We start from the raw sequence: 576,716 nt of genomic DNA, 5'->3' as shown, positions 1-576,716 counted from the left end.
AGCAGACACTCATTTATACACCCACTCTTCAAATAACTTACTCTCACGTAGAATCATTTATATACTCCCACACTCACATATACGGTCTTAAAACATATGTACTTACTCACACATATACCACTAAGACATTCATTCACTCACCAACACACCCATACACACTCTAACTCACCCATACAGCCCTTCCCAGATGCACTTTTTAATCCATACAACCAGTGAATCACCCACTCAGGTATCTATGCACAAAGTCACATCCCCCCACCCACCCATACAGACACTGACACCCATACAGATACTCAGACAACAAATCAATAACCCATATAGACACTCATGTAGCTACTCACCAACCCATGCAGCCGCTTATACAGCAACTGAGACACTAATACAGACTTTCACATAGTTTAGTCACTAACCCATACATTCAGTAACACATGTTCAATCACTCACTTATACAGTCAGTCACACACCTACTAAATAATCCATTCAGGCACTTGTAAATCCACTCTTTCTTCAATACACCTTGGCATAGATATAAATTAAAAATATTTAAACTTTACAGAAACAGACATTCACTGGATGATGTCATCAGTGATGTCATCAGTGATGTCACTGACCATGTCATGAGTGATGTAATATGTGACTAGTGCATTGCGGGCGCGCAAGTTAACTAACTATAACGGGCGAATTTCTCTGGTTTTATATGAGTCAAATGTCCAACTAAATATAAAGCCCCTGAAAACCTATGTTTTTTTCAGTGAATTTCTAAGGTTTTTTAAATGCTAATTCCTAACTATAACGTCTGTAAAACCTATGTTTTTTCAGTGAATCTATATATATATATACATATATATATACATATATATATATATATATAGATAGAGATAGATATATATCTATATCTATCTATATAAATAGATATATAATACCTGCTGGCGGTCGCCAGTAGGTAGCTATAGTTAGAATTTATTTTCCATAGATAAAGCGTTTTTTGATTTGTCAATATCTTTGGCGCCATTTGACGAATGTTTGCGAAATTTTCAAAACTAATGGGGCACTCCAGTCAGCTCCTGACTTGAAAGTTTTGGGGTGATTTGTCAAGTGGGGGCCGAGAAAAAAGGGGGGTCAAAAAGCACATTTTCTCCATGTTATTTTCCATAGGAATTTTGAAACAGGCTACAGCCCAAACTGCTGAAAGGAATGACACCGACTTTGGCAAAAAGGTAGGTCTTGGTCTAAAAAGCGACCTTTTTTTAAAATGGTGAAAATTTCTGAGAAATTAAAAAATGAAAAATATCGATATCTGAGCACCGAGGAGGAATTGCGACTCCTCCAGAGCAAGAGCTTCAGTTTGATTGGCTGCCAACACTCCAAACCAGGAAGTTTTGGCAGCCATCTTGTGACTCAGTAACCCAGTCACAAGAAAACAGAAAAAAAAGATGAATAACAGGGGGCAGGGTAGAAACACCCTGACCCCTAGGCCTGGTCAGGGGGTCCTAAAAAGACCCGCAGGCCCAAAAAAAGCATTTTTTTTCAAAAACGTCCGATGTCGCACTGGGTGCGCGAATCCGGATGAGAACATTTTAAAAAATGAATTGCGGGCTTCCGTGCTTCGTTTTTTATAAGCCCCCGGGTGGGCCAAGTCCCGGGACCAAGGCTTACTGAATTTGTGGGGGCCCCCGCAGCACCGGGGACCACCACCTCCACAGGGCATTTATAATTATAAGGAGGGGGCCTCGCTGCCCCCCCAAGCCCCAGGGACCGCCATTTCCCTGGGGCATTTGTAAATATAAGGAGGGAGGCCTCACTGGCCCCCCAAGCCCTGGGGACCGCCACCCCCCAGGCCGGCTCCTGCAATATTCCAGGGTGACCACCACCGGAACATTGCTGTTTGCTATGAAAGGGCGGGAGCACGGTTCCCGTCCTGTCATAGCAAACACTGCTTTGGGTTGTGGAAGCGAGAGCAGTAAACTTGCTCTCGCTTCCAAAAACCAAAGCAGGATTGCTTTTGCATAAGGGGAGCAGCATGTCAGCAGATACCCTTGTGCAACAGCAATGCCAGCTCCCGCAGGAGGCGGGGAGCCTGCGGGACCGTGGGGGCATTGGGGCTCCCCCCACGGTCCCCAATGGAGAGGCCAGACCCCAGGGAATGGGGTCCCTGGGGCCAGAAGTGGCCAGGGAGGGGGGCCACGTGGCCCCCCTCCCCTTTGATTATAAGAATTTTTTTAAAAGAAAAGGTCAGCCCCGGGGGCCATAATTGGCCTGAGGAGGGGGGCCACGCAACCCCTGTTCTTTTTATACAGCACATAAAATGGTGGCAGGCCCCGGGGGATGGGGTCCCCTGGGTGCATACGAAATAATTAAAGGAGATCGTTTTTTTTGTTTTGAGTTTGGAGTCGCGACACCAGCGCGGCTCTCAGGGCAGCCCCCTGTGTAATTGCGATGGAGTCGTGAATTGACCTTAAATAAATAGTATATAATGTTGAAGGTAGTGTTTTATTTGTGAAGATGTTTTAAAAAGGTACTGTGATTGAAGTTAATGACAAGATTGCAATTGATAGAGTTGTTAAAAATATATAAAATTAAAAAATAATAGTTACAGTTTAAAAGTGTGTTGTGTTGTAGTGCATTGAGTTTGTGCTTTTGTTTTGTGAATTTGTGGTTGGTGCGCGAATCCAAAACACATTAAAAAAAAATTGTATGTGTAAAAATAAAATATAATCAGTATTAATTTGTAAGGTGGCTCTAAAAAGAGCCCTTGTTTTCATTGTGACTTTGTTGTAGCTACATGTAAATGCTGATGCAGAGCTTTAGGTTGTTGAGAAAGACTCTGTTTCTCTGGTCTGTGAAGTGTACTCCCTCAGTCCTGTAGATGCCATCCATATCAAAACGTAGATTGTTGTTATATATGGAGCCCATCCTATGGTCTCTTAGGTAAGCAGAAACAGCTTTATCGACATTTTTTCTAGCTTTCTCAATCTGTGGACAGAATTGATTTGACCACTTCCATTTCTGTCTTTGGAGTATACAAGGACAGTTTGAGGTAGAAGCAACATCAATTGTGCAAAGGTGTCCTTCATTAGCATTTCCAGACCTACTCCAGTCAATGTGCCTAGGACATTGCCACCAAAGTGCACAATCATGAGGTCAGGGGGTTGGAGATGCAAAGAGGTTTTAACCCAAGGCATCAATTGATGCCACTTTAATCCTCACTGTGCAATCCATTTAATGTCCACATTTTGCAAAACTGGGTCTTTGTCAATACCTCTGCGTTCAGCAAACCTTTTGCACCAGAAAACATAGCTGTGTCCAACATTTAGCATCTTGAAGGGATGTCTGGGAGTAATGAAAAGATGTCTGTAGCTGAGGTAGTCAGCTGGTAGAATGAGAGGTATGTAAAATGGTGGACAAGATGCTGGTTTTTTTTTAAAAGAAGGGAATTGATTGGCTGTTTAAGAACATTGTACATTCAAAAATAAGGTGCATTTTACTTTCTTTAAAAAAGCATGTTTCTAATTGGTTGGTGAAAAATGTTTGAAAGGTACAGTAGAAAGGATAAGGTCATATTTTGGAAAGTCAACCACACCTGCTGTTTGCATTTGCAACATTGTGTGGTGAACTTGAAAATATGGTGAATTTGTGATCCTGTCATTTAAGTTGAATGTTCCATGAACTGTTACAATGGAAACTGGCATTAGGCAGAATGGGGGAAGGGTTGAAACTTAACCTTGGATTTAAAATGTGAAACTGTAATTTCTATATAAGTGATATGTTATTAAAGTGACATTTTTCAAATCAGCAATATGTTTAAAAGTGGTGTGTTCTTAAAAAATAGTGGTATTTTTATTTGTAATATATTTTTGAACTTCCGTATGGATTTGCGGCTCCCTCGCGTCGGTGCACGGTGGATTCGTGACTCCCAAAAATTCCATAATCAGTTTGGGCACTTTTAGAAGTCAGTTGGGAAGAGTTAATATGTCTAACCAATAGAAATGTGTTTTATAATTTGAAATAATGTAGGAAGGTATGTGATTTGTTACTTACATGTATTTGTGTGGAGAAAAAGAGGGAAACTTTGCCTTTACTGGTTTTGCCTTGCTGAGAGCAGTGCATTATATTTATTGTGTGGAAAAGAAAATTCTTTAAGAATTTGTGATATTTTAAGTTAAACAAATCTATTTGGAAGATGAGTTATAGATTTATGAGTTTTAGTTTTAAACTTTTGAAATGACAAAAACTGTGTTGTTTGAAATATAATATTAAATGTAGAGATGTGTATTGTAGTTTGTTTTATTGTCCTTAAATGTTGTTTAAAAAAGATTCTGTACAGTAATATGTGTATTTTGGAAGATGGATTAGTGATTATGTTAGTTTGTTTTCGTGTCTGAATACGCATATTTGTAGTATACCGTATTATTTTAGTTATTGGTTTAAATTTAAAGGTGGAGTCTGTCATGTTTTAAGGTGTGCATGAACTTCTTTTTCTAGTATGTTTCTACTTGTGTATGTATTTTTATATGTTTTATTCATTTTAAGGTGCATGATGTATATGAAAGAGCTGTTGTTGCTTTTCATGTGGTAGGTTCAAGAGTGTGAGCACTAGTACAATGGTGAACATGCAGCAGAAAAGTGTGGTTTCAATGATGCTCTATAGTCTGTAGAAAGGTACAGTTGAATGATGCCACATAATTTTAGATAGAATGGTGAAGATGCAGCACAAAAGTGCGGTTTGAAAGATGCTCATATGAGGTGTTGTTAATTAGGCTTCTTTTCTCTAGTCTGTAGAAAGGTACAGTTGAATGATGCCGCATAATTTTAGATAGAATGGTGAAGATGCAGCACAAAAGTGCGGTTTGAAAAACGCTCAAATAAGGTGTTGTGAATCAGATTTCTTTTTTCTAGTCTGTAGAAAGGTATGGTTGAATGATGCCGCATAATTTTAAAAAGAAAGCTGAAGATGCAGCAAAAAAGTGCGATTTGAAAGATGCTCATATGAGGTGTTGTTAATTAGGCTTCTTTTTTCTAGTTTCTAGACAGGTATAGTTTAATGATGCCGCATAATTTTAGATAGAATGGTGAAGATGCAGCACAAAAGTGTGGTTTCAATGATGCTCACATAAGGTGTTGTTAATTAATCTTCTTTTTTCTAGTCAGTAGAAAGCTATAGTTGAATGATGCCGCATAATTTTAGATAAAATGGTGAAGATGCAGCACAAAAGTCTGCTTTGAAAGATGCTAAAATAAGGTGTTATTAATAAGGCTTTCTTTTTTCTAGTCTGTACAAAGGTATAGTTGAATTAATTTTAGATAAAAAGGTGAAGATTCAGCACAAAAATGTAGTTTGAAAGATGCTCATGTAATGTGCTGTTAATTAGGATTCTGTTTTCTAGTCTCTAGAAAGGTACTTTTACAGTTTTTAATTTACTCAGGCTCAACATCAGTACTCCTGCAATTACTCAAGAAGTACCCATGCACTGATAAAATCACCCAGTCACTTGGTTTGTAGTCATGTAAATCCCCAGACATTATGCCACATTATGCCGGCAGTCATACAATCGTCGAGGTATTACCCATGTACTTCTTTAACCCCCTTGTACTCTTTCAATCACATACACACTTTTCTTGTAATTATGTAATCATTCAGCCATTACTCAAGTACTTTTAAAATCACGCACTCACTATTTTTGCACTCCTGTAATCAGTCAGGCAGTATCTTAGTAGTTCAGTAATCACCAGGGCGGTACTTATAAAATCACCCACTCACTTGCTATGTACTTTAGTAATCCCGCAGATATTACCCTTGCATGCAGGAATCACATATGGTCTAGTTTTGTACTATCCATTCAGTCATGTGATCATGCAGGCTGTACCTAAATAGGGGTGGGCGGAATTTGCGTAGTCGCGTTACGCAAAGCTCCACGAAACGGTAAAAAATCTCTGCGAACACACTGAAATTCAGCGAACACGCAGAATTGCTTGTTCGCGATGCTTTTTTCCTGTTCGCGATCGCTGTTTGCATGCTCGGGGGGAAATATCTCATGAACACGCATGTTGAGAATGCGAAGAAGCAAAAAATTCCGTGAAGCTGCGGAACGCAGAATTTTGGGCAATTCCGTGTTCTCTGCGGAACGCAAAATTACCCAAATTCCGCAAATTCCAAGAGAGGAACGGAATTTACAGCCCAGGCCTAGTACCTATGCAGTCGTATATTTGTTTTAGATATTATGATGATTTGAAAACTTAGAGATATATGTATGCGTGCTTTTAAAAATATGGGGAGAATCATTGAGGAGCACTCGTGAATGTAGTCAGAGGTATGAGAAGGGACACTGGAATTCTGCAACTGTTTGACTGTACTGACTTTTGCACAAATATAAACTATCTGCATTAGCCACATAATTCATCATCTGCATTCTAATCTGCACATTTGAACAAAAAAAGCCTTGTTTGTAGCTCAAACGTTTCAAACGTTAAAACTGCAGTGACAAGTCTTACAGTGTGGTGGAAGGCTCTTTGCAAACCTAGAATGGTCACCTGTAAGTTATTGCTAAATGTGGGTGTTAAATTGGCACTAATGGTGTGCAAGCCATTTGTGCTTTCTTGTGCGCCTCTGTTGCCTCTTTCTGTGTTTCTGTTGCTTCTTTGTGTACATTTGTTTCTTTTTCTGCACTTCTCTTGTCTCATTCTGCAAATCTCTGGTACTTTCTGCACCCCACTTACCTGTTTCTGTACCTCTATTGCCTCTTTCTGTATGTCTTTTGTCTCCTTCTCCACTTCACTTAAGTCTTTCTGTAACTCTCTATCCCTCTTGCTGCACCTCTCTTACGTATTTATGCAGCTCAGTTGCTTCTTTCTGCACCCATTTTTCCTGTTTCTGTATCCCTGTTCCCTTTTTGTGGAACTGCATCCTTTGTGCCTCTTTCACTATCTCTGTTGCTTCTTTCTGCAGTTCTGTTTATCCTTCTGCACCTCTCTTACCCTTTTCTGCACTCCTTTTGCCTCTTTTTCCACCTCTGTTTGTTCTTTCTGCACCTCTTTTGCTTGATTGAGCACTTCAGTTGCCTTTGTCTGTACCCCTTTTGCATCTTTGTGCACCTATGTTCGTTCTTTCTGTACTGCTCTGTCTTCTTCCTGCTCCTCAATTCCAAATATATGCATCTCTCTTCCCTTTTTTTGCATCCCTCTTCTCTCTTTCTGCACCTCTTTTGCCTCACTCTGCCCACCTGTTCCCTTTGTCCGTACCTCTTTTGCCTGTTTCTGCAACTCTCTTGCCTCTCTCTGCAGTTCTCTTGCCTCCTTCTCCACCTCATTTGGCTGTTTTTGCACCTCTGTTGGTTCTTTTGCACTGCTCCGCTTCTTTCTGCACCTCTCTTACAAATTACTGCCTCTTTATACACCCCTTTTACCTGTTTATTTACCTGTCTTCCCTGTTCCTGCACCTCTATTGCCTGTAATAGTGTGCTGCTTTATATTTGGCTAGGCCCAACTCGCATGCTATGTACTCCCGTAATCTACCACATACTACCCCTGTAGTCATGCAATCACCCACGCACTAGTTATGTAGTATCCCTGGAGTCATTTAATTATGCAGTCTGTATCTATACACTCATGTTTCTTGCTTCTTTTTGCACCCCTGTGGTCTCTTTTTGTACTTGTCTTCCTTCTTTCATCTTCTATTGCAATTACCCAGTGAATGCCTTTGCACGCATTGAATCACCCAAGCACTACCCATAGAATGATGCAATTACTGAAACAGATATTTTAGATATTATGATGATTTGAAAACATAGAGATATGTATGTGTGGTTGTAACAATATGGAGAGGCTTATAGTTGAGTCCAAATCTCATACACTTATAAAAACACCCAAGTAGTCCCCATGCAGTCTTACAATGATGCAGGCACTAGATATGTAGTGCTGGAATAATTCAGATATTAGTGCTGCATTTCTTCTTTGGGTTTCTGCACCCCACTTCACTTATTTTGCAGCTCAGGTGTAATGGTTACCATATTCCGAAAACCATATATGCATTTGTTTACGAAGAATAAACTACTGCCGTTTTTGGAATACCCGTGACTCTGAGTGTGCTTTTGACGTGCAATATTGGATTTATAAGAATATGCCGGTTTTCTGGTTTACCGGCATCGTGCACCAACTGACAACGGGCTCGGTTTCCAAATAACCCGTTTGGAGGAAAGAAATATGCATTTGTTTGTAGCTTTTAAATAGACGGTGTTTATTTAGTAATAGATAAGAATATTTGTATATAATTCTTTTAATATTATTAAATTATTTTTAAAATTCATTTTTTTCCAGATATACTGCATTATCAATAAGAAAAATTCACCATGACAAAAAAAGCGCAAAAAAAAGAACAAAAAAAACAGTACTATTTAAAGAAGAAACAAAAGCAGGAATTAGATGAACTACAACATGTGGCAAAAAAGAAAAAGTCTTGTGGTAAGAGAACAAAAGAATTAATTAAAAGACTTGTAAGGACTGTAAAGGATTTTGAAAATGCTGAAAATAGAAAGAATACTTGTAGAAATAGGAAGAATGAAATGAAAAAGGACAAATTAATGGGAATTCAGGAAATGAGGAAAAACAATATATGTTGAAAGGATGAAACAATATCACAATATTCGAAAACGTATGTATAAAAGTAGAGTAGTACAAAATGTATTGAAAGATTGCAAGAAATGTAAAAAAAATCTGCATTTTACAAAAAGAAACAAGAGATTGAAAGTAAAGTTGAAAAGGCTTTTGAATTGAAAAGAAGATTGTTTATATTAGTTCTGAAAAGAAAGCGAACATTGGATAACCCAATGCATTCTATGAAGGACAAAAGGAAAAAATTAATTAACAGAACTAGCTTTTGTAAAAACAATTGAGTGAATGGAAGCACAGTTCTAGTGCAGAACCTTTTTTTAATGAAGAGAGCTATTTTCAAAACAATACATTAGTTCACGCAGTTGATACCAGTGGTCGTGCTTATGAAGTTAAGAATGGTTGTGCAATTGAAAAAAAAAAGATGGTTCATAGAAATGTGGAAGAAGTGATAGCTGAAGAAACTTCTTGCTGTCTCATCTTCCTTGAACTGTACACAAGCTCCAGTGTATACGTGGGATTGTAGTAGTATTTGTAGTGTAGGACAGGAGTCTATTGATATTTTACGAAATTTCTTATGGGTGTATACTAAAAAAAGTATTAAACAAAAGATTAAGATCTTGCAAGGACTAGATCTGTGTAAAGTGAGAAAAAATACTGGCTTGCAAGGTCATTTGTTGGCTTGTCTCGCTAGAAAAGTGTGTCAAAGTGTTTTTCATCATTTGAGAATGTTAGCAGTACATCACTCTGCAATGCTGAAGTTAGTAAGAAGATTGTACTACGTAAAAGGTCCTGCATTATTTTTAAGTGAAAATAAACACTGCTCTTTTGCATGGGTCAGTATTGGATGTAAAAATGTTTGTGATGATATATAGTTTTGTTTCTTTCGTATTGAAGAAGAGTGTGGAGAAAGTGAGAGTTTGATAAGTGTAGGTGTTGAAGAGGAGGTGGAAGATAGTACTACTGAGAAGTTTGAAGAAGAAATTACAATGTTTAAGGTAATTTGTTATGAAAAACCAAACTATGTTTGTATTTGTTGTACACGTACTCACAATAGAAAACAAACTAGGAATGTTGATCTGTATTTAAAAAGTGAAAAGGAAAACAATGATAAGTGGGAGGAGTTTGGTGCTTCTTTGTTGATGGAAGGTCTTTTTGAGTTGGGTAGTGATCAACGTATTTGTATATATTGCTACAGCAAATTAGAAGAGAACAAAATGCCAACTAGAGCTGTACATAATAACCTAGAGTTGGTAGCTATTCCTCCAGAACACGTAGTATGAGTCCATTCTGATTCAATCTGTGCATCCATTTCAGGCTATTGTTCGTATGGAGCCTAAAACAGGTAAGCTGCCGCCATCAGATTTACAAAGAGGATTAAAAGGAAGAGTTGTGTATTTACCTTTAGATTTAAAGAAAAATATTGAAACTATTGGTGTAGAGAGAGAGAGGAAACTGAACCTGTAGTTATTCTAGTTAATGGTGTTCCAACAAAGAGTCAGAAAATATGGCAAGAGTTAGTAGATGTCACCAAAGTGCAAAAGGCTACGTTATATCTCATAGAAAACAATCTTTATTATAAAAATGTATACCTAGAAGAACAAGAAATATCGGGGCGTGGCTTGGCGCGCGACTAAGATGGTCGCAGCCCTGTAGAGCTCCGTCTTGTTGGTGCCCTTATCCTGGGGATTCTCCTGCAGGGGGCCCCTCCTGGGTGCTGTGGGCTGCGGCGGGGGCGGCTCATTCACCCCCCGACACTTCGGCGTGGCGGTCGGCACGCGTGGGCATTGTGCGGACAGCTGGGGACGCCTGCGAGCTACGGCCGGCAGTTGAGGAGTGAGGCTGGAGCTCGGCGCCCGGCAGTGTGCCCGACTGGACACCGCGGCTTGGCGAGGGACCTCTGGGCCGCGACAGTTACGGCGCCGGAGATCGGGACCCTGAGGTAGTGCTGCGGATCCGCAGGGGTGCCAGTGCGGTGCACGCGCAGTGATGAGCGGGCATTGAGGAGCCACACGGAGCGAAAGGTGTCCAGCGCCGACGGTGTAGACGGCGGGCAGCCCTGGGTGGAGGACGATCTGGCCAGCCACGGAGGGAGCGGGGTACGCCTGACACCCCAGCGGGAACCATCCTGTGGTCCGGAGCCCACCGAAGCGTGATCGCCATGCTGTGGAGGGGGAGGTGCTCCCCGATGCGACACCCGGCTGCCTGCCCTGCGGAGACGGAGGCGGACACGGGAGGCGGCCCTGACTCGGCAGTGCTTGCGCCCCTGAACTCTCGGCCCCTGTGGAGGACTATTGTGAAGGTAACGGGAAGGCCGGGGCGTGAGACGCCGCCCGGGGCCCGCAGATAGCGGTTCTTCCACTGCTGCCCACGCTACGTGTCCTGGGGGTGCGACACTTCACGCAGGGTCATTGCTGGGGGCTGACTGGCGGTGCCCAGGCGCTCGACTACCGGACCCCTGGAAGTGGAGGCCCACACGTGAGAGTCTACGTGGGAGTGTAGCGAGTGGATTCAAGGTGCTGCCCCCCTGGGGGGGTCGGGGCCTGTGCTGCTCCATTGTTGGTCGCCTGGTGGCACGAGTCGGATTGGGACATTCCCCCCCCCCATTCTCTTGTTGGGGCTGTGGACTCGCGTTGAGCCAGTAGCGACGGCGCCGCTGAGGAGGGAAGGCCGGCTTGGGCAGGGCTGGACTTGTTCGCTGGTCGCGCGGACTGCGGGCGGATGCCCACTGCGCAGCAATTAGTCATGGGTCGCTGCACAATGCCCAGAGGGATGGCCAGCCGCCGGCAGACGGCCCAGGCCGGGTCACGGCGTCTGGGGACCCTGGCCCGACTCCACAAACTGAGCTACTGGCAGCTAAGCTGGATTCTGTGCTGGCCGCAATGGAGCGGATCGGATCCTCGCTCGAGCAAACAAGATCTTCCTTGGAGGCCCGCATTGATAAGGTCACGGTTGACTTCACGTTGCTCCACGCGGATCATCGCAAACTGGCGGACAAGGTGACGCTGCAGGGGCAGGCTCTACAAGACGTGCGGCCGGTCATGGCCACCCACACGGCCGCCCTCCAGGACCTAATTGACCGCGTCCATGCCTTGGAGGATCGCGTGGACGATGCCGAAGGACGTTCACGGCGCAGCAATGTGCGCGTGGTGGGCCTGCCGGAGGGGGAGGAGGGGCGGCAGCCGGAGCACTACGTGGAGGAATGGCTGCGCGGCCTGATCGGCCCCGAGAAGCTCTCGCCGCATTTTGTAGTGGAGCGGGCCCACAGGGTTCCAACACAGAGGCCCAGCCCCGGGTCTCGACCCGACCCTTCCTGTTTAAGCTCCTTAACTACCGGGACAGAGATGTGGTGCTCCGGGAGACCCGGCGGATTGGTAACATCGCCGTTGGCAGTGGACAGGTACAATTCTTACCGGACTATACCGCCCTGGTGCAGAAGCGCCGCAGTAACTATCTGGCGGTCAAGCGTCGCCTGCGTGAGCTGGAGATATCATATGCCCTTCTGTTTCCTTCCCGTCTGCGGGTGGTCACCGCCGACGGCACCCGCTTCTTCGATACACCATCTGAGGTCTGGGACTGGTTGGAGGACACTGGGCGCAGTGATGGCCGGCGGCCGCAGGACATGGAAGCGGCTCCGCGGCGCAACAGGAGGTCTCGGCAACGCAGGGGGAGAGGACACCGGCGAGAGGAGGGACAGAGCCTGGGAGTGGCCCCCAGCCCGGAGAGGAGCAGAATGGAACGGTGGGAGGCGCTGGAGGCGGTGGCCACTCTCGGGTCCCCGGACAGCAGGAGTGGGGAAGCTGCCCGGGAGCAGGGTGGACTGGTGGCCAGCGGCTCCTCTTCCCCGTCCACTGTAATATCGGATGACCAGCTGCTGCCACTGGTCACCCCACAGACATCGGACCACGTAATGTAGGGCCTGAGTGGTGTGGAGGTTGGGGTCATCGCCAAGGGTACTCCCCAGAGATGGGCCCTGACTCTTGCGGGCTGACGCCGCTTGGCCCGGGCCTGTGGGGTGGATGGAGTGGTGGGAGGTGGACAGGGGGGGGCCTGTTGTCGGATTTCTGGGGGGGTTGGCGGGGAGGATGGGATGAGGAAGAGGCGGCCGGGCTCGTGTTTCTCTGTAGTGGGGTGCGCGCCTGTGGTGCTAGACGTTCACGACCGCGGGATCATGTTGTGGGGGCCGCGCACTCCTCAGGCTCACACTGCGCCCTGGGCATGGGAGTCCCTTGCACCGCATATACACAGGCACCTTTACAGGGGAACACACACACGCAGCGACCACCACTCACCCGCCCCATTAGCCACAATTAGGCTCAGTTCAATATTGTGAGCGTTGCCTCATGGTTTGGACGAACACCCGTAGAGGGGTTTGCCCTGATGGTTACTTTGGCCTGTTTGGTCTGGTTTTGTGTTTGATTGTACGTTTATACGATGTTGTTCTGATGGGTTATCAATGCAGCTCCCTACATAGTCTAGACTTCGGATCTACACATGGCTGTTACCAATGTAGTCACATGGAATGTCCGGGGTATGCACACGCCGGCACGCAGGTACTCGGTCTATGCATACATGCAACGACACGCAGTGGCCATAGCTCTCCTGCAGGAAACGCACATGACGCCGAGGGAACTGGACAGGCTGCGCATGCGCTGGAGGGGGCAGGTGTATGGCACTACATGCTCGGCGCACGCTAGAGGCACGCTGATATGGGTGAGGGCGGGTACCCCATTTGTTTGCTTGGAGATGTTGGTGGACCCAGAGGGGAGGTATACCCTGGTGCACGGGAAGATTGATGGGCAACAGGTACTGCTGGGGTCCCTTTATGCGCCAAATGTAGAACAGTCCTCCTATCTGGCCGGTCTGTCGCCGGTACTGGCGCCATACGCTGGCCTTCCCTGGCTCTTGGGAGGAGATTTTAATTCCGTCCTAGATGTGCACTTAGACCGGTCCTTCCCACCCCTGTGGAGCACTCAGGTGGGGTCGAACGCTAGGGCCCTGGCCGCCCGGTTATCGCAGTGGACCCTGATTGACCTGTGGCGGAGCATCCACCCCGGCGACCACGTCTACTCATTCTATTCAGCGGTTCACGGCCTCTATGTTCGGTTGGACAGGGTGGTGGGTACCCATTCAGTGCTTCCGTGGGTGGTTCGGGCGGAATATATGGGCCGGACGCACTCGGACCACAATCCCCTCATCCTGAGACTTCGGTGGCGACCGGATAGACCTCCGGTTCCGACCTGGCGCCTTCAGACGGTGGCCTTGGAGGACTCGGAGTTTCGTGCCTCCCTGGGTACAGCGATTGAACAATACTTTGATCTTAATAAGGGCACCACGGATAGTGAGTTGTTGGAATGGGACGCCCATAAGGTGTATATTAGGGGGCACTGCTTGGGTGCGACATGGAATATTCGTAGGCAGTTGGCGCGAACTCTTGCTGACCTGGAATCCCGCCTCCTCGCGTGTGAATTACTTGGGGAGGGTGGCGGTGCAGACTCAAGTGGCCTATTGGAGCTCAGGGCACGCCATGCCGAACTTCTAGACCGACTACGCTGCCTTAATTATGCGGCTCACTCGGCTAGGGTGCACACTACGTCGGATAGGGCCGGGTGGCTCCTGGCCTGGCTGATTAGGCAGGAGACCGCTCGAGCCCCAATAGGCGCCATTGCTGGTCCTGATGGTACGCTTGTCCACACCCAATGGGAAATTCACCAAGCATTCACGGCGTACTATACCTCTCTGTACCGGTCAACTGGAAGGAGAAGAGAGTGTGACTTGGATGAATTTTTGGGCAATGTAGTACTACCCGTGGTGCCGGGGAGCATCATGAGTTCCTGGAGGGCCCCCCCACAGTGGAGGAGATAGGGGATGCTGTCTCCTCGCTGGCGACGGGGAGGGCGCCGGGGCCGGATGGGCTCCCGGCAGAATACTATAAGTCCTACCGAGAGTCACTGATACCAAAACTCCACAGCCTCTACTTAACAGCTCTGGAGAAAGGCACGCTACCGGAGTCGATGAAGGAGGCCTATCTGATTTCCCTACTTAAGCCGGGTCGCGATGCCACCCAGCTGGGGTCTTACTGCCCGCTCGCCCTGCTCAATACAGACTATAAAATCCTGGCGAAGATACTGGCGGAGAGGTTGGCACCGGTGGTGCCTGCGCTGGTACACAGTGATCAAAACGGCTTCGTGCCTAAGCGCAGCACCTCTCTCAATTTGCGGCGGTTCTTTCGAGTCATGGCGGAGAGCACCCGCCTCTGGCCCCGGGCAGGCTGTCTGATTTTAGACCTGGAGAAAGCCTTTGATAGCCTGGAATGGGGGTACCTGGTGACTACACTGTCGCGATTCGGGCTGGGGCTCGGCTTTCTCCAGCTGGCGGCTCTTCTGTATAAGGGCCCGACGGTGAGAGTGCGTACTGGCCCGTATGTTTCGGAACCCATTAAGGTCGGACGCGGCACCAGGCAAGGCTGCCCGTTGTCACCCCTCCTGTTTGCGCTCGCAATGGAGCCGTTGGCGGCGACGCTTCGTAGAGACTTGGCAGATGGCATTCCGCTGGGAGATGCGGTACACCAGGTATCCCTTTATGCGGATGACCTTCTAGTATTTGTTAGAGATGTGTCTTCTATCCCTGCGGGGTTGGAGCGTGTCTTGTCTACTTTTGAACAGCTCTCGGGACTCCGGGTGAATGCGGACAAATCCTGCCTCTATGCATTCAGAGACGACACTCAGGATCCCGCTTACCAGCTTGGTGGGGTACGAGTGCAGTGGCAACGGGACACCTTTCGTTACTTGGGAGTCCAGATCTATCGCCGGCCAGAGGACCTGGTGGAGGGCAACCTGGGACGAGCCGTGACGGCGCTTCGGACTCAGATGGCGTTCTGGAGTACGCTTGCCCTGTCTGTCACTGGCCGAATAGCGCTAGTCAAGATGGTAGTGCTGCCTCGGTTGCTGTACTACTTTGCCAATCTACCGTTGTACTTACCGGTGTCTTTCTTCACAGGCCACATGCGCTCCCTCCGGGATTTTGTATGGGGAGCAGCACGCCACAGGGTTGCGCTGCCCAAACTATGCCTTCCCGTTGGCCAGGGCGGGCTCGCAATGCCCTGTCTTGAACGCTACTATTTAGCGGCGCAGTTGCAATGGGTGGCCCGGTGGCTGGCGGACAGGTGTCGGGAGGATACTGCAACGGCGGAGGGTCCTCCGATGGCAGTGGCGGAACTTCTGCGGATCTTTCACCCGACGACAGGTGTTTCACGACCAGCACCGGTGCTGTGAGCGGTGGCGTGCAAATGCTACCGTAGAAGCCTCCGGCTCACCAGTGCCAGGATCCCTTATGCCCCAGCTATGCCCCTGGAGGGTTCCCCTTGTGGCCGGGACACACTTGGGGCCGCGGAACTGAGGGACTGGCATGCGGTGGATATCCACACTTTAGAGGATCTCTACCGTGAGGGAGAACTGTTGCCATTCGCGACCCTTGCGGAGGAGACGGGGCTGGCGCAGGGCCAGTTCCTCCGCCATCGGGCCCTGGTGGAGACGCTCACGGGGCACTGGGGAGACTTACGGGAGGAGCCGGAACAACACTTGGTGCTGCAATATCTCCACGTCTTGGGCCGAGGGGGGCACCTGATCAAGTGGTTTGCCGCGGCCTTACGCACGCATGCCGTGCCAAGCCTGGGGGCACTACGCGAGAAATGGGAGGGAGACCGTGCCCGCCCCATGGTGGACAAAGAATGCGAAAAGGTGTTACAAGGGCCGAGGAGGGTACCTAGAAATATGAGATTCTGCCAAATACAGTTCTTCGTCTTGCATAGGGCCTACCTAACGCCTGCTGCCATTAATAGATATTTCCACCGTGTGGATGCCAGCTGTCCCCGTTGTGCGGAGGTTGATGCTGATCTGCTTCACATGCTGTGGGGCTGCCCGGAACTGAGCACATACTGGCAGGCGATACACGGGATGCTCCGCAGGTGTACGGGACGGGAGATCCCCCCTGAGTGGCCTACTTACCTGTTGCACCTCTTTCATAGGTCGCCCCCGGTCAAGGTAGCATCTCGTTTTATAGATCTGGGGATCATAGTGGCAAAGCGACTCATCACTAAACGTTGGAAGGCAGACGCTGCACCACACGTGCGGGCGTGGCGCGGCTCTTTTCTAGTCTGGGCCAAGGTGGAGGAGGTGGCACTTCGGAGGGAGGAAACACTGGGCCTCCGGATGACACCGATCGCATCCCAATGGGGAGAGATGATGCAGGTCCTGCTACAGTCTGATGGGTTGACTCTGGCTGGGGACGAGGGCGAGCTGAAGGAACCGCGTTAGCTGCAGGGAGGTAGTCCGATCTGGCGGGGTGCCGCAGCGCTGGGGTCGGTTTGCTTGGATTCTGGCGTCCCTGCATGCCGCAGCCCGGATGATAGTGCACATGACATTCCTGGAGGTGGGGGCCGGGGGAGGGACTCGACGGGAGGGGGGTTTGAGGGGGAAGGACGCCTAGAATTAAAACAGGAGAGCTGCTGTTGGATGTTGTTTTCGTTGTTATGTGGCAGGAAGGACAGTTCCCCAGTTGCAGTATGGAAGCACAGAGATGTTTGATTATCGATCAGGGGGTACACTGGGCAGCATACGTCTTTGGCGAACGAGACTGCGACTTGCTACTTTCAGCTAGCGCAGAGACTGCAACATCACGCGTGATGATAGTTATCCTTACAGACTCACGGGTTACAACTTTAGTCAATACTGAACGCCCCTCAACTGGTGTAAAGTGTTATGATTATATGTGATATGCTCTGAGACCTTACTGTGCATTAGTTGTAATTATGCTCTCAGCCATTCTGAACTGCATTGTATGATTTTTGCTGCAAAACTTAAAACTTAATAAACAGATTTCTAAATAAAAAATAGAAGAACAAGAAATATCTTTAGGAGATGATACAGAAATTTCAACTGGCCAAATCGAAAAAGTGGACAAGTCCAGGAGTGAAGAAATTTACGAACATTACAGTATACATCCTCTACATTCAAAAGAAGTTATTGGAAACACTATTGAATTATTCCAAATGAAGAAAGCAAAAGGAACGCCAATGAGTGTTTGGGAAAGAAGTTTAGAAGCCCCTTGTTTTCCACAGCTCTTCTCCACTGGAATAGGTGGAGGATATGATGAACGACCCTTGCCGATTTCAGCTTCAGAATATCGTACAACAAGATTGTACTCAGAAGATCCAAGATTACGACAAGGTATTCCATAAATATTTCATCTTCTGTTTGAAAGTGACTTGTCTGGGCTTTCATATGCAGTGAACCACATATTAAAAACAGGAGTTCATCTTACACTTGTTTCTGCAAAGGAATTCATGGACAAAGTACAAGAAAGAGACGATCATTTAGAATCTCAGTTGATTAATTTGATGGCGTGTCAACATGGTACTAATGAGTATTGGTATCATCGTCATGGAGAACTTAAATGTATGTTAAGGAACTTAGGAACCCCTTACATGATTTGTTATACAAAGCCGTGCTGAATATGCATGGGACAATTTACTTGAATTTCTACGAGAAGCAAATTCAAATATTAAACCATTGAATTCAAGACAGCTGGAGAATTGTGTTCTTTGGATCCTGTAAATGTGTGCAGATATTTTAATCATAGGTTTCAAGCTATGATGTCTTTTATCTGCAATAAAAATAACCCAACTCTTGGAGAAGTTATTGATTTCTTTTGGAGAAAGGAGTACCAAGCCAGAGGTGCTCCACATAGACATATGCTATTGTGGATCAAGGATGCACCCACATTTGGAACTGATTCTGATGAGGCTGTTTTATCTGTCATTGAAGACTATGTTACATGTGGTATTCCAAAATCAGGAGAACAAAATACCTTAAGACAACAAGTTTTACGGTTTCAAACTCATCAATATGGAAAATATTGTCGACGGAAATACAAGTCAAAGAAAAAATGTTATACAAAATGCCGTTTTGGATTTCCACGTCCAGTAATTTCCAAAGGAAGAGTCAACAGTTTCATGTCCGCAGTGAGGCATACTATCACTCGAAAATCACCAAAGAATACTTACAATATAAAAAAGAACAGAAGAATCAAAGTATATTAACGATTACAATCCAGTAATTGTGATGATGTAGAATGCAAATATGGATATCCAGTATGTTGCAGATAATTCAATTGCTGTTGCTTGCTATGTGACCTCATATATAACAAAATCTGAAAAGACAGAGTTGAAAGAAATGTGGGAAGAAATTTCACAAGAGAAGACTTTTAACAACATATTGACCAGCTTTAATTTGAAGATGATTTCCCATCAAGAGACTGGATCCTACGAATGTTCGAATCGGTTGACATCTGCAAGTTTATATTCAAAGTCAAGAGGAATCATTTGGGTAAGCCTAGGTCTTGCTGCAACACAAAATCGAAGATTGAAATCTGTACAAGAAATTGAATACTTAGCATTAAATGAACCGGAAAGTACAGATATTGTTAAAACGAACATGTTGGATACGTACTATCCTCAAAGAAGTCCACATCTGGAAAACATATGTCTGTATGAAGTACTGCAATATTACAGCTTTAAGAGAAATGTTACAGAAAATATAAATGAAGAAAAATATGCAGCAATTGGATGTGATGGATGTTTGGTAAAACATACCAAAGGAAATCTTATTAATCACAGGAAACTCAGTTGTGATACTGCAGATACAAGGGAATTTTTCCATTTAGCACTTTTGCAACTCTTCAAGTCTTGGCGGACTGAAATGAAATTACTTGGAGATTTTGAGTGCTATGAAGATTATTTTAATGCATGTAAAGATAGCATTGAATGCACAAATTTTCCAAATTATCTACAAATGTTGAATGAAGAGATTGAACAAGAAAATACAATTTCAGCCGAAATTGCTAGAAACAGGACTCAAGATAGTCAAACTTCTGCTCCACTGAGTCAAGATCCACTAGGAGAACCAATTCTTGAAAATGAAGCAGCAATAGCTATGAGTGAAGTAGAAACGACAATGCAACAAGCACAACAGGATATTATGGAGTTGGGAAACTTGGAGGAACAATTAATATTGAACAGAAAGAAATATATCAGCAAGTTACAGAACAGATACAGCATGGTTTTCTTCATGAAAACAAAGGATGCAACTGCACATCATTTAAACCGATTCGAATGAATATCAGTGGTCAAGCTGGTACAGGAAAACATTTCTTAATTAAAGTTTTCACCAGTTATCCACAGAAAAAAACTGAATCACATTTATCTTGTGTTGTAACCACTCCAACTAGGTTAGCAGAACAAACATTAAAGGGATTACATTACATCGCTTACTGATGCTACCAGTTGAACATGAAAACAAGTTGGAATATCACAAGCTCTCTGGGGAAGCTTGGTATGAAGTTTCAAGAGTACTAAAGAAAATGAAGCTTCTAATCATTGATGAGGTGAGCATGGTCTCAAATGTAATGCTTGCCTTTGTACATTTAAGAATGCAGCAGATTTTAAAAAACGATTATAATGTTTGCTTTGGAGGAAAACATGTAATTGTATTCGGCGACCTACTGCAACTTACTACTGTAAAAGGGCAACCAGTTTTTAAAACACTTCTGCATGAAGACAATTAGAAATCTTTGGGAAGTACTGGAAATTTCAACATTTGGTCTTGTTTTGAATATAAAGAGATTATTAAGAATATGCAACAAGCAAGAGATGAACATTATGGAAGCATTCTTCAAGATATAAGAATTGGTGTTATGACAAAACATGGTAAAGAAGCTTTGCAAAGTCTGCTACTTACAAACTTGTTTCCAAATGAAAATGTTGGTCCGGAAATAATGTACAAAGAAATTGGAGCAATTAAACCTATAATTTGCCTAATGCCAACACTGCAAGAGTGTTCTACATTCAATCAAGAACTTTTGAAGCTGGAAAAACAACAAATAATGAAAATGAAAGCCATTGATAAAATAGAACATAAAGGAATTACTATTATTTTATCTGAAAAATTAAAATCAAAATTGGATTCTTTGGAAAAGTCTATATCTAAGACTGCTGGTTTAGAAAAGAATATATATGTTTGCAAAAACTGTCGGGTAATTTTACGTCGTAATTTGGATGTAGAAAAAGGTTTAGTGAATGGAGCAATGGGAAAAGTTGTTGATTTTGTTAATTATCCAAACAGAGATGGAATTGAATTCTTGATGATTAAATTTGATCAGATTGAAGAGGTAAAACAGATTGGACTTTGTGCTGTTTGTTTTTTGCTTGTTAAAGACGGGTATGTTTGTAGAAAACAGTTTTCTCTTTCTTTAGCATATGCGGTGACCATTCATAAATCTCAAGGTTTAAGTATAGACAGTGCTTTATTAAACATTGGAAGTACAGTGTTTGAAGAGGGTATGGCACATGTTGCATTGTCTCGAGTAAGAACATTATCTGGATTGTATTTGAGTGATTTTGATGACAAAAAGGTTAGTGCAGATGGAAATTGTGTAAGAGAGTATAATTGGTTAAGAAGACTCTATGCTCCTAACTTAGGTGAATATCCCGTATATGAAAAGCATGTAGTATGTCCAAAATGAACATATGAGAAACACTCTAGTGAGGTTGCATAGAAGAAAAAAATTCAAGAGAATGTTCAGGGTGCAAAGAAAATGAAAATGGACACTGTTGATGATACTGTAGGATACCAGTTAGAAAATAGTTCAGGTATCAACTGCTTTGCTAATGTAATTGTGAGCGTCGTGTTTTTTCTAGAAAATCTTCAACATCAAATTATGGAGAATCGAGAAAAAAGATTTAGTTCTTTGTTGCATAATATTTTTGAAAAATTGACAACTGATAAAACTAAAATCCAAACTGCTTCTGGCATTCGGAGTCTTTTGGACATATGTTCTGGTTCTTCACAATTTACACTTAATGTACAACAAGATGCTCAAGAACTTCTTATGTTTATGCTCGCAGTATTGCAAAGTGAAGGAATACAAATTGAAAATCTGTTTGGACTACGTTACAGATTGGAACATAAATGTGAAGACTGTTTATTTTCTTATACCACTGAAATAGACACTAAACGATTCATATATTTGACAATACCAGATTGCAAAACAGTGTGATAACCACCGCAATTGTAGCGTAAGGCAACTTTCAATATCACAGCCCATCACGGGAAAATAACCCCGTGTCAACGTGGAATTCACAACAAGGTGGTAGCATGCGATAGACACCAGATAACGCATCAAATGTCAGCGTCAAAATCAACGCCATGCCGCAAAAATGCAAAACGCGAAAATTCATGCGATGAGGCTACTCGCGGTACAAAAAGTAGCAAAAAACAGCCATAGGCCTGCAAATCCCACGCGTCTTGCGGGCAAAAGCACCATAAAAACCACAGAAACAACACATCAGAAACGAGCCTAAGCGTGGAGCAACATGGATGCACCCTGACCCAGCGCAGAGGACTACGCAAACCCCATAAACCCCACAGACCACCAGCAAGGAACAACGGGCTCGGGGAAGGCCAAGGAGAAAAGGGAGAGGAAGACGGGGTGCAGACCGCAGGAAAACAAAACCAGCGTCACAGAGGTGATAGAACACTACCAGCAACTGACCCACAAGCAGACTACCGTGAATGCAGCCGGAGCTTTGAGGAGGCCAACAGAGGAGGCCATGAGGCGCCGGCAGGACGTGACAACCTAAACCTAGTACAAACCCACTGCCAACAGGAAGGCAGCAATGGCAACAGGAGGTGGCAGTCCAGCGCCACAGGAGGAGCTGGAGGAAACCCAGGCCACAGTCATCAGTTTGGAGACGGTGCAAGGAGTAGGGAGTATGGGCACAGCTCGAGAGGACCTGACAACATCAACAGGGAAAGTAACGGACAGTGACTGGGTGGACAGGGGCAGATGGGCACAATGACACACATGCACAACAAGGCGTAGCACACTGCACACCCACAATTACCCGGGATCATGTCCCACATCCCCTTGGCACACTGCAGCACACACACATAGCAAGAACAGCACACCCACATCGACGACAACATGGTACAATGCGCATAGCCGACACTGCAGAACAGAGGACACAACTGGCTCTGCACAGGCACAGAAACATGCCTACCACATCTGACAGAGCAGGAAACTGTGAAATGGAAATGTATGCGTACGACCTCACATCCGTCATGTAGTCCAAATCTACACTGTCCCGCAAAAGAATCCAGCACCTCACAAACAGTCACAATGTACATTGCCAAACAGTCTGCATGTAAACCACAATAATGCACCAACATACACATCAACACAATGTCAACATGCATCTCCCCTTCACATTGCAGAGGGGCACACAGCTCCTCCAGCAGAGCACAGAAGACAACACATCTGTGATGCTGGAGAGGACCACCACAACGTCGACACCGATGCCCAACAACAGCCCATTGATATCCCATGCAAACCACCACCAGGACCAGGGCAGACAAGCTACTCAGATGATAACACAGCCCCTGCAACAGACCACAAAGCACACGCAAGCACAGCTGGCACACAACACTTCACCCACCCACACATGGCACCCCAATGCCATGTGTCATCAAGCCAAAAGGAGGTGGCCCAACAGGTGGGGGTGGGTGCCGAACCCATGGAAGGTGAGCTAGAACACATACGTTGGTGTCTATCGCCCTCAGGGACCACCCACACCTCACAAAGGAGACCCACACTGCCATAGAGACACATGCAGATGCACATTCACAGTACAGAACCACGCCCAGGGGCATGCAAATAGCAGTCACACACCCACGTTGGTGTGGCGTACGATGGCCCTGGCCACTCCCCTTATGCATGGAGTGGGTGACAACAAAGGTACATGTCCAAGCTCCAACCCACTGCCTGTGGTGACATGTCTGCATCCGATGTACACAGCACACTGTAATGTCCTAGGGCCCAGGGCAGTCATGCATACAACAAGACCACAGGGACACACGTAGATATCATGCGGAACTGGCTACGGGCACGTGCGCCCGGCCCCTTTATTGGCAGGGCCACATGTACAGTGACACCTATGCTGGATGTGTGTGGGGTGAGTGTAAGCCAGTCCGCATGGAATGCTTGGTGCTGGCAACAACTTGAACATTGGACATCAGTGCAACGGAAACAGAAAACACATGCATAACAGAGTCAACTGCACAGCAACATGGAGGCAACCGGAGTAAGGACAGAGGTCATCCAATATTCAGTCAGGAGGTTCGGTGAGTTGCAGTGCACCGAGGTAGGGGCACTAGAGATGAGCACGCTCATGTGAAGGAATTGCTAGGATTGTGTCCCTTCGGGTTAGTCCTGATGCAGATGCGGTAGGGTGTGTCACACTTGCATCAACTTCCTGCGCAGGACCACAGACACATGACGTTGATGACCCCAAGACCACCGTCACAGAGGTCATCCAATATATCAGAAGAAGGGGTCCCAGACCTGAGCAGCACAGAGTTAGTGGCCCCTGATGCACTGCGGCCGACACAGACACCCTGCCACGGGACAGTGATTTGCAGTACACTGAGGTAGGTCCACTCGCAGTGGGCGGGTCCTCATCAATGTCCAAGGTGAATGTGGCATAGGCTTGCGGGGGACAGAGGAAGGTGTCCTTCAGGGCATGATGCGGAAGGTCTGATGTCATCAGGCATCAGCAAATGGAGAAGGAGAAAGCGCCAGCCTTGTTTTTACCACCAATTAGATATCAGCTACATGAGGATGAAAACAGCCCCTAGTCCATAGATTTAGACGTCACCAATGTACGACCAGAGAGTGTCCATGAATGTCGGGTAACAGACTTAGTGGCACAGGTGCTGAGCGGGGATGCAGTCTGCGATGATGCCGGTACACTGACAAGAACTCCACCATTGCCAAATCAAGACTGTGACCTATTGGACCGCAGTGTAGGCCAGAGGCAGCGGTCAGCAGTGGCCCACAGCCACGTGTCGTTAGCTGGCGAGGCACAGAGTTAGTGACACCAGGGCAGTTGTCGGGAGTGTTCAATCACCTCCGTAACAATGATTCAGTTCCCTCCGGACTGCACGCGTCATCCTCTTACGCCTCTCTATGCGTGCGTTAACATGTATTCTGCCTTTTGAATAACCGATGTTCAGTTCCATATCTGTGACCCACTCATGTGCAGCGTAAGCCGAGGGCAGTAGACACGTGTGGTTGTGATGCCATGCACAGACTTGTTGGCACCACATCGAAGGGGGGTATAGTGACTTGTCCTATGCCTTAAATGGTGTTCACTGCCATAGTGTAATCAAGACTCAGTTACAAATGTGTGACCTACCTGACCGTGGTGTAGGCCTGAGGCAGCAGTAAGCATGGCCCCTCAATGAGTGTCGCCTGCATAGGTTTGATGGCCCCACCGGCCTGCGTAGTTCAGGTTCAGTGGCACCACGTGTTCGCACACCTCTGTGTATGTGACCCGAGTTTCGTCCGGACTGAGCCGCATCTTCCTCTTACTCCTCTCCGTGCGACCACTGGTGGGGACTCTGCCAATCGTGATTTGCACCCAGGTGCTGGATGTGTGACGTACTGGTCCACAGGGTAGTCCTGGTCCCTCATCCACGTATCGCCGGCTGGTGTTGAACAGGGTTAGTGGCACCACATGTTGCCGGCTGGCGTTGAACATGGTTATTGGCACCACGTGTCGCCGGCTGGCATTGAACAGGGTTAGTGGCACCACGTGTCACCGGATGGCATTGAACAGGGTTAGTGGCACCACGTGTCGCAAGAAGCCCATATGGAACTATGCCTCAATGATCGGGTGGGACCTGGTGCTGTTGCCGTTGGCCCGGATTTGGGGTCACTGCCATTCATGACTCAGGACACAGTTTCACATGTGAGACCTACTGAGCCGAAGAGTAGGCCTGAGGCGGCAGTAGAGTATGTCAACGAAAAAGGACTAAAGCGAGCCCGTGTGGTGGAGGCCGTGATGGTCTGAGGAGGCTGCCAAGGTTGCGGTACTCAGGACTGGGGCTTGCGCCGGAACGTGGTGGGCCCTTCTTGACACACGCCGGTGTCGGCAGCTGATAAGTGAGGCCTGGCTGCGCAGGGGCTGGCCTGATGGGTTTGTGGTCCAGTGTGCTGCAGTCCGGCAGGTGCACAGCGTCGCAGGCAACTCCGCTCAAGAGGACGGCGTCGGCCTCGTGCCGTGCTGAGCGGCACCACCCTGGCATAGACATTGGGCTTTGAGGAAGAGGACCACGCCCAGGGCTATGTGCTTCTTATTCACACCCCTACGCTGGCATGGCGTACGCTGGGCCATCCCACTCCGGTCATGCTTGGGGTGGCGTAACAGGCAAGATTTCTGCAAGGTCCCCCACTGGCTGTGGTGACATGGTTGCGTCCACTGTCCACTACACTCCATACACCAGAGGTGTACGTCACCATGGATATGGGTATGTGCTGCATACTGCGGTGTGTCCAGCAGATCTCCGCCACGATTGGCATTGTGTACTTTCCCAATCATGGTACTACTGCATCCTTCACACATACCTGTTTGCCACCTCTCCCCACATTCGGCTGTTGTGTGGCTGTGCATTTGAAGGCGACCTTGTTGGAGGTTCCACAGTGTTCTGTTGTTGCCTACCCATTGGGGTGGGGCATGTGCTTTCTGTTGCGGTGATTGTGTGCTGTATCACAAGGGGGCACAGGTAGGACATGTGTGCTGTGGGTTGCCCCCAACACGTGCGTGCATCCTGCTATGGCGTATGGTCCTTCCTTGGTCTCCAGCGTGACCTGCGCATTGTGTTGGACGTATGGGGACTGAGGTACCAGGGTGATGGTGATGTCCAGGACAGGTATGAGGGACTTGGATGTGGCTGGCTGTGAGACTCCTCCGAATCTGGTGGGTGTTGGTTGGGGGGTGCCAGGGGCCAACAGGTGCAGCCAAGCCAACAGCTTGGTGTGGGGTGGGATGTTGGTTGTCCGCTGTGTTGGTGCCGTAGGCCTGTTAGGCGATGATGGTCGGGATGTGTGGGATGGTTGTCCCTTTCAGCCTGTGGTGGACTTTCACATTGTCATAGGTTGGGTCTGTGCAGCTGGTACGCTTCCTGGGGATCCACTGTCTTTGTCTGCGCTGCATCTGTGGTGGTAGGGGTGTGGGTTGTGGTCCTGGAGTGGTGTCGATGGGTGTTGTGGCCCTCTTGGGTGTCCGGGCCGCATGATGGGTGGCTCCATGGCATCTGTTGCCCTTCCGATGTGGCCCTGGGCTGTGCTCCCGTTTGTGGTGCAGGCTGCCGTCCGACTTTACACCAGGTCAGAGCAGCCGCAGATTTCCTGGTGCTAACGCGCCTTATCGCCTGTTTTGTGTTTTTATCGCAGATCTGGCTGATCGTTGAGAATGTTGAGGTGTGATGCGGCTTTTGGCACGGAAATGCCCACTCTGCATCTCATTAGCAATTGTTGCGCGGGTTGTCTGTGGCCATGTTTTTTGCGGCTGCTATCGTGGATTTACTGGTGCTGTGGGCTGTTAGCACCAGCTTCTGACTGGAGAGGTAAATTTATCACGACTTTGGCTGCGATAAAGGGCCGTTAATTCAGCGATAGCTCCTTGTGAATATGCCCCAGTGTCTTTTAACAAATTAGTAAAATCAGCTAATCAAAATATGGAATGTACTCACTGCAAATCAGAAATGTTGCCAACATTATTTATCGAAAGATTTGGACTATATGTCATTTTAATGCTACAATGTTGTAGAGCAGATGGAACATAATTGAAAACCAAACAAAAAAATGTTGTGGCAAGTCAAGTGTCAATTTCAGGAAAAACTTTTAAAGCAGTGGCTATTATTTTCCATGATGGACCTAGTACAACATCTGGACACTATACTGTGTATTTAAGATGCAATAAAGGATGGACTTATTGTAATGACGTCCATTTAAAATTCAAATGTCGGTTGCCTTATGAATTACCAAATTCATATCTAATATTTTTGATGCTAAAGTTCTAAAAACATAATTCCGCCTATTGGGAAGATGTCAACACGAAATAATGAGTTGATTTTGGATATTTTCAATGCTTGCCTGTGCGAATTAGCCTCCCACGATAGTATTTTAGCGTCTTTAATTGAAATATCTGACGAGATCAGGAAATTATTATCTGCCCAACAACGTAACACAGCTAAAGATTCGGGCTGGTTTAATACAAGGTGTACACAAGCGTATTCTAATTTGAAGCTTGAGTTACATAGGCAACCCAGAATCCTGAACAATGTCAGGTTGGCGAGACTGGAGTACAGGCAGGCTATTAAAGAAAGAAAAAGTGGCATGAGAGATGAAGCTAGGGAATCCCTTCACTCAGCAGCACAATTGAAAGATAGTGCCACATTCTGGAGAGCAGTGAAGGCCCCGTTTTTAACTCCTGGAGACTGTCCCTCGATAGAAATTGCTATCCCAGAAGAGGCTTGGATCAACCATTTTTCAAAGGTATACAATGGCCTAGGTAACCCTACCTTGTTAGTCAGCGATAGAGTAGTGAGAAATCATGAAAAGGTAGATTTGAAGTTCACTTTAGAGGAAGTGAACAGAGCCCTTGCACTAAGCCAGGTTGGTAAGGCCCCCAGTCCAGACGGTGTCCCAGTGGACTTGTTTAAGTCTAATATCACCCTCTGGGGGCTGATCATACCCCAGGTTATTAATGGCTTGTTGCCAAACCCGAATACCTACAACCCGGATGGAGTCAATTATCATCCCAATTTTCAGAAAAGGGGACAGCCAAGACCCCGGTTGCTACAGACCAATTTCGCTACTTGATTCTATGGTAAAAGTGGCCAGGCGTGTGATCTTGGAGCATCTGCAAGACTGGGCAGAAGATACTCAGGTCTTATCTGACCTGCAGTATGGTTCCGTAAGGGGCTGGGTACAACGGAGCAATGTTTAAACTTGGCCATTCTAGTAGGGAAATATACAAGGGCGAAAAAGGGTAGATTGTTCCTGATTTTCATGGACCTCACCGCGGCTTTTGGTTCCGTTAGGCACGATAGATTATGGGAGGTCCTCAAGGCTTTGAGGGTTGACACTCATATTATTGTTTTTCTTAGGTGCCTTTATAGTGGCTCATCAGCCAGTGTGCGTTTTTGTTTAGGTGGGGAGTGCACAGCTGCATATCCCATTAGGCGGGGACAGACACGGCTGTGTGCTGGCCCTCTTTCTTTTTAACCTTTATATTAATGAATTGGGTGAAGTATTACTTAGAAGTGGACAAGATTTTCCTCAAGTTGGTGGCCGATCCATACCTGCTCTCCTCTATGCGGATGATGCAGTTTTAATGGCACAAACGCAAATTGGCCCCCAAAGGGTCCTTGACAGTTTTTATGTCTTCATGAAGGACCTTGGCCTTAGTAGCAACATATCAAAGACTTTTGTACTGGGATGTGGCCAAGGGAGTCAGAGGTCAAAACAAAAGGTATATTTGTGGATGGTCAGAAGCTAGCCTTGACAAAGAGCTTCCATTCCTTGGCATATTATTTAACCACAACGGTTCATGGGCCCAAACAATATCCACTAAAAAACTGGTGTTCATTCGGTCATCCACTGCCCTTGCAACTTTCTCAAAGAAATTAGGCAGGAAACCCCCAGGGGAGCTCCTACAAATGTTTAAAGCCAAGTGCATTACTTCTGCATTGTACAGATCTGGGGTGTTGGGTTTTGTCTAAGCCTGGGCAAAGCACTACGCTACGCTCGCGTAGTTTGCGAAGTTCGCGCTACTTCGCACTACGCGAATTGCACGTAGCACAGTGCGAACACGCGTAGCGTAGTGTTGCGTAGTGCTGCGGTCATTTTTTGCTTGCTCACGGTCCTTAACGTCAAGTTGGCGACCTCGAGCAAGCAAAATGACATCCCGGCGAGACTTTTTCCTTGTTCGGGATCAGCAACATCAAGTTGGCGATCACGAGCATGGAAAATAAACCTCCCGGCGAGATTCCCAACGCGAGGAGGTCAGGTTTCTCATTGCGAGTGGTCGCGTATGCTCACGACCGCTCGCGATGAGAAACTACCAGTTCGCGTTGAGAAAGCTGCCGCCCGAGTAAAAATCTACTCGAGCAGCAGAAAACTACAGCTCGCACTGTGCAAGATGCCATTTTCAATGATTGCACAGTGCCGGTTGCTTGTCCGCACTGTGCAATCATTGAAAACGACATCTGGCACAGTGCGAACAAGGTACTACGCAGTTCGCGAAGTGCTACGCGTAGCTCGCGTAGTGCGAAGTGCACTTTGCGTAGCTTCGCGAAGTGCTACTTCGCAAACTACGCCCAGGGTTAGTTTTGTCAACACTCTTTCGCTGCAACTTGTTGAAAACTCCTTTTTAAGGTATATTTTAAGGTATATTTTATCTGTTCCACCTAGCACATCTTCCTATGTTTTTCATGAGGAGTTGGGTCTCCCTTTTATCTCTGATCTCATTAAAATAGAACCGATACTATTGTGGCATAGTATCTGGTCAAAGGAGCAGACCCAGCTAAACAGGGAGATTTTGCAGGATAGGCATAAATTGGATGGGGCTTTAAAGATTCCTTGGGTTAGGTTTGTTTGTGATTTTATGAATGATTTAGGTCATTTAGAATATTTCACCAACCCAAGATCCATGACGGCGATTTCTAGAAAGGTCCTAAGAAAGGAGGGTCTGCGGTTGCTGGACACATTAAGATCGTCAGGGGAACTTTTAAAACCCAGTGTTAATCAGCACAAGCTAATATCAACTACCTTAGGAATGGGGCCATATTTGACATTTGTACCTGGCATTTTTGATGGATTGTTATTGACCAGGCTTAGGCTTAATACTGTTCATAGACTTGTGACCTTTCCTAAAATGAATGACTGGTCTCGATTGCTGCAATTGTGTACGTGTGACAATCATTCTGCCCAATCCACTATTCATTTAGTCTTTTTCTGTAAATTTTATTCAGAGCTAAGGAAAGTGTGGTTAATTCCCCTTTTAAAATCTCAAGGGTTGAGGCAATGTCGCCCAGCACTAATCAAACTTCAGTTCCTGGAGAATGAACACATAGCATGGAGGCTAGCTATGTTTTGAAGAGAGTACTCCACCTAAGAAAACGTTTTATTACTGATGAACTTTAACTGTATGGGAACCCCCCCCTTCTTCTTAGATGGTTTTAAGGTCTCACCTACGCAGCGCGCATGCGCTGCCTAGGAAAGAAACCTTTAGCCATTGATTCCCTTTTTGAGGCAAAAACGTGCACGCGTTGCATTGCTTTGAATGGCAATGCGTGCACGTTCGGCGATTTCCTTGCGGGAGCGAGCGGCGCCATCTGGTAGCAATTATCACGCTCACTCCCGCAAGGGAAACACTGCTTGCTTTCGGCCCCCACTTCCCCCACCCCCTACTTGCACGAGGCGCACATGCTTGTTTTTCATTGCCCTCTGCTCGTGCATCAGCACAGCGCCTGCTTCACAGACACTGCGCAATGTTTTGGACGGCATTTATTGCATTTATATTTTACCAGTCTTATCTTTCCCTTCCATCTCTGCCTCATTATGTTTTCGCCTTTCCCCCTCCCTCCTCGAGTTAGGAACCCCCCACCCTCCTAACACAAATGCAGCTGTAGGTTTCTCAGTATACGGCGGAGAGCCGCCTCCGAGACCTCACACTGCGAACCCCCCCCACCAGCACCCACCCGTTGCCTGCCTCCGTTTACTTGGGACGGTGGAGACATGTGCAGGTCCGTTAACTCTTTCCTGTGCGAACCCCCCCACCAGCACCCACCCGTTGCCTGCCTCTGTTTACTTGGGACGGTGGAGGCATGTGCAGGTCCGCTAACTCTTTCCCCCTCTGCCGATACTTTCGACAGTGTGCAGTTACATGCGGCATGCTTCCGCTTTAAATTTGCCCTGAACCTAGTTGCTGTCTTGCTGCTGTTTCCGGACCCCTGAACTTTCGATAGACTCGGCGGTAAGTCTGCTGCAATTTAGTTTCACTTTTGGAGAGGAGGTAGGTCTGTGCTTTCGAAGTCGGCATAGGAACGAATCTTTCTGAGTGTCTCGATTTACATTTTCACTGAGATTTTCATTGCCGAAATAACGGTGAAGATTGTAGGAGAGTAGGATCTGTTTCACATGGGCACCCCCACTTTTTGCTGGTGGTTCACTGTTTTTCGACATTAGTCTGACTGTGGCCCTGCTAATCAGGACCCCAGCCTACCTGCTTCCTCTCTAAAAAGGTTTCCATGTACATTAGGTACATATCTAATTGGATTCTGGAGTGCCTTATAAGCCCCTAGTATATGGTATATTATGTACCTAGGGCATAGGTACCTCAGAGGCCTACCAGGAGCTGATGCATGTATTATGCCACCCCTGGGAAGCACTCCAAAATGGCACCACAGGTCTGCTACTGCAGCATGGGTAAGGGTCTGCTTGCACCCCTTACTGTGGTATAGGCTACCTATATCACTATAATTGCACACACATATAAAACCTATAAGTCACTCCTATGGCAGGCCTTGACAATCCTGAAGGCATTGTGCTTGGTTTTTATGTGAGAGGGTGACCCTGCATGAGCAGAGCCCCTCTGCAGCGTTCGGAGTACCTCCTCTGATGCTGTTTGTGGTGCAGTCTGACCATATACTCTTAAGTGCATTATAACCTCACGGTAAATGCTAACTTTGGGATGTCTGCACGGAAACATGTCGTGTTTGGTGTCAAACGCTTTGGAATACTACCCCCCGCCAGTTCTGGCGGTGGAGGTAGCATTCCACCCTTCTAGAGGGAGAGACATGTTCACACTGGTCTAACCCGATAGGACTTTCTAGAGCCCTGCTCTGGCGCGAAACTGGACACCCCTCTTTCCAAACCCTCCCATAGGTGGGTCCCTAGAGTATGGCTAACCCCCAAACTTAGTATAAGTATTGAAACCCAGTCCTTGCTACTTTAGATTACCCTGGAAGAAACTCTGCAACATATATCCTGGACCTTCGACTTTCTATTTCGACTAGAAGATGGAAGAAATCTCCCTTGGGGTCAAGGAGTGACTCCCCTGCTTGGCAGGCACCAAAGAAGCAACTGTCCGGTCTGCAATCCCGAAGCTCCCGTTGGACGCCGAAGTCTCTGCATCACCAGAGGTGGATTTCCTGACTTCCCAGAGGCTACCCTGAGTCTATAGCAAAGCTCAGGCCCATGGCTATCGTGGGTGACGAGGAACCGTGACCCCTGAGCACTGCGTACTATTGCTGGTACATCAACTTCCTGTTTATCCTTGAAGTTCTGCTTTGGGCTCCGAGTAGCCCCAGCCTTGAGCACAGACTGCACCGAAGATCTCTGGCCTCCACTCCACAAGTGACCCGTGGGCCGGGTTCCAGTGCGACCTCTTGAGGCTCCTTTGCGATCGCTAGCCCGTTGGCTAGTGGGTTCCCATGAAGGCAACTCCTCTTCTGCTTGGGCTTTCCTGGTTGCTCCAGACGTGCCCCGACTTACCCTTGCTGGGTGAGTCTCTCAGACCCTGCTGGTCTGCACCGACGTCCTTCTTCTCTTTCCGCGAGACTTGCCGTTGCCAAGATTTGTTGGGTCCATTCTGGTTGCCGACACCGCAGCACTCGACAGACTTCGTGGGACAGCTCGAATCTGGCTCATGGACTTCGTTGATGCCTCCTGGACCTCGTGGCTGAAGAGTCAAGACACCCGTCAACTCACCTGAAGCACCCGACATCTGTGGACATTGGTCCATCCTGCCCTCGGTCACTGGCAAGTGACCCAGACTCTGTCCCCTCTGCTTTCATGTTCCTTCCATCCTAGATCCAGGCTTGGATCGCTCCGGACACTTCTCCTCTTCACGGCAGCAGCACTTCTTCGCCAGCTTCCATTGAAATCGCCGACGCGACCCGACACCAAAAGACACCTATGCACCTGGCTTCCCTGAGTGAGGTAACACGAATACGCCGGTGCTCCCGTGGGTGCTAGCCTTAGAACTGCTCAAGTGTAAAAGGGATTGGTCCTGACTCGATTCTAAGTGTCCCTAATCTTTAAATTTGTGTTTACACACTGCACACGGCCCCGTGGGTCCTCTGTGTCACTACCTCGGGTGGTTCCTTGGGGTCCCAGTGATTCTACAGGCTCTAGGCCTTGTGTCTAGTTCAGTCGTGGTTCTTACACCACTTTTTTGGTATATGGTTTTGTACGCCCCTAGGACCCAAACGTGTATTTGTGCTATTACTGTTGATAACTAACTTGTAAATTAAGTACTTCGAACTCCAGTCTCATAAAGAGACTAGAGGGATGTGTTTTATCTTAAATACATATATTTTAAATATATACCTGGTGGGGTTGTCCTTTCATTTGATCATTCAAGAGATTATAGACTGGTAAAACAAGCTTCTTTACATTCCTTCAAGACTTAGCCTGAAGGCTGCTCTCCATAGCTACCACTAGGATAGCTTTCAATAAAGATTGTCTTTAACCAATTCACCATAAGGGGTTGTTTGGACTGATACAAGGTGCCCACTAGAACTAGTGGACAGCATATATCAGCCCAACTTCCCACAAAGATGATTTCTTCTCATTTATTATGAAATCCAAAATTCTGTATTTGTTACATCCTTGCTTTGTCTCTCCAGACCGCCCTTCGCATGTTTACTCCGTGCATCTGGTGCTGTTTTCAGGGCCACACACGCATAGCATTATAAATATTTACTAAGGAAGGCCTCATTAATTGGATGGCTGGAATGGGTGAAAATACATTGAGCAGCAGCAGTGCCACGCACTCAAACTTTCATGGCACTTTCCATATTTGTCGCTGAGCACTTAACATTTCTGGCTATTTTTTAGTTGTAACATCTTCCACGGCCTTCCTAAAATCTTCTTGGTGTCATTTTCAAGTTAGAGTGACAGCCATGGGTACAGAACAGTTGCAGATAAAGCGCACTATTTTACCTCTAAGTACCAGCAGTTTAAAAAATAAAACTAAATCAGTGTGTGACCTTGTAATCTCAACAGTGTTATGAATCCTTAGAGTCACGCTTTCAATTGTAAAGATTAGCCCTGGTTTTGCACGTTTCACAGAAACATGCACCCACAGACCTGAAGTCTCTTCAGTGAAACTAGACCCTGGATGTGCAGATTTCACAGTGACATTTATGCACAATACCTCATTTTCTTTTACAGTTGCATGTATCCACAAACTTGCATTTTCTATGTTAAATGTCAGAGCTGGGTGTGCAGGTTCCACAGTGACATGTATGCACAAACCATCATTTTCTGTGTTGAATGTCAAAGCTAAATGTGTAGGTTCCATGGTGATATGTATCCACAGGTCTGTATTTTCTTCTATACAGGTTGCCCCTGACCTTTACCTCCCTATCATAACATTTATTTTTAGACCACTATTTTATATAATGGAGGTATTGCCATTGCCATATCTACTGTGACATGTATCTTTAGACGTGCATTTTCTGTAGAGATCTTTATTCTCAAAATGTAGTCTCAGTTGCAGGGGTGTTCAACGTTGGCCACCAGGGTCAAATCCATGGCATATTTTCAGAATATCCACTTAAAATAAATTGCATAAAATGTGTTAAATATAAAAATCAGACACTCCTGGACCTAGGTTGGACACTAATGGTCCACCATAACATGGATCCATAGACCTACATTTTCTACATTGGAAGTTATGAATAGTCCTGTAGTTCCTACATTGGCATGTGCCAATAGACAAGCATTTGCCAATAATGTAATCTCTGCTGACTCACAGGCTCGCTTTTTCCTCGGTGGGGGGAAGCACTGACCCTACAGTCTTTTCAGATACATAGCTCAGTAAACCTGACTTTTCTAAAGTGGGTGGTAGCCCTGCCCTTTAAGTTATTGCATTGATAGTGATCTAAAGCCAGTAAATGGTATAGTAGTTCTTAGTAATTGTCATGAAGTCTGTACCCGACCTGAAGTTTCCTAAGTGAAGGTTAGCCCTGATCTTCCAGTCTTATGGATGGGTTTCTTCATTTTCCTCGGTGGAGGTCTGCCACGGCCTGCAGTCTCTACAGTGCCATGTTTCTATGGACCTGCATGTTCTATAGTGGAGGTTATCCTTTATCTTGCTGTCTCTACGTTAATGGGTTTCTACAGACCTGCATTTTTACAGTGGGTGTTACCCCATATTGTACAGTTATCTGCAGTATGGGTTTCTTCAGATATGCATTTTCCACAGTGGAGGTTAGCGATGGCATAAACAGAATGAAGACTTACTATTTGGGCAGTTTGACAGTGATATCTGCATTACCACTGCCCTTTTCAGTGGCTATCTGAACAACAAATAGATATCTGGTTAATCTTCAGGACTGCGGTTGACTTAACTATAGATAACTTCAACAAGCAATGTACTGTACCTCAAATAAGGCAGTAATGTGAATATTATTTAGTAGCTTAATTCATATTCTGTTAGTCCTCTTTTTATTTTCATTAAGATCCTCTGCCTACTCATACCCCAGATACAGCAGTTACATAGGTGTAATGCGCATGCATGATCTTTCCGCACCAAATTTGCCCTTTCTAGCGTTCGGTGTAGCTCGGGGCTTGCCTACATTGAACAGAATATGTTAGTCCTGCCTTTTAACAAAATTAAAACAAGAATAGGAACAATTATTGGATAGAAAACGAATTACTCTTTTTTCACATTGTCTGTAGTAATTGAATAGCTTTTCCGTCACTAGCAGCACAGCAGCCAGGATAACATGGTGCATGGTTAAACACTTATAAGGTCTAGACCTATTGGTTATGCCAATGCTTGTTTATTATAGTAACGTATTTTTATTTTAAATTTTAAAATTGTTTTTGTTTTCTGTTTTTAATTTATGTAATTTATTGTAAAACTGGTCTATTTTATGTGCTTTTATGATTGTTAAAAAACAGTCGAATAAAGCTTTACTTGACTTGACTATTTTCAGTGCAAATGAATTCGGTAACATCATTCGGCCTACTGGGAAAATGTCAATATGAATTAAGAAGTTTATTTTGGATATTTTCAATGCAAATTAATACAGAACTATCATTCGGCCTATTGGTAAGATGTCAACATGAATTAATGAGTTTATATTGGATATTTGCAATGCAAACAGTTTTGGAAACATCATTTGGCCTATTGAGTAGATGTGAGTAATTAGTGTTTTATTTATTTACGTTTCGGTTCATTGATATTGCATTTGGAAAATTGTGATAGAAAGTATATAGAACCAAACACGAAGCTAGCGGTGGCCCTCTAGAACAGCACCGGTCTTGAAAATTACCCCATATCAGTTATGGTGATATAATGAAATCACCGCAAGTGTGCAAATTTGGTTGACACCCGCCAGCACAATGTCGTTCCAAAAAAACTGGAAAATACATGTACAAACACCAACACCAAATGCACCACTTAAACACTGTAAATTGAATCATATACCAATTCTTGAGTAGTTTGTGTCTTTTACAAAAGATCCACTTTTATTTTGCAACAATTTATACACTTAAAAAGTCAAAGTTTTCACAGAACAGCCGGAACAGCCGACGCGTTTCGTCCATCAAAGGACTTCTTCAGGGCAGTAACAGATATATACAAAGACGTGTTGAAAACTTTGTTTAAACTAACAGAAAACACATAAGTTGACATTACAAACCTTGTTTACAGATAACATCTAAGTGTTACCAGGCACATATAATACTATTATCTTAAAAAGACTACTTTAGTCCTCACAAAACAAACATGACATACTAAGAATGAACCATTACATGGAAAATTTCATAAGTTTACAAAATACAACAACAATTTATATTAAAGAAAAATGCATAAAATCAGTATACATATAATTATCTGCGTAAAGTATGTGATCAAGAGACATTTTTGAGAGCACTTCTCCTACAATGTCTCAACCCTAATGTGGTAAAAATATCAGCCAATATAAAAGAGGAGATGACCAATGGGAAGGGCATGAAAGAAAAGAAAAAATAACAACAGTAAGCATGAGAACAGTAAAAAGAATGAAAAGAAAAAGAGAGAAAAAAATAAAAAGGAAAAAAGAAGAATATTGAGAGTTGTGGAGAGGTCACGCAGGAGAAAACAGCCAAATGTTGATATATCCAAATGCTAGACAAGTATGACGAAAATATATAAAATCCATACACACCGAGATAAATAAAAGGGTGTGACGAAAAAGGTGTTTCAATCGTTAGATCTTGATCAAATGTTTGTATCACTGTTGCCGATATCCCCGGTGATGAGTTATAACGTCATGAATCTAAGGAGACAAGTACAATGTATGTACGACCATAGTTAGATAAGATGCCCGATGGAGACATGTATAAGCAAAATATGGTCATGTAACCCAGGCAAATAATACTTACTTCATATCTAAGAAATCAAAAACATGGTGAGAAATCCAGAAAATCTATGGAAAAGCACATATCCAAATTTGGACCAGCAAATGATGGTCGATCAAATTCAAGTAACATCCAATCAGTAAGGCTTATGTAGACAAAGGAAGATACCTACAACGAGAGATAGGAAAAATGTATAAAACCTAACGTGACCATGAAGACAAAGAAATAATAATGAACAATGAAAAAAATCCTATCAATTGGAAAGTATACATATGCTCTGAGCAATGGGAGGGAGAGAGGAAGAGGTAGCAGAACGATAAAAGGACATTCCTAATGCTGAAACCGCCAACTATATACAATCCATAGGATATTGAATGCAACAAGTAGCGGTCCCAGTATAGCGGCCGCCATCTTGGAATGGTAAACTATACTTGTGTTAGTATATCTAAGATCAAAAAGACCTATTGTTAAGCTACATCTCACGCCTTATCTCGTGGATATATAAACAAAAACGATGGAGGCACAAGCGGGAAGGGCCTGCACACACCACCCACACGCTCATACGTCCCTTCATACCGTTTAACTAACGCGTTTTCACCGGCTAGGGTTACGTCAAACGCCATGACATAGTAAAGATTAAAAAGACGTTCTATGCCTATGTCTATCCAAATACACAACTAGGTTCGTGTATCCATTCGAAAAAACGTCTACTCAACTATGGCTGGTAAGCCATCAGCCGGACGTTACTATTAATGAAATAATCAAAAAGTAAGTCCTAAGCCATCATGTGATTGAGTAATTCTTGAATAAAGAGAGTATCTACTGAGAAATCGAACGCTCACCAGAATCCGTATCTTAAGAGGCGGGTCCAGCCTCCACCCAACCAGTCAAGTGGCCGTTAGCTCTCCAATGGGGGGGGTTCCATATATATAGGCCGTGTAATTGGGCAACATTGAACGCACCTGGTTAATCTAAATTACCACTCAAAGGTTGCCGGGCGACGAAGATAACAGAGAAGCCACCAATGTCATGGGCGCCATCTTGGAGATAACGGGACATAATGAAAGGGGATCTGTATACTCCGCAAATGTATAAAAATATTCTAACAACACAGATACATACTCAACCGGGAAGATTCTTATTGTAAAACACAAGTCAAGCATAGCGAACGTCCCCCCAGTGTATTAGCTAGACAACTGAAGGAAGTCTCTGTTAAGACAAACAACGACGCGCGGAATTATAGACAATATTAGCTCAACAGTAAAGTCCATGGATGTAAACTTGTGGGGGGAGATTAGAATGAGAAAGAGAAATAAGTAATCTCTCGTGTTATACTTTCCATAATCGGAAAGGTCTGTCGACCCAACTACAAAAATCCCCAAATTTGTGACGCCATCTTGGAATGGTCAGTGGGTCCCTTTAGATTATTAAATAATTAAATAGCCCGTGTTGAAACGTCCCTCCTTGTCCCCTCGATATGGCCATGTCCAAAATGGAACAAATCATATCCCCTAATACGAGAGGCAGAGGTGCATCCACGAAATTGCCGAGAAAAAACGTGACGACAAGTGTATAATAATGCGAGATGCTTGCTAACAAGAATATGTATACAACGGAGGGGTCAAAGAAACAATAAACCACGTGACCCATCCCCGCGTATCTAATAAAATAAGGTCAGCATAGGAGAAGTTAGAAAATTGATATCTCTTCAGATCCACCCAAGACGATAAGAAAAACACCTCATGTGTTAAGAGGGGGGTTCATAAAAATGCTGAGTTAAATACGTCATAATCAATGTATGGCGAAATGAGTTGCCTGGTAACAAAACATATCTGTTGTGTGCATCGGAGGGGTCTAAATCAGATTAATCAGAGTGACCCATCCCCGTGTGAGCGATGCAGCAAAGAAAGAGAACCCTCACAAGAGGAAAGGTGAAAAGGGTTCTTGTAGGGACAGATGATAAAGCGTCAAAAAAGGTTGTAGAAGGGGTTGTATTAAAGGACGAAAGAAACCATGTAGGGGTAAAATGATAAGCGCCAAATAGGCGTGCAGATAAATATCAGGTTGCCAAAAATTGCATGGGGGTTCGATAGTAATATCGATAGAAACAGGGAATATGACATGTAGATGGAGGTGCTCTTTGATAATATAGAAACATTCCAAACCAACACACCAACCCACTGCAACAGATAGTTCAGAAATATCATTCTTACATAAACTCCAAAGGGGAGGTGTACCCAGACTACTGATGACCAAATATGTACTCCTAAATCCTTTTGTGATATTCGGGTGGAGGTGTCTCCAGAATGAACAGAAAAGGTTTGAGGGCATTCAGAGAAAATAGTGCATCTCTGATTCGCTATTATGGCCCATTTCGACACATCGGAGTTTACAGATCCAGCCAGCCTCATTTCTTCTCAGGGCAAGTTCCCTGTTTCCTCCTCGAGGTGATACTGGTATGTGGTCTATGCCAAAGAACCATAGTTCTCCGGACTTGTGTTGTTTTTCTTGGAAATGTGCTGTAAGGGGGTATTTGGAGTCACCGTTGTTTATTGCCCTTTGGTGTTCCTGGATTCGAATCCTAAGTTCCCTTTTAGTGCTGCCCACATATATTATGTTGCAAGGGCACCCTAAAATGTATGTGACAAACGTGGTTCTACACGTTATGATGTGTCTGATCTCATATGTCTTTTCACTGTTGAATTGGAACGTACGCATTCTGTTTTTTCCAATTTTACAGACACAGCATTTGGTACAAGTGTAGAAACCCCCTTGGCCCTCTCTCATCCAGTTAGAGTTGTTTGGCGGTCTGATCAGGCTCGGGCAAAGCATATTTCTCAAACTATGACCACGTCTGTAGGTGATTTTGGGGTTTCGTGTGATCGAGTCCCTGAGGCCTGGAACATCCTCCAGGAGTCTCCAGTGTTTACGGAGGATATTATAAACCCTGCTGCTGTCTCTGTTATACCCCATTACTAGGGCCACGGGTAAGTGTTCCCCCCTCTTTTTGCGTGGAGTTCTTTCCTCTAGTGTGCTTTCACGGTTGATGTTCAGTGCCCTCCTCTCTGTTTTGTCAGTCTCTATACCTGTATAAAGAAGGAATTTGGTGTTAGGGCATTGGAGTTCCTCTTGGGTCAACGAACGGCTGACCACCTGGCCCACAATGACATGCTCATGGAGATGACAGACATAATTCTGTCAAAAAACTTTTTTCTCCATGACAACAGATGGTATCAACAGATACAGGGTACGGCCATGGGGTCCAGGTTTGCGCCCGCTTATGCCGGCCTCTTCATGGGCTGGTATGAGCGGGTGCATGCCTGGGGTAGACATTCAACCAAATGGACCGAGCATGTTTTGTTCTGGGGCAGGTACATCGACGATGTCATCATCATTTGGAATGGACCTGTCCCAGACCTTTTGGATTATTACACCTACCTTAATGATAACCCGTATAATGTGAGGTTCACTTTGAACTGGAACAAGGAGAGAATAGATTTTTTGGACATCAAATTCTTTGTGCAGAATAATGTGATCCACAGTACAGTCCACCGAAAAAACACCGCCTGTAATAGTGTTTTACACTATAAAAGCGCCCACCCCCGACGAGTGGTAAACAACATTCCTTTCGGGGAGATGGTAAGAATGAGAAGGATCTGTAGCACCCAAGACTCATTCATTCACCACATCTCAGAAACTAAGGAAAGATTCCTTGCTAGGGGTTATCCAGTGACCCTCATGAACAAAACAGAGAGGAGGGCACTGAACATCAACCGTGAAAGCACACTAGAGGAAAGAACTCCACGCAAAAAGAGGGGGGAACACTTACCCGTGGCCCTAGTAACGGGGTATAACAGAGACAGCAGCAGGGTTTATAATATCCTCCGTAAACACTGGAGACTCCTGGAGGATTTTCCAGGCCTCAGGGACTCAATCACACGAAACCCCAAAATCACCTACAGACGTGGTCGTAGTTTGAGAAATATGCTTTGCCCGAGCCTGATCAGACCGCCAAACAACTCTAACTGGATGAGAGAGGGCCAAGGGGGTTTCTACACTTGTACCAAATGCTGTGTCTGTAAAATTGGAAAAAACAGAATGCGTACGTTCCAATTCAACAGTGAAAAGACATATGAGATCAGACACATCATAACGTGTAGAACCACGTTTGTCACATACATTTTAGGGTGCCCGTGCAACATAATATATGTGGGCAGCACTAAAAGGGAACTTAGGATTCGAATCCAGGAACACCAAAGGGCAATAAACAACGGTGACTCCAAATACCCCCTTACAGCACATTTCCAAGAAAAACAACACAAGTCCGGAGAACTATGGTTCTTTGGCATAGACCACATACCAGTATCACCTCGAGGAGGAAACAGGGAACTTGCCCTGAGAAGAAATGAGGCTGGCTGGATCTGTAAACTCCGATGTGTCGAAATGGGCCATAATAGCGAATCAGAGATGCACTATTTTCTCTGAATGCCCTCAAACCTTTTCTGTTCATTCTGGAGACACCTCCACCCGAATATCACAAAAGGATTTAGGAGTACATATTTGGTCATCAGTAGTCTGGGTACACCTCCCCTTTGGAGTTTATGTAAGAATGATATTTCTGAACTATCTGTTGCAGTGGGTTGGTGTGTTGGTTTGGAATGTTTCTATATTATCAAAGAGCACCTCCATCTACATGTCATATTCCCTGTTTCTATCGATATTACTATCGAACCCCCATGCAATTTTTGGCAACCTGATATTTATCTGCACGCCTATTTGGCGCTTATCATTTTACCCCTACATGGTTTCTTTCGTCCTTTAATACAACCCCTTCTACAACCTTTTTTGACGCTTTATCATCTGTCCCTACAAGAACCCTTTTCACCTTTCCTCTTGTGAGGGTTCTCTTTCTTTGCTGCATCGCTCACACGGGGATGGGTCACTCTGATTAATCTGATTTAGACCCCTCCGATGCACACAACAGATATGTTTTGTTACCAGGCAACTCATTTCGCCATACATTGATTATGACGTATTTAACTCAGCATTTTTATGAACCCCCCTCTTAACACATGAGGTGTTTTTCTTATCGTCTTGGGTGGATCTGAAGAGATATCAATTTTCTAACTTCTCCTATGCTGACCTTATTTTATTAGATACGCGGGGATGGGTCACGTGGTTTATTGTTTCTTTGACCCCTCCGTTGTATACATATTCTTGTTAGCAAGCATCTCGCATTATTATACACTTGTCGTCACGTTTTTTCTCGGCAATTTCGTGGATGCACCTCTGCCTCTCGTATTAGGGGATATGATTTGTTCCATTTTGGACATGGCCATATCGAGGGGACAAGGAGGGACGTTTCAACACGGGCTATTTAATTATTTAATAATCTAAAGGGACCCACTGACCATTCCAAGATGGCGTCACAAATTTGGGGATTTTTGTAGTTGGGTCGACAGACCTTTCCGATTATGGAAAGTATAACACGAGAGATTACTTATTTCTCTTTCTCATTCTAATCTCCCCCCACAAGTTTACATCCATGGACTTTACTGTTGAGCTAATATTGTCTATAATTCCGCGCGTCGTTGTTTGTCTTAACAGAGACTTCCTTCAGTTGTCTAGCTAATACACTGGGGGGACGTTCGCTATGCTTGACTTGTGTTTTACAATAAGAATCTTCCCGGTTGAGTATGTATCTGTGTTGTTAGAATATTTTTATACATTTGCGGAGGATACAGATCCCCTTTCATTATGTCCCGTTATCTCCAAGATGGCGCCCATGACATTGGTGGCTTCTCTGTTATCTTCGTCGCCCGGCAACCTTTGAGTGGTAATTTAGATTAACCAGGTGCGTTCAATGTTGCCCAATTACACGGCCTATATATATGGAACCCCCCCATTGGAGAGCTAACGGCCACTTGACTGGTTGGGTGGAGGCTGGACCCGCCTCTTAAGATACGGATTCTGGTGAGCGTTCGATTTCTCAGTAGATACTCTCTTTATTCAAGAATTACTCAATCACATGATGGCTTAGGACTTACTTTTTGATTATTTCATTAATAGTAACGTCCGGCTGATGGCTTACCAGCCATAGTTGAGTAGACGTTTTTTCGAATGGATACACGAACCTAGTTGTGTATTTGGATAGACATAGGCATAGAACGTCTTTTTAATCTTTACTATGTCATGGCGTTTGACGTAACCCTAGCCGGTGAAAACGCGTTAGTTAAACGGTATGAAGGGACGTATGAGCATGTGGGTGGTGTGTGCAGGCCCTTCCCGCTTGTGCCTCCATCGTTTTTGTTTATATATCCACGAGATAAGGCGTGAGATGTAGCTTAAGAATAGGTCTTTTTGATCTTAGATATACTAACACAAGTATCGTTTACCATTCCAAGATGGCGGCCGCTATACTGGGACCGCTACTTGTTGCATTCAATATCCTATGGATTGTATATAGTTGGCGGTTTCAGCATTAGGAATGTCCTTTTATCGTTCTGCTACCTCTTCCTCTCTCCCTCCCATTGCTCAGAGCATATGTATACTTTCCAATTGATAGGATTTTTTTCATTGTTCATTATTATTTCTTTGTCTTCATGGTCACGTTAGGTTTTATACATTTTTCCTATCTCTCGTTGTAGGTATCTTCCTTTGTCTACATAAGCCTTACTGATTGGATGTTACTTGAATTTGATCGACCATCATTTGCTGGTCCAAATTTGGATATGTGCTTTTCCATAGATTTTCTGGATTTCTCACCATGTTTTTGATTTCTTAGATATGAAGTAAGTATTATTTGCCTGGGTTACATGACCATATTTTGCTTATACATGTCTCCATCGGGCATCTTATCTAACTATGGTCGTACATACATTGTACTTGTCTCCTTAGATTCATGACGTTATAACTCATCACCGGGGATATCGGCAACAGTGATACAAACATTTGATCAAGATCTAACGATTGAAACACCTTTTTCGTCACACCCTTTTATTTATCTCGGTGTGTATGGATTTTATATATTTTCGTCATACTTGTCTAGCATTTGGATATATCAACATTTGGCTGTTTTCTCCTGCGTGACCTCTCCACAACTCTCAATATTCTTCTTTTTTCCTTTTTATTTTTTTCTCTCTTTTTCTTTTCATTCTTTTTACTGTTCTCATACTTACTGTTGTTATTTTTTCTTTTCTTTCATGCCCTTCCCATTGGTCATCTCCTCTTTTGTATTGGCTGATATTTTTACCACATTAGGGTTGAGACATTGTAGGAGAAGTGCTCTCAAAAATGTCTCTTGATCACATACTTTACGCAGATAATTATATGTATACTGATTTTATGCATTTTTCTTTAATATAAATTGTTGTTGTATTTTGTAAACTTATGAAATTTTCCATGTAATGGTTCATTCTTAGTATGTCATGTTTGTTTTGTGAGGACTAAAGTAGTCTTTTTAAGATAATAGTATTATATGTGCCTGGTAACACTTAGATGTTATCTGTAAACAAGGTTTGTAATGTCAACTTATGTGTTTTCTGTTAGTTTAAACAAAGTTTTCAACACGTCTTTGTATATATCTGTTACAGCCCTGAAGAAGTCCTTTGATGGACGAAACGCGTCGGCTGTTCCGGCTGTTCTGTGAAAACTTTGACTTTTTAAGTATATAAATTGTTGCAAAATAAAAGTGGATCTTTTGTAAAAGACACAAACTACTCAAGAATTGGTATATGATTCAATTTACAGTGTTTAAGTGGTGCATTTGGTGTTGGTGTTTGTACTTGTGATAGAAAGTAGTTCATATATTTAATGTTTGTATTATATGCAATGAAAATGAGAGTGTTTATTCTTAAAAATGTAATGAGATAGTTGAAATTGTTGTAAATATTTTGAACATAGATTTGTTTTTTTTTTACAATCTTATTGATTGTATTTTTTTGCCCGGTGTTTCATGATGATCAACATTGAAATCACTGTGTATGGTGAAATTAAATAGAATCTGAAAACAGCAAAAAATAAAACCTGAATATGTAATGTAATTCTAAGATTATGTTGTATTCTTAATGTATAATATTATTTGCAACAATAGTATTTTTTCTTGTCTTCTACAGAAAATAAAAGTAAAGATGGAAATATTTTTTATTTAATTTACACTGAAGCAATCATAAAAATAGTTTCAATGACTTTGATATCTACTTCAATACAGAAGGTAAGATGAAATAATGTAATACACATGAATTAATGTTTACAGTCACTTTTATTGCAGTTATTCATTTTTTCAAACTCAATCATCTCACTCCTCAAATCACCTTAGCAGCACTCCTGCACTCCATCAAGTACTGAAGCATAACCTATGTACTTAGAAAATCACCCAGGCATTACTAATCCACACCTTTAATTAGTCTGGTAGTACCCATCCACTTCTGCAATCATCCAGACATTGGTTCTACAGTCTTCCAATCATTCAAAAATTAGCTATACATTTCTTGAATCATCAAAACATTACTCTTGCACTGATGGAATCATCCAAGCAGTAACCATGCACTCATGCAATCACCCAAGCATTACACATACAGTTACAAAATCATTGAAACAATACATATTTGCTTACCAAATCACCCAAGCACTACAAATGCATTTCTGGAATAACCTAGGCACTACTCATCCACTCATGCAATAACACTGACAGTATATATACAGTGCTTGAATCACCCATGCACTACCTATGCATTCTTGTAATCACCCAGGCACTACTCATGCACTCTTTCAATCACTCAGCCCCTACTCATCCACTCATGGAATAACCCAGGTACTACCCATGCACTGTTTCAATCACCCATACACCACCTGTGCACTTCTCTAATCACCCAGACACTACTTATTTACTCCTTCAATTACCCAGCCAAAAGTCATGCACTTTTCCAATCGCCCAGGAACTACACATCCGCTCATGCAATCACCCAGGCATTACCCATACACTCATGCAATCACCCAGGCACTACCCATGCACTGTTCCAAACACCCAAGGACTACCCACGTACTCATACAGTCACCCATGCAGTACCCATGCAATCCTCCAATCACCCAGTTAGTACCCAAGCACTCATGCAATCACTCTGCCACTATCCAAGCACTTATAAAATCACCCAGGCATTACCCATGCACTCCTCCAATCACTCAGGTGCTATTCATCCACTCATGCAATAGGCCAGGCACTACCCATGCACTGCTCTAATCACCCAACCAGTACCTGTGTACTTCTCTAATCATCCAGACATTACTTATTCAGTCCTTCAATTACCCAGCCAGTAGCCATGCACTCCTGCAATCAGACACGCACTTTGCATGCACTCATGCAATGACCCAGGCATTACCCATACACTCATGTAAGCACCTACGTACTACTGATGCACTCATGCAATCACACAGGCACTACCCATGCACTGTTTCAATCACTCAAGAACTACCCATGTACTCATGCAATCACCCAGGCATTACCTATGGACTCATGCAATCACCCATGCACTACCCATGCACTCATGCAATCACTCCACCACTAACCAAGCACTTATAAAGTCATCCAGGCACTACCCATGTGCTCATGAAATCACTGAAGCACCGCCCATGTACTCTTTCAATCACTTACAAAATCATCCAAACAATACCTATCCACTAACAAAATCAACCAAGCACTACTGATGCACTTCTGCAATCATTCAGGCAGTACTCATCCAGTCATGGATTAACCCACATACTGCCCATGCAGTCCTATAATCACCTAGACACTACTCATTCACTCCTTTGATTACTCAGGCAATACCCATGCACTCCAACAATCACCCAGTTACTACTCCAACACTTATAAAAACAGCATACACTATATTTACACCCCTCCAAACACTCAGGCAGTACCCATGACCTTTTGCAATCACCAAGACACTAACCATGAATTCATGCAATTACCCAGCCATTAGCCATGCACTCCTCCAATCATCCAGTCATTACCTATGTACTTATAAAATCACCACACACTATCCTTGCTCTCCTCCAATCACCCAGGCACTACCCATGCACTTATGCAATCATCCAGGTTTTACCTGTAAACTCATGCAATCACCCAGGCATTACCCTTGCACTTACAAAATCATCCAGGCACTACCCATGCACTCGAGGTGCTTGGACCACAAACCTGGTCACCTTGCTGCAAAAGTTCTTGCGCAAGACGATGTAGCTCGCAGCCAGATGACTAGGGTGGATTGTTTACAGATGTTTCATCATGCTGCAAGAGCTGCACAAATATTTGTACTCACTTCCATGTGACAGCACCCTCGGGCACAGTGTGCAGCACACTTTTCTTGCGTTCACTTTCTTTTTCCCTTCTGGTATTGTGAAGAACGACCACACAATAGACTCTTTTCTTTTCTTGACTAATTCCTCCAAATCTTCCTCATCAGATGGTAAATTCACTTGAGGAATTGAAGAAGCCATTTTGTAAGATGTTAAAAAAACCACCAAATAATCCACCAAACAGCTAATAAAACACAGCAGGTATATCTCCTGTGGTGGTGTTGAAGGAATGAAAAGAATGGGTGGGGTCCTTCAAGTGCTAGAATCAAAACCTTGTAGACAATGAAATGCTTTCTTTTGAAGTCACATGGGAGTCTCGCACCAGGCGCGCAACCTGAGCATACCCGACTCGACTTCCAGAAAATATATTTAAAAATAATATAACTTTATTGCAATTACAAATAAATGATTTTTATAATTAGTTTAGATAATCTCTTGCTTTAATATACATATTAAAGTTATATACATATACTTTTAAAACATAAACATTTTACGGGAGTCGCACAACCGGCGCGACCCCATACATATATGACGTTAAGCGGGGCCGAAAACTGCGCACCCATCGCATACCAAACGCGACCCAAAGCGACTTCCGGAAAATATATTTAACAATAATATACCTTTATTGCAATTACACATATATGATTTTTCTAATTAGTTTAGATAATCTCTTGCTTTAATATACATATTAAAGTTATATACATATACTTTTAAAACATAAAAAGAAATACGTATGTGACGTTTCGTGGGGCCAGGCACCGCGCACCCGTCGCATACCAAACACTCATCCTACACGACTTTACCAATATGGCGGCTTGAATCCGCACACCCACCGAGATAGGTACACAATCGGAATGCGAATCCACTTTTGTACAACAAAAAAAATGTATATTTATATTTTAGAAAAGAGAAAACATTCCATTATTTTAATAACAAATAAGAACATAAGAAAAATATATTTTCGATATTAGTTAACAAATATCACTTAAAAAAGCTTTGAAATTCACTGAACGAACCATAGGTTTCAGGGACGTTACAGTTAGAAATTAGAATTTAAAAAACCTTTGAAATTCACTGAAAAAACCACAGGTTTCAGGACATTATAGTTAGAACTTAGCATTTAAAAAACCTTTGAAATTCACTGAAAAAACCATAGGTTCCAGGGACGTTATAGTTAGAAATTAGCATTTAAAAAACCTTTGAAATTCACTGAAAAAAACCACAGGTTTCAGGGACATTATAGTTAGTTGGACATTTCACTCATACAAAACCAGAGAAAGTCTGCCGTTATAGTTAGTTGACTAACTATAACTCGCGCCCCCGCAATGCACTGTTGAGGACGTCACATATTACATCACGCATGACATGGCCAGTGACATCAATGATGACATCTCAAATGACATCACTAATGACATCATCTAGTGATTGTGAGTGTTTTCTAAAATCTGTTAAACATATTTAGTAAGATACTACAAATGTTAAGTTAGTTGAAGTGCATGACCAAGCATCATCGCCAGTTGTGACCTGGAGTAGCTGCCACAAGTGCATATGCATGTGCAAGAGGGGGCCTGCATGCACAGTCATAGTAACAATATGTAGAAATACAAAATGAGTAATATTTCACATGAGTTTTTGCTGTCCTCCTCTTCCCAGGGTAAGTGACATTTTACAGGTTCTGGCATGAAGGAAGAAGTCCCAATTTGTGTGGGCACTCTAGAAGTCTCTGGTGGTGTCAACCTCGATGGGCATTGAAGCCAGATCTAGAGTTTGACAGATGATACTCTGTCAGGATGGTGGTGGACAGTATGTCAATCATCGTGATAGACTATCGTCCGCCAACTTTAGAGATCGCCGATGGCCCAGTGGTTAACTCTAAGCCTTGACAGGAACTTCCATCATGGCGGTTCCTGTCAAGGTACAAGACGTTTGCTGGGCAGCAACCATCAGTTTGGACAGTCCTCCAGCAACCTTTAACAAGTTTTTGTTTTTCAAAACAAACTTTCAAAGTTGGTCTTTGCTATTGAAAAACAAAAATGAATGACTCTCACACCCAGGAAGCTTTTTCCCCTGGGTGTGTGGTCATTAATTATTTTTTTCTGTCCCTTACTGCCAGATTTCCCCTGGCAATGAGACATAGAAAAAAAGGACATCACACCATCCACCCAAGTTAGGGTGGGTGGTGTAATGCCCTTGCTTCAATGGCCTCTACTCCATTGGGCAGCCGTAGGTAGCTTTCCGTTGACTAAGCTGTTAACAGAAAGCAGGCTGTCCTCCTGAACCTAAATAGGGTGGGTGCACCGTTATTTTGGCAGACAGGTTGCTCGGTCGCAATTCCAATGGAGTACACTGTTTGACAATCTAGCAATCACCCCTGATGTCTAGTGACAGATGCTTTTAGGTTCCTCAAGCTCTCCTGCTATCACGGGGACTTGCTGATGCTACACCTATAGACCAATGCACCATCCTGGTAGTAAAATGCTAGCAGTTTATGAACTCACTCACTTTCTATGCTGCAATATCCACTTTTATCAGCCATGTGCTCATGTAAGTCAAAATACAACACCAAAATAAATAGCGAAACTATCACTAACTGCTTACCTCTGTTGAGTGTTAAAGTTAAAATGCCAGTGAGGATCACGTACTAAAAATAAACAGTACACATAGTACTGGGAATGGATGCAAGAGTGAAAAGAAACAATTGCTTTACTTGAGCGTAATAAGAACTTTGCAGTGCGGAGCCAAGTAAACAAACAAAACAAGAGCCACAGGAGACCAACAGCGAAGCTGCCGAGAAACAGAAAGTGAAGAGGAAAAATGCAGCCACTGAGGAGGACTTCCAACAATTCTAAGCTAAGGCTCCGGATCACATGAAGTGAGCTTTGGAAGTGCGATTTTAAAGCACAGTCTCTAACGTGGCCTTAGTGTAATTACTATTATGTAAAGATAAATCTGCAGTAGAGTAATTTTTAGCTTCTTTTGCATTTGCGTTTGTTTTACATCAGAAAAGGGATGAGTTGCTTTGCACAGGAGAATTAGAAGCATTAGTTAACGTCCATAAAGAAATCTACATAACACAGGAGTTCACGAATAGCAGACCACAACAAGAGAAAGATGTAGGACAGAAAACCGACAGTAACACGACAATAAATAAAAACAATTAAATATAATCAATTATAACATTATCATTTTGATTCATAAATATACTACTGCCTTGATGGTATTACGAAGATGATCAATCACAGTCAAGAGTAGGAACCACTGTCCTGAAACTTTATCCTCAAGATACTTTTTAGGTTTTTTCCAAACAGTAGAAGCAAGCTATCCAAACTGATGTCAAACAACAGCCACATCCAAAACAAATAGCTTGTATAGTAATAACTTTTCACAATCACAAAGTCAAGGTTCATCTGAGCCAATACGGTTGCTCCATAAAGTGTATAAGTGGAAAGCAATCAGAACAGGTTGTAAAATTTGATAACTTATCAAGAAATGAAAAAGAGCACTGCAACAGAATACAACACTGAACAAAAAGACACAGCACAATAACATAATGACCCCACAACAAATCAAACCAAAAAAACTGAATAATAAAACAAAATATACTGCAATTACAGCACAACACACAGCCTAATTCTCAAAACACAGCAAACAAAACACACCAAAACAAACAGAACAATACAACACAATAAAACAACCTAGCACAACACAAAAACAAAACAATTATAACACAGGTGTGTTGTATTTTGTTTTTACCTTCATTGTTTGTGCTATTTTACATTGTGTTTTTATTTTATTGTTCTATAGTTAACTTTATTTTATTTTGTCAAGTCTTCTTTTCTCACTTTGCACTCATGTTTTATATTATTTTTGATCATGGGCGCTATTCTAAAAAAATTAGGATTATGTTATTGCAAAGCAACATACTTTCTTTCTTATGTGAAATTTCTGAAATGATGATTTAACACATAATCATGCAGTACACCCAAAACTACCACTCTCAAATCCGCCCCACTCAATTCAATCCACACCAGACCAATCCAATCCAACCCACTCTAATCCAAATCACTCTCCCCAATCCAAACACCAGCACCCACTCTAGTCTGCCCCACTCCAATCCAAAACAATCTGTCCCAATCCAATCCAAAACAATCTGCTCAACTCCAAAACAATCTTCCCCACTCCAATCCATCCCACACCAATCCCAAACAATCTACCCTATTCCAATCTGCCCCACTCCAATCCAAAACAATGTGCCCCACTCCAATCCAAAATAATGTGTCCCACTTCCATCCAAACAATCTGCCCCACGTCAGTCCAAACAATCTGCCCCACTCCAATCCCAAAAATCTGCTCCACTTCAATCCAAACAATCTGACCCACTTCAATCCAAACAATCATCCCCTCTCCAATCCAAAACAATCTGCCCTACTTCAATCCAAACAATCTGCCCTTCTTCAGTCCAAACAATTTGCCCCACTCCAATCCAAAACAATCTGCCCCACTACAATCCAAACAATTTGCCCCACTCCAATCCAAAACAATCTGCCCAGTCCAATCCACCCACACCAATCCAAAACAATCTGCCTACTCCAATCTTCCCCACTCCAGTCTGCTCCACTCCAATTCAAAACAGACAGCACCACTTTAATCCATCCAACTCAAATATAAAACAATTTTCACACTACAGTCCGCCCACTCTGATCTGCCCTACTATAATTTGCCCCACTCCAATCTAACTCACCCCAATCCACCTACTCCATCCCAATTCACCACACTCCAATCCACCACCATCCCCACACTCCAATTCAATCCACCACCATCCCCACACTCCAATTCAATCCACCCCACACCAATCCAATCCACCCCAATCCAGCCTAATCCAATCTACCCCAATCCAATCCACCTCATTCCCATCCAATCCACCCCACTCCAATCCAGTCCACTCCAATCCAAAACAATCTGCCCATCTCCAATCCATCCCACTCCAACCTTCCCCAATCCAGTCGAAAACAATTTACCCTACTTCAATCTGCCACACTCCAATCTAAAACCATCTGCACCACTCCAATCTGCCCCAATCCTAAACAGATTACCGCACCTGTCTGCCCCACTCCAATCCAAAACAATCTGCCCCACTCCAGTCCAAAACAATCTGCCCCACTCCAATCTGCCTCACTCCAATCTAAAACAATCTACCCCACTCCAATCCAGTCCACTCCAATCCACTCCAATCCAAAACAATCTGCCCCACTCCAATCCATCCCACTCCAACCTTCCCCAATCCAGTCGAAAACAATTTACCCTACATCAATCTGCCCCACTCCAATCTAAAGACATCTGCACCACTCCAATCCAAAACAATCTGCCCCACTCCAATCTGCCTCACTCCAATCCAAAACAATCTGCCCCACTCCAGTCCAAAACAATCTGCCCCACTCCAATCTGCCTCACTCCAATCTAAAACAATCTGCCCCACTCCAATTCAAACAATCTGCCCCACTCAATCCAAAATACTCTGCCCCACTTCAAACCAAGACAATCTGTCCTACTTCAATCAAAAGCAATCTGACCCACTCAAATCCAAAACAATTTGCCCCACTCTTATCTGCCTTACTCCAGGCTACCCCACTCCAGTCTGCCCCACTCCAATCCAAGAGAGACAGCCCCACTCTTATCCACCCCACTCCAATCTGTCCCACTCCAGACCCCTCCACTCCAACGCCCCCCACCCCAATCCAATCAAATCCACCTCACCCAATTCACCCACACTCCAATGTACCACAATCCAGTCCACCCCACATCAATCCAATCCAGCCCAATAGAATCTACCCAACTCCAATCCAATCCACCTCATCCCAATCCAGCCAACCCAAATCTAATCTAGTCCACTCTAATCCAAAACAATCTGCCCCACTCCTATGTGACCCACACCAATGTGCCCCACTCCAATCCAAAACAATCTGCTCACTCCAATCCAAAACAATCTGCACCACTCCAACCTGCCCCACTCCAATTCAGCAGAATCTGCCCCACTCCAATCCAAAACAATCAGCCCCACTCCAATCCAAAACGCTCTGTCCCACTCTAATCTGCCGCACTACAATCCAAAGCAATCTGCACCACTCCAATCTGCACCCACTCCAATCCAAAACAATCAGCCCCACTCCAATCCAAAACGCTCTGTCCCACTCTAATCTGCCGCACTACAATCCAAAGCAATCTGCACCACTCCAATCTGCACCCACACCAATCCAAAACAATCCACTCCTCTCCAATTCAAAACAATCTGCCCCACTCCAATCCAAAACAATCCACTCCTCTCCAATCCAAAACAGTCTGCCCCACTCCAATACAAAACAATCTGCCTCACTCCAATCAGCCCACTCCAATGTGCCCTACTCCAATCCAAAACAATCTACCCCACTCCAAATTCAAAACATTCAACCCCACTCCAATCCAACCACTATACCCTAATCCAATCCACCCCGCTCCAATCCAATCCATCCCACCCAAATCCAATTTACCCCACTCCAATCTAATCCACCCCACTCCAATCCACCCCACCCCAATTCAATGCACCTCAATCCAATCCACCCCAATCTGTTCATCCCGCCCAATCCAATCCACCTCAATTCAATCCACCCCTCTGTAATCCAATCTAATCCACTCCAATCCACCCCATTCCAATCCAGTCCACCCACTTCAATCCACCCCACTCCACTTAATCCAACCCACTCCATCCCAATCCACCCCAATCTACTCCAGTCCAGTCCACCCCACTACCTCAATCCACTCTACCCTATTCCACCACACTACACTCCATTCTGCACCACTCTACGGTAGTGCACTCTGACGCTGCACTCTACGACACTCTCTGCCACTGAACCAGTGAACTCTTCTCCCCTCTACTCAACTCTATGACACTCTACTCCCCCTACTCCGCTCTACTCCAACAAATACAGTGTACCTGACTCTACTTCCCCCACTTCACTGTAGGACACTCCTGCCACTAACTTGTAGCCACACTGGATAGCAGCCACACTGGCATACAACATAGCAAAAACACATTGCCAAAGCCAATAGCTTTTGTATAGGCAAGACCTATTGGCTTTGCCAGTGCTTGTTATAGTTGCTTCTATATCGTGCCTTTTTGTCCTAGTCTGAGGAAAGCTTGCACTGCATCTGCCAATGTTTCTATGTTTGAAGAAAACTTGCAAAAGTACTTTTGTGTTTTACCTCTACTGCTTGTGTGAGCGAAGCTTCTAGTCCTGCTGCCTAAGGTATACCTCTTCTCTGTGTGATGAAATTTCACCTTCTAGCCTGTGTTCTATCTGCTTTGTGTTGCCAAGAAGCCTGCAATGCTGCTATCTGTGCAGTACAATTACTGCATATGAGTTAAGTTTAAAATGCTGTTGCTTCTGTCCCCTGCACCCTATGAGAGAAACCTTATTTGTTGCTTCTTTTACATTCTGTTGCAAATATTTAAGTGATTTCTTTGCCCCCACACCATTGAGTTGTACATTCAACCACAGTGTCATAAGTAATCTGAGTGAGAAATATAAACTCAACCACAGTGTCATAAGTAATCTGGGTGAGAAACTGACTTGACTGGGCTGAAGGACCACAGTGATGGACTGCAGAGAACAAGTTGCGAGAGAAGAACAAACAGAATGCTGTCAAGGAAGAGGCAGGACAACAGGCAAAGATGGGAGGAAATAAATGAAAGTGGGAGAGGAAAGGAAAATGAAGTGACCCCTTGATTCGATAGACCTTTACAACTACCACACTATTTCTCTCCTTCCCATTTCAAAATAAGCTTTAGATTGGGCATCTTGGTCTCAAATCAGTATCGCATAGCACAGCATGGCCTCCCCCAGCATGTATATGCAGACTTTCTTCCACACTATAGAATGGGACTGATAGTGCTGTTGAATCTGGGTAACCTGAGAGGAGAGGTGTATGCTGGCTGTCAGTGTCCACATTCTTTTAGATCTGGTGGCATCATTCACAATTAACATCTGTCATAATGGATTTTACAGAGGTGGGTATTCAAGGCAGTCTAAACCAACATTGCTAAGATAGGTCCTTGAATACCTACCCATGATTCAATTTAACAAAATCTCAGCAGCCTTGGTTTCTCAGTTTTGCGTGCTGTAAGAACTTGGAGTATTGGTTGAGAGAGTGAAAACCCACCTCAAATAATATTCACAAGCCTTATCAGCATAAACCACTAGAGTCACTAAATAACCCTATGCTTAACTCTCTGGTAGCTTGCCACACAACATTTATGCAGTACTCAAACAGTAATAAAGTGAAAACACAACAAAACAAAATTCCCAAGCCAATTTAGGAAAATGTAGTACAATTTAATAAACAAGACTATACCAAAGCGATAAAAATCCAATACGTAGAACCGGAGATACGAATAAGCGTCAATCGTGGGCATCTGATCGTGTTAGACCAGTTCAAAATCAAAAGTTAATGACGACCGTGATGGAGCGTGGGTCGGATGCAGGGACTAGGTTCCTGCCAGTGGAAGGTTTACCTTCTGACTTAGAAAGTTTTATGGCGAAAATGTGGTCCCTGAAGAGTCATCGGCAGGGCATGCTGGATCTGAAATGCTGTTTGATGATGGTTGGTTGCTTATGAGCGGAATCACGGTGCGTTTGTCGACGAAGGCAGGAAAGCGAGTGGGCGAAGTTTGAAGTCCATGCCTCGGAAGGCCACAAGGTTGATCGGATGCTGTTTGGCATGGATCCTGGTGTAGCCCTCTACGTTCAGACTTAGAAACGTTTCTAGAAGTCATATCTCCTTCACTTGGGCAAACAAGAAAGTCGAGACTGACAGAAGGGGGTTGGGAGCACACTGCCTCACATCCCAGCACGACTGGCGAATTGACATCAATGACAGAGCTCTGGGGGCGATCCCGGTCTGTCAGTCCTCCAGGCAGAAAGCTGCCAGAAAGTTTCTGAGTCCCACTTCTTGCAGTTTAGGGACAGGAGGAGTAGACTTTAACACCAGCCAAGGGTCTGTGCATAATTAAATGTATTTACTATTGCCTGGTCACCATTTGTGACTGCCTTGCACCTGAAAATGAAGCCATTTACCTATGCATGACTACCAGTCTGGCTTCAGATCATGCTGTAGCTTTGAGACTACTACCTTACACGTCGTAAACAATGCCCTCCTAATCCCAGATGAAGTTACCACTGCCTCCTGATATTTCTGGACCTCTCAGCTTCCTTCACCACACCAATGATACACAGTTTTACTTGAAAGTCTCCTCCACTTCTAACATCCAGTGCCTCAAACACTGCCTGCATATCATGCAAACCTGGATGCCCAGTACCTTGCAGAAGCTCAACCCAACCAAGATAGAATTTCTGTTGTTTGAAAAAGCACCCAAAAGCAGTGTGCAATTTAAAATCTTGCATAGTGTACATTTCCCTTACAAATACTTGGGAAAGAATATACGTATAGTGCACACCTTTAATGTTTCATCATAGCTGAGGGCCATGCCCCCCTAAAGATATCATTCTGGCTGCGGGCCTGCGGAAAGCTCCTGATTGTGTCCAGAGGGGGCCCCTCCACGTTCCTTGCAGGGGGGCCCCCTCAAGTTTCATTACGCCACTGGTTGAAATGATGGGTTTCCTTGATCTGCAAGATTAGGGAGTTCAAAAATCTGACTGCAAAATAAGAATAGACATTACCCCTTGTTTTGAAAGCTTAGTTTTATAAACTACAACCATGGGGAGTTGAAAGTTCTAATGCTGAATACATTTCTTCCTAACATAAACTGGACGTGACGTACAGGCAGTTGCAACCTGGCTGATATGAGAGGCAAAAAGCAGATTCTTAGCTGAAGTGACAGGTGTAAAGTAGGCCTGGGCTAAAATTCCGTTCCACTCGCGGAAATTGCGATAATTTGACATTTTCGCGTTCCGCGGAGAGCGCGAAAATGTCAAAATTTCCGCAATCCGCATTTTACCAGAATTTTTTTTCTTGCTCGCGCTGTAAAAAAAACATTCTTGCGTGCGCGCGATCGCCTTACCTGAATCCCTGCGTTCGCCGACAAGTTTTCCTGATTCAGTCACGTTCTCCACGAGATGCTGGATTGTTAGTAGCCATTTGCGCTGTCTCGCAACAGTTCGCGCCTGCATTAACGTCATTTGTCACGCGATCACGTCATTTCTCGAGATCATGCACCGCAAGAGTATGAGATAATTGAGATCTCGCGTCCGTGAACAACCGCATGGATAAGTTGGCAATCCACGATCACGCAGAAAATACCGCGAACGGGCGGGAAAAAAACTTCCGCGTCTTCGCGATATTTCCACGTGTTTGCGGAGATTTTTAACATTTTTGCGATAGTTTGCGAAAGTGAATTTTGCAAATTCCGCCCACCCCTAGTGTAAAGGGTGCTCCGAGCATAAAAGGATTACGAGATAACTTTCTTCAGCATCAAACAGAACATACTGAGACATTCTTCTTGGAAACTGACATTTCCGTTCCAGTCTTCAATGCAATATTACACAGGGAGGTGAACGCAGGGTGTGTAATTACACCGCTCCTGTTGAGGAACTGGTCACAGTGAAAGAAGCTCAAAACACCCTCTTGAAAGGACCAGTGGCCAATGCAATTAGTAAACTGTAAACCAATGAAATGTGTAGATCAAAGACCAGCTCGAAGAATGGTTTTTTTTACAGTTAATATGGATGTGGATAGTGAAGGGGACGTGGCTGTGAATGGTGACGTGGCTGTAGTTGGTGACGTGGTGTGGATGGTGACGTGATTGTGGATGCTGACGTGGCTGTGGACGGTGACATGGCTGTGGATGGTGACGTGGTTTTAATTGGTGACATGGCTGTGGATGGTGCCGCGTGCCATGATTTGATTGGTGACACAGCTGTGATGGTGCTGTGGTTTAGATTGGTGCAAAGACAACAGTTGATGGACAGAATGCAGAACAATGTCATACATTCACCCCAGTACAGAGATCTGGGCTTAAATCCATTGTTTTTTGCTCCCCATGCTATTCCAGTTTGAACCCAGCCATATGCAAATCAGTCTTGACCCTGTGCCTCATGGGAACAGTGTAGCCCGAACTGCCAAGCCAGGTCCTCCCTGGACTGGAATCAAGCATCCTAGGACTGGTTTCGGGGTTTCACCCCTCTTCAGCCAGGATAGCTTGATTCCAGTGGCATGGAGAGCACGGGACTCACATCTGAGCATACCCGTCCCACTCGGGGTGACAAATGCAAAAACAACAGTTGATGGACAGAATGCAGAACAATGTCATACATTCACCCCAGTACAGAGATCTGGGCCTAAATCCATAGTTTTTTTGCTCACCATGCCATTCCTGTTTGAACCCAGCCATATGCAAATCAGTCTTGACCCTGTGCCTCATGGGAACAGTCCAGCCCGAACTGCCAAGCCAGGTCCTCCCTGGACTTGAAACAAGCATCGTAGGACCGGTTTTGAGGTTTCACCCCTCTTCAGCCAGGATAGCTTGATTCCAGTGGCATTGAGAGCACGGGACTCACGTCTGAGCATACCCATCCCACTCGGGGTGACAAATGCAAAAACAACAGTTGATGGACAGAATGCAGAACAATGTCATACATTCACCCCAGTACAGAGATCTGGGCCTAAATCTATTGTTTTTTTGCTCACCATGCCATTCCAGTTTGAACCCAGCTATATGCAAATCAGTCTTGACCCTGTGCCTCATGGGAACAGTCCAGCCCGAAGTTGGGGGTGAGTGTTTGATTTGCTCAAACGCTCCATCCATTATCCCCTTTGGTATCACTTTGGTCGCCCTAAGTTGGCAGGGTATGCCCTGATGTGGGTCCCTTGCTCACTTTGCCACTGGATTCAAGATAGCCTGGCTGATGAGGGTTATGAACCCGAAACCGGACCCAGGATGCTTGTTTCTGGTCCAGGGAAGACATGGCTTGGCAGTTCGGGTTGGACTGTTCCCATGAGGCACAGGGTCAGACTGATTTGCATATGGTGATGTCTGAACTGGGGTGGTGGAGTGAGCTAAAGAATTATGATGGATTAAACCCAGATCAGTTGACTGGGGATGAGTGTTTGATTTGCTCAAGCGCTCTGTCCATCATTCCCTTTGGTGTCGCTTTGTTCGCCCTAAGTTGGCAGGGTATGCCCAGACGTGGGTCCCTTGCTCACTTTGCCAGTGGATTCAAGATAGCCTGGTTGATGAGGGTTATGAACCTGAAACCGGTCCCAGGATGCTTGTTTCTGGTCAAGGGAAGACATGGCTTGGCAGTTCGGGCTGGACTGTTCCCATGAGGCACAGGGTCAGACTGATTTGCATATGGCCATGTCTGAACTAGGGTTGTGGAGTGAGCTAAAGAATTATGATGGATTAAACCCAGATCAGTTGACTGGGGGTGAGTGTTTGATTTGCTCAAGCGCACCGTCCATCATTCCCTTTGGTGTCGCTTTGTTCACCCTAAGTTGGCAGGGTATGCCCAGACGTGGGTCCCTTGCTCACTTTGCCACTGGATTCAAGATAGCCTGGCTGATGCGGGTTATGAACCTGAAACCAGTCCCAGGATGCTTGTTTCTGGTCCAGGGAAGACATGGCTTGGCAGTTCGGGCTGGACTGTTCCCATAAGGCACAGGGTCAGACTGATTTGCATATGGCCATGTCTGAACTAGGATGGTGGAGTGAGCTAAAGAATTATGATGGATTAAACTCAGATCAGTTGAATTGGGGGTGAGTGTTTGATTTGCTCAAGCGCTCCGTCCATCATTCCCTTTGGTATCGCATGGTTTTGATTGTTGACACGGCTGTGGATGGTGCCGTGGTTTTGATTGGTGGTACGGCTGTGGATGGTGACGTGGTTTTGATTGGTGACACGGCTGTGGATGGTGGATGGTGGATGGTGCCGTGGTTTTGATTGGTGACATGGCTGTGGATGGTGACGTGGCTGTGGATAGTGCAGTGGTTTTGATTGGTGACACGGCTGCGGATGGTGCCATGGTTTTGATTGGTGACACGGCTGTGATGGTGCCATGGTTTTGATTGGTGACACGGCTGTGGATGGTGACATGGTTTTGATTGGTGACACGGCTGTGGATGGTGACGTGGTTTTGATTGGTGACATGGCTGTGGATGGTGCCGTGGTTTTGATTGGTGACATGGCTGTGGATGGTGACATGGCTGTGGATAGGTCAGTGGTTTTGATTGGTGACATGGCTGTGGATGATGACATGGCTGTGGATAGTGCAGTGGGTTTGATTGGTGACATGGCTTTGGATGGTGACGTGGTTGTGGATTGTGACATGGCTGTGGATGGTGCCGTGGTTTTGATTGGTGACGTGGCTGTGAATGGTGACGTAGCTGATGACATGGCTGTGGATATTGCCGTAGTTTTGATTGGTGACATGGCTTTGGATGGTGACGTGGTTGTGGATGGTAACTTGGTTGTGGATTGTGACGTGGCTGTGAATGGTGAGGTGGCTGTGGTTAGTGACGTGGTGTGGATGGTGACATGGTTGTGGATAGTGACGTGGATGTGATTCTGGATGGCCACGTGGTTGTGGATGGTGACGTTGTTGTGGATGGTGACATTGCTGTGGATGGTGCCGTGGTTTTGATTGGTGACGTGGCCCTGAATGGTGACATGGTTGTGGTTGGTGACATGGTGTGGATGGTGACGTGGGTGTGGATAGGGACATGATTGTGATTGTGGATGGTGATGTGGTTGTGGATGCTGATGTGCCTGTGGATGGAGACATGGCTGTGGATATTGCCGTTGTTTTGATTGGTGACATGGCTGTGGATGGTGACGTGGTTTGGTTCTGGTCATAAATGGTGATGTGGTTGTAGATGTGTACAACTAGATGTGGGGGTGGTGATGTGGCCTGGACAAGGATGTAGATGTCGATGGTGAGGTAGTTGAAGATATGTAAGGAGGTAAGATGGATGTAACCTGGACAGGGGTGTGGATGGTGATTTGGTATAAATTGTGCTGTGTATGCAGATGTGATTGAGGGTGGTGATGTGGTTGTGGATGCAATGTTGAGGTGGATGTGTTGCACCATCCATCTGATGTAAAAATGAGCAAGGAGGTGCACTGTTGACAGCTCAATCTAAAGTTACGTGCAGACTGGAGCCTGCTCCCAAAATCCATTTAAAAAGCTTTGAGTGATCAGTACAGCAAGTGCTTAATTTGTGCCAGTGGCTGCCGATATTTGCATCCTCACTTATTTTTGCGGACCAGGACTTCCTTTTTAACATCAGAAATTAACAAGAGAAACAGAGAAAAAAGAAGGAAAGCAGTTTGTATTGTTCTCTCCCTCGTGGGTTGTATGAATAAGGCATGAAAGGTTCAACCACGCTTGCCTCTACGACGCACCCCAAACCCCGAATACAACTTAACCATTCATTCCCTTACCACGTATGCCTTTCTGATGCAATTTTGAGGTAAAGGCATGAATGGCAAGGGTGTATGCGCTGCTAAATTCGCCACTACTCCAATCCGCCCTACCACACCCGAAGCCCTAAATTACAAACCACTTCCATCCTCCCGCCATAACCCCTAAATTACAAACTCCCTACCTGTCCCCCGCCTTAGACCCTAAATTACAAACCCCCTAACTGCCTCCCCACAAGCCCTAAATGACAAATCCCCTACCAGCCCCCTGCACTGAGCTCTAAAAATGCCCCAATCATTAATTACTCCCCCAAACCCAGCCCTTAAATCTACCCCAACCCCATCCTCCTGCCCTGACCCGTAAAAACTTGCCCCTTCCTTAAAAATATCCTGACCCTCTCCCTGAGCACCTAAAAACTTGCCCCCGACCCCCAGACGGGGCCCCAGCCCCACTTACCTGTACGTGTACACTTCCCGTTCCAGCGCTCCTGTTCCTGTTTCCAGCCCCCACCCATCAAACACACTAGAGCGCATTTGCCTTAATTACGCATGTGCGTGGTTTAGGCAAATGCTTTGTTCAGGCAAGCGTGGCTACGCTTGCATGGTTCCGGAATGCGAGGCTCTGGCAGCGCAGTTCTGGATGTTTCCCTCCTTCATGTGCAGCTTTTGCCCTCCTCTCCCCAACCCGGATTTATTTGTACTGTTCCCCCACCCACTTCCTGTTACTTACTCCTCCCACTGCTCTGTTGCCCTACCACCAGTGTTCCCTGAAAGCTGCGTGCGCGCGCGCCCACCTCTGTGCCGCCAAGCGCGCAGTGTCCAGTGTGAAGCGCGCACATCCTGAGTGAGCATTCGCACCTCACGCTTTTAAATCGCGAGCGGCGCGGAAAACGGTAATTTGCTGATTGCGGGAAGCCTATGCCCGCAGGGGCTCCTGCACTTGCCACATTTCTTTATTAATGGAGCGCTGCTGAGGGCTCTTTGTGGGCCTTTGTGAAAATATTTGTTAATTGCAACACCATCATGCGCTGCAATTAACAAATATTTTCACAATGGCCCTCAATCAGCCCCCAGCCGCGCATCTATTAAGAGAAGAAATGCAACAAGTTCAAAAGCACGACGTGTGCTTTACACGTCGTGCTTTTGGACTTGATGCATGTCTTGTCCACGACTGCGGGCTGATTGTAGGCCATTGTGAAGGTCTCTTGCTTCCTGTCCAGGCGAGACAAGGAAGGTGTCCGCTTCTGCACTGACGCTGGCAGCTGCAACACCTCTTTCTTACTCTTATTCCCTCTGTCTGTCTATCTCCTCCTCACTTACCGAAAACCGTGACTCAAGAAATGGTTCTCACCCTCTTTCTTCCTGTCGTTCATTTGTTCCCCTGTGAAATGGATGCAAAAAAGAAAACCACTTTTGCTGGCAATGCCGTTTTGACATTTTTCTATTCCAAAGTGCAGCCTCGGAAATAAAAAGTTAAAAATATGAAAAATCAATAACTAAACAAAGCAAGACAGAGTGTTCTTAAAGTGGCCAGATCGGTTTTATTCAAACCCCAAAAACATTAGCGTCACTTTACTGAGTTTGCCAGTCAAGTGCAGTTTTCCCACGGTGGGTAAGTGCGCCAAACCTGGAGGTACTGCAATACCTGGTTGATGGGTGGATTGGAAAACAAAATGTGTACGGCGGCTTTGTGTTCATGAATGTGGTCTTTTTAAACCATACTGCTTACGTTTTGTGACCATATAAGCAGTGGACATTGAAATGGGTCCTTTCTGGGCCCTGTAGTTTTCAGGCAGAAGCACTCACTGATTTCTGAATAAGTTCACCATGTTGTTCCTGCTTACATTTCGCATGCTTTATTTAATCTTTCATTCCCTATGAGTGTTTGCTTTTTCCAGGATGTTGTTACTTTTTCCTTTAGGGAGTATATTGCTCTTGCATAGTGCGTAATTTGAATTGAGTCGCATCCAGTTGTTTATAGCAGGTCAAATTGGATTATAGTTGAAGGCAATGTGAATTTCTCTCAGTGGGGCGGTATGGTGTTCAAAGAGGGAGCGGATGTAGTACTGGAGGCAGAGCTGCCACATTTAGAACTGGGGAACCAGGTTCAGCCTTCATGAGCAGGGAGCACATTTCCATGCTAGACCTTAGAAGGCCCTGCAAATCCGGAAAAGCCCTGGTGTCTTAACACCAGCAGGTGGAGCCTAGCAGTGGCAAGTGTGGGTTCACCTTGAAGGTTTACCCACCACAATCCATACTGAAGTTCACCTCCAGTCTTGCAGGCAGGCCTACGAAGTAGCGGACTCTAGAGCAACAGTGACTCTGTCACTGAGGTCACAGGATCCCCGGGGAAGAGCTGGCTCTAGGGCAGTGTGACAGGTGTGACCGCAACGGGTGCTGACTTTGAGTGGGGGCGTTGTATATTGTGGTTTTAAAAGCACTTGCTGCCTCCTTCCTGGCCTACAGCAATTTTCGGCAATAATAAAAATGTCATGATAACTCCGGTGAATAAAAGTCTTCCTAGAGCGAGTTCGGAGTTTTGTCTAGTGGAAGTTTTGACTCATGGAAAGATAGCGCAGAGGTTTTTTAATTTTTTTTAAATTAATTTATTTCAATTTCAGATTCAAAAAGAACACATACAGATGGTTATGCTGTAGCAATTGATGACACATTAACAGTTCGTACACTCGGGGTGGCAGGAGATATCGACAATGAATTAGATGACAATCGTAGACACACAAACACTTGATAGTAATCAATCAGGTATACAATGTGGCAGTGGAGGATTACAGTACATTTATGACATGAGCAATCAGACATCAGTGACAGTCAAAAGGTATGCAGTTAGCGGGCCCCAAATATCACGAGGTTTGGAAGTGCTAGGCAATTCCTCAGCATAGATAGCGCAGAGGGTTAATGTGCCTGCTGCTAAGAACATGTACCATGCCCATCACAAAGTGCACATATTGTAAATAGGTCAGTGGGTTACTGCTTTTGTCAGTAAGATTCTTTTGCAACTTGAAGTTTATAAGTTAAAATCCTAACAAAGAACAGTGAGCTATTAACTTCATCTTAGAGCTGTATACAGACTGCAAGGTATAAACTAGAGCTTTATGTTTTTTTTCCCTAAGCCTTTGATTATCCTAATGTTGCAAAAAGTCTTCATTTGGATAGAAATCAATAATGATTATTAAAGTAACCCCCAATCATGGTATTAAGTTTTAAATTCTGAGTATGTGTTTCTCCGGATCAATCACTATTAAACTATACTGCCTACTAATATGGTTGTCATGTGACTCCTACACCTTGTAGTCCTCTGTCTTATGTAACATTTCCCACACAGTGATTTACACACGTAAAATTGATTGTCTCTGTGTATATTGCTGACGACAGAAAATCCATGGCTCGGAAACAAATGGCTTGTGCCTCCACTTTTAAGCATATTTGGGACATTCTATGATTAGAAACATATCCCACTTTGTGAATTTATTTTAATGTCAATAACTCATATTAATCGTTAAATAATCATGTGTATCCATTGGTTGAAATACATAGCATAATAAGCTGTAACTGGTCAGTGAAATGCCAAGCAAATACTAAAGATTGGGATGTTTTGCAATCCTGGCCATACCTCTAACTCTGCCCCCTGATCCAATCATCAGGTTATTCCCGCCTTCTGATTCTCCGCCCACAGTTCCCCTACTTTTTTTTCCCCACTTCGACCACTGATCTGGATGCAATGACAGAAGAAGCAAAATATCAGTCGGGTGGCACACTATTCTAAGCACAGATTTTTCGCTTAATCGCTTTTAAGCCATTCCCTTAATTGCATCGGTCACGCCCCTTTGATAAACCCCCCTAGTTTTTTCATTCAACTTAAAGCCTGGGTCTACACGCGCGGTCGGGTTCTTGGCGCACATAGCCTTGGCTGCAGCGCACAGAGACCTTACTCTGCCGCACATAGAGAAAACATTGCCTGCCACCCCATGTGGAACTTTTCTTTTTTTTTAAAGAACAGGCCAGCTAATTACTGCAGGCCAATGACACTTGCAAAAGGCGCCTTGGGGGTAATCAAATCTAATTTTTTTTGTTTGCCAATCCAACTTAAATCGTTAAATTAAAAAAAAAAATTTGCAAGCTCCATTTCATAGCCGCGCGAAGGTGCAGTGACACATGTATGCTTTTGTAAGATGATGCATGTGCGCGACATCATGTCTTCTTTTAATTCTTTTGGCCAATGCTGCACAGCATTGACAAACAGCGCTGATGAAGTCAATAGGTTCAAAACGCCAGACCGATTGGCCATGAAAATGGTTGTTTATAACTCTATGTTTATTGGAACAACCTTGGAGAATGTTGTTAAAAGTGCTGAATTTCGGGGGCGTGGCTTGGATAGCCAACATGGCGGACGCGGCTTAAGCGAGCTCCGCGCGTCCACGCCATAATCCGACTTAAATCCATCTTAAATCATGTTCGGATCAGTGAAGACCTGCCTGGTCACAATCCTCGTGCCTGGTGACCGTCTCCCTCCCGCTGCCGCAACTCCATCGTGGCTGCCGTGAGGAAGAGGAGACTTCATCTCCCAGCATCCCCAGCCGCGGAAGAGGAAGCCGCCCCCTGTACTCTTGCGCCTGGAGGCGCTATAAACTGCACCTGGGCCTCTGGCTGAGCGGGCGTCCTAAACACTCTTCGTGCGTTCAAAGCTGTAATCCTACCTGCCTGCCCTCAGGAGCCAAAGGAGACCGGGCCGGGCCGGGCTCACCCCCTTGACTTTCTCATTCTGCTCGTTCGGACATACGATTATGTGAGCTGGCATTTACTTTCGTTTATTGTCCCCTTTGCTTTTATTTGTTTGCATGTACCTCCCCTAGCGAGCTATTGTACTTAATCTTGTTTAGCTCAACCTAAAAGTCAAAACACAGCGGTATTATTCTACTCATGGCTGGAGTCACTAAGAAGGGGACCCTAGATAGTTACCTAATTAGGGTCAACCCGGGAATAGATAAGGACGTCACCCTTGCTGAATTAAGGGCAAAGCGTCGTAGCTCTATTGAGCGTATCAAAAAGACGCCATTCTGTGCGGTTACTTCGCATTTAGTCACTTCCCCATCTGAGAGTTGCTACTCTCACAATGATTATTTAGTTAACTCTAGTAATGATGATTTCCCAATTCCATCACGAAATTAAACTTTTTTATCAGAGTCAACCGATGTCCAGCCCACTACTGTTTCACCTCTGCTCCCCGACTCAGTTCCCGAGCCAGTGCTCCTAATTGAGTCATCACCCCAGGCTGTTGGGCTCTCACCTCAAAAGGATAAATCATCTGGGTACCCAAATTGCTAGGTCCTCCACCTAGTAAAAGGAGAAAGAGAGGCAGTGTGTCGCTAAGGAGCAAGAAAAAAATAAGCCACCACACTGACTCGGTTCCAACTGCCAAGGGCAGTGTAACCTGTTCTGACAAAACATCTCTCCCAGTTACTTCCGTCCCTTGCTTTGCAAATGATATATCTATTGCGGAGGTTTTGGATAATGCAGAACAGCTATTTAGATCACTTATTTTACCTATTGTTGAGAGGCTAAAAACAATAGACAAAAGACTGGATATTATTTAACTGTCAATAGGTAATAACAGGGAACTAATTAAGAATTTCTCAAAGCCAGCGTTGGGGTCCCCTACTATTATAGCACCTGTTGTACCATCCCCTATTGCATCATCTTTAAAGCTTATCCCTCAAAACCAGACAAGTGTCAATAATTTAAACAATAAATGCACAGGAAGAACTGTTTCTCCTAAACCACCGCAACATTTTATTTTAAATAAAGACAGAGAGTCTCTGAGGGAAGATGACATAGTTCAAAAAGGTCCAACACGTGACAAAATAGGTAGAATTCCATCTCCCATTGTAAAGAAATGCAAGGGTCCGCAAATAGAATTGCCACCAGAAGCAGTCCCACTTGTTGTTGTCCTCGCGGGCGTCCCAATATTGAAGGAGGGGACATCTGAAGGCCACTCGCAGCTAAAAAACAAAGTCATACACAGGCTTGGTCAGAATCGCCCTCTTCCTTTGTATATAAATGGTGAAATTCTACTAGGCCTGGGCGGTGAATTCCGTTCCGCTCGCGGAATTTGCGGAATTTACGTAATTTCGCGTTCCGCGGAGAACGCGAAATTGCTCAAAAGTCTGCTTTACGCGATTCCGCGAAATTTTTTGCTTGTTCGCGTTCTCAAAATGCGTGTTCGCGAGATATTTCTCCCCGAGCACGCAAACAGCGATTGTGAACAGGAAAAAAGCATCGCGAACAAGCAATTCCGCGTGTTCGCGGAATTTCTGCGTGTTCGGGGAGATTTTTTACCGTTTCGCGGAGATTTGCGTAACGCAATTACGCAAATTCCGCCCACCCCTAAATTCTACATGTACGGCGCCTTTCTTGGCTGGGAAATACTCCTAAGAATATAAACGGGGACATTGTAATAATCAACTTCAGAGATCCCAGATCCGTCAGCCACATTCTCAACTGGTATTCGAATAATGTGAGGTCTCTTATTTCTACCTGGGAACTGACTTATTTTTACCCAAGATCTCAATCAGTCTCTACTGCTAATCCAGGGGTTTTATTTTGCAATCAGCCCAATCTTGGTATTTCCCTTGGTAACCGTTATGAGGCCCTAGCAAATCTTGAAGATGTGGATTGACACAAACATCCCAAGGGTTTAATATTAGACATCCCAGAGCCATCTTCTGATTTGCCTTTCCCTCCCAACGAGCCAAGTAATTTACCATCAGATGCAAGTGTTGGTATCTGTATTAATCCTCTTATCTCCCCTGATTGCCCGCCATTAATTAATCTTCCGGACGACACCTGGGGTAATTCAGGGAAGATACTTTCGTGGAACATTGCAGGGTTGCTCTCTAAATTGGTAGCCGACGATTGGCTCTGTTTTATCAATGACTTTGATCTATGTATATTTCAAGAGACCTGGTTATGTGAACCATCCTTTGCTCAGGGATACTTGAATTTCTCTGTGCCTGCACTAAAAGGCCAAAAGGGGAGACCTATGGGTGGACTAACTATTTGGGTCCGACAGAGTTTAAAACTAGTTGTCAAAGTCATTGACACCAGCCATAGAGATATCCAAATAATTAGATTGAACCTAGACAAATTGGGAATGCTTGATATTTACAATGTTTATGCTAGGAGTAGCAGGGGTGGGAGATCCGAGGTTCTAGCGGCCTTGGGCTGTCTCCTTGACATCCATTCTTTAAACAATAATATAGTCATTGCGGGTGATTTAAATAGAACATTTGAACCCCTAGTCATTGAAGATGACTTTTTTGGTGACGCAGAAGACCGGCAATGGGGAGTTCCTAAGTTGGAGCTCAAATCGGTTTTGCGCTGGACCGATGATGTGATCAGTTTAAACGCCCTTTGTTATGAAAAGGGCCTAAGAGCTCTAAATGGGAGGACTCGAAGTGACAAAAATGGGACCAGTACTTTTGATAACGGGCGACATAGAAGTAGAATCGACTACGTTATATGTAGCCTTAAACTGTGGCGGTGGATCTGCGACATGAAGGTTGTTTGGAGGAGTGAGAGTGACCACAACCCCCTGTGCGTAATCCATAAATGGTGGTCTTCTTCCAACTTGACCATAGGCCCTACTGAGCTTGCCCCCCCTCTGATTGTGCCTACTAATGATATGCGCAGATTAAGGTGGGCAAATGTTGCGTCCAACCAACTGGCCATTACTAATATTAGCGACGAAGTAGATAAAGCAATATTAGCTATTGAGCACATAAATTCATCTAATTCCGGGTTGGGCAGAGTGGTTGACATTCACGATTCCCTTTTCTGTGCAATCAAAAATCACTTCCTCAAACCCGTGAAAAACAAAGGAATCAGAGCTCCAAAGCCCGCAAAGTGGTACAACGACCAATGTAGAAAGCGCCTGGGGTGGGCCCCCGGACCCAACGGATTCCCCATAGAATTCCTGCACATGCACACGCTGGGCCCACACCTGCTAGCGGCAATACAGGATGCCCAAGAACAGCATATACTACCCCGGGAGTGGCACCACATGGAGATTGTTTTAGTTCTCAAACCGGGTCGCCCTCTGGAAAAGCCCTCTTCATACCGCCCTATTTCCCTCATTAACTTCGAACCAAAAACTCCTGGGGATGGTCCCGGAGGATCGCCTGCGGACCTGTGTGATGGACTTAATCCACCCAGATCAATCTGGCTCTGTGCCATTCCGAGCCACACGTCACAACATCTGCAGGGTGCATAATGCGATGGCATTAGCCCCTGAACTAGGATGCCCGGTGACTTTACTATTGGCCAACATAGACAAAGCATTTGACTCTCTTAGCTGGGTCTATCTTTTCCAAATACTCGAAGCGGTTAATTTAGGCCCTCGGTTTATAACATATGACCGTTTGCTGCATACTGATTTGACAACCTCAGTCCGTATATCAGGTCATCACTCAAACCCCTTCCCTATATGCAGGGGTATGAGGCAAGGGTGCCCCCTGTCTCCGCTATTATTTGCTTTGGCTGTGGAGCCCCTGGCTGCGTGGGTTCGGAGTGACCCGGTGTTCAACAGATTTGAGTGGTCTCATGCGAGATCAGATCGCGTCAAGCTTTATGCGGATGACGTCCTCTTCTTTTTAACAGACCCGTGGTTCTCAGGCCCACGTCTCTTACAAATACTTAGAGTGTTCGGGAAACTTCAGGCCTTCACACTAACCCTGCTAAATCCGTGCTTTTTCCAGTATGTGGCAATCAGGGGCAGGCCACCTGGGCGACGCAGCTATCACACGCGACTGGGACTGGGAGTTTTAACTATTTAGGCATCATTGTGTCACCCTGTCCCAAAATTTCCTGGGCACATAATATTAACCCGCTACTTACCAGTCTAAACAACGAAACTCAATTTGGTCCTCCCTCCCATTATCGTTATACGGGCGGTCCACCATCTTTAAGATGGTGTCTCTGCCAAGAATTCTCTACCGATTACAAAACTTCCCTTACAACATACCAAGGTCCTGGTTTGCGCAAGTCAATGCCATACATAATAAATTCCTACGGAACAGGGGGCAATTCGGGTGGCACTACATACATTCTCACAATCCACGTATTGTGGGGGAATCGCAGCAGCGGACGTTTATGAATACTATGTTGCATCTCTCCTGCTAAACATAAATGAATGGTGGTAAAACTCCCCAACCGACCCTGCTTTTGCGCTAGAGCATCTGGCAATGGAGGGGGCTCCCCTTCTTCAGTTCCTATATAGCTCTATCTCAATGTACTACCCCCGCGAATAGAACTGTGATCCAGCTCTGGTGGTACATGGTGAGGCAAATAGGGTGGCGCGGGACCTTGACTCAGACAACCCCTCTGTGGCAAGGCACATACTTACACCCCGTGACGGCCTTGCGGGAATTCGTCAATGGGACTTAAGGGAATATCTACGTTGGGAAATGTGATGCAGGGCACTATATTGAAATCCTTTCAACAGCTGCAGGAGGAATTTCACTTCCACAAGACATGATTCTATCAATATCTTCAGCTACATCATGCACTAGGCCCTCAGATTTGTGCTCTAGAAACCCTACCGGGATTCCACCCACTTGAGGGCCGCCTACTGATGGGAGACCTAGGGCTCCATAAAATCAGGCAAATATATCAAACACTGACGACACATACACGAACAACACTTGATAAAACTGGGAGAGCATGGCAAGACGATATCCCTGATTTGACAGATGATGACTGGAAAGACGCCATAGCCAGCCCTCTGGGTGCTGAGGTGTCTACACGCTACCGTCTCATTCAATTCAAATATATACACCGAGCTTATTACACCTGATCCCAACTTTGGAAAATGGGGGTAATTCAGGCCCCTACCTGTTTGAGATGTGAGAGGGAAGAGGGTGCGTTTTTACACACGGTCTGGAGCTGTTCTGCGTTGCAGCTGTTCTGGAGGAGGGTGGCTTCTTGCCTTAGTGACATACTTTCATGGGAGCTCCTGCTGGATCCGAGACTTTTCCTTTTACACAGTACTGACGAGATAGGGGGTAACAAATATAAACAACATCTACTCTTTTTGGCTCTTACCATTGCCAATCATGACATAGCCCAGCTGTGGAAGGGGGTCTCCCCTCCGACTATGGGTAAATGGAAGGCCGAAATAGACAGGTGTATGGGTGCAGAGATTGCGGTGTTTCTGGCCTGTGGATGCCCCCAGAAACATAGAAATATGTGGACCCGTTGGGCGACATATCGAGGGATAGATCTTCCCCCTCCAATCTTTAGATCCCTGATAGAACTTACCATTCATCCCAATGTTTATTAAACGTTTCATTCCACGTCATGCGACTGTCTACCTTTGCACATATGTAACTTTTACGTAATCACTGGGATTTAAGATTGTCTGCACCGTGTTTATATTGTTCGACCTGCAGTTCCTGCAGGAGTTACAATTTTTAAATACCATGGTACTCCTGACACATTTTGTTTCTTACAGGTACCTGTAGGGCTATGGCCCATATTGCATCAGGAAAACCAAATAAAATTTGTTATTAAAAAAAAGTGCTGAATTTCCCAACATGCCTAGTCCTTACGAGTCTTTTCCGCAGTGAAGTACTTTTGGGTAAAAAAGCACTTAAAGAGGCTGGGGCACGTTCTGGTACTGCAACACTATTTCTGATTCCCACCATTTTGCATTGTGAATCCACCATGTTCCAGCCTCTTAATCTGCACCTTGTTTCCAGAGAGGACCTCTTTCCTCGTGCTGTGGTTGCTGAGTTGACTACACAAGACCACGTATGATCACAAGTGGCTGCCCTTGGACTTTAATTCACAAACTTTGAGACACATTATTTGGTAGGGACAGTAAAGTGGACATGCCTGCTGGCAGCTCTGAAAGAATCAGCACCAGCTGGTAGAAGGGCTATGGGTACCTCGTTTACCCTGTTGCGGGGATTCTGCTCACGCACAGAACTATGCACAGGAAACCAGGACCTCAGGGAATTGTGGTGTACCAAAAAACTTACCTCAGTACCCAGAACCCCTATCCGACTAGCATCAGTGTCTCATTTGTTCTCCGTATCATCTCGAAGCTACCAATGATTAGACAACCCAGAACAAGAAACTTAGAGTACTCTCTGGAATGGTGGGAATCAGAAACACCTTTTCGTTACTATTCTCATATCAGTCCACATCAAGAGTAATCAGAGACACGGAAAAGTTTAAAATGTTTATTTTTAACTACGTGCTCTAAGGTGCAGTACTTTGGCTAACATAAGCAGACAAATGATTAGAAATAAAACCATCGGCATTGTTACAATTCCATAGAAAATGAAGGGAGAAATCATATTAAAAATGATAGTGGAAAACAGGTCCTATAATACCTTGTGAACCACCCTCCCTTGGCTAGTAAACTAGTTTTATAAACTAATAGAAGGTCTCTAGGTTTGAATGGGGAACCCCATACCTCAAAGATCATGTTAGGTGAATCACATCACAGGTTCAGCTCTTCTCTCTGTGTCTGGAAAGGTTTTCTCCAAGTGCCTGAATCATGCATGCAAATGCAATATTAAAGGTACCGAGTTTCAGATATTTGCAGCTGTGTGCTTGTTGTGTCTAGAGCGTGGGCCGATCAACCTGAATTCAACAGCATACATTGTTATTTTACCTTGACGGCTTCTGCACACAGTGTTCAAACTAAGGTCGTGGGGCACATCTAGGGATGTGAACAACAGACCATTCTCATGTGAAGAATAAGCAAGCAAGTAGTTCTACTCGCAATAACAGCTACCTGTAGTGTTGTGTGTAAAAGCAGCAAAGTGGCAAGATGGTGTTTAACTTCTAAAGCGCTTATGCTAACAGAGCAATGTGTGCACATAAAACCCTGTCTCCACTACACCCTCCCTTGATCGGACCACGAACAGAATAGGGAAGCACTATAGGAACGCAGAGTTCAAGTTTGAGTGAGACAGAAACAAGTCCATATATTGGCAATCCATATAATTGGTAGTGAAAGTTCGAAAAATTTGTTGGGAAGAATAGTAGAAAATTAAAACATCTCTCAGGGGCAGTATGCAGCCCATTGTGGAGTAAAAAATGAAAAATTAAAAAATCTAGATTAGGACGTGCGGAAGATGGACAACTGCCAATTTAAACCATCAACGTGTGGGCACAATACTTTGCAACTGCCTCCAAGAGGAAGTCATTGTAATGTTCAGTAAATGAGTCAGCCATCCAGTCAAGTAAAGTAAATGAACATACATGTTCTTCGACAACCGGAGCCTCTAGCACCATCAGAGGACAACTTGCGTGTTCTTCAAGATAACTTCACGTCAGGAAGTCATGGGCTGCAGCATATATACGAGTCTTTTCCACAGTGAAGTACTTTTGGGTAAAAAAGCACTTAAAGAGGCTGGGGCACGTTCTGGTACAGCAACACTATTTCTGATTCCCACCATTTTGCATTGTAAATCCACCATGTTCCAGCCTCTTAATCTGCACCTTGTTTCCAGAGAGGACCTCTTTCCTCGTGCTGTGGTTGCTGAGTTGACTACACAAGACCACGTATGATCACAAGTGGCTGCCCTTGGACTTTAATTCACAAACTTTGAGACACATTATTTGGTAGGGACAGTAAAGTGAACATGCCTGCTGGCAGCTCTGAAAGAATCAGCACCAGCTGGTAGAAGGGCTATGGGTACCTCGTTTACCCTGTTGCGGGGATTCTGCTCATGCACAGAACTATGCACAGGAAACCAGGACCTCAGTGAATTGTGGTGTACCAAAAAACTTACCTCAGTACCCAGAACCCCTATCCGACTAGCATCAGTGTCTCATTTGTTCTCCGTATCATCTCGAAGCTACCAATGATTAAAGAACCCAGAACAAGAAACTTAGAGTACTCTCTGGAATGGTGGGAATCAGAAACACCTTTTCGTTACTATTCTCATATCAGTCCACATCAAGAGTAATCAGAGACACGGAAAAGTTTAAAATGTTTATTTTTAACTACGTGCTCTAAGGTGCAGTACTTTGGCTAACAGAAGCAGACAAATGATTAGAAATAAAAACCATCAGCATTGTTACAATTCCATAGAAAATGAAGGGAGAAATCATATTAAAAATGATAGTGGAAAACAGGTCCTATAATACCTTGTGAACCACCCTCCCTTGGCTAGTAAACTAGTTTTATAAACTAATAGAAGGTCTCTAGGTTTGAATGGGGAACCCCATACCTCAAAGATCATGTTAGGTGAATCACATCACAGGTTCAGCTCTTCTCTCTGTGTCTGGAAAGGTTTTCTCCAAGTGCCTGAATCATGCATGCAAATGCAATATTAAAGGTACCGAGTTTCAGATATTTGCAGCTGGGTGCTTGTTGTGTCTAGAGCGTGGGCCGATCAACCTGAATTCAACAGCATACATTGTTATTTTACCTTGACGGCTTCTGCACACAGTGTTCAGACTAAGGTCGTGGGGCACATCTAGGGATGTGAACAACAGACCATTCTCATGTGAAGAATAAGCAAGCAAGTAGTTCTACTCGCAATAACAGCTACCTGTAGTGTTGTGTGTAAAAGCAGCAAAGTGGCAAGATGGCGTTTAACTTCTAAAGCGCTTATGCTAACAGAGCAATGTGTGCACATAAAACCCTGTCTCCACTACACCCTCCCTTGATCGGACCACGAACAGAATAGGGAAGCAATGTAGGAACGCAGAGTTCAAGTTTGAGTGAGACAGAAACAAGTCCATATATTGGCAATCCATATAATTGGTAGTGAAAGTTCGAAAAATTTGTTGGGAAGAATAGTAGAAAATTAAAACATCTCTCAGGGGCAGTATGCAGCCCATTGTGGAGTAAAAAACGAAAAATTAAAAAATCTAGATTAGGACGTGCGGAAGATGGACAACTGCCAATTTAAACCATCAACGTGTAGGCACAATACTTTGCAACTGCCTCCAAGAGGAAGTCATTGTAATGTTCAGTAAATGAGTCAGCCATCCAGTCAAGTAAAGTAAATGAACATACATGTTCTTCGACAACCGGAGCCTCTAGCACCATCAGAGGACAACTTGCGTGTTCTTCAAGATAACTTCACGTCAGGAAGTCATGGGCTGCAGCATATATATCCCAAGTCCCTAGGATTCCGTGCGCCGCTCCGCAGGCCATAATCCAGATACCAGAACAGTCCAACTCATGAGCCACTAAGGGACTCATTAATCGATCATAATCTGGGGCAGGAGACGCCGTGTTCGACAGGCACAAATCCAGAGCCCATTCGAATGGACAATCGAGGCAATGAAAACAGGTTGCACGAAAGTAAAATATGAGAACCGGAAGGACAATCCATATGCTATGCTCAAAGTGGCCAGTGGTAGTGTTCCATAGTATTCAAGCATCCGGTTAAGCAGTTGAAGCAGCTGGGGCCGGCTGTCGTGTGGCAAAGATCTTGCAGCCATTGCGGAGCAAACAAATTAACAGCAGCACACCAGCAGTCAAGGCGAGAATTAATGGAAGCCCGCCAAAGACGCTGGAAAAAATAGAATGAAAAAATGCCAATATCACACCAAATATTGTTTGGAACGAGGTCACAAGGCCAGAGCCCACAACTTTGAAAAAATGCACCAAGCCAGTTGTTGACGAGGCATTGAATATAGTGTGAATCAGAGCACCAAAATAAAGTGGGAGATCAGTATTTAAAAGCGCATGCACCTCGGTGCGGGTGTTTGCTACGTGAAGGACAAATGTTTCACGGGAGGAAGTCAAGGAGACTTCAGTTTGAGACAATAGAGCCCTTATTCTGCTCATCTTGTTGAACTCTGCTTTCAAGGTTGGTATGGAAGGCCAGATGGATATATCCAGTCTCCCATGCGGGGGGTGGGGGGGAAGGACATTCTTACAACAGACTACTCGTTGTGAGACAGTTACAATGTACGGAATCCCTACAAGCATCCCGCAGCATGCCTCATTATTTAAAAGCAAATAACTACCGTTTGCTAATAACGTGAAAGTGGGTGTGTTTGCTGGCACAGGATTTCCCTTCAAAATGCAAGCTAAATTCCGGGCGTGAACGTTGCATGCACCATGCAATTGGATGTTCCTACAGACTACTGAGTGATCAGGTGTGGAAGTGCATTCCTCTCCTTTTAAATAAACTTCTTTACCCTCTCTCAGGCACCTGTATGTAAATGGGAGTGACCAAACTTCATGCAGGAAAGCGGTATCCAATGGTTCGTATCTGCCTAAGGCATAGTGCTTCATACATGAACTGAACTTAAACAATGGAAATGGTAGAGTGATTAATCAATGGATAAGCCACTCAGCTGAGTTCGATTCGGCCACAGAGAATGGTAAAGGTTCCAACTATGTCGCAACTTTCATGGACATGAACTGTTGTTTATCAGTCAGATTAAACAGCAGAAATAAGGATGATGTGTTCATGTTGTCCTAGGGAACTTTCCCAGCCTTCAATGTTTGTAAAGTCCATGCAAACTGCATTATAGAACGCAATTGATTTTGACCATGGTATAAAACAGACAAATCATCCTGTACAATATCCACAACAGATGAAACAATATTATCTAATGTGCAAATTCTGGAAGAAAGGGTGTTAATGCTATTATCAATGACTGCAAGCACTTTTTGCAAATTTGCTTGATCAATAGCTCTTAATCTAGAAGCAGCTTCAATTTGAGATAATTTCCAAACTTCGTTGTAAACAGCATGCACCAATCTTTTGGTTCTGCCTCCCACAGGGCCCTTAACAAAATCATTCAATTCTACTTTGTCATTTAATTTGGACAAATGAAGTTTAACAGATGCCAAGGTGGAGTGTTGCAGCCAGTTTTGACATAATTTACCTACGGAATAGGTAGCAATCGAATGGGAAGATTCAAATCGGGGATCCACCCTAACCTGTGTATAACCGGGGAGAAGACCCAGAAAACGATGTTGACAGGAATCTGACCTTTTCTGCCATAATAACCATCCTTGAGGATCCAGGGTAGAAACATTGAAGGATGTATTCGTAAGGAATGACTGCAATTCATCTAGATCTGTGTGATTATCCCATGTTGGATAAGCACCCAGATCAGGAATAGAAGGGGAATTCATCTTTTTAGAAGTAGCCAATCCAAAACAGGTGGTCTGAAAAATAATAGAATTCAAAAAACAATGGTTGGTTAGGTATAAGGCATGCACGATGCAGTGCTTCTGTGCCTTGGACCTGCCATGCTTTAGAACCCCAAACAGATTTAAGATCAATGGTATCTTTCCACAGCTCATAGCCCCCACAGCCAATTCATCCATAAAGGACTTTGAATACAGTAATTTAGTGTGGGTCAGTCTAACTTTGGAAGCTGATTCAGCAGCCTTTTTTAAATAAAAGGCTTCAGGCTTAGATACACTGAAATAAGAAAAATATGTACATTTTTTCACTAGAGTTTTGGAGCTGCCTTCAACCGGTGCTGGACAATGTTCCCATTGCGTATAATTAACGACATTTCTAAATGTATTCGCTTTATGTAGGAAATGATTGCCATAGTGTTGGTAACAAAAATATTCTCCATAATTTGCTGTGTCTAAATACAAATCTTCAGTATCAAAAGCAGCATAATATTTCAAATAAAAAAAAAGAGCCTCGACGGCTTGGACATCCCAATCATCTGAGTGTATGTTTTGTTTCACAACATCCCCCATAGAAACACGAAGTACATTGGGACATTAATCACCTCTGTGGGACCATGAATTTGAAATTTTACAGCATCCCATACAATACCATCTAACACAGGTCAGGCAGTAATATTAACAAAAGTCTGGTCTCTCTTCATGATGTGTGATGAGGAGTGGGGTGCCAAAGTTCCATCAATTAATCTATTTGCAGATCTTTCGGTTAGATAGTGTCCATTTACCAGACGCAAAAATACAACCATAAATCCAATCGACATAAACAAAAAAATAGATATGAGCCCCAGCCAAATGTAAGTCCAAGGGGGAATAAAAAAATGTCTTTCAAACCAAACAGCAAAAATAGAAATTTTCGATGGGGCATTCGAAGTTATAGAGTTAGTGTCAAATGAAAAACCTGACTGGTCAACTGAACTTGATTGTAGACCAGGCAACGACACATCTGTGGGATAAGTATACTCAGTATCTTCAACTGGACCACCAGCCGGTGGAAGCAATAAAGGATTAGTAACTGTATGCATCTCAATGTCAACGTCAGGCATGTTGGTATTTGCCGGAGCCAAAACAGAATTTCTCAGCATTGCTGGATAAGAGACTGCTGGAGTCATACTAAGAAGAATCGGCCACTCATTGTAGTTTGACATAGTCAATGGAGATGTACCTGTTATCCTTGCGACCAGGAAGTAGAGGTAAAATGACTGTTCTTGTACCCTGCACGCCAAGCCCTGGAACCGGTGCACGATAAGAGGGGCCGAACTCCTTCTTGTTCTCCACCTTCTCATGGACCAGGTCACCAACTCGAGGTAGCTAGCCAACTACCGGAATCTGAAGTGCAGCATCAGTTGTGGAGGGCAAGTTTTCCTTTGCAAAACTGTCTCGGGTCTCTTGTAGATTCTGTAATACAGCAGAATGATCATCTAGGTCAAAGGGTGCGGCTGACGCCGCCATGTCTAGACCATCAAGGTCTGGGACAAACATCTTTATGCCAAAGAGCATTTCGTATGGGGTCTGCCCACCCAGAGACCTTCTAGGGAGACTATTAAGTGCACGTTGAACGCTATACAAATGGGTAAACCAGTTCCTGCCAGTACCTAAAACCCTAGCTGTCAGGGTTCATTCGCTCCACAACACTATTGCCGTCAGGCCGGTATGGAGACGAAAATTTGACTTGGACCCCCAAAGATCTCATGGCATCCATGTACGCCTTAGAGGCGAACGCTGGACCCTGGTCAGAATGGAGGGTACCACATGCAAAAATTCCCACAAAGACACGCAAATCCCTGATGACAGTTCGAGCATCAGCACTCCGTTTGGCCATACCCACAGAAAACGTGTGCACGAATCCACTGCAACTAAGATGTACTTATACGCAGTATCAGAGGAGAAAGGACCACAGTGATCTAAATAAACACACCCAAGTGGTTTATTAGATATGAACAACTGTGTTTGAGGTGGACGTGCAGCAGTCGAAGGTTTAATCTGCTGGCAAATGTCACAATTAAGGACATATGCACGAGTCTGTTTATACAATCCGCGCCACCAGTAACGTTGTTGTAAGATAGTAACAGTTGCTGAAACGCCGGCATGCGCAGAAGCCATACCTTCGTGAGCTGCTGTTATCAAGGAATCGATCTGTCACCAACGTCGTTAATTCTCACATAGGGATCTTTATCAGGACTTAAATGATAAGAGTATTTAGAAGGGAAACCACAAAGGTAGTTATCACCCTTCTCTGTTGCAGCAATTGCTGCCAAGATATCATCATCAATCTTACTTTTGGATCTTGTAACTGCTGCTACTAGATATGTTGCCACTGCTGTTTTCGCTGCTTCGTCAGCTAAACTGTTGCCAACAGCGTGTACCCCGACACGCTGGTGACCAAGAGTGTGAATTACATTCATGAGCAGCAGACGTTGTTTAAGTTCTGCGACTCAAACCCAAAGCATTTTATGTTTGATTGTGCTACCTTTGGAATCACGATATTCATTTTGAGACCAAAAGAATAAATTGTCGTTGTAAGACCAGTCACTCGAGGATCAGCAAACTCCAGTGCAAGCACCAGAGCACGAAGCTGTGCCAACTAGGTGATACAATCACCCAATGTCTGCGTGTGCACGACATCAGACTTGAATTGACCATTTACGAAAGTACCAGCCATTATTGCGCAGGCCGCTGAATAAGCATGCTTAGATCTCGTCGCGGGTTGCGCCGAACCGTCAGTGTAAATGATAAAATGGTAATCCTCAAGCGGGCGCAAGGACAGAGGAGCTGTATGAACAAATTCATACTGTAAATACTCCTGAGTCTGCAATGAGGCATCAAAGATGAAAGTGACATCCGGAGATGTCAAAGAAGTGGCCCATTGTATCCAACGCAGATGCAAAGCTTTAGAATTTGGTACACTGGCTTTTGTCACTGCCTCTAGGGCAAGATACTGTGTGACAACCAACGTGCGTTTCGCTTGCGACAGCTCTCTCTCTCTTTCAGAATCGCCATCTGCACTGCAGTCAAAACGTTTTCGACAGTGGAAAAGCGCATTTCAGCCGAAGTGTACAGGTGTGACTTGTAAGCAATAGGGACAGTGTCTCCCTCATTGAACATTAAGTACGTGAAACCCACTGCGCCAGGCACAATTCTTATTACCAGGTTTGTGTGATTATCACACGTCAGTAAGTATTTAGAAGCAAGAAGATCAGCCTGCAAAGATTGCAGGATAACTGAATGTTCTGCCAGCCAGCTCGATTTGGAAAAAGTAGGTTGTACCAAGGCATATAGCGGCTTGATATGCTGGGCATAATCGGGAATGTAAGTACGCCCGAAATTCAAAAACCCCAGCAATGATTGTAGTTTTTTCAGTGTTGGTGGAGCACGCAAGCATGCGCATTTCTCCAGGTAGTGAGGCACTAAACCTCGACCTTCGTTGTTGAGTTCATATCCCAAAAACAACACTGTAAACTCTGCAATGTGTGATTTTGCAAAGTTAAATTTGTAACCGAAGTCCGCAAACATGACAATCATGCGGTCAACGTGACACAGATGCGGCCATAATTCGTTGTCTGTGAGATAGATATCGTCAACATACGAGTACGCATCAGGGTCAATGCTCTCCAACAGAGAGACTACACGAGCAGCAAAGACCCCATGGCTAATCTTTTAAACTGTTTTTGTTTGCCACCTGAAGTAAAGGCTGTCCATTGACTGCCAGTAGAGGACAGGTTATGGCTATAAAAGCCATTGGAGATGTCAAGTGTGGTTTTAAACCTTTTTCTCATGAAACTATCAACCAGGGCAGAACTGTGGGTATTTTGTACCGCGCAGGTTCGACAATGAGACTTCAAATGTCGATAATCCAAAACTAGGCAGTACGACCCATCAGGTTTGGTTACAGTGAAAAGAGGATTATTCATGGGTGACACACATGTTTCAATTACACCTTGATATTCCAATTGATCAAGGATTTCTGCGACGTGAGATCTAGCTTCGCGGCGCATTGGGATATTGGGGTTGTGGCTGTGGCATAGACCGTAACGGAATCTCATGGCTTGGTGATAATTTATCCCCCCAACCTGAGTACAGTACAACGCCGGAGCAAGCACCTGTGCCCACTCTTCTGCAAAGTTGTGAGCTTGCTCCTTCGGCACAGTGTGCGCGAAAGATGGGAGGATTAACTCCTCCCCTCTAGGAGCGGCCAAAACTAAAGGTGGAGGCCAGTCCGCCTCTGCTAGCAAAATGTCATATGTAGAGGTCAGGTTTTCCCCAAAAATTCTTTTTTGGTACGTTGTATGTCACCTTCAATTAAAAGGACTATGTCATATAGTCTGTCAGGGGGAGCCACTCTAGTGTCAGAAGTTTCTACAGTAATAAATGTGTCAGTTGCTGTTCCCTTCAGATATGGACACAGAGCTTGCCGCACTATTGAAACCTCTGCTGCGCTGTCTAGCAGCGTTAGTGCCCATGTCAGGTTCCGAAGCTGTGTTCTCACTATCTGTGGCATACCTCGCTGTTAGTGCAGCAACGTTCTTTTTCTGAAACGGGGGTCATTGACATGCAAACTCTTCCTGCTTGCCTTTACCATCAGCCGGAAAGGGCCGCTCACGTCCTTATGGGGCACCCGACCTTTGCCACGTTCTCCTCCACCGGACTGTGAGGCCGATGTTTCCTGTGAAGAACGAGAAGAACGTTGTTCAGGAACTTGAAATCTATCAGGAGACCTAATTCTAGTGCGATCGCGCAATTCATAAGTGCGTTCAGTAGTCATTTGTACCGGTGACACGGGGCGAGACCCCTGTTTCTGTTGCTGCTTCCCCTGTTTCTTAGTTTTCCAATTTTGTTTAGGAAAAGCTGGACGGTCGTCTTTAGTAGACTTAACCGTCTGAGTTTGCGGTTGCGCTATTGTTTTAGCAAAAGGCTTAACCCCCAACCTATTGCGGCCAATGGTCTTATAAGCCTCAGCAATAATTCTTGGTAACTGCAGGGGTTTATCGACGTCGGCAACGAGGCGCAGCTCATTCAACACTTGAAAGTTAACTGCATCTCCCTTAACGTTAGAAAGGATGAGATCAACAACAACGTCGAACATGCCGACAAGCCTCATTCCCAGTTCGACCGCCGCCTCCGGACTGTGCTCATCCTGAACACGCTTGATCACGGAGGGCAGTACAGTCATAGACAGTGTGCCAAAGAACTTCGAGTAGACTGCTGCAAACATTTTACCCCAGTTCTCACAATCAGTTACCTCTGGGACCATGTCTTTCTGCAAACTAATGGTAAGAATCCTGTATTTTTCAACAGGAGTAGAATTTGGAATTACCGCTTTCAGCTGGTCAAATTTCTCAGCAAGCCAATAAGGCATATCGTCCTTATTCTGGGGGCACTTGCCCATCACCGAATTAACCATGATGGGACTAATAGTAATCCCGGCCGGGCCACCTGGATGCGTCGCAACCCCAGGTGCCCCCACCTGGACATTGCGAGAGACGTATTACACTAAAGCCCTATGCACCGCAATCAAGGCGGTGTGGAGTTGACGTAAGTCATCCAGCGGGGCTAGCAAATATCGTGGCTGTGGTGTGAACCCGGCCAAGACTGGCCAAGTGGCCCCTGAAATAGACAAGGGACCTAACCAAACTGGTGTAACGTTGTGGGGGAGGGCTCCATTGAACCAAATACGATGCTGCCAAGCAGAAATAGGAATCTCTTGCGTCCTATATGGCGTGTAATTAGCTGGAACAGCCATAGGATAGTATGCTTGAAACGTCTTATCATCCACATTAACCTCCGGAAAACTAACCCAAGAGTAAAACAGCTCATAGGGGAACGATGCATCGGCACTCACTACAAAGATAATAGACATTCCATCATCTGTTACCCCGAACTGCGTCAAATGACACCGGAGAGGTGCGCGACTATGCGCTGCAATAGCGACTTCAGCCATAAGGACGCAGAGAAGAAAAAACAATCTATATTAACCCGTAGCACAAAAAGGGTAGTAATTGAAAAAGAAAACCTTTTTAATTGTCAAGCTTGAATGAACCTATAAATCAACTATATAGGTAGGTATAAACCGTCATTCCCGTCAACTGGAAACAAGAGTGAGGGCGTTGCGGACAAATATAAGCACTACTAAGGCATCTCAATCATAAGACCAAAACATTAGGTGCACCATGTTGTGGGGATTCTGCTCATGCACAGAACTATGCACAGGAAACCAGGACCTCAGTGAATTGTGGTATACCAAAAAACTTACCTCAGTACCCAGAACCCCTATCCGACTAGCATCAGTGTCTCATTCGTTCTCCGTATCATCTCGAAACTACCAATGATTAGACAACCCAGAACAAGCGACTTAGAGTACTCTCAGGAATGGTGGGAATCTGAAACACCTTTTCGTTATTATTCTCATATCAGTCCACAACAAGAGTAATCAGAGACACGGAAAAGTTTAAAATGTTTATTTTTAACTACGTGCTCTAAGGTGCAGTACTTTGGCTAACACAAGCAGACAAATGATTAGAAATAAAACCATCAGCATTGTTACAATTCCATAGAAAATGAAGGGAGAAATCATATTAAAAATGATAGTGGAAAACAGGTCCTGTAATACCTTGTGAGCCACCCTCCCTTGGCTAGTAAACTAGTTTTATAAACTAATAGAAGGTCTCTAGGTTTGAATGGCGAACCCCATACCTCAAAGATCAGCTTAGGTGAATCACATCACAGATTCAGCTCTGCTCTCTGTGTCTGGAAAGGTTTTCTCCAAGTGCCTGAATCATGCATGCAAATGCAATATTAAAGGCACCCGAGTTTCAGATTTTTGCAGCTGTGTGCTTGTTGTATCTAGAGCATGGGCCGATCAACCTGAATTCAACAGCACACATTGTTATTTGACCTTGACGGCTTCTGCACACAGTGTTCAGACTAAGGTCGCTGGGCAAGTCTAGGGATGTGAACAACAGACCATTCTCATGTGAAGAAAAAGCAAGCAAGTAGTTCTACTCGCAATAACAGCTACCTGTAGTGTTGTGTGTAAAAGCAGCAAAGTGGCAAGATGGCGTTTAACTTCTAAAGCGCTTATGCTAACAGAGCAATGTGTGCACATAAAACCCTGTTTCCACTACAACCCCTGTTATTGATATCCCCTGGATATTGTTCGTACACTTGTGACACACAAGCAATTTGTAATGTTTTGTCTTTGCACATTACAGGAAGATCTCATCACTGTGGAGGATGGCTTTGCTGCTAGTGTTACAGGTCCAAAGGGGGCTTCCATCCAGTTGTATTATATCCCATCAGGTGCTGTGTGTTGGAAAGCTGGCAGTGAGAAAGGTACATCAATAGAGGGTCCTGGAGAAGAAAAGACTGCAAGAAGGGAAACTAGTGTGTAGAGATGGGAGGAACAATGTGGGGAGAAAAATGGAAGAGAAAGGGAGAGTTAGAAAGGAGAAGACACAGGAAGAAAGAGAAGATATGGGGAGAAAAAGGGAATACAAAGTTTGGTGTCAGGAGAGAGATGGGGAGAGGAGTATATGGGTACAAGAAAGAAATGAAATGTGGGAAGCAGAGGTGAAGAGTTGTAGGGAGAGGAGAAGAAGAGACTAAACAAGGGTGGGTAGGGGAGAAAGATTTGGAGAGGTTGGTAGGTTTAAAGAGGAGGGACCCTACAGAGCTCTATTGTGTCACACTTATTTTTAACATCTGCATATTATCCAGGGCAAAGTTATTAAAACACGTTGGCGCACAAGCCTATATCTAGGCTTTGGACATTCAACGGATGTTCGGAATGTAAAATTTACATCAAATCTTGGCGCTCTTGCCTTCTAACAATCAGATGGTGGGTGGCGAGAACTTTCTGAAGGAAACTCAGGGCAAAACAGAGCTGCTAACCACGAAAAACTATTTTACCAACTGATCTTCCGATATCTGGCCATAAATTATGGGATGATGTAGGAGGCTGGCTTGGTATATGGTGCCCAAGTGTAGCACCCTGCACCAATCCAGACAACCCATATTGTGTTTTTAGTGGTTTAGACAACCTTAGAAAGCTCTTAAGTGGTAGCTGTGGAGAGCAGCATTCAGGCTTAGTCTAGGAGAAGTGTAAAGCAGCTTGTTCCATTAGTATCTAATATTATAGTGCAGATTAAGTGCAAAAGAACCACACAGTGTAGTTATCAAAATAGTTATTTATTATAGACACTAACTAATCCAATGCACTATCTCCTACCCGGAGATATAATAACAATACACACAATACTTTGATAATATGACAAGTAAATAGCACGAAAATACAGTGGGCTCCAGGAGGAGACCAAATCATATACAAAAATCGTGGAATGCGATAAATGACCCAGACCGGGAGTGGACCCAGAAGACTTAGAAGTGCTGTGGAACCAAGGAACCACCCGAGATAAGGGCCCAGGAACCCCACGAAGGCCGTGTGTTAAGTGGATACACGACCGCGTGCTCAAGATAAGTCAATGATGAAGTCGCAGTCCAACTCTTAGGAAATAGGACCCTTCCAAGAGGACTTGGAAGACACCGAATGGAGGACTTCAAGCAATATGCTGCTGGAGAAGAAGCTGGAAGAGTCCGGTGGGATCTAAACCTGGATTCCAGAAGAATAGAACCTGCAAGCAGAGGGGACAGAGTCTAGGCAACTCAGGAGTGACCAGGGGGCACAAGAGTCGTGTGCCCACCAATGTCGGATGTTGCTGGGGAGTTGCCGATGTCTTAGTTTCTGCAGCTAAGTGGACCAGGTGCCTCTGTGGACGACCAGGAACGGTGTATGAGCTGTTCCACATTGGATGTCACTATCCAGGGGGTCGGTGCCCGGCGGGAGGAGCACCCATTGGCCTTGCTAATGGCAACATTTGGAAGAAGACCAAAAGGAATGGTGTTGGGACCAGCAAGGTCCAAGAGACTCACCATGTTCACATAAGTAAAGGTAGGCCCCGAGCAAACAGGGGAGCCTACTGCGATCAAAGAAGACCCTCGACTCAGCCTTAGCAACAGCCAGCCAACGCGATGCACAGAGACTCAGTTCAAGCGTGCTGACGAGGGATCCTGGCCTCAGAATTGTTCTGAAGACAGTGCAGGCCTAGAGGAAGTTGTAGGACTGTCACCTGTGTTACTTACCCGGTTGGAGACCAGGATCAGCAATCGGTCAGCTGTGTTGCGGTGCCTGCGGATACAGGGGAGTGACTCCTTCACTCCAAGGGAGATTCCTTCGGATGCCTTTGGATGTCCACAAGACCTGGAAGGGACCTTAATGGAGCACAGCCACTGACGATGCAGCGGGCTTGCAGAACAAAGAGATCCAGAGCAGACGGAGTCGTCACCGGTTGTAGTCTCAGTTCCAGAGGCAAAGTCCGATGCATTCAGTCTGACGCGGTCTGGACGACTTGGTCAGGATGCTCAGATGGTTGAAGAGGACACAGTGTTTGATCTGAATCGAATCCCCCAAGGAATCTAGAGACCCACCCTCGGGTAAGCCCTTAAGTACCCTATGTAAAGGGTTGGGATGAATCATGGGTCCCTGACAGAGGAGGGGCTGGACAGTGGGGAGGATACTCCCATGTCCTTTGTCCAGTTTCATACCAGAGCGGGAGCCAGCGGCTCCCCGAACTGGTTTGAGCTGGATTATGCAAGGAGAGCACCAAATGTGCCCCTCAAGCAGTCTGAGTGGCACTGGCAAGTGCCCCCACCCTATCCCAATACACTGAACCCTGTTTGGGAGGTGGTCACACCCCCTGTATACACAAAGATATCCCCCAGTTAATTTAAGGCCTAAGAGGAGGGGGAAAAAGTGTAAGTACAATTAGAACAATCTCTTATCTGGCCTATCTCATTTCAAAAGTAATTACTCAAAAAGCACATGAGTTTAAAACATTCAAAAAATATATATAAAAATACAAATGTTTTTGATAAATAAAAATAACCAGAATGAAAGCAATTTTCTGTGCGTAGACTTTGTCCTATTAAGTCGTTTCTGTGCTGAGATTCTGTTTCATGGGTAAATGTCTTTTTTGAGTAATTACCACTTTTGAAATTAGATAGGCCAGATAAGAGTTTGTTCTAATTAGTCACACACCCCTGTGACAGGATGCCTATTGTTCTGCCTTCCCCTGCTCGAGTTTGGCTCTGCAGCCGGAGTGCAGAATCGTGTTTCAGGTCGGTAGCAGCCCTAGCTTGCTGTCCGGTTCTGGAAGACTGGTACCAGGAGCACTGAGGGCCTCCCGAAGGAGCTTTAGAGTGCATGGAATCATATCCCCACACTGTTAACAGTGTGGTGGTATGATTCCAACATGTTTGATACCAAACATGACAGGTTTTGTTACAGCCAGTTTAGAGATGGTTATCGCGTAATGACGCATGGCCCCTCTATCGTAATGGCTGGTTCACTGGCAAAGCAGGAGAATGGACTCCAACGGTTTCAGGGGTGTCCCGCTCATGTCGGTGCACCCTCACACTTAGAACCAAGCACCCTGCCTTTAGGACTGAAAGGCCTACTAGAGGGGTGACTTAAAGGTTTTAAGTGCAGTGAGGTTAGATATAAGCAGACATTTCTTTCGTGAGAGGTGCAAGCACCAACTCACACAGGCTGCAATCAGAACAACTGATAGATTCAAAGGTGATGGCGATATTCATAATGGGCTAACCAGAGGAGAGCCAAGTGGAAAAAGGGGGGACATAATTTGACTTGGGGTGCACAGAAACATCAGCTGGGGACAAAGTTCAACACGGGTGCACACTCAACATCGGATGGAAGAGAATTCAGCTGTGGGAGACCCTGACATTCATCAGGAAAACAATCCATGCCAAATGTCCTAGACATCTAGGAGAAGAGTTTCATCCCCAGTAACACGGGACATGCAATGGAAGTAATTTGTAAACCAAGTGAGCCTGGAATCTAGTGAGAGAGACCTCTATTTATTTATTTATTTTGGGAGTTTTATATCGCATGAACGTGATCCGAACAGGGTATCAGAGCACTGTACAGAAAGGAAGAAGGTTATACATAAAGGGAGAAATGCAAGAATGTACAAAAGGCAGATAAGTTGTAACATAACAGGGAGAAATGCAATAATGAATATGCAAGCAGCAAAACATATAAAATATAACAATTAGCAGACATAGTCATGCTCCGGATGTGCCCCCGAAAAGTAGTCAAGCTGAGTGGATACAGGACTACTCTTGAAGGAATCAATTCATCAGATGCATTTTTACTTCATTTTTAAAGGAGAAAGTTGAGGGGTTAGATCTAATTGCAGGAGGCAGTGTGTTCCAAATTCTTTGGGATTGACCAGAGAAGGAACAGTTGTAAGTTTTATTTTTGTTGAACTTCTGTGGTTTCAGCAGTTAGGAGTTGCCACTACTTAAGGAACTGGAACCAAAAGACATTTCTGGTTTATTAACCAGGTAGGTCGAAATGTTATGGTGCAGGGCCTTGTGAGTTATGCAGGCTATCTTTAGCTGGTTTTGTGCTTTAAGCAGGAGCCAATTTAGATGTTTTATTACTCCAGTGATGTGGTTGAATCTTCTGGATCCCTTGATGAGGCTGGCAGCAGAGTTCAGTATGGCACTTAGCAGAGCTAACCTTGCTTTAGGTAAACCTGCAACTGAAGCACTCCCCTAGGCAAGTTGGGGAATGACTAGGGATTGGCAGTTTCGGCCATCACGGATCAGGGGTGGGAGTGGTGGTGGGGGTAACAAAAGAAAAATAAACGTACCTTATCGCCACGTCTCTCCTCCTTCTCGCCTCCGTGTCAGTACAGAACAGGAAGCACCCAGGTTCCTTTAAGCCAATCACAATGCTGCAATGCAGTGGTTCAGCACTCAGAGGGGGACAGAAAGCCTGCGCATGTTCTCTACCCAGGCTGTAATGCAGCCTGGGTGGAGGAGCATGCAAAGTGCGCATTACTGTTTTGCCAGCCTAAGACAGGCGGCCAAACAATCATGAGTACTTACAGAGTGCCCACCACTCATCCCCCTGCTCTGTGAGCAGAGCAGCCACGCTTCACAAAGTTGCCGCAGCACAAAAAAATAGAATGATAATAACATTGAGTTATTATCTTTTCCCCCCTTTATTTACTCTGCTGTAAAGCAGTGGGGCGATGCTCCCCCACCTTAGCAGAGGAGCTTCCACTGGGGATTGGACAGCTAAGTGAAGGTCCTCTGGAAGCAAAAAGGGGTTGAGTTTCCTTAGTGTCTTCAGATGGTAGTTGGCTCCCCTGGTGGTTGCACTGATATAATCTTGCATATTCAAGTATTTGTCCAGCGTTATACCCAAAGATCTAGTAGAGTAGGTTTCATGAACAAGTTAAATAAAGTGTGTGAGAGTGTAGATCCATGAGGTACTCCAATCAAGACCGGAAGATCAGAAAGGGTTTGCTTGACTTTAACTCTTTGTGTTCTGTTGTGTAGGCACGAGGCAACCCATTTTAAAACGGGACCAGATAGCCCCATCCTATGCTCCCGAAGGCCAATCAAACTGTCATGCTTGACCGTATCGAAGGCAGAGAGGAGATCCAGAAGTATAAGCAGACACAATTTGTTCTGATCATTCAATCTTAGGGCGTCATCTACAATGTGTGCAAGAGTTGTTTCATTGCTGCGTCCCATTCTGAATGCAGATTGGCAGTGGTCAAGGAGATTATACTGCTCTACGTGGTTGTAGAGTTGCAGGGGCACACATTGCACCAGTAGTTTTGCTAGGCTAGAGTTGGGATGTCCATGATTGGACTGAAATTGTTGAGGTCTGATGGGTCCACCTTAGTTTTTTTTAGGATAGGGGTAATTTGACCTGTCTTTCAGCAGTCAGGGATCATGCCATGAGAGAGAGATGGATTGACAATCTTAGACTGGAGTGGGAGTATGAAAGATCTGAGCTCTTTGATGAGCTTAGCAGGCAGAGGATCATTGAAATGGGTGGAGGGTTTTATTGAGATTAATGTTTGTAGTATCTTGGATTCATCTGGAAGTTTGAAGGCATTCCAAGTAGCATTATTTTTTATAAACTGAACAGTAATAGGGAGTCTCATCTGGTGCTGCACTGGGAGCAAGCTGGGCTGGATCTGGCTAAGCAGATGCTGTGAGGCAAGTCGCAATTCAGAATCAATCTTATCAGTCTTTTCAGTGAAATGGGTGGAGAATTTGTCTCAGCAGGGTAATGGTTCATTGACTCCTGGGAGGTGGTTCAGTTTGTCAATTGTTTGACGATTTCAAATCGTTGTTTGGGTCTGTTTTTAGTATTTTCAAATTCTGTCCTAAAGTATTCTGCTTTTGATTTTCGGATGAGTTTGTTGTAGTCGACCTCAAGAGCATGAGGAGTGCTAAGGAGAGAGAGATTATCCATGATCTCCTGGCAAGCACTAAGGTGTGCCTTTCTTCATAAGGTTACCATTGAACCAGTGTTTGGAGTGTCTACTGGGTATTCTTTTTAGCTGCTTCAGAACAATAATGCTTGCTTCAGAGAAAGAATGTCCAACATGGATTGGATGGAATGATCCATAAGTTCATTCACATTTGTCATGCTTGTGGTAGGAGGTAGGATGCTTTGCTAATAGAAGTTAAATCGGTTAAGTTAAGATTTCTCAAGTCTCTGGAACATTGTCTGGGTTTAATGGGTTGGCCCTGTCTAATCAGTACCTTTTCTAAGATGAGGAAGGAGATTAGGTATTTATCTGACCAGTCACAGGGGGATATGGATTCCAATTGTGTGGCATTATCCTTGGCTATGATTAGATTAAGGGTAGAACCTCTATTATGTGTTGGGCCTCTACACACGTGGATGAGCTTGCGGTCAGAAAGGAAGGTCTTGAAGGTGTTCAGTATGGGGTCATTTGAGATGTTCCAGTGTATATTGAAATCTCCAAGGAAGCTCTGGTTGGTGTGGTGGTCTGTGTTAGAGGCAACGGTCTCCATTATTTGTTCGATGAAAGATGAGTTGTTACCCGGAGGTGGTAAATCGTATGTAGTTTGCACACAATTTTGTCATTGCTCCATATTTCGATATCTAGGTAATAACACAAGGTCTAAGAAGTAGGTTGTGCATATTTCAAAGTGAGAATGGAGCGGTAGATGCATGCTATGCAGTCCCCAACTCTTCCAGATCTATCCAATCTGATGATGTTATAGTTGGGGGAGCTAGAATGTCTAAAGTAGGTGAGGGGCTTTCATTGAGCCACATTTCGGTTAAGATTAGGAGGTCAAGATCAAGTGCAAGTATGAGATAAATTATGTGCTCTGCGTGTCTTACCGCTGACCTGCAGTTAAGAAGCATAGACCGGATATGTGATTTGGTTACTAGTGTCTCTTGCTGTGATATGGCGACATGCAAAAGATTGTGCTTGTTTTAGATTCTGTGGTTGAAACTGGGTTCTCTGAGCGGGTTGGAGAGAATAGTTTGGATAGTGAATGGCGAGGGTGACGAGTCCATCTGTGTAGTTGTATAGGATAAGACAATGGATTGAATGTAGGTCTCAGATAAATAGTCTGTAACCCTCTGGGGTCTGGAATAGGGATTGGGATGAGGTCTAGATCTCCAATGTGGGATAGGTGAAATCTTAGTGATCGCTGGCCCATGCCAGGGATAATATGGACTTCTCCCTCTGAGTGGGTCATAGTTTTTTGTGTGAGGGGTTCCATTAGTTCTTGGTGTCAGGTTGAGAAACCAAAGCTTCTCAAACTTCGAGGTGATGTGTAAAACGTTCTGGAGATCAGCTTTGACTAGCTGAAGGTATTGCTTTAGATCGGTGAGTTTGTCCTCAAGGGATGGTGGGTCACCAGTACAGATAGGCGTGTAATTTGGTCTAGGGAGGGGAGACATGTGTAGTCCCTACGGTTTGGGGGGAGTGGTCAGCGTACAGGAAGGGTTGTAGGAGGAGATGGAGGCCGTAGGGTGACTAGGGGATGAGGGCTAGCAGAAGGAGAACTAGAGGGGGTAACCTGGTCGAGGGGTAGGAGGAGATCTCCTTGGACTTCCAGGCCTCATGTTGTCGGGGTGGCATTGCAAGCAGGCTAGGGGTTGAAATGGTTGAGTGTGTAATCCATTGGTTAGCAGAAAGGGTAGAAGAGGGGGAGCTCTTGATCGACAAAGGGTGATTAGTGTCCATAAAAGTATCTGGGTTAGGGCTATTGACAGTTTTCAGACAGCGTGCATTACACCCCATCCCATAAAGAGCTATGGGAAAGATCAAGTCAGTTGAGGGAATTATGGAGGAAGGGCAAGAGTCATAGCTAAGAGTGGGTGATCTGGTGCCAGAATTATCTCAAAGTGGCATTAGTGACAGTGTAAGGCTGGTAGAATGCTCTGGCATAATGCAGTGGGGGAGTCAGTTTCACTATAAATACGCCTGGTACAGGGCACACAAACTGAACCCCAGGATGGGACACATTTGCCAAAAAACGTTTTCACCTAAAGGTGCAAGTTGCGTCTGATATCTAGGAGAGCCTCTCGGTCCCTGTAGGAAGCTAGCTCTTTATGTGATATATCAATAAGTTGACATACTGTGTAAAGAGTCAGGGGTTCCCTTATGAGCGGACAGGGGCTTGCTATGTAATCCCAAAGTGCTCTAATAGGGGGTAGTGTGGTCATGCAACCTTCCGCTTAACACAGATGAGTGCAAGACAATTGCAAATACCAACAATGATTAATAAATGACAACACGATTCAAGAAGGAGACCCACACCAGTTTATAAAAATGGCAAGTATTTTTATATATGTTTAGGCATCAGACAAAAATTGTTCAGGTAAGTACCTTTATAAATATAATTCTTCTCAGTTCAAAAAGTGGACACAGTACAATTTTTGAGCTCTGCAATATCATCCTATGGAAGGAAGAACAAGCTCTGCAAACAAGTACAGTACATCTACTTGCAGGACCAATCTCCAGGAGTTAAGGTGAGTAGAGGGCAAGGTCCAAAGTAGCACCAACAGTACACCACCAGTGGGACGAGGGCGGCCGGGTGCAGGCTGCAAATCAGTGTCAGAAACCCAATAGGTTTCAATGGGTATCATTCTCTATAAAAAGAGGCTGCAAGTTCTGACTAGGAAGCCAGTTGGGTTGAACCAACCGAGGGGTTCAAGCCTTGCGATGTTCGGGATGTATGGACACCTGGGGTCCTCTTCTACATGGCCCGGGAGTGACGGATGCAAAGGTGTTTTTAGGCGTTGGGTTTCTCTTACCAGGAGCAGTTGCGATTGAGGGGATTGCATGCAGAGGCAGCAGGCGAAGTTGAGTAATCCACGAGGGGTGAGACCATGATGGACTCAAGCCCTGTGGGGCTGAGGAAACTTGTTGGCACTGGTGGCCCACTCCAAGTGGGGCCATAGGCGATTGGGGCAGTGGTGGCTTCGGATGTCAGGTCTTGGCGGATCAGGAGTCTTCTTTTTTGGGGGATCCTGCAGGATGAAGGGAACAGTTCATCTGTTCTTCAGGAGGCCTTGGTCATTCTTGAAGGCACGCACTACTCCCAGGTTTTGGAGGCACACAGCTGTAAGACGAGTCATCTTTGGCGCAGGTTCGACAAAGAACGGCAGACAGGACAGTAGGGCTGGGGCCAATTCAGGTGCTCTCTTCAGTCTTCTGCTTTTGCAGCTCTTTGTGTCCTTCTTCTTTATAGGTCGTCAGGATCTGCTTCTCTGGTGCCAGGTACTCCTCTAAATACTGAATTTAGGGGTGTCAGGGGAGTGTAGGGTAGTAGCCAATGGGCTACTGACCCATGGGGTCACTATTCCCCCTATATGTCCACTTCCTGTCCCAGAATTCCTAATTATGCCACCACAAAGCTGGCTACTTCTGAAAAATTGTACAATTATACAACTGAGCCCTGCCCTATCTGGCACTTGCTTGCCTTGATAGTGAGGCCTGCACTTCCTTCTCAGAGCCTCAAGAACCTTGCCAAAGTGGATCAGGTGATCCTGTGAAGTGGACATAAAGACAGCAATATTGTCAAGATAAGCTGCACTAAAGGATTTCTACTTAGCAAGGACTTTATTCACTAACCTTTGGAAGGTGGCAGGGGCATTCTTTAATCCAAAAGGCATAAGAGTAAACTGATAATGCCCATTTGGGGTCAAGAATGTGGATGTCCCTTTTGCTCCATGAGTCAGACCTATCTGCCAGTACCCTGATGTCAGATCAAAAGTGTTGGGATATTTGGCTGCCCCTAACCTGTCAATCAGTTCATCAAGTGGCGTGCATCAGTCTTGGCTACAGCATTGTGACACCACAAGGAATTGAGTGTGCCTTAGTCTTGGTTACAGCATTGGTGACAGCACAACAATACAAAACAAAAACAGAATTATACAATAAAAACATATTGCAATTACATCACAAAAAATACAACCTAATTCTCAGAACACAGCAAACAAAAACATACTGCTACAAGGGAACAGAAAAATACAACACGATAAAAACCTTAGCACTTTGCAAAAGCAAAACACATTTACTAAAGAGTTGTGTCGTGTTTTGTTTTTACCTTTATAGTGTTGTGCTATATTACATTGTGTGTTATTCTGTTGCTGTGATGCGTTGTATTGGTGTTGTCTGCTTGTGATTTTGTGCCGATGTCATTAAGAATGCTTTTGTGCTTTTGTTGTGGTGCTATTATGTTTTGTTGTTGTAACTTAGCTGAATTACATCAGCTTGAACATTAACACAATTTCTTATCACACAATACCACCGCCAGAAGGCCACTTTTACAATGCAGTGATAAATTCTGCAAAAACATACCTTCTTTGTCCACTGAAGACGTGTAAAAGCACTGACCACAAAAATGCTTGTGATGTGGTCCAGGACATCCATGATGAAGGGGAAAGTCCAACAATGGAAGCCTTACAAGATTTGCCCCCCTGCGTTCTTAGCTCCCTGAGGAAAGGCAAAGCTGGTGGTTTAGGTGCTAACACTAGCAGCACAGCTTATGTTACCTATGTCTTTCTGCCTGGAAGTCTTTACACGGTTTCCAGATTTAGCTTTGCTTTGCCAGTGCTCCGTCTCTCCTCTCTCCACAATATACTCCCATATGCTCCAGATCCCTGCCTAGACATGCGCCAACTTTCAATTGTCATTAGCAAAAATATCTTTGGGGCAGATTTACAAGCCTCGAGCCACTTTTGCGCCACTTTTCCCATGTCAAAAGTGACGCAAAAGTGGCGCAAGGGGCTTGTAAATCTGCCCCTTTGAATGTAGAACCGTGCCGTGCGCATGTTTGATGGACATGGTGTATACTGTGGGGCAGATTTACAAGCCCCTTGCGCCTGTTTTACGCCACCGTTGCGTCACTTTTGTGACGCAGTGGCGGCTCAAAACCAGCGCCATGCTGCGGGGTATTTACAACGTCACGCATCTGGGAGATGCGTCACGTTGTAAAGCCCTGCGCCAGAAGCAGGCGTTCCTGTGCAGGGGGGGCGTTCCGTTGCAGGAACGCCTCCTAAAAGTGGCTGAGTGAAATCTACAAGATTTCACTCAGTCACTTTTGAGCCCATGCTGCGTCAAAACCCTGCGCCTGCTTGAAGCAGGCGTAAGGATTGACGCAGAATTGTGCAGATAGGGCACCACAGAGCCTCGCTGGAGCTGCGTCGCGCTTGCGACACAACTCCAGCAATGCGCTGCATTTACGGCAAAGATGCGTCACGCATCTGTCCTTTTTTGCCCCATGGTGCGCCGCATGGTAAATGCAGCGCATCCATGGTGGCGGAGCCGTGACGTACAATAACTGGCGCATCCCTGCTGATATGCAGGGATGCGTCAGTTATTGTAAATCTCCCCCTGTGTATATAAAATAATATATCTTGGTTTTCTATTTCCTGTGAAGAATAGTGCCCTTGCAGAAAAATCAATCCAAGGTTTCCAACACAGTGGCTGCTTGGAGGTCACATCAGAGAACCTTTCCACAGGCGCAAAACAAATATCAAGGCAAATCCATGTGAACTATTGTAGGTACCTGTGTTCTGCACAATGGATTGAATGTTATTTCAATGTGGGAAATGCATGGGCCAAACCTCACCTCCCCCTGTTTGACCGATTTTATTATAGAAATCTGGAATATCGGCTAGACTCCACAGCACCTTTGTGTCACACTCGGGCTCGTGACAAGCTGACGTGAGTGGTTCTGACCTCCAGACTTTCCTCATCCTGCAGCGAGCCATGCAAGAATACACGCTGGCCTACAGTAGGCCTGAGGAAAGGGGGATGGGACAAGAGAGAAAGATAACAGACACCGGATAGCTTCACTCTGCCTGTTAGTACAGCTGGGCTTAATCTGCACCGCAGATGCAAAGATATCTGACAAAACTCGCGCTCTGTAGCTGGTTGAACCAGTGTGACTTCAAAGAACGTCAGTGGTTCGTAAATAAAATCTGTGATCCAAATGATTCTCACTAAAAAAATGAATTACCTTACTACCATACATGATTCAAAATAAATGTATAAAAAAGGTTAGAGTGCATAATGCTTCCAAGGGTGACTTCAGTAATAGTGTCTGATAGCAAAGTTACATCAGTGACTTCAAGTATAGTCCAGAATACTTTCTGTATCCAATAGGAAATTATGCTCCATGACCCCAAGATGGCTGCCACCATTACACGTCTTGTGAGAGTCCCGTGGCACTCTGGGACATGAACTTTATCTTGACTCCACTTAAGTGTGTTGTGTAGTGCTGGTGTGACAGACACACTCTGTGGACATGGCTGACCTCCTTTGCTACCAAAGATTCAAATACCTCATACATTGGAAGGAGTACATCCCAACTCCTGTGTTGTGTACACAGGTGAGTGCATTATGACAATTAGGCCTAATTACTTTGTGAACGCCTGGCAGTATACTCGAGAGCCCCACTCTGAAACAGAGTATTGCAATTGTACCAAGCTGTATTAAATTACTGCCAGTGAAGACGAATTAAACAACAACATTAGGAATATTTCATGGGATAAGAGTACCCAGGAGTCTAGTTTGATAAAAGTTTGATTACTTTATTAGGGAATTAAGTTTAAAAAGAATTGTCAATGTCTAAAGCTTACATTCAGAGGGTGGGAGTTGAGTGGTCTACTCACAGTATGCGGCAGTGCACTGACATGTTGTGAACAGTATGACAGACCTCCAAGATTTGAAAATATGAATGTCAAGGAAAGAGAGGATGTCATGTCCCAATACAACAACTCCTGCACTGCTGTAAGCTCTCACTGGCCATTTCTGTTTGTGCTACTAATTCCCAGGTAGTCCTGCACGGTCATGCATGCAGAGGAGGAGTCATTACCAAATAGCTCTACAGAATGGGAAGCTGACCAGCACGCTGGGCATGGTAACAGAGCTCTTCCCTGGTGCGCAGAGTCCTAGTGAGCGCCCAGGGCCGGACTGGCCGTAGCGGGCACCAGGCGTTTCCCCGGTGAGCCACCAGGGTGGGGGCCGGTTTTGGGCCCCTGGCGGCCGTTTTTGTTAAAAGGGGCCCACAATATCAGCCCCCGGTAACAAAATCGTCCGGAACCGGCCCTTGCAAACATCTCCGCCGCACCCCTAAGCCCCCCAGGGGGGCGCGGCCGAGCTGTTTGCCAGGGCCGGATTCGGTTCCCAGTCCCGCCCTGTGAGCGACCACAGTCCAGGATGAATACCACAGAGCAGATCCTGGACAAAAAGAGGGGACCAAAGCACAGAGCAGTCTTGCAGCGCAACAAAGATAGAACCCCAAACCATGCGTATTGTACTTGCAGGGGTTGGCTAATAATTGCATACGGTTTATTTACAGCGTGCCTTCACAAACTGATATGTGCATACTCTTTGGATGCTGGTGAAGTAACAATAAGTAAATATACATCTAGGACTTCAGTGCCGAATGTGTGTAAGTTCATGATGATTGTTTGTGAGCAAAATGACTTAACATCATCAGTGCACGGGAAAACAGTGGACTATCCACAGACAACGATTCCAGGGAGTTGCAAGACCAGGCTCTTCAATTATAATCCCCAAGATCAAGAAGAACTTTGTAAGGCTTATTTCACAATAAAAGGGTTTTTCTAAAAAATGTGCTAGAGCTGGAAGTAGAGTTAGAGGTAGGTCAACAAGTTGACACCAGATGAAGGCATAGGGGTACTGAAATGTGAGCATTCATCCTCATAGAGCAGGTCCTATGCCCAGCTCTCCCCGTGCAGTTGCATCGCTCTAGCTCCTGTCTTTCCCTTGCTTCTACCCTGTTTTCTGAGTGCTTTCTCCTCACTTTTCCCAAATTTTTCACTGCTTTCTCCTTCCTTTACCAGGTTTTCGAGGTTCTTTCTCCTTGCTTTTACCTCATTTTTCACTGCTTTCTCCTGTTTTCGGAATGCTTTCTCCTTGCTTTTCCCTCATTTTTCACTGCTTTCTCCTTCCTTTTCCCCATCTTTTGAGTGCTTTCTCCATGCTTTTCCCTCGTTCTCATTGCCTCCTTGCTTTTTCCCCTGTTTTTTAGTGCCTTCTCCTTGCTCTTCCCTATTTTCTCCTTGCTTTTTCCCCAGCTTTTGAGTGCCACCTCTCTGCTTTCTACACATTTTCATTGCTATCTCCGTGTTTTACCCTCATTGCGGCTCCCACCTGCTACTTGTATTCCCACCTCCTGCTTAGCCCCACCCACTGCCTCCCAGCACCCCTTCCTCCTCCCAGAACCTACTTAATGGAGTCAGCAGTGCAACCCCATTGAGCAGGTCCAGGGTCCACCTCTCCCTGTGCTGCTGCATCCCTCTTGCATCTGTATTCCCCTTTCTTCTTCCCCATTTTCTGAGTGCTTTCTCCTTGCTTTTCCCTCCTTTTTCACTGCTATCTCCTTCTTTTACCGTTTTCGGAGTGCTTCCTCCTTGCTTTTACCTCATTTTCACTGTTTTCTTCTTCCTTTTCCATAATTTTTCACTGCTTTCTCCTTCCTTTTCCCCGTTTTGTGAGTGCCTTCTCCTAGCATTTCCCTCATTTTTCACTGCTTTCTCCTTCCTTTTCCCCATTTTGAGAGTGCTTTCTCCTTGCTTTTCCCTCATTTTTCACTGTTTTCTCCTTCCTTTTCCCTGTTTTCTGAGTGCTTTCTCCTTGCTTTTCCCTTATTTTTCACAGTTTTCTCCTTGCTTTTTCCTCAGTTTTAAAGCGCCTTTTCCTTGCTTTCACCACATTTTTTTTACTGCTTTGTCCTTGTTTGTCTCTCAGTGCCACTCCCATCTGCCGCCCGTCCCCCCCCCCCTCCAGCCTAGCTCCCCCAGTGCCTCCCAGTGCCCCTCCTTACTCCTAGGACCTACTTAAAGGAGGCTGCAGTGAGACCCTATGGAGCAGGTCCCAGGCCCAGCTCTCCCATGCTGCTGCATTGCCCTTTCTCCGGTCTTCCCCTTGCTTGCCCCCCAGTTTTTGAGTGCCTTCTCCCTGCTCTCGCTACAATTTCATCGCTTTCTCCTTGTTTATCCCTCATTGCCGCTCCCGCCTGCTGCCCGTTTTCCCGCCTCCTGCCTAGCTCTGCCCACTGCCTCCCTTTGTCCCTCCCTACTCCCAGGACCTTCTTAATGGAGGCAGCAGTGAGACCCCTTTGAGCAGGTCCCAGGCCCAGCTCTCCCGTGCTGCTGCATTGCCCTTTCTCCGGTCTTCCCCTTGCTTGCCCCCCAGTTTTTGAGTGCCTTCTCCCTGCTCTCCCCACAATTTCATCGCTTTCTCCTTGTTTATCCCTCATTGCCGCTCCCGCCTGCTGCCCGTTTTCCCGCTTCCTGCCTAGCTTTGCTCACTGCCTCCCTTTGTCCCTCCCTACTCCCAGGACCTACTTAATGGAGGCTGCAGTGAGCAAGTCCCAGGCCCACCTCTCCTGTGCTGCTGCATCGCTCTTGCTCATGTCTTACCCTTGCTTCTTCCCTGTTTTCTGAGTGCTTTCTTCTTGGTTTTCCCTCATTTTTCACTGCTGCGTTCTTCCTTTCCCCCCGTCTTTTGAGTGCTTTCTCCTTCTTTTTCCCTCATTTTTCCCTGCTTTCTCCTTCGCTTTTCCCCGTTTTTTGAGTGCCTTCTCCTTGCGTTCCCTACGTTTTCACTGATTGAACAGTCACCATGAAGCTGTTAGCAACTCCAGCGCCTTGAGACCCTTAAGGGTGGTTTGCTGCGCTTTATAAATCATTGATTGATAGAAAAGGAAGCGTAATGAGAAGACAAGTCTCTCTATTTTTACAGTAGTGACGTAGGGGAAATGAATTTGACATTGCATTGACCTAGACGTTGCGTTGGCCTAGAGTAGACACCCACTTTTAAAGTGGTTAAAAAAAATAGTCAGAAAATGTTTACCCATGACTTATTACACTACCGCCATTAACGATGCCCATTTATATATTCGATAGAGGTCACAAGCAGGGCCTGGATGTCTGATAAATTTGTGCAGAGAAACCTCTCAACACTGGAAATGTGTGACTGTTGATGAAGTGTGCGGTGACAAGTTGTGCTCTGACTGACAGAGCAACTTGGCTCGTGCCACTAACACAAGCCTCTCGTTCTTGTGCCTTCTACAACAGGAAGCAACCGGCTAGCAGCTTGTGCTATTTACGTAATCTCAGTAATGCAATAAGATTGTCTGCATATTATTGAGGATTTACTATTGCACTTGAGCAGTGAGAATAATGATGCTTGCCTCTGTCCACACATGAGCTACAAACGTGGTGTGCACAGCAAAAACAGATGGTGCATGGAGTGACTTTATCACCAGAATTATTTCTATGAGGCAGTATAGTTGCACATACATTGGAAGGTGCCAATAATTCTAAATGCACTAAATGCAGAACGTGCATCTGGGGTGATTGCTAATCAATGGAGTTGCATCACTAATACCTAGCTGAAAATTGCACCCCCGTATGACATTCTCCTATTCTGCAAACCCTGGCCCGAGTCCAAAAGAGGACATCCTTTTCTTAACGGAGACCTGCCTTAACATCTACTCGGCCTCAGATATGACCATGGCCATTGTGGTAGGCTAATCGGTCCCTCACTCTGATCGTGCCACCAGAGTGGGCTGTGGGAATGCCATCATATGTCATTCTAATGTCGTAGACCTTATTGAGGGACAGCCTTTTCGCTCCAGATATCATCTCATCTCTCTCCCTGGAGCCCTAATTGTCCACCCGCCCAGAGCTTCTGCCTCTGCCCTGGGTGCTCTTATGACTGTACTTACCCCATTCTATCTACAATATTCGAACTTTGTGGTCCTTGGAGACTTTACTGTCCACATGGATGGCCCTAACTGCAGCTCAGCAGGGCAATTCAGAGAGGCAATGTATGACCTCAACCTTTCTCAACTGGTAATGGGTGCCACTCATAGTGGTGGACATGCCCTCGACCTGACATCCTCTAACTACCCTTCCCTTACGGTTGGCTCCCCCTATCAACGAGTCTGGACAGATCACTTTCCAGTGCCCTTCCACATATCTCTTCCTTTACCCAATCAGGTTCCATCAAATCCAAGACACCTCCAGACCCTGGCGGAGTATCCTTGAGTCCAGCCTCTCACTGGTGTCTTCCCAAATGTAAGTAATTACCTCAGAATGAATAGAGGATGCAATCAATTCCTTCAACTAATCCCTAGCACAAGGCGTTCACACACTGCCGCCTCCAAAATCTTTCCAGTATGCGGACCACACCCTCCGCTTCCTGGTTCACACCTGGTCTTCAGGAAGAAAAACTCAAAGGCGAACAAATGGAAGGGAAGTGGTGCAGGAACTATGACATTGAGGACAAGTGGGCTTACAGCACTGCCCTCAAACAGTTCCGGAGAAATATCAAGAAGGCAAAAATTGTTTTCTATTCCTCGCAAATTGTAGCCGCCGACAAAATCCCCAGAACGTTTTTCAAATTCGTTAAAGGGTTTTGTAGCCAGAGGCCTGCAAACAAAGTATGCCTGCATCCCAGCCTCCAGCAGAGGACCTTTCCCTCTTCTTCCTCACAAAAGTGGAAAAAATCTATTCTAAGTTTAGCAAGCGGTCTGACCGGCACACCCAGAGTTAACCTCCCCTCCCCCCTCCAGGATAATTCGATCCAATCTCACTGGCTGACTCAGAACAAATAATTAATCAAATAAAATCTGGCCCCCCCTTTATAGTCGCCAAAGCGACCCCAGTTATTAATCCACAAAGCAAAACCCTTTTTAACTTGTCCTTAGATTGTGGTGAGCTGCCTCCTAGCTGGAAAAATGCACTTGTGATTCCTCTGTTAAACAAGCATTGGCATAGCCAATAGGTCTCGCTTTTGGGACCTTATAAGTATTTAGTTATGCAGCACAATATCCTTGGTTCAACAACATCAACTGTTGCATGGCTAAACACTTATAAGGTACAAGGTTTAGCCATGCAACAGCTGATGTTGTTGCACGAAGGATATTGTGCTGCAAAACTAAATACTTATAAGGTCACAAAAGCGAGACCTATTGGCTATGCCAATGCTTGTTGAATACAGCCGTTGAAATAAACTTTTCGGTAACTTGACATTATTTTTTTTTTAAAGTCCTGATAATGAATGACAAACTGAGATTAGAGGTCAAACCATTTTAACTCTTGCTAATTTATACTTCGAGTATGACTATAGAGATAGTAGTCCTCTAAAAGTGAGCTATTTTGTGTTCTGCTGTATAATTTGATTAATATAATATTATTTAATATCAGTGTAGCTTTGGACTCTATATCCTAAACATAGCATCATTTGCTGGTATTCTGCAATATAAAATGTCTTGATAGGCTTGAATCAATTTCTGAATGTTTTTGATTATTTGCTTTAAGGGTGAATGCCAGTGTGAAATTAAGGACCTCTTTAAATGAGGTTAACTTAAACATGGGCGAGATACTTGTCCGAGAGACTAGACTCAAAACTATTTAGCAGCCCACATCGGACCGATGTCATTGGTTAATTATAAGTTACAGAAGGGCTTTAAGTGGTATGTAAAAACTGGGGGTCTCTCGGGCGTGGCTGATGAATTTAAGGGCATGGCTTAAAAACACCTAACCTAAATGTCTGTGCTCAGCATAGTGTGCTGCCCCTCTGGTATTTTGCTGATTCTGTCATTGCATCCATATATAGAATACAACAAGTAACATAACACCATCAACAAGCCAGGACTGTTGGCTTTGTCAACGGTTGTTAGTTGCATAAGATAAATAAGCAACAACTATGACTTCGTTCGTTGTATATAATATTGAAAAATGTTTCAGTGCTGAAATGATGAGACTGTGAAAGAACTGTAACGAGGCTGGTACAGTAGACATGTCCATAACGTTACCCCAGAAAGGCAAGCGTTCCGGACTAGCCGATCGGTCTGCACATTAGCACACTGCTTGTAGAGTAGTCCTTTACTGACCGTGATCACTCCATTTCAGCCCAGATTAAGTGTTTACCCCCAGACTGCTGTCTTCAATGACCTTTCAAGGACACGAGATGGGCAATCCAAGGGCGGACTATTGAAAAGGTTAGCGGCACGTGCAAATCTGTAATTGACAGATCTTGCGGCTCGCGGAGAGATTAGCGGCAGAAACAACCTTAAGAGCCACATTATTGTGGAGAGAGGAAAGGGGGGCAAACAGGAGCAGGGAGAGAAGCAGACTGCATACGGTAGCGCTTGTCCCCGAAGTGGCTTAGGGGGTGCTAACCGGAGCTCGAGTGCCTCTCTCGCCCCCACGCACAAGCACAAGCCCTCATTGGTATGCAACATTTATCACCTGCTATAAGCAGCTTCCGAGTACACATCAGCACCGGAAGATCCTGTATACTAATGCTGCACGCACAATAGGCGGGCTGAGAGCACACTGTTTGTGTATGCAAGTGTGTGCGCACGCACGCGCTTAATGAGCATGACGAGGAAAGCCATATGGCACCTCTGCTCGTAAGCTCGCGCCCGCGCACATGCACGCAAGCTGAAGGCCAGCTTGGTAGTATTTTTTGAGCCGTCACTAAAAGTCTCGCCAGACCAGTGCATGCGCTGGGTCAGGCGAGACCTAAAAAAGCACATGCCAACCCTTGCACCGTGAGTAATTACAGGCCCATCCCTCTCCTTCCACACCTTGGCAAGATGTCCCTGCTGATCCATCAGATCACCAGATTTGTGGAACAGAATGAGATTCTACATCCTACCCCCGTTGGGCTTCTGCGCTGGGTTCAGCACAGAACTAACCCTTCTTGGAGTCACTGAATATATCGGAGGCAACTTCGTCGTAGGGCAGAAGGCGGAGGTCACCCTATTAGATCACTCCTTTGCCTTCGACACAGTGTTGCACAAGATCCTGTTACAAAGCAGGCGGGTGTCATGGGCCGCACTCTGATTTGGCTCTACTCCTATCGAGCTGATAGACAACAAGCGGTCTTCCTCTCCCCCTTTACCTTCCTGTCTAGGGCCATAGGTTGTGGTGTTCTCAAGGGATTGTCACTAAGCCCAACTATTTTTAACATCTATCTGGCTCCTTTAGCTTTAGTTGCACAAAGTTGGGGCATGAACATCATCTCTTACCCAGATGGCACTCACTAATGTTCTCCTTCCATCAGCTCAATTATACTGTAATTGGAGACTTACAGGGCTCTCTCGTATATTGCTCAATGGATTCACAACAGCTGCTTAAGACTCAGACAAAACTGACATTTTGATGCTTGGCCCATCCTCCCCACTTGACGCTCTCTGACCTTCTGACTTAGGACCTGCTCCCTTTCCCTCCACAGCTTTCAGGAATCTGGGGGTCATGATGAACATTGATTTTTCCTTCAAACCCAAGGTCAGGACCACTGCAGCTACCTGCTTTGGTCTGTTAAAACGCTTGAGTATGCTTTTAAAATATCTGGCCCTTTACACACAAGAGGATTGTACATGCACTAATCACCTCCAGGTTGGATTATGCCAACGTACTCTCTCTAGGGGCCCCCCAGAATCTGCTCTCTTGACTACAACGTGATCAAAATGCCACAGCCAGGCTCATACTGAATATCCCTAAGCGCCAGTCCATCAGACTAGGGCTCTTAGAATTACTCTGGCTACCGATCAATTCTAGGATTAAATTGAAGGCACTTTTCATCACTCACAGAGCCCTCCAGCAGAAGGGTCCTAGCTACATCCAAGATAAGCTTAAACACTACTCTCCCGTTAGGGAACTTTGCTCTTCCAATCACAACCTTTTGTGCATCCCCAGATTTTAAAAAAGTCAGATCTGGAGGCAGGTCTTTCCCCGTTCTGCCTCACGGTCTCTGGAACTCTCTCCCACCCCCCTTCATACCGTATCTAGCGACAGCCTGTTCAAGGCACAGTTAAAACCAGTGCTGTTTGTTGAGCTGCGATCTTTAGTCCTGACATACGCGAGAGCCAGGATGCTTCTTCTGAAGCAGCAGTTGTGCTCTACAAATATTTCTCCATTCATTCATGTCAAACGAGTATCTGAAATGGAAAGCTATGGAAATAGAATTCCTAATAATTTTACCTAAGAATTTGAGGCTCTCGGGTCAAGAGTGGATGGAATCCTTCCCTCTCTTTACCTCCAAATCGGTTCTTGCAGGGGAGCGCAAAATGGCTGGACTACATCCTCAACAGCCATCTCAAGCTCCAGAGTCTAATTTGGGCTGTGGCTAAGAGTGTCGCCTCAATCTTAGACCACCCTGCGGCATCAGGACATTCAATCCAGTCCAGGATAAAGTCGGTAGTCAAAGCACTGGTCCTCTCCAGATTAGACCATGGGGATGCACTCCTCGCATGGAACGCAAAAATGCACCTCAAAGGAGTACTGCACTCTTTGTTATAGGCCACGAGAAATGTGACCACAACACTCCTGTCCTGCTAACTTTGTTATGGCTCCCCCCGGAAGCAAGAGCTCAAGTCCAGGTGGCCTGCATCACCCACAAGCCCTCCACTGCTCCTCATCCGCCTACCAATAAACTGATCATCTCTGGCACCCATGGGCAATCCAGCCATGCAGAATCATTTCTCCTGGAAACTCCACATTCAAGAACCTTCCATGAAACTGACCTTCTCGAGAAGTGCTGCAAGGACAGGTCACTCTCTTCCTCCAGCTCTTTGCACGACCCCCATCTCACCATAGAACTAAAAATCCTCCCCTTGCAAAGACGCCTTGACCAACTCCTTGATTACCTCTTTAGCTGTTCAGTGTCTCGCTTAGTTATCCAGACTGTTTTTTTCTGGTAGTTACTATGTATTGTTTCTTGTTTATTCACATTATCCACACGATTATCATTCTCAGGTGACTGGTAAAGCGCTCTAATGTCCTCGGGCCAAGTTTTGCACTGTATAAAACCACGCAAGTACGTACCAAGGGGCATATCAGCAACAACCGGCGATAATTATCGCTCAGCGCTCCTAGCATGAGGATAATTATCGCCGGGTAACCTGGATTTTTATCGCTGAGATAGCGTGCTATTAGCAACGCTTATCTCCTCAGTGATAAAAATCCTCACGCTAACTGCCTTACGTGAGATTATCGCTGGAAACCCAGCGATAATCTCACGTAGTGTGGTGTTAGCCTGCTGATAGGGACTCACAAACTTAGCCATGATATCGACCTTCCATAGGATATCATGGCTAAGTCAGTCCTGAGAGACCCACCAGAGATGCCGCGTCCTGCGATTCTGCAACTGGCACCACTTGAGCCGTGATCTGGACGGTTTCCTTGATAAATACGCGGGATATCCTGGTATCGACGCACCACTGATGGTCTTAATCTTTCTCTACCTGAACTACCTTCCCCGCTTTATGGACCAGCCTTGCATGAAAGGCAAATTGTTTATAATTCCAAGACAAACATGATTTATATATTTGTCCTGAAGATGATGCCATTTATTTTGTTTTTCGGCATCGAAACGTCGTCAACACAATAGGATCATATGTACTGAATATGCTTGCGAATGCTATGTACAATGGTCACTCAAATTATAATCAAGTCTGTTCACTGATTATAAGTATACTGACCGATTTGCTCGCTGTTGCCTATATTTGTTGTTTTGTCTTGTTCACTGTAGGCCACGGGCTGTGCCCCCTTGACATTACTTTCTGATTTTGTGCATCGCCAAATAAATTCCTGTCCGGCTGGACAAAGGACATAAATACTATTTAGTTTGTGTCTATCCTTATCTTAATCCCCCAACTACTAGGGTCCACTGTTTTTTGTAATAAGTCAGTCCTGAAGCAGGCGTAAGGAAAGTAGCGATAACAGGGGTTATCGCTACTTTTCCTGACGCTATGCTTCATAGTGTGGGGCTTGATAATAGGAGAAATGTCGCTTAGCGACATTTCTCCTGTCATGTCAGGAACGCCCACTTTGCATCTCATTAGAGATGCAAAGCTGGGCATTAGGAATCCCGACGCTAAAGCAAGGTTTCACGCGTTAGCGTTGCCTTGCTAATTAGGCAATAAAATTATTGCCGCTTTTCGGCCGAAAACGGCCACAAAAGCGGCGATAATTTTTTATCGCCAGCTTGTAAATATGCCCCCAAGTGCACACCTCAACCAATGCACAGCGACTATGTGGAATGCTTGGAAGTTTAATGAAGTTGCATCACTGGTATCTACATCATGAATGAAAACTAACACACACACTTACTTTAGTGATACACACATAAATGAAGGTTTTAGAGAGTTATTTGCAAATGTACAATGTACAAAGTGCAGCCCATTAAAAGAAGCACACATACAATACAATCTCAAATCTTCAGTATTTAAAAACACACAGCGGGGGGGGGTGTAGTCACCTTACATCAGGCGCAGAACAGCCGCAATGACCTCCCTGAGTGCCGTAGTGTTTGCGCCCGTATCAAACTACTTCTCGGAGTTTCTGTTGACGACCCCTCCATAAGCTGTCATCATTCTTCTGCGCCCCAGGCAGATGCCGAGGATGGCTCTTCCCAAATATTCTAGAAATTAGTTTGAGGTCTCCTCGAGAAGCAGTTTGTTCTTTCGCTTCTTTTCATTGTGAATGCTGTTCTAGTTCTTACTCAGAGCTGAATCTCTACTGATCACCACATTAGCTGCGTCCGGCATAGAGGGAAGGCACAAAGTCTATGCAAAGAGTGCTCACCAAGTGCCCTCGTAACTGGTGATGCCAGTGGGTTTCTGCCATTGCTCCCATCCCCACAAAGTACATTGTCTTCAACAATTATCAGATCAGGTGTTTTGCCACTCACGGCAGTTTTACACCACCACCTACAAGTAACAACCCAAAAGTAGCAGATACAATGCGGGGCAAAAAACGACAATTAGTGGGTGTGGGCTTGTGTAGGCGACTCAGAGCTGCCATCCGGCTTTTCAAAAAAGGGTTCCCCAGTGGCAGCCGCCTCAAACAAACAGCAGTGAGGAGGGTAGAGAGACCATGGGAGGGCCGCGGGGGGAGGGCGAGTGGGTGGGCGGGTGGGGGGTTAGTTATAATATATATGTATGTATGTATGTATGTATACAGTATTTCTTTAGCATGAACCTAGCCAAAAGGCTGCAGAGTGATGGAATTGGTCAAAAGTAAGATTAACATTTTTGTCTTTTTTTAAACTTTATTTTCATTTTATTAACCATACAATTGGCAGTCAAAGAATTCTCTATTATATCATGCAAATATAGAAAATACACTGGTACGGTCAGCATTACGTATTCCAATGTTACATGGTAACAAGAATAAGGTCCCACCCTCCCGGGGGTTCCGTGTGGCATCCCTGGCCCCCAGTCAAGACAGTACCATGTACAATCATTTGGAAATACTAGCTTGTATCTCCCAATGCCGTGATGTTCAACCTCACCAATATCGGGCGTGAATCTTGGTCAGTTGTCTCCCTATAGGCGGGGGTTAGGAGCTTATCCGTCAGAGCATCCAACGTGTTTATCACATCTTCAAGTTTGTCGTCTTTTCTGCTCAAGCATATATGTAGCTTCTCGGCTGGAGTCCACTCAGCCACATCTTTGTGCCAAAGCGCTGTTGTTGTAGCGCGCTGAGACAACCATGTGATAGCAACTCTACGGAGAGCCAGTACCATTGCCAACTGACCAAATTTGTAAGTTGTCTTCCGGCCCCGTTGGCATCTAAATAGTCCTAACAGGCAGCATTGAGGAGTCAGTTCAATGCGTAGCCGCGTGGCATGCACCAATTCTTCGACTATAAGCCGCCAGAAGGAGTCTATTGCATCACATCACCATGCCAGATGCAGGGAATCCGCCCCTCTAGTTTCACAGCATGGACATGTATCGGGGGGGACTGGTCCATTCTATGAAGGTATATGGGGGTCAAATATGTTGTTTGCAGGAAGTTACGGTGTATCAGTCGATAGCGGGCGTTACTGGAGACTGTATGAGTGAGTTTGCATGCTTTCACCCAATCTGCATCCTTGATTGGGGTGCAAACATCTAGATTCCAGACCATTAGGTTTTGATAAGGAGCATCTAATGTGTCTGAACGCATTGCCCTGTAAAGATGTAAGATTAATTCGCTGCTCGTGCCACACGTGAGGGGGATCTCGAGAGTGTGAGTAGATGGCAGAGCTGCTGGATAGCATGGCCAGGTGTGCTTGGGCATTTCTGCCAAACCCATGTGTTGTAGAAATTGTCCCTGGCCCAGACCAAACTCATCTCGGGTGGTCTCAAAAGAAGATGAAATATTCATCTGTGTATTGCTCTTCCCATTGTTCGCAAACCCCCTCCTTCCAGGCTTGGAAGGACATATTAAGTGCCATCTGTCTGTTTGGCTTGAGAATCCAGATTGGGAGCACCCTATGGAATGGGGCACGACGAGAACAGACACCATGAACCGCTGCCATCTCCCGGCTGTCTGTCTTACAAAGCGTGGAGTGTCCCTTGGTGTGCCCTTCCCCTCCATTAAAAACCGGGAAGAGATGTCCTGCGTCCACCCTACCCTTCAGTAGCTGTGTTTCCTAGCTAAGGTCTGTGTTGAACCATCGAGATGAGTGTTGCAGCTGAGCAGCATAATAACAGAGGTCCAGACCCGAGACCCCCAACCCTTCCGATGCATAGGGCCTGGTCAGCGTGGCCAATGCCACTCTACTGTACCCACCAGCCCGCAAGAGTGATGTAAGGAGTGAATTTAGTTGGCGAAACATTGATGTCGGGATGGGGCACAGGATATTTTGCAGTGTGTACAGACATCTTGGCAGGAGTACCATCTTGGAGATGGCCAGCCTGCCCATCAAGGGCAAGGGTACTGTATTCCAGAAAGCTATAGATTTCTTAAGAGAGTCCAAGACTCTGCCCATATTAAGTCAGAATTGTTATGCCCGATCATGAGCTATCTGTATTCCCAGGTACCTAAACGACACCAGTTCCCAACATAGACCCGGGGGTGGGAAACAGCCGGCCTGGTTGCCAATCAGAGAGGTAGGCAGGCAGGAATATAAGCAATTTTGATTGATTAATTTGGAGATCCGATATGTTGCACAAGACCTCCAGGAGACGCAAGAACTTAGGCATTGCTGTACTGGGCTACGAGATATAGAATAGCGTGTTGTCTGCATACAAAGATATGACATGATGGACATTGCCTAGATGTATGCTATATGGCTGCAAGGGCTATCTGGCCTTGATGGCTAACGGTTCAATCGCCAGGGCAAACAGGAGTGGGGACAGCAGGCAACCTTTTCTGGTGCCATGGCCCAATGTCTAGGCCACCGAGCGGACCTGACCCACACAGACCCTTGCACTGGGATCCGAGTAAAGCAGCTAGATCCATTCCCAGTTTTGTGGGCCAAAATCAATTACTCTGATAGCTTCCAATAGGTATCCCCAATCGACTGTGTCGAACGCTTTCGCTAGGTCAATAGAGTCCAGGGCCATCTCAACACCTCGACCCTGGGTTTCGTGTAGTACATGTGTGAGTCTTCTAAGATTCATGCCTGTGTGTCTGCCTGGAATGAAGCCGTATAGATCCCCCTGGACCAGGGTCGACGTGTGAGGGGCTACTCCATTTGCCAACAATTAACATAATGTTTTTACATCTGAATTGATTATTTTGATTGGCCGATATGCAGCTGGGCTTGACTCATCTCCTCTTGGTTATAGGAGCATACATATCTCCCCCTCCCGCAGAGTTGGTAGGAGAAGCCCAGCATCTCTTGCTTCAAGATAGACTTCAAGCAAGCGTTGAGTCATCTCCACCCAGCAGGCCTGTAGAATTTGTCTGAAAACCCTCGTTCCCTCCCCTCTCCCACGGGCCCTTGAATGAGGGAGCATGCCCAATGCCGCTCTGAGTTCTTTGAGATCCAGGGGAGCTTCCTGCTCCTCTTTGGCCTCATAAGATAACTGCGGGAAAGTGAGACTCTTCAGAAATGGGATATAACCGGCCGGGGTAATGGTAGGATCTGCCGTATACACTTCCTGTATGTGGGACCTGAATGCTTCCATTATGTCCTGCCTTGTAGCCACTGATCTGCTCTCCAAGGCGAGTAAACGTGTTATTGTTGGGGGGGACTGCTCACTGCACAGTATCCATGCCAAGAGATGGACCGTTTTGTCTCCTTTCCTGTGTTGTCGCTGCTTGTACTGTTTTAGAGTGTATCTGTCGAGATAGACCCAGAGATCCTCTATGAGCCTACGTACTTCCTGTTCCGCTATCCGTATGTCCGGGTATGTCAAGTCCCCAGATTGTACTGTGGCTAACCATGGGAAGAGGAATTGGCCTAACGGCTAGGGCGGTAGACCTCGAATCTGGGGACCTGGGTTTGAGTCTCAGCAATTACGCTGAACATCCTGTGATTCTGGGCAAATCACTTAATCTCCCCGTGCCTAACAAAAATGAATGTGTCCTCATGTAATGCAACTGGTGCTATGCAAAGCGCTCTGATACCTAGTTCAGGTCAAGTTCGCGCTATATAAAACTCTGCTAAATAAAAAATAAAAAAACATATTTCCTCACTATGTAGGTCTAGTTGTTGTTGGAGGCATACGCCACATGGTATTCCTATACAGGTCCCTCTCAGTACTGTTTTAGGGCCTCCGATTCAGTAGCCCTACACGTTGTGAAGCCCCAGTTTATAGCCAAATACAAAGGCATGGCCTGGATTAACGTCCCGTCCTACTGGATCAGTTAATACCTCAGCCGACATTCTCCAATGTCTGCACCCCTGCCGCTGATTGCCCCTGCATAATTTCCAGTGTTCCATAGCTGGAGCATAGTATTCTATCTAGCCTACTAAAGGTGTTATGTGTCGTGGAGTGGCATGTGTACACTCTCCGTGTTGGGTCTCTCTGTCGCCATATGTCTGTAAGTACCAGGTTATGCATAACGTCCTGTAGTGTGGCTATCATAAGCGGCTTGGTGTCTGCTCTGGGGGTGACCTGTCTATGTCGCCGTCTAGTACACAATTGAAGTCGATAGCATAGGAGTTTCCGTCTCCTGCATCACCAAGTCCTGCATAATCTGAAAGAATGTCGGGTCATCAGTGTTAGGGGCATAGGTGTTAAGGAGTGTGATCACTCTACCATCAATGGAGCCCTGCAAAAGTACGTATCACCCACCTACCTCTGCTTTCGAATATGTCAGTGAAAACGGGACGCCACGTGCCACCGATATCAGTCTTACCCGTGCATAAGTGGAATATGTGGAATGTTATATTTGGCCTCGCCATTTCTTTGCCATCCGCGACGCATTTGCATCATTGAGGTGTGTTTCCTGTAAGAGTGCTATACTTCTTTCAAATAGCTTTATTTCGATATCCAAAATCTTAAAAGCATTTCCATCATTACATCCATCAGTTCTTAAAACAATTGAGAAACAGAAAAATGTAAAGCACCAGTTTAAAAATATAAAATTCATCCAACATTAGGCTCATCAAATACACAATGGTTTCTAATCTAAAATCGATATTTACAGAATTCATTAGTTGCCCTTCTAATCGTAAAAACCCTTTCCACCTTTGTTACGAAGTGTCTCTCGAGAGTAAAGTGACTGTGCAATATATCACGAATAGTACATAGCACAAAGGATAGAGACATAGTTTGTTAAAAGTCTTTGCTCAAGTATTTAAACCTTACAATCCAAGCGCGACCAAGGTATTTGGCTACTCCGCAGGCAAAAAGGGTCCGCGGGTCGGCCTTTAAGATACGTAGAGCAGTACGATAGTGTGTTCAACTCTCTACAGATAGGTTTCAACCATTTCGCCCTTGGACTTTTGTAGGCGGAGCAAGCAAACATAAAATGGGCTATGCTCTCTGTCGGTGCTTTGCAACAGGGACACCCTGGGGGCGTCTGGAATGGGGTGCTCCATTTCGCTGTTGGCTCTCTGACCGGCAGAGAACCGACCCTAAACTGAATGTAAAGCGCCCTGTCGCGTGGTATTTTTATAAAATCAAGATATGGTTCTAAAAACATGCAATTCTTGTAAAAATAAAATTCTTCTGTCATCCTGCCGATTCTTGGGTTATTATTTTCTTGAGCTTCAACCAAGGCCCAGTAACGTTTTTTAAGATCAACCTTGCTAGGGGCGGTTTGCGTGTCCCATTCCTCCTTAAAGCCTAGGGCAACAAGAGATTTTTTAAGATTAGCCAGCCAGCTGATTCTCTTATTGACATCTAATGCCATGATTTCTGCAAGGGCGGCTGTATAGTTGACCAATTCGGGGGTCCGACATAAGCGGGCCCAGAATAACAAAGGTCGTAGTCTCGCTAGGTCTTTAAAAGAGTGCCTACCTAAATCTTTTAACTAAATCCAAATGGTCGCACACTGCTGACCTACCTGCGTGTTACCCCAAAGAACTGTGGTCCCTGAGTCAGCGTCGGCGGATACACCTATGCTCGTGTTGTGAGTGCAAGTGTGAATAGCGTTAGCCATCCCTGGACATGTGTTTCGAGGTTGTTGCCTCTCGTCGGCAGGGAGTAGGAAAGAGTGCAGGGTTACTGTGTAGGCTGCTAAAATCATTATCAGGTATGTACCACTCGTAGCAACGCAGGTGCGTAACCTGAGCCCGTCGACTCCCCGGCTCAAAGAGCCACTAAATAACTAAATCCAAATGGTCGCACACTGCTGACCTACCTGCGTGTTACCCCAAAGAACTGTGGTCCCTGAGTCAGCGTCGGCGGATACACCTATGCTCGTGTTGTGAGTGCAAGTGTGAATAGCGTTAGCCATCCCTGGACATGTGTTTCGAGGTTGTTGCCTCTCGTCGGCAGGGAGAAGGAAAGAGTGCAGGGTTACTGTGTAGGCTGCTAAAATCATTATCAGGTATGTACCACTCGTAGCAACGCAGGTGCGTAACCTGAGCCCGTCGACTCCCCGGCTCAAAGAGCCACTAAATAACTAAATCCAAATGGTCGCACACTGCTGACCTACCTGCGTGTTACCCCAAAGAACTGTGGTCCCTGAGTCAGCGTCGGCGGATACACCTATGCTCGTGTTGTGAGTGCAAGTGTGAATAGCGTTAGCCATCCCTGGACATGTGTTTCGAGGTTGTTGCCTCTCGTCGGCAGGGAGTAGGAAAGAGTGCAGGGTTACTGTGTAGGCTGCTAAAATCATTATCAGGTATGTACCACTCGTAGCAACGCAGGTGCGTAACCTGAGCCCGTCGACTCCCCGGCTCAAAGAGCCACTAAATAACTAAATCCAAATGGTCGCACACTGCTGACCTACCTGCGTGTTACCCCAAAGAACTGTGGTCCCTGAGTCAGCGTCGGTGGATACACCTATGCTCGTGTTGTGAGTGCAAGTGTGAATAGCGTTAGCCATCCCTGGACATGTGTTTCGAGGTTGTTGCCTCTCGTCGGCAGGGAGTAGGAAAGAGTGCAGGGTTACTGTGTAGGCTGCTAAAATCATTATCAGGTATGTACCACTCGTAGCAACGCAGGTGCGTAACCTGAGCCCGTCGACTCCCCGGCTCAAAGAGCCACTAAATAACTAAATCCAAATGGTCGCACACTGCTGACCTACCTGCGTGTTACCCCAAAGAACTGTGGTCCCTGAGTCAGCGTCGGCGGATACACCTATGCTCGTGTTGTGAGTGCAAGTGTGAATAGCGTTAGCCATCCCTGGACATGTGTTTCGAGGTTGTTGCCTCTCGTCGGCAGGGAGTAGGAAAGAGTGCAGGGTTACTGTGTAGGCTGCTAAAATCATTATCAGGTATGTACCACTCGTAGCAACGCAGGTGCGTAACCTGAGCCCGTCGACTCCCCGGCTCAAAGAGCCACTAAATAACTAAATCCAAATGGTCGCACACTGCTGACCTACCTGCGTGTTACCCCAAAGAACTGTGGTCCCTGAGTCAGCGTCGGCGGATACACCTATGCTCGTGTTGTGAGTGCAAGTGTGAATAGCGTTAGCCATCCCTGGACATGTGTTTCGAGGTTGTTGCCTCTCGTCGGCAGGGAGTAGGAAAGAGTGCAGGGTTACTGTGTAGGCTGCTAAAATCATTATCAGGTATGTACCACTCGTAGCAACGCAGGTGCGTAACCTGAGCCCGTCGACTCCCCGGCTCAAAGAGCCACTAAATAACTAAATCCAAATGGTCGCACACTGCTGACCTACCTGCGTGTTACCCCAAAGAACTGTGGTCCCTGAGTCAGCGTCGGCGGATACACCTATGCTCGTGTTGTGAGTGCAAGTGTGAATAGCGTTAGCCATCCCTGGACATGTGTTTCGAGGTTGTTGCCTCTCGTCGGCAGGGAGTAGGAAAGAGTGCAGGGTTACTGTGTAGGCTTCTAAAATCATTATCAGGTATGTACCACTCGTAGCAACGCAGGTGCGTAACCTGAGCCCGTCGACTCCCCGGCTCAAAGAGCCACTAAATAACTAAATCCAAATGGTCGCACACTGCTGACTTACCTGCGTGTTACCCCAAAGAACTGTGGTCCCTGAGTCAGCGTCGGCGGATACACCTATGCTCGTGTTGTGAGTGCAAGTGTGAATAGCGTTAGCCATCCCTGGACATGTGTTTCGAGGTTGTTGCCTCTCGTCGGCAGGGAGTAGGAAAGAGTGCAGGGTTACTGTGTAGGCTGCTAAAATCATTATCAGGTATGTACCACTCGTAGCAACGCAGGTGCGTAACCTGAGCCCATCGACTCCCCGGCTCAAAGAGCCACTAAATAACTAAATCCAAATGGTCGCACACTGCTGACCTACCTGCGTGTTACCCCAAAGAACTGTGGTCCCTGAGTCAGCGTCGGCAGATACACCTATGCTCGTGTTGTGAGTGCAAGTGTGAATAGCGTTAGCCATCCCTGGACATGTGTTTCGAGGTTGTTGCCTCTCGTCGGCAGGGAGTAGGAAAGAGTGCAGGGTTACTGTGTAGGCTGCTAAAATCATTATCAGGTATGTACCACTCGTAGCAACGCAGGTGCGTAACCTGAGCCCGTCGACTCCCCGGCTCAAAGAGCCACTAAATAACTAAATCCAAATGGTCGCACACTGCTGACCTACCTGCGTGTTACCCCAAAGAACTGTGGTCCCTGAGTCAGCGTCGGCGGATACACCTATGCTCGTGTTGTGAGTGCAAGTGTGAATAGCGTTAGCCATCCCTGGACATGTGTTTCGAGGTTGTTGCCTCTCGTCGGCAGGGAGTAGGAAAGAGTGCAGGGTTACTGTGTAGGCTGCTAAAATCATTATCAGGTATGTACCACTCGTAGCAACGCAGGTGCGTAACCTGAGCCCGTCGACTCCCCGGCTCAAAGAGCCACTAAATAACTAAATCCAAATGGTCGCACACTGCTGACCTACCTGCGTGTTACCCCAAAGAACTGTGGTCCCTGAGTCAGCGTCGGCGGATACACCTATGCTCGTGTTGTGAGTGCAAGTGTGAATAGCGTTAGCCATCCCTGGACATGTGTTTCGAGGTTGTTGCCTCTCGTCGGCAGGGAGTAGGAAAGAGTGCAGGGTTACTGTGTAGGCTGCTAAAATCATTATCAGGTATGTACCACTCGTAGCAACGCAGGTGCGTAACCTGAGCCCGTCGACTCCCCGGCTCAAAGAGCCACTAAATAACTAAATCCAAATGGTCGCACACTGCTGACCTACCTGCGTGTTACCCCAAAGAACTGTGGTCCCTGAGTCAGCGTCGGCGGATACACCTATGCTCGTGTTGTGAGTGCAAGTGTGAATAGCGTTAGCCATCCCTGGACATGTGTTTCGAGGTTGTTGCCTCTCGTCGGCAGGGAGTAGGAAAGAGTGCAGGGTTACTGTGTAGGCTGCTAAAATCATTATCAGGTATGTACCACTCGTAGCAACGCAGGTGCGTAACCTGAGCCCGTCGACTCCCCGGCTCAAAGAGCCACTAAATAACTAAATCCAAATGGTCGCACACTGCTGACCTACCTGCGTGTTACCCCAAAGAACTGTGGTCCCTGAGTCAGCGTCGGCGGATACACCTATGCTCGTGTTGTGAGTGCAAGTGTGAATAGCGTTAGCCATCCCTGGACATGTGTTTCGAGGTTGTTGCCTCTCGTCGGCAGGGAGTAGGAAAGAGTGCAGGGTTACTGTGTAGGCTGCTAAAATCATTATCAGGTATGTACCACTCGTAGCAACGTAGGTGCGTAACCTGAGCCCGTAGACTCCCCGGCTCAAAGAGCCACTAAATAACTAAATCCAAATGGTCGCACACTGCTGACCTACCTGCGTGTTACCCCAAAGAACTGTGGTCCCTGAGTCAGCGTCGGCAGATACACCTATGCTCGTGTTGTGAGTGCAAGTGTGAATAGCGTTAGCCATCCCTGGACATGTGTTTCGAGGTTGTTGCCTCTCGTCGGCAGGGAGTAGGAAAGAGTGCAGGGTTACTGTGTAGGCTGCTAAAATCATTATCAGGTATGTACCACTCGTAGCAACGCAGGTGCGTAACCTGAGCCCGTCGACTCCCCGGCTCAAAGAGCCACTAAATAACTAAATCCAAATGGTCGCACACTGCTGACCTACCTGCGTGTTACCCCAAAGAACTGTGGTCCCTGAGTCAGCGTCGGCGGATACACCTATGCTCGTGTTGTGAGTGCAAGTGTGAATAGCGTTAGCCATCCCTGGACATGTGTTTCGAGGTTGTTGCCTCTCGTCGGCAGGGAGTAGGAAAGAGTGCAGGGTTACTGTGTAGGCTGCTAAAATCATTATCAGGTATGTACCACTCGTAGCAACGCAGGTGCGTAACCTGAGCCCGTCGACTCCCCGGCTCAAAGAGCCACTAAATAACTAAATCCAAATGGTCGCACACTGCTGACCTACCTGCGTGTTACCCCAAAGAACTGTGGTCCCTGAGTCAGCGTCGGCGGATACACCTATGCTCGTGTTGTGAGTGCAAGTGTGAATAGCGTTAGCCATCCCTGGACATGTGTTTCGAGGTTGTTGCCTCTCGTCGGCAGGGAGTAGGAAAGAGTGCAGGGTTACTGTGTAGGCTGCTAAAATCATTATCAGGTATGTACCACTCGTAGCAACGCAGGTGCGTAACCTGAGCCCGTCGACTCCCCGGCTCAAAGAGCCACTAAATAACTAAATCCAAATGGTCGCACACTGCTTTCATTGGGGGAACACTCCTGGTAGGTGTAGCAGTGTGCGACCAATCTGGTTTAACTTTATATTCAGGCTCCCTTGAGCCGGTGGAGTCGACGGACTCATGGTTACGCACCTGCGCGCTACGAGAGGTACTAGACCTGATAACGATTTTAGCAGCTTACACAGCAACCCCACACATTTTCCTACTCCCTGCTGACGAGAGGCAACTACCTCGAAACACGTGTCCAGGGATGGCACACGCCACGCATACTTGCATTCACACTCGAGCATAGGTGTATCCGCCGACGCTGACCGTCAGGGACCATTTTCATTGGGGGAACACTCCTGGTAGGTGTAGCAGTGTGCGACCAATCTGGTTTAACTTTATATTCAGGCTCCCTTGAGCCGGTGGAGTCGACGGACTCATGGTTACGCACCTGCGCGCTACGAGAGGTACTAGACCTGATAACGATTTTAGCAGCTTACACAGCAACCCCACACATTTTCCTACTCCCTGCTGACGAGAGGCAACTACCTCGAAACACGTGTCCAGGGATGGCACACGCCACGCATACTTGCATTCACACTCGAGCATAGGTGTATCCGCCGACGCTGACCTTCAGGGACCATTTTCATTGGGGGAACACTCCTGGTAGGTGTAGCAGTGTGCGACCAATCTGGTTTAACTTTATATTCAGGCTCCCTTGAGCCGGTGGAGTCGACGGACTCATGGTTACGCACCTGCGCGCTACGAGAGGTACTAGACCTGATAACGATTTTAGCAGCTTACACAGCAACCCCACACATTTTCCTACTCCCTGCTGACGAGAGGCAACTACCTCGAAACACGTGTCCAGGGATGGCACACGCCACGCATACTTGCATTCACACTCGAGCATAGGTGTATCCGTCAACGCTGACCTTCAGGGACCATTTTCATTGGGGGAACACTCCTGGTAGGTGTAGCAGTGTGCGACCAATCTGGTTTAACTTTATATTCAGGCTCCCTTGAGCCGGTGGAGTCGACGGACTCATGGTTACGCACCTGCGCGCTACGAGAGGTACTAGACCTGATAACGATTTTAGCAGCTTACACAGCAACCCCACACATTTTCCTACTCCCTGCTGACGAGAGGCAACTACCTCGAAACACGTGTCCAGGGATGGCACACGCCACGCATACTTGCATTCACACTCGAGCATAGGTGTATCCGCCGACGCTGACCTTCAGGGACCATTTTCATTGGGGGAACACTCCTGGTAGGTGTAGCAGTGTGCGACCAATCTGGTTTATCTTTATATTCAGGCTCCCTTGAGCCGGTGGAGTCGACGGACTCATGGTTACGCACCTGCGCGCTACGAGAGGTACTAGACCTGATAACGATTTTAGCAGCTTACACAGCAACCCCACACATTTTCCTACTCCCTGCTGACGAGAGGCAACTACCTCGAAACACGTGTCCAGGGATGGCACACGCCACGCATACTTGCATTCACACTCGAGCATAGGTGTATCCGCCGACGCTGACCTTCAGGGACCATTTTCATTGGGGGAACACTCCTGGTAGGTGTAGCAGTGTGCGACCAATCTGGTTTAACTTTATATTCAGGCTCCCTTGAGCCGGTGGAGTCGACGGACTCATGGTTACGCACCTGCGCGCTACGAGAGGTACTAGACCTGATAACGATTTTAGCAGCTTACACAGCAACCCCACACATTTTCCTACTCCCTGCTGACGAGAGGCAACTACCTCGAAACACGTGTCCAGGGATGGCACACGCCACGCATACTTGCATTCACACTCGAGCATAGGTGTATCCGCCGACGCTGACCTTCAGGGACCATTTTCATTGGGGGAACACTCCTGGTAGGTGTAGCAGTGTGCGACCAATCTGGTTTAACTTTATATTCAGGCTCCCTTGAGCCGGTGGAGTCGACGGACTCATGGTTACGCACCTGCGCGCTACGAGAGGTACTAGACCTGATAACGATTTTAGCAGCTTACACAGCAACCCCACACATTTTCCTACTCCCTGCTGACGAGAGGCAACTACCTCGAAACACGTGTCCAGGGATGGCACACGCCACGCATACTTGCATTCACACTCGAGCATAGGTGTATCCACCGACGCTGACCTTCAGGGACCATTTTCATTGGGGGAACACTCCTGGTAGGTGTAGCAGTGTGCGACCAATCTGGTTTAACTTTATATTCAGGCTCCCTTGAGCCGGTGGAGTCGACGGACTCATGGTTACGCACCTGCGCGCTACGAGAGGTACTAGACCTGATAACGATTTTAGCAGCTTACACAGCAACCCCACACATTTTCCTACTCCCTGCTGACGAGAGGCAACTACCTCGAAACACGTGTCCAGGGATGGCACACGCCACGCATACTTGCATTCACACTCGAGCATAGGTGTATCCGCCGACGCTGACCTTCAGGGACCATTTTCATTGGGGGAACACTCCTGGTAGGTGTAGCAGTGTGCGACCAATCTGGTTTAACTTTATATTCAGGCTCCCTTGAGCCGGTGGAGTCGACGGACTCATGGTTACGCACCTGCGCGCTACGAGAGGTACTAGACCTGATAACGATTTTAGCAGCTTACACAGCAACCCCACACATTTTCCTACTCCCTGCTGACGAGAGGCAACTACCTCGAAACACGTGTCCAGGGATGGCACACGCCACGCATACTTGCATTCACACTCGAGCATAGGTGTATCCGCCAACGCTGACCTTCAGGGACCATTTTCATTGGGGGAACACTCCTGGTAGGTGTAGCAGTGTGCGACCAATCTGGTTTAACTTTATATTCAGGCTCCCTTGAGCCGGTGGAGTCGACGGACTCATGGTTACGCACCTGCGCGCTACGAGAGGTACTAGACCTGATAACGATTTTAGCAGCTTACACAGCAACCCCACACATTTTCCTACTCCCTGCTGACGAGAGGCAACTACTTCGAAACACGTGTCCAGGGATGGCACACGCCACGCATACTTGCATTCACACTCGAGCATAGGTGTATCCGCCGACGCTGACCTTCAGGGACCATTTTCATTGGGGGAACACTCCTGGTAGGTGTAGCAGTGTGCGACCAATCTGGTTTAACTTTATATTCAGGCTCCCTTGAGCCGGTGGAGTCGACGGACTCATGGTTACGCACCTGCGCGCTACGAGAGGTACTAGACCTGATAACGATTTTAGCAGCTTACACAGCAACCCCACACATTTTCCTACTCCCTGCTGACGAGAGGCAACTACCTCGAAACACGTGTCCAGGGATGGCACACGCCACGCATACTTGCATTCACACTCGAGCATAGGTGTATCCGCCGACGCTGACCTTCAGGGACCATTTTTATTGGGGGAACACTCCTGGTAGGTGTAGCAGTGTGCGACCAATCTGGTTTAACCTAAATCTTTTAACAGCGGTTTTAGTGGCGTGCTTCTGGGTACCATCACTAGTTCTCTTAGGAACTTATGCTCGGACTTGCAGATGCTCTCAGTGTTTTCAAACCCCCACAATTCTGCTCCATAAAGGGCAGAGCTGACCGCTTTGGCTGCATAAATTATCAGAGCAGGGGCCACAGGTCTGCTCAGCGATGAGCGATGTTTTTTACTTAATGTGCCTGTGACACGCTTATGATTTAGAAGCATCTTATCAATGTGGTGCCTCCATCGCATTTTGTCGTCTAATCTTATTCCCAAGTAGTCAAACATTGGGACTTTTTCCAAGGGTGTTCCTTCTAGGGTAAAATTATTTCTAAAAGGTTTGTAGGGATTGAACGCCATAAGCTTGGTTTTAGTGGTATTTATGATCAAGCCCCTGGATTCGCAAAAGGTGTAAAATCTATCTAAGAGTTTTTGAAGCACTGCTGGTGTTTTAGAAATAAGCAGAGTGTCGTCTGCGAAAAGTAAAGTGGGGACCCGATCTCCCGCCAAAGCTGGTGCATCAAATGGAAGCTCCTGCAAGTACCTGACAACTTCGTTCATGTATAGGGAGAATAATGTGGGAGCCAGGACGGAGCCCTGGCGAACTCCTCTATTTACCATAATCCTATTAGTTTTTTGCCCCTGGGACCCCATCTGACTTGGGCGTAATTATCTTCATGTAAGCGGATCAAAATGTTCAATAGTAATGAAGGCATCCCCATATCTTCCAGCAGGTGCCAAATCCGGCCGCGGGGAACTAGGTCAAAGGCAGTCTTTAGATCGATGAATGCCAAATTAAGGCTGCCCTTGCCAATCAAAACTACCTCCCAGTATATTAGGAGCAATCTAAAAGCTTGGTCCACCGTCCCTGTACATGCCCTGAATCCAGCTTGGTATTGCGAGAGTATATTTTTTTCCTCAATCCATTGCTGGATTCGCTGTAATAAGACCCTGCCAACTACTTTTGGTATAACATCTATCAAGCTGATAGGACGATAGTTGGCGGGGTTGTCCCTTGCGCCTTTTTAAAAAATTGGTACCACCTCTGCCCCTTTCCACAAGTCTGGTACTGGGCTCCCTCTGGCAATTGAATTAATTAGAAGCATAATGTAGTTAGCCCAGTTACGAGAATCGGCAAGGAGAAGATCTCCTGGGAGGCCATCAGGTCCTGGGGCTTTAGATGGAACTATTTTCTTTATGGCCTTCTCAACTTCTTCTATTGTGAAAGGGTCAGCAGAGTTTGGGATATGATAGAAGTTAATTTGCTTGCATGTCCCTCCACTCCCGGTAGTATCTGGTTCAGAGTAGAGGCTCTCAAAATGGTTGAACCAATCCTCGCCTGTAATATGATTGGGGATCGTGTTGGGGTCCTCATTGCCCACCCATCTGGCCTTCTTCCAAAAAAGCTTGGTATCTCTGGCTGGACTTGCATCTTTTAAGTCTTGCCAGTAAGGCTCGTCCCAATCTAACTTAGCTTGATGGATTGCGGCTTTGTAGGCCTTTCTGGAGTCTCTGATTAATAGGCAATTTTTGCTTTTAATTGCCGTGATCAGGTCGTTTTTTTCTTCCTGCAATCCCCGTTGTACCAAGTGTGGCATTTTTTGGTTCTTCTAGTTACCTTACTTTGGCTATCTGCTATAAAGAAGGCTCCTATCTGAGCTGTCATATCGTTATACAGAGCCGGTATTTTCATTAGACCCCCCCAATTCCTCACTGACCTCAGATAGTAGGCGAGTATTTTCGCTTAAGACTTGGCTTATGCCTACAATCAATGAGTCTTGGGCAAGAACTTTGGACCATTTGAGAGTCCTTCTTGAGTTAGAGGGCACTAGGTCTTTTGTAATGATTAGGGGATCCAAAGGTTGGTTATTAGAAGGGAGGGGGACCCAAGGATTCATTATGATCATACTCAGTGTGTTGTGATCGCTGTCAGTGGAAGGGATCACTTCCATATCCAATACCAATTTCCATAGCCTCATATCTAGTAAGATATAGTCAATTCGCGAGGGGCTATCAATTCTATTAAATGTATTTGCTCCAGTGGCATCAGAGGGGGTTCTTCCATTCGCAGCTCTTATGCCAAATTCCAGTGTTAGAGCATTGATTTGGATTGCAAGTTGGGAACATTTTTTAATTGGGGGTAGGTTCAATAATGGAACTCCCCACTTGGTATCCACTTCGTCTGGCCCCAACGAATCCTCTGAGTCTAATGGCTCAAAGGTGCAATTAAGGTCACCTGCAATCATAATACGTGAATTTGGTGCGCAATTAGATAACTCCTGTTCTAGGAAGGATACTGTGTTTGACAATTTGTCCCCCGGTGTGACTCTTATATATACATTAAACAGCTCCACAGTTATATCACATCTATGGCCCTTGACCCTGAGTCGTATAATATCCAAATTGTCGCAGTAGTGTTCAATGAATTGACAGCCCATATCTATCTTACCCCACACAATGAGGCCTCCGGAGGGCCTCCCCCTCCCTGTGGAAACGGCAGGTTTAAAAAAACAGGCATAGCCAGGTTTGTGCAGTGGAGTTAAACTCCATGTTTCTTGGAACATACAGATATGATGTTCCTCGATCAAGTCGTTCCAGTCAGGTAAGAGTGTTTTCTTATAAAGACCTGCAATGTTCCAAGAGAGTATCTTAAGCTGTGAAAATTGAATTTTATTACAAGGGAGGTTTTGGCGTTTCAAGTGGGGTAAGATCGATGGCTGGTCGGGAATATTATTAGGTGTAACCACCCCCTGGGGACCTGGGCCATTAGACAGATTGTTGTTATTGTAGGAAGATAAAGTATGAGGGGTTTTGGCATCATCAGGAGTGGTGTTCAATTTAGTGTTACCAAAGGAATTTAAAATGTTGGGGGGTACGATGTACTGAGGCCCCTTGATGGGCAGGGCAGACTGCCCTAGTCAGTCCACGGCCTCAAGTGGAGAACTGCTAGGGATAGATGGCAACTGCACACTGTCGTAAGCCCTGGCCATAGCAGTTGTGGGAAAACGCTTGATCTGTATAGAGGAAAAGTCAGAGGAACAGGTTCTATACTCCAATGCCAGGAGATTTTCTGCTAAGTCAGGGTTGGACAGAGTAAGCTCGATACAGTCCCAAAGTTGGCTAAAGAACGTACATCTCCTTGCTCTGGCTATGTCTTCCCTGATCAGTGAGCGACAACCCCTGACATGTCGCAGCCAATGGATGGATTTATTTATTAGGGATTCAGTGTTCTCAAACTTTGTGCCTATTTTGGGAACATTAACCATATAGATTGTCTGGGCCTGGTGAGTGGAGCGAGGGGGTTCTGCGTTTGTTCGAAGGGATGAGTAGCCGCCTGGAGGAGAGGTAGGTAAGACATTAGTTGATCTTCTATGATTTGCTACTACTTGAGAGTAGGAGCACTTTTGTGAGATGTTAATGGGAGTTTGTTCAGGGAAGCCTAAGGGCGGCATAGACAGGGCCTTGTTAAAGCGCTGTGAAAGGAGAGCGGGAGCTTGTGGCACAGCACTATCTAGGCAATTTCCTAGCGGTGTTGTGCAAGATAAGTTGTGAGGTGGGCAGATGGTAGGTGTGTGCAAAGCACTATTAGTAACTAGGAGTTTGATGGTATTCACCAGCTCCTCAATTGTTGATTTCAAGGACCCAACCTCCTCCCTGAGTAGTTTAACCATATTAGAGAGGGACTGTGAAGATAGAGAGTCTATGTTATTTGGTTCAATTTGGCTCTTCTTCAAAGTGACAATAGGATATATAACTTGAACATCGTCAGGGTGATCGGACACTCCTGCTAGGGCTGCAAAGCGATTTGTACAGGTAATTGAGGGGGCTGTATCAGGCACTATATCCTGGGCAGGAGTGACAGACAGTTGAAGTGGGGAATCAGGCATGTAAGAGACTGGCTCTGGTTGAATTGACTCTTTACAAACAGCAGTTCCCTTGCGTTGCAAATTCTGAAACATTGATGGTACGACAGTAGGATGTGGGAGTGGCATGACTGAGGGGGGTGTCAAGTTGGCGTGAGTGCTATACTAATCTTGTGCATTTTGATATACAAACGCACCCTGTATTGCTTCCTGTACGAGCCCAGACCCTTTATGCTCCAGGTCAGGAACCTTCAGGCATTCTCCATTGAACTTGAAATGTTGTTTTGTCATTTCCCTCCACCACATGTAGCTCAGTATGTTTCCTGACTGCCTTCGAGCAAAAACTTGCAACTAAACAACCTGAACAACTGCAATAAACAATCCCCCTGGGACGGCGACTACCAAACAAACTACTGACTTCCGGCCCAGCCTCCTGTAGCAGCTCTGCCCTGTTTAACCTTCACCATTAGGTATCAAGAATGCTGCGACAGTCTCGCTAAGTGAATATATTAACTCTTAGAGCCGCACCCCCTGCAGTACTCAGTCCAAGTAGGAGGGCATACCCCCATTACCGAGTCCTCTCTGTGCCTGCACAGCCCCAAACCGCACCCAGAAGCAAGATTAAAGTTGACGTGGAATAGGAGAGGAAGCTGAGTTGTGAATGGTTAATGCATTGTGATGTAGTGTTCTTTAAAGAGTTGAGTCTTTAACTCTTTCTTAAATTAGAGCAGCAGTGGGGCAGTCCTGGTGGATACAGGGATGTTGTTCCAGATCCTGGGTGCATAGATGAAAAGAGCCTGTTGTGTTGTATTTTTATTTTTTATACTTCTTAGTCTGCAGTCTGATGGTGTCTGGACTGCGGATGTGCAGAGAAGCACTGGAGATGGTGAGCTTGCCTGCAAGATTTGCGGGGGTTTCAGTTGTAATGGCTTTATAAATGATGTTACTGGTTTTGGAGATGTTGCTGGCTGGCAAGGGGGCGCAATGGAGTTCCATCAGGGTAGGGGTGATGGAATCGTATTTCTTCAGACCCTGATTGAGATGTGCTCCAGTATGTAGGATGCCTCTAAGGGGTGCCAGTGTGGAATCTGGGAGGCCATGAAGTTGAGCATTACCACCATCCTGATGAAAGAGTACAAGGGCTTGAACAGCAGTTCTGAAGTCACTTTCTGGAATAACTGGTTCCACTTTCTTGAGAAGAGAAAGCTGGTACTAGGCCATCTTTCTTTTCTGGTAATGGCTTTCTTGAGGAAGAGGTTAGTTCCCAGGGTGGAGATCTGGCATTCGGTGAGAGTTGAGGATAAAAGCCATCAAGGTTCAGGTCATGGAACCAGGTTTGTGCTGCATCTTATTGGTTCTTTGTTAAAAATGTTTTTTCTGGCTGGATAGGGTATGCACCCAAGCCAGGCAGAATCCACCACTCCAACTTTGGACTTTGAGGCTTTTGCAAACTGCCTTCAGTTCCTTCACAGTGTAGGTTTCCAGCCTATCCTCCTCAAAAAACAATTCTAGGAATGTAACTTCTAATGCTTTTGACTGAGACATGATGCAGTTGGAAGTTCAAGTTCAAAACAGGTAAAGACACATATAGACCAAAAAGGAAAAACCCAGTATGTGGTATGTAGTGGTCTGCAATATGGTAGTAGTGTACACCAATCACTGTAGGTCAAGTGCAAACGCAAGCCCTATCCTCACAGCTGACAACCAATGTTAGAAATTGGTTTTATGGCTGGCTAGGGTATGCATATAAACCAGGCATAATCCACCACTCTAGTCAAGATAAGGGGATTACACATCTAAATAACGCCTGCTCACCCCCTTGGTGGCTGGTCAGGAGCAGTCAGGCTTATCTCATAGGCAGTTGGTAAAGCATTTGCACATAACCAACAGTAATACAGTTAAAACACTATAAAAGGACACCACACCAGTTTTACAAAAACATCCAATATTTATCTGTGTAAAACAAGACCAAAATGTTAAAAATACAACATACAGTGATCAAAATGCAAAGTAAGCCAAATTAGACTTTAAAAACAGTTCCTTGAAGCCAATAGCTCCATCCGGGGCTATCATAGCGGAGTGTACACCCAAATCCAAAATTTCTGGCCGACCATGGCGCTGCGGGCCAGCTGCGGTATCAGAAGATCCTCAAAACAGTACCTTTGTATTTTGGATGACCGTGGTGGTGCAGGACGGCCGTGGTGGGGGTTGAGGCTGTCGTGTGAAGCGGAGTAGTTTGGCATGCTGTGATCTCTGGTTGCGGTTCAGGCATCAGCTCAGTGGCGGTCATCGAGCGGCTTCAGTGAGACTAGGGCTGTGGTGCGCAGTGGGGCAGTGCTTGTCGTAGTGCTGAGAGGTCGCGGTGCAAACCACGGCACCAGTTGAGGAACTAGAGTCGTTGGGGCTGACATTGGTGGGCCAAGTCTGCGGTGTGGGACAGGGTGGAGCATCGTGTAACTTACGAGCGATGCCCCCAAACTGCGATGTAGGCAGTGGCAGCGATGTCAGCTTACAGCAGCAGCATTGGTGAGACCAGAGCAGCGGAGTGAAGCGAGGCGGTGCAGAGTGCGGTGCCACAGGTCACGGTGCCAGCGGAGGCTTGGTGGCGGCAGCGGACGTTGCCGTCGGTGAGACCAGAGTTGTGGTGTGAAGTGGTGGTCTCGGTGACGGCGTTGGACTGCGGTTTTCCTCTGTGGCCACTGAAACACACAGTCTACGAGGCGGTACCCATAAGATATTGAAGTCTTTGATTTCCCTGAGAATTCCAACAGAAGGCAAGCTCTACATCAAGCCCTGGGAGATACGTTGGCTGCAGAAAAAATAGTCAAGTCCTTTCCCTGCCCAAGACAAAAGCAGTGGCTGCCGGTCAACCCAACAAAGCAACACCTGCAAAGGGGCAATAATCCTCTTGACAGCTCTTCCATCTCTTCTTCCTGGCAGGTTCCTTAGTCCAGCAGTAATCTAAAGTTCTGGGGTCAGGACCCCAATATTTATACCACATTTTCTTTTGAAGTTGATACAAAGTTTCTCTTAAACACATAAACCAGTTAAGCCTGGCTCAGGCCTGGTTACCCGTAGGAGGTGGAGACAGCTTTGTGAGAGGCAGCCAGAGTCCATTCAGGTGCAAGCAACAACTCCTACCACTACTCCACTACTCTAAATGCAACTTAGTCTATTCAGCCTAGCTATGAGTTACCCAGGAAAGGCAGGGCACTCCGCAAACCCCCTCCCTTGTGTCTGTCTAGTGTGAATGCACATGCCCTGCTCCTGTCACTCTAAACCCAGACAGGGAATACACAAAAGGCAGAGGCACACAGGATGGTTAAGTAAGAAAATGTCCACTTTCTAAAAGTAGTTCAAAACAGCTGGCATGCACTCAATTTAACTACTAATCAAAGATAACCTGGTTATATACTCTGTATGCTGACTTGGTGTGCAATGCCTGTGGTGGTTCCACCCTGCCACCGATTCACGAAATGAAGTGTAGACTAGAGCAATATGTTCTAGACAGGACATGCACTACCACTAATACTCATAAAAGAGTGTACTCCTAGGTTACAAAAATTGACTGTAAGTACTCAATGAAGAACATTTAGAATCCAATATTCACCATATATTTACAATTTTTTGCAATTTTTTCAAACAATACAAGTGTTTTGACAAAAAAACAAATTCAATATTCGTCTTGTTGATGTGTTTCCTTTTTGATGACACATCTCATGAAAATCCAAAGTAAAGATCCAAAATTCAAAGATGAATACAAGCAGTCCATAAAATGGGTAATTGCTGTATGACGAGCTTTAAATGCTATTCCCAATGCATTTTGGGTGAATACATCACCCTTCTTCATGGGATATCTGGAAACAAAATGGATCTCGTTTGTTGCATTGTAATATAATCTCCATTTTACAGTGAATCAAGTAAAGGATAAAGTTGAGATTAAAAACCAGATGAAATGATAGCTCTTTAAGTCCAGGGGGGTGATAAGTGCTTTAGAATGCAACTGCTGTATGAGGTCAGATGGTGAATTAAACATGGATTGTTGTGCAGAAGAACAATCCACATTTAATTCACCATCTGACCTCATACAGTACTGTAAAATAGAGATTATATTACAATGCAACAAACGAGAGCAAAAGCTTGCGAACTAATGAATCATTAGTATTCCTTCCAGCAGACAAAGGGGGTGCCTTAGTTGTAATGGCTTTGAGATTTTATGAAACAAAAGTGAACGAGATGTTGTCAGATGAATCCACTTATTTGGTACTCAACCAAGATCCCACTACAGAATTTCAAATCATCCTCATAGACATACTCACTCACGCCAAAGACATGGGATGGATCAATTCTAAAACAATGGATTTTTTGTATATGAAGATTCCACGCAGACCATTCATATACATGTTACCGAAAATTCACAATCCTCCATGTCGACCCATTGTCTCAGGGTGCAACTCCATACATGAACCATTCGGTCAATACTTAGATAAATTCTTGCAACCTTTTGTGCAAGCAGGAGCCTCTTATGTACAAGACACGACCCACTTTTTTAAATTATTAGACAATCTGATTTTACCTCCTGATGAAGATATATGGCTAACCACAGTGGACGTGGTATCTTTATACACCTCGATTCCCCATGCTGAAGGCATCGAAGCCATTGAATGGGCCCTGCTTCAGCAGGACGACATTCCAGCCACTAAAGTTTTTCTCCTTGAATTGCTTCAATTTTGCCTTTTCAACAGTTACTTTAAGTGGAAAGACAGATACTTTCTCCAAACAAATGGTACATCAATGGGTTTTGCGGGGGCTCCCAGCTACGCCAATGTCTTCATGATGAAGTTCGAACAAGAAAACATTCTCAATGACACCTCTTGGACCAACCATCTCATTATATACCGCAGGTATATTGATGATATTTTCATCATGTGGCGCGGTGACAGAAAATCCCTTGAGGATATGCTCATTTCCCTCAACGAACACAACCCCAGGATTCAGTTCACATTCACTCTAAATAACCAGTCCATTGCATATCTGGACGTAAATATTGAAGTGAAAACCAATAAGATTGTCACCAAGGTCTTTAAAAGATCCACTGACCGAAACAACACTTTGCTATATAACAGTTTTAATCCAGGGCCTCTCAAAAGACACCTTCATTTTTCACAGTTCTCAAGAATTAAGCACATCACCTCAGATTCCACTCAACTGCAAACAACTGTAGAATAATACAAACAACAGTTTTTGTCACGAGGATACCCGAGGGAAATCCTAGAAGAATCAATAGCTAGATTAGACACGGTTCCTAGAGCTTCACTACTTGAGAAGAAACGGAAAACCCCACAGACAAGAGAAGTTTTCGTGTCCATGTTCTCGACCCTCTCACCTGCTATTAAAAAAATCATTCTCAACAGATGGGATCTGTTACAAACTGAACCCGATTTCGGTAACCTTTTCAAAGATTCACCTATCTTTGCTTACAAACGATCCCGCAATCTTAAGGAACTACTTAAGAAACGCGAGACTCAAGATTCCCAGCCACATAAGGGTATGACTAAATGCTACAATTATTCACACTGCAATAATGTTATTTGCAGTACTTCTCTAGCTCATCCTCGGTCTGGCAAACAGATAAAACTACACTTCACAGCCAATTGCAATACGCAAAATGTTATTTACATCATATGATGCCCATGTGGCCTGTATTATGTCGGGAAGACCGAATGGTCTTTGCGTATTCGAATCACTGAACATAAAAGTAGGATTCGAACTAAAACATTGAGTTCCCCTATTGCAAGCCATTAGAATGAAGCTCATCATACCATAGCACAATTAAGATTCAGCATCATAGCAGTTGTACAGATATACAACGACAGAGACATGGCTAGATACATCACTCAGCGGGAAACATTTTGGATCAGGCACTTGGATACGATGAGCCCCAAGGGATTAAATGATAAAATTGAGTTATCTTGTTTCTTATAGTACCTGCTCAGACAAATAATGCATTGCATTTTATATTCAGCCAGAGGGTATAGTCAGGTTGGTAACTTGGGGGTTGACTATGTAATTTTAATCACATTTTCATTTGAGTTTAGCTTCTTCTATTCACTTCTGTTTCACTTATTTCATTGCATTATCATTATCCTAAAATGTATTTAGTCGACATCTGTATAATCTATCATTTATAGCTGCTAATAATTTGGAGATGTTGGTTTACAGTATGCCTAATCTATTACAGTATGTTATTTCTTTGAATCTGTATTTGCACGCAATGAAGTCAGCTAACAATTGTTCAGCTAGGCACTCACAGCACCGGGACCACATCGGACTGAGTAGTGTATATCTTTTTTTGATGTGCAATCTGTAGCATGCAAGTAATCGAGTCATGTAAGCACAACAGTTATACTTTTCTTGTTCTTAGAAATCATGTTGCAGGAAGGTAATACAAGACATCTCGCAGTAATAATGGAGTAGTTCTAAATACACATCCTTATTTTTTATTTCAGTTTTGTTCCGTTATTACTTTCTGTTGGTTTCCGTTTTCTTTTCTTTACTAACTATATTAACAGCACAAGCAATTTCTACCTCTTACTCAGGTACGAATATTAGGACACACTATAGTTTAGCCATGGCCGCCACTTTCTCCACTTACAGCAGCTCGTAGTCCTTTCATTATGTTCATGAAAATGTCATAGCACGCACACGTAATGATGGGCCGTACTGAATTTCAAACGGCGTTTCCGCACAGGCGCGATCTTCACTCATCACTCGGATCACCATCTAGAGCCAACATCTTACGTCTCCAGTAAGTTTTATACTGACAATTTTTATTTTTTATTTTTTTTTATTTTTAATACACTTACGATATCCACACAAGCAGAGTAGATTTACAGTGCACGTTCTTGGGTTCCTCAGGTTCCGCACTTCTCCCAACGGAGGTGACGATCACGCATGTAGAGGTGTCGCGATTTGCACCGCACACATCAAGGGCGCTGCGCGCTACACGCGCTACTCCCACGGTACCTCGTTCCCACATGGCCAGGGCGCTGCGAGATACACTCGCCATTACCCAGGTACCTTTTCAGTTCAGCGCGCTGCAAGGAAGGTCGGGCATGTGAAGGGACTACAACTCCCAGCATGCCGGAGAAAGGCGACCCGGAAGTGGTCCCCGGCAGTTCCGCCGACAACACGATAAAGTCCTCCCCTTGGCAAAGGAGCGGGGCTTGACAATCTGGATATCAGCTCATTTGCGGATCGCGGATGGTATTCCCCGCGGGATACCTATCGTCCCGGAAACCTTTGTTACGGACATTCCAGAAGCGCTACAGCACGGAGGCGGAATTATCGACTCGGCTGCCTACTCGTTCCAGAAGCGAGTCGTCAGTTACACCGCCACTCTACGATTCTCCAGTGATCCCCGGAAGCGTGAGTAGTCTCTCCCGGTGATTCGGAACTTCACGTTTGCACCCTCAGACCTTCTTCGTCTTCTTGCGCATAGACTAGTACTTTTGCTCAAGCTCTACTCCGAGTGCCAGAGACTCTCTTCTACGCTCTTGCACGACTCCCAGCTCCCTCATCCTGCCTTCCTGTTACAGAGCCAACGCCCAGACCATGTTCCAACCTCAAGGTGAAGAACAGGGTGTCTGAACACGGAGCCAAATTCACAGGTCCCATTAATGAACCCCAGTACCACGCCTGCTGCTCCACTCTCTCTTGTAAGTATCAGGGGTGGCAGAGTGGGGGCTGTAACCTGGAGAACCTGGGGTGCGTAGAGGGTGGGAGGTACTTACTCTCTGTTTCTTCTGTTTCTTATGCAGTTTACCCTGAGAGTGCGCCTTGGCCATAACCCTGATTCCTACCAGTGCAGGACCAGAGACACACCACAGCAGAGCAGCGTTTTCTTATTTTGTCCACTTCCCTTTTCCCCGGGAGGCTTTCTCAAGCAGTAGGGTTCCCATTCCTCTGCAAGAGTCAGCGTCTCAGGGTCGAGGGGGGATCAGCTACGCTCCATCGCTCCTGACGGCTTCTTTCCGAGGTTAGTGACACTTCCTTGGTCATAGTCACTAACATCTTTGACAGATTGTCAAGCCCACGGAATCAGCTGGCCTGAGCGATGAACACCGCAGTGGTCCTGTCCACACTGTTGGAGAGCCTCAATGCGCTCCAGCAGGAAGTGCAGACCTCACGTAGAGAAACCCAAGAGCTCAGGAACGAAATGGGGACCTTACGTAGGGAAGTGGCTGGACTCTCAAGAACTAGCACCCCAGCGACTACTGTGAGAAGCCCCTATATTAAAGACTGGACATTACTACCTCCCGTTACATCCCTAGGCGAAGGGCCCAAGGGACCCGGTATCTTTTCAACCCCAGCAACCCCTTCGCCCGCCGCGGGGCTTATCCCTACGGTCCATGTCATACAGAACCATGGCATTCCGCTAGCCGGCCCAGAACGGTTCTATGGGGATCCGAAAAAATTTGAGACCTTCCTACATCAATGCCGACTCCATTTTCTTTGTAAACCAGCAGTGTTCCAGGAGGAGGCTTCCAAGACTTCTTTTATGATATCCTACATGGGAGGCAACGCCTCTAACTGGACCATCCCCTTAATGGAGAGGAACGATCCAGTACTTCACAATTTCCAGGACTTTTGTGGGGAATTGCGAAAACTGTTTGACAGAAAGACCCACATGCTTTCCCTAGATCGGGAACTGATGACACTAAGGCAGGGGTCACAGGACCTCCTTACCTACATAACCACCTTCAATCGACTCCTCGTGGAAACCACCTGGCCTCAAGAAAAACGTACCTCATTGTTCTACCAAGGTCTTCGGGGGGAATTGAAGGACGTTCTGTCTCAGGTCGTTCAGCTGCCGCAAACTTGCGAAGAACTTATTGAACTAACCGTACAACTAGATCATCGGTTGCAAGAAAGAAAAGGGGATAAGAGCAGAAGCGAACCTCGTCTACTTTTGCCTCGTCCAAGACCGTCTGTGGACGACCGCTCCAAGGGAATAGACGGAACAGAACCGATGCAGATTGGAGGGCTCAGAGGCCCTCTTACAGCAGAGGAAAGAGAAAAACGAAGGCAACAAAAACTATGCTTGTACTGCGGAAAAGGGGGACATTTCATACGGGAATGCCGAGCCAGAACTAAAGGCCTAGAGAGGGGAGCCAGTCCTAAGATCCAAGCAGTCACTCAACAGGAAGCGGAAAACTGCTAAACCCAAGTCAGGACGGGATCTCCGTCTTGGGTTCTGAAACACTCACGGTCCCTTTTGTTTTGGCAAACACTATTCAACCCTCTGTGGCCCACCTGAACGTTGAAGTCACAATTTGGATAACCTCAGACTCTCCCATCCGAGTGCCTGCTCTGCTAGATTCAGGAGCCACCGGTAACTTCATCGATCAACGCTACGCCAGGAACATAGGTGTTCCCTGTGTCCAGAAGACCACCCCTACCCTGGTAAGGGCTGTAGATGGGAAGGCACTGACTTCAGGACCTGTGCGATACCAAACAAGTCCCCTGGTTATGAAAATCACTGAAGAACATCACGAGACGATCGTTTTTGATCTCATCGACGCCCCTCATTTTCGCCTGATTCTGGGTATGCCCTGGCTTACATTGCATGATCCTGAGATAAGATGGGCGCTCCGTACTATATCTTTGTCTTCCGAGTTCTGCCGACACCATTGCACTAAGCAATCAATACTCCAGGAACCAGCCATTCATACTCAAGCCGCCTTCCTCGCGTCTGGAACGGAAGCCATCGGCCTGTGTTGTTCTACCCAGCTGCCGGAAAAATACCTGTCCTTTTTACCGGTCTTCGATAAGAACAAAGCGACTCAACTTCCACCACACCGGCCCTATGATTGCCGTATCGATTTAATACCTGGTGCTGATATACCTTGTAGTCGGGTGTACGCCCTTACAGAACCCGAAAATCAGTACCTTAAGAAATACTTGGACGACAACCTAGAGTCTGGCTTCATCCGTCATTCATCATCTCCCGCTTCGTCCCCTCTCTTTTTTATCACCAAGAAGGATTGTGACGAATTGAGGACGTGTATAGATTACAGAGCCCTCAACAAGATCACCATTAAAAACAGATATCCGCTACCCTTGATTCCGGTATTATTAGATCAAGTGAAAGGGGCTCAAGTCTACACAAAACTGGACCTCCGAGGGGCATATCACTTGGTACGTGTTCGAACCGGAGATGAATGGAAGACCGCTTTTCGAACAAAGTACGGACTCTTTGAGTACCAAGTAATGCCCTTCGGATTGTGTAATGCCCCAGCGGCGTTTCAGTTTTTCATGGACGAGGTGTTGCGTGGATTATTGGATTCCATCTGCATCGTCTACATCGACGATATCCTCATTTATTCCGCAAACCTCATTGATCATATCACCCATGTCAGAACAGTCTTGGAACGCTTGCAAACACATTCTCTCTACGCTAAACTAGAGAAATGCATTTTTCACGCACAGGAAATTGCCTTCTTAGGTTATGTAATCAATGCACAAGGCTTCCAAATGGATACAGAAAAGGTCTCAGCTATAACGCACTGGAAAGCACCGTTCAACGTGAAAGCCATACAGAGCTTCCTTGGCTTCGCCAACTATTATCGGCGCTTCATCAAAGATTTTTCCAAGATCATCCATCCCATAACCCGTCTCCTCCGAAAGAACGTCCCCGTCTTGTGGAACGACGAGGCGAACCAGGCATTTGAGGAACTAAAGCATCAATTCACCCATGCCCCCATCTTGCGTCACCCAGATTCTCGCTTGCCCTTCATCCTTGAAACGGATGCTTCACAACATGCCTTGGGAGGGGTGTTGTCTCAACGACATCCGACCACCGGACAAATCCACCCAGTTGCTTTCTATTCAAAAAAACTCACCCCCAGTGAGGTGAATTATTCCATCGCGGACAAAGAACTGTTAGCGATAAAAAGGGCCTGCGAAGAATGGAGGCATTACCTCATGGGAGCTCACCATACGGTTGAGATCTTTACAGATCACAGAAACCTGCTATTCCTTAAAACCGCCAAGGCACTAACACCACGACAACTTCGATGGTCTCTTTTCTTTTCAGATTATGACTTCATCATTAAATATAAGCCTGGTCTCCAGAATGGGAAAGCAGACGCCCTATCAAGAAAAGACGACACAGCAGAGTCACTGACAGACGAAATGACGGAAGTTCCATCCATCTTACCCAGCAGTGCCTTTGCTGAAGATACCATAGCGATGGTGATATCACCTACCTTTCTCGCAGACATGAAAACAGCCATGACCCACCTAGACATCCAACAGTGGTTAGACGAAGACCCAGAAAATCGCCTTACCAATAACAATTTAGCGTATCATCACCATACATTGTATGTTCCATTGGATACTCTCCAAAGACAAGTATTGGCTTGGGCCCACGATTCTATCCTCGGAGGACATCTTGGGGAGCATAAGACCATCGCAGCCATAGAAAGAGCCTTCTGGTGGCCCACACTGCGTAAAGACACTCGAGATTACCTACGGACTTGTGCGGTGTGTGCACAAAGCAAGGCAAGCCATTCAAAGCCCATAGGACTCTTAAGGCCCATTCCTATTCCTCCACTCCCCTGGCATACAGTCTCCATGGACTTTATAGTGGAAATGCCCCCCTGCGAGGGATACACCACAATTCTCGTGATCATAGATCATCTAACAAAGATGGGCCACTTTGTACCATTGAAAAAACTTCCCACGTCCTCTGAGCTAGCGGTCACGTTCCTACAACACGTGGTGCGCGTCCATGGCATCCCCAGAATCCTCATCACAGACCGTGGTACGCAGTTCACCTCTCGGTTCTGTACAGCTCTTTGCTCTGCCATGAAAATAGACGCCCGACTCTCTACCAGCTACCACCCTCAATCAGACGGCAAGACGGAACGTTTAAATCAATCCTTGGAGCAATATCTGCGTTGCTTCACACTGCAAAACTCCTCTGATTGGTATCCATTGCTGTGGGCAGCAGAATTTGCGTACAACAATGCAGAACACTCTACTTTAGGATGTTCCCCCTTCTTCTGTCTTTTGGGGTTTCATCCGAATATGCTTCCCTTCGAATGGCCAATAACTTCCAAACATCCCACGATTCAAGAACATCATGCCCATCTTAGGAACGTGTTAAAAGAAGCCAAGACACAGCTGCTGAAAGCCCAAAATACCCACAAACGCTTCGTAGACAAGAAAAGAACTCCAGAACCTGCCTATCAAATAGGGGACTGGGTGTGGCTCGCCACAAAAAACCTACAGATGAAAGGAGGGGGTAAACTTTCGCCCAAATACATAGGACCCTACAAGGTGGAGAAAATCATTAACCCTGTTGCCCTAAAACTTTCTCTGCCTCAATCGTGGCACATACATCCAGTATTCCATGTATCCCTGTTAAAGAATTGTCCTGATTCCATGAGACTTCCCCCCAGGCCAGCCCCTATTGTAATAGAGGGACAGGAAGAGTACGTTGTCAGAGAAATACTAGACTCCTGGTTAGTCAGAGGGCGAGTGCAGTACCTGATAGATTGGGAGGGATATGGAGTTGAAGACCGTACATGGGAACCTGCAGGGAATCTCCATTGCCCTCTTCTGGTAGCGCAATTCCATGAGCAGAACCCCGGAAAGCCAGGTCAACCGCCGGGACGGCAGTCCTTGCGAGGGGGTTCTGTCGCGATTTGCACCGCACACATCAAGGGCGCTGCGCGCTACACGCGCTACTCCCACGGTACCTCGTTCCCACATGGCCAGGGCGCTGCGAGATACACTCGCCATTACCCAGGTACCTTTTCAGTTCAGCGCGCTGCAAGGAAGGTCGGGCATGTGAAGGGACTACAACTCCCAGCATGCCGGAGAAAGGCGACCCGGAAGTGGTCCCCGGCAGTTCCGCCGACAACACGATAAAGTCCTCCCCTTGGCAAAGGAGCGGGGCTTGACAATCTGGATATCAGCTCATTTGCGGATCGCGGATGGTATTCCCCGCGGGATACCTATCGTCCCGGAAACCTTTGTTACGGACATTCCAGAAGCGCTACAGCACGGAGGCGGAATTATCGACTCGGCTGCCTACTCGTTCCAGAAGCGAGTCGTCAGTTACACCGCCACTCTACGATTCTCCAGTGATCCCCGGAAGCGTGAGTAGTCTCTCCCGGTGATTCGGAACTTCACGTTTGCACCCTCAGACCTTCTTCGTCTTCTTGCGCATAGACTAGTACTTTTGCTCAAGCTCTACTCCGAGTGCCAGAGACTCTCTTCTACGCTCTTGCACGACTCCCAGCTCCCTCATCCTGCCTTCCTGTTACAGAGCCAACGCCCAGACCATGTTCCAACCTCAAGGTGAAGAACAGGGTGTCTGAACACGGAGCCAAATTCACAGGTCCCATTAATGAACCCCAGTACCACGCCTGCTGCTCCACTCTCTCTTGTAAGTATCAGGGGTGGCAGAGTGGGGGCTGTAACCTGGAGAACCTGGGGTGCGTAGAGGGTGGGAGGTACTTACTCTCTGTTTCTTCTGTTTCTTATGCAGTTTACCCTGAGAGAGCGCCTTGGCCATAACCCTGATTCCTACCAGTGCAGGACCAGAGACACACCACAGCAGAGCAGCGTTTTCTTATTTTGTCCACTTCCCTTTTCCCCGGGAGGCTTTCTCAAGCAGTAGGGTTCCCATTCCTCTGCAAGAGTCAGCGTCTCAGGGTCGAGGGGGGATCAGCTACGCTCCATCGCTCCTGACGGCTTCTTTCCGAGGTTAGTGACACTTCCTTGGTCATAGTCACTAACATCTTTGACAAGAGGAGGCAACAGTTCAACGTATCTACATCTGTATATCTTACCTAAGTAAGCCATTGCCGGTAACACTTCTCGTGCAAGGCACTATCAAGCAAGTTGAACACCGCAGGCGCTAAAACATCTGGTGAGTTGGTTTCTCTTTTTGGCACAGCGTTTTTACTCATGGACCTCTGAGGTCAGCTTTAGTTGATTCGTTTCCATATACATTCTATGACATTCACTTTTTAGGTTCTCTAGACCCGCTGAGACAAACACACAACCGAGTCTGGAATCAATCGCAGTATGATGATTTTTGGTTAAGGTAGAGTAGGCTTTCATTTCACATCCAGTATGCACGATGTCAGTTTCATTTTTCACACGCGGTGATTTGGGTTTTTGAGTCTCCCCCCAGGTCTTTCATTGTCTTTTTCTCTCTCACATCCTTTCTTCTGCACAACAATCCAGGTTTAATTCACCATCTGACCTCATACAGCAGTTGCATTCTACAGCACTTATAACCCCCTGGACTTAAAGGCCTATCATTTCATCTGGTTTTTAATCTCAACTTTATCCTTAACTTGATTCACTGTAAAATGGAGATTATATTACAATGCAACAAACGAGATCCATTTTGTTTGCAGATATCCCCTGAAGAAGGGTGATGTATTCACCCGAAATGCATTGGGAATAACATTTAAGGCTCGTCATACAGCAATTACCCATTTTATGGACTGCTTGTAATCATCTTTGAATTTTGGATCTTTACTTTGGATTTTCAAGAGATGTGTCATCAAAAAGGAAACACATCAACAAGACGAATATTGAATTTGTTTTTTTGTCAAAACACTTGTATTGTTTGAAAAAATTGCAAAAAATTGTAAATACATGGTGAATATTGGATTCTACATGTTCTTCATTGAGTACTTACAGTCAATTTTTGTAACCTAGGAGTACACTCTTTTATGAGTATTAGTGGTAGTGCATGTCCTGTCTACAACATATTGCTCTAGTCTACACTTCACTTTCTAAAAGTGGCATTTTCAAACACATAATATAAAGATCATCTTTACTAAAAGACGTATCTTTAAATTCTGAGTTCAGGAAGCCTAAACTCAATTTCTCCATCTTGTCACAATGGAAAGTTATGCTTGTAAGATGTTACAGAGCAACTCCCATGTTAGCCTGTAGGACAGATAGCCTTGCATTAGTGAAAAACGAAATGCACACTATTTAACTTTCAGGACATGTAATAAACACCTGTACATTTCTTACCTTTCCTACACACAGCACCCTGCCCACAGGGGTACCTTGGGCCTACCTTAAGGGTGTCTTATATGTGAGAAAAGGGACGACCAAGGTGGGTGCACTTCCAGTTCGACATGGCAGTAAAAACTGCATGCAGACACTGCAGTAGCAGGTCTGAGAATCCTTTGAAAGGCTACTTGTGTGGGTGGCATAATCAGTGCTGAAGGCCGACTAGCAGTATTTGATTTACAGGCCATGGGCACATACAGTGCACAGTACTTGGGACTTTGAAGTAAATCAAATAAGTCAATCATGGAAACCCAATCATAACACAATTTACTTGAAGAGCATACGCACTTTAGCACTGAATAGCAGTGGAAAAGTGCCCAGAGTCCAAAACCAACAAAAACAAGGTCAAAAATCGGAGGCCAAAAAGCAAAAAGTCAGGGGGTAAACCTGATGAAAAAGCCAAGTCTAACATTGTTCATGGCAAATAATAGAAATTCTGTCTTGCTTCGATGGGCTTTATGTAGGCGCTGGACATCCTGGTCTACATGATGTACAACAGTCTTTGAGGTATTAGATTTATGAAGCCAATGAGATTTTCAAGTAGAGTTGTGTAAGTTGGGCATATAAGTGAATCTTGATTCTGTTATGTATGAGTAGAGCACCAACAGGCTCCATGTAAACATTGAAGATGACAGGAGACAGTATGGAACCCTGGGGGACTGCACATGTGAGATATATCTTTTGTGACCTGGAGGTGTCCATTTGAACAAACTGGTGTTGGTTGGAAAGGCAGTATGATATGTTATGTTATGTTATTGATACTTTTAAAGCGCGACAAATACCCGGAGGTGTCCTGGCGCTGTCTAAAAATCCTGAAGGTCAAGCCTGTGAGTTACGAGCGGCAAATGAAAGGAGGTTAATCGTACAGAAAAAGCCAGGTCTTAAGTTTCTTTCTAAAGGACAGCAGATCCGGCACGGTTCTAAGATATAGTGGTAGAGCATTCCAGGTCTTAACGGCTCCGTGAACAAAACTTCTACCTCCCTATCGGGCCTTCCTGATACGAGGGACTTGCGCCTGTTTTGTGCTTCTACCCGGAGCATACCATTGTATACGCTGCTTTAAAAATTCTGGGCCAAGTCCGTGCAAGGCCTTACAAGCCATGGACAGCGCCTTAAAGCGTATACGGCTTTTTATGGCGAGCCAATGTAGAGTTCTTCTTTCCAAAGCAACTGAGGAGAATCTGGAAGAGCCTGTGAGTAAACGGACTGCCGCATTTTGCAAGATCTGTAATCTGTTCAGTATGCTTTGCTGCGCATTCAGATACAGCCCGTTACAGTAATCCAGTTTCGTTGTTACTAGGGCCCTTACCACCGTATGTCTACTATCTTGAGGGAGCAAAGGTAGCACTTTTCTCATCATTCTGATGGTATACCAGGTTTTAGATGTTAATACTTTTATTTGTTGCTCCATGGTGAGTTTATCATCCAGTATCATGCCGAGGTTTTTCACCTTTCTGACTGGAATAGGGAGGGTGCCCATGGAGTTGGGCCAACGGGCAAGGGTCCAGAATTTGGAGGAATTACCGAACAGAATGACCTCCGTTTTGTCCGAGTTTAACTTCAGACAATTTTCGGACATCCAGCTGCTCACGGCCACCATGCACTCCTGCAGCCGCAATTCCACATCCACCTCCCCCCCTGGTGTCAGTGGTACAACAATTTGCGTATCATCTGCGTAGGAGGTGATACTGAACCCATAGGACCCTATGACGGGTGCCAGTGCGCTAATGTAAATATTAAAAAGGGTAGGGCTGAGTGAGGACCCCTGAGGGACCCCACAAGGAGTTGAAAAAGGTTTCGAGTGAAAGTCCCCCAGGGTCACCACTTGTTTTCTATCGGCTAGAAAGGATTTGATAAGGTCCTCTGCTTTACCATCAATCCCACACGTTTTTAAACGATTCAGGAGTATTGAGTGGTGGACCGTATCAAAGGCCGCAGACAAATCCAGCAATATCAGGGTTGCCTTGCCACCCTGATCCACTGCTTCCCTAATCTCTTCTGTAGCTTTAATTAGGGCGCATTCTGTGCTGTGACCTGGCCTGAAACCATATTGAGTGGGATCAAGTACTTGGGAGTCTTCCAGGAAGAGACTAAGTTGTCTGTTCATGAACTTTTCAAGAAGTTTAGCTGGAAGCGGAAGTCTGGCTATTGGGCGAAAACTGTTGGGGTCATTAATCGGGAGATGAGGTTTTTTTTAGTAATGGAAGAATAGATGCTAATTTCCATTGACTGGGAAAAAACCCCGTTTCAAACATCAGATTAAATAGACTGGAAAGCTGGTCAGGAATCGGTCCAGCGGCTAGTTTGGCCATCTTGATGGGGCAAGGGTCGAAAGGTGATCCCGAATTAGCTTCCATCAAAATCTTTTGCATGTCCAAGGAGGACACTGGCCAAAATTTGACCAAGGTCGGATAGGAGGCATGATTTAGCCTCGAGCCCTCCCAGCTAGTGTCTGGGCTACTGATACTCCTCTTGTTAAAGACGGCAAAAATAGTCTCCACCTTAGATGAAAAAAATTCAGCCAAATCATCGCACAGCTGTTGGCTGGATTGAACTGGACATGGCTTAGGTGCTACCAGCTTGGCCACTGTCTTAAATAACTCCTTGACTGAGTTACTAGAGTCCGAAATCTGAGATGCGAAGTATGATTGTTTGGCCATAAAAATGACTTGTTTATATGTCTGGAGGCTGACTTTGTAAGCTTTTCTGTCGGATTCATTATAATTACTCCTCCATCTACGTTCTTGCTGCTTACAAATAAGCTTTTGGGATCTAATCTCCTGAGAGTACCAGGGAGCAGAAGGAAGTGCTCTCTTAGGCCGCAAAATTTTTGTGGGGGCTACGGTGTCGCAAGCTTGCTGCAACCAACTTGTATAGTTTTGACATGCTATATCCACATCTCCTGGCATTCCGACAGCAGAGGAAGACAACAGTTTGATCAGGGAGTCTCCCTCCACCTTGTTCCACGCTCTTGTTCTTATCCTGTCTTTATATCCTGTGGTTGTCTTGCCAGGGTTGTTTATTAGAATTTCAAATTGGACAGCGGAATGATCTGACCAAGCCAGGGGAAAAAGGTTCTTAAAGTGTATATTACATTGGTTGGAAAAGATCCCATCCAAAGTGTGTCCTCCCCTGTGCGTAGGGCCCACTACCCGCTGCCTAAGATCTAACGACAGCATCAGTTCCTCCAAGGCCCTGGTGTCAGCATCCTCCGTGCGTTCCAAGTGAAAATTAAAATCACCTAAAACCATAAATGCATCCGAAAGTAGCCCCTCTTCCAGTAGCGTACCCACAGACGCCAGGAAAGCATTTCTAGTTCCAGGAGGCCTGTAAACTAAGCAACCCTTAAAGGATTGATGATGCGTTAGCATCAGATTGAAAAATAGGGCTTCACAGGTATCCATAGGAATAGGTTGAAAGGATGCCTTAATAGAGTGATGATAAATCACCGCCAGGCCCCCGCCTTTCCTTAGTGGCCTATCCTGTGTATAACAGAGAAAGTCCGGAGGGGTAGCTATCACAATATCTGGCCCCGCGGCCGGATCAGTCCAGGTTTCCGTGACAAAAGCTACCTTAGCCTCAAGTTCTTCCATGAGTCTAGCGCACTCGAGGCTGTGTTTGACTAAGGATCTTGCGTTTAACAAGATGCAAATTAGTGAGAGATCCTTCTTGGTTTCTACCCTTCCTCCCCTCTCTCCCTTAGTAGCAATGGGAAGATTTAAAATCCTTGGGATACTGGACAGACATCCAGGGCAGTAGTCCGGGGCGGTAAATGGCAATGCCTTCGGTAGAAGGCAGATACAGTTGGAGGAGCACCTCTCTTTCCTAAGCCTCAGCAAAGTAGAGGAATCATAACTTAGTGCCGGTCTGGTGGCTGGGTCAAAACTGGCAGGGTCCCTGGCGCTGGGCGCTGGTCTGGCGCGGACGGGCTTGCCTTAGGCGCGCCCGCTGCGCGCGCCAGCTCGTGCCTAAGTACGCTGTCAGGGACGCTAGACCACTGACCTGCGTACTTCTGTAATGGGGGCCCCACTTCCTGCTCAGCCTTTGTCCCCCGTGCCCCCGAATGCACAGTAAGGTAAAGAAAGTCCTCTCTTGCTAAAACAGTTTAAAATACATGCCCCGTTAAAAACAATAGCAGCAATAACCTAACGTTTAAAACCGTTTAAAAACTGTGCAAAAGCGCTGAATCAATCCACTCGCGATTCACTCACTCGTCTCCCGGCTCACGCCTCAGGAGATCTAGGTGCTGCGCGCTCGCGCCGGCTCATGCCTAAGTACGCTGTCAGGGACGCTAGACCGCTGACCTGCGTACTTCTGTAATGGCGGCCCCTCTTCCTGCTCAGAATTCGTCCCCCGTGCCCCCCGAATCCACAGTAAGGTAAAGAAAGTCCTCTCTTGCTAAAACAGTTTAAAATACATGCCCCGTTAAAAACAATAGCAGCAATAACCTAACGTTTAAAACCGTTTAAAAACTGTGCAAAAGCGCTGAATCAATCCACTCTCGATTCACTCACTCGTCTCCCGGCTCACGCCTCAGGAGATCTAGGTGCTGCGCGCTCACGCCGGCTCGTGCCTAAGTACGCTGTCAGGGACGCTAGACCGCTGACCTGCGTACTTCTGTAATGGCGGCCCCTCTTCCTGCTCAGAATTCGCCCCCCGTGCCCCCCGAATCCACAGTAAGGTAAAGAAAGTCCTCTCTTGCTAAAACAGTTTAAAATACATGCCCCGTTAAAAACAATAGCAGCAATAACTTAACGTTTAAAAGCGTTTAAAAACTGTGCAAAAGCGCTGAATCAATCCACTCGCGATTCACTCACTCGTCTCCCGGCTCACGCCTCAGGAGATCTAGGTGCTGCGCGCTCGTACCTAAGTACGCTGTCAGGGACGCTAGACCGCTGACTTGCGTACTTCTGTAATGGCGGCCCCTCTTACTGCTCAGCCTTCGTCCCCCATGCCCCCGAATCCACAGTAAGGTAAAGAAAGTCCTCTCTTGCTAAAACAGTTTAAAATACATGCCCTGTTAAAAACAATAGCAGCAATAACCGAACGTTTAAAAGCGTTTAAAAACTGTGCAAAAGCGCTGAATCAATCCACTCGCGATTCACTCACTCATCTCCCGGCTCACGCCTCAGGAGATCTAGTAGAACCAGTGAAGGATATTTCCAGTAAATCCTATTTGGGACTATAAGGTGCGTATGAGGGCGGGATTGTCGACTGTGTCAAAGGCAGCTGAGAGGTCCAGAAATATCAGGAGGCAGAAGTCATCTTCATCTGTGATCAAGAGGGCATCGTCTACGATACGTAAGATGGCACTTTCCGTGCTGCAGTGCGATCTGAAGCCAGACTGGTAACCGTAAAGGAGATAATCAGCATTATTGTGATCTTGGAGTTGAACATAGACTGCGGTTTCAATGATCTTACTGATGAATGGTAGGTGAGTGATGGGTAGATATTTGGCAAGGTCATCAGAGTAGGGTCCTTTTGGAGTGGGAGGATCTGGCTAGTATTGAGAGCATCTGGGAAGATACCTTGATTGAGGGAAGCGTTGACAATGGTAAGAAGGGGTAAGAAAGCATCTCCAGAGAGAACTTTGATGAAGGGGTAAAGTCTCAGAGACAAGCAGATAATGACAAGGGCTGCACCTTTCTGCATATAACCATTTTTTATTTTATTTCTGTATAGCACAAAATTGGGTTTACATGAACACACGATGATATTACTCATTTTTTAGACACAGGGAAATTAAGTAATTTGCCCAGAATCACAGGATGTTGAGTGGAGGAAGTGACTCGAACCTGCGTCCCAAATTCCAAGGTGCACAGCTCTGGCCATTAGGCCACATCTCCTCCCTCACCCCTAGAGAGTCCAGTAGTAAAATCACAAATATGAACCTCAGCATAGGATTTAAGACCAGTTCATGCTGAGAATGAGTTGGCCCACCAGAGAAGGGAGTGGACCTGTGTGCTGCCAGTAGAATTACAATTCATCACATTTTGAGCTCATCTTCCCATCTCTCTTTGGATTGTCAGATGTCATTACCAAGGTGAGTGCGAGAGAGAAACATGGAAAAGGAGGAAAGAGCCTCAATGTAGAGACATATTGAAATGCTTGACCAAGGTTGAAGTTAATTGAACACAAACAGGGAGACACAAACATCAAAAGAGACCTAGTAAGTTGATGTTTAAGTGACCCTGACCTTCTTCCCCCAGATAGCACAAATTTGCGGTATACTGTTGTTTCATTTCTAGAACAAAGAGAGAGGGAGTAGAGACAGGATGCTTGGCACAACTGAAACATAAATGGAAACAGTGTGCCAAATGTATCTTTTTTTTTCAACTAATCCATAAAAAAACAATTTCAGATGAAATTCACCCCACCTACCTGGTATTCTGGTAAGAATTTAGTAACACAAGTCTGAAATTCGCACCAAGTTCTGTTGAGTGACATTGTCTCTGGGGTGTGTATGTCAATCACCATTGAAGCATGGTGCACCACAGGTAGGGTTGTAACGCAGGCCCCTGCGGCTCAGAGGGGTCTCGCAAACCTTCGGGGGTACTCCACTCAGCCTAAGACCAATGAACAAATGTGAGATAATAATCCACATTTGTAAAGCGTGAACAATCACCCGTAAGGGTCTCTAGGCGCTGGGGGCCGTCCGGAAGATTAAGCAAGCTATTGCCTATAGTCACATGGTGCTGGGCTAATCTGCCACCGGCGCCGGGGATCGAATCGTATCCCCAGATTCCAGAGTCAGTCGCTCTAGCCACGACGCCACACCTCTTCCTAGGGGAGGCTCAGGTCCCCTTTTCAAATTCTGATAGGGGAGCCACATTATTTTGGGTTAAGTCACTGACCTCAGGATGATGGTTTACCTACTCCTGTCCTACACATGCGGTGGGAGCACCGACCTTCCCTGTCCTATACATGCAGCGGGGACACCGACCTTCCCTGTCCTATACATGTGGTGGAGACACCGACCTTCCCTGTCCTATACATGCGGCGGGAACACCGACCTTCCCTGTCCTATACATGCGGCGAGGACACCGACCTTCCCTGTACTATACATGTGGTGGGGACACAGACCTTCCCTGTCCTATACATGTGGTGGGGACACCGACCTTCCCTGTCCTATACATGTGGTGGGGACACCGACCTTCCGGGTCCTACACAAGCGGCCGGGACACCGACCTTCCCTGTCCTATACATGTGGTGGGGACACCGACCTTCCGGGTCCTACACAAGCGGCCGGGACACCGACCGTCCCTGTCCTATACATGCGGCGGGAACACCGACCTTCCCTGCCCTACACATGTGGTGGGGACACTGACCTTCCCTGTCCTATACATGTGGCCGGGACACCGGCCTTCCCTGTCCTATACATGCGGCGGGGACACTTACCTTCCCTGTCCTATACATGCGGCGGGGACACCGACCTTCCCTGTCCTATACATGTGGTGGGGACACCGACCTTCTGGGACCTACACATGCGGCAGGGACACCGACCTTCCCTGTCCTACACATGTGGTGGGGACACCGGTCTTCCCTGTCCTATACATGCGGTGGGGACACCGGCCTTCCCTGTCCTATACATGCGACGGGGGCACCGACCTTCCCTGTCCTACACATGCGGCAGGGACACCGACCTTCCCTGTCCTATCCATGCAGCAGGGACACCGACCTTCCTTGTCCTATACATGCGGCGGGGACACCGACCTTCCCTGTCCTATACATGTGGTGGGGACACCGACCTTCCCTGTCCTATCCATGCAGCAGGGACACCGGCCTTCAGGTCTCATCCTTCTGGTCGAGGGTTCTGTTGTGAGCACTCAGAGGGTCTTCTGAAAGCTTCACAGGAGTTTTCTAGGAGCTTCCTGTCCGTCTCCAGAGTTTTCTGTGAAGGCCTGTTGGGTGATATGTTTAGATCCAGGTGTGAGTCTGTAGGGAGTTATCTCCAAGGCGGTTGCAGGGTTTGGTGGACTCTTTTGAGGCACACCAGAGACTCGATTGGAGGTCCAGCGGGTTTTACTATGAGAAACTTGTGAGGGTGTAGGCGGGCTAGAGTAGAATCTGTAGCAACATAGACATCAATTCACCAACATGCCAGTGGTAGCAGAAATGACATGATTCACGTCATGACCTCGAATAATAATATCCCAGGGTTTCATTTTTATTTTCAAATATACCTAGTTTTTAGGTATTGCTTGGCTATCGCGTAAGCGATCGCACAGCGAGACTCTAGTAAGGAGCTCCCAAAAGTGCTCCGAAAAGCGGATTGCATGGCGAGCACGCGCACAATCACGTGCATCGTGCCGCCATGCAATCCGTTTGGCATCCTACTTCAAAGGGTCCGCTCACCCGCCTGGAATGCGCTCCCCCGCCCCCGCCAAGCGCGCGCGCCACGCTCCGCCGGGCTTGTCTTGTTCGTCTTTTTAAACATTCACGTTATCATGTGCTTACAAAAGCCTGCATGTTCGAGATGTACGTCTTTAACATTATTTAATGCCAACAGAGCGCGGTCTTTTTACATTTTTGTTTGTTTTTAGGTTGCCATGAGCACATAACTGCGCTGCCCGCTAAGCTTTATATTAATAGCAGCGCACATACTTTTTGTAGTACAAGTTAGTACTTTGCTTTGTTTACTTTGCTATTATTCCAGCGGACATAATACAACTGAGCACACTGTCTGATGTCTGATGCCTGATGCTTGCGGATGTCTGATGCCTGATGCTTGTGGATGTCTTATGCCTGATGTCTGATGCTTGTGGATGTCTGATGCCTGATGTCTGATGCTTGATGCTTGTGGATGTGTGATGCCTGATTTCTGATGGTCGATGTTTGATGTCTGATGCCTGATGCTTGTGGATGTGTGTTGCCTGATGTCTGATGCATGATGTCTGATGCTTGTGGATGTGTGATGCCTGATGTCTGATGGTCGATGTTTGATGTCTGATGCCTGATGCTTGTGGATGTGTGATGCCTGATGTGTGATGCCTGATGTCTTATGCCTGATGTCTGATACCTGATGTCTGATTCCTGATGTCTGATGCTTGTGGATGTCTGATGCCTGATGTCTGATGTCTGATGCTTGATGCTTGTGGATGTGTGATGCCTGATGTCTGATGCATGATGTCTGATGCTTGTGGATGTCTGATGCTTGTTTACTAAAGCCGGTTATTATACCAGATGATTGACAGTGCTTTAACTATGAAAAACGATTCTATACCACTACATAACATGAGAAATTCAGTACTAAATCTCAAATTGGCGTGTGAGGCGAATGAATAAATCCATGTCTCCCTCTCATATGGAACATGAGCATAACACATATAGGTAGATTCACATGAGGGGAAATATTTGAAGACATTCTTTAATGTAGGAGTTTCTATAGGCAGCACTTCCTGAGATGGAGGCGTCACATTTAGTCGAAGTGAGAGCAGGTTGTGGTGTGTAGCGGAGCCGACAGTGCATCGGTGTAGAATGGGTGGCATGCCACATTAGGGCCTGTGGGGAGGTGCAGGCCTGCTGGCGGTATAGTCACGGATATGTTGTGGGTCCCGTCTGGAGCATCATGAGAGTCTCTTGTGAACAATGCGAGGGTATAACATGTTGTGAAGCATATGTGAGTTTATTGGCAATCCCAGGAGGGTCTGTTGTGAAGTGTGTTAGGGCCTCTTTTAGATCACTTGACAAGTGTCCACACATCTTTAGGGTGCGCAGTAGAGTTCTGCTGCCTGCTGTGTGAGCTGTGACCAGCGAGGGGGCATGTGGCTCTAAAGGGAAGAAGTCAAAAGGGCTCTACCTTAAGTCCGGTTGGGTAGTATAAAAAACAGACGTGGCAACTAAGGTACAGACAACACCAACACTCTGGCCCCGGTGCCACTCTACTTGCTGCACCGACAGCTCGCCCCTGTGTGTGTGGGGGGGGGGGGGGAGTCTGGAGTGAGCTATGGGCGCTGGGAGAACGTAGCAGTTTTAATCCGTAGCAAACTTTCCACATCTTGCATCGCTCAGGGTATTTTTGCACAGAATTCCAGGGCAGGACGAGCCGGGAACGCATAGACTACAAAAACACGAGCTTCCCATCCAGGCCTCAACTCTCTGGGCCTTGGCGTCCCGAGGCGGAGGGTGTCACCGGAGCCTGGCCGGTCTCCCCCCATTGTCCTCGGGCGGGCACCGCCACTAAGGGCCCTAAACTTTGATGGTGGTCGGAGGGGAGCGCTCTCTCTCCCTCCTCACCACCCCTGCCACGCCCTCCGGCCTGCCCTCCCCACCCTCCCCCTCCTCCATGGACTATATCCAGCAGTGGGACTGATTACGCACAGCACAGCTGCCTGCAAGAGAGAGATAGAGCGGGAGAGAGCGGCAGATAAAGTGTGAAGTAAACACAGTCTGTTTAAATAGCCAGGCTCTCCGAGGCGCCGGGAAGCACCGGTGCCAGCAGCCCGCAGCAGCTCCCAGCACCCCCGGGCCACGCAGGCAGCGCACCCTCGGCTCCCGGGCACCGCGGTGGGACCTTGGCAGAGGGGGACATTGCACAGTGGGGTAAGACGGGCGCTTTGTGCACTTTCTGGGCTGTGGGACGGGGCCAGAGGCAGGCGCTGGAAACCGTTATGTCTGCGCAGGCAGCGGTGGGAAGCGCTGACCTTCTCGTCAAGTGATGGGGGCGGCTGTCGCCGCACAGCTGGAGGGAGGGGGCGGTGCCGATAACTTAGTGGGTCAACTTTGTGCGTGCAGAGATGCGTGTCAAACTCACGGGGTCACATCATCCGGTTCTGCGTTAAATATGTCATGCTAACCAGAAGTTTTCTACTAGAACCGAGCAGGCGTATATACATGTTGCTGTTCTCATTACAAGTGCAAGAACTAGAATTAAAAGGACAAAACGGGACAGTACCACGAGCCACTCACAGCGAACACGGGGAAAATTGGTAACTGTGCTAGAAATACTTTTATGTAGCGCCGGGCCTCACAACTGTTAGTAAGCGCTATACGAAAACCAATGTGATGTGTACTCGAGAATGAGAAAACAAGTCACATAAGTAAAAAAGTTACAGGCCCGCCCAGTGGATGGTGGTGGGTGGCAGTGGGGCGCAGTGGCTTGTGTTTACATTTGTATCGTAATTGTATATAGCGCGTACTGCCCCTGACTAGGCGTCGAAGCGGTTTTCGGCGAGTAGCACGCTACTCCGGGACCCAAAAAGGATTAGCAGTCGATTTGTATTAGTTATCCCTCCAAACTTTAAGTATATTTAGCAATCGAGCCCAGTGTGAAGCATAGCTCCTCACGAACACCAGAACACTTAATTAGATTTTTAGCCATTATGCATTCCAGTGTTTAAACATTGCCCACCCAGTATCAAAGGAACAGAAAGGTGCACGCTAATAACACAGGAGCGAATGAACGATTCGAACAAAGTCAAGCTCGGCAGTTTAAACGCACAGCATGCGTGCAGTCTTTTAAGGCACAGCTACCGCTTCTTGCCAGGGAGAGGCCAGTTTCAAGCAGGGGTTGGTGGCTGAAAACAAGAAGTCTTCCGCCTGTGGAGCCCTACCCGCGTACCCCCAGCAGGCGGTACCTCGGAGTGTGTGACGCTGTATCATGCCACACAACTCTCACTTTCACCCGGATTATCAAGCCCTCAGTGTTTTATAATTTCCTATAATTCGCACACATTTTCTGTGCCAGTGCGCGCCTTGCTTAGCGTCTGCTGCTCTCGAGTACTCTGAAACCGTGTGGTCGGTACTTGCGAGCATTTGGTATAAAGGGGGTTACGTGGCTTTTCCTCTCAAGTATCTACCGTCCGCAGTGGAAAGGAATGTCAAACTACACGCATGCGCATTACTCCTAACAATGGCATTATTTTCATGCAACTGCCAAACTCGCACATAACGTCGCAACCTTCGTGTATTTGTAGTAAATTGTGTGGAGTTTGCTAGTAAAAAAAACTGTATCCACTTCGCACACCTGACAGGGTATGGCTTGCCCCTGCCCTGGCAAACAGGGCTGACAGACTTATTTCTCTTCTCTTCCCTTTCCTATCCTTAATCTTTTCACAAGACCCAAACCATTTGTTCCCAGAAATTATTTACTTCTTATTAAACAGAAAGTCCCTGCCTAGACCTTCTTCTCTCCCTCACAGGCATTTTCCATGTAAAAGACTCCAACAGCAGCGGTTTTTCGGTTGTATAATTTTGCATAATTTAAAACAATTTTGGAATCTTATGTTGGGAAGCATGATATATTTTGTATGGAGAAATGCACATTTACATATGTTTTTTAATAACTAAGTTAACTAAAAAAATAAATAGAGCGGCGCCTGTACTAGTGTAGGGGTGTGCCCATTCCTCACCATGACAACTAGTCACTGGGGCCAGCTAGGGCCTTAAAGGGAGGATGTTGCCATCCTGAGGAACCCACCTTAGCTGGCCAACTGCCAACAGGAAGGGGGTCCCACCAGGGAGGAGTTCTGCAAGCGCGAATAGAGTGTCCCACTCTTGAGGGGCTGCAGCGGCAGGCAGAGGCCCAGGCAGCTGGCGAAACGGTGATCACTTGATCTACTGGGAGAATGGACTTAAGGTTAGCGAGCCTAAGGTTCCTGAGCCTGGTGCAACCCGTGTGTTGGTGGTCCCCCAGTGCTATAGGGCTTCCTACTGGAGCAGGCTCACAATGTTCCCATGACAGGTTATCTAGGGCAGGACAAGACATTTGATAGGCTTGCCACCCACTTTAGTGGCCCCAGATAAGGTGGGCCTCAGCCCCTTTGAGCTTTTGTATGGGCACCTGGTGTCAGTACCTCTCAGTCTGGTAAAGGAGGTGTAGGAGCAAACTCCCAGGAAGCCCCCCCCATAATGTGGTCAGCTACATTCTGGCGATCTGTACCCAGATGAAGTGCTTCCGGAAGCAAGCTAAGACAAATCGAAAAGCCAGCCAGGAGGTCATGAAACAGTGGTATCAGCAGAAGGCTACTCTGGTCGAGTTTCAGCCTGGCAAAAAGTGTAGGTGATGGAGCCTGTGGAGCCCGTGCCCTGCAAGACCGCTGGTCGGGGTCCTGTGAGGTGAAAAAGCGCAAGAGTGAGATCACCTACCTGGAGGTCCTCAAAAAATCCAGGAACCCTTTAAAGGTTTGGCACGTCGGCTGCCTTAAACCCCACTTCAAGAGGTTTGAGGTAACCATGTTCCTGATCATGGGTGATATAGTGGAGGAGGAAAGTGAACCTTTCCTCAACCTCCTTTCCTCCAAGGACCAGGCTGGGTCAGTGGAGGGTGTCAGCCTCTCCCCTACACTGACCTTACGGCAACAGAGAGACTGCTGCCAGTTGTTGGGGCAGTTTGCCTTTATTCTCCCTTACCCCATGACTCACTTCATAGTGTACCCATGATATTGACAGTGGGGGCAGCACACCTATGAAAAGTAAAATATACAGGTTGTCTGATAAGTTGAGATCCAGCATCAAGGAGGAGGTATCCAAGATGCTGGAGTTAGGGGTTATTGAGTCCTCAAACAATCCTTTGTCTAGCCCAGTGGTGTTGATCTGAAAGGCTGCCCCTCCATGTGCCTTCCATGAACTCCGGTTCTGCGTGGACTACCGGGGGCTCAATGCAGTCATACCCAGAGCTGATAAGATCATAGAGTGGCTAAGAGATGCCAAGTTCCTCAGTATGTTTGACTTAAGATTCGGGTACAGGCAAAATGCCTTGACCAAGGGGTGCATTTTCTATCCCAGAAGGACACTGCAAGTTCTGGGTAATGCCCTTAAGGTTAAAGAACGCCTCTGCCACTTTCCAGAGGTTTATCAACCAGGTTCTGGCTGTATTGGAGAATGTTGTAATGGCTTGACATGTATTACATTCCAACTCGTGCTGTGTGTTCTAGGTCTCCATGGTACATTCTCAGCTGAGACAGTTGGAGACTGGGGAACCGAGAAGCTGGCAGTGTTTGTTGGTGGTGCGACTAAATGGCATTACACTCTTTCAAACTGTTTAAACTCTTTCAAACTGTCCCAGTGTATGTCATTTTAGCACTGGTGATGAGTAAGGCTTGTGGGGGACAAGCGCTCACCACCAACTCCCCTGTGAACCCACGGATTTCGGCTGAATTTCTACTTCAAAACGTTTTTGCAGCAATCTAGGATAATCTAGGTCTATTCAACGGATCTACTGGACGCCCTGCTGACATTCTATGCTCCGGTTGGATGGCAGTCTAAATTGTTAAATGTTTACCTTGTTGTGATCTCAGGGTGCTGCTAACGGCTCTCTTGTTGCTCGCGCTTGCACTCGCACAGCCGTTAGTGCCTGCTCTCGCGCTTTGGACTCACGCGCGACATCAAGCATCATCACGCTGTGCGCGCTGTATCATGTACGCCGCCATCTTTGTTTCCTTCACGTCGGGTTTCCATGGTAACAGCCGCATACAAAAAGAAGCAAAAGCTCAGTTTTTCACCGCGTTTTCACACAATTAGATTTAATGGATTTTCCTTTAACTTTTGGAAACAACATTAACAATTAAATAATTGCAAGTATTTATTTGTTCAACTTCCAAGTATTTTATTTTGTTTAAATAGCTGTTTTATTCTGCCAACATGTCTGCAACCTCTATGAGTCAACCCCCAGCATTCGTTTGTGAGAAAGGTGAACCTTTACTTCCATGCAAAACATGGAAGAAGTTATTTGATTCCTACCTAGTGGCAATAGGTGGTGAACAATTCTCTGCACATAGAAGACAAGTCATATTACTTCACAATTTGGGACTTGAAGGCCACAGTTTCTATGAGAGCATTGATGAAGTACCTATTGGTGAGGGAGATGGTGAACCTGGAGATGTCTTTGAAATGTTAATAAAAATGCTAGAAGCTTACTTTGGCCCACAAATTAATGTTGTGCTTGAACGTCACAAGTTTTTTATGAGAGTCCAAGAACCTAACAAAAAGGTTGGGAATTATATTGCTTCTTTGAAAACACTTGCCTGTACTTGTGAGTTTGATGCCTTGACAGACTCCTTAATACGTGACCAGTTGGTCAGATGAACCAACAGCTCCAGAGTACAGGAGAAGCTTCTATCAAGAAATCTCACACAAAGAAGCCATTGCCATTGTGAAGGGTGTAGAGAACACTTCTGGTTGGGTCAAAGAAATGAAGACACATAAACCTGTAACTGAGAATGTTCCCACACCTAGTAGCATTCACGAAGTGATGCATAAAGAAGTCCTGCAAGACTCTCTTGACAATGTCTATAAAGTGGTCCAAACTCCAAGGGCAAAGGTTTCTAATGAGTCATCTAAAGTCAAATGTTATCATTGTGGGAGTCTCAACCATACTTCCAATAACCCAAATTGTTATGCTAAAAACTCCACTTGTCACAAGTGTGGGATTGAGGGTCACTACGCCAGGGTTTGTAGATCTGGTTGGAAGGTGCGCACTCTGGAGAATGTGGAAACCATAAAGGACAACCCAAGAACGGTGATGTTGAATGTGAGAAGTGATGGTGTGGTGGATGCTGACTCCATTAGTATGCCTGAGTGTGAAACTGAGATTGGTGGTAAGTTGATGGTTGTGTTAGCGGATTCAGGTTCTCCCATCACAATGGTAGGCAATGAGTTGTAGAACAAGACATTTCCTGACATCCAACTTCTCTCTCTTGATATTAAACCAGCAAGTTATGGGGGAGCACATACTGATGTTATTGGTTATACTGTTATGAGGATACATTTTAAGGGCAGGGATACAATTGGTAAAATTTATGTAGCAAAGCGAGGAGACAATCTCTTGGGTTGGAGGCATCAAAGAGATTTGCATATAATACTCAATCCAAATGCACGTAATGCCTCTGACCAGGTCATGCTAGTAGATATAGCTCTAATAAATTCTTTGATGAATTTCCTCAAGTGTTTTGTGACAAACTTGGATTGTTGAAAGACTTTGAGCACCAAATTGTTCTTAAAAAGAATGCAGAGCCATGTGTGCATAAAGTGAAAAAGGTTCCCAATATGATGTCGGGGTCCCTGAAAGTTGAGCTTGATAGGCTGGTGGCTCTGAATGTCATTGAGGAGATTGAGTCCTCGGAAATGGTTAGCCTCGGTGGTTTTGGCCACTAAGAATGGTGGGAAAAATATCAGGATGTGTGTGGACTTAAGAAGTCTGAACAAGTGGATATGGGTGGATCGTCAGCCTATTTCTAACACTGCTGAATCTATTACTATGATGAGTTGGGCAAAAGTTATTAGCATGTTGGATTTGTCCTCAGCATTTCACCAAGTACCCCTCCACCAAGGTTCCAAACATTTGACATCCTTTGTGATGCCGCTTGGTGCTTTTCGTTTTGTCGGGATGTGTTTGGGTTAGCCTCGGCAGCTGCTTGTTTCTAGCGTATCATGAAGATGGTTCTTGGTTATATGTCTAACATCTTGCTCTTTCAAGATGACATCTTGATTTATGGTAAGGATTAACCCCTTCAGTGCCCATGACGAGCTGGACTCGTCATGGGCCGCGGTGGCGCTGTGCCCATGACGAGTCCAGCTCGTCATAGACCCCGCCCGCTAATGCAACGGCCGGCACTGGGCGGGGAAAGGGGCGGGCACTGAAGGGGTTAAGGGTGGGCGGAATTTGCAAAAGTGCCTTTCGCAAAATATCGCGAAACGGCAAAAAATCTCCGCGATCACGCGAATTTTCGCGTGATCGCGGAGATTATGTGCTGATTAATGCATTACTGAATTTGATTTCAACTTGGGCACCTGCTTTATTTATATCTGTAAGACTTACAGATATAAATAAAGCAGGTGCCAGAGTTGAAGGTCAAATACTATAAGTGCTTCCTGTTGGGGTTTAATGTTTGTGACAGGAGCATCGTGCCAGAATGAATCCCGCCCTGCATATTTATTCAAGAAGATGCCACTGTTTTGTGCAATATCTCTACTCAACTGTAAGGGTGGGCGACAATTTCCGTTCCCTCACGAATCGCGGAAGATTCGACATTATTGCGTTCCGCGCGGAAAAGGGGAAATGTTTGAATTTTCGCAATTTCCGCCAGCGGAACGGAAATTGTCGCCCACCCTTAGTAAGGATGACACAGAACATGATAATCTCAAGAGATTGTCTAATTATATGGGAGGCCACCGACCTGACAGATTTAGAGCAACAATGGGTGGCACTGGGTTATTTACTGGGGAGGCGAGCTATCGCAATGCACTGGGGATCCATCACACGGCCACTAACGGTGGGGTGGGTGGCGGAAATGGATCGTTGCATGATTGCAGAAAAAGAGGTCAACAAACAGCGGGGCTGCCCTAAAAAGTGGGACAGGAAATCGGGTGGGTGGAACACTTACAGAGGGGAAATCTGTACCTCTCCATCAGAGGATATGGCGATGAGGAACAATCGAAACAGGGATCTGCCAAATCTTTAACTGTTTGTCATTTATGAATATTGATCAGCACCTGTGGGGAGATCTAAGACTTCCTGGCTGAATATATGGTAATGAGAGGACATTGTGATAGTAGAACCTCCAAATTTTCAGATAATTGCAAATTATATATAATGTGGTGCTACGGTATACGTCAATCGTACTTGAATGTGATATTGTACTGATGACTCTGTGCTTTATTTCTAATAAAAAATTATAATAAAAAAAAAGAGATTGTCTGACAGGAGAATTACTGTCAACAAATTGAAATGTAAAATTGGTGTATCAGCTGTCACTTATCTGGGACATGTCATCTCTGGAGAGGGAATTCAACCGAAACTGGAGTTAGCTAAGAGCATTGTCAAAGCTCCTGCTCCCACTGACAAAGAGCCAGTAAGGGTATTTCTTGGGTTTGCTGAGTTTTATTAAAAGTTTATCAAGGGCTTTGCAACTGTTGTTGAACCCATTAGGGTTCAACTGAAGAAAGGTACCCAGTTTTCTTGGACGGATGATTGCAATGCAGTTTTCATTTCTATTAAGCACGCTTTTGGAGAGATGCCCACCCTCGGTCATTTTGATGCAAAAAAGACAACTATCCTCACCACTGATGCCAGTCTTTGTGGACTTGGAGCAGTTCTTACGCAGTTGGATGATGGTGGTGAGAAAGTTGCTGTATTTGTGTCAAGGGCGCTGAAGAAAGCAGAGCAACAATATTCTTATATTGCAAGGGAGGCACTTGCCATTACCTGGGCAATTAGTAATTTCAAGTTCTAACTGTAGGGAATACCTTTTGTGGTAAGGTCTGACCATCATCCCTTGGTGCAGCGTTGAAATGAAGGCTTTAAAGAATTCAATTTTCAAGTGCAATTTCTTCCTGGTCTTGTGAATAAGGCTGTGGACTGTTTATCCAGGTTGCCAATTGATGGCTGCTGTGAGTTTTGTGATGTTGAACTTATGGGAGTTTGTTGTGTCAAAGAACCTGCCATCACAGAGGATGAATGGGTGGAAGCTGAGTCTCAAGATGTGTTACTACCAGTTGTTTCTGACTTTGTAGTCAAGGGCTGGCCTTTGTGTAAAATATTGACTCTAATCTGTTGCCCTTCTGGTCTGTCAGGGATGAACTCACTTTGCTTCATAATGAATTGATGCGGGGTGAAAGGGTTTACCTCCCTGTAATTTGAGGCCCAAACTTGCAAATCTTGCTCTCGAGGGACACTTGGGCAGAAGCCTTACTAAGTCTCGGCTCCGTGAGAGGTATTGGTGGGTTGGGATGGACCGCCAGGTGGAAGAGGTGGCCAAAGAGTGTTATCAATGTGCTACGAATTATGTCTCGTGTCACCAGCTCTGCTCCCATGTCCCCAGTGGAGGTTCCGCATGAGCCTTGGACCAAATTGGGTTTTAAATCTTATGGGCCCATTTGAGTTGTTGGGGCCTCGTCAAGTTGGGTTTCCACTAGGTGTGTGAGTACTGTCAGTACTAAGGTGGTTTTGGATTTCCTCAAAGATGAGTTTGCGAGTGAAGGTATACCAACATTCCTGGTTGCTGACAATGGAGTGCAATTCACTTCTCAAGAGATGCAAGACTTTTTGAGAGATGTTGGCATAATCCATCAGAGAACAGCCCTTAATGCGCCGCAGGAAAATGGTCTTGTGGAGCGTATGAATAGGGTGGTTAAAGCGTGTGTTCCAAGAGTGCTTTAAGCAAGAGTTTCTCTTAAGCAAGTTTTGAGGGACATCTGGTGGGCACATCGTACCACACTAAACTGTGTTATGCAGAGTTCTCCATTTCAACTGTTATGGGGTAGGTTAGCACTGTCTAAGCTGAATCCTGGATGGCTGCCCTTGAAAGAGGGTTTCTCTTTGGGTAAGGAAGAGGTTAATGCCAGGATTAAATCTTATCAAAGGAGATATAAGGAAAGGTACGCTTCCATGAGATCAGTGAAGGAAAGGTCATGGTGTGTTGGTGAGTGGGTGCTTATAAAGAAACCCAGGTGGCAAAAGAAGCGTGTTACTGAGTTTATGGACCCCTTTTTTATAACTTCCGTTAAGAGGAATGCAGTGACGGTGCACAATGGTGGCATATGGAGCATGTCTCAACTCGTAAAGTTCAAGGGTGATAAATTGTTACACCCTTCATGTTCTGGTGCGGGATTGCCTGGATCCAACTTATCAAAAGAGAATTCCTCTTCTGTTTTCCAGGCGAGGGTTGTTTCTTCCAGGTTTCGCCATCCGCCAGGACATTTAAAGGATTATGAAGTGTATTGATGTTATGATGTTTTGCTTCTCTCTGCAATTATCTCCTGTGTTTTTCTCGTGTACTTTTGTTTTCATTTTCTCACTTGTCTTTCTTCTTGTTATCTTTCTTATTTACTCTTTCTTTTCATGTTCATTTCCTTCTCCAAGCTTTTGTATTTTTGGTAAGGGGTGTGTGTTGTAATGGCTTGACATATATTACATTCAAACCCGTGCTGTGTGTTCTAGGTCTCCATGGTAATGTCTCTGCTGAGACAGTTGGAGACTGGGGGACCGAAGAGCTGGCAGTGTTTGTTGGTGGTGCGACTAAATGGCATTAACCTCTTTCAAACTGTTCCAGAGTATGTCATTTTAACAGAGAACTTCAGTGCCGCCTATCTAGACAACAATGCGGTCTTCAGTTCCAGCTGGGAGGACCATTTATGCCACCTCAGGACTTGCTTCAGGCTCTGCAGAGGACAAGCCTGACTATTAAAGCCAGAAAGTGCCAGAAAGGGCAGGGTTCAGTTGTCTACGTGAGACATCAAGTGGAAGGAGGCAAGGTGCAGTCCCTCTGGGCCAAGATTGAGACCATTCTGGCTTGGGAGACCCCTAGACCCAGACCGAGGTGAGTGCCTTCTTAGGCCCCACTGGCTACTACAGGAGATCTGTCAAGTGATATGGCAAGGCACCCTTGACAGAAGGGACTTCCAAGAAGCAGCCCAGACAGGTGATCTGGACAGAAGAGTGCCAGAATGCTTTGTACACCCTGAAGGAGGCCATGTGCACAGCACCTGTGATCAAGGCTCCTTACTTCTCCAAGGAGTTCATTTTACAGACATACGCCTCAGAGCATGTCATATGGGCGGTGATCTCATAGCTAAATGAAGAGGGCCTGGATCAACCTGTTACCCTCATCAGTTGGAGGTTACTTCCCGGGAACAGAGGTGGAGTGTAATAGAGAGGGAAGCTTTTGCCGTGGCCTTGGCATTGAAGAAGCTGAGACCATACCTGTTTGGTGCTTACTTCCAAGTTCAGACAGACCACAGGCCCCTGAGATGATGAATGCAGATGAGGGGTGAGAATCCCAAATTGTTGAGGGTGTCCATCTCCCTACAGTGAATAGACTTTACTGTGGAACACTTTCCTGGAACAGATCACACCAATGATGATGGTCTCTCCAGGATTTTCCACCTTTGTGAAGATAACTCCCAAGGGGTTGGGTAGTTCTCCCCACGTTCAGCTGGGGGCCATGTCTTAGACCTGGCATCCATGGAGTGGATTCCCTCTAACCCTTTGCCCTCAGACCTCCAGCTTTTGCTAACTTCATTTTTGCTGACCATAGGACTCTGCACACTTTACCATGGCTAACCAGAATAAAGTGCTTATGCCCTCCCCTTAAAACATGTTAAATTGGCTTATGCCCAATGGGCATATTTAATTTACTTGTAAGTCCCTAGCAAGGTGGCACTACCTGTGCAGAGGGCCTGTAAATTAATAGCTACAAGTGGACCTGCAGCACTGATTGTGCCACCCATTTAAGTAGCACTTTAAACATGTATCAGGCCTGCCATTGCAGCCTCTGTGTTTTAAACTGTCATTTTGATCTGGCAAAGTAAATGTTTAAACAGACCTAAACCTTCCTTTTCAATACATATATGTCACACCTAGGGTAGGCCCTGCACAGCACACAGGGCAGGGTTGCAATATATTTAAAAGAAGGACATGTACTTTTAAGTTTTACATTTCCTGGTAGTGAAAAACTCTTAAATTAGTTTTTCACTACTGGAAGGCCTACCTTTCCCATAGGAGAATATTGGAGTTACCTTGTTATATTTAATAAGTGATAACTTTCAATTAAGAGCAGGTAGGAAAGTTGAGTTCGGTCTCTAAAGAATTGTACTGTAAGACCCATCTTAATAGTAAAGCTGACTTTTAAATCACAATTCTGAAAATGCCACTTTTAGAGCGTTGGCATTTTCTTGTCCTAACCATTGGGTCCTGTATCCTGGGTCACATGACTAGGTGTCGCTGGCCTTTGTGTATTACTCCCAAACAGTGAGAGAAAGGGGTAATATGTTTTGGCAGGATAGTCCATCTCTGACTTAATAGAGGGGCGGAAACTGTCAATTACCACGCTTGCACATCACAAAGGCTCTGCTTCAGCACACTCACAAAGCGTTTCACACTAGTCTTGTGCCACCAGAAAAGCTGGGGACAGGAAAGCGAGGCAGGAAATACCAAATACCTCTCTAGGGATGGAAACCTCTCAAAACTTCACCTACTTCAAAGCTGGCACCAAGGAAAATTAGCGGACTCTCAGACCCAAGTCTTCAGTACACCTCTAGACCTGTGGAAGACTCAGAAGGTCTATTGTGTTGCTCTGCGTCAAGAAGGACTGCTACTTGGCTTCCCTGCTATTCTGCTGCCCCGTTGCATGAGTGAGCAGGACTGGACCTGCATCTTGAACCCAGGACCACCATAGTGACTCCACGGGCTAGTTGTCTGGCCTCACGATCAGAGCCTCACGGACAGAAAAGGCTCCAACCACCTTGAACCCATAACCAGGAGTCTGTCTGATGTGAGTCTTGTCCCCCAAGTGGTGCCACCTAGACGTAGACCATTGGAAGTGGGCCTGAAGGTGCTCTGCCAGCCTAGCTGTGGTCCAAGCATAACTGACGCATCATGACACATCATCTCGGAGCCTCGCATCGCAACAGCTACTGTGCGATGCATCCCCGATACAGGACTTCGCAGCTTCTTGGGACTGCCTCTGTGAGAACGCATCCTTGATGAAGGACCTTGCATTGCAGCCCAGCGGCTCCTTGGAAATACCGCTGTACTACATATCCTCAATGCTGGACCTTGCATCACAGCCCCGAATCACCACTGCGCGACGCATCCTCGCCACAGGATCTCGCAGGGCTTTGCAATTAGTATTTAAGGTACTTTGTTCAGCGGGCCTAACTTAGTCCCTGTATTTGGCTTGCAGCCTAAAATTGTGACTTTGTCCTGGTCCAGGGGACCCAATAACCACAGTTGGCACATTTAAGCACTATTTCTGTCAAAATGTTTAAAATTGCATATCGCCAGTCCTACTGACTGGAGTTTTTTGTCTGGTGTCAGTATTTTATAAAATGTTACTCTATTTTTCTAATTTGGTGTGGGGTTTTTCTTGTATTGTGTTTTCCCTTTATTTCTGTTTGTGTGCTGCATAAATACTTTACACATTGCCTCTAAGTTAAGCCTGGCTGCTTTTGAACCAAGCTACCGTAGGGTTAAGCACAGATTAATTTTGGGTTTGCTTGTGTTTCACCCAGACAAGAATTGTGGTTACTGCTTGAGTAGGGTTTCACCCCCTTAACCAATATCCCCATATCTTACACCACTCTCTCACCCTCTTTGATTTCTATTGTTTTCTATTTTTTTAGTGAATGTTGTTCTGTGCAAAAACATGTGCGATATACATTGATGCTGAGTTGCTTCCAATCCAGTGCTCTCTACGCTCCCCTTTCCATGGCTGTTTTTTTTAATTATGACTCTTTTTTTATTTCTTTGACGTCCTTGCGGTTGTCCATTGCTACCGACCTCCTCGCTTTTTATCTTCTGCTTGCAGCACCATGTTAACCCCACTCTGTCTCCCCACTATACGTTGAAAAAATATATTTGCTGAACACTACTACCAGGTTGCTCGATTTCCTGTAATGTGATTGAACGCGCATAATGTTTTGTATTGTTCTGTGATGGCCTCTCCACCATCTTGGATTGGTAAATAATAAATGAACTAAAATATGGCTGCTGTGTATTCATGTGCTCACACAGCAGTCATACATTCTGTAGTCATTGAAACACAGTTGACATGCATTTACATACATAAGCTGTGTCAATCCTTGAATGCTTTTTCTTTCTATTTGAGAAAAAACATTTCAAAATGGCCACCATGCTCACATGCAGGCACAGCAAATATGTAAAATATATATATATATATATATTGGCAAAGCGGATAGGTTTCACAGGAGAGGAATATTGTCTGTGACAATGCAGGTTGACTAAGCAGCGGTCTCCTCTCTTATCTGCCCTCGCATGGTCTTACTCTTAGCTCTACTGTGCATGAAACCTTCAGGTGTTTGCTGCTGTCTCGAAATACCCCATGCATGCATACGTTCACCGGTTGGCTAGGACTCCCTGTTCTGGAATAATATGCTCGTATAAGACTGGTGCTCACAAGGATAACACCAGACAGGAAAGTTGTCTCTCAGTCTGAAGAAACCTGACCAGTCTTACATACCCATGTGGCTTGCAGCATGCTATGCACAAAGTGTTCTCGCCCAGGAGTCCAGGGTACCTGTGAACCTTGACCACCCCCAACATTCCAACCAAGGATGTCAGAATCAAAGAACCCTGAATGTGATCTAAAAATGTATTTATTGATTTATTTAGTAGTTTCATATAGCGCCAGGTCACTGACTGGTATTCAAGCGCTTTAGTAGAACAATAGCCTGAGTACAGCAAACATTTCTTTGAACAGCTAGGGGTCTTCGGGAGGACAGGGGGAGAAAAGTGGAAGGGAACACTACAGGGATGGAACAATGGAGAAAGACAGTATCTTCGCAAGTAAAACATAACGATTCTTGCATCAATTAATGAGTTCTGCAATAGGGTGATTGCAGCCACAGCCCGTGCAGGTAAGAGTGGTGGGGCCGGGTTGGGGGGGGGGGGGGAGAATTTCAACAGACGATGATGAGCGAAAATTCATTATTTATTTGATTTTCCCTCCTGGTCATCTGTTGAATCCCCCCCCCCCCACAACCTGGCCCCACCACCCAGCCGCTCTTACCCACATGGGCCACTCCTGGGCGATTGGCCTGAGCAACATCTACGATAACCCTCACTCAGGGCTTACGGCCTGAGGGTCCATGGTCTCTGAAGTAGGTTCTGAAGAGGTAAGTGTTGAGACCTTTTCTGTAGGAGAGGATGGTACGCTCTAATCTCATGTGCATAGGTAAAGAGCTCCAAGTGCATAGAGGCGAAGCTGCAAAGGATTGTTTCAGGGATAGAAAGGGTCTGTCTTTTGGTGTTTCCAGGTAAAGAAAGCTTTCGCTTCTGGATTATCCACCCCCTGAGAAGAGAAGCAAATCCGCTAGGTAGGCGAGTTTGTGTTGATGAAGTGATGAAGTGCTGTTAATATGATGCAACGTGTTTTAAACTTTATCCTGGCCTTAGGATTTCTTAGGATTGGGGAGATGTAAATGTATAGGTATTTATATTGCGCCGATCACCACTACAGGTATCTCAGCGCTGTACTCATACCTCTGAAGGAACCCTTCCTGGCTTTCCTGTCCACTCCTGGGCACCCCCATGGTGAGACCAGGTATCCCAGCACTGTTGGGGCCGTTGTGGAGATTAAGCAAGCTATTGCCCAGAGTTGCAGTGTGGGACCCATGATTAGAATAGGCACTGAGGCGAGAATATCCAGTCCGCGGAATTTATAGCCCGAGACCCTGCCGCGACGAGAATCGAACCCTGGTCCCAGACCAGTGCTCTGCATCAAGGTCTGCCACTCTAACCATTGAGCCACACTTCTCCACGAGATGTGGTCATATCTCTTTTTTCTCCTTTATGAGTCGAGCTGTGGCATGTAAATTGGCTTTTAGAGGGGATAGAATGACCACTGGAAGACCAGCCAGGATTCCGTTATCTTAGTCGATCAAAGCATGCACTTCAGTTATCAATTGGTTATTAGACAGTAGGCCTTTTTTAGGTCGAAGCCTAACAGCACAGATGTCTCATTCGCCTAAGGCATCTTGAGGACATTCCGGAAACTTCTGTGAGAGTGCATTCCTCCCACTGCTTTATTTATTTTAGGCTGTCCAGCTTGAGTTTATCCCTCTCGTGGAGCAAACCCTATTTACTGTATTCTTCCACCAAGTGCTCCCTTTCTGTAAACATGCCTTTAAATCTTGTTCTTATCTTGTCATATTTGCTGTGCAATCAAAGATGGAGGTCAAATGTCCGGCTGTCTCCTCTCAGAGAGCTTGGTGTTTACTTTTCATTCTCTGACTGAGAGCATTTATGTGACAATCTTGCTGTGAAATAAAGGCTTTTTTTCTAGCACACAACATTTAAATGTCTGTAAATGAACTGTGCAGATATTTCACAATATATCAGAATTTGGACAGCACAAATGAAGGAATTTTTTTAAAATTCTGAAGGGTGCTGGAAACAAATATTTTAATACAATCAAAACAAATCAATACACAGGTAATGACATTTGCACACATTATCGTTTATGCGCTGTGTACTTTAAAACTGTATGTCTGTGCACATGTAATGGGCATTTCAATTGAAAATATGTTGTCTGTAATGACAGTGTGCTACCACACCAGGCATACTCCACTTTACGCCACTCCACTCCATCCTGCAACACTCCACTCTTCGACATCCCACTCTATGCCTCACCTCTCTGCATCACTGCACTCTACTCTGCACAAGTCCACGCTACTCCACTCCTTTTACCTCACTTCCCATCTATGCCTCTCTACTCTACTGTGCACCACTCTACTTTATACCAATGCACTGCCACTCCACTCTACACCACTGTCCTCTACGCAACTCTACTCTATGTCACTCTACTCTATGCCACTCTTCTTTACAACACTGCACTCTACGCCACTGCATTCTGCACCAATGCACTGTACTCTATACACTCTATGTGGCGTCCCGCAGATGCCGTACTCCTTAAGTTCAACCTTGCCTCCTTTGATGGCAAATCTCTGAGACTTCTTGGATCCACACTGTGGAACACGCTTCCTCAATCTATCAGAGATGAAGAAAATCCTCTCAATTTTAGGAAACTGATAAAAAACATTTTTTTAAAATTCAGTTTTGCTACAGCCTCTCCTTTTAAGCAGAGGTTCGGTGCAAGAGGCTTTCTTTTGGATGTGTATTTAGCGCTCAATGAATAGCTTAATGGATTAATAAGTCAAGTGGGTTTGAAGGGCGGCCCCTTTGAAATTCATCACCTTTTTTGGATGATGTGGTAGGTTTTCAGGGTAGATGATCCCACTAAAGTCCATTGGAGGCATTTCTATTATTTGGAGAGTGAAGTTGACTCCACAGACGGTAAAACTCTCCAAATTTGGATAGTTTCAGAGGTACCATGATTCCACCTTGATCCCACAGAAAATAATTGACCAAAATGCTTGAGATACCTTGAAATACGATAAGGGATGTTAAGCTGTTGAAATCAGAAGGATAATTTTGTGTCCATTACTCAGCCCCTCACAGCCTCCTATCTGTGGGAGAGGAAGGACAATGAGTGTAAACCTTAGAAAATAAACATAATGTTTATTTTCTGTTAATATTGAACCATTCATTGTTTCAGAGACCAGAGGTACCAAGGGCAGGCTCAGGTGGGCCAAAGGGCAAGCCAGGGGTAGCATGTTACCCTTGGCAACCAGTAACTGACATCAGTGCCTGCTCCCCCATCACACTTTGGCTTTTTGTATTGTGCGCTCTGCAACCCTCACACTATGAAGGTCTAAAAATTTGAACTATTTTGTATAAAATAAAGATATTAAGGAGACTAATGAGGTGTTTGGGAGAGGGGGAGGTGTAATGTGTGTGTGTGTGTGTGTGTGTGTGTCAGGAAAAGTCAGAAGTTGTTCTATCCCCTATGGTGTACACTGAAAGCCATGGAAACTGGAGGGATAGGGTAATTTGTTCTTTCACAACCTAGTGGTGCCTCACTGCTGATAACCCAACGCTCGTGCCAATGAGGCTGGTGTTTCCAAAATATTTATATGTGTGTGTGTGTGTGTGTGGTCTCCCATGCTCCTGCAACCTTCTTCAGTGCCATCTCCTTCATATATTCTACTTGCCAGTGCAGGAGGGTACAAAGTAAACGGAAGATCAGGCAGTTGGGTGCCACAATTAACAATCTGCACAGTTGATTGTTTTGTACAGCTCTAATTCCATCAACAAGTCTCCCGGACCCCTCAAGACTCTGTGCTTCAGATGCTCCTGTTACAATCAACATGTTACACGTGTTTTTGTGAAACTCTCTTACGTTCCTTGGAGCTAGGCCCACACTTTCCAAGATATCTTAAAATAAATGAATAAACTGACCCATCGTAAGTGCTTCTGATGACGTAGCTCTCAATAATGGATCCTTTCATCCATCCAAGTGATCTCACCCTCATATCCTGTGGGTATAGACAGTTACATCCTAGGATGAACCAGCATCAAAACAGTTATTTTTCACCCACATTCCTTTCCAGGCTCTTGCCAGCCAGGGCCCTTTCTGAAAGTGACGTATCCAGACCATGAAGCATTCTGAGCTTCAGCTTTGCCCATTATAACAAGCATTGAAAATGCACTAGGTCTCGCCTTTTATTAGGTGAAAGCCATTTGCTTTGCTATACAATACCTTTAGCAAAGCAAACGGCTTTAACTTAATCAAAGGCGAGACCTATTGCATTTTCAATGCTTGTTTTTAATTGGCGGCAGTGTGACATACGGGGTCTTTGTGTGCATAGGTTGGTGCGCCAGGCGTGGCAGCATGCAGTGTCATGGCTATGAGGCACAGATGTGGCTAAATGGCTAGAGAAGCTAGCTTTGAAGCTGGGGAACCAGGTTCGAATCTGGCGGGTGGCTTAAACATCCTGTGATTCTGGGCAAATCACTTAATCTCCCTGTGCCTAAAAATGAATGTGTCTGTCTGTAATGCAATTGTTGCTTATGTAAAGCACTCTTAAACCTTCTGGTAGAGATCACGCTGAATAAAACTGCACAAAAACAAGGCTGCACGGGGATACCACAGACAGAAACGGGCATCCCAGGTATGACCAAAAGACCCGTGTCAGCACCCCAGATGTTGCTGCATCATGATCGGTTCCATGAAACACAGATGTGGCAGTACATGGATATTGACTGACCCTAGACATACATCTGTGAGCTACTGGTAAATCTCCCAATTACCTGTAAGTAGCTCCCCTGTGGGCAGCCCAGTGAACTAAATTAGAAGCTTGTGCTTATTTGAACAAAATGTGGATACCAAATTTAAAAAGAAATTAAACTTAGTGTCTTTTCAGAATTCATAAGCTGATGTTTGGAGAAAAACTGTTGAATTCCCGAAACATATTTAAATCTGACATTTGAGTGATAAAAATCAAACCCTGTTGGGGAGACTATTACTAATGCTCTTCATCTCGGTGCCACGGCATTGCAGCGATGGCTTTTATGTGTTGCCCCTGCAGCGGCATTCCACACTGACAAAGCATATTTTACATTACTGCAGGCAGTCCTGCCTGAAACACGGAGGTGATCACAGCTAGTAATCTCACATATGGTGGGCACTGATGCAATCTCGTCTTATGTGGTTACTAATACATCTCTATTAGTGGCCTAGGAAAATTGTCACAGAAAAGGTTGGAGACCCCTGACCTAGATATTGCAGCCGGTGGCTCTGTGCCTGCATCCCAGAAACATCCAGATGGCCGCCTGTGAATATGGTGGACAACCAAGGTGTACTGGCAAAAGGCTGTGCCTACACATTAGATATTTGTGCACCTTGTTCAGTCCCTTCTCCTCAAATATGGTTTCCGTGGGTCCTTTCTCTGGACACCGTATATGCATGCGGTGTTCTGTCCTTCCACCTACCTATGGTAGCTACCACTCTGCCCCAGGTGGCTAAACAGAGCTTTGCCCAGCAGCCCAGGTATGAGTCCTCGGACACCTTGTCTACACATGATATACATCTGTGCATAGATCCATCACTGCCCCTCGGACATGGCTGCATAATGCTGCCTTTCTGCACTGATATGGCCATGCCTCAGGTCTGGCTTTATAGGCTTGGCCTCTGCACCCCCTGTATGGCTGTGTCGATACCACAGAGATGCCCACATAAGTATTGCTGTTAATGAGCACTTAAGCACCGGGCTTTCCCTGCACCCTAGATGTGGGCCACCAGAGCACGTCTGCTTGGTTGAGCAGAGAGAGGGCATCCTACACATGAGTGTAAACTGCTGTGTAACAGCACTCCAGAAATATTTGCACCATGATCTGCCCTGGTATGCCAGATATGGCTGTGCAAGCCTCTACCTATACACCTACTATGACACCACATAGGGCAGTGATACTCAAAGTGCAGCCCTCCTGACCTTTACATACGCCCGACGTTCAACAGTGGCACTGGGCTGCTGTTTACTCGACTCAGCCGCAACATTAACAAAAATGCTAAATGGTAAGGATTTATTTTATGGTTAATTGAAGTCAAAGAAAGGTATTAGCTAGGGTGTCCTGCACCACTAAACTTTAGAAACACCTTTAGTTTTCAAAGACGTCTTCAAGCAAAAGTGTTAAAGGATGATAAAGTACTTTCAAAATTCACAAAGTGTTCTTTGTTAACATGCAGAACCGTTTCACCTTAGTACATCAGATTATATCAATGCGTTAAGAAGTATTTTTTTTAAAGTGATCATTGTCAACCATGAATTTAGAAACATTCATTGCCCTCCCCACCAATGCCAATAGTGCATTAAGAAGCAAGTCAGTTGCTACTTTAACTCTTTGGGTCGCCTGGGTTTCTATTATACATGAACATTATAGTTTATTAAATCAAACAGAAGGTTTTGTAACACATCCTGAAGTCATGTTTGTGTTAATGAAAAAAAGGAGGTAAAATAAAAAATAAACAATTGCCTAGGATCACACATTTTGGTTAAGTGAAGCAGATGTGATTAATCATAAGCGTTTAGTTTAACATTGTGCAATTCAGACTGTAGATGTATATTCTTCACTTCCTCTGCACCCACCATGCCACAATTACGACTCTTGTCCCCACTCCTGACCACCACCCTACTGGCATCAACGTGGCCCTAGGTCACATCTCGGACCAAACATTGTGACCCCAGGGTAAATACTTGTGAGTACCCATGACACAGGGCTTTCTCCTTAATCACAAACATGGGAGCCTCAGGTCAGGCCCCTGCATCATAGATACAACTGCACGTGTGTCCCCGAACCACAGTGGCGACAGCACTCCCCACAGCATGTCATGGATGCAACATATGGCCGATCTGCGCCCCGGAAATTGCCCCACAAATGTTCTGGCATTGATAGGTGGGATCAGTGACTGTGGTGGTGGCAGTGAGTTGTGTGACAGGAGCGAGTAGAGAGTAGGTGATCTGCGATGCTGAAAAGCAGACATGCCAATAGACCCGATCCAGGCGGGAGACTCCCGCTTTTTTAAGCAAAAAACTTATTCTAGCTGTCTCCGGCCTGAAATGGCTTATATTGTTTTAAGATTATTGTATACACTTGTTTTAATAGAATTTGAAAGAGGTCCTTATGGTCGTATCTTGACCGAAAGAAAAGCACATTGATTGATTAACTTCTGCTTCAGTAGAAGTAAGTGGGGAAAATACACCCCCCCCCCATTTTTTGTTAAATCTTAAAACAGTTGGCATGTATGTGCAAGCAAGAGTTATGTATATCAGTGAGTGAAGACCGATCAGTGAGTGGGGTAGGGTGCAGTGAGGAGTGACTCATGCAAACAGCAAAGACCCCCAATATAATACAAATCTTCACTGTCCTGGTAAAGGCCAATAAGCAATTAACTGCGCCAAGATCCCTGTAATGGATACAGATGTCACCAAGGTTTCTTCAAAAGGCTAACAGTGCGGGGGCGGGTGGGTTGTTGACTACATTATGTGATTTAGGTGATGAGCCGTCTCTGTCTCAGCCTCCCTGAAGACCTGCTTTTAAAGTTGGGGTTTCTCTATTGAGGTGCACAGGCCCAAAGATAAGATCTGCCAGAGGCGGGAGGCCGGGTGCAGCGCGCGGGCTGAGGAGGGAAGGCACGGAGGCAGGAAAAGTGCTGGTCAGAGAGGGAAGTGAAAAGGGCGGGGGAGCGGGCAGAAAACGAAGCGCGGAGAAAAGAGAGTAGCAGTAAAACATGCAAAGGAAATAATAGATGAAAGAGGAAAAATAAAATGATAAGATAAGATAGAAAAAGGTGTAGAGAAGATGAACAGTGTAAATCCCAAAGAGAGAAGAAGGTGACAGAGAACAGGCGAAATAAACACGATAAAAGGAGAGATGCGGCAGAAGGCAAATGGAGAGGGCATGAATGAAAGAACCAGAGAGAACAGACATACACAGTGATAACGAATGAATACAAGTTTACTAATCATGGTACAGTTAATTAAAACCTTACATGATTAAAGTAATATATATCAAATCAAAGAAATGGATAAAAGCAGAAATTATATGATAAAAGCAAAAGTAAATTGGGATAAAGAAGACAAGGGAAGGTATAACAAGCCCGCGAGTGGTGCGCGCGCGACAAGCCCGTCCCGCGTCCCCCAGATGGGCCGTCCTACAAGTGGACAAGGCAGTAACCGAGAAGCCCGCTTTCCAATCACGTGCAGGCGTTTAACATAAACGATGACGCGTGCCAATGGAAAGAGGGGCGGGTCTTCAAGTATACTTCTGGAATCGTATCGATTCCAAAAGGCCCTCGCAATGGCGAGGGCAGCGCATGCGCGCTGCTAACGCCAGGCGAGACCTAAAAACAGAGACTATGAAATTTCCTGTCCTGCAGACCCGACTGTGTTCAGATGGCTGATGACTGCCATTGGGGTGCTAGAATATGGTCCCAATCCCCCCGCCAGAAGCGACCCTAAATTTGACCAAAATCCAATTCAGTGTCAATGCTCGAAATCGAGGCACAATAAATGAGTAAAAATTAGCTTTGGAGCTAAACTCCGTTTTCAGTGAGATGATTGTTCCCTTGCTTCTGCTGACCAGAATAAGTGACAGGTGTAGCCCTGTGAGATTGTGCTACCATATTTGACTTTGATTCAGCTTTTATTCGAAAATAATGCCTGCATATTTATTTTATTTATGAATAACCCCACTTAACGAAGAAGTACTCACTCCCACTCTTGAGCGTATCAGACCACACCAGTGTTGAAATCCCCCAGTGCAGAGCCCGATTACTTACAAAACCGAAGACCAGTTTTCAAACTACTCTTTCTTGAGAACAATTCATTCAACTCCGCAGAGCAGTGATCTAGTAAACATGTACTAATCTAGTTTCTGCCCTAAAGGCAACACCCAGAGAGCCACTCTAAATGACACCCCATGCCTGCAAAATGGTAGAGATGCATGCTGACCGGTACTTCTGGATATATCGGCAGGATTCAACACCATTGAGGAAGGTACACCACTGGAACCACAAAGAACAAGCATTTGCATTGCAATAGGTCTCGCTTTTGTGAGCTATTGGTGCTGTAAATGACAACGTATTTTAGTTATGTTTTTGGTTTCTAAGCATTTTACCCTGCTGTTCCGTAACATGATGGGCTGGCAAGGCCAGAAAGAAACAATGCACTTTGTGCTTGTAGTTTTAGTAAAAGAACTCCAGTGACAGAAAAACAAGCCGAACGGCTGTCTAGATTATTAAAATGCTGTGTTGCAGCATTCGCATGTGTTTCTGAAGTTAATCTTATCATGCATGTTATAACATGACAAATAGTTAAAAATAAAAAGCAAACAAAATGTCCGAGTGATATTCTGATTAAAATTAGCAAATAACGTGCCTGATTCGGCCTGGAACGCACTGATTCCTGTATGTTAGTCCGTATCCCAGCTGCAAAACTCAGGATGGCATGAGTAGGGGAAGAAATACCGCATGGTAATAGCGCACTGAAGAGAAGATTTACCATTTTTTCACGTAGCGCAGTGCAGCAGCTAGAAATTACCTAAAATAAACCTCATCCCTATTGAGTGACGACATTTGGACATACATATGATGGACTAAACCGGTGTATTATTTATAACAAATGGACACGAGATGTAGTCCTACCTAGCAGCTGTGAATCAGGGAGCCCCTCTCCTGCCTTACTTCTGATAATGAAAGTAATACTACGCTGTCAACTAAGGCACCCCCTGCTTGAAACAAGCATTGGCAATGTGCTGCACTTACAAATCCATGCAACTCACTCTGAATTCACAAGAGCACTCGTCTCACCCAGCATTTATACAAAGTGTTTGCTCTGCAGTCACCCAGGCACACCACTCACCCTGCACTGACAGACCTCTTATGCCGCACTCCTACATCTCTCACCCACCACAGGAATTTTATACAGCATCCTATGCAATCACCCTGTCTTCACCCACCTGGACACTCACCCTGCACTAATATTCCTAACCCTGCACGACAGAGACCGCTCACCCTGAACTCAGACACTGCTCACAGACTTTTCTCCCAGCACTGACATGCCTAACACCCAGCACAATTAATCTTTAGCCCTGAACTCATAGTCCACAATACACTTCTCACTCTGAACTCACACACCATTCATGCTGACAGTTTACCTTGCTGGCAGACGTCTTTCTATTGTGCACACGTCTCTCACCAGCATGCACACCTCTCACACTGCGTACTCAGCACTCAACCTGCACACACAAACTCACCTTGCACTCCTAGACTAGTCACACATCACTCTACTGCATAGACAACCACTTACTTTACACACAGACTGCTAATCATACACCTAAATTCAGCTTATCCTACACACACAGCTTAGCTTGTACAATCTTACACCACTAACTCTACATACACAGCTCACCCCGCTTACTCATCCACCACAAACCCTGGTAAACAAATCTCGTTACCCAAGAGGAAGAACTTATAGTTACCCCTCAGCCCCTGCTCTACGGCCTGTCCACGCCCCCTCTGCAACACCACCATGCTACTAAGCCGTGAGGGAACTGCAGTGCTGCGGGTTGCTGCCTTACTTCTTGGGGATGCTTGCGAGTATTCTTGGATATGGAAGGGATTGTTTATGGAGTTCAAATTTTTCACTGTCTCCAGCGTGAGGGCAGGCGACTATTGGAACCAACTCTCCCACAGGAACTGTGGCACACGTTCTGTTTGGGGTGTGCAGTGCGGGTTCCACGCCGCACTGATGGCCCATGGGGTCAAGGAACTGACTGCTGAACTCGAGTCGGAGCAGCCACTTGTCCCCCACAAGGATGCCAACAGGCTGAAGAAATTGCCCCGGCAGGTCCCCGACTCACTGCAAAAAACACCGACGCTGCCTGCAGGCACAGAGTGTGACGCACCACGAGAGCAGCGTGCCCCAGCGGAAGAACCATTTAAAATCCCCCCAGGAAGCCCGAGATCACCATGCTGCCCAGGAAACACCGGTATACTGATGGGAGAGGGGGGACCGGGACGCGGTCCACCCACAGTGGCGACGTGGAAGGCACCCCCACGCCAAGGGAGACCTAAAAAGGTGAGCATGTCAGCGGATGAAGCTGTGATTGACAGGCACCTAATCTACACAACAATGTTTTTGTTAGCTCTTTCCGAAGTACACAAGCAGGACACGGATAGCTAATACAGGGAGGTGCTTCATGTTACTTTGCTACAAAATACTTAACATGTGAAGAAGTAAGGGCACCAAAGAAGAAAGCAAGGGCGGTTTTTAACAATTCCTAATTGTGACACATAGGAAACCATTATGGCTGCCATCAGTACTGAAATGAACTTACAGAGTGAATAAAAGAGCGGAGCCCGCGCACATCTGCTGTCCCTTGTGCTAACGCTGCCAGTCGTGTGCGTGCACATGTCCTTTCCCCCTTCGCCCACCAAACCGACAACAATAGGTCTCGCCAAGGCGTGCAGCGCATGCACTGCATCGCTAGGCGAGACCTAAAAACTGGGGAAAAATAGCACAGCCTTAAAATGTTTAAATCGGTGATCACTTCTAGATCTCAATTTGCGAAGGTGCAGAACCACCTACCTCACATGTGCTTGAGGTTCGATCCTTTCCCTCCTTCTTTTCATGTACTTGCATGTAGCCCCATGGTCCGATGCTACATGTGTAAGGGATAGGAATACACCGATAAACCAATGCTACTCATGTGCATGATGATCTATTATTATATGTCAGCCATGGAAAACCTAAAAATGTTTATGGAACATTTCTTGACCTAAATAAACACTTTTCCCCCTTAAACGTACCTTTAGTAAAACGTAATTTCTCCTTCGCTCGTTCGTTCACTACCCCCCTCCCGGACAAGACTGGTTCTAAGGGACCTGAGCCTTACCCCAGCCTTGGCCCCTTCAGAAAAACCTCTGGGATTCACCACATAGCCTTGTCAGCACATATCTCTATACACTGGCTAAATCTGCTCAAATTCGGCTCATTCATCCAAGGAAACCTTTTCCGTTCATCCACCTAAAGATTTCAGAACCCCTGATCAGGTAATGTTCCTCTCACACTTAGACTAGTGATTTACTCGCTGGTCTGTCAAGATGGTCTAGTTCCACTGAGAACAACACAGCCACCTCGCTTTTTGGAGCAGCAAAGACGTTCGACCCTGTCACTCCCATCTTGAGAGACCTCCATTCTCATCCTCAGGAGGCCAGAATCTTTTCCCTGATGGCATGCTCAAACTACACAGCTCTTTAGGCCAATCGTCAATGTAAATGATAAACTGTTGCTTATAGAAGGAGAAAACACATCAGAAATACATCTCCTAAAAGAAAGAAAAACAAAAGAAAACTCAGAGTCAAGTCAACTCCTGTTTGGCCCCTGGAGTTTGGAACAGTACCGCAAGCCCCCACCCGCAAAGATCTCAGATCAAATGACTCCCTACTTCAGAAGAATCTTCAAGACTCTCTGTTCCAAAACCCATCTAGAAGACACTAATGATTATATGTGCTCTCTCATCACCATGCTCTCTCAACACTATGTTTTCTATTTCTTTCATCACTACTCCACTTACAACTGCTTACTACCCTGCAATGGGGTAGTGACGTTGCCAGCTTATTACATTGATTTCTTGTTGAATGTAAAGCCCTCAGTTGCACATATTGTTATTTAAATATAGTTAATAGGAAAACCAATAAGTATGGAAGAAGCAAAGGCAATGAGGTCCCAAGGAATAAGGCCTAGTACTGCTGGGATCTTTCCCCAAATTATATTCAGTTGATGCAGCGATGAGGTGTTCTAGGTGGGCGACCTTATGTATCTCCCTGGCTGATAAGGGGTAAATAATTTGGAGAGATACTCAGGAGATTTTATTGTATCTATGAAGTCTGACCACATCACCCCCATTTTGTGAGACGTTGATTGAAACAAACAAATAAAACGATCCTTTGATTGGCAGATGCCAGTGCAGTGCTATTACTGCTGCCAGTATGCGAGCCATTCTTTTGAAGCAGAGATTGAGTTTAGCTGCAAGTTTGGGGTTTTGTAAAGTTTAAAACCTTTTGTTGGGAAACCTTCCATACTAGCCATCGCAGAGCGCAATCTGTGAACGGACCCAAGCAAGCACAGGAGCAGTGCGGCGATGAGTAGGGAGCATCCTACACATGTGATGGAGTAGAAAGAATACACACTTAGTGCACTGCTTGTGTGATGAAGGATAGCTCAGCACTGAAAAGGACTGCAAGGTTTCTGGCAGAGCAAGCTGAGCATGACTGAGCATTCCAGAAAGCGGACTATTCATCAGGGCCTCCAGATGAACAAGCATTGGCAAAGCCAATAGGACTCCCCATGCAGCACAGCTGCTGTGCAGCATGGCTAAAACAAATTTTAACAAGCATTTGCAATGCAATAGGTCTCGCATTTATGCAAGTTTAAGCTATTGGCATTGTAAATGACAATGCGTTTTATTTATGTTTCAAAAACCAAAACATAAATAAAAGGCATTGTCATTTACAATGCCAATAGCTCAAACTAATGTAAATGCGAGACCTGTTGCATTGCAAATGCTTGTTTACTCCTGGCAATTCTGCCTGATGTGCTGAGGGGGACCAGCTGACAATCTAGCATGAGATGGCCACTAATGTAATCTTGTCTGGTGGGTCACTTTTACAACACTAACAATATCAGCAGCTCGGGATGATTTTCATTTAAGATAAGTAGCTCTTATTACAGAGAATGTTGGAGACCCCTGTATTTAGGTGTAAGGTGACGAATAAGGTTCTAGCTTCAGTTTGCTTTTTTGCGTTATACCCCAAAAAACTCGAAAATGGCATCTCGCAGTTCTCTCAAATGAAAGTGCTCAGTACCACATGACTTTATTTTTGACAAGTTTGCTAGCTCTGAAGTAAGTGAGGCACTGCACAGCGCTGTGTAAAGCACCCAACTAGTTTTAATTAAAATAAATACATATCATATTCAATTATAATTAAAGGATAAATATGTTATCGTTTTAAGTAACACATATGCAACCACCTCAGGACTCAGCTATTTGAAATGTATTCTAAGTTGTGGAAAGTAGCAATGTTGTCTCGGGGCATACTTGTGAAGAGAGATGATGACATATTCAGGAATGCAAGAGGCTGGGTGAGATTCCAGTGTAAGGGCAAGTGGTTTGCCCTGGATTATAAAAATAGGCAGACACCCGAAAATGTTTCTTTTCCACTGGAGGATGGAGATTTAACTGTCTCTTTGTTGCTGCCAAGACTCTGCATGTGCCGTCCTGTTTCAAATTTTAAGGGGTGCATTTGGCGCTGCCTGCAAGCAGCCATGACCACATCCCGTTTTGGACTCAGCACGTTTCTGCTGAATTAAGAAGGCCATATTGAGACGTAGATCCTGACAACATGCGAATCTCTTTATGACTTCAGGAATTAGAATATTTGTTTCCCAGAGATCATGTGCGTAATTAGATGGAGAGTTTGAAAATGCTTTTGGGAATGTTGAGAAGAGGACGTGGCTCTTTGCCACCGGAAGATATTCCTGTAAATTATCAACAGCCAGGGAAAAGATGTCGGCAACTGTGGAAACAAGCATCGCGGCACCAACGCTTTACTTTTAACCCCTTCAGCGCTCATGACGGAGCCACTCCGTCATGAGCCACGGGTGCCGTGTGCTCATGACGGAGTGGTTCCGTCATGCTGCGGCCTTTGGCCGCCGCTCCTCCCACGCTGCGCTGATTCCCCGCCTGTGCGGGCGATTAGCGCAGTGGGTGGAGTCATGACGGAACCACTCCGTCATGAGCACAGCTCAACCGTGGCTCATGACGGAGTGGCTCCGTCATGAGCACAGCGCCACCGCGCTGCCCCCAAACCCCCCCCAGCGCTGCGGCGGAATTCCCGCCGCAGCGAAGGGGTTAATGTTAAAAGTAAAGCGCGGGTGCCGCGATTATACCAAAAGTAAAAAATAGATGTTTTTTTCTATTTCTTTACTTTTGGTATAATCGCGGCACCCGCGCTTTACTTATTATATTAAAAGTAAAGCACGGGTGCCGCGATTATACCAAAATTAAAGAAATAGAAAAAAAAATCTATTTCTTTACTTTTGGTATAATCGCGGCACCCGCGCTTTACTTTTAATGTTAAAAGTAAAGCGCGGGTGCCGCGCTTATAGCAAAAGTAAAGAAATAGATGTTTTTTTCTATTTCTTTACTTTTGGTATAATCGCGGCACCCGCGCTTTACTAATAACATCAAAAGTAAAGCACGGGTGCCACGATTATACCAAAAGTAAATAAAACAAGCGGCACTGAAAGCGATCGCGTCGTGATCACTAGTGTCAACAACTAGTGGTACGCGCGCACCACAGAGGAGTGGGGGTGAGGGAGCGCGGCAGCGACAGCAAGGCGAACGCGCGCTGCTGCGTTTGCTAGCCACTGTCGGGAATGGGCGCAGCAAAGGCGGGACATGTACCCGCCTTTGCCCAATTGCGTGCCTTTTTTTGGTAAAAAAAGCACGCAAAAGCCAATGCCTAACGGCGAAAGCTGATCACACGCACAAGCGTGTGGTCAGCTTTCAAAACCCTATACAAAAGGGCTCTCGCTACGCGAGCAGTGCCGTGCACTGAAACGCAGGCACGAGCCCAAAAAAGCGCTATGGCAAGGCCTGAGTGAACAATTATTTTCTTTAAATGCATTGACGCTGCTCATGTAATAGTGCTTTCCTTTTTAGGTCTCGCCTAGCGATGCAGTGCATGGGCCGCTTGCCTTGGCCAGATCTATTGTCGCCGTTTTTTTGGCGGAAGGGGGACAGGAGATGTCCACGTGTGGACAGCAGATGTGCACGCGTACGGCTTGCAGTTGCAGCGTTACCCTCTTGCTCTCTCCCTCCCTGTCTCCATCAGGATGTGCACATGTGGACAGCAGATGTGCACGCGTAGGGCTTGTTACTACCGGGTCTGACACCAGAAAGGACCCGCCCCACATACCCGAACTCATGCTTCAGGCTTCAGCTACTGGCCACCCACTCGAGCAGTGGAAGGAGCTAAGACCTCGGCGCTGCCCGGGGTGTCACTTGGCGACCTCTCTCGGCAGGTAATCTCCTCGGGCAGCCTCTCTCCACAGGTGAGAGGCAATCTGTATGCTGACAGCGGTCACAGCTGCAAAGATCGCGCGCAGAAATCCAGGGAGATCAGACTGCGCGCGCGTGGTCACGAGACGCCAGCGGCCATGCATAGAGCCGGGGAGGTTGTCAACACAACATGCAGTAGTAGAGTCCGGGTGGCTCATAAACCACGGGTTGCGCTAGAGAAACGGCTGCGTAGTGAAGCTGTGCTTACTTTACGTATGTGACAGAGCTACTTACCAGCACTTATCCCATTCAACAGGGCTCTGAGACCATTTTTCCTGCCAGGGCTGAGCTCTTAGACACGCATACAGACGAGGCTGGATAGACAACACCATTTACTATATGCATACTCTGTAAATAATCCGCATCGCTTGTTCCGTGCACGTGAAGCCGCCGTCTAACGAGAGGCAGGGTGTGCAGCCGCTAAATGCTGTGCCGGGTGAGTCAGTCTCTTGCGCACATTTCGAGTCAACACAGCAATGTACAAGCTGCGAGCGCGGCTATCACGTACATCAAACTCCACACACTGGTGGCAACAAGCATTTGCAATGTAATAGGTCTCGCATTTACGTGAATTTGAGCTATTCGCATTGTAAATTACAATGTCTTTTATTTATGCTTTGGTTTTTAAAACAAATATAAGGCATTGTTATTTGCAATGCTAGTAGCTTAAACTCTCGCAAATGTGAGACCTTATTGCATTGCAAATGCTTGTTCTTATTTTTAGCAGAGTGCTTCCTGAGGCCTCACAGAGGGAGAGAGGGTGGGTAAGAAGCACATGGGTGGTAGGGAGGACAGGTGAAACGGGGCAGGAGGTTTGGGGTGGTGGCTGAGCACACGGACAGTAGAAAGCAGGCAGGAGGGGTTGGAGGCAAGCAGATGGACAGGCAGGGTAGGTAGGAGGGCCTTAGTGCAACCACATGGTCAACAGAGGGTCAACAGGAGGGGCTTGGGGCAATTACATAGACAATGGAAGGTCAGTAGGAGGTGCTGGAGCAACCATAAGGACAGCGGAGAGCTGGTGGGAGGGGCTGGGGTTCACCACATGAAAACCAGGGAGGCGTGGGGCAACTACGTGGACAGCAGAAGGTTGGTAGGAGGGTTAGGGGCAAAGATACAGACAATGGGGTGAGGCAACCACATGACCAGAGGGGTGGCAAGAGAGGCAGAGGGCAACCACATGGACAATGGAAGATCAGTAGGATGGCTGGAACAACCACACATACAGTGGAGGGTCGGTGGGAGGGGCTGGGGGCAACGACACAGACAACGGGGTGGGGGGCAAACCACATGGACAACAGAGGGTGGGTGGAGGGGCTGGGGTAAAGCCAACAGAAAGCGTAGGGTGGTTAGAACGGGCTAGGAGAATGCACATGGACGATGGTGGCAGTCGGGAGGGGCAGGGGCAAGCACCCGGGCAAGGAAGGGTGGTTGGGACGAGATAAGGACAAGCAGACAGACATGGAGGGTCAGCGGGAGGGGCTGGGGAAAGCAAATAGATAACGTGGGGTCGACTGGAGGGGCTCAGGGTAAGCATACAGTCTACAGAAGGTGGTGGGGAGGGGCTGGTAGCTAGCAGACGATTAACTGAGGGTGGTTGTGTGGGGCTGGAGTCAAGCACACAGACAGCGGAGGGTGGACAGGAGGGTCTGAGGGCGAGCACATGGACAACGGAGACTGGATGGGATGGGCTGGGGCAAGCACACTGACAATGGAGGGTTGGGTGAGGGTTTGGGGCAAACATACAATGGATGGCACTAGGAAAGGAATACCGAGGGGGGGGGTGTACATGAGGGAGATATCAGAAAAACTATCACACTCTCACAGAGCTTTTAAATAAAAAGAAAAATGTAGCACCTGGAAAATCGAGCAGTTGAAGGACACACGTAATGCAGCCAAGCTCCAGGGGAGGGACAAACAATGAAGAGGAAGGAAGCCTATGGAAGCTGACTTAGAAGAGGCAACCAAATGAGAAAACTGAACATGAGAGTGTAATGAGCAGACCTGGGATATGGTTAACTTCTCCTAAAAAAGAGGAGGAAGTCAAGAAGTCTGATCTGAGGCAGGGATGACACAACACACAGTGATACAGAGAATTTTGCTAGACAAAAGGCTGGGACATTGAGTGGGTACCAAAGATTCCAGCATGACACATGGTGAGGTTAGGAGGAGTTAAGAGGCAAAATGTAAATTATGATAGGGGAAAGACCTAAACAAGCCATCTGTAGCAGTGACAGGACACATGAAATAAGAATTTGGTGTCAAAGGAAAAGAAGGTCAAAAGGGAAAACGTGGGAGATCAAAATCCAAAGACAATAAGGACACAAGGGATTGATAGACTGGGATAGGAAACACCAGGGACTGAGCATTTTTTTACAGAAAGCACAGACTTGAAGCAGGTAGAAGTGTGTCCAATACAGAGACACAAACCGAGGCAGGCAGGAATGTGAAGAGGTGGCTACCAAGGGTGAAACATGCATTGGCAAAGCCCGGAAGCCTCACCTTTAGAAGAAAAGTGTTGACCTAATGGTTTTACCAATGCTTGTTTGTAGTGACACTCCTTAAGCCAAAATTTCCAGTAGCATGCCATGATGCGCATGCAGAAGCCATCTTGCAATAGAAAACATTCAAAGATTGCCACTGGCTATCTTGGAACCGTACCCAATCCAAGACTGCCTCCCTGTGCGCAGATGCTGGTGTCCATTTCGACTATTTTAACTTTACAATTTTCACATGGCCTAACATTGGATTAAAAATAAAAAAATTAAGTCTGCAGGGCCCTGTAAAAATAAAGCCAGTGGCCTTTTAGGACTCTGCCACTGCCTGACCTTCAAGAAAATGTAAAAAAATAACATGCAGCAGAAAGTAGCACATATGGCTCTAGGTGGTGGTGGGAGGGGGGGCTTGAAGCGAATAGAAAGAAATACAAATAGAGAGGACAGGGACGGAGGCCCTTCCGGTAAAGTGTGTTCACATATGTGTAACGCCATTGGATACCACAACTCATTGACAATCAAGTCGTACACTACCTAAAGCAAGCCAATGGCTGAAAGGTTCTTTGGAAAAGCCCCTTCATGTATTTATATACATATGTATGTGTATACATGTGTATGTTGTGTGATAACATACCCAGTGCTTTAAATGAAAAATTAGAAGTGCCGGTACTCACTAACTAGACTGGTGGGCAGTTAGGGGCGTGTCTGAGGGCGTGGCTGTGAGCCAGGAATTTAACAATAGCCACGTAAGTAAGTTTTATTGCAAATGTTCTGATTGTCATGTAAGGCTCTTAAATGCCCATGGGCCAAATTTGCACAATAACAAACTACCTCCTTCCATAGGAGACATGGCAAGCATCAGCTTCTATGTCATAGGTGCAGGGCCTAATTTATGGCAGTTTGATATTGCGCAAATTTGAGTTTTGCATTTAAGCACTTTACATGACAATCCTAACATTTGCATTAAAGCTTACTTTTTTTTAAGCAACACCGGTTAAGGAAGTTGTCCAGAATCACAGGATGATGAGCCGACGTCGGGATTCGAACCTGGTTCTCCAGGTCCACTGTCGGCAGCTCTGACCACATCCTCATTCTCATTGTGATGCCAATTAGAACCTAACACTGCAGGAGCAACCCAGCGCAGGAATACACTGGTTGTTGCCTGCCAGAGCGGCACATAAACACGCTCCATTAGAAAGGGTCATTTTTAGTAGTTTTGGCATTGCATGTACCCGTACTTCAGGACATGAGCCCTGCTGCTTCTGGGATTACGGGTACCCTCCTTGCCCAAAAATAATTTCCGGTACTCAGGGTGAGAAAACTGAGAAGTGCCAGTACTCAGTATCGGTGAGTACTCGCTCATTTAACCCCTTCGCCGCGGCAGGAATTCCGCCGCGGCGCTGGGGGGGGTTTGGGGGCAGTTGCGGGTCCGCTGTGCTCGTGACGGAACCACTCCGTCACGAGTCACGGTTGAGCTGTGCTCATGACGGAGTGGTTCCGTCACGTCTCCGCCCACTGCGCTAATCGCCCGCACAGGCGGGGAATTAGCGCCGCGTGGGTGGATCGGCCGCCAACGCCCGCAGCATGACGGAACCACTCCGTCATGAGCACAGCGCAACCGTGGCTCATGACGGAGTGGTTCCGTCATGAGCGGGGAAGGGGTTAAAGCACTGCCCTTACCAGACATCAAAAGCTGTTTGTAGGCGAGACCTAAAGACAGAGAAGAAATGAAGTGTTAGAAGAGGAAACAAAGATTCCACTTCGTGGAGATCACAAAACTGCTTGACTCCCTTGTCCTAGCATCCATGGATTTATGGTATTGGGAGTTCATGGATTTTTGTTTACATTCTAATTTATAAGATGCAAGGGTGGCTTAGTGAGACATAATATGGAGTTAGCACACAGTATTTGGGTACCAGTTTGCCTTGAAAAACTGTCACCTGCCTTTGCAATATATGCCAGGGTTTGTTGTGAAATGTTCCCAAAGAGGCAGAGCCGGACTTGTCATCCTCCCACTCTGGCAAGCTCCCGGGGGGCTGCAGGCTAGGGGGATGCTTTCAGAGCTGGAAGGCTGCCATAACCTAAGCATGAAAGCCCCAGTGGTCCAGTCCTTGGCATGGCCTCCTGCAGTGGGGGCTGCTCTGAACATCGTTGCCAGGGTTGATTTCAGTGCTTAATTTGAGACGGTGATTTCCGCTGCTCGGCACCGGCACTCACTTGTCAACACCAGCGATTGGGACAGTCTGCCACATGGTGGCGCTGTCTGGCTAATTTAGAGATGAGCATGGCAACAGTTAGTAATTTATGCAATATACATTAAAAATGACTATTACCTGCCGCCCAAGCCATTCTTATAGCTTGAAATAATCCGAATTGACACTCTTGTAGGAATGCAATGGTTAGTAGCTGTGCTGTTACTAACATTGGCAGCGTGGCAGGGGCAATGTGTGGTGCAAGCTGCAGTGGTCTCCTGACGAGGGTCCTGGCACTTAATTTTTTTTTACAAATTAAGCACTGGTTGATTTTGCTTTCCAAACCAGTCCTGCAGAAATTAGTGTAGCATTATTTAAGTAGATAGGAGAGAGCAGACAAACCCAAATTCCATTTGGTGGGATGATAGATTCCGGTGTGTCGAGGAGTTCAGATCTTGCCACAGGGGAGGTGATGGGGCTATCACGGTGGGTGGGTGGACAGTGACCCGTGGCTGCTTTGGGCAGCACTAACCACAGAGATAGCAGCTCAACAGATGTGCAGTGGTTTACCAGTGACACAGAAACGCTTTCTCTGCCGCTCCTCTGATAGGTGAGGCGTCCTGGGCTGCCACTAAAGGTTTATGTGACAGAACTCCACACCATGTTGTTGAACGCTCGAGGTTAAAGAGCAGACATACCCCAATGGATGTAGAATGGACCAGGCAGCGCTTTATGGGTAGGGATGAGGGGTAAGGGAATGTGCATTATCCGGTTAGGGTAAGCAGGATAAAGGCATGGCTGACCGATGACTTCTATGGACAGTGTAGAAGGCATGGAGATGGGTTTATACTTCGGGGTTGTAGCTTGCCATGGACCTGTGTGTCGATATCAGCATTATCACCCAGGCACCATGTGAATTCGAGCTAGGTAAGGAACCCAGAACATTCAAATAATACTACGAAGAGTTGGGAGGTGCCAGAAAACTTACTATTATAGAATAGGACTTGGAGACACCTATCATAGGAGAATAAACCATGGGTTACTGCAAACAGTGACAGTATGTATGGATGCATATTTACAGTAGAGAAAATAAAGTTGATTTCTTGACACATTCTGTATAGTATAATCAAGCGCCATTGGCTCGGTTTCCTTGAATCTGATTTTACAATGTCCATCAGTTTTCCAGCTTTCCTCTAGTTCACGACTCCCTCAACCAATTGGTTTTCTGTGATGTATATATATGTTTTGTGTAACCGTCTAAAGGGAAAGCATTTTCGTTTTAGCAAAGGTCTAAAAGGGGTGCAGAGCTGTAATGCGCTGTAAGGGGCATATTTACAACAAGGCGATAAAAAATTATCGCCGCTTTAGCGGCCGTTTTCGGCCGAAAAGCTGCGATAATTTTATCGCTATATTAGCAAGGCCACGCTAACGCGTGAAACCTTGCTTTAGCGTGGGTATGTCTAACGCCCAGCTTTGCATCTCTAATGAGATGCAAAGTGGGCGTTCCTGACCTGGCATGATAGGAGAAATGTCGCTAAGCGACATTTCTCCTATCATCAAGCCCCACGCTACGAAGCATAGCGTCAGGAAAAGTAGCGAAAACACCTGTTATCGCTACTTTCCTAACACCTGCTTCAGGACTGACTTAGCCATGATATCCTATGGAAGGTGGATGACATGGCTAAGTTTGTGAGTCCCTATCAACTAGCTAACGTGAGATTATCGCTGGGTTTCCAACGATAATCTCATGTTAGCCAGTTAGCGCTAGGATTTTTATCACTGATGCGATAAGCGTTGCTAATAGCACGCTATCTCAGCGATAAAAATCAGCGCTAGCCGGCGATAATTATCCGAGCGCTAAGTGCGCTCAGCGATAATTATCGCCGGTTGTTGTTGATATGCCCCTTAGATTGTCACGGGGTTTCTGTTTTTGGTTATATCGGGTTACAATCGTGTATCATAAATAGTTATTTCATCCCCATCTTTAAAGCACATTTAGGACAGGGAGACTTAAGTTCTAGAGGAATGTTGTTTTACATTTCAGCGGCCGTCCAATCGAAGGACAGGTGCTTTTTGATATTTTCTTTTTTTATTGATTTCTGAACTTCGCCATTCTTTGTTTCTTGAGTTTCTGTACACAGTGGCTGGAGCTGAGCCCCGCCATCACTGGCATGCACTGCGTAGGTTTGGTTAGTCCATTACGAGGCTTTCCGGTGCAACACTTAAATCTATGTGCCACATGTATGTGGAGAATTGTAGGAAAAGGAACAAAGAGGGGAGTAGAGAGGTACCACTCAGCGAGTGGTGGAGGTGGATACTTCCTCCCAGTCAAGCGTACATAAACATAGGGATCCACGCACGGGTATAGTATGTCAGGAACCTCCCGTTTACACAATATGTATCCCACAGTCGTGGAGAATACACATCAGTAGTTTAAATACCCCTCACACACCAAAAGGGCTTCATCATAGGGGTCTTCCCGCCCCTCTACGGGACGGGGCGTGCTACGACCTACGTTTGCGTGGGAACACTGTTATTACTGAGACGGCTATGTGTGATGCAAGGGTGTGAGAGGAAGGGTCAGGAGTGGATGGAAAAGTGAATTCAAAAATACCTGGCTCTCTGGTCTAAGGAAAATGTATTCTGCCGTTTGAGCTGGTATTAATAAAAGGTGGGGGGGAGGAGGGTGTATGCCTCAATGAGCTATGCCTCCTAGTGGTGTCGACATGTTTCGAAGCTTCCCCATGCTTCTTCGTCAGGACCTTAAGGATCCCTTCCTAAAACTCACAGTGATGTGTAAAAAAGAAGAATAGTGAATGAATTAATGAAAAAAGGAAGTAAATAACCTCAACACAGTAGTAATGCCTCAATAGGTCTTACATAATCCTATTGACTTGCTGTAAAGAGATAAAATAACCTCATGAGCTCATGGACCGAGTGGTGGAAGTGCCACAATAGGCTACGACTACATGGAACAATGTCCTGCCAAATGAACCACCCCGGTCGGTCCATGAGCTCATGAGGTTATTTTATCTCTTTACAGCAAGTCAATAGGATTATGTAAGACCTATTGAGGCATTACTACTGTGTTGAGGTTATTTACTTCCTTTTTTCATTAATTCATTCACTATTCTTCTTTTTTACACATCACTGTGAGTTTTAGGAAGGGATCCTTAAGGTCCTGACGAAGAAGCATGGGGAAGCTTCGAAACATGTCGACGCCACTAGGAGGCATAGCTCATTGAGGCATACACCCTCCTCCCCCCCACCTTTTATTAATACCAGATCAAACGGCAGAATAAATTTTCCTTAGACCAGAGAGCCAGGTATTTTTTAATTCACTTTTCCATCCACTCCTGACCCTTCCTCTCACACCCTTGCATCACACATAGCCGTCTCAGTAATAACAGTGCTCCCACGCAAACATATGTCGTAGCACGCCCCGTCCCGTAGAGGGGCGGGAAGACCCCTATGATGAAGCAAGACACCAAGGGCCCTTTTTGTGTGTGAGGGGTATTTAAACTACTGATGTGTATTCTCCACGACTGTGGGATACATATTGTGTAAACGGGAGGTTCCTGACATACTATACCCGTGTGTGGAGAATTGTAGACTGGAACATACACATTTGCTTCTGTACATTACCCTGTGACTTAGGCCACAGCAATATTATGGCTCAGTCACTTTGTACATTCCGTCACTCCCAGCTATGTCCATCACCTCCCCCCCCCCCCCCCGCCCCTCCCCCCGCTATCTCCTCCCCTCCCTCCCCCCGCTCCCCCAAAAGGCACTACGCCTCTCGCTGTGGATGGTGGGCACCATTAACACCCCTAAGGTCTGCTGGCATCGAGGAGCTATAGCGTAGAAGTATAAGCATGTGCCCTATAAGGAAGGAAGTGCGACCGCTAGCAGTAGTGGGGGAGGGGGAGGGGCAAGGGGGGTGCCGGGACACTGATGAGTGGCTTCTGCTCTCAAACACCCCTCCCTTCCTCTGGTCACTTTTAGGAATGCCCGTGATGAAGAGAAGCTCCACTTCTATTTCGTTAAGGAAGAAATGTGTGCACTGAACACAGTCCTGGAGGGGAGACGTCCGATGCTGTGATGTGCAGGAATGCCCCCTGTTCACTTCTGCTACTCGCTCAGGGGCTGGAAGCAGAGACTCTGGTTCCGACCGCGTCCAGACAGGAATGCGCCATTTATTCAAAACTGGAGGGTCCACCCAGGAGCCGACCCCCGAGGCAAAGGAGAAAGGGCCAGATGCACTCAACTGTGTTGAGGCAGCAAACCCTGCGATTCAGAGTTATCAGCTGCAAAAGAGTGTTTGCCCCAGTACCAGGCCCGTTTTAGGAGGTGGTAAAGTTTTACTGAGACCTAAAATAGGCCGAATGTTTGGGCCTCCCTTCCAAATTGTAATGCGGTACCAGATGTATCAGTGACTTGTGACCAGAATTCCGCTTACTGGTGGCTGCCACGAGGGACTAACTGACAGGCTTGGGACCACACTGCGACCTGGAATGCCTCCTGGGACTGAAGCGCTCTTGATCAACACAGACAGACACACGGACTGTAGACACAGTGCACGGCACGTGGAAAGGGGATGCTGTCCTTCGTGAAAGAGGGCTATTTCCACCATTCGACTGAATGCTGCTCATGGCGACTGAGTCATCAGACCCTGGACCGCTCCCGTGGAGGCTTGTAGTGACCCCATATCACTAACAGTGGTCTGTATGGGGTTTAAGATAATTACATACATCGTGACCGTCATCAAAGGCCTCCTGGTAATGCACGTATACACATATATATATATGGAGAATATTCCCCCTTCCATGTTCATGGGTAAATGTTCACTGGTCCTCACCTATGACCTATAAGCTCCTCTTAAAACGTGTTATACAATATAAATCTTACCTTCCCAATTTTTAATTCTTTCCTTCTTTTGCTTTCTTTTTCTCTTCCTGTCCTCACTGTCCTTGACTTCTTCCTCCAGTAATTGTTTTTTATATATGCATGAGGTGGCCTGTGTTGCTACAAACGAGTACACGCAACTATGAAGAGGTAGCTGGGTTGGCATGCAATCTATTAAATGTCATATTGTGTTAAAGTGTACTGGAGCGATACATTATGATATACAAATTGTTACAAAGTTTTTTAAAAAGCTTCTGCGTTTACTGATGTATGGCTGTTGAGTAAAATAAATAATTAAAACAAACAAAGCTCTCTACATTAGTACGGGCATAATCCAAAAACATGTAACCGTCGCCAGCTGTGCTTTTCTAACAAGGGAGATTTTGAGATTTTCTTCACCAATTACTGCCGCACGTACCCTTTGTGCAGCACAGCTTTTGTTTTATATATAAAGAGTGAATAATACAAAGAATTTTTTTATATACAATACAGCATTCAAATGTATTTTATTTAGTGTTCTTGTGCGGCCCGAAATTGAAAAGTTGTTTCAAAGTCGTCAAGCGTAAGAAGGTCTTTAGTCTTTAGGGAGAGTGATGAGGGGAAAGGAGGGAGGATGAGTCTTTAGGGAGAGTGATGAGGGGAAAGGAGGGATAATGAGTCTTTAGGGAGAGTGATGAGGGGAAAGGAGGGAGGATGAGTCTTTAGGGAGAGTAATGAGGGAAAGGAGGGAGTATGAGTCTTTAGGGAGAGTGATGAGGTGAGGGGAAAGGAGGGAGGATGAGTCTTTAGGGAGAGTGATGAGGGAAAAGGAGGGAGGATGAGTCTTTAGGGAGAGTGATGAGGGAAAAGGAGGGAGGATGAGTCTTTAGGGAGAGTGATGAGGTGAAAAGAGGGAGGATGAGTCTTTAGAGAGAGTGATGAGGGAAAAGGAGGGAGGATGAGTCTTTAGGGAGAGTGATGTGGGGAAAGGAGGGAGGGTGAGTCTTTAGGGAGAGTGATGAGGAGAAAGGAGGGAGGGTGAGTCTTTAGGGAGAGTGATGAGGGGAAAGGAGGGATAATGAGTCTTTAGGGAGAGTGATGAGGGGAAAGGAGGGATGATGAGTCTTTAGGGAGAGTGATGAGGGGAAAGGAGGGAGGATGAGTCTTTAGGGAGAGTAATGAGGGGAAAGGAAGGAGGGTGAGTCTTTAAGGAGAGTGATGAGGGGAAAGGAGGGAGAATGAGTCTTTAGGGGGAGTGATGAGGGGAAAGGAGGGAGAGTGAGTCTTTAGGGGGAGTGATGAGGGGAAAGGAGGGAGGATGAGTCTTTAGGGGGAGTGATGAGGGGAAAGGAGGGATGATGAGTCTTTAGGGAGAGTGATGAGGGGAAAGGAGGGAGGATGAGTCTTTAGGGAGAGTGATGAGGGGAAAGGAGGGATGATGAGTCTTTAGGGAGAGTGATGAGGGTAAAGGAGGGAGGATGAGTCTTTAGGGAGAGTGATGAGGGGAAAGGAAGGAGGGTGAGTCTTTAAGGAGAGTGATGAGGGGAAAGGAGGGAGAATGAGTCTTTAGGGGGAGTGATGAGGGGAAAGGAGGGAGAGTGAGTCTTTAGGGGGAGTGATGAGGGGAAAGGAGGGAGGATGAGTCTTTAGGGGGAGTGATCTGATTGGAACACATATGCTATAGGAGAGGCGGAAGTCTACAGGTGTGTACATTACACCCTCCCAGTCCCGCCGTACATAGTGAGTACTGTGTGGGAATCATCTTGGGGAGTCTAAACAGCACTGAACATTTCTACCCCGGAGTAGACATGGAGCAGACCAACCCAAGCCTGGTCAGAGACAAGCTAAGAAGCAATTAATGAAGCTCTGGAGCCAAGTTCAGTGTTTTACTGCAGGAAGATGAATCCCCTGTGACCAGTGGGGGACAGCAAAGTGCACTGGAGTTCAGCTTTTCCCTCAAGGCCCTCATCACAGTAGAACCCCAAGAGGTGTTGGCCTAACGGCTAGGGCGCTCGACCTCGGACCTGGGGGACTGGGTTTGAGTCTCGGTAATGACGCTGAACATCCTGTGATTCTGGGCAAATCACTTAATCTCTCCGTGTCTAACAAAGAATGAATGTGTGTCCTCATGTAAGGTAACTGGTGCTATGTAAAGCGCTCTGATACCTGATTGGATTTGGGTCAAGTTCGCGCTATATAAAACTCTGCCAAAAAAAAAAAGATAAAAAATGAAGTAACTGTGAAAACATGTTTGCATTTTCTTTTTGGATGGTTTACTTTGTTTTCAAATATGGCTAAATATCAAAAGACTGTCCTACCACTGGACCCTGCAGCACATTCCGAAGCACACCAGGTCACACTCTCAACAGGGGTCATTTATTTTGGACGCTGTCCAAAGGTCCGCTGTGCCTCTACAGTTGCTGGACCAGTTGATTGTTGGTTGAAATCAAAAATTAATTGACTTTAAAAATCATAAAGTTTCTTTAGGCACATATCTAAATGATTGGAGTGCAAAACATTTTCAATTCATCTAACACAGCTCACACATTTAACAACAATATTCATTCATCGGGTATAGAAGAGCTTGGAGTCGTACACTGCATTAGATTTAGTCCACACTATTGTCAAATACCTTTAAGAAATAACAACAGCAGAGGGTCTGAAAAACAAACCTACGTGGTCTGATTTCTTCGGAAAAAGAAATATGTCTGAATACATTCAAGACTCATTGAGAGGTTGTGAATATTTCAGCCACATTCCTGTCCTGATCTGGCCTTCTGATGACAAGCATATATTTAAGAGCACATGAAAGAGACCGATCCAAATGTGCACAGCATCTGGATCTAAAATGTTAGAATGCAGATAAAAAACGCACAAGGTAGCTTAAAAGTGGCCCATGAACCACATGATTAGTATAGAACCCTCTTGATCTGCTTCCTGGTGGTAAATTAAAAACAACAGGAAAGAAGAATGAAGTGCCTACTGTGGAGAGAGTGTGGCCGGATGTCCCAAATAGTTACAATTCCACAAAATTAGAAGAGGGTGAATCGACATCACAAGGAAATGAGAGCCTGCAAAAGCGCGCTCATAGTTGTACACAGAACCACCAGGCTAAAGCTGGTGATCAGCAAATAACCTATGAAAAGGACTCCCTGTATTGTAGGACATCACATCACACGAAGAAGACCATCTCTGTGGGGAGCAGCTGTAGGAGCCCATTGTCTACTTTTGTCTGTTATTAGGGAACCAGATGGCTTGAAGCTGACAACCACTGGCAGGCTCATCCATAGCAGAACAGGACATAGCTATGGGTAGACACCTCTTAAGCTGTGCTCTTAAAAGCAATTGCTGATCACCTAGAGGCAACTATAGTTACAAGTCTGGGTTCTAGAAAAGGTCATGGTCATTATACTTGAGCTTATATAAGAATTATTATTGTATGCTGAGTTCCAAGACTCTCCTATGGTAAGTGTCTTTATACCAGGACAACTGGTTCAGAACTTCATACTATCAGGTTTACCTTGAAAAAGTCAAAATCATCCTTAAGGCATTTAGCCTTATTTTTCACAGCCATGAATCTGTTTGTATTCGTAATGATAAACTCGAATTCCAGATGCACTCACTCTGCTTTTTTCGTCCTTACCTGTCAGTAAACTAGGTACAAGTGAGCTGGCTATTAGTGACAACTGTTCGTTACAGTGCTAAAAAGTGATAACACCAAGTTTGTCTGTACATGAAAACATTATTTATTTCTCAACCAGACAGTAGTTAGTCTAACCTGTCTTCTGTCGCAAAGCTAAACTCCTTTAAGGATAACCTTTCTCTGAACTAAAGGCATTGCATAGTTAATAAAACACAGAAGCCTGTACCTCTTCTTCCTTCTTCTCTAACACTTATTCTAATCCCTCTTCTAACAACATTTTCATGGGGTCTGTATTTTAGGCTGTGATCAATGGAGTTGCCACCTAATTTCATGAAAACCCACATTGCCTTCACCCGAAACGGACTAACATTCTTTGGTGAATAGCGCTGCTTTCCAAGACCGGAGATTGTGGTATCTGCTTGTTGCCAGTCAGTCTTTAGACCCTCTTCAGGGATGATATAGCACAGGGATGATATAGCACTAAGAAACATTTTTGAAGACCTCCTCACCTCCCTTGACAAGGACCATCCGTTAGCATTGATCCTCCTCAACCCCTCTGCAGCCCATGATATGGCAGACCATAGATGCAGTTGTAATAGCTGTAAAAATGATGGTGGTTAACAAAACCCCCGCACTTTGCCCACTCCCCAATTTCCCAACATTGTATTCCTTATCATAAATAAGCCAACGTACACTTTTTGTCTTGTGGTGGTCATTTTTTGGCCGCAGTTTTATTAGGAATACACGTATATATCTTGCATGCCTTTGCGTATCATGCCATAAATCATTATGGGTGAACTGTCATATCTGCGTCATGCCTTATTTGCATCACATCACACACTGCATTTGCATAAAAACATATGTACATTATCCAATAACAGGTCAGCTTGACAGTTCATTTGCATAGGTTATTTGCAGCTTGCATTGTCTCTTGGCCTCCAAGGGGTCATTGCTTTGTTTGGTTGGGGTTTCTTTCTCTTTGTGCAGGGGGTTGTAGCTTTTGTCCCGGAGTTAGGCCACAATTCGCTACCCTGTCCGACTCTTGTTGTGCCCTGCCATCCGCCGGGGGCTGGGCAGTGAGCGCCGTCTTCGTTTGCTACCCCCTTGTGGTAGGCCAACTCACACAGCCGTAACGCATCCCAAGGTGAGTGGTCCTTTTTCGGCACACCGCCCTCCGGTGTGCCTCTGTACCAACCATTATCCCCTTAGTTTCTCACCACGCCACCAGGGAGGCTAACGTCTTCCTGCGGCTCCCCCCACTTCCTTCCATCCTAGGGGTATTTCATCTACAACCTGCCAAAGACATTGCGCCCCACAGGTTGTTCCAAAAGATTCCCATGCCCTCCTCGAACAGGTGCACCCCATCCTTTGCATAGAACTCGGGGCGACCCGTGTGGATGAGCCCGTGCCTAACTGTTTCAAAGCCGTTGGTTCTGCAAAACTTGCTGACAGTGAGGTTCAGCTTTTTCCGGAATTTCTCAACCGCCTTCTGCAAATGAGCCCCACGCCACTCACTTCTGCTGATCACCTCTGACCAGATGATGGCGGTGCACCCAAAAACCTTGCCTGCCTCCGATATGTCTCTCTATATATCCTGCAGAAGATCTCTCCTCCCTCGCCTGGCCAAATCGTTCCATCCCAGATGCACGATTAGAATATCCGGGTGCCATGCCACCTCTGCCTGTAGTTTTGCGAGGGTTGCCGGCAGCTGCGCCCATTTCATTCCAGGCTGGCCAAACCACCGTATGCAGGTGTCCACTGGTCATCCCTCCTGCTTGTGCCCCTTCTGCCGCCACCAGGCTTGCATCTGCATTATGAACGAGTGGTCCACCACCCACACCAAGCGTGGTCTCCGTCCTGCTGGAGTAAGGATAACATGTCACAATGCTGCTTTGTCGAAAAACTTTTGCAGCCCCCCTCCCTTCCCGGCAGGTTCTGTGGTTTACACTAGCTGGGGCTTTACGTAGGTCCGGTAAGCCCGTGACCGCCATCTACCCACAGCCTGTATTCCGGCCTCGGTCTTCCCATGCTGTGCGGCCGTTGTGGCGGCCCCGATCCTGAATGAATGGGACCTGAAACCTGACGGTGGCAGCCCTGCTTTACTGAGGGAGGGGCGCATGATTGCGGTGAACTGGAATCTGCTATGGTATGAGCCGTCTCTGTGCTTGAACAGGGGCCCCTCCCCGGTTGGTTTCAATGACATGAAGGCGAGCAGGCAGCACACAGCGCAGCTGTTCTGGTCTACAATGCACCGCAGCCTCACTACCACCCCTCTGCCGGTCTGATCTGTCTTAGAGCGTCTCAGTAGGATCTCCAGCCCCCCTGTTTTTGGTGTGATGTTGCCTGCCTGTAGGCAGCGTGTTGCTAGACCTGCGCTTGACGGTGCCACCAACTCGCTAATGCGGAAAGCCCAGAAGAAGGCGGTGGAGAATGCTGCCCTAAACAGGAGGTGCTCAAAGTTATCCTTCGTGATGCTCTGTAGTGCTCCCAACAATGCACCCAGCTTACTGTAGTCTATTGGGCGCCTGCTGTCCTTCCTTGTGCCTTCTGCGCGCTTGCACCCTTTCATTGCTGTCTTGCTGTAGTGTGTGGCCACGGGGTCCGTCCCGGTCTCTAGCTTGGCATAGTATGCCACGGCGGCCAGGTGTGTTTGTGTCCATGACCTGGATTTCTGGGAATTAAATGCCCAGTGTATGAATTGTTCTGCTGCTCTGTGTGTGGCCCCCATATCGCCCAGAGACTGTATGTCCTCAAACCGCATTACCGTGCCGATTTATGTCTTGTATCTTCTAGCAGCTTCCAGGGACAGGGCTTGGCTGACCAGCTCAGTCAAATCTACCCCGCCAGGTCCCTCAGCTGGCCCGGGAAAGGGGTAATTTCCTGCTCTGCGCAGGGCGCCAACTCCCTGAACTTCTCCATCTATGCCCTGGAGAGGGCGTCTGCCACCTCGTTGTCCACCCCTGGTACGTGGCTTGCTCTTAGGTCTATGTTGCCTTCCAGCTGCAAGGTAACCAATCTGCGCATTAATCGTAGTGTGTCAGGGCACCTGGCTGTTCCCTTGTTAATCGCCTGTACTACCCCTTTGTTATCGGACCATAATGTCAGCTTGATGTTCCGTAGTTGCTGTTTCCAGACCGTGAGTGAGACTATGATGGGAAACAGCTCCAAGAAGGTGATGTTGCCTGTTATGCCTGCCTTGTGCCAGCTGTCTGGCCACTGCCCTGCACACCATTTTTTGCCCAGTATAGCCCCGAAACCCGTGCTTTCAGACACGTCTGTGTAGAGCGCGATCTGTTTACTAGTCACCCAGCCTTCCCTCCATATCAGTATGCCATTGAAATCTAACAGGAATGTATCCCACACCCTTAGATCTTTCTTGACTTCCGCCCGAGCCTAACATGGTGGTGCTTATGGGTGAGCCCACTTGTCACTTGGGTCAAATGTCTGGCAAATGCCCTGCCAGCTGGTATTACCCTGGCAGCAAAGTCAAGCTTGCCTATGAGTCTCTGGAGGTCCCTCAGCGTAGCCTTCTCGCGCCCGCAGAGGCTCCTAATTTCCTCCCTGAAATCCTCCACTTTTCCTGGTGGGAGCCTGGACGTCTTGGTGACCGAGTCTAGCTCTATTCCCAGGAATGCGATTTTTGTCGCCGGGCCCACGGTCTTTACCGCTGAAAGGGAGATCCCTACCATCCTTGTCAGATCTACAAAGGCCCCCAGGGTGTCCCCACACACTATTGATGCTGCAGGACCTGTGAAAAGGAAATCGTCTAAATAGTGGAGCTTCCCACCCGGGGGGTACCTGATGTGGAGCGCCCATTCGACAAAGGTGCTCAATAGCTCGAAATAGGCACACGATAACGAGCACCCCATAGGCATTGCCTTGTTGAAATAGTGGTCACCCTCCCATTGGAAGCCTAACAGGTGAAAGCTCGAGGGATGAACCGGCAATATGCGAATGGCAGACTCAATGTCTGCCTTTGCCATGAGGGCTCCCCGCCCGTTGCCCTAACTAGGTCGATGGCATCGCCTATCGTTGCGTAATTTACCGAGCATACCTCTGCGTTGATCCCATCGTTTACCGAAGTACCGTCTGGGAATGACAGGTGGTGGATTAGTCGGTATTGACCTTGCTCTTTCTTGGGGACTACCCCTAGTGGCGAGATCACCAGAGCCTTGCTCATTTGCACAGGGAGGGTGCCCTCTATTCTACCCAAAGCCCTCTCCTTCTCTATCTTTGCTGACACTACCCCTGGGTGCTGCATTGACGATTTTAAGTTTTTGGTGCTGCCTGGCGGGAGGGGGCCTGTGAACGGGATGGGGAAACCTTCTTCAGAACCTTGAACTAGAGTCTGACTTGTTGTGGTAACTGTTGGCTAGCTTGCGCAACAGGTGTGTGTTGATGGGGGACCGCGCTAGCCGGTAACTCTGGAAACCTGTTGTCTTCCCCACGCAACCCGGGCCCGATTCACAGAACTAACTTAAGACAAAATCCTAAACTTACTACCATTTTTGTATTCACAGAAGGAACTTACTCATTTTGGTATTCACAGAAGACACTTACTCTCTTCGGTATTCACAGAAGTTAGGAGTCCTACCTTTAGGACTCCTAAATGCGTTCTGTGAATACCGAAAGTCTTAAAATTAGGATTTTTCGCAGTTTAGGAGTCCTAAAGTTAGGACTCCTAACTTTACTACTACTAAACTGAGAAAAATCCTAATTGTAAGGCTTTCGGTATTCACAGAAGATATTTAGGAGTCCTAAAGTTAGGAGTCCTAACTTTACTACTACTAAATTGAGAAAAATCCTAATTTTAAGACTGTCGGTATTCACAGAAGGCATTTAGGAGTCCTAAAGTTAGGAGTCCCAACTATACTACTACTAAACTGAGAAAAATCCTAATTTTAAGGCTTTCTGTATTCACAGAAGGCATTTAGGAGTCCTAAAGTTAGGACTCCTAACTTCTGTGAATACCGAAATGAGTAAGTGCCTTCTGTGAATACCAAAATGAGTAAGTGCCTTCTGTGAATACCAAAATGGTAGTAAGTTTAGGATTTTGTCTTAAGTTAGTTCTGTGAATCGGGCCCCCCGTGTCTGCCTCTATGCTTTTTTGTATTCTCTTTCTTGTCCCCTTTTTGGTCCTTTCTACGTTTGCACCCCGCTGCCGGGTGACCCCCCGCAAGAGGAGCAGGTATGCTGGAATTTGCAGGACGCCCAGTAGGTACATTAGTTTGTTTGGAATATCCAGCAGATTTCCAGTGACCCGTTGGTGTGGGGGGGCCTTCCATGAGCCGAACTGTTTGGGTTTTTGAAAAGGCCTCCCCCATCCCTTGTGAAAGGACCCCCGAAAGGACTGCTCGTTTCTCCCCGCCCATGACTTGGCCTCTCTACCCACCATCATTTTGTGAATGAAACCTGAGACATCTTCCTCGTTCCACTCCATTTCCGGGTGTATTTGCATTTTTAGCCTGAACCCTTTATTATATTCCAACCAAGCCTCACCTGAGAATTGTCTCTGCGCATTATGTATAGTGGCCTCATAAAGCCATAGGTCAGCTGCACTGCGCGGGAATTTCTCCACTATTACGCATGCCAATATCCGAAAAGCGTCTAGCCAGTTGTCAAAATTCCTCTCCTTACGCTCTTTCCTCCTTCCCCTTGTCTCCTCATCCTTCTTATCACAGGTGGTCAAGTCAAGCCCCTCTAACTGTATCTCCAGTAGGGAAAATATATCGATGAATTCCTTCCTCTAAATTCTATCCTTGACCGCCAGTTGTATGAGGCTGGCTAGCCCTGTGGCCCTAGTGGTTAGTGAAGCTGGGCCGGGTGAGGGCCGTGTGTATAATTCGGGTGCCGTTGTTGTGTTGGGAGGGATGGTTGCTGGGGTCGTGCTCCCCCATGCCACTGTGGGTGATCCTATCTCACGCCTAACCCCCGTCGGGACCTGTTCCCCCAAGCGTCGGGGGCGCGCCTGGCCTGGGTCTATCAGGTGCCAAGGTAACCCTGAAGTCTCCTCCTCCGCTTGGTCTCCCCCTCCATATTCCCTGTGCGCTTACCTGTCTCCCCTCTGTTTGTAATCATGCTGACCCTGCTTGTCTGTCTAAACCTTGCAACAACAGCGGCGCCATCACTTTGAGGCATTCTTGGACAATTGCATTGATATGCTCACCGCTTGCTGCTGGGTCCGTGGTCCCCCTGTCTGGTCCCGCCGCCGCCATGCTGGCTACAGGTGGCTGGGCCTTCTTCTGAGGAGTCTTCCTAGGAGCCGCTGCATCTGCAAGCTTGGCTGGCGCCTTCCTCTGTCTTTTGGCCGCCGGTGTGTTGAAGACTGCTGCTGCTGGTGGCTTGGCCAGCCCCGGCGTCCTCCAGCATGTGGGGTCACAGCCAGTCACTCCCGTGGACTTCTGAAGCTGCCCGAATCCTCTGCAGCAGGTCGTTCAGATCCTCCTACTGTCTTTTGCTCCCCTTCTTTGTCATCCCTTGCGTTGGCCCGGTGGCTTGCAGGTGCTGGTACCGCCCAAGGGGCCCAAGGCGGGGTGCTGCCGCCGTGCTATGCACCAACAAACTCTTCTGTGCCCCTTTTATTTGGCTGATGGTGTTGCCAGGCTAAGGACCGGGTACGTTCTGTTGAGGCCACATGTTTTTTTGTTTTTTTTGTCCTGTCGGAGTGCAGACGCCAAAAAATGCACCAACGTTATCAACAAGGGGTGGGGGCCAAGGCTTGCGAACAAGGAAGGATGCCCCTTTCGCCTGTGTGTCTTCTCGTGGCCGGCTTTGTTTTTTGGAACGAGGCCCCTTTAAATGTTGTCAAGCCCGCCTACGCTGGCGCGGGCGTGTCACACCAGTTGCCGCCTGGAGTCCACGCCAGCCGCTTCCCCTTCATGCCTGAGGGACCCGCACCACTCTCTTCCTGCTCAGATGCGGTCCTGAGCTGTGCCGCTACCACAGGTGAGGAGCCTCGTGGGGGAAGAAACTACTGCGATAGGTGAGACGTGGGGACTTACTTCTGCTGGCTCACACCGCCCCGGGTCTTTTGGTCCCCCACTGGTCGCTAGTCGATGAAGGCGCTCAACAAGCAAACGGGGGCACCGCTCCCGCTTAAATTTCATAGAGCTTTCCCGTTTCAGGGCGTATGGCCGCAGGCCGTCTCCTGAGGCTGGGAAAGATTTTCCCAGCTGGTCGTTCTCGTCGGAGGCTGTGCCCGCTGACCTCACGCCCACTCCCCAGCGCCACCGCTCACTCGGGGGGAGTAGTGTGAATACCTGTTCAGCCTGAGCGTAGCTCCGGTTGCTTCAGACCAATGACTCCGCTTTTTCCTCGGATTCCGGGTTCTACGGGCGGTGATCCCCCCGCTGTGGAAACTGGACGCTTCCCTCGCTGTCTTGGAGATGGCGGGGGCTAGAGGAGCCCTTGCTGCTGATGTCCCGATTCCTCCAGGCAGTGCACCAGGACTTCTCCTCCTCTCGACGCGGCACGGCACTGTTCCTTTCTCCGCACGATCTTCCACAGGTCACGAAAAAAAAATTCTCGCCGCTGCTGCTCCCCCAGCTCTGACAGATAGGAGCCTACTTGGGGGAGCAGCGCTTATATCGCCCCCCCCCCAGCGCTTTCCCGCCTCGTACCCAGCCTCACCCTATTGGGGGGTGTGGATGGCGCTCGGGCTCCCATTGGCCGGGGGGGCGGTGCCTATGTGGCGGTCGCCACGGATACGGAATGCAGGAGTTTTCCCGCTCAGGGGGCCTGGCTAGGCTCCGTGAACCGGTTTTGTCCGGGGGCTCTGCAGTCCTCGAGGCCCCCTTTGGGGGCGGCCTCTGCACGTCCCACCTTGAGTGGATCCAGTCCTTTCTGACAGTGGTGTCAGTTCACCAAAAGTTGGCATAACTTTTCAGGTGTTGTCATATAACTGTAAGACTAATGGCATCATGCAAAGACAATTTGTAAGGCAACACCATTTTGGAAGATAACCCTTCCCTTGGAAGGCGCAACCTTTCCTTGTAGAACACTTGGTGAATTTTAGAGCATATGAGGGTACTTTGGTGACATATACCACCTCAAACTTTTATGCTCAGCGCTAGGAACGTGTAAAACATTAGTGCTCTTTACATGTGTGCTGAAGTACTATCCATTTAAGAACTGGCTTCTTTTACAAAATATATATATGTTCGAATGATCTAAACGACCCTCTTTTTAGCTGAAGCTGGAACAGTGTGTGGCAATGCAGCCGAAGCAATTTAATGATGCAAACAATGCGTGTTGCACAGAGATCAAACGTTCTCAGGATTTTCCTAAAAAACAGAAATCGGATTAGTAGAATGCCTGGCACCAAGAACTCAGTCAGTGTGCCAACTGGAATAATAAAACCAATTGTACTGCAACCACCCACACCCATTGAGCAACGCATGAGTGAGATGTGTGTCAGGTCATGAGCAATCCCGTGAGACACTAAGGGGATAGTTAGTGCATGCCTAAACTCTCTTTCATTAAAGAATTACACACTGAAGAACACGAATGATACATTTTAAAGATGTATTTTCAAATCAAAATCCTAGTCTAGTGCACACAATATGAACCGCAACCACAAAAGACAAAGGGCCACATGCATCAACCAGAAAACTGGTCGCAAACAGGCAGATTAGCAGAATCTGCCCCTTTGCGACCGCTTTTTTTGCATTTGGGATGCATCATCCCAAATGCAAAAATTGCAATTTAAGGAATCTTTAAATAGCGATTCCTTAAATTGCGATAGCATTTAAGGAATCCCAAACTGAGATTCCTTAAATGCAATGCATTAAAGTTAAAAAATCAGCGATTTCGCTAATAGGGGGAGCAAATTATCATGAAGTTGAACTTCATGGTAATTTGCAAAAACTTTGAAAAATGCACTAAAGTGCATTTTTCAAAGTTCCATTTTACACAGACACGTGACCTTGGGGCATGTGTGTGTGCAAGATGTACTCATATGCAGATTTCAGGGGTGCAACAGGGTGACCTTTTGACACCCTGGCACCCTCGAAATTGCATGAGCAATTTGCGATTCTCTAATTGAGAATCGCAAATTGAGAAAGTCTTCCCATTCATTCCTATGGGCCTCTAGGCCCATAGGAATAAATGGGGAGGTATTCCTTATTTGCGACTCGCAATTTGCGAGTAGCAATTAAGGAATGTTTAGAAATCGCTATTTTGTAAGCGATTTCTACATGCATAGCCTTTTGCTATTCCTTATTAGCGAATCCTTAATTTTCGCTATTAAGGAATAGCAAATGGCATTGTTGATGCATGTGCCAGAAAATGGCTACAGCAATGTTTACTAAAACATGAGTAAAAGGAACCCTTCCAACATGACTACGCTTATCTAATCCTAGCACAGCTGAAAATAAAACCTATTTCTAGTTTCAGAGATGGCGCACACCTGCTTATGTTCAATGGAACAGCAATTCTCGTCTCGCGAGACCAGCTGCACTGACAAATCAGAGAGTAAAGGCTGAGTGCCTCCTGTCTCGGTACCAGAGATCTGATTCAGAACAGCCTGTTCATGTGTTGGCTGCCATGAAGATTCCCCTCTACCCTTCACTCTCTGTTCCCGTTTTTTTAACCTCATTGCATTGTTGTTAAAATCTCTTCGCATGAGCAGCAATTATTAGAAAGTGACCTGACGCCCTTGTATTTATTTTCATTTTGTGAGACTGCTCTCTCCAATAACAACAATAAATGCAACACATAGTTGTGAACCCTCCAGAAACTCTTAGAAATCCATAACAAACTAATGCAAAATAAAGCAGTCAGTATTTAGATTAAATACTGTGAATATATTCACATAAGCAAAACATAACATTATAAACTAAATGTGCGTCATGTTGATCACTCGTATGCACTTTTGATTTATTGACTGGCACATATATCTCAAGCAGGGGAATACCCAGAATAGAAAAGTCATAATATACATAACATCCTGGTATTCACTGGCATTCACTTTTAGAAAATCATTCTGCACACGGCGTCTGTTTTTATTAAAAACGCTGTTTTTTACTATATTTAACTTCGGCAGTGCTCCGCTCTGATTGGCCAGTTTCAGCCAATCCGGGAAAAGCCTGGGAGGAGCCAGTTGGGCACCTCAGTTACTTCATGCAGAAGGCGCGCTAAAGGCAAGCCCATCTGTGCCTGTCCGTGCCTGGATGTCGCCAGGAGCCAGGCACTCTGCCCAGTCACCACCCCATAGGCTGGTCTACACGAGCAAGACCCTGCTTGCCCTTCACCATAGCGTCCGTCCTGTGGGAGTCATAGCTGGCTCCCCACTGCTCGTCTTTCGCAGTGTAATCTGTGCAACTTCAAGGACAGTCCTTGCTCTCGCTCCTCCCCCTACACAAAAGTATACAAAATCTACAGCTAAGCTGACGGTCCTTGGTTAAGCATCAAGCTGAGGTGTCCGACCTGTTATCGGAACAGTCACCAGACATTTTATTCCTTATGGAGACCTGGCTCTCTCAAGACTCCGTTGCTATTCTGGTCCTGGCCTTGCCCGCTGGCTACGCCATGAATGCCTCAAATAGAGCAGGGGGGAGATGTGGGGGTATTGCTATGTTATATATAGCTACCTATGCTTGCAGTCTTGCTTGCTTGACGGACAATTTCACCGTCTCCGGGTTGCTTATCTATCGTCCTCCCGGCCCGTCTAAAACCTTTCGGAGAAGCTTTAGCTAATGCTGTCACCACACTGGCACTTAAAACAGCCAAGTTCGATATCTCAGGTGACCTGAATCTGCAACTGGAGTCACAAGGTGACCCTGATTTATACAATTTTTTAGGAGATTTGGCAGCTTGTCAACTGTTGCAACAGGTCCCAGGACCCATGCACCTGGCTTGCCATCTCCTCGACCCCGTTTTTTCTAACATCCCGTCCCTAGAGGTTCAGGCCCCCATGACCTGGACTGATCATTCCCTCATTTCTTTTTTCATACATTCAGCCGACTCTAAATCACAATCTCAATGCAACCCTTTGAATAAATGTCCTTGGCATAAATTGGATCCCTCTACCTTCCAAGTGGCTATAAGTGCCCAGAGACCGGAACTGCCTAACAACATAGAGGCAGCTAATAATACCTTTCAAGGGTGGGTTACTCAAGCATTAGATAAGTGTATTCCGGCCAAATTGACTTACCCAAAATAAAATGGTTCAATGAATCTCTAATATTGGAGAAGAAGAAGTGCAAGGTTCTAGAGCGAGTCTGGAGGTGGTCCTACGATCCCGCAGCCAAATCTCAAAAACGAATTTGATCAAGACCTACCATAAATTGGTCCGGAAGGTTAGGGCAGCTTACTATGCCAATAACATTTACTCAAGTAGCAACCCTTCTAAAATGATTTTCTCTCTACTAAAAGACATGGCGAAATCCCCTCCCGCCAGATAGAATTATATCTTCCAACTTTCAGTGTGAAGTACTGGCCAAACACTTCATCAGCAAGGTCGAGCGTATCTATGGCAGTTTCTCCCATGAGAGCACTGACCCTGAGCCCCCAAGGGTTCCTCCCTCTGGCTCTGTCATCCTTCCTGTCCTTCTCCACCGATATCCTCAAAGCCTTTTTCTCTAAGGTCAGGTCAGGATTTCTGGACGTTCCCCTCAGAATTAACATCTTCATAAAGTTTCAACACTTGCTCTTACCCGAGTGCTTTGAACTGACTAATCTATCTCTATCCTCAGCGTCCATCCCAGAATCTTGGAAACATGCCAAAGTTATTCCTCTGTTGAAAAAAACCTACTTTGGAGGCTATAATGCCTGAAAACTTTTGCCCTGTTTATCTGCTTTGCTTCTTAGCTAAAATAACAGGGTTGCACGTTAACAACATTCTAACTCAGTATTTGGAACTCAGTTCGATACTGACCCCTCTCAAAATGGTTTCAGGTCAGAGCACAGCACATCATCTGCTTTGCTTGCAGTCACAGAGTAGTTGTGTGCCCCGCTGGAGGGCAGAACCATGGCTCTGATTCTACTCGAACTCGAGTGCAGCCTTTGACACAGTCTCCCACCAGATCTTGCTGCACTGGTTGCGGGAGATCAGCATCAATAGGATAGCCCTCTCCTGGCTTGCGTCTTTCCTGACCAATAGGACCTTCCAAGTAAATTCCCACCCCTTTCTGTTCCCATACTCACCCTTTAAGCTGTGGCTTCCCCCAGGGTTCGGCACTCAGTCCTACCTTGTTTAATGTCTACACTCGGCCTTTGGTTTTGGTATGCTGATGACACGCAGTTGTTGCTCTCCTTTTCTAATGATCCTAGTCAGGACGTCGTGAAATTTCAGGAGGACCTGACTGCCATTTCTGATTGGATTTGGGCCAACTGTCTTCAACTGAACTCCACTTAATCAGAAATCTGCCTTCTAGGGAGAAACTCCCACCGTTGGGGCAGCCATTGGTGGCCCCCCGAGCTTGTCTCGCCCCCTTTGCCTAAACCTGCTGTCAAGAACCTGGGCGTCTGAGTGGATAGCACCCTCTCCTTTGACGCCCATGCCAAATCAGTAGCAGGCACCTGCTTCGCACTGTTACGAGGCCTGAAGCCCATTCTAGGACTGTTTGCTTCTCACACCCGTCAGATGATCATCCAATCCACTGTCTTGGCTAGGCTGGCCTACTGCAAAGCGCTGCTCCTTGGTTCTAATAAGACAGTGATGAAAAGGCTCCAGCGCGCCCAGAATGCCGCAGCCCGCACCCTCTTTGCGCTTCTCAAGCGCTACCCTGTCTCTGGCCTCCTCCGCTGACTACACTGGTTGCCAATAGAGCAAAGAATCCACTTCAAAGCTCTCTACATCACCCACAAGATTCTTTTGGGCTTCTGCCTTGCGCTTCTGAGCAATCTGGACCTCCCTTATGCACCTGCCCATGCCTTGCACTTGGCGAACCTCCATCAGGCCCGCGTGCCCCGGGTATGCAGAGCCAGAGCCGGAGGGCGATCATTCCAGGTGATCACGCTTGCCCTCTGTAACTCCCTGCCTCTCTCCACCTGTAGCATTTCCAACCACTGGGCTTTTAGAAGGGGTGTGAAGACCTGGCTATTCTCTGATAATTAGTTGCATCTGCTTACCTCTTCCACCGTGCTGCTTTTTGGCGCTGGGTCGTCCCATTGCTGGGACAGCCATGCGCTCCATAAATATTTTAACATAACATCCCAGGAATAAGAAGAAAGATAAACATGATGAATATATTTGTAAATTGATGTACAGCTATATGCTTAAATATTAAGCAAGCTAGGTTATTATATTCATTTTCTAATTAATGCCGCCGGGTACAAAATTATATATTGGAAAAAACTAAAAGGTCCCTTTAACTGTTCCTTAGTGGACTTTTTCTTCCTGTAATTTCATAAGAAGAAGAAATGTTACTTCCACATTGTGATGCAATTTTGTCACTGTCGCTTTCTCCCAGATGCAGGGGTCGACATGGATCTACCAAGAAATGTGGATTTTAAACTAGCAGATGGCAAGAATTTCTTTGATTATAATACAAGGGCTGTAACAGCTTGCAGAACAGCATCAGTTGAGTTTGACAGCATCGGTCAGGTTGTTGACATTGAAGACAGGGTGCACACATATTGGATTGCCGCATCATAGGAATCCAATTATAAAGACAATGTCTGTGGCGTGACTCATGCCAGAGCAGGTGTTGCTGGTTCATCATACAATCCATATTTCAAGATTGACAGGTTCATGTCAGTGCAGTATGACTGGTGCAATTTTATTGGTTGAGTCACTTCTCGTTGGTGAATGGTACTATCAGTGGTAATTCCAATGGAATATCCAGGCAAATTCTTTCAAAACAGTTCATGCCCCAAAATGAAGGTCTCACTCAGGGTGCTTGGAACTTGTTGAATGATACAGTCCAATTTGTTCTTATTACATTCAATAATTCACCCTCGAAGTAAAATGTCATATTTTCTTGCCACTGCTGTTCACTAGGATAGATATCAGTTATGCCTCTTGTATTTGGTAAGTGGAAAATGGTGTACAATAGGTCAGCAAAGAAGGTTGGAAACTGCATCTGCAGGAGTCTTTCAATTTCAGATGCAGTACGTGCTGTTTGCAACATTTTTGTCACTGAGGGTAAAGACATCTCTTTCTGTATTAATTTTGTAACAAGCTTATTTAGCCTATCAAAGCGCATATTTATCATGTCCATGTGTGGCCATAGAACACTTTCAAGCATTTCTTTGGAGGAGGATACAATGTAATACCACAGCCTTTGACAGTTTTTTTAACAGTTAACAAAAAGGTGAACCTGGGAATCATCCCACAAGAGCTTTCATTTGTTCTTATTATTAAGAATTAATTTCTAAGTAGAATGTGTCAAAAAGGACTTAATGGAACAGGTGCAGCCAACAATTTGCAGGTGGAACCTGGCATCAATGGGCTACAAACACCTTGCAGAGTGATGGAATAACAGAGGAGTGTCCTAGATGATTGGTGGGTGCAGATGTGCTTATGAACGCCACCGTGCCTTTTGTCTGACAATGGAATTCAAACAGGAATTTCCGTTCATAATAAAGGAAGGCATTGTGTACTTTTCATACCAAACTAATGACGTATGTTTTTGACACTCATAAAAATGGAAAAGAGTGCTAGGCAAGGATAGTGCTTCTTTTAAAATGATATGTGCATCTTCTGTTATAGAGAATGAGATGCTCTGTATTTCCTCAATGTTTAAAAGAGTATATGGTGCTTTATTTTAGCCATTGTTCTCTGGGTTGAGGTCATTGGTAAAGTTAAAACACGTCACTTTTTTATTCATATACTTCAGGATACTTTACTAGCTTTTAAAATGTATAATGACCAACTGGATTGTATTATATCAAGTGATCAGCAACTTCAGAAAAAAACCTGTTCATGCACACATCAGTATTGACTGGCTTTAGGGAAATTCTATCTGAATCAAATACAGTAAGATTATAAATACCATTTAATCATAGTATTTATCTCAGAATCACTAATGTTTACTTTTCTTGGCCAACCTCAGAATTGTGTCAAAATAACTTTTGCAGTGGGTGGCATTTTTAAAATTATAGTGGACTCCAAACCCAAGCATGTTTTCTGCTGAATTGTCTTGTTCAAAAATAATTTTTCTCTGGGTATTAAGTAAGCCCTAAATAAAGCTTCTATAACTTTAATATGCCAAAAACATGGTACTGCAGATACCAATTTCATTTCTATTTCCTTCCAATATTCATAGCCTTGAACATTGAGTGTTTCAATAAAGTGTGTAAAGTATATAAACCTGTGATTGGTAATCATATTTTTCTGAAGTCTTTCTGTTTTTTTTTTTTAAATAATAAAAAGCAGATGGATCTAACCTTTTGTTACTTTTAAAATAAGGGATTCGTTTTGTGGGTACTGTTTCCGGGCAGAGCCCCACAATGTTCCCACTGTGTACAAAAATATATATATATATCCACATAAATATATATCTAAAGACTACTGTTCATATGAAAGTAATGATGTCCATAACTATGAAGACAAACAGTTACTCTTGATTTTAATGATTTAAATAAGGATTTTCATTGTCTTGAGTTGCATATGAAGACAGATCACACATAAGCTGTTTAACAGCATTTATGTCCTATGAATTTGCAAAGGAGTCAGGAATTATAGCATCGTCTATGGAGACTTTTGAAACATATGGAATTTGAATCATTTGGACTGGACCCATAACCTGACAAAGAACCTTTACCCAAACAACACCATCCAGCACAGAAACCACAGTGTTACTCACAGCATGATAATCCCGATGTGCTCGTGAGAAGAAGAAAGCGAATGCAATTCTTGTACCACAGAAAGCAACACTATCTTATCAGCAATATAGTTCCGAAGCACTAGAAGCTAAATCCCAGTCAGCATTATAATCCACAATAAAGAAAAGAAGACTCAACTGGCAATCAGATATATGCCCATGGTAGAAGACAGTATCTGTCGCGAAACCAACAGAAAATAAGAAGCCATCTGTAGGGTTGATTAACTGGAGGAAGGGTAACTATTTCCTTTCTTTCAAAATCTGTATCAGACTCATTCTCATACAGTAAACCTTCTTGTTATGGAATTATTTCCCATGATGTAGGCTCTGTTGGCGGTTCACAGTAAACCACAACACTACTGTCAACAGCTGAGATTATTGAAATCACAGCATCAGATTAATTCATGGAAACTGGTACTTAATGTAAAGCTGCAGACACAGCAGGTCTGCATAGTCTCCTGTATGGAACGTAGGACTTCTCGGCTGTACTCTTCTTGGCATGGCTCTCGCAGAGTAGGGACCTTGCTGTCAGGGAGGTCTACTGATCAGAATCAGACACCTTATTGTTTTTTCTTTGAGGCAGGCAATGGTGTCATGTTTACTGTAAGTGTGTCTTGTGTCCCAAGAACTGGAAAAAATGGTCTGCAGGCTGGCCCGAAGACTTGTCAGGGTTCTTTTCTTGTACTGTCTCTCCCAGTTTGAGGAACCATCCGTCAGGAGCTTTAGGTATCTCATCTTCACCAGTATCAGTTACAATGTTTTGTGTTAGATAGTGTAGTTCTAGTTTCTAGAACGTTCTGTAATAGATTCAAGCGGAGCACACAATAAGTGTTTTGGAATATGGCACCTTTCCAGTGACATCACATTTACACATACATTGATACTCCAAAGAGCATCTTGTATTGGGTAGGGCCATCTAATACTCCTCTAGGCAGACTATTTAATGCTTCGTGAACCTCATACAGATTATGTAGCCAGTTTAATAATCCTGTTTCCAATACAACAGCAGTCAAGGCTTGTATAGTGTACCATTGGCACATTCTACTATTCCGTTACTTTGTGATAGTATGCATTGTGATGCACTGCAATTGGTATATTTGGGATCTGGAAGTGGGCAGCAGGACTGATTAAAACCAAACAAAACCTTACCACATGATCTAAACATCTCCCTCCTGGTGGAGAAGTGAATTATTCATGGACCACTCTATGAAGTGCCTCGTTACTTGGATGAATCCTGCACAGTCAGTATTATCTACGTGGAAATAATGCAAATATATCAGTGGTAGTCCCATCGCAGACATAGCATCCATGAACATGTTAGTAATGAACACAGGACCATTGTCTGAATGAAAGCTATGAACTGGTCCCATTGCTGTTAGGCACTGCGAGTCCTTTATTACCACGTGAGCAGTGGCAGTCTTTTGTGGCCAATCCCAAAGGAATCTCACGTTAACAGCAACCAATATCTATTTATGTTAGTTGACACTCAGTATTGGCCAGATATAATAAAGTAAGATTCTCCCATATGGTTTGTCACAAATAGAAAGGGGAGTCTGCACTGGTGTTGCACAATAGAGTGTTTTATCACTTGACAAATAGTACATTGCTTTGGTAAAAATGACCACCAGTGTCATTGCTGCTGCCCGGATACAATTGCGCTGATACCTGCATGTCCAAATTCTCTCAGGGGATGTCCTGATTAAATCTAACCTAGCCTGTTTTTTAAAATATGTCTATCTACAATTTCAAGAGTGAAAACCATGGGAATATTATCTTCAGTATCGATTTAGGGGTATTTGCGAGGAAAGCCTAATGGGGCTTTTCTACTTTCCACATTGCTTGTATTGCAAACACAATGTCTACCTGAATCTTGGTTTGAGATCGGGGTACACTAGCTATCTTAAACGTTTGTACTACTGTTTTTACAACCAAATGTGCTGCGCAGTTCCCTTCAGTCTGACGTCCTTTGTTTGTATGGGCATGGTGTGCTGTACATAGACCAAAGGAAGCCTATCTTGTAAGACAGACACCTTTACCTAGAATTGCTCACTCTTTATTGACTTCCTTTTTGAATTTCTGAATCTGTTAAACCACCAATATGGTAAATCTACATGATATCCTTGGACACAGTATGATGAACCCAACACAGTAACTGTAGAAACTGGCAGATCAGACTTCTGTAGGGTAAGTAGCAGGGTATGACTTTCTATGAGTTGTGAAGTGGAATCACCTAATACTTTAGTGAGTGAGTGAGTGAGTGAGTGAGTGAGTGAGTGAGTGAGTGAGTGAGTGTGGTGTGTGTGTGTGTGTGTGTGTCTTGTACCAACTGAAAGCTCTGCAGAGCTGTCCTTGAGGAACACACTCTTATACACATGTGTGGGTAAAACATTTGGAGTTTGTTATGTGTTTTGTTAGTATTGCTAAAATTCTTGCATGCGTAGGGTCATATTAACATGTTACTTCAGTAGCATTTAAAGAGCAGACCCACTGCACCCAGCGCAGGTGTAGAGCCAGAGCATTAGGAATGTTTGCTTTTGTGGCTGCTTCTTGTATAGGTTTGGGAGAGACTATCAAAAATCAGTTTCCACAGCGCCAAAAGCTGTTTGCACTTCAGTGAGAATTTTCTCTGTGGGAGTGAAGCATTCTTCAGCAGAGGAGAAGCGATGGGATCTGTACCCTATATAAGTTATCTGTCCCTCCTTGTAAACTACATATGTAGCCTGAGGTACTAGTGATGACTCTAATAACTAAGTTTCTTTTATTATTTTGATTCTGCAAATATTTAGTCTCAAACATGTGTGCTTGTAGTCTACGTAAGATAGCTATGTGTTTTCGTCCAATATTTTAAAGAAAGGATGTTATTAATGGGTATAGCCCAATTCACAGAACAGGGAGGATGGAAGATTGGATGGTCAGTTAGGAATCTGCGGTTAGATAAAGTCCCTACCAGAAAGAGCGATCTTCTGATAGAGACTTCTAAACGCAAACTCTTCACCTTTTGAATAGATACCACAGCAATACCTATTAGTTGGTCAGTCTGTAAATTGACTGAAGCCAAAAGGTCCTGTAAGACTGAGCGGGTGAAATGCCCTTCTCAGTGAACCTGGCTGCCCAGACAATAGTGCTAAAACATCCTCATAGAATTTCTGTGCATAACCTTGTCTGTATCCTGCCACACATCAGTATTTGGTGCTCCCCCCAGCTTCAGGAACACAGACACACCGCTTGCATCGTCCAGTGCCTGGGAAAGTTGTATCTCAGCCTCCATCTTGTGCCATCTCAAAACAGGGGAAATCCGGAATGGATCCTACTGGTCCCAGCAACCACACTTTCACCACAACGTGGAGCCTTACTGCCATCCATACCATGACCACTCGCACTTTATAGGCACATGGGATGTCTGTGCATGGATCTGGGTGTCACATCCAAGTGGAACAAAGGTCTGTGCAGTAACATGAATCCAGAAAAATCTGTGTTCTGCCTCTACCGCTTTATGTCAACAGCCCAGTGCATGAACAATAGTTTGATGCCGACAAAGAAAGTATGTTTCGTGTGCCTCTCCAGGTCGCGGAACAGGTTCTGGACGTTAGAGTCATCATGGACAGGCCACGCACATGCTAGTAGTATGTCAGCTGGACCAACAGAATAATCAGGATAATAGCTTTACATGCAGCTAGGGCACTCAGGGCAGGGGAGACACCCTTTACCATGAAGCGACCTTCCCATCCCAGCAAGCACGTTAGAAAGGTGCTATCGGCTCTACAGGAGCATAGTTTCTGATAAAACTAAAAATGTCATAACTAATGTCATAATAGGACCAGGTCTTCATTACAGCAAGATTTAGGACTGACAAGGGTTTGGAGGCCCTTCCAGAAAACTATAGCACCTTCTACTATAAAGTAAATATGAAAAGAACTGATATCAAATTAAGAGATGTTTGAGCAGTGACTCACAGTCGTCCTGTTTTTTTGTCTCTTGCTTTGATGAATTAATCCCTCCCTTGCGATCTGATTTCGCCAGGCCAGCTGTGTGGTGGATGGCTTGAGTCAACTGAAGAGGATGTGGCAGGGGTGGAACGGGCTTTTAAGGGGGGGGGCATTAATTCAAGGGTGGGACTAGGAGGCACAGCAGCTTCTCATATTGTAATTGAAGCGAGAGACAGACTTGGAGCAATGCAATTGTTGGTATGAAAATGAAGGATAACTTACTTTGTTGTCCATTACAGCTGAAGTTTTCTTGACTATGGAGTTTCAGGAATTCAAAGGGCACTTTCATTTAAATGTCAAGAGTTTGCACAAAGTTACTACGATGTACGAAATTCCATTTGTTCAGTAGTAACTAGTTTATTGTAAAATGTGCCCCCAAAATGCAAATGTCTACTTGATTTCTCCTCTCTTTTGTAGCAGCGCCCCTCGCACATCTTCACCACACAAAGATCACACCAGCAGCAGCTCATCTCCCAGAAGCTCCTTTGCTGTGCATCTATTCACAAGCATCCCTCCTCGGTGCCACACAGGAGATGAGCACGGCTCGCCCTTTAGGCACAGCTGCCTTGAAAACATAGAGAAAGCGGCGCCCTCCTAACAGGAAGTTATGTGTTTGATGTTGAGCACATCCGTGTCATTCCACAGCTGGCAAAGCTGTACTAAAGCCCCTCCTTTCAATCATTGATTTTATGCTCTTGACACAGGCTCTTTCCGCACCTACAGTTGCAGCTTCACATTTATTTACACAGTACCTTAGTTTGTTCCTCAAATCAGTAAAAACACTTTTCTTTTTCCTACCCAGGCTTCATTATTAGGTCTCGCCTGACCCGGCGCATGTGCTGGTCTGCCAAGACTTATTGAGAGGGCTCCAAAAAGTGCTACCAGGCCAGCCTAGAGCTACAGTGCATGTGCACGGGCGCGCGCGCCGTGCTTGGCCGCGATTACTTTCACTTTCGCGGCCGCTTTGATGTTTGATCGCGATCAGTTTCGCGGCCGCACGGCCGCTTGGCATAGCCAATAGGTCTCGCTTTTGGGACCTTATAAGTATTTAGTTATGCAACTGTTGCCAATGCTTGTTTTTTAAATATAGCTGGGTGACAGTGAATTACCAGGATGTTATTTACCGAGGGGCCCTGAGTAATGTCAAATAGACAAGGAGAGCAAAGCTCGAGTCATCGATAATGTCACATAAAACTCAGATATGAAAAACATCTCAATAATTCCCTTTTTTATCTATCTTTAATTTATGCTATGAATGGCCCCCAAATCATCGGCCCCTGCTTTCAACCAGGGCCGTACTGGTCGCAGCTGGCATCAGGTGTTTTCCTGGTGTGCCGGAAGGGTGGGGGCCAGTATTCGAGCTCTGGGGGGCGGTTTTGTTACTGGGGGGCGGTTTTGCAGCAGTGCAGCAATATCGACCCCCTGCAAAAAAAGTGGCCTGTGGCAGCAGTGCTTCTCACTACCTGCAAACACTCCCCGCCCTGCGTTGAAGTGTTATGCAGTGGCAAATAAGTAATGGGGGAGCCATCCGTAACATAGCCTCCCCTCCCTGTCTTAAATGTTAAAAAATATATATGGCCTACTGCTACCTAAATGTTAAGAAATATATATGGCCTCCTGCTACCCGCTCCAGCCACTCTCTCTGCCTCACCTTCTTTCTCCACCAGAAGCTGTGCTCCCTGCTTTTTAGTGCTGCTCTGACAGGCTCTCAGAGAGCCCAGCCAGAGCAACCTGCAATGGTCTCAAACATATTCATTCTCTGGAGCAGTGGTTCTTAAACTTTTGATTTATGTGGACCACTCTTTATCATTGCTGGAACCTGGGGACCCCCAACAAACCATTATTGGAATCCAGGGACTCCCACTGAGGCATTACTGAAAGCAGGGGACCCTGGCTTAAGCATTTTCAATGATTTGAACCGCAAAACAAAATGGTTTTTTTATTTACAAACAAATATAAAATAAATAAAAGTGTTAGCTATAATGGAAAGGTTGGAGCCTTCCTAAATTTCATTTAGGCCACTCGTCGTTCATACTAGAGTGTGATTGATGCATTTGCACTGCTCCCACAAATCAATCTGGGGATACTAAATTAATCTTTAGCCTCCATTTTCAAATTATTTCACATTTCCAGAAAGTTTTTCAATTTTACATTTTAATTCTTTATGTATATCCACTTTATGAATCTGTTAATATTGTTTCATTTTCTGAGCGGTCACGGACCCCCTGATAAGACTTTGCGGACCCCCGGAGGTCCCTGAACCACAGATTAAGAACCACTGCTCTAGAGGCAGCCTGTCTTCTGTTGCAGACTCTGGTGGGACCCTGATATTTCCAACTTTTTCTTTATACGTATTTTACTCTATCAGTGTCTACACACGGTGTCCATTAAATCTCTTCTCAAAAGAGGCGTTGACTCTCAACTCATGTAGGTAGTGTATCTGTTAATCCAGGTTACGGCTTCAGAGATAGATAAATGATGCCCCACCAGGAGCAAGGCTTCTTAGTGCTCAGCATCCTCACCAGAATGCCAGCCCATCCTCCACAGACTCTGAATGACATATTCCATGTTCCAGTCTTACCACACCCTGTATTCCACATGATATCACTCAGGCACGCCAAGCAATGACTAATAATACTGGGAGCGAGGATATTACATGGATGTAGTTCCTTTTACTTTTTGAGTGCAATTGATCTTTCTGGATCTGACAACTAAACCTATGTTGCCCTCCAAGTGTAAGCCTATCCTCAAGGACCTCGTTACCCTTGAAAAGTCAAATTTAAAAAAGTAATCCCTTAGTAATTCAATCAGCTCCCAGTAGTACCACAGGAAGCAGGCAGTGCATAGTGCAAGAATTACTTAGTTCATTTGAGAACTGGCCTGACACAGCCCATGCATAATTCAGTTTCCAATGGACAAATATGGACAGATTGTTTTTTTTTTAACAAATCTTTTTATTGAGTATAAAACGTATTAAGTATACAGTACAGCGATCATAGAAAATGGATGATAAGGGCATCATAACATACAGTTTCTGTTACTCAAACAGTTGGTACATTAGCCTACGCATCTAACCGCACTCATGTGAAAGCACTTGCTCCACCGGGCGTCAAAATATGGACAGATTTAAGCTCTCTTTGGTTTTAAAGAGTGATGGAACAGGATGCTCTCTTTCCAGGCTTGGTGAATTAGTGAGTTAATTTCACCTTCTGGACTAGAGAGGGCTCCAACTAAAACATCAAATTGATCCAGTTGACAATTTACCTTTCTTCTCAGGTAAATGGATATCAGCCAGGAGATGTGTGAGAGGACCAGGCCCGGCCTTTCCCCACCTTGCGAGAAGAATGTAAATGGACCTACTGTCTGCCTTGGTAAATCCAGGCTTTTAGGCTCCCGTCCGTGTTCTTCCCTGTATACGGTGCTACCAAAAATTGTTGGAACACCTTTGTATGGATTGAACGGAGTGTGGGATGGTATGTATTGGTGGAGAATGCAGATTCTCAAAGCTTTAGTCACCAGAGAATCGTGATTCAAAGACAAGGAGGCTAGCATAGCATTCACTTTCATTCCCCACTTCCAAACAGCAAACACTTCAAAGTTAAATAGAAAGAAAATTGCATAACTCATAACGAATTTCAGAATATTCTGTCCCTAAAACGCCACAACATTCTATCTTATCCCTCTTTTAGCGCTGCTCTCCGTTTGTCCTACTTGCAACTGTTTTCGGGATATCCATTGCTAATCCTTAATTATCTGTAAAAAAAATAACCAGTTAAAAATCTCCGTCAAAATTTCTTTTCACTTGAAATATACAATTTACATTTAAAAACAAATTTCATTGACCTTTGTTCCACCAACCTCAATCTGATTTGTTCTATACTCAGTATTCCTAAATTGACATACTCCCTTCCCTTCAATTTTCACTCTACATGACTGGGAAGGGTGAGAGGGATAATGCTAGCCTCCTTGTCTTTAATAAAATCGCAATTCTCTGGTCACTAAAGCTTTGAAAATCAGCATTTTATGGCAAAACAGTAGGCTAGCATTTTGCATGCTCTAAGCTTTTAAAAGCGAGAGTTGAAACATGCTCAAACAGGTTTAAAATAAGTTGAAAAATGCTCAACAGGATTAAAATAAAATTTCCCAAAAACTCCAGCATTTGACCAATCCGCTGCCTTTATCACCTCTTCCAACCTGGCTCCTGCTGAATGAACTCTTGAAGACATATCTCCTCTTACAGAATAATATTTAAATCTGTCTATGTTGACACCAGGCTCCTTCATCACCTCTTTTACTCATTTAGTGATAGTAGCTACTGTAACAGACTCAGGGCCAGAAGTACGACCATTTTTTGTGGTTGCAAATGGGTTTTAGGCTCGTTTGCGACTACAGAAGACGAGTGGCCCATGTACCAACCCTATTTTGCAAGTCGCTAATCAATAAGCAAATGGCAAAAAAAGGTTAGCGACTCGCTATTAGGAAGGGGCGTTCAAATGGCATCCCTTCCTAATAGCGACTCCAAAAGCTATGTTTGAATGTTTTGCAACCGCAATTGCGGTTGCAAAACACTCGCAGTTTACCACCCTTCCAAGAAGGGTGGTAAAGCCCTCGCAAACAGGAAGGGGTCCCTTGGGCCCCCTTCCTCTTTGGGAATGCATGCGCAAATATATTTAAGGGCAGGCAATGGTCCCAGGGACCACTGCTTTAAGGAAAACGGGCTGCATTAAAAAAAAACTGCTTTATTTAAAAGCAGTCCCAGACATGGAGTTCTGATGACCCCAGCAGGCCACCATCCCTGTGGGTGCTAGCCATTCCGAATGGGGTCGCAAATTGCAAAAGCCTCATTAATATTCATGAGGCATGAAATTTGGACCCCAATTGCAGACAATGTCTGAGACACTGTTGTACATGGCATTTTGCGTCTCGCAAATTGCGATTCGCAAAATGCTATGGTTGTACATTTGTACATTTGGCCCTTATATGGCTTCACATATAAAATCAACCACTGATTCACACCATCACACAATCTTTCAGACATTCCATTGCACAAAACTTAGGGTACTCCTCAAATCATAGGTAAAGAATGTATTTTGACATCATCTTTGTTATCCAAAATTCCAAAAATACTCCATCTAGTTGGTAAAATCTAACTGAAATATCAAAAGCATGAACATCAGGAACCCGTCTAAATGAGACCAGACAAAATAAAGTCACTCATTTCCATGTCTGTTCTCTTAAGTTCAAATGCCTATTTATTGACCAAGATTCAAAAACTTTTAATACCAAAATGACATCCCAAACACTTTCATAACCTGACCTAGGAGGGCTGTTCAGATGAATAGTCTGCAAATCAAAAGGCTTATCCCAACTGATACACCATTTATAAAAGAATGACCTGCTGTTATTGTCTACCTGTAACAATTTACAGTCCTATATGAAAAACCTTTCGTAAATTAATCTGCCAAAATAATTACCTCATCGGCTTCCACGGGTTCCAAATCCCTCTCCAAGCACCACGTACCCAGACATCCAAGCTCTTTTATATCTTTTCCTAGTTCCTGGCACCCATGACTCAAGTTCTGAAGGTTCTTCTCAAAGTCCTCCAAATCTTTCCAATCTCCTGATATTCTCCAACATATATGGTTGACCACACCCGGCTTTGCCAAAGGATGCTCCTCTCCTCCTTCACCGTGCAATATTTCCTTGCAAGATGGAATTAAACAAGGTGCTTCCACTGTAAATTCCATCACTGTTAGGAACCAAATCTGAGTCACCCAAAAAGATGTTACTAAAACTGTCTGACACTTCTGCTTTCTCATCTGAACCAGAACTATCTGAATCATTGCAAAGGGTGGAAAAGCATACCCTCCCAGATCTAACCAACTCTGGTTAAATGCACCCATCGCCATTGCTCCCAGATCTGGTTGCCAACCGAACTGCCTCTCCTTTTGGAAGGTCAAACAGGACACAAACAAATCCAATTCTATTGGTCCCAGACAACCCTCTAGTTTCTGGAATAAAGCCTCTCTCAACTTCCAGTCGCTGCAGTCTCTCAAATTCTGAGAATTCCAATCCGCTGCCAAATTCTCCTTCCCAGGAAAATCCTGAGCTTTCACTTAAATCTTGTCTTCCTAACAAAATTTCCAAAACTCTATTGCGAGTTTTGACAGTTTCTTTGACTTGCTGCCTCCCAGGGTGTTTATAATTATCACAGCTGTAACATAGTCCATTTTCAATAACACTGAACCTCCCTATAAGTGATTCCTCATGCTGAGAAGAGCAAATAAGTCTGTAGACATCTCTAAAGAATTTATATGCTCCCCCCTCTCCTGATTCCATCTCCCTCCAGTTTCTAGGCCCGTGCACATTGCCCCCCCCCCCATCTAAAAACTGCTTGGATTTGAGTCCACTACAAAATCTGGTATCATTCCAAAAATTGCTCGACCATGCCAAGCATCCAAATTCTCTAACGACCATCCCAATTCTAATATCGCTTCCTCCGTCAACTCTATTATGTCTCAATACTATAAACCCTTTGCTAAACCAACTGTTTTCAAGCACTGCATAGCTCTGTAATGCAATGTACCAGCAAAGACTTCTGGTATCGATGATGACAGAACATCAATTACACAAGCTAGTTCTCTCAAAGTTCTCTTTTTCTTTCCCTACAAATGACAAACCTCTTTCTTTATCATCTTTATTTTTTTCCCGGGTCAGTGAAGTTGTATATTTTCCGTATCAATAATGAAGCCTAAAAACTGCATCCTTTGTGATAGCTGAATAACTGATTTTTCCTGATTGATAATAAAACCCAACCTCTCTAACAAATGCTCACTATAGTCAGATATGTTCTCAAAATCTCCACTTCCTGGTTCATTATAAGAATGTAATCTAAATGCACAATCATTCTCACACCGTGTTCCCATAGATAACCTATTACTGGTTTTAAGTCTTTCATGAAGCACCATGGTGCTGATGAAAGTCCGAAGGAAAGACACCGGAACTGACACTGGAACTGATAAACTGACCTTCCCCTTGAATCGAAGAAACAACTGACTTTCCTTATTTATTGGAATTACAAAATAGGCATCCTTTAGATCCAACTTCACCATCCAATCCCTTTCCTGCAAAATGTCTCTTAACATATGAACACCCTCCTTTCTGAAGTGTCTGTAGAGTACAAATCAAATCAATTGCCTTAGATTTATCACTGGCATCCAACCTTTGCCTTTCTTCTCTACTAGAAACAATGTTCTTACAAATCTTCTTGCCTTTTCTGGAGCTCTTACAATTGCCTCTTTTTCCAACATTAATATGATTTCTTGTGTCACTATCCCCTTTTGATCATGTCTGCATACAAACTCCTTGATTCCTTTTCCTGAAATGGCTCTTCCCTGAACTCTATGACATAGCCTTCTATAGTTGCAATTACCCAAAGGTTGTGAGTTTTCACTTTCCATTCTTCTGCGAAAAGTCTCAGCCTGTCACCCACCTTTCCCTGGGTAAAACCAGTATAAATCCTCATACTCACTTTGGGTAGCTGCAGACTGCTGATCTCTTCCTCTTGAGGCCCTTCCTCTTCTATCTCTACCTCTTTGAGGATAAAAGCCTCATCCTGCTTTATATCCATTATATGCTATTCTTCCCTGATTATATTGGACTCTTGCTGTTCTTTGGCCGAAGGTTTGCCCTCTCCTTCCAGCCCTGCTATAGAAATTGTTTCTGCTAAACACCTTTCTCACAGAGGCTTGAGCTTTATCTAAAGCTGTGGGAGTTCAAGCATACTCCCCAAGCGATTTGACAATCCCACCTCCAAATAAAAGGCCTTTTACCTCCTCCAAAGACACTTTACTTGCCATATCGCCCAATTTTGGGTTTACTTTCAACAAAATTGCATTCCTATTTTTCAAAATCAAGCTGGCATTTTCAATTCCAAGAAAGCTAATAGCCGTCTGACTCCAACCTCGTAGAAGTTCTATATTTACTTTGTTCCATTAATATAGACTTCTTCAAAAAAGTCAAAAATCCTTGCCAAAGGACCCAACACATCAAATAGCATATCCAAACTCTTTCTGGGGTCTCTTCCCAATTTAAAGAAATAAGTTATTACATCTGGGTTCAAATTTGGAATCATCATTTCTTTCTCACCCACAACTGGATTTGAGCATTCAGCTTTCATTACATTCTGCACTTCCTTCTCTAACAGTTTCTTAATCCGCTGTTTAATGTAATCCACCATATGTCTCAATGGCCACCAATCCGAGCTTCTCATATGTCTAACTTCTTTTGGGTCAAATAAACTTTAACCTAATGGATCTCTTATTGACCTATCTGCAACCTCCTTGACCTCTTCTATCTCACCAAACTAATTTCCTGAATAATTAGCCATTTCTAAATCAAAAATGTATTTATCCTGATATATCTGTATTGGTACATTCAAACACCTCATCACCTGCAGGGTTAACCCACCTTTTTGACATGCCGCTATGGACACCTTTTCTCTGCAAGTCACTTGTGACACCATTTCCAGAAACCTCAGAATTTTTCTCCACTGAAATATCTTCAGTCTTTTTAAGGGTTCTAAATACATCCAAAAATATATGTAATTGGGTCCTTATTTAAACTCTTAAATAGTTTTCTCACCAAATTCCACTTTTCTAATTTGGATTTTTAGACGGTGCTGAAATCACCAATTCCTAGCCAATGGGCTTTCACCCCTTAACTGCCATTTTGTTTGACCTTAAAGTGCACCGCAGCGCATTCTTTTACCTTAATCCATGATCCTTCCCTGTAAGTCTCTTCACCGTTTAAGAATAGTGGCCGATTTCCTTTAAAAGCACATTCTTATGCAGTGCATGCTCTTTTAAAAAAAATGGACGTTCGCAAGCTGCATCTCTTGAATTCTGTTTTATCCGGGGTGCGTGCCAGTTTCAAATATGGCCGCCCCCGTTGTTATTTTGTTGGGCGTTCTTGCTAATTCTCCTCAAGCATGCCCGGAAATGCACTTATCGCGCATTTCAAAGCCATGACAGGGGCTCACATTCAAACGCTGCAGGACCAGCATGAGCCACGCTCTTCCTATGCTGAGTTTTAACTGAACTGAAATTTACAAGTTGGCAAATCTATCTTTCACACATCTCTAATTTATTTAATTTTTTTAACAGATTCTTTATCCATTTTATCAAGTTTTTTCTAAACCTTCCTTAGAAACATGAATCTATTTACCTATTTTTAAAATATTTACCAAACGAAGCAACACACACGTCAAATCAAACACACTCTCCTTAAACACTCCATTAATTGGATTTATACCAAGAATTCTTAAATATAAAATCCAACATAAATACATAAATATGATAACGAAAAGTAGTATACTTATCTGCTCAGAAGAAGCAAAAATAGAAGAGGGAAAAGATAGAATGTTGTGGGGTTTTATAGACAGAATGTTGTGACGTTCATTATGAGTTATGCGATGTTCTTTTTATGGAACTTTGAAGCGTTGGCTGCCTGGAAGTGGTGAATAAAAGTCGATGCATATTGCCAGGCTCCTGTCGTGCCTAAAATAATGTGAGAGTATGAAATATGTTTTTCAAGTCGAATGTTCCCTGCAAACGACTCTAGAAAACCTCCCTTGCAAAAAAGCACTCTCAAACAGCAGGATAGTATCTAGCTCAGAACTGGATTAGGGGTGCCTACCATTGGTATGTTAGTTTAACCAGTTAGAATTACTACTCAACCCATTGGACACTTGGATAAGCCTGGAAAGGCAACAAGAACGTGAGACCTTTGTGCCTGCGGATGTATGACGTTACAACGCATACTTTTACAACGCATGCACTTACAACGCAATTTTTACAACGCAACATCCACTACAACGCATTCCATTACATCGCATGACACTACAACGCATTTTTAAAAACTACCTTTGCAACGCATACCATTACAACGCATAATGTTAAATTGCATTTAAGGTAAGTATAGGATAGTATAGGGGTAAAAATTACTATTCTTACTCCAGGGGGTGCAACAGTAGGGTAAGTGTTGAATAGTATAGGGGTAAAAATTACTATTCTAACTCCAGGGGGTGCACCAGTAGGGTAAGTGTTGGATAGTATAGGGGTAAAAATTACTATTCTAACTCCAGGGGGTGCAACAGTAGGGTAAGTGTTGGATAGTATAGGGGTAAAAATTACTATTCTAACTCCAGGGGGTGCAACAGTAGGGTAAGTGTTGGATAGTATAGGGGTAACAATTACTATTCTAACTCCAGGGGGTGCAACAGTAGGGTAAGTGTTGGATATTATAGGGGTAAAAATTACTATTCTAACTCCAGGGGGTGCAACAGTAGGGTAAGTGTTGGATAGTATAGGGGTAAAAATTACTATTCTAACTCCAGGGGGTGCAACAGTAGGGTAAGTGTTGGATAGTATAGGGGTAAAAATTACTATTCTAACTCCAGGGGGTGCAACAGTAGGGTAAGTGTTGGATAGTATAGGGGTAAAAATTACTATTCTAACTCCAGGGGGAGCAACAGTAGGTTAAGTGTTGGATAGTGTAGGGGTTAAAAATTACTATTCTAACTCCAAGGGGTGCAACAGTAGGGTAAGTGTTGGATAGTGTAGGGGTTATAAATTAATATTCTAACTCCAATGGTATGCATTGTAATGGTATGCATTGTAATGGTATGCGTTGTAATGCCTGCGTTGTAGTGACATGCGATGTAGTGTCTGCGTTGTAATGGTATGCATTGTAGTGTCATGCGTTGTAAAGGATGTTCCGTTGTAATGCCTGCGTTGTAAGTGTAGTGCGATGTAATAGTTGCGTTGTAAAGGTTGTTTCCCGTGCCTGCTGCCAAGAAGAATCACTGTGGGCCTGCTGCAGCAAAACCGGAAGAACTGCGCCAACCTCTTGCCTTAGACCCTGTGCAAGGACTTGCTTCTCATTTTTCGAAGACAATTTCTACATTGACCCCAGATACAGAAGGGTCCAGGTCAAAAAGGTCAAACCAGCCCCAGTGGTCTCCGGCTCCCTCTTTCCTCTTATTACCCCAAGGGTCTCCAGCATGTTGATTAGGAACCCCATTTAGCTCCCAGCCTGTGTTGGAGTAGCAAGCGTCTCAGTGAGACTGCTCGTCTGTTAATCATGCCCTTTAAAACCGTGCACACTGGACCGAGGCTAGGAAAGTTTACAGTGCAGAGACAGCGGGCAGCACTGTGTTTGTTAAATAAACAATGTGGTGCTGCTGCCTGGAGAGACGCCTGGCAATAAATCAACATCTTTGATAAACAGATGTCTATTTCATAAAAGATACACCTCTTATGTCATTAATCCTATGTGCAAAATGCAGCAGCACAGGTTACAGTAGGGACATTGATTAAGTTGCTTGGCCTTTGGGCATACTTAGCTGATACACATATTAGGCAGTAGCTCAGGGTGATATTGATTAGAAGTAGCCCTCCCTATTGGAAAGGTTGCCATCTCTCTCTCAAAGCACCCTAAAGCCTGCTATAATTAACGAAGGGGACCTGGAGAAGGTGGCAGAGTCCCTTTGCTTCATCAGCTCCAGCCCCCCAGTGAGGTGCCGGATGGAGTAAAAGGGCAGTATGGCCATGGAGGTGTCTTGTTCTGCTGTGTCTAGACTCGCTCTGCTGGAGATCTTTCCTCCTATGAGCCTGTGATATTCACATACATTTAGAACGCCTTGTCTCCCATAAAATGTATTGGCTACTTTTTTACTCGAACTACTTCTTATATGGTCTGGCTGGAGCTGAGATGATCCTGTAAATATGAAACACTTGCTGCGCAGTACAAAACTCCTCGTTAATTAGTGAAGTGCTGGGAGGATCTTGTAAATCTGTTGCGGCTGCTGAGAGCCAGAGGAGGCTGTGTTAACTGAGGGCAGTGTGAAGTTTCACTCAGAAGTTGCATTGTCGCTGGCCTTTTCTGCTTGTGCCCCATTAACTGGTGGAGTAAAAGGACTGTGCATCAAATTACTTAATAACTTTAATGTCCAATCAGTGCTAGATCTTCAAAGAGCCACATACCTTTTATTTACAGGAGGTACAATAGTACTTAAAAATAGGACACATACAGAAAACCAGAAGGAGCTAGGATTATCAGGGCAGAGAAATGATCTCAGATGTTAGAATAGCTCCTTACAGTCAGCTGCAAGATTTGCTATAACAGTGACAATAAATATGGCCTATGTTACCCTAAAAGGCTGAGCTCTGAAATGTTTGGAGAACTTTCTAACTCATCAGGTTTCTGTTTATATGTGGAGATATTTTCTCACATGCGATTTATGCTTGGCCTCGTCCTACAGAGGTAGGTTTTGTTATGCCTTCCTGAACAACTCGGTGAGCGGAAGCCCCAGGTGCGGAGTTTCTAGCATTCAAAATAAAAGTGATCCAAACATGCAAGAATTTCCCAGAGGTCCAGGAACTGGAGTACTCTTTGAATGCAATCTCTACACCACTTATCACTAGGAACTTGATTTAAGGATTAGTTTCCCCAAAGCAACTGCAAATGAAGGTCCACACTGCTCTTAATTCTTCTCCATCCCTGCAGGTTGAGGGCCCATGTTGCTGATGGGAGTCTTTGGTCCATTGATGTGTCTTCCACGAAATCAGCTGAATCTGGTAAAAATCTTCCTGTTATCAGGACACTTCTCCTCCTTAGAGGTGCATTCCTGCTCCTCATGCAGGCAGGCATGTTCTCTGTCTCTCTACAGGACAGAGCAGGTAGGACTGCATGCATGAACCAAAACTTCATGCCAACAACTCAGGATTCTGGTCTTGGAGGGATGTTTACTCTTCACTGTAAAGATACCCTAGATGTTCAAATGAGTATCAGTTCCTGTATCAAGAGGCCACTACATAGCCCACTTTGCTGGGCAAATAGGGAAGCAAGAGCTAACCTAACTACTGTAATTTTGAAACGTTCAAGCATGCCTCTAGTTGTGTAGAGGTCTGTCTCCCCTTTGTTATCCATGTTTCTAAAGCCACAGGTGAAACAAGACACTGGCCAGTGTGGTTTGGACTGCTGTAGGAAAGTCAAGTATTATTATTTTATGAGGACAAGTTCTCACCTCAAAGGATAAGGTCACCACCTACAAAATGTCACAAGCTAAACAAAATACACCTGTGTTCAATACCTGGTAATGTGGCAATCATGCTTAAATCCAAGCCAATTTGTGACGTATTTCAGCAGTGCATACTCAGTATAAAAAGTCACATAAAACCCAATGAAATTCCACCACCAATTTCATGAGTAAAATAAGACCAAAACAACAAAAATTCAATTAGGGGAGCAGAGATATACTTTTAAAAAGATTTAGGTAAAAATAGCACCAAAAGAATTCACAACGCGCTAAAGATAGTCTGTGAAAGGGGTAGACCCGGACCTATGCGCGATTTTAGGCTGAGAGAGATGGAGACCTGGTCGGATTTAACAAGTGTTTTGGTCCTGGGGAAAGTGTGAATGTCAAAAAAAGTTTCTGAGTCCTAATGCAGAAAGGGACATTGTCAATTTTCGAGAAGAAAAATCTTCCATGAACAGGCTTTAGCGGAAATAACAGGACATAACACATGTATCTGTAGAGCTCACGTTCACCCAAGGGTATCTTGTTGCTGAATAACAGATGTTTATTGTAGCTGAAGCCATGGAACTGAAGACCGTATACCTGAAACAGGTCGGTCCCGCTGGAGCGCTTGAGCTTTGAGGTTTCTTGCAGAAAATGTTCTTAGTCCCAATGCAGATTCGGACTTAGTTGTTTTTCAGGATGCTGAGAACCTTGACTGGGACAAAGCTGAAATTCTATTGGATCCCATGGAACTGCCAGTTGGATAATTTTTTCAAAAGGTCCCCTAAAGGTTCTGGAGCTCTGAAGTTATTCAAAGTTTCCAAACTTTCTTCATGTCCCCAAGCAACCACAGGAGTACATGTCTAAGGCCCCTAGAGGACCTTTGAGGAAGGCACTCAGAGACTCTCAGGGTGTCGGGCAGAGGCCAACAGCAAAGTCCAGGCCAGGTCCAGTTGCCACTGATCAACTGGCACTTCTGGAAAAGGTGTCTTACAGCTTACTGTGTCCTTGTACCCTCACAAGAGGTCAGCCAGCTGACCCCTGGAGCCCACTTCTTTGTCTTGAGTATAAGAGGGAGTAGGTCTAGTCCTTGAAGTCACCTCGTAGGTTACAGAAAGCAGTTCCAGGCCTCTTCTGATCTTCTGTGAGTCCAGTTAGTGTTTTGAGGAGGGATCTTGGGGTGGCACATGTATCACTAGTGGGTGGGAAAGACTCCGGGGCAACCCCTAACCAATGGGGTAAAGGTTCCGGGGCGCAACCCTACCTACTGTTTCAGCAGTTCCTGGTTGCTCTACTGCAAATAATTTCACAGTGTCTCTCACTCTCAAACTCCAAGATAAGGAAGCGCTTCTCCCCTTGTGCAGAGCCTGTGTCTATCCAGAGGTGTGGCCAGGGCACTGAGCATTCCCTTCCTCTGTGGTCACTCAAAACCTGTTCTGGCAGTAGTTTTCCTTCATCTGGGTTCAGTGGAAGCCGAACTAGGATGGGAGGACAAAAGCTTGGGCCTTTGGTGTCACCTAACTTATACTTGTGACAGGGAAGGCCCTTTTAAGTAAATTCGGTAGGCTAACAACCCGTTTTCTTGCCAGGGGAAGGAAACGCCTCCTCGCCCCAACGCCATTGTTTCTGTTCTGCGATTAGTTTTGTCACACCTCTTTCACACCTAACTGTGGCCTAGCATTGCTGGGCAGTTGCTGGAGAGGTGATGCAAATTAGTCTCCAGCAGCTTCATGCAGGGTAACAGTAACTTTCTAAAAGTTGCATTTCTAATATATTTAATGAGTGTTCAACTTCAGCATTAGATTGGATTTTTAATAAATGTATCGTAAGTCTTTGAATTGGGTCTGTGGCTGTTACAGGTCAAAAGTTATAGAATAAAGTGTATAATCTGTACTTTGACTTTTCCATACAGACAGACCAGTGTCATTTTCGTTTTGTGCACAGTCACTGGAAGAACATGCCATTTCTAATGTCACAAATGTGCCACACTTAAATATTACAATGCAAACAAACAAGGGAGCCCAAGGATGCATACAGACCATGGGTATGCACTGTTTTAAAGGAACACTGGTCCCTAAAAAGCATAGTTAATTTAAGATAAATACAATTGTTATTGTTACAGATGTCAGAATCTCAGTTTCTTTTTGAAGATTTTTTTTTATTTCAGTATTAGAAGATACTAGGTAGTGCCACAGGTAAACGTTTTTCCTTTTATAACTCGGGCACTTACTAACAAGTAACATAAAAAAATAATAATCCTTATATGTCACAATTCACAAAATCACAAACCAGTTCTATCTCATTACATATACAATACTGGGTCAATGTGTGCAGTTGACGATGTTTGGCTCCTCTTGCAATACAGAGATCTTCATCAGGACATTACAATTGAAATGCCTGAGACACAACTGTTTAAAGGCTTGTTTGCCAGCCAGAAAGAGGGTGGCACCCTCCTTAGCAGCAATCAAACAACTGCAATGGACACTCATTATCTTCACTGAAGAGGGAACTTACAGATCAGGAAGATCGTAACACGAGGAGCAACCATCGCATATGTGGAGTACCGGACAATATTGACAAATTAGCGCGCTCTATGGCCAACTTCCTAACTTCATGAATTCTAGAAGTGCTTCAAATCTCGTTTATGAAAGACTTTGAGATTTAAAGAGCCCACAGGCTCCCAACATTTAGACAAATAAACATGTCCTCTCTAAGACCTCTTATCTTTCAACCACTACGTCATCAGCACACTGAACAAATCCTGGCTCAATGGAGGAAAATTAGAACAATTAAGTGGTAAGAGCATAAAATTTAGATCTTTCAGGAATATGCGAGAGGCATAGTCATACGTCATAAAGGCTTTCTATCGCTTCGACACAAGCTCACTGACATGCAGATCCGATTCTTTTTGGAACCTTCGGGGCTACCAACTTTCCTGGATAATAAATCGGAGCTGTAATAGTTATAAAGAAACTTAATTTGTTGTAATTCACAATTTTTTTTTTTAGCATGTATACTTTCGAGTTTTTACTGACAAAGTTGTAAAACCGTGGCACGGTGATGCACCATGCTGTGGGATGAAAATTATTTTATAAGCTATCTTTTTTGCCAAAATTGTGGCGAATACGAAAATATGTCGTTCTGCACCTCCTGTCCCAGTCTTCTCAGCTGGTGCACTAAGCCATGTGCTCGCGACTTGAGGATGCCGAGGGGGGAGTTCTGTATTCAGGCCTCCATTCTAATGTGGCTGCAAATATCTGGGCGAATATATCTCTTTACAATGAATGCGGTACAACGCATTCCATTACAACGTAGTCGTTACAACGACCGTGTTGTTTCAAATCGAACCATTACATCGCACTTGCTGTAGGGGGCACGCTGTACTTATGAATATTGGGGCCAATTCACAGAACTAATCTGAGACAGAATCCTAAACTTACTACTTTTGGTATTCACAGAAGGCATTTATTAGTAGTAAAGGTAGGACTACTAACTTTACTACTACTAACTTGAGACAGAATCCTAAACTTACTACTTTTGGTATTCACAGAAGGCATTTATTAGTAGTAAAGGTAGGACTACTAACTTTACTACTACTAACTTGAGACAAAATCCTAAACTTACTACTTTTGGTATTCACAAAAGGCATTTAGTAGTAGTAAAGTTATTAGTCCTAACTTTACTACTACTAAATGCTTTCTGTGAATACCAAAAGTAGTAAGCTTAGGATTTTGTCTCAAGTTAGTAGTAGTAAAGTTAGTAGTCTTAACTTTACTACTACTAAATGCTTTCTGTGAATACCAAAAGTAGTAAGCTTAGGATTTTGTCTCAAGTTAGTAGTAGTAAAGTTAGTAGTCCTAACTTTACTACATGCCTTCTGTGAATACTAAAAGTATTAAGTTTAGGATTATGTATCAGATTAGTTCTGTGAATCGGCCCCATTATAATTTACTATTCCTACTCCAGTTTGTGCAACAACAGGGAAGGTGTGGGATTGTAAATCCAACACCTTCTGCCCCCTACAGCAAGTCTTTGTAACGACTTGCGATGTAATGGTTAACGCTGTAACAACGCGGTCGTTGTAACGACCACGTTGTAACAATGCGGTTGTTGTAAAGATCGCATTGTAATGGAATGCGTTGTAGCACATTCGTTGTAAACAATGTCTCCCATCCGGGCACAGTCGCCCACCCACTGAGGCAATTTCTGTCTCTGGGTGTCTGCTTGCATGATTTGAGCCAAGTAACACATGTAATGAATTTTGCAAACTACACAACGTTTTAAGTTGCACACCTCGGACTGGCTGAAACACGCAGATTTAGCGAATAAGCCACCATTCCAAAGTACGCCCCTTGTAAACCAAGCTGTCACTGTATTCATATTTACCGGGAGGTGCACCTTTGTATAAGCAATTCACGGGGATTATAATGAGACCCTTGGGAAATTCTTTGAGGGGGGAGTGGAGGGAGGAGGGGGTGGAGGCGGCGGTGTATGTGTATGCTTTATCAAGGGCCTGAATGTTAAATGTTTCTGTGAAAGAGTCTGTACAGTAGAACAGACGTTCTAGAATGAAACAAATAATAATAATGAGTGTGAGGAAATGTTGATTTTAATTTATTAAGTGAATTACAAGAACCAGTGGAGGAGCATGTAAAAGAGGCGCGAGAAACAGCTGCTAAAAAATATGCATAACTAAGAAACAGAAATTCTGCCCTTCTCCCGATCCATGTCCACAGTGAACCCTTTTGTTTCACTTATGCCTCTTTGTGTGCTTTTATGTGCACAAACACTGTCATGTTTTGAGAGACAGACAAAGGGTCTATTTTCGAGGCAGAAGGAGAGGGAGGCTGGTATATGGGTATGTGTTCTTGACAAGGGCATTTTTGTGTCAGAGGAGGAAGTAAGGAACTCGAACCTGCAGTTACAGGCAGGGGTAGCGGTCGGGCAGTGAAAACTTTGTTTTTATCCTCCAATTCAGAAGTAAATGTAGAAAGCACATGGCCTCTAAGATCGGAATTGTTGTAGAAAGTTGTACAACATCCTCTTGAAGAGCGTGGCTGGTTTCTCCCCCCCCCTGCCTTCTCAGCTGCCGGGAGGCGCTGCGACTGGGCCGAAGGCCTCACTCACATTTCAGTCACTCCTCTTACTCTACTCTCACACTGTCACTTAGCTCACCATTACATGGGCACTCCTGTCACCCACACAGCCCAGAGGATTAATGTGCCTGCTATAAAGAACGTGTACCATGCAGATCACAGAACTGAGTGTGAGTAAACTGTGTCTTGTTACTTACCGATAATCTTCATTACCCCGATTAAGGTACTCCTCGTCCCAGTTCTTACTCTGTGAGGCAATCCTGCCTCACACAGTCCAATCAAAACGTTAGTGTTTCTTTTATATTTACCATTTAAGCCCCTCCCAGCCACCCTGCCATACCTGTTATCAACAAGTCTGGACACAAACACAGCGGGAGGGAGGGAACAGGGATGAGGAGGACCTTAATTTGGGTAATGAAGATTACCGGTAAGTAACAAGACATTACCCCCTCAGATGCCCTCCTCGCCCTAGTCCGTACTATGTGAGGACCTCACAGGCAGAAAAACCATGAAGAAAAACGCAGGACACCAGGGATCCATGCAAAAGTACAAAATGTTTAATCAAACAAATGATTAAGGAACAGCAGCGTTCAAGATGCCAACAGCAAAATTATCCACAGAGGCATGCAAAACATGAAGGCAATAATGCCGGACAAACATATGATGGGACTTCCAAGTGGCCACCCTCCAAATCTCCTGGATAGAAACCCCCGCCACCTCAGCTTAGGAAGCGCACACAGAACGCATCGAACGTCCCTGCACCTGAGATGGAGGAGGCAGACCCACAGACTTATAGGATTGGCAGGCTGCCAAACACATCATTTTAGGCAAAAGAAAAACAAACTCACCGCACCGTAGCCCCCCTGCACAAACTGGCAGAAAACAGGAATAAAATACGGCACAGCAAACACCAACACTCCGACCGCCGTGTCAGACAGCAAAAAAAACACTAACGTTTTGATTGGTCTGTCGTGAGGCAGGATTGCCTCACATAGTAAGGACCGGGACGAGGAGGATATATGAGGGAGTAATGACTACCGCTATAAAAAATGAAATGTTTGTCAGAAAGGTTCTATAGAGAAATGAGGTGCATTGTTGGTGAGTGGTAGTGAGGGAATTCATGTAGGTGGAGGCAATGGAGGAGGGGGCACTAAAAAAGACTGTTGCACCATGTGCGACCTGAGCTAGGGCCCCCTATGACTGAGTGTTACCCCTCCCGCCCGAGAAGTTCGGGTCTAGTTGCGCCCCTGGCTGAAGCTAGAGGCTGGATTACTCAGCAACGTATCTGGCTGCTATGTCACACTTGAAAGACGTTTACAGGTACATGTGCCGCATTTGATTAAGGAATGTAATTTTCCATTTTCAGGGAGTCGCTGCTTTCCTTATTGCTTGCCCCAAACGCAAACCTGCAGTGAATGAGGTATTCCAAGAGTCTGGTATTAGCTGTGAAAGTTTCAATTTTTTTCTTAATCTCATACCATCCCATTAACCAAAAAACTCTAAACAAAAGAGTCACGTGATACCGCAGCTACAGTAAAAGACACAGTGCTAGCCCCACCAGTCTGTAACATAGACAGAGAAAGTAAATGTGGCAATAACTATCTGGTAATGAGTTTGCCATCACAAAAAAGTAAATTAACGTATTATGAAATCATAACATAAGTCTTAGTAATGATTTATTATATTTCGTAGTGCGTAGGGACCTTTCAGAACTTGCTAAGTTATTTTAATTGAAAAGAAGAAAATAAATGTTGTATTGCGACATCTGTTTAAATAATATTTGTTATTTTATTTAACACCTCATACCACGTTTCTGACTTTTCTAAGTGCTGGTGCAGGTGCTACTAATACGCAATGTAATGCTCCTCGATTTAACTGCCTCAGAAGGATGAATGGCCGCTCCTGCCTTGCGGAAATGAACTTTTAACCTAACAATAACATTATATTTCAGTAGAAAACATTCAACTGTATGTGGTGTCAATCATTCTACCTCATGCACTTGCTAAGCATGTGTAGATGTGTGTGCATACGTGTGTATCTCTAGGGTAGGCATAGGTGATGGTTCTGTACTGTCTGCTGGGATTTCTATGCGATCTCCAGCGTTCGGTTCGAACCCTGCAGGGCATCGCAGCCTTTCATCTTCCCTAGACTGACAACACAGGTATCACCTAGTTGACTATGGGGCACTTATTAATCACAGTGCGGTAAATCCTGAAGCAAGTCGCATGTATTTATAACACAAGGTAAAATGTATTTGTTAAATAAAAACAAAGTTGCAAATGAAAGCTAAGGTTACAATGGCTACAGGGCCAGATGTATGAACACATTTTCCCATAGGCACAGAATGGGTAAAACTGTTTGATACCTCCGGCCCACAGTCATGTGGTGAGTTGTGGAGTATTTGTGGTGCTTCTGAATTGGACAAGGGTTTTGAAAAATTGTATAATCAGTGTTAGTGAAACACATCTTCACTGTTGTGCAGTTGCCTTATTGTGCCACCAGCAGTGGCAGCATACTACTGCAATGTAGGTGTGAGCTGCACATCTGGCCACTTCACACAGGACCAGGCAGTGCTGCAGATAAAAATATTTTTTTCACCCACGGCGTTGATTATTCTTGCACCATTCCTGCTTGTGCTCACTGCACCCTTAATTCTCATTGGAAATATCATAGCATGCTGTTTTTGTTTTTTATCTGTTTTTATTCATTTCCAACAAACTGAAACAAAAACATTTACCAGTATATTATGTTAGGTTGTATACAAGGCCACTGGAATTATGTGGCAGAGGAGGATCAAATTATGCGGCAGGGTTGACTAAATTATGCAGCAATAAAAGGCAATTTATGTGCAGCACATTTTGTGATAGTCACAGCGGTAAAGATACTACTAGTAAAGTACCTTTATGAATAGCACACAATCGTAAAGTTTACCATTGTGAATCGGGCCCTCTATTGCAGAGTGCCTCAACTTGAGGTCAGTCCTATATTGCATGTAGGGAGGCTCCTTCATGCCTGCATCTCCATAGACACTCACCCAGTGTGATCTTTGCAAAATGTACAAGTTGTATGTGCGTACATTAAAGTTAATGCGGGATTTTTGATTGGACCAATCTGAACAACTCTTAAATTGCTACCTCTGAGGGATGTTTACATGCTTCTCCCCAATCTACATCTTCCGGGGCATCAGCATACCTTCTCCATTTTTTCTCAGGCTCCCTAGTACCAGTGGTGTTGTAGAGTAATGCTTTTTTAGTGCTTTTGATATTGCTTTAGTCAGTAGTAGTTTTAGAACATTCTGTATTTAAGTGGAGAACTATCCTGATGGGGCATCTATTTATCTTTATACCCTTGCAGGACTTGCCTCAAAATATAACAATATAAATAGATTTTGGAATTCTGGAAGGGAATATTCCGCATTCATGGTTTCAAAGAATTTAATCTCTCGGTCCCACACATCCTCTCTATGCCTATAGTGTCCCATTTCCTAAGACCAGACAAACTAAATGCCTCCGAAAGCATGGAAATATCCCAGGAGGTGTCTCTGCAGTAATTCTGCCTTCTGAAGCATTACATTTCAGGGCCCGCCTCCACACCCACAAAACCTCTACCATGAGTCTTGGGAGATCTCCCACTATATTCTCTAACCTTCATCGCATGTCTAGCAGTACACAGTTGTCTGATGCTGTGGAGAGAAGGTTTAATTCACTACCAGGAACTGCGATGCCCAGTAATATCTTCTCAAATCCAGAAATGCAGTGGCCCTTTTGTGTGGCTCCTGTAGATTGTGGTCAATTATATTTTACCCAGGCCTCTATCCCAGAGCAATGATCAAATGGGCATATGTATCAAGCCCTTTTCCCGTTCGCAAACGGGCCGATTACCAGAATCGGCCCGTTTGCGAACGGGAAAAGGCCTTTTGGGATGTATCCCAAAAAGGCCTCGCAAATTAGAGAATCGCAAAATTTGCGATTCTCTATTTTGAGATTGCATTTAAGGAATCACAAATTGCGATTCCTTAAATGCGATGTATGAAGCACAGAAAAAGTGCGATTTAGCCTTAAGGAATCGCAAATTACCACCAACTTCAAGTTGCTGGTAATTTGCGATTTCTTTGAAAAATGCACTTTTCCGCAATTTTCAAAGTGCCATGTGGCGCACATACATGCCCTTAGGGCATGTATGTACCCCACATGTGCACACATACATATTTCAGGGGTGCAAGAGGGTGTCCTTTTGACACCCTGGCACTCTTGAAATTGCATTCTCATTTTGCGATTCTCTAATTGCGAATCACAAATTGAGAATGTCAAATTGAGAATGGGCCTCCTAGCCCATAGGAATGAATGTGAAGGTATTCCTTAATTGCGATTCGCAATTTGCTAATCGCAATTAAGGAATGCCAAGGAATCGCAAAGTATTTGCGAATATTTTATTACATCCCGTTTTGCGATTCTCAAGTAGCGATTCCCTAAAAATCGCTATTTGAGAATCGCAATAGCGGTATTTAATACATATGCCTCAAAGTGCTGTGTCTACCATTTTGAGGAACTCCTCTGCTACAAAATATAGAAATTGTTGTTCATTTTGCGCAATGTAATATAATTATAGGTCAGGAAACAGTTTTATACAAAACAGCCTTGCCTATTAAGGAATAATGGTAACCTTCTCTATTGTGTCTCTTTAATTTTAAAACTCCTAAGAACAAACTCCAGTTTATTTTCAGCACATGTGATGATGTCATCATTAGTAAAATAGATGCCCAACTATAGACTTACCAGGTTACTTGCAGCATGCAATACCAGGTAAAGGGAGGTAGGGTTCCGCTCATTCAACTGTTTATTTTAATCTCCGCGTGTGGGCTCAACAGTTTGCATATCTAACAACCTCAGAATCCCTTAATCATTCTCAGCTACATATAATGATAAAGCATCCACATTTAGGGAGATCCTGTTTTTGCATTGTCTATCCCCCCTAAGTCCACTAACTAGCACATCTTTGCTCACCAAGCATTCCATTGGTTTAAGTACTAGTACAAAGCGCAGCTGGGATAAGTGGCAGACTTGTCATAGCCTGTGAACCAAGCTTAAAGGGGGGAAGATGGCAGCATACCATAAACTTCACCCTTGCTTTTGAGGTAGTATACAGGATACTTTGAGCATAATCCCATACCTCGAATCAAAAGCCTTTTGAGCATCAAGTGATAAAAGAACAATATGTTCCCTGACTCATCTAACATATTTCAGAAAGCACTGCAACCTACACAGGCACAGTCTTGTTGACCAATAAGGCATACTTTTAGACTAATCTGGATAAATGAGTCCATTTTACCACTGACATCTTATATAATCAGGTTGATGGCTGGTACCTTTGCCATGTTAATTTCAGTATTTTGTGGGGATGTGGCCTACGCATGGTGCATTTCCCCGGTGCCTTCCTGTCTATATGCATTAGTGTAATTGTGGCCTTTCATGGCCATACTTAAGTCTGCTAGCACACGCCCCCATCAGGCTAGCCTCTTCAAACATACACAAGATATGTGCTGCCATTTTGCTAGAACAACCTACACATTTCAGCAGGGAATATATTTGGTCTCAGGGTATTCCCTCCCTTAAATTGACTTGCTGCATTTCTATTTCTTCACCATCACATCCACCTCCAGCCTTTTCCTGTCTTCTGCGCTCATTAGTAGAGCAGGTTCCTGCAAAAACGATCTTTGAAATGTGAAATACCTGGTCATTACTCACTAAACTCAATATAAATGATAAACTCATAAGCTACTCAAAGTTTAGTGACATTCAGTCAAAACTTCAGAAATTAGAACATTTACAAAACTAGAATATTTATGACTCTATATTAAGGATAATTAACTGATTATTGTGCATTGTGGTCCATTTATTTATATAATGCTTCTATATCCTTGGAGGTGTAAAGTCAACTTTAAGAATAGCTAGAGAAATACAATACAAGAGAGAGAATTTATTGAAACTTGGGGAGGATTTCTGGAAAGTCAGCCATAATCAGGTTTGGAGATGTAAGGTCTTTAAACAAGGTATAAGAGGGTGGGGAGAAAAGGGTGTATTTAATGGGAAGGGCAGTGCAAGAATTTGAAAATATAATGTGTATGTTGTTGCTGTCTTGTAGTACCTACTTCTTTACAGAAAATCAAATGAGGTTAGGGTTAGGATTGCCAGTGTGCCTACCTCATGCCTGCTATAAAAGAAGTCAGAAGAATATTTGCACATAACTCTAATCTTCCTATTACAATTGCTCCTGATTGGCCAAACTCTTTTTAAATGTAATTTCTATTTAGCCCTGCCACTCCTGCTAGTAGGCAGATGCATGCACTTACTATTCTTTCTGCAATAACCTTGTTTTTTTCTACTTTGCCTAAAAAGATTCTCAGAAATATCCTAGAATTTCATAGTCTTTCAACGAGTTTTTCTTTAGGCACAGTTTCCAAATATTTTCATGAATGGTATTACTATTAAATATTCTGCTGCTACCAAAGTTCATGGCCATGTGTCGAGTTTGGGTATCAAGTCCCTGTTGTGGGAACACGTTGGATAATCACACTGTGCACTCTGTGTCTGTGCTCCACGCGTGTTCGTACTGCAGTATCTTTCACAATGTATGTGAGTCTGTGGGAGTGCCTACGTATGTCACAGCTAAAAACACTTAATGGGAACTCAAAACTCAAATGTAGTTACTATGTATAAGCATGTAGTACTGTGTGCTATAGAGCCTTAACATGAGGAACCCACTCCCACAAGACTGCAAGAGAGTTGTCTCCTGTAGTAAAGGTAGTGAAGGTAGTGTATGCTGGTAAATGTAGTATGAACAAATAAGACATGTGCTTAACTAGCACCAGTTGCCACCACTTTTCCAAAACTTGATTATGGGCCAAAGTACACAAATATCTCCTAAAAGTTGTTTTTATTTAGCTCTTTTAGGGTGGGATATATGCAATAGTTCTAGTGCGTTTTAGAAAGCAAAAGATTGCCCCAGGAACTAAAACTCGAAATTGCAGTTCACACTGGATCTGTAGGTCAACAGTATCTTACAATGCAACATTTGTACTGCCTGCTGCAAACAATTTCTTGGGCAAGAACCATACATCTACAGTAAAATGTGTTCTTGTTATGCACTTAAAGATTCAAGAAACTCCACTTATTGCCCAGAAAAATGACATGCTGTATTATGCATTATACAAGAACAGTGAAGGGAGCACCCACAAATAATGTTCACTTGGGCTCTGGAGATGGGTCGGTCCTTACTGAACAAAGTGGTAAGCCCTCCACCCCATCCACCCCGAAGTTTGGGTCTAGTTGTGCCCCTGGCTGGTGTTCACTACACTGCAGTAGAATATGGTAGCACTTACTACACTGCGGCACACAGCGGTAGAACACACTGCACTTCTAGGTCGGGTAATCACACTCACTGCCCTGGATTGCAGGATAGTCTCACTCAATGTACCTCAAGAGAGGCTGCCCATACTCACTGCACAGCAGTGGTGATTGGACACATTCCTTACAATGCATTGAAGGACGATTGCATTCACTCTACTGCTGGGCAGCGTAATGACACTCACTGCACTGCATAGGAGGAGGGTGAAACTTAAAACACAAGCTGGGGGTGGTTGCACTCAATCAATCAATCAATCAATCAGGGTGCTTTAAAGCGCACTACTCACCCGTGAGGGTCTCAAGGTGCTGGGGGTGGACAGCAGTTCTATTCAGTGGAAGAGCCAGGTCTTGAGAGTCTTCCGGAAGGTGTTGAGGGAGGGGGCTCGTCTGATGTTGATAGGGAGCTCATTCCAGGCCTTGGCTGCGATGTAGGAGAAGGCTCTTCCCCCTGTTCTGGCTCTGCAGATGCGAGGGGTTTCAGCGAGGGTGAGGTTGGTGGAACGGAGGTTTCTTTTGGGTACGTGGAAGGTGATTCTTTTGTTGAGGGATTGGGGTCCTGTGTTGTGGAGGCATTTGTAGGCGTCAGTCAGTATCTTGAAGGTGACTATTTTCTCGACAGGGAGCCATTGGAGTTTCCGTAGCTGTTGGCTGATGTGCTCATGTCGGGGGATGCCGAGGACAAGTCTGGCTGCAGTGGACTGAATCGTCTGGAGCTTGCGGAGTAGAGACTTGTTGATGGCGGTGTACAGGGCGTTTCCGTAGTCCAGTCTGCTGGCTATGAGTGCGTGGGTGACTGTCTTCCTTGTCTCGGGGGGGGGCGGGATCCATTTGAAGGTCTTTCGGAGGATGCGGAGGGTGTTGAAGCAGCTGGATGTGATGGCGTTTACCTGCTTGCTCATGGAGAGTGAGGAATCAAGTACGATTCCGAGGTTTCTGGCGTGGTCCGTGGGGGTTAGGGGGCTGCCGAGTGCAGTGGGCCACCAGGTGTTGTTCTATGCTGATGGGGTGGTTCCAAGTACGAGGACTTCTGTCTTTTCCGAGTTGAGCTTCAGACAGCTGTTGCTCATCCAGGATGCGACGTCCTGCATTCCTTCCTGGAAGCTGAGTCTGGTGGTGGTGGGGTCCTTGGTGAGGGAGAGAATGAGCTGGGTGTCGTCGGCGTAGGATACTATGCTGAGGCCGTGCTGTCTGACGATGGCGGCAAGGTGGGTCATCTAAATGTTGAAGAGAGTTGGGCTGAGTGATGATCCTTGGGGTACTCCGCAGTCGCACTAAGTTCACTTCATGAGATGATGGTCATGCTCACTGCACTGCAGCAGAGCGTAGTTCCACACACTGCACTGCAGGGGGTGGTATAACATACTTCACTAGAACAGAGGGTGATGATTTCACTTCAAGAAGACGCTCACTGCACTGCAACAGAAGGCAGTCACTCTTGCGCTGCAGCAAACAGTGTTCGCATTAGGTCTGGGCGGCGAACTTCGCTCCGTTCGCGGAGTTTGTAGAGTTTTCTGCACTCCGCACTCAGCAGAGCACGCAGAGTGCAGAAAACTCTGCTTTGCAATGTGCAGCGGACTTTTTTCCCCGCTCACGATTACGAATGGTAAGTTTGCGATCGCGAATGGTAAGTTTGCGAGCGCAAGCTGCCGCTCGGGTATAATTTCTAACCGAGCAGCAGGAATACCAGTACAAACTGCAGTTCGCACTGCACTCCGCCACTCGCAGAACTTCGTGGAGTTTTTTTGTAACTTTGCAGAGATCCTCATAGCAAAACTCTGCGAACTACGCCCAGGCCTAGTTCGCATCCACTGCACTGCAGCAGAAGGAGGACACTGTAGCAGAGGGTGCTCACACTCATTTTACTGCAAGGGAGGGAGCTCACATGTCCAGTGGTGTAACGAAACTTGAGGCCCCCTCTGCAAACTACATGGAGGGGCCCCCGCCCAGACTCACTCAGGAGCTCCCAGGCCAGGGTATTGTGCTGAGGGGGCCCTCTGGAGCTCGGGCACCCTCCATACTGCAGGGATTGCGGGGGCCTTTGTTAAGCCACTGCACTTGTGGCTTACTGCACCTCTGTGGAGTGTGGTGGTACTCCTTTTGAAATCTGTTGCATCTTTGGTCCCTTGGGAGTCAATTTAGCCGAGAAGGTAACTTGATGACCAAGACATGATGCTAAGAGCCCAGGACTGGAGAAGCGACTTGATGGAGATTATGGTTCAGAGGTGTCTGTAAACTCTAAACATCCCTTTACATGCAGCTCACACACTCCTAGTCGTTCAGTTTATGTAGACAGGTGTGGTTTGAATTAATTGTGAAGTACTTTATTAAGCAAACTAAATACTTTCAGGTTGTTGTCTGAGTTGAGGTCTTAGTGGGATTAATTGTGGTGCAGGCAGATTTCCTGTAGTCCCAGGGCACCTACCCCGGCTCTTGCTAACACTTTGATGGGATGAATTGTGGTTCATTGCTTCATTATTAGATGACAGGGAAGGGATTGTGGAGCTCCAGGACAGTGGCACAAAATAAGTACAGCCAAAACAAATGACTGCCCCTGACTGAGCTCGAGAGTTACCCGCTCCCATTTATCAGGGGAGTGACGTTACGCCCATCACTGTGCGTGCTGTGTGTTAGGGAGTGCTGCTTGGTGCACTACTGCTATAACAAATAAACATTACCAAATGTTCAAATAACACTGATAACAAAAAGTCTCTTTGTCTCCGCCAAGGTTTGGGGTTTTCTGTGAGGTCGTAATTTGTCCGAGGGGATTGGAAGTACTTCTTTGTTGCCCCACCAAAGAGGCTCCTGGAGCTTGCCCAAGTTGTCTTGGCCATTCTTAGTTCCTTCAGCATTTGTGTATCCTTCCATGTCCAATGCCATATCATGCTCTTCCTGTTCTCTTTGACCTCAAAGAGACTTTTCTGACCAGGAACACATTCAGATGGTGACTGTTTCACCTCCTCTCTCTACGGCGATCATGGTCCATTTTCGGTCCAACATTGTCCCTGTGCCAATCTTTTACGAACATATGATAGCCAGCATGTATGTCTGGATTCATTGCTCATCTTTTGCTAGAGGGTTCATCATTGTTCGACTGCTGACTCCTCTGACTGCTTTCAGAGATCTACTTCGTGGGGTCACCTTCACGAAGCTCTAGGAATAGTGTACCTCAGAGCTTTTCAGGCACTACTGATTGCAAGCATTTCATTGTGCAGTGTGTAATGTTTCTATAAACTCACAGGAATTTGTGAAGGGCCCACTCGACGTTATCACCACGCTTCACGGCTATCCATAGTGTCTTGTTCAGCGTGCACATGAAACGCTCAATTTCACTGTTGGCTTGAGACCAGCGGGGTGTTATATTGTGGGGTTGAATGTGCAGCTCTTGCATGTACTCTCGAAATTCCTGCCCATTGAATAGTGACACGCAACAACAGTAGTCCAATCGGAGAGACCAACAGAAAGGCCAAGCTAAACAAATTGGCTTATCCTAATTTCATTTATCCAAATCAGCCTCTTCCACTTTGAGGTAGGGTGTGCGACATTGCTTCTATCAATATGCAAGAGTGTATATAAAAATATCACTTCTTATCACACACAAGGAAGTAAAATCCTTGAATTCTTTATATACAAATTAACAGTATAAATACATTATTCACACACTTTTGCTCCATACAGAAAAATAAAAGAAAGAAGGCGCTCAAAAAGAGTACCTGTGTGTGAAATTTTAATAGAGAATGAAAGGAGAAAATAGACATCATTACATATATCATAATCATTACAGGGAAGCCTGTCCATTACATTTATTGTACAACATAAATGTCATCTTATTGATTATTGTCTAGATCAAAATGACCCCTTTATTACCCACTATCCAATCCTGGCTTTGTAAAGTGTTGACGCTTCGACCTGGCAAAAGGGAGATGGGCCAGCGGGTCTTCATCAGGACTTGGTAACAGAAAAGAGGGGGAGAAACCTTGAATCATCAATCCTCCGGTGAGGGGTAAGCAGGAATTATTCAACTGACAAAGGCCACGCGGTTCCTCATCTGTAGGGGATCTAATCAGAACCCTTCTGTAAAATGACCTTGGAGAAGACCTTGAAAATATTTTCATGCAAACTATTCCATTTGGCCTATGTGCACACACAGCGTAGATGGAGGCCTCTTAGTTAATTAATCTCCTATAGCTCTCCGTCTGGTATCAAGTATTTCTATGAGTCAAGCAGGTGTGTTGCATAGTGGCCTTTGTGAATTTTGATAAGATAGGTACACCATAGGCTGTAAAAATCTTGCTCTCTGATTTGATATGGTCCAACACCATGGATTCCACAATTTCAGCCACGGGATATTTTGAACATGTATCTATTATAACAAGAAGCTGTTCTCCATCAGGAAAACTGGATAGACCAGCACAGACTGAGGTGCAGGGTTCTGTATAAACTTCTTCAGTGATGATGGGGGCAGTTGTGTTTTGGATTCGGTGGCTCAGCAAAGTGAGGAGTTTGAGTTTGATGTTTCTGTAAGTTTATCAAGTTGTGGGAACCACACCTTTTACAGAAAACGGGCTTTCAATGTGACCATGCATTGATGGGCAAGGGCAACTGTAAGATTCTGTATGGTTCTCGGATTGACTACTTTGTCACCTTGCAAGAGGGTCTCACCCCCAGTGAGACTCAGTTCATAACTGATTTTCCATATATCAGATAGTTCCTGCTGTGTGGCATTGTCCCTTGCAGCATGAAGAGAAATGTTTTCCAGCAGTTGTCCTTCAACACTATTTTTGCAAGTAGCATACACAGGTCAGTAATTGTGCCACGGTCAATTACCTCTCGGGAAAGAGGATTGGTGCAAGCCCCTTGGGACACCCATACAGAGATCTTTTGGGCCTAACTCTGCAGGGTGCAAGGTGAGGTAGTCAGTAAGACTGTCCAAACCACGTCTGTACTTTTAAAATTTAAAATTTTTAAATTGTTGTTACCTTCCTGTTCCTCATCCCCCTGCAAGTCGCCCCACTCCCCGGTCCACCACGGGTTTTCCTGCTTAAGTGGAGGGGGAACCAGCGCATATTCCATTTCCCTCACTTCCGGGTTAGAGACCGGAGGGGGCGGAGACTCACATGGTTATTTAACCCATATGTCATTCCCTTCACGCAGCGGACGCGCTCAGCGGGCGTGCCAAAGGCAAGCCTGTCTGTGTCCGGACGTGGCCAGGGGCCACAACCCCTGCCCGTTTGCAGCCGCATCCTAGGCCTTATAGCTCCTACTCCCTCCTTAACCTTAAAAGAATGACATCTGCAAGCTGCCATCATTCATGGAACGTGGCAGCTGCACACACTACATGCCTACACTGTGGGTTCCACTTCCATCCCACTTTCACTGAACATGGCCCCCACACTCAGGACACCCGTTGAAGCATGTACCTTCTAAATTGCAGATCACTTCCCAAGCACTCCACCGAAAATGCCCTGCTCCTAGAAGAACTCAAACTGGATGCTCTCTTCTTGACAGAGACATGGCACAATGTAGAGTCAGAGCCAGACCTCATTCAAGCCCTCCCTCACGGATATCTCATACAACGAGAGGACCACAAAGAGGGCAAAGGAGGAGGCCTAGCGATTATTTTTAAGGACCTCTATAATTGTGGAGAAGTGTGGCTCACTGGTTAGAGGAGGCAGACCTGGAAGCAGAGGTCAACCCGGGACCAGGGTTCAATTCCCGGCTCGGCTGGGTCTTGAGTCCATAAATGTCCATGGACTCGATGATTCTCGCTCCAGTGCATTCTTGATTCATGGGTTCACACTCTGCGACTCTGGGCAATAGCTTGCTTAATCTCCACATGGGCCCCTCGCGGCGGGATGCCTGGCTTTCACCTTGCGGATGCCCTGCCGGGTTATCTCACAGGGGAATACCAGGACGGGTTCCCTAAGCCAGCGCTTAGAGACCGCTTGGTGATTTGCGCTATATAAATTCCTGCACATTTACATTTACATTGCCGCAGTCACCCAGGCCTGGTACCAGACTGTGAGAGTCTTTCTTTTGCCATTGATTTCTCCCCCACAAGTACCTTCTCAGGGCTACTTATCTATCGCCCACCCGGGGCCCTTGGGCAATTCCTCAATGCCCTACCATAGCGAATCTAGCATGCCTGCCATCTAACTTTACTCTGTTAGGGGATCTTAATATCCACCTAGATGATACTTCTGACCACACCACCAAAGAACTGACTATGAGCCTTTCCGCACTACAACTCAAACAGTTATCGTTCGAACCCACCCATATCAAAGGCCATCTACTCGATCCTGTCTTTAGCAACTGAGCAGAACTTACAATGGTAGTTCCATCCCCGCTCATTTGGTCGGATCATTTCCTGATCCCACTGTCCTGGGCTATCTCCGATTCCCCCCTCCCCACTAACACGATCACTTGTAGGGAACGTAACTGGTCCAAACTTCCCGTGGAACCTTTAATGACGGCCCTTGAAGCCTCCAGACCATCTAGTAACCCCAACCCCATCGTAGCTAATGAGGATTTCAATTACTGGATCCATAGCTCCTTCGATGCTGTGCTTCCCATGAAATGCTCTCAAACAAAACATAGCGGCACAACCTCTCCCTGGTATTCCCCCAAACTACGGGAACTTAAACAACATTGTAAAAAGCTAGAGAGGAAATGGCAACTTGACTACTCTCCCACCAGCAAATCCGCCTATAGGGAGGCATTAAGAACCTATAAAGATGAAATTAAAGCCTCTCAAGCAGCTTTCTATGAAGAAAAAATTAGGGCAGCTGCCCTCTCCCCCAAGGAAATCTATCGGATCGCCAAAACTCTCCTCAAACTTCCCCAGAAACAACCCAACCCGATCGACGCTCAAACCCGCTGCAACAATCTGGCAGATTTCTTTCTCCAGAAAATACAAAAAATATACACCTCTTTTACCCCCACTCAGCTTGTTCCAGCCCTGGCTACTATCATCAGTTCAGGACGTTGACCCTCAGCCACTCTGGATACCCTCCCTCCTCTTGATCTTACTACATTAGACTACATCATGCACCGGGTGAAATCTGGTTCCCCCCTTTACCCTGCACCCCCACGTGCCTTGATGCCGGTCATAGGTAACATCCTCCTATCAACCTCGACCTGCTCAATGCCTCCAGCTCCTCTGGCATTGTTCCCCCCCCTGGAAACTTGCCATGGTCAAGGCTCGCCTAAAGAAGCCCAACCTTAACCAAGATAACCCTAGCAACTACCGGCCGATCTCCCTGCTACCATGGTTGAGTAAGATCCTTCAAAAACACGTCAACTCAGTACTGGTATAGTTCCTGGAAAGTAACCACCTACTTGACCTCTCCCAGACAGGTTTCCATCCCCAGCATGGAACTGAAACCGCCCTCCTCACAGAAACCGAGGAGGCCAGGAAAATCCTCGATCAAGGAGGCTCCGTGGCAATCATCGTCCTCGACTTAAGTGCCGCATTCGACACTGTAAACCACGACATACTGATCCACAGACTTATGAACTTAGGAGTGTCAGGAAATGCCATCACCTGGTTCAGATCCTTTTTAGCTAACCGCTCCTTCCAGGTTTTCGAGGGCGACACTGTTTCCACCAGCTTGCCGCTCAGCTGTGGGGTACCTCAGGGCTCCTCCCTGAGCCCCACACTGTTCAACATTTACATGAGCCCCCTAGCTGAGATCGTCCACACTTTTGGCGTAAAAATCATCCTTTATGCCGATGACACTCAGCTAGTGGTGGCTCTAAACCAGCCGGACAACACACCAAGCAACCTAAGTAGCTGCCTAGAGGAGGTGGCCAACTGGATGACAATTTCCTGTTTAACATTAAATGGAGAGAAAACCGAGCTCATGCTCTTAGGAAAGACTGCCTCCTTCAATGCGAATCTACTGTGGCCTACCTGCCTCGGCCCCGCTCCAGCCCCCAAAAACACAATCAAAAGCCTGGGCATCTGGTTGGATCACTCCCTAAATTTTAACCACGAAGCAGCAAAGCTCTCAGCTCAGTGCTATGGATTACTCAGGCTGCTACGAAAAATCCTTCCCCTTCTCCCATTTCAGGCAAGACAGATCATGGTCCAGGGCCTAATTCTGTCACACCTGGACTACGGGAATTCCCTTTACCTAGGGGCCCCTCAATCCACAACTCGCAAATTTCAGAATATCCAAAACTGTGCAGCCCGCACACTCCTTCAGATCCCCCCTCAGCACTCAACCAACCCAGGATTAAAGAGCCTACACTGACTCCCGGTCAGGGAAAGAATTCAATTCAAGGCCCTGTGCATTGCCCACAGGGCCTTCTGGAAAACTAGCCCGGCCATTAGCCAATCGCTGATCACTCCCTACCAACCTAACAGAGAGCTTCGATCGACATCTTCTTTCCTCGCCCTAGTCCCCAAAATCAAGAGAGCAAGGTGTGTTGGCCACTCCTTTTCCTACAACTCAGCTTAACTATGGAACACTCTTCCCCTTCACCTTCGGGCAGAGCCTAACCTACTTCCCTTCCGTAAACTCCTAAAAACTTTGCTTTTCAACAACCCCTAATAGACCTTGGCAGCCTCCTTGCCTGAGTTTGTCTGCAGCGCCAGGACGCCTCAGGGTAGCTACCGCGCTTTACAATTGTTCTTTTCATTTCATTGTACTTGATGGCAAAGTTGTGTCGTTGCAGCAGGACCACCCACTCTCTTCTTGGTAGGGAAAACTGTGATGTTCCTCTGAACAGAATTTTATAAGAACAGTGGTCCTTGAAAACGGACGAATGTAAATGAACTATAAATATAGACTAGAATCAGTGCTATATTACTACTGTCCAGCCGGACAGTCAAATTTAATGTATAGTGAAATTAGAGATCGAACAAGAGCCAATAAAGTGGGACACAGTCCTGTGTCCTACACATTTACAAGACATTAACAAAACATATATAACAAGCAATTGCAATGCAATAGGTCTCACATTTGCGAGAGTTCAAACTATTGGCATTGTAAATGACAATGCCTTTTATTTATCTGTTTTGCTAATTAAACCCATAAATAAAAGGCAGTCATTTGCAACTCTTATAAATGCGAGGCCTATTCAAAGAAGCGGTCGCCACTGTCCCTGCTGCTTGGAAAGTGATAGCGGGCATGGTGCGCTGAATGTTGCAGAAAAGCATGTTGTTCCTGGAGTAGGAGAAACTCATTGAAGGAAATAGTGCTAAAAAAGACATACCATGTAACAACTGAAGTAAAAGGGCCAGTCCTCATAGGAGGTTACAAATGAAGACCAGGCAGTACTAACAAGGGACTAACAAGCCCATTAATGAATCCGAAGTCAGCATTTACGAAGGACAATGACACAAGCCAATGACAAATATGGGCGGCGAGTGGGTGGGGCTTCTATTTAATACTCCAATACAGCATGCCTGAGAGCAGCGCATGCACTGCCCAGGCGAGACTTCACAAAAATGAACTTCTCCTTTTGTGATGTAACTGGTGCTCATTCATGTAAAGCGCTCCAATACCTTCGGGTCGGGTTCACGCTATATTAAAATGCAAACCCAAAAAATGTAATAACTAGACTACCACAAAACCAAATGTGTAAAAGAAAAAAAAACTTTGCCGAATTTTGCACATCGGTGCTCAATACCAAAATGCAAATGCTAGTCATGGCTGGGTCGAGATATTATGCACTTAAACCATCGGCGTATCAGAAGTCTTTAAAATAATACTACGATTGCCAAGTCTTCAAATGTTCTAAACTTTAAAAATAAATATTAAAAATACTGTTTTATACAAAAAAATATTAGCAACAGTTCTTGTCCTAGCATCAAAGGCTGTTGTGCAAGAACCAAAAAAAGATGAAACCACGTGGTTATTAAAAACAATGTCACCCTTAAATATTGCATGGGTATGTTTCTCACCACCTGATGAACAAATGCCACTGGTACACGCATCCCTCCCTATTCACCATTAAGCACTATACAAATATTTCACATCCTCGTCAACGCATTTCTTCACCCTTCATTTCACTTGTGATGCCTCCCCTGCTCAAACCTAATCTAATGGTTCCCTGACAGGAATGCAGACCCATGCAGATCGAAAAGCAGATTTTAAGGCCTCGTTTGGATACGCAGCCTTTGATGGTGCTTCTGTGATTCCTGCTGGCGCTGGTACCTATGCATTCTTGTTTTCCTGAAATCTGCCACCTCCTGTGATTCCTGCTGGCGCTGGTACCTATGCATTCTTGTTTTCCTGAAATCTGCCACCTCCTGTGATTCCTGCTGGCGCTGGTACCTATGCATTCTTGTTTTCCTGAAATCTGCCACCTCCTGTGATTCCTGCTGGCGCTGGTACCTATGCATTCTTGTTTTCCTGAAATCTGCCACCTCCTGTGATTCCTGCTGGCGCTGGTACCTATGCATTCTTGTTTTCCTGAAATCTGCCACCTCCTGTGATTCCTGCTGGCGCTGGTACCTATGCATTCTTGTTTTCCTGAAATCTGCCACCTCCGAGCTTTCCCCTCACAAAGGAATAATCTGCAAACCTGACTCTGAGCGTCTCTATTGCAAAGTCTGAACCTGCTCCACAAATTGCTCATGAATACCAAGCAGCCGTGCTGTGTTAGGACTTCGGACCCAAAAGCCGGCATAACGGCCAGCGGAGCTGCTGACTTTGGAGCTGGGGAGCCAGGTTGGAGCCTGGGCATCGGTTCAACATCCTGTGATTGTGGGCAAATTCCTAAAGCTCCCTGTGCCTACAAAACACAGGCAGCAAATTTAAATAAACTGCGGTCTTTTACTTCCAACCAGAGACATTGTACAGTCCTTGATTTAAACCACTGCTGTTTGGGGAGTGAGCAGAGCCCGGTGTTTAGTATTTGCAGATTTACTGTGCATCAAGACTACGAGTACCAGAATGCGCTACTCTTGCATGCGCGGGGACACGAATGTCTGCACGCACATAACCCCTCTTTATGGTGCTGCCTATTTTAGTTGCAGTTTCTGCAGGAGGAGGGCGCGGCGTGCAGGAGGGCCTCTCTACGGTGTGTGTGTTTTTTTCTCTCTGGTTAGTTCCCGTCTATTTTCATTGGAGCACCCAACACCACCTGACCAGAAAACAGTGTGGATGCAGGTAGGAAGGCCTGCGGGTGGATTGGAGGGCTTCAGACTAACGGACGAGGAGTGTGGAGGGAGCGCCCGGCGGAGTTCGCAGGATTACGAGTGAAAGCAGGCTGGGATCCAGGGTGTGGCCTTCAGCCAGCATGGGGGGCACCGTTGACAAGAATTATTACGGGAAGCACGGTGCGGTGTGGGCGGGTTGTTTTGCATGGGTAGTATTAAGAAATTAGGGAGGAAAGCAATGCCATGATAGAGTGGCGAGGCTGTGACAGGCTGGTAGGGATGGGGAGAGTCAGGAGTGTGACACATGCTTGACTGGGACTGCCTATGCTACCGGCCTATTAGGGGCTTCAGTCCGTCACAGCATGGCCTTACCCAAAGTGGGCCAGTCTGCCTCCGGCTCCACTGTCCAGACCCACGCCCCACCCAACTACCAGCTTGCAAATTACCATTTTTGCTGACTCTGCTCGTGCTTTGGCTCTTAGAGCCAAGCCGTAACCCTCGCTCAATCCTTTCCATAAATGTTGCGCCCTATCCACCTCTTGGAACCGTGGGCCTGTTATGCCATGCTAGGCGCATACAGAGAGCTCCTGGCCAATGCTCAGGTGACTATAGTGTGAAGGAGGAACTGCAAAAAAAGCAGACAGAACTTGCATTAACTTGGCATTCCCAAAACAAAAAATTCCCTGTTTTACTAACCTCAGAAAAGCTTGTTTCCTCGAGCTCAGGGCACGATAGGCTAAGTGAGTCCGTTCCACGGATTCAAATGTGCCCAGATTTGCCACAGCATGTGCTCAACCCCCCAAGCTATATTACCAGCATGCACTTTTCACTTTACCTATTCATTAATGTTAATGATGCAGCAAATGTACTAGCAATGAGTTTTCCAAGGCGGACGCCCTCGTGAGGGAAGAACAAGACGGTCCAACCCACATTTCATTGGAAGGCGGGAATCGGTGTGTGCGTTTCCCAGCAAAATTATTTTCTCTCCTTTGTGCCTCTCATACAATCCGAATATTGTACGCCTCTTCCGACATTGTGAAGCATTTGTAATGTGAAGTCAGCAGCCCGCTGGTTGTCCCGTGCTCATGAATACATTGTACAAATGTTCTCCAAGGTCGTTATTATTTGAATAAACACTTTGGAACATTGTTGGAAAAAAGAAACTCCGGAACAACAGGTTAAACGATATTTGCAAGTACTCAGAGCTTCAGGAACAAGTCTTGTCAGGGCAGTGGGCTAAGGGTCGTTCTGTCATCTGAAGCGCCGGGCTCGTGAGCGGGTTGTTGTCCTCCAAGCGGGGCTGCGCGGGGCGTGGCTTCAGCGTTCGGCTCGCGCTTCCAGGCTCTCCTTTGCCAAGTTTGTACGCGTGCACATCTCCTGTCCGTACGCGTGCACATCTCCTGTCCCCCTTCGGCAGAAAAATCAACGACACTGTATCTCGCCAGCGAGCAGCGCATGCGCTGCGTCGCTAGGCGAGACCTAATAAACAAAACATTCAGGCAAGGCAAGAAAGCTTGTTTGTGATGCAATCAATCGAGCAAGCAATAAAAATTGACAACCATTGCACTAGATTATCAATTAAGATTGTGTCCACGGTATTCAAACAAGTCGACGATGTTTAGATCCTTTACAACAATATTAGGATCATCATCAGGACAATTTTAATACAAGCCTGAAGAGCAAGAAGCCTGCAAAATAATTTGAAAGAATGGGGGGAAATAACACAGAAGGACAAGCAAACAAAAAAGAAGTTTAGATTTGGTAGTGGGGAGACAATCCATAAACATCATAACGCACACCGGGATGTGAATTGGAACGAAACCAAGGGTTGCGCACTGTGAACGTGCTTGATAAGGTTAAAGGTGTACATCAATAAATTTACCACGGTAAGAATGAAGAGCGCAGAGCATTTAAGCGCACAATGCAACCGGGAATTCAATGAAAAGGAAAGCGAGAGGTTGAAGCTTTTCAATTTGGCGAAGTGGAAGCAAGCGAACCAGCAATTACATGCAGATGCGGATTAACAAGGTGCTTAGGCGCCTGGGACTCACCCACTAAACAAGCGGCAGGGAAATCTTGGGAATACAAGGTAAGGAAAGGTCACCGAGGGGAAGCCTGAGAGGGAAAGGAGGGTGCGTGGAATTAGGAAGGTGTGATGGAAAGGGTCGGCTGAAAGAGCTTGTGAGTAGACGGGAAGCGGAGGCTCTGGGAGAAAAAGGGAGTTGTGATTAGGAGTGCGCAAAGGGGAGAACACTGATGACAGGAGCATGTGTAGCCCAAACATGCGCTTACCTCATTGTAGTGATTGGGGAATGGACCATCAAGGGTGACGTGGTCGGACCATCATTGGTAGACGGGAAATGTACCTCAATAGATCGCAATAGGAACTTGCGATGCCCAAGCAAATGTGCTTGTTGACCGGTGATAGCATGAACTAAGGGGATGGTACAGAATCGTGGGCCGCAATGGGCAGTTCAGCCATCCATGGGAGGGTTTCTAATAAAAGAAGGATGGAACTTAGGATTGTGAAGGAAAAGGAGCCGCTTAGAGCTTACCGCGTCGAGCCTGGAGGTCGCTTACCTAGAGACAGGTTGTTGAGGTAAGGACATTGCACAATAGCAAGCTATTTTGATAGTGGAGGCTCTGAGGGAAAAAAGGAATTGTAATTAGGAGTGGGCAAAGGGGAGAACACTGATGACAGGAGCGCGTGTAGCCCGAACATGCGCTTACCTCACTGTATTGATTGGGGAATGGACCATCAGCGGTGATGTGGTCCGACCGATCCATGGAGGATCGAAAAGGCAATTGGGTCTGGGTTGACTGGGTCGGAAAAGGATTCACGTGGTGGGGAGTGTAAGAAAGTGGCTCTGTATATACTGCACCAAAGTAAGGTTGAGTGTGCACAGAGTCCACAGTTCCTAGAGGTTTGGCAGAGGCTAAAGTTAGATATAACCTTACTCTCTAAAGTAGTAGCTTGGTCGAGCAGAAAGGCAGTATCAGAGGACAGTGTAAAGCATTTGTTGTACGCACTCAGTCAGCAAATGGTCTCACACACTCAAGAACTGGACTCTAGGCCAATTGTTTTGTATATAAAAATATATAGTTGTTTTATTTTAGAACCACAAGTAGGTATCAAAATACTTTCTCAGAATGAGATGCTTTAGTTAAATACTTTCAATAAGCAATAGACTTTTAAATGCAATAGGTACAGTTGTTGCAATAGGCAACACAAGTTAAACACAAGTATAACATTGAGCTCAATGGGAATACACAATATCAATTACTTTGCATAGGTTTTTCTTACTCAGGGCTGGATCCTGGATTCAGCCCTGGTGCATCTCCTTTAAACAGTTGAAAGAAATCGTTTTTGTTATACAGACGATTTTTAAGGAATATCTGTATGTTTCAAAAATCGACACTTAGAAGAATTTCTGGCAAAAACCAGGCAATGTTATCCTGTGGAGGAAAGTTTGGTTATCAAAAAATCACAGTTGTAATTGCTTTGTAGGCTCAGTGCTGGGCACAAAGATCCAGCGCTGAGATCTCTCCCGATAACAGGTGAGTAATTTCGTTTTCGTTGATTGGGTGATTTTTAGTGAATATTTCAAAGTTTCAAAACTCGACACAAGAATTTCCAAGTGAAAACCAGTCAATGTGACCCTATGGAGAAAATGCAAGTTATCGGCTTTCAGGTAAGTACTCGACTGGCAGAGTTAAGGTTCTGGGGATAGACTCAGGCGTCTCCCAGGGTCAGGTAGGTACAGTTGTTGCACCCTCAGCGGTACAGGGTCAGCCGGGTGCAGAGAGAGTAGACCCAATGTTAACCTATGGCGGGCAGGGGGCCTTTGGTTGGTGGCTGCTTGCAGGCAGGCCACGTGGCTGTGGTAGCTGAGCTTCTGGTCACTTACACAGGGCAAGTGGGAAAGTAAAATAGGATAGATGTTGCACTTCCAGGGGCACTCGGGCGGCTGGGTGCAGGGTGCTTTTGAGCCGTTGGGTGCTCAATGTATTTCAATGGAGAAGCTGCAAGACAAACAAAGGCTGCAAGCTCGGGGACGAAGATTCTTAAGGTGCGACCACCACTTCAAGAGGTAAGTTGGGGAGCTGTAGGTTAGGTAGGCACCCAGGAGTTGGGCACAGGGGGCCGCAGGGCACCGGGTGCAGGTGTGTCTTTTGGCGTCGGGAAATCTTACCCTCAGCTGGTCGCGGTTGGGGGTACCTGGTTGTGAGGCTGCCTGCATCGTCAGGAGCGTCGAGATGGGTCCTTGGGTGCTGTATTCTTGGTCACAGTCACTGGGGGGATGTCCTCGTGGTCTTTGTTCACTCAGGCACAGGCCGGACTCGGCGGGTGCAGAGTGTGCTGGATTCGCGGTTCCTGGCTTGGCACCGGGGGTTGTTGCTTGTTTGAGCAGAACCACTGCTCGTGGGAGTCCCAGTCTTTTAGAGGAGCAAGGCAGCCAGGTCCTCCGGGGTTATTGAGGTTGCTGACCACTGGAGATGCCGGGGTTTAGCAGGAGCAGGTTCGAGGGTTGACAGGCCTGTAGGGCTGGGGCCAAGTCAGTTGGTGTCGTCCTCTTGTTAGCAGCTGCACGGCAGGTCTTCTTTCTTCTTGTTCATCTTCTTGTTTCGGACTCGGGATCTGAGAAAGGAAGGTTCAGGGTGCCTCTAAATACTAAATTTGGGGGCGTTACAGGTAGGTGAAGGTCAGGGACCAATGGGTCCCTTCCCTGGGGTGGGTACACCCCCTATCCTGCCACTCTCCAGTGGGAGGGGGGCAGGAGCCTAGTCCTTATTGGGTAGGGCTCCGCATCATCAAGATGGCAAGAGCCCGGAGTTGTGCTTCACCTCGCCTCCCCCACCTGAGGGGTGGGGTTGGCAGAGGCTGGCACTCCCCCTTTCCTCACTTGGGTTTTCCCGCCAATCTTCCCGCCAGAGTGGGGGTCAGAACCGGTGGGGGCCAGTTGCTGAGTACAGCAAGTGGCCTGGAGAAGCTCACAAAGGCAGCATGCCTTTGAAGCTCCCCCTGCCCATCCTGGGGGAGGAGACCTAGCACCTTGCCCAGGATGTGCATTGTTGCAGACCCACGAGAGAGGATGGCTCTCTACCCATGGGTCCAGCAACATGTCTGCTGGGTGGCAGCCTCTCAGTCAGGACGCTGGTTGTCGGTTAGGTTCAGGGGGCATCTCTAAGATGTCCTCTGTCGTGCATTTTACATTAAATCCCACACTGGCATCAGTGTGGGTTTAATGTGCCGAGAAGTTTGTTATCAAACTTCTCAGTCTTCAGTGCAGCCATCATGGTGATGTGGAGATCGTGATGACGATCTCCCAGCACTATATACTCTTAATGGCAGCACTGCACTTACAGTGCCCAGGAATGGACCTGGGTACTGTAGGGGTACAGGGCTCATGCACCTGTACCCACACCACTGGCTTAGGGCACCCAGCTAGAGAGGCGACTGAGGTATGCCAGGGCAGTGTGTTTGTGGGCATGGCACACAGGGATGTGTGCCATGTCGACTCTCTGTTTTGTTCTGCACCAAGACACTCAGCCTGCAAAGGCAGTGTGTGTGTCAGGGTACAGGGCCTCTAAGGGTGGCACGATAAGTGCTGCAGCCCTTAGGGGCCTTCTCTGGTCACAGGGCCCTGGGTACCATTTACCGGGGGCTGGCATGTGGCCAGAGATGCCAAATGGGTTTAGGCTTCAATGCAGTTTTAGGGAAGGAACACAGGCCCTGGGCACCTGATTGGCTGGAGCCCAGGGCACACTCAGTCAAAGTACATCAGCAATTCAGCAAAAAGTGGGGGTATACCATGCAAGAAAGATGTCACTTTCTCACAGGGAGGGGGAGCTCTTACCTGCGCGGTGGCAGAGGGTTGTGTAGCGCGATGGCTGCGATACTGGACGCTAGCAATAGCGCAGGTGAAACATTAAATAACATGAAGAGCGTGATGTGAAAACGTGATACTTAGAATTGTGGTGGCCATATTGAGTGAGGGAAATTACGTGCAGAGATTGGATTTAGCTGGTCCACATTTCCAATGAAAGAGTGAGTGTTGTAATCTTGGTTTGCTCTGCCCCCCCCCCTTTTCCTCTCCACTTGGTACCTTCCCCCTCCTACTGTCAACGTTCTACTGCAGCCTCCTTTGACACTGTTGTCAGAGAGGCTTTGGACATAGTTGGTGATGTGTAATAAACTTGCGACTTACCTGACAAGATATCTTCTTTTCAACACTGGCGACGAATACTGCGTGGGGGCAGTACATCACCATCCCCAGCTGTCGGCAATTCTCCGTCCATTCTTTCTGCCATAAAGGATTGTTGCTTCACCGACGGTCGGACTCTGATTTCGATGTTCCGGTTCCAGTCAAGTGAGTGCGTTCACTCTTATCCACGGTGTTCGTCTGCACTGGTTGGTCAGCTTCTTGCTGTTTTGCTGTTTGGTGACTGCCGGGGTCATTGCCAGAGTGCTATTCTCTGTTGGCCTTCCTGCCTTTGGGTGCTGTTCCGGGTCGTGTTCCCATCTCCTGTGCTGGTCTGTCAGCTGCTGTGCCCGGCTGTGTGTGACTGCCGATGTTCCCGTGAGCCTGTGCTTCACCGCTGTTACGGTCAGGGTGGAACTCCTTGCTGGTCTCCCTGCTTGGTTGGTGCGGTTACGCTTCGTGCTACTCGTTCTTCGGCTGCGTTGTGCAGCTCACCCGTTCCGGTTCTCCTCAGCGGGTCTCTGATCCTGGGAGCTACTGTGTGTGAGCCGATTTTGGGAGCATCCTGGTGTTTCTGCCTCCCGTTTCTCGACCAGATTCTTCCGTGTTCTGAGGAGATTTCGTCAGACGAGCGCCCCTGGTGGTTTAATTTTCCTTTCAGCAGATTCTTCGTTTCGTTCAGAAGCTATTTTGAAGGAAAAATAGTTTATTTCTGTTCCTCGGTTTCCACAAAATCTTCAACGCTGATGGGCACAGCCTCTTCGCCTGTCATTGTGGAAATTTGCATTCTCTGTTTGGTTTGTGACAAGGTTCTACACGCTGATGGGCACAGCCTCTTCGCCTGTCATTGTGGAAATTTGCATTCTCGGGGGGGTTTGTGACATTGTTCTTCACGCTGATAGGCACAGCCTGTTTTGCCTATTATTCCTATGAGGTATATATACATATAAAAAGTATTGGTTTTTCAGTCATATTGTATATTTAAAAAAAAAAAAATTTTACCTCATGGTCTATTATCCGCTTTGGTAAGTGTTTTTGCTTTCTTGAGGAAATTGTCTTTACCATTATTGTTCTCATTTTTGCTGCCTTCCATTTTGTCATTATTTTCACTACTTATTGTGGTGTGTTTTCCTGTCAGGGTTCCCAGTATGGCTGCGTTAAATATGGCGTTACCTCCGTCTTTCCTCAATGAAGAGGGAGATCCAGCCATATGTTGGAAAGATTGGAGAGTCATATTTGAATCATATTTGGTTGCGATAGGAGGAGAAATATTTTCTAATTTCAGGAAACAACATATTTTGCTACATAATATAGGAATAGAGGGTAGGAAAATTTATAATAATTTGGAAGGACCTGATACTGAGGATGAAGGAGGTAGTGAGGGGGATTTCAATGTGTATTTGGCTACAATGAATAAGTTAGAGAAACAATTTGGGAAAGCGATAAATGTTGTATTGGAGAGACATAAATTTTTCTCAAGGGTTCAAGGCAAGAGTGAAAAAGTCAAATCATACATTGCAGCTCTGAAGGGGTTATCTAATACTTGTGATTTCGAAGGGTTAACTGATTCTCTCATCAGAGACCAGTTGGTCAGGTGTACTAACAACCATAAAATTCAAGAGAAACTGTTAACAGGAAATCCGGATCTTAAACAAGCAGTGGACATAGCGTTAAGTGTTGAACACACAGCGGAGTGCATAAAAGAAATTAATGTGGGGGATGATACCAAATGTCATGAAGTTAATGCTATTGTCAAGCAGGATAGATCAAAGGAAAAGGAGGTTAAACTAAAAAATGTGAGCACTTCAAGTGTCAAAATTAAATGTTACAGATGTGGTAATCCTGCACATTTGGCTAATAGTCCTTCTTGCCCGGCTAGGAGTGCTACATGCCATAATTGTGGCAAGAAAGGACACATAGCCAGGGTATGTAATAATAATTCCATGACAGTTTCCTTAGTCAATTCAGAAAATGTATCAGATGATAATAAGTTGATTTTTCAGGTCGAAGACAAGGACAGTACGGTTAAGTTTCCGGAATGCACCATCACGGTAGACAACAAGTCGATAAAAGTCTTCGCTGATTCATGCTCCCCATACACTTTGTTAGATGGCAAAGTATTTGAAGGGTTATTTCCTAACAAATTAGGAACTCTTGAAGAAGCTGACATAAAACCCAGAGGGTATGGGGGAGACCCTATATCGTTGTTGGGAATGACTACCATGAGAATTGAGTATAAAGGCAGAAGCACAGTTGGGAAAATCTATGTGTCAGAGAAAGGATCTAATTTAATTGGTTGGAGACATCAAAAAGATCTGGGTATGAAGTTAGATCCCAACAGCACTGACCAAGTTCTTTTAGTGGATAGATCAGTGTGTGGTCAAACTATCTGTGAAGAATTTCCGGAGGTTTTCACAAATAAATTGGGCCTACTTAAAAACTACCAACATTGCATAAAACTTAAAGACAGGGCTAAAGCCATCACACATAAAGTGAGGCCTATTCCCCATTTAATGCATGAACCGTTACAAAAAGAACTAGACAGACTGCTTGAACTAGGGGTCATAGAGCCCATTGAATGTTCCCAATGGTTGTCTCCAATTGTTATCACGTCCAAGGCGGCCAGCAAGGATATTAGGCTTTGCATTGATCTTAGGGACTTGAACAAAGAAATTTGGGTAGATAGGCACCCGCTACCCAGAATACATGAAATTCTAACTTTAATCAAAGATGCCAGTCATTTTAGTGTCCTTGATTTATCATCAGCCTACCACCAAGTAGAGTTACATCCGGAGTGCAGACATCTAACCTCTTCTGTTACTCCGCTAGGGGCGTTTCAGTACCTCCAAATGCCTTTTGGGCTAGCCTCGGCGGCAGCTGCATTTCAAAGAATCATGCAGCATGTACTCAAGGATGCCCCAGGCACGATGTGCTTCCAGGACGATATCTTGATATTTGGAAAAAATGAGCTTGAGCACAATGACTGGTTGAGAAGTACCCTGAAAAAATTGAGTCAAGCAGGTCTTACCTTAAAAAGAGACAAATGCCAAATAGGTGTAAAGTCTGTAGAATATTTGGGACACACCATCTCCAGTGAAGGTATCAAACCCAAAATGAACCTAGTGGAGGCAATACTGGAAGCAGCTGCTCCCACTAATGCTGAGGAATTAAAATCCTTTCTAGGGTTAGCCGAATATTACTCTAAGTTTATTCAAAATTATGCCAGCAGAGTAGAACCGTTGAGAAATCTTCTAAAAAATAAAATACCATTTGTATGGAATGAAAACTGCAAGGGAGCTTTTGCAGACATAAAAAATTGCATTACCCAAGCTCCTTTCCTGGGTAGGTTTGATCCCACTAAAACTACTTACCTGTCCACGGATGCCAGTAATAAAGGGTTGGGAGCCAGCCTTACACAAAAAGTAGGAAATACTGAGCAAGTGATAGCATTTGCATCCAGAACTCTAAAAGGCGCGGAACAAAACTACTCGGTCATCGAGAAGGAAGCGTTAGCGTGTTTTTGGGCTGTTAACCATTTTAAGTTTTTTCTTTGGGGGATACCGTTTACTATCAAAACGGATCACAAACCACTCACATATGTATTCACGACCAAGGGGTCCATTAGGCTAACCCCTAGGATAGCTAAATGGATGATAGGCTTAGAAGGGTTCAATTTCAAAGTAGAGTATGTACCTGGGAGAACAAATGTAATTGCTGACTTCCTTTCTCGCTCCCCTTTAAAAGTCATCGATGATGTGAAGGAGGAGGGGAGTGATGTGATTGTATTAGAAGTAACAGGTTTAACTAAGGAAGAATGGGAAGAACAACAAGAACTAGACGACACATTGAAAACAGTAAAAGAATGCATCCACAAGGGTTGGCCAGAGCAAAAGAGCATGTTAACTGACCTGGTTGGAAAATACTGGTAAGTTAGACACGAAATGGTTGAAATAAATGGAACTATACATAGGGGGGAGAAAATTGTACCCCCTGAAGGTATGAGGAACAAGATCATTACCCTAGCACATGTGGGTCATCTTGGGCGGAGTTTAACAAAAAACAAAGTAAGAGAAAGTTACTGGTGGCCTAGCATGGACAAAGAAGTAGAGGAAGTAGTAAAGAACTGTGAGAACTGTGCCAAGAGTGACAAGACTCTGTCTACTAGGAAACCTCCTTTATCACCCGTTGAAGTTCCTGACCGTCCATGGTCCAAACTGGCATTGGACATTATTGGGCCGTTAAACCTAAGACAAGCTTCAGACCGATTTATCCTGGTCCTTATAGACTATCACTCTAGATGGGTAGTAACCAAATGGGTGAATATGATTGATACCAAGGTCTTGATTCAGTTTTTAAGAGAAACGTTTTATGAAGAAGGTATTCCTGATGCCATAGTGACGGACAATGGAGTCCAGTTTACCTCAGAGTTGATGAAGAAATTTTTGTCTGACCTACGTATCAACCATTTGAAAACAGCGTTGTATTGTCCGAGAGCCAATGGTCTTGTGGAACGGATGAACAGGGTCATTAAAGAATGCATACAAAGAGCAGAGGCCACCGGCATTCCGGCCAAACAAGCACTACAAGAAATGATATGGTCGTACCGAACGGCTCCCAACACTGTCACTCATATTTCTCCGTTTGTGTCTTTGAAAGGAAGGAAACCAAAAACCACTCTCACAGCAGGGTGGATGTGTAATACCTACAACTGCAACATAGACAGGTTGAACATTGCGAGAAATATTGGAAAGCAACAGGAGAAGTATAAGTTGAGGTATGACCTGAAAAAGAGCGTCAAAGTACCTTCAATGGAATCAGGTGATTGGGTCCGTATAGACTTACCACCGGCCAGAAGGAGGAATTTTTCTAGGTTTTCTGAGCCTATCAAGATAGCAAGTGTTGGAAGAAATGTGGTCCATTTGGATAATGGACAAACATGGGGTATGGACAAAGTGGTAAAATGTGACCCTCCAAAAAGTGATGGTGGTACTTATGCTCCTTTGCCTAGAAACCACGACAGTGTTCGCAGTTCTACAAGGAACACTACTAGTCCTGTTTGGCACAAAGACTATGTTATTACTTAACTGGCAGTTATTTTATTTCCTGTTATGCTTTTTGATATTCCTTTGCCCAGGGAGATATGTTGTAATCTTGGTTTGCTCTGCCCCCCCCCCCCTTTTCCTCTCCACTTGGTACCTTCCCCCTCCTACTGTCAACGTTCTACTGCAGCCTCCTTTGACACTGTTGTCAGAGAGGCTTTGGACATAGTTGGTGATGTGTAATAAACTTGCGACTTACCTGACAAGATATCTTCTTTTCAACACTGAGCAAACAAACGAACCACATAGCAATACGAACGTTCTAAGGGCATATTAATATACAAGGAGTAAAGACATTTTTTGCTAGTGGTAGTAGTACCAACAGTCATGACAGAATTTCCCCTCACTCAATATGGCCACCACAATTCTACGTATCACGTTTTCACGTCAGGCTCTCCACGTTATCTAATGTTTCACCTGCGCTCTTGCTAGCGTCCAGTATCACAACCATCGCCTCCATAGATCGGTCCGACCACGTCACCGCTGATGGTCCATTCCCCAATCAGTACAGTGAGGTAAGCGCATGTTCGGGCTACACGCGTTCCTGTCATCAGTGTTCTCCCCTTTGCCCACTCCTAATCACAATTCCTTTTTTTCCCCCAGAGCCTCCACTATCAAAGTACCTTGCTATTGTGCAATGCCCTTACCTCAACACCCTGTCTCTAGGTAAGCGACCTCCAGACTCGACGTGGTACGCTCTAAGCTGTTCCTTTTCCTTCACAATCCATCCTTCTTTTATTAGAAACCCTCCTATGGACGGCTGAACTGCCCATTGCGGCCAAAGATTCCGTACCATCCCCTTACTTCATGCTATCACCGGCCAACGAGCACATTTGCTTCGGCATCGCAAGTTCTAATTCTGCGCACCCTCCTTTTCCCTCAGGCTCCCCCTCGGTGACCTTTCCTTACCTTGTATTCCCAAGATTTCCCTGCCGCTTGTTTAGTCGGTGAGGCCCAGGCGCCTAAGCACCTTGTTAGTCCGCATGTGCATGTATTTGCTCGTTCGCTTGCTTCCACTTCGCTAAATTGACAAGCTTCAACCTCACGCTTTCCTTTTCATTAAATTCCCGGTTGCATTGAGTGCTTAAATGCTCTGCGCTCTTCATTCTTACTGTGGTAAATTTATTGATGTACACCTTTAACCTTAATGAGCACGTTCACAGTGCGCAACCCTTGGTTTAGTTCCAATTCACGTCGCTGTGTGCATTATGATGTTTATGGAGTGTCTTCCACTACCAAATCTAAACTTCTTTTTTGTTTGCCTATCCTTCTGTGTTTTTCCCCCCATTCTTTCAAATTGTTTAGCATGCTCCTTGCTCTTCACGCTTGTATTAAATTGTCCTGATGATGATCCTAATATTGTTGTAAAGGACCAAAACCTCGTCGACTTGTTTGAACACAGTGTACACAATCTTAATTGATAATCTATTGTAACAGTTGTCGTTTTTTATTTCTTGTTCGATTGATTGCATCACAAACAAGCTTTCTTGCCCTCCTTGAATGTTTTGTTTATTATATATGTTTTGTTAATGTCTTATAAATGTGTAGGACGCAGGACTGTGTCCCACTTTATTGGTTCTTGTTCGATCTCTAATTTCACTATACATTACATTTGACTGTCCGACTGGACAGTAGTAATAAAGCACTGATTCTAGCCTATATTTATTGATCATTTACATTCTTCCATTTTCAAGGACCACTGTTCTTATAAACTACTGTGTACTCAAGGTCCTTGTTTACCTTACTGGTTCCCTTTGTCTTTTTTTAAAACATGTTCCTCTGAACAGAGGTACCAAAGGCTTGTGATATGCAAGAACAGTAAAGTTTCTCAAAAATAGATACATGTGAAAATGTTTAGATGCACATTAGATTGCACTCTGTTTGAGAGTGCCTATTCATCTGGGACCCTGCTAGCAAATGCAATAGGGTTCCGTTGATCTTGCTGGGGTGCTTGGAATATGACTGCCCCTGTGATGAAGGGGCTGGGTTCTACAATCAGCTATGTCTTGGCTTTTGTATCAAAGTAATGCATAGTGATGTCTTTCAAACTGGTTGATTTAACGGGGGCGCGAGCCTGACCACTTTTCCGACGCCGTGAGGGCAACGGCAGCTCGCATCTGAGGAGCTGAGAGGGCCACGCACGCAGGGAAACCCACCTGCCAACAGACCACCAGGTCCGCCGTGAGGGCAACGGCGTAGCACAAAACTACATTTCCCAGGTCTCCCGGAGCGGCGCAGCAGGTGACGTCAGTGGCAGGCGTCACCTGCCTACATCTACGCTGCACGCCTCCCGCAGCGCGGGACGCTTTGGACGGGGGCGCGAGCCTGACCACTTTTCCGACGCCGTGAGGGCAACGGCAGCTCGCATCTGAGGAGCTGAGAGGGCCACGCACGCAGGGAAACCCACCTGCCAACAGACCACCAGGTCCGCCGTGAGGGCAACGGCGTAGCACAAAACTACATTTCCCAGGTCTCCCGGAGCGGCGCAGCAGGTGACGTCAGTGGCAGGCGTCACCTGCCTACATCTACGCTGCACGCCTCCCGCAGCGCGGGACGCTTTGGACGGGGGCGCGAGCCTGACCACTTTTCCGACGCCGTGAGGGCAACGGCAGCTCGCATCTGAGGAGCTGAGAGGGCTACGCACGCAGGGAAACCCACCTGCCAACAGACCACCAGGTCCGCCGTGAGGGCAACGGCGTAGCACAAAACTACATTTCCCAGGTCTCCCGGAGCGGCGCAGCAGGTGACGTCAGTGGCAGGCGTCACCTGCCTACATCTACGCTGCACGCCTCCCGCAGCGCGGGACGCTTTGGACGGGGGCGCGAGCCTGACCACTTTTCCGACGCCGTGAGGGCAACGGCGTAGCACAAAACTACATTTCCCAGGTCTCCCGGAGCGGCGCAGCAGGTGACGTCAGTGGCAGGCGTCACCTGCCTACATCTACGCTGCACGCCTCCCGCAGCGCGGGACGCTTTGGACGGGGGCGCGAGCCTGACCACTTTTCCGACGCCGTGAGGGCAACGGCGTAGCACAAAACTACATTTCCCAGGTCTCCCGGAGCGGCGCAGCAGGTGACGTCAGTGGCAGGCGTCACCTGCCTACATCTACGCTGCACGCCTCCCGCAGCGCGGGACGCGCGCGGGCAGCGCCCGGGCGAAGCCCGGGCCAAGGGCGGGCCCGTCCTTGCCCGTCATCGCCAGGAAGAGGCAGGGCTGGGCCGCCCCCTAATCATCACTCCCCGTAACGTGTAGCTGAGAACTGTAAGTACCGCGGAGGCAGAACAGACTCAGTTGGGACATCACCTGTTTGGAGACTTAACATTGTTTACTGGGGTTAATGTGCTGGTAGCGTAACCCAGAGGCAAGGTGGCCGAACTGACACTACGAACTTCTTAAGCCCCAGAGGCCATAGCTGCCCACTCGAGTACTGTGGGTGTGATTTGAAGGGATTAAAGTTACTGAGTAGAGGAACAAGGGATAACCCGGGGTATAGAAGGCTTTAAAGGGTTGACGCAGGTGAGGGGTAGGGTGAAGCAAGTGGTGGGTGTTAAGCTGATTAGATTGCCTGGTAGCCTCACCAAAAGACAGCGGAAGTATGGCAGGTACAGCGAGAACCCGCTCTACTAAATCAAAGCTGAGGCAAACAACGCAGATAAACCCGCCCCTCATGGAACAGGGTCTCTTGCCATTACAGATTCAACCAACGGCAATCGATCGAATGTTGCAAAAAGCTATAGGGGCGGTTTCCAGTGAAATCGAACGCACTGAGAGACGCTTATCCCTTACACCACTACTAGACACACCATCCCCGGTCCAAATAATAGAGAGTGACAATTTGGATTCTCCCCCTCCCCCAACTACAGTAATGAATGTCTCGGATCTTCCTTGTGCCCAGCGAACTGCGGAGAGGGATAGTGAGGCCCACACTAGGGGTCCACCAGTTGGGGCAGGCAGGAAACGAAAAGTCGGCCCTGCAAAAGGTAGGACTAAAAGGAAAAGTCGCAATGCCCCCCCAACACTGGAGACTACTATAGAGTCAGGTAGGGACGACGAGCCAAAACAATACTCAATCCCACCATTATGGTTAGCTCAAATAATGGCAGATTTCCAATCTCAATTAGAAACTTTTATAGTCAATCAGATCAGACCACTCACCAGTAGATTGGATAAGATAGTTAATGAAATAAAAAGTAGGGAAAGGGTAGTAAGGTCAACCCCAGAAATAGTCCCCATCCCCAATGTAAGTGGAATCAACAGTGCCCACATGAACGAGGGACAACCTATTAACTCAGAGGTTAATCAAGTACAAGTTATGCAGACCCCAGAATGTGAGACTCACAAACTGTTGCAATCTAAATCCACAAATCCAAAGGGGAAAGCTCAACAAAAGGAAGTGCTAGGGCAAGCTCTACATGTGACATTTGGGAACCACCAAAACCCCCCGCATACAGCCTATAGGAATCAGGTCACCCAACAACCAATGAGCATCTCTAGGACAGCTGCTACAGTTTCCCTCCCGACAGTAAATTTACCGCCACAGGCATGCCCACTAGTTGTTATCTTGGCTGGGGCACCGGAACTTAATGGTGATCAGAAGGAGTCCCACCAGGAATTAAAGAACAAGGTCATACACTGGTTGGCTAGCCATAAACCCTTACCACACGGGAAAGATGGCGAAATCCTTTTAGTGAGAAGGGTGAACTGGCTAGGAAATAGGAATAAAGATATCCCGGGAAACTGCATAATTATTAATTTTAGGGATAGCAATGTAGTCAACCACATTCTGAGAGAGGACATAGGGGTGAAAAGTAAAATTATAAAACCATTACCCCTAGACTATTTTTATCCCAGACAAAATGTCCCACATAAGGGAAGTCAACATGAGGAAGGGCAATGGGAGGTATCCCGCATAAAACCCCACGAACCTCGGGAATGTTGGGGAGAAAGGCCGAGGTCGTGGGAAGCCGAACAGGCTACGTGGGAAAATAGGTATGCACCCCTTATGTCCCTAGAAGCTAATGACTGACTAACCCACGCTGTTTCGATAAGGGAAGTTAGATGCATGGAGGGTAGGGTGAACGAACTGACCATTGCACAGGTCGCCCCCACAGAAGGTAACTACCAAATGACCTATCAAGATTCGTTGGTAGCGCCCCAAGTAACAAGAGTGGCTGTTTCAACTGATCAGCCATATGCCACCTGTGACGAATTGCCAGGAACTAATAATGGAGTAATGGCAGCAGATGAATGCGGGACACCTCAGGGGTTGGTGGGCACAAATGAGGAGCCAAGGGTGACAGGGGATGTTGACAGGACACAAGTAATTTCCCAACAAACGGACCAGTCAAGGAAGACAGAGGGTGGTTTAAATGTTGTTTCCTGGAACACGGCTGGCCTGGCAAGCAAGTTCCACATCCAGGAGTGGAGGGAATATATTACGGAATTTGAGATAATAGGCCTCCAGGAAACCTGGGTAACTGAAAATAGCCCCTACCACATACAGGGCTTTAAATGTTTTTTTTTATCCCAGCCCTGAAATCAAGTTCGGGGAGGGCCATGGGGGGTTTATCCCTATACGTGGATCTAAGGATAAAAGGCAAGTGGACGAACATATTAAGCCCATCGCGAAATATACAGGCCGTAAGGTTCGAGGGGCAGGGTTTAGGTCTGTTACTGCTCAATATATATAACCCGGGTGAAGCTAAAGAGGAGGAGGATCTCGTGAGAACACTGGACACCCTATTGAGCAAGAACTACACACAAGTAAATGGAGTAATTTACCCACACTATATAATTATGGGTGATTTAAATATCCATTTATGCTCCTCCTTGTTCCCCACAAACTCTGAATGGTCGCGCTGCCCGTTGGTTAAGGGGCCTCACTTTGCCCACACGACAGTAGGCAGAGAATTGAGTAACCTCTTGAATAGCCACAACATGGAACATACCCTGGATATGATGGCCATGGGAAGTGATGGCTCCCTCCCCCCGACCTTTAAAGGCAGAGGGTGTTCGTCAATTATTGATTATTTTTTGGTATCTAGATCCCTCAAGCGCTTGGTTATAGCGGTTGGAATAGAGTGGAACCCATTCAGTGATCATAACCCCCTAACATTGAAATTACAGTACCAGGTAGTAGCCAAGATAGGCACTATGGATGGGGTTCTTGAGAGGGCAACAGATCAAGGAAGGCGGATTAGGTGGGCCAAGATTGAGGGCGCAGCATTTTATAGAGATCTGATAGAGAAAGGGAAACAACCTATTGAAGATTGTCTTGATCTAGCAACTGAGGGTCCCCAATTATTGTGTGCCTTTGGGAAGATCGCAAGCCTGGTGGATAAACTTTTAACTACACGATCTGTTAAAAGAACCATAATTCAACCAAAATGGTTCGACAGTGATTGCTCTCGGGCACTTAGAGAGCTAAAAAGCTGTTTAAAACAAAAGCCCAGGAACAAAGATAGGGTTACTAAGTGTAGAGCAAAATATAAGGCTGTCACTAAAAGAAGGAAATTAGCTCTACAGGGGGAAGTGTGGGCTGACCTAAGGGAAGCGGCCGAATCCAGGGATCTTTCTAAATTCTGGAGTATTATTAATAAACCCTGCTTTCATGAAAGCCATACACCAGAACTTAGCGCAAATATCCTACCGGAGCAGTGGGTCGCACATTTCAAGAGCCTGTACAATCATGAAAAGACGGCTCTTGCCCCCGTGGAAGATATCACATCACAAACCCAGAGGGTAGAGTTCACCTTAGCAGAAATCACCATAGGAATAGAGGGTCTATCTAAAAACAAAGCACCTGGCCCCGACGGGGTTCCCCCCGACTTGTTCATTAGTAATGTGGAGTTGTGGGCTCCCCTAATGACCAGGGTAATAAATGCAGCAATTATGTTCGGTCTGCCAAGGTCATGGTCAATGGCTACTATTATTACCACCTTTAAGAAGGGTAATAGGGATAACCCACAGTGCTACCGGCCCATTTCTCTGATTGATGTCTCTGCCAAGATCTTGGGAAGGGTAATCCTTAACCGACTAATCGAATGGACAGAGGAGAACAATATAATCTCGGACATCCAATATGGCTTTAGATCCGGGAGATCTACTAGTGATCAATGTCTTAATTTATATATGCTAGTCGCCAAGTACACCATAACAAGTAATGAAGCCATTTATTTAGGATTCATGGACTTGGCGGCCGCCTTTGATCATGTAAATAGGGAGAAATTGTGGCTAATGATGACCCAACTTGGTATTGACCAGGGATTGATCATCATTCTCAGGGAGTTGCACAGAGATACCATAGCTAGGGTACGCTACAACAATGCTGGGGGCCTCACGGAAGCTTTTGGGTGTTCAAGTGGGGTAAGACAAGGGTGCATTCTTGCGCCCTTTTTATTTTCCCTCTACATTAATAAACTTGAGCAGACCCTGGTTGCTTTAAACACTGATTGCCCGGAAATTGGAACGCGCCAGATCCCAGTCTTACTTTACGCCGATGATGCGGTATTGTTAGCCCGCACCCCGAAAAGTCTACAGGTTTTAATTGACGGCTTTGTGAAGTTCATGGGATGTTTGGACCTCTCTGTTAATCTGGGCAAATCTTTTGTGATGAGGGCAGGGAAAAAGTCATGGCCCACATTCACACATAGAATCGGGTCTCATAAATTGGAAAGAGTACAATTTTTCTCCTACCTAGGGATACTGTTTGACGAGAGATTAAAATTTGTATCCCTGGTAGAGGAAAGATGTGGAAAACTGATATCCTCAAATGGCGCAGTGATGAACTATGGGCGTAGACTAGGTAGATGGTCCCCTGAACAAGTACTGCACATGTACAATTCCATCTGCTGTTCTAAAGCCCTGTATGGAGCTGAAGTATGGGGCTTTGCAAACATCACACAACTACAGCGGGAGGAAAATAAAATATTGCGGTCTTTACTTAAAATCCCGCAGAGCACCCCAGCTATTATTGCCCATAGAGAACTAGGGAGGCCATACATTGAAGACACGGCCAAGCTCAGGCCGATCCTGGCGTGGCTCAATATTTGGTTAAACACAGAAGCTAAGTTAAGCAGACTAATTCTGAGCGACTGTCTAGGTAGAGAGAAATGTATGAAGATACCCTGGTTCAAATATGTCAGGGACACTCTAGAGAAGCTGGGCCACACAGAACTTTTCACTAACCCTTCAGAGATTAGAGCCCAGGATAAACCAATGGTAAAAAGCCTGTTTATGGACCATAGGAATACAACTAGATTTATGGAGGAGGGGTCCAAAAGGTCAGTGAACTTGTATACTCACACTGAGACCATAGTGGGCATGGAACCCTATCTTTGTTTATTGCATAACGCCCAAGACAGATTTTTAATAACCCGTTTTAGGCTCAATCTTTTACCTTATTTATTGGCGGACCCACAAGGGTATTCAGTCCCGATTGAGCAGAAGGGTGCCTGCGGCTGCGACAATCAGTCTCCGCAGGACACCCTTCATTTTGTATTATTTTGTTCTTATTACTCCACCCCCAGGCGAGGTTTTTTAATTGACATCTTGAAAAGGGCAAAACTGACCCAGGCACACTCAGCAATACTGTTCTTACAAAGGGCAGCTGACCCACTGACTCTGTGTTGCATTCTGAACTTCCTCAAAGTGTCTTGGAGACTAAGATTAACCAAAGGTCAAGTCTAAATAGTGTCCGCCCAGAAGTAGTGCACCCGTCAGGTGACACGATTGTTTTATTTTGTATTATCTTTATCAAATGTTCTTTCTGATTGATTTAATTGTTTTTTAAAATGGATAATGAATGAGATTGTATTGTGCATATGTGCTTTTATGGTGTTTTTAACATCCGAATAAAGAACTATTGATTGATTGATTGATTGGTTGATTTAATAGCACTCAATGCAGTTTTGGGAACTGGCTGCCACTTCCATATGGCTGCAGATTTGGTGAGGTTGCCAAGTGGCTACAAAGTGGTTACCAAGTTTGTGATGAAGCGACCACAGCCATTTATCATGTACAAACCTCTATGGACATCAATGGTGTTATTGTGTGCTTTCTTGATGTCTTTTTTTGGATCTATGCTAAGCCCTTCCGTAGAGAATGTATACACCAAGAATCTGATAATACATTTTAGAAATACACAATTATCTTTCTGGAGGGTCAACCCTGCTTCTCTCAGTCCTTGAAGGGTGTCATGGTATTGTTTATTGTTCTTAGCAAGTGGTAGAGCACAAAATGAGGATATCATCAGCATTCAGGTTGATGACACCTGCAGGTCCATTCAGAGTTTCTCTTGTAGCATCCTGGAAGACTTTGGCAGCCAATGACACCCAGAAGGCCATCCTTCTATTGTGCTAGAGTCGAAATGGCTGGAGAAAGTGGTAATGTAGCAGCTGTCTTCATAGAGTAGCTGCTTGTGTTATCTGGCATCCAGTTTGGAAGACCAACTTGCGCCATTTAAACCTACCAAGATGTAATTGAGAGTGATGTGACACTCCTGTTTGGTTGTGGCATTTGACATTCTCATGTCAATTCACATTCTAATGGCATCAGGCTAATTGTGATTTGTGACTATCACCATGGGGGAGACCATGGTGTGGGAGTTGTCACCTTCTCGACTACTCCCATGTCTTCCAGTCATTTTAATTTGGCCTATACTTTCTTTGGGAAGTGAAATGGGATCCTTCTATGCCTGAGAATGATGGGTGGTGGCACTGATATGGAGGGTTATGGGTTTTGCCCAGAGGCCATCATCTACATAGACTCACTCAACTTCATATACATTTCCCTCACTATTTTTTTCTGGCCTCACAGTTGCGTTCCCTTTTTCTCAATCCAGCACCGTCTACCTAGGTGTCATTAATTGCTCACCAACCCTCAAGTCCAACATAACTGAGCAGGCCTCAGAAGTCCTCTCCCTCAACTAATGATGTTAGCTGACAGAATATTCCTGGGGATTTCATTATTGGTTGTAAAAATATTAAATGCAAGCCATTCAAACCACTAGAGAGCATTGTATCCCTCCACAATATTGTCCAGCATTCACAAAATAATGCGTCTGGACCTCATCAAAGATGATGACATATTGTACCTTCTTGAGACTGATTGGTCTGATCATCCCCCCCCACCCCCCCGCCCTCATACTCCTATTCTCTCCCCAAATTGCATGACACATGATATGAAATGAAAATATGTTTTATAAAGTGCTTGAATGCCCAGGGGAGTCTTGGTACTGGTAACACAACAGATAGATGATATATAACAGCTAAATTATGAAGCTATGAATTAAAAAACAGGTCTTAAGATTCTTTCTAAAAGCCAACAAGGAAGAGCTGGTCCTTAATTTGATAGGTAGGGCATTCCATCATTTGGTTGTGCAAGTCATGAAGCTTCTACCCCTCCAGCGCATTCTTCTAAACTTGGGCACTTTCAAGTTAACTGCTGAGGATAATCAGAGGGGCCTAGCAGGAATATAGCTGGTCAATTTATGTTTAAAGTAGTCTGGGCTTTCTCCATATTGGGACTTAAAGGCGATACACAGTGCCTTAAAGTTTATTCTTTTGACAACTTGCAGCCAATGAAGTTCCTCAAGGGCCTTAACTGCTGAGCTTTGTCTAGGTATTCCCAGCAATAGGCAAGCTGCCGAATTCTGCAGAATTTGTAGCTTGCTCAAGAGACTTTTCTTTATATTAATAAATAGGCCATTACAATAATCTATTTTAGGTAAAGTAAGGGCAGGTACCACTAGTTTCTTCAGCTCCAAAGGGATAAAAGGTAAGATCTTTATCAGAATGTTTGCCGTAAGGAATGCGCTTGAAGTAATGGCATTCACCTGTTTGCCAAACACCAGCTGGCTATCAAAGATCACCCCCAGGTTTTTCACCTTGGTGACTGGGGTTGGAAGGGACCCGATTTCCTCAGGCCACCAGTCCAGTGACCAGAATGAGGTATTATTTCCCAATAGTAGCACTTCGGTTTTATCGGTTTTCAATTTCAGACAGTTGCACGACATCCAGTTGTTGACTTGTTGCATGCAGTTCCTGAAAATAGCCGCTGACTCTTTGTGGTTACCAGCAACTGAGATAATTTGCGTGTCGTCAGCATAACAGACTATAGAAAAACCCAAACTTCTAGACAATGTGGCCAATGGAGTCACGTACAGATTAAACAGTGACGGGTTTAGCGATAATCCCTGTCAAAGGAGACAAAAGGAGTCTGAGAGATAGCCATCCAAAGACACTGACTGAACTCTGTGAGAAAGGAAGCTAGTAGTGATAGAGCTAATCTACGGATGCCCAAAGATGCGAAACAGTCAATCAGAATTTTTTGACTGACTGTGTTAAATGCTGCTGAAAGGTCAAGAAGGATAAGCACTGCAGAGTTCCCACCATCAAGCAATGCCCTTAATTCCTCCGTGGCCATAATTAGAGCCAGTTCTGTACTGTGTTGGCGACAAACTGTGCATGATCCAATAAATTGTTTGATTCCAGGAATGAAGTAAGCTCATTATTGATTGTCTTTTCTGCAATTTTGGCAATAAAGGGGAGCCTGGAAATAGGGCGATCATTATTGGCAACAGAAGGATCTAACTGGGGTTTTTTAACAGTGGGAGCACTTAGGCCACCTTCATATTTGATAGAAAGTAACCATGCCTGAACATTTCGTTAATAATTGGTGTTAAGACACCCACTATAGTTCTAGAAGCCAGATGTAAACTCTCTGGAGGACAGGTATCCGATGGGGACCCCAAGCGAGTGTTGAGGATTAGTTAATGCACTTGTTCCGTCAGTAAAGATGAAAAAACCATGAGAGATGGAGAAGCATCCTTTACGGTACTGAGTGGTGGAGTCAGCAAATGTATCTGCCCCATTCTGCCCAATTCAGTGGTGTGCACAGCTATGAAAGCTCCATTCGAGATGCTAGTAAAAGAGTTAAATATATCAATGACTTTTGCTGACTGATGAAATATGAAGCTGGCTTTTATGCTGGACATGGTAGGGACCCTGCCACTGTAAACATATTAAAAGATATCGACACATGCTGGACGACTATTGTCCACTTATAATTCTGGACCTTTCAGGTGCCTTTGATATACCTGACCATCACAGGCTAATACTAACCCTCGAGAACGCCATAAGCTTCTGTGGACAAGTCTTAAGCTGTTTCTCCTCCTTTCTAACTAATTGTAATCAATTGGGCAAAATTGGCCAACACATTGTCAATACACTGGCAGTTTTGTGCAGTGTGCCTCAAGGCTCTATGTTGGCTCCCATTCAAGGTGTATCTTGAGCCTCTGAATCAGTGTTCAAATGGATGGAAGTGCCCGTCCATCTGTATGCAGGCAGCACTCAACTCCACATAATGTAATGCATACCGGACTTTCACACCCTCTACCACAGCCTACTTCAGCTAGGAGTTTTACTCCTTTTTTTTGCTTAGATCCTTAAACTCCTTTTTCTTATGCCCTCTAAAGAAACAAATTCAGCTCTGCATCGCATTGCACCATCGCTCTCAACATATGAAAAATAGTTGAAAATTACAGTCAATCACTTATCTCAAGAATCACAAAGCAGCCAATTTTCTATCTGAAGTCATCCAAAATGGTCAAACCTCTACTCTCACTGAACATCTGAAAACTGCTGCACAGGCTGCATCCTTGGTGAGGTGCCTCAAACATCACTTATCCCTATTAAAATAGTCCTCCCTTCAACAACAAAACTTATATCATGAACTAGAAAATGTAACATCTCACCCATTCTGCCTTCTCTTCAAAGTGTATCTTGTACTTAAGATATTTTGCCTCACATGATCACTCCCAAGTATTTGGACTGATACTGCTCATTATATATCACTGGCAGTGCACTGAGTCCTGCCAAACAGGCCTCAGTGCCAATGCTCTTTACCCTCAAAACATGTGTGTCTAATTGGCTCACCCACAAGTGGCATAAATTAATGTACTTATATGTTCCTAGTATAAGGTACCAGGCGTACTCGGGGCCTGTAAGTTAAGATGCCCCTCGCAGACTGCAGCAATTATTGTGCTACCATGAGTGTGACAAAGCAAAGCTCAACTACCAGCTCACCATTGCAGTCCGGCAGAGCAGTTTTTAAACTGTTAACTCAGCTTTGCCATTTAAAGTAACAGAAGGGGGCGTGGCTAAGATGGCGGCCGAGTGAGACGTGTTTCTCCGTCTCTCTGGCGCCGCCACCCATCGCCTTGCGTATCTTGTCCCCTGATGCCCATCTGCTCCTGTTCTGTCACCCGCAAGTGTGGCCCACTTACCTGCTGATCCCGGAGACCCCCATTTCGGGGAACGACGGAGCTCCAGTGTGCAGCACGGGCCTGCCCGGCCCCGGCCTCGCTGCGGCCCGGCAGCCCGTTGTGCAAGTGCGGCGCATGAGATGACTTGAATGGGGATCGGACCCCCCGGGCCGCCTAGTGCTGTCTGACTCATCCCCGGTGGAGGCGGGTGTGCTGGTGGAGACCCGAGGAGCGTGGCGGTTGGGCTGCGCTGGCCGCCATCTACGGCCTGGGTGTGCTGATGCGGTGGTTGCCGCTCTTGTCGGCCTGTGGCTGGTGGTGACATGGCTGGCGGACCCTGATGCCTGGAGGCTCTACTTTGAGTCGGGACGTTGCTTGGTGGTTCCAGCGGGGCCTTCCGGTCCCGGCATAGCTGCGACCCGGCGGCCCAGCGGACTCCAGCACTGGACCTAGGGACGGCGGCGGTGAGAGCTGGTGCGGGCCCCCCTTGCGACGGCTGGAGGCGACAAGGGCCACAGGCGGGCCTGCTGCCGAGTGGTGCGAGGCTCTACTGGAGGGCCCCTCTGCTGTTGGTTCCGGCGAATTCTGCCTGGCGGGGCTTCGCACCCTTTGTGGACAGCGCTTCTCTTCGCCCCGGTGAGTGCTGACTTCTAGGGGGCGCTGCTTGGTCGCATTTCGGCGGACGGGGGGCCGGGCGCTGCTGGGCTGCGCTGGGGCCTGGCTGGGTCTTGGGGCCGGCCCTTGGCAGCGACGCTCCACATGGTCTGTGTGTGAAACAAAGTTGTCTGCCGGAGTGAGGGAGGTGTTTGTGCGCTGCCTGCACTGCCTTGGAGGTTGTTGACGTTGGCCGAGGACCTGCATTTCGGCCCGTAGTCCGGCGGGTGGTACTTTTGGCCCCGTGTACTTCAGTGAGGGACCGGCGGTGCGGCCTGCTCGGTCCGCATTTCAGCGGACAGTGCGAGCGGAGGGACCGGGGTGTGCCGGGGTCCTGGCTGGGGCCCCTAGGGTCGACTGCTGAGGTCATGCTCCAAGTGGCCTCGGGGTTAGCGGCATCCTTGTGTGGTGGAGAGCAGAGATCGCGCAGGGGCTCACGGGCCTCGTCTGAGTGTCAGAGGGACTGGCTGGGGATTCGAGGGACCGGTGTCTCAGGCTCCTGGGCCCGCTTCTCGGCCCGTGGGTTGGCGGGTGGCGCTTGGTGGCTGGTACTCCTCTGCAGAGGGCCGGTGGGAGGCCTGCTGGGCCCGGTGGGTGGAAGCCACTTGCTGCAGTTGCTGGTGCGCCACTTGCTGTCACACGATTGGGGGGCCTTAGTGGCTTGAGCAGGGGTGGTGCTCGGGCCGCATGTCGGCGGTCGGCAAATGGGCTGGTGACCCATCGGCGTTTTGAAGCCGGGCCAGGGTGGTGTTGGTGAGTGGCCTACTCCTTCGATTCTGGGGGAGAACCCGGGTAGCTGCCATGTCTTCCACTAAAGCTCGGCGAGATAAAACCCTGAAGGATGCTCTGCAGCGGTCTGGGGGGCCGACCCCCTCTCAGCGGCTCCCCCAAAGTCTTCCGAGAAAAATGGTACCTCACTTGTGTGGGTAGGCCTAGTGTCTGCGACAGGAAATGGCGCAAAACGCAACGTGGACACACCACAATTTCACAGTGAAAAATTACCCTTTTTTGGCAAAGTGCCTAGCTGTAGTTTTTTAACCCTAGCTCTGCCGGAACCTAGGGAAACCTAGCAAACCTATACATTTTGGAAAACTAGACACCCAGGGGAATCCAGGATGGGGTGACTTGACTGCCTCCCACCAGGTTCTGTTACCCCGAATCCCTTGCAAACCTCAAAAATTGTCAAAAAAACCATTTTCCATACATTTCTGTGGTGGAAAGTTCTGGAATCTGCGTGGATCCACAAATTTCCACCCACCCCACGTTCCCCAAATTCTTCCAAGAAAAATGGTACCTCACATGCGTGTGTGGGTTAAGGGCCCAAAACCTATTGAGGCGACATCAAAAATACCTATCACAAACCAACCTGGTTTTGCAAGGGGGGTCCCATGACTTTTTGGCCCAGGGCTCGGCGGCCTTATAGGGAATCCCACAAACCCACACATTTCTGGAAACTAGACACCCGGGGGAGTCCAGCGAGGTATGGCTTACGTGTGTCCCCCAATATTCTTCTACCCAGAATCCCCTGCAAACCTCAGATTTCGCTGAAAAAAACACTTTTTTAATAAAATTTCTGTGTGGGAAAGTTCTGGAATCTGTGTGGATCCACAAATTTCCTCCCACCCAGCGTTCCCCCAGGTCTCCCGATAAAAATGGTACCTCACTTGTGTGGGTTGGCATAGTGGCTGCAACAGGAAATGGCCCAAATCGTACTGTGGAGACTTCAAAATTACCTATAAGAAAACTACCTGGTTTTGGGGGGGGACCTGAGATTTTGGGCCCGGGCTTGGCGGCCATCTTGGGAAAGTACCAAACCCAAACATTTCTAAAAACAAGACACCCGGGGGAGTCCAATGAGGTATGGCTTGCATGGATCCCCCCACTTTGAACAATTCCTTAAACAATTGCACGGCAGTTTAGAAGTTATCAAGGTACAAATGGTGGCCTCTGTTAAACAGTCGTCTAGCAAGATCCCACACAATTTTCTCTGAAACTCCAAAAGTGGACGGACAACCAGGGGGGTCAATAGTGGAATCCCTACTAGTGTACACCCGGAAATTAAAGACATATCCTGTCCTACTCTCAGACAACACATACATCTTAATTCCATAACATGCCCTCTTGCTAGGAATGTACTGCCTAAAAACCAAACGGCCCTTGAACAGGACCAAAGACTCATCAACAGATATTTCTTTGCCTGGAGTATAGATCTCCGAAAATCGATCTACAAAGTGATCAAGAACAGGCCGAATCTTAAAAAGACGGTCACAGTCAGGATGATCTTGTAGCAACGCCAAAGCATTATCAACAAAATGCAGCATCCGAAGCAAAAGTAGATACCGATCACGACTCATAATTGCAGGAAATATGGCCGTTGCTATCAAGGGACTGGTAGACCAATATGAAGCCAGGGACGGCTTCCTTATCAAGCCCACCAAAGCAGTCAAACCCAAAAACTTCTTCATCTCATCCAGATTTGTGGGAGTCCACGGGTAGCTCTAGAGCGGGGCCTAAGTCTGGCACTGTTGCGCCTCAAAAACTGTTCAGCATACAAATTAGTCTGCTCAACAATCTCACCCAAAAATACATCATCCATGAACAACTGAAAAAACTGTATAGGCCGTCCGACGCATGGAAAAGGTTTAAATGGCATGATAAAAAGAAGCTGTCACATACCCACTCACAGCAACCCAACAGCATCACGTCACAACACAGTATATAAGGGATAAAGTACTCTGTGCTGTACATTATATGGATATTGGAGATCTCTGAGGCGCTCCATAACCATATAGAAGAACGAGGCCGAAGTCTGAGTTCCATATGGTTATGTAACTCCTCAGAGACTTGCAATATTCTTATTGTGTACACCAAGGGGTACTTTATCCCATACAATACATGGTCACACGATCACCTTTCCCACAAACCATTTAAAACCTTGGTGCATAGCTCTTTCATTTGAAAGATCGAGCATGTTTGTTAACATGAAGAATAAAAATAAAGCCTCTAGTGATAAATTAAACACATCAAAAACCTGTTAGATATTTGATGTAAACAGATATTAGAAACAGTTCAACAAAAGTTAGTTTAACAAACTAAAAAAAAAAGCTATAGTAGCTCGAAATGTGTAGAAACATACAGAAAGATTCTATCTTTTCTCTAAGGAGTGCAAAAAATAAACATATTCTTTCTGCTATTAAAATAGAACAGAAAAAGGAAAAGCAAAAGTGCTGTTGCTTTAAACAGCTACTTCAATTAAGCTCCATGACCTGACCTGCCTTTCATCTGGCTGCTGGCTCTGGAAGTTGATCCATTTTATTGAACTGGAGGACATATTACATGAGATCTGTAGGAACCTGGCTCTGTATATATACCAAAGTAGGGTATAGTGTGCACAGAGTCCAGGGAGTCCCCAGAGGTATAGCAGAGGCTGAATTAAGTAAGTACTAACAGCTCTTTTTGTGGTAGTGTGGGCGAGCAGTCAGGCTTATCCAGAGGGTGTGTTGAGCATTTATTGCATTCACTCAATCAAGGACTGATACACACACTCAGTAACAGAATCCGAACCAATGAGGTAAGTATAACAAAGATATACTTATGTTTTATTTTAAAACTTAGCAGGACATTGCACAGGTGAGTAAAATATGCTCTCAAATCCAAGATTGTTGTGGGAAATGCAGTTGTGCTTCAAATTACAATTCTTACAGGGCTGTATCACTTTTTTCAATGCAGTTTAAATCATACAGTAAATACTTTTAGATTACTTTTGAGTTACTTTGGATTCCTTTGAGTACTGGGGGTGGTATGCCTAGATACCACACCCTAAGAGTTCTACATACAAGATAAGTACGACTTTTTATACTTTGCAATTGAATTCACTTTTCTTCATACATTAGCAGTTCCACACTTGGAAAAATGTTAGGCCCAAAATCTTATAACATGGGAGCTTCAATGGGAGAAAAATGGTTATCGGTTTTGGAGGTTAGTACTCGACTCACAAGGGTGAGCTTTGGGGGTTAGAACAAAGGTTCCCCAAGGTCTAGGGGGGCACTAAAGTTGCACAACCAACGGAAATGTGATGGCTGGATAAAGAGTGCAGGGGGCCAATGTTAGCCAATGGTGCTAAGGGGGCCTTCGGTTAAGGTCAAGCAGGCCGTTCAGTTGTGGGAGCCAAGCTAAGGTCAGCACTGCTGGGGCCATCAACCAGCAGAGGAGCAGCACCACCAACAGCACTCGGGTGGACAGGGTTGTGTGCCATGTCAACTCTTCACTTTTCTCTGCACGAAAACACACAGCCTGCAGTGGCAGTGTGTGTGTGTGTGTGTGTGTGTTAAGGTGCAGGGCCTCTAAGGGTGGCACAATAGGTGCTGCAGCCCTCAGAGGCGTTTGCTGGTCACAGTGCCCTTGGTACCCATGGTTCCTTTTACAAGGGGCTTACCTGTGGCCAGGGATGTGCCAATTGTGGATACAAAGGTACAGTCTTGGGAAAGAACACAGGCCCTGGGAACCTGATTGGCAGGGACCCAGGGCACATCAAGTCAGGTTGCATCAGATGCCAGGCAAAAAGTGGAGGGTAACCATGCAAAGAGGGGCACTTTCCTACATCCAATCGGGCTTTCACCCGCAGTTCAGCTAGGAGTCGGCACTGCTGTTAGCATCCAAATCCCTGAGACAAATAGCAGACAGGGGCAAAACTGCTGCCCTGATCATGTGGATCTAAGTGCAGCTTTTGATACCATATGCCACACCATTCTGCTGGAAAGGCTGTGAAATAACGGAGTCAGGGAAATGTCCTTGTGCTGGATAGCCTCCTTTCTTCTAACAACCAATTTGAGGAGACTGTGACTCCGCTGTTGAGGTGCCACAGCGTTTAGCTTTAAGCTCCACTCTGTTAAATCTTTAGATGCACCTCCTTGCAGATGTCATCGAGCGCCACGGCTTTAACATCATGTCATACACCGATGACATGAAGCTCATTATTACCCTATCCCAGGACAGAGGAGCGACTGCCACCCGCCTGATATCCTGTCTGGTGGACCTGATAGAATGGATGTCTCAGAGTTGCCTCAGGCTAAATGCCGGTAAAGCTGAAGTCCTGCTAGTAGGGAAACAACCTTTGATCTGGTCTTCAGCGTGGTGGACAGACGTATTAGGACCCTTAATGACACCTAAGCCAAAAGTGAAGGACCTCGGAATATGGTTTGATGCCAATCTATCTTTTGACAGCGAAATTTCCTGTCTGGCGGGAAAGTGCTTCGGAATTTTGAAAAATCTGAGTATAATTTTAGGCTTTCTCCCAGTGGAGGCCAGAAAATCAGTAGTCCAGGAACTTGTCATTTCTAGGCTGAACAACTGTAATGTGCAGTATCTTGGTGTCTCACAAGGCAGGCTGGCTAAACTTCAGAGAGTGCAGAATTCTGCTGCATGGCTGCTGCTTAACAACCTGAGGCAGACGGCCATTAGGTCTGCTTTTGACATGAATTTACACTGGCTCCCTGTGAGGAAGAGAGTTCTTTTCAAGGAGCTGTGTTTTTGTCAAAAAATCCTGAATGGGAAGGGACCCAGATACTTACACACTTAGGCAAAATTGTATTTACCGACCAGAAATCTCACATCTGCTGGGGTCTCGCTTATTGCTACTTCCAGGGCAATAAAGGCTCGACTGGGAGGACTTTCTTTGGCATTTTGGCCCCTAAAGTATGGAATTCTTTGCCTCTGTATCTGAGGCAGGTGGGCTCGGAATTAACTTCCCATAGGAAACTTAAGACGTGGGTCTTTAGCAAACCTTAGAGGCTAGCTGGCCACTTTTTGGGTTGGAGATGGACACTGTTTGCTTAGTGCGGGGACCCTCCATCTGGTGTAACCAGGCGGTCTATAAATCATTGATATATATGGCAGCAGGGATTGTGACACCAGAACTCAACTATAATAACTTCTAATCAGCGACTTTGCTTCAGGATGGGTGTTTCGGGTGTTACACCCCCCTAATAAATGTGTTAGCTGGTAAATAGTTGGGTACAGGGGCTTTCAGACAGGTATTGTGAGGTTTCTGTTGGATTTCACCAGGAGTGTTTACATACACAGACAAAAACGCAAACACTTTCTCTGTTTTTAAAGTCTTCAAAAATGTTGCCTATTTTACAAAATATTGTATTTTCTCCCACTAGTACCCCAATCAATCCACATTCCATTACTTTTCCACTGCACTTCTAGTCCCTTTCATGCGCCCTGCTTGTCGTATAATGTATTTTAACATTATATGCTAGTGGGATTGTTGGAAAATTTGAATCTAATCCCTCCAGTCTTACTGACCAACCTACGCTCCTGCTTCTAATAGCCTGGGTCGTCGAAATTAGATACGTGCGTGTATACAGGGATTGCAGAATGCCATTGTAAAAAAATGGGTTGTTGGTTGACTGGGATGTAAGCCCTGGTCAAGCAGCAATCATAGTCCTTGTCAAGGGAAGGCACAAGCAAACCTCAAATTAACCTGTTCTTGCCCCATTGGTAGCTCGGCACAGAGCTGTCAGGCTTAACTCAGATGCAATGTGTAAAGTGTTTGTGCAACACTTAAAACAGTAAAACAGTGAAAATACACCATAAAAGGAGCCCCCAATAGATTTAGAAAAATAGAGTAATTTGTAATAAATAAAACAGCCCCAAAATTACAAAAATCCAATTAGTAGGAGCCAAGATATGAATTTTTAATGAATAAACTGTAGACTAGTGCCTACAAGCCTAAAGCATCAACTGGGTATATATGGTTGCGCAGGATGTGGGCAAAGTCACACATTCAGGCCAATCGCAATGGAGTGTGGGCCGGGTTCAGAGACCCAGTTTGGCCTGCTGAAAAGACTACTGAAAATCCTGGTTGCGGAGCATTGCGTGAATTCACAACAAAGATGCACCGCGCAGCCAACGCGATGTGCTGATTTGAAATGCGGCGAGGCTGCTCTGGGAGGTCCTGTAACGTCGTTGTTGAAGAACCCGCCAATGAGACTTGCAATGCGGTGCGTAGCTGGCAATGCGTCAATCCCGAGAAGCTGCGATGCGGAGTCCGTCGTCGTCATCGATACTGACGTCAACGAGAGGTGCGAGGACCTGGGCTGTGGATGTGCTGTGCCTTCGGGGTGATGCGGGTCTTTGCGACAGGTCCAGTCCAAACAGCAGTGGCAAACTGTCGGTTCTGCTCAGGGATGCGTCGCTCAGCAGAGAAAATGCATCAATTCCGCTGGCAAGCACCTTAGTCCCACTTACACTAGTCCCGGTCTGGGGTAGTACCACTTGGCAGGGTAAGCAGTGATCAGGAAAGGCAAGGACACCCTATGGAACAACGAATGGAGGCCACCTAAGTTGGGCCCTACCCACAAACACTCCCGCAACCTCTGCATCATCCTCTACAGCCAGGTATCCATGAAGAAGCAGGTCAGCACCATCTCCTCCACTTTCTCCTCGACCCCCGAATGCTCAGGAAGATTTTCAGTTGCCTCTCACCCAACTACAGGCACACAAGCTCTTGTCACCAGCAGACTCTACTATGGCAACTCCCTTCACGGAGGAATCACCCCCCAACTCATGGGAAAACTCCAGACCATCCAGAACAAAGCACCCAGACTCACTTTCGACCTCTTCAGACAAAGGTAAATCACCCCTCACCTCAGGAAACTACATTGCCTACCAGTTGCAAAGCGATGCCAGTTTAAACTGCTCATCCACAATTATAAGGCACTATACAACAAAGAACCGGAGTACCTAAAAAACGGGTGAATTTCCACAACCTACCAGGGAACTCTGTTCCAGATCCCTCTCCCTGGTAGCCACCCAATGCATCAACAGGGCAAAGAGCAAGGCTGGTCCTTCTCCCATCTGGCGGCTAGGACATGGAACACCCTTCCCCTGCAACTCAAAACCTCACCATCGCTCCAATAGTTCAGGAAGAACCTCAAGACCTGGATGTTCAACCAATAAGTACACGCAGAATGATCCAGCAGCAGGACCCCACAGCGCCTCGAAACCCTCATGGTTGAAGCAGCCTTGTGCTAAAAATCCTGACTGATTGATTGATAGACTCATAGCTGGCAGGGTCTAGGTGCAGGTGCAAGGTGGTTGGAAGCCTGTTATGTACCTGAGGCTTCAGTTCAGGAGGCCAGTCAACTAGCCCTTGGAGTCACTCTGGGGTACGGGTTCAAGAGATGCAAGTTACTTCACACCCAGGCAAGAGGGCAGCAGGTCAGCACAGCAGAGCAGGAGTCTAGCAGAGTGCAGTCCAGCAGAGTGGCAGTCCTTCAGCAGCACAGCAGTCTTTCTTCCTGGCAGAGTATTCACAATTCCAGAAGTGCACTTTAGAGGTGGAGTGTGATGTCCTTCTTTTATATAAAATTGTGACTTTGAAGTAGGGAGAACCTTCTAGAGGCATGCCTTTGAAGTCCACATATGCCTTGCCTTCCATGCTCTGACTCCAGGCTAACTACAGGTGGTATGCAGCCCTTTGTGTGGAGGCAGGACACAGCCTACTCAGGTGTAAGTGAGGCTTGCCCCAGCTCTTCCCTCCCATCCTGTCAGTGATGGCCCAATCAGTCACACCTAAGCTCCCATTGGGTGTGGCTGTCTAGGAGAAATACACAAAACCCAACTGCCAATTACACCCAGTCATGTGACCAGAGACAGGCTGCAGGCACTAAATGGCTAACGCAGGAAAATGCCAACTTTCTAAAAGTAAACACAAGGAGATGATGGAAGGAGCGCTGAAACTTTTCAGACACTCACCCGCAGTCACAGATCTCAGTTGAATCCATCATCGTTCTGTAGCTCAATTTGCCACCCCAGTTCAGACCCAGCTATATGTATATAAGTCTTGACCCTGTGCCTCGTGGGAACAGTCCAGCCCCAAATGCCAAGCAAGGTCATCACTGGACCGGAAACATGCATCCTGGCACCGGTTTCGGGGTAACACCCCTCATCAGCCATGTTAGCTTAAAACCAGTTGCAAAGTGAACAAGAGACCCACGTATGGGCATACCCTGTCAATCTAGGGCGAACAAAGCAAACACAAGGAGATGATGGAAGGAGCGCTGCAACTTTTCAGACACTCACCCCAGTCACAGATCTGGGTTGAATCCATCATCATTCTTTAGCTCACTTTGCCACACCAGTTCGGACCCAGCTAAATGCAAGCCAGTCTTGACCCTGCACCTCATGGGAACAGTCCAGCCTGAGCTGCCAAGCCAGGTCATCACTGGACCAGAAGTAAGCATCCTGGGACCGGTTTCAGGGTAACACCCCTCATCAGCCAGGCTAGCTTGAATCCAGTGGCAAAGTGAGCAAGGGGTACTGGGCCCTGTGCCAGGAGGCACTTCATCTCTGGAAATAGTTGGACTATCAAGGCTTCTTCTGTGCCACTTGATTCAAGCTATCCTTGCTGATGAGGGGTGAAACCCCAAAACCGGTCCTAGGATGCTTGTTTCCAGTCCAGGGAGGACCTGGCCTGGCAATTCGGGCTGGACTGTTCTGTGCGCAGGGTCAACACTGATTTGCATATGGCTGGGCTCAAAGTGGAATGGCATGGGGAGAAAAAAATGATGGATTTAGGCCCAGATCTCTGTACTAGGGTGAATGTATGACATTGTTCTGCATTCTGTCTATCAATTGTTCTTTTTGCTTTCTAAAAGTGGCATTTTTGGAATTGCAATTTGAAATTCGACTTCACCAAATGTTAGTATTTTAAATTAGGTTTTCAGAGATACAAAACTTGAAAAAGTTATATCTTTCCATTTGGAACTTACACTTATATATTTCGCTCCTACACACAAAACCCTCAGTCACATAATTTCACCTTCAAACCCGGATACGTTCAAAACCATGAACAATATCACACATGCCCTCGCAAAAACACTCAAAGACGCTTTAACTGCTACTACACATGCTGTGCCCGATCTGCGTGTGTATAAAAAGTTCACTACTATAGAATGTGGGATAATATATCTGTGGCTGTGGGCAGGATTTGAAGTGGTCCGGGTCCTGCCGGTGCTCAGAACCGGCAGTTCTTAAAAGCAGGTGCCGAGACGGGTCCCTACCGGGCTCTCCATTTTTAGGTCTCGCCTGACCCAGCGCATGCGCTGGTCTGGCGAGACTTATTGAGAGGGCTCCAAAAAGTGCTACCAGGCCAGCCTAGAGCTACAGTGCATGTGCGCGGCCGCGCGCGCCGCGTTTTACCGCGATTACTTTCACTTTCGGCCGCTTTGATGTTTGATCGTGATCGCGATCACTTTCACTTTCGCGGCCGCACGGCCGCTTTGCATAGCCAATAGGTCTCGCTTTTGGGACCTTAGAAGTATTTAGTTACGCAACTGTTGCATGGCTAAACACTTATAAGGTCCCAAAGGCGAGACCTATTGGCTATGCCAATGCTTGTTACCTTTAGGGTGGGAATAAAAAGCTTAACTCTGCAATTGTACCACCCATCACTGCTTTTGGTGTAACTTCAAAGAGATTCACTTTTTATATAGTGCAAACTTGGAGCAAACATAGGCACCAGTTACATTACAGAAGGACATATTCCTGTTTAGAATCACAAGATGCTGAGCCGACGTGAGGCTCGAACCTTCTTTCTCAGCTCGAAAGTCGGCAGCTCTAGCGTTAGCCACAATCTCGCCCACAAGAACCATGGCATTTCCAATATTATATACAACGAAGTCATAGTTGTAGCTCATTTACATTATGCAATTTACAACCATTGACAAAGCCAATAGTCCTGGATTGTTGTAGGTGTAACGTTACTAGTATTATATAGCAGGATGAATGCACAGAAGTAGCAAAATACCAGTGGGGCGGCACACTATGCTGAGCACAGATGTTCAGATTGAGTGTTTTAAGCCACGCCCTTTATTGCATTGGCCACGCCACTATGGGAGACCGGCAGTTTTCATCCCACTTAAAGCGTGGGGTAAGAGTGACGTGCAGGACTGTCGCGTGCGCTTTTGGATTGCTGCTGCCATGTTCTTTTTCTAAGGAAGCATGGAGCCTGTGCAAGCTTTGTGCCAGTGACGCTTGGTAAAAAAAACAAATAAAAATGCAGGATTAACTGTTGAACGCTAAAACAATTAGGTTACCAAGACTGGTATTTTGGGGGGCGTGAGAGCTGGGGGGAGTGGGTGCGGCGGAGTGTTTTCTGCTCTGTTTACATTTTGCTACTTTTTGGTTAGAGTGTGTGGGTCACTCGCGGATTGTACCAGGACAGGTCTGTCTATGACACCCCAGGGGAACACATGGGGCAGAGTTATTGAGATGTGGCTCTATTGGCATTGATGGGAGCCGCAACTGAACTTTCTCTAAAAAAATTAATCCATTGGCATTGATCAATGTGTGAGATGCTTTACAGGAACATTGTAATTTGGTAAATTGTGGCAGAAAATGAAGGTAACGTAAAAGCTATATGTGGCCACGCGGTGCTGGTGGTTTCGCAGCCGAATGAGGCCTTCCAGGAGAGTGGAATTAAAGGTCACGGGGGAATGCTTCACCGGTCACTTCAGATAAGAACATGCCGCTCTCAGACCCTATTTATAGCCCGGCCTCGGAACAGGACCCCGGTAGAGCAGGCCTGCAGCGTGCGCTCGGGCCCTGCCCGCTGGCACGGGGTTTGGACCACGTCCTGCCTCGCCTCAGGCACCTTCCCGTGCGTGGCAAGGGGCGCAGAGGCTGCGCGCGCCCTGCACGTCACGACGGGAGGCGGGCATGTGGACCTATGACTCAGGGCCAAAGGTCAGGAAAAGATGAAGGTCACGGGAGCCTGGGGCCGTAACAGGTTCTGAGTGTTCAGCTAACAGTAATTCACAGAGGGGGCTCGCGGCTCCAGGATCAGGTGCAGCTCCACTCGGCCAGGATCATAGTAACACGCAGCACGTGCACAGCGGCTTATCAAAGGACCTCTGTGATATATTTATTTTTATACAGTTTTCCACTTATGTCCAAATATTTTCACAGATCTGTTAGTTTTATTGCAAAAGAGGCAGAATAAAGCCATTTTTGCTTTAAAAATCGGAAGTCTCCCGTCTGAATCGTGCCCACAGCCCCATTCCCACGGCTTTACCTGTTACAATTCGACAGACGGGGTCACAACGGAGCTTAACATGGACAAAGCTACCGAGCATCTGCAAAGGTTGTGATGCAAGAACCGTAGTGAAGACACTAAGAACAAAAATGAATCAGGAGTTTGAAGAAAGATGCTTGTGTCTAGAAAGCAATGCCTCCGGGAAGCGCCCTTAGTATCCCATTAAAAGAAAACTACATAGAAAAGAGCAAGTGGTCCCTCCCTTTCAAATGAAAGAGGCATCCGTGTCCAGTACCTGGCAGTATGTGTCCATTTAAAGCATACACAGCAGCTACATTCGATGCAGTATTTACCGGGTACACTACCTCAGATTCGGATAATTAGTTTGTAAAATGCACATTAAATACGAGGTCTGTTTTCCGCAAAGAATTCTGCATGTTGCCGGATTTACAGCAGATTACCATCCATCAAGTTGTGCCAGGTTTGGCTTGAGCTGGTAAAATTTATCACGGGAAAATTGCGGTTGGAGTTTGCCCGGGACTCTTAATTTTAATTCTCTTAATTTTAATTCTAATCCCTGCACTCCTGTTTGTGCAGGGATCAATATTTTGTCACGATATGAACAAACATGTATTTCCATTTTTATGGTTAATTAGTGTGTACGGTGGAAAGCACTGTCACCTTGTTTGTAGAATGAGGAATGAAACATCATTTTCAACATTAAAGCATTCATTTAATATTTTATGTAAAAAAAAAGAACAAACAAAAAATATCTTAATTCATTTATTCTAATAGTTGTACTTCAGTTTGAGTAGTTATCCATGAAAAATGTGGGTTTTATTTGTCAAGACTATGGTTACATGTAGTGCTTTGAGTAACTGCTATGCGGTTCAACCAGCTTTATGCTCTTCAATTTTTTGAGTATGAAAGGCTGAGTCAAGCTCACTTGAATCTGAATCCACAGGCGGGCATTAGCCAGTCATTTAGTACTCAGCAAGCATATCAGTATCAGAAGAATGAAAGGCTTAGTTGGCCCTGGCAGAATTCAAACTCTAGACTTGCTGCTCACAGACTGATGTCAGAAGCAATTTAGAGCTTTCATGTTGGCTAGCTATTTTGTATATACTTATTTAAGTGTACTGTGCATACTTCTTTTCTTTACGACCATTCTCAGCTGGGTATCTCATTGGTGGCCAAATGTGGGACTTTTGGCACATCTTTAGCCTCTTTTCAAGTGCTTTAAATAACAATTCTTAGGGTATTAACCAATGCCCACATCCATATGAATACACCCTAGCAGGCTGCATTTCCACACCAGGTAGTGCTTAATTTGTGCTACTGGCTGCAGATTGTGGACACCAGAGACCAGACCTTTTTGTTTTTATTATTAGTCTGTGAGCAAGAGCCAGACCTGCATAAAGGGGGGAAGGGTGAAGAGAAAGATAGGAAAGCAGTACCAAAGGGGGAAAGAAGGGATAAACATGACACCACAAGAGTGAAACAAAAATACAGAAAGTGTAGGGTGGTGGAAGAAACAGGTATGAACCATCCGGAGTACGAATGAACTGTTTTTGGCATATCCACAAACAATCTTCCAATTCTTTCAGTCCAGGGGATAAGGCTTGGAAGCAGTTAAGCTCCTTAACATAGACTTAGCAGCATAAAGAAACTTTCCAAAGGGAAAGAAACTACACAGAGTCCGCCTTTTCCAAGCATTAGCCTAAGTATGGCCACCCTTTCCTCTGTGACTGAAGGCTGAACTGAAGCAGTGGCTGCTGCCCCCACACATCACCTAAAAGAATAATACAGATCCTCCCTTGTTCTTCCGCTTGGCTGCTGAGATGTTTGTGAGGGTGGACTTGTTTGTAAGGGATGTTTCATAGACACGTTTGGAGGGGATCTGTCCCCAACTCAAGTGACTGGGGGGGGGGGAGACTCTCTTTAACAGTCACTCAGGCCATAAAACAGGAAGCCCCTGTAGTGGCCATGGCAGGACCTGGGATGTCAAATGTATTTTTCTAAATCCAGACTTAGAATATTTGTGAAAAGTGCAACTCTTCCCATAATAGTCCTGGATGCGAATTTACTAATCTAACTCTACTCCTGAAATATTTTGGGGAAAGTTAAAACGACACCAAGTAGTTTACGAAAGGCTGAGAAAGTAGTAATTTTGTATGGCAGGAGGTCCTGCCCTGAGAGTAAAAAACTAGGCCCACCAAGGGCTTTCCCTCAACATCTTCATGCATTCTAGGAGTTGTAATCTTGCTTTACTTCCCGTGAATCCATTGATGTAACAAGCAGACCTGACTACAAACTGTGCAGTCTGGGCTGACTTTAGAAGGATGAAAATAGTCAAGAACATGTTTGAATGTGTGTGCCGAGTTCACCCCGCAGAAAGGCTGCTGGTGAGGGAAGCTAGAAGGATGTTTGCAAACTTAAGAAAGGAATAATGCAGATCAGCCAAATGTGTCCGTTCACACCCCCTCCGCTCGCCTTGGCTGTCCTGCCAGGGTGCTCAGACCAACTCAATTCGATCATTGTTCGCCTGTCCCCTAGTGCCTGGGCCGGCTCCAGGGAATGCTCTGTGCCCGCCAGGGGTCTTTAGCAGCAGATTTAAGGCTTTCCATCCCCTTATGTGACTGAGACTTCTAATGCCATTTTAATGAGACTCGGATTAGATGACATTTTTTGGTTTAAAAAAGTACATAGGAAGATTTATGTGTAGGTTAAAAATCTGTGTCAGAAATGGGGTTATTATTTGGGAGGGGGTATCCCTACGAGCTAAAGAAACTCGCTCTTGTTAATCGAAACACAGTTATGAGAGAATCTATGCTCAACCCCTGGTAGCTATGGCACAACTATCAGAAAATCACCAGAGAATTGTGTGCTAGCTTCAAGCAATGCCAACAATTTTAAAGTAAAGAACACAACACAATAAAATTCCCAAACCAATTTAGAAAAATAAAGAAAAACTTTAATGAGCAAAAAGATAGAAAAATCATCAAAATAGGTTAAGGGGAAAAGTGCCTAGAAAGGTCAAGAAGCACTAAAAACAACAGTTCATGGTGGATTTCGACCTAGACGCAATTCCAGGCCAACAACAATGGAGCGGAGGGTGGATACACCAAGAGGGTTGTCCTAGTCAAAGGTTCTGCCTTCAGACTTGAGGCCCGATTTAGAGTTTGGAGAAGAGGGTACTCTGCCACAAAGGCGACGGAGTACCCTCTCAGCCAAACTGAAGGTCTGTCAGCCTGATTTACAAACGGATGGACATTCAGTATATAGACTGTGAAGACTACTCTGTCTACACTGCTTACATACCACTATGATGCCCGACACAGTAAGGGGCGTCAGAGATGTGACCATGTGTTTGCTGCCCGATTTAGAGCGGGCAAACCAATGGCCAGTTTTTCCTTTTACAAACCGCCACCCAAAACGTGGCAGTATGTAAAAGTTAAAACTTTTCAGTGAACCCCAAGCCATGGGAGAAAACGCCCATCACAAGGGGGGTCATTGCTTTTTTGTAATTTTCAAAAACAAAATCCCGCTTTGGGATTTTGGTTTTGAAAATGAAAAAAAAAATGGAGGTGTGCAGTGCAGCACTGCCATGTTGGCAGAACCGCATAGCTCACTTTCAATGTATTTACAGGAACCTCCGTGACTGATCTTCCAGTAAATGCACGAGACATTCGCTGGGCCGATGGACATCTCTAAATTTGACTGACTAAGTTTCCACACCAGGCGGAAGTAAAGTACTCCTCCATTGTGACAGTACTACCACCATCCACCAAAGTCAAAATCAGGCCCTTAGCCTCCAGCTGCTGAGAAAGTTTCTTCTGGTCAGACCTGCAACCCCCTAACTCCTCAGGACAAGCTTCTGGACACCAGGTCTCTCCTCAGTCAGGTCTTCTGCAGAGTCTAGTCCTCTTTCTTTAGGTAGCCCTTCTTAGAATCAGAAGTACTTCTGCTTTTTGTGTCCCTGAATAGGTAAACAGGAAGCCATCCGCTTGATCCTTGGAGAGCAGTTGCAGTCCCTTGGTGCCAACAGAATTCTGGGGTCCTTGAGGTCTTGTTTGAGTCCTTCTTCCAGCAGGAGCCAGAAGCAGGGACGGACTGGGAACACAAACCAGCCATGGCAATTCAGCTGGACTGCCCGGTGTGTGGGGGTGCTAGTCTGAAGCAATGCTGCCGCTTTAGCACTGCTGCCGGCCGCTTGTGTTACACAGGGCCGATATTGCAGCACTGCTGCAAAACTGTCCTGAGTAACAAAACCAGCCCCCACCACTTGAAAACCGACCCCCAATCCTCTGGCCCACCGGCAACACGCCCGGTGCCCACTAGGGCCAGTCCAGCACTGGCCAGAAGTCAGGTTTCTTCCTCTAGCAGGACCTTCTTCTTCAGATGGAGTCTTTCCGGCTCAAAGAATGTTCTGAGGAGGTGGTGGTTGAGGTGCCAGATTTATCCTTTACACTAGCCAGTGATTGGAGAAAATCTACCACCCAGTCCTATCCTCTTTTTCTCACAGTCCCCCTACCTCGTTTTGCAGCACCTTCTCTTTGTTTAACTGTAAAACTACCCAGGATCCCCTGTTTCGAAATGGCAGGACCCTGCTGCTACCAGGTAGGCTAGTCCTCAACGTAATGGCCACTTCCATACCTGATAGGGTCAAACCTGATTTTCCTCTCTAATGTGGCTTTAGCCAGACTGTCTTTTGCGGTGCTGGGTATGAATAGGCATTGGCAAGTCAAAAGATAGCTAATCCAGATAGCTAATTCCTGCCACCTGGGCCACACTTAACACCCATTGGCCTTTTTAAGGCCTAGAGGCAATTCATTGTCTTATGAGCCAGAGTCGGTAATTGTCCCAGCCAAGGATATGCATTCCAGCTCCGGTGTCACAAATGTTTTTTCCTCTTACTGTGACTTTAGACTGGCTGTCTAGGAGGGTCCTGGCAATTAAAAGGAGAAGCCTGCTCCATATATGTCTGAGTCAAAAGATGTAGTGCAAAAGATGGCCTTTGTTTTGCTAACTTCTCATGTTGACAGAATTCTGCCATCCAGCCACAAGGTGGGGCTCACGAGGGCCCTGTGGGGTCCAGTTGTTACAACAGTATATAACAGTATACTATTCTACATATTGAATGCCTAGTTCTTTTTCACACTCCACTCCAGGTTTCCACACCACTGTCAAGATGCAACAAGGTCCTTTTTGTTGCCAAACCCTGTCTAGATCATGTCCTCGTGGTGGATCTATATTGACTATCTTATTTGCTGGATCCCATGGGTATTCTGACCCTTTCATAAATGCATTTGGGACTCTTTTCTCTCTTGGTCTCCAATCTTTACACTGTTTCACGTTTTCTGTTTCCCTTGTTGTTCCTTCTGGTTTTCCAGGTCCTCTGCTATCCAAGGTGTAGTTCAGCCTTCCATTCATTGGTGGTTCCCTGGCTCCTAGCAACTGGTTTATTCCCTGTACATGGCTCTTTCCTTGCAGTTGTGCCCCTCACCAGAGCTTTCACCTATTTCAGGCCTATGAGCTCAATGTGCAATGGCTTGTAACAGCCCCCTACTGCTGAGGCTCCTATTGCTCTGACACATTCCTGCATATTGCTTCTAATCGTATTTGTTTCTGTTCCTTATTATTTCTGCCTCTCTGTTTCTGTGGTTGCCTTAGTTTTTAGCTCAGCCTACACACATCGTGACCAGTCCTTATTGGATGCAGACTCCTTGCCTGTGTCCCAGTATTTGCTGTCCTCTCTGCATACTTCTGCTGTATCCTTGTAAATGAGCAGATATCTCAGTCTTGTTTCCAGCATTCATAGTTCTGCGTGCTTATTTCTAGTTCTGTCCTGTTCCTGTTCTCTTACAATTGTCCATTCCTAGATATCTAATCTTCGTTCTAAGTGGTCAGCATTTAAAACTCTTTAGCATTTCCAGGGTTTAGAGGCAAGTCATTGACTTTCTCTCAGCCAAGGATGTATATTCCAGCTGTGGAGGTATGATGAGTGGCAGGAATTATTTTAAGCCACTTCCGGCACAGATAGCCTAAAGAACATTTTTTTAAAATAATTTGTTTGCTTAAATTATCAAAAACTTTACTAGGTCAGATTTTAAAAATTAAGCCGGAAATAATGTTGACGCGTTTTGATAGCTTATTCCAAAATAGAGATGGAACATAAAGATTGTAATCCCACCTAGGCCTATTAGAAAAAAGTCAAAGGCCTACAGAGTGAAATAGACTTTTATGTCACTTTGAGGGCACTCTAACTTCGGTGTAGTTTGACCTTTTTTTCTATATTGTACCCTGCCCTGTAGGATTACAAGGGCCACTTGTGTGGGAATAGTGAATATATAATAATAATAGAGTTTTCTGCATAGCAAAGGCAGTTTTCCCTGCCATGTATCACTGCAGTCCATTTAAACTGCAGCCTCGCGAGAGCATACTGGTGCTCCTCGCAGAATTATATGTTTTGTTGCAGATGTGTGTGGTGTAAATATATACTGCAGCGTAAATATGTTATTTACCTTCCCATGCCATAGGTTCACTTTAGGTTGCATTTATAATCGACTTATAGAGAAGTTAAGTGGGCAAATAGGGATTTCCAATGTACAGCAAATGTTTTAGAATGGAATCACAGGCACTTTACTACTACAGTCGTAAAGCCAGTAGAAATTGGACCCAGCAAAAATGTGAAAAATCTGGTGTGACTATGCAGAAAATGTGAATCTGTTATCGTTCCTTACTGTGTAAAGATAATACAAGACGCCTGTGACCATAGAGAGGAATTAAGCTGAAGGCGGAGTTCCTTCATAAGTTCATAAAACTTCAAGGTGAGTGATTTGCAATAGCTTTTCAACATATGTAAGAGATTTTTTTCCTCCCTAATAATACATGACATCCATAATATACCCAAACCCCTGCAAGCCAAAGTGCATCAACCCTGCCCTTGAAGATTTCAGTAGGCACTAGGTTAAAATTTAAGGTGCTCTGTGCCATCCACATATCGTACTGGGTTGTGCCAATGACTTAAAACAGACACTTCTTTACAAGCCCACCAGAAACCTTTGTTTGGGGTCCACTGTCTAGCCTAATATTGGGCTTTAAGAAGATGAAGCATGGAGGAGATTTCTAGGACTATAAAGGACTTAGAATATAGAATCCCCTCAACACCAATTTGAGGTCCGAATCCAGCCACAAGAGGCTTAGGAAACTTGAAAATTGAAGTATAAAACATGTTTTAATCAACTACTGTAAAGAGTAAGGGGTTGCTTCTGAAAACTTTGTGTAAATATCCGCACTGCTCTGAATGGCTGTGTGTATATGTAATATCCTGGCTTTGTTGTTATGCACTGCATCTCTTGCTTTGCCAGTGGAATGTTCATTCTATGGTGTAGTACAGAATGTTGGGAGCCTGAGATGTCAGTTGAGAATTGCCTGAATTGCAATATTCTGTTATTGAGAAGGAATTGCTGGCTTGTGCATGGGCAATAGAAAAATTTCGTTCATATGTGTAGGGTAAACGGTTTCTACTTCAAACTGATCACAAACCATTAGTAAACATATTAGGAGGAACTATTACAAAATGTTCCACGCCTAGAATTGTGAGGATGGTTTCCAAATTGCTTCAGTATCACTTTGACGTCAGGCACATATCTGGGGGAAAGAATGGTAGAGCGGATTTCTTTTCTCGTTTTCCTTCTGGGGATTCTCAAGATGATGATGTCTCGTTTTCCGACCTCATTAATGAGGATTGCGAAGATTGTTTTGTGGCAGGTGTAGACATTCCAGAATTAAAGTTTTATTCTGAAGATGAGTGGAGGTTGGCTTTTTCTAATGATTCCATTCTCCAAGAAGTTTGTAAGTTCGTTAGTTGTGGGTGGGTTAGAGAAAAGGTCTTATCAACCTCTCTCCAACCTTTCTCTAAGATTAAAGATGAGTTGTCAGTGGAGGATGATTTTCTTCTTCGCAACGACAAACTTATTCCTCCACATTCTTTCATGTGAGGTATTATTGTTAGAGCTCATGAAGGACACTTAGGTTCCTCTTTGACAAAGCGTCACATCCGTGACACATTTTGGTGGCCGGGGATGGACTCTGAGGTCAATGAGTTTGGTATGGATTGTTGTATATGTAAGTCATCTGATAAGTCCCTTAAGACTTCAGTTCCTCCACTGATACCGGTTGAGTGTCCTGATCTTCCTTGGGATAAGGTTGGTATTGATATCAGGGGACCCTATGTGTCTCTCTTTGGGAGTTACAGGTTCATATTGGTTTTGGTTGACTATGCTTCCAAATGGCCTGAATACAAGTTGGTTAAGGAAGCCGATAGAAAGAGTATTATTGATTTTTTGAGAGGGATCTGGTCTAGAGAAGGTTTGCCTACTACTCTCGTTTCTGACAATGGGAAACAATTTGTTTGCAAGGAGTTCGAATTATTTTTGTCATCCTCAGGTGTAAAACATTTAAAAAGCTCTCTTTACCATCCTCAGGGCAATGGACTTGTCGAGAGAATGAATCAGGTAATTGGGGATTGTGTAAAGTGGGCTAAAGCTGGAAATCATGATGTTCAGAAATCTCTCAGCAGCATGGTATGGTTTTATAGAGCCACCCCACATTCCAGAACAAAAGTATCTCCCTTTGAGTTTATGAGGGGAAGAAAACCCAAGGGATATGTAATATCCTGGCTCCCAACATTCTGTACTACATCATAGAATGAACATTCCACTGGCAAAGCAAGAGATGCAGTGCATAACAACAAAGCCAGGATATTACAGTAGCGTTTTACCAAACTTCTTAATAAAGAAATAAATAAAGAAATGGTAACTACACAAACATCCACCCCTATAATCCTTGTTTTAATGTTTGGTTTCTTGTTCTTTCTAATACCACTCGCTTGCAGTTATGTTTAATACATGCAACATCTGTATAGTGATGAGGTAAATAGGAAAATATGTAGTTTGCAATTTGACACAAACATACATGTTACGCACTTTATTGCAACTTTAACAGTGCAACAAGTACCAGCATCATTTCGAGCAAAATGTTCAGAGAAAATTGAGCTAATCCTCAAAGCTCTTTTTATTCAATCAGGAGAATTAATTCTGCTGACTGCTTTGCCTTTCACACCCATCTACTGGCAGGCAGTTTTGGCTTCACAGTTCTACTGGAATACATTATTACAGAAGAGTACTTGTTTTACTTTCTTATTATAAGTGACATGTGATGTTCCAACCATACTGTACTTATAAAACGATTGCAAGCTGGCATGTATTGTAAGACACTCACACAAACTCAATGGTGTCTTGGTGCAGTACAAGGGATGCACACGGGCATTCCAGCCTCAGTGGTTTACTCCTTTCTAAAGCAGTAGTGATGAATAACCAGTGCTGCAGTCAAACTCATTTTAACATTGGTAAAGCCAGAAGAACTCCAAAAATATGGTTCAGGAGGTGTGAGTCTTTCATAGATTGCAATGTAGTAAAAAAAATTACTTACAGCTTTGGAACCTTATTCCTGACTTGGGTGGAAAAGAAAAGTTTTCATTTGATTGTTTAAAGGGAATGGAATGCAGGCCCAATAATTGCTAGTGGTGGAGATTAATTCAAACATTCCACCCATCTCTTTTTTGTTTTCCTCAGTGTGGCACCTGAAGTGGGACAGGCATGCCCAGACCTGGGTGCTATGATCACTGACACAGGAATCAAGCTATCCCTCTCTGGCCTAAGTGGGCTGACACCAGTTTGGGGTTGCTTGTGCTCCTGTTTAGAGGGGACCTGGCCTTCCAGTTCAGTCTAGACTGTTCCAATTCAAGAAGGACCAAGGCTGATTTGCACAACTGGTTCCTTGTTAACATTAATTTTTCCCAGTCCACTTACCCCAGTTCCTTATCTTCTTTCCTTCTGCTTTTAGTGGGTCTTTGAAAATCTCATTGGTGCTTTGACTTTCTGTTTTACTCTGCTAAGTGAAAAACATAATAGTGCCTCGTTGAACTCACAATAATCATGTATTTTACATAGTGCTTCATACAGCACATCTTCTGTTTCCGTGCACGGTAACCAAGAGATGGTACTTTGACCCAATTAAATGGTATTCAGTTTACTGACCTTGGAAGTTTAGAAGGTTGAGTCTGCTTTGCCGGTTTACAAACTGTGCCCCCACAAATCAGTGCGAATGTCAGCATTGAGCATCAACTCACTGAGCCATCTACTGCCTTTCATGGCATCCCTTATTCTAGGTTGTATGATGGAAAAACGATATCTCTAACCTTGCATGCCTAAACTATGCGGTCTGAATAACGACCGCGTCTTAACCACACATTGCTTTACCATGCATGCCTTTACCACACATTTTCGTGGTGAAGGCATGCATGGTAAAGGGGTATGCGTGGCTAAGGTCGCCACCCCCCTCCAGCCCTGAGTTGGAAATACCCCTAACTCCTCCCAACCCCCACACTGTGCCCTCCCCGTGTCCTAATGCCTAAAATCCTGTCCCTTAACCTGACCCTGGCCAGCTCTGACCCAGCCCTAAGAACTACACCGCCCTCCCCTAAGTCCTAAAAACTACCCTGATTACCCATTCCCCTCCCCCTGCTCTGAGGCCTTATACCCTAACCCTTAATTAAAAATGACCTCAACACTCCCCCAGCCCTAAAAACTACTCTGACCCCCACCCTGAAAACTACCCCTGACCCCTCCTGCCCTAAAAAAATGCCCACCCAAGCCCTGAAAACTAGCCCCAATCCCCCCAGCCCTGAAAACGTCCTACAACCTCCCAGCCCTAAGGACTAGCCCCGAACCCCCCTAGGACAGAAAACTACCCTGGACCCACCCCAGCCCAGAAAAGTACCCCCGACCCACCCCAAGCCCAGAAAACTACCCCAACCCCCCAGCTCACAAAACTACCATTGACCAACCTCCCAGCCCATAAAACTACCCCAGACCATCCCTCCAGCCTACCTAACTACCCCGGACCCACCCCTAGCCCACAAAACGACCCCGACCCACCACCCAGACGCACTTAAAACAACTCCAACCCACTCCCAGCCCACAAAACAACCCCGACCCCCCTGCCCACAAAACAACCCCGACCCACCCCCAGCCCCTGCCCCACTTACCTCACCGCAAATCTCTCCCTGCTTCTGTCTGTCTGAACGTAGACTGCCCCGACCCACCCCCATCCCACAAAACTACCCCGATCTACCCCCTTAAACATTCCCGGCCCACCCCCAGCCCAGAAAACAACCCCTGACCCCCAGCCCACAAAAGTACCCCAACCCACCCCCCAGCCTCACTTAAAATAGCCCCGACCCACCCCCAAAACAACCCCGACCCCGTCCCACAAAAGTACCCCGACCCACCCCCAGCCCCACTGACCTCACCGCGGATATCTCCCTGCTTTCTGCTTCCGCCCATCCTCAAACCCTACCGTGCATTGCCTTAACCATGCACATGCGTTGATAAGGACATAAAAACACATCTTAGAAGACTTAACAGTTAAAAAGGTGAGTCGAATTAAAAAAAAAATGTTTTACTGATGATTAATAGACACGGAAGCACACATAAATCTAACAGCAGCGTGTTCTATTCCTTTGTCCCTGCCATTAATTAGGACCTGTTATCGAACGAGAACCATGTCAGTTCTAGGAATATTCTGCAGAAATGTGTCAGCAAAACACATTGCTCGATTGGGGATGAACAGCTGGAATTAGTTGTCATGAAAGCAGGCGAAGTTAAATGGATTATGTGGTGCTCTATTTTCAGGGATTTGAAGACTATTTTGTATCTAATAGTTAATCAATGAAGGTGTCGTAGGAGTAATATGATCTTGTTGACCTGACCCTTCTACAGGAGTCGCCACAGCGTTTTATGAGAAGTTTTAAAAGTTTATCAGGAAGCCAGTGATAGATGAAGTTCCATAGTCCAAAAGAGTTTGGGTGAGAGCCATTATATCAGTAATGTGGAGATCAAGAGGGATGTATGGTAGAATGTTCCTTAGGTTGCACCTGCATGTTGGAGAAAAAAATATACAGCATATTTTAAATTAATTATCTTAACATAGTTGTAGTTTTTTTATTACTTTTGTTAGCTGTCATTGTTTGTTAAACTTACTTTGTAGTATTTAGTGGTTCTTTGAAGGGTTGAAGTCTTCTACTGAAGATTTGCAATCCGGCAGACTGATCCTGTGCTGCTGTAATTGTTCTTCAGGAAGCATGTCATTGTGAATCTTTGTAGCCTTTTTATACTGTTTTTTCATTGGGAAAGCATTTTTATGTTAACTGTTTTTAAGTTTAATTTGATTGTTGTTATGTTTCCTTAGTTTTCAGGTGTAGACGATATCTGGTGTTTTTTTATTTTAGTATGTGATATTCTTGTATTTTAGATATCTTTTTGCAATCTTTTCACCATAGATTTGTGTCTTCACTGTTTAAGTACAGTGTTTTGATATTTTGCTTTTTGATTTTTGGGGGGGCTATATTTGTGCATGTTGATATTACTTTTCTTGATGTAGTGTCATACAAGCGTTTCAGCAGCCTAAATATACACACCATAGAAGCCCATTGTTAGAAATGGGGGTCTCCAGTTGGCAATGGTTTGCACCTTTGTCCAAGTAGGGACCTTTGCTTCTAGTCAGGGTAAGGGAGTTATGCCCTTAGACAACCCCTGCACACCCCCTTGGTAGTTTGGCACAAACAGACAAGCTTATCTCAGACACAGTGTGTAATGCATTTGTGCACACATACAGTAATACAGTGGAAACACTACAAATGAACACCACACCAGTTTAGAAAAATAGGACATCTTTATCTAAACACAAGACCAAAACAACAAAAATCCACCATATATATCAAGATATCATCAAAAATAAGTTATTTACAAAAATAAAGTTTGTAGCAACAAATAGCTCCACCTGGGGCTATTACAACGTTGTGACAGATGCAAATCCCAAAGAACGGCACCGACCGCGAGGTGCGCGGCATCGGACCTGGAGTTACATGGGCCCCAGAGAACAGTACCTTGGCAAACGATGAAAACAAAGACGGTGCACGGCCTCAGGGAGATGATGCTTCATTGGCAACCGGCGGCATTGGTTCCTTATGACCACAGGGGAGGGGAGGCATTGGTTACTTACTGCGATGCAGGGAAGGTTAGGCATTGGTTCCTTACTGTTGCCGGGGAGGTGACTTTGCAGTAGCATCCAGGCGTCGGTTCCTTACGATGAGGTGGGGTCGATGGATTCATCAGGCAAACAGAGTTCCTCTCCTTGACAGCAGCATCCACTGCAGGCCGCCACAGACACCACACAGCAAAGGGGCAGTACTTCTCTTTCAGTTTTCCCAGCTCTTCTGCTTGGCAGAGGTTCCTCTTGAGTCCAGAAGCAATCTAAAGTTCTGGGGTCTGGGCCCCAATATTTATACCATGTTTTCCTTTGTTCTCTTGTGGCAGAGAATCTCTTAGCTCAGTCAAAACCATTTCTGTTCTCTCTGGTTTAGCTTCCTGGCAGGAGGTGGAGACAGCCTTGTGTAAGGCAAACCAGGCCTATTCAGGTGCAAGGAAATCTCCTCCAACTACTCTAAATGCAGCCCGGGTCTATTCAGCTCAGCTCTAAGTCATCCAGGGAAGGCAGGGCCCACCTCCACCCCCCCAGGGGCTGTCTACCCCGAATGCACATCATCAGCTCCTGTCACTCCAAAACCAGACAGTAAATACACAAACCAGCAGAGGCACATAGAATGGCTAAGCAAGAAAATTTCCACTTTCTAAAAGTGGCATTTTCAAACACACAATTTAAAAACCTTCTTTACTAAAAGATGTGTTAATAAATTCTGAGTTCAGAGAGCCTCACCTCCATTTCTCTATCTTGTCCCAATGGAAAGTTATACTTGTAAGATGTTACAAATAAACTCCCATGTTACTCTATGGGACAGATAGCCTTTCAATAGTGAAAAACGAAATGCTCAGTATTTCACTATTAGGACATGTCACACACATCAATACATGTCCTACCTTTCAACACACTGCACTCTGCCCACAGGGATACTTTGGGCCTACCATAGGGGTGTCTTATATGTGAGAAAAGGGAAGGTTAGTGCCTGGCAAATGGGTGCACTTGCCAGGTCGACATGGCAGTAAAAACTGCTCACAGACACTGCAGTGGCAGGTCTGAGACACCTTTGAAAGGCTGCTTGTGTGGGTAGCACAATCAGTGCTGCAGGCCCACTAGCAGCATTTGATTTACTGGCCCTGGGCACACACAGTACATGGTACACGTGACTTACTAGTAAATCAAATAAGGCAATCATGGAAACACAAATCCGTAAACACGATTTACACAGAGACCATATGCACTTTAGCACTGAATAGCAGTGGTAAAGTGCCCAGAGTCCTAAAACCCCAAAAAACATGTTCAAAATAGGAGTCCAAGAAGCAAAAAGTCTGGGGTTAAACCTGCTGAAAACGCCAAGTCTAACACCCATCTAAAATGGTGATATATATGTCATGTAAACACTCTGATACCTTCGAGTCAAGTTTGTGCTATATAAACTCCCCAAATAAAAACATATGTGTACCAAGGATAAAACATAGTTGGATGCTACGTCCTATAGGAATTAACCATACAAATCACGCCATTCAACAGACCAATATGGAACTTCAGTATGTTCTAATTGTACATTTGCAAATTTGTAACGAATCAGACAAAATTACTTTAAAATGTGTATTAGTGGTATAAGATATTTTACAATGAACAGAGGTATTGTCATAATGCAGAGTTATTCTCTCCAATGTTTTTTGTCTTACATATTATTTTTTTTATATTTCATTACCTTATCTGTCGAAAGCCAAGTACAGTCAAATATAAGTTTCAACAATTCTGAAAAATGAAATTAACTAAAGATTATGGGCATCATTACGATGCTGGACGGTCGGACCACTGTCCGCTATTATAGCGGTCAGGAGACCGCCTGACGAGCATGTGGCGGTCCGGCCACTGTATTCGGATTTGACCGCCGGGCTTGCAGTTGGAAAGTCGGCAGTCCCACCGCAGCGGCATGGCTCGGCCATTAAGATGAGCTGCAGCAGATGCTGCTGTGGTGCCGGGGCCTTCTGCATATCTATGCACCATTTGCCATGTTGTGCATGGCACACGGTGCAGGGAGGTATGTGGGGGCACTACATGTGCCCCAGTGGCACTTTGTATTGGTCTGCGATGGCCGGGCGCCCTGTTTGGTGCTCCTTTGTACCCTTTCTGACAACCTTTTTATGACGGGTTTACCGCCATGAAAAGGCTGTCGGAAAGGGATATCGATATCCCGACGGTGGCGCCTTGCTCAGCACTGATTCAGGGACGCTGCTCTGAGTGCCGCACCGTCGTCTGGATCTATGATCCTGGCGGAGGCAGCGGTCTCGCGTCTTGCATCCCACCGCCAGTATCTTTTTATCAGAATGAGGCCCTACATTTCTTTCTGTTCCATTGTCCTTCTAGACCTACCTTGTCTAATATTTGTAAACATGAAAGCCACTTTCAAATTGAGTAGTAGATTTTTGAGGTATTCTTTATAAGGGATTTCTATGTCGGCTCCTAGTTTAACCTTCCGCTTTGCAAACCACCATCAGGCATTAACAACAACAGAAACAGGGTTCTTACCTGGCCAGTCTTCGTCGTACAATAGGGGAAGTAACTCCTCAAATGTGAAGCCTGGGCAGGTTCAATTTCTAAAGATGACCTTTAGAACCACATCTACATGAGGAATGCTCTGCAGACAAAGACAGCCTGGAACAGGCATCTAAGGCATCTCTAATCACTATCCATTGAGAAGGAAAGTCTCAGGAATGTTTGGTTTCTTTTCACATGTGGTCTGGTATCATTTCATGGCTGCTTTCGTAATAAAGGGATCTATGTACAGAACATTTCACGTGCTTCAAATCCACGCTTAATTGCCTTAAGGCTTAGTGGTGATTAACACTGCAGTGTGTACTATATTAGAAATGCTCACTGTGGCTGACGGGTGCCAATTAAATATACACAATTTTCTTGAGCTGCATCTGTGCAATAATCCCCGGCATGGAAAGAACAATAGACCACGCACTCTTGAACTTTCAACCTGTTATGCCAGCTTAAGTGTGAGAAGTAGGTCTGAAAGTATAACAGCAGTGACACTATTGGTACCCACCTCTCGTCTTGTGGCAAACTGACGGGACACCGCTCTTGATGCTCAAATTCAACATAACATAAGCCGGTCTAGAAAGGGTTGAGTTTACTAGTTTTCAGCAGATAACTATTGTGAAGCTGAGATGGGAGGAACTGTGATTAGTCTTAGTTCCAGGGAGGTACTCTTTTTGAAGGGTTGTTACAATAGTCTGATGGGACAAAGCCTGTGGATTGTAAGCTGTTCACAAACGGGTGCAGGGCGTCAAACATTTGTCCCCAAAAATGTTTCAAATGGGGAATTGATCTTGTGGTGAACTGGCGCATCGCCTAGAAGTAAACAGATTGTTAATGTTTAACATTTTAAATACTGGTGTATCGTTTCGAAGTATGTTTTTTATCGATGTTTATATATGATAATGAATTCCCTTTATTTTAACATTACTGTGATTATTTAAGCCTTGCATTTGCACTTTAGTGGTTTTGTGTACTTGTATTTTACTCGTTTTTTTTATCTTAAAATATGTGGTCAATGCTGTTTTGCACATTGCACTTTTGATTACTGCTTTTTTCTTCATATACTATTGCACTTTAATGCCATATTATCTATGATATGATTGTAAAATGTATTCTGTAATGTATTTCCAACCTCTTGCTCTGCTCAATAAAAAAAAAAAAAATGTTTAACTCTGGATTCGTGGATGAGGTTGAATCTGGAAATATTGTTGTGTCAGAGATGTCAGAAGGAAGGCTGAAACCTTCAACTTCAAAGTTTCTCCCAAATGTTTACACTTTGGAAGGGACTCATACACTTTTTTGAGAGTTTCAAGGAATTATGCAAAAGCTCCACACTGATTTAAAGGAATCAGGTGGGATTACTACAAAACAACGTGATGTGGTGGCAGAAATGGGTTGACCATTCCTGCTTCTTATGCACTTCATAAAGTCTGTTCACAAAGAGATTGAAACACCTCCCTCCAGCCAGGTTGGTTTGCATGAGATCAAATGCGTAGCATCAATGAAGTGCAATTGTATTATTGTAATCTTAATACATGCACAGCTACATCCCAGCTATATGTAGGACCGCCACATGCGGTATATACATACATATCTAATAAAAGACTGTTGTTGAAGAGCATTTCTGTCATATTTAAAAAACAAAACTTGTTGTACACTTGAGGTCGAAGGCCATTTCTGAAAGGATGCATCAGTCCTCTGTCTAGCATACAAGACTGGTCTTTAAAGGTGAAAGTGAACGAACCCGCCTCTTGTCTGCTAGGTCACACCAAGAAATTAACTGCCACTACTACAGAGCCAGCTCTGGATCTCCTGTGGCTGAATAAGTCCTATTGGACAGGTTTCTCGTTGATGTTTAAAGGAGGGTCGCTCTCCCACAGAGTGCAGTAGGTGCGGTGGTCTGTTCCCGCCGCCACCCCCTCGCAGAGCCTCCTCGTGTGTTTCCACTGGGGCGGGCTTCTCTTTCCATCAGCTAAGTCCCTGGCAGCTTCTGCACCAGCACCGTGGCTCACTTGACTCATGCTGCAACGAGTAACGCATGCACGAGCCTCCTTGGGTGCAGAGCCTCGCGCCTCGCGCACATGGAAGACTGAGGGGTCACACGGGGTCAGGCGCATTCGTGTACAGCAGAGCGGCTAGAGCGCCCTGTAGTATAGTACTTCTTTAAGTTAGTAGAACTTTAGAGAGTAAGAGCGTCATGACGTTATATGGAATGGATATTTAAGATGGAATGTAGAATGTAGGTGGGCAGATGAAACAAGAAGAGTTGTGACCAGCACCCTTGTATTTTACCTCTTTACAACTTTAATAAATATTTATTAATGTGCACCAAGTGTTGGAGGATTCACTACAAATTTGGCGACAGGATGAGTACACGGTGTCTACGATCGTGAAGTGACAGTTGCCACAAGAAGCGGAATCAGATTTTGACGGTTAACATCCAGAAATCTCCACGATCAAGATTTCGATGGCGAATATGTCACTCTACGCGGCACTGCACAGTTCGCACGACGAAGAGGCAAGTAATTAATATAAAGAAGGTGAGCCACAAAGTGTTCAGTGCTTACCGTTAACTGTGCCTAATTTGAATCCTGCACGTGAACCTTCGAGATTAGCGCGTTCATCTTACCCGGTGAGTGTGACGCGAGGAGGTTTATTTAGCGTTCCAATGCCCCAACGTCAGCGCGTCCTATTGCCTTAACGTCATGCGTGGAGCCAGGCATTTGATCAACACCGACGTGCCAACGTAACGCGCAAAGGGCAAAACACCACAGCGGCCATCTTGATTAATAACTTTACCATAACAACGCGTTTACGAGGCGCTGGAAGCATCGGAACAATTTGTTTTTCTTGTGTTTTGTGAAGACGAACACGAAGATGTTTACAAGTAAGACGGAATATTATTCCTAACGTACATTTCAAGGGTTTTTTTAGAGTACAAGGGTGTTTGGTTAATTTTACACGTTGTGGAACGTTTATAAAAAAAAAAAAAAAGGAAACTTTTTGAAGATTGTACCCGGAACACATTCAAATTAATCGCAAGTTCCACGAGCCAACTTTCAACATGCCTGATACGGCTAATACAGCCACTACTAGCCTGGAGCCTGTCATCACCTCAAATCCCATGCACATCAACTCGCCTAGAGAATTTCTCACTGTACCAGGAGATCCACCAGTTCCTTGGACAGACTGGAAAGAGTACTTTATAAATTATATTGCGAACATGGAAGACTCTAATGGCGTATTTTCACCTGAAAGAAAGAAAAGGATGTTATTGTATAGTTTAGGACCTGAGGGTTTGAGAATATACAATGAGAATCAAAAGCAAGAGAGGGAAGGTGGAGATATAGACGTTTTCAAAGCAGCAATTGTTGATTTAGATGAATATTTTTCTCCCACTGTATGTATTGCTGTAACCAGGCATAGTTTCTTCCAAAGGAAACAGGAGAAACATGAGAGTGTTGAGGAATATGTTTCTGCCCTAAAGAAAATTGCAAGCAAATGCAAATTTGCTCAATTACATGACGAATTGATTAGAGATCAAATCGTCATGTACGCAAAAAATAAGGCGTTACAACACAAATTGTGCGTTGAAGGCGAAAGCAGTCTCAAAGACATTATAGTAATGGTTAAAAAAGCAGAACTTTCCGAAAGATGTGCAAAAGTGAGTTTATCGGTTGAGAAAAAAGACACCGAAGTAGTAAATAAAATTTCGGAGGGTAAAACAGTTCAAAAATCTTACAGAGATCCCAAAACTGAAGTTAAAAAGAAAGATAGGTTTGAACAAAGGAAGTATGGGAATGTAATTTGTTACAGATGTGGTAGTGGTCTTCATGCGGCAAATTTTGATAGATGCCCTGCAAGATCCGCTAAATGTCTGGAATGTGGTATTGTCGGTCATTTTGCAAAAGCCTGCCGGAGAAGGCCCAAAAAGAAAAGCAAGAGCAAAGTTGCATGTATACACGATTCTGAACAATATGATGATTCAGCATCTTCAGACGAAGAGCTTCAAATTCAATTTAAAAAAAAAAATGTTGTGTTAAACATTACTGATGATTGTTCCTCTAAACCTATATGCACAATGTCACTGGGTGGAGTTGATGTCCAGTTAGCTGCCGACTCGGGGTCTCCATACACAATTGTAAACAAACATGTATGGGAAGAATTGTTTGTTTCCCACATTGGAACAAATTTGGAGCCAAGTGACATTGCCCCAGAAAGCTACACTGGGGAAAAAATTGATATACTAGGTTTCAGAGTTTTGATCTTTAGATACAAGGGAAGACATGCTACTGGAAAATTATATGTTTCCAAGGATGGACCTTCCGTCTTGGGGTGGAGGGATCAGAAAAACCTCAATATTATACTTGACCCGAACAGTAAAGAGCAGGTATTGGTAGCCTGTGAAAGTGAGAACACAAAAAAATGGGTGTTGGAAGACTTTCCAAAGGTCTTTTCATCCCAGATGGGGGAACTTAAAGGTTTCACACACAAAATCATTTTAAAAAATGGAGCGGTACCCAAAATACACAAGGCTCGGAATATACCGTTCATTGTTAGGGAAGAGGTGAAACAAGAGCTGGAAAAATTACTAGAGAATGGGGTTATTGAAAGAGTGGAGGCTGCTGAATGGGTTTCTCCATTGGTCGTTGCTCGCAAGGCCAATGGAAAGGCCCGTTTATGTGTTGATTTGAGATATTTGAATAATAATATTTTAGTCGACCCATTTCCACTCCCCAGAATTGATGAAATGTTATCCCTCACCCGTGGTGCTAAAGTATTTTCTACCCTAGATCTATCGGCTGCCTACCATCAGGTGGTGCTTGATCCTGATAGTAGACATCTGACTACGTTTTGTACCCCTTTTGGTTGTTTTAGATTTACACGAATGCCATTCGGGTTAGCATCAGCAGCGGCCGTTTTTCAAAGATTGATGTCTAACTTACTAGGTCATATACCAGAGGTAATTTTCTTTCAGGATGACATTTTAATCATGGGTAAAGACAAACTCCATCATGATTCTAAGTTGAGACAGGTGTTAAAAATATTAGAGTCAAATGGACTAGTCGCTGAAGGTAGTAAATGCAAATTTGCGGAAAGTAAAGTCACTTATTTAGGACATGAGATTTGTGATTCTGGCATTAAACCCAAACAAAAACTAGTTGAAGCCATCACTAATTCGCCGGCACCCAAATCCAAGGATGATCTTAGATCATTCTTAGGATTAGCTGAATATTATTCAAAATTTGTCAACCATTTTTCACATAAAACTTTTGAAATGCGACAATTAATGAAAAACAAAACACCGTTCGTGTGGAACACAGCCTGTCAGAAAGCGTTTTTAGAAATTAAACATGCTATTACAACTGCACCCACTTTGCAAGGTTTTGATCCTTTTGCTGAAACATTGGTAACTACGGACGCCAGTGGCACGGGACTTGGGGGTGTTCTCTCCCAAGTGACAAAGCAGGGTGTAGAAGTTGTAATATCGTTTGCCTCACGGTCTTTGTCTCCTTGTGAAGAGAAATATTCGGTAATTGAGAGAGAGACGTTAGCTTGTGTGTGGGCAATGGAACACTTCAGAAAGTTTATTTGGGGTAAAAAATTCACACTTCGTTCGGACCACAAGCCGTTAACTAAACTTCTCACCACGGAGGGTCTTTGCAGAGCGTCAGCTAGAATAGCTAGGCTTTCCATGAGACTCCAAGATTTTGTATACGAAGTACAGTATGTGCCGGGTGTTAAAAACATCATAGCAGATTTTTTAAGTAGAATGTCTTTGCCACTTAAGGAAGTGGATCAAAGCAGCTGGAATGACTATTGTGTTGCAGGAGTTTTTTCAGAGTCTTGTGGGCTACACATTAATGAATGGAAGCATGAAGTGGATAAGGATCATTTACTCATAGAAGTTGCAAAGAAAATTTCTAATGGATGGTTAACTACAGACAAAAGTAATCCTCAACTCAGAGCGTTTTGGGAAGTAAGAGATGAGTTAAGTCTGGATGGTGAATTTGTCTGTCGAGGCGAAAGAATTATCCCTCCTGTGGGAATTAGACTAAAGATCATCACAGTAGGTCATGAGGGCCATCCAGGAGTATCTAGAACAAAAAAGAATATAAAAGCACTGTACTGGTGGCCTAAAATTGATTTAGATATCGAAAGACAGGTCCGGAATTGTGTAAATTGCGATGGCGCTGACAAAAGTCAGAAAACACTCAATCCTCCAATGTCATCCTTAGGATGTCCGAAACTACCTTGGGAGAATTTAGCCTTAGACATTATGGGCCCTATATTGTGGCAGGATGGGTTGTGCAAATATTTATTAGTACTAGTAGATCTGTTCTCCAGATGGATTGAAGTCAAGGTGGTAGAATCCATTAGTACTAATGTTGTAATCAAATTCCTGGATGAATGCTTTATCAGAGAGGGAGTACCTGCGACAATCCTAACTGACAACGGAGTACAATTTAAGTCAGAAGCAATGAAACGTTTTATGTGTGCCACTGGCATAGAACAGAAATTCACGGCATTGTACCATCCCAGGGGAAATTCAGTGGTAGAAAGAGTAAACAGAGTAATTAAAGGGGCTTTACAAATGGCTAATAAAGGAAGAAAAAATTGGTATCTAGAACTAGATAAATTAATTTGGTCGTACAGAATTACTAAACATGACACTTGCGGTGAAAGCCCATTTGGGCTTATGAGAGGAAGATTTCCTTATTGCAATATTAACCCAACATGGATGGGTAGGAGTAAAAAATATGTGTGGGAATGCGATAGAGTAAGAGATTGCATCGTGAAGTCGCAAGAAAAGAACAAAATGTATTTTGATGCTAAACATGGTACTAAAGAGGTGTATTTGCATGTTGGACAATTAGTCAGGATAAAGGAGGGGAGAAAGGTGGGAAAACTCCAACCACGTTTTTCTGCACCCAGAAGAATTTCCAAAGTAATGCGGAACACAGTTATGCTAGAAGATGGTACTGTTCATCATATGAACAGGGTTGCAATTGCAAGAAGTCAACTCCATGACTTTAATGATGACATTGAAGAAAGGGGTATGGGTGATGACTTTTGGTGGTTAAGCCCAGAAGTGAGTTTGAATTCTAGTACTACTCATGATAGCTCACATAACAGCAACCCTAATAACAACACTCTTAGTAGTGACATGGGTATGGAAATGTCGAATGAACAGTGTGGAGTTTCTGAACACCAAGCTGAGGGAATAAACCTTGAGCCGTCCCAGGGAAACTCTTGGACCAACTCTGATGGTGGGGTTCAATCCGAACAAACCAGTGATGTGGATAACAATCTTGTTGTCACTAGGTTTGGCAGAAGAGTTATAAAACCCAAAATGTTAAATGAATATGTATGCAGTAATTTAGAATGAAATTATTTTGTGTTCTCAAATGTATAAAGTATGTACAGTATCAAGTTATGTCACGTGATAATAATATGCTTGTTTATAATTTATTTTATTGTTTTGATTTATTAAGAAAGAGGATGTGTAGTATAGTACTTCTTTAAGTTAGTAGAACTTTAGAGAGTAAGAGCGTCATGACGTTATATTGTATGGATATTTAAGATGGAATGTAGAATGTAGGTGGGCAGATGAAACAAGAAGAGTTGTGACCAGCACCCTTGTATTTTACCTCTTTACAACTTTAATAAATATTTATTAATGTGCACCAAGTGTTGGAGGATTCACTACACGCCCCCAGCGGAAGCCATGGAGACGGAAGCACTGACTCCAGTTATTGTAAGTCGTATTTTAAGTACCTGACCTGCTGTCATCGCTTTCAAGACATCAAAAAAAAAGTCCAGGTTAGCATATTATTCATTCAGGAAGATGAAAGGCGGAATCAGCCCTTAGTTTGTGGGAATAGCCCAGGAATCGAACCTTGAAGTCGTGTAAATAAAAGATAACCAGGTTACTAACGTCATGTTATCACCCTCACAAGGATGAAAGATAGAATCCAACATTGATCTGCTCGGACTTGAGTCTTGAAGACATGTAAATAAAAGATGCACTTTCACGTTCCTAAAGTAATTTTCTCACTGTCATAAGGATGAATGACGAAATCAGCCCATGATTTGCTGGGACTCGAACCTGTGACCCGCACGTGGTTTATTGCTTGAGACACATTTACCAGGAACTGCCCCGACCTTAAATTGCATGTCCCTACTTGCACCCTCCGACCCCAGCAGTGCTAGGTGTATTAATACTAGAAGGACGGCGGGCCGAAACAGGACGATATGTTCTGCAGCCCTTGCTGCTGGGATGGTTCAACGTGTACGGGCGCTTTATACTGCACAGTGAGTGCCAGGGGGCTCATGGTGTCCAGCATCGGCCATAGACATCCTGGGGGGTTGGAAGTTACAAGTCTGTAAACCCTTCCCCCCAGATACCTATGGACGGACTTATGGCAGCGTCCTCTACTAACCACCCTTCTCCCCCGGCCTGGGGAAGGAGGGGACAGAAAGTACATTTCTGCTTGGCTCTGTAAACAAAACCTAATAATTCGACTCTAATGTCATGCTGAAATCTCGCCCTAAATACTATGGGGCATATTTACTAGGACGGCTATAAATAAACGCAAAGCGCGCTTAGCGCTTGTTTATTTATCGCCGTCTATCGCAGGAATTTATCGCCCTGGTAACGCGTTATTAACAACGCGTTACTCCAGGGCGATAATTTTCCAGGGAAATGGGCCAACATCGCTGGAAAAACAGCGATGTTGCACCCAAAGCGGAGATAGCCTTGGTGATACGACCCTGTGGTCGTATCACCATAATCCACCTCCCATGTTAGCTATGCCTTAGTCAGGAATTTAACAGACCTTAAATTCCTGCGTTAAGGCATAGTTAACGGGATTTAAAATATCGCTACCCCTCGTTGATATCACGAAGCTGGGGTAGCGATATTTTCCCATGGTGTTTTGTCAGGCACGCCTCCTTTGCATCTCATTAGAGATGCAAAGTGAGGCGTGAACAAAACGGGAGATGAATTGCAAATAATGCAATATAATTATCGCCGCTTTTCGCCCGAAAACGGACGCTAAAGGGGCGATAATTATATCTTCAGCCCTTGATGATATGCCCCCATATCCTTTATGGTCTGAATACATCTAGTAGTCAAATGTCACCTCTTAGTAAATACTCTGCGAGCACCACTATGGGTGGGGGTATGTATTGGGTACCGCCTTGTTTTCAGGCTCTGCAGTTGTGTCTGTTCATGGAAGGTGGAGCACCCCCAAAGGACTGATAGAGTCTTGACTCCTCTGGAGAAAAAACATAAAAGCGTTCCGACCAATGGTCAAAAAGGTTGGTACAGCTTTTTAGAGCACAGGTGCATTAATCAAACATATTCTTTACAATAGGTAACATATACTTAGAGTGGGCTCTGGGTCCTTCCCTTGCTCCTGGATGGATAGTTTAACGATCAATCTCAGTTGTACGCTCCTGATTTGATGCCTGACCTCCCTATTCTGTGTTCCTCCCGCCCAGAAGCATCCCAGTCTCATTGTTCTGACTGATGAATGTGTCCTTCCAGTGCAGGCTTGAGGGGAGGAGCATTCTCAAAGTCTATAGTTCTATGATTTATAGTCATGAATTGTTAGTTTTGACAATGCTTGTTTTTTGGGGTTGTTTGTTTATTTTAACAAGCCGTGCTGAAGAGCTGTTCCCTAGTGCCCAGAAAAGACAATCCAGTAGGATGTGCAATGCTTCCTGGATTTGTATACCACAGAAACACCACAGGACTGAAGAGAACACCTTTCACAGAGACAGTTTCCTCTAGGACAGGGGGCTTTAGTAGCTCCCAGCCTGTGTTGGAGTAGCTCGCATGTCTGTGAGACTGCCCACCTGCTAATTATGCCCTTTAAAACAGTGCACACTGGACCGAGGCATTGTTGACAGGCCCAGGCGTTTCTTAAATAAACAATGTGGTGCTGCAGCCTGGAAAGACGCCTTGAAATAAACAAATGTCTTAGATAAACTGATGTTTATTTCCTAAAAGTCAATGGCAGTAAAATGGCAAGAGCTTTATTAAATTACACACAAAGATTCATTTTTGAAAGTCGCACTGCCTTTGTATTTTTTCTTTTTTCTTTCTTTCCTTCTTTCTCTTTCATATGTCTTTCTTTCTTTCTCTTTTTTTCCCTTTCTTTTTCTCATTGTTCCATTGATTTTCCTTGACCTCCTTCTTTCTATTTGTTTCTGTCTAGGTTGTCTTCCTTTTTTCTCTATCTTTTTTTCTTGCGTTCATACTTTGTTTCTCTTCAATCATTTTCACGGCTGTTTGTTGTCATTCAGTCTCTCATCTCCTGCATTCTTTCTCCCCTTCACTGCTGCGTTCCATCTTTTATATCTGCCTCACTTTTTCTTCTCTTCTCCTGTGTTTCTTTACTGCCTTTCCTTCTCCTTTCTCCTTTCCACTTTCATTCTTTTTTTATTCTTTCCAGCTTGCTTTTTTTTTTTGCAGAGTTTTATATAGCGCGAACTTGACCCGAATCCAATCAGGTATCAGAGCGCTTTACATAGCACCAGTTACATTACATTAGGACACGCATTCATTCTTTGTTGTCTTTCTCTTTCTCCCCTGTTCTCTTTTTTTAAATTTCTTTCCTTTTATTCTCTAATATTTCTCAACTTTCTAAATTATTCATTTCATTCATCAATTTGTGTTGTATTTTTTCCCCATAGGTGTGTTCAGAGTCATGGGGATTGTTGCAGAGATATTACTTGTAGGAGTCTAGTAGGTCTGGGCGAAAGAATCCTGGTACCATTCCTGCCACTAGTGACTATTCATCTTGAATTACTAAGGCAGGGCCAGTTTCTGGACATCAACAATTGGACTTTATGCATATAGTCAGCTTACAGAGGTCTCTCAGGCCACTGCTGTCCTAACAAGAGTGCTATCAGCCAGTTTATTATTATACTGCATGAAAAAGAGATCATAAACTCCAGTGAGACACTCACCCGTCATATGTGGCTTGTTAAAAGGGACAGAAAGGGTCCTTTGTGACCCCACAGGAAAACCTTTCCTGATAGACCTCTTATGTCATTAATGCTATGTGCTCCACACAGCAGCACAGGTTACAATAGGGACAGCGAATAAGTCGCTTGGCCTTTTATCTAATCCACATATTAAGCAGTAGCTCAGGATGGATTTTATTGATTAGAAGTAGCCCTCCCTATTGGAAAGTTTGCAATCCCCTGCGCTAGGATGCCTGGTGCTCCTTGGATTGTGATATATTAGACAAAGCACATCACACACTTTCACCACACCACACCACAGATATCAGTTGGATAATAATAGCACTCCACTAAAGAAGAACCAAAAAGCATTCAACTCAACACATTAGACAGAATATCTTAAACCTGTTCTACATGGTACAAATGTGTCTTTGGGGCATATTTACAAGCTCCTATCACCACCGCAGCGCCACTTTATTTGACACTTCGGCGGCATAGCGCCATTTTCAATATTTGCAAGGTGGCGCTAAGCCACTTAGCAGGTCTTAACGACACCTTGTAGCTATGCCCCTTTCTGCCTCAGTCCTCTGTGAAAAAGAGGCGTGCCCATGTGTGTTGCTGTGGGCGTTCCACCGCATCACTCATTGCTTTTTGACACTGCCACAGATTTACAAGGAGGTGTAAATCTGTGGCAGGGCCAAAAACTAACGCCATGTAAGAGCAGGCGTTAGAATGGCACACAAGGATAAATGCTTTTATTTCTCCTTGTTTTTGCTTTTTCTATGTGTGCCGCATTCTGCAGCACATATAGAAAGAGCAAAAAGCCATTAATGATTGTTTATGTGCAGGAAGGTGTCCCTTCCTGCACATAAACAATCATAAACTAATGACGATTTGCTACTTATAAGTGTGCTGCAGAATGCAGCACACTTAGAGGTAACAAATTGCCATTATGGATTGTTTATGTGCAGGAAGGAACATGTTCCTGCACATAAACAATCATTCCCTGCAACGCAGGCCTCCTTTCACTATGGTGCAAGGGTGCGTGTGTTGGTGCTAGGCAGCTAATTTTAGCACCAGCGCTAGGTAAAACGCAAGGTTGCGCTGTATTGTAGTAAATGCGGCGCATCCCTGCGTTTTGAAAATGTCGGGGCGCAGCCCTGCCAAAACTGGCGCAGCTCTGCGCTCTGACATTTTCTAGCAAATATGCCCCTTAGTTGGGTATAGTTACTCTATAGTAACAGCATCATCCACCGACCGGATTCTCCACACCACCAAAGCAAATAGAATATCTTAAACGAATGCTTTGCGCTCACCTAACACACTCCAGCATTGGCAAGCATCACAGCTTACCACCACCACTATTAACTGGGCTCCATTTATTATTCCATCCATAGGAGAACAGAGACCCCTGACACAGCGGGAGGACATGCAGTGCTCCCAGGATTCTGAAAATCCTTGACGGAAAATACTGCCTGTCACAGGAACAGGACAGTGGCCCAAGAAATGCTCTGCTTGGAGGATTCTGTTTCTCAAGAACATAAATCCACCTGCTACACTGTGCCAGAGTGGGGGGGGTCCAGTTGGATGGTCTACATTGTGTTCCGATCCCTCTCACACACTGGCCTCGAGCAGCCATGATATTTTAACTCACACGACAGACAGTTGTCCTTCTTCTGTTTTGCTATTTACTATTAGATACTTTTCAAGTTATGGCATTACAACGCCCCTGCGAGTGCAGAATGAAGCCGTGGGCTGTTGTCAGAGCAGTGGAATGTTCTCAAGGGCGCCTCATGTCATCACATCTGACAGCCCTCCCGAATGACCATCCTGAGCTGGGTTTGCGTATGCACAAAGCATACCCATGTACAATAATCATGAACATGGAGTTTTACACCACCACCCAATATTAGGGTGGGGGGTGGTGCATCACTACCCCCCTCCCGTTTTTTTAATTGCAGTAATATTGGCACGGCTGGTCAATGGCCACTCTTTTCCAAATATTGTTTATATCAATCAATTGTTGAATATTTTCATATATTAAGTATTCCGTCTTCTTCTAGTTTGTTGCCCTGCTTGTGAATCTGAATCAAATAAAATGTTCACTACCTTTTAAAGAAGGCAGTTGGTTCAAGGGTGACCACGGAACAGGCTCACCAGCGATGCTTAATTTGAGCCGGTGGTTTCCGGGGCTTGGCTCCGGCACTTAATTGCCAGCACCAGCATTTAATTGCTGGAACCTGCACTAATAAGAGCTGCCACATGGTGGCACTGTTTGTGCAATTTAAAGGTGAACAGAAAAACAGTTATTTGTTAATTCAATATACATTTAAAACAACAAATACCTGCCACCCAAGCCATTCTTAAAGCTTTAGTGGTCCTGAACAGTCTGAATCGTCCTACTTGTAGCAGTGTGATGGCTAGCAGTTGTGTAAGTACTGTGGCAATATGTGATGCAAACTCTGGTGGCCTACTGATGAGGGTCCTGGCACTTATATATTGTACAAATTAAGCATTGCTCACCACGTGCCTTCACAAGGGGATGGAGGTATTGTAAGACAGAAACTCAAGACTGGCTTCATGTTCTTCACCCAGGCTACTCACACCTCTTGCACTTCTTCAGGGTGTTGCTATCACTAAGCACATATATGAGTGCCAGTATCTCCGGGCATTCTCCATCTTTAATGGTTGATTGACGGCTTCTCCAACACAAGGTTCTTGCAAATGTCTTATAGTGCACTTCAATACTGCTAGCTATTGGCTTATTTATTTGGTAAAATTGTAATTTCTATCATCTTAATAAACAGAATCTGGTCAGGTTAAAACAGAGTTCCGAAAGAATTGCTACTCAGCCCCTGGAAGCTATGGCACGAGCAGCAGGCGATGCCCAGAGAAGTGCATCCTAATTTCAAGCAGTACCAATCATTTTACAGGAAAGGACACAAGATGATAAAATTCCAAGACCAATTTAGCAAAATATCCCAAAATGTACAGAGCCGAACGACACCAAGATCTTCCAAATCGGATCAGGGGGGAAAATATATATTACATTTATACGAAAAAAGTGCCAAGAAAGTGCTGAGTGCTATCAAAAGTCACAGTTCCACAGTTGACTGGGACCTAGGCACGTTTTCAGTCTGACCACAGTGGAGAGGAGGTCGGGTACACGAAGTCGGATATAACCAATCTCAGCAATATCCTTTTAGGGCCTGAGCACACACACGGCGGCACTGATTAGCAGTGTCACAGGGCACAATGTCCTAATAACAGCAAAAACAGTGTCCAGAAAAAGGTGAAAAAGCTGGGCTCACCATGCAGCTAAGATGAATTTGCTGCAAATACTGACTCTGGCATGCACATATACCCTAAAGTGCCCAGAGCGATTACAGGGTTATTAGAGGAGTTTTACGAAACACATAATTAAAATTAAAAATATATATATATGTGCAGCAGAAGGTGAATATTGCACTGAATCATCTTCACCGCCCTCACTGCCCTAGAGTGCCAACAGGGAGGTAGCCAATGATCTGCCGGAAGGGGCGGGGCAATAGCTGGAGATGATAACCAGACATTTTGCCTTTCTCCAGCAAATGTTTCTATAAATGCTAACATTTATAATTTATGTTCAGGTATTACTCAGATCTTCTGAACCCCTGCTGGCCTTTTCTCTGTGCAGTCTGTTGTGACTTGGCAAATCCCTGTGCGACAGTGATAAACAGGCCTCTCTTGGCCCAAACCTTCCCTCTCTGACAAGATATATTCCCCTCCGTCTGCTCAGGAGGGACGTGAGGTTCATGTAAATGAGTTTTAAAGAGTCCCTGGAGGAGCTGAGAGGACTGGCTGGAATGTGTTCACAATAAGCGCCAGTGAGAGGAAGCGAGGCTTGCAGAAAAACACTGGAAGCGAAACTGTGCTCACAATTTGTATTAGTTCTTTCAAAGTGAACTTCGGCCTTTGCTGCCTTGTTGACCTAAATAAACAAAAAATCAGATTCCTTTCTTGAACAGGGTAGGCCAGGCCTGTGTTAAAAAACGCGCAGAATTGTTATCTTTTGTTTGTCTGCCCAGGGGCACATTTTAATTCCAGAGAAATAACTGCATTTTCGGAGGATCTGAGTAATCCACAGAAAAGGGAGTTCTACGCAGCAGCAGTGTCTGAATATCACATAGGACTTTCAAATTGCCTACAGAAAAAGACACTACAACAATGCTAGTGCTTAATTTGTAACATAATGAGTGCCGGTGCCCAACGCACTGCAGGAACGGCAGTGCTATTACACTGAATACCAAGGCTGTGTAGTCCATAATCCACCTCAGGCCTCTTTAATCAAATGCAGACCCTCCCTGACCCGTTAACTCACTCTTGCCGGTTCCTTCTTCCTCCCTTGATGACTTGTTTCCGTCTTCTCTTCCTTTTGTTTCCTGTTTTTGTGTTTTCAACACTGTTGCTTTCAGGGAACATCTGATAAGGAAAAAGAAGTGCTATTGGACCTCACCGGCGCCAAAAATGAGTTAAGGTGGGCCCTGCCGGCAACCATCAGCTCAAATTAAGCACTTCACTACATTTTCAACAAGGAGGTCCTAATTAATCTAGTAACTCACGTTCAGCAGTCTCTTTCCCTGCCTGATTGTGCTCCCACATAGGTTAACTTTACGAAGATATAAACCATAAATAGATGAAAACATTTAACAGTAATGTGGTCACATGTCATACACATGTATTGCAGAAATGTGCATGTGTAGTGAATGCAGGACAGGCGTTTTTTCTTGCATACACTTGTGATCCAGCCTTTCCTCCTGCTTGCAATGGGCACACCCCAGTTTCCGCCTAGGATCCGCCTTAATGTCCATCACTACCACGGGCCTGACTTAGAGGGGAGCAAATTCCATCTTGGAATTCTCCCCAGATTTAGCATTTCCTACAGAAATAGGTCGATCTTCCATTGGCATCCAACTTCAGACATGAGTACGGATAATTCACTGGTCAGAAATCACCAGGGCCCCATGCTGTGTTGTGCTGGGTTGTGTTGTGTTATGTAGAGTTTGTGTAGCACCCGGTCACCATCCTCACGGTCTCCTGGCGCTCTGCTGGCAGCTGGCGCACAACTTGTTGATCAATGTGTCACATTAAGGAGACACAGTCGCACGAGAGCCAAAGAAGCCTTCTCCCAGTGTCACTGAAAGCAGTGCCCAGAGGAGCTGAACACAGTTTTGGGTGTTTTTCGGGACAGTGACAGTAGCTTTGTTCATGAACGGTTTAGGGCAGTTAGAGTAGCCTTGTCCTGCAGTGTCTGAGAACAGATCTAGATGTTTCACAGGACAGTTAGAGTAGCCTTGTTCATGGAGGGTTGATGAGAGTTATTGGTGTTTTACAGGACAGTGGGAGCAGATACTAGACTCCATAGGACAGTGAGAGAAGTTCGGTCCCTCGGTGTCTGAGGACAGATCTCTTGGTGTCTCACAGGACAGTGAGAGCAGCTTTGTCCCATTATGTCTGTGGATAGATATTAGAATTCATAGGACAGTGAGAGGAGTCGTGTCCCTTGGAGTCGGAGGACAGATCTCCTGGTGTCTCACAGGACAGTGAGAGCAGCTTTGTCCCATTATGTCCGTGGATAGATATTAGAATTCATAGGACAGTGAGAGAAGTCTTGTTCCTTGTTCTCTTGAGGACAGATTTTAAGTGTCTCACAGGATGATAAGAGTAGTCTTGTTCCATTATGTGTGTGAGCATATTCTATTATTCCTAGGACAGTGAGAGAAGTAATGTCCCATGGTATCTAAGGACAGATTTTGGTGTTTCACACGACAGCAAGAGCAGCTTTGTCCCATTGTGTCTGCGGGCAGATTCTAGAATCCAGGACAGCAAGAGAAGTCATAGCCCTTGGTGTCTGAGGGCAGATTTTAGTGTCTCACAGGACAGTGAGAGCAGGGTTGTCCTATTATTTCTGTGGGCAGATACTAGACTCCATAGGACAGTGAGAGAAGTTGTGTCCCTCGGTGTCTGAGGACAGATCTCTTGGTGTCTCACAGGACAGTGAGAGCAGCTTTGACCCATTATGTCTGTGGGCGGATATTAGAATTCATAGGACAGTGAGAGAAGTCTTGTCCATTGGTGTCTGAGGAGGACAGATCTCTCGGGATCTCACAGGACAGTGAGAGCAGCCGTGTCCCATCATGTCTGTGGGCAGATATTAGTGTCCAGAGGACAATGGGAGAAGTCTTGCCCTGTGGTGCCTGGACTGGGGGCCTGTTTGGGTTTTCGTTTAGATGATTGAAGAGCATTTGCCAGTGTTTGGTGGGTCGGGCACGTCGGACAGGGTGGGTGGGTGAGGGAGGAGGGTGTTGTAGTGTCATGGACAAGCTGCCTAATTGTGGCTTCAGGCTAGGCCCCGCCCCGCGAGCCTGAGTTGGCACCCCTGTGATGGCATGTGAGAATTCACTCCTTATGATGAGTGATGACGCTTCAAGCTGTCTAGAGCGACTCCCTCTACTGCAATTTGATTGGTCGTGGTATGTAAATTATACAACCATCACGATGCTGTAGGCGTTACTTGACCCAAGCAGAAGTTTAGTTCTAAAATAAACACTTACAGGCAGTGTTTATTGAAGACGAGCAGCGAGCTGAACTTGAGGCTAGAGACCTTACAGTCCCTGTACCGACTTGTGAAGGACGCTTACACTGCGGAGGATTTACCTATTCTCTGATGGGGAAGCTTGCGCTACCTGTTCTCTGATAGGGAAGCTTGTGCTACCTGTTCTCTGATAGGAAGCCAGCGCTACCTGTTCTCTGATAGGAAGCCAGCGCTACCTGTTCTCTGATAGGGAAGATTGCGCTACCTGTTCTCTGATAGGGAAGTTTGTGCTCCTGTTCTCTGATAGGGAAGCTTGCACTGCCTGTTCTCCGATAGGGAAGATTGCGCAAACCTGTTTTCTGATAGGAAGCCAGCGCTACCTGTTCTCTGATAGGAAGCCAGCGCTACCTGTTCTCTGATAGGGAAGATTGCGCTACCTGTTCTCTGATAGGGAAGATTGCGCTACCTGTTCTCTGATAGGGAAGTTTGTGCTCCTGTTCTCTGATAGGGAAGCTTGTGCTACCTGTTCTCTGATGGGAAAGCTTGCGCTACCTGTTCTCTGATAGGGAAGCTTGTGCTACCTGTTCTCTGATAGGGAAGCTTGTGCTACCTGTTCTCTGATAGGGAAGATTGCGCTACCTGTTCTCTGATAGGGAAGATTGCGCTACCTGTTCTATGATAGGGAAGTTTGTGCTCCTGTTCTCTGATAGGGAAGCTTGTGCTACCTGTTCTCTGATGGGAAAGCTTGCGCTACCTGTTCTCTGATAGGGAAGCTTGTGCTACCTGTTCTCTGATAGGGAAGCTTGCGCTACCTTTTCTCTGATAGGGAAGATTGCGTTACCTGTTCTCTGATAGGGAAGATTGCGCTACCTATTCTCTGATAGGGAAGATTGCGCTACCTGTTCTCTGATAGGGAAGCCAGCGCTACCTGTTCTCTGATAGGGAAGTTTGTGCTCCTGTTCTCTGATAGGGAAGCTTGTGCTACCTGTTCTCTGATGGGAAAGCTTGCGCTACCTGTTCTCTGATAGGGAAGCTTGTGCTACCTGTTCTCTGATAGGGAAGCTTGCGCTACCTGTTCTCTGATAGGGAAGATTGCGTTACCTGTTCTCTGATAGGGAAGATTGCGCTACCTATTCTCTGTTGGGAAAGCTTGCGCTACCTGTTCTCTGATAGGGAAGCCAGCGCTACCTGTTCTCTGATAGGGAAGATTCCGCTACCTGTTCTCTGATAGGGAAGATTGCGCTACCTGTTCTCTGATAGGGAAGCCAGCGCTACCTGTTCTCTGATAGGGAAGCCAGCGCTACCTGTTCTCTGATAGGAAGCCAGCGCTACCTGTTCTCTGATAGGGAAGCTTGCGCTACCTGTTCTCTGATAGGGAAGCCAGCGCTGCCTGTTCTCTGATAGGGAAGCCAATGCTACCTGTTCTCTGATAGGGAAGATTGCGCTACCTGTTCTCTGATAGGGAAGATTGCGCTACCTGTTCTCTGATAGGGAAGATTGCACTACCCGTTCTCTGATAGGGAAGGTTGCGCTACCTGTTCTCTGATAGGGAAGATTGCGCTACCTATTCTCTGATAGGGAAGATTGCGCTACCTGTTCTCTGATAGGGAAGCCAGCGCTACCTGTTCTCTGATAGGGAAGTTTGTGCTCCTGTTCTCTGATAGGGAAGCTTGTGCTACCTGTTCTCTGATGGGAAAGCTTGCGCTACCTGTTCTCTGATAGGGAAGCTTGTGCTACCTGTTCTCTGATAGGGAAGCTTGCGCTACCTGTTCTCTGATAGGGAAGATTGCACTACCTGTTCTCTGATAGGGAAGATTGCGCTACCTATTCTCTGTTGGGAAAGCTTGCGCTACCTGTTCTCTGATAGGGAAGCTTGTGCTACCTGTTCTCTGATAGGGAAGATTGCGCTACCTGTTCTCTGATAGGGAAGATTGCACTACCCGTTCTCTGATAGGGAAGGTTGCGCTACCTGTTCTCTGATAGGGAAGATTGCGCTACCTATTCTCTGATAGGGAAGATTGCGCTACCTGTTCTCTGATAGGGAAGCCAGCGCTACCTGTTCTCTGATAGGGAAGTTTGTGCTCCTGTTCTCTGATAGGGAAGCTTGTGCTACCTGTTCTCTGATGGGAAAGCTTGCGCTACCTGTTCTCTGATAGGGAAGCTTGTGCTACCTGTTCTCTGATAGGGAAGCTTGCGCTACCTGTTCTCTGATAGGGAAGATTGCGTTACCTGTTCTCTGATAGGGAAGATTGCGCTACCTATTCTCTGTTGGGAAAGCTTGCGCTACCTGTTCTCTGATAGGGAAGCCAGCGCTACCTGTTCTCTGATAGGGAAGATTCCGCTACCTGTTCTCTGATAGGGAAGATTGCGCTACCTGTTCTCTGATAGGGAAGCCAGCGCTACCTGTTCTCTGATAAGAAGCCAGCGCTACCTGTTCTCTGATAGGGAAGCTTGCGCTACCTGTTCTCTGATAGGGAAGCCAGCGCTACCTGTTCTCTGATAGGGAAGCCAATGCTACCTGTTCTCTGATAGGGAAGATTGCGCTACCTGTTCTCTGATAGGGAAGATTGCACTACCTGTTCTCTGATAGGGAAGCCAGCGCTACCTGTTCTCTGATAGGGAAGATTGCGCTACCTGTTCTCTGATAGGGAAGATTGTGCTACCTGTTCTCTGATAGGGAAGATTGCGCTACCTGTTCTCTGATAGGGAAGATTGCGCTACCTGTTCTTTGACAGGGAAGATTGCGCTACCTGTTCTCTGATAGGGAAGATTGCGCTACCTGTTCTTTGATAGGAAAGATTGCACTACCTGTTCTCTGATAGGGAAGATTGCGCTACCTGTTCTCTGATAGGTCAGCCCGCGATACCTGTTCTCTGCGCTACCTGTTCTCTGATAGGGAAGATTGCGCTACCTGTTCTCTGATAGGGAAGCCAGCGCTACCTGTTCTTTGATAGGTCAGCCAGTGATACCTGTTCTCTGCGCTACCTGTTCTCTGATAGGGAAGCTTGCACTACCTGTCCTTTGATAGGGAAGATTGCGATACCTTATTCCTGATAGGGAAGCTTGTGCTACCTGTTCTCTGATAGGGAAGCTTGCACTACCTGTCCTTTGATAGGGAAGATTGCGATACCTTATTCCTGATAGGGAAGCCAGCGCTACCTGTTCTCTGCGCTATCTGTTCTCTGATAGGGAATTTTGCACTACCTGTTCTCTGATAGGAAGCCAGAGCTACCTGTTCTCTGCGCTACCTGTTCTCTGATAGGGAAGTTTGCACTACCTGTTCTTTGATAGGGAAGATTGCGCTACCTGTTCCCTGATAGGGAAGCCAGCGCTACCTGTTCTCTGCGCTACCTGTTCTCTGATAGGGAAGCTTGCACTACCTGTTCTCTGATAGGGAGGTTTGCACTACCTATTCTCTGATAGGAAGCCAGACCTACCTGTTCTCTGATAGGAAGCCAGTGCTACCTTTCCTCTGATAGGAAGCCAACGCTACCTGTTCTCTGATAGGTAAGCTTGCGCTACCTGTTCTCTGATAGGGAAGCTTGCGCTTCCTGTTCTCTTATTGGAAAACCTGCACTACTACCTGTTCTTTAATAGGGAAGCTTGCTGCTAGTGGTGGTTATCCTGTTTTCTAATAGGGACGTTTGTGTTGCTGCTGCCAATATTTTATTGGTTTCTTAATAAGGAAGCTTATGCTGCTACTGCAGGTGGTTACCTGTTCTTTGTTAGGGAAGCTTGTGCTGCTGCTGGTCGTTTGTTGATTCTCTAGTAGAGAAACTTGAACTTATGCTGCTGGTGACTTTCCTGTTCTCTAATAGGAAAGCTTGCACTAACGCTGCTGGTGGCTTCCCTGCTCTTTGATAGGCAAGCTTGTGCTTGCTGCTGATGCAGATCATTTATTGGTTCTCTAATTTGGAAGCTTGCACTGCTGCTGCCGGTGGTTTACGTGTTTTCTGACAGGGAAGCTTGCATAGGTGGTTTACCTGTTCTCAGATAGGGAAGCTGTTGATGCTGCTGTCAGTCATTTACTGTTTCTCTAATAGGGAAGCTTCCACTAATGCTGCTGGCAGCTTTCCTGTTCTCTAATAGGTAAAGCTTGCACTACTATTGGTGGCTTTCCTGTTCTCTGATAGGGAAGCTTGCACTGCTGCTGGTGGCTTTCTTCCTCTCTGATAGGGAAGCTTGTGCTGCTGATGTAGATTTTCTATTGGTTCTTACTTTAATAGGGAAGTGTTTGCTGCTGATGCAGGTGGTTTACCTTGTTGGAAAACGAGGCAGCATCTGTGAGGCCTGCACAAATAACATGACTACATTTGTCCTTCTCTGGGAACCAAACACCCAATTGTAGCGCCTGACTCTCAGAGGGTAGCGTTGCAGAGCTTCTCAGTCTAAGGCTTACTCAAGGGAGGTGGTGTGGGCTAGTAATCGCCATTTGCAGGTGCACAAAAATAACACTCAATAATTGATTGTCCAGTCTGTACTTTGCTTTATAAAAGTAAGAGTACATTTATTAAACACACACACCACTCAATACTATGCACCAATTTACAAATATACATAAGCTGTTGGAATTACTTTGTGACATTGCATAACATCTTCACCCCTCCCGCAGGTGGGGTGGGGTCTAGTACCACCACTCCCATGTATGCAGATCAACTTGCCCCCAATGCAGTTAGTTGAACATAACCTGGAGCGAGGGCCCTGCGCACTGGCACCATCCCAGTGGCGACCCACCCCATTACCTCAACAAGCATTAAAATGGGGTAAACCTGCCTTGGTGACACATGACCCTGATTGAGCATCTCTTACTGACCATAAATTATGCACCTCTATATCTTAAGGGCTAGCAGTCTGGGGTCTTCACCTAAGCGCAGCAGCAAGAATCCATGTTTACGCACACTTTAGAATGACAGTACTCATTACCTTGGTTGATCATTTGAATGCATTGCAATTACAGCCCCTAAGGGCATCACAGATGAAATCACAGGATTGCGCATATACAGCCAGACACCCTAACAGGACTGTCTGGCAACATAGCCCCACTTGGCTTATGACATCTCCTTACACATGTGACTTAAGAAGTACTCCTGGCAACTACACTTCTCCTGCAGTGCGCCTCTTCACTTTAAAAGGAATCACAGGTAAAAGCATGGGATTACGTAAATACAGCCAGACCCCTTAGCAGGAAGGTCCAGCAACATAACTCCATTTAGCTTAACATCACCTTACACATGTGACTTACAGTCCCTTCAAAAGAAGTACTCCTGGCAACTACACTTCTCCTGCAGTGCGCCTCTTCACTTTAAAAGGAATCACAGGTAAAAGCATGGGATTACGTAAATACAGCCAGACCCCCTAGTAGGAAGGTCCAGCAACATAACTCCATTTAGCTTAACATCACCTTACACAGGTACTTCACTTTACACATGTGACTTTCAGTCCACCTAAAAAGAAATAACCAATAGTAAATGCATTTCAGTGCAATTACACCACTTCACCTCCAGGGGATGCCCTTCTCCAGACATCCCCAATTCAGCCCTTCACTCCATGATGCACTTCATAGTACACCCTCAGCTGTAGAACATAAGTTCCAGCCTAGAAGGTGTTAAAGGCTGGCTGAGCCCTTGAGGGGTTATTCTTTCAGATGCCCCATGAAACTTAGGGGTGGACTGTTCTTCTTTATACTGGGGGAGACTGTGGTGCTCCTGCAGCCCCCCTGCACCCCTTTTCACACATGAGGGTGACCTCTGGGGGCCACCTGGCTCCAAAATGGCAGATTTCTTCGTGCTGGGGGGGTGGGGGAGGGGGGAGGGAGACGGCGCTCCTCCAGCAGCTCCCCCAGCACCTTTTCACAAGTGAGGGTGACCCCCCTCCTCTGGTGGCCACAAAGCACCAAAACGGCAGATTTCCAAATGCCTGGTGAGGCATTATGGGGCGCTTCATGCTCCTCTTTACCAGCCCCAGCCACTGGGAACACTCTCCTCCGCCCTCAGGGTCTCTGATTCAGCAGGGTGCTGTCTTCACTGGCTCCCTGCGCCAGCCTTTCACCAGGCTCTCCTTCTGGGCCTCTCTTCTCCCTGCGCAGAGGCCCCTGCTTCTGTGCACCAGTCCTGGGCTCTTCTTCTGGTGCTGATAGGGTCCTGGGGGCAGTCAGGGGGTCTCTCCTTCCAACTGCCCATTGCGCCAGGCTCCAGCACCTTCACCCTCAGCAGACCACACCCCAGAGAGACCTTCTCTTCCTGTGCAAGCACTTTTTAAAAGTTGAGTAGGGGGCTGGCAGGAAGTCTCTGTTGGTCCTATCAAACAGCGACACATCACGCCCCTGCCCCTGCCCCTGCTCCCTCCTTCTTGTCCAGCCTCTGAGCTTGTTCAAAATGGTGTTTTCCAGGGTTTCTGCCACATGTCTCGGAAGCACCTTCCCCCCAAGCTGCCTTCCCTCCTTGGTGCAGCCTGGTGCCTGGCACCCAGCGACAGCGGTTGATGGATTGGCCTGTAGCCCCACCCATCTTCTCTTCGTGGAGAGGAGGCCCTCGCTTGTGGAAGAAAGGTTATCAATCCATCCAGCTGAGGTCAGCCCTCAGCCTGGGTCTGGTCATGGCTGGCTCAGAGAAATATGACAGTTCTGGATGACCCAAAAGCAGTACAAATATGACTTTGGACTCTGCAGAATACTTCTTTTCACATTTGCTACATTGGACTTATGTGCGTGTCTGGACTCTGTAGGCCTAATTGAAGTTAATCTAGCCCCTGGCTCCACATTCCCATAGGGGAATAATGAAGTGAAAGCACAGTAAAACACACTGACTTTCCCTGGCATGTCTCTTCCATCCTGAGTTCACTGTGGGTGAGTCCCAACTTATGAGGCTCCCCAACAGTAAAAGCTCAACAATAAGGTGCTCAAAAAGCGAAAAATCCAGGCGGCCCATAGTGTCAGAACCACCTTCTAACATACCTGTTCTCTGATATGGAAGCGTACACTGCTGCTGCCGGTGGGCTACCTGTTTTCTGATAGAGAAGCTTGTGCTGCTGCTGCCGGTTGTTTATTGGTTCTTTAACAGGGAAGCTTGCACTAATGCTGCCAGTGGCTTTCCTGTTTTCTAATAGGAAAGCTAGTTCTGCTGCTGAAGGTGGGTTAGCTGTTCTCTGATTGGGAAGCTTGTGCTACTGCTGCTAGTGGTTTACCTGTTCTATTAATTGAAAGCTTGTACTGCTGATGCCGGTCGTTTATTGTTTCTTCTATAGGAAGCTTGCACTGCTGCTGCCGGTGGGCTACCAGTTCTCTAACAGGGAAGCTTGCACTACTGCTAAAGGTGGTTCACCTGTTCTTTGCTGGGAAGCTTGTGCTGATGCTGCTGGTGGTTTACTTGTTCTCTGATAGGGAAGCTTGTGCTGTTGCTGCCAGTGGTTTACTTGTTCTCTGATAGGGAAGACTGCGCTGCTGCTGCCTGTGGTTTACCCGTTCTCTGATAGGGAATCATTTGCTTCTGCTGCTGGTGGTTTGCCTGTTCTCTGATAGGGAAACTTGTGCTGCGGCTGCCAGTGGTTTACCTGTTCTCTGATAGGGAAGCTTGTGCTGCTGCTGCCGGTGGTTTGCCTGTTCTCTGATAAGGAAGCTTGTGCTGGGGCTGCCGGTGGTTTGCCTGTTCTCTGATAGGGAAGCTTGTGCTCCTGCTGCCGGCGGTTTACCTGTTCTGTGTCAGGGAAGCTTGTGCTGCCAGTGGTTTACCTGTTCTCTGATAGGGAAGCTTGCACTGCTGCTGCAGATCGTTTATTAGTTCTTACTTTAATAGGGAAGAGTTTGATGCTGCTGCAGGTGGGTTACCCGTTCTCTGATAGGGAAGCTTGTGCTGCTGCTGCCAGTGGTTTGCCTGTTCTGTGTCAGGGAAGCTTGTGCTGCTGCTGCCGGTGGTTTACCTGTTTTCTGATAGAGAAGCTTGCACTGCTGCTGCAGATCGTTTATTAGTTCTTCCTTTAATAGGGAAGAGTTTGATGCTGCTGCAGTTGGTTTACCCGTTCTCTGATAGGGAAGCTTGTGCTGCTGATTACCGGTCATCTATTGGTTTTTACTTTAATAGGGAAGAGTGTGCTTCTGCTGCAGGTGGGTTACCTGTACTCTGAATTTTGTGCTGCTGATCGTTTATTGGTTCTCTAATAGGGAAGCTTGCACTGCTCCTGCCGGTGGTTTACTTCTTCTCTGATAGGTAAACTTGTGCTGCTGATCCCGGTTATGTATTGGTCCTCTAATAGGGAAGTTGGCACTGCTGTCAGGGCCCTATCCGCAGTTCGGTTTACTGGTGCTGCTGCGAGTCGTTACCTGCTCTCTGACACGGACGCTTGTGCTGCTTGCTGCCTGCTCAAATCTTGTCAGGTGAAAAAACAAAACAAGCATTTGCAATGCAATAGGTCTCGCATTTACGTGTGTTTGAGGTATTGGCATTGTCAATGACAATAGCTTTTAGTTTTGTTTTCATATTTATGTTTTAATAACGAAAACAAAAATAAAAGGCATTGTTATTTGCAATGTCAATAGCTCAAACTCGTATAAATGCGAGACCTAACAATGCAGTGGGTATATTTGAAAATCACATTCAAGTACTAGCGCCTGGGCTTTACTACGAATCCTGGTTCCTCTCCTGAGTGACTCAGTGACACAGGGCGCCCGTGACTGCATCGCACTACTTCACCATCTGGAAAGGTGAGACGCTTGTTTACCTCATGGCACGCGGAAGTCGGTGCTGACTAAGGACGTGCCCTGCTGTCTGTAAGGAGCGCCTCCCTTCCAAGCATTGCCCGATATTCCCTTCCTGCTTTCGGGGTCATGTGCGGCGTCCTCACGTGACTCCGGGCAGCTCTAACTGCGGGTAACAAGGTCCCAAACCAACAGAGTCTTCCCGCCTGCGAGGACAATGAGTCTGGCATGGGTGAGCTCCTTGCTGCTTCGCGGACTCTGGCAGAGCCCGGGCTCAGCGGTGCCACTGCAGGATCAGTATTCCAGGCCAGCAGGTGAGCGCGAGCGAGCCTCCTCAACCGCATAAGTGTGGAAGTATCCCAGATTTACGAGGCACGCTATATTTGCCTGAGTAAACCCAACGCTGGCGCTGTGGCTGGCATGAGAGAGGTTATGGCACTCTTGTTCTTCGGCATCGGTGGTGCCACTGAAGGACCAGTATTCCAGCCAAAGTAGGTGAGCGCGAGCCCCCTCAAGTGTGGAAGTATCTCAGATTTACGAGGCAAGCTATATTTGTCTGAGGAACCTAACGCTGGCTCTGTGGCTGGCATGAGAGAGGTTAGGGCACTCTTATTCTTAAGACCTTTATGGCCAGTGGATTGTAATTATGATGATTACGTTTCTACAGCGCGTCAACCTTTGACGAGGCGTCGAAGCGCATTTACTGAGGAGTTGAACTCTACACTGTGGGTGTTTCTTTAAAGTATTGAATTGCAGTAGGTCTTGAACCTGTATTTTTCGACCACGGATAACATCTTATTTAAAAGCAATAAACGATACAGGTGTTTTAAAATAAATATATGTGTAGTTTATAATATGATCTAAATACTAATGTTTGGAGAGTGGCCGTATGTGCGGCAAAGTAGTAAGTTGCAAGGGGGATGGGGGTACGTGTTAAAGGAGTTCAGATACTGTATTGTTATGAAAACTATGAGGAACTGGGAGTTTACCAGTGCGGAAATTGGTTGGATTTCAAAAGCAGATTTTCCAATATCATGTTTACATTACTGAAGGAGATCCTTATGCACGTGAACGTATTTCCTTCTAACCCAGCGGAATTGTTGCCGGCAGAGGAGGCTGGGTCTGCGCAGCAAAGCGGGCGTGAAAGTGAAAGTGATCGCGATCACGATCAAAGCGAAAGTGAAAGTAAGCGCGGCGCGCGCGCCCCCGCACATGCACTGTAGCTCTAGGCTGGCCTGGTAGCACTTTTGGGAGCCCACATACAAAATGTCTCTTCGAGCCAGCGCATGCGCTGGGCTCAGCGAGACCTAAAAACTGTTATACACATGAGCATTTCTAGGTCTCAAACTCTTGATTCCCACTTCCACAATCGCTACCTGGCTCTTCAATGGCCGGAGGTCATTACATCAGCAGTCCCCTGTCTCTGGGGCGCGTTCACTCTTATACATGCACACTTTATGAACCACATTCACTCCTATACATGCACACTTTATGAACCACATTCACTCCTATGAACCGCATTCACTCCTATACATGCACACTTTATGAACCACATTCACTCCTATGAACCGCATTCACTCCTATACATGCACACTTTATGAACCACATTTAATCCTATGAACCACATTCACTCCTATACATGCACACTTTATGAACCACATTCACTCCTATACATGCACACTTTATGAACCCCATTCACTCCTATGAACCGCATTCACTCCTATACATGCACACTTTATGAACCACATTCACTTCTATGAACCACGTTCACTTCTATACATGCACACTTTATGAACTGCATTCACTCCTACACGTGCACACTTTATGAACCGCATTCACTCCTATGCATTCACACTTTATGAATCACATTCACTCCTATGCATGCACACTTTATGAACCGCATTCACTCCTATACATGCACACTTTATGAACTGCATTCACTCCAATGCATGCACACTTTATGAACCGCATTCACTCCAATTCATGCACCCTTTATGAACCACATTCACTCCTACACATGCACACTTTATGAACCGCATTCACTCCTATGCATGCACACTTTATGAACCGCATTCACTCCTATACATGCAGTTTATGAACTGCATTCACTCCAATACATACACAGTTTATTAACCGCATTCACTCCTATACATGCACACTTTATGAACCGCATTCACTCCTATGCATGCACACTTTATTAACCGCATTCACTCCTATACATGCACACTTTATGAACCACATTCACTCGTAGGCATGCACACTTTATAAACCGCACTCACTTGTATGCATGCACACTTTATGAACCGCATTCACTAGTATGCATGCACACTTTATGAACCAGATTCACTCCTATATATGCACAGTTTATGAACTGCATTCACTACTATGCATGCACACTTTAGGAACCGCATTCACTCCTATACATGCACAGTTTATTAACCGCATTCACTCTTACGCATGCACACTTTATGAACCGCATTCACTCGTATGCATGCACAGTTTATTAACCACATTCACTCGTATGCATGCACAGTTTATTAACCACATTCACTCGTATGCATGCACAGTTTATTAACCGCATTCACTCGTATGCATGCACACTTTATGAACCGCATTCACTCGTATGAATGCACACTTTATGAACCGCATTCACTCGTATGCATGCACACTTTATGAACCGCATTCACTCCTATACATGCACAGTTTATTAACTGCATTCACTCGTATGCATGCACACTTAATGAACCGCATTCACTCGTATGCATGCATACTTTATGAACCAGATTCACTCCTATACATGCACAGTTTATGAACTGCATTCACTCCTATGCATGCACACTTTAGGAACCGCATTCACTCCTATACATGCACAGTTTATTAACCGCATTCACTCTTATGCATACACACTTTACGAACCGCATTCACTCGTATGAATGCACACTTTATGAACCGCATTCACTCGTATGCATGCACACTTTATGAACCGCATTCACTCGTATGCATGCACAGTTTATTAACCACATTCACTCGTTAACCACATTCACTCGTATGCATGCACAGTTTATGAACCGCATTCACTCGTATGCATACAGACTTTATGAACCGCATTCACTCGTATGAATGCACACTTTATGAACCGCATTCACTCGTATGCATGCACACTTTATGAACCGCATTCACTCCTATACATGCACAGTTTATTAACTGCATTCACTCGTATGCATGCAAACTTTATGAACCGCATTCACTCGTATGCATGCATACTTTATAAACCGCATTCACTCCAATAGATGCACACTTTATGACCCGCATTCACTCGTATACATGCACACTTTATGAACCGTATTCACTCGTATGAATGCACGCTTTATGAACCCCATTCACTCGTATGCATGCACACTTTATGAACCGCATTCACTCGTATGCATGTACTCTTTATGAGCCACATTCACTCCTATACATGCACACTTTATGAACTGTATTCACTCATAAACATGCACACTTTATAACCGCATTCAATCCTAAACTTGTACACTTTATGAAACATGCCCAGCGATAGAAGCCTTTCTTGCAAACGTCTGCTCCCCTCTTAAGTTTAGTTTTAAAACTGCATTTTTACTACCATAAATGAGGCTAACATGGGCTGTTGACCAGAAACTTAACTACTGCAGCCCTGATTCCACTGCCTTCGTTCCTCGTGCTGAATGAGGCCTTTCTGAACCTCCTCTTGATTAAATCCTAATAGCTGACCTTTAAATTAAGAACAAAGCCTTTTGAATGCCCCCTTTTTTTAAAGGCCTCGGCAGAGTGCCGCTGAATAGACTGAACAACTTGTAGGATTTTCTCTGCCTCCTCCTGGTAACTCATGGGGTTTGCTTCTGGTTAAGCCCCTTCTGGTGCCGCAGAATCTCTCTCAGATAATGTCCCACAGATGAGCCTAAAACTTCAAAAGTGTTCACCCAGTCCAGAGCAGATCACCTTCTAGATCTCATATTTACCTTATTAAAGCTTCTGTTCCCCATCTAGGGACCTGGTCTGACTATTTAGCCATTCTGTTCAAAGTCCAGAGTTTAGCCCCAACGCCAGGGAGATGACTTGTACTCACAGGAAACTGAGAACAAATGAGCATTCCCGCTTCCCAGACCTTCCTGCCTGAGATGCAGAACGTTGGAATACTCTCTAGCAGATCCAGAAGTCAGTCCTCTGTACCTCAGCGTTCACTACGTTGTTAGACCAGTTAGTTACCCTGCAACTGAACTCAACCTCATGTGTCAAAAAACACAAGAATACGCCGTAGAAAATGAAGTGGAAGAAACTTATAGAATAGGCTCAGATTTAAACAATCGAACGAACTTGGGTAAAGAATTGTGCAAGATCTTCTCTGATTTCACCAATTTTCAAGGTGCACAATCCTCCCTCTCCCAATGTAAGCAATGGTTTTTCCTTAAACCTTTTTGTAAAAAGTGCCATTAATTTGACCAGCTAATAAGACAGAGGTCAACCCCTCTGTTAGAATCAGTTGTCCCTTTGTCTCCCCAGGATGTGGTTAGTCAAGCTTCTTACCGCTTTGTGTCCATCAGGTTCTCCTAATGACCCCTGTCCCTCTTGCATAGTTAAAGACATGGGAGCCTCCATGGGGGAGCACCTCTGTACATCGTTAAGCAGCCCACTGGTCTCTAGTATGGTTTTCAAGACTTGGAAAACTGCAATAAGGACCCCTTTACTGAAGCAACAAAACCTGGATCCTAGGACACTAGCAGATCTCATGCTAATTTCACTCTTACCCCTCTTAGGGCAATTACTTGAGAAGATGGTGGTTGCTCAGCTCCAGAGGTTAGTATAAACTGGTAATATTATGGATAGCGTCCAAGTGTTTTTTTGCCCACGCAGAGGCACTAAATGAACCATGATGTGAGCCCTTTGGGGTCCTTGGGGGCCCAGTTGGGGGCTGATGGTGGTGGTTTGGTGGGCAGGGTTTCAGCTTAACCTATCTGCTGCACTCAACACCGCTAACCATCACCTATTAATTAAGAGGTTATACCACATTGGTTGTCGAAGCATAGTATCGGACAGCTTTCATTATTGTCTATCCAACAGATCTCAGAAGGTTGCCCTTTCTCAATTTACATCGCCTGCATGTGAGGTTTTAACGTCTGTGTGGAACCCCTAACTCACCTGCTTCATAATTTTAGCGTAAAAACAGATATGCATGTAGATGAGTCGCAACCTGCATTCACCCGACTCAGCAGAACCTTCCACTTGAAAGCCTGCTTAGCAGCTGCTAGTTGGTGGATGTCTGTCCATTTTCTGAAGTTGAGTTCATCAAAGCTGAAAGATATTTTAACTGACATGTCATCCCCTTTACGAAATGACATATAAGGGTCTCTGTCTATGGACTCTCATCCTTCTCCTGCCAAGATAATCCTAGCATTACTTTGGCTTACCTTTGACCCTGATGATGCTGCCGCTGTTTTAATCGCCTTTATTCCCACCATAAAGTTCAGTGACACAATCCTACCTTTTTAAGCCTCCAATCACATATCCAGGTGGATAACACTTGTATTCAGTTCTAAATGACTCTGGCAGCAGTGCTTACTGGGACCCTAGGAGGAAACCCTCAGGTGCCGCCCGTTGATTCAGAATGGAAGGAATTGACTGAAATCAGGATGGAGAAATGAGATCATATTCACCCTATAATGATCAGTCACAGAGAAATCTACTCCAATCAAATCAATCTTTATTGGGATAAAGTATCCGTAAAAGAAGCAATTACAAAGGATCTTAAAAGTCTATATAAAATCCAATCCAAATGATCTCGTAATGTGGACAGTTAGTTACACTGAAGCGGGCCGACAGATGTGTGAGAGGGTATACTCAGACGTGAGTCCCTTGCTCATTGCACCATCAGGATTCAAGCAAGCCGGGCCGACGAAGGCTGTGATGCCAGAAACCGGTCCCCGGAAGCTTGTTTCCTTCCCAGTATAAGAATTGGCTTGGTAGTTTGGTTTGCCCTGTTCCCTTCATGCACTGGGATAGGAACAGACTAATTTGCATGTAGCCAGGTTCTGAGCTGGGATGGTGCAGTGAGCTAAAAAACGGTGATGGATTAAAACCATGATCTCTTGACTTGGTAAGAGTATTCTGCATCATTCAGAAACTCTGTCCATCACCACCCCCTTTTCCAAAATCGATTGACTCAATGGTCACCAGGTTACAAGGCAGTGTAAATATATCTTCTCCTCTTCTCCACCATTCTACTTGGCCAAAGTTAGTTGGTAAATTCCATCCTGCTGTTTAAGATCCTTTACCCAATAAGTTTTGCTCATTTCACCTCTACAGAAGGAGACAAAGCTTTCTCAGTTGCTGCGCTGACAAACTTTGGAAGGCTCTCCTGTTTAATCTATGCGCATAACAAACACTCTGTTTGTATCTTTGGTAAGATTTGAAAACTTTGCTTTTCATTCAATAACTTTGTTTCCTTTTTTTGTAGTAATTGGATTAGATCAGTCAGTGCCTAGAAGTCTGGGTGACAGTGTGGCCTATACATTCGTAGTAATGTAACATAGCATAACCCGTGGTTTACCTGTTTTTCCAATAGAGAAGTTTGCACTGTGGTTTTCAGTAGTTTTCCTGTTCCTTGATTGGGAAGATTGCAATGCTACTGTTGGTGTCAGAAATGTTGCCTACAATGGAAGCTTGCAGGGCTGCCACCAATGGATTATCGATGGTGTAAAGGAGGAGCCTGCACTGCTGCTGCCAGTGGATTACTGATACTCTAACAGAGAAGCTTGTGTGGTAGGCGTCAGTGGATTATTGGTACTCTCTAACAGAGAAGCTTGCACTGCTGCCGCCAGTTAATTTACTGGTACTCTAATAGGGAAGATTGCATTGCTGCTGCCAGTAGATTACTGGTACTCTAACAGAGAAGCTTGCACTGCTGCCGCCAGTTAATTTACTGGTACCCTAATAGGGAAGATTGCATTGCTGCTGCCAGTAGATTACTGGTACTCTAACAGAGAAGCTTGCACTGCTGCCACCAGTTAATTTACTGGTACCCTAATAGGGAAGATTGCATTGCTGCTGCCAGTAGATTACTGGTACTCTAACAGAGAGGCTTGTGTGGTTGGCATCAGTGGATTATTGGTACTCTAACAGAGAAGCTTGCACTGCTGCCGCCAGTTAATTTACTGGTACCCTAATAGGGATGATTGCATTGCTGCTGACAGTAGATTACTGGTACTCTAACAGAGAAACTTGTGTGGTTGGCGTCAGTGGATTATTGGTACTCTAACAGAGAAGCTTGTGTGGTTGGCGTCAGTGGATTATTGGTACTCTAACAGAGAAGCTTGCACTGCTGCCACCAGTTAATTTACTGGTACCCTAATAGGGAAGATTGCATTGCTGCTGCCAGTAGATTACTGGTACTCTAACAGAGAAGCTTGCACTGCTGCCGCCACTTAATTTACTGGTACACTAATAGGGAAGATTGCATTGCTGCTGCCAGTAGATTACTGGTACTCTAACAGAGAAGCTTGTGTGGTTGGCGTCAGTGGATTACTGGTACTCTATCAGAGAAGCTTGTGTGGTTGGCGTCAGTGGATTATTGGTACTCTAACAGAGAAGCTTGCACTGCTGCCGCCAGTTAATTTACTGGTACCCTAATAGGGAAGATTGCATTGCTGCTGCCAGTAGATTACTGGTACTCTAACAGAGAAGCTTGTGTGGTTGGCGTCAGTGGATTACTGGTACTCTAACAGAGAAGCTTGTGTGGTTGACGTCAGTGGAATATTGGTACTCTAACAGAGAAGCTTGCACTGCTGCAGCCAGTTAATTTACTGGTACCCTAATAGGGAAGATTGCATTGCTGCTGCCAGTAGATTACTGGTACCCTAACAGAGAAGCTTGCACTGCTGCCGCCAGGTAATTTACTGGTACCCTAATAGGGAAGATTGCATTGCTGCTGCCAGAAGATTACTGGTACTCTAACAGAGAAGCTTGCGCCTAAGGGCTAAGGCGGTCGACCTCAAATCTGAGGAACTGGGTTAGAGTCTTGGCAATGACACTCAACATCCTGTGATTCTGAGCAAATCACTTAATCTTTCTGTGCCTAACATAAAAACATAAAGAACAAATGTGTCCTTGTGTAAAGCAACTGGTACTCATGTAAAGCGCTCTGATACCTGCAGGTCAGGTTCACGCTATATAAAACTCTGGGGGAAAAAAAAGCTTGTGCGGCGGCTGCCTGTGGATTACTGGTATATTAACAGGGAAGGTTGTGCTGCTGCTGCCAGTAGATTACTGGTATTCTAATAGAGAAGCTTGCAAGGCAGCGGCCGGTGGGTTACTGGTACTCTAAGAGGAAAGGGTGCACAGCTGCCGCCAGTGGATTACTGGTACCCTAACATAGAAGCTGTCATGTGTTTCTAGCATTGGCCATTGTAGTTTTTCCCCCATGTTAGCCTATTTGTGTAGGTTGTAGGCCGTATTTTCTTTTGCACACATTACTATATAAACACACTTAATTTGTGCCACATTTTACTTTCACACTAAACCTGCATATGTTTTCGTGTTCTGTTCTTTTCCTGGGATTTAGTCTTAACACCACAGACAAGGCCAAACCAACAATGCTCCTTGGTATTCTCTCTGGTCAGTCACTAGCACCTAGGCATAACATGAGACTGCAGCTGCTGTGTACGAGCACACGTCTTGTCATATAACAGAGCACATGAGTTTACGTTAGACACACTGAGCGAATGTTCTGAGACAAGATTGTTATATTATCTGAGATGTAAAATGTCCATCTGTGTATGCTAAGGTACGGGGTCCACCACTAATCCCAGAGATCTTTGATATATAATCATCTTGCTTCAGGGGCGGCTGGTGACATTTGAAAATGGCAGGGCGTAAAAGTGCTGGAGGAGTGCCCCGTAACATAACCTGGATGCTAGCTTAACACTTCGGTGCAAAGGTGGGAGATAAAGCTGCCAAGCCAGAACACCCTAAATTAACATCCCAAACATGTGCATTACCGCCAGCTCCCAAAGGTCTAAAGTCGCGTCAAAACGCACTCTGAAACTAGGCCCAAAACACACCTTCCCCTCCATGGATTTTCTTCAACATCCAGAATGTTTGTTATAAGGAGTTATCCATTTGTATTTATTTTTCAAATTTGATATACTGAAAACTTGACCTGAGGGTACCAGAGCGCTTTACAAAACTTGCACAGACATCATTTACAAGGAATACACAATAAAAACAGTAGGCATACATAGTAATATAGGAGAGGCTGGGCATTCAAAGTTTACTAAGACGCCAGCTTGATAAAAGGCGGCTTGTGCTGGTTTAATTTTTTAATTTTTTTTTTTACATAAAATGGACAATTATTTAAATGAATTGGTAAAGCAAACACATTTTTTCAGATTGATAAAGGCGATATTCACCGAAAGTGTCTCTGAGGCCACAGATGTCAGTTACTATCATTCTTCAAAACACTTGCAATCAAAATTAGACCTTCCCAACTCTGATCCCAGCTAAGCAAATCCACTCGGAACCACCTGCAACACCCTACAATCGAACCCCAAAAACATGCTAAACTCATGTTTAACATGGGCTCCTATGGCAGCTCTTTCCCTTCCTCGACTTTGCCAAAAAACACCCTTCCCATTGATCGATTCCTCCCAAACTTCCTGCACACCCATGAATTCCCCCTCCCCACCACTCACAGTAGCCCCGTTCCTGTCGATCAACTGGAACCCCCTAAAAACCACTTCTCCACCACCCCAACACCACCCATTGGATAACATTGCACTTCCACTACTTCGATCATCTTCAAACTCACTGGGACACTAGTTCCAGCCATTCCAAAGAATCTCAGCAAGAATTACACAAATCCATCCACTGGAAGGGGTACGACTTTTCACCCAAACACAAGCCCCCCACAAACCCACAAAAACACCACCATTATGCACAAACCTGAATCGGGCCCTGAGCCCTAGACTCCGGGAACCCTAGCAAATTTCAACCCAAAACACCACCCCAACCCTACCACCTAACCCTAAACACCACCCCAAACCTACCACCAGCAGCAGGAGAAGTTAATAAAATGAAAAGAAAAACTTACCTGACTGCCTCTGCTCCTGGTCCGCCGTCCGCGTTGGCGCCTCTGCCACCTTCAAACTGGAACACCACGTCACGACGTCAGCACTGGTGTGGCAACCCCTCAGCCAATCCTAGCGCTGCTGCAGCACCAGGATTGGCTGAGGGCACAGCTTACGCTACGCCCGCCGCCTGCCCATTAGAAGACCGAGGGGCTCCTAATGGGCATGCGCAAGGCAGTAAAAACACAAGTACGCATGACTGGGCACGGGCTAAAAATTACTCTCCATGCCCACTCATGCGCACTTGTGCTGCCTTTCCATGGCTTGTCTGACAATGCATGTCAGTCAACATGACGCCGGACCGCCCACGGTCCGACGTCATGCTGACTGACATGCATTGTCAGTTCTCCCCACCCTCGGCGTCTCTGAACTTAAGTAAACTAAGTTCAGAGACACCGAGGAGGGAGCTGCGGGCGCGGGCGGGTGCGGGGGTGGGGGGCAACGCCCCAACACCCCAATGGACGCACCGCGCCTGTCTTGCTTCAGTAGAAGGGAGAGGGTTTAGAATATTCTGTCTTATAACATGACTGAGCTTTTTTATAATATATGGTTTATTGACCATGCTAACAATATATTTAGTATGCATTTGTTTTCTAATTGTGGAAGAAATACTGCATTTTAGGACACAATAGTTTGAATAAATATTCTAAAATTCCTTTGTGTCTCTTGTTTATTTTATTGTGGACGAGTGAGAGAGCGGAAGGGTGTGTCCTGTTACCACGATCCCTGAGAGGATCGAGAGTGTTGTGTTCTGGGGCGCTAATTCACTTGTATCTCTGGTAAGGTTAGGAGAGCAAGTGAGGCATTATAACTAGTGGGACTTGAGCTCATAGATACTGAGGTGGTATGATGACTCAGACGCTACATGCCGATGGTCTATGATTCCAAGCATAGTTCTCTTCCTGAACAGAATCCTTGGAACAAAGCTTGCGCTGCTGCCGCCAGTGGATTACTGGTACTCTGACAGGGGAGCTTGAGTGACGCTGCTAGCGGATTGCTGGTACTCTAACAGAGAAGCTTGTGTGGCTACTGCCAGTGAATTATTGGTCCTCTAACCGGGAAGGTTTCGCTGCTGCTGGCAGCGAGTTACTGGTACTCTAACAAGGAAGGTTGCACTGCACCTGGCAGTGAGTTACTGATACTCTAACAGAGGAGCTTGTGTTGTAGCTGCCTGTGGATTACTGGCATTCTAATAGAGAAGCTTGCCCTTTCTCTGACAGTGGATTACTGGTATTCTAATAGGGAAGCTTGCACAGCTGCTGCCAGTGGATTACTGGTTCTTTAATAGAGAATCTTGTGCTGCTGTTTCCAGTGGTTTATCCGTTTTCTGCTGGCCTATGGGTTCGTTGAAAGGGAGGTACCCATTGCTGCTGGTAGATTACTATTATTTGATAGTGAAGCTTGTACTGCTGCTGCCCGTGTTGCACCTGTTTTCTATACGTGATGAAAGCTTGTTGTACTGTCTTCTAACCTGTTCTGTGTGCGAAGGAAGCCTGCATAGGTGTTGCACTTGACTTACCAGTTCTATGTGTAGGTACTGCTGCTGCATATACTGTATATGGTGTGTGTTTGTGGATGGGTGTATGTGTGTGTGTGTATGTGTGCCTGTGTGAGATGATAATGAGAAAGAGATAAGCTTGCTGTGCCTACCTACCTCATGCTGCACCTAAATGTTATGTGAGGTAGGCATGCATGTCTCATGTACAAACTAGTAAAGATATGTGGGGCGGAACTCCACCCCACTTCGGACGCACAGCGTTCAAATGGGCACATCAAAAATGCCACCAATTCATCCAACCTTCTCATAAAGTTTTGTTTATTTTCATCCACATTTAATGAATCGTAACTCCTTTTCATCCAGTCAAGCGTCAGACGCTATGTAATACATTTGATCCTTAATGCTTGTAGACATGCCAATACAGGCCTTGATCTGCAGCATGGAATAATACATAGGTCCTCCTTAACAAGCATATTTCCTTTACCCAATGCATTTCGGGCCTGGTCTGGCCCTTCGTCAGGGGTAGTCTACAAATTAAAACAAATCGATTAACCACTGTTTTTAAACATCTCTAATTTGTCACGTTTCATACTTGCAAAAGGTAAAAAATACATTGTTCATGACAACGAAACACCCCGTGATTAACATGATATCCACAAAATTCTGTAAATACCTAATCTTGCTCCTATAGCTTCCGTTTTTATCCTGAAACCCCCTGAACACATACTACTAATGGGAAAACCACCTCATTACATCTACATAAGCTGTTTAACACGAATCCATACCTTCAAGATTTCATTTACCGCTTTCGTTCGTGTTTCAAGACGTTGTAAACGCCTCACAATGTTGTGCTATTTAAAACACCTGCGTACAAACCCCACCCATTTTTTGTTCATCCAATAGGCTCATATGATTTTATCAAACTGCTTCCATGTGTTTACAAAACTACAGAGACCATGATACACCGTAAGTATTTGTTTGTCAATGAAATTCTACCCTTAGTCCAATCCCATATTCAACGTGAATTAAACTGTATGTATGAGCGTTGTAAATTGATAACATTACACAAAATAGACAATATATAAAACAGAAGTTCCTCGTAGCTTCAAAGCGTAGTCAATGAATGTAAATTAAAGGAAAAATATTTTAACGATCCAGCGTTCCTTTGTTTTCAGATCTTTCATCCATGGGTGCAACTCGTCGGCGAGCAGTTCCGTATGCAATATCAAAGACAATGACAGAGTGCACACCTCGTATTCACATTTTTGATGTGCCCATTTGAACGCTGTGCGTCCGAAGTGGGGTGGAGTTCCGCCCCACATATCTTTACTTGTTTCCCACGTGGCTGGGCAGTCCACGATTTCGGGCCAGCACGCATTTAACAATTTAAGGAAATCAATCAAGGAAAAACTTGTGAATACGAGGTGTGCACTCTGTCATTGTCTTTGATCATGTACAAACTACACATGTTCTTTGCATGTGAATATGTATGTGCGTGTATATACTTGCATTGATGCCTTCTTTTGCTCAGGCTGAGCCTACTGGTTGTGTAGGGAGCTTGTTCTGCTGCTGACTCATGCTTCTGTTAATTGTGTGTCTGAGATGCTTGCATGTGTACTGCATATGCTGTACTTCCTCAGTGTGTCAGAGAGCACACAACTAAAACCCCTGCCCTCCTTTTTTGTGTGAGGGAAGAGTACACTGCTGCTGCCCATGCTATGAGTGATCTCTGTGACGGATAGTTGTTCTTCTCTCTCCCCACACTCACTCCTAGTTGTTTTTCTCTTGCAGGGCCACAATGATGCACCCTCTCTTTCTGTTCCTGTGCTCCGCACTGATGGCCGAAGCAGCAGTCGGTAAGTTATCACTTACAATGAATCATCAGAAAGCAGAGCTATCTCTCAAGTTACACACTGTGTGGCGATGTATTAGAATGCGGAATGTACTGTGATGCATTGATGATGCTGGTAGAAGGGGGAGTTCAAAATGTTCTGGAAAAAAGCTGTTATCTGGCAATCAGCTGGAGGTTCCTGACTTGGCAACTACATGTCTTGGAATAAAAGAAGGTGTGTAACGCCCTGAACGTCTCAGGATCGTTTAACAGACACGACAATGAGGACGCAACCACTTGTGAAGGGTTAGTTCTTTTAATGAAGGCAAATAAAATACAAAGAACAAACAAAAGTTATAGTCACTGGAATCCTCCAGGCTAAGTACGTTACCAGCCCACAGCACGGATGGTCCTAACCGTCCTCTGCATATACGCCGATCCCGGCGTATGCCAACAGAGGGCAGAAATGAAATGGCCGACAATGCCAATCGGTAGGCTGTGAGGGGCACGAAGAGTGTTGGGGAGAATCGAGGAGTCAGGGAAACACCCAGCCGGGGTCTCTACCTGAAGGGAGCAGCCGCTCAACCTCTTCCTCAGACTGCACCGGGACGCGGAGTCACCTCCTGGTGATGCGTCACCGATACCCCAATCACAAGCAAGAAGACTGAACCGAGAGCAGCCGCTCGATCGATCCTGTGGACTTCCGAGTCTGTAACGCGGCAAACACCTCCTGGTGTGCGTTACAGCTGGCAGTCCCTGTATCTCTGGTCGGGCTGGGAGTTACGACTCTAACCAGCAAAAGCGCCACTGCGCCTTGACTCTGCCGAGTCAAAAAGCGAAGCTCAAAGGTTGACCAGTAGAGCTTCCGGGTCCTTCACAGGTGACGATGGGGCAAGACACGGCCCAGGGAGTAACGACTCGACCTACCTCCGTTCTTGCCTTACTGGAGCACCACTCCTGAACACTGCTCTTCACGAAGCAGGTACGTCGGTGTAAACACAATATCCGACAGCCTTGTACCTCCCGGTTCCTCCCTTTATAGGGCGTGTTTTCCTTGAGTTATGTAACAGCTCTCCTGTTTACATAAGGGCGTGTTTCCCTTGAGTTATGTAACAGCTCTCCTGTTTACATAAGGGCGTGTTTCCCTTGAGTTATGTAACAGCTCTCCTGTTTACATAAGGGCGTGTTTCCCTTGAGTTATGTAACAGCTCTCCTGTTTACATAAGGGCGTGTTTCCCTTGTATGACAGGAATTCTTGACAGTACATCCTCCCTCTCAGCGGCTCCCCACGGGTCCAGCGCTGGCAGGAAAACGCCGATGGAACAAGGAGACCAAGCGCGGAGCATGAACCCCTTCAGCCGGTTCCCATGAATGCTCCTCCGGGCCATAGCCTTTCCACGCAACCAGGTACCACAGCTTCCCCCTGCGCCATTTGGACGCCCGTATGCCCGACACTTCATACTCCACCTCCGACTCCACGCATACCGGCCTAGGTGTCCCAGACGGCTTGGAGGGTGCTGGTTTGAGCAATGATACATGAAAGACAGGGTGTATCCGCAATGACTGGGGCAAGCACACCTTCACGTTCACGGGACCCATACACTTGGTAATTCGATAGGGGCCCATGTACTTGGGATGGAACACACTGTTCTTTTGAAACCTCATGTTTCTTGTGGATATCCAGACGTAGTCTCCAGTGCGGTACAGTGGCCCGGGCCTTCTCTTCCTATCTGCCGCAGCCTTGTATCTTCTCTTGGCCTCTATTAGGACAGCCCTTGAGCGCATCAACGTGTCTTTTATGTGTGCCACCCTGTCCGCTGTGGCGGGAATCCTGTCCTCTCTGAACGGATGTAGAAATGGCAAGAACCTGGGATGTTGGCCATAGTTGCTATAGAACGGAGATGACTGTGTGGAGCTGTGAGTGGCGTTGTTATAGGCTATCTCTGCAACCCATAGCAAGTCGACCCATTCTTCCCTGCCCTGGTCCACAAAACATCGCAGATACTGTTTGAGCGTTTGGTTCAGGCGCTCGGTTTGGCCGTCCGTTTGAGGGTGGTAGCTGGTGGACAGGGCGGTCTTAACATGCAGCGCAGTGCACCAAGTCTTCCAGAATTGCGCAGTAAACTGCGACCCCCGGTCCGACACGATCACCCCAGGTAATCCATGCAGTCGTACCACATTCTTTAGGAGTAGTGACGCCAATTCCCCGGCCGTAGGGACTCTCTTGCAGGGGATGAAGTGCCCCATTTTCGTCAAGTAATCCACCACCACCAGTATTGCCGTCATCCCCTGGTCTACCGGTAGGCCCACCACGAAGTCCAGTGATATGCTATCCCATGGTCTATCCGGGGTCGGAAGTGGATGTAAGAGCCCTTGGGTTCGGCCATGGTCGGCCTTCATGGTAGCACACGTAGGACACTCCTGTCCCCACCTCCTGACATCCACTCTCATGGTTGGCCACCAGAAATGCCGTCCCATGCTAGCCACCGTTTTTTCAAAGCCCAAATGACCTGCGCATGGAGAGTCATGGCACCAGATGAATGCTTGTTTCCTTAGCCTAGGCGTGGGTATCAATAGGCACCTGCCCTTCAGGGGTATCCCGTCCTTCAGCTGCCATTCTCTGTGACTGAGGAGCCACCTCCGCCATGCGAATGACCTGATCCCTCTCTTTATTCCCCTCAGGAAAGTATCCGGTTGGATAACCCCCAATACCATCCTCGGGGAAATGATGGAACGCTCGGTCGCAGGCAATGGTTCCTTAACTGCAGATTGACGGGACAGGGCGTCCGCCTTTCGGTTTTCCGTCCCCGGCCGATATGTGATGCGGAAGTTGAACCCCGCAAAGAAGATCATCCACCGCAGCTGCCTGGGAGAAAGGTGTCTAGTGGCCGTCATGAACTGTAGGTTCCGATGGTCCGTGTACACCGATACCACATGTCTTGCCCCCATCAACCAATGCCTCCATTCGGTGAAGGCGTCCTTGATTGCGAGAAGCTCCTTCTCCGCAATATGGTAGTTGCGTTCGGCGTCGTTGAGTTTGCGGGACATGTACGCAACGGGATGAAGCACCCCTGTGTCGTGGTTGCGTTGGGACAAGATAGCCCCCAGCGCCACATCCGACGCGTCCGCTTCCACCACGTAGGGGAGATCCGGATCGGGGTGAGCCAACACCGGCGCCTTACCAAAGGCGCTTTTCAGGGCCTCAAAGGCTTTGTTCGCTTCAGGGGACCAGACAAACTCCTTGGACTTCCTCAGTAGCTGTGTGATTGGGGCCACCACTCCTGAAAATCCATCTATAAACCGCCTGTAAAAGTTGGCGAAGCCAATGAAACTTTGGACGTCCTTCACGCTTTGGGGCACCGGCCATTCTTTCACCGCCTTGATCTTTCGTTCTGCCATCTCCTGTCCCTCTGGACTCAGCATCACTCCGAGGAATTCCACGGATGTGACGTGGAAGTCACACTTGCTGAGTTTACAAAACAGCATGTTTTCCCTCAGCTTTTGGAGCACAGCTTTGACGTGGTGTACGTGCTCCTCCACAGTGGACGAATAGATGAGGATGTCGTCGATATATACGACCACGTAGATATCCAACTCCTCTCTGAATACCTCATTCAAAAAGTACTGAAAGGCTGCCGGGGCGTTGCACAGACCGAACGGCATGACGAGGTACTCAAAAAGGCCGAACCTGGTCTTAAAGGCGGTCTTCCACTCGTCTCCGTCCCTCATGCGCACCAGATGGTATGCCCCTTTCAAATCCAACTTGGTGTAGATACGAGCTTTCTTGACCTGTTCCAGAAGTACACTGCTGAGAGGCAAGGGGTACCGATTTTTTATGGTTATCGCATTCAATGCCCTAAAGTCCACACAGCCTCTCAGCTCCCCATTAGCCTTCGGGATGAAGAAGAGTGGCGAGGCGGCCGGAGACTTGGACGGGCGGATGAATCCTAGCTTGAGGAGTTTATCCAGGTACCCCCGGAGATGCACGTTTTCAGGCTCCGTCAGGGCATACAGCCTGCCGCTGGGAACGCTGGCCCCTGGCACCAGGTCGATCTGGCAGTCAAACTGTCTATGTGGTGGTAGCACTTCCGCCTTCACCTCATCAAATACATCCTCAAAACTGTGATAAGCCTGGGGGAGAGCCACATCTTTTTCTGCCGCTGTAGCCACCGTCTGACTCCCGCTCTCATCTGCGTCAAGGGATTCCGTTCTTATTCCACAATGCAGGATGCAATACGGTGACGTGATTTCGATGCGATGTGTTGGCCAATCCACAAAGGGGTTGTGTTTCTGTAGCCACGGCAATCCCAATATGACGCCATATTGGGGCGCTCGGATGATGTTAAAATCGATTTGTTCCAAATGGTTCCTCCCATATCTCATCGGAAGGACCCCCGTGTGCTGTCCGATGGGCCCCGTCACCAATCGCCTTCCGTCTACCGCATAGACGTCTTCGGGTACTGCTTTGGGAAGAAGCACTAGCCCTAGCCTGCATGCCTCGTTGTGGTCCATAAACATGCCAGTGGCCCCTGAATCCACCATGGCCACAACGGGTATCCACTGGTCATGCACTCCCACGTGCACCGTGATAAACAGGTGTCGTTGTCCCTTAGTGACCGAGTTGGAAAGTGAAGGGATGGATGAGTGACTCCGAGATGCCCCTTCTCTGGTCTTGGAGTCCTCTAGTTTTCCGCCGGTATGTCCACCACGGCTGTTACCGACCGGTTGGCCCGATAACGTGACGTCTTCGGTTTGGCAGGGCATTCACGTACGTAGTGGCCTTTTTTGCCACAATATAGGCACAATCCTTGTTTACGGCGTGACTCTTTCTCCGTGGCTGTGAGGCTCGCTCGTATTGCGCTGATGTCCATGGGTTCTCCCTTGGATGCGGTGGAAGTTTCAGGACTTCCCACCGTCACATAGGATGGAAGGGATTTTCCTTTTCTCCCATGATCCCCCTTTCTTTCACTTAGCCTATGTTCCAGCCATAATACCAGGTTGATAAGGCCCTCACATGTCTTGGGTTGAGGGTCAATATGAGCCACGGCGTCCTTGAGCTCATCGCACAGCCCTTGATGGAAGAGCGCCGTCTGTTTAGCAACAGGCCACTTGGTTTCCGCAACCAGCCTTCGGAACGCGTTGAGATACTGCACCAGGTCGTTGGATCCCTGTCTCAACTCAAGCATTTCACGGTCCGCCGTGTACGAGTCAGCCCTTCTGTCGAATACCTTCAGGAATTCCTCGCGAAAAGCACCCCAATCACATAAGAGGGGGTCGTCCCTGCTCACCAGAGGTACGGCCCATTGTGCCGCGTTTCCAGCCAAATAGGATATAAGGAAAGCCACACGAGCCTGACTCATGGGGAACGCCTTGGTTTGCACGATAAATGTAGCGCCACTTGTGTGAGGAATACCTGCACTGTGTTAGGATCCCCACTGTACCTCTCTGGTGTTGCCAAGGGGATGGCTACCGGCATTTCCACTACTACCGCAGGGGTCTGGTTCGTGAGGGAGGTGCTGGGCGTGAGCGGGTCCAATTGGATAGCATCCAGTCTGGCTTTTACATCGGCTGTTTCTTGCCTAGAGGCAGCCACTTCAACTTGCATGGCCAATAAAGCAGCCAGCACATCATCAAGTGTTGCCATGTCTGTTATCGACCGGGAGACAGTTAGTGTTATTAAGGTCGGATATTTTGTAACGCCCTGAACGTCTCAGGATCGTTTAACAGACACGACAATGAGGACGCAACCACTTGTGAAGGGTTAGTTCTTTTAATGAAGGCAAATAAAATACAAAGAACAAACAAAAGTTATAGTCACTGGAATCCTCCAGGCTAAGTACGTTACCAGCCCACAGCACGGATGGTCCTAACCGTCCTCTGCATATACGCCGATCCCGGCGTATGCCAACAGAGGGCAGAAATGAAATGGCCGACAATGCCAATCGGTAGGCTGTGAGGGGCACGAAGAGTGTTGGGGAGAATCGAGGAGTCAGGGAAACACCCAGCCGGGGTCTCTACCTGAAGGGAGCAGCCGCTCAACCTCTTCCTCAGACTGCACCGGGACGCGGAGTCACCTCCTGGTGATGCGTCACCGATACCCCAATCACAAGCAAGAAGACTGAACCGAGAGCAGCCGCTCGATCGATCCTGTGGACTTCCGAGTCTGTAACGCGGCAAACACCTCCTGGTGTGCGTTACAGCTGGCAGTCCCTGTATCTCTGGTCGGGCTGGGAGTTACGACTCTAACCAGCAAAAGCGCCACTGCGCCTTGACTCTGCCGAGTCAAAAAGCGAAGCTCAAAGGTTGACCAGTAGAGCTTCCGGGTCCTTCACAGGTGACGATGGGGCAAGACACGGCCCAGGGAGTAACGACTCGACCTACCTCCGTTCTTGCCTTACTGGAGCACCACTCCTGAACACTGCTCTTCACGAAGCAGGTACGTCGGTGTAAACACAATATCCGACAGCCTTGTACCTCCCGGTTCCTCCCTTTATAGGGCGTGTTTTCCTTGAGTTATGTAACAGCTCTCCTGTTTACATAAGGGCGTGTTTCCCTTGAGTTATGTAACAGCTCTCCTGTTTACATAAGGGCGTGTTTCCCTTGAGTTATGTAACAGCTCTCCTGTTTACATAAGGGCGTGTTTCCCTTGAGTTATGTAACAGCTCTCCTGTTTACATAAGGGCGTGTTTCCCTTGTATGACAGGAATTCTTGACAAGGTGAAAAATGACACTGGAGTGTCTTTAGTTACCACACCCTACCTTATTTGACTGTTTCACACTGCTCAATCCAGCCATTCAAAGGCTAATGTTTTGATGAAATGTTTATTTTGAGCAGTTGAACATCACCCTGGAACATGAGAACAATTAGCATCAAACATAGCCTAAGCACCCATCTTGCGTTATGTTGTGTCAGATGTGTTGGTCTGACCTAATATTTACACAAATAACAATCTAAATACCACTGTTTTGTCTTATTTCTTTTATAGCACTACTCAACCTAATGACACCCAGGGTGTCAGAGCGCTTTACGTCACTCATACACATTATACATTGACAATAAATCATATGTGTTTACGTCAATTTACATGATGTGTTACATAAGATAGGGAGGGTTACAAGGTATAGGAGTCACATTTCCTTTCCTTCATAGTTCACTGTGCTATATTAGAAGGATTGCAGTTTACAAACTACAAGTAACTAAAGGACTCATTGTCAGTGAAATTGCTCTCTCTCCCTCGCAGCTCCACCATTAAGTGAGGCCTTCCCCCGAGACCCTGCACTCTCGAGTGTTGGTGTTCTAGGCCCTCCTCCACCCACAGGTTTTTCCTGCGCCTCATCCCTGGAAGTACAGTGGACCTCTGTCTCCTTTCTCTCGCACCGCTCTCCTCTCCGTTTTTCACTCGTTTATTTTCACCCTCTTTTTAATCTTTCTTTCTGCACTTTTCTGCTTTCTGCACTGTTTTGCTTTCTACTTATCCCTTTTTTATTTATCAATTTTTCCTCCTTATTACTCCTTCCCGCCCATTTTCCCTGCCGCTGCTGCCCCCGTGGCCCCTCCCCCCGAGCGCGACCGGCCCAATCCAGCTCCCCCTGCCTCCCAGCTGTCCAGCCCTCCCCGACCCCTACTTAATGGCGGCTGCCCGAAGCGGGCGCACCACTGGCGTGCCAAAGGTGCACGAAAAGCAAGCCCATCTGCGCCCATCCGCAAACCAACCACGACCAGCGCCAGGAACCCTGGGACCTCCTCGACAGCACCACCCTAGACGTAGCATTCTTCACCGAAACCTGGACCAACACCACCTCGGGGCTGGACATTGCCATCCCCCACGAATACAAGATCTCAAGGAAGGACCGCCCCGCCCCGCCCGCCCGGGAGGAGGAATCGCCATCGGCCACAAACCCACCCTCTGCCTGAGCACACTCCTCGACGAGCACACAGACCTGATGGAACACCTTCACTTCAAGATTCTGGCCAGCCCCACCGCCACCCTCTGAGTAACCCTCCTCTACCAACCCCCTGGAGCCCGCAGACCCTTCGCTAACTCCATCACGGACAATATCACCCCGCAGGCCATCGCATCCACCAACTACACCCTATTGGGAGACCTCAACTTCCACCTCGACAACCAACTGGACCCCAACACTGCATCCTTCCTGGACAACCTCCACAATGTTGGACTTCGCCAGATCGTGACTGAGCCCACGCACCCAGCAGAACCCACCCTCGACCCCCTCTTCACTACACACCACTGAACTCCCATGGACAGACCACCGATGCGTCCACTTCACCTTCAGAACACCCACCATCCACAGACACCAGCACCTGCTCCCACAAAGAAACTGGACCAAAATCACAGACGACCAGCTCACCTCCTCACTCAACAATTCCACCCCAACCATCATGGAAAACGACGATCCCAACACTGCAGCCCGAACCCTGCATAGATGGATCTCAGACAGCACCAACACCATAGCCCCCCTCAAGAAAAACAACACCCACGCCAAGAAAGCCAGATGGTTTACCACCAAACTTCAAGAGTCCAGACGCACTTGCCGCCACCTCGAAAAGGCCTGGAGGAACACCAAATCCACAGAAGCCCACAGCAACTTCAGAACCGCCACCAACACCCACCAACAACTCATCAGAGAAACGAAGAAAAAAGCGATTGAAGACAGAATCTCCACCCACTTGCACAACAGCAAGGAACTCTTCAAGGAGTTCGTCCAACCCACCAGCGAGTCTACTGACATCCCTCCCTCACAAGACCTCTGCGACAAACTCAGCACCTTTTTCCACCTCAAAATCAAGAGCATTTACGACAACTTTGACGAAGACAACCAACACACTGAACCCTCACCAACCACCCCGACACCTGGAAACCAGCGATTGACTACTGGACAGCCCTCACCACCGAAGACTCACTGAAAACAATGAAGTCAATCAACTCAGGGGCCCCCATGGACCCCTGCCCCCACCACATCTTCAACAGAGCCACGGACACCATCTCACCCATGCTCTGCCACACCATCAACCGCTCCCTGGCAAACGCCTCGTTCCCCGACAACTGGAAACACGCCAAGGTCAAACCCCTCCTGAAGAAACCCTTGGCAGACCCCACCGGCCTGAAAAACTACAGACCCATCTCACTGCTCCCATTCCCAGCGAAAGTCATTGAGAAAGCCATCAACAGTCAACTCGCCACATTCATCGAAGAGCACAACATCCCCGACTCCTCCCAATCCAGCTTCAGAAAAATCCACAGTATGGAAACTGCCTTCCTCGCCGCAACAGACGACATCCGCATCCTACTGGACAAAGGAGAAATAGTAGCCCTCATCCTCCTCGACCTCTCAGCGGCGTTCGACACAGTCTCTCGCTGCACCCTCGTACGCAGACTCCACAACTCAGGAATCCAGGACAAGGCACTCGACTGGATCCGCTCCTTCCTCTCTGGCAGAATGCAGAGGGTCAGACTTCCCCCTTTCCTCTCGGACCCTACACCTACCACCTGCGGAGTCCCCCAGGGCTCCTCCCTCAGCCCGACGCTCTTCAACGTCTACATGGCTCCACTTGCCCCCATCGTCAGAACCTACGGATTCAACATTGTGTCATAGGCAGACGACACCCAAATCATCCTCTCCCTATCCAATGAACCCAATACCGCCAGACACAATTTTTGAGAAGGCATGGAAGCCTTCACCAAATGGATGAAAATCAGTTGCCTACAACTAAACACCAACAAAACAAGTACTCATTATGGGCCCAAAAGCCGATGCCTGGAGTGACACCTGGTGGCCCCCTACCCTCGGAAACCCGCCAACCCCGACGGACTGCGCACGCAACCTGGGAATCATCCTGGACTCCGAGCTCAAAATGGACCGCCAGATCAACTCCGTCTCGTATTCCTGCTTCCACACCCGCCGCCTCCTTTGTAAGACCTTCAAATGGATCTCCCTCAGACACAGAAAGACCGTCACTCACGCCCTGGTCACCAGCAGACTCGACTACGGCAACGCACTCTACACCAGAATAAACAAAAACCTCATCCGCAAGCTACAGAACATCCAGAACACCGCCGCAAGACTGGTCCTCCACCTGCCAAAACACTGCCACATCTCACAGCACCTGCGCACACTCCACTGGCTCCCCGTCGAGGCGAGAATCACCTTCAAGAGACTCACCCACGCACACAAGGCCCTCCACAGCACCGGACCAGCATACCTGAACAGCCGACTCAAATTCCACACACCCCAAAAGACCCTACGATCAGCCCAACTCTCCTACGCTGTGGTTCCCTGCACCAGAAAGACCAGATCGGGAGGCTGCTCCTTCTCCTTCCTCGCGGCCAAAGCCTGGAACGCCCTTCCGCTCCACCTCAGACAGACAACATCGCTCCCCATCTTTGCAAGAAACCTCAAAACCTGGCTCTTCAACAGACCCCCTTCTTGATGGAATGGATCCTGCAACCCCCCTACCTCTTGCACCTTGAGACCCTTACGGGTGAGTAGTCACACTTAACAAACCGCTGATTGATTGAGAGGACCTCTTTGTTAAAAGCAATAACCCACCTACCCATTTACATAAAATAAAAATCTGTCATCTGTGTGTCAACCCTCTTTGATACTTTGATTCAAAACTGGCATTAGACAAAACACCTGTCCCTCCAGCAAGTGCATTAACCTCCAGAGTTATCTTAACGTTGTTATTAATTCCTGAGATTTACTGGGCACACAAAGATCTATGCAGCAGGTGCCTTAACCCCATAAGATATTTTAAAATGCAGACTTTGCAACCAATTAAGCAGAACAGATATACTGCCACGTTTCTGCTTGTTGTCAATTTCTTTCTGGCAGAGTTTTAATAAATAAATGTATAAGGTGAGGCCTAGATCTTGCGCTGGTGTTGCATCACTTTTTTGGCACAACAAAATCGAATTCATTAAATATTATAATGCACTCAAATGTACTCATGATAGACCTTCTTAACATATGTGAGGTCTTAGAATCTGATGTTATTTTTTTGTGATATCACTTCCTCTGAGGTCATGGGTGGTGATGTCACGTACGATGTCACGCGCTGTGATATCACCTACATATTGCCTAACTTGGTTAGTGACCCACTTGTTTTTTTAGGGCTTGTGCCCTGGTGGGAGAAGTATAATGGTGAACTGGTGTTGGTTGTTTTAGTAGGCTGGCTCAGTGTATGTTGCACACTGTCGGAAGGGATGCACCTTACACTAATCCAGGCAACCCATATGGTGATTTTAGTGGTCTTTGAAAACCATAGAAATCTCTCAAAGTGGCAGCCGTGGAGAGCAGCCTTCAGGCTTATCTTGAAGGAGTGTAAAGCAGTTTGTTTTACCACATTTAATCAACAGTGTAGATTAGATGAAAAATAACCACACAGTGTTTATAAAAATAAGTATTTATTATGCAACACAGTCACTAACATATTGGTATATATCCTGCCCGAAGATATCAACAATGCACACAAGAAGACTTCAAAATAATCAGGTAAGTAGCATAAATATACACTGGTCTCCAGGGGAAGACCAAACCATATACTAAGAAACTGGAATGCGAACTGCAAAGGAGAATGGTACTTGGATGCGAAAACTCAGAGGAGCTGGGGACACAAGGCGCAAGACGTAAGTACCTAGAAATCCCACGGAGACTTTGTGCAGAGTGGAAACACAGCTGCATGTCCAATACAAGTAAATAGAGGAGTTGCGGTTGCAGTTTTAAAGAAGGACCCTTCCAAGAGGAACCTGAAGAAACCCTTTGGCAGACTGGAGGTTGGAGAACACCCCCCACTCATGAATGCCCCAGGTACCTGCACCAGGGAAGCCTGGTGCATAGGGGTGAAGTGACGTCGGAACCTGCAGTAGACGACAATGGAAGACTTAGAAGAAGATACCTCTTGATAAGCCTCTGAAGGAGTCCTGTGGAATCCAAGTATGGATTCTTGAAAAGGAGAACTTGCAAGCGGAGTGGACAGAGCCTATGCCACTCAGAGGTGACCAGGAGGCACGGAAGCGCAATGCTCACCGATATCGGGAGGTTCAGGAGTGAACACGGTGACCTTGTCGCTGCAGCTGTGAGGACCAGGCAATGCTGAGGGAGACCAGGAGCCATGCACGAGCTGCCCCACGTCGGGTCTCAGTATCCAGTTGGTTGGTGTACGGCAGGAGCACCACCAAGCCTTGGTAGCCACAACTGACGGGGAAAGTGAAAAGATGCAAACATTGGGACCAGCAAGGTCCAAGGGACTCACCAGGTGCTGGAGAGTCAGAGCTTGCTCTGAGCAAGTAGGGGAGCTCACTGAAGCAAAGGAAGACCCTTCAGAGGATGCACAGGGTGAAGGCACAGGAGTCGCAAGAGGACGTCAGGCCGCTCACCAAAGATGGAGGCTCACGGTGCAGCAGATGCATTTATGATGCTAATCTTCGAGAGATAGGGTGCTAGAGGCTAGATCTTCCTTTAGCCCAAAGATCTCTGGATTACAGAGACAACCAGACTTGGCAAAGGCAAGTCGACACAGTGCACAGGGGTTTGGTCCCAGCAGCTCTGACAAGGGATACTGTCCTCAAAATTGCAGATAGACAGGTCAGGCTTCTAGGGAGCTCCAACACCACCACCTGTACTGCTGTACTGCTGGGTGTCAGGAAGTCCGTAGCACAGCAGGAACAGCAAACCGGTCAGCTTTGATACGGTGCCTGCAGATGCAGGGGAGTGACTCATTCACTTCAAGGGAGATTACTTTGAATGTCCTTGATGCCCAAGGACTTCTAGAGAACCTGCATGAAGCACAGACACAGACGACTCAGAAGATTTGAAGAACAGTGAGACCATGAGCAGCAGGAGTCTTCCTTGATGCAGTCTTGGTTCCAGTCAAAGTCCAACAAAGTCCAAGTGTCCAAACGGTCGAAGAGTGTCTTGGCTTCAGAGATGAGTATTGTTCCATGACGAATCTGAAGACCCACCCACAGGGGAGCCCTTAAGTACCCTAGGGAAAGGGTTAGTAAGACGGGAGTCCCTCCTAGAGGAGGGGCTGGACAGAGGGGAGGATACTCCTCTGTCCTTTGTCCAGTTTCATGCCAGAGCAGGAACCAAGGATTTCTGAACTGACTCAAACTGGAGTATGAAAGAAGGGCACCAAATGTGCCCTTCAAAGCAGTCTGGTGGTATTGGAAAGTGCCCCCACCCCAGCCAAATACACTAAGTCCTGTCTGGGAAGTTGTAAAACCTCCCTGTGACAGGAAACCTATTGTTCTATCTTCACCTGCTCCAGCTCAGTTCAGTAGCAGGGGGGCAGAATCGTGTCCGTGGTCGGCAGCAGATCTAGCTTGCTGAAAGACCCTGAAAGGCTGTTATCTGGAGTATAGGAGATCCTCTAAGGAGCCCCCCTGTACATGGGATCATACTTCCAGCGCCAGAGTAGGTGTTGGGGTATGATTTCGACATGTTTGATACCAAACATGGCAAAACCCAAAGGAAATGATGGACGGAGTGTTGAACATTGCAAGCACTCACCCCCAGTCAACTGATCTGGGTTTAATCCATCACCGTTCTTTAGCCCACTCTGCCACCCCAGTTCAGACATGGCCCTATGCAAATCAGTCTGACCCTGTGCCTCATGGGAACAGTCCAGCCCGAACTGCCAAGCCATGTCTTCCCTGGACCGGAAACAAGCTTCCTAAGACCGGTTTCTGGCATTTCAGCCGTCTTCAGCCAGGCTTGCTTGAATCCAGTGGCAAAGTGAGCAAGGGACTCACGTCTGAGCATACCCTGCCAACTTATGGCGTACAAAGCAAAAACCAAAGGAAATGATGGACGGAGTGTTGAACATTGCAAGCACTCACCCCCAGTCAACTGATCTGGGTTTAATCCATCACCGTTCTTTAGCCCACTCTGCCACCCCAGTTCAGACATGGCCCTATGCAAATCAGTCTGACCCTGTGCCTCATGGGAACAGTCCAGCCCGAACTGCCAAGCCATGTCTTCCCTGGACCGGAAACAAGCTTCCTAGGACCGGTTTCTGGCATTTCAGCCGTTTTCAGCCAGGCTTGCTTGAATCCAGTGGCAAAGTGAACATGACCATGTTCGCTGCAGCCCATATATAGTTAGACATCTTGTAATGACTGATGTCCACTAAATACTTAAAATGGCTGACAGCACTTACAAAGCCTGTAGAATCAACTCTAGGATTTGTAGGGGTGTCCTGCTCATGCAGGGGCACCCTCACACATGTAACCAAGCACCCTGCCCTCAGGACTGAAAGACCTATCATAGGGGTGACTTAAGTGCAGTGACCCCAGATATAAGGAAACTTATATCTGCCATGAGAGGTGAAAGCACCATCTCACACAGGCTGCAATGCCAGGCTTGTAGTCAGAGTTTAAGTGGACTCCCATGGGCGGCACAATACATTCTGCAATGCATGGGAGATGCCTAGTGTACCTACACCCTGGGTACCTTAGTACAATATACTAGGGGCTTATAAAAGTACACCAGTAGCCGATTATAGATGTACCAAAGTACTTACCAGAGCCAACTTAGTGGAGAGAGAAAAGTTGCTGCGCTCTTCATTAGCAGGATCCCAGCAGACTACAATCAAAACACACTGACAACAGGCAAAAAGAGGGGGTAACTATGAAAGCAGATCCTACTTTCCTAAAGTGGTTTTGTAGGCTAGGCATTACATTTAAATGTTATCCTTACCTTATTAAGAGGCCAGTAAAACTCGATGGGAATTAGAGTAATGTGATCGAATTTCATAGATAAAGACATACATCTAGTTTGTCATGTAGGACAGTTTTCAGTGGTGAGACGCCCACATGGATGGCGCGGCTGAAGTCCAGTCATGACAGTATTTTTAGAAGAAAAGAGACAAGAATTCTCAGGAAATAGTTTGACACTTTAAAGATTTTGTTTATACAGAGAAGATGATGAAATTGGGGGTGAGGTTATGGGAAGTCAGCAACGTTTATGAGTCTATGGGCTTTTTCATTTCGTTGTCCGCTAATAAAATCCTGGCTGGCATGCTGATCTATCCCCACCACCCCACACCCGGTCATGCAGGGGGGTTTCTGTCTTCCTTGGATGAGTCCCTTTCCAAGTATATGTTAAAATACTTGAATTTCACAGTTCTAGGGGATCTTAAAATACATGTGGACTGATCTTCTGTTCTGACCCGCATGGTCAACTTCTTTTGGAGCATATGTAATCTTGGGATATGTCACAGTTTGTGACTCAGCCCGCTCACATCGCCCAACACCCAAGTTTTGGTCTGACAATGCTTTCATTCACTTCCATTGGTCACTGGGCCTCAACCCTCATGGATGTGTGTTTCACTATTCTCTACCACATTGTAATTGGGTCACTGTCTCTTCTATGAAGTTTAGTCTTTCCTTCAGCAAGTGCTCTCCAACTATGATGGAGGAAATGGTGGTGATGTGAGGTGGTCAATTCCTGGCTTACACAGGTAGCTAACCATATCGTACCTTTTAAACACAGAGCTGTTAATTCTTCAGAAAAAAAGACAGTCAACCCTTTGGGTTAGTGAGGAGCTTAAAAGCCTTTGTAAGCATGGTAAGAAAATGGAAACTGATTGGAGGCGTCATTACCTTTGTAATGACAAATCGCTCTAAAAGAAGGCTCTAAATATCTACCAAGAAAGCTCTGTCTGCCTTTTTTTTAGATCAGATTGACATATTTCAAAACAAGTCCGGGGAAATATTTAAAATCTTCAAAAAGTTTATGCCTCCAGAAGCCTTGCTTCAGCCTTTAAAACCGTCTCTTAATTTACGTACCCAATTGTCCAACTTCTTTGAAGCTAAAATGTAAACCATCGTGGATGCTTTACATCTCACGGATGCCGCCTCAATGAGGATCAGTGACTACCAAGCACTGCAGGTAGAAATAGTGTCCTAGCGTGGCCAATTGTTGCAGGAATTTGCCTTGATTTCACCTGAGGAGGCCTTGAGTGCCTGCAAATCACGGTGCACAGATGACCCCTGTCCTCTCCACATTCTTGTATTCTTGCCACCAATTGTATGGCCATCAAGCCTGTTCTAAACCAGCTTCAAATCAGTCAATTCAGTTGGCCACAGTGCCCAGTGCTTGGAAGCAGGCCAAGTTGGTTCCTCTTTTAATCAAACCCTTGACAGACAAGACCTTGACAATTTCTGTCCCATTTTTCTGCTGTCATCCTTTACTAAGATTTTAGAGAAGTTCATAAACAAGGAGCTCTGTGCTTTTTGAGAACAAAATGTGCTTCTTCACCCTACTCAGTCGGGCTTCCCTCCCCCCCGGGTTTCAGCACCGTGATCACCCTGTTAGAGGTCTCAGATACAATTAGGCTATCGGTAGACCAAGGGAAGCAGGTGGCACTGATCCTCCTTAAACTATCCGTGGCTTTTGACCCAGTCCCACATTCGGCACTCCTGCAGCACCTCGAAGCCATAGGTGTCTGTGGTTCTGCTTTGGCATGGCTCCATTCCTTTTTGACAGACGGGCCCCAGTCAGTCTGGATGGTTCCATTTGCCTCTGCTCCTAAACCATTGGTAATGAGGTACTTCAGGAGTCTACACTAAGTCTCACATTGTTTTCAATGAGGAGATGACCCATTTGGCACCCCTAATTAAAACCTTTAGAGTACAGGCAATATCTTATGCAGATGATATGCAACCGCTCCTCACCCTTGACAGAAATTCACCTAATGCACTGCATTACTTCAAGACTTGTTTGATGTCTATATGAGCGATAGTGGCCTCTAATGTAATACTAACAAGACAGAAATTCTGCTCATTGGGGTCCCCCTGCCCAGCTGGGACAATGACCATAAGCCCGTGGATATCCCCTGCCACCTCCCACTACCGTGGTAGCACGCAATCTTGAGGTAAAATTCTATACTACTGCTTCTTTCGCCCTCCCACCCCCCAGGTGGGGAGATAGTGGGAACCTGCTTTGGCCTGTTAAAATGTTAAAGTTCCTCTAACTCTTCCCCCTCCCGCAGCAGAAAACAGTGATCCAGGCATTGATCACCTCAAGGCTGGATTATACTTACTCTCTGTACTGGGGCCTACCTGCCTATCTCCTGAAGAGATCACAGCTGGTGCAGAATGCTGTTGCCAGGCTTCTGCTACGCTTTCCCAAGCGAGCCCACATTCAGCCAGGCCTGAAGGAACTGCACTGGTTCCCTATAAAAGAATGTGTGAGGTTTACAGGTTTGGTTCTGGCATATAGAGCTTTTTATCACAAAGGCCCTCAGTATTTGTCAACCTTATCAACCAGCTCGGTCTCTTTGGGCATCCAAGTCCTTGCTGGTAGTAATTCCTCATTTCATATGACAAAAAGTGGAGCAGTAGCTCCTTTTCTTTTCTGGCAACCAGGAAGTTTAATGCCCTCCCAGTTCAGCTCCCTGCTTCCAGGGACATTCTGACTGTTAAGAGACTTCTGAAGACCTGGCTCCTTGGTTCTACCTCTGTTATTTAGGGATCAGACTTGCTACTTAGCGCTTGGACACTCTATTAAGTAGCTGTTGTGCTTTACAAATCTTTAAATAATAATAATGTGTAATTGCTTCAGCAGGTCAGGGTTGAAAAACTTTTATCTTTGGAGAAGAACAGAATGAATTTGGTTTGTGTGGATTTAGAATAAATACGTTATTTAAATGTGGTAAATGTTTACAAAATGAGCATGTATAGTGGTTTAGATGTGTTAAGGTAGTTTAAAGTGTTGTCTAGGTATCGTTGGATGGGGACATCTCTTTCCACCAGTTACATAACTTAGTAACCATGGGTCCTAATACAAACACGTAAAACGAAACCCCACTACACCAGAGAGCTGTCCCAAATATTCAGCTAACCTTGCTACTCTTTAACCTTCCTCAGAATTTTCCACACACGTCTGTCTGTCACAGGATTTGACTGCAGTGACATACTTTTTCTTAAGATTAAAAAAAATGAATGTCACTGCCAGCACATCACATTGTCTTTGCTATTAGTGCTCATGATGGCTCAAGTTAGCTCAAAACCATGATAAATACAAGCTCCAATATTAAAACATAATTTCACATTCTGAACATAGTCCGAACAGAGTACCACACCATAGCATGTATGTGCTATGTTTCTAGAATCATATATGAATGATCATCTGCCTAGGTTTACACTATCCAAAGGCGAACAGTAGGGCACTTTTTAGGTTGAGCCTAGCATTGCAGCGCATACGCTGCTCGCTTTGCGAGGCATATTATATTAGGGTATGTTTTAGAAGTGGTGTGGAAGCCCCGCCCATATTTTTCATTGGCTGGCGTCATCGTCCATGGTAAATGCTGGCTTCTGATTGATAATGAGGCCTCTTAGTCCCTCCTTGTTACTGCCCTGTCTCCTTTTGGGACCGCCCATCAGGACCGGATCTTTTACTTGCGCCGTTATACTGTCTCCTTCAATTAGTCAGTAAGCACTTTTATTTTTCATTCGCGCAAGGGCGACAGCTTGTTTTATTATTTTCATGTATTGCCAAGCACTTCCAGCGCGGCACACTACGCTGTCAAGGCTCTTCTGGCGCGCGTTTCACAAGGGCGCCGTTTCTTTTCAGTGCGAGGCACCTCACCTTCCTTTTCAGCAGAGGGCTTGCTATGAAGACTCTGCCTTTTCTGATATGGCGCTGTTCCGGGAAGATGATGAGCTTGAGGCCGCTAGCCTTGCACGGGAACAGATGGTAAATGCCACGCTGCTGGACACAACTGCAGTTCAAATCCGAAGACGATCTGCCCTCGGGTCAGCATTTGCTCATCAGCCAGAACTAGCTTTTTAATTTGGAAGAGGCGTCTGTGGCACTGTGCTGTTTACACATTTAATTGTTTTTAGTTTTACAGTACCCTCGGGCAGAACCCCATTAGCTCTGGTGCTCTAAAAACACAGTTTCCAACAGTTACTAAACTGTCCAGCTTGCCTCAGGTTGCAAAATTATATTTGTATGTACCGCGAAGCTTAGAGAAAACGGAGGGCAGTGCTTGTTTACATGAATAATGCGTTTTTCAAATCAGAAATCCCCCATTGTTTCAAAGGTCACGCCCATCCCTACCGTCCCTGCATGTTTAAAACGTAGACTCCATTATGTTTTCCAATCCATTGTCACGACCTCCTTCTGAAATGCGTCTCCATTACCCCCACTACCCACTCCCTCACACACGCTTTCTTGTCCTACTTCATCAAAAAGTCTTAACTCGCTAAGGGCCATATGTAGATAACTAAATACCGGTCGGTAACAGCTGAAAATCGGTAATATTCCCGTTACCGACCGGTATTTAGCCCTTTCCAATGTAGGAGGCAGGTTTTAAGGATTCGGTAATTTACCGAATCGGTATTTTAAGAAATCGGTAAAATACCGATTCGGTAAATTACCGAATCCTCAAATCCTATGTAGGGAGCACTCAAGTGAGTGCTTTTTTGTTTCAAGGATTCGTTATTTACCACCAACTACATGTTGGTGGTAAATACTGAATACCTGTTAAAAAGCACTTTTGTGCTCTTCTAGAAATGCCATGTGGCAGACATACATGCCCTTAGGGCATGTATGTGCGCCACATGTGCACACATGCACGATTCAGGGGTGCAACAGGGTGTCAATGTGACACCCTGCCACCCTTGAATCTGCTCCCCCTATTACCGAATCAGTATTTACCAAATCGGTAATAGTCAATGGCTTCCCATTCATTCCTATGGGCCTCCAGGCCCATAGGAATGAATAGGAAGGTATTCCTTATTACCGATTCGGTTAATACCGAATCAGTAATATCGAATATTACCGATTCGGTAACATTTACCGATGTTTTATCTACATTATATTTACCGATTCATAAATACCGAATCGGTAAAATTCGGTATTTAAGAATCGGTAAATATAAATTACCTACATATGGCCCTTAATGTAGTGAGGAGTGTCAATTGAAGGAGGCCGGAAAACCCCTTCTACTTTACTGAATGGTAAGGTTAATCAGTCCAGCCTGTATAAGTCTGCACGCTAGCTCCATTATTATTAGACAACCAGGCCTTGCTAATGCACTAGACAACTTTGTGTGCAGTTCCTCAAGGGGGGAAAGGGGAAGGAACTAGTCTCTTATTGAATGCCCTCACACACCTAGCAAGCTTGCTAATGCACTCCCTGGTTTCTCTCTGGAGCGGCCCTTTAAACTTGAAAAGGATGCTCACCACTACCAGCTCTTTCTTAACTGCTTAAGGTGCCTCTTCTTAAAACCCCAGAAGAAATAACATTAGCTTCAGGAAGCTGAACATGGATCCGTCGTGAAAACACAAGACGCCGCTCCCTTCTGATGTCCTTCCTATTGTAAATATCGGCTCGCAATCCGAAGATTACAATTTCGCATTTTGTTGGGCAAATCAGCTCTTCACCCTTTTAAGGTCGATACAATCATTTGGGTTGGAGGGACATTAATACCTGTGTTCAGAGAGCAGGGCACATTGTAGTGTATGTTATACACATGTAGTACTTAGTAACGCCTGTCACCACTCTCCATGAATGATGGTGGACGAGGGGGTTAGTGGCTAGAAAGCAAAGTTTCAAAGGAGAGCCAGCCCCAACGAAGAAAACCGGAATCGCCGGCAAGAATTGGTTCCTGTTCTGATTGGGTTTCATTGTTGCAAGAAGTTGACCGTCGATAAATCCGCCAGTGAGAGTAGCAAGGAAAAATACCATAGAATCTAGTTAACAAATGCCACCATTCGCGTTGAATAAATATTCTACCTTATAACCACACTAACGAAAAGACAAAACGTGCAAAATATACTATAGTGCAAGTGTATTTTCGGTCCCATTCATACGATTGCCCACGCCTACATTTTTGTGGCAAATATGTGGGGGCATATTATTTAGAAACAGCGTTAAAATTATCACCGCTTTAGCGGCAGAAAACTGCGGTGATAATGGGCTTGATAATATGCCCGTGAGAATTCCCATAGAAGACCATGTTCTGGTGTCAACATGGGCTTCTATTGGAATTCTCTGCGGTATATTATCAAGCCACTTATCGCTGCTTTAGCGGCAGTTTTCTGCCGCTAAAGCGGCGATAATTTTAACGCCGTGCTTGATAATATGCCCCTTAGTGACTAACATGCCAAAAGGTTTAATATCTCATCTTCTAACAATCCTTATCCCAATTTTTAGATGTTTCATGGGCAATTATGGGGAAGTAAATCATGCTGGTAAATACCTGGGGTTAGATTTACAAGCCCCTGGCGCTACTTTTGCGTCACTTTTCCCATGTTAAAAGTGACGCAAAAGTGGTGCACAGGCTTGTAAATCTGCCCCCTGGTTTACAGCTGGAGGTAGCACACGTTGTGCACAACTCCTCGTAGGCTATAGCAGCAAAAGAGAGCAAATGTAATGTTCATTTGTTTCAGTGCTAGCAGATGAGCAGAGTGATCTCATAATAAACTAGCAAGGTTTCTACCTCACCAACTTAGAGTTATGGAAAGGGAGCATTATCAGGTAAAAGAAGTAATTTAAAGTAAAAATATCCCATTAATAAATATACATGGATTTCCATTCATACAGAGTTCAAGACCAGGGTAATCGATGCCATCAGGTTTTTTTACTTTCGTCTGGTCATGGATTATCAGTTTTTAGGTATTTATTAGTTTTGTAATATTTCTATTAGTTGCCAAGTCCGGACTGCCAGCCTATTTGCAGCCCGATCAGCCAAACGGTCCGCTAGAACAGAAGACCACCATTGACAAAGCCAATAGCCCTTGCTTTATTGTAGGTGTAATGTTACGTGTTGTATTCTATATCTGGATGCAGTGTGAGGAGCAGCAAAATACCAGTCTGGCCGTGCACTATACTAAGCGCAGATTTTCAGTTTAAGCATTTTTTAAGTAATGGCTTTAATTACATCGCCCACACCCCTTGGAGAGACCCCTCTAGATTTGTTATCCCACTTACAGCCCTTCAAGACACCTGCTTTTACTTCTCCCTGCAATGCATCCACACAACCGGAGATGTTGCGCCCCCTAATCCATGTTACCACATTTTTAATTTGTGTTTTTGAGACATTATAAAGTGTACAATATCACCCCAAAGTATCGGAGCTCACCAGTGAGGTACAGAGTTTATTCTCAGGCCATGCTTGTAACTTGGCGTGCAAATACCATGCTGGTTGTTTTATGGTCGTCTTTTTCAGAGGTTCTCACAATTGCAAAGGTGCAATAAAAATAGGACTATGTTTCCCCTTAAACTTCCATCGCGACCCTGCCACGGAAGCCTGGGAGCGGTCTCTTCCAGATTAGTAAACACATGCGCAGCACCAATCAGATTAGTATTCCAGGCCAGGAGAAACTGCTTCTTCTTTTTATTACACATGAGTAACAAGGTTACCCCACCACCATATTGTGCTCCATTCTCTCATTTGACACTGCTCTACGATTCTTAGTTTTTTAGGTCTCGCCTACGCAGCGTTCATGTCCACCACCACCACCACGTCCACCACCATCATGTCCACCACCACCACCATCATGTCCACCAACACCACCACGTCCACCACCATCACCACCACCCAGTGGCGTAGCTGGAGGGGGTTGGGGGGGCGGTGGGGGCTGTCCGCCCCAGGCGGCACTATTTTGGGGGCAGACAAAGGCATTCAGATAAGGCTCGTCTTGCTTTCGTGGACGTTCGGGGACGGGCAGAGAAGGAATAGGACTCGGGCAATGTCCTCTTCTTTTTTGTGCTGGCAGCTGTCTCCCCCCTCTCTTCCTATTATTCCCTCTCTTTCTGTCTTGCTCCTCACTCACTGAAATCCGTGACTTGAAGAAACGGTTCACAACCTCTTTCCTTCTTTCCTTTAGTTGCTTCCCTGTGAAATGGATCCAAAAAAGAAAAATACTCTTGCGGGAAATGCCCTTTTTCTGACATTTTTCTATTCCAAAGTGCAGCGGGATGGAGAGAAATAGAAGGTTTAAAATATGAAAAATAAATACATAACTAAATAAAGCAAGACAGAGTGGTTGCAAAGTGGCCAGATTGGTTTTATTCACATCCAAACACATCAGCCTCACTTTACAGACTTTGCAGTGAAGCGCTACTTTTGTTTTCTCGTCTTTCTTTAAACAGCATTGTTGTCCCCAGGTGGGGAAGTGCACCATTCCTGGAGGTACTGCAACACCTGGTTGATGGGTGGATTGGAAAATAAAATGAGTACCATGGCTCTGTTTATGGATGTGGTCTTTTTAAACCATACTGCTTATGTTTATTAAGGATATAAGCAATGGACATTAAAACGGTTCCCTTCAGGGACCTGTAGCCATGTCCTTCACTTTTCAGGTAAAACCACTCGCTGATTTTTGAATAGTGAGTGAGAGATCGATAAGGTAACCATGTTGTTTCTGCTTACATTTCACATGCTTTACTTAATCTTGCATTCCTTATGAGTGTTTGCTTTTACTTTTTTTTTTTTAGGCGTGCATATTACTCTTATCAAGTGCATAATTTGAATTGAGCCACATCCAAGTGTTTATAACGGGTACAATTAGGTTGTAGCTGAAGGCAGTGAGAGTTTCTCTCAGTGGGGCAGTATGGTGTTCAGTGGGGGAGAGGATGTGGCACTATGCCCAGAGCTGTCGAATTTGGAACAGGGGAACTGGGTTCAGCCTTCATGACCAGCCCACCAGACCACTCTACTGATGGAGCATATTCCCATGCTAGACCTTACAAGGCCCCACTAGACCTTAGAAGGCTTGATGTCTTAGCACAAGCAGGTGTACCCTAGTGGTGTCAATTGTGAGTAAACCTTAAAGGCCTGTCCACCACAATCCATACTGAAGTTCAGCTCCAGTCTTGCGGGCAGGCCTACGAAGCAGCACACCCTAGAGCAACAGTGATCCAGTCACTGTGACTCTGTCACTGAGGTCACATGAACCTAGAGCAGGTTAAGGCGGTGCGAACGGTGTGACCGCACTGGGTACCTAATTAGAGAGGGTGTGTAGTGTTTGCAAGTATATTATGGTTTAAAAAAAACTTGCTGCCTCCTTCCTGGCCTCCAGCAATTTTCAGAAACAATAAAAATGTCATGATAACTGCGGTGATTAATATTCTTCCTAGAGAGAGATTGAGTTTTGTCTAGTGGAAGGGTTGACTCCTGGAAAGGTAGCACAGAGGGTTAATGTGCCTGCTGCAAAGAACACGTACCATGCAGATCACAAAGGGCACTGCTTTAATGGGGGGACCATGATGAATGGTCATTTAATGTCAGCTGTAAATGATGGATCCCTGAACAGTGTCATGTATGTGCATGTTTGCATTGTGCTGAGGGGATTACCAGGTAATTGTTCATGCAGCTCTCTGATGGATGTCACATGTGGTTTTTCTGAGTTCCCAGATAGATCATGCAGTCTGTGTTTTCTCTTTTGTACTGCCAGTCACCGGTGTTTTCAACTGTGTAGCCTTGGACCGTGTCATGTATGTGCATGTAACTTGCATGATCGAGGTAACTATTAGCGGCGATACTACGTGTCTCTCGGTCCTCTTTCAAGTGCTTGCCGTCCTTTATCCCCAGCAACCACCCCCCCCCGAGGGGCGGCAATCTGAGGGATAGCCCCAGGTGCCACAAGCTCTAGCTACGCCTCTGCCACCACCACCACCACCATGTCCACCACCACCACGTCTACCACCACGTCCACCACCTCCAGCACCACGTCCACCACGTCCACCACCACCACCACATCCACCACCACGTCCACCACCACCACCTTGTTCACCACCTCCAGCACCACGTCCACCACCACCACGTCCACCACCACCACATCCACCACCATGTCCACCACCATGTCCACCACCACCATGTCCACCACTACCACCACGTCCACCACCACATCCACCACCACCATGTCCACCACCACCACATCCACCACCACGTCCACCACCATGTCCACCACCACCACATCCACCACCACCATGTCCACCTTCACCACGTCCACCACCACCACGTCCTCCACCACCACCACATCCTCCACCACCACCATGTCCACCATCATGTCCACCACCAACATGTCCACCACCACCACCATGTCCACCAACATGTCCACCACCACGTCCACCACCACATCCACCACCATGTCCACCACCACCACCACGTCCACCACCACCACCACCATGTCCACCACTACCACCATGTCCACCACCACCACATCCTCCACCACAACGTCCATCACATCCACTACCACATCCACCACCACCAAGTCCACCAACAAGTCCACCACCATGTCCACCACCACGTCCACCACCAATCATGTCCACCACATCCACCACGTCCACCACCACCACGTCCACCACCACCACATCCACCACCACATCCACCACCCCGTCCACCACCACGTCCACCACATCCACATCCACCACCATGTCCACCACCACCACCACCACCACATCCACCACCATGTCCACCACCACATCCACCACCACCACGTCCACCACTACCACCACGTCCACCACCACCACCACATCCACCACCACCATGTCCATCACCACCACGTCGACCACCACCATGTCCACCACCATGTCCACCTCCACCACGTCCACCACCATGTCCACCTCCACCACGTCCACCACCACCACGTCCTCCACCACCACCACGTCCACCACCACCATGTCCACCACCACCACCATGTCCACCACCAACATGTCCACCACCACCACCATGTCCACCACTATGCCCACCACCACGTCCACCACCATGTCCACCACCACATCCACCACCATGTCCACCACCACGTCCACCACCACCATGTCCACCACTACCACCATGTCCACCACTACCACCATGTCCACCACTACCACCATGTCCACCACCACCACCACGTCCACCGCCACCACATCCACCACCACCACATCCACCACCACCACCATGTCATCCACCACCACAACGTCCATCACATCCACCACCACATCCACCACCACCATGTCCACCACCACCACCATATCCCCCAACACGTCCACCACCACATCTACCACCACGTCCACCACCAATCATGTCCACCATGTCCACCACCACCACGTCCACCACGATCACATCCACCATGCCCACCACCACATCCACCACGTCCACTACCACCACCATGTCCACCACCTCCATGTCCATCACCACCACGTCCACCACCACGTCCACCACCACCATGTCCTTCACCCCCACCATGTCCTCCACCACCAACACATCCACCACATCCACCACGTCCACCACCACCATGTCCTCCACCACCGCATTCCCCACCACCGCATCCACCACGTCCACCACCACCACCACATCCATCACCACCTCGTCCACCACCACCATGTCCACCACCACCACGTCCACCATGTCCACCACGTCCACCACCACCACATCCACCACCACAATGTCCACCACCACGTCCACTACCACACTGTCCACCACCATGTCCGTACAATACCCACCACCACATCCACCACCCCCACGTCCACCACGTCCACCACCATATCCATCACCACATCCACCACCACCACGTCCACAACCACCACCATGTCCACCACCATGTCCACCAGCATGTCCACCACCACCAGCATGTCCACCACCATGTCCACCAACACCACCACGTCCACCACCACCAGCACATCCACCACCACCAGCACGTCCACCACCACAACATGAACCACGTCCACCACCATGTCTACCACTACCACCACATCCACCACCACCACGTCCACCATGTCCACCACCACATCGTCCACCATGTCCACCACCAACACCATGTCCACCACCAACACAACGTCCACCACCACATCCACCACGTCCACCACCTCCACCACGTCCACCACCACCACATCCACCACCACATCCACCACCACTGCATCCACCACCACCACGTCCACCACCACCATGTCCACCACCACCACTACTACGTCCACCACCATGTCCACCACCACCACGTCCACCACCACCAGGTCTACCACCAGGTCCACCACAACCGCTACAACATCCACCACTACCATGTCCACCACCACCACATCCACCACTACCACGTACACCACCACGTCACCCACCACATCCACCACCACCACATCCACCACAACCACATCCACCACATTCACCACCATCACATCCACCACCACCACGTCCACCACCATGTCCACACCCACCACCACCACGTCCACCACCACTACGGCCACCACCACCACCACGTCCACCACCATGTCCACCACCACGTGCACCATCACCACATCCACCACCACCACCATGTCCACCACCACGTCCACCACCACCACGTCCACCACCACCCCAATGCCCACCACCACGTCCACCACCACATCCACCACTACCACATCCACATCCACCACCACATCCACCACCACGTCCCCCACCATGTCCACCACCATGTCCCCCACCGCCATCACATCCACCAGCACATCCAAAACCACCACCACATCCACCACCACATCCACCACCACCACCACGTCCACCACCACCACGTCCACCACCACCATGTCCACCACCACCACCACATCCACCACCACCACCATGTCCACCACCATGTCCACCACCACCAAGTCCACCAACACAACATCCACCACCATGCCCACCACCACCACGTCCACCACCACCACGTCCACCACCACCATATCCACCACCACCATGTCCAGCACCACCACCACATCCACCACCATGGCCATCACCACCATGTCCACCACCACCACGTCCACCACCACCACGTCCACCACCACATCCATGTCCACCACCACATCCACCACCAAATCCACCTCCACCACCACGTCCACCACCACCATGTCCACCACCACCACATCCACCTCCACCACCACGTCCACCACCACCACGTCCACCACGTCCACCACCACCACGTCCACCACCACCACGTCCACCACCACCACATCCACCACCACCACCATGTCCACCACCTCCACCACCACCACCACCCATGACAGGTAAAGTGTCACTGGAGGGCAGGGGTAATAGGATTGTCAACCCCGGCTGTACATGGGACATTTAAGGATGCATTGGGTGCAAGAAGACAGGAATAGTGGCTAGAAGTATTACACCAGATCCAAGATACATTTTGAAGAGGCACAATGTCACAGGGGCTCCTGTAAAAGCATTCGCAGCATCTCTCCCTCACAGTGGCATACCTGCATGAGCCACTCACTCAAAACAAGCATTGGCATAGCCAATAGGTCTCGCCTTTGGGATCTTATAAGTGTTTAACCATGCAACACTTGATGTTGTTGCACCAAGGATATTGTGCTGGATAACTAAACACTTATAAGGTCCCAAAGGCGAGACATATTGGCTATGCCAATGCTTGTCTACTTTGTGTTTCTCTTTCCACAACACATTTTGCGATAACTGCCCGCTCACAATGCTTTTGAAGGTGTTGATTTCCTCCAACAAGTTTCTGCAGGCGTTGTATAAAAGTGATGTATAAACATAATAAATAAAAAAAATACCATCAGCACTTCTATATTAATGACATGCGTGGGCACTTAAAAACACGTAAATATTTAGAAATAATGGTATACACATTTATAGAAATCTATTCATGCAACAATACAACTACTCTAGGCCATGATTATAATTCTGTCATCCAGGCAGTATTGCAGCTGTGTCTTTTATCCAGCGGTATTTCCAGTGGCAATTCCTCATTCTTGGTCCTCTAGATTGGGCTGCAGCTGCTTAACTTGTCCCAGTGGTAATTCCTCATTCTCAGTCCTCTAGGCAGTGCTGCTAGCAGCTACTCTGGCCCAGTCAGTAATTCTTCATTCTAAGTCATCTAGTCAGTGCTGCACCTGTGTCTCTGGTCACAGTGGTAAATCCTCATTCTAACTCTTCTAAACCGTACTGCAGCTGCTTCCCTGGCCGCAGTGGTAATTCCTCATTCTAAGTCCTCTAGGCAGTGCTGCTAGCTGCTTCTCTGGTCCCATCGGCAATTCCGCATTCTAAGTCCTCTACACAGTGCTGCTACCTGCTTCTCTGGTCTCATCAGTAATTCCTCATTCTAAGTCCTCTACACAGTGCTAGAGCTGCTTCTCTGGTCCCAGTGGTAATTCATCACCCTAAGTCCTCTTGACAGTGCTGCAGGTGTGTCTCTGTTCATACAACCACTACAGTCCAAACCAAAACACATAGGTAAAAGGCATTGACATTTACAACCCCAATAGCTCTAACTCTGACAAATGTAAGACCTATTGCAAATGCTTGTTTGCCAAGTGTTGACAGTGAAGCTGTAATGCAAATATGTTCTAATTTTCCACAGTGATACTGTAAAGTTCATATTTGCCAATGTCGGTTACCCTTTTGTGGTGTTCTACATTGCTTTTTCTTTATGTCAGGTTTGTTGACTCTCATCAAATACCCTACTGTCTGACCATGAGAGAGGGAGACTTGAGGTGAGACACAGAGAGAGGGAGCCTCGAGGAGAGACACAGAGAGAGGGAGCATCAAGGAGAGACACAGAGAGAGGGAGCCTCGAGGAGAGACACAGAGAGAGAGAGACTGGAGGAGAATCACAGAGAGAGGGAGCCTCTAGAGGAGACACTGAGAGAGGGAGCCTCGAGGAGAGACATAGCGAGAGGGAATCTCAAGGAGAAACACAGAAAGAGGGAGACTCGAGGAGAGACCCAGAGAGAGGGAGACTCGAGGCAAGACACAGAAAGAGGGAGACTTGAGGAGAGACACAGAGAGAGAGAGACTCGAGGAAAGACCCAGAGAGAGAGAGAGAGAGACTCGAGGCAATACACAGAGAGATGGAGACTCAAGAAAAGATACACAGAGAGACTCGAGGATAGACACAGAGAAAGGGAGACTCAAGAAAAGACACAGAGAGAAGGAGACTCGGAGAGACACAGAGAGAGGGAGACTCAAGAAGAGACACAGAGAGAGGGAGTTTCGAGGAGAGACACAGAGAGAGGGAGTCTTGAGGATAGACACAGAGAGAGGGAGACTCGAGGAGAGACACAGAGAGAGGGAGACTCGAGAAGAGACAGAGAGAGAGGAAGACTCAAGGCGAGACACAGAGAGAGGGAGACTCTAGGCGAGACACACAGAGAGGGAGACTAGAGGAGAGACAAAGAAAGAGACTCAAGGCAAGACACAGAGAGAGGGAGACTCTAGACGAGACACAGAGAGGGAGATTCGAGAAGAGACACAGAGAGAGAAGGAGACTCTAGGAGAGACACAGAGAATAGGAGACTCGACGAGAGACACAGAGGATGGGGGTCTGCAGGAGAAACTGAAAAGAGATGGGAGGCTGGATGGGGAATGAAGAGAGGAAAGGCCGGAAGGACAGACACAGAGGGAGGCCAGAGGATAGACACAGAGGGAGACTGGAGGAGAGTCACACATGGAGGCTGGAGGAGAGACACAGAGGAAGGCGGCAGGAGAGACACAGAGGAAGGCTGGAGGAGAGACACAGAGGGAGGTTGGAGGGCAGACAGAGGGAGGCCGGAGGGGAGACACAGAGGGAGGCTAGAGGAGGGACACAGAGGAAGGTCAGAGGAGAGACACAGAGGAAGGTCGGAGGAGAGACACAGAGGGAGGTTGAAGGAGAGGCACAGAGGGACCCTGGAGGAGAGACACAGAGGGAGGCCGGAGGAGAGACACAGAGGGAGGCTGGAGGAGAGACAGAGAGGATGAGAGTCTGCAGGAGAGACTGAAAGGAGATGGTAGGTTAGGTTGGAGGAGGAATTAAGAGAGGAGGGGCCTGAGTAGACGCAGAGGGAGACTGGAGGAGAGACACCGTGGGAAGTCAGAGGAGAGACACAGGGGGAGACCTGAGGAGAGACACAGAGGGTGGCAGGAGGAGAGACACAGAGGTAGGCTGGAGGTGAGACACAAAGGAAGGCCAGAGGGGAGACACAGATGGAGGCCAGAGTAGAGACACAGAGGGAGGCTTGAGGAGAGGATGAGGGGCTGGGGGGCTGGGAGGCTGGAGGAGAGATGGGGAGGAGGACAGGCTGGGGGAGGGACACAGAGAGGATGGGAGGCTGCAGGAGGGACTGAAAGGTGATGGGAGGCTGGAGGAGGAATGAAGAGAGGAGAAGCTGGAGGAGAGACACGGAGGGAGGTCAGAGGGGAGACACACAGGAAGACTGGAGTAGAGACACAGAGGGAGGCCGGCGGAGAGACACAGAGAGGATGGGAGGCTGCAGGAGAGACTGAATGGGAATGAGAGGCTGGAGAGGGATGAAGAGAGGAGAGGAGAGGCCGGAGGAGAAACACACAAACAGACTGGAGGAGAGACACAGAGGGAGGCCGCATGTGGGACACAGAGGGAGGCTGGAGGAGAGACACATAGAGAGTCTGGAGGAGAGACAAAGGAGATGGGAGGCTGAAGGAGGAATCAAGAGAGGAGAGGTCAGAGGAGAGACACTGAGGGAGGCTGGATGAGAGACTTAGAGAGAGTCTGCAGGAGAGACGGAAAGGAGATGGGAGGCTGGAGGAGGAATGAAGAGTGGAAAGGCCGGAGGACAGACAGAGGGAGGCCAGAGGATAGACACAGAGGCAGGCCAGAGGACAGACACAGAGGGAGACTGGAGGAGAGGCACAGAGGGAGGCTGGAGCAGAGACAGAGATGGAGGTTGGAGGAGAGACACAGAAGCATGTCGGAGGATAGACACAGAGGCAGGGCTGACCTGGCCATAGCGGGCACCGGGCAATCCCCCGGTGCGCAGCACGGGTGGGGGCCGGGTTTGGGCCCCTGGGGGCTGTTTTTGTTACAGGGGCGTTTTTGCAGCATAGCTGGAAAATCAACCCTGTAACAAAATCGGCTGAAAACCTGCCCTGGCAAAGAGCTCGGAGGCACCCCCAACACCCCGCAGGGGGAGGGGGGCAGCCGAGCACTTTGCCAGGGCCGGTTTTGGTTCCCAGTCCGGCCCTGCACAGAGGGAGGTTGGAGAGCAGACAGAGGGAGGCTAGACGAGATACACAGAGGAAGGTCAGAGGAGAGATACAGATGAGTTCTACGGTGCTGGATGAAAGAGCCATGAGGAGGATTCAAGGCTAGGAAGTCTTGGTATTCCACATGCGTGACACTCTGCGGTGGCAATTGCAGTGCTTCTAAGAAAAACTTTGAGCCCGGCATGTATTCTTTTACAAATGAAGCACTGGGAAAGAGAGAGAGACTATGGGCCAGATGTAGGTAAAAACAAATTTGCGAGTTTCTAATAGCGATTTTTACCGAATCGCTATTAAGAACTCGCAAACCGCGATGTAGATAAAAAATCGCAAAATGTCTGCAGTTCAGTAAAAATCGCAAACCCCTGTCCGAATCGGCATTACCAATTCGGAATTAGCGAAATCGCAAGTTAAAAAAATCGCAAATTAGTGAATCTGCCATTCAGGTGCACCCTAATGACATCACACACAGGAAGTGGCCACACCCATGCTGTTTCTCAGTGCCTGAGGCTGTGGGAGAGGCAGAGAGAAGGAGCACACACCCAGGAGCAGCACAGGAGTTACCAGGCAGACACCAAATACCAGGATGGAGACACAGGAGAAGGGAAAGGAGCCTGCAGAGAGGAAGAGGAAGCAGAAATTTAGTGAAAAGGAGGTGGAGGTGTTAATTGAAGAGGTTGTGAAGACTCACGACCAACTTTTTGGGAAGAAATCTCTGCATGTTCCAGAAACCCAGAAAAGGAAGATCTGGCTTGAAATCCAAGACAAAATTAATGCCATTGGTGTCACCCAGTGCTCCATCGACGAGCTGAAGAAGCGCTGGTATGATCTGCGCTCACGGGAGAAGGAGAGGCTGACAGGCTTAAACAAGCCAAGAAGACAGGTAGGGACCATCCACAACGCCTGCAAGCACACCCCCGGATGAATTGGTGGAGTCCACCCTCCAGTCTGAGACCCTCAGTGGGATAGGAGATGTGGACAGCTCAGCCACAGACAACAACAGACAAGGTAAGATGCATGCACAGCATGGCCTGACCTCCCCCTAATTCCCAATCCCCCATGAGTAAGTCAGAATGCCACTCCAGTCCATATTTTGTAAACAACTAGCAATGCATCATGGGAGATGTAGTCCTGAAACCCATATAGCATATCAGTGAGTTAAATAAACACGAGTGCAGGGCCCAAACATCTGTCAATAAGCAAGCGGAGGACTGTTATTGTGAATAGTAACACATGTAATTTAATGTAACACAAATGCTGTCAGGCAAGTCAGTAAATGGATATTTTGTATCCCCAGGCGAACCTGTGCCACAGACTGCTGAGAGGGAGACACAAGAGGCACCTGGGGGACACCATGCTCAGGAGGAAGAGACCCTGTCACCCACAGACATCACACCACCACCACCACCCCAGACCCAGGAGGTACATAGTGGGTAGCCTGCAGGAGATGGAGGGGTCAGAGGAGGAGAGCACAGGAGCCCCAAAGACCCTGCACGATGAGCAAGCACAGTCCCCGGAGATACAGTCACCCATGCAGCGTAGCCACACCAGTGGTCCCAGACGCAGAGCAAGGGCACACAGTCCAGATGCGTAGGGTGGAGGGTCCAGTGTCTTCGCAGGTCTGGAGGGCCCAATTGTGAAGGTGCAGCGGCTGCAAGGGAAGACAATGCGGTCAATGCAACAACAGATGGTGTCCATGAACAGCAACCTTAAGAACATCAAGGAGGGCATCAATGGCTTGAACCAAACTGTTGCAGAGGGCATGCGGGACATGGCTGAGGCAGTGAGGCTGTTGTGCACAAAAGTGGACAGTGAACATGGCGCAAGGCGCAGGGAAAAACAGCGCCAGGAGGGTTTCACCAAGGCGGTGAACCGCCTAGCCAAAGCCACTTCTATCCTCAGCAGACGCACAGTGGCCATGCAATTGGAAATGGCCCATTGCAGCCAGGATGTTGCTAAGGGGTTGGTGCAGGTTACCACTGCGGTCGAACTGCTCCAGACAACAAACATTGCTGCCACAGGGTCTGGGGATGGTGGAGACAGAGAGGAGGTCACCAGCCGCAGCAGCATTACTCCACCCATTGCTGAGCCCAGACGGCATAGCCCAAGGCAGGGGCCAACAGCAGAACAGTCCAGTGTGCAAACTGAGCGGGGCACTGTTGTGCGTGGCCGCAGGAAATGAGTCCATGCTGGCGCAGACATTTGCAGATGTGTGAGGTCACCCATGGGACAAACTGATAATGGAATGCAAGGTGCATGCAGTGTGTTAACACCACACTGGGCTACTCAGGGCCCTCAGAGGCAAATATGGTGAGGCGGTGTGCATTACTATTGCCTGATGTAAGGACAATAAAACACAGTTACACAATTGTCATCAATGGCTTTGTCTCATTACTTACTTAGGAAATAGTTGCGTGTGATCTCAGCGTGTCTGTGTCTCCCATTTGTCGCTCCTACAACACCTGCTGCGCTGTGTAGTGGCTGTGGGCATTCCTCATCCTCTGGGTTTGACTTGGTGATTTCAACTGGTGTCCCCTTCTTCGTGGCCAGGTTGTGTAGCATGGCACAGGTGGCAATGACTTTGCAGCATATCTCGGGGCGGTACTGCCGTGCATCCCCACTCTTGTGGAGGCTGCGGAACCTGCTCTTCAGGAGTCCGAAAGTCGGCTCCACCACATTCCGCGTGAACTTATGGGCAGCATTGCACCTTCTCTCACTTGGGGTAGATGGGTTGAGGAATGGGGTGAGTATGAATGCACGCACCGCATATGCGCTGTCACCTAAGTGGGAAAGCATGGGACTTTAATCACAGGCACTAACAGATACAACAAAGGTATACATCAGGGTGTGTCACATGCATTTACCAAGCAGGTATCCTTCGCCAAATTCACCCCCAGCGAGACGTGTGTAGATTCCGCTGTGTCTGAAGATGTAGGAGTCATGCTTGCTCTAAGGGAATTTAGCAAATATATCAGTTATGATGTGTGAGGCATCACAAATGACCTGAACGTTGATCGAATGATATGACTTCCTGTTCCGATATATGTACTCAGTGGCAGAGGGGGGCAGATTGCGATATGTGTCTCATCGATGCACCTTATAACGTGGGGACTGGGCCATCTGATAAAAATCCATCTTGGTCTTATGCAGTTCCATTTGTGTTGAGGGAAACCTGATATAATGGTGCATTCTCTGAAGCATGGCATCCAGGAAGGTGTTGAAAAAGCGTGACAGGCAACTTTGTGAGACACCTCCAGCCACAGGTATCACCCCTGGTAACTACCGGATGCAAGTAGGTGCAGGGAACAAAGGACCTGCACAGGTGGTGGTATTGCATGCGCCCTGCGTGTTTGCTGCTCCAGGATGGGGTGCAGGATGAGGTCTAGGATGATTGTGGGGTGAAACCTGTACCTGTCATGTATTTCCTCTTCTGTGAGTTGGAAAAGGGTGATGCGTACTCTGTAAATGCGTTCCTGTCGCCTCCTCATCCTCTGTGCTGCTGCTTGGATCTGCATCCGCCTTGCAATGACATGGGGGCCGTCATTGTGTTTGAACTGCTGCATTCTGGGGCTGTTTTTATGCAGTGCACCTGGTTACCACCTGCATTGAGTTTATGGTAATTTGTGACTCGCAAATAGCGATTTTCAGAGAAATCGCTATTTGCGAGTTTTCTTACATTGGTCTGCAAATTTGTTTTTGCGATTTTGCGAGGTGCTATTTTGGAGCTGGTTGGTCTGAATCGCAAAATAAGGAATCGCAAACTGATTTCACTTTTTTTTAGCAATTCCTTATTTTGTGCTTGCCTTTACATTCCACATGGGTCTTTTGCGATAGCGAACGTAGAAATTCTGCGAATTCCTGCGTTTGCGATCGGTATTTCGCTTCCTACATCTGGCCCCATGTCCTGAGAGAGGACATGAATAAAGAGAGTGCAAGGGGCTACAAGGAATAGAGAAGGAATATGGTTCATGAGGGGAGTGGAAGCTGAAGAGGGGGTTTTTGCCAGAAATAGAACAGAGGGAAACCAAGGGAAAGAAAGCGAGAAGGAAGAATGTGAAAGAGAATAGAAATTGGAAGACGGTTAAGGAATATGCAAGAGAAGAAGCAAGGATGAAGTATGGAGTGGTGAGCTAGCTGAGCGAATACAAATAACTTGTTAGGTGGCACTTCAGGCTTGCCCTGTTTCATATCTATTAATAGCAGGTGATTCATTTTTCCAGTTCCCAGTACTAAACTTCCAGACTCTTTAAAGTTTGAAAGACTGAATTGATCTCGCTCAGATTTGAACCTGTGCCTGTCCTGTTGCAGCTGATATCAGCTGCAAGTGTTTAACGCAGTGAGAAACCTTACTAACATAACACAAGGGGCATTAGAGAAGTGGGAGGAGGAAGAGAGGTATCATTGGAAGTACGAGTGCATTGCATTAGCAAAGAGAGACGGGAAAAGAAAGAAAGCAAAAGATGGGAAGTAATTGGAAGAAAGAGAGACACATGACAAAGCAGAGAATGGGAAGGGAAGGAGGTCAAGCGGCAGAAAATGTGTAAGGTAAGATGAATGGTTAGATGGAGATTAAGAGAGTGTGATTGTAAGAGACAGAGTAAGAGAGATGAAGAGTGAGGTAAAGCAGAAAAGGGAGAGAGAGAGAGATTGTCAGCAGCGGCTCAATCGTCCCACTGCCGGCACCCTCAAAAACATGAAAAGTAGAACAATAATAAAATGGGTTTGAAACTAATTTTATTGTAGGTTTATTTTTTATCTAAGTGACTTGTGCGGAGTGTTTGAGGCGGGCCCAGGGGGATGACAGTACTGCAGGGGAAGTGGGCACTGTTATCAGTGCGCATGACAGTTTGTCCGGCTCTCTCAGGGCGGCCAAACTGTCTTGTGAACTGAAGCTCTCTCTAACCCGAGCAGCGTTGCCGGGTTGGAGACAATAGGCACAGGCTCCCAGTCTGTCTGAGGGTGAAAATTCACAGTGCTCTGGCCAATCCTGAAGCTGTTCACATGCATGAGAGCAGCTTCAGGATTGGCCGCAGGGCAATCTGGGAGCCTGTGCCTGCAGGGGAGAGGTACAGAAGAGCACAATGCTGGAGGGCGGCGGGTAATTGCCTTTTTATTTTGTATTTTTTTTAATTTTTCTCTGTCGTCCCCATCCACCCACCCCAAACCCCCTGCCCCACCTCCTTTCCAAGATACCAGCTGCTCCTGGAGATTGTATACATTTTAAATTGCTCTATCTCTGCAACAACTGGAACAATCCTAGGCCCTAAAATAGAGGGACATTAGCCAGGACAGTGTTTGACATCTGGGTTTAAACACACCCGAGAGGCACAAGCATTGGCTGAATAGTACAGACCAACCACAAAGAATCAATCTAGAACACACCTGCTAGTAAACAACAGACTGTGAAACAAAGTGATACATGAAATTAAAACTCAAAGAAAACAATTGCAAAACACAAGGCAAAGATCAGTACAATAACTTACAATACGTACTACAGAAGAACAAAACAAGAATAAGAACTCAAGGAAAACATCAGATCATGGCTCAAAACAGGACCCCCCCACACCCAAATCCACAATGATTGAAAGGAGCAATAACTCAGAGTTTCACTACTTCAACCTCAAATTTGAGTGCCTTGTTACATTGCGACACCTGTGTGTGCATAGATTGCTGTTATAAGTAACGTGATATTTATCACATCCAGTAATTACTGTGCGCAATAAAATAATAAATCATGGCATGTCAAACCTGCCAATATTTACTAGTGTAAAAAGAGCCATTGAACATGTGGATTTTAATGCAAAAAGTACCAAAGCTGCCTTCTTCTGTCCCATTTGTAGGGGATCAGCTCAGAATAAGTGATAATTATTGCACTTGATAAATTTGTCGTGTTTCATCGGTGTGGTATGTATGTATATGTTATTTCTATAGTGTGAACCTAGCCAAAAGGCAGCGTAGTACTGTTAACTTAGTCGTCTCATTATCTGGCTCCTAGAGACCATTAGGAAGGCAAAAGAAAGACTTGTAGAGACACAACAATTAGACGAAGATTGAAACACTAAACATTGTGTAACTACATCCAGCACCGGGGCACAGACCCAAGATAAACCTTGTATCCTGCAATCAGGCAGAGGCAGAAGTCTAACCTTTAAACGTATGAAAACGGAAGATGGCCAATCTAGGATGCAGGTTAGGATCTATGAGGTACAGTAGAAATTAGAAAATAACACTGCAACAGCTTTTACACAGCTCATCCTCTCGCTATCAGAAGAACCCTCCACCACGAGGACCAACGTCGATAGGTGTATGACCGACATCGCCGACTGTGTGAAACACAACTGCCTGAAACTCAGCACTGATGAAACAGAGGTACTGCTCTTCAGGAGCAATACCTCCAGTGGAACAACTCTACCAGGCAACTCCAGGGCAACAACCTCTGATGGGGCATATTATCTAGAAATGGCGTTAAAGTTATCGCCGCTTTAGCGGCATAAAACTGCCGCTAAAGCGGCGATAATGGGCTTGATAATATGCCCTTGTGAATTCCCATAGAAGCCCCATGTTCTGGTGTCAACATGGGCTTCTATTGGAATTCTCTGCGGCATATTATCAAGCCCATTATCGCCGCTTTAGCGGCAGATTTCTGCCACTAAAGCGGCGATAATTTTAACGCCGGGCTTGATAATATGCCGTGATGTATTTTAAAACTAGGACCTTCACAAACACCAAAAGACCAGGTCCACAACCTCGTCATCATCCTGGATGGCCTGCTCACCATGAAAAACCAAATCAACGCAGTCTCCTCTTCCTGCTTCCTCACTCTCTGCATTCTCCAGAAGATCTTCAGATAGCTCCCGGTTAACACCAGACGTACCATCACCCAAGCCCTAGTCACCAGCTGGCTAGACCACAACAATGGCTATACATGAATCCCCTCGCACCTCCTGAAGAGACTGCAGACCATACAGAACTCTGCAGCCAGACTCACCCTCGACCTCCCTTAGCAAATCCACATCAGGAAGCTCCACTGACTCCCCATTCAGAAGAGGTGCCACTTCAAGATGCTGAACCACACCTACATAGCCATGCATAACCACCGCCTGAATCTCCACCAACTCTCCAGACATCTGCACTCTGCCTCCCTCCACCACGCTCACACCCCACTCATAAGTCGAAGCCACAGCGGAAGCAGATCCTTCTCCTACCGGGAGCAGAAAACATCCTTGAGAAATTTGAAGAAAAAATCCAGAAGTCCACATTAACAATGGAGTAAATCAAAGACCCGATTAAAAAAGTTGACAGTTACGGTGATGGCATCAGAGAAAATGAAAATATGAACAGAGTCGCAGTGCACCCAGCCATTAGTGCCACCCCCACCGCAATAAAAACTATCTTAGAAGATTGTCTCAGATTACTGCAGCCTGAATTTATACAAATCAACAGTCAAAAAGAACTCCATAGAACAACTGATAACCCACATAATCAACATTAAATATGAAATGAAAATCAAAGACAACTTAAACAAGCACTGGCATAGCCAATAGGTCTCGCCTTTTGGACCTTATAAGTGTTTAGCCACGCAACAGTTGCATAACTAAATACTTATAAGGTCCCAAAAGCGAGACCTATTGGCTATGCAAAGCGGCCGTGCGGCCGCGAAAGTGATCACGATCACGATCAAACATCAAAGCGGCCATGCGCCCGCGGTAAAGCGCGGCGCATGCGCCCGCGCACATGCACTGTAGCTCTAGGCTGGCCTGGTAGCACTTTTTGGAGCCCTCTCAATAAGTCTTGCCAGACCAGCGCATGCGCTGGGTCAGGCGAGACCTAAAAAACACAACTCAGGGACTTAAGCCAAGAGACTGGAGAGCAAAAGCTGAGACTAAAGGTGTGGCAGGATTCTGCTTTTCTGCCATCAGGTTGTGTTTACAAAGGACTTGTGGGATCCTTCCTTTAGACTAGTTCATGTCTGGAAACTCTCCAGAACACTGCTTATCTTACTTTACATTACAGTCCCAAAACCATCCTGATGCATTATGGTCCATGTCTGTTGCCTAGTTCATAAGTTCGGCAGGTGGGGTGTTGTTCAGTTTAATAATTACTGGCTCCTATGGCAATATTAACCCATTCAGACATGCTTTCTGCACTCTTCCCATTGTCATTGACAATCCGCAGTCCATTCCCAGTTTCCCCTGTTGTGCTTGCTGGCTCTCCTAATCTTTTCTTCCACGAATCCCATTGCAGCCTTCCCTCTATTGGTGGTTCTATGAGTCCCAGAATCTAGTTAATTATTCACCCCTGGCTCTCTCTCTCTGCACCTGTGGTCTGCCCTTGATCTTTAAACTATTTCTACCCTGTGAGCTCAGTGCTCAACTTTCTCATAGCCGTCTTTATTGCTAACACTCTGCATGAACCAGTGCTGTCTTGCTGCTTTGCTTTCAGGCTTTCCCCTATTTCTATGTTCTTTGGCTTTCTTTATTACTCATGACCTGTTTGCTATTTTAGCCTCTGTGTTACTGCTCCTTGTGGTTACACCCAATCTGTTTCTAGTGGATACCAGTGCTCATAGTTCAATCTGCATACCTCCAGCCCTCCAGCATTCAAATCCCTTGCCTTGTGTTCCAGTGTTCCTGGTTCACTCTGCCTACCTCAGACTTGCACTGCTTTGTGTGCTGATTGCTAGTTTTGTATTGCAGGGTTCCTAATTGTATATGTATATTTACAATACTGTTGTTAGTGCACAGATTTCTTGTCCTGTATTTCAATGTCCCTTGATCCGCATACTTCCAGTTCTTGCTTCTTAGAACCCGGGTCTACTTTTGTTGGAGCCCCGCATCTGAATTCAGTTTCACTCGTTTCCTACCCTTTTTCCTTACTTGTGTTTATGTTGAAATACTAGTTATTGTTACCAACAGTGCCACTGATTTCCTCTTGGTCGTGGTTCAATCCTGGTTCCTCTTGCACAGAGAGTAACTTAGCACTTTTCTTCCATAAGACTTGCTGAGTATCTTTCAGGACACGGTGAGAGTAACTACTTCTTCCATTATTGTTGTTGCATTATTATTATTATTATTTTTTTCCATTACAGATAGATCGCTTTCTACTGAGCGTTGAAACTATCATAAATTATATTCCGATGGATAAGAGACACCAAATGGACCTTCATAAGAAACAAAGTCCAGACCAACGGGACAAATGCCAAGGAACTATTCAACATTCAACGTCATACAGCAGCTCGCGAACCCTCCAGCGAAGCCACGGAAGTCACTTCTTCCCAGGAACTCTGCTACAAGCTCAGCTCCTACTTACATCAGTACATCAAGGCCCTCTACGACAACTTCAGTGAACACACGCCAGACACCCCCCCTCCCACGCCGACAATAAGCCATCCTTCAAGACCTGGAATCCCGCCACTGTAGAACACATCACCGCGACCATGAAGAAAACCCACTCAGGAGCCCCTACAGACCAATGCCCTCTGCACACATTCCATATGGCTGCCGCCATCGCATCCGAACTAGGACGGACCATCAACGCCTCCTTCATGTCCGGCATCTTCCCAGATGACTGGAAGCGGGTGGAGGTTAAACCCCTCCTAAAGAAGCCAACGGCCGACCCAACAGACCTGAAAATCTACCAGCCCATCTCTCCACACCCCTTCGTGGTCAAAGTCACCGAGAGACTCGTAAACGCCCAACTGACCGCCTTCATCGAAGAGAACTCCATCCTGGACTCCTCCCAGTCTAGATTCCGCAGCAACTACAGCACCGACACTGCCCTCCTCGCAGCCCTCGACGACATCTGCATGCTACTCGACCAGGGACACACTGCGGCCCTCAGCCTGCTAGACCCCACCGCAGCTTTCGACACGTCTCACATCGCACACTCACAGCCAGACTTCACGACGCGTGAATACAAGGAACCACCCTCGACTGGATCCAATCCTTTCTCTCCGGCCAAACCCAGAGGATCAGACTCTCTTCCTTCCTCTCCTAACCCACAGATATCAACTGCGGAGTACCCCAAGGATCATCGCTCAGCCCCACACTCTTCAAAATCTACATGGCCCCCCTCGCCGCCATTGTCAGACAGCATGGGCTCAGCATTGTATCCTACGCCGACGACACTCAGCTCATCCTCTCACTCACGAAGAAGCCCAAAGACACCAGACTCTGTTTCCAGGAAGAAATGAAGAACGTCGCAGCCTGGATAAAAGACAGCTGTTTGAAGCTGAACTCAGAGAAGACTGAAGTCCTCATCCTCGGACCCTGCACCTCCGCCTGGGGCAGCACACCTGGTGGCCCTCCGCCCTCGGCAACCCACCCACCCCTACAGACCACGCAAGAAACCTCGGCATCATCCCCGACCCCACCCTCTCCATGAACCGCCAGATCAAAGCCGTCGCCTCCACCAGTTTCAACTGCCTACGCATCCTCCGCAAGACCATCAAATGGATCCCCCCCAACTGCAAAAGGGCCGTCACCCACACACTCATAACCAGCAGGCTCGACTACCGCAACTCCCTATATGCCGGAATCAACAGAACGCTTCTACAAAGACTCCAAACCATCAAGAATGTCGCAGCCAGGCTCATCCTCGGGACTCCGCGCCACAAACACATGACCCAACACCTACGAGACCTCCACTGGCTCGCTGTGGAGAAGCGGGTCACCTTCAAACTACTCACCCACGCCTACAAATCCCTCAACAACAGCGGGCCCAAATACCTCAACGAGAGAGTATCATTCCACGTACCCAAGAGGAACCTCCGCTCCACCGAACTCGCCCTGGCAGAGGTCCCACGCATCCACAGAAACAGAACTAGCGGAAGAGCCTTCTCCTACATCGGGGCCAAGACCTGGAACGAACTCCCTGTGAACATCCGACGCGCCCCAACCCTGCACACGTTCAGGAAGGACCTCAAGACCTGGCTCTTCGACTGATCCGTTGCTGCTCCCCCACCACCCCCCGTGCCCTGAGACCCTCACGGGTGAGTAGCGCCGCTTTACAAACCCCTGAGTGATTGATTGATTGATTGATTGATGGATATGTCTAATCGCAAATTCCTCACCTTTAGAATACCCCCGGAAGCCAGGCTGGATCTGGAAGATTTTACAGCATACCCCTGCGTGCTGATAGGCGCTCTCATGCAGCTCCGTGTCAACCCTGCTCTACCCTGGAAGTGATGATTGGACGTCTATAGGTGTCAATTAAGCATACTGATCAGTTCCCTTTTATCCACGCCTGTGTACATGATTTCAGAGCTAGCTTCCAACTTTTTGGCATTGGTTCACAAGTTTTTTCTCACAATGTATTTCTCCTGTGTGAAAGTGAACATGTCCTCTACAGGGTTTAAACCTTGTAAAAACTTGTCACAAACAAATGTTTGTGACAGATGCCCATGAGGTGTTTCTCTGGTGTTTGGTTTCGGACCTTGACTCCAAGTTGTGAGACTAGTGTGCCCTGACGCACCTCAAGGTGTTCCGAAAGGGGGGAGCCAAGCCAACCTTCTCCAGTCCTCAGTTTCTGTGTGTTTTTTTCTCACAACATTTCTCTCCATTTGTGCAAGGAAACATGTCCCCTCCTAAAACTCCAGGGGTTAAACCTTGTGGGGACTTTTGCAAACAAATGTCTATGAAGTGTGACATTAGTGTTTGTTTTTGGGTCATGAGTCTTGTGAGTAGTGCGCCCTGATGGCACCAGAAGACGGTTCTGAAGCTTGAATCCAAGCCAGCCTTCTCCTGACCTCAGCTTCTGTCCTTCCAGGTTTTTACATACTTCCTTGTGCATGCTAAACCCCTGCTCCGGAATTACCTTTTCCCTGCAAGGATCAAGTTCTTCCTGTTAGTTAGCCTTGACACAGTCTCAGCAGGGCGTCTGACAACATGTAAATAAAAATAGAACTAAAGGAGAAGAGAAGACTAGATACAGGAATGGAAGGTCAGACGAGGTGAAAATGAATATAACACATGGGATTGTGTAACCACTATATAAACGCCGGTCTCTTATTTGTTTGTGATGCACCCAGTTGCTGGTTATAAATAAAAGAGCCTAAACTCGAGTATTGTGAGTTACTAGCGTTGAGTTCTGACATCACAATGCCTGCTGCCAGAGCCAGCAGCTAAGGTGAAAGGCAGGTCAAGTCACAGAGCTTAATTGAAGGAGCTGTTAAATGTAGCGAAAAAGGGAAGGTTGCTTTATTTCTTCTGCTATATTACTTGTTTATTTATTGCACTCCTTGGATATTTAGAGGCTACAATATTTCTGCATGTTTATACACATTCTGAGCTACTCCAGCTTTGTTTTTTGTTTTTTTAACTGATATGTTTAAAACTGTTTCTAATATCTGTGTGCAACAAATATCTAACTGGGTTTTGACGAGTTTAATTTTCCACTACATATTTTATTATTTTTCATGTTTGCAAACATATTAGCTCCTTCATATGAACAAGCTATGCAGCAGGGTTTTAAATGGTTTGTGGGAAAGGTGATGGCGTGACAATGTATTATATGGGATAAAGTACTCCCGGCGTACATGATAAGGATATTGCAAGTCACCTTGGTGCTCCATTATCTTATAAAGAAACTCGGGCTTCAGTCTCGTTTCTCTATATGGTTATGGAACTCCTCTGTGACTTGCAATATCCTTATCATGTACCTCAGGGGGTACTTTATCTCTTATATAATACAAATCATACAAAAACACAAGAATATGGCACCTCATTGGAAACTACTGAGGATATAAGAGGCGTTATTTTGCCAATGCAGTTGACATTTTTATGCTTAGTGGTAAGACAACTCGGAGAGTCATCAAAGTCCTCTATTTTTCCCCATGTGAAAAAAATAAAAACAAAATCAAGGAAGACAATCAGGTGGTATAAACATTTAGTATGAATAATAATTAGCAGATATTTGACATTGTTAAAAAGTGGCCTCAGCCATATATATATTCACAGCCACAGAAAGTTACGGCAACACAAGTCAGACATTTTTTACAGTAGAGATCCCACTGGTTTACTTCTCCTACTATAATCTGGAGAAATTCCATAAAAAATTGTGTCCAAACCAAGGGGAATATCCTATTATGGAATGAGGCTAGACAACTATATAGAAAACACTCTGACTAAGAGAAATGAATACACTATCCTGAAGACCAATAACACTTACCTAAACATCAGCAACAAAGAATCACTACTTAACTCAAAATAGTCACAAAGTAGAATACTACTACATTTATGCAAAGGAGTTGGACGTTTGGGGAGCTAGTCACAAAGGTAACTTTACACATGAGTAAATCTACATGTGTAAAGTTACTCTTACACTTTAAGTAATCTGTTGAATGATGTTTTTGAGAGAAACAAAGTAAAAACTTTGAACACATGTTCACCTATGCGTCACCAGCCCTTCCCCAGCATCCTTCTTTGAAGGATACATGTCTGACATCCCTCATTCCATTCCGCCTGATATCACTGACATCCTCCCCACACCCCTTGTGCTTTCGGGGCATCCCAGGGCTTCATGTATTGGTTTCTCTCTAACACAACATAGGTCCATCTCAGCACACCTTCCGTATATCAGTCGGCTGCTGTTCTTGGAGTGCTACGTTCTGTTTTCAAATCACCAGGCCCACCATCAGTAGCGTCCATTCACCATGGGGGAATCCCTCACTTTCCAGAATACTGAGGAGTGCCATCTTTGGTGTAAGGGTGAGCCCCCGTTCCAGGCCATCTCCAAGCACCGCCCTGATCGTGTTCCAATAGGGTCGGAGAACTAGGCAGCTCCAGACAGTATATATAAGAAGTCTCCCACCACTTCCCCACACTGCAAACAGGTCGGGTCATCTGATCAGTTCATGCACCATAGGCGCCGCGGGATCAAATATACACAGTGTAAGTACTTGAACTGAATAAGACAGAACCTCACCAATAAGGCAGTATTTCTGGGGCTCATGAGGCAGGTAGTCCAGTCTCCATCCTCAAATTCCCGCAGGTCATCATCCTTCTTTTCCCTCAATGTGTGAAAAGAGGCTGGGGTGTTGACCACTAGGGACTTGTAAATGAGAAAAAATTGACCTTTACCAGGGAGGAGCTACATCCTCAGCTTCGCCTCTGGGATGTCCTTGCACCTTCGGAGGTACAAACTCAGTGCGTGGCAGAGCCGTAGATATTTGTAGAAATGGAACTTTACCTGCCTGCAGCTATGTTAAGGACATAAGGTCAACGCCCGTCAGGACATGACCCATGGTAATGATCCTTAGCGTGTCCCATCCCCAAACCCCTCTAGTCTCAATACATCTGGCATGAGGGTTCCACACCAGAGGATCATCCTTCACTCCCAGCGTGTGTCTTTGAGTGTGATTGTGCACATTTTCAACTCCGCCTGTGTTAGTGGTAGGATCCTGGAGTCCTTATATGTGGTGGAGCTGGGATTGATCACCATTTAACCATCTCTCCAGACGGTGTGTCTGGTCATCAGTCAGCCCATTAACCGAGTCATTTAGGACCATGAGGTGAGAAGCACAGTAATAGGGAAATAGATCAGTCAACTCCAGGCCCCGTCCAAAGTGGATTTGCAGCATTTGGCAAAAGCCACACATTGGGGCTCGCCACCCCCAGACGAACGCCATGAACTTAGCCCGTGTCGACTTCGGTAAGAAGTAGGGATAGTTTTGTAATGTATGGCGTAGTGTTGGGAGAGTGATCATATTCAGTAGTGCCACACTCCTTAGTTTAGAAAATGGCAGCGACTACCATCGCTACAGATCGTTCCAAATAGCAGTGATCTGAGAGGTAGGGTTGTCTACCCTGATCAGTGTCACAGTAGTACATATATTTATCCCAGATATCAGAACCCTGGCACTGCGAGAGCCGTACTCTTACACTTTTGAGTAACTTTATTACTTTTGACTATTTAATTAATCTTTTGCGAGTGTAAATTTATTCAAAAGTGTAGACTTGCATGTCCCCTCTCTGTGAAATGGGGGTGGAGTCAGTAAAAACGTTAAATATGACTGTAAAGTTACTATTAGTCAGGACTTTATGACTTTTTTTCGTTCCATACACTTGGCTGAGAACTCCACAATCAGAGCAGAGATCTCCCTATAGTAAAGTATAGCAAAATTAATACAAATGTATTCGAGTTTTTTTTTTACTGTATGTTAAATGTTACTGTTAAATAATTTTATGTATGTATTTGAAAAGTAATTTTTTTTAATGTTACCGATCTATTAGCTACATTTTACATTACAATTTTAATAAATGTAAGTATACTGAATCAAATTTAAAATTGTGTTTTAAAGATTCTTTGTAAATGTGAAATCTACCTAACGTAAAATGTTTATATTTATAGATTTTACAATTTACTAAAATTCCTTATCAAATTAATAAAATGTAATTTAACTGACTTTTTTAAAATTAAGTTGCACCTATTTTTAAATTGAAAAAAGTATTTAAAACAAAATATTTATATATAATAATATTTAAGTTATGTTAACAATATTTCATATGGGGTTGTATTGTAAATTCCTTCCCCTAATATTTTCTAAGAGATGGGTTTTGCAGTACTAGTGGTTTGCCATGTGTGGTGCTCATCTTACTCCAGCTCTGAGCTGGAGTACTATTATGGCTTGTTTTGGGTCTGTTTTTGGCTATCGTAACTATAAAAGTGCAGTTTGTGAATAGGAATGGGCTAACTCTTGTGGGTGGGTGCAGCTACTCTTCCATCCCTCCCACATTTACAACAAATATGTTACCTACATGTTAGGAGGGTGTTGCAGTACCAGTGTTCGGCCATGTGTGGTGCTGGACTTACTAGTATTTCTTTTTGTTCTGTAGTAACTTACACTTGTAAATGTGGCTGCACCTCCTTTTTCAGGGGTGGAGATGTGTAAGTCTATACATTTGAGTAACGTTACACTGCGAATTTGTGAATAGCTAAAAGTAGTCAAGTTACTCAGAAGTGTAACAGTAAATTATACGTGTAAATTACCTGCAAGTGTAAGTTACCCTTCTGAATGGCCCCAATGAATGCCTTAAGCATCTCAAAGAAAGATATGGGTCTTTCATTAACTACAACAGATCTAGAGAGGAATTGAAAAGACAACCTCAAAATACCAATTTTGACAGACCAAGCTATAAGGGATGAATGCTGCAAAAAAATTCCAAAAGATTCAAATCACTTATGAGAAAGAAGAAAACTCTGTAGGATGCACGACAACATAGAGAAACTGTAAAAGCATTCATGGGAAACCTTTGTGAAGTAAATGAGGGGGTGTACACAGAAGAAGGGTAAAGAGCCCGGCATTATGGTTAAATATGTATGGATACAGCGTTCTACAAAGAAAAGAAGCGTGCAACTCGCACTCAGCCACATAAAAATAGACAACAAGCTACATAAACTGGAAAAAAAAATCAAAGAATTTCAGAACGGTGGCTTTAGCGCAAGACAAGAAAACACCCAAACCAAGCAGTAATTCTCAAAGATAGCTTTCCCAAACTACAGTTAGCAACGAAAACAAGCATTAGCAAAGCCAATAGGTCTGGTCTTTCGCATAGCTGCAGTATCTCAAGTCATTACTATATGTAGCTCTCGAGTCAAAACTAAGCACACCTTGCAGGCCTTTAACAAGGCTGCAGTCACTCAAGATGTTAATAGATATGCCTGCTGAGTCGAAAGCAGCTACTTAAAGAGTCTTTCACAGAGCTGCAGTATCTCAGACAGCCGTCCCATGCTATTGTAAATAGAAGAAGTCACGCATTAAAGTGTAAGCAGTCCAAGCTTCACCACCAAATCACAGGACAACTAACAACTAATAAACATGCTAACAGAGTATAGAAATAAAAAATACTCGTATGCTTAGTAAATTTCCAAAAAGCAAATGGCTTAAACTGGTGAAGAAGACCCTTACCAAAACACCTTAAAGTGGCAGGGAGAAAGTTTATGATGTCATTAAAAGAATGTCTTCACCAACACAATGCTCCCAGCTCAAAGTCAGACAGCTTCAAAAAGGAACAGAGGCTGGGATGTGAATGCTGCCTTCGCCCAGCTGTATTTCACATGTGCACAAACAACCTAACAGTTACTTTAAGTTAATCACCAAGCCCACTACTGGAAGATAAAACATTACCTGCCAGATTAGGTACTGTCTGCTCCCTGTCGATGATCCGTCTCTCATCTCCTACACAACAAGGCCTCAACAATGCCTGAATATACTACTAAACCACTGTAGACATTAGTGTCTCAAAATTAGCAAAACAAAAAGCAAGGCTATGACCTTCTAGACCAATTCTAACGAACAACTACCAGTTGGCGTTAAATGAACAGACTGTCAAACACAGCAAAAACACACCTATTTCAGAACAACAGTCATCAAATAGGAACAACTTCACCCATGTCATGAAATGCTCGAAGGAGAATGCCATGTCACTATTGTAAAAGCCAAAACCGAAAGTATACCTGCCCTGATTAAACCCTGGATAAACTAATTGATAGTAAGTCATTATGACAGCAAACTTTGGGGCCCTAAGAATGTCACCAATCACACCCAGTGGAGATACCGTCCAATAGAAAGCATACACCTGCTGCTATGTCACCAGTCACACCCTATGGAAATACTGTCCAATAGAAAGCATACACCTGCTGCTCTGCAAACACATACTCCGTGTTCTATGTATATAAGCGTATTTATTTAGCACAAACCTAGCTGGGGACCAGCGAAGGCCTGGACAGCTGGTGCGCACCCGGAGATATCAGTGGATTGTTTACGAGAGACAAGAATAGGTTTCTTTTGTGTGAGTTGGCCATGCTCTTGGATGATATGAGTCTTCGTTTCTCTCCGAATGCTGGTAGTGCTCATTCTGATATTCCTGGTTCTGTGGTCCCAGGTCTGGTTTTGAGAGCTGGAGAAGGCCTGTCCTCTAGTCTTTTCCTCTTGCATTCCTTTGTTTCCAATCTGCTGTCCTAGCTCCTGGTGTCGTGCTGTCCTCTTGAAGCTAAGTTTGCATTCAGGTGTGCCAGGTGTGGTTTCTGATGGCCATATTAAGTGATGCAGCTGGCCATGGAGGTCCTGAGGGGGCCAAGATAGTTCTTTCAGTGGTTGAGTGATGTGGTAAAGCGTCTTCTATCTCTCGAAAAGACATGGTGCAAAGTGTAGAATGCCAGTGTGGTGCCAGGGAGGCAGTAGAACCACCTCCATCTAGCTGGGGGAAATTCAAGGCTTAAACTGTTGTCTGAATTCAATTTTAGGTTAGAAGTTTGTTTTTTTAGGAGGGAGAGCTGGGCTGATCCTATACTGTCTTGGTTTTCTAGCCTAGTCTTTTTTGTAGGAGAGGTCTCTTTCCCCCCCCCCCAAGCCCCCTTTCTTCTTTTTTTTGCCTTTTTCTCACGTCTTCGCCGATACTAAAAAAGGACTGACGCATTTTTTTGGATGAGGAAGAAGACGTTCCGTGATGACGTTGCTTGCGTGGTAAAGACGGTCGTGGAAGCAATACGCGTTGTGAAGATGTTTACGAGGTAAGTGTACTGTTGTAAACGTAACACGTAGAAAAGCCTTCGTGGTAAAGGCTGTTTCCCCTCTAAATGTAAGTAAATAAGGAACTTTTACTACTGGGAATTCTTCCATAGGCTTATGGACTTCACAAACTGAAACAAACGAATGGTCCTCCTCCCCTCCCCCTCCTCCTCAGGAATAAACCAGAGATGACAGAAATGGTAGCAGAACACTTATGAGCGCCATCAAAGACCCAAAGGGACATAAGTAAACCTTTGCTGTCGTACCTAAGTAGTCTGGAAAATGTTGGTAATACTCGCTAGCCAACCAAGTATTCTGAAAGAACTTAGATTGAAATGAATGAGGGAGAGAAAGGGAGACTGGTCTCGGGGGAGGATGACCACTTTGTTGTGATTCTCCGGAGATCTGTCGACATCAGGCAGATCCATGGCATAACAAGGAGGCAACCCCGACGACCACAAATAACAGATATCAGTGCTGGAGGGCATGTTTGGAATAGAGACATTCCCGCAACTCTGAGAAAAGACGTGAAACCTACTCCTTGGAATGTTTCAGAGCCACCACGTCATTACAGTAACCAGGAAAGGGAACTGCAGCAAAGAAAGAGCCCGAGATGACGCACACCTGGGAAGCTAAATCCTGGGCACACAAGCTAAGGGTGTGAAGGCACCTAGGTTGCACTGGAGTAAGCGGGGTTCACAATGACTGGTGAGACCCGCAAGTCACTGTGGGGCATATCAGCAAGGGCTTTATCTCCGCTTTTTTGGCTTCATAAGCCAGAAAAGAGGAGATAAAACCATCGCCCTATCAGCAAGAGGGTGCTAACATGCATATTCGCATGTTAGCACCCTTTTTCACTACGCCTACCTTTGCATCTCTAATGAGATGCACAGTGGGCGTTCCTAACATTCACTACATGTCAGAACATCCATAACGCGGCTTCGCGCTATCAGCAAGGATGCCCTAGCATTTTAGCAGACGTTAGATTTTGGAGAAAACTGCTGTTTTCTCCAAAAACTAACGTCTGCTAAAATCCTGACTTAGCCACCCCTAACATAGGGGGTGGACTCTGCTAATACGACCACAGGGTCGTATCAGCAAGGTTGTCGCCGTTTTGCAGGGAACATCGCTGGAAAACCAGCGATGTTCCCTGCAAAACGGCGATTTCCCCGCTACCGCAGGAATTTTTTTCGCCTTGGAGATACGCGTTGCTAATAACGCAATATCTCCACGATAAAAACCTGCGATAGCGGGCGTTAGGAAAAGGAGCGCTAAGCACGCTTTGCGATAGTTATCGCAAAGCGTTGCTAATATGCCCCTGAGAAAGCAAAGGCGACCGTTGACATACGATGGCAATGAAGTGAATGAATTTGAACCTTCCATAGCTGAGTCAAAACGGGGAGAAGTCACTGGAGGTTGGACCACGGCATCCTGCAGAAAGCTTCAACCGCTCCCGCCTCCTGTGCATCATGGAGCAGCCCTGGTCAGGTGCAGCTGAATATCAACGCTTGAACATCCTGGGGGCAAGATAGTGAGAAATACCAGGGTGAAATGGTGAGTGACCCGAGACTATATCTACCTCCATCACATGGCTTTCCTCTCCCTTTAAATCCCAGAAACGAAGAGTGGCCACAGAATCAGAGTCGCCAATAACAGATCATCAAGATAATTCCTTTTCGCTGAAGCTGGGGGAGAAACAGGAACACAAGCACCAGAACCTGCAAAGCAGACTGAATTAAATGGCAAACACTGAAGTAATTACAGTGGTGGGCACTACTATCACCACCATGAAAAGCCCGTAGACATACTCTCAATGCGCAACATCTCACAAACAACACAAATTTCTCAGATGTGGACAAGACATCTGATACCTACAGCATAGTCTTACAAACATGGAAGACAAATCCAGGTGAGACAGTGTACGCTTTCATGGGATTCCTGAAGGGCTCAAAAAGGTCTGTTTGGAGGACTTTCTTGGATCATTTATCCGCAGGTAACAGTTGTGGTCTTCTCTCCAAAACCTTGGAATTCGAAAACATTCTGCCAGCCACGAGCAGTCATTGCCTACTTCTAACGCCACTAACAGGCCTGACATGTCATCCTAGCTACAAAAGGAAAAAGACAATATAGGTTTGAAGGTCAGAGATACTAAGAACAGAAGACTTCTCAATGGACACCATTATCGAGCGAAATAAATAATCGTTCTTGAGACCACGGTACTACCTCCAGGATCGACTACTACTTGGTCAAGGGCATTATATTGCCCAAACTTCTACACTATACCATTATTATATGGAAACCCGCCTGTCTGACCATGTGCCTGTTAGGCTAGAAACACATACCAGTAGAAGAGACCCACCAGTGAAAATAAATCCCATGAACCAAGCCAAGTTTAGACTAACGAAAGAGCAGAAAATGTTGTTTGCCCACCTCAAATAATTTATGGAGGTCAACAAGGGCTCAGTGGTCTCTCAACAAACCTTCTGAGCAGTGGCGAAGCTACTTGAAGAGGAAAGCTAATAAACAAAACCAAGAAACAGGCCGTCGATATACAGAATGCCTCAAAACATACATACATACAAATCCTAACAGAAAGATATTGCGACAACAACTAGGGAACGACTAATATAAATAGAGACAAATTCACCCTAAATTCACTGTTCATCAAAAAAACTGAACATGCATTACTCAAACATAGTGGCATAGTGAGTAGGTTGAAAAGGCCAGTAAATTATTAACTGCACAAAAAACATGAGCCTCTCGCTTTCCCCCACACTCTGTTGGGGAGGGCGTGGCTTTCTGGGGTGTCCACAATACACATCCTTTAGACTCCTATGCAAAGTGTCCGCCATAAAACACATAAACATTGGGAACACTGGGCCCGTTACACAGAAAGAATAATCCTGCTAAAAACATTTTCCATTTGGCAGTGGGACAAGAAAAACAAAGACCTGCCAGGCCCTAATGGGTGTTTCTTTGCTTGGAATAAGTAACATAAACAAGAGCCTCTCATATTATCTGCTTTGCTCTAACACCTAGAGATAACCTTAGAACTCTTTCAGTAGCTCCTGGGCTGCACAAATAATGAGCTGGGAGCAGAGGATTCTGGGAGTTTAAGCTGAGACCTAGTTATCATTTATAGCATGACTTCTTCTTTGAATTTTCCTTTTGCTTTGATTATGCTGGTCTAAATAGCGTATGTGTCTGGGGTAGAATGTAAGTTTAAAAATCCATGGATGGCTCAATGATCTAAGTAAAAAATTGGCCAATATCATGGAGTTGCAATCACATGTTTGTTTTTGTAACTATGTTGATTGGCATTTATAATCATACATTCTTATATTGACTTTATTAAAATCGAGAAATAATAGTTATCAGTCACAAAGTTATTCTTCTGTTAATTTGGGCAATGTAGTTTAGACGTACGTATAATTTACTTCAGAGGACATACACAGTTCATTCCATTTCTACATGCAATTAACAGCAAGATCTGTTGTATTCTGTGTATGAGCAATGTTCCTCTTACATCCATCTCTCTTGCATCTTATATCCTTAATTATTCACTCCCGGGGCCAATCATTAGGTCAGCTGTGATGCGCTCTTTTTAATCATTGTCGTTCTTCGTCGTGTTATGTATGCCTTAACTTAATAAACAAGTGAACGTAAACAACTAAAACAGTGTCAGCCTGTGCATGCAGGTGTCTCTGTCGTTACCTCTATCGACTGTGGACGATAGACTCTCAGCAGGGGGCCCGGGTTGACTGGGGACCATCCAGATATCAACGATGTTACATATATCTCAGGGTCTCGTTGGTCATTTATGAGGTTAAGAATGGTAGGGCAAAGGAGGGGGAAAGGGGTGCGAGGGAGACCTCAAGCAAAAGCAGTAGCCTGCACTAGAGTTTATCAGTCCGAGCCAGTTGATGTAGCACCCCTCCCCAACTCAGATGTTGTTATGTTCTGTTATGTAATGGGGTATTTCTTAAGCGCACAGCTACTCCAAGGAGTGTCCCGGCGCTGGTCAGACCCCGACACAAAGAGCGTACCAGAGTACACTGCCACCTTATTTTTGGAAGAGCCAAGTTTTCACGCCCTTACGAAAATTTAAAAGGTCGCATTCTTGCCGCAGCATGAGAGGGAGGCTATTCCATAATTTTGCTGCGCCCACCTGGAAGGAGCGGCTGCCCTTTCGAGAAAGGAGAAATTTGGGCACAATTAATAGTTGTTGGGAGGACGAACGTAGTGTTCTGGAGGGTTTATAGAGCTGAATCTTATTTCTGAGGTATGGTGCTCCAATTTTATTCATAGCTTTAAACGTTAAAACCAGGGATTTAAAACAAATCCTCTGTCTTAATGGGAGCCAGTGTAAGGCACTCAAATGAGAAGACATATGGTCTCTAGGCCCCACTATCAAAACTGCCCTGGCCGTTGCATTTGGAACTACCTGCAAACGATTTAATAGGTAGTTTGGAAGACCCAGATACAGCACGTTTACATAATCGAGTCTGGACATGATCAGAGCCTGGACCACTGTTTTCCTATGTGCAATTGGGAGGAGGGGGAGGAAATTCCTCATCGTTTTTAGCAGTCCAAAGCACGTGCCAGCCGTGGATTGGACCTGGGTTTTCATGGTCATATCGGAGTCAATTTTTATTCCTACGTTTTTTACCGTGCAGGCAGGTTTCTCTGGGGGGGGGGGCGCAATTTTTTGGCCACCATTGGCGCCATTCGTTGTCTGGTGTGTGTCCAAAGAAGATAATTTCGGATTTATCCGAGTTACAGAGTAACTGGTTTTGGTTAAACCAGTTGAACACCTCGGTCAGGCAGATGTTGATTTTATTTCCATCTAACACCTCCTTCTTTCTACATGTGAAAAGCAATTGTGTGTCGTCAGCATACGATATAATTTTAGCCCCGTATTTTTCGGCCAATGAGCCTAAGGGGGCCATGTAAATATTAAAAAGGGTGAGGCTCAACACCGAGCCCTGTGGGACCCCTACATTTAAGGCTTGAATGGGACTAGAAAAAGGCGGGGCCCAGACTGTTTGCTGACGATCTCTTAAGAAGGAGGTGAACCATCTAAGAACCGTGCCCCCTATATTGCTCTCCCTCAGTCTTAGAAGGAGCCTATCATGGGGCACGATATCAAAGGCCGCTGATAAATCCAATAATATCAGCACCACTTTTCCTCCGGTATCAAGTGAGTTTTTGATTGTTTCTACAACTTCTAATAGGGCAGTTTCAGTAGTGAAATTCGCCCTGAAACCTGATTGACTCGGGTGAAGCATCTCGTTTCCTTCAATAAAATCAGTCAGGGTTGTGTTTACATACTTCTCCACCACTTTAGACAAAAACGGTAGAAGAGATATAGGCCGATAATTACTTTTTTTTTTTTTTTTTTTTTTATTGAGCAGAGCAAGAGGTAGATAAAAGAAGACATTACAGAGTACAATTAGCGTCCATTACATAAATAGTATGGCGAAAAGATGAAAAAAGGTACAATGAAGAAAACACTAATAGGAAATTCAATATGCTTAATGTGTAGCAGCAGTCAGAATTTTGATATCTAAAGATCAATGTAATTGTTAATCACTTCAGGATAAACGTGCAATATACCAAGTGCAAATAGCAGAAATACAGTACTTTGAATCATTTAAGGTGCAAATGCGAAACAAGGCAATATACAAAAATGCAATACACCAAGTGCAAATAGCAAAAATACAGTACTTTAAGCCATTTAAAGTGCAAGTGCAAGACAAGGCAGACTACAAAAGATTGTAGTCAAAGAAGGATTCCACATCATGATAATCATAATAATCAAAAAATAAATAAATAAAAATAAAAAAAAATAAAAAATAAAAAGCTGATTTTAAGCGATTCACCACTTCCAGTGTTATAAAACAGTTGCCAAACAAAGTGCAAATGCATTCTTGAGGGGGATTGAAATTAAGTCGTCTCCAATTTTTCAAAAAACTTCCAATTTTGCTTAAATTTTCTTACAGCTCCAACCCTCCTAGCGTAAGCCTCCTCAAATTTTTTAACCCTTTTCATTTTATTTATCCATTTCAAATGGGAGGGGGATGCATTTGATCTCCAATTTTGTAGTATTAGAGAGCGAGCTACCGCACAGGCAATGAAAATAAAAATTCTTTCAGGATTAGACAATTGTAGGTCTCCCTTGCAACTGCCGAATAAGACAGTCTCAGCTGCAATAGGAATGGGATTCCCAATTGCACGCTCGATGTCCGAAAAAATTGCTTCCCAGAAAGACCTCAGCCTGGGACATACGAAGAAGGTATGGTGCCATCCGCCTTCCCCAGGTTTGGCGCAACGAAAACACCTGTCTTCTACATCGGGAAACCTTTTACTCAAAATGGAGGGTGTCAAATAGGCCAGCCACCTAGAAAGAAAAGCCATCCTCTTGTAATTTGCAGCACAAAGTGCACGGCCCCCAGATAGGCTGATCCATTCCCACTCCTTTTCGGATAGACTGCAATCAGTCTCCCGAAGTATTTTTTCCCGATGTTTCTGAATTATAGGGGGATGCAATTGTTTATGGATCAGCTTATACCAATTACCAATCCCTCGAAGTTTAGCTCCATAAAGTGCAGTTGACAGCTGGTTGGGAGATTCATTTAAGCCTCCGTAGCTTCTCAACCAGGAGATTAAGCGCAGATATTCAAAATAGACCGGTTTCCGATGAGCCTCCACCCTGGCCAATATTTCCTGCCAAGAGATTGGTCTATTCTGTATTAAAAAGTGTCTCAATTGGATTGAGCCGGAGTTTTCCCATATGATATTATGACCGGCTTGTAGCTGGAGACCAAGGCCGGCACATTCTTTTAGTTTAAGATATAGAAAGCCCGTCAAATTCATGTCCCTAAAAATTGCCTGTAGTCGACATAGGAAGTCCTTTAAAATTTTATATCTGCTTTTCTTTGGAAGTTTAGCAGTCTTTAAAAACACTGGAATGGATGAACCGATCTCTGTCAGCATTTTATCCAAAAAAAAAGTATCTCTACAAGAGCTGGATCCTAACAGTCTTGATACAAGGTCAAGGAGGGCGGCTTCATAATAGGATTTAATATGTGGGAGTGCGAGTCCCCCCTGATCTACGGGTAGTTGAAGGATATTCAATTTAACTCGGGGGGCTTTCTTCTCCCATATAAATTGCCTAAAAAGCGTATCTATTTCCCTAAAAAATACCTGATTGATTTTAATAGGGACATTAGAGAATAAAAAAAATCAAAAGGGGAAGTATTGACATTTTAATCAAAGATACACGCCCAACTATCGATAATGGAAGAAGTGACCATTGATCCAATAATTTCGTTATTTTTTTCTTCATTCTTAAATAATTTAAATCATAAAGTTGGGAGTCGGGGAAAGGATCAATATCCGTATTCAATGCAAGAACTTCAGTTTTATTTGCATTGATTTTATAGCCCCCTATCTTTTCAAATTGAGAGAATTCACCCAAGACCTCCTCAAAATTAGACCTATTGGGGGCCAAATATAAAATAATATCATCAGCAAACAACTTAAGTTTAGACATATCTGGAATTGGGGGATAAATAGCAGCATTATTACGAATATTTAATACAAGGGGTTCTATAAAAAAAGTAAAAAGTAGAGGGGAAAGTGGGCAGCCTTGTCTTGTTCCCCGCTTAATTCGTATCATTCCTGCACAGGTAGCATTTATTACGAGTTTGGCTGTAGCATCCTGATAAATATTGTTTAGCATTCCTACCACCTTAGAGGGGAACCCAAATTGGCCTAGAGTAAAAAATAAAGTCTTCCAATTTACAAGGTCGAAAGCCTTTTCCGCATCAACCATTATGATACTTGCGGGGATATGGTTTGTGTTGATATACTCTAATGCTTGTATCAAAAATTGGGTGTTGGAAGCCATCGATCTACCCGCAATAAAGCCCGTTTGATCTCTATGAATGACCTCCTGAGCGGCTGGTAATAAACGAACCGCCCAAACCTTCATAAAAAGTTTATAATCGGAATTTAAAAGACTTATAGGCCGGTATGAATTCATGTCATTGGGGTTTTTATCTTTTTTAACAAATGAAATTATAATCGCTTCTTTGAATTCACACGGAACCTGGCCTCCTTCTTTTATAAAATTAAACAAGTTTTTCAGGGGAAGAAGTAATTCTTCTGCAAACACTTTGAAGAACTCGATTGGAAAGCCATCTTGGCCACAAGCTTTTGATCCTGGGGTTGATTTGATGGCTGCCAAAATTTCGACTCCCTCCACTTGACTTTCTAACTCGAGAGCCCGCTCCGAGGATATCTGGGGGAGAGCCAGAGTTGAGAAATACTCTTCGATTGAATTGTTCCGTATTTTATATTCAGTGGAATAAAGTCGGGTATAATGATCCTGGAAAAGTTGGGCAATTCTAGAACTATCGACTATTTCCAGACCAGTAGAGGGATCTAATATTTTTGTTATTAAGGCTGATTCCTGTTTTTTTCTTGTAGAATTTGCCAGGAGTATGCCGATCAACTGGCTCTCCTCATAGACCCTCTGTTGGAAAAGTTGGGAGTTACAAACCTCTTCGACAACAAAAAAATCTTTTAATGCTGTTTTGGCTTGGAGATATTCGTTGGGAAGAGACTGTAGTTGAAGGGCATATTCCCGCTCGAGATCTGACTGTAATTGAGTTATCTTGTGCCTTCGGTCTTTAGATTGGGCAGTTGTATATGCAATTATCATTCCCCGGGCTGTCGATTTAAATCCGCCCCAGACAGAAAAAGGAGAAGCGGTGTTCTCATTTATCCGAAAGTATTCTTTTATCCAAATCCTAAAGCCTCTTACCCATTCCTCATTCTGCAGAAGAAGGCGATCCAGTTGCCACCTGGGTCTCTCCCTATTTGCTTCATAGATCTTAATTTCCAAATTGATATAGGCATGGTCAGAGAAGGGGTTGCATCCAATGCCTGTTTCCAGGATCTGAAGAGATCTGGAATTAAGGAAAAAGTCAATTCTAGATGCCGTATGGAAGCGATGAGAATAGAAAGTAAAATATTCTTTCTCTGAGTTCCTATCCCTCCAGCTATCCATCAATTGGAAGCTCTCAATAATAGTCTCCAAAGCTTTTTTAGTGTTCGGTTTCAATTGACCCCTCTGTTTATTTGTCGTGTCTTTACTTGGATCTAATATAAAATTAAAATCTCCTCCGAGTATTATCTGTCCCGGAGCACCAGATAATAGATTATAGACCTGAATCAGTGGTCCCTCATCATCAACTATAGGGCCATAGTAGTTGACCAGATTGAGTCTCTTCCCAAACAATTTTACTGCAACCCAAATCCATCTCCCCATTGGATCTCTTTGGACTTCTATGACCTCCCAGGGAAGTTTATTAGAAAGATAAATTGCTACACCCCTCGCAGCAAAACCTGAGGACGCAAAGAAAACTTCTGAAAAGGTTCTAGGTATAAAAAGTTTGGGGGAGTTGGATTTTAAATGGGTTTCTTGAAGAAAGAGGATTTGGGGTCGCAGTGAAGCTAGCCATCTGATTAAGGCGCCATATTTTTTTTTTATTCAATATGCCATTAACATTGGCCGAGAGAATCTTACATTGATTGGAGTCCCTAACCATCTATGCGACTGCTTAAGACCAAATCGCTACCTTGTCTTGCTATTAAAACCCTAATTGTGACCTTACTCAAAAAAACCTCTTGCTCTGTTTTTTCCCTCTTTGCAAAAAATAAATATGAAACGCCCACTATCCCACCCACCCCGAAGAAAAGAAAAACCCCCCACCCTGCAATGTGGATAATCCCTACGGACCCCGCTAGCCACATTTCTCCCACCCTACAAAAACCCTGGGGTGTCTTCACCTTACACCCTTAGTGTCCTACGTCCCCATGCCCATCCCAACCCTGCCAGTAGATCATAAATAATAACAGGTTTTACAATAGCTTTAAACTCCCTTTGAAAGCTCTTTTAGTAATGCCTGGGCCTCGTCCAAATCTGAGAACAAAAAGAACTTGCCCTTGACAAGGACTTTAAGTTTGGACTGTTGTGCGATAGAGGCTTGGGCACCATATGTTTTGAAGAGTTGTAATAGCTTAACAAATTCTTTTCTTTTACGAGCAGCAGAGGCGCTCATATCAGAAAAGATTCGACACTTGGTTGTAGCATTTAGGGAGAACTGCCTCTGCTGAATTGCTCTTGTTAAGATTCTCTCTTTAATTACTGACTACCAACGGATCCGCAGTTGGCTTTTTTAAAAGAGGGAGAATTTTTCTGTGTTTCCATATTTCAGGCATCCTTCCCTCGGATAAAGACAGATTTAGTATTTTATTTACAGCAGGATTTATTACTTCGGCAATTGTAGCCAGTATTCTTGCCGGGATAGGGTCAGTTGGTGATCCAGATTTTAAAGCTGTCATGATCTTTAGGGAAATTTCCTTAGTCATAGGAACGAACTCCAGTAAAGTATTCCCACTAAAAGGATTTATAGGAGAAAGGCTAGGCATGCTACTAGTCACATTCTGGCCAGGACTCCCAAAAGAATCTTGAATTTTTTGAATTTTATAGTAAAAGAATTGGGCAATTTCATTTGCCCAGTTGGCCGTGGGGGAAAAAGGGCTCTTTGAGGCAGGGGGAACCGTAAAATCTTTGACAATCATGAACAGTTCCTTCGCACAGTTCTCTGCTTGTTCAATTTTTCTGGCCAGGAATTGTTTCTTACCGTCGCGGACCTTTGCATAATGAACCTTCAAAGTAATTTTATATGTCATTTTTCAAGCCGGGTCGAAATTCTTTCTACAGCACCGTTCTAGAATCTTACACGCACTTTTACTCTTTCTTAGACACTCATTAAACCACGGTGCCGAATTTCGGCCTTGTTTGGCTACTCGTGTTTTGATAGGGGCTAGCTGTATGCTGCACTCCTGGAGCCAGTTTTCCAAAGCATGAACATCATGCTCCAAATTGTTTTTAACCACTAGGGGAAATTTATTAAGCATATGAGTAATTGCTTCAGGGGTTACTGGATGAAAGGATCTAAAAGTCTCTGAATGAGGGTTGCAATAACTCATCAGTTTGGTTAACGTCTTATCTATTGTAAAATTGACCAAAAAATGGTCTGACCAGACAATATGCTCGGGAACCCAATTGTTCCCAATTGTATAAGACTTCCCTCCACGTCTGCAATCGGGCGCCTACGCAAGCCCCTTAGCTCTTCTCTATGTAAGGCTCTGCCCCCCGCTGCTGCCCAACTATTCACCTCCTGGTTCCAAACCCCAAACTGTGGTCCCAGTGCTGATTTCCATGTTATCGCAATGTGCCTCCTGGCCAATGCCAAGGACAGATCACTGAAACGGTGTCCCACCTTGCGTTTGGGTGGTCTGGGGTGTAGCCCGAGGAGGCACACCCTAGCTGAGTGTGCTAGTGTACATACCAGTGTGTTATTAACTTTAGTCATTACTGCGTCCCAGAATCTTTGTACGGTCATACAGCTCCATGTCATGTGGGGGAAGTTCGCATCTAAGTATTTACATCTTAAGCACTCTCTGGGTTCCCCACCAAATGCAGCGTGTATGTGGTGCGGGGTCATATATGTCATATGGACATAGTTAAACTGCAGGTATTTCAGGTGGATATTGCGAGATATCTTTTTAGGCAATTCCAGAACGCGGTGCCAGCCTGCATCCGTGTTTGGTTAAGAGCTCTCTCCCATTTCCCCCTGAGGTTGAGCATCTGGGACAGGGATGCCTCTAGGAGAGAGGCATAGAACCATTTAATTTGATGGCCAGATGTACCAAGTGTTATCAAGGAGTGGAGAACCCCATGCATAGGTGGTTCCTCTCTTCCCACACCCCACAGCCACTCAAACGTCCTCACCAGTGTTACATACATAAGGAATCGGCCAGTAGGAAGTCCATACCTCACCACCAGGTCCGCAAAGGGGAGTAAGCAGCGTTCCTGACAAAGAACCCCAGTCGTGTTAATCCCCACCCCAGTCAAGGCCAGCAGCTGTTCCGCCCCCTAAGATCATCTGAGGTTTTCCATATGGTAGCCCTATCAGTGGCAACACCGGTGTGTACATCGGACCCACTGGCATTCTAGCCATGCACCTTCTCCAACACTGCAAAGCCGAAGCCTGCAAAACCGAGGTGTAGGGGACTTTTGTGGCCAGGTTTAGCAGTTTAGCAAGCAGTAATTGCGGGTGTTGCCTAGGCTTCACTAGATACTTGCCCTCCTGATTCATCCCCTCCAACCACTGCGCCTCCCACTGAAGTTGCGCAGCCCGCTGGTAAAATTCGAAGTCTGGGACCCCTAATCCACCTTCCCTCATAGGGCGCTGCAAGGTTCGCAGCGCAACCCTACGCCTACCATCTGCCCAAATAAGATCTCACACCAGTGCATCCAGGGGTCTAAACCAACCTGCAGGCATCATCACTGGTATATTTACGAAATAATAGAATAACCTAGGCAGCATAACCGTCTTAGTCAGCGAGATCCTAGCCATCAACGGTAGTCGCAGCGAGCCCCAGAAGTCCACACTAGAGTGTAAGGAATGGCCCGCCCTTCCCAGGTTTCCTTCTCTCATATTTTCCAAAGAATGGAAGATCTAAATACCCAGGTACTTAAAGGAAGACGAGGACCAATTATATACTTCTGGAAGGTCCCCAGGCCTAGGGAGAGGTCAGTCTACTGGGAACAGGTGTGTCTTATGGCGATTAACCAGCAGCCCTGATCACTGGCCAAAGCTCTCGAGCAATCAAAAGCAGTGGACGTTCCCGCACAAGCATCGCCCAAATAGATCAACAGATCGTCAGCATATAGGGAGATTATGTACATTCTACCATTCAGCTGTATCCCAAGTCCCTCTCCTCCTCTACGGAAGGGTTCCGCCAGCGGGTATGTATATAATAGTTGAACCCATTTTTGCCAGCCCAGTCCCATTCCCATTTTCTTCATAACCCCTACGAGATAGCCCCAGATGACTGTGTTGAATGCTTACTCCAGATCCACCGAAAGCAGAGCTGCTCGCGGTAAATTCTGGGCCTCTGAATTGTAAAGCACCGAATATAAACTACGCAAATTATATGAAGTGTTTCCTGAGGGAACAAATCCATTTTGGTCAGGGTGGATCAAAGTTGTCATATGGGCCATCAGTCTAAGCGCTAGTATTTTACTGAGTATTTTGAAATCAGTGTTGAACATGGCCAAAGGTCTATAATCTCTCACCCCTGCCTCTGGGCTTTCGGTCTTGGAAAGCGGTATCACCATCGCACAGCGCATAGAGGGCAGCAGTTGCCCCAATTCAAGGGCTTCATTGTACAAAGCAACCAGGCGGGGGGGCCAATATAGCTCTATATTTAACATAAAACTCTTCGTGAAGGCCATCAGGGCCTGGTGTTTTACCCCCGGCCAGCAGAGCCATGGCTCTCCTGACTTCCTGGAGAGTAACCGGTCCCCCCAGTTCCTCCATAGTCTCTTCCTCATCCGCCGTCAGGGCCAGAGGGGCCAAGAAGGCATCAATATCTTCTTGTGAGGCTTCAGGCGGGGCCGTATATAATTGTTCATAGTATGTCTGGGATGCTCCATTTATAGTTTCTGGGTCATAATCGGTCCTATCCTCCGCCATCTTGATTCGGGTGATCAGGGATCCCCACGATTCAGGCCTAATGATCCATGCCAGTGACCACCCAGGTTTCCCCTCCTCATTCTGTACTCTATCGATGTAGGCTCTATAGTCATGTGAGCAGAGCCTCTCCAGTGCCTCATCGTATTGCTTTTGTTTTGCCAGCAGTAGCTCACGAGTCTGTATTATCCAGAATCTGCAGTTCTCCCTCAATCCCGGTGAGCTCTCTATGAAGTTCTCTCTGTATCCCAATGGTTTGCCCCATACAATGTCCCCTCACCACCACTTTAAAAGCCTCCCATTCCACTAATGCTGTGGAGGCAGTGCCCGTATTTTCAGTGAAGTATGTGTCCACTGTAGCGCGTAAGGACTCCACAAAGGGGACGTCCTCCAGAGCCACAGTGTTAAGTCGCCATATGGGGATCGGAGGTCTGCGCCTCCGAGGGCAATAAGTCAGTACCAGGGTGCTATGATCTGAATATGTGCGGCCCAGATATTCGGTAGACTGGTGAGAGAGCCAAAGGTCTGTGAACACCAAAATGCATCTATTCTCATGTGCGAATGGTGCAAGTGTTAGTAGGAATATTCCCTAATCCCGCTGTGCAGCACGCACTATATGTCATGAAGATCCCAGAGTGCCATCCAATCCCGCAGCCCCGCTGCTGTCTTATGTGCCTGTGCTCCTATCAAAGGTGTGAGATCTGTCTTGTTGGACAACTGCCACACAATTAAAATCTCCCCTCAGCACCAACTGCCCAGTTGCTATACTTGCTATGTGTGTGGAAAGGGAGGTCAAGTACGCCAATTGGTCATAATTGGGGGCATAGCAACAACAGATTGTTATCTCCTGTCCTAATAAGTTCCCCACCACTAGCACATACCGCCCTTCTACATCTATTAGGGTGCGGGTTGTCTCAAAGGGTACTCCCGGTCAAACCCACACCAACACCCCTCGGGCGAACGCAGAGAAACCAGTAGCGAAGAAGTGACCACGCTATCGGTGTTTCAACTTCTCATCCTCCCCCCTTGGTCAGATGGGTCTCTTGCAATAGCACAATCTGCACTCCCCGTCTTTTCAAATAGTTATAGATCTTATAACGCTTAGACATGGAACCCATGGCCCTGATACTCCATGTAAGCAGTTTCACCCCTTGTTGTACCCCCCACTCGGTCGCGCCAACCAAGTGGGTCCCAAGCACCACCGGGCCTCATGCTGTGCTGGCAGTCCCTCACCCGGACTCTGATGACCCTGGCCACTACTGCCTGCAGCTCCCCACCTCCCCCTAGGCCCACCCCCACACCTCCTTGCCTAGCAGCAGCACCTCTATGCAAAGCCCTGCCTCGCTCCTCCTACACTGCCACCAGACTCTAGCCCCCACCCTCCCCCACCACCAAAAACCTAGGCCGGACCCTGAGCGTAGCCGTGGATACAGCCGCTGGGGTGGGCCTACTGCCCGCTACCTTGAGTAGGCTCCACACGTGCTGGGGGTAAGCAGTAATCAACCACCAATGCCCCCCCCCTCCCCAAACCACGTCCCTCTGCACCAACTTGGGCAATGTGCTGAGCCCGGGATTTCTTTTTTTTGCATATTTATACAGCGCGAACTCGACCCGACGGTATTGGAGCGCTTTACATAGCACCTTATTTACATTACACATTCAGGCACGGGGAGATTAAGTGATTTGCCCAGAATCACAGGATGTGGACGCGACCTCGAGGCTCGAACCCTGTTTTCCTGCACCAGAGGCGGCAGCGCAGCAGACCGGCGGAAAAAACAGATCCCTCTCCCGGGAAGCAGAAAGAGGAGGTGTCCCGCCTCTGCCCCCCAGACCCCGGTGTTCACCCCGTGCTAAGAAACCGGAGCGCTCCCCCCATGCCGGGCGACACACGCATGCCCCGCCTTCCCCTGCCTCCTTTCTGCCCTGGGCCACCTGACACAAAATCGCGCTGCCGTGTGTGCCGTCCCCTAGCCCACCCCCCTCCCGCGTGAACCATGCTCCCGTCAAAAACGGCGAATGCGCCAGCATTCGGTGCCCCCCTGCCCCCGCGCATCCCGGACAACCATGATATGTCAGCCCCCGTTCCCTACCTGAAATGGCCGGTCGAGTCTGCCATCCAGTGCACGCGAGGCCATCCCGGCCCACACGCCTGATAACAACGCCCCAGGACATCCACCCGGCCGGGCCAGCCAAGACCTCAATGCCGCGCAAACGGCCGCTGCGTCGATGACACCGTGCCTTACAGCCAGCTGTGACAAATTCCCTTTACCCTACCCTAACTACCAGTGCCAGCCCCCCGCCGATCGACCAATCGGCAAATGGCCTAACACTGTGAACTATCTCACTACAAACTTTATTTTCCCCCCGGTGGTGCTCAGGTGTCAGGAAGAGGCCGGATCCTCCTCTCCTGACACCTTATATACCCTCCCAACTCCCGCCCCCTCCTTCACTCCTATGATCCCACCATCACCTTGTCCTTCCGGTCATTGCGTGAATACCCCGGGGGAAGACTGGTCTGCGACTTTCACTTCCCCCGAGGGCCGTCAGTCGCGCCGTGTCCGCGTCGTAGTTCCTGTGGGCCCCGCCCTAGTCCAGCACTCGAGCCCGAAGCTTCAGACCACGCTGCTGTGTTCAGCCGTTTTTTCAACAGCCGAGCACGTGGCACGCCCGATCTTCTCAACAGGGCAGCGCTTCAGGTTTCAGCATCCAGACCACCACTTACAGATAGGTGGTCCGGATGGTGCCGTTCGTTAGTGAAGGAGAAATGCAGGGCTGATGCGGAGCACTGCGCTCACCCGTCCGCCATCTTCGGTAGCTTGCCACGCCCCCTCAGAGTTGCAATCACGTTGTAATTCAATTTTGAAAAACATACTTGAAAACTTGTGTCTTTTTTATTGCAAACCCTTTGCTGAGATATACATGGAAGACTCCAATGCCTACAAAAAAAGTATAATGAATGCCCAGATTATGTGTGTTGTCAGGACGGTTGGAGAGTTAAATCTTTGCTTTTAAAATCTGTCTGCCTTGCTCGTGACAATTCACGCAGGACCAAATCAGCCTTTCGTTCTTCCAGGTGTAGAGAAAGTAAGTGCCTGTAAATTTGGTAATAGTAACACCTGTTATTTAGAGAACCTAGGTTTGACAAAACATCATTATGAAAAACTATATAAAAACAGGTTATTATTTTAATTCTAAAACTGAAATGACCTCATGTGCTTTAGTTCACAATACACGTAGAAACCTTTAGCCTGCATACAATGTAATGCTTGGGTTTAATGAAGGAGTCTGCCCCCCTAGTAGCAGGACTGTGTAGTGCACCTCTGTGCTGGTCAGAATATAAAAAATAAGTTATTTTATTGGTGGTCGCAGTGCCCTCAAAAAACATTCACGCAGTATCCTTATAACAGTGTATGCTCACTAGCACACAACAGAGAACCAACAACAACGCTGGCAACAAATATCCTGGATATTACAGGTGTTTCCTGCAGTTCATTTGGAACCAAGAAATGTTACAGTTCACAACTCTTCCATTTGACCTCTCGTCAGCTCCATGGTGTTTTACAAAGGTGATGAAACCAGTGACAGCTTTAATCAGATCCTAAGGGATTCGAGTATTAGTTTATCTGGACGATATGTGGATTATGTCTGGGAACTAAGGGCCAGATGTGCAAGCATTCAGGTTAGCGAGTCGCAAATTGTGCAGAACTGCGACTCGCAATTTCCGACTCGCTAAACTGAATGTACAACAGTGTCTCAGACACTGTTTGCGATTCCCAATGGGGTGGCAAATTGTATGCCTCATCATATTCATGAGGCAAGCGCAATTTGCGACCCCATTGTGAATGGCTAGCACTCACAGGGATGGTGGCCTGCTGGGGTCAGCAGAACACCATGTCTCTGACTGCTTTTTCAATAAAGCAGGTTTTATTTAAAAAATGCTGCCCATTTTCCTTAAAGGAAAACACAATGTATTTAATAAAGAAAATTGAAACTTATCAGTTATTTTTTAAGGGCTGGCAGTGGTCGATTGGACAACTACCTGCTCTTAGAAAATATTTTTTTAACCATTTACAAAGTGGAAGGGTCCCCTGGGGACCCCTTCCCGTTTGCGAGTGGCTCACTTAAAGTAGGTGGTAAACTGCAATTGTTTTGCGACCGCAAATGCAGTCGCAAAAAAATAATACATTGGTGTTAGATTCGCTATTAGCAAGGCACGCCATTGGCAGACCCCTTCCTAATAGCGAGTCGCAAGCCATATTTTGTGAGTCGCTAATAAGTTAGTGCATCGCAAAATATGGTTTGTGCATGGGGCAGACCAATTGTGCTGTTGCAAACGGGCCAAATCCCCGTTTGCAACAGCAAAAAACCATTGAACATCGGCTCCTATGCTCGGTTACAAGCTCAGATTGTTTGCATAGTCTCTCTCTCTTACAGGATCTGGGTTTTTGTGATACATTCTATAAAAGCCTCTCTCTTTCTGCCCAGACAGAAGAGCAAGACAAAAAGGAATGAGATGGTGTCAGTCTTGAAGAAAGACAGGTTCTCTCTTCAAATGCTTGCAAGGATTGTGGGTTTGCAGTCTGCGTCCATTCAGGCTACTTTCACAGCTCTTCTACATTACAGGGCTCTGCAGCGCCTCAAAACACTGCAGTTTAGGAGAGGTCTCCTCTGCTCAGCTTCAATTACTTTATCGGAAGATGCAAGGGAGGACTTGGATTGGTGGCTCTCCCAGATGGAGGCTTTCAAGGGAAAATCTATTTTTGTCCCAAGTCCAGATATCATGTTAGACTCACACACAAGCAAGTTAGGCTGGGGAGCCCACGCGGGCAGGTTCTTACAGTAGGAAAATGGTCTCAAGGAGAAACTCGTGGCATTTACATTACTTAGAGCGTCTCGCAGGTTCCTGTGCAGTCAAAACTTTGGTACAAGGCAGGGAAAACTGCTGAGTTCATCTACGTATGGGCAACATATCTGCGGTTTGATATATAAACAAATTAAGAAAGGCTTTAGCAAAAGGTTTGGCCGATCTAGCCAGGGATATCTGGGAGTTTGGCTGGACAGGAACATTACAAAATACATAACCATGTCTTCTGCCTCCCGAATAAGGCTGTGAGTCCCTCCATCTAGGGCTTTGCTCCTGAGCGGGAGCTCATGCAGGCTGCTGTGTGCCTCGCTCTGCGCCTATTGGAGGCAGGCAAGCTGAGCTGGGGCAACAAGCAGGCACAGTGACTGAGAACCTGTGATCCATCTGATCTCTAAAGGTCATTCAGGAGAGTTAGTTGTCTAAAATGTAACTTTATACATGCGCTGGTTACTTATGAAAGTGCCATGACATACAAATACCAACTCATGACATCTGTTAGACGTGTTTGTGATAGGTTTGATGCATGCAGGGCCAACAGAGCTGTTCATCTTTCGGAGACCACTAAACTGAGTTCCAATACATAGGGTAACTGTGGCTCCTGTTACATGTAATGCTCAGAAGTGTGAAAAGCACAGTAGAAAGCAATGAGTTATTATTATTATATGAAATAAAAAGTAAAGTGCTTGTTCTGTAGTCACCTTTGCTGTACGTTCTTCCAGACAGACATTGTAATAAACCTGCTTTTTGACATAGACGTCATAGGAAAAAAGATTTACTTTCCTAAACCATCCGGTAGAAACATTTTGACACAGTCACCTGATCACCACTGTTTCTCTTTTACAGAACCAGGCAAAGCAGACGAGCGGGATCCCTTCACCTATGGTAAGTAACAGAGGAGGGTAGTGTGACCGCGGGCAGTGTTAGGCGTATCCTCAGGTGAGTCCTCCAGAACTGTTACAACAAAGACTCCGCGTGGTTTATGAACGTCACTGTTCCTTCGCGTGTCAGCAGCAATAGCTTCATGTCACAATGCTGCTGGGGGAGACCACGCTTACACTGCTCTAGCGTATGTTTTTAGGAGGAGCTTGCAGGGTAACGGGCGGATACACACTGCACATATGAGTATACTCCTTTTGAGTTGCAGGGCTGCAACGTTACTCCTCCTTTCTCCCCAGGCTTCCCTGAATTAATTTATCATATCTGAAACCCCCTCTGGTCCTTGTTTGACATTGTGCTCACTGTCTCCAGAATGTCTCAACTCTAAAACAACAGTCCCTTGTTGTTTTGGTTTATCTGTGGTTATCCACACATTGGGGAGGAGGGTGGCTCTTCCCACCCTTATGCACCGCAATCATAATTGGTCACTAGTATATACTCACTACGTAGTTCCCAGGAGTGCCATTATCCTACACAATCCACCGACCAAGAAGTCCCACTGTCTTAACTCTGGAGCACATACAGAAATAGGAGGGAGGTCCAGAGACATGGATGGGATTTCACAATAGAAAATGTCAGCGCCGGAAAGCGGAGAAACCAAGCAGGCAGGAGTGTCACCCTGGGAAAAGCAGTATTTTAACACTCATCTGTTGGTGGTGTCCTAAATGGGCACCTAGAATTACCTTGTCATAGGCTCAGAACTACTTGAGTCCTGGTAGGACCCCGCTCTGTGAACTGGCCAATCATGAAGCTCGCTGCAATCCAACCTACAGAGGTCAAATGTTTCACTATGTAAAACCTGGCTTCAGCAGCAAGGCCTTCTCAAAGCAGTGCCAAAGGTATTGTGTATGATACACTGACCATTGCAACAGCACAGTCCGACACAGCAAAACTACATTGTCCACACCAAGTTTAACTAAAACCATAACATATAATAAGGGTAATAAAGCAAATATGGAATAAACACCACCAGGGGTTCAAAAGGTATCACACAGGGAATACTATCACTGATAAGCCTTCATTGGTGAAAGATGGTCTCACAGCCCAATGAAAAAATAAAACTAATACCAAATGTAAGCAATGATATATGTATGGTAAATAGTTACTTTTACTGATCTACAGTATTGATGCCAGCCCAGCGAAAGAAAGAAATGTGGCCCAATAACACGCTAGTCGGAGGAAGTGTCGTAGTAAATGTAGATTCAGACACAGATTGCTACAGTGTAAAGGTCAAATCCTGATCCAGTGTCATAGGAGATCTGCAGCCTCTAGAGATTGTTTATCACACTCCTCTTAGATTCTTACTGCTCAATGTGAGTCAGACCTGGGATATGGAGCTCTGGTGATGTCAAAACAGGCATCTTCATCATTAATGCACTTGAAGAAACTCAGTAGCATCCACCATACATGCAGATGCATTGAGTGTAATGTGCTATTCGCCATTTTGTGAAGGGTGGGGTATAATGAGTTGCCGTGTCAACAGAGTTTTTACCGCGCTCACTACGGCTTACCCTTCTCTTTTTTCTCCTCCTGGAATCTTTAGTGCCTAGACACTCTCAGGTAATAGTGTGCTGTATAAATCTCAATTTAATTTAATTTTATTTCATTTCATGTGTCTCCAATGATGTTTCCAGAAATTATGGATTTCTCTTTATGCCTGAGTTTGTGATCAGGTTAATGTAAACCACTTGCCTACCTGATCTGATGATCATGCAATTGCTAAAGATATAGAACATTTTTAAAAAGGTAAGATCAGAAGACATTACATCATTGGCAGCGGGATCCCCAAAGGTAAAGGTGCGACAAAGAGCTAAAGAGTGTCATCAATAAGGTAAAATATATGACCACCACTTCTCTTTATTTGTCATTCATGGACCATATTATACAAAAGTCAAAAAGACCTTCAAATAAGATGGTTGTATCAAAAGTATGAAAAGGGAGAGAGATATTTAGATCTAGGGTCTTGGCCATGCTGAAGCGTCACAGTGTGAATAGTAGTGATGCATGCATTGTAGTGTCATTCTTCATCGTCATCGATGAGCCTTCATTCTTTCTTGCTGAGACTCATTGTTTGTGTTGTGTTTTGTGTATCTCCAGTCTTGAGGAGAAGTGTGTACAATGGACTCTCACTCTGCATGGGTACTTTAGAATGTGCTCTATTGTTCCATGGGCTGGACAGACTCCTTACACTGTGATCTGCACCAATCACATGACTCCATTCTGAGCACAGCCCTCCATGCTGACTGGTACACAACAGGCACTGCTTTGTCTCAAGAATTTTAATTGGTGGCTGCCCCCTCGCACATACATGGTTAGATAACTTCTTTAGAAACATCCCTCACGACCTTTGAGAACGGAGACCCTCATTTTCCCTGTTGGCTCCCTCCTGCACCCCACTCTAGAAGACACAATGACTAACGCTGACGTGTTCAGAAAGTGTACAGTATTCTCCCCAAGGTCACACTAGTGGTTCCTCCAGCAGGAGTGTGTCTGTCATACAACAGACTCCTAAGTACAAAGGCCCCTCTCTACTTAAGGGTACTTTCTGCAGGGTCCTCCCGGCTCTTCTCTCAGCTCTGGCATCATCTACCCAGGTCTGGGCTCCAAGACCCAATGAACAAGTCGCATAAAGGTCTCCCGCGCGGGCGTTTGACCCTTTCTCTGTGTAGATCAGTCCTGGAAGGAGTTAAGGCAAACTCTTCCCTACACAGAAGCTACATCGTGCCTTTGTACATCTAATCACCCCAGTCGTATACATTTCCTTGCATAGGTAGGATATTTTGAACACTGATGCAACATCTGTAAGTAGTATAATGTTGACAGTGGCCCCTGGAGGAAAGTGTAAGGGGAGAAGGAGCAGCGATTGCAAAAGAGTGCCCTTTTCTCCCCTAGATTATCGAACGCTGCGGATCGGGGGTCTGGTGTGTGCGGGAGTCCTCTTCATCCTGGGGATCCTGATCATTCTGAGTAAGTATTGAGTGTATCCCTTCTCTCCCAGCCCCCATTGACCCTATCACATCCCAACCTCTGATCACCCGGACACATCGATAATCGATATAATGGGGATTGGACTGTTCCTGGGACAGATGCTTGTCATAACGCCACACCCGCTGACATGCGCGCCATCATTCGTATTGTTTTGGAATGCCTATGCTGTTAATGGAATGCTCTGATGGTTTGGGGATGTTGGGCTTCCATCTTATTTTTCTTCCTAGCCCAGGGTGGACTAAGAATGGCCCTTAAAGAGCCAAGTCATCAGGGTTTCAGAACATCTGCTTAAGATGAATGTGCATACATTCAATGTAAACTAAAGTGATGACCCATTTCAAATATATCTTGAAAATGTCAGGGGTGTAAAAAAATAATAATTTTGAGAAGCAAATTGACAAAACATAGTCGGGGGGGGGGGGGTGAAAACTATTAATCAACAGATCCCATCTTGTATCTCCTGGTCGAGGAGCAGCGTAGATCACCCGGTTTGTAGATTCCTTCTGCACCGTTGCTGTTTAATACATGATTTTAACATCTTCAACCCCATCTCTGTGATCAAAACTCACAAACGCCTGTGATCAGTCAATCTAATCTGGACCTGTCTTGAGCAGCAATCGTGATCAATTTACCTGTAAAAATGAATTAAACCAACATTGGAATTATTTTTGGCATAGGAAGAGTTTTTAGACTCTAGCTGCTACCTAAAATGATCTGTTTTTTGTCAAATTAAACTGTGATTATGCATAGCATCAAATGTATGATTTAGTACTTTACAAGTCTGTGCTTTGATGTCGCAATGCGGGCTGCTTTTTCATCTTCCTGTATTATATTCATGTTGACCGTGTACACAGATGTCCTTTTGACATAGACAGACCAACCTGCCCCATGCAACAAGCCCCAGAATGCAGTCTGTATCTAGTCCTTGTCATTTTAGATTCAGATCTAAATCCACTGCATATCCAGTGTCCAGGGGTTGATGACTGGGAACCGATCTCCGCGCCATCCTTTTGGTGGTAAGGCTCTATTCCCAACATGTATTTGGTGCACACCTTACCATAGAAGATAATTGAGAAAAGGTTTGCAACCCTAACTACTATATCTGACGCTCTATAAAGAACATACATTCAAAGAGCTTCGAATAATGGTCTTTTCGCTTTGTACAAGCAACGTCCTACTTATGTGAAGTCAAGTAACCCTGTAGTGTGTGGTAATGCATTGAATAGGCGTGGCAATTTCACTCAGCCTTCACCCTACTGCTGACCCCCCAGAGGAAGGTTAGGATTGTGGGGTCTCAGAGATTTCATGCTACATCATCCCTACAAGAGATCCCTGCAGACACTGAGTAGGCATGGAGGCTGAAGTTCTCGTCACAGTGACAGACAGCCATGTCCACAGGTCATGTCTGCAGGGCAGGTCTGTGTCACAGACTGGCAAGAAGAGCTGTGGGTGCAGGGGCAGGCAGCAGGGGGGTGGGCTGTGCCTAGTTTATAAACCATCTGCTGCGCTCATTCACATCTTCCCTGATTTTGTTATTAATCTTCTTCACTTAATTTAGGCAGAAAATGCCGGTGCAAATTCAACCAGCATCAGAGGTAAGTGTGTTTCTTCTCTTTTATGGCCCACTTAGTCTTTCCGTGTTGTACGCGTGGTCTGCTGTGTAAAGTGCTCACTATTGGAATATGATCCATGTCCGCAGATGGAGTCCATATCACGAGTCATGCCTCTGGATTGGATATGGTCACTGACACGCTTGCATCAACCAGGAGCGTAGACGTGTCTTGCACCCAGGGTTCACACCCGTGCTTGGATACTTCGAAAAAAGATTGTGTGGCCAGAACCAATTGCTTTCTCTTCCTGTGCAACAAACTGTACAAATACGTGTATTTGGTGTAATAGATATATAAATAGCACATGTGCATTATGCGGCAGAGCACTTCCCCACTCTCATGATCCCACCTCCCTCCCTTCCAGTCACATCCTCGGTCCCAGATGGGCAGGGAGCCTATAAAGTGCATACCCAAAACATCATGTTTATGGTGCCCCGGCTACTATAACCCGGTCACTTCATGCTTGGAGCTTGGTGTGAGGTATAACCAATGTCTGATATTAATAAATGACAAGGATAGGCTCATATTCCAAGATGATTGCAAACAAATCAGCTAATTAAGTTCGTTAAATAAGTAAGTACTATAATTCTGGCACGCTTTACAGGTGGAACATTTATTGATCACCTTAAAGATGAAGGTGACAGGAGACGTAACGTCCTGCACTTCCCTCACAACACATTCCTCGAGCTTCAGGGTGGAGCAAACTGTAGTGACCTGCTGGTGACTGGTCTAGTGTTCCAACACTCCCAGAGGGCTAGCTTACACCCCATCCCACACCCATCCACCACAGGCGTCCCTAGGGCTGGTCTACACCCTAACTAACCGTGTCTGTGTCCTTACTCTGTAGGCACGGGGGCCCAGGGCCCCATAACATTACACAAACCATCTCCCATTTACTTACCTCTTCTAAAATGTTGGCATGTATGGGTAAGGTGTTTAGCCCACAACGCAACAATAATTATAGCTTAGGTTTGGTGGCATACCACAGTGGACTAATAATTCCCTTGGGCCCTGGTGCCACCGCACTGCACTATAGCTGCGCCTTAGTGGCATAGACTAGGCCACATGAATCGATACATTTAAAGGAAGGAACAGGCTTAATTCCTCTTGAAACAGTGAGAAAAGCATAGTCTCATGTTTATTGAAGTCCTAAAGAACAATTTCATACATTGCCACTAGGTGGCAGAGGTACTCTAATGATGGGCGAAAACGAAGGCGCTAACCATTCTTTTTCTCCATATTTTGTATAGCGCGAATTTGTCTCGAGAGCAATAAAGCGATTTATGAAAGCTGTCTTTAGCCTTGTTGAACAATGGTTTTTAGCGCCCCCTCCTCCCCGCCCCGAATTACCTCCTTCGACTCTCCATAGCCCTCTCTCACATGCATTTCACCTGTTTTACAGCGCTACTCAAGCCAGTGTATGGTGTCGGAGCACTTTAGATCATACACACATTATCAGTGCCAATGAATCACGTGTAAATCAGTCTATAGAAAATGTTAATATAAAACAGTGAGGATTAAAAGTGTAGGAATTTCGTCATCCATACTAGTAGGCAGTATGTTTTAAGAGTGTTTGGTCTGGAGAAGCACAAACTCAGGGTTTAAAACATATGGCAGTGGTTGGGGTTGGCTCTACTAATAACCCACTGAGCTATTCTCATTAAATACACTTCTGGGATCTGCATGGTACATGTGCTTTGCAGCAGGCATTTTTACCCACTGAGTTATTTTATGATTTGTCAAAAATGTCACTAGACAAAACTCTGATCTCTATCCAGCAAGAACATTATGCAACATCAGCTTTTTAAGGCACTTTGGGGCATATTATCAAGAAAGGCCGTTAAAATTATCGCTGCTTTAGCGGCAGAAAACTGCCGCTAAAGCGGCGATAATGGGCTTGATAATATGCCGCAAAGAATTCCAATTGAAGCCCATGTTCTGGTGTCAACATGGGCTTCTATTGGAATTCTCTAGTGCATATTATCAAGCCCCTTATCGCCGCTTTAGCTGCAGTTTTCTGCCACTAAAGCGGCAATAATGTTAACGCCGTGCTTGATAATATGCCCCTTTGAGATCTAGGGGCATATTATCAAGAAACGGCGTTGAAATTATCGCCGCTTTAGCAGCAGAAAACTGCAGCTAAAGCGGCGATAATGGGCTTGATAATATGCCCTTGAGAATTCCAATAGAAACCCATGTTCTGGTGTCAACATGGGCTTCTATTGGAATTCTCTACTGCCAATTATCCAGCCCATTATCGCCGCTTTAGCGGCAGTTTTCTGCCACTAAAGCGGTGATAATTTTAACGCCCTGCTTGATAATATGCCCCTAAGTGATTTGTCCAGGATCACAGGATGTTTAGGTAGCAACAGGATTTGAACCTGGTTCCCCAGTTCCAAAGTCAGCATCTCCTCCCTATGATTCTGAACTTCCTTTCTCCTCAAGTCTGTCAAATCTAACTTCCTAGCATTGAAATGTATGGAACTTTAAGAATCACTAGGAAAAAGTAACCAGAAAAAAGCTTCTCAGTAACGTAACCCATACGCCAGCCTGGCGCCCCAGCGTGGAAAGCGCTGGATTCCCATCTGAGGCTAGAATCAAGCTATATGTACTTCAGGGAAGGCCTGAAAACTAAAGTTCTCTACATGCCAACAAGTGAAGTCTGCACAAGCAGTACTGAGAACTTTTGCACTGGGCTCACCTCTTAACAGCTTCTGCAGGTTCCAGGGAGCTCTATGGCTCTCAGTTTGAGTCGCCCGACTCCCAGGTTTACGCACCTGGCAAAAGCAAATCATTTTCTGCACACGTTTCTCTCTTGCTGAGAGCAGGGGGGAAATGTGTTTGGAATGAGTTTGGAGAAGGGCCCAGAATCAGGGAATCATATTCGGTAATGGATACTGCAATTCCAGTTCATATTTTTCCCACGTTGCGGGCCGGTAACTTGTGATTGCCAGCAGGGCAGGACTGGGAACCCAAAGCAGCCCTGGTAATTTTGTCAGACCAGCCCCATTGGGGGTGGGAGGCGGGGACAGTGTTTTTCCCACGTTGCGGGCCGGTAACTTGTGATTGCCAGCAGGGCAGGACTGGGAACCCAAAGCAGCCCTGGTAATTTTGTCAGACCAGCCCCATTGGGGGTGGGAGGCGGGGACAGTGGTGCACTTGTCAATTACCGCTGCCTTTGTTACCGGGGGCCGATACTGCAAAACCGGCACCCAGTGACAAAACCGGCCCCCACTACTTCAAAACCGTCCCGCACCCTCGAGGGGTCACCAGGCTTCTCAACCATGTGGTTTGAGGTCATCTACCCTTGATTTCCTCTTGTACGTCCTAGTATGGCTCTACAAACTGGGTCAATTACAACCCCTTCTACACTTCACTATCAAGGCAGTGGGGGTGAGCGGTCAGAGACTCATGGAGGTAGTGCGGCTATGCTTGAACACCCGACCAACAAACCCAGTCAAGTGAATGTCCAGTGCTTACCTTTGCAAGAAAAAAATAGAAGTTTAATCACACAGTTCTACTGAATACTACACATTTTAATCTTTATATGCAAGTCAGTATCTCTGGGTGCTATGTCTTATAGGTGATACACCCGCCCACCTCCCTCTCTGTCCCCCTGCCCATCTCTCTCCCCTAGTTCTAGCCCCCCCTCTCTTTAGGAGCCATCAGGATTAGCATGGATCATGCTGAGGTGAAGCTCAATCACCAACAGTTTAGGATGCGCTCAGTCTGAAGTTTTATCCCATGGTGGGTTTGAAGAGTCCTCTCAAGATCTTTTCAGGGTCCCCTTACACTCCGGCAGTGCTCTCTGCAAACACTAGATTTGAGCCGCACCAGCACTCTTCAGTGTAATTCCACAGCACTGGGCATAGGGCCTCTTTCGGCAGTGTGCCCACGCACCCTTTCGTTCATAAACATGGGTGGCCAGAAAGGAGTGGCCGCACTGTGACAAGTACGGCCGCTTGATGATAGGCAATCCTGAAGAAGATATTGTCCCAACCAGACTTAGGTTCAGTCTCAGGGGGCCCCTCTGCAAATGGCAGTTGTAGCCCTTGTCCGGGCCACTGAACAGCAGATGCAGCCTCCGCATGGGTAGATAAAGCCTCCTATAGGCCTTCCGCAATTCAGCAGATGCAACCACGCATGGGCCTCTGCTGGTTACAGCCACTTTCAGCACCAACATGCAATCACAGGGTCGCAGTCCCCGACAGGAACCAAAGGGCAAGTCTGGGAAGTCATCAGGCACCATGGTTCTCCCAGATTGGTCTCCTCTAGTCTGCTTCTTCTGGACATGCCACAGCCAGAGCTGACATGCTGGTCTCATTTCTTCCTGGAAAGCCTGTCCTCCTGCCGGTCCCTGCAGGCTTCATCCCTCTCTCGGCAGTCAGGCTCTAGGTCCTTCAGGGCAGACACAGCTCCTCTAGCAAAAGATCCAGACTTCAGCGGATGTCTCCATGCCTCCTGGGATAGTGGCTGTCAGGCAGACACCAGTCCTACTTGCACGGCAGCCCTTTGAGTACTCCATGGAGGACTCCTTTCCTTTTCATAGATAAAATGGAACTGGAACAAAGTAGGGAGGTTTGGGTCCCACTGTTATACACAACTTTCAAACTGGAGATGTGGATCCACAGTCACGGTTTGTGGTGGTTCGTCTTTCAAGTGTCCTTCCCAGGCTGCTTTTCAGGCACGTCCTTTGTGTAGAGTGAGGCTTCTCACAGCAGGACAATCTCCATCCTGAAGCATCAACAATAGAGACTGAAAGATTTGTGAGGTTTCTGCACTTCACTGTCATCAGTCCAACTGAAGGATTTAACAGGACAAGACCAAATGGCAGCCCTTGCCTAAAGGCTTCCTCATGTTTTGCAGCAGAGTCCGTATTCCCACCCCGCACCCCCATCATCCATCAAATCGCAGGGTTCCGAAAGACTAATCAGCAGTCCCTTGCTAACCGAAAGGGTTCATAGACTATTTAAAGGAGCCTTGCCTCCTCTCCGCTCATTTCATGGTCTAGGACTACTCCCTCCCTGCTGCAGGAATGTAAGCAGCTCCCTTCCACTGTCTGAGAGTACAGTTCTCCCCATGTGCATGGCCAGGCCAGGGGCATCCAGGATGGACTTTGCCTCCATTATTCTGGCTCACCCACACACACTTTGCATATCCCACACTGAACACAAATAGACACGCTTAATTTGCACACAGGATGTTAAGGCAAGTAATTGGGTAAGTACATAGAAGTACAACTTCACACGGGTGGGCTGGTGGGGCTCCACTCCAGTGACCCCCATGGCCATACTATTGAGCTTTAAAACATTGTATGCTGCCACCACATGCAATCCATATCACACAACTAAACGCACAACAGGGACAATGATCCTATGTCACAAATGGGGACATGCTTGGACAAGTCGAGGACCTTTAAGAGTCCGAGACAGTCCTAGGCCTGTGCGCACATGCTAAGTGAGCATGATGTCAGGGCCAAAAATAAAAGGGCATGATGCCAGATACCATTCAGGGCTTCCACCCCACCCCATCCCCCCCTAACCCCAACAATCCAGACTGAATAGCTAGCCCTGCAGTTACCGGCCACCTGCTAACAGGCTGCTATGTCTTCAGAAAAACTATGACCCAGTCCTGAGCTTTTATTTTGCAAACCATTATTTTCAGGTGTGTCAGTTTAAATGAACTCGAACAACAGCTTCCAGACGCTGTTATAGGAAGCCCAGGACCGAACTGGACCAGAAGGATCAGTCTCCAGTGATCTGGAATCATCTGCTAACCTTGCTCACGTCTATAGACTATATGTTATCTAGTGCTCAGAAATGTCTGAACGGAGACACGCCACGCTTAACAAAAGTATGAAATAATTACATTACTTACTACATTGAGCTCACAGACGTAACGTGGTTCGAGGAGATTTTTTTCTATAGAGTTGACTTCCAACAACCTAATTGGTCTCTGGCTTCCATCTTTCTGTCGCCCGTTCATAGAGTATGGGGGAAAGTAAGGGGAAAGTGACTGATGGCAGGCGGTGAGTTTGAGGAGGAGGCGAGGGCTGGATGGCAGCACATGAGGATAGAGATGAGGGGGCGTTGATATTGGCAGGTGGAGGAGAAAGGACTATAGTAGGCTGAGACGAAGGACGATGCCACGTTGGGTGGCAGATGGCATGGAGAGAGCTTAGGTTGGCATGTAAGGGCAGAGTGATTGGAGGCAGAAGGGAAAGAGGGAGTGGTTGTATGTGGGCGACTATCGTAGAGGAAAGGATGGATAATAGAGGTAATGGAGAGGTAAGTCAGATAATATTTCAGGTCAAAGTAGTGATGATTTAGTGGCTACTCATGAGAAATGCTGGACAGTGGTGGTGACAGGTGACCTTGGATACATTATATGTTATTTTAGTTGGAGCTTCTGTGAACACGAACCAACACAGGGTGCTTTAAAGGTGGGAGGTTGGGGGCAACTGTGGGGGAATGCACCTGTATACAATTCATGGATATTTGGAGGAGGTGTTTCTGTACCAGCCAAAGAGCCCCTGGTAACAGAGAAGCCAGACATGGTGGTGGAACCAAGTGGTACCATTTTAAGCTTTGCATAAGGACTGCTTTGATGATATAACTTTGATGTTTTAAATATCAAATTCACACAGGAAATTTGACGGTGGCGAAGTCAAGTTGGGTGATTGCTTGTCCTGGTTGTTCTTGTTAATAGAGGACCCTGGGTTCTGCCAAGCTTGTCCTATTTAGTTCTGCTGACTGGAGATGGGGGTGTGCCCTGCTGACCCTTTATCAGGCATGTGTCCTGGCTGCGTAGGGGGTGGTAGATCCCCAGTAATCCTTTGAATGTGTTTCACACTTACAGCTTGAGGAGCTTTTCCTTTCCTTGTGTTGCCCTTGGAGGTGCCAGTGAAACTATCATTTTTATGGGGTTTTCTTGTTTTTCAGTCACCAGTCCTCTCCTCTCAGAGAACTTTAACCAGGACATCTAACAGGCCTGGTTCAGCTGACGCAGGTGCTAAATATTAAAAAGACGTTTTACTATAGACGAAGATTGATTCTTTGTGTGAGCTGTGCCACATTACCTACGCCATCACAAAATAAATATAAGGGACTGAGACAGCATCAGGTTAGAAAGCCATAGTTTTTGGCTGCAGACAACTGGACAGTGGGAATGAAGTGTAATTGTTGCCCTTTTTGCTATACCATACTCCACTTGTACACTTGAAAGTCTAACAATCTCTTTATATTAAACTGCCATCTTTAAATAGAATCTATCAGCGAATCATCTGCTGTGCACATTAAGGGCCTCATGTAGGTAGCGAAATACCGGTCGGTAACGGCCGATTTTCGGTAAATATGCCGTTACCGACCGGTATTCAGACAAGTGAGATGTAGGAGTCCAAAAACCACTTTTCGGTAAATATGAGGCGGTAAATACCGATTCATAGTTACCGAATTCCAAAATACCGATTCATGTTTACCGAATACATAATTAACGAATCGGTAATTATGAAGTGGTAAATATGAAGTGGTAAAAATTTAAAATGACATGTAGGAGCAGGCGGTAATTAAGAAATCCAGGAAAATCGGTAAATAAGAGTCGGTAATTAACACGGATTGAAAGCAGGTGGTAACCATCAACAATGCACATAAGCAATCCCAAAATGCAACAGCGTGGACAACATGGCCGCCATGTACGTCATTGCAAGGCGCCTACGTCTACAGGCAGCAGGACTGAGGGTGTGGCGATGGGAGGAACAAATCTACAGACAGCGCATCACACTATTACAGCTGACTGATGCAGAGATACATGAGAGGTACAGGCTACACCCCGAAACCATCATGGACCTGATAAGGGACCTGCACCCACTCCTGGACCAGCCAACAAGAAGGGCGCACGCCATACCACCACATGTGCAGGTGCTCTGCAGCCTACATCTACTGGCATCCGGCAGTTATCAGGTGGTGATAGCTGCGGTGGGTGGTGTATCCCAGAGTTGCCTGTCCCGTTTCTTCAGGAAGTTCCTGGATGCCATGATGCAGAGAATGCACCACTACATCAGCTTCCCAAACACACAGGCTGCACTGCAGAAAACAAAAACAGACTTTTATCACATGGCACAGTTCCCCCATGTCATCGGCTGTATTGATGGTACACACATCCCAATCTGTCCACCAGCTGATACAGAGCACATCTACAGGAACAGGAAGTCCACCCACTCCATCAATGTGCAGGTGATCTGTGATGCAGGGAACATCATCACAGATATTGTTGCAAAGTTTCCTGGGAGCACCCACGACTCTTACATCTTCCAGAATAGTGGGATCTACACACGACTGAGTGCCGGCGAATTCGGAGAGGGATACCTGCTGGGTAAGTAACAGTGACGCCCCTTGAAACCTGCAAATCAGAGTGTATAGAGGCATGTAACTGATGGTTCCCTCTTACTCATCCAGGCGACAGTGCATATGCATGCCGTTCATTCATCCTCACTCCCTACCTACACCCAGCAACCCAGAGTGAGAGACGATACAACGTGGCCCACAAAACAACACGCAATGTGGTGGAGCGCACGTTTGGACTACTGAAGAGCAGGTTCCGCTGCCTCCACAAGAGCGGAGGCGCACGCCAGTACAAACCCATCACCTGCTGCAAGATTATTGCCACTTGTGCAATGCTGCACAACCTTGCCACGAAAAAAGGTACAGATGTGGAACTAACATATGTTGAGGATAACGAGGATGAGTCAGGCCAGCCAGAGGGCAGCGCAGCTAGAGTGCCAACTGCAATCGATGGGAGAGAGAGACGGGCAGAGATCACATGCAACTATTTCTGAGTAAGTGAGGGGACACAGCGAGTTGTGAGAAGTCATGACGTAGTTTAATGTGGCACCACGCCATGAACACATGAACAGGCCAATCTGGCAATATACCATCTATACAAGGAGTATGTCCAGGGTTACGTCACCCAATGGGAAGTGGCTAAGCAGGGCCACATCAATGTTTGCGCATACGCGCTGCAGTGGTGGATTGCACGGCCTGTGCATCCTCACTAGAGCCAACCCCAAGCCGCCTGCTGCTCCTGCGTGCTTCTGGGACGGGGGGTGTGATGCTGCTGCTGGTGTCGATGCGCTCCGCAGCATCCCCTGCAGCAGTTGTCGACGCCTGACTACTCAATAGCACCCCTAGTGCACTTGTCACCTGCACCATCCCCCGAGACAGGTCGCTGCAGCACTGTGTTAGGCCCTCCTGCATCGTCACAGAGCGCCGGCAAAGTAGGGAAGTCGCAGTTGCCAGACGGTTGAGTGCCCTGCTGGTAGTGTCCCTTCTCTGGCGTTCCCGGCGCCGTGCTTCGATGTCAGCATCTAATTTGCTGCACAACTGCTGGATTGACTGGGACATGTCCCGAATGCCCGCAGCCATGCCGCCAATGTTTGTGTCCATGTTGACTAAGCTTGTCTTCATCACCCGCATGTGCCTCTGGACTGACATAACTGCCTTTGATTGCAGGCGCTGTTGCTTCAACATTTGGCCCTCGAGCCCCAAGAAGACACCATGGCCGTCAGTGGGTGCTGGTGGACTCTGGACACGCGACCTGCGGCGCCCTCTTGCTCCCGTCTGTGCTGCCTGTGAGGTGTGGGGCACAGTGGGATGGCTCCCTTCCTGGTGCCCGGTGCGGTCTTCTGGGCCCATGCTGTCGTCTGACGAGGTGTCGAAGGCCCGTAGCCTGGCTGCTGGACGCCTCCTCATTCTCACACCTGCAAGCGGAGATGTGGCCGGTGATTCGAACATGAGTGGCGATGCTGGCTGTGGTTGTGGTGATGCTGGCTCTCGGTGAGGTGATGCTGGCTCTGTGTGCGGCGAGGCTGGCTGTGTTGGTGGTGCGGCTGCCAGTGGGCCTGCTCCCTGGTCTGAACTCGTGCTGGCTAGAGGTGATTTTTGTGGCAGGTGTGCCGTCTCCCCTGCAGCATGCCCTGTACTGCATGATGTCACATCTGTGGACAGAAAAACAACATTGGCTCAGTGTCCCCGAAGGGCTGCATTGCAAGCGTCACAATAAATCATTTCACATTCCAATCTGTCCTCTGTCTCCTTGTGCCTCGAGTGCGTGACATGCCCTGTTGCCCTGTGACATTTACGTCATGGTTAGTGTTGCCCTGACTACATCTCCCGGAATGCATTGCCTGTCTGCACTGACACGTGTGGACTGCAGTGTGATTCTCGTTTCACAATGGGGGATGTGGGATAGGGGTAGGGGGGGCTACATTTCTGTGCTTTCGTCTTACCTTGGTGTGTTGCGGCTCTGGCAGAGCTGTCGGCGTCCCCAAGACCCACGACGCTCTCTTGCTCGATTGTGGCCGCCACCAGCTCCTCCAGTTCGGTGAGGGCAGGTGCCCTGTTGGTTCCACCTCCGGTCTGGCTGGCCTCCTTCTGGATGTCGCCCATCTTCCTCTTGGTCACAATCCTCAGGTCATACCAGCGCTTTTTGAGGACCTCAATGTCCCTGTGGGTCACTCCCACAGCATTGACCTGCGCCTGGATGGCCAGCCATATGTTGCGCTTTTCAGCCTCAGGCACTTGCAGGGATTGCCTCCCAAACAGCTTCTGGTGCTGCTTCACCACCTCCTCCACCACCACCTGGAGTTCCTTGGGGCTGAATTTGAGCTTCCTCCTCCTTTCCCCTCCGTCTTTCTGTGTTCTCTGGCTGGACATGCTGTTCGTTTCCCGCTCGCACATGCAACTGCTCCCTGCCTCTCCTCTGCACTCCAAGCCTCTCCAGGGTCGGCTAATTATGTACACCTGCCTGGGTGTGGCCACGTCGGCTAATTGTGTACACCTGCCTGGGTGTGGGCAGTTCCTGGTTGGGTGGGCTGTCGTTGCACAGGATTAGCTGTTTCGTCAAGTCATGTGATGTTATTTACCGAATCCGTACATACCGATTCGGTATTTTCCGATTCGGTGGATACCACCTCGGTATTTTCCGAATCGGTAGATACCACCTCGGTATTTTCCGAATCGGTAATTATCACCTCGGTATTTACCGATTCGGTGAATTCCGATTCGTATTTACCGAATGTTACCGAATCGGTAACTGTTACCGAATTTTTACCTACATATAACTTACCGATTCTAATTTACCGATTCGGTACGGCTCGGTATTTAAGAACCGGTAAAATTTATTTACCTACATGAGGCCCTAAGTGTTCAAACAGGCATGTTGAAGTTTAAAGAAAACATGGGCGTAATTGTACGGTTACCTAGAATGACCAAGTATGAAGATAATTTAAAGTTCACTATACGTTACGAATCATTGCCATCTTCTGTTGTAAGGTTTCCACCATTGGTTTCCAAAGCACACATGCAGTCCAAAATCAAAAAGGAAGAATGGCCTATACAGGACCAGTCCATGCTCACAGCTGCCACCCACTCATTGTGGTGAATCCTTCAGAGCCTGCTAGAGATCTACCTCTCCATATCTACTAACAAGACCCATCAGAATGTGAGCGCCTGTGAGTTAGGAGTGTAATATATTTCAGATGTTAGTGGGGCCTAGTGCATGTCTGGAGGATGAAGATGGAGGTGAGAGATCTATTTTACGACTCTCATACAGTAAAGTTATGTTTATGGACGTATTATTTAAATCCTCCTGCCTCTCCCTGAAACTAAGAGTTCGTTCCTAGTCATGAAATGGAGCCAGCACTCAGATGACATCCTGGTTACTGGAGATTATGGAAAGGTTTATAAAGTGGTCCATTTAGCCCACACATGACTTGCTTTATTGTTTCAAGTGTGCATTGTTCCAATCTTGCTAAAATAATGGTGCCCAATCAGTGGTCACTGCACTGAAATGTAAAGTCCCACTGTTATTTCTGTGATCTATCTATCTATCTATCTATCTATCTATCTATCTATCTATCTATCTATCTATCTTGTACAGTGGCAGTTGCCACTGTGTAGTTATAGTTAGAACCAAGGTTTGAGGTGATCCGTCAGGCAGGAAAGAGAAAAGGAGGGGGCGGGGTGTCGCAAAACAACATTTCCCGATGCAATCTCCCACATGAAATTTAGATAAAGCTACAGCCAAAATGGCTGAAGGGAATTACACTGCATTTGGCAGGAATCTAGATCTTTCCCGGAAAGTATGAGTTTTGTGAAACATGTATAGTAGTTTTTGAGAAATTAAAGTTCAAAATGTATTGATACCAAGTTACCTGGCACCTCTGCAGGACTCCGTCGGTCAGCACTGGCAAAAACGCGATTTGATTGGCTGGGCCCACTGGACCGACCGATGTGATAGTAGTCACCATTACAGGACTCAAGGACTCAGTCCCTAAGTACTGCAAATTTGAATACAATGGGATAAATGGGCTGGTTAGGAATACCCTGACCACCTATCCCCAAGTAACTATAATTTGCCTACTCACCATGCACTGCTTATGACCTCATAAATTACATCACTCATGACATGTCCTATGATATAATTGATGACAACACTTATGACAACAAACATTACATCATTAATGACATCAATGTGCATTGCCAGTGCACAAGTTATAGTCACTTGATTTAGCTATAAATGATGAATTTCAGTGGTGTTTTGACTTTAAAATATTACTTTCTAACTTACATTTTAAGATAACTATATCAATACTTTAACCTTTGTTTCTTTCTGTCAATAAACGCACATAATTTCACTGCAAAAGCCAAATGTTCAAGTAACATTGTAAAAAAACTCAGAAATTCCCTGGAAAAAAACAAAGGTTAAAATGATATTATAGTTAAGTATGATGATAGGAATTTAGCTTATGTTAAAATAAACTAGGAATTTCCTGAAAAAAATCAAGGTTATAGTGACGTTATAGTTAGATGTTGAAATAACACAAAAACGAATGTTTGAAAAACGAAAAAACACTGACCTAACTATAAATTGCGCCCGCCATGAACTACTTATGACTTTGAATATTACTCATGACATGTTAAATTACATCATTGGTGACATCACTGATGATATCTCAAATGATCTCATTGATGACATACCCTCCTGTAGTGTTTGTGCACTTGAAGTAATTTAACACAGTACACCTGTGGACACATTTCTATTCACTTTAATGGGATTCAAATCTTAAAGACTTCACATGACCCACAATTTTAGGTCAACTAGTTGACAGGTATACATTTGCCACTGTAAAGACACCTTATGTCAGCCAGGGGGACAATGCTCTGTAGTTTAGTAAAATACACTACACATATTCCTGAGATGGGCATAATGGCATCCAACCTTAGAGCCATGCCCACCAGTGTGAGATAAACCACAAACCCCCTCTACGTGGGTCAGCCCTACCTTCTACAGTATTCAGTAATCTGCAATGCCTAAAAATCTGTAGTTAAGTTCAAGAACTAAACACTCAAATAGAGAAGAATGCTGCACCTACCCTTGAGCAGATGGTATGTAATGGATGCTGGTCCCTCACAGGGTCAGACTGGGGTAGAAAATAGGCCAGGCACCAAAATAAAAGTTGCTCACATTTATGAACCGGATAGTAAAAATGTGGCCCACATTTGCAAATGGAGAAACTCCCAACTTTTTAAGTCTAGGTGGTTTCTGAGAGCCAGGCAACTGCAGGTATTTATGCTTGCTGCCTGAAATGTTTGTGGTAATATGGGATGCTGCTAGAAATGTTTGTGAGACTATCTCAGAAGTGCGGCAGTGACATTCGCTATGTTCCCTATCTATCAAAAAGATAAAAAAATTAACACATTCCTAATCTCTACTTGCAAAGTATGATTGGTCCATCCTCACTGCATGAGAAGAAATAACATCATCCATAGTTTGTGCAACACTGCTTGCTACAGCTGCCTAGTCTTCTTTAGAGATGTTTACAACACCAACTCAGACACAGCCGCAAAACCGGCCAACCACACCACAAAACTGGCCTGCACAATGCTTCAAAACCAGCCCACACACTGACGTTTAATACTGATGCATCGGCACTGCCAGATTAGCGTATAGGCCAGTCCTACCCTAGTGACTAGAATTCATCAGATCAACCCAGTGAAACTTCTCATGCACTGGCAGCTGGCGTGTCCCAAGTATGATGGGACGGGGGGGCACATAAAAAATGTAAAGTAAAAGGGACTCTCCTTTTCCACAAGCGTGACACACTCCTAGATCCTTCTTTCCTCGAAGCAGGCAGGCTCCGGACTCCCAAGCCAATACTGACGCTGCTCTCAAGCAGCATGACAGCAGCGCTTGGATTGGTGCGATCGGCCTCTATCAGCTCTCTCAAAAGCACTGGAGGCCTTTGCTTTCTCTAACTTAGCTGTCTTAAGACAGGTGGGTTAGAGGGATTTAAAATGCGCATGCCTGGCTGACCGTTGCAAGACGGCCGGCCACAGAGACATGAGCCTTTTAAACTCGAGAGCACAAAGCTCCTTGCTGGCACTCAGCAGCAATTGGCTTGCACTGTCCTGATGCTCAGTTCAAGACGGGTCGGTTCCTGAAAAATAAAAGGGTAATAAATAAACCTTATTACCATTTTATTTTTCAGCTCTGGTTTGGGGCTTTTGTTTGTGGGGCGACGCCGCTCGGCTCAAACGGAGGAGTTGCCCCTGAGATTCTCATGTCAGAGAACATCCCTCAATACCCTCTCTGCTTGAGAGACAAACTGGGGGTTTCTCTAGGGACGTATCCTGTGTTGTTCTCGCAGTGCTCACCAGGTGTCACTGATCGCTCTCTCTTCCAGTGCTGTGGCACTGCTGAACCCTCCAAGGATACATGAGAGAGGTGAAACACCAGCGTCGGATTGGTAACGCGGGCACTCGGGCAATGCCCGAGGGGCCGGTGTCGGGTTCCAGATGTGGGCTGCTTTTTTTAGCAGTCTGGCGGGCCGATTTGGGTGGTGTCTCTGTTGTTCGGATACAGCCAGCGGCCCAGTGGGTGTCTGAGTGGCCTTTCTGGAGGCAGATAGGTGCTCATTACCTCCTGTTTAGCAACAGGCAGAGGTGTCGCTCCTTTTCGCTCTCTGAGCCGGCCCATTAATGCATGCATACTGAGCGGGGCAGGGGCCCTGAGCAGAAGTGGCGTCACTTGTTTTCAGGTGTGTTTCACCAGTGTAAACTAATCCGTGCATTTTTTTACCCATCCCAGTTTTTTTTAAATAAAATTTCGCCGAAGCAGTGTTTTGAGGAAAGGCAATATGCAAATGTGGGCCACTTTTTTTTTGCGTGCCTGGGCCGATTTTTAATCGCAATCCAACCCTGTGAAACACAGACCAGCCCACCGCATAGCTTCATATATCAAACATCAGAAACTAGGGTCGAGAGGAAATAACGGAGGAAGGAGGTTTAAAGTGGCCCTCATGTGACATAGTGAAGATTGCAGGGTTACATCATAATGGGCACTGTTTGATTTTAAGTTATGGAATTAACCTGTCAACTAAATACTTATTTCTTTCACCACCTTACTTTTGTCCTTTAAGAATTGACTTTCTTCTTCCCATTTTCACATAGGGTCGAACTCCTGTTCCCTACTGGGAGCATTATTTCTCTTTTTGATTGTACTGATGTGGCAGGACATGCCCTGGCAGCACCTAACTTCCCTCTTTATCTTCCTCTCGGAACTACAGCCCTTTTCTGCTCCTTTCCCCATCGCTGCTTCCCTCTTCCTGAACCCCACCTCTTCTCTATCCTCTTATCCTCATCCCTTTTCTTTGGTTTCCATTTTTTCCACCGGTTTCCTTTCTGTCCCCCTTGTTTCTCTTTCTCTCGTCTTCTCTCCTCTGCTCTCCTTTCCTCTACATCTCACTCTCCATTCATCATCCTTTTTTGTCATTCTCCATACTCACTCTCCGCGCTTCTTCTCTCTTCCTTCACATTTCATGAAAACCAGCCCCCCTTCTCCAAATCACATCCCTTTAGTGGCCTCATTTTCTAATCAGCCTCGTCTCTCTCCCTCCCTTCCCCATCTATCTTCATGACTTTCCTCTCCCTTTCTTTCCTCGTGTTCTTTTAACATCTCCCCCTCTATTCCTCACTCCTCTCTCTCTCCTTCTGGTGTGTCTCACACCTTCATCCTACCAGTCATCCTCACCCCCTCTGTTCCTCTTCTGTCCTGGTTTCCCTCCGCTCTCCGCCTCCAGCCCCTCCCCCGCACTCCCCTGTCAGTTTGCCACTTTCCTCCTTTCCACGTATAGATTTTCCTCTCTCATCTGACCTCCTTCCTTAGCCTCCCCTGACACCGAAATAGAAACAAAATAATGACAAAAAACCTAAATATACATGAAAAGGCCCCGAGGAGCGAGGAAGGCGGCCGCGTGAAGATAACGAGTCAGGGATGGGAGTGGAGGCCCGGTGGAGGAAGATGGCGGAGGCATAGAGGGGCGGGAGTGTCTGGGGGAAATGGAGGAGAGTAGGAAGAAGAGGTCATGGGCGGGGGGAGGGGCAGGGAACACGAAGGGATGGAGAGGGGTGGGCATAAAGGAGAGTCTTAGAGAGAGGAGAGATGAGACAGAAATGGAGAGGTCCGGTGTTGAGGAAAAGGAGGAAACAGCTTGGAGAGAAAGGCGGAGAGACGAAAGGAACAGAAGTGAGGAGAGGTTGGATATGAAGAAAGGACCAGAAGGAGAGGAAAGACATGGACAAATGGGGACGAGGGAGAGACTACACTGGTAGAGAGGCGAAGAGCAGAGTGGAGATGATGGGGCATTACGGCAAGAGCTACCCACTTAAGAACTGGGGGACCGGGTTCGATTCTCGGCGTCAGCTCAACATCCTGTGATTCTGGGCAAATCAATATATCTTCTTGTGCCTAAAAAAAGTGACCTTCTGTAATGTAACTGGTGCTTATGTAAAGCGCCCCAAAACCTTCCAGTGCTAGATAAATAAATAAAGGGAAATATAAAATGGGGAGAACGGGACAGGCGAGGCAGTGAGACGAAAGAGAGAGAGAGAGGGGGAGGGGGAGGGAATAAGTGACGGACGGGGAGGGGGCAGCGAGGTGAGGAGGATAGAGATGGAGCTAAGGATAGGGAGTAGAAAGATGGGGTGAGAGGAGAGATGGTGTTGTAGGGGATGGCAAGAGCAAATGATGAAGAGGAGAGAGTGACTGAGGGGGAGGCACTATGAGGACGAACAGCTGGATAGGGAGCATAGAGACATTTGGAGAGAGATCGTTGGGAGTGGAGGTGAAGTGTGAAATGAGACTGGGGAGGGAGAGGTGGAGAGAAGAGAGACTGGCGGAGGGAGAGATGGGGCAGAGGAATAGTTTAGCTAAGAAGGCTAACGGTTAGAGGAGTGCGAGTTATGGCTGTAGAAAGACATACATAGAAGAGAGAGGGAGATATACAGATAAGAGAGATGGAAATGAGGGAGACATACAGAGAAGAGAGATGGAGAAGAGGGAGACATACAGATAAGTAGGATGGAAAACAAGGAGATATACAGATACAGATGTAGAAGACAGAGACATCCAGATAAGACAGATGGAGAAGATGGAGACACAAATAAGAGAAATGGAGAAGAGGGAGATGTACTGATAAGTAAGATGGAAAACAAGGAGACATACAGATAAACAAGAGGCATACAGATAACAGAGATGGAGAAGAGGGAGACATACAGATAAGAGAGATGGAGAAGAGGGAGACATACAGATAAGAGAGATGGAGAAGAGGGAGACATACAGATGCGAGAGATGGAGAAGAGGGAGAATTACAGAGAAGGGGGATGGATAAGTGGGAGACATACAGATAAGAGAGATGTAGAAGATAGGAGGGATGAAGCAACGCAAGCATACAGATACGTCAGATAGGGAAGAAATCTCTAAGGAGAAAAGAGACGAAGCTCGGGGAAGAGGGATATTGAGAAAATAGATGGAGAAGAGGGAGACATACAGATAAAAGAGATGGAGAAGAGGGAGACATACAGATAAAAGAGATGGAGAAGAGGGAGACATACAGATAAGTGTGCCTCTTAATACTCAGTAATTGACTAATAGTGTCCATATAAAATCCAGCAATCAAGAGGAGAACAAGGGTGCTTCGCCACCCAGTGTGGGCTGACCTGTCTCTGTTTTGGTTCAGCTCTGTGAGCGGGACTAGTATGGGTCACTCTAGGTTCAGCACTCGACGAAGGGCCAATATTACTCCTTATGAGGTCTGCGCTCGCTCGTGTGTAGGACTGCTACATCCAGTTTTGCTCATGAACTGATATTGCCATGACTGGGAAACCATTCTTACCAATGATCCAGCGCTCAGTTTGCATTCATCTAGTCAGAAGTCAGTGTTCACTGTCAACCATCCCCCACTCCTTCATAATTCAGCGCCCAGCAGTGTGAGAGTATTTCTCCCTCTAGGATCAGCATTCAAAATGGTAACAATATGACCTGCTCTGGTTTCAACTGCATCTGGGGACCTGTTATTCACAGTCAGGATTTAACATTAAATGGAGACTAGTATCACCAGATCTAGATTTAAGACTCAGAGCTTTTTCTGCGGTTTGGTGGCACTCATGCCCTGCCAAACCCGCAGTTACCGCACTCTATCTAGAGTGGAGGAAACCTCTGAGTTACTGTCTGTGGAGCCTCCACTGGCCCTATTGAGAGCAGAATGAGGCATGGCAGAAATGGTCACAGAAAAATGTAAATGGTCCCTGCGCGCAGGGAAAACGGTCCCTGTGTGCCGACGTGGCCTGTCGTTACCAGTGGGAGGGCTCCGCCTCCCTACCTTTTTACAAAGCATGAAAATTGTCTACCAGACTAAGGAAAGGTCAGCCGGACAGAAATTCTTCATGTTCGGTCAGGCAGCCAAGTGCTGTACATGCACTAAATGTGCAGGCGTCTGGCTGCCTGAGCCATACTTTGCCAAGTTAAAGAGTCCACAGCCCTGGGGTGTGACCTACTCAGCTCGGAAAAGCTCTGTGAGGTCCCCTCCCTCATGACGAGGGGGCGTGTCACTGATGGACATCAGCTGAGCAAGCTCCGTGGACCGGCAGCCTCATTAAAGACGCTGACGCCAAGCCCGGCGGCGATCGAGGTTACTCTGTCCCTGTGATTTTATATGGTGGCTTGCTGGTAGGAGTCCCCCTGGCAACTACCTGGTCCGGTGCTAGCTTGAGGTGGAATTGGGTCTCTGTGCTCTAATGAAATTGCCACAAAAGTGATGGCAATAAAACATGGAGGCCGTTCAGGTTAAAATGGTGTAAACGTGACACTGTTGTTTTAAATTATTACGGACACAACGAAAATTAAATACAGATGTTTTGTGTTTCCGTAACTCAATTTTAACATTTTGGGAGTAGCACAACTGGCCTTCTTTCTCAACGGGGGAATTTAGGGAATGTATTATTTTGATTTGGACAAATATCACTTTAGCTGGCACATTGCTTTTCCTTCTTCACATATTTTTGGGAGTTGTTTTCCGTTCCTGTCTGGGAAGTGCCGATGATGACACAGTGAGCTAATTGGTGAGTACCTGCCAATTGCTCCTAAGGTGTTGCTTATGTGAGACACTTCCTAGACTCACCTCGCTTTTTAATTTTGAACACTTGTCAAGTATCACTGTGGTGGACCGGCCTGATTTTAATTTATTCTCTTAAAAAGACACACATCAAACCCTGTCCCATGAAAAAGAAGAAATTGTGTGCCATTCCCCTGTAAATTTGATGTATATGTGTGATACATAACTGGGGCTTTGTATGTTGATAATGTTGAGTGGTGTATTTCCCCTTCCTAGCCCCCCCTTTGAAATATGGACTGATAGACTCGTACCTTCAGTATTAAGCCCTCGAGTGTCCAGGGCTGACTGCCATGATGTCTCATCACAGAGTGGGGAGAGGTTAGCAAGACTCACTGGCTCCATCGCACTCCGTGACGAGTAAGGCAAGGTCCTCTCTCATTGACTGATCTATGTAGGACAAGGCCAGCCAATGAGAGGAGGCGGCTGAATCTTCTGGTAGTCCCTTCCCAAAGTCTCCAGGAACCAAGGAAACACTGAGGCTTTCCTCCCACCACCCGATGTCACCACCACGGTCTGTAAATATGTTTTGTTAATGTTTGGTGCATGTGTGTGAGTATGAATGCATGTGTATTTTGTGCGTGCTGTGTATGGTGAGTGCGAGTGTATGTGCTTGTGAATGGTGGGTGTATGTTTGCACACTTGTGAAAGGATGGGTGTGAGTGAGAGTGCATGTGGACAGGTGAGTGCCAGTATGTGTGCATGCGCGCGTGGCATGCCCCACTGCTCAGGCACATTACTGGCTGCCTACAGTTTGTTCAGAAAAAACATACCCCTGCTTTGGCACTTTGTTTTCTCTTAACAAAAAAGTTAGCTGAGGAGGTGCTTTAAACATGGTGCGCGCTCTGCAAACATTCAATGCTGTGAAAGGAGCTACAGCAATGAGAGATATGGTGGCTGGTCCTATGCTCTCATAGTCGACCTTAGAACCATCTGCTGCCAGGGTCTAAATAAGGCCCCCTGTGGCCAATACTACCCAGTCCCAATTCAGATATTTAGGACAGATTTGGCTCATTGTGATCCTAGCACTAAAAGGACACTTATTGGTCCTGCTGGGATTCAGAGCTCAACCAGGGGCTGCAATGGCTCAGTCTGGATAATGTACACTGTTTGCTAATTATATTGACTAGCTAATGAATAATCCGAATTCAATACTAAATAGACATGCAGTCTAGGTTCAACACTGATGCCCATTAAATCTGATGGGCCGAGAAACAGAAGTTACCAGACCCATTGGAATCATGGGTGTATGGGGGTCAATGCTGGTGAGTTGTATCCTATGTAGAGATTTGACTTGATGTACGCAGGACGCGCAGGAATCGACACAGTGAATCACATTACTGCATGTTACTGCAAGAAAATGTATCATCCTGTTATTTTTCACCCTGTGGAATTACCAGGACCTTCTAGTTACATTAATTCTGAGGTGGGGATTGACATTCCGAGAATTATAACAGCCTCATAATGAGGGGCGCGGGAGTGGCTATTAGTCGGTTTGCATTCAGATGTTAGCTTGGAATGAATGTGGCCCAGTGCGGGTTCAGCACTTCCAGTGGGACTACCATGACCTGGCCTAGGCTCAGAGTACAACCTGGGACACATGCTGTCTGGTCTGGATTCATCACTGAGCTCGGAGCAGATATTGCACCGAGCTCAGTCTCCGTATCAAGAACTCCACATCAGGCAGATGCTGAATCTAGATTCAAAGCTCAGCTTGTGACAGATATTACTCAGCCTGGATTCAAAGTTCAGTTCGGGACAGATTGCCACAGTCTGTATTCAGAACTTGGAGTGGAACAATTATTTCTGAGTCTGAATTCAGAACTCAGGGCCTCATTCATGGGAATTTGGCATAGGGCAGCACAGCGAGTCAGCTTGTTGTGCTGCCCTACACCAAAGTGAAAAGGCAAGAATGCCCCGAATCTATGCAATACGGTGCATTCCTGTCCTTTCCCCCTCACTGGTACAGTTTCGGCAGCCTAGTGCTAACGCAGGCACGCTTTCACCATGGTGCAAGGGTGCCTGTGTTGCATGCAGGATTGATTTTGTGCAGGAAGGTGCACCTTCCAGCACAGAAACAATCTTAAGAGGCATTTTCCTCTTTCTATGTGTGCTGAGAAAAGGAAACAACGAGAAGAAATAAAGTTATTTCTCCTCACTACGACTCACCACCAGAGGTGTAAGGATTTGCACTTCCCCAGCTTAACATGCTCTCATAAATCTGGGGAAATGTCAAAATCCATGGGTGTTGCGTGGGCAAACCCACCTCAACGCCCATGGAATGCCTCAGGAATGCATAGAAAGGCTATGCAGCAATGTGCGCTGCCTTGCTTTACTACATATCTATAAGTGCATTCAAAGCCACGCATACCGTCTTTTTGTGGCCTCGTAGATATGAGTTTGTGATTTGCACTGCTGGAGCATCACAAAAAGTGATATGGCGTGGTCTGTATTCAAATCCTGGCCTGACACAGACATAGTATAGATTCAGAGTTTACTGTGGGACAGATATTTGCACTCTGCATTCAGAGGTCAGTTTGGAACAAAAGAAGTTTGCAGTCAGAGCTCACCTTGAGAACGATATTGATAATCTGGATTCAGAGCTGTTTTTGGACCAGATATTCCCAGTCTAGATTTAGAGCTCATCTTGGGACAGCTGTGTACAGCTTGACTTCAGAGCTCACCTTCGGTAGATATTCCCAGTCTCAATTCAGAGCGCTGCTTAGAATAGATTATTCACAGTCCGGAATCAGAACTCGGCTTTGGATAGATTATTCACCTTCTGAAAGCAGAGCACAGTTTGGGAAAGATTATTCACATTATGGAATCAGAGCTCAGCTTGGGATAGATTATTCGCAGTCTTTAATCAGAGCTCAATTTGGGATAGATTGCTCACAGTCCAGAATCAGAGCTCTGCCTTGGATAGGTAATTCACAGTCTGGAATCAGGGCTCATTTTTGGATAGATTATTTACAGTCTGGAATCAGAGCTCATCTTGGGATAGATTATACACAGTCTGGAATCAGAACTCAGCCCTGGATAGATTATTCACAGTCTGGAATCAAAGCTCTGCCTAGGATAGATTATACACAGTCTGGAATCAGAACTCAGCCCTGGATAGATTATTCACAGGCTGGAATCAGAGCTCATACTAGAATAGATTATTCACAGTCTGTAATCAGAGCTCTGCCTAGGATAGATTATTCTCAGTCTGTAATCAGAGCTCTGCCTAGGATAGATTATTCACAGTCTGGAATCAGAGCTCTGCCTAGGATAGATTATTCTCAGTCTGGAATCAGAGATCGTACTAGGATAGATTATTCACAGTCTGGAATCAGAGCTCTGCCTAGGATAGATTATTCACAGTCCGGAATCAGAGCTCTGCCTAGGATATATTATTCACAGTCTGGAATTAGAGCTCTGTGTAGGATCGATTATTGACAGTCTGGAATCAGAGCTCTGCGTAGGATATATTATTCACAGTCTGGAATCAGAGCTCGTACTAGAATAGATAATTCACAGTCTGTAATCAGAGCTCTGCCTAGGATATATTATTCACAGTCTGGAATCAGAGCTCTGCCTAGGATAGATTATTCTCAGTCTGGAATCAGAGCTCGTACTAGGATAGATTATTCACAGTCTGGAATCAGAGTTCGTACTAGAATAGATTATTCACAGTCTGTAATCAGAGCTCTGCCTAGGATTTATTATTCACAGTCTGGAATCAGAGCTCTGCCTAGGATAGATTATTCTCAGTCTGGAATCAGTGCTCTGCCTAGGATAGATTATTCACAGTCTGGAATCAGAGCTCGTACTAGAATAGATTATTCACAGTCTGGAATCAGAGCTCTGCCTAGGATAGATTATTCACAGTCTGGAATCAGAGCTCTGCCTAGGATAGATTATTCACAGTCTGGAATCAGAGCTCTGCCTAGGATAGATAATTCACAGTCTGGAATCAGAGCTCTGCCTAGGATAGATTATTCACAGTCCGGAATCAGAGCTCTGCCTAGGATAGATTATTCTCAGTCTGGAATCAGAGCTCGTACTAGGATAGATTATTCACAGTCTGGAATCAGAGCTCTGCCTAGGATAGATTATTCACAGTCCACAATCAGAGCTCTGCCTAGGATAGATTATTCACAGTCTGGAATCAGAGCTCTGCCTAGGATAGATTATTCACAGTCCGGAATCAGAGCTCTACCTAGGATAGATTATTCACAGTCCGCAATCAGAGCTCTGCCTAGGATAGATTATTCACAGTCTGGAATCAGAGCTCTGCCTAGGATAGATTATTCACAGTCTGGAATCAGAGCTCTGCCTAGGATAGATTATTCACAGTCTGGATTCAGAGCTCATGTTTGGATAGATTATTGACAGTCTGGAATCAGAGCTCAATTTGGGTTAGATTAGTCACCGTCTGATATCAGAGTCCAGTTTGGGTAGATTATTCACAGTCTGGAATCAGAACACTGCCTAGGATAGATTGTTCACAGAATGGATTCAGAGGTCAGTTCAAAAATGACATTCCCAGACTGGATTAAGAGCTGGTGGATAATTCAGTCTAGAGCGCCCATTGGGGATTTAAGTGGAAAATCCATTCTGGCTTTCCCTGGTCACTTTGGATTGTTTTACCTGGTATATTGTCAAGAGTCTTGCCTAGCAGTGATCGCTTAGTTATATGGTATACTTCGAGATGTGTTCTCTGTGTCAACCTTTGAGAACAGAGACAACAGAGAGAATTTTATCACCACAGTAACAAAGGAGAATTGGCCATTGACTCTGAGACCACATGACAACACTCGTCAACTTCATTCCACACTGACTCTGCAGTGTCTCAAGGCTCTCTTTTGTTTTCAGTGCTTACCTCTGTTCTTCAAGTTCTGTACCATAACCTGAGCTAGTGGCCCCCAGATCCTCCTCATGCTAGAAAGCCCGCCAGGCTTACCATCCTCTGACCTAAATCATCACCTCTGCATCTTGGGCCATTATATGCTAGGCACCCATCAGAAAGTCATCTCATCCAAAACAGAGACCTTCACATGCAAACAATGAGGAAGATACGAGCCACGACCATCTGCCTCGGGCGCCTCCGCTGAAGTAGGAAACTTTGGATTGATCATGGACTCCAACCTATGACTGACCCGTGAAGCGAACCAAGTTATGGGAATCACTTAGTTCATCATGCAAGCCCTTCAACGTATTCCAGGCGCTAGGCTTTTCACAGACTGTGTAGGAAACCATCAACCTAGTTCTTTTGCATCTGCAATGTGCAATAAAACGATACCTGGGAGCACCACTGTACGTTCTGTAAAAACTACAAAAATACAGAATGAAACAGGAGGACAACTTCTTCATGTACACCTATACTCCACATCACTCCACCTCCTCAAGTGCTTCACTGGTTGCTCATAGCTAGCCACTCCTCCTTGGAGAAATGTTCCATTCATCACAGAGCCATCCTCAACACCATCTTTTATCCAAGTAATGCTTGTAGACTAGAGCCTTCCCCTGGAGCCCTACTGACTGTGCTGCCCTGCAACAAGACTTGAATTGGTGGAACTCCCTTCTCTGTTCAGGCAGCAAAACTCTGGATTTACTCTCGGCTAATGTAACAAATATCTGAGATCACCTGACATTCAGGAGGTTTGCTTTTTTTTTAATGAAAAAAAAATATAGGAAACCTAATACAGAGTGGACTAACTACTTATATGAACATGTACACATCCACAGATTTATATCAATCAAAATTCATTTTTTATTCAATATTTTATATTTGAATAAAAAGGGGGAAAAATAAGTCATATATCAAACCAAAGATTTTGTATCATTCTCTCTTTTCTTGTCAATTAGTACAATTCTGTATAGTCATTGATCTATACATACATACAAAATCATTACATATGTTAATATTATACATTTGCTATAAATATCAAACCAGAAAGGGAAAACAAAGGGGAGAAAAATTAGTGTCTTAAACATATATCTTTCATGGCTAAGTACAAACAATCTCCAATAAGTAGTGCAATTCAATATGAAGGGGCCATAGAGCAAACGGTACTATCAAGTGCAGTTAGAAAAATAGAGAAATAGTGGGAAAGGAAATTTTCTGCCTATAGTATTGGAAATAGATGCAGAAATTGAAAACAGAAAGAAACATTAACCTGTGACAGACCAAACAAATACAATGCGTATTATTAAGAATAATATAATGTAAGACAGACAACCCCGCACAGACAGGCTGTGGAGAAATCAATTTGTGACAATGAAGGGGTACCCCTAATAACGTTTCCTATATCAGGAAGGTTGCTAACACATGTTGTTCACCAACAGATGACACCCCGAAGCAGCACTAAATCCTATTCACTAGGCGGAGTAGAATCTGCCACCCAGACAAAGATGGTATCACAGAACATTTCACATATATTCATCACAGTGCAGAGATGCATAGTTTGTTATGCCCAGATATGGGTGACGTGCTAACAGTGACTCTGGAACCAAGATACACCTAGCTGAAGAAGGCCAATCAGGACAAAATTGGTCTTAGGTTGCTTGTTTTCCTGTTCAGGAAGGATCTGGCCTGGCAGTTCTGGATGGACTGTCCCTATTGAAGGGGGGCCAAGATTGATTTACATATGGCTGGGCCCAAACTGATGTGGCATGGTGGGCAAAATAACGATGGACTTGAATTCAGCCCCGAGTAATCCACACTGGCTGAGATTAATTCAAACATTCCACCCATCACTTTTTGCATACTTTAGTTTATCACTTCACCCTGACAGGTGTAATCATAGTTGTATGCCAGTCAGAGGCACCACAGAACCTTAAATCACTTAATGCAACAGATAACATTAGACATAACATCCCAGATACAACCAGCATCGCACAGATATCTTATATAGTCAGAAATCATTGTTCGTCTAACTGCAATCCCCACTATGAGTGACCAGACAAACACAACAAAACAATATAGACCGAATATCATAAACAATTCCAGCATAAGTCACACATGTCACTAAGCTGTCAACAACAAGCACAAAATAACTAGGCATCACTGGAACACCAGCCCATGAGATTCATTATCAAATAGCAAAGCCCTTTTGCCCCACCATTGCCACTCTAAAATCACCTACTGCCAGGTCAATGAATGAGCCCTCACCACTCAAATATCTACCATGGCCACTTAGGTCTTCCTACAACTGAAAGCAATGCTCAACGTTCACTACACACATTGAACAACCCTTCTAAATATATTGTAACAAGGTACCAAAAACTATAAACAAGAGGTGAGTCAGTCTACCATCTACACATAGGTTGTGGAGCCGCATTGAGGCACACATCCCCACTAGCCAAGATTACCATGAGGCTATACAATGGCGCATGTGAGCTATTCACATGCTGGTAACATAACGTAGCTGCATCTCACACTCAGAGCACTGGCCTTCATGTTTCAAAGGGCAAAGGAAAGATGCCTCATTGTGCCTCTGAGGAGTCCGGCATCACTAGGATGGAAGGGAGCATAATTATTACGCAGGAGTTTCCAGCATTCCTTCCTATGACTAGTCTGATAAGCCTGAGGTCCTGATTAATTTTGGCCACTTGATGTTCAGTGTTTACAAGACACAAAGGGAATAGCAACCTGAAAACGAAAACTTTTCCTGAATAGTAGTTACATTGACATATTGTCCGCCCTACTTGGGAAAAAAGGCGTTAATCCCAAACCCCCTATAGACACAGAAACCTACACACACACACACACATAAGAAAGTGTAAATGGAATTTTGATACTCATTAAGACATACATCATATGCAATTACAAATGAGAAATTGATCATGCTTGTGAGTACTCCTAGGATGTTTTACAAATTCTACGGATGCCTAAATCTAAACCCAATGAAAGGTGTAAACCTTGAGATGTAGTGTTATTTTTTGTCAGTCGGGTCTGTGCTGAATACTATCGTGGCAGTGGGTATAATAGACCCCATTTTATCGGGTGGGGCTGTCGTCATTTGAAGCTCTGCAGCCTTGAATCAGCATTTTTATTTTTAAGCCAATCTACTGTTGAAGTGTATTACAACAAGATGATCAGCACCCGCCATTCATCCAGGTAGATATATGAATATCAAACAATAAATTAATTGCAGAGTACACAGACTCCATCCCAGTTTTTCTAAACAAAAATGCCTTTAGTCATATCTTCATGTTCTTTTAAAACCTTTTCTTCCCTGTAGCCAATGTGTTTCATCCCTCGACTTCTTCAGGGCTTAGTGTAATGTTGGCTCATGTATCCGCCGAAGAAACAGAGAAACTCACAGCAAGGTTAGCGTGATTTGTAATATTCTTTGACCTTTCCAAAATACTAGGTCTTCTTGTGTGATATGTGTCTAGTCCAAATAATATCTTGACAAATCCTGCTGTTTTGGAGAATCTCGATGAAGAATCGACGATAAGTGCACAGATACCTTCATAGGCTTGAATACTACTTGCTGATGACAGTTCTGAAGAAGAAACTGCGGAATTTTGACATATAAACATAAGATACTCCTATATTATTAGGAATAGACACAGATCACACAAGAAGACCTGATATTTTGGAAAGGTCAAAGAATACTACAAATTACGTTAACCTTGCAGTTTCTCTGTCTCTTTGACTGATACGTGAGCCAACATTACACTAAGCCCTGAAGAAGTCTCTGTTAAGGCATGAAACGCGTTGGCTACAGGGAAGAAAAGGTTTTAAAAGAACAAGAAGATATGAATAAAGGACTCTTTTTAGAAAAACTGGGATGGAGTCTGTGCTGAATGTAATTCATTTATTGTGTGATGTTCACATATCTATCTGTATGAATGGTCGGTGCTGATCGTCTTTTTGTAATTTACTTTATGGAGCAGTTCTCCTGTGTGGAAGATTCGGAGGTTGATCTTCTAGATTTATGCCCCACCCTAGCTTCAACCAAGAATCTTACTAAAAGTGATAGGTGTGAATTGATTGCTTCAGCCTCATTTTTTATAAATTACTCTTGAAGTGTCCAGGCACTTTTCAGTTTCTGGTGGGCACTATATAAATAGCAGTTGTTGTTGTTTTGAAGATGATGATGGTTGTGTTGTTGATATCACAACTCTTTCTATGGAGTTTCAGGTTTTCTACATCGCAAAAGCTCTACTATCTCTTAATTGAATTAACAAGTAGTTTGTTTACCCAAACAGTCTTCAAGTTAATTTAAACTAGTCTTCATTTATTTTTCTGCTTCTGCTGCCCACCCTGAAGTCTGTGGCAAGGGCATTGGGGTGAACATCAAGGTCCAGGAACACGCCAGCCTGCTGTGCCCTGTTCCTACATATAGAGGGCTGTGGCTCTATTCGACTGTTGGGTGCTTTGAGTTAGGGAGACCTGGATTGTTGCTGGCAGTAGGTTTTACATAGGGGTGTAGTTCTGTCATTTTCTGAACCCCCTTATAAGGAAGCGCAGAGGGATGCTGCTAGTCTAAAGAATCCTACCATTAAGGCCCTCACTATGAATGGCCAGGTAAATGGGCACCGGAGTAACTGATATGGGGGCTCTGTTACCAGCTCCATCGGAATTAAGAGGCCACTCATAATGAGGAGCTCAGTGGGTCGTCTCGAAGTTGAGTGATATCCCAGAATAGCAAGCCTTTGCTGGATGTACCAAGAGTGAGATCTCTATGGGTTGCTAGTGCATCCTCACAATAGGTATTTTTGCAGCATGTGTTTGAGTGGGAGTGTGTGGGATAAGTTGAAGAGAGCATTAGACTGCATCTGAGCCCAGCTGGGTATGTCCACGGGACTGGCAGTGCACAACATCTCCTGATGATCAGTGATTAATTTAGTTCAATTATATTTGAATAGTCGTGTGTCATGCCCCTGAATGACAGTGGGTGGCAAATTCCTGGTTGGCATCACAAAAGCTGGTGACAAATCGCATCGCATAACATTAACAAGTTGGTCCTCCGACCAAAATAGCTCAGCTTCACGAGGTAAATTAACCAGTCTGCAGCTATATGCATCTGCTGGTGATACGGACTGCTGATACGCCTCCCCACGCCCTGTTAGTGCAAGTCACACATGTGGGAGGAAAGGCAGTGAGAAAGCTTTTCCTTCGATAATGGCTTCTGTGCTAGCCATGATGTCCCACAGGGCGAGTGCACAGGCTTAGAATCACTTACTCAGCAGCCGAGACTTCGCTCTGTGTGCGTTGTAAGTGATGACGCTTGATCGTATTGACGGGAGATCCCCATAGGACAACCGAAGCGAGTGAGCACAAGTTGGTTACCCATGGAGTGCTTACAATTACTGGGCAGCAGGGCTGAGGAACCTTTAAATAACAGCAGTAGCTACACACGGGATGTGGACTCCTGCGCGCGACACAGCTAGGATAAAGTTTACTCCTTGTTATCCACACCTATATTTCTTAACCAATTACAAATCTCTGAAGATGTCTATATTGAAAAGAATGTTTTAGGTACAGTACACAGTACACAGTACGAATTTGATATGTTGGTTTAAAATTAGGGAATTGGAATACTTCTAGGGAGTAATACACAAATATTTCAAGAAAATGATATTAGGAAATTAAATTTCTTCTCGGAAGTAATTCAAAAATATGTAAAGAAAATGAATCCAGTAGATATAAATGTAGAAAAATACATGTAAAGCAGTTCAGTGTTCAGCAATAAGTACCATTCCCAAACAAGATATTGAGGAATGCTCTTCCCAGTCTGAACCTTTCTGGGTGTTTTTCCACAGCATCAAGCGTGTGCTGAGAGAAGAGTAGAGGACAGTAAATCTGGGGCAATTCAATCGTTGGTTAACAACAGCCAACAGGAAATAAGTAAACGAAATGTGGTACTGACAATAAAATCATATTATTGACAAAGGAATCTTCCCAACTTAACACACAAAACAATGCCAAGGAAAATGAAAGTACAGAAATAAGATTAGAACCCCCACCTCCTTTAAAACCTGACTTGGAAATCTCTTGTTCCTGATCCTGCATAGCCCACTATGCTCCTCTGCTGAATGTAGCATAGTTGTTTATGCAGAATGGGAATGCATACTGAAACAAATATCCCTATTTAACCAGTGACTGCCTCTTGACGCGTTATGTCATCTAAATCTGATATATTATTACCCTTTATTTGATAATGCAATGCAAGATTGCCCCTTTCGTCTTTTCAGTGTACATTTGATTGTGGTTTTTAGGGGCTATTTCCATGATAATGAGAACATTCCTAAAAGGATACTCATTTGGATGGATCCTGAGGTTGTTCTTTTAAAAGATCTGGTTATGGGTAAAATTTTCTGCTGAAAAAGCAATCCGATTGGGTTGAAAACCCATACACGAGACACTATATTTTAGAGAATAATTTAGCTTTATTACCTAGTTGGGTTGATATATTTATGCATCTAGAAATCATTTTTTAGTATAAATTGTGTGCCCAAAGAACCCCCACCCATATCCTCCAGTTAATCTATAAACCACTGACACATAATCAATAAAGATCCCACACCAATACCAAAGAACAGACTCTGGTGGCTGGCTTGCGGCTTTAGGTCCAGCATGCCATATCCTAGGATAAGATGCAAGTTTTCAAGGAGGTGTCACTGCTTAACAGGGCTACTCAAACGATTTCAAATGCCACTTGATTATTACACAATTAAACCATAGAGGCACCAAATGAAGGAAGAGTGGCTACAACTGATGGGCAATTTATTCCAAATCCTCTACTAGGATGGTGTTTGAAAAGACGAGCTGCGGTTTTGAGAGCATGTTGTCTGTATGCTAGATTTATCTGGTACCAGAAAGGCGGATATTACTATAGCGTCCTCGGTGGAGCATGCAGGGCCAAACTTCAAGAGGAAACTGATCCCCGTTTAGAGCGATAGGCATTGTACTGTACTGCAGATTAGTATAGAGCTTTGTACCCTGAAACACTCCAATTTAGATCTAGTTCCTGGGTGCCCAGGTTGGTAGGGTGAGTCCTAGATGCGAGGTATGGAGAAAGCTGCATGAGATTCACACACATGCTTCAAGTATGGTGTAGCGCACGTCTTTGCATATATGGGCCATATTACACAAAGACGTTTGCGCCTGCTTTGTGTTTCCCCAGGGCACTTGCTATTACAGAAGGGCTGCAGATGCTTATGGAGCCCCTTCCATAATACTGATAGGCTGACACACATGTAGCGCCCGCGCTGACTCATGAGGGTCTTCCCTCATTTGCATGGGGGCGTGGCCGCATGCATATGAGGAAATCTCTTTACCTCTGCGCCTTATTATGGACACGGGTACAGAGGCAAAGAAACTGTCAAGAGGCGCACTGACAGCGCGCCACTAAAAGGTAGTGCACTCTTAGTGCGCCCCGTGATGGCAGCCCTCTTGAGTGGGTCAAGGGGTCCCATGGAACCACATCCCCCCAGACATCCCCTTGAGGTGGGTGCAGTCCCTCTCAGCACCTGCCTGCAGGGGGCTCTCGCTCCCCTCTCTAAAGTGCAGGTGGGTGCCTCCTGCACAGGTAAGTACAGAGCACCTGATTAAACCAGCCGCTCCATGTTTCACTGAATGCGCTGTCCACAAGGGAGCACAAGTTCACGTCTGGCCTGAGGGCGGGACATTCATTGTAATTAGGCGAAGTGTTCATGATTGCGCCCAGTTCACCTGCTCAAAGGTACATCTTGGCACCGACGTGAACAGTGCGCCCGATACATAACACGGGCCAAGGTGTTGAAGGGAGAGTCTCCCTTCCAGCTTGTGCAGTTAGTCATCTGCATGTTGTCACTGGTCTTACACATCACATAGACTTACCTATCTTTGGCATTTTTTTTCAGGTTAACGAGTGAAAAATTGTAAAAAAAATATCAGATTTCCACCTGTTTCTCTCGGCGGAATTTTGGAGAGCAAGAAAATAAAGCAAGCTGTTTTGTGTTCAGTGCAAAGGGCAGGTGTAATGGCTCTCCATCCGCCCATCACCCCAGTCCACAAACATGGTGGGCGCCATGTTTCCCCATGAACGCCATGATTCCCCATGGACGCCATGATTCCCCATGGACGCCATGTATCCCCGTGGACGCGTTCACTTCGTTTGAGGGGCGCGCGTGTTTTCTCATTCCAGAAATCGACGGTCTCTGGCGACATCTTTTACGGTGCAAAGGAAACTGGACGTGTATTCCCAGGGGCTGCATCTGTCTCAGCAGAGGTAGCAGAGACAGCGTGGCCCGCAGGGAAATTAAAGAAATCCCTCTCATCTAACCTTCCTCTGTGCACAATCATCTGAAGGTAGAAAATAGCTGTAAGGCAAGAGAGAAAAGGATCAACACCTCCGCGGGATCGTCCATATCTAGGAAAGGCATAAATATACACATATGTATCATATACACTAAGGGGTTATCTCCTACAAGGCATAGCGCGTCGATGCCCTTTAGGACGCTTCAGAGATGCTTTTGATAAATGAGCTGACTTCATACACTCCGGGGGGCATATCAACAACAACCAGCGATAATTATCGCTAAGCGCACTTAGCACTAGGATAATTATCGCTGGCTAGCGTGGAATTTTATCGCTGAGATAGCGTGCTATTAGCAACGCTTATCTCAAAAGCAATAAAAATCCTCACGCTAACTGCCAAACGTGAGAATTATCGCTGGAAACCCAGCGACAATCTCACGCAATGTGGCGTTAGCTTGTTGATAGGGACTCACAAACTTAGCCATGATATCCACCTTCCATAGGATATCATGGCTAAGTCAGTCCTGAAGCAGGCGTAAGGAAAGTAGCGATAACAGGGGTTATCGCTGCTTTTCTTGCCGCTATGCTTCATAGCGTGGGGCTTGATGATAGGAAAAATGTCGCTTAGCGACATTTCTCCTGTCATGTCAGGGCAGGAACGCCCACTTTGCATCTCATTAGAGATGCAAAGCTGGGCGTTAGGAATTCCTACGCGAACGCAAGTTTTCACGCGTTAGCGTGAGCTTGCTAATTAGACGATAAAAATATATTGCCGCTTTTCGTCCGAAAACGGCCGCAAAAGCGGTGATAATTTTATCGCCTCGCCTTGCTGATATGCCCCAGAGTTATTTAAGCTGGGGTGTCCAACATATGTCCACGAGGCAGGATCCATGCCAGATTTTCAATGACCACGCATTACTTCTGGCTGACCATTTAGCTCATTGTATGTGTATGTATGTATCTTACGTGGATGTCCTAAAAACACATTGCACGGGTCTGCCTCCGTGGATGTGTGGGGGACATCCTTAGCTAAGACATGTACGCGCCGCTGCGCAGCTGCTCTGTGTGCACCAGACGCCTGGGGTAATGCAAGGGCAGCTGAGCCGGCATTACTGGAACATGCATGTTCCAGACAAGCACACGACCTCCAAGTAATGCCCCTGCCTCCCTAGAGCTTGGGTTACTTATTCATTCATTCAATCTAAGAGTGCGACTCTTAAACCCACCAATAGTATAGATCCAGTCAAGCTCTTAGGACATCCGCGATGAATATGTATGAGAAATATTTACATATAATGAATGTCAGTGGAGATGATTTGCAAATATATTAAAGGGCTGACTGCATTTTGCTATTCAGCCGGCCAAAAGGACTGTCCTGATTTTTTCACATGTTTAGAATAGTTTTCAAGTACACACTGCAAACTCGGGAGTTTGTCAAGGTGGAAACACTAGAATGTTGACTATAGAATGCAACATGATGGTGGCCCTTTAGGGCCCTTTCAGACAGAAGCACCCAATGATGTATCTCACAAAATTAAAGGCATTTATTTCTTCAAAGTCTCATTGGATCCTACTTTACAAGGTGGCATCTGAATGTATGATTCTACCCTATTGTGAAGACATAAAAATAGTGTAAGAAAAGCAAAAAAAAATAGTAATGGGAAATCAATTCAATTATTTAAAAAAAAAAAAAAAAGAAACTCATTATCGCCTGTTATCCAGGATGCTGAAATTGAATTACTCCCCTTTATGCAATGGGACCCTTGGGATCTGTCCTAATAGAAACTGACGTAATAAGTCACAAGAAGCTGCTGGAATCTCCTGAAGCTTGGAGTGAAATGTGATAAACGCAAGAGGGCGGGACTAAAGTGCTTACCTGGGTTGGCTTCCTGCGCCCGCAAGGTCAGACTCATTTATGCTGGCTTGGCAGTCTGGTGATGTGAAATGACACACATGACTGAGACCCATCCCACCCCAAGCAGTGTGAAGGTCGCCCCAGGAGGGCCTATTATTACACACAACCCAGGAACCGCCTTGTACGCGCAGTTATGCAGTATTGTGTATGTATTACCGGGTATTTGTTGTACTTAGAGGGTTTAGGAGTGAATGTGCTGGGCAAATATTACATACATGTTTGTAAGGCATCCCGACTGTAGAAAGCGATTGTTTGAGGGCCCTATGTAGTGATGCTCTGTAATGGGAAGTCCTTCTATCTATGAAACAAACAAGAGCCGCGGTGCTCCCGCGGACCTTGTAATTCCAAAGAGCCCAATACATTTCCTTATTGGTCCTATTAGAATTAAAGAGGGCCCCTTACTGGACTTACCAGAGATAGGGTACATGGGTCAAGGTCAAGTCCTACATATATAACAGAATAATATAGCTCACATAAACTATGGACCAATCAGGTGGCTGTGACTACCAACACTAATCCTGAGAAGTCTCCCGCTGTAGTACATGCAGGCCCCGCTTCCACAGACTTTTATCATCTGGATAGCTTCCCCAGTGCATTGTGGGATTCGTAGTCCAATCAATACCCCTTCTGGCATTAGGACTCTCCCTGGATAGCCTTCCCTCCCACGGCTATTCTCACCAAGCCTGCACCTCTGAGAGTCCGTTGTCAGGTTTTCTTTTGAATCCTTCCTGTGTTGTCACTCTCAGTAGATGTCTGTCCATGTTAATAGTCCATGCTGTGCAGCAGAGGGCTGCGTGCTACAGCGACTTGAAGAAATGACATCTGCAGTCCTTGGGCTTTGTTGGTGATGCAGGTGTTGGTGACTGCCTTGAGGGGACCATTCTGGACCCACACAAACCCCCGCGCCCAATCAGAGAGCCAACCTCAAAAGCATCTTGATGGCAGATCCCTATGTCCGAACCCATGGGTTGGTCTTAGCAGGACTTTGCTGTAAGTGTACCTCCAGTACCATCTTCTCTTCTGTGATAGCCCCTATCTGCGGGGAGCTGGTTGCCTGAAGCCCCAGGTCTCAAACTCAGAATCTTCTCCAGTCTACTGCTGTGAACTGACTGTGGTGACTGAAAATCCCCTGAACACTGACCTGGAGGCAAGATCCCATATTTATACTAGATTTGTAGATTACAAATGTGTATTCTCCAACCAGACTTTGGGCCTCATGTAGGAAGCCAAATACCGGTCGGTAACGGCCGATTTTCGGTAATAATACCGTTACCGACCGGTATTTTGGCCATTGGTATGTAGGGGGAATTCGGAATTTACCGAATCGGTAAAATTACCGATTCGGTAATAATACCGAATCGGTAATGTTACCGAATCGGTAACTTTTCCGAATCGGTAATTTTACCGATTCGGTAAATTCCGAAAGCAAAATCGAGATGTAGGGGGAGTGTGTGTGTGTGTTTATGAGTCGGTATTTACCACCAACTTATAGTTGGTGGTAAATAATGAATGTATGTGTAAATGCATTTTTACGCGCGTAGCTGTGTGCAATGTGGCATACATACATGCCCTTAGGGCATGTATGTGTGCCACATGTGCACACATGGCCGAAACAGGGGTGCAACAGGGTGTCAATGTGACACCCTGCCACCCTTGTATGTGTTCCCCCCATTACCGAATCGGTATTTACCGATTCGGTAATGAGGCATACCTTCCCATCAATGGGAAGGTATGCCTCATTACCGAATCGGTAAATACCGATTCGGTAATCACCGACTAGTAACGAATCGGTAAAAATTACCGACTCATTACCTACATACGAGTTACCACTTCTTAAATACCGAGTCGGTACGGCTCGGTATTTAAGAAGTGGTAACTGGTACGCTACCTACATGAGGCCCTTAGTGTGGTATTTTAGGTCGAGCCTGGGCAGCGCATGCGCTGCTCTGCAAGGCATGCTGTATTGAGGATAGGCATCGAAGCTCTGCCCATTTCACACCCATCTTTTTAATTGCCTCCTGTTACTGTCCTTGCGAAATCGTTGCTTTTCATTTGTAAATAGGCTTAATAGTCCCTCCTTGGTATCGCCTTTGTCTGCATTTGTAACCTCTTATAACCTCTGGACTTTTTACTTGTGTTGTTACATGGTCTGCTTCAAATTTGGTGAGCACTATTTTTTTGTGTGGGTGTTGTTTCACTCCTCGTCACTCCCCCTTCGTGTTCACAGTTCCTACAGTTCCTCCTGGTCGTCCCGACGGCGCAGCTTCCAGCTGCTCCTGCTGGATATATCTATCTATCTATCTATCTATCTATCTATCTATCTATCTATCTATCTATCTATCTATCTATCTATCTATCTATCTATCTATCTATCTATCTATCTATCTATCTATCTATCTATCTATCTATCTATCTATCTATCTATCTATCTATCTATCTATCTATCTATCTATCTATCTATCTATCTACAGACAGACAGACAGACAGACACTGAAAAAACCATAGGTTTCAGTGACATTATAGTTAGTTGGACATTTCACTCGTGTAAAACCAAAAACCAGAGAAATGTGTCTGTTATAGTTAGTGGAGCTAACTATAACTCGCGCCCCCGCAATGCACAGCTGGTGACATCACATATTACATCACTCATTACATGCTCAGTGACATTACTGATGACATCACTGATGTCATCTCAAATGGCAATGCCTTTTATTTATGTTTGAAAAACCAACACATAAAAGCCATTGTCATTTACAATGCCAATAGCTCAAACTCTCGCAAATGCAAGACCTATTACATTGCAGATGCTTGTCTGATGGGTATTTCTAACTGCAGCTTCCTCCCCTTTTGAATTCCCTGAGGCACCAGACTGTATCCAGACCTTTTCCTAGCAGTTGATCCAGTGCGCCGATAGGTGGTGCCATAGCGCTCTACAGCGGCCTTAGAACACCACCAGAATTGATGGCCCCGAGCCATGCAGAGGCCCCCAGCCCTGCCGGCTAATATCAGTTCTTCTATGTTCTTCATTGCTAATCTAGATCTTCACTCCCAAATGTGTGTCAGTTTCACCGACTCCAAAATCATGTTGTCAGACAGTCTGCTAAGAAAATCTCTCCTCCGAAGACCACAGGTTTCAAACCATGCTGCGTCTTCAGGATGCAGATGTCGGCTATGAATCTGCATGACATTTGCCTGTGGTATCTGGGGCATAAGCACTACTTGAAGTCCTGTGATAAGTGCTTTCTGGCTCAACCTCCAAGAGATCTCTCTGAGAGCCAATCTTTTGGCAGGCTCGCTAAATGCAAGGGCAGGTGAGCTCAGTGGAAATCACCTGGCAAACCACAAATGGAACCTGCATCTGAAAGTTATTTAAGGCATATTCACCCGGTAGTCAAGTAGTGTGCCTGGACTTTCTGTCTTGAGGTTCCCTGCGAGACGCATTGTGCCTGCAGTGGAACTCTGACGTCCTGTATGGTTCCAACACCGTTTCTACCCTGAGTGCTGAAGAATGTCCTGAGGGACCAAGCTCATCTCATCCTAGTAGCCCTAGATTGGACCAGGAGAGTGCGGTACTCTGACTTGCTGAGCCTGAGCATTTTCCTCCAGCTTGACTACCTCTTCGGTAGCTCCTCCTACCTCTACAACAGGACAAGCTAATGCACCTGAAACTCCACATGATGTATCTCTATTTGGGACATTGAGTGACATCACATGAGTCTGATTTGCTTGCAGACATATTGGAAGTTATTCTTGCAGCTCAGGGCTGGCTTATAAATCCATTTATTCTGGTTGTTGAGCAGTTAATGGCCGGGTGCAGAGACCATCTGGTTGACCTTCTTCAGGCCAGGCTGTTTTATGTCATGATGTTTGTTTCGTCACTGGTCCAGCAAGGCTTTGCTCTGTTATATGTTATTTGTTGGCCCTTTTGTCTTTTCTACATCTTCCTGACCAACCTTCATTATTCATGCACTGGTTGCGATGTGTTTCTCGAGAGGGCTCACATATATGTTTCCTCATGTTCCCTTTATTATACTGCAATGGGACTTTAACATGGACTTTACGTTGTTGATGTGAAAATGTGGGCCTCGTGTTCTTGATGTGCATGCCATTCGAGCTTATGGGCATTTACTTTGAAATTGTTGTGAATTAAGACGGGATTTCTCTTTGAAAGTACTTCCGTGTGCTGTGTTAGTGAACTAGAGGCCCTTTCAGTGCAACCTCTGCATACCGCTTTCGTCCCTGACAAATTGATGTTGCAAACTCACACTTGCTTTCTACAGAAGGTAATGTCTCTCTTCCATGTGGGACAGTGCATCACTATCCCTGCCTTGTTTTGGTCTGCTGCAGCAAACAAATGATGGACTGAATGCTGAATAAATTAAATATTCACCCCCAGTCAAGTGATATGGGTTAAATCTATTGTTCTTTTGCTCACTGCGCCAACCCAGTATGGACCCAGCCATATGTAAATCAGTCTTGACCCAGTCTTGACCCAGTCTTGACCTTGCTCCTCATTGGAACAGCCCAGCCTGAACTGCCAAGCCGTACTCCCTGGACCAGAAATAAGCATCATGGAACAGCATTTTTTTGGTTTGTGACACACCCATAAGGAGGATGAGAGACTTCACCGATTGGACCTAAAAAAGTCCTTAGGTTTTGCATCAAACACATTATTGATTACTGAGCGCATAAACAGCTTTTTATTGACTTTGCTGGCGCTAGGCAGGAAAGGTGATTCAGAAGTGAACCTTGGGTAGGTTGTTAATCCTGCGTATTATAACATGCTTCTCACTGGCTGAAAGGGAACATCCCAAATACCTTTGGTCTTATTCTGCCAGTCAAGGCCGCCACTATGGCATTGGTGAGAGGTACTCTAGTGTTGAACATCCGCGAGACTGTATCACTGGCATGTGTACATACCATCACCAGGTATTACTGTCCTGAAAATCAAGTCCGAAGGGAAGGCCATTTTGTGCCTCTGGTCATGCAGGACTTCGTGGTGTAGGTCCCTCCCTCAGACTCTCCACCTGTTGGGAGGTGCTGCTTTGGTATCTACTCAAATGGTGGGAAATCAAAAGAACAAGTCACTTATCTTCAGTAATGCTCTTTCTGGTGGATATTTTATCCACTCACAAATTCTTCACTTCCCTTCCTTCTCTCTGTTCTATGAAGTGAACTTTAGGGTCCTAAAGTGGTCCAAACTCAGATTTCGCACACTGATACTCATGTAATTTGTCACGATTGATACGCATCTACGGGTGTGAAAGAGTTTCAAATATAACTCGTGGTCAGTGCACAAGGTTGCGCCCCTTTATATGGCTTTACAATATGACACTGCCATAGAGCCTGATGATGCCACCTATCTAAGCTTGGGAGCAATTGCTAGGAAAAACTCCGGTTCCAGTCTCCTCTGGGGGAATTAAAAGGATTAGTAATCTGTGATTAGATGGAGTATCCACTGGAAAGAGTTTTACCAAAGGTAGGTAACTTGTTCATCTGATTTCAATGGAGTTAGTTCACCTGCTACTTAGCCACATGTAATTGTTGGATAACTTTTGTTGAGGGTAGAGACTTGTGTTTCCGATAGAGCCTCCATGTCGAAATTAAGATTGGAGTTTATGGTGCAGAAATAAGGCTTGACAGACACTTGACACCATCACCAGTACAAAACATTGAGGCCAAAGATGGAAAGTGCACTATAAAGGTGCACACAGCAATGAATTCAAGGGTAAAGTGCCTTGTGCAACTGTCACACATAGCCAGCAGGAACACAGTCTTCATTCTGCTTTAGAAAAACACAAAGAACAACTCACAAGCTTGGTAAAAAGCAATGCTTAGAGGTCCTTTTTCTGGCTTTTAAATAAACACAACTCCCACAATCATGGCCCAAATATGTAAAATAAAGTTAATTCCCATATTGTAGCAGGTTTGCTGTCCTTAGGTTTTTGCTCAGATTGTTTGTGTTGTATGTTTGAAGGTATTTGGTTACTCCTTTTTGGTTGATAACTTAATTGATACATTTGTGCTGGGATGCCACCCACACTATGGGAATGTCCGAAGTGCAGTTTGGTTGGGATCCCTAATATCCTCTACCATTTTTCATATTGCTGGTCTCAAATTTATGTTTCTTACCTGGTTTATTGATACATCTGTAATCAGCACCTCTGTTGCCTATATGGGTGGTGCTCTTCAGCAGATTAATGACATTAAGGAAGATTAGTTTGCTATTTTCACCTGGGATGTGGAGTCTACTATGTCTTTATTCATGCTGTCAAACTAAACCTCACTTTAAATCCCTTTAGAGAGGATTATTGGTGTAGTTTAATTTTTTTTGTTTCCTTCACCAGATTTTGTGGCCTTTGCGATTCTGCGCCCTTGTTTGCGCACATCATTAGGTGTTGTGTGGATTAACTCTTTTGGTTGCTGAATTAGAGTTTAGCAATGTTTTCTTTTCTAGTTTAAATGTCCTGACAAATTATCTGAAGATTTTTTTTCTGGAAACATATATTCCACATCCAGATATTTTCAGCTAAAATGTAATAATGCCCACTTATGTGATTTATGCTATTTGTCTCCCCTCTCCTATGTTATTGTTTTCCTGTCAGTCGCCAATACAATGACTGGAATAGCTCCTATGTTACTGCCTTTCTGTGTAGTTGGGTCATCTGTGTTTCTCACAATTTGTTCTCAAGTCACATTTAGTTTTTTAAGTGGTTTCTGCACTGGGTCTCCTCTGTTTGTGTTTTACGTTGGATTCAGACTTATACATATAATTGTCTCCTTTCCCCACAGGACCGGTGAGCCTGACGAGGAAGCGGGGACTCTGAGAGCCTCCATAAGGCGTACGTTGAATCTGACTTTTCTTTGAGATGCTTTTTCTGATATTTTTTCTACAATGTGCCACCTGGGTAGCATTACACAGTCATCTGGGTCATCAATAGGCCCCATTACTGAATTCATTTTAATTGTGTCTCAATGCAGCTGTCCTAGAACGTTCAAGCTCTCGATGTCCCACCTTGATTTTTCCAGTAGGAATATGATGCTCGAACAAGCCAGAGAACCCCCTCATTTGTGGGCACTGTGATAGTGGGTGTTCTCAGGCACCACATCTTGAAATCACTTACCTTGTAAAATTCAATGAAGCCTCTATGACCCATATAGCACTTGTCTCACATACTTTAGTGGAGTCTTAGAAATATATAGATCCCTGACGTCATGCAGGTACAGACTCAAGCATTCCTACACGACAAGCATTTAATTTATGCATCCTCACTGCTCTTCTGCCCCTATACACTTGGAGCCTCCCTCATTTATCTCTTTTGTCTTACGAGGATGTCTCACCCATTTTTACTGCTTTATCCTCATACTCTTACACCTCTGAACACAGGCACCAGGAGACCCATTTACTCACACATCTACCGCTCAATACACTCGCAGTCTCGCTAATTCGTTCTCATTTGCCCCTACAAATTTACAAGTTCTCTTATCCACCTCAGTTCTGATAAATGTATGTTTCAATCTTTATTATTCCTCTGCCTTTTGTGCACTTGCATTCTCACTCATTCACCTCTGTTCTCCCACATATAAGTGTCACTCACTCTCACTCGTTAAACATTGACTATTCTGGCTGTGGGCACAAACCAGCCATTCATAAACCTCCATTCAACTTCTTACTCTTTGGATTCACTCATTCCTACACCTAGGACCTCTTCTAGCTACAGTTTTAAATATTCTCAGGAATGTAAACAATCACTCTTTCTCACAGCTTTGTTCTCCAACACTTACACTGATAGTTTCATACATCTGACTGCAGGCATTATAGTTGCATTCATTCTTAGAAGAGTTACTGCAGTTAAGTTCTGCCCATTCAGCTCAACCCGGTTGTTTTGCTTTTTTGATCTCCCGGTTTTGGACTTTTTACTGCAGGTGAGTCTCACTACAGGTGTCTCAACCACAGTAATCACATGGCAAATGGACTGTGTGTGTTTACCGCCAGTGTCCACCTTTTAAGATAAGGCCGCTGTGATGCAGCAAGGGTAAGGGGCACGTGGCTGGTTACACATGAACACGTGCAGGATGCATGTGTGAGACTACTGTTGTGCGCAGCACAGTAACTGCGGACAGGTAGCCTGGCACAATAGGTACTCTGCAGGATTAGATATTGACCTGGGATAAGCCTTATAATGTTAGTGTACATGAGTAGGGAAAGTCAGTGTAATTTACTGTTTTGTCTTTCGTGACATGTTATTAAACACATAGGGAGGGAACTACCTTAGAGCGCAGTTCCGCTTCCCTTTGACCTAAAGATACCATTGAAGTCTCAAATTAGGGTATGACCTGTGCGGGAAAATCAATTCTGTAATTTCCACAATGATATGTGTACACTTTATGGTTTACCCAAAATTCTCATATTTCTCTGGTTAAACTCAGGATCAGAGCCCAGGCCTTTTGGAACCCTGCTGTTGCAGGTTAATTACATTTCTCTCCAGCAGCAGGAAAAGAGGCCTCCTCACAAGGGAGCAATTGACAGTACTTCACCCTGCTCCTGGGGAGGAAAGAGATGGAGCAGAATGATCTGCTTTAAAGCTTCAATCACTCAGCTATGACACTGTACCAGGGATGAGGCTGCACAAGCACACTGAACAAAGTATGAATCCTACACATTTGGAGCTAACCCAGGAATGGGGGCTCTTTTGACATTTTTGGAGCAGATGTGACCTATGTCTACTGGATGACACAATTCTGAACTGTCCCAGCGTGCTGTGCAGGAGGGTTGGGACAGTGGTAGAGAGGTGACGTGGCACCCTAGAGTTGGTCAAGGGTGCGTTCCTTCTGGAACTTTCCTCTCCCCTTCAAAAACGCTTGCACAAGGAGTAGACTGTCTCTCGCATAGTGATTTTTTGTGATTTTTTTTCTGCACTTTACTGCTGAATCCTGGGACAACCATTGAAATATGGAAGGAAGAACCCCATGATGCCCAGAAAGGACTAAGGACTCTACCCAGTTCACACCAGGACAAGTGTGTATCCCCAAGGGCTAATGAGGCTGGCATCCTTGCACCTACTAAGTATCAGTTGGAGGAATGTCTTGGCCTTTTGTGCCCAGAAACCAAGACCAGGAGAAATGCTAGTGTGGGGAGCCAGGAGAACCAGCTCCCTGAGTACTACACCCCTTTGCAAGTGAGGAGGTTTGCTGCAAATGTCCCCTGATGGATAGAGCTTGCCACCTGGAGTAAAAGGAGCCCACTATCATCAGAATTGGCCCAACGGGGCCTGAGTTATGGCATTGAAAATGTTAGCGTCCTTTGACCTTTCTCGACAATGTAGCATGTGGGCTCTGCTGCCTCTCCAAACAATACCCCTGGGGTGGGCCAGAGCCTGGCGCAGAATTTAATTCCTTCAGGGAGGGGAGGGGGGATGCATTGGGCCCTCTCACCGGATATTCCACTAGCCCAGGGACCCCATCGCCTAGGCTGTTTTCACTAAAAATGGTGGTCAGGGTCCAATTCCCATCCCCCAAAGCTAAAGAGGATGGTGGTGCACACATGGAGGGGTAGATGGCGGGGATGGGCGGGAGGGACCACCTGATAACGATGAGTACCCGTACAAGACAGTGACAGCGATTCATTTAGAGATTCCGTACATGCAAGATGCTATATTGTGTTATGGGAGGAGGGACAAGCCCTAATGCACTATGCACGAATGACACCGGTGGACTGGTGACACATAGTTGGATGGACTTGGGAGCTGTCGGTCAACCCTGGAGGGGGACGTGCTATTAGTTCTGTAGAGGGTGGTGGGGGACGGGGGGGGTGTTGTGGGAGAAAAAAGACAAAAAGCAGGATCGTGGGGTTCCATGTGGAACGCGTAACATTGGAAACATTTGCACACTATTGGAATACCTGGGTGTTGCTGCCCGGCCTCAGGGTTGTGGGCATAACGGCTGTGAACTCATAACAAGATGTAAGTTTGACATGATGGTATGGATGTGCCACATCTGTAATTTTTTCATGCCTGCACAAAAATAAAGTTATAAAAAAAAAAAAAGAGGATGGTGGTGCACCGTTGCGCCCCTGCTTCCTGGGCCTGTTTCTAGGAGAGCCGGGCGGCCACCGCTAAAGATTACACCCTACCCGAGAAGGTGCAAGCTGCACATGAGCCAGCGGAGCAGCGAGGGATGGCTTCTCTCAGTTTCCCACAACATTTTGTGGGACCGGGAACCCCCAAATGAGAATGTAAACGCAATGCAAAACTGCTCTGCACAAAGCTGGGCAGCACAAAAAATGCAGAAGCTCTCCACGGCACAGCGGGAGAGCCGATTATTTGATATTCACTGCTCCGGAGGAGTACCCCATAATTCCTTGAGGGGCTTGGTGCACTGTTTTTTGCCCACATTTTGGTGGTTTCTCCCTTTGTGGTGGCCCCAGGAAGGCAGGGTCACCACCAACAATGTTAAAGAGTGCAGGGGTAGCAGCAGAAACAGTGCAGCCTCCCCCTAAAAAGGATTTGATGAGATTCAACCCTAAATCGGGTGGGTCTCAAGAAGAATGATTAACCTAAAATTTCTATCATACTTTGAAGCACTCCCCAGGCTGGTGCTTTTGCTCAACAGCTGAGAGTGCTGCACCCTCTAGGAGTTATGTTTATGGTTGCAGTTGTTGTGGTCTGAAAATTAAAAAAAAGGGTTGGGTAAAGAAAATATATGTCCCCCACTAGGGGCCAAGCTTAAGGTTGCCTTGCAATGTCATTACAGTCTGATGCTCTCTAGGGGCTGCTTTTATAAGAAGCATGGAAAATGCGTAAAACAATTCAAAGACACATGCTTTGATGATTTTAAGTGCTTTATTGGTTTCACATAATGTTGATAAGGATTATTGCTCACAGTGTATATGTTTTATTAGCATTAATAGGTTCATATGTACAGGATTATTGTTTTGATGATTTTAACATGTGGTTTGTTATTCCCGACACATAACCAGGCCAACAGACATACTTAATATGTTTGTATGACCCATTCAGGGGATCAAAGGTGATTGGGTAATGCCATCCAAGGTATTTTCCATCTGCCAATGTACATATTTGTAAATTATTGTGTAGTGTTTAGAAGTGTGTGTGTAATCAATGTACTTTTCCTTTTTCTAAAGAAAAGGTACTGACTGGACAATCATTTATGCCAGTGAACGGGGTTTATTCACCCACACCACCTCCCCTGAGTAGGCCTTGGACTGCTCTGATTCCCTACCCTGAGAGAGTCAAACACAGCTATAGGGGGCTTAGTTCCCAGTAAGGAGAATTGTGGGCCTATTACTTGTGCAGGCCACACAACTAATGTCCCAGTTTCCTACAATAGTTATATTCATACTCATCCCCATGTCATCGCGCATGTTCAATTTTACTCATTCCACACACCAGACTTGTACTTGTGTATTTCACCTACAGTCTCTCTTATTGCTTATGCTCAGGATTGCCGATTAGGAGGCGGATGCCTGTGTGGGACACCACTCTACTTATTCACGCCTGGCCCAGTGTTCCTGCATCCAGATTTCCCAGGAGCTGAAACACAGGACTCCCTTTGAGTCACCTGAAAATCTTGCTGCTAAATAACTTTGGAATTTGGCTTCTCAGGTACATGGGAGCATGCAATGCCCCCCAGCCAGGCCACTTCCTCCCCTTGACACACGAGCCCCATCGCTCCCATTCACCACCTACTCAGACCAGGTGGTGCTGGCAGGATGTATGGACCCGATTCAGAAAGGTCCTGTGCAGTCGTGGCAGAGGCCTCGCAGTCGTGGGGGAGTCGCCGCACGCAGGCAGAATCTACGCAGTGAGTTTCCACCCGGAGTGCTGTGACTCTCCCACAACTGTGGGTTCTCTGCCACCAGTGTGGAGGCCTTTCGTGAATCAGGCCCTCTATCTCTACGGGTGCGGAGTTCTCATTTCGCCAATACCGTGCAGCTTGTAATCAGGCCCTGAGAGTCTCACCGTTTCTTCCACTTTTGACTACAGGCACTCATACATTCATTGTCACACATTTGTGCATAAATACTTATAGTTTCACCCAGTCTAAGACCTCTGACATATCTGCCTTACTAAGTACTGTTAATAACAGGTGGTGCTATTGGCCAATATTTTAATCTTCAAACATTTTCAAAGTCTCATTTATGCTCACACCTCTGAACTCATTTACTATTTAACTTATTCCCAATCTTCTGATATACTATTTCAGTCTCATTCATTTGTACTCATTAATACAGAGGTTCACGCATTACAATACTTGTGGCCTTGTGTGTTAATAAACTCTTTCATTCTGACACTGGTGGTCTCATACTCTATCTCCATAGGCTGGCAGTCGTACTCATTGCCACGCCCCCTGCCTTGTATGCCTGCACGTCACTCATTCATGTAGAATCATACTCATTTACATACCTCTGTCCTCTATGCCTACTGTACCACTGATTCCCACGCTTCACAGACGTAGGGCCTACTTCCAGGAGGGAGGTGATGGGACATCTGTCAGAAAAAGGTGGCCATCACAGTCCCACTACCTTTCAACCTCTCCATCATTAAAAGATGGTGTTGCAATGGTGTGGCCTCTGCCTGCTCTGGGCTAGGGTGAGCATCAGTTTTGCAGAAATAATGGCATCAGGAGTGACGTTGGACTTGCCACTCAATTTAGGCCAGCCAATCCAATGATAGTTCTGCCAGTGGCTCTTCTGAGAAGCAACAAGAGTGGTGACGAAGAAGGTCTTTTACAGAAACGTAAAGAATTTTTGACAGGTTTGGAGAAAGGCCCTCAAACGACAGAGACTTTCAGAATGTGGACCTTGGAAATGAACCCCCATTATGGGCCTGTATTTCTAGGACCTGGACAGCATGGGGGGGTGTCCGGTGACAATGGGGCACAGATCGGTCGTTTTGGGGACAAGGGGCCAAGAGATCTAGAGAGAGGGGAAAGTGACCTGCGAACTGGATTCACATGAGAAGTGGGTCAATGGGGACTGAAGTCAATAGGGGGGCAATGGCGCTAAAGCACTGAGGGGCAGTGAGCGAAGTCAAGGGCGTAGAGATACAGGGACATACCAGGAACCAGGGGAGATACAAGAGAAGAATGCTTCAGATGTAACAGAAGTTTTCATCTGCCATGTTCCGCCATGCCAATGTGAGCCACCTTGGGTGCAAAATAATTCAACGGATACCCAACACATATGTGGCAAAGGCGTTGCCTCCGTTACACCACCAGTGTGATAACCTGTCTGTCAAGTTCTAAACGACCCCGTTATTTTGCACAGTGCCCCAGGAATATCCTTATACATTTGCAGTCACACTCATTTGCAGACCTTCACTCTGGTCTTATCCACTGTGTTTCACTCATTCGCTCTAGGATTGGTACCTTTATACCTGCAGTCCTGTGTCAAGTGACGTTGATCTCACTATCATGGTTGTGTTGAGTTCAATACTAGGAACTTATGGACAATGGATGGTAAGGTGCCTGAGAAAGGTAGAGGGAGCTTTAAGGGCCTATTGGGGGAAAAGTTCATGCTTGGGTAGGCTGAAGAAGAAAGGGGACTAGGGATGTATTTCTCAGACAGACATTGAGTAGGGTATTGTTTAGGGTTGTTTCAGTAGTTTTAGAACTGTCAGTATGTAGCCCTTGAGACTAGATGGGACATATACTGCAGCTCATTTGTGGATATGTGTACATGCTAAAACTAAAATTAACTAGGGAACTTGTGAAAGGGAGGCATTGCGATACTGTAGATGTACCTCTCATTGGTCATTGGCAAAGGCAGAAGGCACACTTGGGTAGATACACCTCCTTTCTTGCCATATGGTGTCCTATTGAATTACATAGGAAACCTGGCTTATTGCAGCTTTGAGGGGTGTTGAGGGGCCAGAGAGACAGGACCCTGGAATAGCATTAGAGGAAAGACCTAATCAGGGAGGTAAGGAGCTTCTATAAACAAACATGCACTGTATTTTTGGCAACCAACAAATACATTGTGATGTGAAGGGCATAGTAGACACTTCGTGAAAGAGTGAGATGGCTGGGGAGGAGAGATAGTATTACAAACCAGTCCCATCAGTTACCTGGAAACAGACTGTGAATGGTATTAGTGCATTGAGGACAAAAACTAAGATTGTAAGAGACCTTGTAAGGAAAGCCTTTCTAATCTGAAGATGCCATGAGACACTGCCTCCTTATCAGCCCTTAGCAGTAGGTGACCAGTTGGTGTGTCCATCACACAACAAAAAGTCACAGACTAACCCAAGATAAAGTAACAGACCTGGTGCAGACAAGTTCAAAGGTGATCAGAAGGTGAAATATGATGACCTGGTGGGATCTAATGACCTTCCTGCCATGTGATGGACTAGAATTTCAAAAGCCACGACCTATGGCTAAGGCTCACTTGTCCACAATAGGCCTCAGTAACTCTAATAAGCTCACACCTTGCAATAGGAACTAGAGAATTGCACCACGGGGGATATGCCTAACTAATCTAAGTTGACTAAACTAAAATAATTGAACTAAAGCAAACTGAATAAAATGAGAAAGGTAGATTTCTGTGCCTCTTTGATGGGCAAATGTAGTCTTTGTTGCCAAAGTAAGTTCTCTATTGAATGCTAATGGGGTCTTACTTTCTTTTTCTCCTAGGTTTATCAACCAGACGATTCTAGGAAGCCCTCTCAGCCAAGGTTCGTAAGTACCTTCTGCCACCCTCTTACCCTATAGTTTCCCCATTTCCAAATTCTGGACATATATTTTAGTTATCCTGTTGGCTCTAAGCCTCTAGTAAACTTCTGACATTGCAGTTTCCACCCACTCTCTCGCCTACTTCTTGTGTATTCTTCTCTCTTGTCCTCTGGTGTTCTCATTACCCCTGTAGGATCTTGCTATTTGGGTCTCCCCTTCTCATCCGCTTGTCCTGAACCGTCCTTCTCAGGCCGTCTGCACTTGGTTGCACTACTCTCTCTCACCCACCTTTTGGTCTTGCTTCACTCTCCTGCTTTGTTCTGTGGTCTGACCTTTCTTTTCCACCCCCAATGTTCTTGTTCTTACTCTCTAGTCTAGTTATCTGGTTCTCCCAACTCCTAACTATAGGAAGCCGGCTCTGTATATACTATACCAAAATGAGGTATAGTGTGCACAGAGTTCAGTGGAACCCCAGACATAGGCAGAGGTTAAAGTAGATAATACCGTACTCTCTATTTGTGGTAGTGTGGGCGAGCAATAAGGCTTTATCAGAGGGTAGTGTTATGCATTTATTGTACAAACTCAGGCTAGAAATTATGTCACACACTCAAAGACTAAACTCAGTCCAATTTGTTTGTATAAAAATATTATTTTGTTATTTTATTTCTAGAACCAAGCCAGGCCTGGTGCAGGTAAGTGGAATAATACTTTGCAATAATTATGCAATTAATTACAGTTGAATGCAGGTTCAAATGCAGTTGCTTGATTTAAAGGTAAGTCAATAATCAGAATTACTTTTCAGTTACTTTGTAGATTACAATACTCGTTACTTCTTGGATTACTTATTAAGTTACTTTTGCTAATCAGTGTAATATGCCTACATATCACACTGAGACATTTCCTAGACAAAAGGTAAGTAATTCACTTTTGGTACATTTGCAGTTTTTCAAGTTTTCATACAAACCAACTCCACAAAGAAAAGCAGTCTGTGTACTTATATGGGAGGAAATGAAGTTATCGGTTAACAGGTAAGTAGTTAATTGTGGGAGTTGGTATTCTATGGTTAGAACCAGGGTTCCCCCAGGGTCGTGGATGAGTACTCATAAGACCCTCAGCAGCACTAGGGTGGCCGGTTGCAGAAGGCTGAGGCCCAATGTTATCCAATGGAGGATAGGGGGCCTCCGGGTGGTGGCTGCTCACGAGCAAGGCACAAGGTTGTGAGAGCAAAGCTCCTGGACTTAAGCTCAGGGCAAAGGGGAGTCCAGTTTAGCATACAAGTTGCACCCACAGCGGGCTGGGGCGGTCTGGTGCAGGGTGCTGTTTTGGCGTCGGGTGCCCTGTTGTTTCCAATGGGAGTTGCCAGTTTTGGATTTTGGCTGCAGGCCTGATCCAGGAAGACATCCGGGAGGAACTAACAGCTGGGCACGTAAGTTGGAGGGATCGGGGACATAGGTGCATGTCTGGTTCTGTTCTCCAGGTTGCAGGGCGGCTGGGTGCAGGCGTGTCTTTTGAGGTCGGATTTCACCTTACAGGGCCACTCAGGTTCGGGGGGTCTCCGTACAGAGGCCGCAGGCGACATCGGGGAGTGCTGGAGGGGTCAACCCATGGTGGACCCGTAATCTGGCATGCTGGGGGACCTCCCTGGGACCAGTGGGCCACCCAGATTCAGGCTGTAGGCGTTGGGTGCAGTGGTGGTTCCAGGTGTCGGATTTCTTTGTCCTCAGCAGGCTCAGAGTCTGTCTTGGGAGTTTCTTTTGAACAGAGCTGCTGTTCACAGGAGATCCGGTCTTTGTTCAAGGCAATCAGTCCTCCCAAGGTTCTGGAGGTCGCTGGCTGCAGGACAAGGCGACTTTTGGCGAAGGATCTCTAGAAACTGCAGATGGGCCGGTAGGGCTGGGGCCAAGTCAGTTCTTCTCTGCAGTCTCCTCTGCTGTGCGTCGTCTTTTGTCCTTCTTCTTAGGTTGCGGGAATCTGTCTTCTTGGTTCAGGGCTGCTCCCTAAATACTGTATTTAGGGAGCGTTTTAGGGGTCTCGAGGTCAGTTACCAATGGGCTACTGACCTTAGGGTGACTACACCCATGGTGTGCACACCCCACATGGGGCAGTGGGCACAATACCTAATCCTGATTGAAGAGTGTCTGCCATCTGCAAGATGGCGGGCACTGAAGAGTGTGCTTCACCTCACCTCCTCCACCTGAGGGGTGGGGTTGGCAGAGGTGGGCACACCTTCTGGACTGTGCTAATTTTTCCCGCCTGTCTTCCCACTGAAAAGGAGGGGAGACAGGAAGGGGATCTTCTCCTGATAGCAGGAGAGGCTGGGGGTCGCATTACAAAGGCAGCAAGACCTTTGTAGCTCCCCTGCCACAGATGGCTCTTCCTGACCTGGGGGATGTGTGAACATCTCTGCCCAGGAAAGGCTTTGTTTCTGTGCTCAGTAAGCAAAGGCTCCCACCCCAGGGGTCCAGAAACATGTCTCATGGTGGCAGGCTGGTGTTTACCAGTCAGGGAACCCACCTCTCTAAGATGCCCTCTGAGTGTATTGTATAATAAATCCCACAATGGCATCAGTGGGGGTTTATTATGCTGAGAAGTTTGATATCAAACATCCCAGAATTCAGTAAAGCCATTATGGTGCTGTGGAGTTCGCAATGACAAACTCCCAGACCATGTACTCTTTATGGCTTTAATGCAATGTCTAAAAATTGGACTTATACACTGTTTGGGGTACAGTGCTCGTGCAACTGTACCCTCACCAGTGGTATAGTGCACTCAGCTAGATGTGTGCCTTATCGATACCATAGGCAGTGGGCTGCATACATGGCACACAGTTATGTGCGCCCTGTCAACTCTTCTCTTTTCTCTGCACCAAAACACTCAGCCTGCAATGGCAGTGTGTGTATGTTAATGTACAGGACCTCTAAGGGTGGCACAATAAGTGCTGCAGCCGTTAGAAGCCTTCCCTGGTCACAGTGCCCCTGGTACCCATAGTACCTTTTTACAAGGGACTGACATGTGGCCAGAAAAAAGTGCCAGTTGGGGTTACAAGGCACAGGCCATGGGAACCTGATTGGCAGGGACCCAGGGCACATCAAGTCAAAGTGCATCAGAGATCTGGCAAAAAGTGTGGGGGGGTTACTGCAACAGAAACCCAGCTTCCTACACTCACCCCCTACTGTTCCTGTTTTCCTCTCTAGTATGTAGCTCTGCAAGAAATTGGATTACTGGTTGAGGGGGGTAAAACTCTACTCAACAAGCAATCTCAAAATCTTGTCAGGGTGAAGTCACAAGCAAATCCCAAATAAGCCTGTGCTCAACCCTCTGTTAGCTTGGCACAGAGCAGTCAGTCTAAACTTAGAGGCGACGTATAAAGTATTTGTGCAACACTTCAAACTGTAATAAAAAAACAAACACACCACAAAAAGGATCCCACACCAATTGAAAAATAGAGTAGATTTTAATAAATAAAACAAGACCAAAGCGACAAAAATCAAGTCGGTAGAACTGTAGAGAAAATAGCACCAAAGAGCGTATAGCGCCAACTATGGATATCTGCTTGTGCCAGACCAGGACAAAGTCACAAGTTCAGGCTGACAGCTATGGAGTATGGGCCAGCTGCTGGGACCCAGTTGGGCCTGCTGAACAGAGTCCCTTAAATCCTGGTTTCAGAGCTTTGCAATGTCCTACGTTGAGGATTCAAGGTGATGCATCAGTTGCGAAGCTCCAATTAGACATCTTGCGTCATCATCGAGGATCCTGTCGAAGAGGGCTTGAGAAGCGAAGTCTGGCATGAACGATGTGTCGTGCAGTTGAGGCAATGTTTCAGTTCCAAGGAGCTGTGAGGCTGTTATGCGAGAACCTGCGTCGCTGTCAAGGCTGCCGTAGATGAGAGATTTGAGATGCGAGGTGAAGCTTCTACCAGCAGTGGTTCAGATGCGGACTGCAAGGTCGATTTGCAGTCCTTGCATTGGGAGAATCCTCACTGGAGAGGCGATGCATCTGTTCTGCTTGGGTACTGCACCCTGCAGAAGAGAAGATTCAGCAGTTCTGCTGGATCCAAAGATGGGCTGGCAGAGCACATTCAGGCCACATTTAAGGGTCCAAGAATGGGATGGCACCACTTTTCAGGGTAAAACTCACAGCTGCAGAGTCTAGGTGCTGGTTTCAAGAGAGTAGCCCTTGGAGTAACTCTGGTGGTCCTGGGTTGAGGTTGCAGGTCCAGTCCTACTCACCTAGGCAAAAGGGCAGCAGGTCAGCACAGCAGGCAGCAGTCCTTCGGGGTAGCAGTCCAGCACAGTGGCAGTCATTTCATTTGCACAGCAGTCCATCTTCTTGGTAGAGTCTCCACAGGTCCAGAACTGTATACGAGAGTTGTTGTCTGGGGTCCAATACTTATACCTAGTTCTGCATTTGAATTGGGAGAAAATTACAGAGGTTTCACTTTGAAGTGCACAGATTTCCTGCCTTCTTAGCCCTGGCTCCAAACTACCTACAGGGGGCATGCAGCCCTTTGTGTGGAGGCAGGACTATTAAAGTGTAAGTAGTGCTGTGCCCAGCTCCTCCCTCCCATCTTGCCAGTGATGGCCCATCCAGGCACACCTAAGCTCCTTAGGGGTGACCTGTATTTATTAAAAAGAAATGCTTGGGCCTGGTAAATGGTTTATAACACACATGTTGAAATGGCAGTTTAACACTGCACACACAGGCTGCAGTGGCAGGCCTGAGACATAGTTAAAGGACTACTTAAGTGAGTGGCACAATAAGTGCTGCAGGCCCACTTGTAGCTTTTCATTTCAGGAGTGAGCACATGCACTTTAGCACTAGTTATCAGAAGTAAAGTGCACAGAGTCCTAAGGTCAGCTAAAACAAGATCAGCAAAAATGGAGGAGTAAGGCAAAAAGATTTGGGGAAGACCACCCTAAGGCTGACAGTTCTATCAAGCACCTTCTCGCTCACTGTTTATGTTCTTTTTCCCCGTCTCTGGTTTCATCCTCATATTGCCCACTTTCTCTCACTCCATGTCTGTGAGTCTCTCTTAGTTTCCCTTCTGTGTTCTCACCTATCTCTCTCCCTCTCCTGGTGTTTGTTACTTGAGTTCTTCATTCAATGGTTTCAGTCATTGGACCTTACACACATATGTACATATATTTTACAAATGAAGATGATAGGGAAAGAAAACAAAATTACATTCTTTATAAAAGCATTGCCGCAAAATGAATCAAGATTAGAGATTTTAAATGTCATAACATTGACAAGTTAAGAAAACTGCATACTTTTAGATAGCATTCATCTGTAACACTAAGCATAGAAAGCCCGTAGTACAGGTCATAAAGAATTCCTCAGCTAGGACAGTAGGTAATCTATCCAACATCAGCCACAAAGCACCAGCATTCAGAGCTATGCACTGGTCCCATGTAATGATCAAAGTTACATTTAAGGTGCCTTTTTGGACCCTTGATGGGAGCCTGAACCAGAAAGGCCATTGATGAGCATGAATTTGGATGTATTTGAGCCTGTTTTTGTGTGCTTTAGCACAAGCTCTAATTTTTGGGACCAGGACTTACTTTTCATCTGCAAACTTTGACCCAGAGAAGGGTAAGGTAGGGAAGAGAGAAAGAAGCAAGAACAGAAAGAAAGCAAAACAGTGTCAAAGGGAGAAAGAGCCTGCAAGAGTGAGCTAAAGAGATTGGAAGTGAAGGTTGCTGCACGAAAGAGGTAAGAGCTGAAATCAAGTCTGCACAGTTTTGGCATTCAGCAATCCCCACATTTGGATACCGGCAGCAAGTGCCAAAAAATCTTTGTGCGCTTGCATCTATTTTTTACAAATTAAATACTGGTAAGAAAATTCTATGTAGGATGAAGTCACATCCATGAGGATTGTGATAGGGTTTCTGGTTCAGGGAGGAAGAGGATAACGTCACTCACACCTGCAGCCAGTTTGTTTTAGCAGTCATCGGCCTGGCTGCGCATCTTGTTCGGTGTTTGCTGCCTGGCACCGGTGAATGTTTCCAGCATCATCAGAAGCAGGAGTGGTGATAATGGGCCTCTGTGCCTCTGCTCCTCTCGTTCTATTGATCAGCATAGGCACGCACACTGGCAGGCTATGCCAGGGCCTCATAAAGTCTTATGGGAAACAGGGGAGAAGCAGACGGGAAATAAAACCACACGGAGAAGCCACAGAGAGACTTGCAGACCCAGAGGACCTCAGAAAGCCCCTCCTGGCAGTGGGCCAGGATAGGGTTGCACACATAATCATTGTTCTGCAGAACTAGTGCTGATGGCTGGCACTGCTGTGCGTCACTGTCAAGGCACAAGAGGAGAGACAAACTTACAGATAGTGTGGCCAGTGCTGTCAGATGCACCCATCCTTGAGGGCCACTTTATTACATCAGACGGCTACTTTGACCAGTCCAGAGGCTATGCTAGTGCATCTAACTTATGAGAAACCAGGGCAAGTTCAGAGAGGCCAAGCCAGCGCTTGGGGCTGTCTCTTAAAGTGGCGTGGCTAGACATATATTACTAGGAATCCCTTCAGAGGCGTGGCCAAAGTAATCAATCAATCAATCATTATTTGTAAAAGCATGGCTTATCACTCGAGAGGGTATCCAGGCGCTTGCTTTAGGTTTCATTCTAAGAGCCAGGTCCTGAGTCCCTTCCTGAAGTCGGTCAGCGAGGGCGAGGTGCAGAAGTGGAGGGTGTTCCAGGCTTTGGCGGGGAGAATTAAGACGGGGTATCCTCCAGGGCGAAAATCTGCATCGGATGTGCAGAGTAGAGGTTCCTGGGGAATGGTGGAAGTACAGACGGTGGTTCAAGTAGGCATGTCCTTGGTCGTGGAGGGCGTTGTAGTCGTGAATCAGGGGCTTGAAATGGCATCTCTTCTGGACCAGAAGCCAGTGGAGGTCTTTCGGGTGGGTGGTAGGTGATGTGGGATCTCTTGGGCAGGCTGAGAATCAGTCTGGCGGCTGTGTTCTGGATCATCTGGAGTCTTCGCATGAGTTCGGAGGTGGTGTCTGTATAAAGTGCGTTGCCGTAGTCCAGTCGGCTGGTGACGAGGGCAGGCTTTAACATGCAAACTAAAATTCTGCGCTTCACGCAGCATGCTAACTGAAAAGTATTTGGTTGCATCTCACTGAGTTTTCAGTTATTGCGGCCAGACATATAACCAGTACTCAGTTTGTAAAAAATAAGTGCCAGGGCCCTAGTCAGGAAGCTACTTCTGCCTGCACTGTCCATTGTCACTGTCAGTGCTGCCAACTACAGTAACAACACAACTTCTAACAATCACACTCCTACAGTTGTGAAAATTCTGACTATTCCAGGTCCCCAAAGAGATAAGAATGACTCTGGGAGGTGGTATTCATCATTTTTAACACACGTTGAATTTATAAGAAACAGTTTTTTGATAGTCTCTAAATCAGATAAACAACACCACCATGTAGCCGACTGTCATAAGTGAGGGTTTTGACAATTAAGTGCTGGTGCCGAGCACTGGAAACCACCGGCTCAAATTAAGCACTGCAAATAACACACCACTGCATATACACTGAAAACAAACCACAACCACTGGCTTTGCCAAGGCTTGTTAGCTTTATCAATTAAACGCGTAACTTCCTATACTGACAATTCCTAGACTACCTAACCACAGGCAGACAATGATGAAACCAGGCTACTCAATTACCATTGCTGTGAGTTCCCTTTTTAAAATAAAAACGCGCTCTTGTAGAATTTTCAAGCAGGGACGAGATGCAGGCTAAGATTCTTCTGGTGTCACGAAAGTGAAAAATGCACAACTTACATCTCTGTGCATTTAAAAAAAAAATGTATATAAACATTCTCTAGCCATAGGATAACACATACCCAGGTGTGGCAAGTTATTTTTTCAAATAGTTGTTTCATTGAATTAAACTGGCCGTTAAAAGTCCTAATGGGAAGAGAGGGAACATTACACATTCACGATCTTATAATTAAAATATATACCTCCCCGTCGGGCTTCAAGGGCAAACAGTGTGAATGAAGTCTTTGCAGTAAAACATGACTTGCCATTAGCCCCCTGGCACTCAGGCCTCCTCTGTTGCCAAGCAGAAGTCACATCGCCTAGGAACAAGTTAGTCTGCAGACAAACTGGGACTGCACGATGCAGTATATAGGCTAAGCAGTACATAGGCTAAAAATAGCAAACATTGGTAGCCAGAGAGCAGCGCTGTGATATACCTCTGCACAATAATCATCCTGCGCTACCTTATACTGACCTGGGCCCGTATTACACGTAAAAGCAGATGTACTAAAATATAGCTAAAAACGAACCTAGCAAAGTTGAAGTGCCGCGTTGTGCAAGGGGGAGTGAGCAGTGCGGAGCCACACTAAGGGGCATATCAGCGAGGCGAGGCGAGGCGAGAGAAGTGAAAACTTGCGTTAGCGTGGGAATTCCTAATGCCCAGCTTTGCATCTCTAATGAGATGCAAAGTGGTCGTTCCTGACCAAACATGACAGGAGAAATGTCGCTAAGCGACATTTCTCCTATCATCAAGCCCCATGCTATGAAGCATAGCGACAACAAAAGTAGCGGTAACCCCTTTTTGCAGGGAACATCGCTGTTTTTCCAGCGATGTTCCCTGCAAAAGGGCGGTAACCTTGCAGATACGACCGGTCGTATCAGCATAATCCACCCACTATGTTAGGGATGGCTAAGTCAGGATTTTAGCAGACGTTAGGTTTTCTAATGAGTGCTAAAATCAGGTGGGCTGCCTTGTAAATATGGCGATGTAAACATCAGCGATATTTGCAAGGTAGTCCATCTTGGGTACGCCCAGTAACGCCCACTTTGGATCTCATTGGAGATGCAAAGTGAGGCGTTGGGAAAAAGGGTGCTAACATGCAATTATGCATGTTAGCACCCTCTTGTAAATAGGGCGCTGGTTTTATCTCCGCTTTTTTGGCTTTGTAAGCCAAAAAAGCGGCGATAAAGCCCTTGTACATATGCCCCTTAGAGACATGAAAATAGAATCGGTTTACATGGTAGTCATATACTCATGCAGTTGAATGTGGACAATAGATTTAGATACATTCTAACCCAAAAGCTACGGTACCAATATCCTTCTCTTTGTGTACCTTCCCCTATAGGCTTCCTTCCCCCTGGGGACACACTGCATATACAGAGTGATGACACACAAGTGCTACCATAGCTGGAAAAGAAACGTCTATGCAGTGATTGAGCACTGTAAAGAAAACCAATGTAAAGTTTCCATGTAAATAGAATATAGCTTAATAATGTATTTCATAGGGTTCTGTTCACTTCCGGATTTGAGACTTGAGGAATCCTGGGCACCAGGAGATACAATTGGTTGTCCAGGGAAGAGCAGTTTGGTCAGTAAAGGACACTTGCATTAGAACTCTGTTCTCAGCATTGGATGTTGGAATCATTTCCTGTTGTCAAAGGGAGAGTCACACTTCAGTAAGAGGGAATGATTCCAGTGTGTGAATCTATGAAAGGTACCAACACTGGAGGACCACAGTAACAGGCAAGTAACTTGTTTTATCTCCTTGGTCTAGAGTTAGCAACTCAGTGACTAGGCCAGTTACAGCAGACCTTCCTATTCCTTCTCTGTCAACGCTGACTGTCTTTTCCCTGAAGTCATGGGATGGAAATAGCATAGCACAGAACACTCTGGCAAAACCTAGAAACCCTTCCATCCGTCCACATCCAACCAACCTTTCCCCTTATCTCACAGTGTATGGAACATAAATGCTACTTTTTTACCTGCTAGTTTAGGGAAATCAAGCACAGAAAATCCTACCTCTAAAACGTGAGAAGTAGTTAATGTTCCATGCATGAGTTGCCTTCAGGGAGACACAATGTCCAAGACAACAGTAACCCGGACACAACTGACCAATCCAAAGCAGGGATTCACACGAGACCACTCCAAGGCAGCATCATACATTTGTCATATATTGTGGAATGTACATAACTGGGTTATAGCTATTGATGTCTGTAGTAGGACTAACTGGAATAAGACCAGGAAATTATATCCTTGTTCATAAAAAATGCAGCACCACAGACAAAAAGAATCAAACTTCATCAATGCGCATGTGCTTATGTTAATATTCGTATTTTTATGTGCCTCTTTTAACCTTAAATATTTTCTTTTCCCCCAAAACAGGTCTGGGCTGGAGAACAGAGTGGTCTTGAGTTTTGTTATAAGCTTCACTGTCCGGCATACTTAACGGAAGAGAAAGAGACGCCTTGTGCTTCCTAAACCTAGATGTAGCTGGTTCTGCCCACAGCGAGTGCGGCGCTTGACCATGTCTGCATTTAACCACTATTGTACTGCTTGACCTGCACAGTTCCTGCACCACTCACTCAGGACAAAGTCACCCACTATGCCTAATTGCCTGACTTGTGCTTGTACCTAATAATGTTAACTGTGTGGTTAGAAGAGGAGAACAGATTACTCTGTCTTTGAGATAAGCAGCCATCAGGTCAGACAGAATATGGCACTATAATCCTACGCCTCTACCTTCCCAGGACCTCCAACACGTGTATCCACTCAGCTACCTTATGGTGCACATTTTTTAAAATGCTGTTTTATTCATTTGTCCCACGTTCATGGAACAATGTCTAGCGTTTCCTGCATGGCAATCTTCTATGCTAGGTATTGTCCCAGATACAGCTTTCTATTTCCTCGTCCGTAACTTGATATTTGAGTTTGTCCCCAACTTTGTATCAATCTCTAGCTTCTTGTCTCCTAAGTTGCCATCTAGCTTCCTGTTTCCCAGCCCTCACCCCTACATGTGGCAACTCTATGTTCCAGCATTAGCCCTCGCCTCGACCTCCTCTTCCATATACATGCCTACTTCTCTTTGCTAATTGCTTCCTGTTTCAGGATCCTCCCAAATATCCACCCTCCTGTTTCTGCATTTCCTAATTCCTCAGGATTCACCTTTTCATGATTCCTGTTCCAAAGTGCTCACCTCCATTTGATTTTCTGTGCCAGAATTCTCTCACATCTACATTATTCAACATCACTTCCTGTTCCTGTATTCTGGCACACCTTCAACCTCCTGTCCCAGAATTCTCCAGTGGATCTCACTTCCTGTATCTTCTATCTTCTTGTTCCAGAATGATCACATGGCTTCCTGTACCAGCATTCTGGCATTTCATTTGCTGTTCCACGATTCCTTATTCCCGACTACCTACTCCACCATTCTTCCTCAGATCTCTGACTTCTAGGGAATCATCCTCCCACTTTGGCTTCCAGTTGCAATATTCTCCCATGCTGTGAATTCCATTCCCCTTACATGGAGTATCTCTTTCCTCCTGCTCCTTCTGTCCTTCTTAAAGGGCTCTCGCTCTGACTTGCTGTTTCCTCTTCACCCTATTTTGCCATTTCACGAGTCATGCATCCACTCATTCAGTTATGGTAAGAGTTTCCCTAAAGTACAAGGTTGTTTATCCTGTTCCTCACCAACAGAAGGGAATTTCTCAAGTGCATGTCAGAATTAGATTGCAGATTCCACAAGATGTTTCCTCCAGAACCTGCTTGGGATTCCCAAATCCTGGAAAGAATGATCCACTCAAACTAGATTTTTTAGGAATAACTGAAATGGCCTTTAGGTGCCAAGTTGTGAACGGTCACCCTAAAAAGTACCCTCTTCCGAATGCATATGAACAGTATGATCCTTTTTAGGTCTCTCCTGTCCCAGCGCATGCGCTGGTCTGGCGAGACTTATTGAGAGGGCTCCAAAAAGTGCTACCTGGCCAGCCTAGAGCTGCAGTGCATGTGCGCGGGCGCGCGCGCCGCGCTTTACCGCGATTGCTTTCACTTTCGCGGCTGCACGGCCGCTTTGCATAGCCAATAGGTCTCGCTTTTGGGACCTTATAAGTATTTAGTTATGCAACTGTTGCATGGCTAAACACTTATAAGGTCCCAAAGGCGAGACCTATTGGCTATGCCAGTGCTTGTTTAATTTGGCAGCTGGTAAAGCAAGGGTCACTATTTTGAATGTGTTTCCTTAAACCACTGTGACTTTCTGTTACTATACACAGGTCTAGGTGGCTTTCAGTTCCCAGTACACTTCTAGCTTCCCGTGTCCCCTGGTCCTTTTTCCTCTCGGCCAATTATGAATTTCATTTTGCCTTCAGCTTTTTTTCATCTTGCCCCATGTGGCACTGATTGTTGACGCCTCTCGCTTCCTGTTTTCCTTTCTAGATTGTTGTTCTCTTCACATGTTATTATCTTGTTTGCACTACTCCTTATATCTGCATTCCTGTGCTGCAGCCTCTGAAGATTCTATCAGCTTTACCGACTATTAATGTCTCATTTGTCATCCATAAAAGAGCAGCACTGATCCTAGTCGGGAACAGTGTCTCCTCTCTGCACTACTCATGTTCCCCAAAATAGAGGCATTGCTCCGTTAAACCTCAAAAGGAAGCACAGAGCAATTCCTCAATTTTTTGGGGAACATTATATTATGTTATGTCAGATAGTTTTATTAAGGGCTCGAATACCTGAGGGTGTCTTGGCGCTAGCAACATTGTGGCGGGAAGATCAGGATAAGACCGAGACTCATTATAAAGACTTGAATAGCCAAGTCTTGAGGGTCTTTCCGAAGATCAGAAGATTTGAGGAAGTATATGTAAAGGAAGCTTATTCCAGGCTTGAGCATTAGTATTGTACAGAGGAGATGCTCTTAGCGACTAGGATCGGTGCTGCTCTTTTATGTTCGTCTACACCTAGGATCAGCAGGTGATAGCTGTCTGCACACTTCAAACCTAACAAAGGATTGGGCAGGCATTTGTTGAGAAGGAGTGATGTCACCTATAATACTTTATTCATATGTCATCCATGTCAACACTGTGTCTGCAGATGCAAGATGCCTGCTTCTGCAGTGTCATCTTTTTATTTTTGATGGTTATGTCCATCTCTATACCTCCGTCCCTTGACTCAATATCTGTCCTTCCAGGTGCATCACTATCTCACTCTTTTGCCTCATGCTCTGTGGTATGCATCACATCATCCGTGTAAGTTTCTCACATTGTTTTCCCTCCATGCCCTCTCTGTAATACCTTAGATTCTGACGTCCTACCTAGCCTGGCTTCACTATGCCTTGAATCCCCTCGTCGCCAAGAAAGCGTTGTAAAAGAATTGTGACTTATGGAAAGGGATCATGTCATGTAAAATATACACAGAAATGCAGGATCTAGCAGTCACTGCAAACATAATTATAATTGTTGCAATTTATGTGTAATATCCATATAATCCCAAAGTTGTACCTTGGGCAGTGAACAGAATGACCAGATCTTGTCAAGTGGGGGTTGTGCATGTTTCTTTGAGATGAAGGCTAAAAAGGTACATATTCAAATGTGTTTCACTTCTGTGTCTGGCTCCGTCCTGTTCTAAAAGCACTGACCTGCGTCAAGGTTACCATGTGAACTTTTCAAGGTAAGACCCTCTGATGAGGTCTAGCATGGGCACTGGACATGCAGGTCTTAGCGGTGCCACAGAATGATGGGAGATAAAGTCCTGTCAGTGGGATTTTATGAGTAGCAACTCTGACACCCAACGAAGAATTCTAGACTCAGACGATACGGTTGATATCAGCGCCGCGAGACCCTTGACTGAATAGTTCTGTTGAGAGAAGACCCATGGTGTATTGACTCACTTGTTCTTCCACTTGCCAGAGTCTGCACACATGTCCAGTCTCCTGTTACAGGAGAAGCATACTCTGTCCTGATGGAGGCGCAAGAGAGCCTCCAGCTCCAAAAGTCAGCTCTGGACTCTTGGACAATGTTGGACTCCACTTTCTAAATAAATATCGGTTTGCATTGAAGGACTGAGAAATAGAAATTAAGAAACGTGTCTGACCTTGTGGGCCCCAGAAGACAAAGAGCGAATAGAAGTGCATGGATTTAAACATGTCAAATCTTGCATCAGATCACATAGCAACAGTGCTATTTCCCACTAACCGTTATCAGGCTTCTGCTTTATTCGAAATTGACATAAAGTCATTATTTTTCTGTTGTATGGGATATGGAATTATTCAGATAAGCTGAGAAGAGCCTTTCATTGAGGCGAAGCAGACGAGTAAGCTAGATCCCAAGGGTTTGACGATTGCTACACTTTAATCATTGGCCCCTGAAGATTAGTACAATAGGGCCGCAGAACAAGTTTGCACCTAATGTAAGCAAGGACTGTGGTCCTGCACAAGCTTGCTGAATCACGTCTGAAACTGATCATTTAGGATTCGATGTGTGCAGATGTTGTCCGCTAATAAATCCCTTAAGACGAACTCCAAAACAATCATCTGGGGCTGTGTTGCTCAGGATCCGATGTGTGCAGTTGTTGTCCGCTAATAAATCCCATAAGACGAACTCCCAAACAATCATCAGGGGTTGTGTTGCTGAACCTTTCTGTGATCCGCTCCCCTTCTTGAACTTCTCGCTTTTGATTGAGAGCGGGAAAAGTAACCTTCTGATTGAACTTTCCTGAAAAGGAAAAATTGCAGCAAAGAGTAAAGCAGGAGGATAGAGGGCACCACCTCCTTATTTGCTGCCACCAAAGTGGTACAGAGGTTGCTTTGAAGGGGTTTATCTGAGCCAAGATCCATCTTTTCAGATGGGTCAATCCCAATGAGCCCGGAAGATAGGTCTGGCCTTCCATTGACCCTGCCATAGCTGGATGGTTGTAGAGCTGTCTAGTCATCATTTACTGAAGGTTTGAAACCTATGAAGCAATTTGTTTTTTTGCAATGTTGGGACTCAGTTTTTAGCATTAAGGCTGTTGCCATCTGCAGTGGTTCGCCCAATACACCACCCATCTTTTATTGCTGTCCAGTGGTCCAAGATAAAGGTGATCCTAATGAATTCAGGCCTTACCCTTCAATGTGCATCCACAAAAAGAGGTCTAAATGGTGAGTGGTGGGATACTGGCACAAAATGACCAAAAATTAACTGATGGGCCAAATTCACGCAATGGAATTTCTATGTTACATCAGTGAGAGAAAACAGCGGTGGTGCCCTTGCTTCAATTTAAAGAAAGAACATATTTTTGCACAAGGACAGCTGGAACTGAGGTGGAGGCATTTAGAATTCCTGTTTCTGCAGAGCAGCAGCACAGACTGCTGGGCTGTGCACCCTCTGGACAAGAATATTCAGCAAAAAAAGTTCTGCTATGAGCCATGATGGAGTTAATCTTCTTCTTAAAATATATGCTAGAGTAAACCTGCCTTCCCCTTCGAAGGCCTTCAACTTATATCAAAAGTATTATAGCTACATTGATGTTGGCTCACAGATGTCATAAGGGTTTAACTCACAAAGTTCCAATGTCAAACCATGAATAGTCACTTGTATGTGATTACATATTGATTCGTGTCTGTGAAAATTCACATTTTAATGTATAGTTTGTATAAAGGAAATAAACATTTCAAGGGTTTTTGCCGAATAACTCCGCTTCATTGACCATGCTTAAAGGTATGTCATGAAAGTGTAAGCAATGCAGTATGATAGTAGCATCATTTAAAATGTCCTTCAAAACAGCCTATGCTCAAAAATATCCTTGTGTGCTACTTAGTTAGTTTCCTTTGCTGATGTTTTACTAAAGGACAATAATGGTCCCCAGGAAACCTATACATATAACTTAAAACATTGTATAGAAATTGAGTAATTAATCACACACGTAGAAGATTACCCAGATACAATGCGGTCTCAAATGCATCTCAAGAAATCCAGCACATATCCACACAAGCACTTATCAAAACATTTAATAAACTGAAAGTACAAAAAGTCTCAAGGCCCAGAAGCAGAAATCAATAAATAGCCATGAAGAGTTACAGTAGGTGCCAGGGGTTTTTATAACTCTGTTAGTGTGCACTATTTCCCAGTACAATGCGTCTTCTGTTGGATTCCGTTGTAGCCCTTTTATGGACTCCTTCAAAGATCTTCCAAAATCAGGATTCTGCTTTGCAGCTGGTGCGGCCATCTTTAAATCTGAATCGATACATTGCTGTGAGTGGTGTTGAATGTGAATCACAGGAGTGACGTGTTGAACCCATCATCCATTCCCTATCATTTAAAGTTTCAAAAGATGAGTTTATTAAGAATAGAGAGAAAGACAAAACATCAATGTATCACAAATTATAACATCAGACAATATAATGAGAAGAATATCAATAATATTATACGGGCTGAACTTAACCCATAAAATCATATTAATGGCTGCATCAAAAAAGAGGTCTTAAACTATATTAAACATAAAACTGAAACAAGCATGTCTATATAAATCATCAAATAATAATAAAACACATTATAACAAAAATCAAGGAGGCTTACCAACTTCTTGCATACATGGAGCAAGAGCAAAAGATTTTTTAGCACCATCGTCTAAAAATTGTGTGATGGGGACCATAATTGTAGTCTTTGTTTGACAAGAGGCATAGGAAATACAAAAGTTGGGTCTAGTCTATCATTGTGACAGACAGAATACCATTAAGCCAAGTAGGAGAGTTTGGAAGTGTCCTTCCAATTTTTAGTTATCTGCTGGAAAGCCGCTGCTAACAGCAAGACAATAATTGGTAGTTGTGTTTTCCTTATATTCCAACCAGTAGCAAGGCTGCCTAGAAAAATATTACTAGGCGTCAAAGGAACTCTGGCATGAGCCAATTTGTGTCCAGACTTGATTCCAGAAATGTAATACCTGTGGGTACATGAACAATAAGTGCTTTAAATCAGCTTGTTTAGATGAGCAAGACCAACAAGTGTCGGGAACATCGGCGTGCATTTAATGTAAGGAGGTCTGTGATAAAAGGAGCCTATTATAAATGAAAAAAAGTGTTTGGTTGGCATTTGCTGCTCTGGATGATTTCCTAATTTTCAGCCAGATCTTATCCCAAAAGGGAATAGACCAATGAGCATCCAGATGTGAAGTAAATTGGGCCATGTAGGATCTGGTAAGGGAGATGGAGGAGATAGAGCCTTGAAATAGGAGTAAGATTCTAATATAGCAGAGCGCAGGGTTAAACATTTATTAAAAGCAAGGGAAGGCAACTGAAAGAGAGAACGTATATTTGGAAATGTAAGGAAAGTATCTTTAGCAAACAGTTGGTGTACCCATATGATACCTTTGTCTCTCCAAGTTTTCCAGTAAATGGGTTTATTTTTAATACGTATGAATCTATTGTGCCAAATAGAGGAGGTGAGGAATGAATCGATATCATAAGGGGTAAAGGGTAAATGAGAATTTAAAACCTTACATGAGTGATTAATAATAGGTGTACCAAGCTTTTGTGGTTTGCGTGTGAAAGACAGATACTCCTGAAATGAGCAGGGGGAAAGAAAGGATCTCTCCAAATCAACCCATAGTGGGGAGGTAAGAGTCGTGTCATGTAACCATCTAGATTGATGTCTTAGATATCTGGGAAAGTTTGGGAAATTGATGCCTCTTTCTGATTTTGGCTTTGATAGTTTTAATAAAGACATTCTGGGTTTTTTATTGAACCACAAAAAGGATGCGAGTATCAAATTGATTTTAAGAAATAATCTTATAGGTATGGGTAAAGGAATATTAGAAATGATATAAAGGACAATAGGAGTCAACATCATTTTAATTTAGCCAGGCGACCCCACCAAGAAAGATGTAAGGGATGCCATTTGGTTGTGAGAGTATTCAATTGTTCTATACATTTGACAAAACTTAAAGAAATTGATGCTTTGTTACACGGGGTGAACCACAAACCAAGATATTTAATCTGTTTTGAATTCCAAGTGAAGTTGGAGATCGAAAAGTCATCCTTAAAAGTATATTTATTTAGGGGTAAAATTTCACACTTTTCATTGTTTAATTTATAGCCCGAGACAGGATTGAACTTCCTCTAAAAAAGCCGGGAGGGTGAGGAGAGGTTGAGAGAAACACAAAAGGATATCATCCGCATAGGCTGCCAATTTAATTTGTAGGGAATTTGAGACTGTGATGGATTGATTTTTTTTTATTTTGGAATGAAAAGGTTCTAAAGCTAGGTTAAAAAGAAAGGGAGATAGAGGACATCTCTGCCTCACTCCTCTATGCAGAGTAAAGTAGGAGGAAGTGAGACCGTTAGCAAAGATGGCCGCTTTAGGGTTTGCGTAGAGTAAGAAAATCAAAGATATGATCTTTGGGCCAAAACCAAACCAGGCCAGTGTACGGAAGATGAAAGGCCAGTAAACTCTATCAAAAGCTTTCTCTGCATCTAGAGTGATGGCAGCAAGAGGCTCCGTGTAATTTCATGATTTAGAAATTATATTTTAAAAAAACGAGTGTTATCAGTATTAGATCACCCCATGACAAAGCCTGATTGTTCCTTGCCCAGTAATGGAGGAAGGAGCGATTCAATTCTAAGGGCTAAGGCTTTAGAGAAAATGTTATAATCAATATTTACTAGGGAAATGGGTCTGTAGTTCTTACAGTAATTTAAATTTTTCCCTTCTTATGGGATAAGACAAATCATGGCTTCCAAAAAGGTTCCTGAGGAGCTTCCTAAATCAGTAAAACAAGATATGAGAGTGAGCAGCTTTGGGAGAATTATTTGAGTGAAATGTACATAAATTTCAACAGTAAAGCCGTCTGGACCTGGGGCTTTATCCTTCTTGAGAGACCTAAGCGCTGTGAGCAGTTCTGTCTGTGAGATATCAATTTCCAGAAGTTCCATATTCGGTAAGGGGTTTGTTTGTTTGTGACTGGAAGAAAGATAGATATATCCTCCTCTGTGGGTACATTGTCTGGTGTATACAAGCGTTCGTAGAATTGAACAAATTCTTGTAGGATATCTGAGTCTTTGTGTTTAGAACTGTTAATATCATCTATTACAGATAAAAAATGGAGTTTGTTCTGTTTGGACTTAAGGTAATTAGCTAATAATTTACCTGATTTGTTTTGTCCCCCATAGAATTTCACACTTGTTTTTAATAGAAATAGAGAGGCGCTATCCGTTGTGTCTTTGTTGTATTTAATCTTAGCATTTATAAGATCTGCAAGACATTCTTTTGATTTAGAAGTATATTACGAATGTTCCAATCTTTTTATCTTTGAGAGACGTTCAGCATTCACTAGCCGAGAACTCTTCCTTTTCTTGGATACGTAACTGATAATAAAATCTCGTGCAGAGGCCTTGAAAGCGTCCCAGATTATACGAAAAGGTAAAGTATCTGTGTTATTAAATTGAAAGTATTCTTGAAAAAAGGATACAAAGGAAGCAGTAATATTAGAATCTAAAAGCAGGGAATTATTAAAGAGCCATCTCCGAGGTCGATCGGAATGGGGTAAAATGTCTAGCTGAATACAAACAGTGACATGATCAGAAATAAGAATGGGGCCTATGTCTGCTGAGAGTAGGGATTGGGAAATACTGCGTGAAGTGAAAATATAAATTCTTGACTGGGTGTGATGGGGTGCAGAGTAGAAAGTATATTCCAGTGATGCCGGATTACATAATCTCCAGGCATCGGTTAGGTGTACATTCTTTACTGACTGTACAAAAGCTTTGTGTGCCTTGGTTGGTATGAAGGATGCTTTAGATTTCCTGTCTAGGAATGGATCCATTACTAGTTATTGTAGGTCACTTTAAAAAGACATGGGTGAAAAAGGCCAATACGGGCACCAATAGAACGAAGGCGTGGTCTTAGAGCAAGAAATTCTTAACGTCTGTCAGTAGTAGACTTTGCATAGTCCAGTAAAAATAATAATGAGTTGCCTGACCATGAAATGCGTTTGATGGATCTAGCAGCTGCCAGGACCCTGAGCAAATCTGTGTATTCTAAAAAGTACAAGATAACTCCTCTTGGTTTTCTCATATTGGAGGAAGAAGTAGCAGATGGAGGGCCCAGCCTGTGGGCATGTTGAATTTTGAGAGGAGTATCTTCTGAGAAATTAAGAAGTTTTGGAAGGAATGATTTGAAGAAGACGATGGGGTCTGATCCTTCTGAGCCCTCTGGCAAACCATAAATGCGAAGATTATTTTGTCTACTTCTATTTTCGAGGTTTTCGACCTGTTTCTGAAGCGATGACACTTGAGAATGGAGAGCTTCTACTTTAGATTTAGAAGATCCCTAAGATTGAATGTTCTGTTCTGCAATAGTAAGCCTTTCCTCCATTTGTGACCAACTGTCTGTTAGAGCTTGTATTATAGAGTTTGTTTCCTCAACAAAAGGGCGAAGAGCCCTTATTTCTTCCAACAGAAGGTCCATGGATACTGATGAAGGTTGTTTAGGAGGAGAAGGGGGATCTTTGTTCAAGCTTTTGCTGGGTGTCTTGTTAGCAGCAGACGGCATACCGATAACTGATGAGGAAGCACCGTTAGGCGATAAGTTTGTTGAGTCTTCCATTCGTAAACACTTTAGATGAGAACTTGAACTAGTGGAAGACTTGAGGGGGAGCAAATGATAGTCAGGTGAAATTGCTTTGAATATACACCCAGGCAAAAAGAGCCAAAGTTAAAATGTAGGTGCAAAAACACTTTGTAGCCAATTTAAGCCTGAAGGAGCTGGGGTGATGTGTCAAAGTGTTGTCAACGAACACATGGTGTTAAAGAAGCCATCGACACAGAAAACAGGTATGTCATAAGGAGGAATGAAAAAGTTCCTTTTGAGCTGAGCACAACCTTTGGAGGGCACAAGAAAAATGATTTCCTCAGATAAAATTTAAAGGCACAGGTAAGTCCTTAAAATGCTCTTAGTGCTTAATATATGGCATGTAAGGGGTTATTTCGCCTATGAGAGGCATGCCCTGAAGACAATACGGACAGGAGGCTGCATGCATAATTCAGAACGTTGAATAATGAAGAAGCAGGAGCAGAGCATAAAAAAGAGAAGAGCAGGGGAAAATAAGCCTGCAATAAACCGCTCCTCACCCTGGAAGCATATTTTCACCCTGGTAAACAAATATGGTGTCGTTCGTGACAGCCATTTGATGAGGAGAATTCCGTAGACTTTCAAGACGGCGGTCGTCGCATTGACGGAGCTGCTTAATAATTAAGGGTGGGCGTAGTGGGCGTAGTGGGGCTACGTGAAGCAGCACGTAGTGTGCCCAAATCTACGCACACTACGCGCTTCGCGTAGCCCCACTACGTGCCACCCACCTCCCACCCGCCATTCTTTTAAATATTATAAGCAATGAAAAATAAAGTAAAAGTAAGTCGACTTACCCGTAAGCGCGGCGTCTCCGGGGCTCCCTCTTTCAGTTTCTAATTTCTTCTGGCAAATGCGCATGCGCGGACGCCCGCGCATGCGCATTTCTCGCGAGAAATGCGCATGCGCGGGTGTCCGCGCATGCGCATTTGCCAGAAGAAATTAGAAACTGAAAGAGGGAGCCCCGGAGACGCCGCGCTTACGGGTAAGTCGACTTACTTTACTTTATTTTTCATTGCTCATATATTTAAAAGAAGGGCGGGCGGGAGGTGGGTGGCGGGTGGCAAGCAGCTACGCTTCGCCCTCGGCGTGTGCGTAGCGCTGCCCTGCTTCGCCTACTTCGGAAAGTGCGAAGCAGGCAGCGCTACGTACACTACGTGGGCGAAGCGTAGTGCTACGCCCGGGGTTATTAATAATGAGGGAGATGAAAATAAAGCATTGCGCGCCTGCGAATGAGAAAACACTCACTTTGGGGCACGCAGCAACACAAGCGGAGTCGGTGCTATCGAAATGAAGTACCTACAATGTCATTAGTAGGTTGTTTGAGCCGCCACACCAGCCATCGACCCAGGAGAGTCAAGGGATCGCCACCATTTTCCGTGGGCGCTAGCCACGCCCCCCCATTCCCTATCTTTTAATCCAGCTACGAAAACACTTCTGAAATATTTGTTGTGCTGTTGCTTTATATTAAAATTAACAGTTCATCAACAAGTACAAAATAAAAAAATAATACTGAGAGATCCAAGTAGAAAGTTTAGCAGCTGAAGAATGCTAGCTTAAAGTGCATTCACAAATTCTTAATATTGCGCGCTTCTGCACAATAGTGCATATATATGTTCTGCATTTTAAAATGGAGGAGTCTTTCTTTTGTTAACCTCGGCTCAACATTTTTAGACAGACTTTCGAATGGCAGTAAGTATCACACCTTCTATTTTTTCGCAATAATGGATATCATCTTTGTGTGTTGTGTGTGTGTTTGTGCGCGCGCGTGCTTTGAAGCCCAGCCGGTATAACGACATTAAGGATCTGATCTATGAAAGGGGTTTTTCCCATTCCGTTCCTATACGAAAAATGCATTAGTACATATGGGTCTAATTCATCAAAAAGCCAAGGGAAACTAAATTGACATAATGTGCCCTTTCACCCCTGATGACATCACAGGAAATGGCATTAACTTGCTTTTCCACAGATAATGCAGTAAGTAATATCACTACAGTTGACAAAAATACAATAAAGATTAATGACATATCAAAAAGGGTATTAAGACAGGCAATAGTTTGTTTCAGATTTCATCTTAGTCCCCCTCTTACAAGCTTTAGCCCTCACGATGGAGCGCACTGGCAGCCATACCTACTCCATTAACTACCCCCCAACCTTACAAAAAAAGCAGCTAAAGGATTTAAACACAACATTCTAAAATCCCACCCGGAAACCCCAATCTCTGATCCCTACTTCTCAATGAACAAAGGGCACATTACTAATGACATCATTTTCTATACTAAAAGAAGAGCTCAATGGAAAAAAGCTTTTCTCGCTCTTTTTAAGGTCGCCAACATGAGGAAAACAGCACACAGACTCACGCTATCTATCCTACCATCCCCATTCTATAAAGCAGCAGCTACCATCACTATATATCATAATGGCATCATCCTCATACAATCATCCGACCGCAACCTAAACCTGCTAGATAACATCTTTCCGCTCATCAAGGAAAGTTATAAGAACACACCTCCCCTCACCAGCCAACCACAGCTCAATTACCAACTCCCAATTTGATTCCCAAATAAGTCTTGATACCTAGCAGTCCCCCTTCACATACACCCACCCCAGACCCAACTAACACCCAAGCCAACAACACGTACCACCATAAGCCATTTTTGCACCCTAACACCACCACCACACACACTATCTTTCCCCTCCCTGCATTACCTTCCCCACCATCTCCCCACACCAATACTCCCAGTGCCCCATTCACACCACTTAGCCAATCCATCACACATCTCCCCCATTCCTACTCCTACCCAACAACAATAATACAGCACAAGGTCCCAACCACACATATAACCCCTACCTTCCATAATCCCGACGTCCCAACTGTCCCTTCTATCCCCACATATAACGCCACAATCCCCTACACAGCCCATACCCAGCCTCGACACTCCCCCTCCCCATTGACAAACACACAGAAAAGCTCAACACAATGATCCCGAGTACGTCTCCCCCTCAAATTGCACACAAGGCATAACCTCTCCTCTTTCACCCACAGTCCATCCATCAAATATGGCAATTCTCACTCCAGACCCTAGACTAGACGAGATATTATTATTCCTTCAACAAGTCAAAGCTGATATCCAAACTTTACATGATTTGATTCTGCAGCAACCCAATATCGTGTGCCATAAACATGTATCCAGAACATACCCACACAGCAAAAATTCTAATCGCACCCAACAACTACACTTATGCTCCCAAAATCAAGAGCCCCCAAGATGGAGTACAGTGCCCTACCTCAATGCCTTATCACGCCCTAGCAAGATGAAAAACCCCTTATCACCTAAAGATTTGGGTTCCCTACTCCGCTCTTACGAACTATTTTACCTCCCACATAACTCTGTGCACCCAGATAACATATATAGATTCCTTAATCCAGCCTATCCCTATCAACACACACAGAGATACAAGACACAATCCCAGAGGCATAGTTGAAAATAACCTCACGCGAATCCCTCTCACACTCGAACCCACTATTTTACCCAACAAGATGCGACTAAAATATATACTCCTAAACTGCAGATCCGCATCAAGACATGCAGCCGATATAGCTGACCTTCTACTCGCTAACGAAACAGACATTCTAATCCTGATGGAAACATGGCTGAATGAATCATCTACACCCATACTGGACATACTAGTACCCCCTAACTACGACATCACCAGACTAGACAGAATGCATAGGTTGGGTGGTGGGATCTCTTGTATATATCAGAGCAATCTAACAGTGACCAACGCCAATGCCCCTGCACCATCCTCCTGTGAATACCTTTACTTAAACATCTCTAAAATAACAAACAAATATGTTTGTTACACACATTTTACCACCCTCCAGGAGATAACCTCACATTCATAGAACACCTCATGAATATTCTAGCTACAAATGACGGCCAACAAAGTTTGCAAATATTCCTGGGTGACTTCAACCTTCACTGGGATGATCAGAAAGACCCAGGGGTCTACAGCCTTAAAGCTTTCCTCTCAGACCTCAATCTTAACCAAATCTGTAACAGCCCCACACACGACAAAGTCGCAACCCTCGACCTAGTGATCTCCAAAGTTGACTCCACTCAGCACGACTCGATCCTCCCCTGTGATTGGTCTGACCATCACATCATCACTTTCCAAGTCATGGAATCAGTTAAACGACTTTCCACACAACCCCTAATACCAAAGATCTGGAAGAGAAATCTGAAAAACATTGACACCAACCTACTAGCATCCTCTATTCCAAATATCCTATGTCCCCCAGAAGACCTAGCAGATGTACAAGGTCTGATCAACCACTACTTCTACTCCATGAACAGCCTATTAGATAAAATAGCCCCTCTACAATTGAAAAGAACCACCACAAAAGACTCAAAACCCTGGTATGATGGTAGGCTAAATGAAGACAGACGTTCACTTAGAGAAATTGAACGACGGTGGAGATCCGCACCTTCAGCTGACCACCTCAAGTTACTAAGGGGCATATTATCAAACACGGCATTAAAATTATCGCCGCTTTAGCGGCAGAAAACTGCCGCCAAAGCGGCGATAATGGGCTTGATAATATGCCACAGAGAATTCCCATAGAAGCCCATGTTGACACCAGAACATGGGCTTCTATGGGAATTCTCAAGGTCATATTATCAAGGCCATTATCGCCGTTTTAGCGGCAGTTTTCTGCCACTAAAGCGGCGATAATTTTAATGCCGTGATTGATAATATCTCCCTTAGAACCACCAGAAACCCCTACTTTAGAAAGATCAGAAGATATAAAACTGACTTCTTCAGTAATCAACTAGACCATGCCCAGAACCGTCCCAAAAAACTATTCGATCTAATCAAAGCCCAAACCAAGAGTGCACCCACCCACCCCAAGGCTATCCCTGTCTCGCTACCCAACTGTGAGGAATTTGCCTCCTTTTACACTACGAAATCAGAATCTATAAAAAACGACTTACTCAATGACCTGTTTTCCCTAACGGACACACAAAAGAACTCCCCACTGCCCCTGACATCTGCCCCAGTCAAATGCGCCACAAAATTCAACCTTAAAAATAACACAACATGGTCCTACTTCAACACTTACATTGAGGATACTATACTAAAGACTCTAACCGCCTTGAATCCCTCCAACCACTTCCCAGACCAGCTTCCTGCTAACAACTTAAAAGACTTCATTCCATTTTTACTACCTCTCTGGCCCAAGATTATAAATACCTCCCTCCTTCAAGGAACCATCCCAGAAATCCTGAAATTAGGTCAGGTATCCCGTATCCTAAAGAAACCAACAGCTGACCCATCTGACTTAAATAACTATCGCCCGATATCCAACATCCCCACTCTAGCCAAGCTTCTGGAAAAAAGTGTTCGCACGTAGTTTAACAACCACATCGAGCAATTCAACCTATTTAACCAATACCAATCTGGCTTCCGTGCAGGTCACAGTACTGAATCAGCCATAACTCACATAATTGACGACGCTCTAAAAATTCTGGACCAAAACGAAGCCTGTTTACTAATCTTACTTGACCTGTCATCGTCATTTGACACCGCCAAACATGACAACTTGCTAGAGCTCCTGAAACACAGAATGGGATTATCTGGATCTGTGCTTACCTGGTTTACCTCTTTCCTACAAATTAGATCTCAAAGATTCAAGGTCAATCAATCCTTGTCCAAACCCGTTCCAGTCACGTTAGGAGTGCCGCAAGGCTCTTCCCTATCACCCACACTTTTCAACTTTTTCATGGAACCACTCACCGAATTTCTCTGTCTCTCCAAGATCCATTTCCATATGTATGCAGACGACACCCAACTCTACATCAAGGTCCATTCACTTGAGGACATCAAAGCTCTCAACACAACCCTACAAAAAACTCAAACATGGTTGGCCGAAAACCATTTGAAACTAAACTCCCTCAAAACAGAGTTCCTCTTAATTGCCCCCCCCCAACAAATTATCCACCATCCTTGACTGGATGAAGCACCTAACAGCACTCAAAGGGCAACCTCTCATTGTCGAATCAGCGTAATTGTTAGGTGTGACACTGGACAGAAACCTAAAGATGCAGAAGCATATCAGCACCTCCACAAAAGGAGCAAATTTGCACATGAACACCCTGCGAAAACTGAAACCCTTCCTGCCAGCAAATGACTTCAAACAAGCAGTTCAAGACCTAGCAATCCCAAGAGAGGAATATGGGGCTGTAACCTTATGCGGCCTCCCCAGATCGATGACAGCCCGCTAAGAGCCGCCATCAATTCAGCTGCAAGACTCATCACAGGTTCAAAAAGAACATCGCACATCTCTCCAGACCTTAGAGCACTGAACTGGCTCCCATTTGAAACTAGAATTCATCTGAAAATCGCATGTATGAAGCACAAGGCCTTACACCACAACTCTCCGAGCTACCTAGCTCAGAAACTGGTACTCTCCGCTGGTAACAGAGCATCCAGGAGCGCCAAGAATGTTCTACTGAAACCACAACGATTTGCCAAGAAAAAGACTTACAACCGGACCTTCTCGGGAATGGCACCCAGGATTTGGAATGCTTTGCCCACAGAAACAAGGCTGAACCCTTCCACTGCCTCCTTCAAAAAAGAAGTGAAAGCAATTCTCATGACTAAATTCATGTGAACAACTTACTTATGACTCTTATTGTAATTACTCGTATGTATCATTGTGCACCGTATATCTGAATCACCTATATTTGTACTTCACTAGACTTATACTTGTTTTAAACATCTGACACGTAAAGCGCTCTGATACCCGCAAGGTTCTTGTTCGCACTATATAAAACCTTCAAATAAATAAATAAATACAATATTTATATTACGCAGGGCTCTGCCTTGTTATACCAGAAGCAAATTCATCATCTACTTGGGCAAACACATTAGACGCTGGACACAGCTCTCTAATGCACAAGTATATCTTTGTATGCCAATGCACTGGCACAAGTGTCCCAGGCACAGCCTTACACATCCAGAAATAGCTTCCAAATGGCCAGGCACAACAAGCACATGCAGAGGAACATCCTAATGATGCTAGAGTATGTTTTTAAATACCTCATGCAGCTTTACACTTCACATCTATAGGCTCAAATGGCCACAGCTCTTTCCTCTTGTGTATTCATTTAAACTCAAATGCACGCTGTAGATTCCTTTATTAATTAATTAATTTGAAGGTTTTATATAGCGCGATCAAGATCCTTGCGGGTATCATAGGTATTACCTCAAATTCCCGGTGCATCGTCCCCATAGAAGGGTGCAAACACCAGTGCCTAGTGCAGGTTCTAATGAACTGGTTCAGCTACTAATGCTTTGTGCAGGTTCCCTGTGTTCACTTATAGCCTCAAATGTTTAGTACAGCTTCACTGTGTTCAGGTATAACCATAAATGTTCAGTACAGTTTACCTGACCTCAGGTACAGCCTCAAATGTTCAGTACATTTTCCCTCTGTTCAGGTACAGCCTCAATTGTTCAGTACAGGTTCCCTCTGTTCAGGTACAGCCTCAAATGTTCAGTACATGATACCTGAATATTTTCTCAAACCTCAGTGCAGCCTTCTTCTGCCTGTTTCAATTCACGTGCTCAGTTCAGCATTCCCTGGCACTTGTATGGGTACAAAGCACAATGTGGCCTACTCTTAAGTCTCAAATGGCAAGTTCAGGCCCCAGGAAGGCCAAACTAGTCTCTCAAGCTTAGCACAGCCTCATCTATAAATCGAAATTTCCAGGGCTTGATGATTAGAAGACTCATTTACTGCTTCCCTTATTACCACATATGCCCAGTGATGCTCCACTATGATCCCAAATTATGAATGAAGTCTCACTAGAAGGTCAGAGCAGGATGTCTTGTGAACACAAATATGCAAAACAGCATCACTTAGGGGCTTTTTTGTAAGCCGCCGGTGCGTCATTTTTTGTGACGCTCCGGTGGCGCAAGAGCCTGCTCCATAGTTACCAGGAGGCACTAAGCCACTTTTTAGGCTTAATGCTGCCTTGTAAATATTTTCTGTGTTTAAGGGGCGTGCAATGGGTGTTGTTGGGGGAAACGTCCATCACAATGCAGGCATTACATTGCAATGCCTTTATGTTAGAATGGGGAACCTCTGGTTGGCACCGGTAGGTACTTGTGACAAGCAGTGGTCCCTTCTTCTATTCAGGGCGAGAGAATTACCCGTGCAGAACAACCCCTGCTCACCCTATAGGCAGTGTGGCGCGAGCAGTCAGGGCTAAACTTCAGGGCGCTGTCGGTTAAGCAGATATAATAACACACAGTAAATCACAACGATCCCCCACAAACGGACACCAGGCGTAAATTGTATCAAAAATACGTATACTTTATATAACAGGATTCTTGGTTACGCAGGCATGTACAAGACCATAAATAACAGTTGCGAAATGGGAGCCACCAGATGATAATTAGGCACTGTTCTTTTCTTCAGTCACTTAGTCTATCACGAGCGCTTCGCAGTGCTCGGTTGGGTCGGTCCAGTCATGGTGATGCGCAGTGCACCCAGGGTACAGTGATACGGGGAAATCAGAACGTTGCGGACCCCGAGTCCGATAGAGAGTTCACTGTACCTGGGAGCGTGCGATGTGCTTGGACGAGTCTTCGGGGGAGATGCAGGTTCTGCACCTCGCGGGTCTCCGGATCAAGAATTCAGCGGGCGGCTCTCGGTAGTCAGGCGCAGCCCAGGGCCTCTGACACGGACTGTGCGGGAGGTCACTTCGGAGGGTGGCACGGTCAGACTCAGGCTGGGAGGTGAAGCGGGGCGGCCGGATACGTTACGACGTACGGGCGGCCGTCCGAGGCTTTATTTCACTTCCCAATTAGAAATCCGGTGGGAGGGCGAGAGGGCACCAGGCACGCTCCAGTGGCAGGCAGGTGACAGGGAAGCGGGGCGGCCAGACTCGATGGGTCCAGAGCGACTCAGGTAGAGCGGGGCTCTCGGCGAGGGGAGGCGGCCAGGCTTCTGGGTGTCACGGCCCTAGGAGGGGTGGCAAGGTGCGCAGAGCACTCCGGCGGGAGAAAGCACACGGCTCGAGTTCTCAGACGAGCGGAGACACAGTGAACCCACTGGTCCTGGGGTTCAGTTCAGGGGGCAAGCTCTTCTTCCAAGCCCTTGGAGATAGTTGAAGAACAAAGTGCAAAAGTCTCTTTCAGTCTTTTTCCTCTCCTTCCTCAGCAAGGCACCTACTGCAGGCCAATCCCCCAGGTCAGGGAAAGTTACTCCTCCTTCAGCTTTTCCCAGGTCCTTCTAGTCGGGCAGAGTTCCTTCGTGGTTCAATCTGGATCTGATTTCTTAGGAGCCAGGCTCCTACTTTTATACAGTGATTCTTTTGTTCTTTAGCGCCAGGGGGCCTGGGCCTGGCTCAGTCCAGTTCTGGAGTACTTTGTTTTGGTGACTCTGCTCTTTCCTTTCAGCAGCAGGGCAGAGACATCAGCCGCTCCACAGGGGGCGGAGCCGGCTTTGTGGTGGCAGAGCACAGGTCTATTCAAGAGTCAGGGTGTACTCCTCCCACCCATCCTGGGGCAATCTCCCTAGCCACCACCTGGCAGCCAACCTGTCTCCTGGAATCCCCCAGCCCTGCTCCTGTACTGTTGCTAGGCAGAACACACACCCACAGCAGAGGCGGACTGAGATGGTCAGGCACGCAAAGGCTAACTTTCTAAAAGTAGCATTTGCAAACCCAGGATATTAAAATAACCTTTACTAAAAGATGTATTTTATTATCCCAAGTTCAGGCATACTAAACATGACTTCCTACCATGCTCTCTGAGTCCACTGGGGTCACAGCGTGTAGCGGTCCCAGCAGCCCACTCTGGCCTATGGAGAGCAGGTAGCCTTCAATAGTGAAAAACGAAAATGGCTGTAATTCACTATTAAGACATGCCACACACATCAGGGCATGTCCTACCTTATGCCTACAATGCACCCTGCGCTTGGGCCTACCAGAGGGGTGACTAACATGTAGTTAAGGGAAGGTTTAGGGACTGGCAAGTGGGGACACTTGCTCAGTCAGCGCGACGGTACCAGACCGCGCGCAGGTTCTGCAGTGGCAGATCCTAGACACATTTTACCCCGCTGCTTCGGTGGGTGGCACAATCAGTGCTGCAAGCCCACTAGCAGCATTTGGATATACAAGCCCTTGGCACCCCGGGTGCCCTCTACAAGGGACTGACAGTAAACCAAATATGCCAAACGTGGAAGTAAATTCACATAACACATTTTACCATAGGGAGCACTTGCACTGTGGCACTGGATGGCAGTGGCACAGTGCCCTGAGCAGCTAACACCAACACAAAAACACATTGAGGCACAGACAAAAATGGAAGGGTGACCCACGCCAATGGTGCCAGGTCTAACACTTTACAACACAACTTTTACAACGCAAGTGACTTTGCATTGCACGCCATTACAAACGCATGCCATTACAACGCATGTCATTACAAAGCATGCCATTACAACGCATGCCATCACAACACATTTTATGGTTAGTAATAGAGATTTGTACGTTTTAGGGTGGGTATAGGTTTCGGGGTAGTTGGGAAAAGTAATCTTTACACCTACGCTATCCAACACTTTTCCTACTGTTGCACTCACTGGAGTGGGAATAGTAATTTTTACCTCTACTCTATCCAACACTTTCCCTACTGTTGCACTCACTGGAAGGGGAATAGTAAATTTTACCCCACGCTATCCAACACTTACCCTCCTGTTGCACTAAAAGTATGATGCGTTGTAATGGTATGCGTTGTAATGGAATGCGTTGTAATGGCAGTTTTAAAAAATGCGTTGTAATGGTATGCATTGTAAAATAATTCAATGTAATGGAAGTTGTGTTGTAAAAACTGCGATGTAAAAGCATGGGTTGTAATTGTTTGCATTGTAACGTCATATATTCTTTGCTGGGGGCGTTACCAGCAACATCAATGGCTTTTTGACACTGCTCCAGATTTAAGAGAAATCGAAACTCTGGGCAGCACCAAAAATGTACGCCTCCAAGGGGAGGTGTAAAGGGAGGCACAATGAGGAGAAAAATCTTTATTTCTCCTAGTTTTTTACCTTTTTCTATGTGTGCTGCATTCTTCAGCACACATAGAAAGAGGAAATAGCCTCTTGTGATTGCTTTTGTGCAAGAAGGTGCAAAGGGGCCTGCGTTCGCACACAGCAGCCTATTGTGCGCCAACGCTAGGGAAAAGGAAAGAAATGCCCTGTATCTGCTAGATGTGGTGCATTCCTGCCGTTTTTCTTGTGCCGTAGGGCTTCATTTATTTATAGGGCAGTGCGTCTGGCCTTCCTGCTGCACTACCCCACGGCAAAAGAAGAGGCCAGGAAATACTACCAATTGCTCCCACCACACGAAAGCAAAGTAAAAACTGCTCCCTGTGCAAGCAGGGGATCCAGAAGGGCTGTGAGGACCCTGGACCCTCTCCCACAGCCCCCTCGCTGTGCACCGGGACTCTTAAATTATAAATAAAATAAAAAAACATTGATGCAGGTTCCTGCAGTGAGGCAGACCCGCAGGACCCTGGGGCTCCCCAATGGCCCTAAAAAATAATAATGGTCTGGGGTTCCCCGTTTGGGCGCCAGGGCACTCCATATAATGGTCTGGGGTTCCCCGTTTGGGCGCCAGGGCACTCAAAAAAACTGTTGGGTCCTGCGTGGCCCCATAGGGCTTCCTGCAGAGAGCTGACAGGGCCATAGGGCCTTTGGGGTCCCCCTGCGTGCCAGCTGCATTGGGCGCTGAGGTTTCACCTGCGGCCACAGCCACAAGGGCCCTAGGGCTTCCCATGGAGCACCCTAAAAAAAACAGTGGGTATCCTCAGTGAGACCAGGACTCACAGAAAAATGTAAACCAAAAAGAAAAAGTGAATAATAAATGTGCAGTCGCAACTACTCCTTCAAGAAGCGCCCCATAATGCCCGGTAAGGGTAATTTACATATTTTTCGTTTTTGGTGATCTCCCTAAAAGGGACAGGCCCCAACTCTTACTTACCTTGACTGGTCCTTTGACCTGTCTAAGGCCCTTTCAGACCTAGCTGGACGCCTCAAGATCTCGCCTCTTTGCGCTCCTCCTCTCTCTCTCTCCCACTGCTGTTCTCGTGCTCTCACTAACTCTTGGACTTATTGACTCTTCTCTGCTGTCCTCTTGCTGTTCTCTGCTGTCCTCTTACTCTCACTCACTCTTTGACTCTTCACACACTCTTGTTCTCGATTCTTTCCACTCTCTTTTGCTCCCTTTCATGCTCGCTTCACCTTGTTATTGTGCCTGTTTTGTTCTTTGGCCTGTCTTTTGTGTCTGTTTTGTACTCTGCCTTGTCTTTTGTGTTGGTTTTGTGCTCTGCCTCGTCCTTTGTGCCCATTTTGTGCACTGTCCCGTCTTTTGTGCCCGTTTTGTGCTCTGCCTCATTTTTGTGCCCCTATTGTGTTTTGACTCATTTCTGTGACTGTGACTGTTTTTCTCCTCTTTTCTCCCTTGTTTCTCCCCTCGCTCCAGGGATTCTCCCACCTCTCCCTTTCACTCATTCCCGCCTCCCTCTTCTTTTTAACTGCTTCTCCTGTGTCTTCCTCATGCCTTCTCCCGCCTTCTGATCTCTGCCTCTCCCTAGCCCCACACCTGTGCTCCTACTCCTCCTAAGACCTAATTAATGCCAGCTGCTGCGCGACCGCACCACTGGCGTGCCAAAGTCAAGCCAATCAGTGCTCGTCTAGGCCTGGAACACGTCCAGTACCAAAGACCCTGGTCTGTCTACAATGAAACACCAAAGGCAAGCCCATCTGTGCCTGTCCCCAACTGGTCCTTGGTCAGCGCCACAACTGCTGCCCCCTCTTCATACCTAGCTCCATGGCAGGACTCATTGTCACTAGACCTGGGCGGTGAACTCCGATCGCGGAGTTTGCAGAATTTTTGGCACTGCCCACTTGGTGGAGCTCGTGGAGTGCAGAAATCTCCACTTCGCACAGTGCAGCGGAGTTTTTTCCCCGCTTGCGAGCGGCAGGAAGACCAGTGTGAATGGCAGATCGCACTGCACTCCGGCACTAGCAGAACTCTGCCGAGATTTTGGTCACTTCGTGGAGTTCCGCGTAGCGAAACTTCGTGAACTACGCCCAGGCCTGATTGCCACTTCTCATGTAGCATCACTCCTACACCACCTGCCATGTACACCTCACTCCATATTGCATGCATGCTCCTCAACATCAGTTCTGTCTGCAGTCACATCACAGAGGTATGGGACCTCATCGGCATGCACTTCTGAGACATTCTTTTTCTCATTGAAACCTGGCTCAACCTGTCACTCACTCCTGCCATCGCCGAGGCCATCCCTACTGGCAACAAGAAAATCCACCATGACAGACACCACAAACCTGAGGGGTCTCGCAATCATCCACAGAGATACCATCACCTGTACCACTTCCACATACAAGCCCACCACATTCATGGAGCATATGCATTACCAACTACCAGTAAGCCACTCCATGTCCATCACAGGCAACCCCGCATACCGACCACCACGCACCACCTTCAGCAACTTCCTCATTGACTTCATCACTCCCATGAAAACCAGATGCAATGACTTCTTACTGCCCAGCAACCTGAGTCTTCGTTGTGATGACCCAACGGACCCAAACTCCATCGCCCTTATCGAGAGCCTCAACAACATCAGACTCACACAGCTCGTCCAAAGCCCGATTTACAACGCAGGGCACACCCTTGACTATGTCTTCACAGCCAGCAACAAGATCACCTTTAGCCACCTCAACTGGCCCGCATGGATGGACCAATCCACTATACACTTCCATATCAACGCACCCCACGCCGGCAAGCTGAAGCCAGTGAGCAACTTCAGATGCAACTGGAACAAGAGCAGAGGCAAACTGGACCCACACCCTTATATCTAACCAGCCTATCCTCATTGCTGACCTACAGAATGACTTGACCACATTCAACAACTGGATCTCAGACTGCGCCAACACACTGGCTCCCCTGACGAAAATTGGGCAAGCAAGAACAAATGCTCAAGCCTATTGGTACACAGAAGAACTAAGAAACTCAAAACATTATTGTAAGCAATTAGAGAGAAGACAGAGAACCAGCCGAGACAGCACCTCAAGAGACACTTAAAACTCTTCACTTAGAAAGTATCATGCCATATCACAGAAGCCAGGAAAGCAGCCCTCATAGTGAGACTGGAATCCTGCTCGAACTCCGGCAAAGAGCTTCTCAACATTGTCAGAGAATTCTCCAACCCAACTGCAGTTACTAACACCATTAGCACTTCCCAGGACCTCTGCAACAGCCTCTCCTACTTCTTCCACTATACAATACTCAAGATGTACAGCAACTTTGCACCCCAACTCACCGCAGAAGACCTCATCGGGCAACTGCCCACCACCACCAAGAATGTCCATCAACTAATGACTGGAGCCCCCTCACCACAGAAGACTCTGCCGGAATTAAGAAGACCATCCATTTAGGGGCCTCCACTGACCCTTGTCCTGACCACATCCACAACTTGGGAAGACCACTGATCAGCACCAACCTCACCACCATCATAAACACATCCATCCTTAGGGGAACCTTCCCAGATAACTGGAAAGATGCAGAGGATACAGTTCTCTTGAAGAAACCCTCGACAGACTCTGAAGAACACAGCATCTACAGACCAATCTCATGCCTACCATTCCCGTTCAAAGTCATGGAGAAAGAGATCAAGAGGCAACTTTCCTACCACCTAGAATGCTGTGCTGGCTTCACCATGGTCTGCACAAAGTTTCTTCAAGCAGGAGCACAGTCCCTATCTCATTCAGATTCAGTGATTCTGCCTGGCTCCTCTTTGAAGAACCCTGATAAATTGGACACTATCTTACAGGCAATAGAAGCATCCTGTATCCGCCTGGAGGTTAAAGTAAATGTAGCTATTGATATAAACCTACTGAGGGATGGTCATAAAAAACTTAGTGAAAGGGTCACCCAGTCGAAGAAAATGCTAGCAGATCAGCAATCACATACGACAGAGCTCCAACAACAAGAACTCCAGGACTTATCGGAGTGGGTCCTTTTCCTTGAGGGCCAAGCAAATTATGCTGAGGGCTGCTCCCGTAGAAGCAAAGTTCATATTGTGGGCCTCCCTGAGTGTAGTGAGGGACACAACATGGTGGACTATTTGGACTCATGGCTTAAGTAGCTGATGGCCACGAAGGACTTCACACCTTTCTTTTCCATCAAGAGGGCCCACTGGGTGCGCACACGTATTAGTCCCGTGAGGGGCCCTCTGCAGCCAATAGTAGCCAAAATTCTGCTCTTCAGAGACTGTAACACTATCCTTATGATGACAAAATAAACTGACCCACTTCTCAAGAACAACCATCATTTACTCATATTTCCGGATTATAGACTGGTGGTACATGCCAGAGAGGATCCCTTTTAGGAGTCAAATGAAAGGTGCGGGAGATGTAAATTACATACGCTCTTCTCTTTCCTGATAAGCTTAAAATGACGATAGACCAAAGACACACTTCTTCCAAGATCATGCTGAGGCCTGAGACTGGTTGAAGAAGCAGGGCTCTTCATTGCAAACTTGGGTACATCAGAGCTGGATGTGGGGAACACCTGACAGTGACCATCGCTCGAGGATGATGACCTGGAGGGGCTCCCACCCTCATCGGCGGCCCCACACCAGGAGTTGGTTCAGAGGTGCAGATATTTGGCCATTGATGCTGTAGCTCACTTTTGAGATCCTCTCAAAATACTTCTTCAGAGGACTCAGACAATGTGGAATCATCTTCTCTCCAACTCCAGGACACAAACGACCCCACCCAACATACCTCTAAAGTCAGTAGGTGATCTCATATGACACAGGACTTCACCAGTGTCCCCGTGGCAAAAGCCCTGGGGATCCCAAGTTCACCCCTCCCTGGTCAATTACTCCCCGGTTGCTGCCCAGTAGTTGGAGGGAGGCTTAGTGGCCCTTTCATTCCCAAATCTGGAGTCCTGCATGACTACCCAGCCCAGACCTAGTGATAGCCATTTTGATTGAGAGTCTCCCTCGACTCACTTTCCCGGATGGGTGTTATTATGTACTGATCTCTGGGGTGGGTCCCTCCGCCAGGACTCTTAGCACCTAGGGGGCCCCACCGTCACAAGGACTAGCTGCTCTGCATGGATCACTTATCTCGAGAGACCTAGCCATGCTAACTGCTTTGGCCGTTCCCCCATTACCCCCTTCCAATTACAGGCATTTGTTTATGTGGTTGGGACAGCATGCAGTTGGTCTTCTGACCTTAATGCTCCCTTTGGGTTTGGTTATGTTTCTGTTGTTCTTAATCGTTGTTACCCACCCCAGCCCTCCTGGTTCACTTCCAAGCCAGGCTGGGAGATGTGAGTATACACCTACATGAGAATGGAAAGGGGCATCATGCTTTATGCAAAACCTGCTGTGCAGACTTTTTTTTTTTTTAAATATTTTTATTAGAACTGGAAAAAATTAGTAAATAGTTTACATGTCAGTTTACATATCAAATAGCAAGACCAATAAATTAATCAAGCATAGACAACAGATAAAAAAAAAAAAAAATTACAATGGCACCCTACAAGGAATCAGACTCCCACCGCCTCCAACTAGAATATCCTAACTAAATTTTAATTAATAAGTTACATTAAATAGGATTAATAAATAAAGTGCAAAGTGCCAAGTGCAAGTCATTTTGTTTAGTGTCTGACGAATAAAAGAATACGATAACTTCTACTAAAGTACCGTGTGCATATATAACTTTTTTTTTTTTTAACTAGTACGTGATCATCAGGTTTCAGCTATGAACCCATAATGAAAAAAAGGTTGCCAAATACCCCTAAATCTTACCACAGCTCCTACACGTTTGGCATAGGCCTCTTCAAGTCTACAAGTCCTAGTCATTTTATTAAACCAATGTCCAATGCTAGGTTGTAGACTAGTTCTCCAGTTTTGCAGCACAAGTGATCTGGCAACTGCAATAGCAATTAAAATAAAATATTGCAGATTTTTTGTAAAACATTTCACTTCTCCTGACGAACCAAATAGCACCAACATGGCTGACGGACTAATTTGCATGTATAAAATCAAAGAAATTTCCGCAAAGACCCTCTTCCAGAAATATTGTAAATCATTACATTCAAAAAATATATGTTCAGACTTATCGCATAATATCCATGGGATGCAGACGCCAAGTGCTATAGAATTCACACATACCTTAAACATGAAGTCGTTCATATAGTACTAGTCGAAGATTCCCATATTGTTAAATTGGAGGGTGATAGACTCCAGAAGGCATGGAGAAGCCAAATCTTTACCATCAACTTACTGCTTTTGCTAGGGAGACTTAGTTAGGGCAGGAAACCCCCTTACAGTCCTGTCCAAAAAAACTGACCCAGTGGGCAAGTTTGTCCTTGTTGAGGCTCTACTGGAGGGCTCCCCTATGATTATTTTTAGCATTTACACATCCAGTTTGGATCAACTAACATTTCTGCAAAGAATAACATCTCATTAAGCTAAATGGGCTCACGTCACATTGTTGTTGGGAAGCGACTTCAACTGTGTCATGGAAAACTCATTGAACCAGAAACACCTCCCACTTCCCGTTGCTCCTACCGTCTTAAACGCCCAGAGCTTCGTTTCCTAGCTCCAGCAATGGTCTTTGCAAGATGCCTGGTGCCACCATAACCCTGGGATCAATCTCTACTCCTTTTACTCTCCAGTACACAACTTATATGCATGTCTGGACATAATAGTATGCTCCTCCACACTCTTTCCATCAATCTCTTCTCCAGATTCTAAATAGGAAAATTTCTCATCACAATCCTTTGATACTGGGATTGACCGGGGGGTGGGGGGGGGAGGGGAGGAGGAAATCCCTTCACCAACCCCTTCCCTTCACATTGGAAGACCCAGCCTTTAGCGGGATATTTTAAACTCAACGATGATTCTGCCTCCCACCCTAAAGTGCATTGAGAGGCTATTAAGAGGAGATTGGCGTCGGGGGAACGGTGCTCAGATGGTTTAAGTCCTTTCTTGCCAATCGGCAACAGACAGTCTGAGCTCCTCCGTACTCGGCGGCAGTGCCGCCCCTGGAGGTGGGAGTACCACAAGGGTCGATATTAAGCCCCACTCTTTTCAACATATATATGTCCCCTTTGTCAGCGCTGGCTGAGTCTTTTGGCGCCCAGATTGTCTCATACGCTGATGACACGCAGCTTCTCTTCACATGTGGGAAAACCATGGACTTGATCGGAGACCGCATTAAAAGCTGTCTGGGTGCGGTTTTTGCCTGGTTTCAATGTAACCAGTTGAAATGCAACTCGGACAAATCCGAGGTTCTTTTCTTCGGCTGTCCTCCGAATCCCTGTTGGAAGTCCTGGTGGCCTGCGGACATGTTTCCTCCTTCCGCTGTGGCCTCGGTGGCTAGGAATCTTGGTGTTAGGATGGACAATTGTCTTACTCTTAAACCACAGATTATGAGCCTGGTCGGTCAGTGTTTTGGGATATTGAAAATGCTAAGGAAATTCCTTCCTTTCCTATCCATTGCCCATAGGAAAATCACGGTGCAGGCTATGATAGGATCAAGGCTGGACTACGCTAACATCCTCTTCCTGGGTCTTCTGAAGTTCCTTCTTTCACGCTTGCAGGTAGTGCAGAACTCGGCCGCACGGGCAAATTTTGGCCTCGGCCATCGCTCCCATGCTGCGGGACTGTTGGAGTCTCTTCACTGGTTGCCAATTCAGAAACGCATTGAATTCAAGGCTCTCTCCATGGCGTTTAAGGCACTTCATGGCACTGGTGCCCTCTATTTGAGGAAGAGAATTGGTTTTCATCTGCCTTCCAGAGCCTTGCGTTCGGCGTCATTGTCTTTGACCACGGTCCTGGCAATTAGGCGTGCCCGGATCGGTGGGCGGTCTTTTAAATATCTTGCACCCCGGGCCTGGAATGCCCTCCCACTGTCCTTAAGAAAGAGCGAGAGCTTACTGTCATTTAGAAAGGAGCTCAAAACGTGGCTGTTCGGCCAATAAGTCCCTCCTATCTCGCCGGGGCTTTGCGGGTATGGGTCTGATAGCGCGGGGACACTCTGCTTGAGCAGCTGAGCGCTCAATAAAACACCAGATAACATAACATAACATAACATAACATTAAAATTATTATCAGAAATGTATGCCTTCAAACTGTACGGAGTGAAAGGAAGCCCCTTCTACAGGAGCTCAATAGAACTGAAAGGGCATATATTGACATGGAGATGTGGGCAGTGAGAATCTAGCCTGTTACTCCTCTCTGACTCAGGTACCTGAGGATGAAGCGGTACTATTGAAGCTGTTACGTTCCCCAGATTACATGACACATGCAGCCTGCACATAGTCTGAGGTGATAAATCCGGCCAGGTATTTGCAAGGATTGTTAATAGAGAGTTAAATGAATCTCAAGTGGTCTCACTTCGGGACATGAATGATACCCTACTCTTCTCCCAAAAAGCCATCCATGAAACATTAGTAACATTTTATAGGGCCCTGTATTGCCCCACAATAGGTACCTCTCCGGACAAGGTACGAATCTTCTTAGAGACCACCCCTCTCCCCAGACTGTCCCTGGACTGTCAGGAGAAGACAGTTGCAGCTATCACAATCAAAAATGTTAGGGCGGTGAACCTCAAATTAGTGACAGGCAAATCCCCTGGACTTGATGTTCTTCTGGGAGAATTTTGTAAGATTTTTGCAAGCTCACTAGCCCTGAAACTGGTTAAACTTTTTCACACAGTACTTGAATTTAGATGCCTCCCTGCCACACTCCGTGAGGCCACTTTGGTCCCTTTGCTGGAACCAGAATCCTGGCCAATCACATCCAGCGAGTACTCCTGACCCTCATACACGCAGACCAAAATGGGTTTGTCCCTTGTAGAAGTACTTACATCAATAGCCGTTGGCAATTTTGAATCATGGAGGCAGCATGTGGACAATGGCATCACAGCCACGGCCCTGGTGCTCGACTTCTAGAAGACAATTGACAATTTGAGTTAGGACTACCAGTTTCAGGTGCTGTTTAGATTCAGCTTTGAAGCCCGGACTATTGGGCTGATCCGACTACTTTATTGCGACTACACAATACGAGTCCAGTCCAAAGGGTTGCTCTCTGCTGCAATACCGGTCGGTTGGGACACCAGACAGGGATGCTCTCTTTCTCCTCTACTCTGCGCTTGGGCGATAGAGACTTTAGCAGCTCATGACTGGGTGATGCAGAGTGGGGAATTCCGTTGCCGGACACAACCCACAAAATTTCACTGTATGCAGACGATGTTCTGCTCTACCTTAACAATCTCTCAGGTGATTATTCGGGCACCTCCTGCCTTCTGGCAACCCTTGGAGACTTATCATACCTTCAGGTAAGATGGGATAAGTTCTGTTTATTCCAATTTACCCTTAATACGCCTCTGTAATGCTTGGATTTAGTGGCGGGCTAGGTATGTTGGGAAGGCATCTCCTTCCACTATTCACACCGATTGAGACCTTCTTGATGGCAGCCTGACTGCAGCAGTTTCATCTATCCGTCACAAGTCGCCTGTTGGCAGTTCCTCCCTCATTCTATCATAGGTCGCATAGCCATCTCAAAGATAGTCATGCTCCCTAGCCTCCTATACTACTTAGCTAACCTTCCTATATTACTCCCCAGGAAAATAATTACAACTGAGTGAGCTTATTTGTCATAACTCATTCCGTAGGGTCGCTCTTCCTCAATTGGGACTCACGCCGGACCAAAGAGGCCTCAGAGCGCCTACATTTGAATACTATTATTGGGCAGCCCTGTTGCAATGGCTCAACCACTGGATATCTACCTGATCGCTCGAGGAGGCATGCTCTTCTAGTCCCCATCTCAGTCATGTCACTAGGTTGCCACTACTGTCCCGGGAGTTCAGCCTGGTCTCAATCTTCCCCACCTTCTCTAGGTGGCTCTTAATTGCCTATCTAGAGGATTACAGGTAAACAAGAACCTTATCCCCTACACCCCAACCATTCCCCTCCCAGTACTTCCCAATCTACGAGGTCACTTGAGTAGTCTAGTGTTGCATTTCTGTGACCAGGTTGGTCTCACCACCTTGTGTGACCTCTTTCAAGACGGTCAGCTGCTCCTGTTATTCACCCTTGGGGACAATGTGACCGCATTGTGAGGGACAGTTTCCTATATAAAGTTCCCTAATCATCTACTGATCAACTCTTGCAAGCCTCACATCATTTAGACGTATTATTTGGCTTTACCCAGTCCCATGCTTTGCTCCAGTCCCTCAAGGAGAATTGGGGAAAGGAACGTGGCAGAGCCCAGTATGACAAGAAACAGGTGAGTGCCCTGGAGGACCCACAGAGGATTTCCAGAGATGCACGTCTATAGCTCATACAATGGTGTATCCTACGAAGAGCGCATCCGCCCCCAAAGCGACAGAATAGAATCTTTCCTGGAGCCTCGGACTCGTGTCCCAGATGCAGCTCCGCAGCTGCCCGACTCAAGCATATGCTCTGGGACTGTCCTCATTCACATCTATTCTGGGCCGAGATTTTGCAGCACCGGGAGATGATCCCTAGAATACCAAGAGATGATTCCTGGGAAGGGGAGGGGGATCTAGGGATTATCAAAAGCCCGAAGAAACATCGAATTTCCTCATGCTTTCAAGCCCTCACCTTTATCTTAGCTAAAAGACCAAGGGGCATCAGCAACAACCGGCGATAATTATCGCTAAGCGCACTTAGCGCTAGGATAATTATAACCGGCTAACGTGGATTTTTATCGCTGAGATAGCGTGCTATTAGCAACGCTTATCTCAAAAGCGATAAAAATCCTAGCGCTAACTGCCTGACGTGAGATTATCGCTGGAAACCCAGCCATAATCTTACGCAATGTGGCGTTAGCTTACATATCCACCTTCCATAGGAGATCATGGCTACGTCAGTCCTGAAGCAGGCGCAAGGAAAGTAGCGATAACAGGGGTTTTCGCTACTTTTCCTGCTGCTATGCTTCATAGCGTGGGGCTTGATGATAGGAGAAATGTCGTTTAGTGACATTTCTCCTGTCATGTCAGGTCAGGAACGGCCACTTTGCCTCTCATTATAGATGCAAAGCTGGGCGTTAAGAATAGGTGCGCTAAAGCAAGGTTTCACGCGTTAGCGTGCCCTTGCTAATTAGGCGATACAATTATCGCCGCTTTTTGGCCGAAAACGGCCGCAAAAGTGGCGATAATTTTCTATCGCCGCGTTGAAGATATGCCCCCAATTACCCTGAAATGGAAAAACCCACTGCCCCCTCATGTGAGGCTTGGTGCCGAGCGCTGGTTCTATGGGCAAGGGAGCAGGTGATGACCTTATACAAAGAAGATGCCGGGGGCCTTCATTGCCGCCTGATAACCCATGAATGAGACATATTGCTCTCCGAGCTGATGGAGCCTCACAGTGGCTCAGTCTCACTTTTATAAGGGTGGGCGGAGCTGGCGTAGTAACTCTACGCGGAGCTCCACAGAGTTTGAAAAAACTCTGTTGAGCTCCGCATCGCTCCGCTTCGCTCCGCTCCCTCCTCCCTCCCAAATTATTTAAAAAGAAGGCACTTACCTGTGTGTCTGCCACCTGCTCTGCCTGGCCACTCTCCTTCCTGCTCCTCATGTCCTTCTTCAATGAAAAAACTCCTACGTTGTACGTCTTGCGCATGCGCACGCGCAAGGCATACAACGTAGGGTTTTTTTATTGAAGGACGCGAGGAGTAGGAAGGAGAGTGGCCAGGCAGGGGAGGTGGCAGACACGCAGGTAAGTGCCTTCTTTTTAAAGAATTTGGGAGGGTGGAGGGGCTGGCTTACTTCGCTCCACCACAGAGTTGGAGTTTTGCCTACCTCAGTGTTCGCAACAGAGCGTGGAGAAGGCAAATCTCCGCAAACTCTGCTGGCGGAGCGGAGTTACCCACCCAGGGTTATTTTATATGCTTCTCGTGGAGCCCTAAGCAACTCCTGCAAATGTTTCCACCTCCCCTACTGTTCTTCACCCATGACCTCAGCTAGAACAGGGATGGGAAGGATTTACCTTTTGATTCACCTACCTCCAGTCTGCTTGAGACACCCTTCAGATTCCAGGTTCTCCCCGTGCTCATAGTATCTTGTTGAGAACACCATCCCTCCTGGCTTTAGTTCATCTCTCAAGAGCCAAAGTCCAAAGCTTCTGAATGCCATTCTGATTGTGACCTCCTTTGGTACCCCTAACTGCCCCTTCTCCTATTTGATTGCCAATATTAGCCATTCTTCTGGCATCAATTTCTCTTAGGTCACTGTGTACTTCTTTTAATGTATTAGTCATACTAACAAGCTTTGTCGGTCACTACTGCCTCTCTCTACATGTCGTGGGGATTACTGCAAGCTTGGCTCATTATAATGTTCTATTTGGACTGATCTCTACCCTGATTTTATGTTGCCAGTATATTATACTGCTGGGGCCATATTATAGAACCTGGCCTGGGGGCGCAGCAGACAAGTGTGCCCGCTTTGTGTGCACCTGGGGCACTTTGGTATTACAGAAGAGGCTGATCTGTAATACTGAAAGCACTGGTGAACATGTTGCACCAGCTCTTTCCCAAGAGGGCATTTCTTCATTTGCAATGGGGTGTGGCCCCATGCAAATGATAGAATCTCTTTGCTTTTGCACCCGCGCCATATTATAGACGTGGGCGCAGAGGCAAAGAAGCTGTCAGGAGGTGTATTGAAAGTGCGCCACAAAAAGGTGGCGCACTGTAAAAGCGCCCTCTGATGGCAACCCTCTGGAGGGGGAAAGGGGGTTCTATGGACACCACAGACATCCCCTTGCAGTCACTCACTGCACCCACTTGCAAGGGGAGCTCTCTTTCCTCTTAAAAGTGCAGGGGGTTGCCGCCTGCACTGTGAAACATGGAGAAGCTGCTTCAAAGCCGCCCCGTAGTTCACTTGACTGTGCTGCTCTGGGGGCAGTGAGAGTTTGCGGCTGACCTGGGGGCAGTGCATTCAATATAAAAGGGGACACTTTCACTGTTTTCCCCCGGTGCACCTGTTGTACGGTGCACCGTGGCACAAACAGGGAAAGTGTGCCCTATGTGTAATAGGGCCCATGGTGCCTCACTGAATGATACAATTGTTTACTGGTAATGTTAAAACCAAAATAACTGAAAGTGAGACTCCATGGTACAGACAATTTTCTTAGTTCAAGCGAGGTTGACAAGAGAGGTAGCTACGTGGATCTTCTTTAAAACTCCAGGATGTAATAAGATATGCCGTAGAGTCAGCATATAAAAGGCACCTTTTGTCACTTGATTTACTTACAGAGTCCAAATTCAACTCCAGGTTTCCTTATTTTTTTTTTAGGTTGATGGAGTCCCAAGTTTTATTGGCCAAGGTGCAGAGGATTATAGTTTTCCCAATCTCCAATTTTGAGCATTCTGTTTTGCATGCTCTAAGTTTGAAGTGATTTGCTAGCATCCCGGGGACAACAGCTTGGAGACAGTCATCTTGTTTTACATTATCAAGATTGCTTGGATTTTTCAGTTTCATGTTGTAGCATGTGAGATTACAGACTTTGATTAGTGTAGTCAGTGCTTCAAGTGTGTTGAGATAGGAGGAGATCTCCAAATGAGGCATTGCCTAGGAGCATAGCTAAGAATGTTTTGTTTGGGATCTGGCCTTTGTTACTGTCTAATCCTAAAAACACCCAGGCCACTCAAATACCCTTACCCATCCTAAATCCTAAAAATACCCTTGCCACCCAAATACCCTTTCACACCCTAAATCCAAAAAATACCCTTACCACACAAATACATTTACCTACTCTAAACCTTAAATATACCCTTACCACCCAATACCCTTACTCACCCTAAACCTAAAATTACCCTTGCCACCCAATTACCCTCACTAACCCTGAACCCTGAAAATACCATAGCCACCCAATACCCTCACCCTCCCCTAAACCCTAAAAACGCCCTTACCCTAATAGATATATATAGAGATATATAGATAAATAGATAGACTTACCTGCAAAATACTTACATTTGCGTTGCAAAGGAATGCATGGTAACTATATTTGTGTGGTAAAGAAATTCATGGTTGAGGCATATGCATGGTAATGGATGTATGGTAAAGGTATTGCATGGTAATGAGTGCATTATAAATGCTGTTTCCTTCTTCTCCTAAACTGCTTGATCCTCCTTTTTGGCCTTCTCCAGTACTCCTATTGATCCTCCTGGTCTTCCTTCTCCTCTTCCTGGCTTCCCCCTTTTCCTTGTCATCCAGGTCCTCCTTGTGATGCTGGTTCACTTAGTGGTCTAGTCCTCTTTCTCGTTTTGCTTCTGGTCCTTCTCATGGTCACAGTGCTGATGGTCTTCCAGAGCTCCCTTTTCCTCCTACTGATCTTCCTCTTCCTTCTCCTGATTCACCTGGTATCACTCGTAATAGTATTCCTAGTCATCCTGTTGCTCTTAGTCCCCCTCCTCTAGGTTTTAGTGTTCCTCTCCCTCTTCTTCATCTGCCTTTTAGTTTCCTTCCTTCTCCTCTTAGTCTTCCACTCAGCACTTCATCCTTCTGGTTTCCTTCCTCCACTCCTTCTACCCAACTGAAGTCATAAAATGATGACCGTCCCACGCTGCTGCAATTTAGGAAAGAGCTGGAGGCTCACCTCTTTAAAGAACACTGCATCACAATGCATTCACTGTCCACAACCAAGCTAGGCCTTCTATCAGTTGTTAACCCTGTACAGCTTTCTGCAGCCTTTGGCTATGTTGGCACTATATAAATACCATATACATGACATTCGAAAGCAGTTAGTTTACATGGACACCCTAGGTCACATAAGATCCCTATCACATGTGGAGTGCCCCGTTGTGAAATACAGCTGCCTGTAGTCTTCAACCTCTACATGAAGCCACTTGGTGCTCTACTCACAGATAACAGCATCAAGATTCACCAATATGCTGATGTTACACAACTCTACTTGGAAGTCTACTCTGCTTCAGACATCCAACGTCTCAAACACTGATCACACACTATCCAGACCTGGATGCCAAGTGCTTAAATGAAGCTCAACCCATCCAAGATATAAATCCAATTATTTGCCAGAAACAATGAACAAGATTCAGCTTTGGTATCAAGTCAGACGAACAGTGGGGATACCCTACTACAGCACTTTTGCAACTATATGGAACTCACCAGGGACTCCGTACTGCCTACAGCATAAGTTGGCCTTTCCACCCACAGAGGCAGGAATAAACAAGTGGGGTCAATTATTACAGGAAAACAAAATAGTCTCCTGGGAGTCTCTGACTATTTTCATGAATCAAAGATTATCTACATTTAAACTCTATCAGTTATCAAGTTGAGCACTCAGCCTCAGCAAAGATGGGGAAAGAAAGAAAGAGTGGGAAGACAAACTACAGGCCCCTCCTGTAAGAACCTGGCTCTATATATACTGCACCAAAGTGAGGCACAGTGTGTATAGAGTCCAAGGGTCTCCAGAGGTTTGCCAGAGGTTAAAGTTAGATGAAACCTTACTCTCTAAAGTGTTAGCTTGGTTGAGCAGTAAAGCAGTATCAGAGGACAGTGTTAAGCATTTGATGGACACACTCAGTCAGAAAATGAATTCACACACTCAAGAACTGAACTCTAGGCCAATTGTTTTTGTATAAAAAATATATTGTTATTTTATTTCTAGAACCAAGCAAGCCTGGTACAGGTAAGCATGTAAATACTTTTCAACTACAAGATACTGTTGTTGAATACTTTCAAAATACAGTAGACTTTGTACCAATTCAAGTTTACAGGCATTGCAATGCAATGCATAAACTTAGTAGACTCAGTACATAGGAATCAATAGGCTTTTTCAGTAAAATACAATTAAATTACTTATCGGATTACTTTTACTAACACAGTGCTGGATCCTAGATTCAGCGTCGGGGCATTTCCTGAAAACAGTTGAGTAAATACATTTTAGTTAGAGGTACGCTTTTTAAAGAATATTATTGTATTTCCATTCCATTTATTCAACTTTATTTCGGTCATAAAAGGCCATAAAAAGTAAAAAATACATATACATATGTAGCTCTTTTAAGACAAATCATGACAATTCATTAATAACAGATTACAAAATATAGCCAGAGAAACGTTTTGGTTTTTCCAATAACTTTACACCAATTAAAAACGAGAATTATTAAAACCAGGAAAAACAATAATAAAAGAAAAAAACTTAAAATAAAAACAACATGATTGGAGGGGACAATTTTTTACAATTGCTGTATTATATTACAAATGGCCCTGCGTCTATGCCACATAGAACTGAGGAATCAGGACACAGCAAAAACTATGGGGGGGGTGGGGGGGTGTCAAATCTTAAAATTCTATACACCTCCAAACACTGTGTACAGCCCAAGTTCCTACATAGTGGTATGAGTCAACGCCGTCTGGCAGATTTGTAGCCGGGGCAGAAAAAAAAGACATGAATATCGGTCTCATCAGGACTGTTACAAGCGGGACACCCAACAGAGGGATCGTTTGACCATTTGTTCGTAAAAGCATTAACCGGGGTTCCCTATACTAAACTGGATATACAGCTTCCTAGCCATAAGGGGCTGTATATCGTCCAGAAAGGACTCAAAAAGATACTCAGCTTTTATGTTAAGAAAGTCAGCGGTTAGGTGCCCGAGTTTGGTGTTCCCCTGCAGATCAGCTAATTTGAGCCATCTATATACTCTTACAAGTTGAAGTCGAGATGTTATCGGGGACACTTCCTCAGGATTGCTCCACAGAGTAGACATGCCTATTCTAGCGCAGGCTTCTTTGATGTACTTGAACCATGGCAGTTTTCCAGCCCCCGGAAGTCCCAAGACCCCCTTGAGTTCTTTTTGATAAAATGTTAGTTCAGGGGTCACCCACAATCTGCACCAGAAGGTCAATGGTCTTAATCCGATCTCCTCTGCAATGGGTTTTATTCCTAGGTCCAGGCACAGGGGGATGAGGGGAGTGCTGGGCGGTAAGCCCAAGAGCGTTCTCATAAATTGGTTCTCTATTTTGGCCAATCTGCCATTGGGGCGGTGACCCCATAGTTCCACCCCGTACATTACAGCACTCCTTACTTGAGCTTTGTATATTTCTGCTACCGGGCCAGGCGGTCTGTATGGGGAGTTCCTAAAGATTTCAGTAATTCCCCCCACCATCTGCGCGAGCCTCAAGCCTGCCTTGTCCAGTTGTGGGCCCCATTTGAACGTTTCGGACAGCGTGACAACTAGATATTCGAAAACAGTTACCCTCTCTAACAGGGTGCCATTCAAGGAGGGGTTAGGGCGAGATGTTTTGGCCGGGTTGAAGACCATAAATTTGGTTTTCGTTGTGTTAATCTCCAACCCTCTGTTTTTGCAAAATAAAGAAAAGCTGTCCAGGATTCTTTGAATGCCCATGGGGGACTTAGACAACAGCAAAGTGTCGTCCGCAAACATCATTGCTGGCACCCTGCCTTGCGCCAGCTTCGGGTCATTATTGTCCGCTACTTCGTTTAGTTGGGCCACCAGGGAGTTGATAAAAAGGCAAAACAGGGTGGGGGCCAGCACACACCCCTGTCTCACTCCTCTATCAACTGGGAAATGGGGGGTCAATTCGCCGTGTTTCCCATATTTGATTGTATTGTATTTCAAAAGTTGACACTTAGAAACTTTTTCACATAGAATCACCAATGTTATCCTATGGGAGGAAATTCACTTAGCAGGTAAGTTAATTTAATGATACTTTTCTTACTCAGTGCTGGATACCTAGATTCAGCACTGGGACATTTCCTGAAAACAGTTGAGAAAATGCGTTTTGGTTAATCGGGTGATTTTTAAGGAATATTCTCAGTTTTCAAAAATCGACACAAAAACTTTTTGGGAGAAAAAGTGTCAATGTAATTCCATGAAGAAAAAGAGGTTATCGGTTTCCAGGTAGGTAATCGGTCTTTGGAATTAGGGTCCTGGGGTTAGACTCAGGGGTCTCCCAGGGTCAGTGATGCACTGTTGTTGCACCCTCAGCGGCACTCGGGCGGCCGAGTGCAGAGTGTTGAGGCCCAATGTTAGGATATGGGGACTCCGGTTGGTGGCTGCTGGCAAGCAGGCCATGGGGTTGTGGGAGCAAAGCTCCTAGGGTTAAGCTCAGGGCAAGTTGGGGACCAAGTTAGAATCAAAGGGGCACCCTCAGCGGCACTAGGGCGGCCGGGTGCAGAGTGCTGTTTTGAGGCCGGGTGCCCTGTTGATTTCAATGGAGATTCTCCGGGACAAAGAAACACTGCAGGCTTGGGGACGAGGATCTTCCAGGAGTGACCACCGCTTCGAGGGGTATGTTGGGATGTTGAGGGTTGGGTAGGCACTGCTGGGTTGGGTGCACAAATCCGTGGGGTGTCGGGTGCAGGGGTGCCTTGGGACGTCAGGGGGGGTCCTCTGGATGAGGCAGCAGGCGTCCTCTGGAGGCTTGAGGCAGGTCAGGGGTTGCCGGATCTCGGGTCAGGATCGCCGGGGTGACCTCCTCGTGGTAGTTTTCCACTCGAGCTAGGGTCAGCTTCGGTGGGTGCAGAGTGGGCTGATTCGTGGTTCCTGGCTGGCACCAGAAGCTGCAGTTCACACACATCCGGTGTTCACAGGAAAAACAGCTTGGAGAGTGAAGGCAGGCAGGTCCTCCGGGGTTTTTGAGGTTGCTGTCTGCTGGACACACCGGGGTTTTGCAGGAGCAGGTTCGAGGGGAGACAGGCCTGTAGGGCTGGGGCCAAGTCAGTGGGCGTCGTCCTCTTGTTAGCTCTGCACGGCTTCTCGTCCTTCTTCTTCTCTTCTTTTTCTTGTGGTTGCTGGATCTGAGGAAGGAAGGTTCAGGGTGCCCCTAAATACTAAATTTAGGGGCGTTACAGGTAGGTAAAGGGCAGGGACCAATGGGTCCCTTCCCTGGGGTGGGTACACCCCCTATTCTGTCACTCCCCAGTGGGAGGGGGGCAGGAGCCTTTTCCTGGTTGGCTGGGTCCCCCTATCCTCAATATGGCGGGGACTCGAGGTTGTGCTTCACCTCGCCTCCCCAACCTTAGAGGTGGAGTTGGCAGAGGTGGGCACACCTCTCTTCCTCACTTGTTTTTCCCGCCGGTTCTCCCGCCCAAAGTGGGGGATAGAACCAGTGGGGGACCAGTTGCTGAAAGCAGCAAATGGTCTGGAGAGCCTCACAAAGGTGGCATGCCTTTGAAGCTTCTCCTTCGTGAACCCTGCCCATCCTGGAGGAGGAGGCTTGGCACCTCGTCCCAGGATGTGCATTGGTTCAGGCCCCCAAGAGCAGCAGGCTCTCGACCCAGGGTTCCAGAAACATGTCTGGTGGTGGCAGCCTACGCAGTCACTCAGTCAGGTCACTGGTAGTTGGTCGTGTTTCAGGGGGCATCTCTAGGATGCCCTCTGTGTTTCATTTTTCATTAAACCCCACACTGGCATCAGTGTGGGTTTAATGTGCTGAGAAGGTTGATACCAAACTTCCCAGTCTTCAGTGTAGCCATTATGGTGCTGTGGACAACGTCCCAGCACCATATACTCCTAATGGCAGCACTACACTTACAGGGCCCAGGAATGGATCTGAATACTGTAGGGGTTCAGGGCTCATGCACCTGTACCCTCACCACTGGCATAGGGCACCCAACTAGAGGGGTGACTGATGTATGCCAGGGCAGTGGTTTGTGGGCATGGCACACAGGGATGTGTGCTATGTCGACTCTTTGTTTTGTTCTGCACCAAGACACTCAGCCTGCAAAGGCAGTGTGTGGGTGTCAGGGTACAGGGCCTCTAAGGGTGGCACAATAAGTGCTGCAGCCCTTAGGGGCCTTCTCTGGCCACAGTGCCCTGGGTACCTATGGTACCATTTACCAGGGGCTGACATGTGGCCAGAGATGCCAATTGGGTTTAGGCTTCAATGCAGTTTTAGGGAAGGAACACAGGCGCTGGGTACCTGATTGGTAGGAGCCCAGGGCACACTCAGTCAAAGCACATCAGCAATTCAGTAAAAAGTGGGGGCATACCATGCAAGTAAGAGGGCACTTTCTCACACCCCCCTTCAACACAAAGAGGTTTCCAAGTGGTACTGGATGATGGTAAAGGGGGAGGACGCGACTTCAATGCCGCAGGAGGAGATCTAGAGGAGGGACCTGCCAGAGACAGATTTAACACATCTATGGCAAGTATCGATGCTTACTTTGTGGTCGGTAATTAAGGCTGCATCTCTCCGAAGAAACTATCTATTTACAGTTCACAGGGTGTATTGGACCCCGAAAAGGCTGTCAAGGATGGGAGACAGAGAAACCAAAGTCTGTTTAAAGTGTGCCATGGAAAAAGCAGATGATGTACATATGTTTCGGCAGTGCCCTCTGATCCACGTTCTCTGGCAAGAAGTCGGTATGGCTATCTCTAAACATTTTGGGAAAAGATATTCACGTAAGCCTTGCTTTGGTGATTTTCGGCGTTCTGATAGGGGACGGCTGCAGATAAAATTAAGAAAAAGGAATGCACATTTGCAGTTTGGTTTTAATATTATTGGTGAGAAGGGAAATCTGTATAAATGGGGTGTCCTGTACGCCACCAGATTATATGGAATGGGTTAAGTCCGTTAATAGAGTAAATAGTTTGGATCACTGCTGCCTATCTGAGAAGAGAGCCGGAATCTGGGTGGCATGGGAGGATTGGTCAAAGAACACTTTCTAGATAACATCCTGATAAGGTCCTGTGATTATGAAACAGGTGAAAACCATGGCAAGGACGAGGAAGGAAAACCAGGTCCCTGAAAATCCTCAGTCTGTCTGGTTTATCTGAGGCGTGTTCTCAGGACAGAATGCCCGGAACCATTGTACCAAAATAAGACTTTTTCTCCTTTGGCGTTTCACGTGAGCTCATACCTCATAAAAAAACTTTTTCATGAATGAGGAAAAAAAATGATTCAGTACAAATCTGGCTCAATTGTATTAACCTTGATGCCTACAAACTCTAACTCTCACTGAATGACAAATCACTTGCATTCGCCCTGGACACCAATGTCTCACCCAAGGAACACATCGCCAAAAAAACAAAAAACAAAGACGGCCTGGTACCAGCTCTCTCTTCTAAAGAATCTCAAACTATTTATTCCAGAAAGTGACTTCATATCTGCTGCTCAAGTCCTCACACTCATGCATCTGGACGGTGGTAATGACCCACTTCATGGCCTCCCAGACACCACACTGGCACCCCTTAGGGACATCCCCCTTGCCACTTCACATTATATCCAGTACCTGAATAAATATGATCACGTAACCCACACCGTGATGGAAATCGATTGGCTCCCATTGCCAGCCCGTATCATCTTCAAACCCAGCTGAATCCTTACCAGAGTTATCAGAACCAGCATCTCTGCATATCTTGCAGACAAGCTCACGTTGGGGCATATCATCAAGGGCAATATCGCCGCTTCGGCGGCACTTTTTGCCGCTAAAGCGGCGATATTTTTATCGCCCTATCAGCAAGCTGTCGCTAACAGCTGTTAGCGACTGTTTACTGGGAATAGCGCCCCTTGTCAGCACGCCTCCGATCGCATTGCTAATGAGATGCAAAGGAGGCGTGCCTGACAAGACTCCCTTGGGAAAACATCGCTAACCCAGCTTCGTCATATTGACAAGGAGGGTTAGCGATATTTAAAATCACGTAAAGTATGCCTTAACTTAGGAATTTTACGTCTGGTTAATTCCTGACTAAGGCATACCTAACATGGGGGGGTGGATTGTGTGGCTAAGACCACAGGCCCTATCATCTAGGATATCGCCGTTTTCCACCATGGAAAACGGCAATATCCCCACTATCTCTGGAATTTTTATCGCCTCGGCGATGCACATTGTTGATAACGTGCTAACCGGTAGATAAATTCCAGAGATAGCCGGCGATAAATATGCAAGCGCTGAGCGCGCCTTGCGATATTTATCACCGGACCTTGATAATATGCCCCCATATCTGGTAGTTCTTGCCACACCCATACCATGGACACCATCAGACTGCAGACTAAGAAGCGTGAAAAAGTAAAAACAAGACAACAGCCATTTTGAATCTATGCACCCAGGAATGGGAACAACATCCTTGATACATTAGAACTGGCTCAACACTGCTCCAATTTAAGAAAGAGTTGTAGACTCACCTTTTTAAAGAACACTAGATCACATTGAATTAACAACCCGCTACGCAGCTTCCTCTCATGTTACTCGCTGACTTCAAGCTTGCGTTTGACCATGTATGGCGACAAAAGCAAAAAGAACAAACGACGGACGAAATGCTGAACAAATCAAACATTCACCCCCAGTCACAGAGCTGGCTTTAATCCATTGTTGTTTTGCTCACCATGCCACCCCAGTTTGGACCCAGCCATATGCAAATCAGTCTTATCCCTGCTCCCCATAGGAACAGTCCAGCCCGAATTACCAGGCCAGATCCTCCCTGGACCAGAAACTAGCATCATGGGACCGGTTTCGGGGTATCACAGAAATTTCTATCTAGAAGCAGGGCACATCTCAAGTTCATAGGGACAGAGATGAGCAGTGCTGAAGGGGGATGGAAAGGGTGTGGGGTGTTAACAAGGTGTGCCCAAAGAAGCAGGACTAGGAATTTTGTACAGGAGGTGTAGAATATGCAATTATGGGTGTGCCTAAAACATGTGAAGTAGAATTTTGTACTTAACACAGTATGCCCTCTAGCAATATTTGGGTTCCTCTAACTGTGTTTTCTGTCAGTGCCTCCAAATATATGCAGATAGCAATGACCACGTACATCTAACATAAGCCAGCCCTACTGCCTTTACCGATGCTTGTTCGCACTGGTTTTTTATTCAATATAATATAAGTGAGTATTAAACTTCACGTCTTCCCTTTACATCGCTTAATATCTCTCTCTAAGTTAGTCACTTAGGTCCATTGTTCTCCACACATCTCGCTTCCTGAAGTTCCTCCAGATGCATGTCCCAGACTTGACCTCCGCCCATTCTATCGCTGTCTTTTCACTCTCTGCTTCTGCCTGCCTTTCCTTTCCTTTGCTCTTCTCCACCCCACCATCCTCTCATTCTCACACACACAGCTTGCATTTCCTTTCTTTGGGTGTTGTCAACATTTCGAAAGCTGTGCTGCTTCTTCACACACGTTTGTATAGAATCCTAATTACAACATGGCACATATATGACCATCGCTCCGAGCGCTCAACAGAGAGGCCAAGGATTGAATGAGCTCGGAGTATGGGCATGTGGCAGATGGCAGATGCGTCACGTTGTAAAGCCCTGCGCCACATGTAGGCGTTCTGGAGCAGGGGGGGGGGGCGTTCTGGTGCAGGTACGCCTCCTAAAAGTGGCTGAGTGAAATCTACAAGATTTCACTCAGTCACTTTTAAGGCCATGCTGCATCAAAACCCTGCGCCTTGAAGCAGGCGTAAGGATTGACGCAGCATGTAAGGTATAGGGCACCCCCGAGCCTTGCTGGAGCTGCGTCGCACTCGCGACGCAACTCAAGCAATGCGCCGCCTTTCCGACAGGAGATGCGTCACGCATCTGCCCATCCGAGTGTCACAGTGCGCCGCTTTGTAAATGCGGCGCATCAATGGTGGCGCACGGGTGGGCAGATGCGTCGCAACTCTTCTGGCGCATCTCTGCTGATTAGCAGAGATGCGCCAGATGTCATAAATCTGCCCCCTAGAGGCGACTCATTTCACAGAAAGCGCTTGCCAAGACCCATACCACATGACATTTAAGGAGAATAAGGTAAATAATGGAGGCATCGACCTCCTAACTGCGTTCATTCTACAATTACGGGTGCAAATAGGGGTGTTCCCCTAAAAGCAAGGAACACTGAAGCTAAAATTACTGGTAAACGCACTGGAGTGGGATAGTAATTGCATTTATGTGGCGCTTACTACCCCTGACGAGGCATTGAAGCGTTTTTTTCGGCAAGTAGCACGCTAGTCCGGAAACCAAAAAGAATTAGTGTTGAATTAGTATAGGGAAATATGAAATTAATTTGAGCGGTGGACATGGTAATCTGTTATGGATTGAAAAGGATAGTGGAGGAAAAGAAGAGGCAAGGGTTTGCATTTATGTAGCGCTTGCTACCCCTGATGAGGTGTTGAAGCGCTACTCCGGAACCCAAAAAGAATTAGGGGCATATTATCAAGACAGGTGATAAAATTATCGCCGCTTCGCTAAAACTGCGATAATGGGCTTCATAATATGCTCTATGGAATTCCAATTGAAGTTCAGGTTAGATGTCCTTCACATCTAACATGGGCTTCAATTGGAATTACGTAGAGCACATTATCGCCGTTTTAGCTGCAGTTTTCTGCCGCTAAAGCGGCGATAATTTTATCGCCTGTCTTGATAATATGCCCCCATGTGAGGAAATTAGCAGAGGGGAATATGAAATTAATTTGAGCGGTGGACATGCAAGTTTGGGGTATATTATCAAGAAACGGTGTAAAAATTATCGCTGCTTTAGCGGCAAAAAACTGCCGCTAAAGCGGCGATAATGGGCTTGATAATATGACCTTGAGAATTCCCATAGAAGCCCATGTTCTGGTGTGAACATGGGCTTCTATTGGAACTCTCTGCAGCATATTATCAAGCCCATTATCGCCACTTTAGCGCCAGTTTTCTGCTGTTAAAGCGGCGATAATTTTAACGCCGTGCTTGATAATATGCCCCTTTATTTGCATTGAAAAAGGATAGTGGAGGGAAAGAAGAGGGAAGGGTTTGCTTTTACATAGAGCTTGCTACCCCTGATGAGGTGTTGAAGCGCTTTTCCGCGGGTAGCGATCTACTCCGAAACCCAAACCGATTAATGGTGATCGTGAATTATTATAGGGTTCAGGAGAAACAGGCAAAAAAGCAAACAGGCTTATTTACAAGCCCCTTGCGCCACCCGTAAGTCACTTTTCCCATGCTAAAAATGACGCAAAAGTGGCGCAAGAGGCTTATAAATAAGCCCCAGAGAATGTGCAGTATTTTTAGAGAACAAGCTTTTTCCTCCGATAATCGAAGCGTTGTAAATAGCAGTCGTTATGCAGACTCAAAGGCACTCGTATCAGCATATGAAAGATGAAAGGCGAAGCGGTCACGGGGTTATTCGAGCCTGTTACTGCGGTTTCCGTAAAACATCTAAGCAGCAGCCAGTGAACCCTCTGAACTATCTCGCCAGCTGAGAAGGTACAAACTGTGATCCTTCTCCTGCTCTTGGCTGTCACCGCTCGTTAGGTGGATGCAGCGCTCGGGAAGTGTAGAAGGCAGAACAATCCACTCGAGGAAACCGGATCCTGCGGCGGGAGTCCCGGCTGATTGTGTTTATACGTGAGGAGCGGTAAACAGAAAGCCGAGCTCCCCGGGGAGAGGCAGGCGGGGGAGCACGGGGGAGCGGGGGATTAATGATCCGGGAGGAGGGGGCGGGGGGCGACTGCAGCGCCTGCAATCGTTCTCAGCCTCAGAATGAATGAAGCGTGGCATACTCTCCACTGCTAAAGAAATCCATTAAAAAATCTGTTCATACGGGATACATTAAAGGTGGTGACAAGAACCGTGGCGGATCTCCGAGGGCATCCTCCATCAGCATCACCGATGGGAGCACCATTCATCCAAACTCCTGTTATTAAAACATTCTCGTATTCTCACTACAAACAGAGCAAGACGAGGGTCACAAGTGGCGTGGAAGTGTGAGCTTCAAAGCTTTGACTGGTGATAAATTGATAATACAGAAATGTATCCTGACAAGCTACTGTTAGAACATGTCCTCTGACCCTCCCTGTGAGCGTGGGCATCTTCGCCAGAGCAGATCATTACCTACTCCTTGCCTGGTATCTGCACCCTGGCAACATCCCCCTGGCTTAACTCTGGGGTACCATCTATTCGTCCCTAGCTTAAACAAGCATTGGAAAAGCCACTAGGTCTGGTGTTTTTGCAGTGGCGTAACGAAACTTGAGGGGGCCCCCCTGCAAGGTACGTGGAGGGGCCCCTTCCAACTCAATCAGGAGCTCTGGGTGCTGTGCTGGGGGGGCCCTCTGGAGCTTGGGTGCTTCCCCGCAGGAGCTGCGGGGCCTATGTTATGCCCATTCAATGAGGTGCAAAATCACATTTGGTACAACATAAACAGGAGTAGTGGGACACTAAGGTGACCAGGCGCCCCGGATTTGCCCGGATGGTCCCGGTTTTTCAACAGTTGTCCAGGCAGATTACGGTAAAAGTGCCTCATGTCCCGGTTTTTTGAGAGAGTAATCTGAAAACAGTGTGCGGCTCTTTTTTAGGTGTTCCAAAGCATGGCTAGTAGGCAGCTGTTATGAGTAGGCCATTTAATTAACAGGTATGATGCTGGTTTTAAAAATGACATTTTATTTATTTTCTTAGTGCCTCTTCTGTGTGTGTCTATGGGGATGAGGGCTGTCATTCTTTGCCACTTTATTGTTGTAAATTTTTGATCCTTCCTCTATTTTTGCGCAATGTCCTGCTTTGGGTCGCACGTTCTGGTTATCATAGTAGTGTGGCAATAGTGTAATATGAAATGAAGTTGCAAAATCGCACAAAAAAAAGACAGAAACTGCCTTAGAAAGTTGTCACATGAGGGTAATCGGTGTGCATGAACGTGATAGGATGGCAGCTCATTCACGTGAAAAAGCACCATTGGTGCAACAATAGCATAAGTGTGCAAAACGTTTATAAACACAAATGTGCAGCATCACATTTATGAGTAAATTCACTCTCTGTGTAAATGAGGCAAGGTGCACTATCACCTTTTGGATCTAAATCTTATGGGTGCAAAAATACACAGAGTGCAAATTTAGTAGGTGTGTGGAAACACATTTAGGAGTACAAATCCCTTTTAGGAGCAAAAACACATTTCAACAAAATTGAATTTAGTTGAAAAATCAGATTTCGATGAAAAAAGAGCTGAGTCTGATGAGACGCTTTCGGGTGGAAAAATAAAATTAAGACAAAAAATTGTTTTGGTTCAAAAAAACATTTGGGTGCAAAATCACTCTAGGCACAAAGTCAGCAGGGGGTGGTACCATTTTGAGGTGCAAAGTCATCGAATACAGAGAGAAAATATGGTTCTAAGAAGTTACATTAACTGTACATATGAGATGGTGGAGATAGACTATTTTCCAATCATCACTCCAAAATGTAAAGCAGCGCAATACACATATGGCTTTATACAAATTGGAAATACTCTTTAAGTAAGCAATGCTGAAGGGGACCAACCCAAACAATTCAGTGGCTGGAGGCAGCTGACCCAAAGCCCACTCTGTGGATTTTTGTTTATCGGTGACGGTAACCTTAGCTATCAGCAAGGACTCTCTGTAGCAAGGCCTAACATTAATGGAATGGAGTGTGGAGTGTGCCGCAACTGAATGCACCCAGTGTGCTACCTGCCCAAGCTAGTGACGACTCTGAATAGGTTAATGGTAGAGGAAAAGGAAGGGTGGGGTGAAGGTGAAGAGAGGCACCACAGAGGCTGGAAATTAAAGCGCAAAACATGTTTCCACAATTTGTGCTACAAACGCTTTGTAGGATCCCCCTCCCTTCTATACAGCCCACCTTCACAAGGACTAAACAATGTTCCACCTCATGGGCAGTGCTTATGTCTCTCAGTGTGACTGACCTCCCAGTTACAGCGGTATCAGATGAGTGTCGCCTACATCTAAATATTGCTGCTACCCATCTGCCTCATTCACCATAGCCCCCTATGGCACCACCCCCCACTCAACCACAGCTCCACCCTACATTTTCATCTTCCTAAAACTCCCTCTCCTGCATTGACCCCTACACACAATAAAAACATGCACCTGAGCCCAGGCGAGCAACCCTCATTGGGCTGAAAGGCCTTCAAATCTCACCCCCTCTACCCCCACACACCCCCTGCCGCGTGTGTCAGCCCGGGTTGAGGCGGCTTCCTGGGCACACACACAGCCTCATCCCGAGTACTTCACAAGTCTTTAAAAGACCATGTACTTGCTAACGAGGTTTTGTTGTTCTTTCACCCCTTCTTAGAGCCCCTGCATCTCCACTCTGGCTATCACTGGAAGAATTACCCCCCATCGAAATTGATGGTAACCCCCCCCCGAAATATGGCTCTCTCTAGATGCGCCTCTGCCTGAGCCTATAAGGGGTTCTCTCATCTGTGTGGCCCCTGTCGCCATGTTAATGAGCTTGTACCATTCCAGAAATGAGCAGATCCCTGCGCACTCCATTTTACAAGAACGAGATAGCGCCCCCACCCCGTAATAGAAAATACAATGGGAGCAGTGGTCGAAGTGGGGGGGGAAAAAAGTAGGGGAACTTTGGGCCGAGAATCAGAGGGCGGGAGTAACGCTTAGATTGGGTCAGTGGGCGGAGTCAGAGGTGTGGCAGAAAGAGCAAAATATCCCAATGTTTAGTATTTGTTTCCCATTTCACTAACCGGTTACAGCTTATTATGTTATTTAATTTAACCAATAGATACACATGTTTATTTAAGGTTTAATATGAGTAAATACACTCACAAAGTGGGATATGTTTCCAATCACAGAATGTCCAAAATATCCTTAAAAGTGGAATCACAAGCTATTTCTCTCCCAGCCATGAGGTTTTTGTCATCAGCACTTCTCCTCCCTTTATCCACAAGAGCAGTTCAAACATGAATGGCAAAATATCCTAGTTTGCAAATGTTTTCCACATAATTATGGCTCTGCCATATTTGCCACATAGTACACCATCTGCTACAGAAAACTGCCGCTAAAGCGGCGATAATGGGCTTGATCATATGCCGTAGAGAATTCCCATAGAAGCTCATGCTGACACCAGAACATGGACTTCTATTGGAATTCTCCAGGGCATATTATCAAGCCCATTATCGCCGCTTTAGTGGCAGTTTTCTTCCGCTAAACCGGCGAAAATTTTTAACGCCGTCCTTGATAATATGCCCCATAGTTTGCACTGTAGGGGTGCACTTAAAAGGAATACTCAACAAAACTCTGCACAGTACATACTTTTCACAAAGGGAGGGCATTTATATATTTATTTTATAACTTCAAGAAAGTCTCTATGCACATAGGGGTATACTTTGTAAAAATAAAAGCTGTAAACCCAATATTATACGCAAATTAAACTATAGAAATGAACATCGATGGCTGATTAGTGAATGACTCTGTGCCTGCATGAGAGGCATCCAAAAAGGCAAGCTATTCATAAACAAAACCTAAAACCTAAACCAACAATTAAAATGTCAGATCAGGAAAGAAGATAAATCAAAAAACACTAGGTCTCTAATTAGATGTTTCTTCCTTAGTGTAGAAAAAGTCCACTGAACACCCCATCAGCAACACCTAAAGGAACCAAGCTGGATGGACAGCACGTCCAGATAATAGCAAACCTTGAAAAACCTATGAAAGTCATAGGTGAAAGGGGCTGACACAAAGCGCACTCTATCTGGACTTCATATTGAACCTTTTTTGTAGAATCGATTACATGAGATGTAAAGGCGGCTAAAACTCTCTTCAGCCAGACCTAAACAGATCTAAACAGTCAAATACATGATGCCCAATGCTGAAACTGGCAGCAAGCCGTAGTGATTTCCCACCGGCCTGACTCTTAAGAAGATAATGGCCTCCACTGGAAGTGGGGCCAAGGGGTCCTTCTCTTACCTCCATCCTTATCTTCAAGGGGTCCGTGTCTTACCCGCATCCCTATCCCTCAAGTAGATGATGGACTCCACTGAAAGTGGTATAAAGGGGATCTTGTCTTATCGCCATCCCTACCCTCAATTAGATTATGGCCTCAACTGGTAGTGGTACTAAGGGTCTTTGTCTTACCTTCATCCCTACCCTCAAGGGGTTCTTGTCTTACCATCATCCCTATCCCTCAGGTACATAATGGCCTCCACTGGAAGTGGTATCAAGCGGTCCTTGTCTTACCACCATCCCTATCTCAAGGAGATGATGGGCTCCACTGGAAGTGGTTCCAAAGGGGTCCTTGTCTTACACCATCTCTACCCTCAAAGTGTACTTGTCTTACCTCTATCCATATCCCTCAAGTAGATGATGGCCTCTATTGGAAGTAGTACAAAGGGGTCCTCATCTTACCTCCATCCCTACCTCAAGTAGATGATGGCTTCCACTGGAAGTGGTACAAAGGGGTCCTTGTCTTAACTCCATCCCTACCTTAAGTAGATAATGGCCTCCACTGGAAGTGGTACCAAAGGATCCTTGTTTTACTTCTATCCTTACCCTCAAGGGGTTTTGTCTTACCTCCATCCCTACCTCAAGTAGATGATGGCCTCCACTGGAAGTGGTACAAAGGGGTCCTTATCGTACCCCCAGCCCTACCTCAAATAGATGATGGCCTCCACTGGAAGTGGTACCAAGTGATCCTGGTCTTCCTTCCATCCCTATGCTCAAGTAGGTGATGCACAACACTGTGATAACACACAGGCCCTTGACCCATCTGTAACCACAGAGGATGCCAAACACTGGACGAAGTTCCATTTGGCTTGTTTCTTCGATCCATTCTTAACCTCAAGAAGGGGACGCTATTGCTGGAAGAAGTATTAATCAGACCCTCATCTTTCCTTTGTTCTTACCCAGAAGCAGTGACAGCATCTACTGGAAGTTATATCAGGGGTGCTTCCCCTCTGCCTTTCTATCGTCCTGCCACTCCAGGCTGTTTCTGCAATAAATCTATGTTTTTGTGTAGTACTAGTAGGCTTTCTTCTTTACAAAGTGCCCCAGAACCGCACTCTTTTGTGATTGTGTAACAGGTGCCAAACGATGCCAACCATTGGCGAAAGGTCTCTGCCAGGAGTCAAAGAATGACCAGGAATTACAACCCGCTGCCGCTCATTCCTGCTGTGGCAGAAACGGTGCTTCCCTAGATAGCCCTGGAGGCGGGCAAAAGGAGGTCCTGTTGGTCTACCACCACCATTTTCTGGTTCACAAGTCTTGCAGTGACTAACAGAAGCGGATGCTTGCTTCGCTACTAGATCTTCTTGGGGGAGTTTGAAAGAGGCCTTTAAACTCACAAAGGTGCCAAGTAATTGTGAGAAAACATATCTTGCTAACCAAGAGTTGAAGTAGTCACGCATTCTCCCAATGGTACTCATTAAATATGGGTACAGTCATGAAATTTATAGAATGCACTTTCACCCGAAGGTATCACGGCGCTAATAGTCTGGGGAGAGCAGAAATTATGTGTCAGAGCCAAACACTTTCCTGAATAGCCAAGTTTTAAGTGAGCACCTAAATATATCCAATGAAGGCAATGACCAAATATACAGGGGGAGGGAGTTCCATGCTTTCAGGGCTAAAACAGAGAACCTATGCTCACTCATCCTGGCCTAATAAAACCTTAGAACTACTAACAAATTGGCCCTAGAGGAGCACAAGGTTCTATTAGGAGTTAATCTAATAATCAACAAGGAAATCCAGAGCTAGACCATGAATAGCCTTAAAAAGTATAGAGCACATCTTAAATTGAATGCATTGTGCCACAGGGAGTCAATGAAGTTGTTTTGGCAGCGGACACGTATGTGTGTGGCCAAGAGGGCCCTACATGTCAGCTTAGCAGCAGCATTTGGAGACATTTCAGATCACATTCTGGCAGTCCCAAATAGATGCTGTTTGCCTAATCTAAGCACCCACTAATAATGGCTGATATAATTCCTTTCATGGCTTCTGCAAAAAAGTAAGAATTACGTTTCCTCATTGTCCGGAGGATAAAACTCTCTTTAGAGACCACACTGTTAATTTGTTGGCTCAAAGACAGCTGCTGTTCCACTTTTCATTGTGTCTTTAGGTGTAGGAAACAGACCTAAGTCACAAGGCCAGTACTGATTGGTCCATGCCCTTGGGAGCCCAGTGAAGACCACTATTTTAGTCTTCTCCTCATTAAGATTTCAAGAATTGGCCTTCATCAATCTATAGATAAAGCCCAGTAGTCCTTGAAACAGTGATTGTGACCCACTCTGGTCATTCAAACAAGTAGAATCTCGGGACCACCAGCACAGATAAAAATGCAAAAAATCTCTTTTTTACCAGTTCCTTAATCAAAGGTTGCACATAGATGTTAAACAAACGTGATGAGAGAGTGGAGCCTTGCAGGACTCCACAATCAATATGTACTTCCACCACTTTAAAGGGGGGTGGGGGAAATGTATGTTCTATTGCAGAGAAACGAGCTGAGTCAATTATACGTTGTTCCTACAAAACCAGCCGCCATCACACGTCGAAGAAGATTTCCGTGGTCTACCATATAGTAAGCTGCGATAGGTCTGGTAATATCAGAGCTATAGTTTGGCCTGTGTCTGGTTCCATCATCAGCTTATCATTGACCAACACCAGAACCATTTCAGTATTGTGCATTGGCCGAAACACTGCTTGTTGAGTATCCAGGAATTTCACAGATTGTAAATTAATTCATATCTCCTGGGCTATGTGGGAGTCCAAGATTTTAGCACAATAAAGCGACAGTAATATGGGCCTATAATTCTTCAGCTGTTCCGGGTCATCATTCAATTTTTTTCAACAAAGGGACAACAACTGCCTATTTAAGAACACTTTGAACCACCCCAGTATGTAAGGAAGTGTTAAGCACTTTGCTAAGTGGGTCTAATATCCTAGGGGCTAAAGCTTGCAAACTCTGGGGGGAGAAGGGTCGTTCGGAGAGCCTGATTTAATGTATTCATTAACCTCCTAAACAGTCATCACCCACCGGAGTAAAGTCTTACATGGTGATATCTGCATTCACCTTGATTCCTGGTTCTCGCCCATCCACTAGTGGACTGTATCTAATAGCCTGCTTGACCAAGCAATTCTTTTCTTTAAAAAAAAATGGAATGGGCCACACCAAGCTTATGAGGCCACCACTGATCAGTCGTGAGACCACCGCCTCCTTGATCAAGCAAATCTTTTCTTTAAAAAAAAAATGGAATGGGCCACACCGAGCTTGTGAGGCCACCGCTGATCAGTCGTGAGACCACCACTGATCAGTCGTGAGGTCACCGCTGATCAGTCGTGAGGTCACCGCTGATCAGTCATGAGGCCACCGCACCGCTGATCAGTCAGGAGGTCCCCAATGATTTTGAAAATATTTCTCTGAGGATTCCGAGCTGCACTACTCCTATTCAAGCAGAAAGACTGCATAGCTTGAATGATTAACTTCTTATAGTTCAGCAGAGCTGTTTTAAACATTTCTTTATGTCCCATCCAATAATTTTTTCGCTATTGCCATTCTAGTTGTTTCAATTCCAATTTATTTCTAAATCTATTTGGTCACTTGCTCTTATTGGAAAGTTACTACAGGTTTAGAGGAATTCCAATTCAAGAGTAGGTATTACCAAAAAGCGAAGTGAATGGGCGGGCTTATAGTTTTAGGAGCTGTTCACAAACCCTGAACAGACAAGGCAAGCCCTATCAATTGCCAACAAGTCACACAAGAGTCCTTACGACTAATAATCCAGACAACATTCATAATGCAATTCCTACAGAGTAGAGAGACAAGGCAAGAAATGCAGGGGCATTTTTATGAGCCCCTTGCGCCATCGAAGCATCACTTTTTTTGATGCTCTGGCAGCACAACATCTAAAATAAAATTTATGAGGTCACAAAAGCAGTGCAAATCGCTGTGTTGCCTTACTCTGCACTAGGTAGGCATTCCATGGGTGTTGCAGTGGGTGTTCCCAGGCAACACCCATGGATTTTGAAACTTCCCCAGAATTACAAAATCATGTAAACTTAAGGACTCTCCAAAACCTTACTCCTCCCCAAGGGAGGCGCAACGAGGAGAAATAACTTTATATCTCATAGCTTTTTACTCTTTCCATGTGTGATGCACATAGAAAAAAAAGTCTCCCAGGATATTCTTTGTGGAGGAAGGTGGCCCTTCTTGCACAAAAACAATCCTGCCGACAACACAGGCACCCATGTACCATTGTGTAAGGATGCCAGCGTTTGAGCTAAGCTGCCAAAACAGCGCCAGAGCAGGGGGAAAAGGACAGGAATGCACAGTATTGGATAAATACGGTTCATTCCTGCCCATTCACTTTGACGTAGGGCAAGGGGACCTGCATCTGTTGACTGGGTGTGAGTGTTTCATTGGTTCTGATGCTCCGTCCATCACCACCCCCTTTTGTACCGCTTTGTCCGCCATAAGTTGGCAGGGTATGCTCAGACGTGAGTCCCTTGCTCACTTTGCCACTGGATTCGAGCAGCCTGGCTGAAGACGGCTGTAAATGCCAGAAACCGGTCCTAGGAAGCTTGTTTCCGGTCCAGGGAAGGCATGGCTTGGCAGTTCGGGCTGGAGTGTTCCCATGAGGCACAGGGTCAGACTGATTTGCATATGGCCATGTCTGAACTGGGGTGGCAGAGTGGGCTAAATAACAGTGATGAATCCAACCCAGATCTGCTGAAAGGGTGTGAGTGTTTGATTGGTTCTGATGCTGCTTCCATCACCACCCCCTTTTGTACCGCTTTGTTCGCCATAAGTTGGCAGGGTATGCTCAGACGTGAGTCCCTGGCTCACTTTGCCACTGGATTCAAGCAAGCCTGGCTGAAGACGGCTGAAATGCCAGAAACCGGTCCTAAGAAGCTTGTTTCCGGTCCAGGGAAGGCATGGCTTGTCAGTTCGGGCTGGACTGTTCCCATGAGGCACAGGGTCAGACTGATTTGCATATGGCCATGTCTGAACTGGGTTGGCAGAGTGGGCTAAAGAACGGTGATGGATCAAACCCAGATCTGTTGACTGGGTGTGAGTGTTTGATTGGTTCTGATGCTCCGTCCATCACCACCCCCTTTTGTACCGCTTTGTTCGCCGTAAGTTGGCAGGGTATGCTCAGACGTGAGTCCCTTGCTCACTTTGCCACAGAATTCCAGCAAGCCTGGCTGAAGACGGCTGAAATGCCAGAAACCGGTCCTAGGAAGCTTGTTGCCGGTCCAGGGAAAGCATGGTTTGCAGTTCGGGCTGGACTGTTCCCATGAGGCACAGGGTCACACTGATTTGCATATGGCCATGCCTGAACTGGGGTGGCAGAGTGGGCTAAAGAATGGTGATGAATCAAACCTAGATCTGTTGACTGGGTGTGAGTGTTTGATTGGTTCCGATGCCCCTTCCATCACCACCCCCTTTTGTACCGCTTTGTTCGCCATAAGTTGGCAGGGTATGCTCAGACGTGAGTCCCTTGCTCACTTTGCCACTGGATTCAAGCAAGCCTGGCTGAAGGTGGCTGAAATGCCAGAAACTGGTCCTAGGAAGCTTGTTTCCGGTCCAGGGAAGGCATGGCTTGGCAATGCGGGCTGGTCTGTTCCCCTGAGGTACAGGGTCAGACTGATTTGCATATGGCCATGTCTGAACTGGGGTGGCAGAGTGGGCTAAAGAACAGTGATGGATCAAACCCAGATCTGTTGACTGGGTGTGAGTGTTTGATTGGTTCTGATGCTCCGTCCATCACCACCCCCTTTTGTACCGCTTTGTTTGCCATAAATTGGCAGGGTATGCTCAGACGTGAGTCCCTTGCTCACTTTACCACTGGATTCAAGCAAGCCTGGCTGAAGACGGCTGAAATGCCAGAAACCGGTCCTAGGAAGCTTGTTTCCAGTCCAGGGAAGGCATGGTTTGGCAGTTCAGGCAGGACTGTTCCCATGAGGCACAGGGTCAGACTGATTTGCATATGGCCATGTCTGAACTGGGGTGGCAGAGTGGGCTAAAGAACGGCGATAGTTCAAACCCAGATCTGTTGACTGGGTGTGAGTGTTTGATTAGTTCAGATGCTCCGTCCATCACCACCCCCTTTTGTACCGCACACTTCACAGGAAGTCATCACAAGGCAGGAGGGGACCTGGTAGCCTATTGACTAGCAGTCACTACATCCCACAAAGCACAAACTGGGCATAAAAATGGCACCCTGGCACCCAGACCTCAGTCTGTACTAAAGAGAGGGCTGAAGAATAAGTGCTCTGCTCTTCCCTAGTCTCAACAAGGAGAGGCTGCACTAAAGACTGGACTGCACCTGTTGCTCCTTGGGTTAGCAAATAGGGGACCGTGACTGTGGTGCCCTTTTCAAATAAAAATCTAATCCGGAGCCCCAGACAGAAGTGACTATGAGTCACTTGTCTGACTTCTGTTACAGCTACTGTTTTATGGCCCTTAGGGACATTGTCGACATTGCTAAGTTATCATGAGCTTGGCTGCCATGATGCTGCTTTTGCGTACGTTACTACATGACTTTGTTTTTGCAATAATCTGTTTTTGCCTTTCACATGAGAACGGGCTGCCTTTCGCGTTCTCTGCCTTTCCTGGAGTTTAGTCTGAACACGATGTGTAAGGTCGATAAACAGTGCCCCTTGTTATTCTGTTCTGGTTAGTCCCTAGCACCTAGACATAACGTGCTGCACACAGCTGCAGTACTGAAGACTCACGTTTTGTTATTACGTTGTGGCATGTTGTGTTAACACACTTGGAGAAAGCCGTTCCATGGAGAAGAGCTCCGCTGTTCCTATGATGTAAACCTTACATCCAGGCTTTAAGGTATGGGGTCTGCTGTCAAAGCCCAGAGATCGTCCTTTATATAAAATAGTCAAGGAGAGGGTGGTTAGGCCTAAATGCCTTGTTTTCCACGGTCTTTATAAAATGATTTCTCCCTTTGTATTCTATGGTATTGTAAAAATGCTAACTGTGCTGAGTTTATGCATTTTGCTGCTGGTAGTGGCTTGTATACTGTATTGTAGAGCATGATAGTTAAAATAAACATTTTGAACTATTTCAGTGACTCTGCCTATTCTCATTGTGGACAAGTACGAGTGAGTGAGCGAGAGAGTCTGGAGTGTTGTGTTCTGGGTTGTCTGATCATTTGTAGCTCCGTGATATTTGGAGGAGAACAAATAAGACACTATTGCTGGTCAGTTGTGGGATTTTGGGTACTAATGTGGTAGGTTGGTGCATCCCTATACACTGAGGTCCTGTTTTCCTGCGCATAGTTCTGTGTATGTACAGAATCCCTGCAACACTACAGGTTTACAAAATTTGAAGAAGACTGCATCGATGAGTTGGTAGCCAAGAAATCTTGACTGCCACTGACCACCGAAGTGCAGCCTGGGAGATGAGTTCCAACCCTCAAAAGTTGCATCCAAACCTGCTCGGCTCTGGAGAGTCATCAGAGTGTGATTTGGTTACCCTACAAGTTATAGCTAGTTAAAGAGAACCCCTGGTTTTGCTGTAACCAGACACCAGTAGACCAGTGGCATCTGGTTTTTGGCTGGACTTCACCCAGACTTCATGGGACATCGACCCCAGTTTCCTAAAGTCACCCCACCATGTTTGTACACCGAGGGGTGTCCCAAGGAAGAGCCCCATCGCTGGACCAGCATCCTCAGCATCCTTGAGCATCTTTAGCAGCCTGTATCCCTTGCAATAAGGACCACTCCATTAAAGTCAATGGTGCTTCGCCCATAGAGCCAGGAACTAGACTGGAGACTGCTTTGACTGCAATGTAATTTAAAACTAGACCTCTTTGGACCTCTTTTTCCTGAAGACATTAATACTTCTTTACACATATAAACAACCATGCCCAATAGCCAAGAGACATTACATTTATCTAAATAGTTCTGTTCATGCAACTTAGAGGCTACGCTGAAGGCTGGCTTCAGTCCTTTCTGTGGGACAGAATATTCCATCAACGCCACATGGGATGACCTATGAATTCAAGGCTAAGACGTTGGGTTAGATTTCCTCCTTCCTCTTAAATCATAGACAGATAATCTTGAAAACTCCTTTCACCTTAACTTCTCATCCAACACGCTGCAGCATATCACAGAGCCCCGCAATTGCTCCAATATTTTTAACATCTACTTAGACCTCTGCCTTATCTCATTCACTTTTTATACCTAAACCTTTCCACCACTATGTTGATAACAGTCATATCTTGCTGAAAGTTATACCCCATTAAGACTCTGACTGCTTTACCCTCACACCCTACCCCTTTACCATCCATGATTGTTTGATCAGTAAACATCTGAAAATAAGTGACAGAAGAACAGAAATGTTAATCTCTGAGGTCCAGATTTACTATTATTTGGCTTAACGCAATGGAGTAAAACAACGTGCTGCAGTGCGTCAAATGGAGAGAGCAGGAATGCACCATATTTACTAATACATGGCACATTCCTGCTCTCTTTCTCTCTGCATGTGCGCACACAGTGTAGCCTAGCGCCAATGCAGGCACCCTTGTGCCATGGTGCAAGAGTGCCTGCGTTACAGGCAGGATTCTTTTTATGCAGGAAGGTGCACCTCCTCAGAGGCATTTCCCTCTTTCTATAAATGCTGCAGAATGCAGCACATGTAGAAAGAGGAAATAATGAGAAATAAACGTATTTCTCCTTGTTACACATCTGCTTAGCATTTGACGCATTCCCAGGTTTACTAGTCTTTGTAAACCTGGGAATGTGCCAAAATCCATGTATGAATGCGTGGGAATACCCATGCTCCTCCCATGAAACGCCTTACCAATGCAGAGTAACACAAGGTAGTGGCTTGCGCTGTCTTACGTTGTTCTACATTTATTATGCCACAAATAGGGACGCAAGGTAGCTTTGTGAGGATTAGTAAATCTCACCTAAGCCACTGCGTTGCCTTGCGTCATCTTGCGTGATGCAATGCTAATGCAAGGGCTTAGTAAATCTGGGCCTAGGTCTCTGACCGACTTGATGCCAACAGACTGGTGGCCTATTGACACCCTGGGCTGTGTAACACACTGTAAAACGGTTTGAAGTGTTCATCAGCCTTGGCCCCCAGAAGAACATTGTGATCTGAGTTCCTTTCATTAAATGAGAACCCCCTGCATTTCTCTCACCATCATTCTTTTGTTGTCATTTTCAAACTAATCCAACGTTATCTATTGTGGTGCTCCCAAATATGTTGGTCCACGTGGTAGAAAGGATACATAATACTGTGGCAAGGATTTTCCAGCATCTGCAGTCTGAAAACCACATCAGCCTAGCCCCCCACATTATTCACTAGTACTATAATGTTGCATTAGGCTTGTGGTTCTATGGAACTATAGGCAAAGCCACGCCTCTTGCTCTGTAAGTAGATACCTGGTCCTACTGCCTAATGCATAAAAACTATGGATAACTATCAAAAAAAGGACTCTGAAACTTGGGTTCAGCATCAAGGGAAATGAATGGTAGAAACAAATGGTTAGGAAATACTTGGTAATGTATGCCATAATCCCTGAAACATACCGGCGCCTGATGCTTGCTGTGCCAAGATTGAAGTACATAGCGGATCCTCAGGCATGTCATTTATATTTCAATATAGCTCTCCATTCACTCATCCACCCAGGCCTTATGAACTGCATTTGCAATGTTTGTCTTGACCACTTTGCAGTGTTTACATGGTGTGGTCTCTCTACACAGCTTCTACTTCACGCAATCACTATTGTACACTTCTATTAAATAATACTCAAGCAACTTTCCAGTAGTCTCTAAACAGCACCGCTGCTCATGCATAGGCTGACCTATCCAAGACCTCTCTCATTTCAAAGATATTCCTGCGTTCTCTTGAAATAGGCTATTTTCTCAATCGGGCATACCCCAAGGGGGTTTGAGCCACTAGAATGAAAGATACAGGAATGGGGAGGCAAGCTCTAAGCGGACAGTGATGGCCACTCTCTGCTGAAGCTCCACCGCAGTGCTATCTGCCCCTGCTGTGCAGCTTACCAGAGGATTGCTCTTCTTTTCTTCCATGTGGCAGATGTAGCCCTCACTCCTTGGATGTAGGGCATTTTGCTCTTGCCAGAGAGCTGACTTTGACGTTGGCCGCATCTGAATTTTGGGTGGTGGCCGCCATCTAGGTGAAGGTTCTGCACTGCCTGTCCCTAACCTGCAGCTCTTCATTGGAGGATTGCTGCCCTCTTGTTCCTGGTGATAGCTACAGCAGTTACTCCCTCAGTGCTGACTAGAGCTAAATTACTCTGGCCGCAGAGCTGCCTTGGCTGTCTAGTAGCTGTGCCTGCACTTCGGATAGCGGCTGCCAACTTGGTTTTGGTGAAGGCCCAGACGAAGGTACGGCCTTCATCTCTCGTCCTCTACAGCCTGTAGTCGCAGGTATTCTGCTGGTAAGCAGAACTGTGCCTTGGGATGGCAAGACATAGGAATGTAAGGACTGTGCCTCTCTACCAAGTCAGTACCTGGCAGTCCAAATCTGGACTAGGACACAGTGCCTCACCTGAACTCCTAACCGTAACAGGTGATTTTTGGCAAACCTAGAACATGAACCTCTAGCCCCCAAGGGAACTGTGGAAACAGATTGTCACCTTTTGTATCTCACTCATGCATGCCCTTAGTAAACAAGGGAAAGACATGATGAAAGTTTACAATACATATATTGAAACTATCGTAGTCTATTATGAAGCAGACGTGCTGCAATTAGTAGACAAATACAATTAATCAACATTACTAGCAGACTGTATACAATGAACAACCCAACCATGGTAAATTATCTAAATGTCTAGGCCTATTCTTAGCAAGGGGATATATTAGTGATCTCTGGGAAGAGCAACGGATCCCATACCTGGCGTGCTTTCGTTCCAGGACAGGTCTCTTTGCCGGAATTCTCCTCTCTGCCCACAAACGGACAAAACACAGTTTATATGATAAAACCATTATGTTGAAAAGCTGCAGCTGTGCTACTGTGTTATGTCTAAAATGTTAGGAGCTGTTGCTGACCGAGCAGAAAACAGTACAACAAGGTGTTTTGTATTCTAAGCGTCCTTGTACGAAATGTGCAGACGAAATCTCAAGAAGAGTCACTGAATATAAAAATCAACATGTACTGCATTTTTCTAAAATAATTTCACGAAACAAAAGTGTTCTGTGCTGCTGTGGTAGGCGAAGCAGCCTAAAACATATAATATTTAAAACTAAGAGAGAACCTAAGTGGGCCCAGAAGAGACATCACTACACCATCATCTCACGTACCTTACTTGAGAACCCTGTCCAGCACCTCTTGCAGTGGTCAATAGGGGTGCTCTTGGCAGAGCACCCCACCTTTGTCTGTTGAATATTACGTAGCAGTACCAGTTTCACAGAGACAGGACTTGCAGAGCCCAGAACTGTGAAGGATCAGTGTTATCCAGTCCATGGTGTAGTCAGTCCCGCGGCGGCTGGCTAGAGCCTTTCATTCCATCATCATAAGGAGGCTGCTGGTTGAGGGATGACCACGTAAGTAAGAGTACCACCTTATTGCAGGAAGATGGACTGCGCCTATACTGTTCTTTCTTCTAATATACAATGTGGGAATACCCTGAATTATTGGTGTATGGGTAATATCAAGGCCTCAGTAACCCATGTATAGCTGACTCAGAACTATGTAGGGCTATCTTGCCTTCTCTGGCTTTCGGTGCTCTGAGCTGTCCAAGTCTAACCTGAGTTTCCCCACAGATACTGTGAGATCTGCAAGTACTACCGCACCTCATATTGCCCGGCTGTAAGACCTGTGTGAAGTCAGCTACTTTACTCTTATCTGCTCTTGCACATCAGACAACAAGTGAGGTATGGGGACACAGGACCATTGTCACCATTTACATCCTCAGAGTTCTCCACTCCAGCATCTACTGTCTTCGGAGGTGCATGCTCATACAGTGGACAATCACATGCTGCCCTCCCTCTAGTGCAGTCCGGATGCCCTACTTAGCCACCATTAGATGTAACAAAGACCAGTGGTACGTCAACTGCTGTTCTCTGAAGCGGTCACCTGCTCTAAAACAGGCCAAGTGACAACGTTGCCAATCCAACAGATTTTGGGATGGATGTGTTACTGAAAGAAATGACTACGATAGGCACAACTCTGACAGCTATGGACTCCAGAATGACTGATGTAACAGTGGAGGTGAAATAATTACAACAAGAGGTCTCCACCTTTTAGATTTGGCTGGATAAAGTTGATCAAAGACTCAATGGTGTGAACTCTTGCTACAATGCTTTACCGTACTGGGGCAGGCATATCAACTTCCTATGCCGTAAGTTTAAAGACCTGGAAGATAGATTGGGGATAGTATGGCATCTCAGAGGGGTGGAGAAGTGGAATGTGGCACTCTCTTAAGTGATGTGCTTCCGAACCTTTTGAGTTTCCAACTCCCCGAACCTCTGGAGTCTCAAAGATCCCATCACATTTGCACTTGTTCAGCTGCCGAATGTCTCACCCCACTGCCAATCATCACCTGTGCTCTACAGCATCAAACATTCAAGGTCCAGTCTACAAATGGCACAAAGTTCCAAAGATCTGCTGCTATATGAGGAACACCACATCTCTTTCTCTGCTGACTTTTCCTCAGTAACTGGTATCAAACAGAAAGAATTTGTCGCAGTCAGACTGCGACTTTGATGCTGGTACCTCAATAATGGCCTTTTAGATCCTTTAAACATGGGCAAGACAAATAATTTTTAGAGCCGGGTGGTCTATAGTCCGTTCTGAATGAGTTAGATGAATCTAATGTGGATATCCCTGCCTCACAAGGCACATCTGGTTTATCTGCTGCTGCAGAGGCTCCACCCCACCGGTGGCATCTCCGGCAGCAGTCAAAGCTACAAAGATATCTGCCTAGGACATGTAGAGAATCGGACCGAGCTGCTCTCCAATAGTGGACTCCCTCCCCCAAGATAAAGAAAGAGCCAAGCTGAGATCACCTCTCAAGACGACGCAGACGGATGGTGTACCTGAGAGACCGGATGAATGATGGAGACTTGTTTACTTGCAGGGGCCTGGAGGAAGCACTGGTTGTCTCTGTTTTCCGGTGCTTGGGTAAGGTGAGACCTCCTCTACTGTCCTCCTTTTTTTGAGGATGCAGATAGGGTCCCTATCTTCTATTCTATCTCCATCTCCTCTCCAGTAAATAGTCCCTGATTGGAGGGCCACCGACGTTAGATGCAACCGTTCTACATGCCAACATACAGAATTGGACTCTCTACCTCCTTTCACTCTATGATCACGCATGATTCATATGTAGCTCTCTAGTTATATGCTTCTTTTCTCGTCTTCCCCTTACCTCTCTGTGTTCACTGTAAGCTGAATCCCAACTGCGGAACCAATTTCTGGTAAATACTGCACCCCATACATATGGTTGTGGATATAGACTCCACCTTTACAGTTGGGCTGAACATTGATTGCTGCTGTTCAAGTGTTGCAGGAGGTGGCTTGCAACTTAAAAGTGTTTTATCTTTCCTTTCCTTCTTCTTCCCTGCCACACTCCCCCTCTCTATCTGTGCATATTTTCCTAGGCAGATCACATTCTCCCAGGTTTCAAGGGCTTTGAATGGATGATAATATGACTTCCACCTTTAAGGGTCCACTTGTTATTCCATCCCTATCTTTTCAACTCCTTGTCTAGAGGGTCGTTAGTATCCTCATATCTTGTCAATAGACAACATTTGTAAGATGTTCAAACCCTCATCACTTCTTACCTGGAATATCATCGGTTTGTCGCATTACGTTAAACATAGGAACATTTTTACACTACCGCAACTTGGAACATGTCGATATTGCACTCATTCAGAAAATACACCTTTCCCCAGAGGAATTCCAAAAGTTAAAAAGTGATTGGGTGGGCACAGTGGTGATCAGTAGTAGGATGGTGGGAGAAAGCAGTGAGACGTGTATGTCTCGTAGATCGTCCAAGAAGTGTGGGATGGCCATTCTTATTGGGTGGAGACTTCCTTGTACGGTCCTCAAAACCCTGGACAGACCACTAAGGCAGATAGGTCTTTGCCAAACTGAATATCATGAGTAGGACAGCGATAGTAGGTACCATTTACACCCCTAATATAGACAACACATTTTCTAGCTTCAGCTTGCCTCCCAGACTCTTAACTTCCTATGGTCACAAACTTTGCTCATTGGCAGGGATTTGAACCTACCCCCTAACCCTATTGTGGATCGTACTGGGCGTCCCAAATGCCACAACCAACCTGATAGAGCCCTTCTACTGGAATTATTGGCAGTTCATGCCCTACTAGATGTAAGGTGCCTGCTTCAGCCCACGACCAAGGGGAGAGAATGTGGTCCGTCGGCTAGTCTGGCCGACTTTGGTGCTGAAAACTAGAGTTCGAGCCTCGAGGTCGCGTCCGCATCCTGTGATTCTGGGCAAATCACTTAATCTCCCCGTGTCTGAATGTGTAATGTAAATACGGTGCTCATGTAAAGCACTCCAATACCTTCGGGTCGAGTTCGCGCTATATAAATATGCAAAAAAAAAAAAGTTTACCTTCTATTCCTGCACACATTTTACCCAGTCATGCATTGATTATGTTCTCTTAAAGGGGAAATGGCTCCCAGATGTGACGGAATATGAGATTCTGGAAGCTGGACTTTCAGAACATAGACTTATGAAGTTGGATCTTGATATTGAACTGGTGCAACTCTCCGCCCCCCCCCCCTTACCATCCACATTCAGAAAGAAAGCAGCCCAAGCAGAAGGGGGCACTTCCATATCAGTTCTTACATCACAGACATTGAAGACTCAGTGGGATCCTCCAGGACCCAATGGGCTGAGGGAAAGGTGACACTAAGAAGGGTGATGATGCGGGACTCTGCTGTGGTAAGACTCAGAAGTCAACGCACCACCTGAAGCAGGACATCCAGGATCTCCACAGCTGATGCATACTAGCTCCCACACTGTAGAAAGAGCTTGAACTAGCTAAAACATTCCTAAATTCTCACTTTACTGAAGCGGCTGAAAAGGCCCTGGCCAAACTGTAGTGGCGGAGGTACAATCATGGCAAAAAGGTGAGTTGTCTCCTGGGTGCCCAATTGTGACAGAGTCCCAAATGATAATTCCGGTGATCCAAGATGAACATAGTGCTGTGTTGATCTACACTTTATATTGCAGACCGTTTTGCCTCATTTTATTCTTCCCTCCATACCTCAGAGTATCAAACCATGCATGAGCACGTTGATACCTTCTTGGTGTCTGTGCACCTCTCCACCCTTATTGCTGAGGGTCAAGAGTATTTGGAGGGCACTGTCATGGCAGACGATGTTAGCAAAGAGGTTGCCAAAGCCATCTCCACTCTACCGACATGTAAATCGCCGAGAGAGGACGGTTATCCAAGTGAGTTTTATAAGACTCTGATAGCTTTCGATAAGCTACTGTTGCTGGCTCCTCGAGGGAAGATCTCTAATAAAGCTACCGTCACCCTCCTTCCCAAGGAAAATAAGCCTTTTTTAGATTGTGCAGTTACTGTCCAATTTCCCTAATCAATGTTGGTTTGAAAATAAGGGCCAAAATACTTGCCAACCAGCTGCGTAAGGTGATCCCACAACTAATTCATAAATCACAAGTAGGTTTTGTCCCTGGCTGATGCTCTCGCAACAATCTTCTGACACTTGCTCTGGCATTTGAAGGATGATGCAGGGCTCAAATTGACCCTTTCATTGGATACCGAGAAGGTGTTTGACAATGTGGAATGTCCATATGTTTGACCAAGATGGATTTCGGTGAGAACTTCAATGCCAAGGTCCGACTCCTGTATGATTCTCCCACAGAAGAGGTCAACTGCAGAGGTTTTCTGTCACATGCATTCCAATTTACCAAGGTACCTGAGACAGGAGCGCCCCCAATCTCTGCTACTCTTCCTTTTGGCGCTCAAACCCCTTACAACGCCAGTGTGCCTTTACCCGGCTGTGGAGAGTATTCGTCTTGACGACAGTGAAGTAAATTGTTACTATATGCTGACCATAATGGACTCTTTTTATCTAGCCCGCGGTGATATTTTCACATGTATCCAGATATAAGATCAAATGGACTAAATGTGAGGTGCTCACTATGCCTAAGGTCACCATGCAAAGAGGCTTACAAAAGGCAATTAGCCCCTAAAGGCCTTACATATTTTGGTATCTGTATCAACGGAGGGTTTGCTGGAATGTTAGAAGGCTACTGCCTTTTGCTGGTGGAGAGGTCTAGGCGTGACTTTCTTAGGTGGAAACATCTGTGGGGGAGAGTGCATAGGGCCAAGCTGATGGTGCCTCCCGGTACAACTATGTTTTGGGAATGCTTTGCCTCTGGGTATTCCCAAATCCTCCCCCCCCCCCCCCCAGGGAATAGAGGTGGATATCAGGTTGTGCTTTTGAAGTGGGCCAATACCAAGGATTTATGCATCACAGTTTGAGCAGATACTACGGTAGGGGCCTATGTCTCCCACACATGGCTTTCCACCGTTCACAGTTTTCCCTATATATATGTGATCTTAAGGAAGCCCAGATGTGGGTACGTATTGAATGCCACGTCATAGGACACCCCAATATCTCCCTTTCTGTATATCTCATGTTAGAAATGGGGGTCTCTAGTTGGCAAGGGTTTGCACCTCTGTCCAAGTAGAGAACCTTCTCCTAGTGAGGATAAGGGAGTTAAACTTCTAAACTAACACCTGCTAACCCCAATGGTAGCTTGCCACGAGCAGTCGGGCTTATCTTCGAGCCAGTGTGGGATGTATGACGTTACAACGCACACTTTTACAACGCATGCACTTACAACGCATTTTTTACAACGCATAATCCATTACAACGCATGACATTACAACGCATGACACTACAACGCATTTTTAAAAAATACCTTTACAACGCATTACCATTACAACGCATACTACCTTTAAAACGCATACCATTACAACGCATAATATTAAATTACATTTAAGGTAAGTATTAGATAGTATAGGGGTACAAATTACTATTCTAACTCCAGGGGGTGCAACAGTAGGGTAAGTGTTGGATAGTATAGGGGTAAAAATTACTATTCTAACTCCAGGGGGTGCAACAGTAGGGTAAGTGTTGGATAGTGTAGGGGTAAAAATTACTATTCTAACTCCAGGGGGTGCAACAGTAGGGTAAGTGTTGGATAGTGTAGGGGTAAAAATTACTATTCTAACTCCAGGGGGTGCAACAGTAGGGTAAGTGTTGGATAGTATAGGGGTAAAAATTACTATTCTAACTCCAGGGGGTGCAACAGTAGGGTAAATGTTGGATAGTATAGGGGTAAAAATTACTATTCTAACTCCAGGGGGTGCATCAGTAGGGTAAGTGTTGGATAGTATAGGGGTAAAAATTACTATTCTAACTCCAGGGGGTGCAACAGTAGGGTAAGTGTTGGATAGTATAGGGGTAAAAATTACTATTCTAACTCCAGGGGGTGCATCAGTAGGGTAAGTGTTGGATAGTATAGGGGTAAAAATTACTATTCAAACTCCAGGGGGTGCAACAGTAGGGTAAGTGTTGGATAGTATAGGGGTAAAAATTACTATTCTAACTCCAGGGGGTGCATCAGTAGGGTAAGTGTTGGATAGTATAGGGGTCAAAATTACTATTCTAACTCCAGGGGGTGCATCAGTAGGGTTAGTGTTGGATAGTATTGGGGTAAAAATTACTATTCTAACTCCAGGGGGTGCATCAGTAGGGTAAGTGTTGGATAGTATAGGGGTAAAAATTACTATTCTAACTCCAGGGGGTGCATCAGTAGGGTAAGTGTTGGATAGTATAGGGGTAAACATTACTATTCTAACTCCAGGGGGTGCATCAGTAGGGTAAGTGTTGGATAGTATAGGGGTAAAAATTACTATTCTAACTCCAGGGGGTGCATCAGTAGGGTAAGTGTTGGATAGTATAGTGTAATATTATGCGTTGTAATGGTATGCGTTGTAATGGTAGTATGCGTTGTAATGGAATGCGTTGTAAAGGTAGTTTTTAAAAATGCGTTGTAGTGTCATGCGTTGTAATGTCATGCGTTGTAATGGATTATGCGTTGTAAAAAATGCGTTGTAATGGTAGTGCGTTGTAAAAGTTGCGTTGTAAAGGTTGTTCCCCGCCAGTGTGTAAAGCATTTGCACATAACCAACAGTAATACAGTGTAAGCACAAAAAAAAGGACACCCAGCGGCGTCACTAGGAGGGTGCGGGGGGTGCGGACCGCACCGGGTGACACCATCCCATGGGGGTGACACCAATCTCAGATCTGGTTAGAAAAATGTTTACAACAAATACTGCAGTCTGCAGTATGGCGTTGCACGCCATCCACGCACGCAGCACCTACTAGCATAGCGGTGATGGTGCGATGCGCGGCGTGCCCAGTTTGTGGGTCCCAGGGCCGTCAATCTTATAGCGCTACCAATGACGGCCCTGGGACCGCCCCCGTGTTGTGCTCCTCTGACGCGCGCCACCACCACGCGCTTAGACTGAGAGGAGACAGACAGTCTCGGCGTTGGAGTGCTGCTGGGCGATATGCAGAACCCTCACAGTAGGGGCCCAGCCCAGCCACCACCACAGTGGAGTCAGAGTCGAAATAAAAGGTAAGATGTCATGTCACTGTTACTGTGACTGTGATCTGAGTCAGGAGCTCGCCTCTCAGGCCAGGGGCCCCCAGGCCTCAACCCAGCATCGCGGGTGTTAGGGCTGCACCGGCCATTGCCACTTGTAGTTCCAGGTGGCAAAGATGTATTCCTCGTGAGAGTGGAGCAGGCCCGGTTCTAGAGGGTGGGCCGGGTGGGCCAGGCACCACCCAAACATGAACCTTGGCCCTGGCAGTGACATCAGCAAGGCCAACAGAAATGGCCACTGCAATTTAAGACGTTCTCTGAACGTTATTTTCCTTCTTTTAGAGTTCCGTGATTGGGTCTGGGCTCGCACCCCCAATCACGCATCTGCATCTCCCATTAGAAATGTGGGCTGTGTCCCCGCCCACTCGTGCAGGTACAATAGGGGCATGGCGAAGGTGACAAATCCTTTCGTTGGCACCGGATTTGTGTACTGTCTTGCTGCCTGGATATTTCATTCTTTTCAGCGCTGGTGGAGTGGAGTTTGTTTATGCGGGTTCATTTTCCTGACCCCTTGTGCTGCTTATCGGATCGGGTTGTGACAGAGTTTGTAAGGAGCAGATAAGAGAATGTGTGGCTATTGTTGCGGTTTTTTTCCATCTGTGAGCAAGACACATACTTTGTGTGCTGTGTATATTTTATTTAAATCGTTTGTTTATATCGTTTGTATCATTATCATGACTTGTGTTCTGCCAAGGAGGCATGACAACTATTAAAATCTCCAGATAACTCTGGGGATTAATGACTCCGCTGCAGAGCAATCTTTTGTCTGTTTGTAGTTTTTAAATGCAGATAAACTGTAGTTAACGTGCTTAACGTGGATAGCTCAGTGGGTTACTGCCTTTGTCACAGAGATACTTTGATTACTTGCAGTTCAGAAGTTACAATCCTAACATAGGACACTGACCTATGGACTGTCATCAAAGACTCATTGTATCTGCATAATGTGTGCGTGATGTAAGTACTGTGACACTCTACACTACGAATTGCGCTATACAACAAATAAAATGCATACGAGAGAGGGGCTATGGAGAGATGATGGGCACTGTTGGAGGGTGGCAATGAAGGGAACATCGAGGGGGGGAAAGGCTATGGAGCGCTGAGGGTCACTGGTGGAGGGTGGCAATGAGGGAATCCGAGGAGGAGGTCATGGGGGTGGAGCAACGGAGAGATGAGGGGCACTGGTGGAGGTTGTTTGTGAGGGAGTCTGAGGAGGAGGTCATGGGGGAGGGGTCTTGGAGTGATGAGGGGCACTGGTGGAGGGTGGTAGGGAGGGAGTCTGAGGAGGAGGTCATGAGGGGAAGAGGCTACGGAGAGATGAAGGGCAGTGTTGGAGGATGGCAATGAGGGAATCCGAGGAGGAGGTCATGAGGGGAGGCGCTTTGGAGCGATGAGGGGCACTGGTGTCATGGCTTTCGTTTAGTAATAGGGACTTCCTTAATCTTGAACGTTTTATAATATGCTTAGCATTCAGGCACTTGTGTTGAAGCCTGGCCTGCTGGAATTCGAGGGTTTGCAGTTAGGTCCAAACCTTGGTCTTACTTTCAAATAACTCTCCACATGCTCTGTGTACACACAGAAGCAATCCGTTGTATCATGCTGCCTGTTTGCAAGTACATATGATGTAATCAGGGCTTGTAGGCTACCTCCAGAAGCGACAAATTGGGTCTGCAGTGGCCCACCCGAATGCGCCCTTGGCCCACCCAAATAAAAATTCCTGGAGCCGGGCCTGGAGGGGAGTAGTGTGAGTGAGGTTGTCACCCCCTGAGTTCCAGAATGTGCCCTTTAATCAGCGCTCTAAAAAATATTTGAGATACAGTGAGATTACTTATTACCCAAAGCAGCGCTGATGTGTGCGCTCCCGTGGGGCACGTGACCCCATGTACTCACATTGATTAGACAAGTATTTTCTTGTCTTTATTCAAGGTGGAGCCAGTATCCTTCGACAAGGTTTACATGGAGGTAAAGCTCCTCGCCCCACTCTCCAGGGCCTCTCAGCGCTATTTCTTTTGGAGAATCATTTTCTGCTGCATCATCAGTTGATCTTGGGTCTTTTCCGGTGGCGATGAATCCCTTCCAGTCTGCTGTGATCTTTAAGTTGAGTGCTGTGTGTGTGTGGGGGGGGGCACAAGTGGTCTGTGGTTTATTAAAGCCTGCCAGGTCTGTGTGCGGCCTCCTGCATGAGCGAGGAGGGTTGTAAGCCCCCCCCCCCTCCGCCGAGGACACGTCTCTTCAGGTGTGTTCAATGTTCACACCTGGGGGGGGCAGCCAGGGGGCACTGTGATCACCTGGGCACCTGCTCTTCCGCCCCCTCAAGCTCTGGGCGCCCACCCAGGGGCGTAGAAACAGAATACGGACTAATTGCAGGATTTAATAAACCAAATATTGATTATCGGACACTTTCCCTGCAACTCAGAACACACCAGAAACTTCCTTTGTGTGTCTTTCACATAGTGTTAAAAAGTCGCAGTTCAAGTGCTGACTGGTTGCAAAATCATGAAATGCTGTTAATAACATCTTCCCACCTACTGACGTGGTGAAACTTTTATTTCAGAATGTTCGTTCCAACAATCAATGTTGTATCCAATCTGAGTGATCTTTCTCCCGAGGCCCGTTGTGATTGGCTCTCCGCTTCATCATGTCGTGACTTCTGCTTTTATTCTGATCATTGACCACCATGGAGCTCAAACAATGTCCGCTTTTATCTCCCTTCTCCCTGTATTTACCCCTCTTCCCCCCGGCATTCCTCCTCGCGCACCCCTCCTCAGTCCTTCTATACACTGCGTGTCCGTCTGTGACATGTCCATCTGTCGTTACTCATCTGTCCATACAATAACCTGTGCATCATCCCTGTTTTCAGCCCCCGTCCCTGTCAGTTGTCGACAGTGTGCCTTCTCTGTTGGTCTGTGGATGTCAAGAGGGTGGGGGTTCTGTGGTACAGGCCAGGCGGACTGGAAGCTGAACATGGAGGTAGGAGGATGTTTGGCAGACAGGGGTAAAGGGAGAGAGATAGACAGAGAGGAGAGAGAGAGTGACAAAGAGCGAGGAGAGAGAGAGGTGGGGAGAAAGAGAGGGGGGGAGAGGGAGACAGACAGACAGAGAAGGAGAGAGAGGAGTGAGAGAGAGAGACCGAGAGAGACAGAGAGGAGAGAGAGACAGACAGAGAGAGAAAGAGACAGGAAAGAAGCAAGACACGTGAAAAACCTGGGGGCATATTATCAAGAAATATGCCCTTGAGAATTCCAATAGAAGCCCATGTTAACACCAGAACCTGGGCTTCTATGGGAATTCTCAAATGCATATTATCAGGCCCATTATCGCCGCTTCAGCGGCAGTTTCCTGCCGCTAGAGCTGCAATAATGTTATTGCCTTTCTTGATAATATGCCCCCATATTGATGGCAGTACGGGATATCCTGGTGTAGGGTATGGGGTCTTCTGAGTAAGGGATGTCCTGGTTTAGGGTATGGGGCCTTCAGATTAGGAAATGTCCTGGTATGGGGTCTTCTGGTAGGTCCCTGAAGGATGCTAAAAGCTGTTTTATTTATTTATTTATTTATTTATTTATTATATTTAGTGCATTTTTATAAAGCGCGGACATTACCCGAAGGTGTCAGAGCGCTGTACAATAGAGCTAGTTACGTTACAAGAGAAAAGTAGAACAAAATAGAACATTACAAAGAGAAACAGGAGACTAAAAATGAAGGGCACACAAACACAAATTCCAACACAGCACGCAGGGGTGAGGAATGTACAGAAAAAATAAAAATTTACAATGAAGAGCGAACTTCCAAGAGGGGCCTGAGAATGAAAGCCGCACCCGTCCAAAACCCCTGCGCGCATGGGCGGTGACGTCACGGTGGTCCCCTGGCCCGAGGACAAGACCCTGACTGTGAACCTTACCTCACGCTGATGGGACGCCATTTGCAGCATCATTTGAACATTTTTTTTTTCGGTCTGTGAGATAGGGCGCCAAGGACTCGGAGCAGGAGGAGGTCCATGCGGTAAGTAGTGAGGGGGTGACACCATGAGTTACCCGCACCGGGTGACACCAACCCTAGTGACGCCACTGAGGACACCACACCAGTTTAGCAAAATATCCAGTATTTTTATATACTCAAGACAAGACAAAAAACGATAAAAATCCAAAATACAGTACTTGAAATCTTCAGTTATCAAAATAACCTTGAAATACAGTTCCTTGAAGTCGATAGCTCCTTCCGGGGCTATCACGGTGTCGTGAACATACAAATACAAACAGTTCTTGCTGACCACGGCATCGCGGGCCAGCTACGGTGTCGGGAAGACCGGCAAAACAGCACCTTAAGAAAGTAGGGCGTTGGCGACCTCTCATTGAGCTTACGAAAGTAGGGCGTCCGTTGACGTCGGTTCCGGAGGTCGGTGCAGGTGTCATCGGGCCCTTGAAGTCACACGCATTGCAAATCAAACTCCCCGCGGTTAAAGTTAGGAGTGCTGGCGTGAGCAGGCGTCGGGTGCTGAGGTGCGAAGTGCAGTGGTGCGTTTTGCGATGCCCTCAGGTCGCGGTGCGAGCAGCTGCTCAGTGGTGGCGTCAGATGGCGTTGTCGGAAAGACTAGGGTTGCGGTGCAAGCAGCGTTGTCCTCGTTGCTGAAGTGCTATCGTCGGTTGACGAACTGGAGTCGATGGTGCCGGCATCGGTAGGCCAAGGCTGCGGTGCGGGATGAGGGCGGTGCATCGTGTAACTTTACGGGCAGTGCCCTCGAACCACGGTGCAAACAGCGTCGTCGATTTTGGCATGGAGCAGCGTCGTCGGGGATACCAAGGCGGCATCGTGAAGCGAGGTGATGCGGAGTGCGGTGCCCACAGGCCGCGGTGCGAGCCGCGACTCAGTGGCGTGGTCAGGAGGCGTCGTCGGTGTGGCGCTGTGGCGGTGCCCTCTGCGGTGCCTTCAGGACTCGGAGTCGGCAGTGGCATCGTAGATGGCGTCTGGTTGCTTTTTCTTTTGTTGCAGCACAAAACAAACAGTCCCCAGTGCTGAGGGCAGAAGAACTTGAAGTCTTTGCTGTTCCTGAGACTTCTTGAACAGGGGGCACGGTCTACCTCAAGCCCTTGGAGAAACTTACAAAAATATATTGCAGAAAGTTCAGTCCAGTCCTTTCACTGCCTAAGACAGAAGCAGCCACTGCAGGCCAACACAGTATAGCACTCAGCAAAGTGGTAGTTCCTCCTCACAGCTTCTCCAGCTCTTCTTCTTGACAGTCTTCTTGGTCCAAAAGAGTTCTAAAGTTCAGGGGTTTGGGCCCCACTTTTTATAGCCCAAAATCCTTTGTCCTCTCAAGCAGAGAGGGTCTGTGCCCAGCCAGAACCAGTTCTGCGCTCTCTGGGGTGGCTTCCTGGCAGGAGGTGGAGACAGCATTGGCAGAGGCAGACCAGGCCCATTCAGGTGAAAGGAAATCTCCTCCCCCTACTCTAAATGCAGCCCAGGTCTCTTCAGCCCTTTTCCGACCCACCTAGACTATCTGGAGCCACTGCTCCTGCCCTGCCCCTGTCATCCAGAACCCAGACAGGCAATCCACAAAGGCCTATTGGATGGCTGAGCAAGAAAATACCTACTTTCTTAAAGTGGTATTTTCAAACACAGAATGTAAAAATCCCCTTGACTAAAAGATGCATCTTTAGATTCTGAGGTCAGGCATACTAAACATTATTTTCTACCTTGTTCCCAGAGCCAGTTATGTTTATAAGATGTTATAAACAAACTCCCCATTCTGTCCTATGGGAACAGGTAGCCTTGCAATAGTGAAAAACGAAATTGCCAGTAATTCACTATCAGGACATGCCACACACACCAGGGCATGTTCAACCTTTCACATACACTGCACCCTGGCCACAGGGGTACCTTGGGCCTACTTTAGAGGTGCCTGGCATGTAAGAAAAAGGATGGTTAGGGCCTGGCTAGTGGGTACACTTGCCAAGTCGACATGACAGTTACACACTGTGTACAGACTCTGCAGTGGCAGGTCTGAGTTACCTTTTCAGGGCTACTCATGTGGGTGACACAATCAGTGCTGCAGGCCCACTAGTAGCATTTGAGTTACAGGCCCTGGCACGCTCAGTGCACTTTACTAGGGACTGACAAGTAAATCAAATATGCCAATCATGGAAACACCAATCCATAACTCAATTTACACAGAGAGCATATGCACTTTAGCACTGATCAGCAGTGGTAAAGTGCCCGGAGTCCAAAGACCAACAATAGCAGGTCAGGAACAAATAGGAGGAAGAAGCAAAAAGTTTGGGGATAACCCTGCAAAAAGGGCCATTTCCAACATTCACTTCCATCTATGGTGACAGCATGGTGCTCTACACATTAGCTTTGAAGAGTCTCCCCATTCCTCCACAGCAAGCCACCGCTGTGGCCCTATGCATTGCCAATAAGCCATTCTACTGGGCATCTTGGTATAAAAGAGGGGTACGATGCACTGACCAGTTATATCTCAATGGTCTCCCTAAATCATTTCAGGCATTGAGAAAGGAATTTAGCCTCTCTGCCACAGATCATTGGAGATACTAACATCTGTTAGCTCGCCTCATCTTGGTTAGCCACTCCTTTGGCGGTCACTAAAGTATGCATTCTCCACCACTGACATCAGTCCACAACCCTTATGGACCAGGAGTGGCTTATAGAATTACACAGGATGGCACTGCATGAACACATTACATGCAATCTTGACACCAAACTGGAAACCAATGACAGTGTCTGGGGCATATTCCTTTCATCCTTTCCGGCGGATAATCCCTGTCCCTAAAATTTTGCCGCCCTAATACCTTGACATCATTACGAATCTCGCTCTCCTTGCGACTCGGCACTGGATTGCTACCTGGGTCGGCTCCTCCACTGTGATGGAGGCGCTTCGCCCCACTGCTTTCAAGCAGTGCGAAGAAGAAACATAGACTGTGAGTTATTATCCTTTCATGTTTGTGCTGCTTTGCAGGTGGGCACGTGGGTGGGGCTGCTCCGCTCTCGGAGCAGGGCAGGGGAGGAGTGGTTTGCCCACTCCTCAGTGCACATGACTTTGGCCGGCCCTCTCGGGCTGTCCAAAACAGCCATGCACACTTTCCCTGTTCTCCATACAGACTGCATTACAGCCAGCCTGAAGAACATACCCAGGCCCCCATTCTCTGGCTGAGCGTCGAACCAGGACACTCAAACCAATCACAACGTTGCATTGCAGTGTTGTGATTTGTCAGGGGAGCATGGGTGCTTACCAAACACAATGCTGCATTACAGCGTTGTGATTGGTCAGTGGGGCCTGGCTGTGCTTCCTGTTCCTCAAGTTCAACGAGGACAGCAGGAGCAGAGACGTGGGACTGGTGGCAATGTAGGTTTATTTTTTTATTTTTAATATTTCCCCCCAACTTCTGCCCATCCCCCGTGCCCACCCTGCCTCGCCACCCGCAAGCCATGCCGGCCGCCAATGTGTGCTACAGATCCTTACAGTTCCCTCTATTGTTTTTTTTTGTCCACGTCCACATGTTCTCCCGAGCTGACTGATAGGCCCACGGCCGGATTGGGAAGAGCAACCAGCCCTGGCATTTTGCTCGACCGGCCCCGGTAGTGAGGTGGGGGAGTGGGAGGGGTGCTAGTGAGAAGGACCGCTCCCCCTTTTGTTGCAGGAGGACACGCTACGGCCAGTCTGGCCCTGGAGAGGCCCCCTGGTAAGACCAGATGGTTTAGATTTCCGCCTGAAGGACACAACAGTAGTGGCACTACTCAGATGTTGGTTTACTGCAGTGTTGATTGGGGTGCAGTCTGGGGAGAGATAGTTCACATCCTGCCAATCCACTCAACTTCCTTTTTAGGTCTCAGCCTGACGTAGGCAGCGCATGCGCTGCTTCGTCATACGAGGCTACTTGGAATCGATATGATTCTAGAAGCCTCGTCCCAGCTCCGCCTTAACCTTTGATTCGTGCTCGTTGTTTTGCGTCACGAATTGTGCCAAAGGCAGTGCAATGATTGCACAGCAGGCATGTCACTCCGTTATTGTTGCCACCCTGTCTCCTTTTAATTACGCCCTCTGGGATTGGATCTTTTACCTGCGGCGTTACACTAGTGCCTTTATTTACTGGGGAAGCACTATTTGTTTCCCCTTCCGTCTGTCTCTCTGAGACACAGATGCTTGTTTACAGCGGCTGCCTGGCCAATCTGTTTTTTCTGCCAGGATGTGTTAGAGAGCATGTTTGTGTTGGCGTCAATGTATGTGTCTCTGGTCTGTGGTGTTCGTGTGAGAAGTGGCGCGATGTCTGTGCATGGGACGGTCACACATTGCGACCCCTGTGTCTCTTTGTCTGTAGCTGCGTGTTGCCGCCCGATGCCACAGGCCTCCTCTCTGCAATGTCGGTGCCACAGAAGATCTGAATTGGAAGGGCTTAGACATTATTTAAATGCCAGGATTAATGCCCTTATGACAAACTCAGGTTTAATTCTGCGATCAGGAGTTTGCGCAGGGATTGTAGTGCATAGCTGTGCGATGATGATCCCACTCCAGATGTTTTACCATGGCAGATTTCAGCATGTATAATCTGATGGAATTTAACAGGGGAAAAGGCCTTGAAAAAAATACAAAACAAATGGAATTTCGCACTTTAAACACCGATTCGGAGTGTGAAGACTCATTTCCAAATCAAAAACTTGGAATAGGAGGTATTAATCATGCACGATGCATACCTCAGCCCGGGCAGTGTTTTTTTACTGGGGAGGTAAATACGGTGTGGCCCACTTCTATTAAGGTTGTCAGAGTCTTCAAAGTACTCATTCTCTACTACTCGCTACTACTCACTCTCTACTACTCACTCTCTCCTACTCTCTACTACTCACTCTCTCCTACTCTCTCCTAACTCTCTCCTAACTCTCTCCTAACTCTCTACTCACTCTACTACTCACTCTCTACTACTCACTCTCTACTACTCTCTACTACTCACTCTCTCCTACTCTCTCCTAACTCTCTCCTAACTCTCTCATAGCTCTCTACTCACTCTGTACTACTCTCTACTACTCACTCTCTACTAATCTATACTACTCACTCTCTACTACTCACTCTCTACTACTCGACTCTACTCATTCTCTACTACTCTCTACTACTCACTCTCTACTCACTCTCTACTCACTCTCTACTCACTCTCTACTACTCTCTACTCACTCTCTACTACCCACTCTCTACGACTCACTCTCTACTACTCTCTACTACTCACTCTCTACTACTCACTCTCTACTACTCTACTCATTCTCTACTACTCTTTACTGCTCACTCTCTACTACTCTCTACTCACTCTACTCACTTTCTACTACTCACTCTCTACTACTCTCTACTACTTACTCTCTGCTACTCACTCCCTACTACTCACTCTCTACTACTCACTCTCTGCTACTCTACTCATTCTCTACTACTCTCTATAACTCACTCTCTACTACTCACTCTCTACTACTCTACTCATTCTCTACTACTCTCTACTGCTTACTCTCTACTACTCTACTACTCACTCTCTACTACTCACTCTCTACTACTCACTCTATACTACTCACTCCCTACTACTCCCTCTCTACTACTCACTCTCTGCTACTCTACTCACTCTCTCCTACTCTCTACTACTCACTCACTCACTACTATTTTCTACTCACTCTCTACTACTCTCTACTACTCACTCTCTACTAACCACTCTCTACTACTCTACTCTACTCATTCTCTACCTCTCTCTACTACGCACTCTCTCCTACTCTATACTACTCACTCTCTACTATCCTAAGCACTCTCTACTCACTCTCTACTACTCACTCCCTACTACTCACTCTCTACTACTGACTCTCTACTACTCTCTACTACTCACTCTCTACTACTCTCTACTCTCTAATACTCTCTACTACTCACTCTCTACTACTCTTCTCTACTTCTCTCCTCTATACTCATTCTCTACTACTCACTCTCTACTACTCACTCTATTACTATCTCTATTACTACTCTACTACTCACTTTCTACTACTCTCTACTACTCTACTACTCACTCTCTACTACTCTCTGCTACTCACTCTGTACTACTCACTCTACTCTCTACTACTCACTCTACTCTCTACTACTCACTCTCTACTACTCTCTACTTCTCACTCTACTCTAAACTACTCACTCTCTACTCTCTACTACTCACTATCTACTCTCTACTACTCACTCTCTACTCTCTACCTTCCTACCTATTACCTCTCTCTACCTCTCTATCTCTTACCTCTCTCTACCTCTCACGCTACCTCTCGCTCTACCTCTCTCTCTGCCTCTCTCTCTACTACTCTCTACCCTCTACCTCTCTACCACTACCTCTCTGCCTCTCTCTCTACCTCTCTACCTCTCTACCTCTCTACCCTCTACCTCTCTACTTCTACCTCTCTACCTCTCTACCTCACTACTCTCTACCTCTCTACTCTCTACCTCTCTACTCTCTACTCTCTACCTCTACCTCTACCTCTCTACTCTCTACCTCTCTACTCTCTACCTCTCTAGCTACCTCTCGCTCGACATCTCTCTCTCTGCCTCTCTCTCTGCCTCTCTCTCTACTACTCTCTACTCTCTACCTCTACCCCTCTACGCGCACACATATGCACATATATTATCTACTGGCAGTCGCCAGTAGATAGTTATAGTTAGGACCGAGTTCCCATAGGAAATCTGAAAATTCTATTTTGAATAACTTTGGCGCCGGTTGACATATCTTCGTGAAATTTTCAAAGCTAATTGGGCGCTCTGCTCAGCTCCTACCCTGAAAGTTTCGGGGTGATTCGTCAAGCGGGGGCTGAGAAAAAAGGGGGGTCCCAAAACACGTTTTCCCCATGCATTTTCCCATAGGACCTTTAGTCAAAGGTACAGCCCGAACGGCTGAACAGAATTACTTGAAATTTGGCAAAGAGGTAGTCCTCAGGTCAGGCATGTGCCTTTTGCATATATGGTGTCAATCTGTTCAGTAGTTCCTGAGAAAATCAAAAGTAAAATCACATATATATCTGGGCGGAGCCTAACTACACATCTCGTCGTGAGATCTGATTGGCTGTCAGCACTTCATCCAAGAAGTGTTTGCAGCCATCTTGGGACCAATATACATGATAGCACCTCATTAAAAAGCATTGCAGTTAATAGAAGGTTTTAAGACTTTAGTTACATTATAAATCCTTTGTTGATGGTACCATACTCATTTTAGGTATTGTGGTGTGTTCTAAGGTGATTTTACCATGTGAAAAAGCCTTCTGCTGTGATATCATGAATCATGTTTGAGAGAAAACTATTTTCTCATGCTTTTCCCACAGAGGTTTGGAAGGCGATCTATAAGCTAAACTGAGAGCATATTTTCTGTAAATTCACATTATCTTTCTCAGTCACGTGAGAATGAAGTCTGACATTCTCAATAAAACATGTACATCCAACAAGGGCAGAGACTGTCAGTTGATTCCTTTGTGTTCTACTGCAGCTTCCCAGAGTGTTCTAAAGAACAACTAGAGCGCTAACAGTCCTACTTATGACAAACGTATGGCACAACTGAAGCCATCTTGGTTGGAATAAAGTGGTAACTCTTAAAACAATTAATTTAAAAAAGAACAAAATGAGGGGGTTCATTTTGCCATAGAAAGTATGATTAGTGCTGCAGAAAGAAACATTAGGGCACATTTTGAGTGACTTCTCAAATCCTCTTCTATTTCATAAAAAAATTCTGACATGCAGACTGAAACATGCACTTTCAATACCAGCAGCAGACTTCCCTGGTGAGCAGTAGCTTTACTACAGTGATCTAATAAGCAACTAGTGTGCTAACATTCTGAATTTATGGCAAATGTGTGACACATCTGAATACCTTCTTGATGGAACCAAAGTAAAAAACTGAAAGTATTTCCTACTGAGGAGACTGCAGCAGTAAATGAGGAAATTAGGAAACTTCATAACAAATAAATCTCCCAAGATGGCCACCAGAGACAAAAGAGCCCAAATGTAGCCCAAATATCACCCAGATGTAGCCCAAGTATAGCCCAATGACAGAATGTCCCAGGGTGTTCTAACGAACAACTAGAGCGCTAACAGTCTTACTTATGACAAAAGTATGGCGCACCTGAAGCCATCTTGATTGTAATAAAGTGGTAACACTCAAAACATTTAGTTTACAAAGGAACAAAATGAGGGGGTTCATTTTGCCATAGAAATTATGATTAGTTCTGCAGAAAAAAAAATAGGGCACATTTTGACTTCTCAAATCCTCTGCTATTTCATAAACAAATTCTGACATGCAGACTGACACATGCACTTTGAATACCAGCAGCAGACTTCCCTGGTGAGCAGTAGTTTTACTACAGTGATCTAATGAGCAACTAGAGTGCTAACATTCAGAATTTATGGCAAATGTGTGACACATCTGAATGCCTTCTTGATGGTATTCCCACTGAGGAGACTGCAGTAAATGAGGAAATTAGGAAACTTCATAAAAAATAAATCTCCCAAGATGGCCACCAGAGACAAAAGAGCCCAAATGTAGCCCAAATATCACCCAGATGTAGCCCAAGTATAGCCCGATGACAGAATGTCCCAGAGTGTTCTTAAGAACAACTAGAGCGCTTACTGTCTTACTTATGACAAAAGTATGGCGCACCTGAAGCCATCTTGATTGGAATAAACTGGTAACACTTAAAACTTCATAACAAATAAATCTCCCAAGATGGCCACCAGAGACAAAAGAGCCCAAATGCAACACAAATATCACCCAGATGTAGCCCACATGTAGCCCAATGACAGAAGTGTGCAAAACACTTATTTTTTGTGTATTTGCAGTTTTATATAGTGCAGACTTGTCAGGTATTGGAGTGCTTTACATGAGCATTGGTTACATCACACAAGATCAAATTCATTTTGGTTGTAGACATGGGGAGATCAAGTGATTTGACCAGAATCACAGAATGTTGAGCTGAAGCAGAAACTCCAACCTGGTTCCCCAGTTGCAAAGTCTGCAGCTCTGGAAGTAACACCACATCCTCTCCCCTAGGTGCAACATTTAATCAAGTGGTCAACTGGATAAAAAAACATAAAGATTACAAATAATTTAAAAGTTCTTTGTCGCTATTTGAAAACTCAGAAAATATGTCCTCATTTTAGTTTTTTAGAGCACTAACCATAATTTTGATGCAAATAAGACCCTCTCATATATGTAATTTCTAAAGGAAATACTCTAGGTATTACAGTTTTGATTACATCAAGATGACGTCAGGCGTGTGGTCTAGCGGTCTAGTGTGTTGGCGCACACTGCGTGTGACGTCAGCGGACTTCCGGCGGCGGCCATTTTCGGCATTAGGCGCGCCGATTCTGAAGAGAACGGAGCACCGCTCCGGCGCTCCCGTGTGTCACGTAAGAAATAAAGATAACATGCAAAGAACAAAAGGTGTGAGGGTATCCTTCGCCACAGCTGTTTCCCACATTGCCACCAACTTTACAAGGCGTTCCACATTTTACCACACTGGGCAGGCAGGAAGGGCAGTGGCAGCACAACAGACTATGGAGGGCAGTGGAAAGGGGGGCAGGGGCAACAAACCAACAATACAGGACTGGCAAGAGAGGCTGTGGCAATATAATAGACCATTGTGGGCAGAAGGAAGAGGCAGTGGTAGTACAACCATACATGCCAACAGACCCGTTTCAGCCAGGAAACGTCCAATGTTTTTAAGCTCAAATGGGCTTTATTTGATCTGTCTCCTATCTACAATCTCCTCTTTTTCAATGTAACTCAAAGGGGAAAATTAATACACCAGTTTTTTTTCAAAATCTCCCTCTTACCAAGTTCAAAATGTTCACAAGTATGGTACATTGGATCATGGTAGGCAGGAGGAGTTGGGGTAGGGACATGGACTCGGATAACAGAGGACAGGAGGGACATGGAGAGGTGCACCAAACTGACCCTACAGGGCAGGCATCAGGGTTTGCAGCAGCACAATACACCACACAGCGCATGCGGGACGGGAGTGCAGCACAACAATCCATAGAAAGCAATAGGGAGGGGACAGGACCATGCACATGGACAACAGAGAACAGAGGGGAAAGAGGCAATGGTAGCTAGCTGACCATAATGGACAGACAGGAGAGAAAGCTGCAGCATAACAGACCATAAATGGCGGAGGGACGGATCAGGGGCATTACAATGGAACAGACAAGCCAGGAGGGAGGGAATAGGGGTCTGCACATGGAAACAGAGGGCTGGGGGCAAGGGGACAGGGCAGGAGCAGCAAGATGACCATGGAGGTCAGGCAGGATGGGCACTAGAAACAAGACACACCATGGAGAGCAACAATGAGACTATGATGGCATACACACAGACCATGGAGGGAAGGTGGGAGGGGGTCAGAGGCAGCTAGCTGACCACACAGGGAAGGTGGGAGGGGCCATGGCAGCACAGAAGACCATGCATGGCAAGCGGGAGGGTTAGTGGCAGCTCAATGGCTATGATGGGCAGGAAGGAGGGTGCAGGGGCATGCACAAAGGACCATGGAGGATAGAAGGGAGGGTCAGGACCTGGCACGGACAAGAGAGTTCAGGGGAAGGGGCTTCTCAACAGACCGCGCGGGGCAGGCAGGAGGAGCAGTTGCAGCACAACAGACCAGGGAGGGCAGAAGGGTGTGGCAGTAAAATGGACCTTGGAGGACAGGAGGAAGGGGATAGGGGCATGGCATGTGGACAGGCAGGGTGGAGGTGGCAGGGACAAGTTACAGTCATCTGACAATGCTAGGCAGGTGGGAGGGGAGTGGCAGCTCAACAGAACACTCAGAGTAGATAGGAGTGGCAGGTCCATGGTACATGGTGGGCAAAGAGGAGGGAGCAGGGGCATGCACAAAGACATCGGAGGGCAGGGGGAAGGAGAATAGGGACGGCAAGCTAAGCACAGAGGCTAAGCAGGAGGTCAATGATGGGCCATAGAATTGGGGAATGGAGGGCAGGTGGAGTGGACTGGTACATCATGCTAAATGGAGGGCAGTGGCAGCACATCAGACCATGCATGGCAGGAGGGAGGAGGCTAGTCCATGGATTCAGACAACAGAGGATAGGGAGGAGGTGGATGGGGCAGCAAGCTAACTGTTCAGAGAAGGTGGGTATTAGGAACTTTATTGTTTTTAAAATGTGTGTCTGTGCGAACTACTTAAAATATGAACAAGTATGCAGCATAATCTCACTTTTATTCAGGAAGAAGAGGACGTTTGTGACTGTGACTCCGGGCTCACTTGGCAGAAACAGCCCCTGACCCTCCACCCCCCATCGCAAAATGTAATGTCCGTGAAAAGGGTAGGTGGACGCAGTGTTATATAGAACATAGTCCTGAGAGCACGATTCCAAATGAAAACTAGATATAGTATATGGTATAAACTATGCACCAAAAAGTGTGATATAAGATGAACCGGGGCTTGAAATATAATATGCAATACATTGTGCGCAATGACAGATTCATTGGAGAGCGTGAGATAGCATAGGCACTAGCGTGTGCTATGCAATATGCGCCTTGGAGTGTAATATGCACAGGGCAGTGTTGTGTAACCTAACTAGTCTCTAAAGTTGTAATATAAAATATGTGCTGGGGAGTGTAACGTTGCATATGCACCGTGACAAAAATAGAAACTAAAATTTTCAAAACAATTGACATACCAATATCAGTTACAACAACCTATATATATGCATATGCATTTATATATATGTATGTGTATATACATGCATACATATAAAAACATATATATACATCTGCATATCTATATAAATACAAATATAAATGCATGCATACATATACATATATGCGTACATATGCATGCTATGTACATGAAAGTTTGAAGGACACTAATAAAAGCAAAGCTAAAAAGCCACCTAATTACAAACAGAATTGCTTTAACTTGAACGAGGGCGAGACCTATTGCATTTTCAATGCTTGTTCTTCATAAGGTCCTCTCTTTATTTTCTGATTTCCTCGCCACATGTTCATTTTTGAGAACAGCACTCTTAATTTTTGGACGCTCATTATCATTTGAAGTGTGCCTCATTTGTGACAGTCACTTATTACGATGAAGCCCTTCCCCCACTCCGACTCGTGTTATTGTTATTATCGCGATAACGGGAACTTTGGTATCACCTATTTGTTCGCACTGTCGGGGCCGCTGTGCTACGGCTACTAATGCAAGATCCGTTCCTCCATGTCTGAGATACATTTGCGGTTTCCTCAACAGAGAGCTATAAAATCGAAGTTTGTGTTCACAAAGCAATATTTCAAAGCAGCAGACATTTCAATAAAGCACTCATAATTTAAAAGCGTGACAAATGGTTTATTTCTCAGAACAAGAATTAATGTCAACATTTTTATTGCTTGCTACCTAGACACTTACGTGTTAAACGTGTAATAAACAACACCATTTTGTCTGCCTGTTTCTTTTTGGAATCAGGAGCTTCTGAAAGTTTCAAAGTGCGAAAACAGAAGGAATATTACACCGAGTATTAGGATCAGGGATAAAACAAGCATTGACAGAGCCAACAGATCTGTCGAGATTCGGTGTGAGGCTTTGTAACTGTGTGAATGTTCGAATGACTTAATGAATGGACGAATGAGTGCATGGGTGAGTGACTGAATGCAGCGAAGAATAGGCGAGTGACTAAGTGTAGTGATGGATGAATGATTGCGTGAGTTCATAGATGGGTCAGGTGGTAGGGATGACTTCATTGAGTGAATAAAGAGTAAGTAAATACACACATGAATGGGTACTTTGATAAGTAAGTGCATGGTATTATAGATGAGCGGGCTGTCCCTCCAGCTACAAATATGCATTTATATTCTTATCTGTCTATCCACCTATCTACTCACTCACACATACTCATTCCTCCAAGCACCTGCACTTCATCCATCCATCCTTCCATTCATATATTCGCACACACCATCCGTCTAAATATCAATGTACTCACTAACACCCATGCATTCATCTAGAAATCCATGCATGTGCTTACATTCATGCATCCAGGGCTCATCCACTCACAAGGCTGTGCATTATACACCCACCTGTGTGGGCAGCAGTGCCTGTGTGCATGTTGTCCGTGGCTCTAAAGGTGCTTCCATAGATGTTGTCTCTGTCTGCATTTCTCTCCTATGCATGTGATTGTGTATAAATGGGGGTATACCTGTGAGCGTTGGGGGGGGGGGGGGGTGGTGCTTTGCCCTTGGGTGCCTGAAGGTGCCCATGCTTCCTTTGTATTGGTTGGTCTATGTGCATCGATACCTTCATATATGTTGGTCTATTTGTACATGGGAGCCTGTAGGTGTTCTGATCTGTCTATACATGTGAACAGTACCATATGCACTGTGTAAGCTTAAGTACTGTATGTTTGCAGGTATCTACGAATACCTTAGAGCTTCAATATGTGTTTTTGCACATTTCTAGGTATAGGAAGTGGAGTGGAGCCGTGGCCAGGGCGACTGACGCTGGAATCTGGGGCCCACGGTTCGATCACCGGCGGCAGGTCAGCCCAGCACCATGTGACTCTGGGCAATAGCTTGCTTAATCTTTCCGATGGCCCCCAGCACCGGAATGCCTCCGGGTAACTGTTCGCGCTTTACAAATACTGGATTTTAGGTCTGTGTGCATTGAACCACGGATAAATTGTTCTGTGAGTCTTCATGGATAACTCCTATTGCCCCCCATGACTGATGAGGCCCATCTCAGCCCTTCCATTCTAAATCTTGTTTCATTGGGACCTTCAGTGGGCGGGCCTCTCCTGCATCTTGTTTCATAGGTACCTTCAGTGGGCGGCCTCTAGTGCATCTTATTTCATTGGGACCTTCAGTGGGCGGCCTCTAGTGCATCTTGTTTCATTTGGACCTTAGGTGGGCGGTCTCTAGTGCATCTTGTTTCATTGGGACCTTCAGTGGACAGGCCTCTGCTGCATCTTGTTTCATAGGGACCTTCAGTGGGCGGCCTCTAGTGCATCTTGTTTCATTGGGACCTTCAGTGGGCGGCCTCTAGTGCATCTTGTTTCATTTGGACCTTAGGTGGGCGGTCTCTAGTGCATCTTGTTTCATTGGGACCTTCAGTGGACAGGCCTCTAGTGCATCTTGTTTCATTGGGACCTTCAGAGGGCGGCCGCTAGTGCATCTTATTTCATTGGGACCTTCAGTGGGCGGCCTCTAGTGCATCTTGTTTCATTTGGACCTTAGGTGGGCGGCCTCTAGTGCATCTTGTTTCATTGGGACCTTCAGTGGACAGGCCTCTGCTGCATCTTGATTCATAGGGACCTTCAGTCGGCAGGAATCTAGTGTATCTTGTTTCATTAGGACCTTCAGTGGGCGGCCTCTAGTGCATCTTGTTTCATTAGGACCTTCAGTGGGCGGCCTCTAGTGCATCTTGTTTCATTGAGACATTCAGTGGGCGGCCTCTAGTGCATCTTGTTTCATAGGGACCTTCAATGGGTGGGACTCGGCTGCATCTTGTTTCATTGGGCCCTTCAGTGGGCGGGCCTCTACTGCATCTTGTTTCATTGGGACCTAATGTGAGTGGGCCTCTGCCGCATCTTGTTTCATAGGAACCTTCAGTGGGCGGTGTTAGAAGGCTGCCTCAGAGGGGCCCGGAGGGGGCCCTGACTGCCCTGAGACCCACCCTCGAGGTATCGTAGCCGGGCACCGGCGGGAGACTCCTCAGGGGAGGAACCTCGTATCTAGGATCGCACACTCGGCACCACACGACAGAGAGACACCACACGAGGAGTTCTTAAGAGCAAATCTTTATCAGATCGAAGTGGTAGGATCTTTATGATCAGCCAGGCAAATATATACAAGCAGAGCGTGGGCTCACAGAGTCTTGGAGGGGGTTAGGAGGTAGCGGGACAGTCTTTGGGGATATGGATCAAATGCAGGAGCGTACCCGGCGCACAGCTCACAATCCTCGAGCTGGGGGATACGCTTGTCGTCGTGGGGTCCGGCGGGACCAAGAGAATCTGTGGGAGCCGCGAGTCACTCAGCAGGGCTCGGTTACAAGTTCGGTGGTCTTACGATCTTCGAGGAGCCGCGAGTCACTCAGCAGGGCTCAAGCACAAGTTCGGAGGTCTTACGATCTTCAGGGAGCTGCGAGTCACTCAGCAGGGCTCAAGCACAAGTTCGGAGGGCTTACGATCTTCAGGGAGCCGCGAGTCACTCAGCAGGGCTCAAGCACAAGTTCGGAGGTCTTACGATCTTCAGGGAGCCGCGAGTCACTCAGCAGGGCTCAGGTGTTCCAAGGCGAATCTGCCGGGCAGTCCCAGAGCACCCCTTGTTATAGGGCGACTCCTCTTTGATGTCCGGAGTCTGTGCAGGCAGGGGTCTTGTCACCTGGGGGTCGCTTGTTGGGGTTTCCTGCCATTGTCTTTTGATCCTTTCAGGGCTGGGTCGGGAGGAGTCCCAGACGCCCAGCAGGCGTGGAGCCAGCCCTCGGGGAGGCCGGCAGGTCGATCGAAACCCACCGTCCCAGGGAAGCGCAGAGGTGTGATAGAAACTGCTCCTCCTTCTCTCATCCCAAGGGGAGCGTGGTGTCCTCCAGCCGGAGTGGCGCCTCTAGGCCCGGGTCGCGCTGGGGCCGGGCGGCCATCTTGATGCATGAAGTGGGCACGCGGGCCCGGTGTGGCCGAAGGGAGGAAGGCCACGGACGGGGAAGTCCGGGTTGGGTGCGTGTGAGTTCTGGTGGGAAGGATCGGCTAGGCCGTGGGTTTGGGGGCTGGTGTGAGGTGCAGGGGCCAGGTCTAGCTATGTTACGAGGGCCGGGTCTAACACGCGTCCCCCCCAGCTGAAAGCCGGAGAGAACTACCCATCTTCTTGGGGGTTCTCTTCGCTGAGGCGGAAGAACCGGGAGAGGCCATCGGCGTTGGCGTGGTCAGCCCCAGGGCGATGCTCCATGGTGAAATCCATCCCCTGGAGGGAGATTGACCACCGCAGCAGCTTGGGGTTCTCCCCTCGCATCTGCATGAGCCACCGCAAGGGGCGATGGTCGGTTTGGACCTTGAAATGGGTGCCGAACAGGTAAGGGCGTAGTTTCTTGAGGGCCCAGACTACGGCAAATGCCTCTCGCTCGATGGTGCTCCATCTCTGTTCCCTGGGCAACAGTCTTCGGCTGAGGAAGGCTACGGGCTGGTCTAGGCCTTGGTCATTTACCTGGGAGAGGACTGCCCCGATGCCATGCTCGGAAGCATCAGTCTGTACCACAAACTCTTTGGAGTAGTCGGGGGCCTGGAGGACGGGGGCAGTACACATGGCCGCTTTCAGGGCCTCGAACGCCTCTTGGCAGGCAGGGGACCATTGCACCTTCTTGGGCTGCTTTTTGGACGTGAGTCCCGTGAGGGGACCGACCAGGCTGCCGTAATTCCGGATGAATCTCCGGTAGTAGCCCGTGAGGCCCAGAAAGTCTCGGACCTCCGTTTGGGTAGTGGGGGGTTCCCAGGCTAGGATGGCGTCGATTTTGGGCTGTAGAGGGGCGACCTGCCCGCTTCCGACCTGGTGCCCCAGGTAGGTTACCGAACCTTGCCCAATCTGGCACTTACTGGCTTTCACGGTGAGGCCTGCCTGGCGCAGGGCGGTCAGCACCCTCCGAAGGTGCTGGAGGTGCTCACTCCACTCGGAGCTAAAAACTGCGATATCGTCGAGATACGCGGCACTGAATTTTTCCAGCCCGGCCAGGACTCTATTTACCAGTCGCTGGAAGGTGGCCGGGGCATTTTTCATCCCGAAGGGCACTACGCGAAAGCGATAGTGCCCATCCGGGGTGGAGAAGGCGGACCGCTCCTTGGCTCCTTCTGTGAGCGCAATTTGCCAGTAGCCGCAGGTGAGATCGAAGGTGCTGAGGAACCGAGCAGCCCCGAGCCGGTCAATGAGCTCGTCGGCTCGGGGAATGGGGTGGGCATCGGCTCGGGTGACTTCATTGAGTCCCCGGTAGTCCACGCAGAAGCGGAGTTCTGGTGCGACCCCGGGGGCAGCTGCTTTCGGGACCAGGACCACGGGGCTGGCCCAGGGGCTGTCTGAGGGTTCGATCACGCCTAGGGTCAACATTTTCGAGACTTCGGCTTGGATGCAGGACCGGACCCGATTAGGGACTCGGTAGGCCCGGTGTCTCACTGGCGGACTGTCCCCGGTATCCACGTCATGGACACACCAGTCGGTGACCTTAGGGACCAGGGAGAAGAGGTCCGAAAACTGCCCTAGGAGCTGGCGGCAATCTTCACGTTGCTGGGGAGTGAGAGACGGGGCGAGGTTCACTCCTTCAACGGAGCCGTCCTTCTCTTTGGTGCACAGGAGATCCGGGAGAGGATCTGACTCCTCCTCGGACCCATCATCCGTGGCCAGTAGGAGGCTCAGCTCCGTTCGCACAAAGTGGGGCTTGAGGCGGTTCACGTGGAGGACCCGGAGGGGGTCCCGGGGGGACTGGACGTCCACCAAGTACGTGACCTGGCTCTTCCGCTCAACCACCTTGAAGGGCCCGGTCCATTTATCCTGGAGGGCGCAGGGTTTCACGGGGGCCATGACCCATACCTGCTGGCCCGGCTGAAACTCGACCAGAGTGGCGTTCTGGTCGTACCAGCGCTTCATCTCCTCCTGACTTGCCTCCAGGTTGGCCTCGGCCATCTCTCGGAACCTTCTAGTCTGGTTCCGGAGGGTCAGGACGTAACGGAACACATCTCGGGGGGGGCCTCGGGGCGCCGCCTCCCAACCTTCCTTGACCAGGCTGAGGGGCCCCCTGACGGGGTGCCCGTAGAGTAACTCAAAGGGGCTGAACCCCAAGGATTTCTGGGGAACTTCGCGGTATGCGAATAGGAGGCAGGGGAGCAGGATGTCCCACTTACGCCGGAGGGGCTCTTCCAGGCCCGCGATCATCCCCTTCAGAGTCCGGTTAAACCGTTCTACCAGGCCGTTTCCTTGGGGGTGGTACGGGGTGGTGAACTTATAGGACACCCCGCATTGTTGCCATAAGGACTTCATGTATCGGGAGATAAAGTTGGTACTGCGATCGCTCACGACCTCGCGGGGGAAACCCATGCGGGAGAAGATTCCCATCAACGCCCGGCCCACCACGGGGGCCGTGACGGTGCGCAGGGGGATGGCCTCAGGGTAACGGGTGGCATGGTCCACCAGGACGAGGATGAACCGGTGCCCTTGGGAAGTTGGGGGGTCCAGGGGCCCTACAATGTCGATCCCGACCCGCTCAAAAGGGGTACTGACGACAGGGAAGGGTTGGAGGGGAGCCTTGCTCTTCCCTCCGCTCTTCCCACTGGCCTGGCACGTGGGACAGGACTTGCAGTGGGCTCCTACATCTGCTTTCATTCTGGGCCAGTAGAAGTGGGTCACGAGGCGACTGTACGTTTTGTCCTGGCCCAAGTGGCCTGTGAGGGGAACATCGTGGGCCAAGCCCAGGAGGAGGTTTCGGAAGCGTAGGGGTACCACCAGCACCCGGCCGGACCCTAGCTCCACCGACTTCTGTTCGCTGTACAGAAGGTCATTCTCCCAATACACCCGGTGCGTCCCCGTCTGGTCGCCTGCAGCCTGGGCCTCTGCCTGTTGCCGGGGCCCGACCAGGGAGGGACAGGTAGCCTGTTCTCGGCAGAACTCTTCTCGGGAGGGGCCCCCCTCGTGGCGCCAATGCGCTAATTCTGGCAGGTCGCCTACCTCGGTGACTGGGGTGGAGTCGGAAGGCGGGGGTTCGTCACTGGCGATCGGGTCTTCTGGTGGGGGAATGGGGGACCCTCGGCTGGGACCATCCTATCTTCAGGGATCGGGGCGTCGTCGACTTCCCTCAGGGGGGTCAGTCGAGCCGCCATGGATCGAGTGGTGGCGCACACCCACTCAGGGAGGCCCATCATCCCTAGGTGGGTCTTGCGCTCAACTTGTCCCCAGGGGGAACTTTCCAGGTCGTTCCCCAGGAGACAGTCGACGGGCTGGGAGGTTCTCACTGCAACCTTTAGTTTACCGACCACCCCTCCCCACTCAAAGGGCACCAGGGCTACCTTACATAGGCTTTCTGTGTTGTCGGCTGAAATGACAGGGCAAAAGACGTTGGGGAGGACCTGGTCTTCGCTGTGCATTTAATCCCCTCCTGAGGCGGAAGCCGGGAGGTTGCTGCTTTATTTGTTTGATTATAATTTCGTTTTGCACCTTTTAAAACCTCGCCGTATTTTTAGCTTTTAACTCCACTGCACTTGGCTTGAAAAACGAAGCTTAGCTGCACTGTTTAGTAATTGTGACTGATTTACTCTGTTTGATGTAAAAGTGGCAGAAATTATCCCCCTGCCCCCCGCTTGTTTAACTTAGCACTCACCCTGATACTCGGATCACCCTCAGCCGATTTGGATGCTGAGATAGCCGAGCCTCAGCCAGGTAGAATCGACTTTGGCGGCCATCTTGGTTTGGGGCAGCGTTTCCACGCTCTCTATTGGCCACTATAAAAACGGAAGGCAATGCCTCCGCGCAGCGGACGCGTTCAGCGGACGCGCCGAACCTGCGCCGGAGTCGTGCCTGAGTCCTGCCCGTCTGCGCCCGTCCGCGCTGAGGACGGGCTGGACGGCTGGACCACTGGCCATTACAAGGCAGGCGTCCCTGTCCTGAAATACTCTTTAAGGGAAATGCTGCGGCTTAAGCCCGCCCCTGCCCCTTGCTCACATCGCTACAGACCTGAGGATTATTTGACATGTCCTAGCTGTGCGTGCTTTCCGATTGATGCAGATGAGCCTCTGCTTTCTCTTGCCTCTGCTCCTCCGGAGTCTTGCTCTTTATCAACATCTAAAAATCCCAGCGAGTCCTGTCTTCTTCTCAATGCTCGCTCGCTCATTAAAAATAACATTGTATTCAAGGAACTGGTCTTAGATAAAACACCTTCTTGGGTTTTTATTACGGAGACCTGGGCCAAAGACTCCTCGGGTCCTGATCTGGTTGAAGCGGTCCCTGAGGGTTACTGCCTAACTCGATTTGACAGATTAGGCCGTGTTGGCGGTGGTCTGGCTATTTTATATCAGGACAAATTTCACTGCCACACTATACCCCTTTCTGACCCTAAGGACACATTCCAGGTCCTATATTTTTCCCTCTCCGATTCTGCTAATCCAGCATTTAATGGAATCTTGGTCTACCGCCCCCCTGGCCCAAGAGCAGGATTTGGGCTGAAATTGATGCAGGTTCTGGAACCCTATTTTGGCCGACAAAATCTGACCATTCTAGGTGATTTCAATTTCCATCTTGAGCTATTGGAGGCTCACGACACTATTTCCCTGGTAGAAATAATGTCAGCCTGCGGACTCACCCAGCTGGTGAACGGTCCCACCCACCGAGCGGGGCACACGCTCGATGGCATCTTCTCTAACGACCCTAGGCTGACAGCTGCCAGCCCCTTCCATCTCTCCTGGTCGGACCATCTGGCCGTTCCCTTTAATATGATGTATCCCTCACGGGGCTATATTAGAAGGGCCTCGAGCACCATGGAAGTGAGAAGGAACCTCAAAAAGATCAGGGAAGATTCCCTCCATCCATGGACAACCAGTCTGTCCATTCCTCAGGAGGCAGATACCTCCACTGCGGTCTCTATATTTGAAAATACCATTGCTGAGGCCTTAGAGGAACTTGCTCCTGCAAGGTCTTGCTATTCTGCTAGGAAAAGACCCTCAGCTCCCTGGTTCTCCGAACAGCTCCGGCTTCGGAGACAGGAAGTAAGAAGGCAGGAACGCTTATGGCACTCTAGTTGGGCCCCTAAGGATAGAGAAGCCCATAGGGTCCTGCTTAAAAATTACAAACTGGAAGTTATTAAGACCAAGCAGGAATACTTCACGGCACTCACCTCCTCATTGTCATCTCCTAGAGAACTCTTTAGGATTGTCGATTCCCTTACGACCCTTCAGACACCGGATCCTGTGGTTGCCTCTCAGGACCTGTGCAACAAGATAGCCGCCTTTTTCCAGTCAAAAATCGCCGACATCTATGCTGCTCTGGAGGTCCAAAAATCCCTGACCGCCGTTCCTTTGCTGCCTGCTCTCCCTGAGCCCAGTGTTGCTGAATCCTCTCAACATCAGGATTTGATTTCCTTTCCTCCCCTTTCCTGTCAGGATCTTGAAATCCTGCTTGATAAAACTAAATCTGGCTCTCCGTTGGATGTCTGCCCGCTAAAGATCCTCAAGCAGTGCAGAGAATCTCTCCTTCCTCCTCTGGTTGACATCATGAACAGAGCGATGAAGGAAGGCATTTTTCCCCAGCAGTGGAAGAATGCTGTTGTAAAACCTTTGCTTAAAAAGCCTTCTCTGGACCCCGGGGTGTTAAAGAACTTTCGCCCCATTTCACTGCTCCCGGCTCCCGCAAAGATGCTCGAAGCCCATCTAAATAAACATCTGGCTGCATTTGTGGAGAGCTCGGGCTGTTTGGATCTCTCCCAGCATGGTTTCAGGAGGGAACACAGCACTGAGTCTGCCCTCACCATAGTGCTGGATACCATCCGCACTAGAGTTGATGAGGGTCAGACCTCCCTCCTGATCCTTCTAGACCTCACAGCGGCCTTCGATACCCTGTCTCCTGTGGTGTTAACATCTCGCCTGAGGGAGATTGGGGTCCGCGGGCCTGCTCTGGGACTCCTTTCCTCTTTTCTCGACCATAGAGAACAAAGGATAATGCTGGGATCGTTTCTATCTCCATCCCTGTCTGTGCAATGTGGGGTCCCTCAAGGGTCAGCGCTCAGTCCTACCCTTTTTAATATCTATGTGACCCCCCTTGCCAGACTCATTAGATCTTTTGGGATGGAGGTAGTTTCCTACGCGGACGACACCCAGATCTTAGTCTCTCTCTCCCAGCCAGCTACATCAACTGCCGCCAATTTTAGATCTTGCATGGAGGCAGTTGGCCAGTGGATGATCCACAATTCACTAAAACTGAATGGGGAGAAGACGGAGGTGATGGTCTTTGGAGGAAAGGAACCGATCTGGTCGGCGGAGTGGTGGCCGAACTCGCTGGGCGTATGTCCCGAGCCCACCTTGTCAGCAAAAAACCTGGGAGTTATGATCGACCCCAACCTTAGTATGTGCCAACAGGTCAACAGGACTGTTTCGACCTGCTGGGGGATTATCCACATTCTGAGGAAAATCAGGCACTTTTTGTCACCCCAGGCAAGAAAGCAACTTGCTGTCGCTCTTTTGGGTTCGCGACTGGATTACTGCAATGCGCTGTATGCAGGGCTGAACAAGAGTCTTCTACAGCGCTTGCAGGTGGTCCAGAACGCGGCAGCGAGATTTGCTCTTGACCTACCAAAACGTGCCTCTGCCACCGAAGCCCGAAAACAACTGCACTGGCTCCCCGTTGAATACCGGATCCTTTTCAAATCCATGTGCCTGGTGTATAAAGCCTTAGCTAAACCCAGCCCTACAAGCATGGGATCCATTCTTTCTCGGCATAACCCCAGTAGAAATCTTCGCTCCAGTCACAAACTTCTCCTCTCTGTACCCCGTGTCAGAAAAGCAAGATGGGGAGGTAAGGCCTTTTCCTTCCTGGCACCTAAGTGGTGGAATGCCCTCCCTTTGGAAGTAAGATCCAGTCCCTCTCTGCAAACTTTTAGATCCGCGCTTAAGACTCACCTTTTTACACGTGCATTCCCGTAGTGGTGCTTTGTATATTCTGTTTATTGTTTATTGATTTTGATAGGCGCCTTGATACCTTCGGGTTTAGTCTGCGCGTTATAAGTTGCATAATAAATAAATAAATGGCTGAGGACACCGGTGATGCTGGCCCCGGTGTCACGGAGGGCTTCTACTTGGTGGCCATTGATCTTTACGAGCTGCCCATATTTCTTTGTGTTAGAGGGCAGGAGGCTCCCAGGGACCATCTCCCTATCTCCTAAGGATACTAGGGCCATAGCTGCGGGTTCCCACTCCTCGGCCTCCTCAACCTCCTCCCCCAGGGCTACATTGGCTATCTGTCTAGCAGGGAGTGCTGCCTGAGTGGTGCGTGGGGCCATGGGGCATTCAGGGTCGTTGGCGTAATGCCCGGGCTTCTGGCAACGGAAACAAGTGATGGTTACCCGGTGCCCCCTTCTAAGGGGGGGGCCGGATACAGCTGGTGGGGGTGCCGGGAAAGGTGGAGGTTGGGACTTCGGTGGACTAGCTTGGGACTCTCTCTGCCCTCCCTGGTTTCCCCCCCCTCTCTGGCGGGATGGTCCCTGACTGGCTCGGGGGTACTCTCCTACAGGGCCCCGGGAGACCCGGGTGTTGGTCCAGCGATCCGCCTCGACAGCCAGCTTTCTTGGGTCCGTGAGCTTGCTGTCGAGCAGATGCTGGCGTAGTTCCACAAAGCAGTTGGCCGCCAGGTGTTCCCACAACATAAGGTCGGTTAGTTCTTCCATGGTGGATACCTTGCTGCCCTTGATCCACCCATCGAAGGCGCGGCTGTAGAAATTCACATATTCCACCCAGGTGGTACCCGGGATCTTCCTGCAGTTCCGGAACCGCTGGCGGTACATCTCCGGGGTGAGGCCGTACCTTGTGAGGAGGGCCGCTTTCATGTGTTCATAGGAGGTTTGCATGGAGGTGGGTAGGTCGAGCAGGGTGTCTCTTCCTTCGCTCAGGAATCGTCCCCATAACCCAGCCCCCCAATCCTTCTGCGGGACCCGATGGGAGGTCATGGCGACCTCGTAGGCCCGGAACCACTGCTGAATGTCATAATTTTTGTAATATTCTTTGACCACATCCTTGGGGATGTGGACCTTCTGCTCCGTTGGGGCGGCCGCCTCCCGGTTCCCCGGGGGCCGCGTTTCTTCGCTTCTTGCTTTCAATTCTATTTCCTTCAGGCTGCGTTCATGTTCCAGTTGAAGTCTTCTTCCCTCGTGTTCTCGTTGGAGTTTCTTCTCTTCTAGTTCTCCTTGTACTCGCAACTGTTCTACTGCTAGCTTTTTCTCGGCTAATTTCAACTCGCCCTCAATTTTGAGTTTGGCTAATTCGAGCTCGTGATGGCGACTTTTTTCTCTGTCTGCGAGTTCCTCCGGGGATAGGCCCACGTCTGGTACGAAGCCTCGCACCTGGTTGCTGCTGCGTTCTCCTTGGGAGGGTCCCGCTTCGTCATGGGGCTCCCCCGCTCCTTCTGGGCGGGAGGCTCCAGAATCCACCCA

General features: G+C 46.0%; 1 protein-coding gene across 2 annotated transcripts; it reads left to right on the top strand.

Moving 5' to 3' along the window:
* The first annotated feature begins 152,982 nt into the window (after positions 1-152,982).
* FXYD1 (FXYD domain containing ion transport regulator 1) lies at positions 152,983-484,210 on the top strand. 2 transcript variants are annotated; one of them, XM_085615963.1, is made up of 9 exons: positions 152,983-153,232; positions 344,929-344,993; positions 414,730-414,768; positions 417,715-417,789; positions 419,369-419,405; positions 460,875-460,924; positions 468,735-468,775; positions 469,444-469,465; positions 478,928-484,210. In XM_085615963.1, the coding sequence occupies exons 2-7, from the start codon at positions 344,936-344,938 to the stop codon at positions 468,755-468,757; spliced, it is 282 nt and encodes a 93-aa protein (XP_085472089.1). In that variant the 5' UTR covers positions 152,983-153,232; positions 344,929-344,935; the 3' UTR covers positions 468,758-468,775; positions 469,444-469,465; positions 478,928-484,210. The 2 variants fall into 2 exon arrangements, with proteins under 2 accessions (XP_085472089.1, XP_085472090.1); XM_085615964.1 differs by lacking the exon at positions 469,444-469,465.
* Positions 484,211-576,716: the final 92,506 nt, after the last annotated feature.

This window comes from Triturus cristatus, chromosome 7, assembly GCF_964204655.1.
Source record: "Triturus cristatus chromosome 7, aTriCri1.1, whole genome shotgun sequence".
NCBI lineage: Eukaryota > Metazoa > Chordata > Amphibia > Caudata > Salamandridae > Triturus > Triturus cristatus.
The sequence above is the reverse complement of the archived record's forward strand: the minus strand, read 5'-3'. Positions and strand labels throughout refer to the sequence as shown.

Excerpts from the sequence above, each read along its gene's own strand:
- FXYD1 (XM_085615964.1), top strand. The coding sequence starts at position 344,936 with ATGATGCACCCTCTCTTTCTGTTCCTGTGCTCCGCACTGATGGCCGAA. Across the intron at positions 414,769-417,714 it reads GCGGGATCCCTTCACCTATG|ATTATCGAACGCTGCGGATC; the intron begins GTAAGTAACAGA and ends TTTCTCCCCTAG. Across the intron at positions 419,406-460,874 it reads AAATTCAACCAGCATCAGAG|GACCGGTGAGCCTGACGAGG; the intron begins GTAAGTGTGTTT and ends CTTTCCCCACAG.